Genomic DNA, 525,898 nt, shown 5'->3' on the forward strand with positions numbered 1-525,898 from the left:
TGATATGATTCTTCAAAATTTACTGAACTGATTAGATTTGGAGGAAGGGGTTTTTTTAGTGCCTCTGCTACCTAGTTAGGTATACATGACGTTATATAATGTAACAGGTCACATAGAAGCCTGGTGATCATGTGTTAAGTCAGGAAATCACTGCATTATAGACACACACAAACATACAATCACAGAATCACATAATCATAGAGTTGGAAGAAACCTTAAGGGCCATCCATTCCAACCCCCTGCGATGCAGGAATACACAATCAAAACACCCCTGACAGATGGCCATCCAGCCTGTTTAAAAACTTCCAAAGAAGAAGACTCCATCACTCCCTGAGGCAGAGTATTCCACTGTCAAATAGCTCCTACTGTTAGAAAGTTCTTAATGTTTAGGTGGGATCTCTTTTCTTATAGTTTGAATCCTTTGCCTCGTGTCTCAGTCTTACCTCTGTGTATATTATACATAAACGCACAATGCACATGAGTGCAGCTATAATTGGGATGTACTTTTGCACTGAATGGGCTAAAATTGCCTTGAGTGTAGGATCAGCAGAACTCAACCAGGTAGTTCCCAGTCTTTATATGTGTCTCTTTTGCCACCATCAAGTTTGCCTTCCCTGGGCATTCAGAACTAGTATTGTAGAAAAGTGGAAAGGGGGGAAATGAATGGCCTTCATGTGGAAGGGACTTGAAAATGGTAGTATAGGAAGACACAGAGAAAGTCTGTCCAACAGACCCTCAAGCTCAGAAGAAGTCAAAGGTCAGTTTGGAAAAAGATTTATCACAGCTCATTCACTCAGTTTCTGAGAAACAAGCAAAAAGTGTAGGGCACAGAGGAAGAGAGTATGAATCAGAGGAAGAAAAAGGGCACAGATCCCTTCTGTGTGCTGTTTAACTTTATAGGCACTCCCCTTCCCACCCCACCAAAACTTAATGATGGCAATAAAAATAGGGACCAGCCCTATGGCGCCCACTAAGACTACATTGTAGCACTCCAGCAATGCTAGTTTAAAGCATCTGATAAAACTCTAAATCAAGAGACTTTTAGTGATTTGTGTTTCCAGCAATAGTAACCACACAAAAAAAAAATGGAAATAAGACCCCTATACTTTAATCAGCATATATAGCCTTCACCACAAGACCTCATAGAACCATATTAAGTTGACTTGATCCATGTCAGTGGTTCCTGAACTTGATCCATGTCAATGGCTCTCCAGGTGTTTTCACTTCAGTTCCTAGAATTCCTGACTGTTGGTCAAGCTGGCTGGGGCTGCTGGGAGTTGAAATCCAAAATGCCTGGAGGACTAGAGTTTGGGAACCACTGATCTGGGTTCTAGGGCAATGTCATTTTTTCCAGAAAGCTCTCAGGTGAAGGACTATCCCTTCCTCACTACTTGCAATCTTCTGAACTGCTAAAAGCTGAACCCAGAACAGATGTTCTGTTACCAGGCTATGGCACAGCTATATGCAAATCACAAAGGTGTTAAAACTACATGTAAATCACAAAGTTAAACTGGATCAACCATGGGTTGTCACATCTCCTCTACCAATAGCCATTTGAAAATAAGTATCATACAATGTGTCTTTAAACAGCTTTGGCAGGTCTCCAGGATTATGGAATTCCTGCTGAAGGCTACTAGCCAAGGAAGTCTCTCTGTTCACTCTTGTGGTCCTGATTTGGCATGCGGTTGATATACTGAAGAGGACATTCACTTCTTAAATGTTGTAATGGAATACAGGAGTAGAGGCAATCTTTTAGGAATGCTAGACTCAAGCCATGAAGGTGTTTGAAGGTCATTACCAGCATATTGAACTGGACGCAGAAACTACTAGGGAATCTGAGGTCAGGGCTTTATTAGTCTCCTACTTTATTTTAGGTACACTATTTATCAGACTGCTGTAGTCTGCACACATTGGTAACTACAGAGCCCTCTGGTCTCACGTTGGCTGCTGCCTGTATAGGAGGTTCACGCAGGGCAGACAATTTGTATGACATGATTCACACCTGGCACCGTATAAAACAGAATGCTAGACTGATTCATCAAGCTCTCCTTGTATTCTTATGTTCTGCCCATTTTTCTTCTATTCAGTTTTGATACAAGAATGCACCAAAAGGCAGTGTGCAAAGCTGACTTTCAGTACCTCTTGCACATAGCTTGGCTAAATAAGCTCTCCCAAAGGCAGCTGAAAATAACCATGGAATGCCAGTAGTGTAAGAATGACTGTTACAAGTTTTGTGAAATGTTGTATGTTAGGAAGATACACTGAGCAACTGCATGGATAAAACCACCTGTCCACACTGGGTTTCTACATGCAATAATTACAACATCCCCTGTTCAATTTCTTGCCTTACCTCATTCTTCCCATTTCAGCTGTTGGGACCAAGATACAATGTATACTAAATCTAGAAATTTTAATCAAAAATTGAACAAAAAAAACTGAGTCAACTTATTCATGGGTCAATGCAAGTACTGTATGCTAATCTTATTTAAAAAGGAACCATCCTCTGATGAAAGGCAACAGCATAATTTGTCCTGGAACCACTAACTCCCCTCTACTCTCTTGTCCATCCCGCCTTTAGTGTGAGCATAAAGTTATGCCTGCTGGAGTTTTGTAAGTTTTTGGCATTGTTTTTCTTTGCTTCAACCTTTAGAGTCTTTGTTACATGCCTCTAAGTTAATACCCTCAACTTATCCACGGGTCATATCAAAATCCATGACTGGGACCCTAAAACCTGCCCTTGATTTATACATGAGGTCTACTTATAGTCAAGAATATAGAATCATAGAATCATAGAGTTGGAAGAGACCACAAGGGCATCCAGTCCAACCCCCTGCCATGCAGGAACTCTCAATCAAAGCATACCTGATAGATGGCCATCCAGCCCTTCCTGTGTGGAACTGCGGGAAAGCCACATCTTAACTGGCAGTCTGTACCTAGTTTCTTGTAAGGAGAGGCAATGGATGGGAGTAACAGTTAGGAGGACTTAGCCAAGATACAATCACTGGGTCTGAAACTCTTTTCACTGGTTAATTTTGGGCAAATTCATCTGAAAATACCTCAGTCGGTTGCCGACAACAAACACTGAATTTCTAGAAGAACAGATTAGGCAAAAAAGAAGAAGTAAATAATGCACCAAAAAGTGTATTTAGCGAAACAAAGAGGTATACAGTAGATGACAATTCTGTTTCTTTCTTTCCTTATGGCTGGATAATTCTTGTTGCTTCTGTGTCTGTGATCAAAACCTGCTTGCTATCAACATTCACCGTGCATTCCCTGCTCAGTATCATGGTACATATATATAGCTTAAGTCCACAGAACTCCACTTTACATAAACGTCTGATTATCCAAATATTTGGGATTTTCTCAAGGGCCATTTGGATAAATGAGGCTGTCTTTCTAATTGTACGATTAAGGTTAAGCCCCCCAAAACCAGAAACTCAGCTCTTGGGAGTTCTCTGGATTCTACAAGAGCCTTAAATTCTTGGTAACTTTGTAAAATGACTGCTTGGCAATTTTGTCTGATGGCGTATCTTCCCTTTCTTTCAACAAACAGGGCGGAAAAGGAAAGAGAGGATCAAGCCAATTACTGGAACGGTATGCAAACCAGAGGAGCCAAAAGAAGGAAGAAAAGGACATACTTTGCACATGTAGGATGCCATGTTTGAATCTCTAACACTCCCAACTAAAAGAACCGGTGGTAGCAGAGTTTGAGAAATGTAATGTTGGTCAGTAGACTCTGGGAGCTGTTGCCCCTGCCCCAAAATGTTTTTACTTCAAATTCTTTATTGTTGTTGTTGTTGTTGTTGTGTGCCTTGAAGTCATTTCTGACTTATGGCAACCCTAAGGTGACTCTATCACAAGGTTTTCTGGGGCTGAATGTGTGTGACTTGCCTAAGATCACCCAGGGGGGTTTCATGGCCAAGTGAGGTATTGAAACCTGATCTCCAGAGTCATAGTCCAATACTCAGACCACTAGACCACACTACACCAAGCTCTGGATAGTAGCAAAATCAGAGGAACGACCCCCTACTTGAAATTCACCCCTGCCAGGCAGTAAAAACTGGTTTAGGTGGGCTAATAACTGACTATCAGCTTCTGTTCTAGAGACATGGTGCAGATGGGTTGCAGGCTGTACACCTGTGGAGTACATATAAACAAGAAATTGTCTACTGGGAGAAACATGAGACAATGAATATAATTAGCTGTATCTGAATTTGCTTTAAAGTGTGTTAGAATAATAATAGTAGTAAATTTTCTTTCTTTCCTGCCTCTCCTCAAGGCTTGAGGCAGGGTACAGCGCGTTAAAATACGAAACACAATTAAAAATGCATAAACCCACAGTTAAAATATAATACTATAAAATCATTAAAATACACTCATGAGAGTTCATATACAGATTAAAAAGACATGATTTAAATCTGTCTGGATAGGCCTGCTAGAAGAGAGATGTCTTTAATGCTGTTTTAAATGCAGTCAGCATTTTCAGCTGTTGTATCTCTTCTGGCAGATCATTCCACAGTCTGGACAGCAGACAAAAAAGTCCTTCGGGAAACCATTGCCAGTCTAGTCCTAGCCAGTTGGACCAAACATTTCCCAGAGGACCGGAGTGTACAAGGTGGATTGTGTGGAGAAGATGATCCTGTAGATAATCTGGACCCAAACCATGTAGAGCTTTAAAGGTAAAGGTAATAACTGACACTTCATACTTTGCCAGGAAACTCACTGGCAACCAGTGGCGTGATTTTAAGATTGGTGTAATGTGATCACTCCTTCATGTATCAATCTGGAGGACATCTTCTAAACCAGTTGGAGTTTCCAGACTTGGTACAAAGGTAGCCCAGTGTATAGCAAGCACATTGTGGAAGTCAGTCTTGAAGTTACCAGTATGTGAACTATCATCTGTAGGTCCTCTGATTCTAGGCTCAATAGTCATAAGTGACATCGAAGGCTTTCATGGACGGCATCCATAGTTTTTTGTGGGTTTTTCGGGCTATGTGGCTATGTTCTAGAAGAGTTTCTTCCTGACGTTTCACCAGCATCTGTGGCTGGCATCTTCAGAGAAAGATGCCAGCTACAGATGCTGGCGAAACGTCAAGAAGAAACTCTTCTAGAACGTGGTCACATAGCCCAAAAAACCCACAAAAAACAATAGTCATAAGCTTTCTTGTGATTAATTTATGGGATGGGTGGTTACCTGCAAGATATTAAGGTCTGTCGTGGGGTTTATCGGACAATGAAAGGACATTGGCTAATCAAGTTAACTCAAAACATTTAATATGAGTAACTATTAGAAGAAGTAAATGTAAAAGAAAGAGTAAACAAATTAGCGGAAGGGAACGATTATATAAAGGTTAAGATATAACTGAGTCTTAAACAAATACTTTAAAGATAAAACAAGTAGTAGGAAGTGCATTATGTGTTAAATGTGTTTTATTCAAAAGGTGTCAAGAGGGACAATGTGGTATGTTTAAACAGGAAGAATTACAAGTTATGGATTATTTTTGTAAAAAGGCAGAACCATGTGAATTTGTGTGTCTATGTCTTGGGGGGGAATATTTTATGGGTTTATGTTTTTGTAAGCACTGTGAGATACCTTGTATAATGTGATGTTTTGAATGTATGAATAATATAAATATTAATTAAAAAAATTTATGGGATGGGGTGGCTCATAATTTTGGCATGTGTGTCCTAGTGGTGCTGTGTGTATGTGCATTAATGTACTACTGCTGACAGTGTAGATTGAAAAGGGACCCTAATTCAGTTCTAGAGTTGGCTCAGTTCCCATGGCTGCCAATTTAGATGACTGGCAATATGGTAGGGAAAACATTTGCCTGAGAGCCTAGAGATCTGCCAACCAGAACAGAAAATAGTAGACTGGAGGGACAAATATCTGGTGTGTTACAAGGTGATTTCATGTGTTCCACTACATTACAGAGTTTATATGGACCATATTTTAGTTCAGCATCATATTTACCACAGTGACCAGTCAAATACAAACAGGAAGTACACAAATCTTAAAATTCATCCCATCACTCATAACCAACTGTGGTGCAGGAAAATGATGTCCAGAGGTGAGTTTAGATTGAGGAATAGCAATAGTCACATAAAGAGTTTATAAGAGGCAATCAATATATTTTATTGACCAAGCTAGAGAACATACCAGACCAAAAGGTGGTTTAAGTGATTACATAACCCATGGCAGAAAACCAATGCCATATAGTGGTTAGAGTGTTGGACTAGGACTCCAGTCCACCATCATCTGATTCCCTGATCAGCCATGGAAACCAATTTAGTGATCTTGGGCATGTCACACTCTCTCAGCCTCAGAGTGAAAAATATTTATCATTAAATAACAAAGTCAGAATTTAATGATTCCCAGACTCTGAGTTTTGGACTTCAGTTCCCAGAAGCTTCAGTTATATTGACCAATGGACTGGGATTCCAGGAGCAGAAGTCCAGAATACCTGGAAGGCTAGAGTTTGTGAACCAGTGATCTGACCATAATGTTTCTGATTTCTATCTATGATTGTGAAAGTTGGACATGAAGAAAGCTAAAAGTAAGAAAATCAATTCTTTTGAAATGTGATGTTGGAAGAGAATAATACAGATATCATGGAAAAACAAAAAGACAAATGTTTGGAACCTAATGTAAATCAGATCCTAATGTAAACCTGGTATAAAGCAAGGATGGGCAAAATGCCTCAAGCAGGGTTCACACATGATTTTGGCAAATGCTATCACTGCTGAATAGAGTAGTACACAATTAGAAACTTTCCCCAGTTGTTTTAAGAGAAGGCTATTGCTTAATTTTAAACGAGAGTTGCACTCCTGGAAACATCCAAGGCAGACAACTCTCTTTTAAAATAAGTTGCACAGGAAGCATGTAGCTTGTGTAAAGGTGTGTCATTTTACTAATCTCACATGTGTGTGTCTGTTTATCTCCTGATATATTTTGAAGGGTGTGAATGTGGCCCTAAAACCTACCCTGGGGGTGGAGAGTCAATTTTAAAAGCAATCCATGCTTTGTATGAGTGTCTCAGGAAAAATATCCATTTTCCCCCCTATGGAACATGGTACTTACCAAAAGACATTATTAAGTAGTGAATGAAAATGAATGCAATTCTTCCAAAAAAGTTTTAACAGTATATTGTTATTCATAGGATACCCAGCCAATTCAATGTACTGGATAAAGTGTCACAGTTGTGCCAGATGCACACAAGTTGCTTAGATAAGAAGCTCATGCTAAGTTGTGAGGTTAAAATGCATGGGAACTTTGATCCTGACCTTCTTAGTTTCAGCCAGCTTGTACTTTGCTCTAGACCAGCAGCCCCAGAACTGTTTTGTCAACCCCTGGCCCTCTATTTTTGCCCCTTATCTCAATAAAAAGGGTGAAATATCTTTGGTTAGCTTTTAAAAGAGGGCATTTTTCAAAATGAGAAGTGGGTGTCTGCTTGTATCTCAATTTCTTCTTCATTTGGGAGGGCATTATTATTATTTATTATTTATTATTATTTATTCATTTATATCCCACATCCCCCTGCAAAATGGGACTCAAAGCAGATTGCACATTTTTGGCAGTCCATCTGATTCCCAGAATCCCATTGGTCACTGGACCCACCAAAGTTGCCCCCTCCTATGCTAGAGTCTAGAAACAGATTTCCCCCTCCTGCTGGTTTGGACTACGACTCTCACCCTTTTTTACAAATGAGGATATTGACTATTGGGGGCTGCAATCTCTTGCCCTGGAGGAGTGAGAGGTGATAAACAGTTGCCTTAAATAAAAATTTAAAATATCTGGAGAGCACCATGTGGTGGACATCCTTTTTTTTCATGTCCATGTTTAATACATACTCCAGATACATGGGCATTCAAAACTGAATTAATATATTTCCACTATGTGAACTCAACTGGATGAAAAGGGCCCCCCAAAAGCTTCAAATGCTAAACACATTTAGTAGGGATTAAGCCTCATTGAGTACAGTGAGACTTATTTAGGAATAAGCATCCACAGGTTGGTGCAATTTCTGGAAATTCTCCATATTTCCTTAATGCAAGGAGGGGGAGTGTATGGTTGTCAAGATCTGCTGAACTCCACTCCCAGAATTCCTTGCTACTAGCAAGGCTGGCTGGGGTTGCTGGGAATTGCAATCCAAGAATTTATATCCATATAGCTGCACCATATCCACTCTTGCATCGGTGAAAAATTTAAGAGCCGTATGGGAAATCTCAACAGAGTAAGATGAGAGTTTTCAAAGAGATGTGTCAAAACTGTTCTTGTGACAGTGATTCATGCAGCAGAATTAACTGGAATCCAAGAGATTCTTTGGGAGCTATGGTAGATACATGGGGCTTCCATTCAATAAAAGAAAGGAACATTTTCTAGCTTCTCCTTCCCTTTCCTGCTCTTCTCAATTTGGTCCTTTCTCCCAGCCATCAGTGTCAGATGTTTATTGCCAATTGTCTCACCCATCTTCATAATCCCTTTGTAAATCCTATAAATGACACAAACCTATGTAAAACCCAAACACTCCTTCCCATTACAGGGAAGACCGGGTGGAACCTTGGTTTTAGGATTAAAAGCCGGTTTAGGCTTTTAGCTGCCTTTGTAGCAAATCTCAAGTTATTCAGGATTTACCTGAAAGCCTCCAAAGGCAAACAAAAACAACAGGGGCTGTTTACACTTTCTGGCATTAAGTGGGAAGCCATCCGTCATGCAAAGAGGCACTGCTGCTCCACAGTCTCTTTGAAAGCGGCTACTTGTGCGTCTCCATTTACACACTGGCCCAGCTTTCAGCATTCACCCCATCTTTCACCTCTTTGCCTAGGAGCTCAGTCTTCTGTGCCAGGCACAGGAGCAGCCTTGAGGAAGTCAGCTTCAAAAGGCTCAGTTTGCAAAGTATGTTTCAATCCATTGGCACATAGCTGCAGGACCTCACAGGATCCAGTATAAACAATTATACTCAACGCTGGTTCCCATATGGATGGACTATGGCAGACTGGGAGCTGCTGCAAACATTAACAGCAGCAAACCCGAGTTTTGAAGAATGGTCATGGCTCTCCTTTGACTACACAGTCCTAGCTCTCTAGAGCATGAGAAAGTCTTCCTTTCTTTGGCTACTGCCACCCTGCAGAATTAACATAGTTTAACACTGCTTTAACTGCCATGGCTTCATTCTATGGAATAATGGGATTTGCAGTTTGCTGTGCCACCAGAGCTCTCTGACAGAGAAGGCTACATATTTCACAAAGCTACAAATCCCAGGATTCCATAGCATGGAGCCATGGCAGTTAAAGCAGTGTCAAGCTGTATTAATTCTGCTCTGTAGATGCAGCTTGTATGGAGTTTATCAAACAGGAGGAATTTCTCTTAAACTCAAATGAAAAGAAAGGGCAAAAACGCATTCACTTAAAGTTGTTAGTTTCGCACAATTACATGAATGCGCATTGCATTTGAACTAGCTCCCCATTGCCCGAAAATAGCATGCCATTGCCTGAATTTGCATGTGGCAGTCTATCACGCAATAATGTGAAACCACATGATTGCGTTCGGACTGACCTCCCATTGCTTGAATTTGTGTGTAGTGGTTTATCATGCAATAACGTTAAACCCCATGATTGCGTTCAGATTGCCATCAGATTATACTTCCAATTCCCCTTGTCTGATAAACTCCTATGTCTGTCTTTTCTTTCCTAAAAACATCAGCTCCTAGAGTTTCTTAACCAACTTTTTAAACCTGTATAACTCTCTGATGGGCACAAGTGGCATCATCAGGCACGCCAATACCTGTCTTGACTCTCCTGCACACCTGTTAACCTGCCTTGGACGTAACCTGTGATAGTAGCTGGAGAACTGCCTGACTGATTAACTTTCCCACAATGTTTGCAGAGTGCCCAAGGTAGCTTTACTCTGGGGACACTGTGGGAAATTAAGCTGACATGTGGTTTCCCAGACCTAACTGCTACCAGGAGGTAAACCTATGACTGAGCAAATTGCTCACCTACCCTCCCCCCCCCCCCCATTATGTGGGTCACCTTAGTGGAGGTACCACAGTACACAACTTGCAATGTTTGCTTGCTCTGTTCACCTAAAGAGTTTGTGGAATTCACTTGAAAATCTTAAAAGTGAAATAGATGAAGAATTTTGAAATGATTAACAACTATGTGGGTGAACTGAAACTACTGACAATCATTGGCATGCATCCTATTGTTAGTCCAAAGCAAAATCAATAGTATTTACATAGTGTTGACTCATCATGCAACAATTGATCCAACAGCACTCTTCTAGTTCTAACAACTAACAGCCCTAGATAGTGGATGCTGGGGTACAGAAGCTTTACTGTTCCTTCTGAATATTCGGCTTTCCCCTCTATTGTAAGACAGAGATATGTATGCCTCACAGTCTGTCCTGGGCTGGCTAAACTTGTATGCTGCATCAGGTATAGTGAAGGATGCTAGCTTGTCACCACTAGTAAAATAGGATTCAAGGATCAGTCCAGCTGGGTTCTACACATGAACTAGGGAAGGGGCATAATCTTGGTTTTTTCCCCCTCAGAAAGTAAAATGTCTTGCAACTGCTCTGATTTTGATCCAAATTACCAAATTACTATACAATTAAGATCCTAGATGACAAAAGTTACTAATGTGGACTGAAATTTCCAGAATTCTCCAGCCAGCGTGGTGTCTTCCACAGGGTTTGGTGGATTGAGTTTTGGGGAATATGATAGCTGGGCACAGAGGAGTTTCTGGACTTACAATCCAAATATTAACTTTTCCAAATGCTGAATAAGACATGATAGTGTGAAATGCTTTTAACTCTCTTGAAGTATCTCATATAAAGATCAAACATTACTGTTGAGATGGAGGGGAGGTAGTGGATCAGTTCGACTTGGACTTTCTAAATCCTTGTTCCACAATAGAGGAAGAATGGACAAAAGTATTAGAATACATGAAGATGAAATGGAAAGATATCCTAATAGTATATTAGATTAAGATAAGACAGTGTATAAACTTGTAGGTAGATTCTATGTAACATCTGGTGTGCCTTTCTTTCCTCTCTCCCTTAGCTCTGCTGTTAAAAATGAAAGATAACATTGAGATAATGATGGTCTTTCTCTATATACAATTATGCTCCTTTTTGATGTTTTGGGAATAATCTGCTATACATAGAATGATAAGATAGAAAGAGGATAAATCGTTTCTTGGTTTAAACGTTATAAGAATATACCTTTGGGAATGTATAAGATTATTCGTGTTCTACTCAGTAGAATGGAGATCTTTTTTTATATATATATATACTGAATAGTATGATTTAAGAGAGTACAAGGAAATATAAAGAGAAGGCGGTGGAAGACATGGTATGAAAGAGAAATTGTGTTGAGGTAAACACAAGGAGTGTTAGCTGGTCAGTTCCTTTTAATATGTGAGATGACTGTGTTAAATGTATTTAATGTTTGAAGTAAGATGTATTTTATTTTTTATTTTCTTATTTTTATTTTTTTTTCTTGCTTTGATTTGATTTACTGTTTAGATTCAGTTGTGTATGTGTTGTATGTGTATAAATTCCACAATAAAGTCTATTTAAATTTAAAATAAATAAATAAATCCTTGTTCCACCATAACATTCAATGAGGGGACTTGAATCAGCCATAGTCTTTAAAATTTATCAATTTATTTATTTATTTGTTTGTTTGTTTGTTTGTTTCTATAGCGCTATAAATGTACACAATTCTGTACATACAGATAATTGAGTCAATAAAAATATAAAACCTGCCAATGGCGTACAATCTACAAAATACATATAAACAGTAGGTAATAATATAAAATAGAATCTGTTAAAAAATAGGCAACAATTAAAACATCAACATCCACTGTCTAATCAAATATCAGATAAATATTCACAAAGTGCCTGGGAATGCTTCCCTGAACAGGGTGGTCTTCAACTCAGATTTAAAAGTGGTCAAAGAAGTGATGACGCATGTTCGTGGGGGAAGAAGGTTCCAGGATTGAGGGATAGCAAGTGAGAAGGGACGAATCCAGGATGGGGCAGTGGAGATACTAGGCTGGGACAGCAGACCTTGACTACTCGAACGGAAGGTACAAGTGGGAATGTAAGGAGAAAGAAATTCAGATAAATAAAGAGGGGCCAGCCCATGCAGGGCTTTAAAAGTTAACAACAGAAGCTTATACTAGATACGGAAGGGAAAGGGGATCCAGTGAAGGGATGATAATAAAGGAGAAACATGGTCAAAGTGGCGAGCGGATGTAATGATGCGTGCCGCTGAATGCTGGACAGAAATTAAAGGGCGAAGATTGAGAAAGAAGGAGCCCTGCTAGAAGGAGGTTACAGTGATCTAGTCGTGAGACGACCAAAGTGTGGACCAGAGTCTTAGCAGTAGAGGCCGAGAGAAATGGACAGATTTTGGCAATGTTGTAAAGAAAGAATCTACAGGCTTTGGCTGTGGCCTGGATGTGGGGGATAAAAGACAGAGAGGAATCAAAAGTGAAATCAAGTTTGTGGGCTTCCTGGACCAGTCAAATAGAGGTGTTGTCAACAGAAACAGAAAAGGAGTATTGAAGGGAGGACTTAGGTGGAAAGACAAGAAGCGCCGTCTTGGACATGCTGAGGTTCAAACGCCGATGATGCATCCACAGAAAGACAGCTGTGAGACATGATGAAACTTGCTATTCAAGCCCCGGAGAAAGGTCAGGGGTGGAAAGATACAGCTGAGTGTCATCGGCGTACAGATGATAGGAAAAACCAAAGGAACTGCTAAGTTTTCCTAGGGACAATGTGTAAAGGGGACCCAAAACAGAGCCCTGAGGAACTCCAACAGATAAGGGAACAGAGGACGAGGTCTGACCACCCGTGACCACTGCAAAAGATCTATCTGACAAATCAGATTTAAGCCAATCAAGAACCTGAAGTCAGAAAGTATATCAAGTAAAAGACAGTGATTCACGGTGTCGAAGGCTGCAGATAAATCAAGGAGAATGAGCACAGAGTAAAGGCCATTCGCCTTGGCCCGTAAAAGATTGTTCGCGATCTTTATGAGGGCCGTCTCAGTAGAATGCCGCTGGTGGAAACCAGACTGAAAGGGATCCAGAATGGATCTAAAGAGAGGGGGGAGAACTGTGAAGAAAATTATATCAATGCAGTTAAAAAGCCATAATCTGGTAAATGGTAAATGATTATCTTAAGAACTGGAGTTTTAATTTAAATAGCCCTCACTGTTCCTATGCACAGCTGCTGACAAAAACTTGCATCCATGTGATCTTAGTTAGTAAAGGGATGGGAAATGTTGCCTTTTCAGGTGTTTTGACTACAGTTCCATTATGTCCTACTATTGACCATGATGGCTGGCATTTTGGAAAACTCAAGTTTAAAAGACAGCTGAATGTCATTAACAAATGGTCAGAGACTGGTTGATAGATGGAGACAATAACAGAAATCATAGGAAGGATAACATATAATTAAATCCTTACATTAATTTTTCTTTTTAAATGTTGGGTTGCAACCTCCACATTTATTCTGCCACCCATTATCCTAAAATCTTTGGTATAGTGCAAACCACTGACAACCCTTAGGAAGTCCTGTTTGATAGAAATATATCCATACATTATTCAGTGTGCATAATTTTGATTCAACCAAGAATCTGTTTTCCTTGGAGTGGAAACTAAATGAAAAACTCCAAAACAGAGGTTGGTCACAGAAACAGCAAGGAGTGACCATATAACACCAATATTGAAGTCACTCCAGTGGCTGCCTATCAGTTTCTGGGCACAGTACAAGGTTTTGGTTATCACCTTTAAAGCCCTACATGGCTTGGGCCCAACCCATCTAAGGGATCGCTTCCTTCCATGTAATCCGCCCCGTACACTCAGGTCCTCTGGGAGGAATTTACTACACCCCTTAAAGACCAGATTGACAGCAACCTCCTAGAGGACATTTTCTGCAACCGCTTCCAATTTATGGAATGGCCTGCCGGACAAGATCCATCAAATTACCAATCTAGAGAGCTTCAAAAAAGCCATTAAGACGGATGTCTTCCAGCAGGCCTTCCTGGAATAAAATACTCAGCCATGAATAAGACATCCCTATTTATCGAACTCTGCCCATGGTTATTGTTTGGATTTTAAAATGTTAGTTTTAGTTAAATACTGTTTAATCTTGTTTTAAGGCGGGGGGGGGGGGGTTACTATGTATATATGGATTTTTTTTAGTCTGTTGTATGCCACTTTGATTGCTTGGCAAAAAGCAGGATAAATTTTTTTTAAATTATTTTATTATTTATAACTGTGGTCTTCCAGACATTTTTGGCTTAAACCCCCTAATAGCCCCCGCCAGCATAGCCCATAATAAGGGATTATGGGACTTCCAGTCCACAATTATCTGAAGGGCCACAGTTGCCCACGTCTGTTCCTGGATGTGCCAACATCTCTGCCATGCACTTGGGTGCTGAAGATGATGGTGCTCCTCTCCTTTACAATGGTTATGTCTTGGCCTGTGAAATTCATTTTTTAAAATTCCATTTTGTTTCAGCATTCTCTGGAAACGTTTCTCCTGACCCTTGCCCTTTAGAAGTACAGTATTTATGTAAGCACTGTCAGAAGTACTATGAGCAGCCAAAACTGACAAATACTGAAATTATATCTGGTTGGCTGGCTTCAGTGGGGATATTTCTTTGGAAAGTGCACGCTCATTTAAATACATACCCAAACAAAATCAGCCAGACACTCAACTGCACAGCTGCAGACTGTAACGCATTCTACCTTGACATTATTCTCAAATATATCAGTGTCGCGTCTAAACATGCCTAGAGAAATAAACAATGTCAGACTGAAAAGAAGAACTTAGTGTCTTGACCAAGAAACAGAAAAGAAAATGGAAAGGGAGGGGGGAAAAAGAAAGATGAAAAAGGCAAAAGGGTGGATCTTATTCCATTTTGACCACTGTTCTGATGCAGACAATACAAGTACAGTGGACCCTACACATTTGATGGGGTTTGGGGCACAAGACCCCCATGAAAGGGGGAAAACTGCAAATAAAAAAATACTATTATTTTTACTCATGAAAATACCTCTCTAGGAATCTCTAGGTCCACCAGGGCAATTCTGTGGTCAACATCTAACAGAAATTGGCCGTGAAATTGTGTTGGAGGACATACAAATGCCCAGAGAAGTCTTATCTCTAGGAGTTTCTAGGCCCTCCAGCACAGCTTTTGGTGGAAGTTCACCATAGAGTCACACTTGAGGACTTAGGGATTCCTAGAAAGAACACATTAATCAAATCTGTGAATAATCAGATCTGTAAAAGTCAAAGCCACAAATGTGGAGGGCCGACTGTTCAGAGATGACACCACCACCTCTGACCTCCATTTATTCTATCTCTGGATTATGAGACTGGTTTCCCTATTGCCCTACTCCAGTTTTCTTCAACCATGTCCTCTCTTCATTGGTTAGATTACAACTCCCACCATGGTTGTTGGTCATGTTGACTAGGGATGATGGTAGCTGTAAGCCAATGCAAACCATGGTCAGCATTTGTGAACGATGACATCTCTGAATAATGCTGAATAATTCAGCATTAATCTCACAATTAAGTAGCATAACAGGAGCTGCTTCTGCTACAAAAGACTGCGGTTGAGATGTCAAGGAATAAGACAGTTCTGCCTATGATGCATGATTTATGATGACTTTCATGCATGCAAGTCATCACTCAATGTCCTCCTATGCTGATTGTGCAAGTGTGAATCAATTCCTGGTTAGAGGATTTAAAAGACAATGCTGTCTTTTAGCAATGGTGGTGGTAAGGAGAGCTCTCCTTCTGTTCTTTTACAGACCACATATGCTTATTCCTCAAAATATAATTGCAGTTCTCCTGCATTAGACCTGAGACATATCTAATCCAGCAGCCTGTTCCCAGAGCGGCCATGAACATTTCTTCGTCATGGAAGTTATGACCTTCTCCTTGCTGTTGCATGTCTACCAACTGCAACATGGGAGTTCAAGGTAACAATCACAGTTATAGTTGCTGACAAAAGCCAGCCTCCATAGATTCTTCTAATCCCCTTTTAAAACCACTAGTGGTCATCACCACCTTTTATAAATTCCATTATATGCAGAAGTACAGTCTTCTGCCTGTTCTTTGTTGTTATGTACCTTTGAGTTGTTTCCAACCTATGTCTTACGAGGAGGGATCTTGTAGCACCTTTGAGACTAATTGAAAGAAAGAAATAGGCAGCATGAGCTTTCATAGACTTCAGTCTACTTCCTCAGATTCATTTTATGTCTTACAAATTAATGATGTTTAGGAGTAGTGTTACTTTTTGTTTCTTATTGTTTAATTTCATTTTCCTGAAGCGTTCACGGAGCACCTGGGAAGTGTACATGGAGTCCTAAGAGCTCCTTGGAGCCCAGGTTGGGAATTAAAGTGGTGTCAAACTGCATTAATTCTGCAATGTAGATGTGGCCTTTGATCATATTCAACAACGGGATTTGTATCTTGATGACACCACCCATTTCTACTAAGATCTCTTTGGCCACCCCATTCCCATGAGAAAAGTGTGAAATTGTTTCCCTGAGTGACGTTGCTCCAAGCATTTCTCTCAGAGTGAAGAAGTATGACAAAGCAAATGAGAAGATCATTTGATGGTTATGAATCAAAGGAAAGAGTCTTGAGCTTTGTCCAACTCTGGCTGAGGCTTGAATTCATTAGATACTCTTTTATAACTCACTCTCAGCCTGGTTCCTCTGGGGAGGCAGGGGCAGAGGAAATGAAAGAATGATGCAGGATAGAGGTAAAGACAAACACTAGAAAGATTAGAGAGCTCCTTTGCATGTTAAATAGCATTGAGTAAGTTCAGTTGCTCATCATGTTTGATTTTGAATTTTAATACGTTCTGATAACCAGCTGCATCCACACTGCAAGAATAATCCAGTTTGACACCACTTTAACTGCCATGGCTCAGTGCTATGGAATTCTTGGAACTGTAGTTTTGTGGGCCATTTAGCCCTCTCTGTCAGAAAGTTCTGGTGCCACAATAAACTACAGTTCCTAAAATTCCATAGCATTGAGCCACGACTGTAAAAGTGGTGTTAAAGTAATAATAATAATAAATAAATAAAATTTTTATTTATATGCCGCCCTTCCTCCGATCAGGGCGGCTTACAACATGTTAAAATACGACAGGTTAAAATACACACTAAAAATACATATAAACCAACAGTAAAAAAGCCCCATAGCCCAACCTCTTGGCCACGAAAGAGGAGGGAGGCCCACAGGATATTTATTCGGGGAATGCCTGTTGGAATAGGAAGGTTTTAAGGTCCTTCCTAAATTGGGCCAGGGTAGTAGACGAGCGGAGCTCTGTGGGCAGCGCATTCCAAAGGGCTGGGGCAGCTATGGAAAACGTCCTCCGAGACATGGAGGCTAACCTAGCCCCAGGCACCTTCAGTAGCTGCTGCCCAGTCGTTCTGAGGGTGCGAGGCGGAATGTACGGGGAGAGGCGGTCCTTTAGGTATCCTGGGCCCAAGCCATTTAGGGCTTTATAGGTAATTACCAACACCTTATATTTAGCTCGGAAGCGAATGGGCAGCCAATGGAGATCTTTCAAAACCGGTGTTATATGGCTGGTCCTGGGAGCACCAGTGACCAGCCGGGCTGCCATGTTCTGCACCATTTGAAGCTTCCGGGTTTGGTATAAGGGTTGCCCCATGTAGAGTACATTGCAGAAATCCAGTCTCGAGGTTACCAGGGCGTGTGCCACGGTTTCAAGGTCCCTCTGGGCCAGGTATGGGCGCAGCTGGCGAATAAGCCGAAGCTGATGACAGGTGCTCTTGACCGTTGCATTCACCTGAGCAGTCAGGCGAAGGGACGAGTCAAGAAGCACCCCCAAACTGCGCACGGAGTCCTTCACAGGGAGCGTGACCCCGTTCAGGACAGGTGGAACCACCGCCATTCCTGGGCCGGGGAACCTATCACGAGTACCTCCGTTTTCTCTGGATTCAGCTTGAGTCGGTTTTCCCTCATCCAGCCCATTACTGACTCTAGACAGGCCATGAGAGGAGAGATGCCATCCCCAGTCACTGCATCAGTCGGAGACATAGAGAAAATGATTCCACTGTAGATATTTCCACAGTGTGGATGCAGCCCAGGACTCTGATACTCACATTTGGGGCAATGTTCTCATGTTACTGATATCGTATGATTGCCGTGGTCATCACTCTTGCTTCCACGCAACTCTAGTCATGACTGGCTACCGACAGTGGCAAGGTAGGGCAAATTTTAGGTTCTGGAGTTTAACAATAGATGAGCTTGGCAACAGCTAGACAACAGCTCCAAAACAAAAGTAGCACCACAATTTTCTTTCTCTTAGGGATGTATAAAAGCCAAGCTATTCATTAATTACACTATGGACAACTGGGATTTTTTTTTTTAAAAAAGTGAATGGTTGCCTCACTTGCATGACTCAAACTGACATGTTTCCTCAATTTGTATGTCCTTACTACTCCACCCTTTACTGGTTTCAAGGACAATAACTGAAATCTTGAAGGCTGTGTAATATGATCTTGATGTTTGGAGAACACAAGGGAGAGGTTGACAATGTGGTTATTTCTCCGCATCCTGAGAGATGGGGCAATGCTAATGCGCCAAGTAACCACGCCATTCATTCCATTTCCCCAAGGAGACAGTGCAGAGCAACAACCATGTGATTCCCACATGGATCTTAATGAACAGTTAAATCAGTGCGAGTTGAGCTGAGCTGAGCTGAATTGACTTCCCTTCCCCTTTTCCCAATCAATGTGTTTCAGAACAGAATGTAAATCCTGTGCAACTGTGCAAAACAAAGTGGTAGGCTTTGGTAGACCACTGATTCCCAAACTGGTTCTCCAGGTGTTTTGGGCTTCAGCTCTCAGAACTATCTGCCATCTTAGCCAATGGTCCGGGATTCTAGGAGCTGAAGTCCAAAACATCTGGAAGGCCAGAGTTTGGGAATCACTGATATAATGGAGCTTATTGCTTGGCGTTTTAAATCGGCTCCAGTCTCCCAGTATGGCTGCACACTAAATTGCTGCTGAATCACCGGCTGACATCAGCTTGGGTCCAAGCTGTGCTGCGCCAGCACTTTTTAGAAATAGGAAAGCTTTCTGACTTCTGACTTCTAAAAAGTGCTGGCAGAGTGCGGCTTGGACCTGGCTGGGACCTGGGCTGATAGTGGCCAGCGATTTGGCAGGGATTTAGTATGCGATAATCCCAGTTGCAGCCCAGGAGGCTGAAGCCGACTTAAAATGCCAGTGATAAGATCCAATGATTCTCAGCCTACCAGACCTTAGTTCTTCTCAGCTGAAAATAACCACTAGAGAGGTTCTTCCCCCTGCAAACTTATCAACTAAAGGAATGGATTCCAATTAGGAATTATGTAGTCAGTCTCCATCCAAACTGTACCTACAAACAAAGAGAAGAGAGGAAAATAATAATTAAACCAATCCAGCCCAGAATCAAATGTGTTCAGAAAGGCCGATCCTGATAGCATGGGAGTTTTACTATTATAGCATGGTGCCTTATCACAAAGGAAGCACAGGGGCCACTTTACATCACACAGCTGAGATCTGAAAATACTAATACAAGGAGTTTGATGCAACCTCCTCTGAATGGCCTGCATTACTTATATCAGGGTTGGGGAGTTGTGGTCCTCAAGATGGCAGGCTACAACTTGTGTCCCATTGTTCTGACTGGGACTAATGGGAACCAGAATCCAGCAACATCAAGTTAGGTCAACCAATGCAAAGCTTCATGGAGTTGTCAGAGGATCGGTTAGAGAATTTGGTGATAGGTTTTTACAGCTGATCTCGGGGGCAAGTGAGGGACCAAAATCTATTTCCACAGGTGCTGATAATTTACACACCCTTGAATTTTTGCTGGAAATTCAGTTACCAGAACGTATCCCTCAACATCTCAAGTTTGGCTCAGTTGCTGACTCCCAACTGGCAGTGGACCATGCTTGTCAGGTGCCTCACTCCTGATACAGGTGATGCAGCCCAGTCCAAGGAGAGTTACACCAAATTCCTCGCACCACAGTAACTTCAGATGCTCGGTGTTTGATGGAAAGAGTCCCAGACACATTTTCCAGTCTACCATGTTATCATGTGAATTGTACTGTGTTTATTGTTTATGTACTAAGGCCCACAGTGTTGGAAGTGGTAGTTATCAAAGGAGACATTTTCTTTAGTAAGAACTAAAAAAAAAAAAAACCCATAAAAAGGGTTTTGCTTCTCCTGTGTTTTATATCCAGAGAAAAGAGCATCCCAGCAGCTCTGCTGGCTTCAATGTGCTTGTAAGTCTCAACCCAACAGTTTTGGATCCCCTCGGTCGCTGTGTAAACAGTCTGTCTTGATTATCTCCACAGCTACAATAAGGCAAATAAATCCAAAGCCAAAATACGCCATTAAACAGCAGTAAGAGTATCAGCATGCAGAGCATGTCTCTAATTCCCATAGCGGCAGGAGTTCAAGAGTGTTCAGCAGAGTTTTTAGTTTAACAATAATTATTACATTTCAATGGCAGACTAGGCAGCCAGTCCCCAAATAAGCAGTCTATAAACAGGCTGCAAGAGAAAAGGGGCTGGCGATTACATGCGTTCAGTGTTCAATGTAAGCTTGTCTGAACAATCTTTTCTTTGTTCTTTCCTGTACACTCAAGGGAAAATGTGAGTCAACAAACATCATTTGAGGGGGAAGATTCTTAGTCTCCCCCCTGGTTTAGTATGATGACAAGAATGGTTACTTTTGCAGTACAAGATGTCTGTTACTAGACCTGAAGAAGGGGTTTGCAGCCCTCCTTACACTAAGGGTGCATCTACACTGTAAAATTAATGCCATTTGACACCGCTTTAAGTGCTACAGCTCCATCCCATGGAATCCTGGGATTTGAAATTCTGCAAGGTCTTTAGCAATCTCTGCTAAAGAGTGGTGATGCCTCATGAAACTACAAATCCCAAGATTCTGTAGGCTGGAGCCATGGTAGTTAAAGTTGTTTCAATTTAGTGTGCAACCATACTGCGTCCTGGCTGCAGCCTGGGAGTCTGGAGCCGATTTAAAACGCCAAGCAATAAAGTGGTTTCCCCACCCCCAAAAAGGGCAGGTTGAAGGGGGGAAAATGGCAATAGTTTGCTTTAAATTACTGCCACTCTCCAAACAAAGCTTGACATAGGAGCAAAATGTTTAGGCTCCTACCATGGCTCATAGGGCCCATAATCAACAAACTATTAGTGAGTAGTGATTTGAGACATATCCTTCTCTGTGGTTGCATTGAAACTCTTTTTTCCAAGGGCCGTCTTCTTCTGAGGGTTTTCTTACATCAAGCAACTCAAAGACTCAGTTTTCAACTCAAAGACTTCCTTTTCATATGAGTCTTTGGGATGATCTGATTGCTTCTTGATGCCAACTACCTGCTGGTTTTTATTGCTTCTGCAACTAGGTTTTGTTGCTCATAGATTATATTTTAATTATGATTTTTTAAAACAACAATAAATAATAATAGAATAAAAACTTTATTTATACCCTGCTTTTCTGTTGCCAAACAATCAAAGCGGCTTACATCTAAAACAAGTAATTAAAAGATGGTTGCAGAATTTTTATTGAAAGACAGGGTGTATATGGTCATATCGAAAAGTACAGCTCTTCTGTTTCAACAAAAATTGAAAGTGGCCAGATGTCCATTTCTGGTTTTGAAAAACGGCCTTTTTTGGTGTAAAACAATGCACCCCCCGCAACTTATCTAAAAGACGAATTGTCACTCCTGAAGAATACCAGAAGACAACATTCAGCCCTCCTTTTTGGCCAGAAAGTGATTCTGGCCAGAATTCAGGTTGGGACATCCACACTTGTCCCTTATGTGTGTGGATATACTTTGGGGGGCACTGCAGGGGTATTGGTATTCTGTACTGTGTCCAAAGCCCCTCTCCTGAACTACTCTAAAACTCTAAAGCCCCCTCCTAGAGAGATTCTGTTCTTCAGTGTGAGAAGGCAGGATCAGAGAAGCACCTGAGAACCTTACCCTCCAAGTTAGATGCAGAATGATTACAAGAAGTCCTGAGGACTCAGTGCTATCACTGTTGTGTGTCTGGCTATAGAGGGGTAACCAGACCTTCTCTGATCTTGCCTGTGTACCTTCAAGCACGGACTGTCTAAGTGATGTGGCTTCAGGGCTTTAAAGTAAGTTGAATATACAAGTTAGTGTAGCATACGGTTCACACACAGATATTTACACTAAGAGGATGTTGGGCCTAAATACCCTGAAGGCACCAGATCCAGTCTGATCTGGAAAGTTAAACCAGGGCAGTCCTGGTTAGTACCTAGATGAGAGACCACAAATGACTACCACGTACTTAGGCTATGTTTCAGAGGAAAGAATTGTAAAAACAACCTGAGTATTCCTTGCCTAAGCAAACCCTATAAAATGAATAGGGTTGGCTGAAGTCAGCGTATGCATACGTGCACACACAATACACACACACGGGAATGTTGAATGGAGGGCATTTGTTAGACTACAACTCACAGCATTCCTCAGCATATGCTGGCTAGGGTTGCATGGGACTTGCAGGCCAACATTTAGATGGCAACATAATCCCACTCCTGGCCTAGATGGAAAGCTCCTTAGAGCAGCACACAAGCCAGTCTGAGTGTGCTAATGTAAAGATAATATCTTGTACATAATATCTTGTATTGAATTACTTACATTAACTTTAAACATCTTTGTTCTGTAACTTGGACTATGTCACATTGACACAACACCTCTTCCTTACAAACTTTATCTCAAACCATACATAGAATTTTGGCTATAGGCCTCTTCTCCCAGCATTAATTTAAGCTTAGGTCATATCAACATGAGTAGCTGCAACTGATAAACAAATATGCTAAAATTGGTTGGAGGAGTACCCTTCAGGGTTTCTTGAAATTTTCCATAATGCTAGCCCAAGCACCACAAAACTGAAGAAGGCCTTATATGTTAGTGAGAACTTGTTCAGGGTGAGAGATTTTGGTCAATATAACTAAAGATAAATGGTACACCAATTGACATCAGTGCTGCCCTTCTGAACTTAACTAGCTTTAGACAATCTTTTTACCTTGATGTTCAGCCACTTCAGGAGGCAATAATGTTGCTTGAAGATTTAAGTTGTCAATGCCTTCAAGAGTCAAATACAACCAAAACCTAGGTATCAATTAGAGACTTGGGTACCATGCTGGATGGTGTGGATTCTGCACTTTCTTCACGTTATTTTTATTCTAACAGGTTGATCTAGTCTGCATCACTAATCTTGCAGGTGTGAACATGAATCGCCACTTATCTTTTTGTGCACAGTTTATCGCATTGGACATTGATGAACACTACAGCTTTTTAAAAATGAATAAATCACAAATTCTACTTGCATGTGACTATTTGTGCTCTTGTACTCTGTATAGTGTGCATATATATTCACCCTTTAATATGATGTTCTGCTAGTCTGTGGTCAAAATCTTCAAAAACCTCTGGCATTCAAGATCAAGTTCTAGGGAATCTCATTGTTATTTTCATAAACTGACCGCCCCAAATGATAAGAACAAATCCTCAGACAACACTACCATATTACCATTAGAAGATGTATATATATCTGCATTCCTTTTTAAATCACAAGTTTTATAATACTTTCTATTTGGCATTGGAAGATTCACAATAAGTATTTGGATGGTATGCTGAAATACCAAAGGGTAGTTTCTTTCCTGCCTCTTTTCCTAAAAGACAGAAAGTAGCCAGGGAGCAATAAAGGCTTGTCTCAAACAAATTTGCTGTCGCTTTGTGGGAATGTACTTTAAGTCAGTGGGTTGTATTTCCAGGCTAATGAGTAACAGAGAGATAAGCAAGTGGTTATCCATCATGATGTCAACGAAGATAAAGCAGTGGTGCCTCAACCAGACTCCTCACCCTTTGAGTATGTAATAAAGACTCTTGTGTATTTAGTGAAAATGATCATACTATTTTCTGTCATCGCTGTGACTCCAAAATGGAGTCTATTGCCTTATAAATAGGTATGTCAGTGATTGGCTATTATAACAGGCACTTGCTTCTTACTCTTTCCCAAGCTAATTCAAGGTGTTGGCACTGAGCTACAAGAGGGGTGGATAGAAGGTAGTCAGGATTCACTGGCAAGGTTTTCTGTTTCACAACAACACACTAAAAAGGATCCTTTAATTCTAAGTTAGGCTGCTGAAATGGAGAATGCATATAGTAGAATGAAGAGTAGGTTTTTAGGTGGAAAAGCAATGGGCTTCTTTCTAGTACTGGGAGAGGTCATGTGGAGCTTAGGGTTGGGTGTTATCAGTATGCTGATAAAACCCATCTCTCTCCTTTACAACTGATGGCAAAGAAGCTATGGTACTGAATGCAGTAAAAGACTGGATGTGGGTGAACAGACTGAGGCTTAATCCAGTCAAGATGGAAGTGCTGCTGGCCTGTGGGAAAACCTATCTGGGATTGCGATCACAGTCTGTTCTGGATAGGGTTACTGTCCCTCTGAAAGATCAGGTTTGTAGCTTGGGGATGATCGTGGGCCAGTGTTGCTTCTGGAAAGCCAGGCTGCTGCAGTACCATGTAGTGTCTTTGTCCAGCTTTGGCTGGTGTGCCAGTTTACGGAAGGCACATCTGGCCATAATGGTTCCTGCCTTAGTTACTTCTTGATTAGACTACTGTAATGAGGTCTATGTGGGGCTGTCCCTTGAAAAGTGATTGGAAGCTGCAGCCAGTGCAAAATGTAACAGCCAGACTGGTGTCAGGTGTGCATTTTAGAGGCCATATAGCATTGGTCATACAAGAACTGCACTGGCTTCCCATTTGCTTCTGAGCTCAATTGAAGATGCTGGTGTTACCCTACAAAGCCTTTGATTTGGTGCCAGGATATCTGAAATACTGCCTCCTCCCATATGAGCCTGCCAGAAATTTGAGATCTTCCGAGGAGGCCCTCTTGCATGTTCAACACCTTGTGAAGTTAGGTTGCTGGGTACATGTAACAGGCTTTTCTCTGTAGCAGCACCACAACTGTGGAACTCCCTTTTAAGCCACCAGGCAGCCAAAACAGCACTGATCCAAATGGCATTCATAGTTTGAAATTGCTGTTTTTAACTGTTTCAGAACTGGATTCTAGGATTGTTTTTAGACTGCTCTTAGGTGTTTGTAAAGAGACTTTTAATATGTTTTAAGCATGTTTTTATTTTTGTATTGTTGGTTAATTTGTTCATCACCTTGGGAGCTCTTGTGGGCTGGGACACGATACGAAAATAAATAAAAATACTTTGGCCAGGTATTTGTTTTCCAATACTTGGAAAGTTTTCATGCTTTCCAGATATGATAGACTACAATTCTCTTCATTCTCTTAGCCAATATGGCCATGAGTTGTAGCCCAATACATCTGGAGAGCAATGTGTTGGAAAAGTCTGGCACAGAAACACTGATTATCTTGATCAATTTCAAACTGGCTTCAGGTCAGGATATGGAGTGGAGACTGCCATGGTCGCCTTGGTCGATGATCTCTCTCTGTGCATTGACAGGGGACGTGTGGCCCTATTAGTGCTCTTGGACCTCTCAGCGGCCTTCGATACCCTAGACCATGGTATCCTTCTGGAGCGCCTGTGGGAATTGGGAATCGGAAGCACTGCTCTGCAGTCGTTCTGGTCCTATCTCTCGGGCAGGTTCCAGATGGTGTCGCTTGGCGACAGTTGTTTGGCCAAGAGGGAGCTCAAATTGGGCGTCCCTCAAGGCACAAAACTGTCGCCAATGCTATTCAACATTTACATGATGCCGCTGGGTGATATCATCAGAGGGAGTGAAGATCTGCTGGACTTTCCCCCTTCCCCACTGCTATTCCCTTCTCCTTTTGTGTCTTGTCTCTTTAGATTGTAAGCCTGAGGGCAGAAAAATGTCTAATTAACAATTTGTAAGCCGCTCTGATAGGCTTTTGGCTGAAGAGTGGGGTATAAGTAATAATAATAATAATAATAATAATAATAATAATAATAATAATTAGTGACCAAGGAAGGCATCTCCCATCTGAATGATTGCCTGAAGTCAGTAATGGATTGGATGAGGGAAAATAGACTTAGGCCTGTTACAGACTGCCAAAATAAAGCTGCTTCGGGTCTCTTTGGAGGTATGCTGTTTAAATGATGCATGCATCCTAAAAATCTGAAAGCTGCACCAAAGCTGCACTCCAATACTTAGGAATGGAGTGTGGCTTTGGCACGACCTACGGACTCTTAGGACCCATGCATCATTTAAACAGCATACCTCCAAAGAGACCCAAAGCAGCTTTATTTTGGCAGTCTGTAACAGGCCTTAAATTGAATCCAAATAAAACAGAGGTACTTGCTATAGGCAATCCCAATCTGGGTATGGTGATAAGCTCTCCAGTTCTGGATGGGGTCACACTTCCCCTAAAGGACTGTGTCCCATAGCTTGAGGGTGCTCCTGGGCTCGTCGCTTCAGCTGTCATCCCAGGTTTGGCTGATTCGCCAGCTACGACCCATCCTGGAACAGGAGACTGTAGAAATGGTTGTACATTCACTGGTAACCTCTCGTCTCAATTTCTGCAATGCGCTCTATATGGGGCAACCCTCATGCCATGTTCAGAAGCTGCAATTGGTCCAAAATATGGCAGCCAGATTGGTGACATGGCGTTCCAAATTTGATTCTATTACATCTATCTTAAAATCCCTACACTGGTTGCCCATTACCTTCCGGACACAGTATAAGGTGTTGGCTATTACCTATAAAGACCTGCATGGCTTGGGCCCAGCTTATTGAGGGAACACCTCCTCCCATACAATCCTTCCCGCACTCTCCGGTCCTCTGGGAAGAACCTACTGCAGTTAGAGAGAAATAGACTGAAGATGACTTCCCAGAGGACATTCTCTGTTGCTGCTCCAAAAATCTGGAATTACCTGTCAGATGAGATCCGCCATCTAACATCTTTGGAGGCCTTTAAGAAGGCAATAAAAACGGATCTCTTCCGGCAGGCCTTCCCAAACTGATCTCCTCAGAATTTTCACTCTCCTTATGTCTTGTTATGCTTTTATCATGTTTGATTTTATTGTTTTTGTTTGTTGTTATCTACCTTGATCCAATACAGGGAGGCGGGATACAAATAATAATAATAATAATAATAATAATAATTATTATTATTATTATTATTATTATTATTATTATTATCAGGTATGGTTAGTGCATCTTGCAATTCTAGCCAATGAAAAACACAGATGCTGCCTTACAATAGTGTCTGTAAGCAAAAGCAAAAGTCCACCTATAAAGCTCAGTATGGCTTGGGCCATACTGAAGAAATGCCAGTAGTTAAAAGTATTCTTGCATCAACTTGTCCATAAATGATGCTCTCCTCTGAATTAAGGCGAATGAGGACTAGGAGAGCGAGCATTTTTGGCTGCAATATCCTGTTTTCAGAAAGCTTTCCAGTGTAGCTTGCCTGGCATTTTTGTTACTAATTTTTTTAGCGTTAGGCAAATAAATGTTAATTATCCTAGACTATAAAAAAGGCTTTTAAAGGACATTAGGATCATATTTTTAACACTGCTTTCAACTATTTTGGTTATATTTATGCCTCTTGTGATTTTATAAACTATTCTGAAAACTGATGCTGAAGAGATGGTACACAAACTTCTTAATAAAATAAATAAAATGGCTGAGTTGCTTTGGAATCACTATTACTGGAGCCAGCATAGTGCGGTAGAGAGACATGAATCAGAATGACTACACTTCAAAACCCCACACAGCCATGATGTTGAACTAGTATGGTGAGTATACACAAAACCAGCAGCATTCTTATGCCTAATGTTCCTTTTTACTCCAACCACCCAATTGTAGGTGCAGGCAGATTCAACTAAGGACATCTTCCACTCTTTGTTGTTCATAAATGGTAACCTGATAATGCATGAAAGGGATTGGGCCCCTTTGCCATTTAGTATACACAATATAATTGTTAACAACTCTTCAAACTGTGACTCAAATTCTCCCTTCTAGGGAAATGGTACTGGGAGTGGTTCATCTTTTGGTATTTATGAAGTTGCACTCCTACCACTTGTTCAATGACTTGAGTCACAGCAAGTCTACTAGGTTGTCTGCGGTGACCCAGAGGACCTTTTCATCTGCCGCTCCCAGGCTGTGGAATGACCCGCTGGACGAAATCTGTCATCTTACCACCTTGGAAGCCTTTAAAAAGGCAATCAAGACGGATCTCTTCCAGCAGGCCTTCCCAGATCAGCCTCCTTGACCTGCCTCCCCCTGCTACTACTATTACTATTGCTGTTATTTCTACTGCTCCTAACACTGATATTGACATTGGTACCGATATCACCATCCCTGCCCCCTCTCTCCTATAGGATAATCTCTCCTGCACAATTCACCCACAAATTTTCTTTTCTTTTTTATTATGCTTGTATTGGCATGTTTTATATTATCTGCTGTTTAATCCTATTTTATGGCTTGGACTTTTATGCTTTTATGATTGGGGGGAGGGCTGGGTTTTTGGGATCTGTAATTTTAATTGTATGCTGTGTCATTTTACTGTTGTGATTCGCTTTGATTCCCTGTGAAAAAGCGGAATATAAATAAATTATTATTATTACTATTTGGAAACTAGTCTACTATTGGCATACCATTAAAACTTCAATAGCCTGTGCTTTGAAAATGACACGTTTGGATGAACATTATATTTCACTTGTTTCAGTTAGCTGACAGAGGTATCTTGCATTCATAGCAGGACTCAGGTCCATCTAGATTATTTGACATGAACTCAGATTATCTTTTAAACTGATCGACCTTCCAATGCATCTACCTTCCAATGTTCTAATTCTGATGCCATTTTGAGTCTAAAGAGGATTGATTCATCTAGTTCTAAGGAGAGATGAGCTAAAGGAGATATGAACTAACCCTTGAATTTCCCTGACTGCTGGCAGATGATCAGTCATTAGTTTGGTAAATTTTAGTTTCTTCCCCTTCTTTCATACCGTTTAATGTAATGAAATTGTCTAGAACTTTCTAGGCAAACCAACTATAGTTCTGGGTAAAAAAGCTGTAATGCTCTTGAGTGTAAGAGAGGGAGAAGCAGACATAACCATTATTATACTAACCCCACTGCTAGGATCAAGAAATACAGAAATGTAATCTTATAAAGTAATCTTATATGGACAATCATGAAGCAGTAAACTTTAGGACCTTTCTGGACAATACTACCCAAAATAGGGTGCTTTTTGTTTTGTTTTGTGTTTAAAAAAGAACAGACAACACAATTTTTAAATAATTTTATAATTTCTTGAAGAACTTAGTTTGTGAATAAAAAAGAAAAAATCGAACAAAAGTGTTTATATTATCAAGGCAAAGTTGAATATATAACACAATTTCATTGCAATTCATTATCCTGTCAGTAACACGACTCCATCAATAAAACACATACAAGTTGAAGGCAGCGTGCGCACTTGCATTACAGACATCTATTACCTCCCGCTGCTGCTCCTTCCAGAAAGAACTCAAAGTATGTCAGACTATATATGCAAAGCTTGTCTCCTCCTCTATTAAAGTGCAACACATCACTTTTCAGTTAGCAAAAGATCCCCGTCTGTAGTGTGTGTGTGTGTGTGTGTGTGTGTGTAAGAAGACATTTTACAAATGTTCAGTTCCTATGACAACGTACTGCGCTGCCTTCATTAATTCCTTGAAGCAAAATTTCACATGTTACATTTCAAAATGAGGTGAATCTAAGAGAAGGAACAATACTGCTTAGGCAGGGATAAGTGAACTCATGTTATGTCAGTTTGAAAGAAGGCCTAGAGGATGTAATCACTTTATTTGCAGAGAATAAAAAGAAGATGTGAACATTTGGTTAGCACTAATAGTCTTAGGATACAGCGTATCAAATTCATCACTGATAGGTAGAGGACTAGTCGGCAGGAGCAAAGCTTGCAGACTCTTTATTTCTAGGAAGTGTCCAATGAAATCAATATTAAGCCAAAGCCTTGGTTTACCATATGAAATGACTGAGTACCCTTACTTCAGCTAAGCCACAAATCTATGAAGAAAAGGGCAATTTCAATGAAATTTGGCTAAAGACTTTGAGAAGCTGCATAAATAACAGTGTTCCAATACTGTCAGCTTTGAATTTAGCTGGGGCACCTGATATTAAATCAAACATATCTGTAGTTAATACAGTAATAATCTCAATTTAAAATAATTTTATAGATTCTCCAAATTAACCAGGATTTAATTTTGTAAATGCATTCATGTGTAATAATTCAACACATGACTCACAAATACACTTATGATATGCAGATTTATGTTAGCCAAAACCTTAAAAGTAGTCAAAAGGTGCAGAAAAGAATGATAATCCCTTTCTTGTAAGATTAAGTCTTTTTCAAAACTGGGGGCATACAGAATGACTATACAGGTAAACAGCTATTAGCAGAGCAGAAGGTATGATTAGGAATAACTAATTGTTTATGTGTACAAAACAGGAAGTAAAGTGTGTGTAAATATGCTTCAATGCTTCTCTTCTATCGAAATAAGTGGAATTGAAACACAAGAAAACAGCAGCTGTTACTGATGACTAGCTGATAATTTTGCTCCTTTCTAAAAGTAATCCATGTACCATAGTGTTGGGAGAGGGATAAGGTCAACATTTGTAAGAAGGCTACATTGGTTTGGTCTTCTTGGCCTGTCAAAGGCAACTGAAAGGTATCTTGAGCCTAAAAAGTCAATTTCCTTATAAACTGAGAGGAGGAGTCCAGAGCTTTGCCTTTTCATATTTTGAATTCCTCTGGACAATACATTTAGTTTAATATATTTTTAAGCACAACTTTTTATTTCATTTCTACTTCTATCTTTTTTTTAAAGTTTAAAATCAGACAACAGACACACATTGTCAGTAACTGCCCCAGTCTGAGGACCACACAGACAATAATTGACAAGCAGAGAACAAAACAGAAAAACAAAAATAAAACCCTGAAAAAGTCAAGGGGAAATACCAATGATGACAGGGTTACAGCACTCGCCACACACACTGGAAAAAGTCAGTATTTTCGTTTATACTTTGACACTAAAAAGTTTGGAAATGCTTTTATTCTTTTTTAAAAAAGGTCAACAAGAGATAGCCATTTTGTTCAGAAGGATAACGGCTCCCTCTATTAATGGAAAAAAGTTAAAAAATATTTGTTTTATAAAAACAGCACCTGCTGCACTGACAAGATTGAGTGATTGGCAAAGGAAGAGTCTATCTGCTTAATCCTGGCCATTCCAAGCCACTCACCACTTGACTTTGCCACTTGTCTAACTTCACTGGGGCAGTGTTATTAAATCCATTGTTTTTGCTTTCGATTTCTATTACTGCATGGTTCTCTGAAATGGGAGAGCTTCAAGAACTGAGACAGAAATATACACCATTTTATTTCATTTAGGTCTCTCCAAAAACCCTTATTAAGCTGACAAAATAGGACTATGAGACAGGAAGAAAATGGTGTTCCACTAACTCCTCTCCCCTTGATCCAATCAGAATATTCCTTGAATATTAGAATGGATAGAGAGAGAGAGAGAGAAATTGCCTAAAAATCCCATATAATATGGGATCTTACAAAATTCACTGAAAATTTCCATGCATGGAGACTTTTGTGAGTCTTTCCCTTTCATACAAAGCATCTGATGGCACACAGTAGTTTGTCAGTATAATTTTCACTTCTTTAGTTGTGGTAAATGTTTGGGATTTACAGAGCGTATGACTTGCATTTTCGACTGAAAACAATGACCAAAGGCAGCCATTATAACAGATCCAATACACAAGAAAGGTATTTCATCTGAAAATGGCTCTTACTAAAGTTTTTCTTCAACATTAGTAGCATGTGTCAATTCTGAGCTTGATATTTAATGTATTCTAGTCTTTTATAAAAACCAGATCATGACTGTAATGAGAATGTGGGTTCTCTGGAAACATTAAACCACCAAATTAGGAACTCCATCTAGAATGTCAAGAAATTATCTCTATTTTTCAGGCAGCTATTAAAAACTGTATCTAATTAATAAAAATTCTCCCACTGCTCCCTTTATACAAAGTCCATGAGGTTTATAAGCACCTTTTGAAGCATCACAATTTAGCTTTTTTGTAACCTGAAAGAGTGATGACACATTCTTAACTGTATAGCCAAGTCTTATTATAATTCAGTAAATAAGAGAATTTTGAATTCACTGATAACAGGCTATTTTTGAAAACTGGACTAAGGGACAAGGAAAGGAAAGATAAATTGTTCCAGCAATTTATCCTGCAGTGTAACTAGTCCAAAGCTATACGAGTTAGATTATGATCTAATGTTAAAAGAAACAAATAGGACACGCTCAGCAACAACTTATGGTCAATACCTTGTATTTAAATCACTGTAATTCCTTGAAATGAAGTAAGATAGGATCTGTATCCAAACAGAATAAATAAGTTTATCTGCAATGTTACAGATGATAAAACCAAGTCACCGTTCCAAAAATAAAACATTGTTTTTGCACAATTTCTGAGGACATGGAAATGGGTAGAAAAACTGAAACAGAGGCACATTCCAGATTTGGGCTTGGAAGGATTAAAACAGAAGGTGTGCTGCTGGATAGTAATGACCAAATGGCCAGTTAGGAAGAGGCCCTGCTTGAAAAAATCCCCATCTCCCCTGAAAAACAAGATGTGAGTAGAGCAGACCATAAAGAATGGGCTTTATCATAATAAATAAATTTCATGAGATGTGGGCCCTGTATACAATGTCATGAAAATGTCATCCCTCTGCTATCACTGATCCAGTTTCACAAGAGCATAGCCACATGGTGGCAGATGACTTAAAGGCTCCAGAAATACTTTCATGGAGAACTGTAAGTGATATGCAGTGTGATAAGCACATGACGTAGCAACCACAAAAGACTATCTCTGAATAGTTTCCCTCCTCTTTCAGTCAAACCCAGTCCCAAACAAAACAAAACCCTCTATCAAGGAACATCTCAGTAAGAGGTTTACAAGCAGCAGTCATTTCAACCACAGATAAGGAAAATTCCACAGCTTCTCCCACAGAGAGAGTGGATTGTTTTACAGCAGGGAACAAGGGCAGCTGAAGACCCAACCATATAACTTAATAGGATAGCCAGGGAGTGGTGGTGGTGGGAAGATGTAAGGCCTGAAGGCTGAGAGGGTTTTACAGGCAGCATTAAATTCCTACAGTGAGTAATTAGGGATGAAGGAGAAAAAGCTAGAAGGGAAATTTCAAAACAGCAGCTTCTATCAAAATGTGCTGACTCAAACAATAGGGCCAAAGGCGCGGCTCTGGTATGAGGCATGGCTCAGTGCTATGTACAGTCATTGTCTACATGCCTTCCGGTAAAGGCAATTTCAACCTTGAGAACAGTTAAGTCCCCCTCCTTAATGACAAAAAAGACTGTTATTGCCATCAGCTCTAAAACCACCATACTAAATTTCCAAAGTCAAGAAAGTGCAAACTAAGATGGCAATGTGAGTCTTTGAGGAAGAAGTCTGCAGAAAAAGTTCACCATTTAAAACTAAGACTATTTATGCTCTGTTTCATATCTCCAAGGCACTCCTCCACTCCTGCCATGCAGGTGCTAAAAGAAGGAACAACTTGGCACAGGATGCCCCACTGCTTTCTTTTATAATCAAGGGCATATGCTGTATATTTAAAATATATTAATGAACTTTTAAAATCTTGTCTTATTGGTACTCTCTCCTCACTTTTTACAAATCAGTGAAACAGGGTTACACATTCCTTATCCGACATTCCAAAATCCAAAATCCTCCAAATGGCCGGCTAAGACACCTTTGCTTTCTAATGGTTTGGTGTGCACACACTTTGTTTCATGCGAAAATTATTAAAAATATTATGTATAAAATTACCTTCAGAGTATGTGTATATGGTGTATATGAAACATAAATGAATTTGATGTTTTGAGTGAGGATGCCATCTTCAAGATATCTCATTATGGATATGCAAATGTTACAAAAATTCACCCCCAACGCATTTCAGAAATCCAAAACACTTCTGGTCCTAAGAATTTTGGATAAGGGATATTCAACATGTATTACAAGCTGTGGGTTTCGACATTTGAAGGAGGGGATATGGAAGGGGATAAAGTAGAAAACAATGCTTCAATATGGCCCAAGCCAATACTACTAAAATTGGGGTCCATGGACCAAAGCTGGTCTGCAAACCATCAGCTTCCAGTCAGTGGATGCTTCCAAGAAAGTAAGAAACAATAGTAGCTAATGAGCACAAATATGGTACCAGTCCCTTTCACACTGGGAGTCTAAGTGACATGTGATGGAGGATATACAGCCAGCCCTCAATATCCAAGGATTCTTTATCCATCCCTGGCTTGAAGATATTCCAAAAAGATATACACTGCCAAAAGAAAACCTTGATTCTGCTACTGTATATAAGGGAGACCATTTTACTATGCCATTCTATATAATGGGATTTGAGCATCTCAGGATTTGATATCCACAGGGGAACCTGAAACCAAACCTCAGCAAAAACCAAGGCTCCACTGTATTGTAGGATCTGAAAAAATGGAATAAAGAACCTTAAGAGGAAGCCTGCTTTATAACATTAAATTTAGGTTTAAGGAATGAGGATATTCAAGTGCAAAGCATTTAAGCTGGAAAAAACAACCAAACTGTTTAACTTAGAAAAATGAAACAGTGATTAGAATAGTCATTTCAGTGATAAATGAATCAGGAAAGCAAATTACAGACCATTGATCTTCCTCTTACTGCAGTTAATTTAGAATCCTAATTTCCTTTTCTGTTATTTGCTATAAAAGTTCCTCTTATCCCTGAAATCTGAAAAAAGAAAAATCAGAAATACAGAGATAATGTATCAGAGATACATTATCTGGTGAATGCCTGATGAAAATGTGTAAAACTAATAATCCCTAGAGCAAAATTATATTTTCACAATTTATGCAAAACAATTGATTATTCAGATTCTTATTTACTCTATCCATTTGGATATGTTAACAGGATGCTGTTTAGAGAAGCTATTTTGCCCTCACACATTATTGGCAGGTGATAAGTAATAGGTAAGACCAATACTCTGATACTGGGTGTAGTTTATGAAGTAATCTTCTAAGAACTAAAAAAAAACCCCTAAAATAAGAAGCTAAGCATGAACTGAGCACTGATCAAATAAGAATGCAGACATATATAAAGTATGAGGCTAAGCTTTGCTAAAATCCCACGAAGGTCTGCTAAAGAAAAAAGTCATCCCCATTTGGTAAACAAACATGAAGCTCACAAGTAGAATAAAAGAAAATGTAAAACTATTATCAATTGTCTCTTGGCTGAAATCTCTACTGCAATACAGGGATATCCCACTTCTCTCTTTGTAACAATCTCAACTTTAATGGTGAAAACTCCTGTGAAGATACAGACTGCTAATCCTGAGCTAGCAAAAGTGTTGTTGGCCAACTTTGGTCCACTTTTAGGACCACACTCAACCTTCTCCATAAATGAATATAGGGCACAGATTTATTAATTAGAAAATAAAATGAAAACAAGTGCTCCCCTCCTACCTCTTTAAGAATCAACAGAACAAGCTGCTCAAATATATTGCCATTTCTATGCTTCTTGGACTCAGCACATTTGTGAACAGACATATCCCAAAGCCAACAGGAAAGGTAACTGGGAGGCATTATTCCAAAACAGAAAGGCAGTGAGAATATGAATACAGGCATAATTCAGTACTGATAGACTGGAAAAGATGAAATACCAGTTTAGGTTCATTTGTTTCTTTTTATAAAAAGGTGAACCAAGAGTTTCTTCTCCTTCTTCTCTCCTCTGCCTTTCACACACTTCTCCAATTCTAGCTCCTTGGACTGATTGGGCTTGCCCCTGGGCATGCTGCTGTCAGGGAGCTAGCACAGATTTAGGTCATGATGACTCCTCAAGTGCATTGACAACTTGCTCCAGGATGTCAGGGCAGTGATCTGCTATCTGCTGTAGAATGGCATTGGCAAATTCCTGTAGCTCTGCGCTGTCCCGCTCACCTTTTTCCATCTCTTGATGAAGCTGTGAGAAAACAAAAGGTAGAATTCCATCAATACATGCTTGTGTATTTAAAAATGTATGTATTAAAACATAGCCCACAGCTTAAGTGCTGCTTTAGAAATAAAAAAGAAACTATTCAATAAAATATTTAGAACCTGAATTTGCCTCTGAATGTACCCTGAAGAGGGGGCAGTAGCCAACTGCATCCACCTGATAAGCACATACCATAAGAACTTACAAAAACTTTCATTCATACCTAAAATGAAAAACATTAAGTGGTTCAAACGCTTCAAAAGAGGTTTATATCTAATTGATCATAACTGCAAGGATCTAGCCTGGAATTTTATGTTTAAGCCTACAAGTTGCTCTACATTTGATAAAATAAATACTATTTTTCAAATAGCATGCTGCAGATCTAGAGATAATAGCTATTGACAGTGCATGGTAAAGCACCCTAAATTATGCTTCAAAAAAGTACTAATTCTAACCCAGGCATTTATCTTAGAGCTTATAAAGGGCAACTTCCTCTAGTCTCACTCAGACATTTATCTAACATTTTTCTTCCAAGAAACTTATTCAGGGGTAGCCTTGCTGGCCCTATAGCAAGATAAAACAAAATCCACAAAAGAGTGATGCCTTTATTGGTCACCAAAATGCACAAAACACTTTATGCAAGCTTTTAAAGTTCCACTGGCTTCTTCATCAGGCTAAGTATGTTAAAGAATCACACAGGAGAAGAAAAGTGATGGGTGCTGAAGTCAAAGGCCTGTATTTTGCTTCAGATGTTGTTTCTGTTGTGGTTCAGTTGATATGGAGGGATCTTTATGTACTGTTGTACTGTATCCAGGAGTCACTTTACTGCTGCTAATGGAGTTTAAAATTTACTGTTCTTTGTTTCAGTCCCCACATGGCCAAAAAAGGGGAGTGCCCTCTGCCTGCATTGACAGCCCTCCAGACCATCTTAACTAATAACAACAAAAACATCTTTAAAAAATTTAGGCCTGTGACTCTAATATATATTTTTTTCTTACTCTGTATCATTTTAAACAATTTTCCCTGATACATATGCCTGTGTTGCTTTGAAAGCTTGCATGATATATTTTGTGCATTTTTGGTTGGCCCAAAACACAGTGTGTTTTATCACTGGCTGAAAATTCACTCTTACTAAACAGGTTATCAAAAGCCATTAATTTTAGGGTTGGTTTATCCATCTACTGGTGATTTCTAATCAAGAATGCCCTTTTATTTGTACTTCTCTTGCACTGAAGGAATAGTATATGAATCAAAAGTATATGCACACTTGCTTTCACATGAATGCAATGGTAACAGTTCTTGTTAGTTACCATTTCTAGAAATCACAGCAAAAATATTATACCAAAAGTTCTGATCCACATACCACTTTCTCCATTTAAACATGGGCCAGCATGAGCCTCACCATGCCCGCCACATTTACACATCTACACTGCTTTAAAGAAACATTTCACAGTTGTGCATTTCTCTAATCAAAATATCAATCCTGTTCATATAGCTGTGAAATCCAGATAAGTAGCCATGTTAATTTACTGCATTAAAACAAAAAGGTGTCTTGTGACATTATGAAGGCTGCTGTATTTTGTAAATTCATGCCTTGAACAAGTATGAAGCATTTAAAATATTTATAACTGTATTTTTATACAGAACATTTTTGGAGTATTTTTTCTTTTTCATATTTGGTACTGGATAGAGTCTCAGGATACATCGTATTTCAGAGTAATGGTAAATAAAAACTAAATACTGTATTAATACTTGTGACATGTTTGTTTCTCAGTACACACAGCTGCTGTTGACCATTTCACAGTTCCTATTGACCATTTCTCCCATACAGAGCAAACCTACATTATTACTGAGAATTAAGAATTATGAAGACTATCTGGCAGGACACAGTCTTCTAATGACCAGACTGCTAGTGATGGAGAGAACACAGCCAGGAGAAAAAAGCTTTAAAATAGCAAATATATTCACAACCTATAAATTCTCCCAGTGCATACCAATAAGAGATTATATCATAGACTGGCTTCATATGGAGAGGGTTAATGAGCTCACAACAATAACCCCTCCCAAGCATACATTCTTGTGTTACCACAAGACACCAAGTGCCTCTACCCCACTAGCCAGAAATGGGACAACCAGGAATGACCTCTTTATTGCCAGTCTTGAGGCATTACTACAGCTAGGGACTGAATTCTCTTATGTCACTTACAAGTACTGTTCTGGAGCACAACATATAAAGGAGGGGGAAGAATGCTCTCTGCCCTAGCCACTCAGTTTGCCAAGAGGATAGTTTGATGTTGGAGGAAGAGTCTCCAGTGTGTGTTCTGAAGACATGTTCTTTTGTGAAAACTGCTCTCTCTGTGTGCAAAGTGTTCTTTCTTCTAATTTCTTATCACTGAAGTTGTCTGTTATGCCTTTTAAGCGTGCATGACAAGTGGCCAAAGAGATATAGCTCCATGCCATTTCCCCTTTCATTTGAGTAATGTTTTCAAAGTCTCTCTTTAACAATTCCTATCCCTGCCAACAAAATCCCTTCCCCATTAGAAAGAAATGTACAAATTATGTATGAAAGTTGGCTTATACACATAGGAAAAAGTGGTGCTAAAGGTGTCTAGCACTGGAAAAGGGAAATGACACCTCAGTTTTGCATCCTCTTCCATTCATTGCAAAGTGTTAAGCACCCATCTCCAACATGTTCAGCTTACATCAAAAACATCTCACACACTCTTTATCACCTTTTGATGGGTGCTTCCTCTTCCACACCCACATCAAATCATTGTCCCTCCCAGAATACTGAATCAAGTTCTGTAACTTTAGTATGTGTATTTTTATTGTTTTCCTAAAGATCTCTGCTTGTTCACTTTAGCTTACAAATGAGTTCCATGTGCCTCTGTACATAGAAACATATCATACTTTAAGTAAACTGTTGTGACTAACTTAAGAACTATATCAGAGTTCTTAATTAATTTACTTTTTGTGCACTGGATGTTGAGTTACAATTTTTCTATGATCTCTTATGGCAAAGTGGATAGGGCAGTTGTTGGTGCAGGGCAGCTAATTTTTCAGAAATTCCTTTCTCCCATTGAAACCAATGGAAAGAGAATTCTTTGTGGCATGTCTGGGACTAGTGTATCATTCATGGGTTGTAACAGAAGGGATAAATGAAAAAGTAAAGGGCAATGAAGTCAATTGTTTAAATCAATTTTATTGTAAGACCCTCAGAGGTCTTAGGATGTGTTTGTGTGTGTTATGGCCCCTTGGATGGCAAAGTACAACAGGATTGTGGCCTTGTTGGCCTATAAGGGGGAAAAAACCCTTTCTTAAGGACAAATCAAGACCTTAGAACACCAATAATATGAATCTTTTAACAAATCTGAAAATTAACTGCTAATCAATGTTCTCCTGAAATGCCTCAGGAACAGCTTCAATATTGCTTGTTCAGAGAAGCGTTCCCAGGCACTGCATGACTATTATTTGCTATTTGACGTTTTTAATTTGTTGCCTGTTTTATTGAACCCTTTCCTGTATTGTTATGTATTATTTATATGTATTATGCTACTACTTCTTAGATTGTATGCCATGGGCAGGTTTACTCGTATCTATTTTATTGTTTGTATGTACAATGCTGTGCAAATCTACAGCGCTATATAAATAAAGCATAATAATAATAATAATAATAATAATAATAATAATAGCTTCATTTTGCATTTATTTAGGTAAGCACAGGAAGTGATCATTCTTTCCAAAGCTCTACTAATAGTCCATCCAGACTCCAAGCTATATAAGGGGAACAACCAATGACAAGAGACAGCAAGAGGCTATTTGAGAGTACAGGTGCTGACATGTTCTTCACACATATCACAGGGGGTATAGCCTGCAAGGTTTGCTCATGGATTGATTTTCATTCCTCTCTAAAAACTGTGTTTAGAAGTAAATTACCAAGACAGTTGCAAGAATCTTTAAATATATACTTTTCTTTAATTAACTTAGTTTATTCTCATAAAACATTGACCAAAAGTACCTTCAAACAGCCTGCACTACTGTTCTTCGCATTTCTAACGGGTCATGCCATGGTGGACTGGGTGAGAAGAGATGCTACATAAGGATATATATATATATGGTATATCTTGTGTTTATTATGCCTTCTCCAAGAGAACTGTGGAAAATCATTTTCTAGCACTGGTAATTAAATGGCCCATTTTGAATGTGTTATTATATAAGTATCAATGTATCAGAAATCCATCCAGATCCACAAGCATCTGGGGTGGGTGATCTTAATGGATTCCCTACTGCTGCAGAAGTGATGATATGCTACTCATGTGCATAAATACACTACTTCTGTACATGTTATTGGTAAAAAGTCATTGTGGGCTATTTAAGGAACTGAGGTGCCCTCACTGTCTTAGAGAGTAGGGAGCAAGTATTAAATTGAGAATATATTAAATGGTTGAAGCTGATTACATTTTTCTGATTTGAGGAGGAATTTTAGTAGGGAAACAGGTGTTGGTGAAGTTGGGAAAACTCGACCTGGGTCTTCTACAAAGACAATATGGACTATTTCTAATGAATTTATAAAGACAGAAACCTAACTGAAAACTATCCCATGAAAGTGCTTTTGTTCCAGATGAAATTATTTTGAGAGATCTCTTGTTCTTTTAGATTGTTAAGAGTTGCTTCTATTAGCCTCCTAGAGTCTGGCCACTGAAATGGTTATTTTACTTAATGTTTTAAAGTTAAAAGTACAAAAAAGAAAGTTCAAATATCACAATAGATGAAACAAGGAGAGAAGGGAAAACACAAACACAAAATCACAGTTGTATTCTATTGTGTGGAATTAATCTGTAATAGTTCAGGACTAATTTGTTGGTATGTGAGTATTACACATAGTCCAATTTTGCATATAACAGTTAATCATGAAAGCAATATTCACAACCAAGTGATGAAAAGCATACTATCTTCATGCCTTAACAATGAAAAACCTGATGAAGTCAACCACCACTTAGCCAGCCTGAAGACAGGCTTATATGGGCTATAACAGAAATGGATTTTAGTAGAAAAGCTAGTGATAATAGAAGGCAAAAGTTTTACTGTATAATAATGATAAAGGAAGAATCATTGGAGCTAAATAAGGTATTTGGACTTGAGGGAAACAAAAAGTGATCAAGCATAATGATGAGAAATGTGACACATTTGTTCCAAAGCATGCAAGTACTTCTATTTACATATGCCTTGTCTAATGTATGTGATAAGGACACATACAGCACAGGTATTTCAGTACATTTGTGCTTCTGGCTATGAACTTAATTTACTCCAGCTAACTCAATAGGGCCAAATGAGGGGCTAAAATAATGAAAGCTTTCCGTAAATACTAACTGTGAAGAGGTACAAAGGCAGGTCAGAAGCTTTGGTGTAATGAGTTAAAGAAAAAAAGATGTGGGTGAAACTGACTTTTATGTGTGGAACTTGTTAAAGGAAATTATCTGACCTATGTTTCCCAGGGAGCTGAATCTTTAGTTGCCTACCAATTAGTAGGAGCCGGAAGAAAGTAAATACTATAAAATATTTTTTTAAAAAGAAAACCCAAAGTTACATATGAAATGTCACACTCCAAAGTACAATGTATGTGCACCTATGTTTAGGATTTCTGCCCATATTTCAACTCAAACAAATGGTCTCCTTTTAAAATTTATTTATCTATAAAACAACCAGGAAATTATGCCACTTTGGTTACAGTCCAATGAATACGAAATTACTTGTTTCTAAGACCACTAATTAAGTTTAAATATGCCAAACTTTACATTGGACTGTGGCTTTATATGTACATGGCAGCATAACAATACAGTTAAATGGCCCAACACATCTCCTCTGGTCCAGTAAGGTAGACAGGGTGGGGGCTGAATGGGGCCCAAGGAGAGAAGGAATAAACAAAGAGGGCTTGGGACAGCAGTTGTTGGCATCGGAAGTGATGGAATATTTGGGGGCCCAGTGGAACCAGCTTCCCAGAAGCCCCATTTCTCTGACCCCCCAAGAACTCTCAAATGTTGTTCTCGCTCACACTCAGTCACACCATTTCTCTCACTCTTTTTCTTTCACATACTCACTCTCATAAGGGCTTGGTCACACTAATTCTCCAACTCACTGACCCATTTCTCTGAGAGTAATTTCTTTCAGTCCCAAAAGGTGCCACACAAGAGTCCTTTATCTCTTTGTGACACACACAAGCTTCTTTCTCAGTCACATGCACACATACACCCATGCTCAGTTGCACGATTTTTCTTGCTAGTTTCTCCTTCACACCTTCTTACCTAGTTCATTCTTACACATACACTCTCAAGTCATGGTCTCTCTCGCTCCCTCACTGGCTGCTACTACACTGAAGAATTAATGCAGTTTGACACCGCGGTCATGTCTCTATCCTATGGAATCCTGGGATTTGAAGTTTGTTTTGCTACCTGCATGCTCTGACTGTGAAGGCTAAATATCTCAAAAAAACAAACAACAACAACAACAAAAACCAAAACAAAAAAACCAAAACCAAAACAAACCTATACACATTCTCTAACTCTCACAGGGTAATTCTCTCTTTCACATGCACACTGTGACACTCATCTCTCACATTCACACATGCATTAATTCTTTCATACACCCTTGGTATCTTCCTCAATGTGTGACTTTCTCTCATACATTAATTCTGTCTCACACTCGCTCAATAACTCTCCCTTAGATATGTTCATTCACAGTCAGGCAGCATGGTGTTGTGATCCCTGCTCAGCCACAGAAACCCACTGAGTGACCTTGAGTGAGTCATGCATTCTCAGCTCCTAAAACACCCATGATAGATTTGCCTTAGGGCTGGAGGACCTCCAGATGGCTAGAGAGATGAGGGTAAGTGAAACCACAGTTACCGATCCTGTGGATATGTGGGTCGGACTGTAGTTTATTGTTACATCTGAATGTTTTTTCATGTTCAGAGACGCAGAAGCTTGTGAGTGGAAAATTGTAATCAGCATCCTGGTTATCAGCTACATATCTAACTCTTTGTCCCTTTACTCCTAATTCTATTGTTTTACTTGCTAATGTTGTTTAAACAAAGAAAAAATATACCTAGTACTTTACATTCTTAATTACACGACTTAAAGATTTTGAATCCTGAGTCTATAGAGCATCAATTAAAATAGTATTTCCTTAAAAGATAATGACTAATTTATAACTGTTTTAATCAGTTTGCATAACCATTGATTAAAAGAACATACCACTCTTTCTCTTTCAGGTCAACATAACTGGAGTCAAAATGGCACACTGGGAAACAAGGATATGTATTTGGGTTTGCAGAAATATAGAAAAATCTCGGGGGGGGGGGGGGGCGGGGAAGAGCAACCTTCACCACCAGCCCCAGGAAGACTGAGAATGCTTGGTGGTTAACAGGAGCAACAGGATGTTGGCTGAAAGTTTGAACAGAAGGATTCTTGTTAAAGGTAGAGGTAATGTTACAACATTTTATTGGAGATCCCCCCCATACCAAATAATAAGCAGTTATTATTCTGAAGCAAAAATCTACCCTGTTAGTTTAGGGAGGAGGTTGATTCCTCAGATGCAATAACCCATTAAAAAAAACCCTCTAAGATATTTGCATAATATTCACTTTAAGCACAGCACTGACATGGCCAGAAGATTCTGACCTGCTCCTGAGTCATCTTCTGCAGCTCCTTCTCCCAAGCTGCATGATCATCATCCAGGTTATAGGAAGCAGGTGGCGTGAGTCCATGAAGAATCAGAGGGTCCCGATCATGGCACAGGGCTGTCAAATGTCCAATATATAACTTCAACTTGCTGCGATTCTGATCAAGATCTAAAAGGGGCTGAATTACCTGAAACCAAAGGATCAGACGTCAATCACAGCCTGAAACACAGATTTGATGTTTAGTTAATTTTAACACAGATAATTAGAAGAAAACTGGGAGAAATCACCAATGCCTTTCCCCCTAATAGAGGGATCAGGGAGAAGAGGACATAATGCAGTGGGGGGGGGGGGGGCGGACAACACGACGAGAATGGTATGTGTGAATCTGAGTTCAGAAAATTATGTCTGTCTGAATCAAAAGAGCACACTAAGCAAGTTAACACATTTCAGGGAAAAGATTTTCTGCTGTACAAAAGAATAGTATTTTAAAATATTCTGCAGATTTAAAAGAGATACCTGGAGAATAGAAAGTTCAGAAAGGAACAGTCTACTGATTGCTGTCAATTAAACATTGAGAAGTGTACAAGTAACTAATAATAAAAAAGTACAAGATTTTCATCTGAGTAGCTTTCAAAATTTCAGTTCTCAACATGTTCATCTCATACAAGCAAATTCATGGCTGCACTGCTGTGTGTCAGCAGGCATAAGGTATCTTTCCAACTGTACCCTCTATCCCTGCTAATGAATGTAGAAGTGTGATAATCTCTTAGTCAACAGAAACAGGTGCTGGTACAACTTTCAACAGTGTCAGTGAATACACAACTCCTCTGGCTCCTTTGCCATGTTTCTAACACTCTGAATGGATTAATGGTTGGGCAATAGGAGGAGGTGAAAGCTACAGATTAGCGGTGTCAAAATCCTCCCCCCCTCCGTTACAGTCAAAGTGCCCTGTTTATAGTTCAACATTAGGATTAACATTTTAGTACTGCATAAAGGAACAGTATGCAATACTACCGCTACAAGGAGGTTAGATTAAAAAGAGAAACGTTGCAATGCAAGGCTATTGGAAATGGCTGTTTTTTAGACAAACGTTTTAAAAAAAAACAACCCAAAAATCTAGCATTATTTTAGCTTACTTTAGACCTAGTTGTTTTTGACATATAGTGACGTAAGGTGTACCTAGGGGGATTTTCTTGGCAAAATTTGTTCAGAGGGCTTTTTTGCTATTGTTTTCCTCAAAGGCTGAGAGTGTGATTTACCTTGTGGGTTTCTATGGTTGAACAGGGATTTGAATCCTGGTCTCCAGGACTGAGTCAAACACTCAAATCACCACACCACGCTGGCTCCCATCCTAAAAGACTTCACACAAAGTCCACAAGCTAGTAAGCTTGGAGTATAACTGATAAATAAAGGTAAGTGACACCGAGATGCCATAAAAAATAAATAATGATAATGAATGCTACTGTTCTTTGGAGTTTGCAGCAAAAATGCAACTGTGTTGGTGCTCAACCATTGTTAAACTTCTACAAGTGACATCCCTCGCTCCCCTTCTAACATCTACCTTAACTTTCAGGGTTAAGATAGGAAATGTGAAATCAGTACAGGTATACACACAGAAAGACCTGGTACTGTTACTTTCATAGGTTATCTAACAAAATGATAATAATTTCTTCTTTTTTAAAAATTTATTTCCTCCAGTAAAGGAAGTACAATTGGCCCTCCGTTTTCGCAGGGGATCCGTTATGGACCCCCCCCCTTTGCAAAAACGGAGGCTCACACATATTCAAGCCGCATAGGCTTGAATGAGGGGGCATGCCTGTGCGCGTGTGGCGTGCCCCATTAAAAATAGCAGAGGTCACCTTGTTTGAGGCAACTCACAATAGCATTTAACATATTTAGACTCCATAACTGCAAGGACTTCTGACACAACATTCCACCAGTTTTACAATGGAAATCTATACATTTCTACTCACAATTAAGTCTCACTGCATTAAGTGAAGCTTACATCCAGTTAAGTCTGTATATAACTGCCACATATAAAATCTAAAAAAATATGTCAGACTAGAATCCAAATCAAGCAGTAGTTCAAGAGGCCCTTGTAAGCTTGGTATTAAATTTAAATACCTTCTCTTAAGATGGTCAAGATCAAGATCAAGAATATAGAAGCAGCAGGGTTGGAAAAACAAAGCTTCAAGATATACTATTTTTCCTTTATGTTAAAAGAGCTACAGTAAAGCTGTGCAACCCTGAAAAAAGAAATAAAAAACTTTTTTTCTTATTAAAAATCAAGTTTGATAAAATTGTACCAAAAGGGCAAAATGTGCCAACATGACACATATCAAGTTTCTTTTAACCTTTGCTAGATGAAAAGTGAGCATGAGACAATTCTCAAAAAGTAGTATTACTATAATTATCTTTCAAAGACATAGCTGTGTTATACGCCAGTTACAGGGAGCGTTTAACTCCTGTATTGAAACAGCTTCACTGGCTACTGGTTCGTTTCCGAGCACAATTTAAAGTGCTGGTCATGACCTATAAAGCCCTGCACGGCTTAGGTCCAGACTATTTGAGAGACCGTGTCTCACCATACGAACCACCTAGAGCCCTAAGATCCTCAGCAGAAAGCTTTCTCTTGGTCTCACCACCATCCCAGACACGCCTGGTGAGGACATGAGAAAGAGCCTTCTCAGTGGCTGCTCCCCCCCTGTGGAATACCCTTCATATGGGAGACTAGGCTGGCCCCTCTCTGCTGGCCTTTCACAGGCAGGCAAAGACATTTTTTGTTTAAACAGGCCTTTTGAGATCTGGCAGGCTTGGTGTTATTGGGAATTGAGAGGGTTGGATTGTTAATTTTAGCTTTGTATGTTTTACATTTTATATTTGTAATTTTTATATTTTATGATTGTAATTGTACAATTTTAATTGTTGTGTTTAAGTATGTTAGCCACCTTGGGTCCCACTTTGGGAGAAAGGCAGGATAAATAATAATAATAATTTTATGTATATTTCCTGCCTCTCCCAGATGGATCGAGGCAGGATTACAGTCTGTTAAAACCCATACATCAATAATAAAATACATATAAAATACATCAATAATAATAATAATAATAATAAAATCTGGAAAATCGGTATGCAAAGGGTCCTAGTAGTATCTTTGGGACTAACTGAAAGAGAGAAATTGGTAGCATAAGTTTTAATAAACTTGAGCCTATTCCCTCAGATGCAGGTGCAAGTCTACAAAAGTTCATACTGTACTACCAGCTTCTCTCTTTCAGTTAGTCTCAAAGTTCTGTTTGCTCATCATTATAATGCATTCAACTACAATACCTAGTTTATGGGAATACAATATATTCAGCTGGAAACAAAGACAATGTTTTCCATTGATAAGGCACTTGTTGAAAGCATTCTAATTTTGGAAAGGGTTGACCCTGTCTTCTTGGAAAGGAGCAGAGCTCCCACAGGAGTTCACATCTTTCCCTTGGGATGCATTAACCCTGGCAGTATGCAGTTCCCTTATCTCTAATTTTCTCCCACATCTAATTTGAGCTGGCCACTTGGCAAAGGTCACAGTGCTTCCCACAACAGCAAAGCTTATCTCAAGAGGATGCAAAAGCACCTGCTAACCAGAAATGCAGAAATAAGTGATGAACCAGACCACAAGTTTCTGTGCAACGTGAATGCTTACTAGGAGCACAAGAGACTATTGAAGCTTATCCAAGATATGACTATGGTTTTCAAAAATGTTTCTTTATAAACTACAAGAGAGATATGGTTCCTTCCTACCCTGGCTGTAGCTAGTAGTATTTCTTAATCATGTAATTTATTTTTTTTAGCATTTGTTGATATTAAAAGTGGCAAACTGAACCAGTATTTAAAAACCTTCAACAAAAGTGTTGTAAATACTGGACAGCATCTCACTTATTGCATTTCAGTGTTGAAAATGCATTCCTTTGGACTAGTTGGTATCGTTTAATAATAATAATAATAGTAATAATAATAATTTATTTATTTCTAGCCCAGGCAGATTACAGCAGTAAGAAAAATACATCACAATAACAACAGAATAAAAATAACATAACAAATGACAATAATGATAAATAGCAAGAAGAATGCATACCAAATAATAACAATACTAAAAACTGCATAACAATTAACAGATCAAATCAATACAACTCAAAATTAATCACCAGAATACATAGCAAATAACAATAACAAAATTAACAACAAATCATAATAACAATAAATAGCAAAAACTGACGATGTCTAACTCTCTCCTAGCAGCAGAAATACAATACAGTGCAAAATGCAAGATGACAATAACAACAAAAGACTGGTCCTTAATACTCCCTCAAGCATTAACAAATAATAACAACATTCAGGCTGGAGCAGTCTTCCGGAGGGCTGGGGAGCTGGTTTGGTGTCTCTCAGCCTCAGTAGCTGGCCTGGTGTTTCTATGGGTGGGGCAGCTTTATAGAGTGCTGCTCCATGCCACACCCTGGTTGCTGTGCCTCTGCTGCTGAGTCCTGGCAGATGTTAAAGGAGACAGGTACCTTCCCAGCCTGGTGTCTCTCAGCCTCAGTAGCTGGCCATTAATTATTTTTTTAAAGATCTATATCATGCTTGAAGGGCTTCTTTTTTGAATTTTTAAAAAATTAAATTCTCTCTTTTGATTTGCATTGCAGAAAATAGTCATTTCCACTGAACAACAGAATCTCAATGAAACAAATACAGAAAACCAGTCAACATCACCTGATCACATGTTAAAGTAACAGAGTCCTGCAGGTTCCCATTTTAAAAAAAGAATTTCTTCAAAATCTCTTAAGTGAGGGCAGAGGACCCTTTGGTAAAGCTTTCTTGAAACATATTTGTTCAAAATTGTCTTGCATCCTTTAAATTGTGGGCGACTCTCTCAATTGACCAAATTATCCAACTAAGAACACATGAACAGGTTATTTAGCATCTTCCAGTGTTGGGATAATTGCACATATGGTGCAAAGAGCAGAAAGGAAATTAACTCCCGCTGGTGCAAGTTTGCATTTTCATCTCCAGAAGATGGATAACAGGAATAAGGCATTACACCACTTAACATTTTGACTTGTTACACTGGTAATTAGTTGCAGGACCATGTTCAGTGCTATGTATGCCCTAATTTTAATGTGTAATCCTTGTGGCTGGAGGAGATGAAGCAATAGGTAAGTGGGGACCAAATTTTGAGCCACTGCTCACCCATGATTGTAATGCCAATATCTGCTTCCCTAGCCAATTCTGCGCCATTTTATTTGCCAAGTTTATGTCCATTACAATCTTGTGAAGTAGGGAAGCTATTGCCTTAGAGAAATCTCTACATTTTACAGAAATATTTTCAAATTGAGTGAGTGGCTTTGGAAGTCTGTGGTGTCTAACCCCTGTATTTGCAAATGAGCTTATCTGGAATAATCACAGCCATGAAAGCTTTAGATCTTTTAATTTGTCTTTAATATGATTAGGATGCATAGGTGCACCATTATTAAATAAATCACTAAACATCCAAAAATTGGATTTCTTAAGAACCGTAAGCTGTGCATATGTAAAATTATGAGGGAAAAGAGGATGAGTAGGAAATGGTTGTATTGAAAATGGTTGGACTATTAGAAACTTTGCCCACTGTTGCCAAACAATTAAAGTTGCTTCTTTAGGGGTTCCATACCATGCTCAAGGCTATTTTATTTAACTTTTGAAGAAAAAAAGTTGTGTTTAACCCATGCTCAAAACCTGGTTCAGTATGAGTCCATTTTGGGTAATCCTCAGATTTAATAAGAAGAGCTGCTTAACTGAAATACCTCGAAATAGAATGGGAATGGCTATTTATTAATGTTATTAAATTCAGTATGACAGAAATTTTATTGTGAGTGGTTTATAAGAAAAAGATACATAAACTACAATTAAAACAATATAACTAAAACTAATTAAATATTATACATTAAGAGCAGGAGATCATGTCTACTTTCTAAATGTCTACTATCCAAGTAATTTCATATCCTACAAAACAGAGAGCCTTTAGAAGAGAGCCAGTCCTATCAACCAGAAACTCTCCAAAGCCATAAAGGCTATGGGAGCAATGTGTCCCAACAGGCTGATCACTGTGTGCAGAGAAATAGTACAGTGGGCCCTTGGCATCCACTGGGGTTTAGTTCCAGGACTCTTATGGGTACGAAAATCCATGGATATTCAAGTCCTACTAACTACAATGGCCTAATAAAATGGTATTACTTGGATAAAATGGCAAATTCAAGGTTTGCTTTTTGAGATGTATGTTTAAAAATATTTCCAAGCCATGGATGGTTGAATCCATGGATTAAAAAATCTGTGGATACAGAGAGCTGAGTGTGCTTAGAATTTTTTGGGCAATGTACTAAAGCATGTGGTGGCTTTGCAACTCTGGGATTCCTGGTAGAGATGAAATATCAAGAACTATTTTTCTATCTGTTTTCAGACCTGTTTATGGGACAGAGACAACTTTGGTTGCCTTGGCAGATGTCCTAGACAGGGAACTGGACAGAGGGAGTATGTCCCTGTTGGTTCTGCTGGACCTTCCAGTGGCCTTTAATTCCATTCACCCCATCATCCTTCAGAGTTGCCTCTGTGGGATGGGGCTGGGAGATACTGTTCTACAGTGGCTCCCTTCTTTCTTGAAAGGGATGCTCTCACAGGGTGCTGCTGGGGAATCCTGCTTGACTCCTTGGCATTGGCTTGTAGGGTCCTTCAGGTTTCAGTTTTGTCCCCTATGTATTTTAACATGTACATGAAACCTCTGGGAGAGGATGGGCTTTTAAATGCTGTGTAATTCAGATTAAGGCTTGCATATGTTTGTAATACATTTTAATATTTTTATGTTAACATTTTAAACTTTATATTTGTACTTTTTAAATGCTTTTTCATTGTTTTTCATTTGTATTGTTTTAAATTTGTTGTTAGCTGCCTTGAGTCTCTATATTGGGAGACAGGCGGGATATAAATAAATAAAATGCCAACAAGAAATAACAACAATATTTGTGATTAATTTCTATTTTAGTGCTATTATGCTCTGAATATTGTCAAAGATTCCACCACAGAAGCTTAGCACCAACATTTCTCACCCTTAGGTGACTCATCTCCCTGTACTCTACAACTTAATAGAAACTTGTGCCAGGAATTTTGGTTGCATTTCTGGCACAGTCAATCAGTAAGTCATATTTATAAAACAAATTCTTTCTCAAATTGTTATACATTATGAACAAATCCCATGGATTAATGATTTCCAGAGCTCACAGTTCTCACCTTGGGATCTAGCCAAACTTTGGGGGAGGAAAAATAAATTTGAGGAAGAATACAAAAATATGAATGTTGCTTTCTTCACTGACACACTCAGGGAAAAAAAAGGTTTCTAAAGGGATCGTGAAAAGACTTGCAGTATGCCACCATGCTAAGGATGGTTGTTTTTTTTGAAAGAATGCAATGTAATAAACTATAGACATCTCTCATATCACAAAACTGCCACAATTGGCAACTTACTTCCCAAAATATTTCTGATCTTCCCAAAAGAGTTTAAGAAAGTGGAATAATGTTCTTTCAAAATGGGAATATTTGGCAAAGATAGAAACCAGAATGCTCAGTTCTTGGCAGAATCCATCACACACACACACACACACACACACACACACACACACACACACAGAATGACTAGTACTACTGAAAGTAAAAACATCAAGGCAAAGCTTTTATCCCTATGCACTCTGTCTTTTGCTTATTTCTGTCTCCAAGTAGCCTGATCTCAATTGCAGTTTGGCTTCTTCCAAAGTGAAGCAAAACAGAACGGTTCTACAGGGACTGTAGGACAAGATGAGATCACATCATGGCAACATCAAATGCTGTTTTCATGTGTCAGCTTTTCCTCCACTCAAAAAGTTTTCAAAATTGGCAATATACATACATTCAGTCTAGAAGATAATGAAATTGAAATAGTCAAAGATTACGCATACCTTGGATCAATCATAATTAAGAACAATGATTACAGACAAGAAATCAGAAGAAGACTAGGTGTGGGAAGGGCAGCTATGCAAGATCTAGATAAAATCATAAAAGCAAAGGTATAACATTGAACACTAAAGGAAAGATTATTCAAACCATTGTATTTCTCATCATTGTGTACGGATGCAAAAGATGGACTGGACTGAAAATACTGGAAAGTTGGATATTGGTCTGAAAAGCAAATGTGGTGAGCCTGATCAACTTTCCCTAAACTGAATTGAGATATGTGACACATTTAACCTTATCTGTCAGACAGCTCTGGTGCCACAATAAACAACAATTCCCAGGATTCCCTGGCACTGAGCCAATGCAGTTAAACTGGCCTCAAAGTGGATTTTTCTGCAGTGTGTTTTGGATCTGTGCTGATAGTGGTCACCCTGAACTTCTAATATAGGGAAACAACTTGAAAATACACAACAGCAACAACAATTCTGGCCAATATTAGATTTCTGTCTCAGAAGTCTAATATTGGCCAGAAGCTCTACTATTTCAATACTGTCATATAATGGGAATGCATCAATGGATAAATGGTGATCATTGGATCAGAGAATAACGTGACCACTTTTTTTAAATAGTGTGGAATCATCTCATTGATCTAAATGGAGAAGACTGCTGAGTAGAACTGTCCTACCATTAGATGTAATGGTTTACTATTAAGAAACAATGGTAGGTATCCAAGAATCCATAATGATGGATGCCCACACTAAGTATGAATGGTGGTTACCGAATGTTTGTCAGATGAGACTAGGTAAGATCATTCGGTGTAGTAGACTACAGAAAGATATAAAACTGGGATAAATTGTTGTATTTCTTTTCATAAGATCCAGAATGAAATCATTTTGCCACTGGTGCTTTACAGAGCGCCCAAAAAGGGCGCTCTGCCGGCACCCATTTGCCGTGCAAGGGAGCCGTAGTGGACAAACCATGCAGCTGCCCCGCGCAGCAAAAAGAACCTGCAAAAAGCGGGTTCTTCTTGCGGCGCAGTTGTGACGCCACAAGGCATCAATGGCACACTTGTAGCGTCACAACTACGATGCGACGTGCGTACGCTAAGCGTCCATCACATCAAAATAGCGGCACCCATTTGTATGGGGTGCCGCCATTTTGATGTCCCCAGTACGTACTAGGGGTGAGGCCTGATTGGACGCTGTGTCCTCAGCCAACCCCTAGTACGTACCAGTGGGCGGAGCAAAGGCCCATCTGTAACAGGCCACTGTCACTTAGATCATAAAAAAGGTAAAGTTTTTCTCTTTGACAAGATTGTCAAATCTTCTTTGACTGTAAAGGGCGGTGCTCATCTCCATTACTAGGCTGAAGAGCCAGCATTGTCAAAGACAATTCTGTGATCATGTTGTGGCTAGCATGACTGTACAGAATGTTTTTGAACTACTAGGTTGGCAAAAGCTGGGACTGGTTACAGGAGCTCACTCCATCACGTGTCATGCGAATATTAAAAGAGGATAGAGTGTGATATTGAGGAAAAGATCACTTCCAGGATTGTTGCTTAGCTGTGAAAGCAATGATCCCCAACCTCTCAGCCATAATGTACAATTTCTCACTGTGACCCACCTTCTTACCTATTTTAGAATTAAAAAGGCTTTCTTCATCTAATGGTGTATCATTTACAGTGGATAAAATATCTGATATGATGAAGCTGGGTAATAGCTGCTCCAAATGTCTCTGCAATCATTGTGATAACAAGCAGTTATGATTTGCTGTCCCATAAGTCTAGCTGTCTCAGTTTGGAGACCTTTTAGCACTGGGTAGGAATAATGCTGCCATGGGCCACATGCACACACTGATCTACATAAGGTCCTGGCACTCCCTCCCCACAGTCCCCAAAATAATGTTTTTCAGCTGACCTCCTCATTTTAAAAAATTAAAACTCTCTTTACAAGCCTATTCCATGTTGTCTAAGAGTTGTTGCAGGAGCTTGTTAAGAAGGGAGGGTTACTTGGACTGGTACGGCCCTATACAAACCTGGTAATTTGCCATCTTTAAAAAGAAAGCTGCAGTGGCATAGAAATTCCATCACATGGAGCCCAGTTTTTGGCCCTGTATGGGGTAAATGATGTTTCCCTTTGTTTTCTTCTCTGTGGTATCTCCACAAAAATGAAGTTGGGCATGATGTACTTAAACAAAAATGTGTAATCCTTCTCCACAAACTTGTATGGATTGCTGATATAACAGGAGATCAGAGTGATGGATGACAGAATCTGCCACGACTGACTGGTGGCATAAAGCAATGATTCAGCATGGTAACTGAAGCAGTAGACTGAGCCATCTTGAAAAATCAAGCTGTCTCTCAGTATGTTGCCATTGATGGTGGATGAACTGGTGGCATAAATGTTGTTGAGCTGAAACTGACACCAGAATTGGAGCAAAGGCATTTACGTTGTGGACACAGTTAACGCCATTGGTCTTATTATTGAAAAGGAAACCAGCTGCTGATTATGGGTAGTCTGATGTGCTCATGGAATCTGATATCTATATAAGAGGATTTGTTCTATTCCTGTTAGTACTGATGATAGAGCTATCTGGATCCCAGTGGGTTCCCTATCTATAAAATGATGCTCTGGAATGCAGAGGTGGAAATGTATAAAGATTCCATTCATAGGACAAGTCATGTGTTCTTCAAAACAACTCATTTAAGTAGGTAGATATCAGCAATAGGTCCTTTGATACTGACGTATATCTACTTGAAAGGCAGTTGTGGAGTTAGCATTGTCTTCTTGTTCAGATGTGAACTCGGACTCTGAGATGGTAAAAGGCTGTCAATGATGGCACTTTTCAGTGATGTGACCTTCCCACACACAGGAAAGAAAGTGAAAGTGGCTGTAGGCATTCTTGTAAGAACCCTTATGCACTTTTTGAAGAAAGGCCTTAATGCCCTGAGCTCAAGGGCTCATTGGCACACAAAACCCAGTATTGGAAAAAAATTCAGAAAATGAGTCTGAAGAGAAAATATAGTCTGAAGAGAAGATAATGAAAAAGGAAATGTTCAGCTATCTCACAAATTGAAAAAACCCAAAAGTGGAGATATTCCAAGCTGAGAAGACGAACAGAAACCTTGCCTAAACATGCATATCGGGGTGGGGTTCCCACCTAAAATGCTTTGCTCAGCTCTAGAAATAGAGGGCTTTTGCAGGTGTAGAACAACCCATATACATGAGTCACTGAGACAATGAAGAAGGGCTTATTTTCACAGCAACAGACTAATGTAGCACTCCATCTGGATATCTTCCTAGATTTGCTGTGTAAGTAATCTCATCAAAACTGTTTCACTTTGAGTATGTTCTGTATGTTGAATAAAGCTGTTTCTAATCCAGATTTTTTCATCTTGGGAATCTTTCTCTCAAGTTTTCTTTTCCTTATCTTTCTTCACATCCAAAGTAGCCCTCACCATATTGCTCAGACACACAGCCTGTATTGCCATTATTTCATTCCAATCTGTCAATAAAATGTCTTCTGTTCTTTTACACAATTCAACCATGCACCACGCTCTCCATGCATGCAACTCCCTCTGAACATGTATATTGTGCCATGACTTCTCCTTTCAAACCCCCTTTCAAATTTATCTCTTCCTTATTTTAATTATCTTGATCTTTATTTCCAAGAAGACTAAAAATTTACTCACATTCTCCCTTAATTCTAACCCTTCCCCACTGTCATTTTTTTGATAGCAAGCTTTGGGAGCAGGAACTTGCTTTTGTTGCTTATATGGTTTTTAGGTGTCATGTACACTGATAATGGTGGAAGTAAAACAATAAGATTAATTTGATTTTTGTGGTGATAATAGGTATTTGGTGCTACTTTTACCAGATCTTGGCAATGTGCCCCCACATGTCAGAAAATCAATTAATTGTAATGACCAGGGCCTCACATTTGTAACATTGTTAGTCGCAGTCTGACAAACACAAAACAGCTTGAGTGAGATTTAGGCAGAAGGGTGGGATACAGTTTGAACAGATAAAATATGCTCCGCAAACATGCATGTTTATGGATCCTGGAATCTAGTACTGACTGATAAAATCAGCTTCCAAAAAGTGGTATCTCAATGGAGAGTGTGTAGTAACAGCCCCTATTACATTTAAACATTTTTCAGGTATAGAAAAAGGAGAAACACAGGGTGATAAAACTATAAGCTTGTCATAGAACAAGGAAGAAGTGCAGTGTCTACTTAGAGCAGGTTACTAGTTCTGATTGGAAAAAGACAGATTAAGACATTTAAACAGTTCCATAAACATATGTGAAATGTTACAACAAGATTACCATGAGAAGCTAGAGCTGGGATAGAGAGATTCTATATTGGATGGAAACTGCAGGGAAGCAGAGTTTAGATAAAAATTTGGACAAATTTACTAACAATAAAAGCTTTTTGACAGTGAAACAAACTGCCTCAGGAGATGGTGAACCATCCTACACTTGAGAAATTTAAGCAGAGGATGGATAGCATTCTGTCAGAGATGCTGTAACTGTATCCTGCATTATAAGTTCTGCATCCTAGGGCCCCTCAAACTCAAGAAGCAGGAATCTTTTGAGGGTTACTAGTGGCTGAATTGGAGAACTGAAGGTTCTGAGTAGAAATATAATGAGAAGCAAGAGCAGAAAAGAGGGACAACATTAGAGAAGCATTTAAAGACTTAGACTCATGACTTATCTATTTCTTAGATTGTACGCCATGGTAAGATTTACTCTTATCTATTTTATTGTTTGTATGTACAGCGCTGTGCAAATCTACAGCACTATATAAATAAATAACAACAACAACCAGTCAGGCACATAAACAGCAATATCTAGCACAGCATTCCTAAGATTATGGAAGAGAGACTAAACGTAAAATTGTTGTTATAATTTTGCAGATCATCTCCAAACTTTAATGTACATTCTCTACATAGAAGGAAATAAAAAACCTTTTAAAGGCATCACTTTCTATCTACAATCATGAAACTACCATGTATACATATAGTCTGGGACCATGGTGTTATGATAAAACTTTTAATGCTTTATGTACAGATTGCACCAACAGGTTAAGGAGCTTCACCATGGGTGACCCAGGATGAAGTCCTTAGTGACAGGACCAACATATCAGAAATGGTAGAGCAAGCCCCTGGAGAAATGATCCAAGCCCAAAGGCCCCTTGATGGAACTCTCGTTATAAAAGCAAGGTTCAGATTAAAGGGCAGTATGCATTTTGTATCCCTATACTACCAAGCTAAACATTTCAACTTCTACACTGCAGTAAACTCAGCCTATGTTCTCTTTTAATCATTTCTGTTTCATATTAGGGCTGAAAGGTGGGGTATAAATACCATAAATAAATAAATAAATAAATAAATAAATAAATAAATAGTTCTGGTTCCTTCTGCCCTGTCCCAGCCCTATATTATTTTATACCACTTATTGTAATTTCTAATACAATGGACCCTTTGTATTGGTGGGTTGGCAATCCACTGATTTAACTGCCTGCAGATTACCATGGACCATGTTATTCAATGCCGGTGCATGAACGTAGATGTGCTGCTGTGTCTATGCACACATCATTGCTACTAAATAATATGGGGCATAATCATCCACATTTTCTTGCCATCTCTGGGCTTCTCCAGAACGGAACTCCTGCAAATAAGAAGGGTCCACTGTATTGATTTCAACCACCATCACTGTATTGTATTCAACCACCATCTTGGGGGGAGAGAGGCAGGCTAGCTCCAACTGCCTGCCTGAAAGAAGAAAAAGCCCTCCTTCCGACCACCATCTTGAGGGGGAGAGAGGCCTGGCCTGAAAGACTAAGAGCCCTCCTTCCGACCACCATCTTGAGGGGAAGAGAGGCCTGTTATGTTTTATTTTAACTTTGTATTGTACTTCCTGTTGTACACCGCTTTGATGTAATTTGGAAAAGCGGTATATAAATAAACATCATTATTATTATTATTGAATTTATACTGTAGCAGAGAAGTTATAAGCAATCCCTTGCTACAGCAACAGAAGAGAGCAACAATAATCTGGTCCAGCAACACCATGAACATCAACAATGCAGCAATAATCTGATACAGTCATACTTCGAGAAAGGCACGTGCATTTCTTCAATCTTATCTTGCTCTCTGTCCTTCATGAACATCTGCCACACTTTTTTCATTTTAGTGAAAAATGCACTGTAGTCTTCCCTTTTCTGAATTCCTCATTTTTTCCCCATTTACTTACCTGATCTCCCTATGCTCACTGGCATTCTTCAGCAAGATACTTACACTCTTCTTCATTGTGAACAGTTTAACAACAAACATAAGGACAAAGAAATGGTAGAGAAGCAACTCCAAAGAAATGTGAGATCACCACCAAGCATGAATTAATTAATCTTCCCACCACAAAAAAGGGATTCCAATTCAAGCTCTAGACTGTGAAACTATAGTTTTACCCTCTTACAATTGGATTAGTTTTTCCCGAATTATTAGTTTGGAATTAAGAATATGAACAATGTAACAATACTGCATCAGTGTAAGACAATAACAAGATAATTAACTGGATAGAACATGTGGACAGAAGTTGGACTTTTACTTCTTACATCAAGTTACTGACCCCCACCCATCCAAATTTGCTTTAACAAATGTTTCAGGTAATTGGGGCACCTGACAACTGTACAGAAATTTCAACAGCATGATTCACTTTGCTCAAATCCTGAAATGTCAATGGTGGTGATATAATCTTTTGAGTTATTTATTATTCATTTTAAAAAGAATATTTAGAGCACCCAGCTTTATAGAAAATGTTTTTGTTATTGCAAATATGTTTAAACTGTGCTGTCCAATAATGTTGAAGATGCTTCTTGTTTAATGTGAATCATGCTGCTGCTTTGCATATATATTCAATCACATGCTCTGGAAGGGTGTTCCCACAATAACATAAAACAGTAAAAAGTTAATGGATATTAAAAATAAAACATACTACACATAAATAGGAAAAACATTTACATGCAAAGGCCACATTAGAAGGGAAAGGAAAGACGCCCAAACCTCACACAGACGCAAGATGCAAGAGTGATCATAGGAAACTTTTCTACTGGTAAAGAAAGCCGATTCTCACCGTTCTGAACAAAATGGCTGAACTAAGAGCATCTGATTGGCTATGCCCAAATACCCTCCTCCTCATCCTATTGGTTGAGAGAAGACAAGGGGGAAAGCCCCAGAGCAGCATGGGAATGAAATAAAGATTTGGTTAGTATTAAAACTCTACAAAAGAATAATGTGGTAGTGGTAAGAAAAATATAACCACTACTTCCTTTCTATTCTGCCCTCTTTAAATATCCTGGATCACAATAATTTTCTTTAAGTAACTTAAATTTATTTATTTTACTTAAATATTCTGAAAGCACACTTGATAAACAATTGTGGCCAACACTCTCCATAGTTTGTCAAATTTGACAGTTCACCTTAATCATGTACTCATTGTTTCAGTCACATTTCCCATGAGAGAAGTGCCATAACTTCCTTTCAGTGTGCAAAATATTCTTTTATTGCCCAGAAAACTGAAATTGGGAACTGTTCTGCATTGCTTTAAACTGTAGCTCCGTCATAAGAAGCATTACGGCTGACACCTCCGAAGAATAATTTGAAAGGTTCAACTACTCATTGGCTTGTTCTTAATTTTAAAGCTCAGTATGGCAAGAAATGGTAGGAAGAGGAAATTTACAAGTGATGGTTACTTCAAGTTTTTAATTTACCACTCTGTCCGACCTGCCCCCACAAAGCAAAAATACATTTATGACAAGCCATGCCTGTCCTAATTCCCCTCCCATCCCACATCTCACCTAAGAAAATGGCTGGATCATATCTTATGAAATAGTGGGCAATTTTAAGGGCTTCTATTTTTCATTTCATCCAATAATCATTTCACTGCGCAGACTCACTTTTTTTAATATACACTGTGCTGGCCAAATGGCCGTAATAAAGTTTATTATTATTATTATTATTATTATTATTATTATTATTATTTACATGGAATAAGATATGGACTCTCTACATCCAAACTATGCTTGCTTTTAGAATTATAAGACTGTGGAGAAAGCTGTGAGCAATTTCCTTTGGGCCAGGAATTAATCAAAGAAAGTATACTACTAATTGATCTAAGGTGACATATTCTGTAATACTAGCAAAGGTTTTCCAATTATGCACAACTTACAGCATTTGTTACCTGCTAAAGCACCTCCCACTTCAGTCAGCAACACCCAGACCCTGCATTAGAAATGGTAAACTGATCCCTTTTTAGGTAAAGCTTGACTGAAATGGTTTGGAACAGCCTATGATCATTTAGCACAGGGGCTGGGATTTCCTCAGGGGAAATGTAGTGAATTGCTCACTTACAACAAAGCCAGGAGGCCAGACACTTGGTTTGATTAGAAAGGTCTTCATAGAAACAAGCAGTTTAAAATGCTCTTCACATGCATTGGTATGAGAATAGTAAGTTCAAACATTGCCTTGAACACTCCTTCTTGAAATAGCAGCATCAAATTATTTGATAAATGGGAATTCCAGTTTTATAGAAGGTGAAGTAAATATGTGTGATAATTACAGTAAGCTAGCAGGGGCATCACTAGGGGGGTGCAGAATGCACCAGGTGACACCCTAAGGGATGTGCGTGACACCATTGCTTCCCAAACATCTGCCCTTTGGCAGATACAGGATGTGGCATTTGCCTGCATCCCTTTAAAATGCTGAAAAGATGATGTGAGTGTGGTGAGGCTCAGTGGGAGGAGAAAGGAGAGGCACCAGTTTTTTTTAATTAAGTTTTTAATGTTTTTAAAAATATATTTTTTTATTCTTTTACAATTTTCTTTAAAAAATCACGTCTTATCAATTTTTTCACTTTAATTACATGAAACCATGTACATGTAAATATATTTAGGCTGTACAATATGATATTGTAATTTACAGGTATACTTTTAATTTTAATTCTTTATATCACAACTACCATTACATTCAGTGATATACAGGAATTACAATTTATCATTAAAAACATTGTTAAGGATTTTGTATGGTGTGGTATGGAAGGAGATCAATGTGGGTGGTGGTGGTGATGCTATGAGTTATCATACTGGGTGACGCCAACTCTAGTGATGCCACTGCAAGCTAGTTTTAAATTCTATTTTGGGACAATTGCTTCTGGTCCCATGTACTGTACATTATCAGAACACTTCTAAAAAATAAGGACACTTTAAAAAGAAAAGTAAAATAGTCTTACCTGATCTGGGGAGGGTTTATGGTTAGTTTGGTTGGAATGAGATGATGATTTGAGATGATCGTCGTCGTAGTTATCTGCCATCAGTTTCATGCGATTTTGAGTCTACAGTGGACAGAAAAACTGGTCTTCAGTATGAATTTATTAAATTTGCACTATATATTAAATACAGCATCAGGTATAAACAGAAATAACATAATATTATGATTATGATTTATAACCTCCCTTTCCTCCAATATAGGGATTGAAGGTGGCTCACAGCAAATTTGAAACCATAAAAATTAATAACAATACAAAAACATTTAAAAGTATATAGAAATTAAATATTAAACAATTTATAACATCAAAAACATTAACCATCAAAATAGTAAATGTTTACACCACCACATGTATAAATATTTAGTTGTGATTCAAACTACCTCAAGAAAAAGTTCACATCATATGCTATGGATGGCTCTTAAGGTCATTGGAGTGCCATCACAACTGACAGTCCTCAGGAGGCTACTGTTAGAACATAATTTGGAGAAACAGAATGGTTCCCAATTGGCAAGGGGTAAGGCAAGGCTGCATTCTATGACTCTATATGTTCAACTTGTATACAGAAAAAAATCACATGAAGAATAGTGTGATGTCCTGCCAGGACTGCTTGAATTTCCCCCTGCATTTTCTTTCGTGTTGGTTCAGGCCATAGATTATTTTAGTGTAGAAAAGTTCTTTGTATTAGTTTGTGGAAGGAGCTGTAGGATTCCCCTGCATTATTTCCAGGTTTGGTTTGCCCTTTCCCAGCATGCTCTGCTGTAGCTGGAGGTTTTTAGTGGGGGAGCAGTCTTTTGCTGAGAGCAGGCAGAGAGCTGTCTTTTGGTGGCAAGCAGGCCCAGACAGCCGGAAAGGGCATTTCTTACAACTCAGCCAAATTAGTTACCAACTCAGCCGAATTAGTTACCATCAGCAAGAAAATAAAGGAGTTCAGGAGCTGAAAGACCCTGCACCAGCTCCATTGAGTGAGGAGAGCAAACCATCAGACCCAGAAAGATGACAACCTGAAGATTGCTGCAACTGTAAAGTACCTTTTGTTTAGAGCTGGGGAGGAGAAAACTCTTTATTTTGTCCTTTAAATTAAATTTCCCCCCTTTTAAACTTTACATTCAGCTTCAGAGTCTTTTTTGGGTAGAAGAGTTTGATCTCACCAGGGTACCGGCGTTGCACACCCATACCTGCCACCACCTTTAGTTGGGTGTGTCTTCACAAATAGAGTTAGAAGGAGGAGGAGTAAATCTAAGCTATGCGGACGACACCATATTACTAACGGAAAATACCACAGACTTGGAACAATTACTAAGGAAGGTCAAAGATGAAAGCGCAAAGACAGGCCTGATGCTGAACTCAAATAAAACAATAATAACGACCACAGAAGAAATACAACATAGGCAATGAAGAAATTGAAATAGAGTTCCCATGTGTAGGATCAAATGTTGATCAGAATGGTGACTACAGTCAAGAAATAAGAAGAATAGGAACGGAAAGGGCAACTATGAAACCACTAGATAAGTGTTAAACAATAACTGTTATCTTAAGAGTATGATTTTATGACCTGAGATCATGAATTTATTGCAAAATATTCTTCTTAGTATTAAATGTTACACTAGTATTGCAATCTAATAATAAGATTTCAATGAAAATGGAGCTGTTAGGGAAAAGACTCAGCCAATAAAATAATCTAATATGGTAATAAAACTTACAGCCCTGCAAATATACTGTTTGTTCCCATGGATATATTGTGCAAATTTTATAAATTTTAAACTATCTCAGGTGTTTTTGTAGAAAAACAGTGGCTACGATCACACTTTAAAATGGTTCATCAGACTGGAGAGGACTTCTAATTATACATGATGCTTGTAAGAATCTTAATATTTAGGGACAAACAAATGATAATGAATGGAAGAAGTAATTTTTACTGCCATAACTACAGCAAAAGCCTGATTCTCTATACCTCAAAACTGGGAGATTTGCATATTTTTAAATTTTTATATAATTTTATATAAATAATTTTATATTTCCTTTTCAGATGATTTTGTGTGAGATCCTGTATCTTTGAACATATCTCCACAGATTTTGGAAAGATTGTTATGACAGGGGGCTTTATAGGCACCCTCACTTAATAGGATCCTATATGTTTTCCCCTTTGATTGACATACTGCGTTTTTTATTTGCTCAATTCTGTACTATTTATTATTTTGCCACTGCTTTCATAGTAGTCAGCTATGCTTCCTGCTTCAGCTGCTGGTATTTTAACGTAATGCATTCTGTATTTTAATTGTTGTAAAAATGAACTCTTGCAAGTTAGCAAAAATTAATAATGACCATCCTGCCAGTGCTAAGCCCCCCTCAACCTAAAAAGAAAAGGACATGCCAGTGAGTATAAAGCTTATGTTCTCACTTCTTTCTCTCTCCTTTTCCCTATGCAGCAGATAGGTTTTCAGAACCTTTTGCTTCTGGTTTTAATTAAAGACAATAAGATTTGTTGTTTGGATGTGTCTGTTAAAGAAAAGGAAGGCATGCAAGCATGAGGCTCACAGCAGATTATTCCTCCTTGTGTGCGTCATGGTTTAGTGTGACATGCATAAATGCAGCAAGTAAATAAATATAAACAGCATCTTCTCATTTAAAGGGAGATTTATAAAAGTTGTGTTCACTATAATGAGATACAAATCAAAATATTAAAGGTAAATTAAAAACCATTTTCTCAAAATAAAAAATTGGCAAAATAGATTCTCTTGCAACTGTTCAAAACTGTGTAAAAAGGTTTTCCTGGATGGAAACTGTGATGCCTGAAGCAGCCCTGGGATCTGATATGCTTTTGTTCTATATGACATGGAGGAGAAAGCTTTTTCTATGGACTTCACCTTTCCTCCCAGACTTTCCCAGAGCGCAGTGCTTCTGCAACTGTTTATTAAATATTAAAATGACCTATTTTTGATAACCAACAATACATTTCTAGTATTTGAGTTTCTTCTGGATTCTGAACAGTTGTAATGCGCCCTTGATGTCATGGGACAGAAAATTAGCTGTCAGACCCACCAAAGTTACTCAGCCCAGAATAGGGTTACAATGACCTGGATCAGAAGTAACAACATTTGTTCAATAAATAATGGCATACAGACCCAGTAATTAGCCACATGTCAGACTTCGGAGAATACAGTACATCTTTCTTAAACCAGTTTCCTATGAGGTCTGGACAAATAAATGGGTTAAGGTGCTTACAAAACCAGAGCCGCTTCTAATTTGATATCAGAGATCTGAGAAAGCTCTTAAATAGTTTCCTACACAGAAATCACATGAAATGGTGGCTTAAGAAATTAAGAGGGGGGAAAGCCCTAAAACTAAAATATGTTTAAAAAACTAAAGAAAATGATATGTGTAGCTAAAGGTGTGTGCAAATGGAGGAAGGAGTGGTTGGGTCAATAATGTCTTTAAAACTGAATTAGAATCATTATCTCTAAGGTGGCTAAAGGATAAAAGATAACATGTGATATGCATCCAGTTTTACCTAGCCAAGAACCCAGACTTTATAATGAAAACTAAATACTACATTATTGTTGCTGTTAGTTTATATTATGGCTATAGGCATACTGCAAATATTCCTTAAGTCTTACATAATAATCATCTCAAGTGACATGTTCTTTTGATCTTGAATTATAGCTTGTTGCATCACCAGACATTTGAACAGCATGAAATACAACATTGTGGTAAACATTCTCAGACTTTAGACCTTGTTTACAGATCGGGAAATAAAAGGAGAAACACCTGCCCTTCCTGTTGCCTCATCCTCTTAGATGTGGTAATGTGATGTCCAAGCTCATGCATCACTGAAATGACTAGTCATGAGCACTTCTTTTAAAAGAGATATGGCTGAAAAAAAGTCCAATTATATTACTTAAAATGTTGGAATGTGCTATTTCATGCTCTTGCAATATAAACCACAGAAATAACATGGATAATAAATCTGTCTATCACTGTTCACGTAGATAATGTTTTGATATGGTTTCAGAGCATTATAAGAAAATGTGAGAATATTTCTATTACTAGAAATACCAACTTGTCTTCTTTTGATTTCCACATTCACTGTACATAGATTTATATTCTGAAGCAACACTTTATAGCAATGTTTTTGAACAAAATACTAGCTATAAACACAATAGCAGAATTAAATTAACTCTTTTCCAGGCAGTTGACTTCTCAGGTGGATGCGACGGTCAGAGGCACCTGCTATCAGCTTCGGCCGATACACCAGCTGCGACCCTACCTTGACCGGGGGGACCTTGAAACTGTGGTACATGCTCTGGTAACCTCTCGATTGGATTTCTGCAATGCGCTCCACGTGGGGCAACCCTTGTACCAAACTCGGAAGCTTCAAATAGTTCAAAATATGGCAGCCAGGTTGGTCTCTGGATTTTCCAGGGCCGACCACATAACACCGATTTTGAAAGACCTTCATTGGCTGCCTGTTTGCTTCCAGGCACAATACAAGGTGTTGGTTATGACCTATAAAGCCCTAAATGGCTTGGGCCCAGGGTACTTGGAGGACCGCCTCTCCCCATATAATCCGCCCCGCACTCTCAGGTCATCTGGTAAGGATCTGTTGAGAATCCCTTCCTCCAGATATAAGTCAACCTCACAGAGAGGTTTTTCCATCTCGGCACCTGGGATCTGGAACACCCTTCCAGAGGATCTCCGTGCCACCTCCACTTTAGATCTCTTTAAAAAGAGATTGAAAACTTTTTTATTTCATCAAGCTTTCCCCGAAGTCCCATGTTAACATGATCCTTCCCTATAATTATGTGATAACTTCAAATATTCCAGCTGGCGTGGTTGTGTTTTAGCGATTTTAATATGGAATGTGTATTCTGTAATGTTTTATTAACCTTTGTATGAATTGTGTATTGATCATTGTATTTTTATCCTGTATTGTATATTGAATGTTTTGTACACCGCTGTGATCTAATTTTGGAATAGCGGTGTAGAAATAAAACTTATTATTATTATTATTATTATTATTATTATAAAAAAACTTCCACTGAATGCCTTAGTAGTCCCCCCTCCCAATCCCAATAAAAATTCTAACAAATTGTGAGATAAAAAAATATCCACGTGGAGAGGAGTGTTTCTGGGTGCATAATCAAAGATAATCTACAATAAGCAAATACCAAGAACCAGAAAACACAGGTTCACATGTTTGACTGAATGTCAGCTCTCCTTTTTTGCAATATAAATCCAAAATAAATGCAATTGATATTTTGTGATGACTTCATTAAATGCTTTTTGCTAGTCAAAAAAAGGGTTCCTGGCAGGTGGCTAAAAGTCACAGACATTGTTTGTAACTCTTCAAGTGAAAATGTCATAAAATGACTTGTCTTTTAGGTTTACTTCTTTGTGCATTATGCCAGAAAGCATGACTCTGAGGGACAAAGATCTTCCATTTGTATGATTGAGGCTTAATTTATGCCAGTAATAGTTAACCTTTTCAGGGCTGCGTGCCTGAATTAATTATTTTTTTGGCAGCGGGTAGCACCTAATGCCGGGACTTCTGCTCTCTCAGGGCAGGACTTCTGGGGTGGGCTTTCTCCCCCCACCTTTCCCCAGCAGTCTCTGAAAGACAGCTAAAAGCCAAAGGCCTGGAAGAGGGATGGGCGAGTGTCCGTTCCTCCTTCTCCTGAGTTTTCCCAACCCCCAGCTTTCCCAGCGGAGGCAGCTGGAAGCTAAGAAAGGACACTGGGGAGGAGAAGGAATAGGCACATGCCTGTTCCTCCTCCTTCCTCAGCTTTCCCAACCCCCAGCTGTCCCCCTGGAGGCAACTGGGGGCTAGGCAAGGTCCCTGGGGAGGAGGAGGAATAGGTACGCGCTGTTCCTCCTCCTCCTCCCAAACCTTTCCATGCCCCCAGCTGTCCCTCTGGAGGCAGCTGGGAGCTGGGAAAGGTTGCTGCGGAGGAGTAATGGGTGCACACCGGTCATTCCTCTTCCCCCCGTCCTTTTCCTGGCCCCCAGCTGTCTCTGAGACCTTATGGTATATATTTTAATTTTAAAATGTATAGCCTGTTGTAATTGGTAAAAGCCATCACTGGAGCTAATACAGTCCACCCTTGCCTTAGGGTGTAAGGTAAAAAGCGCATATGCTTGAGCCACATTAGATATAATGGGGCTCATCCATGCCACGTAGCCATGGGCGCGGGCACCATTCTCCCGATGTCCCGGTGGCTTCTGCGTAATCTGTAAGCTGCCTATAATGAGCCTGCTTATGGTGCGGGCTCACTGTACATTTTAAAGACATTACAATATGCAAATATGCAATATTTTTACATTATTAAGCAAGGATCCAGGATAAGCCAGGTTATAAACGGTGCTTAAGATTTTTGGTTTTTTGGGCTATGTGGCCATGTTCTAGAAGAGTTTATTCTTAACATTTTGCCAGCATCTGTGGCTGGCATCTTCAGAGAATGCTGGTATGGAAGAGAATGGGGTATATGTTGTATGTATGTGTGTATATATTGTGTGACCCTGTATAGGGAGGAATGATTTCCACGTTAATCAGTGTATTGTTCTGTTGTTGAATGCAAGGCTTCAAGGTGGGAGCATATGCAAAGAGGATAAATATCTGATCATTGTCTGCTGGGAAAACCCCTGATCCTGGCTGGTTTTTTTCCTTTTGGATTTTGCTGGGTCTTGATTTTACTGTTTTTCAGGACTGGTAGCCAAACTTTGCTAACTTTAAGGGTTTCTTCTTTCCTGTTGAAGTTGTCTTGGTGTTTGTGGATTTCAATGGCTTTCAGCCAAAAACTATCAGGTCAGAATGCACATTAATAAAAGTACATTAATTTAGAATTGGAACATCACACAGAATTGTTTGTGGTTATATGGGAATAAGAATGCAGCAGTATTGAATATCAAGCACCAGCAAAACAACTTTCCACATCCATATAAAGTATACAGAAAGGAGTCTAGAATATCTTTGAAATACAGCTCAAAAAGATTTCATGCAATGAATGTTTTCTTAAAACAGCTGATAAGTCAGTCTTTGTAGGAGGTGTCCTAGACAGATAAAATGCCTATAAACGTAAGGGATTTGTTGCACAGGCCACTCATTATCAATTCATAAAAGCAGCCATTGTCCTGACCCAGCTGCCTACATTACATATCTATGGAAGAACTTCTCCACTGTTCCTTCTGCACCAATAGGAGGAAGGAAGCAAAGAACATACTGTATGCCTTATTTGATTAGTATGCTTGTCTTCTTTGTCTTGCAAGCTTTAAAGTCATAAACAAACCTATGTCTGACAAACATAATTTCCAAAGCTTACTAGGAAATGGGGAACATGGAGAGATAGATGGGGCAAAAATAATTTAACGTGTGCATGTGTGTGTTTATGCATATATATACACAGGGAGGGGGGAGTGCAGATATAAGAAGTAAAGCCTTTACTCCAAGTGTAAGATGTCTTTGGTATTTAGAAAGCTTGGTATTTAGAGAGTTGCTTACTTCCATACTGAATCCAAAGGATCAGGTGTATGTATGGGGGGGGGGGGGGGGAGAAAGGCAAACACAGTAATAATTTGTAGACCCAGTGGCTTCAAATTCCCCAGCATTCTGAAGATATCTGAAGACATTTCTAATATAGTCAACGTGACCTGCTTTCAGCTTCGCCATTACAACAAACAGACTGAAAATGACTAAATTATACAGTAGTTCCCTTTGAAAGGGCTACTACACTTGACAGATGCTAAGCATACTGCTTTGTATATGCTTATTAATATATAGTAATTATATTTTAGATATTCCGTTAAAGCAAGGATCACAACCTATTCATATTTATTTATAAGTTACATTTATATGCCGCCTTTCTGTCAATGGGGTCAAGGTGGTATACATGGCTCTCCTCCCCACTTTATCCTCACAACTCAATGAAGCTCATTATGATGGGAAACAATGACTTGCCATGGGGTCACCCAGTGAGTTCCATGGCTGAGCAGGGACTTGACAAGACATGTCCAGAGACAGTGGTCCAAAACATACTGCAAAAATAATCCAGTTTGAGATTGCTTTAACTATCCTGGCTCAGTGCTATGGTATTCTGGGAACTGTAAGTTTGTGAGACATTTAGCCTTCTCTGCCAGAGAGCTCTGATGCCACAGTAAACTACAATTCCTAGGATTCCCCAGCACGGAGCCAGGGCACTTAATGCAGTCTCAAATGGGATTATTTCTGCAGTATGTTTTGGACCCTAGTCCAAATTCCTGATTATCGCACCATATTGGCTCTTGCAGCAGAAACACTTGCAACTGTGTTTTGGAGTATGAGGTTTGATAACAGTACCTGCTCTTATAGCACAATAAATCTTGTTGATGTGTCTTTTGTGTACTCACATTTTAAAACTTTAATTGCCAGAACAGGAATTTTAGGGGTCTTTTTAGAGAAGTGGGAGAAACTGCTGAAGTAAGGGATTTCAAAAGACACATGGCAAGATCTAAACAGCCCTGAAATTAATGATGTGTCAGTATGGTTGTCTATAATTTCAATTTCCTCATCTGGATTTTCTAGCACTAAGTAAATTAACCTAATGAAAATAGGCAATTTGGAGCCAATGCACATGTTACTTTGCCAGCTGAAAGAAAATTGAGAAGTACAGCTCAGCAATGCAGGTAGACGTTATAAGAAATAGTTCAGCTGTCATACATATTTTAGTGATAGGAAGCATATGCAAAAATATGAACTACTTGTATAGCTATACTGCAGTGCATCTAAAATGACATCTAGTATGAAGTAAAACAATAATATAAAAAGAGCAAACGATTACTGTAATTGTTTAATAACTATCTAAATAATATAATCTGTGCTAACCTACTGTAAGGAACCGAGACATTTATGACAGAAATACAGGATTCTCAGCTCCATTCCACCTTCACTCCATCGTTAAGGACAGGCAACAGTAACCTGGGACATACCCAATCACAAATCATTAGTTATGTATGGTGGCAATGCAGAATCCAAGTTTTGTGGGGGCCCTGGCAAGATGCCCTTAATAGCCTCTACTCTGAATTGGACTCCTCCTCACCAGAGTCATCACTGGGTACTCAATTGTGCCCAGACCACAATATTGCTGAGCAGGAGAGGTCAGGGTGAATGGGGGGAGAATGTTCTTTTCTCTACTCATACAGCTGGGAAAGACAGATGAGCAGGAAGTGATATCCAGAGGAAAAGTTGCAGTCAAGAAGGTTTGCAATGACCCCTGTAGGGCTGTGGGCCTTGGTAGATGCCCCAGATGCCAGCTCATCACAGACAACTGTGATTATCCCAGTTAATAGTGATTTTGCTCCTGGATCAAAAAGAAGCTCAACCAAACCCTTCATTGACTATAACTTGGAAGACTATATTTGACTTGGTGTATCGCAAGTTGTGGTTCTTTAAATTAAATCAAATCATACCTTCCATAAAAACAGATTTATACTAACCCAGTTGAAAAATTATGTAAGTTATGAAGGCATGAATTCCAGTTTTAGCTACCTGAATTTATTAATTAAATATTCTACCACTGTTATCTGGAACTTTAATAGCAGACTAGTTTCACTAATGACAGTTCACTAACAACTGGTGAAAATGACAGCTATTTAAAGGCAAAGGAAAAAAACCTTTTATCATAAAAGCATGGTGAAGCAGACTCAAGGTAATCACGACAAGTTTTATATCATCACTTCTACCACATCGAAATGATGCTGCCTGTTTCTGATTTGCAAGTGAATTATTCAGATTCAATTGAGATCCTTATTCATATCCAATAAGAGGATACTCTAGAACGTACTTTTCTGAACCTTCTTGTTACAAGAAGGTTCAGAAAGCATGTTGTTGTTGTTGCTATCCCACCCTTTCCCCAAAGATCTTACAAGATTAAAAACAGTTACACCTTTTAGGCTGTTAGGATTACTTTTTTAATTTCACATTTTGTTTTTATAAACCAGCAATTTTCCTAAAGCTTCAAGGTGTCATGCATTGACAGAAAAAACCAACTATCCGCATCCCAATTCCAGGAACTGTTCCTTGCAAGGAAGGGAGAAAGAAAAAGAAACCAATAGATACAAATTCCTGGATTCTAAAGTGATGGGGACTGCTCAATGTCAGCTTAACACAGGCTGTCTGCAAGAGACTAGGAACAACTCTGTATGCACACATGAATGTTCCTGTGTCTGCATTATATAAACAGTGCTGATAGCAACATTATTTAAAGAAACAAAACTATTTGTGCCTGCTATTACTTCTGGCAGAGAAATAATCCAAAATGGTTTAATTTAAAAGAAAATGACAGTCTTGACTCACTTCTACTTTTTAAAAAATATATAATATTGTTAGCTGTCTTTGTACTTTTTTTTTTTTAAAGCCTAGTAAGCCTGTTTTCTGGAGCGACAAGGAGAGGGTGACATCTATACAGATCAGGACGCAGAGAGGTGTGTCTTAGAAGACTACCAGTAATCACAGGTTTCCTCATATAGGGTGAACACAATTTTCTACTACTTTCAGAATTTTTTGAGACATATGCTAAATCATTATTTTTTTATACTCATATCCCATTTGGTTTAAGTGAGCAGTCTACTTTTTTAAAAAAAGCACTAGTAGTAAGTTTTTAAAATTTCATATTTAAACAGCTGTGAAATAACTATAGTGAGATAGGTTTTTCTGATATTAAAAATTGCTAGTGGATAAGCAAAGTGACTAACTAGCCTCTCCCTCAAAGATCCAGAATCAGTTTCACCCAAGCAAAATGTATCGAGAAAAATGTACAAATAAATAAATAAATAAATAAATGGTGAACATTATTTCCTGAACGGTGTTTCAAATCAAAGCACACATGTCTGGACAGGCTTTCACATTAGGTTTTCCCGGTAATTATTGCTAATTGGAGGGAAAACCTTCAAAACAGACTTCACCATACTCCAAGGAATGATCAAAGGTCTGGAAACCAAGCCATATGAGGAGCTGGAGTATGCTAAGGTTGGAGAAAATAAGAGAGGTGACATGACAGCCATCTTTGAATATCTGAAGAGATGTCATGTAGAAGGTGGAGTGAGTTTGTTTTCTGCTGCTCTAGAGATTAGAACACAAATAAAGGGATCCAAATTTCAACATTTGGAAGAAGTTCTATGCTTCCTTAAATATGGAAAAGCTTGGATGACTGATTCAAAAGCCAGAAATACTGTTCTGCATTTGTCATGCATTTAATTTTTAGTTTTATGTGCTCGGGAAAGAACCTGCCTGGAAGGGAGCTAGGTTTTGGTCTAGAGATCCTGATATGTTGATGCATATTCTGTCAGTCAGCCATGGAGTTTCCAGCCTGAGGCACTTGCAGCATGAATGGAAATTTATTATTAATTTTTCCGAACAGGATTTAGGCAAGGAACAGATGGGCAAGAAGGGGCGGCTTCAAGCTCTGAGGTGGTGTTCCAACATGGTTTGGTTTTCCCTGAAAATCTTCTTTCCCATGCTTTATGGGTCTTTGCCATAATGTTATCTCAAGGGGAAGCGAATACAATATGTAATTTAGCTGTTTGATTTTGATCAAGGAACTCATGCCCTATGAGGGGCAGCTGAGATGAGAAGGTTAAGAGGTAACATGATCACCATGTTTAAATTTTTGATAGGATGTCACATTGAAGAAGAAGCAAGCTTGTTTTCTGCTACTTCAGAAACTAAACAAAACAAACAAACAAACAAACAAGCTTCATTTATATACCGCTTCATACCGCCTAAGCAGTGTCTAAGCGGTTTACAACTGTACGCTAATTTGCACCCAACAATCTGGGTACTCATTTTAGCGACCTTGGAAGGATGCAAGCCTGAGTCAAGCTTGAGCCCTTTTGCTTGTCTTGAACTTGCAACCTTGTGGTTTTGAGTGAGTGGCTGCAGTACAGGCATTTAACCACTGCACCACCAGAAACTAGGACATGGACCAATGGATTCAAACTATTACTATTATTATTATTAACCTTTATTTATGAAGCGCTGTAAATTTACACAGCGCTGTACATACAATATTTTTAATTAGACGGTTCCCTGCCTTCGGGCTTACAATCTAAAAAGACATGACACAAAAGGAGAAGGGAGTGGTGGAGGGAAAGCGTAAGAGGTCCAGCAGTTCTTGGATGTCTTTGGCAGTTCATGGTATTACAGTTACATAGATTACAGTTGTAAACCGTTTAACCATTTAAGGGACGCCATTTACTACTCCATTGTATTTAATGGAACTTGAGCATTCATGGATTTTGGTATCCATGGGAGGAGGGGTCCTGGAACCAAAGCTTAGCAGATACCAGGGGCCCATTGTATTAGATTAATTTGACAACAACTACAGGAAAAGAGATTCCACCTAACCATTAGGAATAATCTGGGCTGCTGACGCACTGCAAAATTAATACAGTTTGACACTACTTTAATTCTCATGGCTCCATCCTATGTGGATCCTATCTTGGGATGTCTATCTTGTAGTCTTCTTCTGCCTTCCCATCCACTGCTGCACAATCATGAATAAAGTGCAGTATGCCAGCATAATAACAGATAGCTGTGCAGACATAGGATATAGTATTCGAGGCCAAGTCTTCAAAATCCATTAATTAGGACATATTTCAAAATTCATGTCAGTACCAACTTGAATTAAGTTAAATTCAGTAATGACTAAATATTTTGTAGTATTCTATAAGGATTCTCTCATTCAGTTCCCTATTCGCATTCTTCACACAGTATCATATTCCTACCTACTTGACGAGCAAATTGGTTACTCTTAAAGAGAAAGAAAGAGTTCTGCCAAAGACATTGTGCTTCTTTAATTTCTGGGCACATTTATATTTAAGCTTGGATGAGGAGAAATATTTCAGAAAGAAGATATGCCATTACTGTTGTTTTAATTTAATGTTTCTAAGCTTGTAGCTGCAGGACTGAGTTTTAATATAGAGATGAATTTATAACACCATTTACCAGGCCATTCTAGTAAACTGAGCTGCTTATTCCAGCTTGGTTGTCAATTTTCATTTCCTTGTATCATTCAATGGATGAAGTGCAAATGTTACCATATATTCTGGCTATAGTTTAAATGCCCTCCCCTCAGGTAGTATGTTGCTTAAACTGGTTTGTGGTAGAATAGTGGTTGAGAGGCCCCACTGATTTGGAGTTGGAAGAGTGAATAATACTGCTCCAGGAAAACAATGCTGAAAGCTATCTAACAAACTCCAGATGTGCTGATGAGTGCAAGCCAGTACATTTGGATTATAAGTCACAGTTGAGCCCTGCTGTATGTACAGAAAGACACTTATTCTGGAATTAATGTAACTCTAAAAAACTCAGCCTGCTTGTGTACATTTTATCTCCCAGATATGTGTCACAACATATTTCTCAAATCATTTGATGTTGATTATAGTTTATCACAATGTAAAGATGTGTTCTGCAGTTTAGAGTTGTCAGTAAAAGCCACAGACAAGAGAGATTTTCCTCTGATGTCCGTAGTGCTTTGGATTTCTGAGGTTTACCATCACAAGGCCTTTAGATAGGGTTGCCATAATTGTCCACTATTACCAGGGACAAAATGTGGAACAAATTCGAGACCAAACTGTAGGACAACTGCAGGACAAAACTCAGCCCAAAATGTAGGACATTTAAGAAAATGGAGGACCTTAATTTTTTCCTATATCTTCATTAATCAAAATGCAAACTATAGCCAAGGAATCAGAAGACTAGGCCTTGGGAAGAAAGCTATGAAGGCAATAAACAAGCTCCTCAAGTGTAAGGATGTATCAATGAATACAAAAGTCAAAATCATCCATCTCATTGTATTTCTGAGTTCTATGTATGGTTGGGAAAGCTGCACAGTGAAAAAAGATGAAAGGAAGAAAAACAACTCAATTGAAATCTGGTCCTGGAGCATAGTTCTACAGATAAACAAACAAACAAAAACCAAACAGCTTTATTTATATACTGCTTCATATTGAACTAGCAGTGTCTAAACAGTTTACAACTGTAAGCTATATAACTGTAATATCATGGACTGCCAAAGACATCCAAGAGCAAAGGTCTGAACTCTCACTACAAGCTAAGATGGCTGAATTGAGACTGTTGTACTTTGGACACACCTTGCAAAGGATATGAATCAAATATTTAACTTTAGTGAAAATCTTCCTCTAGTTTTAGTCATTTTAATTTCATATTTGTCAAATTAATCTAATACAATGGGCCCCTGGTATCTGCTAAGCTTTGGTTCCAGGACTCCCCCCTCCCATGGATACCAAAATCCATGAATGCTCAAGTTCCATTAAATACAATGGAGTAGTAAATGGCGTCCCTTAAACAAAATAGCAAAATCAATGTTTTCTTTTTAAAATTTATATTTTTAAAAATAATTTCAAGCCATGAATGGATGAATCTCTGCATAAAGAATCCGTGGAAAAGACTGTAATATTGTAAATTAATATAATGGATGGGGTAAAGAACTGGGCGAAGAACCTGCTGTTTTATTTACTTCCTCTGCTTCCTCTGTTATCCACTCACTAGATAACCTTACAGAGCTATTGTTCCTCAACCCCAAACCATCATCCACAGCAGCCTTCCCCTAACTTTCTTTCAAGATGTCTTATGTTGTATCCAACCTTCCCAACCACTGACCATACTAGTTGGAGATGATGGGGACTGCTGTCCAACAGTTCTGAAGAACTTGGGTTATACAACGAAGACACTTTGACCACTCTAAGACACAACAAATTCGTCATTGTGTTGCAGCTTAACTGTCTGCTCTTGTATGGTATAAGATGGCTTTGCCATCACAACACACAACATATCCATGTCCTCCATATAATCCCTCATCTTTACTTCCATTTCTGTAACTAGAATGCTGTATTTCTACCAAGTTCTCTAAGAAAACAAACAAGTATGCATTAATAAAAAAAACAAAAAACTTTTATTTCTATCCCCCTTTTTGTTAAAAACAATCAAAGTGGCTTACAAGAGTAAAAATACATCCATATATACAAAATATCCCCCCTTTAAAAGACAATTAAACAATATAGAATTTAAAATTACATAATAATTAAAACCAATAAAAGTGGCAGAGTCATAATACAAATGTGTCTGTGTGTGTGTGTGGGGGGGCAATCATCACATGACCAAGTAGTTTATTCTGGAAAGGCCTGCCAGAAGAGATCCGTCTTGATAACTTTCTTGAAGCTGTCTACTGTAAGTTGGTGATTTGACGGATCTCGTCCGGCAGGCCGTTCCACAGGCTGGGAGCGGTTGCAGAAAAGGCCCTCTGGAAAGTTGCAGTCAGTCTAGTTTTTATAGGTAGCAATAAATTCTTCCCAGAGAACCTGACAGTAAGGGGCTGATTATATGGAAATAGGCGATCCTTTAGATAGATTGGGCCCAAGCCATGTAGGGCTTTAAAGGTAATAACCAACACCTTGTACTGTGCTCGAAAACTAATAGGCAGCCAGTGAAGTGACTTTAATATTGGTGTTATATGGTCACTCCTAGATGTTCCAGTGTTCAACCTGGCCACCATATTCTGTACCAATTGAAGTTTTTGGACTAGGCACAAGGGTAGCCCCATGTAGAGCGCATTGCAAAAGTCAAGTCTTGAGGTTACCAGTGCATGTACTACAGTTTTGAAGTCATCCAATTCCAGGAAACTGCGCAGCTGGCGTATCAGCCAAAGTTGATAGCAGGCGCTCTTGACCGTCACATTCACCTGATTTCTCATCTGAAGCGACGGATCAAGAAGCACCCCCAGACTGCGAACACAGTCCTTTGAGGAGAGCATGAACCTCTCTAGGACTGGAGGTTGCAGCCCAATACCTGGTTTAGGAGCCCCTACCATAAGTATCTCTGTTTTGTCTGGATTCAGCTTGAGTTTGTTTTCCCTCATCCAATCCATTACTGCCTCAAGACACTGACTGAGGGGAGAAATGCCATCTGTCGTTGTCTCTGATGCCCTAGACATGGAGAAATATATTTGGGTGTCATCAGCGTACTGATAACACCCCACCCCATGTCTATGGATGATTTCTCCCAGCGGCTTCATATAAATGTTAAATAGCATCAGGGACAGGATGGCACCCTGAGGGATGCCACAGTTAAGCTCCGTTTTTGAGGAGCAACTGTCCCTGAGCATCAGGGAACCTGCCTGAGAGGAAGGAACTGGAAATTAGAAGAGGAAATTAGGTAAAACTGGAAAACTATGCCTTATGCAATACCTACTCCCAAGTTTTTGTTTTGTTTTGAACACATTGTTCTGTGTCTGAAAGGGAATGCAGCTTAAGTTTCAGTGAGTGGCATTTGACTGGGAGACCTGAGGAAAATTGGATTCAGGTCAGCTCCAGTTTGGCCATCTGTTTAATCTTTCTCAGCATTATTTCCCGATGGTCAAAGTAGTACACAATTCTGATAAAAACTTTTGTTCCTTCTTCTTCCTTTTCCCCTTTCCAATAATCAAACCTGATTTGCCTTTCCCTTGTAGGTCTTCTGCTTTTTATGATGCTGTGGGGATTCTATAAACTTTTGACTTTCCTGATCCCACTCAGAATCTCCAGTGCTAATAAATCAGCCAAGGCTTTCAGGTTTTTTTCCCCCCCTGTTAGTTCCTTCATCCTTCCCTCTTTCTCTGGTTTTGCCAGTGATTTGTGATACTACTTCAGCTGTCTAGCTGACCTTAAAATACTACCATCACCAAGGATCACAGAATAACTGAATAAACTGTTTATGATTCTCTAGTTTGGGGTAGGATGTTGCCTCACCATTCCCCAGAACGCTATGAGAAACTGTAGAAACATAGAATCTTAGACATAAAAGGGCCATAAGTTTTAAAGTATAAAAACAAAAATTTATTTCAAAAGTATCAGTACCAGAATGATTTAAATAAAAACAGATTTTTTAAAAAAAATGAGGATTATGCCTTCATGTTGCTTAAGAATCTTTCAAGAGAGATGAATATATAGATAAGGTATATCCCATGAGTCCCTTTTTTAAGATAAACAAATGAGACAATGCAGCTTTCTTTAGTTATAGTGACATATCTCCATTTTCTCATGGACATCTTGGCAGTTTTCTGTACAAATACCTCCAACTGATGTGCTTGTGATGGTCAGAAGGGAACTACCATATATACTTGTTTATAAGTCGGCCTAATATATAAATTGGCAGCAGGTTTTAGAGCCAAAATTATGCATTTTTATATGACCCATGAATAAGTTAAGGGTAAAACTTAGGCATATGTAACTTAGAATGTAAAGAACAAAGCGAAGAAAAACAATGCCAAAGAACTTCCAAAATTCTGGCAGGCATAACTGTATTCACTCTAAACTGGCTTGATGGATGAGAAAGGAACTACAATAAATAATAATAATAATAATAATAATAATAATAATAATAAACAACTTTGTGGCTATATGATGTGTGGGGAGGTAACCAGCCGTGGGCAGGGCTAAGAAAACACACATATGTCAAAATGGATATAAAGACAAGAGTTAAGGTACAGTATTTACTCTTATCAAAAAAGAAACTATCTTCTTCTCTAAGCAGAGCAGTGAAAAGCGAGTTTAGTCTGCCCTGGGAAAATGTAAAATCGCTACTGACCCTTCTTGGTGGGCCTTTGAGAGGAAGTGCCATTGCTTTCACTATTTTCCCATCCAAGCATTCAAAAAGCTAGAAGTGGTGTTGTGTCAGAATGAGTAAAGGGGGTCAAGTGCTTCTTTTAGGTTCTCCAGGGACAGACTAAGCTCTTGCTTTTTGCCACTCTACTCAAGGAAGGAGACGATTCCTTTTTTGATAAGAGTTAAGGTATAATACTAACACTGACCTGTGGATGTCAACCCATTTTTTTTTTAACAAACATTTCAAGATTTACATATGAGTAAATACAGTAAAATGCAAACTACTACTTAGAGCAGGGGTGTAAAGCTAGAAACTTCTGAGAGCAAAAATGCTTGCCTTTCTAAATGTAGATTATTTGGATCCCAAATGTGACCAGAGCCAATGAAGAACTGGTTATAACTTTGGCACACACAATTGGTTTTCTGTTTCTGAGGAACTGCAAAATGATTTGCTATTTACTATAATGCTATGCATTTAATGAAAACTGATAAGCATCATCTGAGGAGAGAACTTGTTCTTGCCAAATTTCAGCTAATGCCAATGCCAGTGCTAGACAATAGCTTGTCTAAGAATTCACATAGTTCATGTGATCGTATTTGCAAAAATAACCAAATTTAGGATCTGTCTTCCTATATAATTTTTCATTGTTAAAGACTATAAAATGAAATGCATCACTGATACTCTTCAGATACCTGATCAGCCCTTCAAATAATTTCTCCACAAAATGAAGTTTATCATGCAAACCTCTATGGAATGTATTATAGAAGGTATTTCAAAGAGTTATCTATTATATTTCTATTATATCTATTTATAATATTACACCTATTTATATTTTCATTTTAACTTTTCAAAAATTATTATTAATTTATTGTATTCTCCCAACATGGGACTCAAAGAGGCTTACATATGAGACTGAAACAAAATACAATTAAAAAATTTGGTAAAAAACAGTTTTGAAAATGTAGGGCAAGTGATCCTTTGCATATTTCCGGATCCTTTTACATTCTATGTCATTCCTACAATTGTATAAATATGCTTTATAACCTGAGGCTTTAATATCAGTGTGTACTGCATCTGAAGAAGTGGGTTTATATCCATGAATACTCATGTTAAAATAAAAACCAGTGAGTCTTAAAAGTGCTGCCACAATCATTTTTTTCCTCCCCCCTCTTCTTTTTTATTCAGTTAAACACTGAAAGTCTGTTTAAATAAAAAGTTATTTGATTATCAGCAATAAATAAATAAATAAATCACAGACGGGGCCAATTGAGTCTGCCATGGCAAGGAGTTTTACCGTGGGGAGAAGGACAGGTTGCTCACCTGTAATGGTATTTCTTCGAGTGGTCATCTGCGAATACATACAAATCCCGCCCGTCCTCCCCTCAGCGTCCTGCTCTACACTGGCTCATTCTCATGTCGCTTATGCGGCGTAAATTTCGGAACTGGGGAAAGAGCAGGAAGACAGGGGACTTATAATAGATGGGCGGAGCTACCGGTGTCACAAAGGTCATGGAGGCCATGTGTCCCAGGGCTATTTGGACATCGCTGGCCCTCATTCGCCTGTGGGCGAGACAAGTCCTGACTGCAGTGCAGAGAGCATGGAAACGGTCCTGAAGGAGATAAGCGACGCAGTCTTCGGAGTCAAGAACGGTGCCGATGAACTTGATCTGTTTGGATGGGGTGAGATGGGACTTCTTCAAGTTCACCACGAGTCCGAGGGAAGGGAAGAGCGACAAGGTGAAGTCGACGTCTTTCCACAATTTGCCCACGGAGGGAGCTGCGAGGAGCCAGTCGTCCCGATATGGGAAGACCCTGGAGCCTCGTTGGTGAATATAAGCCACAATTAGAGCCATGCACTTGGTGAAAACCCTCGGAGCTGTGGAGAGGCCGAAGGGAAGGACTTTATAATGGTACATGTTGGGACCGACAGTAAAGGACAGGAACCTCTGGTGACTCTCTCGAATCCCCACGTGGAAGTACACGTCCTTCGGGTCGACCGTCGCAAACCATAGGCCCTGGCGTAATAAGGGCAATATAGAGGCGAGAGTTACCATACGGAATCGATGGTAAACCAAATAGGAGTTGAGGAGTCAAGTCTAAGATTGGTCTAATGCCACCACTGGTCTTGGGGATGTATCTGGAGAAAAAGGATCTAGGGGCTTGTGAGGGATCAACAGGCGAGATCGCGCCCTTTGCCAAGAGAGAGCGTACATTGTCAAAAAGGGTGTCGGGGTGGGTGGGTGGGGTGGAAACAACAGCTCCAGTTGGAGGGAGCTCTTAGAACTTGAGGGCATAACCACTACAGACAATGTCAAGGATCCAAGAGTCAGAAGTCAAGTGGGCCAGGTGTCAAAGGGCCTCAAGATGTCACGGAAGGAGTAGCTGGTTGGTATATTGCTTGCGGTAGTTCTTTCGGTACTGAGCAGGGGGCTGGCGGCAGTCAGAAGAAGAGGACTGGGATGGGTAGTGCTGCCTCTGGTGCTCCTGTTGTTGGTATTGGTGGTCCTGTTGGAAAGGCCGCTGGCCCTGGCCATACCACTGTCACTTACCTCCAAACTGTCTGCAGGAAAAGGACTGTGAAGGGTGGACATACCATGTTTTTAGCAGCCACCTTCATCTGGTACTTGAAGTTCAGGCGCTCATCTGTCTCCCAACTGAACAGGCCAGCTTCGTCAAATGGCATGTCCTTGATGGCAGCTTTTGTGTTTGGGTTCTGATCCGAAGAGCGAAGCCACACATGTCTCCTCAAGGTGATGGCCGCTGCCATGGATTTGGCTGAACAATCAGTGGACTGACAGGCAGATGTGATCAGCCAGCTTCCAATGGAACGGGCCTCATCCCTGATCTCAGTCGGGACACCGAGTGTCATCTGGGACGTCCGGAATGAGAGGAGAAATCCTCTCCATCAAGCACTGTATGTATGCTCCTATGCAGACATTGTATTGGCTACCTTGGGTCCGAAAACGGAGGAGGCATAGGCCTTCTTTGCCAGGCCATCAATTTTCTTTGCTTCTCGGTCTGCCAGCAAGGTGGAAGTCTTTGGGGTGAAGGACTGCTGGGAGCCTTCAACAATAGCGGAATTTTGCCTGGGATGAGCAAAGAGCCAAGAAGATTGAGACTGAGAGATCCTGTATAAGGATTCAATCTTCCTGGTCATGGGCGCTACAGAAGCCGGTGCATCCCAAGAGTGTTTGGCAATCTTCTCTAAGGACGGCAGCAACGGGATGGACGCTGACGTAGGGATCTTGCCATGGACCCACCTTTCAATGTGGTCGGCGACATTGTCCTCCGTGTGGGTGATTTGGAAGTCCAACGCGCTCCCCATCTTGATTATGTGTTCTGCAAAAGTATGGATGTCATCAGTGGGAGACGAAGCACTGGGTTGAAACAGGTCTTGAGGAGATTGATGGCCAGCCTCATCCGAGGAGCCTGAGTCAACATGACATGCACGAGGGTAGTCATGTTGGGACCCGTCATGGTCAGGCTCTGAGACGTCACCCGAAAGCACTGAATGCGAAGCCGAGGGTAGGGTCTGGGTAGTGGTGACCACAGCAGAATGGGATGTCGGTACCAAGGCAGTAGACGGGACCAGAGCCGTTGGTTCTAAGGCAGATTTCACCAATGATGTGGATTTTGGCATTGATGAAATAGTGGATGTACGACCCAAGCGACGACGGACATAATACTTGTCCAACTCACTACCATAAAAAAGGTCTGAGTCCTCCTGCTCCAGGAGATGAGGAGGCTGGTGAATCTCTTCCTGGTGAACCTGGACTCGAGGAACCAGCGTGGGAGACTGACAATCCTGAGAAGAGCCTCTGCGGGGTGACATGACAGGCAGAATGGTGGGTTCTACTTCTTCATCCGAGACTCGGTGAAAGGCCAATGTCGCCGGCGGAGAGGAGACCGAAGCCAAAACTGGCGTACGATGGGCCTAAAGAGGTTCGGAGCCGACCGGTACTGACGAGTCCCGTCTGGGTACAGAAGAGGCGGCATGCTCCTTGGAGGCTGAGTGGGAGCCCTCCGGAGTCTTGGTGCGTGCCTTCTTAGAATGAGAAGAGCCATGAGGAGTACCTTCTCCCGAATCCAAAAGCTTTTTCTTAGCAGAGGATTTGGAGCTCGAATCCTTCAGGGACCGAATCCTTGTCATGGGCTGAAACGTTTTTGGAGCTCAAGTTCTTATGTTTAGTCTTGTCCTTCTTGGAGGACTTGGACTTCACCTGGTGTGCTCCTTCGGGTCCAACATTCCTTTCAGGGACAGTGGCATTTGGCTCAGTGGAGGAACTCTGGGCCACAGAAGCTGAAGGAGCAGGTAATGACTCCGATGCAGCAGGTGCAGAAGTGGAGCGGGAGGCTGACAGAGGCAAAAGAGCCTGTTGATACAGGGCAGCCTTAAGGCGAGAGTTCTTTCTCACCTGCGGAGTCACTGACTTGCAGAGAGCACAAGTCTTGGGGTTGTGAGCCTCCCTGAGGCAGAGAAGGCAAAAAGAATGTCCGGGATATTACCCCCGCAGACGTCACACTTCTCGAAGGTTGCTGGAGACATCGTAGCCAAAACACAGTCCAAATCGGAGTTGTTTAAAAACGCAGAGAATGGTCAACAAAACACGAGGTGGTCAGATCAAGAATGGTCAAAGAGTCTGTGGTCAAGAATTCCAGTGAAACAAGCGGATAGCAGAAGCGAAGTTCCTAAAGCAGCTAACACGGCGGAAAGAAGGAACTGGGGAAAGAGTGGGAAGACAGGGGACTTATAAAGGATGGGCGGAGCTACCGCCAAAAAGTTGCAAAGTTAACTTTGCCCAGTGATTCCGGAAGTTTTCTGAGCAGCACTGCGCAGGCGCAGTACAATCTATTTGTATGATTCGCAAAGATCACCAAGAAGCAGCAACCACTATGAGCCCTGGTGGTACAGTGGTTAAATGCCGATACTGCAGTCAAAATGTTGTAAGTTCGATCCTGCAGGGCTCCAGGTTTACTCAGCCTTTCATACTTTTATAGGTCAGTAAAATGAATACCCAGCTTATTGGACGCAATTGGCTAACACACTGTAAACTGATTAGGGCATGCTTAACACCATAAAGTGATATAGAAAAGTAAATGTTACTGCTTTTGCTAAGAAGGTTCTCTCCTGTATTCAGACCAACCATATGGTGATGGTGGTTGTGGGACACAGAGAAAGTCCTTCTTGAAGTTCTTAAGATTTGGGCAGGCATGTTTAGGGAGATGCAGTCTTTCGTATAGTCTGGATCGAAGCCATACTGGGGTTTATAAGTAATGGCTTTCAATTGTGCCTGGAAATGTATTGGGAATCAGTGCAGCAGTGCCAGCAAGGGAGTTATATGTTTCCTCTAACTAACCTGGGCAGCCATCTAGCCGGAGCATTTTGGATCCACTTAAATTTCTGAACAGCTTCTAGAGGCACTTACCCATAAAGTGTATTATAGTAATCCAAACAGGATGTAATCGAGGCATATGTTACTATGGACAGATCTCCTATCTCCAGGAATGGGCACAGCTGGCATGCTAGTTTTAACTGTGCTAATGCACCCTTGACCACTGCTGTTACCTGGACAACCAGGCTCAGGACTAAATCTAGACGTATACCCAAACCACATACCTAAAGCATCCAAAACAGGCCGAATCCTTATTATTTGCTTTTTGATGCACCAAGAGCATCTCTAGTTTGTTTGGATTATGTTTCCACTTGTTCACGTTCATCCAGTCCATTATTGACAGCAGACACTGGTTTAGTACAAAAACAATTTCCTTGCAATTAGATGGAAAAAGGGACAGAGTTGAGTATCATCAACATACTGGTGTCACCAAACCCCAACATTCCAGATAACTTCTTCTAAAAGTTTAATGTACATATTGAACAGTATAGGGAACAGAATTGAGACCTGACAACAACGGCCAGGTCATTGAATAGGCATCCGCCAGCACCACCTTCTGAGTCAATCTCTCCAACAAAGACCAGAACTATTCTTAAAAAGTTCTCCCAAGTCCCAATCCAGTGAGACTGGAAAGGTTACTATGGTCAATGGTATTGAGAGCCACTGAGATGTCAACCAGAGTCAATAGGGACACATTCCCTCTGCCCAGTTCCTGGTGTGGTCAGTGACCACCAAAGCTGTCTGTGTTCCAGAGTCAGGGCCAAAGCCAGATGACAACGAATCTAAATAATCTGTCTCATCCAGGAATCCCTGAAGTTGGGAAGGCACCTCTTATACTAGATTCTAAAACAAGGACAAGCTATGTAAAAGACTAACGAGCCACGTTAGTCCATAAGGAGATCTTGGAAACCTGCATTCCCACTGCATCCTCTCACAACTTCCCTCCCTCATTTTTGCCTTCAAATGCCCTCTTGAGGGTGTGGGGTACATCTCTGCCATATTTTTAGCCCCCCAGATCATTTTAGAGCCAGGAGAGGCCTTTTTTTTTTTTTAACAAAAGGAAGTGAGTGGAAGTCACTTCTTGTTTCAAAAAAAGGTTTGTCCTGGGATTAAATTGGCCTGGGAAGCAAAACATGTGGTGAAAATGCCTCCATAACCTCTCAGAGGGCATTTAGAGGCAATTAAACACTCACACGCACACATATTTGCAAAACAATTTTTGACTTCTGTGGCCAGTGGGTCACACTTTGCCAATCTCTGCTCTAGAACCTCGCACAAAAAATGAATACTGGAGACTTAGTGTTAACAGCATTGCGTGGTGGGGTAAAGGGATTCCACCACCACCACCTTCAATGAGTAATGGCCTCACAACAGATTCTTTCAGGTAGGATGGAAGTCTGCATTGCTGCAGTGAGGAATAAACTACTGCTCCTTCCCATTCAGCCAGTCCCCACCTGGCTGCTTTCAACAGTAAGGAAAGGCAGGAGTCCAGTAAATTTAATGGTGGCTCTCACCTCTCCAAAAATCCTCTTCACATTGTCAGACATCACAAACTGAAATCCAGTAAACAGGAGGCAAGGTTACACCCACTATATCTGTGTCTGCTGGACTTGGTCCCCCCTCCCCACTGCAATTTGCTTCTCCATTTGTGTCATGTCTTTTTAGATTGTAAGCCTAAAGGCAGGGAACTGTCAAATTAACAATTTGTAAGGCACTCTGAGAGACTTTGTGGCTGAAGAGTGGGTTATAAATACTATCAATAAATAAATAAATAAATAAATAAATAAATAAATAAATAGGGCAGCCAGTGATGGATATGGACTTTTGAAGCTAGTGGCTAAAATAATAAAAGGTGAACTCTGACGTGATGCTGAATGGGTTAATTAAATAGCAAAAGGGCAGTCCTGAGGAAATTGACAGGAATGTTGTTTTTTTTAAATAACATCTTTGGTGGGAGATGTGAATTTCACAATCCCAGAATTAAAACCTAAGGCTCTCTTAATAGGAAGCTACCTACTAGATTTTGATGTATGTTTCTGTCTTTAAACATTGAAAACAGATTCTCATAATGTAGAATTCTCTCTTCCTCATATTTTTGAGAATATATTTCAAATATCAAATGCCAAGGAGCACTTCATAAGCATACTGAAACCAGAATATGTATTCTACATTAAAATGTGTTTCAAGGGCTTTTGTTGGTATATGGCCATCTTGCTGCAGAGTGACAGTATTTATGAGTCTTCCAGTAAAGCTGAATATTACAAAAATTGCAAAGCTAACTTCTGACTTGCTTTAATGTCAGTTTTAACTATTGGAAAAAGAACTTAACTGAACAAACGTTAAACATTTTATTTCATTATTAAAAGTTAAGTGAAAAACCACTGCTACCAGAGCGTTAGTGCTTCTAAAGAAAAATTTTATAGAAAGGATTTTTGGCACCAATCTTCTGCCTTTGGCAACATAATAATTTAATCATAACAGCAGCAAAAGTGAATGAAATGGTGGTAGTAGTGATGGCTGAAGACTCAAAAGTGAATGGCAGCTATTGCTTACATGATTCTGTCAAACAAATAATTTAATTAAAAAAACTGACAATGGTATTGAAGCTCATTATCTAACTGACCTCTCCAATTCTTTAAATATGGATTTTGCTTATGTCCTTGAAATAATACATTGTATGTATTAACTGGAGAAAGGGGGAAAGGAGCAGCTGTCTCCTAACCTGACATTAAGGAGGGAATGAGGTAGCTTCTCTCGTCAAAATATTTGTCTTGCTTCACGAAACAAGATAAATTAAAATGTTTTCCATTTGAGTGGAAATTTTATATTTAATTTTTTTATTTTGATATTTAAATTTTATATTTATGAAAAAAACTTATGCTGAAGAGTACTATTCTTCTTAAGACAAACAACTTAAATTAAAAAGCACCCAAAAACATGGGATGAAGTAACTTTTTGAAAGTAAATCTAGTTTAGCTCAACCTTAAAATACAGGGCTGTGCATTACAGCAGTCTCATATTTACCCACAGGTGATTTTACACACGATAACACAAGTTTCTAGTGCTACTAATTTTATTTCTACAATTTTACTAGATGACACTAACCTAACACTGTAGGCATTAATACAGATTCTCTATGTTTGCTTACAGCTCTATGGAAACTGTCTTTCTTAGGTTCATTTTAAGCATCTTTACTTTAATGTATTCTCAAGAGACTTGAGACACTTTTTCACTTTCCACCAAGTTACATTTATTTGGTGTTCTCCCAGATAACCTGTGCTTCATATTTTCATATGACATTATTACCATGGGTTTATTAGTTATTTATCCCAACCTATTTACATATGTTTCAAAACAACCCAATGAAAACAGTAGCAGTCAGCATAAAATCAGACTGCACAAACAGTAGTAATCCAGTATAAAAAATTCAGAGCCAGTAGGAGAACTAAAATCAATCACAAAACAGGATAGGCAGATACCTGCTAAAGGTTCGCTCAGATATTATTAAAAGCCAAACAGTAGATGACTGAATTACTTGGCACTGGAGAGATTATGAGACAGATGCCAGATGGTACAGCTGCTTAGGCATGGAGTTCCATAATATGTACATTATCGCTCTCTGTCCAGTGACCATCCAGCTAACATTAGAGGGTATAGTGGTTTGAGCACTGGACTAGGGCTCTGGATACCAGGGTTCAAAAACCAGCTCAGCCATGAAACCCACTCTCTCAGCCTCAGAGGAAGGCAATGGCAAACCCCCTCTGATGAAATTTTCCATGAAAATTCCATGATAGATTTGCATTAGAGTCACCATAAGTTGGAAATGACTTGAAGGCACACAATGACAACAACAATTTTTTTTTTACCTGTTGTTTCAGCTGTTGTACTAAGCGGTCTTTCTCTCGTTTCAGCGCAGCTACTTCATCTTGGGTCTTTTTCTTGGAGGATGAGAGCTCCAAGAGGGCAATGTTGGCATCTTTTTCACTAATGGCAGCTAGAAGGGCTTCCTGTCTAAAAAAGAAGAAGTGAAAGGCTTTGTTACATTTACATTTGTCACCACATAACTACTGACATCTGCCCTGGGCCCACCTTTTGTCCCCCCCCCCCCCCACTTGATGTTCATATTTGTAGTTAGATCTGGGAAATCTTGCCATTTCAGTTTCAAATCAGTGCCCTAGAATGATGTTATGTTTTGAGAAATTAAAAACCCAGTGACTCCCAGACTCAGCTAAAGGTAAAGCTAGTCCCTTGACATGAATGTCTAGTCATAACCAACTGTAGGAGGCAGTGCTCATCTCCATTTCTAAGTTGAAGAGCCAGTGTTGTCCGAGGACTGCTCTAGTAGTCATGTGGCCAGCATGACTGCACTGAATGCTGTTACCTTCCCACTGAGAAGTGGTACCTGTTTATTTACTTTGCATTTGCATGCTTTCATACTGCTAAGTTGGCAGAAGCTGGGACTAGTGACAGGAGTTCACCCCATCATGCAGCACTCAGGCCTCGAACTGCCAACCTTCTGATTTTGTGATCATCAGAACTGGCATCTTAACCACTAAGCCACTGCTCCCAGGAGATATTCAGGCATGATTTGTGGCTTTATTCTTATTTAGTTTCTGGTGGGGTGGGGGAGATAATAGAGGAAGGAGGCTATGAGAAGGCATCTTGTGTCAAGAGCCTTCTCAAAACTGGAGCCAGGTGTTGTGACACTTTCTAGCAAGTTAAGTGCTTCCCGCTTCTACTACTGCACCATTTGAGCCAAGAAAAACTACTGTTCCCCTCAATTCATAATGATCCATCCCTGTATCCTTATTCTAAATAGATAATATAGATGGATAAAAGTGAAAATTGTCTTCAGCACCATCACTTTAAACCAGTTTTTCAGTCAGAAAATCCTATGTAATAAACCTGTCATCATTGACAGGTTGTATTCCTATCTGGAGATTCCAGCACTTACAGCATATAGAAAGTAGGAGGAACTTTGTCATGAGACTGAATCAGTTTGCTGAAGGCTAAAAGGAAAGCAGCTTTCATTCCTCCTCTTGATAAAGCAATGGCACTACAATGAAAATCAAAATAAGCATCCTGTCACACCCACAATGGCATTCTTGACTTTATGGAATGCTCTGCAATGTCTGAGATAGCATTAAACATTCAGTGAGTATCTGATAATCCAACTGACTACATGTCAGTTTTAACACTGTCTGCATTTGGGAGGTAGCATCATCATTATCAGTTACTACTAAAAACAGCATTATCCACGCAGAAGGAGAAGGCAACAGAAAACTCAGAGCAAAACTCTGTTTACAGAAGTACAAATAAAGTGGAATCTAGAGCATTAATAACAACATTTATTGTGTTACCTGAAGAACCAAATTAGTGTTAAATGTTACTTGTGAGACACAATACAATTTATCCACATACTTCCTTTCTGCAGCTGCAGATGATCCAATGCATTAATAAAACCAGAAGATAGATTCCAGTTAAACATTAGGGAAAACATCCTAAAAGTAAGAGCTATTTGGCACTGGAATAGACTGTCTTGGAAGGTGGTGGACTCTTGTTGGAGGATTTTGAACAGGTTAGATATCTGGCCACTGCTCAGAAATGCTTTAGCTGTATGTTACTGCACTGGCAGGGGTTGGACTATATGGCTCTTAGAGTCCCTTCCAACCCTATTATTCCAAACTCTATTTCTAGTTCATGCCAATAACTTACACTTATTGAGTATATTTTTCAAGTATCAATATTCACAGTTATGCTGCTTTTCATCTTTCTCAGTTTAATCAATAGCTCAGATCTATGTATTTCAAGTTCTTGATTACCAGACCTGAAGTTAAAGTATGTATATATTATGCCTAAAATGTTACTATCTGTTCTTATAATACCTGGGACATGTTGTTTGATATTTTATCATTTTATAATTTGCAACAAAGTGTAAACTGCAGTCACCGAAAAACATTGTGTGTGAAGTAGTGTTAAAGGATATGAAAGCTCTGTCTATGATGGACAGTTTAACAGATGCAAGAAGTTACTTACAGTTGCTGTCATCAAATGAATGCTGATGAACAAGCACTAGATTTGTACATTTGGAAAGATGATGAATATTTGGAACACCAAGAACAAGACACTTTAACATTTTACAGAAATGTATGCCTTTTATTTCATAATTTATGTTTTGTTGTTGCTAAGTGCCCTAGAGTCAACCTTGACTCATGGTGACCCTGTGGATGAGACATCTCTAAGCCATCATATCCTCCATTGCAATGCTTAGATCATGCAAATTCAGGCCCATGGCCTCACTAACTGACTCCATCCATCTGGTGTGCAATCTTCCTCTCCTCCTCCTGATTTCTACCTTTCCTAGCAATAATTTATTTATTTCCAATAATTCATGCCTCTCATGATTTGGCCAAATTACAACAACTTCAATTTAATAATCTTGGTTCTCAGTGAGAGTTCAGGACCGATTTGTTCATCTTTTTGGCTGTCCATGGTATCCTCAATGTTCTTCTCCAGCATCACATCTTAGATAAGCTGAGGCGGGTTACAAACCGCCACTTGGGACGTCCTCAGGACATCCCAGTTTAAAAAAGGGGCGTCTCTTTCAGACGCCCCTCTTCCTGTTACGGACTCTGTCTGTAACAAATGGCGGCGGCCGTTCCACACAGCCGCCGCCATCTTGACGTAACGGACGCTGTGCGTCCGCACGTTGCACAGCGCTAATGATGTCACGAGTGCGCCATTGGCGCCTCACGGCGTCATGAGCACGACGCCAGAAGAAGCTCCATTTTGGAGCGTCTTTTTTGCTCCGTAAGGGAGCCGCGTGGTTTGGCTGCGGCGGCTCCCTTACGGAGCAAACAGCAGCGCCGGGAGACCGCCGCAAAGCGGCGGTTTGTAACACCTCTGATTTTCTTTTTATCCGCTGTCTTCACTGTCCAGCCCTCACATTTATACAGGGTAATGGGGAATAGAATGGATAGAGGATTCAAAATTTTAGTGCTCAGCTGTGCTTTAGTGCTTTATTTTTTAGGATCTTTACTCTTCAGGATGTCTAGTTCTTTCATCACTTTCCTTCCCATTCTAGTCTTCTTATTATTTCTTGACTACACTCTCCTTTCTGATCAATATTTGTTCCAAGGTATGGGAAATCTTTAATCATAGAATCATAGTATCGTAGAGTTGGAAGAGACCACTAGGGCCATCCAGTCCAACCCCCTGCCATGCAGGAAATCCAAATCAAAGCATCCCTGACAGATGGCCATCCAGCCTCTGTTTAAAGACCTCCAAGGAAGGAGACTCTATCACCCTCTGAGGGGGTGCTTTCCACTATTGAACAGCCCTTACTGTCAGGAAGTTCCTCCTAATGTTGAGGTTGACTCTCTTTTCCTGGAGCTTGCATCCATTGTTCCGGGTTCTGTTCTCTGGAGCAGCAGAAAATAAGCTTGCTCCCTCCTCAACATGACATCCTTTCAAATATTTAAACAGGGCTATCATATCACCTCTTAACCTTCTTTTCTCCAGGCTAAACATCCCCAGCTCCCTAAGTCGTTCCTCATAGGGCATGGTTTCCAGACCCTTCACCATTTTAGTCGCCCTACTTTGCACACGCTCCAGTTTCTCAATGTCTTTTCTGAATTGTGGCGCCCAGAACTGGACACAATATTCCAGATGGGGCCTGACCAAAGCAGAATACAGTGGCACTATTACTTCTCTTGATCTAGACACTATACTTTTATTGATGCAGCCTAAAATTGCATTGGCCTTTTTAGTTGCCGCATCACACTGTTGACTCATGTTCAACTTGTGGTCTACTTGGACTCCTAGATCCCTTTCACACGTAGTTTCATTCAGCCAGGTGTCCCCAATCCTATATTTGTGCATTTTATTTTTCCGCCCTAAGTGCAATACTTTACATTTCTCCGTCTTGAATTTCATTTTGTTAGCTTTGGCCCAGCTTTCTAGTCTATTCAGATCATTTTGGATTTTGATCCTGTCCTCTGGGGTATTAGCAATTCCTCCTAATTTGGTGTCATCTGCAAATTTGATAAGTATGCTCCCAATTCTGTCATCCAGGTCATTGATAAAGATGTTGAATAGCACTGGGCCCAGGACAGAGCCCTGTGCGACCCCACTGGTCACTTCTCTCCAGGATGAAAAGGAGACATTGTTGAGCACCCTTTGCGTTCGGCCGGTCAACCAGTTACAAATCCATGTAACAGTTACCTCGTCTAGTCCACATTTTACAAGCTTGTTCGCAAGAATGTCATGGGAAACCTTGTCAAAGGCCTTAATGAAATCAAGATATACTATATCCACAGCATCCCCTTCATCTACCAAGCTGGTAATTTTATCAAAGAAAGAGATTAGATTTGTCTGGCATGACTTGTTTCTCTGAAAACCATGTTGAGTTTTTGTGATTATGGAATTGCCATCTAGATGTTCACAGACACTTTGTTTAATTATCTGCTCTAGAATCTTTCTTGGTATAGATGTCAGACTAACTGGACGATAACTGTTGGGTTCCTCTTTTTTTCCCTTTTTGAAGATGGGGACAACATTTGCCTTCCTCCAGTCTGCTGGGACTTCTCCTGTTTTCCAGGAGTTTTCAAAGATTATTGCTAATGGCTCCGATATTACATTTGCCAGTTCTTTTAATACCCTTGGATGGAGTTCATCTGGTCCTGGAGACTTAAATTCATTTAGATTAACAAGGTGTTCCTCTACTATCTCTTTACTTATTCTGTGCTGAAATTCCCTTATTCTGTCCTCTGCTCCATTATCCTCAGGTTGAACACCCTTTGCCTTTTCTGAGAAGACTGAAGCAAAGAAGGTACTGAGTAATTCTGCCTTTTCTCTGTCCCCTGTTAACATTTTGCCATCTTCTCCACGCAGTGGCCCTACCGTTTCCTTCTTCTTCCTTTTGCTGCGGACATATCCAAAAAAGCCCTTTTTGTTGTTCTTAACCTCTCTAGCAAGTCTGAGTTCATTCTGTGCCTTAGCTTTTCTGAATTTACCCCTACACATGCTTGCTATTTCTTTGAATTCCTTTTTCATGATTTCCCCCTTTCCCATTTCTTATACATACTCCGTTTAAAACTTAGCTCAGTTGAAAGTTCCTTAGTCATCCATCCTGGTTTCTTGAGACACCTTCCCTTTTTCTTTCTCACTGGAACTGTTTGAAATTGTGCCTTCAGTATCTCCCTTTTGAGAAATTCCCATCCGTCCTAAACTCCTTTATCTTTTAGTATTTCTGACCATGGAATCGCCCTCAATTCTTCTCTAAGTTTACTGAAATTCGCTCTCCTAAAGTTCAGAATGTGTGTCTGACTATGCCTGGCTTTTCCTTTCCACTGTATAACAAACTCCAGGAGAACATGGTCACTTCCACCTAATGATCCCACCACTTGCACCCCATTAACCAAGTCATCCTTGTTGGTTAGGATCAGATCTAAAATAGCTGACCCCCTTGTTGCTTCTTCCACCTTTTGGACAATGAAATTGTCTTCCAAGCAAGTGAGGAATTTGCTAGACCTTGAGGATTTTGCTGAGTTTGACTTCCAGCAAATATCAGGATAGTTGAAGTCGCCCATCACTACAACATCTCTCTTTTCTGAGTGTGTGGTCATCTTTTCTAGAAAGACATCATCCAATTCCACAGTCTGACTTGGAGGTCTGTAGTAGACTCCCACCATAACATCCTTATTGTTTCTCTCCCCTTTAATTTTTATCCAGATGCTCTCCACCTGGCTTCCAGGATTGATGTCCTGGATCTCTTCACTGGTGTAAATATCTCTGACATATAGTGCTATTCCTCCTCCTTTCCTGTTTGGCCTATTTCTTTTAAAAAGGTTATACCCTTCTATTTGCAGATTCCAATTATGAGACTCATCCCAGCAGGTTTCGGTGATGCCTATTATATCATATTTGCTTTGTTGTACTAGGAGTTCGAGTTCATCTTGCTTATTTCCCATGCTCTGTGCATTAGTGTAGAGACATCGCAGACCATGGGTCCCTTTTACTTGCTGCCTGTGCAAATTTTTTTGCCTCCCATTGTTGGGTCCTTGCACTTTTTTCTTGTTTCCTCTATGTCAGTTTGATTATTTTCGCCATCCCTTTTGCCTTCCTTAATATTGTCACCCTTCCCCTCGGAACTCAGTTTAAAGCCCTCCTGATCAAGTTCTTGAGACTGTTGGCAAAAACATTTCTTCCAACTGGCGTGAGATGCAACCTGTCTGTTGTAAGAAGTCCCTCCTCATGGAATCGCAGCCCATGATCGAAGAATCCAAATCATTCTCAGTGGCACCATCTGCGGAGCCAGTTGTTCACATCCGCTATTTTCCTCTCCCTTCCTGGACCGTGCCCTTCGACTGGCAGGAGAGACGAGATGACAACCTGTGCATCCATTCCTTTCAGCTTCCTACCAAGTGCCTCGTAATCCCTTTTGATGATCTGAAGGCTGTGTCTTGCAGTATCTTTGGTTCCCACGTGGACCAAAAGGAAGGGGTATTGGTCAGTAAGCATGACCAGTCTTGTCAGCCTCTCTGTCACATCACGGATCTTGGCCCCGGGGAGACAACACACCTCTCGAGACATCTTGTCAGGCCTACAAACCACTGCTTCTGTACCCCTCAGCAAGGAGTCCCCCACTACGACCACATGCCTCCTCCGAGGCTTAGCAGCGACTGTTCCTTCGGGTGAAACTCTCAGGTTCCCCTGCTCTGTCCCTGAAGTCTGTTCATGCTGCTCTTCTTCATCCTCCTTGATAAGGGAAAGAGCTTTGAATCGATTCTCTAGCTGCAAGCTCCCAGAACAATCCCTTCTTGGCTTACTTCTCTGTGTGACATTCCTCCAGCTGTCTGCCTCCTGTGTATGGGAAGTGACCTCCTCCGCCCCAGCAACTTCCTCTTTGTGGCACTCGTACAGGATTGTTAGTTCTGTTGTGTCCAGGAAATCCTCTTGTTCCCTAATATGCTGAAGTGTAGCTAATCTGGACTCCAGCTGCTGCATTTTTTCCTCCAAGAGTGCTACCAACTTGCACTTGGTGCATGTGAAGTTCTCCACTTCTGTAGGCAAGAAGACAATCATCCCACAAGAGTTGCAGATGACTGCAGCAGATCCCTCGGCGTCCATACTGCAAATCTTTAGTAATGACTAAAACAGGACAGTGGGCTTTCTCCTCAAAAAATTCTCTGGTAAACACCAATGTTAAGGCCCCTGATGACTTGGCCTTTTCACCAGACTGTGGAAGCGAGCTCAGTCTACTGGGAATACGACTTTATAGGAATGTCCTGGCTGCTATCTTATACTTAAAGGCAAGGTTCTGTTTAAATTTCTGCTTCTAACCCGATGCCACTTGTGTAGAGTTGTTGAGTTAAAAAAAAAAATTTGCGCGCCATTAGGTGTGCAGCTCTGGAAGGAGTTATATAGAGCTAGTCTGTTAGCTCCGCTCCCTTGTGACTCACAGATGTGACTCACAGAAGCTCCGCACCTTCAGCAACAAGCACACATTCTCAATATGGCTGCCCAGCTGCTCCTCTCCTTCTCCTATTTCTGGCCGGACTGACTATTTAACTATTTCCATTTCCTCATTGTGTAGGCTGAATTTGTTTAGATCCTCTGTAGCCATTATTTTTGTTTTCTTTATGTTCAGCATCAAGCCTTCCTTTGTACTTTCTACCTTAATAATTGTTCCAAGTCCACAATGTTTTCCACTAGTAGTATGATGTTATCCACATATCTTAGATTGCTGATGCTCTTTCCTCCCATCTTTCCTCCTTCTTTTTCTCAGTCTAAATCTGCTTTTTGTATGACATTTTCAGCCTATAAATTGAACAAGTAGGGTGATAATATACAGCCTTGCCTGATCCCCTTGACATTTGGGAACCATTCTGTTTCTCCACATTGTGTTCTAAGCATAACCACTTGTCATAAGTACAGATTTCTCATAAGGACTATCAGACCTATTAGTACTCCCATGTCTTTAAGAGTGTTCCACAGTTTTTCATGATCTATCCTGTCAAAGGATTTGCTAAAGTCTATAAAGCACATGCTGATTTTCTTTTGGAATTATTTGGTGTACTCCATTAGCCATTGTATGTTTGTATTGTGGTCTCTAGTGCCTCTGCCTTTTCTGAATCTTGCTCGTACATCTGGAATTTCCATGTGAAAATGGAGTCTACATTGCAGAATTTTAAGCATAACTTTTCTTGCGTGGGAAATTAATGCTATAGTCCTATAGTTGCTGCCCTCTTCTTTGTCTCCTTTTTGTGAATGGGGATGAATATTGAACATTTCCAGTGGATTTATCAAAAAATAATTTTAGTATTCGAAATCTTACTCTTGAATTTATAACTGCAACTGGATGAAACTGCAGTTCATGTTTTAAGTTACAGTTCTACTTTGTTATGTGTACGTTATATGCCTTCAAGTCATTACCAACTTAAGCTACCCTAAGGTGAACCTATCATTTCCTTGGCAAGATTTGTTCAGAGGAGGTTTGCCCTCATCTTCCCCTAAGGCTGAGAGCATGTGGCTTGCCCAAGGTTATCAGTGTACATTACTACCCCTTTTGATTATTACTTTTAGCAATGTTTCACTTTATAAAAGACAATAGCAGCATAGACATTATGCAAAGTAATTACTGCTTCAACTTTTCTCTAGAGCTATTTCAAATTCACATTTACTTTTTGAACAAGCCACCTAAATCTTGACAAAGCACAGATGCAAGAATGCTGGGGGATTCTCCTATCAAAACCTCTGAACACATACTGCAAGACATCTTGGCTTGGGGGATATATATTGGCCTCTTAGCTAAAGGCTCACCAGGGGCAAGACCATGTGCTGGTTACATTTCTACCATTCTTGCTGCAGAATGACATGCATTAATCATTGGGCTGAGGTCAGAGCAGCCTGCCCATAAAGTGATTCATGAACCCAGCAGCGCCATCCCTTAGGACTATGTACTTTATTACAGTAAACCTCAGAACAAGATACAATTTCCTGTCTGAATGAGCAGGTTTTAAATCAGGACACCTGGACAGCCCTGCAACTACTTAGTGAAACAATAGGGCCCAGCTCCACCAAGGGTTCTTGCTACTAACCTGCATCCAACCCAAAACTGCTGAATTTCAGAAAACTGGTTTAAAACCTGCTCTATCAATCCCACCCTTCCAAAAATGAAAACATATTTACTGATCAAATATTGTGATCAAATTATCCTAATTATGAAAATAGTTAAAATGAGGGCAAATTTGAACAACCCCACGATTTACTGTAAAAACCGTAAAATGTATTAACAGTTCTTATTTACAGCACAGGGATAAAACTGTACCACGTTTATGTATAAAGTCACTAACTACAGTACAACTAATAAGAGTTCTAGAACCCTGATACTTAATTCATGATCCCCCCTTGCTTTTCTGGTCAACATCTTCTTTAGGTATACAGCTCATAATATGATTTGGTTTACTTCCATATGTTAGCTGATGCATCTATATATAATTACTGCTTTTTAAAGAGTCTTCAACATTTAAATCCCATAATATGCCCAAATATTTTCCTCTCTCCCAAATACATTTATATCAAGGCTTGTCCCTAATGCTATTTTACTGAGTGTGTTTGTGTGTGAGTGAGTGAGAGAGGGTGGGGGAGGATGTAAGACGAAGTAGCATAGGATAGCAGGACAATTTCTTTGGTAAAGGTCCACAAAATAATAGGTGCTAAAAGTAAAATCAACTGGTTCATGCTTTCCATTTCCCATCTCAGAATTAGGTAGCATCCTAAAAATTGTCTTTTCTATAATGTAGCAGGCAAAGTTGACCACAAATGCTACCTAGAGGATTAATGCTAACAGCTTTCATGTGGTTCCAGAGCTGCCATGCTCCTCAGAGAGATTACTGTCTTTGCATCTGACTACAAAAACAAAAGTATTCTCAAAAATACATGAAAACTTCTCTCTATCTTCAAGAAAGAGAGGGAGAGGCTAATGTATGCTCAAAGTAGAGGTCATGCTGAGGGGAGAAAACTAATAACTGCTTGACAAGAACAGACATCCTTTCACAGGGAAGCCAGCCATTCACATTTTCTGTAAGGGGGGAAACATCAATGTGGGAAGACTATGAGGTTAGCTTAAAAACAAAGCAATTAATTCTTGAAAGCAAAAATAAAGTTCAGAGGGGCAATAAAAGTAGCCTATATGATCTTATCAGGAAAAAAAATGTGAACATTACCCTTTAAGTCAAACAGGGGAATACAGCTTAGTCAAGAAAGATTTAGGAATTCAAGCTTCCCAAAGCTAAGAATATTTTAAAAAATACTATATGTAACCTGTAATGGAAGTCCAGGAATGATTTTCATGATAGGAACAAAAATTTTCAGATAACCTGAGAAGAACGAACATGTAAGGGAGTGTAGCTTGTATATAGATTGGTTAAATTTAAAATAAAAAAACCCTCCCCTATAAATACACAATCAATAGTGCTAGATAAGAATATGGATCTAACTGCTTCAAGTAACAGATACGTCCAAAAGGCACAGAGCAACTTCCCCTCTTGTTGCTTGTGCCTCATTTTTGACATAAAGAGTTGTAACATATCTCTATATGAAGATGCTTCAGTTATAATGGCACACATGCTTGTTATCTATCAACTGTGCCAAGAAACAGAAGAAAAATGCTGGAACCTAAAGGGCACTTAAGCAAACAACTGGCTACACTGAAAAAGACAGTGAAGAGCTATTGCATATCTCATGCAAATATATTTTTTATTCAGGAAGGCCTTTGAAATGAAGGCAGATATGTTGCTGAGGATCCCCCCCCGGGGTTCTGTACATTTCTTTTAATGTTGTGCTTTCAACTGTTCCTTAATTGTTTGTTTTTTTTACAGTAAATTTTAATCAAGATTTTGTTTTTAAATGGTATGCTATTACTGTCAGTCTTCCTGAGTGCCATTTCTGGATGAATGGTGTGATATAAATACAATAAATAATAAATAAGATTAGGAAAATTGCAATTAATAGCACAAACCTAATTTTAAAGGAGAAATATTTTAAAGGAGAACTAGAAGGACATCTGATAGTCCTGAATAATAATAATAATAATAATAATAATAATAATAATAAATTTTATTTATGTTTCCCTGCCTCTCCCAGTGGATCAAAGTGGGGTTACAGACTAAACTTGTACTTACAAAAGGAAGCTACTGTGTACAACGGAATTTGGAGAAATAGATTGGTTCCCAATTGGCAAAGGGGTCAAGTAAGGATGCATTCCACCACCCTACTTGTTCAACTTGTATGCAGAAAACACACTAAGAATAGCAGGTTTATAATCAGAAGAAAGAGGAGTGAAGATAGGAGGAAGGAACATCAACACTCTTACATATGCTGATGACACCATATTCCTAGCGGAAAACACACAGACTTGGAGCAATTACTAAAGAAAGATAAAGATAAAAATGCAATGGCAGGCTTAATGCTGAACATAAAGAAAACAAACATAATGACCATGGATGAGATACAACATATACAATGAAGAAATTGAAATAGTTAAAAAAGTTCCTGTACCTAGGATCAAACACTGATCAGAACAGTGACTGCACTCAAGAAATGGGAAGGGCACCTATGAACTAGACAAGATCCTGAAGTGTAAAGACATAAAACTGAGCACTAAAGTCAAAACTGTCCCAGCACACTTCTCTAGCACCACAACCGCAGCACACTTCTCCAGTACCACATCTGAAATGAGTTGATTTTCCTTTTATTCGCTTTTTTCACTAGTCAGCTCTCACATTCATACATGGTGATCTATTCACCATCACCACGTATGGATGTGAGAGCTGAACAATGAAAAAAGCAGATAAAAAGAAAATCAATTCATTTCAGATGTGGTGCTGGAGAAGTGTGTTGCGGATACCATGGAGAGCCAGAAAGAGAAACTACAGTGAGTCCTTGTTATTTGGTTCCAGGATCCCATGTGGATAACAAAATCTATGGATGTTCAAGTCCCAGTAAATATCATGGCACAGTAAAGTGGTGTCCCTTATATAAACAGGAAAATCAAGGCTTGCTATTTGGAATTTATACTTTTTAAAAATATTTTCAAGCATGGATGCTTGAATGCCTGGATAAAAGATTCATGAATAAGGAGGGCTGACTGTAATGGATCCTTGAACAGATCAAACAGACCTTTCCCTGGAAGCCAAGATGATGAAACTGAGGCTGTCGTACTTTGGTCACATAATGAAAAGGTATGAGTTACTCAAAAAGACAGTACTTGGAAAGGTGGAAAGCAGTGGAAAGAGATGGCTAGACTCAATTAGGGAGGACATGGGCATGAATCTGCAAGACTGAAGCAGAGCAGTGGAGGATAGGGGGGCTTGGAGATGTCTCCTCCACAAGACTGCCATGAGCGAGGGCAGACTTGAGGGCAGTTAACAACAACAACAACAACAACAACAACAGAAGCCTTCAGGAAGCATGGAAGCTTCCTGCAAAACTTGTTTTAAACAAACAAAAAAAGTGGGTTGAAAGTACTTGCACTGCTGCATTCAGCAGCAGTCTGAGAGTCAATGGTAGGTTCTAACGTGTTAAACTGACCCGTGCGCCAATATAATGTGCTCATCTCTACTATATAATGATTATCTGGAGTGTCTGTTATTCTGAGAAAAGGAGTCTTCTGAGAAAGAGAGAGTGCAAGAGCACATACAATAGTTAACTGAAAAGGGTTCCAAGAACAATTTCTCCTCAAAAACTGTTTGCACAAATCGGCACCAACATTATGGTGACTATTCATAAGTGATTCCCAAAACAGCTGTAAAATTTGCCTTAAGCCCAGGTGCTGTAATTGCTGTCTGTCAAAATAGAACTGTTTTCTCAGTAAACATTTCAAAGCGCCCAGTGCTAGGTTGATTAGTTTGAGGGTGGGTGGGTGATGGGAGTGGTGAATGAGAGACAGAATAAGACTGATGGCCTGTAGACACTGAGCTTTTATTTAGTTAAAGCACCCCTGAGAGACTCTACAGTATAGACAGAATACTTGTCCTTTTTTGCAGAATGAAGCAAGCAATAGGAAGGAATTGTTACAAATAATGTCTGTGTTCCTGACATGGGAAACATAAAGTAGTTTGGGAACCAAGAGTAGATCAACAAAATACACCAAGTGGAATTACTGATACTGTTGCTCCCAAGCATGCAGCTCTCAAAATGATGTAATTCGGTTTAGCCCAGAGGATATACTTTTTCCCACCATGTAAAAGAACGAGGACATTTTCACTTAATCCACCCTTCAGTTTTATCAAGTATTGGCCCTCAAATTGTGTCCTAATTATGCACTTCTAATAAAAGCTTCCATTTCCTCTGGAGGTAGTAAATGTACACTGGTCACAGCTAGGACTATCTCTATGACTACCTTTAATAAGACAATCGCCACAGATGGTGGGATGCTAGGGTTGCAAACTTGCCACTCTTTATTCCACTCTGGCTGGGGCCCTTGCCATTCTGGAGAGATCTTGCTAAGCTATGCTATTCTCCAGGACCCAATTCTTGCCTCACCTGAACAGCTGAGCTCTCTGTATCCAATATGGTCGCCCATCAGCCAGCTGCCATTAAAACGACCCCCATGAGGTCATGGAAGAACAGGATGGTGAGGGCAAAAGAGATAAAACTGGGTCCCAGGGTACTTTAGTTTTCTGAAAAGCCTGGCTTTGGGTCTTGAGATCCACGTTTTGTGAGAAGGGCAAAGTTGTATAGGAAATTCATTTTCTTAGATGTGTCTTTTCGTCTCACAGAACCTGGCTTTCAAAATCCAGAGCTAAGGTTTCAGGAAAGTTCCTGGTGATGGTGTTGTTGTTGCCTCTTGCGTAACTCCCTATGCAAGCCTGCCAGAGTCTTAAGATCTACAGGGGAAGGCTTTCTCTTGGTCCTGCCACCATCACATCTACACATGGCGAAAATGCAAGAGAGAGCTTTCTTTTTGCTGGCAGCAAAGATTTTTTTGTTTAAGCGGGCTTTTAATGCGTAAGCAGGGGAGCTTCTGACTGGGACATGTGTTTTATTTTTTAAAACTTTTGTATGTTTTTACATGATTTTATATTTGTAATGTATGGATTTTTAATTGTTTTAACAATTATTAAGGTTTTTAAATTTTACTTTCTTTGGGAGCCACCTTGATTTCTACTGTATTAAAAGTGGCATACTACTACTACTACTACTACTACTACTACTACTAATATTAATAATAATTAGTAGCAGTAGCAGCAGTAGTATTTGGCCTACCCTTTGTCACAGCTTCTATTCAAACACCACACTGAAAATCCGTATGAAGACATATGCTAAATTCTACATTTAGGCCACGAAAACCAAATGCACTCTCATGGGCTGAAAGTTACATGGCCACCAATACTACATGTGAAGAAGACGTCGAGATTATTGCTGATTGTAGGCTGAATATGAGCCAACTGTGTGATGCTGCAGCAAAGAAAGTTAATGCTATTTTAGCATGCCTTAATGGAAGTGTAACTGTGAAGTGAAGCGGTAATAGTCCCCTTATATTCTGTGTTGTAGTGCACTGACTTTTGGACGCCGCATTTTAAGAAGGATATAGACAAGTTGAAGCAGGTTCAGAGAAGGACAACAAGGATAAGAATGATAGAAAACGAAACATATTAAGGCAGGTTGAAGGAGATGGCCATGTTCAGATCGGTGAAGAGGAGACTGAGGGGTGACATGACTGCACTCTTTAAATACCTCAAAGGCTGTCACAGAGAGGAGGGGCAGGCCTGTTGACTGCTGTCCCAGAAGGTAGGACCAGGTCTAATGTTCTGGAATTAAAGAAGGGTGGAAATCGATTGAACATTAAAAAAACCTTTTCATCAGTCAGAGCAGTTCAGCAATGGAACCAATTGCCTAGAGAGATGGTGAGGTCTCCTACTCTGGACATCTCTTTGGACAAGAGAGAATGGACAGGTAGCTGCTGGAGATGCTTTAGCTTGAGATTTGGCATTGGATTGATGGCCCATGTGGCCCCTGCTAACCTATGATTCTGTGATTTCTCAAAGCCAGACACTGTAGAGGCCTTTCTCATCTGAGCATGAAACAGGACACTGAAAAACAAAAAAGGCCGTGAAAAAAGGACAGGCATGGGAGATTTTCTGTTTGGTGGAGGGCCTTGAGTCCCTATATTGAGAGAAAAGCAGGATATAATATGATAAAATAATAATAATGATTTGGAACACCATTCAAATTGTTTTGACACTTCAGTGGCAAAGTGTCATTAACACATCCATTTAACTTCTGGTGGTAAAGGAGCCCACTCTAACTCCCCGAAGTCTGTAGTGTCTGGCCTCTGAACAAGACCTTGGCCTTGTCTGTATGCACCTTTCCCCTCTTCCTTTGACACAGGCAAAGGGGCTCCCCAAAGTGTGAATGGCACAAGAGGCTCTGTTGGAATGAAGCAAAACAAAGGAAAATGTCAATGAGCAGCTGAAGTGTCTTTTGAGAGAGGTCTATGAGAGATTTTGTTTTTCTGTAAACTATGTGAAGGAGGACTCATAACAGGTTTTTGTCTAGTGGGCAAAACAAATTGATTTTTTCCCATTTCAAATATAACCCCTGTTGGAAAAAAACTATGATACTCTTCAGAATACATGAATTGCATGTCAATTCTGATTAATTACACTTTCTCTTACACTCTCTGGGTCAATTCAACAATATACAATGAGCCTGCGCCATATGCGGGCTCATTATAGGCGGCTTTCAGCTTCCAAACAATACAAACAATGATGTGCGCCTACGACACACATACACAGCCGCACAAGGAGCTCAAGCCCCATTCTATCTAATGGGGATTGACCATATGTGCTTTTTGCTTTAAATGGGGGAGTCCGGAATGGATCTCCTGCATAAAGTGAGGGCCGACTGTAATTTCACACACAAAAAAAAATCAATAAATATTCACAGTTAGTTAAAATTTAAACTGATATAACAAATAAACCAACAGTTAAAAATTTCTGAATTTTCAGAAAATAATTTAACAAATTACTTGGAATTGAATTCAGTAGCTGAAATTCTAGTGATAAGGGAGAAAGTAAAGAAAAATTGTTCACTTAACCCAGAAGAATGGAATTTAAGACAAAAAATCACCAGGGAGATGGCCAAGACAACTGGACTCCGTTTCTCATTCCAAAACATGAGGACTCTTATCTTATTTCCCGTTGTACTGATGCATTCTGTTTCTGCAGTAAAAGTGTCTGAACAACTAAAAAGTTTGTTATTAGTCAAGTCAACTTCTACTTATGGCAACTATGAATGAGAGACTGCCAACTGTGGCTTCCTTGATTGAAGCGATCTCCCTATAATGTAGTCTTCCAGTTTTCCTACTGCCTCCCACTTGGCCAAAGATTACTGTTTTTTTTTTCCAGTGAGTTATCAAGGTTATACTACTGAAATGTAATGATCACAAATACATACCACAACAAATGTCATTATTTACAAATGCAATAAACATTCATACATACAGAATGTTAACAACAAAGATGCCATTTTGAAAGCATTTGTTTCTTTGCCCAAGTACAGGCCTGTAAGGTATTCATTCCAACCATATCTAAGCTCTGCCTATAAACCAGAATTATAATGTTTCTAATTTACGAATACAGTGGGCCATGTTTGCTGGGGTTAGAGGCATAGGACCCCAGTGAAAGTGGGAAAACCACAAATAAAAACCACTTTCTTTTTAACCCCAGAGAACATTATTCTAAGAATCTCTAGGTCCTTCAGTGCAACTCTATGGTTGAGATCTGTCAGAAGTTGACCACAGAATTCTCAAGATGAGTGTTTTCTCTAGAAATCTCTACGTCCTTCAAAATTCCATGATCAAGTTCAAGCAGAATTGCACTGGATGACCTAGACAGTGATTCCTAGAGAGAATATATTAATCAAATCTGCAAATAATCAAATCCGCTAAAATCAGTAACTGAAGATTAGAAGTATTTCATACAAAATGAAGTTTGTTCAATTGTAGTGTGCATAGAACCAGCAATAGCATTTACATTTCTATACTGCTTCAGCACTCTCTAAGCAGTTAACAATCAGTAAGCCAATTGCCCCCAATAAGCTGGGCACTCATTTTACTGACCTATGAATGGATGGAAGGCTGAGTAAACCTGGAGCCCTATAGGATCAAACTCACAACACTGTAGTTGCAGTAACAGCATTTAAACACTGCTCCATCAGGGCTCCCTGGTTTACATGATCTGACTTTCTTTAAAACAAAACAAAGTTCATAGTGGCATTAGAATGGTAGGATAGAATGCAGTCGGCCTTTCTTATACACGGGATTTTTTATACACGAATTCAAGCATACACAGTTTGAGAATGTTTTTAAAAAGTATAAATTTCAAATATCAAACCTTGATTTTCCATTTTTTTTATAAGGGACACCATTTTGCTATGTCATTATATTTAATGGGACTTGAGCATTCACAGATTTTGTTATACACGGGGGATCTTGAAACCAAACCCCAGCATTTAACAAGGGTCCACTGTATAAGAGCTTTTTTAATAGCAGATATTTGCTGCATATATCATTGCTTTTCTGGGAGGCAATCGGGAGAAGCAATTCATTTATTGGTACAAGTTGAGTCTCTCTTATCCAAAATGCTTAGTGTTTTGGATTTTGGGGGGGATTTTGGGATATTTGCATATATATATATAATGAGGTATCTTGGAGATGGGACCCAAGTCTAAACATGAAATTTATGTATGTTTTGTATGCAACTTATACACATACACATGAATATAATTTTATACATAATATTTTTAATATTTTTGTGCATGAAACAAAGTTTGTGAACACTAAAATATTCACAAACTGAAATATTGGACACTGTGGAGCGTGTCCAGAGGAGGGTGACCAAAATAGTGAAGGGGCTGGAAACCATGCCCTATGAATAGAGAATTAAGAGCTGGGTATGTTTAGCCTGAAGAAGAGAAGGTTAAGATAGCCCTATTTAAGTATTTGAAGAGGTGTCATTGAGGATGGAGCAAGCTTGTTTTCTGCTTCTCCAGAGAATAGGACCAGGAACAATGGACGCAAACTACAGGGGAAAAAACATTTGGAAAAACGTCCTGATGGTAAGAACTGTTTGACAGGGGAACACAATTCCTCAGAGAGTGGTGGAGCCTCCTTCTTTGAAGGTTTTTAAAGAGAGACTGGATGGTTTTTTGTGGGTTTTTCAGGCTATGTGGCCATGTTCTAGCAGAGTTTCTTTCTGATGTTTCCCCAGCATCTGTGGCTGGCATCTTCAGAGAATGCTTTGCCTGGAAAAATTGGGTGTATATATATATATTGTGTGAGCTTGGGAATGCAGGAGAGATTTGCATGTGTATTGTTCTGTGTTGATGGCTGCCCTCAGCCTGGGAGACTAATGCAAAAGAGGATTAATGTCTGCTAGTTGGTGAGCATTATCTGCTGGGAAAGCCCCTGACTCTGAATGGCTTCCCATTTGCATTTGCTGATATATATACACCCAATTTTTCCAGGCAAAGCATTCTCTGAAGATGCCAGCCACAGATGCTGGGGAAACATCAGAAAGAAACTCTGCTAGAACATGGTCACACAGCCTGAAAAACCCACAAAAAACTATGGATGCCAGCCATGAAAGCCTTCGACTAGACTGGATGGTGCTTTGGTTGTGTATTCCTGCATGGCAGTGGGTTGGACTGGATGGCCCCTGTGGTCTCTTCCAACACTATGATCCTATGAATCATCAGAAAATGACAGTGTCACTATCTCAGCCACCCATGTGGACAATTTTGGATTTTAGACTATTTCAGAGTTCTGGATAAGGGAGACTCAAACTGTGTATTAGCTTGCGTGTTCAGAATGCTTACAAAATGTAAATGTTACACAATAAATAAATTATTAGGTGAGGGGGGATTAAAAAAACCAAAAGTGACACAGGAGTTACTTAGGCAGGCAAGGAATAAAATTTATTTTGATTAATGTCTCTGTCTAGGGGAACAGAACTTAATCCATCTTAGTTCCCCAAGATCTTTAGGCTTTTGTTAGCTGTAGAAATAAAATAATGTGCTATGGAAAACAAATTTTCTACTACTGGGAAAAGTATTGAACAATGTAGAAAATACAATTTTTATTTCCCTTCCACTGTTGATAGTTAGATGATTTCTGTACTGTCACATCTCTTAACCAAAATAGTTGCTTTAAAATAAGGTGAAGAGGAAATGAGTTTGTACTTTTAGTAAAGGTTTTTGTATTATTCATTTGTTTATTTATTTGAAAATAAATTATATTCTATAACTTTGGGGCTCAGCAGACCACCCCGAAAGGGTGGGCTGGAGGCGCCTGAGTGCGCCATTGGCGCACTGTTGGACATCAGTGACATAAGCGTACTGCCATGACATGCGGATGCTGCGTTGCGCTTGTGTCATGATGGTGGTGGTCCTTGTATGGAAGGGAGGCCGCCATGATGGCAGCGCTGTTATTTACTAGGATTCGGAAGTGCACAGTCACTCTGCTCTCCCAAATCCTAGTGTTGGCCCCAGGCCTCTGGTACCAATTGTAAGTTTTTTTACTAACTGTTTTTTTAAAAAAACTGTGGAAAACATATTTAATTGATCACAATCATATTATGCTGTGTTTCATTGGCTACACTGAGATGTCACAAATGCAGTCCTTCATATATTGGAGGATCAACATGTAATTGGATGTTTCCTTCTCCCCACTTATCCTTTGCACCTCTATTAATTTCCATGTACTGTCATCCAGATTTGGACGGGGGAGAAGGATTGTTGTTGTTGCTGTGTTTTTAAAAAACATATAAAAGTCCCATGTCTCAAACACACAAAATTTACAGTATCACATGACATGAAATAGAAAGAGATACACAGCCTAAATGCCGAAGTATATGGCTACCGCATCAGGAAAAGGAATTCTCACAAGATAGGGTTTATTTTCATTTAAGATGATATTCTTGTTTCCACAACCCCAGCCCACCTATGCTACAATTTGTTTCAGAAAACCTTCACATCACATAAAGTATGATTTCACCTGCACAAATAATTTCATAATGACTGTAAATATCTAAATATACATCTTGTATATTACAAGTTTCAGTATGGTATCTCGTTAATTTTATTTTATTTTATGTATGTATTCAAAACATTTTCATCCTCAGCCAAAAAAGCTCCTGGAGATGCTTACATATAATAAAGAAAAATAAGCCTCAAAGCTTATTACCTGACAACAATGAATCTAAAGGAACATTTTAAACATAGCAGCTATAATTTGGAGATACTCATAGAACTCAATATCTGATTTTGCAGCTCCTGCTCCACTGAGACCTTATCAGATCAAGACTGTCTCACATACTTGTATCACTAATTGTTATGGACCACTCCTCTACAAAAAGAAGGCTGCCAAAAACTATTTTATGGGCCACAAATGAAAAGCTTTAGAGCCTAATTATTGCCACAAGAAGCACTATTCTGTGTGAATAAAATACTATTGATACTGCTCTGAATTAATTCTCTTATAAAATGGTAGCTACTCCTCTGCTCAGAGGAGGTAGAATTCAAATGAGGTTTCCTTCTGCTGAAATATGAGGTTTTTAAATGCCTTAGTATGAAAATGACAAGATACTTTTATCTTTATAGAAATATTTCAAAGGTTTTTGTTTGAAATCAGGATTACTTGAAAAGTGAAGAGGGGATTTATATAGCAATCCCAGTTACCATTAAAGCAGAGACAATGCTAAATCAAAATGGTGGGGTGGGACCCCCGGGTGTGGGAGCTGCTCAAAGGGGGTGCAAGATGTGAAGGCTCTAATCCCTCCATCCTCCCCACCTTCACAAACCTTTTTAAATGTACAATTTACACATGCGTTGAGTTAAATATTGAATTTTTACTTAAACAAAACTCTTCTAATTTGAACAATGTCATTTCCTTATAAAATGTCAATACAGTGGATCCTTGTTATACGCTGGGGTTTGGTTCCAAGATGTCCCGTGTATACCAAAATCTGTGTATGCTCAAGTCCCATTAAATATAATGACATAGCAAAATGGTGTCCCTTATAAAAAATGGAAAATCAAGGTTTGATATTTGAAATTTATACTTTTTTGAACATTTTCAAACCGTGTATGCTTGAATCCATGTATAAAAAATCTGTGTATAAGAAGGGCTGACTGTATACATAAATGTGAAACTCCACATGTAAGATGTAAAGGGAGTCCCAAGGGTAAAAAGTTTCACAGTATGACTGTTCTAAGTCATAGGAAGGAAGGAGCAGTTTGTAGTGATATAGGTCAATTCTGCAGATTCTCAGGATGGTCCTTGTGGTCTCTTCTATGATTCTATCTTGTCATTTCCTCACCACTAAGAGCAGCAGAGAAAGAGCAATTTGTATTAATATGACTGTGGAGGATGCAGAGAACCTCTCTCTCATAGCCAAGGAGGACATCAAGCTTACATGTTGGTGACATGTGATTTAAAAAGTATTTAAAGTACTTTAGTAGTCTGTTTTTTTTTTTTTTACAGTACTCATTCTCCTATGCGTAGGGGAATCTCAAAGGCACCTCGCCTGGACTCCAAGTTTAATATGTTACTAATGATTACGGTACTTCAATAAACACCAGCAACTAGAATCTTAGACAATGAGAAAATTGAAATAAAGAATCAACTTGTTTGAGATGTGATTGTATAGATCACGAAAAACTATGGAGGATTCTAAAGGTTATGGGAGTGCCACTACATTTGATAATCCTGATGAGAAATCTGTACTCAGAACAGTGGGGAAAACAGTTTGTTCCCAATAGGCAACAGGTCAGGTAAGACTGCATATTATCACCCTCTTTGTTTAATTTTTATGCAGAAAATATTATAAGAAACAGAGGATTAGATTTAAAAAGAGGAGTGAAAACAGGGGGAAGGATCATCAATGATCTTGATCTAGATATGCAGATTACACTATACTACTAGCAGAAAACATCTCAGATCTGGAACAATTACTAAGGAAGGTCAAAAAGGAAAATACACAGATAGGTTTAATGATGAACATAAAGAAAACTAATGCAATGTCCATGGAATACATAAATTCAACCTAGACAATGAAGAAATTGAAATAGTTAAAGAGTTCTTGTACCTATGATCCAACACCGATCAGAATAGCGACTGCTGCCAAGAAATAAGAAGGAGTGGGAAGGACAGCGGTTAAAGAACTAGAAAAGATCCTAAAGAGCAAAAACATACAACTGAACACCAAAGTCAGAATTGTCCAAGCCACAGCATTCCCCATCACCTTGTAAGGATGTGAGAACTAGACAGTGAAAAAAGCAAGTAAGAAAAAAAATCAACTCATTTGAGATATGGTTCTGCAGAATAGTGCTGCTAAATACCGTGGACAGCTAAAATGACTAACAAATGGGTCCTAGAACAATTCAAGCCCAAAAATTTCCCTGAAAGCCAAGATGACTAAAAGTTGAGGTTATCATACTTTGGGGGTGGCCTCGTGTACATTGCTCCCTTTCAGCCTAAAATCCTCATAGTTTGTTTAACATATGTAATGACTGCATTTTATATGCTTCTCCTCATTCCTTTTGAGATATGGCCATGTTTATTTATGATAAATATTATTTAGTGGATATCAGCTTTATGTAATATGTAGGCAGGTATATCAATGAAAATTTACATTGTTCATAGATGTATTACATAATATCTGCAAAATGACCAAAATGTTATTGCATAATTTTCCAGAATAGAGTTCATTTAATTTGCCTAAACATCCTCAGTAAAATACCAATACCAGTACATGTGTTGTTGACATGATTTTGGTAATGGAATAGAAGTAGTGTACTCTTCTTTCTTTCTGCCTTTTCTTGAAAACTCACAAACATCCCAACACTATTCTGGATGGTAACATATACAAGTACAATATTTAGTTTCTCACTTCCATTTTTATAGACTGCATTTTCAATATGTGAACACTGTTTCCTTCAAGACATGACACTTGCTTCACATAATCAGAAGCAGCTTATTTCAGCAGAGTCCGAATCATTATTGGAGGTCTTTGGCAGTACTCCAGGTGACATAACAGTATTTTTATTTCCCACTGCCTCATTTAGCTTGGTGGGAGAATAAAGAGTTTTTGTTACTGAGAGATCAGGGCTAGTTGAGAATTGCAAAGCTACAGAGATTCTCTGCTGCAAATGTGTAAAAACCAGATATGCAGAACACATGAGGGGCAATGAGAAACTGAATTCCCCCCTCCCACTCTAATGATAGGAGCTTTAGCTATGGGACTGGGATACATTCATACAGTATGCAATAAGAAAGCCATGTCAAAAAGGGAAAAGAAAAGTTAGAACAGCTGATCATAACTGCCAGAAGGGGAAACAGAAATTGGGAAGAGACTGCATTAGTCAGAGGCTTATTTCTTCATATATCCTCATGAAGAATCTAGACACTGCAATGCAGTGTCTAGATAGTCCCATATCAACTCCTAGGAATGACCATTTGGCAATTGCCTCCAAATGTTAAATAACAATGGGAAAGAAACATGTATTACTGCCTAGCTTTGGAATTTTTCCCCATAAAAATCCATCTGAGGTTTTGACCTAGACGTATTCTGAGAGAATCATAATTTCTTCCCAAGTTAAAAAAAAAATCTTCGAGGCTTAACACAAGATTGTAATTGCTTTTTCATCATATTTTACTTTGCAGTAGATCACCCGTCTTTTGACTTTTTAAACTTGATGAATCTTAACAAACTTTAGGGGCAGGTTACAAATCCAAATTAATCAATAAATGAAATTCTGTATACAAGTAATTGGAATTCCTGCAATACTTGTAATCTACTTTAAGACACCCTGGGAGTATAAAACTACATCTGCACAAGTACATGTGCACATGCATACATGCATACAGACAAAACAAAGCATGCTATCACACACTACTAAATAGAAACTTAGCCAGACTCAAATAGTTAATTATACCAGCAACTCTGTCCATACTTTCCTCTCACGCACAGTTATAAAAAAAGGAAAGAAAAGTGATTTCTGGGCAGATAATTACTTGGCATTCTCCAACCTATAATCATGTTTAAAAACAGCACACTTTGGTTTCCTTGAAATATTTCACGAGAAGCAAATATGAAGGGGCTTTCAAAGCCTGGCAAAAGTCTTCAAAATAAACTCTTGGAGTGCTGACAAATACTTTTAATTAAGAGTCATCTGTTTTCTCTTAATTCTTCTTAAATACATAGTTCTTTCTACTTTCCCAAGGCAGGCCTCACAAGCTTACTCTGTGCCTACCTTACACTGAGAAGCTGAGAAAAATCTGGGTTGGATAGAGACAATTATTTTTGGTTAAAGTCCATGTTGGGTTTAAGACTAAATCTAAAGATGAAAGATCTATATTTATAAGTACAGTAAGTAAGAAATCATATTTATTACTGCTTGTGAATTCTCTCTTTGACACTTGGAAAATAAATGCAATCAATGCCTATAAATCTCTCATGTGGTTGCACTGTCAATATTAGGGTGACATCAATAAAATCTCCCTTTCAGGGGACCAGCCAGGCAATTATGATATTGTATGATGAAATAGTATGGAGATCATGTACATGGAGGTGAACCCAGATTCTTATTGCATCATACTCTTAAAGACAATCACAAAATTTTACAGTAAGGCAAGAAAAAAGGCTGTGTATTAACACTGTAAATATGAAATGAGAAAAGGCAGGATAATTGAAGTGAACATATCCTGGAATCATAACTGTATGCATTAATTATTTAATTTGTGCTACAAAATACCACAAGCAAATAGATAAATACCTACTATACTGCATTATTTGAATAGATACAGCTATGATCCGTGACTATGAAAAGAACTGACAGAACTAAGGTAACAATTCACCTCAGAATCTGGTATTCACAGGCAGACTGGAAAATGTGTAATGACTAGTGCTTGGGCTTAGAAAAGCCAGATCCAAACCCCTGTTGAGCCGTTAAATTGCGGGGTGGACTCCAACAACCCACCATCTCTCACTCCAACCAATTTCCCCAAGCTGTTATGTATATAAAGTGGAATAACCTCTTGAAGGCCACCAGAACTACTTGAAGGATGTAGACAATACACATATAAGTGTACATACATGTTTTATTTTGGGAAATAAAAAAAAAAAGAAAAAAGAAAAAGATGAAAGCTTATAGAAGGTGCTGTAAATTTTAAGAACTGCTTTTGAATACTTTCAGAAAATTAAGATAATACTAAAGTAATCTGCTCTGCAAAACCTATCCCAGGTAACTTTCTCCATCTGCCTTTCATAAGCAGATACACACACTGACCTCACTTCCCTTGTTATCCCTGCTTGATTAGACTTTCTAGTAATTTCAGATGATGGATACTCACAGGCCACATCTCTCCTGCTTCTCTTTCTCATACACATGGATATGCATTTCCTCAAGTACCTGTGGGCAGTATGTTCCTGACATACATCCAGGAAAGTATACCTGTTAATTTTTGCTTTAATTTTGCTTCTGTTAATATGGGGGATTCTTGGCAACTCTTGGAGTGAGACTTAACCACCCAGCCAAAGAAGCAGAATTTTTAGTTCATTATCACCTCATCAGCATTTCTGTCACCTGCCAATGGTAGAGAAAACAACTAAACCACTCACAAATTCATGGCTTTTCTGTCTCCTGAAGCAACAGAAAATCAGGAACAGCTGGACACTTTTTAACCCTCTGTCTATACCCAACTGCCTCTTTGATCCATCCCATCAAGTCACTTAGTTCACAACAAAAGACGGCAGACATACAAGATTTATATAACCAACAAAAATAGGTGCATTAAAGAAGATGCATCAAAGAAGTAATAAGAGAATGTTCTCGGGGGGGGGGGGTGATACAAAAGGGGTGGGAAAACACTTCAGGGTCTTGCTAGCTGACCTCTTATGTGCACTGATTCAGAATCAGCAATCTTTCTATCAAGTACTTCCACAATGAACAGGCCCTTTCCTACTACACTATTATAACACTATGATTGTCAGATTGTCAAGGGTTAAAGTCAGCACACTGGGAAATGCTTAGATGTGTGTGTGTGGCTGACAATGAGCATCAAGCCTGGGAAGGACAAGGCTGATCAAGCACAGCTGATGCTCATAACCTCAAGGACACTTTGGTGCCTGTGTGCACTTGTACCTGGATGATGAAACATCTGACTGGACTGCACAGGAACTCAATGAGTTTGGGAGACCACATGGTCTGAAGGGTTTATAAACTCAGGGGCTTCCAGTAATTGCTTGTGGGTTGTAGTAGGAGTTGGTATTCGTTTGAGATCTGTATTATAGCACTGTAAATAAAGCACTTTGGGAGACTTGGCTTGTCTGGTCGTTTATCAGCTGAGGTTCCTGCATTTTCTTCAGTTCCTGGAAGACATCCAGTTGCTGTTATCTCTACTGGGAATTGGAACCACAGTTCTGAATTTGCCAGCTTACTCTGCCATAAGCCAACAGTGGCTACAAGGCTCAAATGAGTTGCTGACAATGATCCCATTTTTAACTGCAACGGCAATAGCCAAAGGAATACTGGGGTCTGTAGTTTGGTGAGGCATTAGAGCTCTCAGGATGAGATTTTTAAATACCTCTCCCTAAACTGCAAATACCAGGATTCCATAGGATATTGCTATGGCAATTAAAGTGGAATCGCAGTGCTATAACTGTGTACTGTGAAAGGCACAAAGTATGTGGAGATATATTATGGACATAATCTTCAGATGTAGCACCAACAGCTGGTGAATGGTGAAAGGTCCCAGGTGGCCAAGTGTGGTCCTCCAGGTGTTTTTCACCTACTACCTCTATTAGCTCTACCCTTGCATATCTGAAAGGCCACAGTTCTCCAGCTCTGGTTTAAAAACTGCTTTTCCCATTGCTTCTAGGACAAGCCAAGTTTTATTTTGGCCTGTTCTCTTTTCCTTCATGTTGTATATAACCAGATGTGTTTAAGCATATAATGCTTTTTACTTTCTTTTTTCCTGCTTGATTTTGTGTATAAATTGTACAGTGATAAGATAAATATTTATCATGGTCACAAACTAGCATAAGAACAACAACAAGAACAACAAATACAGTACACAAAATACAATAAAAAAACTCACAAAAGACGTAAAATACAATACATCTAAATATACCTAAAAATGCAGAAACATATAAGCATTTAGCTGTCAGAGGACAAAGCCCAGTTCATCTTGACAACTGTAGAGTGTATTGCATACTCTCCAACATTTCACAGATGAAAATTGGGAATCTTTTTTTCCTCCTGTCACAGAGTACTGAATACTATTCAGTATTTTTGGACAAGTGATATATACCTTGAATTCATGGTATTACTGCTTTGTATTACTGTCATCTTGGCCTCAGAGGGAGCGATCAGGCAGACCCAGCTACATCAGGGACTGACTGAAGGAAGAGGCCCCTCCCTCCTTAACTGTCATCTTGGCCTCAGAGGGAGCGATCAGGCAGACCCAGCAACATCAGGGACTGCCTGAAGGAAGAGGCCCCTCCCTCCTCAACTGTCATCTTGGCCTCAGAGGGAACGATCAGGCAGACCCAGCAACATCAGGGACTGCCTGAAGGAAGAGGCCCCTCCCTCTTTCAACTGTCATCTTGGCCTCAGAGGGAGCGATCAGGCAGACCCAGCAACATCAGGGACTGACTGAAGGAAGAGGCCCCTCCCTCCTTAACTGTCATCTTGGCCTCAGAGGGAGCGATCAGGCAGACCCTGCAACATCAGGGACTGCCTGAAGGAAGAGGCCCCTCCCTCCTCAACTGTCATCTTGGCCTCAGAGGGAGCGATCAGGCAGACCCAGCAACATCAGGGACTGCCTGAAGGAAGAGGCCCCTCCCTCTTTCAACTGTCATCTTGGCCTCAGAGGGAGCGATCAGGCAGACCCAGCAACATCAGGGACTGCCTGAAGGAAGAGGCTGCTCCCTCTTTCAACTGTCATCTTGGCCTCAGAGGGAGCGATCAGGCAGACCCAGCAACATCAGGGACTGCCTGAAGGACGGGACTTCTCCCTCCTTTAATTGTCACCTTGTATCTGTATTGTATTCAATTTTTACTGTACACCGCTATGATCATTGCGGAATAGCGGTCTATAAATAAAACGTATTATTATTATTATTGACAGACATATTAGCTTGATCTATTGTATGTTATCTGACTGTTTTTTAAAATCCTTTGTTTTTGAGGTGCTCCTTTGATTGAAAAGCAATATACAAATATACTTTAACTATATAAAAAAATCTTCCATCTTATTTCTTATACTCCCACTGTCATCAGCACTGCCTTTCCTCCAAGGAGTTCAGGAATATACAGATGACTTTCTCCATTACTGTGAAGAAGATGAGACAGCAACTTTGCCAAGATCATTTAAGGAAACGTGTGTCTGTGCCTCCAGGTCTGTATTGGCTGAATAAGGATCTCTTCAAAGTGACAAAGAAATTACTTTCCTTGTTGTGAGTGTGTGTGATTCCTGATCTTTTCCCATTTGTTAGTAATGTCAATGATTGTACTCTTAAAGGGGTAACAGACTGAATGCACATTACTCAGGATTTTGAAAATGTACTCTCTTTAATATTTAACCAACAGTTTAGATCAGAGTTTCCCTGCCAGAATTTTTGTTCGAAGATAACTTTTTCATCCTCAAACACAGTTTTTTCCAAAATCTCTCTGATAAACAGAACGAGCACAGAGGAGTGGTATGACGCTAGAAGAACCCTAGGCATTTATTAATGTAGCTGTCCACCTGAATGATATTAAACATATTAACACAGGAAATGTCAAAAATCCATTGAAAAATAAGGATTGCTGCCAAAATCCATCAGTAGTGGAATTCTGCTCAAATACAGCAGGTCAGTTTCACATATGTTCCACAAACTTCTGGCAGCTTTAATACAATCTGCAACACGTTTGTTGACCTTGCTACATGTTAATCCAGAAGACTTTCAATGTTTTACACCACAGTAAAGAACATTCTGTTCTTACAATATTGATATTCTTGTCAAATTCTATGATAGTTTTGCATGATATAAAGTGGAAAGTGAAACAAATCTCAAGATGCATGAACTATAACGACCGAGTGGTTGAACTGCTTTAAATTTACCAGTGCACCGAAGTGAAAAGGTTTTGCTTAACATCATCCAGAATGCTGAGGGGTGGGGGAAGAAAACACACAATTTCATGGGAACAGAGACAAAACTGAAGACATCCCATTTATTTTACAGAAATCCACTGACTAGAAACGGAAAATACAAATCTCATATCAGTTATCTACTATACATTTTCACCTATCCTAGGTTAAAACAGCACCTTTTGTCACAGTCTGTACATGCTATCAGCCTGAATGGAAGGCAATGGCAAATCTCCTCACAACAAATTTTGTCTACCGACATTCTCTCACACAGACTGCTATATTATTTATTTATGTATGTATTTATTTATTATATTTATTTGTATCCTGCTCTTTCCCCAAGACTGGGACTCAAGAGTGGTTTCACAGCATTAAAAATAGTACAATTAAAAACATAAAAATTTAAATAAATAAAATTGTAACTGTCATCTTGGCCTCAGAGGGAGCGATCAGGCAGACCCAGCAACATCAGGGACTGCCTGAAGGAAGAGGCTCCTCCCTCTTGTAACTGTCATCTTGGCCTCAGAGGGAGCAATCAGGCAGACCCAGCAACATCAGGGACTGACTGAAGGAAGAGGCTCCTCCCTCTTGTAACTGTCATCTTGGCCTCAGAGGGAGCGATCAGGCAGACCCAGCTACATCAGGGACTGCCTGAAGGAAGAGGCTCCTCCCTCTTGTAACTGTCATCTTGGCCTCAGAGGGAGCGATCAGGCAGACCCAGCTCCATCAGGGACTGCCTGAAGGAAGAGGCTCCTCCCTCTTGTAACTGTCATCTTGGCCTCAGAGGGAGCGATCAGGCAGACCCAGCTCCATCAGGGACTGCCTGAAGGAAGAGGCTCCTCCCTCTTGTAACTGTCATCTTGGCCTCAGAGGGAGCGATCAGGCACCCAGCAACATCAGGGACTCATCCCTCTTGTAACTGTCATCTTGGCCTCAGAGGGAGCGATCAGGCAGACCTAGCTCCATCAGGGACTGCCTGAAGGAAGAGGCTCATCCCTCTTGTAACTGTCATCTTGGCCTCAGAGGGAGCGATCAGGCAGACCCAGCAACATCAGGGACTGCCTGAAGGAAGAGGCTCATCCCTCTTGTAACTGTCATCTTGGCCTCAGAGGGAGCGATCAGGCAGACCCAGATACATCAGGGACTGCCTGAAGGAAGAGGCTCCTCCCTCTTGTAACTGTCATCTTGGCCTCAGAGGGAGCGATCAGGCAGACCCAGCTCCATCAGGGACTGCCTGAAGGAAGAAGCTCCTCCCTCTTATAACTGTCATCTTGGCCTCAGAGGGAGCGATCAGGCAGACCCAGCTCCATCAGGGACTGCCTGAAGGAAGAGGCCCCTCCCTCTTGTAACTGTCATCTTGGCCTCAGAGGGAGCGATCAGGCAGACCCAGCAACATCAGGGACTGCCTGAAGGAAGTGGCTCCTCCCTCTTGTAACTGTCATCTTGGCCTCAGAGGGAGCGATCAGGCAGACCTAGCTCCATCAGGGACTGCCTGAAGGAAGAGGCTCATCCCTCTTGTAACTGTCATCTTGGCCTCAGAGGGAGCAATCAGGCAGACCCAGCAACATCACGGACTGCCTGAAGGAAGAGGCTCATCCCTCTTGTAACTGTCATCTTGGCCTCAGAGGGAGCGATCAGGCAGACCCAGCTACATCAGGGACTGCCTGAAGGAAGAGGCTCCTCCCTCTTGTAACTGTCATCTTGGCCTCAGAGGGAGCGATCAGGCAGACCCAACAACATCAGGGACTGTCTGAAGGAAGAGGCTCATCCCTCTTGTAACTGTCATCTTGGCCTCAGAGGGAGCGATCAGGCAGACCCAGCAACATCAGGGACTGCCTGAAGGAAGAGGCTCCTCCCTCTTGTAACTGTCATCTTGGCCTCAGAGGGAGCGATCAGGCAGACCCAGCTACATCAGGGACTGCCTGAAGGAAGAGGCTCATCCCTCTTGTAACTGTCATCTTGGCCTCAGAGGGAGCGATCAGGCAGACCCAGCTACATCAGGGACTGCCTGAAGGAAGAGGCCCCTCCCTCCTTTAACTGTCACCGTGTATTTTGTATTGTATTCTATTGCAATTTTTACTGTACACCGCTATGATCATTGCGGAATAGCGGTCTATAAATAAAACGTATTATTATTATTATAATAAGTACATTAAAAAGGAATTAAATTATTACAATATTAAAACATAGTTATTAAAAGAATAAAGCATATTTTAAAAAGATAAAACTATAAATAAGGGGGGAAAACTAACAATGTTAAAAAATGGTCCAACATCCCAGCCTGTCCTTATAGCAATTCCTTAAATGCCTGTGTGAATAGGTAGGCCTTCACCTGTTGGCGAAAGGCCATCAAGGAGGGAGCTATTCTGATTTCCCTGGGCAGGGAGTTCCAGAGTCTAGGGGCAGCCACCGAGAAGGCTCTCTCTTGTGTCCCCACCAACCGTGTTTGTGATGGTTTTGCTCATGGGGGAAGAAGGTTCCGGGAGTGAGGGGCAGCGAGTGAAAAGGGGCAAATCCGAGATGGGGCAGAGGAAATTCTGGGCTGGGACAACAGACCTTGGCTACCAGAACGGAGGGCCCGAGTGGGAAGGTGAGGAGAAAGAAGGTCTGATAAGTAAGGAGGGGCCAGCCCATGGAGGGCTTTAAACGTCAACAGCAGGAGCTTATACTGAATACGGAAAGGGAGGAGGAGCCAGTGAAGGGATGCCAACACAGGAGAGATGTGGTCAGAGCAGTGGGTGGAAGTGATAATGCATGCAGCTGAATGCTGGACAGAGATTAAAGGACGGAGGTGAGAAAGAGGAAGCCCAGCCAGGAGGCTTTATATATATACAGTGGTACCCCGGGATACGAACGCACCGCGTTACGAAATTTCCGGGGTACGAAAATCTTAGATTTAAAAAAACTGTTCCGGGTTGCGAAGATTTTTTCGGCTTACGAACATTTTTTCGGCGCGTTTCGGCGCGAAATTCAAAAGCCGCCGCTAGCGGCTTTCCAGCGGCTTTTCGGGTTGCGAAATGTATCGGGTTACGAACGGCGCTGCGGAACGAATTAAATTCGTAACCCGAGGGAGCACTGTATATATGTGTGTGTGTGTGTGTGTGTGTGTGTGTGTGTGTATACACACACACACACACTACCATCAGTACGGTAGTGTATATAAATGCCGTCGTCTTCTTCGAGATCTGCAGTAGCCCTTTGGAGCATCATGCTGAAGAAGATTGTAAATAGAGTTGGAGCAAGAACACAAACTTGATACCCTTTAGGGCTGAAGGGCGGGTATAAATACCAGAAATAATAATAACAACAACCTTGTTTCACACCATTAGTTAATAGAAAGGGCTCCGAGAGAGTGTCGCCATATCTGACTTGACCTTGCTGGCCTTCATGTAGCAAGATACTCATTTTAAGGAATTTAGGGGGAACATCCTAGTCGTTCCAGGATGTGCCACAGACCTTTTCTTCTCACAATGTCGAAGGCTTTGGTGAGGTTGACAAATGTTACGTAGAGTCCTTTGTTCTGCTCTCTACATTTCTCTTGCAGTTGTCTAAGGGCAAATACTGTGTTCTGTAGTGCTCCTATTAGCTCTAAAGCCACATTGGCTTTCAGGAAGAAGTTCTTCTGCAATAGCAGGAAGTAATCTGTTCAAGAGTATCCTTGCAAGGATTTTTCCAGCGATGGAGAGCAGTGTTATACCTGAAGGAAGAGGCTCATCCCTCTTGAGTTTGAGCAATCTGATTTTGCTCCTTTTTTCTTATACAGGGTGATGATAACTGCATCTCGGAGATCTGATTGCAGTTCACCTTTTCCCCAGCAACTCACAAGGAGCTTGTGGAATTTAGCATGGAGTACATGACCTCCATGTTTCCAAGCTTCAGGTGGAATTCCATCAATCCCGGCTGCCTTGCTATTTTTCATCTGCTTTATGGCCTTAAGGGTCTCTTCCAAAGTGGGAGCTATGTCTAATTCATTTTTCATTGGTTGTTGTGTCATATGTTGAATAGCTGAGCCTTGGACTACTCGGTTGGCAGTAAAGAGACTTTGGAAACGTTCAGCCCATCGGTTCAGAATGGAAGCTTTATCGGTAATTAGTGTTTGACCAGGGAGCTTTGGACCTGCTTTAAGGGCTTTGTAAAATCCTCTGGAATCACCCAGATCTGCACAATGTTGTGTCTTTTCTGCTAAATCGATCCACCACTTGTTCTGAATGTCTCGGAGTTTTTATTGGATTTGACTACATGCGAGACAGAAGGCTGCTTTTCTTACATGGCAGGATGGCTGGGCGAGGTGTGCCTGGTGAGCAGTTCTCATCTTTGCCTACATCTCCTGGATCTCTTGGTTGTTTTCATCAAACCAGTCTTGATTTTTCTTCAGGGAGAATCCTAGGGATTCTTTCGCAGATTGCAGGATACTGTTTTTGATATGTTGCCAAAGCACTGTAGGAGAAGAGTCTACAGGATGGTCTTCAAGTTTTGTTTGCAAATTTGCCTAGAGGTTGTCTCTCATGGCAGCTTGTTGAAGATTGTTGACTTGGAGTCTCCAAACTAAATATAGCATTATATCAAATAATCTTTATCCTTCCAGCTGATAACCTTTAGGTTTGTACTAAGGACTACAGGCTGTGAGATTCGCTCGTATGGCTGTATTCTGTCCATTTTACACAATACTATCAATTTCTCCATGCAATGCGAACCATTGATAGTACTTAATTCAGACCTGCAACTCTGTATAATCTGCATCTTTTTCTGGACTGAGAATTAACGAGTAAACTGCACTTGAAAGTCTACCCTTCGCCAGTTTGTTCCATGCCACATTTGGCAAATGCTATGATGTTGTAGTTGAAACCAGCTTTTCAATGCCAACATCACCAAATGATTTGCCGGAGGGGGGGGGGTTCACCTTCATTCTAACCATCAAGGAGTGATATTCAAAAACCATCTGTATGAAGGCTGGGGCCATTTCGCGGTACACAATTACAGCATGACATTTCACTTTAATTGCCATTGAAACATCCTATGGAATCTTGGGGTTTGCAGTTTAGTAAGGCACTAGAGCTCTTTGACTGAGAACCCTAAATGTCCCTTCTAAATTGCAGATCCCACAATTCCATTGGATGGGACCATGGCATTTAAAATGAAATCATATTGTTATAACTGTGTAGTGGGAAAAGGCTCAAGGTTTCAAAAGAGAGCACTGATTTTTGGTGATGAGCCATCAAAGACATATTTAAGAACCCGGGGAACACAAATATAGACTTGGAAGTCCTAGTATCTTTAATGGATAAATAATATTATATTGAACACACTTGAATAGAACACACTTGGAGAAAAAAGCAGGTTAGGCTATTAACACTGCACACCACTACTTATCAACACTGCAACCATACATTTAAATTCACTTTAGAAAACTGTATTGATTTTTGATACTCAAGCTAATCTTTCCAGCTATGTTGGGCCACTAATCATCGATTGCATCATCCCACCAAAGCATACTCTGAAGAATCCAAGGAAAAACTCCTGAACTTAGATTTACAGTCTAGCATTAATACAAATTCATTAAAAAATTCAAACTAAACCTAACACAGCAGAGTATAAACTTCTATTCCAAAAGCCACATTTCTGTTTCAAAAATAACGATGGTTCACACACACAGGAACTTTAAGAAGAACCTTTGGGATCTCTCTATGCACATTTAAGTAAATTAACATCTCCTAAACAGAATTTACAACTGCTCAAAGTTAGTAATGTTCTTACTACATTAAATCTGCAATACAGAGGAATAAGACATTGTATGGTATTTCTATTGAACAACAGAGTGACTATACTTGCTAAAATATCCACACACTATTATAATTTATATGGACTACTGTTTACTATGAACATTCATGCAGGAAACCAATAGCACCCTAAGGAATGTGGATGTTTTTTATTGCAAAAGAAAGTAAAACATATGTGGTTTAGTAAAGCACAAGCAAGTGCCTTGAACACTCTAAGATATCAAATTAGAGGGGCCAGTTATTTATTGTTACTGTTTTGGGGCACCTGTACATGCAAATCTGAAAAACTGTTGTGTTGAGCTTAGCTTAAAAAAATTACACTCCTCTGTAGAACAAAGGAAACAAACATCTCGACCCCTCCTCTTTGTCTAGCTATCGTCCAATTTCTCTTCTTCCCTTTCTTTCTAAGGTTTTGGAACGGGTTGTTTATTCTCGCTGTCTTGAGTTTCTCAAAGCCAACTCCATTCTTGATCCCTTTCAGTCTGGTTTCCGCCCAAGGCATTCTACTGAAACAGCTCTCACTAAGATCTCAAATGACCTTTTACGGGCCAAAGCTAATGGCCTTTACTCTGTTCTCATCTTTCTTGATTTGTCTGCAGCCTTTGACACCGTTGATCACTGTCTCCTAGTTGACATACTCTCTGACCTTGGGTTCTCAGACTCTGTTCTCCACTGGTTTAGATCTTATTTGTCTGGCAGATCTTTTGCAGTGGTTGCAGGTGGACAGACTTCATCCTCTGTTCCCTTATCTGTGGGTGTTCCTCAGGGCTCTGTTCTGGGTCCCCTTCTGTTTTCTCTCTACACACGGTCCTTAGGTAAACTCATTAGTTTTTTTGGTTTTTCCTACCATCTGTACGCCGATGACACCCAGTTGTATCTTTCCACCCCTGACCTTTCTCCAAGGCTTGAACAGCAAGTTTCATCTTGTCTCGCAGCTGTCTCGCAGTGGATGCGCCATCGGCGTTTGAAGCTCAACATGTCCAAGACGGAGCTTCTTGTCTTTCCTCCTAAGCCCACCCTTCAACACTCCTTTTCTGACTCTATGGACAACATTTCTATTCAACCAGTCCAGCAAGCCCGCAGTCTTGGTTTTATCTTTGACTCTTCTCTGTCGTGTACCCCTCAGATCCATACCACAGCCAAGGCTTGTAGATTCTTTTTATACAACATTGCCAAAATCCAACTATATCTCTCTGCCTCTACTGCCAAGATCCTGGTCCATGCCCTAGTGGTCTCACGACTCGATTACTGTAACGTCCTCCTGGCTGGGCTTCCTCTTTCTCACCTCCGTCCTTTAATTTCTGTCCAGCATTCAGCTGCACACATTATCACATCCGCCCACCGCTCTGACCACATCTCTCCTGTGTTGGCATCCCTTCACTGGCTCCCCCTCCCTTTTCGTATTCAGTATAAGCTCCTGCTGTCGACATTTAAAGCCTTCCATGGACTGGCCCCTCCTTACCTATCAGACCTTCTTTCTCCTCACCTTCCCACTCGGGCCCTCCATTCTGGTAGTCAAGGTCTGCTGTCTCAGCCCAGGATTTCCTCTGCCCCATCCCAGATTCGCCCCTTTTCACTTGCTGCCCCTCACTCCTGGAACCTTCTTCCCCCGCGAACAAGAACCATCTCTTCTTTAACCAGCTGCAAAACAGAGCTGAAGACCATCCTGTTCAGAGAAGCGTTCCCAGGCATTGCATAATTGTCACTTGCTTTTTGTTCTTCTTTTGTTGTCTGTTTTATTGAATCATTTCCTGTATTGCTATGTATTTTATATGTATTATCCTACTAGAGAGGCCCCTTCCCCACCACCTTTCCCTTCTCCTTTTGTGTCGTGTCTTTTTAGATTGTAAGCCTGAGGGCAGGGAACCGTCCAATTAAAAAGATTGTATGTACAGCGCTGTGTAAATTTACAGCGCTTTATAAATAAAGGTTAATAATAATAATAATACTTGCTTCATATTATGCTTCAACAAGTACAGAGGAAAATCAAGCGTGGTTTTGAGCTTTTCTCCTTGCATAAATTGGACTGGAGAGACATGAGAAAAACAATTCAATTGTCCTAGGTTTCAGCTGCTACAGTGCACACAAAAACTTCTTTTGGTAGGTCTCATGTAGGAATAATGATCCAGAATGAAAATCAAAAAGTACATTCAGCTGCTGATGAGAGGAAAGTAGAACTACGGTAATAGAATGTGTGACTTTTTTAGTTTGTTTTTTTATTTAAGAGCAGGTCTCTAGCATGCAGGGGTATTTCACTGACTATGCATGCAAGAAGTACCCTACTGAATTGTTCAGTAAATAAAACTAGGGTCCACATCTGCTGGATTTTTTATTCTGCTTTATAATATTGAGTTAAGGGCAGGGCACAACATTGATGGACAGGCACACTGAAATGGATCAGAAGTGGATAGGTAAAAGGAAGATCACTGGGACTAGACTGGAAACATTGCCATTTGACACGATGTTATGCCACGTTTCTGAAACCAATTAGCTGAAGCCACCATCTCTCTAGGCAATTGTTCCATTTCAAACCGCTCTTACTATCAAGTCATTCCTTTTAATGTTCAATCAAAATCCACCCTCCTGTAACTCCAAACAATTAGGCCTGGTCCTACCCTCTGGAGTAGCACACAACAGGCCTACCCCTCCTCTCTGTGACAGCCTGTCCTCATGTTTTGTACGCCATCTCTTGTCATCTTTGTTGCTCTTCTCTGAACTTGCTTCAACTTGTCTATATCCCTCTTAAAATGAGGCACCCAGAAGTGAATGCTGTATGAAGCCTGACCAGTAGAGAATATGGTCTAACTATTGCTTCCCTTATTGGAAACTAAGGGCCTGAACAGACAGGCCAAAATAAAGCTGCTTCAGGCCACTTTGGAAATGTGCTGTTTAAACGACAAATGCATCTTAAGAGGCTGGAAGCTGTGCCAAAGTTGCACTCCAGTTCTTAGGACTAGATCGTGGCTTTGATGCAGCTTCAAGCCTCTTAGGACGCATGCGTCATTTAAATAGCACATTTCCAAAGTGGCCTGAAGCAGCTTTATTTTGGCCTGTCTGTTCAGGCCCTATGTTTCTATTAATGCAGGCTAAAACAGGACTTGCCTTCTATGCTACATCATTAACTGCTAGCTCACATTCACAGATTAATAATAATGCCAATATCCTTTTCACATGTAATACTGTTGAGCCATAAATCTCTCATACTATAGCTGTGCATTTGGTTTTTGTGTCCTAAATATAAAATTTTGCATTTGTCTCTATTGAAATTCATTTCATTATTTTCTGCCCAATTTTTTACTGTATATACTCATGTATAAGTCTAGAAATTTAGGTCAAAAAATTGACCCAAAAAGCCTGTCGACTTAGCCATGGGTCAATGTACGTACTGTATCTTAATTCTTATTGTAGAAGAAGGAACCATCCCCTGGTGAAAAGCAAGAGTATAATCTGTCCTGGAAGCACCAGTCCTCTCTAGCCTCTCGTCCATCTGCCTTTAAGATTAAGCACAAAGAGTTATGTCTGCTGGAATTTTGCAAGTTCTTTGACATTGTTTTGCTTTAGATCCTTTGCTTATATGCGCCTAGGTTTTGCCCTCAACTTATCCACAGGTCATAGCAAAATTTATAATTTTAGCCCCAAAACCTGTCCTCAACTTATACATGAGGTCAACTTATAGTTGAGTATATACGGGTAGTTACATGAGGTCAAGTTATAGTCGAGTATATACAGGTAGTTTATCTAGATCAATGGTTCTCAACCTTTCTAATGCCACGACCCTTTAATACAGTTCCTCATGTTGTGGTGATCCCCAACCGATGGTCTCGGTTCCTAAGACCATCGGAAATATTTTCAGATGGTCTTAGGCGACCCCTGTGAAAGGGTAATTCAACCCCCAAAGGGGGTCATGACCCACAGGTTGAGAACCGCTGATCTAGATCTTTTTGAATTCTGTTCCCATCTTCCAATATGTCAGCAGCCCCTCACAGTTGTGTGTCATCTGCAACTTAATTTTATTAAAGGCTATGCAACAAGAGAGGTTAGGGTGGACCTGTCCTGGTTGTCTTAAAAGTAAGCAAATGTATTTTATTCAGGCAGGCTTTGGTCAATCATCTGGTTGCTGAGCACGGGGATTTTAAATGGTGATAGGTTTGTCTTAGGGTCACCATAAATCAGAAATGGCACACAACAGCAATTAACATTTTAATTAATGTGCTTTTAAATTACTTTTAGCACAATTAATTTTAATATTATAATGTTTTTAGCTATGTTAAAATATAAGTTTTATTATAACCTTTTGCCTTTTTATCTGGACTTTTCAATTATTTTTTTGTGGGTGGCTTTGTGTCTCAGTTTTGGGACAAAGGAGGTGTTTAAATCAAATAAAAATGCTAGATATTATGGTGTTTAAAGGTTTCTTTGTGTGCAATGCAGAAATAAGCTTGTGCCTAAAGAATACTAGAAAGTCGAGAGAAGAACCTCTAAAAACTATGTCTTTTATCCATATCTCCATAGTTGTTTGGGACCACAAACAGACAATCTCTATTAAGTAATCTTTTACTGGAGGTTGCACTTCAGCCTCAAGCAAAGGGCTTTTCCTATTGAAACTGGATGGGTAGGGGCATGGATGTCTGCAGGCTTATCTGAGAACTTGTATGGCCTATTCCTCCTGGGTTTGCATCCTCCTAGGGCCTGTGTTTTACTGCTGTGTTTTTGAATTAAACAGACTACTGGGAGTCACTTTGCTGTTCCTTTTCCTCTGTTGGCAGGGTTGGTTTTTTTTGAGGGGGAGGTGGGCTTAATCTCAATAAATGTTGTGTACAGGGGACACCCACAAAGGCTGAATTGACCAGTTTCACCAAGTGTCATTCACTTCAATCAGTCTATTGTATTGTATTATATGTTTTTTGGATGTTGTAACCCACCTTGATTCCCTGCAAAAAAGCAGGCTATAAATAATTCATATTATTATTATTATTATTATTATTATTAGTCTAATGGGAAGATGATTAACAAGTCCCATGCATTTTAACTGACCTACTCTAGTTGAACTAATTGGTGAGCTGTGAGGGAAACAGCTGACGGGCAAATGGAGCTGTTGTCTCAACAGAACAGATGGAGTAGTTCTGTTTCCCATCTCTTCATATACAGCTAGGAAGAATTGCTACTGCCAGGTGACAGTTGAGGGAGAATGAAATTTTATACAGCTAATATTTCAGCAAGTCAAAATAGTTTATACTTTTGTAACCAAGTTCATTCTTAACTCATATCTATAAATTGTCCGGGTTTTGTTATATCTGTATTTTTAGAGATGGATCAATTATTTTAGTCTGGTACAGTTGAATATTCTATCACTGGAATATTTACAGGGCTACTAAAATGAGGTTGAATGAAAATAGTAAGCATTTTAGCAGTAAGTGGTTGAAGTGCAGCCCTCCAGATGTCTGTAAACTGCAACTCCCATCAGCACTAGCTAGCATAGCCAATAGTGAGGAATTTTTTGGAAGTCCAACAATTTTATTGGGATGATTGTTTCTTTTAATCTGTATTATATTATATTATATTTGTACTGTTTGTAAACCGCCGTGATCGCAGGAACGGCGGTATAGAAATAAATTTTCAATCAATCAATCAATCTGGAGGGCTATATTTTGCCCACCAATGGATTGAAGTCATAGGCTTGGTTCTATGAATGCAACTAACATGGTGCAGGGAGCTGTAGATAAATGGAGGACTATTAAGTATTTCCTTCTCCTTTATGGAAACAAAGAATCTACAGTATTCTGTCCTATTGTCCTCCAGCTCCCATCTCATCCTCCTTCTACAGGTTGTAAGGCAAAACAAAAGTATTTCACACAGAGATAAACAAAAAGAAGAGGAACACTCAATTCCTAGAGCAGTGATGGCAAACCTATGGCACGTGTGCCAGAGGTGATACTCAGAGCCCTCTCTGTGGGCACACATGCTGTCGCCCTAGCACAGAGTTTGCCAGACTTTCTTACTAGAAAGCCAGAGGGACGTGGCACTTTGCAATAAATAAGTGGAGTCTCGGTTGCTGTTTGGGTACTCGGTCTGTAAAAGGTTCACTATCACTGTCCTAGAGAAAGCACCTATTTAGAATTGAACTGAATTAGTTAAAGGGGAAATATAATTAGGTTTACTACAGAAGTTTAAATCAAATGTCAAAAACTTTTTATGTTTCCCAGAATAATAATCATTTCCCAAAAGTTCCTTTTCTTACTGTCGCTAGCATAAATAAGGGAATGTGTGCCCACCCAGAATGCATTCTTCACACCTCCAGCAACAGTACCAAATGTAGTCTTCCAGCACTCCAAATGCAAAAAACAAATGCTTTCAAGCAGATGGGATTTTACAATTTCATTTCTATAGGCATTTTATAATCTAATAATACAAGAGGAAAAATGACCCCAAAGTTGTGTAAACCTGACTGGAATGTAGACATCTGTTCTGGTTAAAATGTTTCCTGACTAGTATCCTCCATCCCACTTTAAATATTTATAGTTTTTAACTAGATTAAAACATCATAAGAGAAGTTTTATTCTTAACAACCTGTGACTGGAATGGATGTGCCAGCTTTTTCCAGTGTTGCCTTAAAACAAGAATCAAGTTTGCTATACTGTCCCACTATTCACACACAGTACAAAACAGATTCAGAAAGGAGGTAGGTAGAAGGGAAGAAAGTGAGACTCCTGAAATAGTAAGGAAACAAGAGTATAGTGCAGTTAAATCCTCAGGAAGTGAATGGCAGAAAAGAGCCTCCTTTCCAAACTCCCTACAACATTAACAGCCTGAGCAATTACTGAGTGGAACAAACTCCTTTAATACCACCTGGTGCAGTTTTCAGCAGTTGGTCTTGTGCCCATGCCTGTCATGGCTCATTTAGATAGTATAGTGCATTCTCTCTATAAGACTATTCTCAGGAACCATAGCATTCGAAACCTAATGAGATGCAGAGATTTTTATCATGACGTGTAATATAACTGTTAGCCACTGAACTCATAGTTTAGTCTTTGAGAGCTGCATGGAACAGAAAGCTTTTTTAAGATTAGTTGAGTATAAAAACAAGTGAACCACTTTTCTATATATACTTAACTAATACCTAAACAAAAATGAGTCCATGCTGATGAAAGGAGGTCTTATTTACATGAACTTTGTTTGGAAATCACATTTCTGTTGTATCCTTACTATGTACACTATGGTCAGAATTCCATAAGGCAGTTATGAATGCATAACTTAAGAGCTGTGCATTCATGATAGTTTGTATTCATGATCTCTGTATTGACTGCCTCAAGGAATATGTAGTGACTGTGAAAAGTCCCCCAATCTCAACCTACCAGGCAGCAGCCAATTGATAGGGAAAGAAGCTGACTGATGTTCCTACCCTCGATCATGTGAGCAAGCTCTGGTGCAAAAGGGCATTGCAACTAGGACCCTGATTTTAGTTGTTGCAATAGTGATCACTCACATTGTGTCAGCTGTTTCCTGATCAACAGAACAGACCCCATCGGTCACAACAGCTGATGCCTGGTAAGTGGGGATTGGGAGACTAGGGCCAGGAGACATAACATAGCTACATAACCATGGTGTATATGTAGCTGATAGTGAATTCCAGCCTGTATGTATTGCTGTTCACAGTACAATTGCCCCAGACCGGAATAAAATATGATCAATCTGTATAAAACAGCACACAGTAAAATACTTATTATTTTCATTCTACCTCAGTCTCAATAGCCCTGTAAATAATTCCAGTGATAAAATATTCAACTATACCAGACTAAAATAATTGATCAATCTGTAAAAGTAAAGATATAAATGTATTAACAACTGAACAAGTAAACGAACAAACAGCTTCATTTATATACTGCTTCATAATGAACTAACAGTGTCTAAGCGGTTTACAAGTATGAGTGGGGTGGTTTTATTTGGTAATAATGAGTGGCAATTTTGATAAGTATTTAATATAGAATTATTTTAATTAGCTAATTTTTAATCTGTTTTATATAGATGTAGGTAATTTTTATGTATTTTAACTAAAAGAATTTAAATTCCTGCTAAGTTCTAAAAAAGGGGGAGTCCTCAAGCACTTGGCCAACTGGCCATGCCTGCTTTAATATATTAAAATGAAAACAACAACAATGTCCAATTATTCCTCTCTCTAACTGTGCAAACACAAGTGTAAAGAAAATATATGTTTAATTTCTTTATAATTGAGACAAATTTATATCAGAAATGCAAGTGTTTTGAAATGGTAATTCAACTCTTAATAAAGCAACACCACAAAGGCTGATACTCTACATACAGATATCTTGCTAAGAGTTTTTCTACAATATAAAATTCTAAAATTATTTCCAGACTGTAAGAAAAGCTTGGAATATAAAAGCAACGCGGACAAAAACAGAAAATTTGACAAAAGTTAAAGTGATGCCTTACTTTTGTAGTTATCACCACATTAATTTTCTTTAAAAAAATTAATGCAAGCAGATGCATCTGTAGTTTTTCATGTACTATGGTTACTCAAATTTATCTCGAAAGGTATACAAATACCTATTGTCACAATGTCATTCAAAATCAGTTCAAATGACCATACAAAGAAAGACTGATAAAATTTGATGAAAATTTAACAGGTACTATCTTCTCAAGCAATAAAAAACACTGATATTACAGTGGGAGATATTTTTGTGACACAGGTGACACTTTCACATAGCTTCACCTTGGTGTGTGAAGTTTTCAGCGCAATGAAAAAGACTTCCATTATAGTGAGACATTGATGCAGGAAGTGATTAATTCCTCAACATGGGCTTGTTGTGTTGGATCCGAAGTGCAGAAACGATGAGTGGGCAGAGGCTGCCCAGAGACTTAGCCAGGTAGATAAAAACACCTGGTTGGCCAGAGAGTCCAACCACCACACTAACATCACTATGTTCATTTCTATCTATATTAGTCGTGATTGCTGAAAGCCAGCCTGAACAGAAAAAATATTAACTTTTTTGCAGGTGAAATTATATATGCAATTATTTAGGAATAAATATCATTAAATGCAGTGGGTCTTGCTTCTGAGAAGACATGTATAAAACAGCACTATGAAACATGCTGGGATCAATGTTGGGTCTCAATTTCAGCAATACAATTATTTCTCAAAAGTCACTAATCAGTAACAGCAAATTTTCACTAGAAAGAAGTGATTTTGTTAAACAGTTAAAGAACAAGTTAACTTCAAAAACATTATATAATATTCGTATAGGTACTATAAGGGTTCACAAAACCAAAATCACTGTTAGCCCTGCCAATAAAAATGTTTCGCCATCCCTGAAGAGAAGAAACAACTAAAAGTACGTCTAATGATCTGCTGGCAGCACTAGCCAATACAGTTCTAAATAGATAATTGTCTTTCTGAAGGCTGCAAAGCACTCATTTCCAAAGTAATGGGACCTGCTCCCAACTATGTAGGAATTAATGGGCAATTTAAAATGAAAAATCCACAAGCCTTAAATTTTCTTCTTCCTATCTCTTCTTCCCCATGCTTAAACAACCCATGATTCCTCTGAACTAGAGTTGTTGTCTTAAATGCTTGATAATTAAAATTCAACCCTCCTCCACTGGAAATCTTCAGGTAGTGGGGGAAGGGAGAACTAGTACAAATAGGACCATCCATCTATAAGAACATACTTAAATGTATGGGATTCATGCATCATGATCAGGTGGAAATCAGACTGCTATAAAATTATACACAATACATTTACCCACAAGTGCTTCTTAAAATGAGTGGAAAGAAATAATAAATCTTTGATGGGGTTATACTTTCAGCAATGACCCAAACAGAAATTAATGGAAGATTGGGTCAAAGGAATAATAAATAAAATTTTAAAATAATACAACGTTTAAGCCTAAGAGATATGTTAAGGGAAACAAAGACATACTTCATCTCTAGGACTTCTTCTAAATGTTTCCTCCTCTCTGCCCGTAAGTTGGTCAAATGTGTTTCCTTTTCAGCCAAAGACTGTTGAGTAGAGGACAGCTTTGCTTTCATAGATTCCAATTCCTGTTTTACTTTCTCCATAGCCATCATCAATTCTTCTACCTAAGGAATTCAAGAATGATAGAGGAAGGAGAGAAAGTATGCAATCATAAACATTTCTGCAATTCACTAGAACTATTTATTGTTAGAGCAAGAAAAATACTAAGTGCTCAATTTATTCTTGCATTTAGCATTTATCTACATTTGAATCTTACACCATTGCTCCTATATAAAATAACATGTGTTAACATTATGATGAAACAGAGACAAGATACAACTTTATTAAAAAGACAGTTGCTTGCTACTGTGTCATTCTTGTCCCTGAGGCCAACTGGCAATGTGTCTTATGCCCCATCTGTATTAGCATGTACCACTGTCTTAAAGTTATTTTATGAAAATTTAATTATAGAGCAATATTCTTAATTTCAGTGTCCAAGCAACATTATATTTAAGTATCACAGGACAGAATATCTTACACTGAAAACTGTACTGATCGCATCTCATTCATAACTCATATGAACAGCTAAAGGTGACCACTTCATAATCCTACACCCCACTGTTAGGTTTTGTATTCACCAAACAAAGCAAAACAAAAGCACAAGACACTACTTGTCCAAATCATCGCTACAGAGAAATTATTGCAAATATATTTAATGCATAAATACAGGCAACATAGATCACCTTGAAGATATTATTTAAATGCTTAATGAAGAAACTTGGAGCTTCAGTTTGCCTTTGCACTGGGTTTCTTTTTTGGTTTGTTAACCTTCCCTACTTGGTTATGAAATTTAAGGATTGGCAGAAAAATTAAGGCTGTGTGCTGCCAACTCCTGGGAGTTTACTATAATTATGCCTATGTCGTTTTGTATATAACTGTTGATGAAGACCATTTTGGCCAAATTGTATTTAGTGTATTTATGTTAATTCTGTACTTTACCAATGCTAACTTATGCAAATGTTGTTTTAATTTTAGGTTCTGCTCTCAGCCTAGAACTCTGTCACACCTTGCTTGTCAACATGTAGATGCCACTTTTTCATTTGACAACTTGTTCTGCCTTCTAGAGCATTTTGTAAGGCAGATACCTTCGCAACCCATCCTGGGAAAGTATTTTTGCGCTGATTATTTTTAGTAATCAGGAAAGGAAAGGAGAGGAAAATTACATAAAGTTGCAAAAAGGGTAGGTAAAACAAGGAATATAACAATGCTTTATTTAACAAAACCAGAAACACAAAATCAAAAGAAAACCCAGTCCCATAAAATGAAAACTACTAATATGTATGTTTTAGCAATATTCTTAAGAGTGTAGCACTGTGAATGTTAAAGACACAGGATCTCCTAACTCGAGACAATGGGTTCTATTTGATTCACATGAGCTCCATCTAGCCTCATGAGTGTTTACTCAATACTGCTGCCATTTAGATGATATGAGCAAAGAAGACTTAGTGACTTCTGAATACAATGATCTGCTTCTACTTTTGGTCAATTCTCAAACTTTAAGATATACTTCAATATTAATTAACAAAATTCCTCCCTTACCCCCCATTATTTAATCATTAGTACAGAGTGCCAGTGTTGTGTAGTGGCTTGAGCAATGAACTAAGACTCTGGAAATCAGGGTTTGATTCCCTGGCACAGCCATGGAAATCAACTGGGTGACCTTGGGCAATCACACACTCTTAGCCCCAGAAGACCCCATGATAGGTTTGCCTTAGGGTCACCATTAAGTTGGAAACAACTTGAAGGCACACAACAAAAACAGGAACAACATAGAAGATATTAGGGCCTAAATATCTTAAAGGCACCAGATCCTGTCTGATCTTCAAAGTTAAGCAGGGTCAGCCCTTGTTAGTACTTGGATGGGAGAACATCAACAAATACCAGGTGTTTTAGGCTACATTTCAGAGGAAGGAACCAGCAAAGCCACATCTGAGTATTCCTTGCCTAAGAATATCCTATGAAATTCATGGGTTCGCCATAAGTTGACAGATGACTTGTAAGTACATACACACAAACACACAGGATATTGATATATTCCCCTCAAAAGATGTAGCAATTCAAGTTCTATGTTTCAAGAAACAGACGAGACTTTAAAAATTGCTATACTAATTAACTTACCAATTTTGCTGGTTCATTTCTGAACATGTTGTGAATATGGTTCAGGTATTTATTTTTTTTAAAAAAAGCTAAATCTGGGGCTCAAATACACACCACAATTCTTCAACTGTACAGAATAGTGTAAGAAGTAATTTATGTCAAATGACAAGAACAGCCAGATGGTTTTCATAAAATTATAAACTAGTAAGTCTTTATACAAATGCACAGAAGTAAACCATAATTTTACAGTTTTGTAGAGAAAGTGTTGGGTGTTTTAGATGTCATCAAATGCCATTTCTCAACAACATTTATAAGATCAGTTGTACCCAATGGTCTCCTTTCATCAGTCAGTGAACATGATTCCCGTTTTCCACACAGACTTGTGCTCCCATCAAATCTACTGCAGGCTGCAGAGAGAGATAATCCAGAGGAAGCCTTCAGGAATTTATCTGGTGCTGGAGTGAAGAATGAAAATTCCTGCAGGCTGCTATTAAACAGTATACAATCTCCATACACTAGTAGTGAAGAACAAATGACATTATATAATATTTGTGCTGGACCAATGTGAAAAATGGTATTCCTCATCTCCAATTCTGCAAGGCAGTATAGGAAGCGAAATATTTTTTCTCTGTTCTCCAGGGGTAGGTCTATTTTTAATCATGTCATTGAGTACTAAATGAGAGTTCTTAGTAACTCTTGGTTTGGACAAATGGGCTTATGTCAGGGTGAGAGTCTTCTGGATGTTGTTTTGTAGGTCAGTAAAATGAATATCCAGTATGTTGGAGGCAACTTAGAGATTGTAAACTCTTTAGATGTGTTTAGTTCACTATGAAGCGGTATAGAAATGTAAATGCTATTGCTATTGCTTGTTATTGTTGAACTGAACTGAACTGAACTGTCCAGCTGCCCTAACTAACATATGAATGCTGGGATTTGCAGTCTAACAAAATCTGAAGGGCCATGTGATTTCCATCATGATTTAAATCCAACTGCTAATCCCAACTAAAGCAGACTCACAGGCCTGAAACAGACGGGCAAAATGATGCAGCTACAGGCTGCATTGGGGGTGTGCCATTTACATGACACACACCTCAAATGCAGCCTGAAGCTGCAACATGGCTGTGCCAACAAAAAAGAAATGGGCCAAGAAAGAGCAGATGGAATCTGCTTCTTCCAGCAGCCTGGTTCAGAACCATGGCAGTGGCCCAAACTGGGACTGGGAATGTGCTGTTGCTGTAGTCCCAGCATGAACTACGCAACCTTGTGCCACTCCTTTGAGCAAGTCTGTTTTGGGTCACTGAAATAATGAGGCTTATGTAAGTACTGCCTTACGATATCAAACTGATATACAGATAAGATCAACAATTTAACTCAAAAGTTACTCTGCTAAAAATAACCACAAGGAATCAATGAAATAAGATAGGTAGATTAAAGATTCAATTGGCAAGTACCTGAAAAGGAAGAAAAGTAATCAGAAGGGTTGTATACAAGAATTCCAAATCTTTAAGGAGGAGGTGATCGGCAAAAGAGGATGTATATTCATTGAGAAATCTGCATTCCACAGACACAGTTTAGAAACAGGTTGGAAAGAACCTGTTTGTTGATATAACAAACTGCTTTTTGCTTTTTTACTTCCATGTACAGAATAAAATTGAAATATTTAATAGAGCTTATGCTGCATGATCAGTTCCTTTATAATTAAATCATTCATGGAAAAATACATATTTACAGAATTTCTTATATGCAGAAAAAATATACAGCCATCTCTTTGTAGCCACATGGGTTACATTCTGTACCCCCAATGGATGCCAAAAACCGTGGGATCTCAAGTCCCATTGGTTTTAATGGCAGCATGTTGTGCATGTACCACCATTTGGGAGAATGGAGAGGGGATCTGCGGATGAGAAGCCCATAGCTGGGGCAGGCCGACTGTACTAGCAATGCAATCTTTCCTGTCAATGTCAAGAAAAGTTCTAGAACAGATAATTATGTCTATGAGCACCTAGAACTGAGTGTAAGGATTACTAAAAGCTAGTATGAGTTGCTCAAAAGCAAATGCTGCCAGACTAATCTTAACTTCTCACTTCTCTGTGTAATAATAGTTACAACCCTGATAGGTTACAGAAATGCTGTATATGTAGCACAAAGAAGCATACCTCACTTAAAACCTCTAACAGTGGACTCCTTTTTACAAGGTTTTCTTAAACCCCTGCTCAGTTCTCCTTTCTTTGCTCTCTAACAAGTTGGAAGTTTTAAGCAGCGTAGGCATAAGAAGGATTGGAGGAGGGGTGGAAAAACACAGATTTTCATTGTCAGGTTGCAGCAGCATGTCTGTAATAAGCAACGCATAAACAAAGCTTGAGCTGAGAAAGAGATTCTACACTAGCGAGTCCTACTGTTGCTGTGTATGCCTGTCTACAGCAGCCAAAATAAAAAGCAGCTTCTACCAGAATGCTTTACTTGTATGAAAAGCAAAACAGAGATAGGGGGAAAGCAGATAACCTGTCTCCCCATTTACCCCCAACTTGTTAAAAAAAGTAACTGTAGCCACCAAAACGGAATCATAACAAAAATGGAGCTGGTAAGAAGCAGGCAGGTGATCTCCAGAAGGTCTAAAGTGTTTGCCTTTACTTATACAAGGCTTATCTGACCCCATTATTTAATTTAACATGTTTATATTGTTAGTTTTAAATAAAAACTGCTCAAACATGTTGAATTACTCTTCTTTTGTTTGGTGTTATTTCTGCCTCTACTAGCAAATTTTCTGCTAAAGCAGTAATGCCCAGGAACCCATTTACTTTGCTACAGAGGTGTATCTGCAATGATTTTGCTAATGATTTTGATATAACAAGTTGGGAAAATGTGGCTGAAATTATGCTACTGTCAAATGGATTTCTAGTTAACAGACTGTATTCAAGGACTGCTCACTAATGATTTCTTTTCTCCTGGAGAGAAGTGGTAAATTTGGTCCAGGGTTTGGAATTTTCAGCAAATGGCTTGTATTAAAGAGTAGAGGGTGTGCTCATCAAATCTGCAGCCATCACCAAACAGGGAGGCATACCTAATATTTTATGTCACATCAGGATTCCAGATGACCTTAATGGATTGCAGAATTGGGCCAAAACTCACACCATGAATTTCAACATGGATAAAAATAAGATTCTGCATTTAGACTGAACAGTTTAGTGGTTTGAGTATTGGACTAGGACTCTGGAGAACATGGTTTGAAGTCCCGCTCAACCAGAGAAATCCTCTGGGTGACCGTGGGCAAATTACACTCTCTTAGCCTTTGAGGAAGGCATGGACAAACCTCCTCTGAAAAAATCTTGCCATAAAACTCCTCAATAACTCCATTTTAGGGTAGCTGTAAGTTAGAAATGACTTGAATGTGCACAATGATGACAACATTTAGTCAGGAAAATTTATCAGTGACACAATTACAGGATGGGTGACATATCAAGAGAATCTAGGGATCTAAAACAAAACATGACAACAAATAATACACCAAATCAACAATAAATACAAGCAATAACCCAGGTAAGGCCCTGAAAGTTATAGATAAAAGGTGTGTTCAGGGATCCCTTCGGGATCTCTAGGTTGCATAAGAGAATTGTAATGTCCAGATTAAGGGGAGTAACACAGCTGACCCTCTTTATCCACAGATTTTTTTTATCCACGGATTCCAGTGTCTATGGCTTGTAAATATTCTTAAAACAATAAATTCCAAATAGCAAAGCGTGCTTTTCCATTTTATATAAGGGACACTATTTTGCTATGACATTATATTTAATTGGACTTGTGCATCCATGGATTTTGTTATGCATTGGGGGGTCTTGGAACCAAACCCAAGTGGATAACAAGGACCCACTGTAGTACTATTTGTGCTTTGGTCATCTTGCATGTGGAGTACAGTAAGGGTACTGACAAACTGGAATGTGTCAAGAGGAAAATTAACAAGGTAGTAAAGGGTCTTGACGTCAGACAGAGGCTTCCAAAGCCACCCTTCCGGATCTATTACATTCCTCGTGTCTTGTGGTGTTTGGGCAATGTTATCAAGCACTGTTGGCTTTTATTTTTCTGTTCTTGTCATTGTTACATTCTCTCCTGTTAATTATTAGATATGGAATCCTTTCCTTCCCATGGCTCCACGCATTTCTCCTAAACTGATCCCTATTCAACTTCTTCCTATCTCCCAGCTTCCATTTTTTTGTTCACTCTGGAACTGTCACTCTGTTGCTCTGAAATCTACAGCAATCCATGATCTTTTTCTCTCTAGATCATTTAATCTTCTTGCTCTTTCTGAAACCTGGCTCCTGGCCCATGATACTGCTACCTCCACTGCCCTTTCTTTTGGCGGTCTTTCTTTCACCCACACAAGCCACCCTGAGGGTTGAGGAGAAGGGGTTGGTATCTTACTGTCTAATTCCTGCCAGTCTCAAGTTCTTTCTTTTCCCTCTAGCTATTGTTTTTCTTCATTTGAGTCTCATTCTATTAGACTCTTTTTTCCTTTACAGCTGTGGGTTGCAGTCATCTATCGCCCTCCTGGTTCGGCTACCCAGTTCCTCTCAGACTGAGTCATGGCTGACATTTTTTTCTATCGGATGCAGTCCTCACTTTGATCCTAGGTGACTTTAATATCTACCTTGACGATCTCAAGAATTCTTCAACATCTTGCTTTAGATCCCATTTAGCTTCTTTTGGTCTTCAATCTCATTCCAAGTCTTCAACCTGTTCTTTTGGTCAGTGCCTTGACCTAGTTCTTGCTGCTAAGTGTGTCATTTCTGACTACTTGGCATCTGATTTTCCATTGTCTGATCATCATTTAATCTCTTTTACTCTTACTTATATCCCACCTCCTCGTCATACTGTTCAACGCGATTTTCGTGATCTTCAGTCTGTTAATTGTGACTATCTCTGTCAGTCCTTGGATTCATCTCTCTCTTCTCTATCTCTTGGGAACTCTGCTGACTCAGCTATGTCTTTAACTCCACTCTTTCTTCAACTCTTGACAGCTTTGCCCCTGTATCTGTACGCGCGTCTTCCTCTATGACTAGGCCTCAGCCCTGGCTTACTCTCATTGTTAGGCTTCTCCAGTCCTGCTCTCGAGTGGCTGAATGTCTTTGGAAAAAGTGCAGGGAGTGGGCTGATTTTATACATTTTAAATTCGTCCTTTTATCCTTCTCATGCGCCCTGTCCATGGCAAAACAGAATTATTACAAATCATTGATCTGCGTCAACGAGAGGTACCCGTAGTGTTTGTCCTCATGCTTCAACACTTTGTTAAAACCTTCCTCTCTCCCTGTCTCTTCATTATTTTCCCCTACCGTTTTCACCAACTATTCCATCACTAAGATCACCACTATTCAATCTGAGATAGTTCTTCCTGATTTGTCTTCTACCACTAATCTTCTGGAGCCTTCAACCAAAAAACTCTCTGTATTTCCTGCTGTTTCTTTGGATGAACTCTCCATGCTGCTGAACTCTTCCAAACCTGCAACATGTTCTCTTGATCCAATTGCCTCTTGTCTTCTAATCTCTATAGCCCCTTCTTTTCTGCCCTCACTTCTCTATATCTTTAATCTCTCTCGCTCTACAGGCTCCTTCCCTTTGGACTTAAAACATGCTCTCATTTCCCCAATTCTGAAAAAAAACTTCTCTTGACCCCTCTTCTTTGACTACCTATTGTCCGATTTCTCTTCTTCGTTTTCTAAGGTTTTGGAATGGCTTGTTTATTCTCGCTGTCTTGAGCTTCTTGAAGCCAACTCCATTCTAGATCCCTTTCAGTCCGGTTTCCACCCACGGCACTCTACAGAGACAGCCCTCACAAAGATCTCGGACAATCTTTTGCGGGCCAAGGCGAATGGCTTTACTCTGTTCTCGTTCTTCTTGATTTGTCTGCGGCCTTCGACACTGTTGATCACGGCCTCCTAGGTGATATACTTTCTGATCTCGGGTTCTCACACTCTGTTCTTGATTGGTTTAAATCTTATTTATCAGATAGATCTTTTGCAGTGGTCACGGGTGGTCAGACCTCGTGCTCTGTTCCCTTATCTGTTGGAGTTCCCCAGGGCTCTGTTTTGGGTCCTCTGCTGTTCTCTCTTTACACATTGTCCTTAGGAAAACTTATCAGTTCTTTTGGTTTTTCCTATCATCTGTACGCCGATGACACTCAGCTGTACCTTTCCACCCCTGACCTTTCTCCGGGGCTTGAACAGCAAGTTTCATCTTGTCTCACAGTTGTCTTGTAATGGATGCGCCATCGGTGTTTGAACCTCAACATGTCTAAGACGGAGCTTCTTGTCTTTCCACCTAAGTCCACCCTTCAATACTCCTTTTCTGTTTCTGTTCACAACATCTGTATTCGACTGGTCCAGGAAGCCCGCAGTCTTGGCTTCATTTTTTATTCTTCTCTGTTTTGTATCCCCCAGATCCAGGCCACAGCCAAGGCCTGTAGATTCTTTCTCTACAATATTGCTAAAATCCGTCCATTTCTCCCGTTTTCTACTGCCACGACTCTGGTCCATGCTCTGGTCATCTTGTGACTAGATTACTGTAACCTCCTTCTGGCAGGGCTTCCTCTCTCTCACCTCCATCCTTTAATTTCAGTCCAGCATTCAGCTGCACTATTACATCTGCTCGCTGCTCTGACCATGTTTCTCCTCTATTATCATTCTTTCACTGGCTCCCCTTTCCCTTCCGTATCTAGTATAAGCTTCTGTTTTAAAGCTCTGCATGGGCTGGCCCCTCCTTATTTATCTGAACTTCTTTCTCCCCACATTCCCACTTGTACACTCAATTCTGGTAGTCAAGGTCTGCTGTCCAAGCCCAGGCTCTCCACTGCCCTGTCCCGGATTCATCCCTTTTCACTTGCTGCCCTTCACTCCTGGAACCTCCTTCCCCCACAAGCAAGGGTCATCACTTCTTTAACCAGTTTCAAAACTGAGTTGAAGACTATATTGTTCAGGGAAGCATTCCCAGACATTGTGTGACTGTTTATCCGATTGTTATCTGATATAATAATAATATCTCCCTGCAGATCGAGGCGGGATTACAACCGATAAAATCAAACGATACAACTACACAACCCATACTACATAAAATAATCAATTAAAACATGCCAAGGTGCAATACAATCATCAACAAAGCCAAATCGTCGTCTGTTTCTGTACTGTTGAATCAGGTGTAAAAAATTCTATAAGATCCACTATAAAAGATCAGGTGGATAGACCCGCCGGAAGAGATCTGTCTTAAGTGCCTTCTTAAAGGCTTCTAAGGTGGTGATGAAACGGATCTCTTCCAGTAAGTTGTTCCAGAGTGTGGGGGCCGCAGCTGTGAATGCTTTACGGGAAGTTGTAATTAGTCTGGTCTTTGTATAGTCCAATAAATTCTTCCCAGATGTTCTGAGAGTGCAGGGCGGGTTGTGTAGGGAGAGGCATTCCCTCAAGTAACTCGGGCCCAAGCCATGTAGGGCTTTAAAGGTATTGGGCCTGGAACCTGATCAGCAGCCAGTATAATGATTTTAATATTGGAGTAATATGGTCAGATCTAGATGTACCTGTGACCAATCTGGCTGCAGCATTTTGGATCAATTGAAGCTTCATTGCAGAAGTCTAGATGAGAGGTTACCAGTGCATGTACCACTGTTTCAAGGTCCCTCTTGGTCAGGTAGGGACACAGTTGGCATATCAACCGAAGTTGGTACCATGCACTCCTGGCCACCGCCTCCACCTGAAATGACAGCTGAAGAGACGAGTCCAGGAGCACTCCCAAACTGAGAACTTCGTCCTTTAGGGGAAGTATGACCCCGTCCAGGACTAGTTGACAAATCTCCATCCCTGGACTAGGGTTACCTATTGCAAGCACCTCTGTTTTCTCTGGATTCACTTTGAGTTTGCTTTCCCTCACCCAGCCCATTACCAACTCAAGACAGGCATTTAGAGGAGAGATGCCATCCTTAGTCACTGCAACAGTCGGAGACATAGAGAAATACATTTGGGTGTCACCAGCGTACTGATAACACCTCGCCCCATGTCTCTGGATGATCTCGCCCAGTGGCTTCATACAAATGTTAAACAGCATGGGAGACAGAATGGCGCCCTGGGGGACACCAGATGTCAACTCTCTTTTACGAGAGCAGCTGTCTCCCAGCATCACCATCTGGAATCTGCCCGAGAGGTAGGAATGGAGCCACTGAAGTGCAGTGCCCCCGATACCCAACTCCCTCAGGTGTTCCAGAAAGATACCGTGGTCAATGGTATGGAAGGCCGCTAAGATGTCCAAAAACACAAGCAGGGTTACACTTCCCCTGTCCATGCCCAGACGGACATCACTGACCAAGGCGACCATGGCAGTCTCAACTCTGTATCCCGCCCTGAAGCCGGTTTGAAATGGGTCTAGATAATCGGCTTCATCCAAGACAGCCTGGAGTTGGAGGGCAACCACCCTCTCAATCAACTTGTCCAAGAATGGTAGTAGGGAGACCAGTCTATAGTTGTTTCTTATCAAGAGGTCTAGGGAGGGTTTTTTCAAAAGTGGTTTGACCACCGCTTGCTTAAGCTCAGATGGGAATATCCCCTCCCTGAGGGATGTGTTGATTATAGATTAGAGCAGCGCTGTTACTGCTTCCCCTCCCTGGGCGGTCAACCAGGATGGGCAAGGATCAAGAGGGCACGTTGTCCTCCTTACACATCCAAGAAGCTTGTCCACTTCGTCAGTATTTACAAACTCAAAGTGATCCAGTCTAACATAGTCCACAGAGTTACTGGATGTCTCTCTTATAGTTTCTGTTGTAATACCGGCTTCAAGATCAGCCTTTATCTGAGAGATTTTATCAGCAAAAAAGTCATTGAATAGGTCGCAGAAGGCTTTAGTTGGTTCCAAAAGTGGGTTCAGGGTGGGAGGACACTGGATTAGCTCTTTAACCACCCTGAACAGCTCTGCTGGACGGGTCTCTGCTGATGCAATACGAGCAGCATAGAACGACTTCTTTGCTGCATCTATTGCCAGTCCATAGGATTTAAGAAGAATCCTATGGAGTGCCTTGTCAGATAAGTGGTGATGTTTCCACCAGTAGCGCTCTAGTCATTGCACGGCTCGCTTCATTTTCCGAAGATCTTGGGTGTCCCATGGTTTCCTATTAGAAGTGAGCCGGAGTGATAGTGTCTATAGCCCTGGTAAGGTCGTTATTCCAGGTATCAACCAAGGCTTAGACAGAATCACCATCTTTCCCAACCATATAACCCTCTAGGGCCTCTTGGAACCTTTTGGGTTCCATCAGCCTTTGAGGGCGGACCATTCTAATAGGTCCTCCACCCCCGAGGGGAATATGAGGAGTAACCCTCAGTCCCACCTTGACCAGGAAATGGTCCGTCCATGATAGGGAGGAGGTTTGAATTACTTCTGCCCACGGATGTTCCTTGTCCGTACTAAAAACCACATTGAGTGTATTACCAGCACAATGTGTTGGACCTGATACTAATTGGGACAGGCCCATGGTAGTCATGGAGTCCATGAACTTCCGAGCCGCACCTGTCAGATCTGATAAGCTGGCCTCGAAGGGGATGTTGAGGTCCCCCAGAACGAGAAGCCTGGGAGTCTCCAACATCAACTCCGAGACCAGCTGTGTCAGCTCGGCCAGCGAGTCTGTTAGGCCACGGGGTGGACGATAGACCAACAGAATCCCCAGACTGTCCCTAGCTTTCAAGGTCAGGTAAATGCACTCGGTGTGATTTGTTTTCCAGACCGGTCTCCTGGTCAAGATGATGCCGCTTTTTGGACTAAGGCTACACTTCCCCCTTGCCCACTTTCCCTAACTTGCTCCTGAACCCAGCTGGGAAGGTGTTGACCCATGTCACTATCCTCACCCAGCCAGGTTTCCGTAATACAAGCCAAGTCAGGGTTCTTCTCCTCCAGCAAGTCATAGATGATCTGTGACTTGTTCCTTACTGACCTGGCATTACAGAGAAGCAGGTTGAGGGTCTGTGGTATAGTTGGGATGACCCTCAGTTCTTTTGGGTTAACAGGGTGCATGGAAGATGGGATAGATTTCAAGCATCGTTCTTGTCTTCCCTTATATTTCCTCCTCAGTAAGAGATATTATTCTCAATCTCCTTATTTTATCTAATCTTGTATTACTATCTATTGTTTTATATGTATTTTGTAGAATGTATGCCATTGGCAGGTTTCATTTTTATCGATTTTATTGTCTGTGTAAATCTACAGTGCTATATAAATAAAGTATAATAATAATAATAATAATAATAGCCTTCTAAGCAACAGTTATGGAAACTGAACAGGTTTCGCCTGAAGAAGAAAAAATTCAAAAATGTGACATGATAACCATCTTCAAATATCTGGACTGTCACAAGGAAGATCAGGAAACTTGTTTTCTATTGCTCCTGGAGTATAAGATCTAAGCCAATGGGGTCAAATTATAATGGAGAGTCCCATCTTAATCTGGCTGGCCCTCCATATACATGGATTTTTAACCTGTTGATTCAACCATCCACAGCTTGAAAATATTAAACCAAACCTTGATTTTGACATTTTCTTTACAACACTCCATTTTACTATTGTACTGTATTTAATGGGACTGGAGCATCTACTAATTTTGGTATCTACAAGACGTCCTAAAATCAAACCTCAGCAGATACAAAGATCCCACTGTACTAAGAATGTCCAGAGAATAAAAACTGTTTGCAAGTGAAATACATTATCTTGGAAGGTGGTGGACTTTCTTTCAATAGACGATTTTAGGAAGAGTCTGGATGACTATCTGTTAGTCACTTTACCAACGCTTTGGGTAGTGGCAAAAGATTGGATTGGATGACACTTATAGTACCTTCCATCTGTAAGACTGGATGATTCTGTGACTCTTCACAGGAAGACAATATATATAACTAAATTCCCTCTCTCGATGAAAAGAGGAAACTATTCTTCAAGTTTGCCTAAGTTGCCAGACCTGAAGAGAAGAAATACCAGCTGTATCTTGTTAACGAGTGTTGGAAAAATGAAGGAAGCCTTGCAAATAACAAACAGAGCCTTGCTGGCATGGGAGAAGTGTTCCTGAGAAGGAAAAGGAGCTGTTCTGTGGTTTTCTAATCCATGAGATATTTGAACCAGGCCATGGGAAAGAGAGGAACTAAGCAACCAAATGTCTGGCTTTTGCAAGGAACTATATACTGGCACAAAGTACTGTAACCAATTAGAACTGTTTTCTATCTTTGCTTGTATTTGGATCGCTGCTTGGATGAAGCTGCCTTGTGTCTAGAGCTGCAGCTTATCTTACTCTTAACACTGAAATATTTACTTAAATGATAATCATTTCTCTTTGTGAAGGTGGCAGATTGACCTGAAGTTGATAGCCTGAACTTTGGGCAAGTTAGGTGATGAACTAAAAGCCTACTGGAAAACTTTAAAAGGTTTTCTATTATTAATTTGCAAGATCTCCTCAAAACAAATTTTCAAATCTTCAATGAATTGGGGAACAGATATATATGAATCTATAAAATATTAAAAATGAGAATCTCTGTTCCAGAAAGTCAGCTGAACCTACCACAGAACGATTTTCATAGATATTTAAGCTTGTTTTGCTAACAGAAGGACAACAACTCTTCTGGAGGACGGAAGGGGAGCTCTCTCCCTGTCTGGGATTCTTGAAAATGAGGAGTTTCCTTCTTCCTACCAATGGTTAGGATAATCAGCAGATACAGAAGAGCCTTCAGATACTGCCTTGTTCCACACCCTTAAGAAATGGGCTATAGTTCTATAGGAGAACACATTCTTTGCTTGCAGATGGACTAGGCTTCAGTTCTTGGTATATCTAGTCAAAGGTCAGACAGCAGGTGATATCAAGGACATCTATGTGATATCCTGGAAATGTCAAGATGACCAAACCACTTAAAACAGTATATAACTACATCTTCAGTTTCTGTGAGAAGGGACAAACTGTCACATGTCCCTCATATTCACCACCTTCAGTTGCTGTGATTACTTTTTAAAACATCTTTATCTGCATTGGCAGGCTTAATGAATACTGATTAGGCAAATCCCAGTTAAAATGGGAACATTTTAATTAATAAGGTTAAGAGTTAAGGGAATATTTACTTTTTACGTCTATTCTGATGCATACAGCTGTAAAACTGTACTTACTCCAATTTCTCCATTACATTCTCTAAACTGGAAAGGATTCCTTTCCATTCACTCTGTCTCTGTGGCAAGTAAATACTGAATGGGAATGTGGAGAGACACTTTGAGTGACAGAATGGTACTCTTGCCTAGACAGACTAATGCTCAAGTCAGTTAGAAGAAGTTTAAGATTTATATCAATAGTGTTTAAGTGAGTTCAGACAGCATTGTATGATGGCCAGGTTTTAATATTTAAACCCATTAAAAGCTGCTTTATCAGCATGCTACATTTCCTCCAACAGTCCAGAATACTACATTTCCTCCAACAAGAAAAGGGATGGCAACAAAATATGACTACAATGTTACTGTTGCAGAGTTACTTTACAAAAACATGAAACAAAAAAAAGATGTCAAAAACAAATGGGACTTCTTCATACCTTTTGCCATTTAGAGTCTAAATGATTGGAGTCACACATTCTTTCATTTAATGGCTTCAACAGCCGAGAAGCAGAATTGTGGAAAACAGTAAATCGAAGAAAGAAGAGAAAGCATGCAATTAAAAACAAAAACAAAAAATCTTTAAGCAGCATGAACATGCAAAGAACAATTTAAATCTAGGGCCAACAACAGGTTTAATAAACAGTTTAAACAGTTGTCTGTTGAAAAATAGAGAAAAACAGAGCTGCACATCACCACAATTTTCATTATTTGGCCTGCACTAAGCTTTATAAGTCTAAGTTCAGCCTAATTCCTTTTGTTCTCTGATCCATCTGCCCACTATATTATAGAGATGAAAACAGGACCAGTTTGAACCCTATTTACCACACACAGGATTCGAATACGTGCTACATTAACTCTGCAGCATGTAACTAGATTTTTATTTTATTTTTTGGTTATTTAAATTTTCTTTAAAACAAGCATCAGCAGTGGGAGCCTACTATGGACCAGGACAGTCACATGATAGGTCTTAAACCTTCCCACTCAGCTAGTATTTTTCAGTAAATTCATTCCCTGCATGGGGGTTAAAAGAAGAAAAGCCACTAGTGCTTAGTAATATTATTAGTATTAGAATCATAGAATCGTTGGAAGAGACCACAAGGGCCATCCAGTCCAACCCCCTGCCATGCAGTATTGCTTATTAACAGCAATAGCAATAGCAAGTATATTTCTATACTGCTTATCAGTGCACTTAAGCACTCCCTAAGAAGTTTACAATGTGTAAGCTAATTGCCCCCAACAAGCTGGGTACTCATTTTAGTGACCTTGGAAAGATGCTAGGCTGAGTTGACCCACAGCCTATGGCTGTATTGAACTCACAACCTTGTGGTTAGTGAGTGGCTACAGAATAGGCATATAGTTTAACACACTGCAGACAGCAAAAGGTGCAGTTTTTTCTACCATGTTCCGCCTCTTCCAACAATACATGTCGGTCATCATCCCCAGCTGCAGTTGTAAGGCTAGTTGAAGTATGTATGAATTGAGTATTTTGGGGGACTGCTTTTCTACAGGACAATTGTGCAATAGGATCTTAACTGTGTATCATATAGAGTTAGATTATTTAGTTGTCCAAGTCAGATAAAAAATACTGTATATACTCAATTATAAGTTGAGAAATTTATGCCACAAAATTGAGCCTGAAATCCTGGGTTGACATTATATGGGCCAATACACTAATATAGCTCAGAAAAGTCCTGAAGCGAGCACCCCCTGTGATGCCCTACTCTTTGTGCCTCGAGGCAGGTGTGTGTGTGAAAGAGTTTCCAATCTGATTTGAAAACCTTCAAAGGAACACCCCATTTAGCTCCACTTCCTTGCCCTTCGCAGTCCAATCTGAAAGCCTTCTTTTCCCATCAAATAAACACCCCTTTTAACTCCACTTCCTTTCCTCCCCAATGTTAAAACGACTCCTCCAGCCCCAGGAAAGTTGTGTTTGGTGGTCCAGAGAAGGAGAAGGAGGGACGGAAGTGATATTTCCCCCTTTCCATCCTTTCTTATATCTAAGTTTTACCTGTGACTTATCCACGGGCCATATCAAAATCCAGGATTTTGACCCTGAAACCTTTCCTTGACTTATACATGAGGTTGACTTGTACATGAGTATATACAGTATATCAAGAATTAATATATCTTTTTTTTTTTTGGAAAATTAGGAATTTTAGTAAAATTAATTACCATGGAAAGTATTATAAAATGCCTGATCTATAAACAATACAATAAAGTTTTTTTAAAAAAATCTGTAGAAAAGCAGAAAAAAATTCTAATAAAATTTAAAACCTTAATGATAAGTATTTGGGAGAAAATAATATTAGAAAAAGCCAAAGGAACAATAAAGAACATAACTGTACATAAATATGAAAAGACTAAGTTAAATCATGAATGGAAAAAAATTGCAGAAAGTCAGTGAAAACATAAAAATGCACTAAGAAAGCAGAGGAGTTCTAGTTAAAATCTAACTTTGTGCTATCACCAAAACAAACTGTAAGAAAACAGACACTCTAGAAAATCTATGAGGTGTAATGGAAAATAAAAACTAAAGTATCTTTAACAATTAGGGATATTACTGAAAATGCTGAGGACATTTAAATACCTTACTTGAAAATCCTGTTTGACTAGATGGTGCTGAAGCAGATGATTCAACATACAGAATCAATATAAATAATCAGATGGGAGCAGGGGGCATATATTAGTGGAGCTTGAAAACTTGGCCTCCAATTCAGCGCAGTGCTGGTGGGTCAGTGCCAATGTGACACAACTTACTTACTTCTTTCCTACAGCTGTTGGAGCTGTCTGAAAACTGGCTCCTGAGGGTTTATTAGGATATATTTTTTGAACAACAGAGGGAATGCATGGAATGAGAGGAGTATCTTCTCCTATCTCTAATGGATTCTGCTTTTCAGCCAGCAGAAGCCCACAGTAGTTTCCTACTTGGAAAGAGTCCAAAGAAATGCTAATATAAAGGTTGACAGAAATGAAGGGCTGGTATTCACTGTGTGTTATTCTTGAATGTGCACAGAATCAATCCACTAATAACATGGATTATTCCACTTATGCCATGGAAACCACTCAAGTGGTTTGTTCCAGCGACTGGGTATAATACTGAATCCTGATGTAGCAGATCCCCTGACATCAGAAGCATGGTAGAACTTTGCCTAATGTAGCAGAATAGGAAACCATGGTCTCTGTGGCCAATTCAATGCTATTAATAGCACCTGAACTTTCTCTTGAATTACTTTCCATAACTCTTTCAGTATTAGAGGAAATGTGTAGAAATGTCTCTGTGTTCATGGACTTGAGAGAGCATTATGATGTGCTACTTCCATGCTACTGTCTTTTTAGTATGTCAGAATTTTTTTGTTCACTGCAGACATGAATAGGTTGGCTGAGAAGGGACCAAGCAGAACGTCTAGGTGACTACACGCACCTTAATTCAGAGGCTACAATCCTGGCAGGATCCTGTGCCTGATCAAATTATTATTATTATTATTAACCTTTATTTATAAAGCGCTGTAAATTTACACAGCGCTGTACATACAATCTTTTTAATTAGTTTTAAAAAGATACAACTGGGTGTCATTGGCATACAGATGGTAGGAAAAACCAAAAGAGCTTATGAGTTTACCTAAGGACAGTGTGTAGAGAGAAAACAGAAGGGGACCCAGAACAGAGCCCTGGGGAACTCCAACAGATAAGGGAACAGGAGATGAAGTCTGACCACCTGCAACCACTGCAAAAGATCTGCCAGACAAATAAGATCTAAACCAGTGGAGAACAGAGTCTGAGAACCCAAGGTCAGAGAGTATGTCAACTAGGAGACAGTGATCAATGGTGTCAAAGGCTGCAGACAAATCGAGAAGAATGAGAACAGAGTAAAGGCCATTAGCCTTGGCCTGTAAAAGGTCATTGGAGATCTTAGTGAGAGCTGTTTCTGTAGAATGCCTTGAGTGGAAACCAGACTGAAAGGGATCGAGGATGGAGTTGGCTTCAAGAAACTCAAGACAGCGAGAACAAACAACCTGTTCCAAAACTTTAGAAAGAAAGGGAAGAAGAGAAATTGGACGATAGCTAGACAGAGAGGAGGGGTCAAGAGAAGGTTTTTTCAGAATTGGGGAAATGAGAGCATGTTTGAAGTCCGACGGGAAGGAGCCTGTAGAGAGAGAGAGATTGAAGATATGGAGAAGCGAGGGCAGAAGAGAGGGAGCTATAGAAATTAGAAGATGAGTAGGAATTGGATCAAGAGGACAGGTTGCAGGTTTGGAAGAGTTCAGAAGTGAAGAGAGTTCATCCAAAGAAGCAGGAGGAAACACAGAAATTTTTTTAGGCGAGGGCGAAAGAAGATTATGAGCAGAAGAAGAATCGGGAGGGACTATCTCTGAGCGAATAGTGGTGATCTTTGAGACGAAATAATTAGCAAAGTCATTAGGAGAGAATGATGAAGAGACAGGAGGAGAGGGAGGTTTAAGCAAAGACTTGAAGGTGGAGAATAATTGCTGCGGGCGACTCTCACTGGTGGAGATCAATGATTTGTAATAAGTTTGTTTAGCCATAGAGAGGGCGCGTGAGAAGGACGAAAGAACAAATTTCAAGTGTATAAAGTCAGCCCACTGTTTGGACTTTCTCCAAAGACGTTCAGCCGCTCTAGAGCAAGACAGGAGAAACTTGATAATGTCAAATAATAAACTTGATAAACCAAATAATCTGTTTGGGTCTTAAAGTTACTCTGAGGTATACATGTGATGGAATGGAGTAATTTTCCTGCCCAGTGTAGAATCTGCTCTACCACCTTGTTTAGCCATAATTATCTTGAATTTCTCTGCTTGCTGATGTAAGAGCAAACTATTCTGTTATCTGTTTGAATATGAACATAGTTTCCCCTAACAATCTGTGAGAAAGTGTAGCACCAAAATATCCATATTGTGGTAATGGTCTTCTGTAGTCTAGTATCTACAAATGGACTGACCTCTGCAATCAGCTCCCCAAACTATCAAACTTGCATCCCCTTTTGTAATAGGCCTTTGCAAATTAAGCATAATAACGATTTTTGCCAACCACTGAATCAGATTTAATAATGATGCTTTAACAGAATTACAAGTTGATAAAATTTCATAAATAATTGTAGCTGGTGTGTAGCAAAATATAATCTGTGGCACAAATTGGATTGCTGACACTAACAACCCCTAATGAGTTAGGAACATTATTTCAAAGCTATCAGTTTCTGTACTGTCTTGCATTTCTTTTGTTCCTGTGAGAGGAACAGACTCACCTTCTCTGTATCTGCTTCTGCCCACAACTGAATACAGAGATTTGTCACCCATAAATTATTCTTTGTCAAAAGGAACTCTGATCATAAAGACATCATATAGTCATAGTCACCTTTAGATTTCTTTCTGCCTTTCATCTCATTCTTGCCCTCAACAAGTCCAAATAAGGGGAAAGATGCATTCCCTGTTTTCTCAAATGAGCTATCAACAGAATTCGAGTCTTCATGAAAACCTGAGGAGCTGCTACAAGATCAGAAGGGTGTATTTTGAATTGATAGTGCATCCTTGCAAACTGAAAGTGCAAAAAGCCTTTGCAAACTGGACCTATGGGGATCCTTTAAACTGACACCCCCCCCCCCCCAGATAATCGTTCTACTGCAAGGTTTCCTGTATGGTTTCTTAAGTTTTCATCTTGAAATAGTTTGAGGCTCAAAATCACATTGCAAATTTATTAATTGCTGCAATTAATTAACACTCCATAAGTTAAAAGTGCTTGGATGAAGTATTGATGGTATTAACTGTAACTGTTTAATTCTTTAATACACTACTGACTTTGCATGTTCTGCATATACATTATTTCTGAATTTCCCCAACACCATATCCTATCTAGGTACCCTTTCACTATAATAACTGCCAGAAAAAATTAGAGGATTTACTTGAACAGAGTTGTGCCAAGTTTCCAACAGAACTTGGACAAACTGTGTATTACATTTCAGAGCCACACAGCTTGTGGTGGAGTTTGAGGCATTTCTCACCCTCAAAGTTGCTCCGCCCTGGAAAGTTCTCTGTGTCAATGCATACATGCTTGAGCAACTGTAGTCTTGTAGCTGAGATGCCATGGTCACAATGTCAATCGAACCCTCAACTTGGCTATCATCCCTCACGGTAGCTTTCTACAATGGAACCTCTCCTTTATGCAAAGGCACCATCTTTCCCCTTCCCTTTTTGCTTTACCATGAGACTTTTCTAATCTCTTGTTTCTAATTTTCTCCCATCCTCATCTTTCCCCTTCTCCAAACCTGTCTTGAGTGCTTCAATTCTCTTTCCTTTCTTTTTCTCCATAGTAAATTAAAAACCTTTTTGAGTTTAAGTACCTTCACACAGGGTCAGACTTTCATTAGTAGACAAGAGTATTTTATACAAAATTGCCTCCTTTGTCCAGTCAGAGATATGCTCTAAGGTAGCAAATGGATCCTTTACTGCTTTTTTAAAGGAGTGTTCAGAGACAAACACCAAAGTGGCAAAATTAAATCTCTGTGAGGAGGACTCTACTCTTGGTTCCTTTATTTGTTTTAGAGAGGGAATCTGTGGGTCTTCCTTCCTATCATCATGTTGTCCATCCTCTTTTTCTTCTTTTTAGTTTGGTCTGCCAATGCTATTGCCATAATGAACAGATGGAAGATGAGATTATGGGGAAATAAAGTAAAAAGAAATGGTTGTTTTTTAAAAAGAGATTTAAGAAATAGTTTGATGGAAAGAGAAACCTAAGTACCAAGAAGAGTATGCAGAAAATAATAATAAAGATGGGCTTTAAAATTTCAAGGGGGTAAATTTAAGAAAACATAAGAGAGATATTTTTACAGGCTAAATTTTATATTTCAGCAAAAGTGGAATATAAGTAAAACTGCAGAGCACACATTGGGCCTGAACAGACAGGCCAAAATAAAGTTGCTTCGAGTCACTTTGGAGGTTGCTGTTTAAATAACACACACATTTTAAGACGCCAGAAGCTATGCCAAAGCTGCGCTCCAGTCCTTAGAACTAGAATGTGGTTTTGGCGCAGCTTCCACCCTCTTTGGACGCATGCAACATTTCAAGAGCATACATCCAAAAAGTGGAGCAGCTTTATTTTGGCCAGTCTGTTCAAGCCCTACAGTTTCTCCTGTTAAATTAAATGAAGAAGTAGAAATGAAACCTTTAAATAATACACATTAAGGATACATACAAAGTATAAATGAAGTCCACAATAGGAAAGGTAATTAAATAAGTAATGAAGACAAAGATCAGAATTGGCATCATGGATAATAATTAAGAAGGGAGCAATTAACTTTTAAGACTTTAAATATTTTCTGATCCTTAACACCAAGTAGAAGAAAATCCTTACTAATGAATTACAGATTTTTAAACTATTTAATTTATATTATTAAAATATTTTTGTACTGAAGTCAACAAAACCATGTTGGTTCCAGTATCTTCTTCGCAGCTTCTGAAATCCAAGAACAGAGTGAATCCCTCGGTAGTCTGACCATTGGTTTGGTTTCCTCAGAGGTTTAAAAAAAAGAGAAGGAAGGAATAGGAAAAGGCCATATCCTACATAGCCTCATTCATTTGGAGAAAGAACAGTGAAGAGCTTTTCTTCAAACATCCAGATTTATTTCAAACAGGACTTAACAAAGACTAGTTCATTGAAACAAATTTTACAGGTATTCACTGTCGTTATATAACTATAAACACATATATTATTACATCCATCATTCAGTTTGGTACTGGGTATGTTTTTATAGCTTTTTTATACTGTTACAAAGTTTGGGGGTCTTTGTTCTTTTGTTGCATAGTGTCTCTTCAAATTAGATTTCACTCACTGCTGTACATGAAGACTTCCTTTGATGATTTAAAACACAATCTGTGGCCCTATACAAACAGCCAAAATAAAGCTGCTTCGAGTCACATTGGAGGTATGGTGTTTCAATGAAGCATGCATCCTAAGAGTCTGGAAGGTGCACCAAAGCTGCACGCCAGTCCTTAGGACTGGAGCATGGCTTTGGTGCGGCTTCTGGACTCTTAGGATGCATGTATCATTGAAACACCATACCTCCAATGTGACTCGAAGCAGCTTTATTTTGGCTGTCTGTATCAGGCCAAAGTCTAATGTATGAAAAGTAATCCAACATTAGAGAAGTTTTACAAGGAAAAACTTTGGGATGAAAACATGAGGGACCTGCTCCACCTATCTGGAAGGATTCCCCCTTCCCCCCATTGCTTTTTCAAGGAAAAAAGGGTGGGAACAAGGAGTAGCAATTATCAGTTATAAAGGACAGGCAAATATTTAACTTGGCTCAGATACAAGATGTAAAAACCTCTTTAGTGCAAAATTATATTGCATGCAAATTATTCTCAAGGAGGACGTTTCTTTTATAAGTGAAACTTGGGAGCATCTTTTACCTTTTTAAAAAAAAATAAAGTGTGTAAGTGTGTGTGTGTGTGTTCAGACCTAAAACAGACTTTATTCATTCATGTCCACCAATGGCTTCATATTCCTCTGAAAAGACGGTGCTAAAATAGTGCAAAATTATTAGCCCTAATAATACTTGCTAAACACCAATAGCAGAGTTTAAGTTTGCAGACCTGTTTTTCGGCATGTGTCCTGGCTGACTCTTCTTGAGCGAGTACCATTTCCCGCTCTGCAGTAATTTGCACACTCTCTCTCAGTGCTTCTTCTAGTTCTTCAATACGATCATCCTTCTTTCGCAGACTGTCCTGGAAAATTATAGGATACCAGATGAAATAGCTTGGATTTAAAGCACAGAGGAAATCAAGCTTGTGCTATGCCAACAAAGTCACTTTCAAGGGATGGAAATCCACGGAAATAGATCTTCATACAGTGGAAAGGAGAAGTAACGTGAAGGAAGAGCTGGAGCAAGTGAATAGCACAGATAATGCAAGAGTTAGCAAATGAAGAGATCAGCGGTGGTAGCAGTGCTATTTGTGTTAAGATCAGCTAAAACAGTTGATAGTCTGTCTCTGTGCAAAAAGGCACAAATTCACATGCGTCTCCATAGCAGGTTAGTAGGCAGATGGTGTAGCGTAAAAGCAAGCATTCAGATTTGAGGCACTCATAAGCTGACAGGCACAGTATAGGAAACTGGAAGGGATGCACGTTGCTGTTAGTAGCTTGATCAAAGACAAATGTTCCCCTTTCCTAAAGAGAGAGCATGATCTCTCAGTCATCAAGCCCTGTCACATGGAATTAATACAATAAAAACTGGTGTAAATATGAAGACTAGGAGAGAGGTAGTCATAGAAATTGTATCTGAAACAGTCTATTCTTTATGGATAGGAACAAATCTCTTCATGATGAATCTCTATATATTTAAGTCATGCTATCAGAAGCCAGAAATCCACAGTAGATGCTTCTTGACCATTTGAAAATGTTTATTAATATATACACACAGGTGTAAACATGCTTTTCTTCTAAAGTTGAAGAATGAAATTGTTTCTGTTATGTCCTTGTTATGACAGATGATCATCTACAGAGCGGACTAGACTCAGCTTGAACTGGACAATGACAGGACAATTCCATAAGCATTGTTAAACTTTCCAATTTGAACTACGGTACTTCACAATCACTGAGTAATTTCAGAAAAGCGTACTAGGCTTTAAGTTAACATTGCACACAGTAACTATTATAAACTAAGAAACAAAAAAGGAGAACTAATGAATCCTCTGCTAATTTCATTTCAACTCAGAGGAAATGTAGTACTGTAATTGAAGAGTCTAGAAAGCAGCTTGATTTGTATTCTTCATTCTGTAAATTGCTTTAAATGTTATGATCACAATAGTTGCAAGATACTGATACTTGTGAGGATGACATCTCAGCAACGGAAACTACTGATATGTTTGTCAAATGCACAAATTCCAATAGGCCTGAAAGAGAAGTACCTCACTCACAACAGAGGAGTGCAACTTTTGTGTAGTGATGAGAGAACCTCAAAGCTCAAGTCCTGATGTTAGAAAGAGAGAGAGAAAGAGAGAGAGAGAGGTCTAAAACAGGGGAAATCTTCTGAGTATGCTGAGGTGAGTGTTCCAAGATGATGATCACTGATCTCTACCAAGTTCCCATCTGGTATCAAGAATTATTCTACTTGCTTTCTGTATCATCTGAAGCACCATTGAGTAAACTCTCCAGATGCTGCTACAGGTACTTAAATTAGAATTCCTGTACTCGATCCACTCCAGACAGACCAAGAAAATTACAGTGAGCAGTTTATATTGCACCTCTCACAGAAAATACTTATCAATTTTCCATGTTATGTCTAATCCAGAGTGTCACATTCAGAATCTGCTGTGATATTTTCAGTTCTGTTTTACAGTAGAATTATTTGTTCCATTATAACCATCTGAACTGATTTGTAGAAACTAAACATGTGAGGAAAAAATAATGTCTAATTATATAATAGTTTCTACACATCTTTTTCATTTGTGATAGGCAGAAAATACTTGCAATTCAAATAAACACTGTAAACATCTTCATTCAGAAATATTCAGAATGCCGAACAAATGCTGCATGCTGAGAAACCCAGTTCTAACTTTGTTTTTGTTTTGCAGTTAGCCAACCTGGATTCACAAAGTAAGATGTCACAACTCAAGACCATTCCACATTAGCCACCTTTACTCAAAGGACAGTTGCACTAGGCTAACTTGCAATGCTGGAAAGAACATTACCGTATTCATTTTATCCGACTGAGACTGAAAGATAATTTAGCTTTCTGAATCATATTATTGTTATTAAAATTAATCCTATGACTACTGAAATTATAGAGGCCAGATCCATTATTACAGATTACTGTGTAAAGCTCCCACTATTTTTTCACACAATTCAGAATGTAACAAATAATTGTGAATTATGCTCTTTTGCTTCTTGCAAACAACAAATTATGTGGGAAAGTAGAAAGCTGTTTTATTTTAATTTTTAGAAAACACTGGAAAATCTCAGTCAACAGTTCTCAGTGATTGCTTGTACCTTGTACACATAAACTCAGAAGTAAGTTCTGTTGAATTCAGTGGGACTTACTCCTATGTAAGGGCATACAGAACTGAAGTTTCATATTGGTTATACTGCATTGGATCATCTCACTCATAATTGGGAACCAGAGCCTTAAAGGTCCCCTTCAGGAAGTTGTCTTCTATCTTGGCTTGAAAGAAAAATGGTGTCTTGGGTTTGGAATAAAAATAAATATGGCACATTCTGTGCAAATACAGGAATGTCTTTTCTAGAGGTGAAGTTTCTGGGATCTAGCATTTAAGCTGTATTTATGGAACACAATGAGATACTGTACTAAGATTTGTATCTCAAAGTAAAAAAGACAGATACACAGCAGTCTAAATGCCACTGATTCATTGCATAAGCCCTGAGATGAAACATGTGCCGGAAGAACTTCCTTTTTACAAAAGCAATCTTCAACTATACTTTCAAAAACTGATTTATGATGTGTTAAAGTGAACAATACTATCAACTCATTTAAATGACTTGGGTTATATTGCTTCATTTGTCCCACAATTTTCTTATTATGCTTCCCAAATGACACGCCCCCTCTGCCTCCTCGCCGGACTCCGCAGCCAGAGCCGCGCCTTTGCCGGGCGGCCTCCTCCCGGGATGTCGGAGGTGCGCATCTGCGCACCGCCCCGGGAGTGCCGCCCACGGACTGAAGGGCCACCGTTGCGGGACTCCGCAGTTGCGCAGCTGCGCAGTTTTTACTGGGCTTGGGAGGTTGTGGGTTAGCTTAGAGCAGAGGATGCCTGTGGTGGCTAACCTCTGCTCTTTAATCTGCTGGTGTAGGGTGGGGGGGAGGTCATGGACGCAGGGGATGCATGGGCTGGGGAGGAAGGGGATAACATCACTTTGAGCGGAGCTCCTATTGAGGTGGTGTGGGGCAGGGGGAGGTATGGCGGTGGGAGGAGGGACTTGCGTTCCAGGGGAAGCCGAGATCGATGCTTCATATCTATCTCCCCTTCCTGTCCCTCTCCCAACCTAAGGGACCTGAGGGTCACTCCAACCGTGCCACAAACCCTGTCGCTGCTCCTGTGCAACGCCAGATCGATCAACAACAAGACCCACATCCTCCACGATCTGTTGGAGGACCGAAGTTGCGATCTGGCTTGCATTACCGAGACCTGGCTTGGGCCTGAAGGGGATGCTGTGTGGGCTCAGGCCCTGCCTGCCGGGTTCTCGGTGAAGGACCAGCCCAGGTTAGGTGGGCGGGGGATGTGTGGCCTTGATACATAGGAACACCGTGTCCCTCACCAGGAACCACATCCGACAGACGTCCTATATCGAGTGTATTTACCTGACCCTAAAGGCGAGGGACAGTCTAGGGATTCTGTTGGTGTATCGGCCACCCCGTGCGCTAACGGACTCCCTTAACGAGCTGACACAGCTGGTCGCTGAACTGATGCTGGAGACGCCCAGGCTCCTTGTCCTGGGCGACTTCAACATCTCCCTCACGGCCAGCTATGTTCCACCCGGTGCAGCTCGCGAATTCATGGATACCATGGCGGCCATGGGCCTGTCCCAGCTGATTTTGGGTCCTACGCATTGTGCGGGTAATACTCTCGATTTGGTCTTTTGTTCTGATGCGGAAAATCCGTGGGCGGAAATAACTAATATTTCCCCCCTGCCATGGACGGATCATTTCCTGGTTGAGGCGAAAATCAAGGTCTCTACCCAGATCCCTCCCGGGGGTGGTGGACCTATTAGGATGGTCCACCCTCGAAGGCTAATGGAACCCAAAAGGTTCCAGGAAGCCTTAGAGGGACACATGGTTGGAAGTGACGGCGATTCTGTTGATGCCCTGACTGGTATCTGGAATACCGGTCTCTCGAGGGCTATACACAGTATCGCTCCCAAGCGCCCTCTCAGACCCGCTTCCAAACGTAAGCCCTGGTATACGGAAGATCTCCGGGCAAGGAAGCGGGAGCTGCGACGGCTAGAGTACCATTGGCGGAAACACCTTCGCTTAGACGACAAGACTCTCCTAGCCCAACTGTTAGAGGACTACGGAGAGGCGATACGAGCAGCAAAGAATTCGTTCTATGGTGCTCGTATCGCGTCCGCGGAGTCGCGTCCAGCAGAGTTGTTCAGGGTAGTTAGGGAGCTAACTCACCTCCCTCCTGCCCTGAACCAGATCCTTGAACCTTCTAAGGCCTGCTGTGACCAATTTAACAACTTCTTCGCGGATAAAACTTCTCGGATAAGCGAAGGTCTTAACGCCGACATTCAGGCAGAACCTAGAGTAGAGGTATCCAGGGCCTCCGTGGACTTTATTAAACTGGATCGGTTTGAGTTGGTAAGTACCGATGATGTGGACAAGATCCTCGGAAGTGTTCGGAAGACAACCTGCTCTCTCGATCCCTGTCCCTCGTGGTTAGCAGCCCAGGGGGGACCGGCTGTAACTCTATTGTTACGCCGGATTATTAATACATCTCTGAGGGAAGGGCAATTTCCATCCGATCTTAAATTGGCCATCGTAAAACCTTTATTAAAAAAGCCCTCCCTCGACCCCCTGGTATATAATAATTATCGGCCAGTTTCACTGCTGCCATTTTTGGGGAAGGTGATCGAGAGGGCGGTTGCAATCCAGCTTCAGGCGGTCTTGGATGAAACGGATTATCTGGACCCATTTCAAACTGGCTTTCGGGCGGGTTACGGGGTTGAGACGGCCATGGTCGCCTTGGTCGATGATCTCCGTCTGGGCATCGACAGGGGAAGCGTGTCCCTGTTGGTGCTCTTGGACATCTCAGTGGCTTTCGATACCATAGACCATGGTATCCTTCTGGGGCGCCTGGCAGAGGTGGGGATCGGGGGCACTGCGCTCCAGTGGTTCCGGTCCTACCTCTCCGGGAGGTCCCAGATGGTGCAGCTGGGAGACGTGTGCTCCGACGAGAGGGCCCTTAAAACTGGGGTCCCTCAAGGAGCCATTCTGTCTCCCATGCTATTTAACATTTACATGAAACCGCTGGGAGAGATCATCCAGAGACATGGGGCGCGGGGTTATCAGTACGCTGATGACACCCAAATAATTTTCTCTATGTCTCCGACTGATGCAGTGACTGAGGATGGCGTCTCTCCTCTCGTGGCCTGTCTGGAGTCAGTAATGGGCTGGATGAGGGAAAACCGACTCAAGCTGAATCCAGAGAAAACGGAGGTACTCGTGATAGGTTCCCCTGGTCCAGGAATGGCGGTGGTTCCACCTGTCCTGAACGGGGTCACGCTCCCTGTGAAGGACTCCTTGCGCAGTCTGGGGGTGCTTCTTGACTCGTCCCTTCGCCTGACTGCTCAGGTGAATGCGACGGTCAAGAGCACCTGTCATCAGCTTCGGCTTATTCGCCAGCTGCGCCCATACCTGGCCCAGAGGGACCTTGAAACCGTGGCACACGCCCTGGTAACCTCGAGACTGGATTTCTGCAATGTACTCTACATGGGGTAACCCTTATACCAGGGGTCGGCAACCTACGGCCCGCGGGCCGGATCCGGCCCGCGGAGGCCTTTCTGCCGGCCCCCGCGCAGTCCTGCCGCCGATTGCCGCCGTTTCCGCGCCGCTCCGGGCGCCATTTTATTTTTCAAAATGGCGGCCGAAGTCTCGTGCGACCTTTCCCAGGACGGGAAAGGTCGCGCGACACTTCGCCGCCATTTTGATAAACAAAATGGCGGAGGAGGAGGAAGAGGAGGGCCGCGCGGCCTGGGGTGGAGGAGGCAAAAGATGAAGACCGGCGCTGCCCTCCCCTACCTCCCCGCGGGGCCCTGCGCGGCCCTCCCCGCCTCCCAGCGGGGCTCCGTGGGGCCATCCCCACCTCCCTGCGGGGCTCCGCGGGGCCCTGCGCGGCCCTCCCCGCCTCCCAGAGGGGCTCCGTGGGGCCATCCCCGCCTCCCTGCGGGGCTCCGCAGGGCCCTGCACGGCCCTCCCCGCCTCCCCGCGGGGCTCCGTGGGGCCATCCCCGCCTCCCTGTGGGGCTCTGCGGGGCCCTGCGCGGCCCTCCCCGCCTCCCCGCGGGGCTCCGTGGGGCCATCCCCGCCTCCCTGCGGGGCTCTGCGGGGCCCTGCGCGGCCCTCCCCGCCTCCCCGCGGGGTTCCGTGCGGCCCTCACCGCCTCCCCACGGGGCTTCATGCAGCCCCGCCCTGCCCACCTCCTCCTCTGTCTCCTCCGTCCTGGCCCCAGGCGCATGGAGGAGGGGGGAGGAGAAGAAAGAAGAGCAGGAGGAAGAGCAGGAGGAGGCAGCAGCAGGAGGAAGAGGAGATGGGGGCAGCAGGAGGAGGAAGAAGAGAGAGGAAGAGCAGGAGGAGGAAGAGGAGACAGGAAGAGCAGGAGGAGGAAGAGGAGAGAGGAAGAGGAGATGGGGGCAGCAGGAGGAGGAAGAGGAGAAAGGAAGAGCAGGAGGAGGAAGAGGAGAGAGGAAGAGCAGGAGGAGGAAGAGGAGACAGGAAGAGCAGGAGGAGGAAGAGGAGAGAGGAAGAGGAGATGGGGGCAGCAGGAGGAGGAAGAGGAGAGAGGAAGAGCAGGAGGAGGAAGAGGAGACAGGAAGAGCAGGAGGAGGAAGAGGAGATGGGGGCAGCAGGAGGAGGAAGAGGAGAAAGGAAGAGCAGGAGGAGGAAGAGGAGAGAGGAAGAGCAGGAGGAGGAAGAGGAGACAGGAAGAGCAGGAGGAGGAAGAGGAGAGAGGAAGAGGAGATGGGGGCAGCAGGAGGAGGAAGAGGAGAAAGGAAGAGCAGGAGGAGGAAGAGGAGAGAGGAAGAGCAGGAGGAGGAAGAGGAGACAGGAAGAGCAGGAGGAGGAAGAGGAGAGAGGAAGAGGAGATGGGGGCAGCAGGAGGAGGAAGAGGAGAGAGGAAGAGCAGGAGGAGGAAGAGGAGACAGGAAGAGCAGGAGGAGGAAGAGGAGATGGGGGCAGCAGGAGGAGGAAGAGGAGAAAGGAAGAGCAGGAGGAGGAAGAGGAGAGAGGAAGAGCAGGAGGAGGAAGAGGAGACAGGAAGAGCAGGAGGAGGAAGAGGAGAGAGGAAGAGGAGATGGGGGCAGCAGGAGGAGGAAGAGGAGAAAGGAAGAGCAGGAGGAGGAAGAGGAGAGAGGAAGAGCAGGAGGAGGAAGAGGAGAGAGGAAGAGGAGATGGGGGCAGCAGGAGGAGGAAGAGGAGAAAGGAAGAGCAGGAGGAGGAAGAGGAGAGAGGAAGAGCAGGAGGAGGAAGAGGAGAAGGTGGTTAGTGGCCAGAGGCCACATGGGTTATTTTGTTTTATTTTGCATTCTTTTTAATTGCTAACAAGTCTCCCTTGCTTTGACAATGATAGTGTGGTGATGATGGTGATGAGTCAGCTTGAGAAGCATGCAACTACTGTTTCAGAAGCTGAGAGAGTGTGACCTTGCAAAGTGTGTTTTGTGTGCTTTTAATGCTAACAAGTCTCCCTTGCTTTGACAATGATAGTGTGGTGATGATGGTGATGAGTCAGCTTGAGAAGCATGCAACTACTGTTTCAGAAGCTGAGAGAGTGTGACCTTGCAAAGTGTGTTTTGTGTGCTTTTAATGCTAACAAGTCTCCCTTGCTTTGACAATGATAGTGTGGTGATGATGGTGATGATGATAATGATATGAGTCAGCTTGAGAGGCATGCACGCACTGTTTCTGAAGCCAAGAGAGTGTCACCTTCCAAAGTGTGTTTTGTGTGCTTTTAATGCTAACAAGTCTCCCTTGCTTTGACAATGATAGTGTGGTGATGATGGTGATGAGTCAGCTTGAGAAGCATGCAACTACTGTTTCAGAAGCTGAGAGAGTGTGACCTTGCAAAGTGTGTTTTGTGTGCTTTTAATGCTAACAAGTCTCCCTTGCTTTGACAATGATAGTGTGGTGATGATGGTGATGAGTCAGCTTGAGAAGCATGCAACTACTGTTTCAGAAGCTGAGAGAGTGTGACCTTGCAAAGTGTGTTTTGTGTGCTTTTAATGCTAACAAGTCTCCCTTGCTTTGACAATGATAGTGTGGTGATGATGGTGATGATGATAATGATATGAGTCAGCTTGAGAGGCATGCACGCACTGTTTCTGAAGCCAAGAGAGTGTCACCTTCCAAAGTGTGTTTTGTGTGCTTTTAATGCTAACAAGTCTCCCTTGCTTTGACAATGATAGTGTGGTGATGATGGTGATGAGTCAGCTTGAGAAGCATGCAACTACTGTTTCAGAAGCTGAGAGAGTGTGACCTTGCAAAGTGTGTTTTGTGTGCTTTTAATGCTAACAAGTCTCCCTTGCTTTGACAATGATAGTGTGGTGATGATGGTGATGATGATAATGATATGAGTCAGCTTGAGAGGCATGCACGCACTGTTTCTGAAGCCAAGAGAGTGTCACCTTCCAAAGTGTGTTTTGTGTGCTTTTAATGCTAACAAGTCTCCCTTGCTTTGACAATGATAGTGTGGTGATGATGGTGATGAGTCAGCTTGAGAAGCATGCAACTACTGTTTCAGAAGCTGAGAGAGTGTGACCTTGCAAAGTGTGTTTTGTGTGCTTTTAATGCTAACAAGTCTCCCTTGCTTTGACAATGATAGTGTGGTGATGATGGTGATGATGATAATGATATGAGTCAGCTTGAGAGGCATGCACGCACTGTTTCTGAAGCCAAGAGAGTGTCACCTTCCAAAGTGTGTTTTGTGTGCTTTTAATGCTAACAAGTCTCCCTTGCTTTGACAATGATAGTGTGGTGATGATGGTGATGAGTCAGCTTGAGAAGCATGCAACTACTGTTTCAGAAGCTGAGAGAGTGTGACCTTGCAAAGTGTGTTTTGTGTGCTTTTAATGCTAACAAGTCTCCCTTGCTTTGACAATGATAGTGTGGTGATGATGGTGATGAGTCAGCTTGAGAAGCATGCAACTACTGTTTCAGAAGCTGAGAGAGTGTGACCTTGCAAAGTGTGTTTTGTGTGCTTTTAATGCTAACAAGTCTCCCTTGCTTTGACAATGATAGTGTGGTGATGATGGTGATGATGATAATGATATGAGTCAGCTTGAGAGGCATGCACGCACTGTTTCTGAAGCCAAGAGAGTGTCACCTTCCAAAGTGTGTTTTGTGTGCTTTTAATGCTAACAAGTCTCCCTTGCTTTGACAATGATAGTGTGGTGATGATGGTGATGAGTCAGCTTGAGAAGCATGCAACTACTGTTTCAGAAGCTGAGAGAGTGTGACCTTGCAAAGTGTGTTTTGTGTGCTTTTAATGCTAACAAGTCTCCCTTGCTTTGACAATGATAGTGTGGTGATGATGGTGATGATGATAATGATATGAGTCAGCTTGAGAGGCATGCACGCACTGTTTCTGAAGCCAAGAGAGTGTCACCTTCCAAAGTGTGTTTTGTGTGCTTTTAATGCTAACAAGTCTCCCTTGCTTTGACAATGATAGTGTGGTGATGATGGTGATGAGTCAGCTTGAGAAGCATGCAACTACTGTTTCAGAAGCTGAGAGAGTGTGACCTTGCAAAGTGTGTTTTGTGTGCTTTTAATGCTAACAAGTCTCCCTTGCTTTGACAATGATAGTGTGGTGATGATGGTGATGATGATAATGATATGAGTCAGCTTGAGAGGCATGCACGCACTGTTTCTGAAGCCAAGAGAGTGTCACCTTCCAAAGTGTGTTTTGTGTGCTTTTAATGCTAACAAGTCTCCCTTGCTTTGACAATGATAGTGTGGTGATGATGGTGATGAGTCAGCTTGAGAAGCATGCAACTACTGTTTCAGAAGCTGAGAGAGTGTGACCTTGCAAAGTGTGTTTTGTGTGCTTTTAATGCTAACAAGTCTCCCTTGCTTTGACAATGATAGTGTGGTGATGATGTTGATGATGATAATGATATGAGTCAGCTTGAGAGGCATGCAGGCACTGTTTCTGAAGCCAAGAGAGTGTGACTTTCCAAAGTGCCTTTTCTGTGTGTTTTTGGTTCTTTAATGGTGATATTGATATCAGAAAGCCTCTGAGGCAAGGCCAATGTAAATTGCTGTGATTTTTACAAACCCATGCGCAGTGAAGAAAAACCAAAGTCCCTTGACCAAGTACACATTTCTGAGAAGTACACTTGGTCCAAGAACGGTGAAACCACCTTGACATGTTCAATATGCATAGCCATGTTAAACCATGCTAAGTGTTAAACCCAAGGGGTTTGGTTATGGAATAAGCCTCTGAAATATGCAAGAGGCCATGTTAAGTAAAGCCATGTGAAATGCACAACTGTGCTGTTGTGTGTGTTTTGGAATGCAGGTTGGGGGTGTTTGTCCAGAAAGGGACCGAGGAGGAGAGGGCGGGCATATGCCTCCTCCTCCTTGCAGGGCTTCGGTGGAGGCTCCGCCCCGGAGGGTGGCTCCGCCCAGAGGGTGGCTCCACCCTCTTGGGTGGAAGCTCCACCCCCAGCATGCAGCCCCGCCCCAGAGGGTGGAAGCTCCACCCCCCGGCTTCGGCCCCCCGACTTGTCTGAGGGACACCAACCCGGCCCCCAGCTCCAAAAGGTTGCCTACCCCTGCCTTATACCAAACCCGGAAGCTTCAAATGGTGCAGAACATGGCAGCCAGGCTGGTCACTGGGACGTCCAGGGCCAGCCATATAACACCGGTATTAAAAGATCTCCACTGGCTGCTCATTCGCTTCCGGGCGCAATATAAGGTGTTGGTAATGACCTATAAAGCCCTAAATGGCTTGGGCCCAGGATACCTGAAGGACCGCCTCTCCCCATACATTCCGCCCCGCACTCTCAGAACATCTGGGCAGCAATTACTTAGGGTTCCTGGGGCGAGATTTGTCTCCACTACCAGGAGGACATTCTCCATCGCCGACCCGGCCCTTTGGAACACGCTGCCGATAGAGCTCCGCTCAGCTACCTCCCTGGCCCAATTCAGACGGGACTTGAAGACCTACCTGTTCGGGATCGCATTCCCTGAATAACGTCCTATAGCCCCCCCCCCCCCCCCCGCCACACTGGCAACGGGATTGGCTAACCTGGGGCCTTTTATTTTTATTTTTATGTTTTATGTAATTGCTGCATGTTTTTAATGTTTATTGTCTGTATTTTAATTGCTGTGAACCGCCCTGATCTGATGGAAGGGCGGTATACAAATAAAAATTTTATTATTTATTTATTTAAGTTTCCAACATCAGAAGTTCCTTATATAAATGAACATTCTGTTATTGCATTCAGGAAAAGATAAACCACATGCCTATTACAAACGGTGGAGTAAGCACTTGGAAACTTGTTCATTTGGTTGAAATGAAGTTGGCTGGTTTAAGAAAACAGAGATCACATTTAATCATAGGGATCACTATGTAATAAACTATTACTGTATATACTCATGTGTAAGTCTAGAAATTTTAATCAAAAATTGACTCCAAAACGCTGGGTTCACTTATTCATGTGTCAGTGTAAGTACTGTAGTTTAACTCTTAAAAAAGGAACTTTCTCTGAGTGGAGAGCACCTAAAAGAGGCAACAACCCCATCTCCACCACAGGGCTGTATCTGATGGGAAAATGGCGATGGTGGCAGCTCTTAGGTGCTTCCCCTCAAAGGAACACGAGGAGAAAATCAGACTTTGAAATATTTGAATAAGACATTTGTGTATGTTTGTCATCTTTTCTGGGTTAAAATCAGGCAAAGTTACCACACTGAAGATGAAGGTTATAATCACTAATCTCAAATCTAGCAATGATACCCTACAAAATAACTATTTCGCCCTATGCCTGAGTTTTTGTTTAACTAATTAGTCCCCCGGAGAGTAAAGAAAAATCAGTTATGTTAAATAATTGCCATCATCCTGTCTAGAGAATAGTGGGGGCCTAGGTTTAAAGAAAGTGTTATCAAAACAAAATAATTACCCTTAGACTCTAACATGTTTGAATAAGATGCTCTCTCATACAAGAGAAATTCATTTGGAAAGTGTTACAGACAAGTAGAACTACTCTGCTGGAATTTTTAACTTCTATTTTAATAAAAGTGAACAAAAGGAATGAACTATGCAGAGTTCAACAATGTAGCTTGTAAAACTTCAGTGACACTTGACAAACAATTAAATGGATACTCTTGAAAGAAATACTCAGGTATAGGCATACCAACTAAGTCCTCATTATCTTGGTTTAGAGAGACGTGAGCTAGGCTAGCATTCTAGCTACCATGCTAACATACTTCTTCCCTCTGTTATTCTTCTGTACAGCCAAAAAGAACAGTTTGAAAGCTTTGGATTCTGCTTTTCAATTAAGCATAACGTTCTGTGAGGTGTGAAGTTACCTATGGTTAGTTTAAACCAATGCTTCTCAGGCTCTCTGATGAGGGGGGACAGTAATTATTTATTTCCAGTTTGCCAGGGACCAGCACTTTATTTGTGCCCATTGACTACAATTTTCTTGCTTTCCTGGAAACCTTCCAGAAACTAGTAGCTGATTACTCTAGGACTGGCACCAGTCCAGGGACCACCTCATTGGTACAATGGGTTTAAACGAAATCTAGCTTTGTAAACCACTATTTGGAACAGGAATAGTTAAGTTAATCATTGTCTGGAGATTTCTAGTACTGATCTACTTGCTGGATTATCACCTATAAACCAATTCAATTCATATATAATGCCTAAATTTAATGAGGTTGTGCTTTCCCACATGCACATGAGCTAAAACTATAAAATGGACAATTCCTTAATGTAAGAGCTTATTACAGAAAATATACACATGATGCTTAAATTACTTTATTTAGAGAAATGCAAAAGACTTCTGTTTTAGACTCATTTGATAGTAACTGGCCCAAAGTTATATTACTAGAATCTGAATCTTAGGTACTGCTCAACACATAGTCTACTGACAAAGAAAAATCCTCAAAGTAAACTCCTGTTATATGTTTTATCATAGGGGTGGGAACTGTGTGGCTCTTCATATTTTGTCAGACTATGACTCCCACAAACCCGATGTAGCATAGCTAATGATTAGGAATACTTGGAGTTGCAATTTACAGCATCTGGAGGGCCACACAATTCCCACTAATTTTAGTTTGAATTCTTTACAAAACATGTAACATAGTGATATGAAGAACACAAAATGTTTCTTTACAACTTCTCCTCTCTCTTCTTCATTCAGAAGTACCCAGGAACGTACATCTATGAGATATGAATTGCTTTTGGTTCATGGTAACTGGGAGAAAAGGCAGGTTATTATACAAACAAACAAACAAACAAACGATGTTGAAGGCTGTCACATCTGGCATCCATAGTTTTTTGTGGGTTTTTCGGGCTATGTGGCTGGGTTCTAGAAAAGTTTATTCCTGCCATTTTGCTAGCATCCGTGGCTGACCTCTTCAGAGAATAATAATAATAATAATAATAATAATAAACTGTTTATTTTTATACCGCTTTTCCTCGAGATCAAAGCGATTCACATCTGCAAAAACTATGACATACAATATAAAAACAGTTAAAACATTCAATTGCAATTACAGTTATTCAATAAAATTATCTAAAAACAGCTATGAACTATCAAAATATCTTAATCTAATTGGGGAATACTTTCTCTACAGAGAGTCGGGAGGGTATGCTTGCTGGAAGAGATAGGTTTTCAATGCCTTTTTAAAGGCTTCCAGTGTACCACTAAGGCGGATCTCTTCCGGGAGTGAATTCCAAAGAGTAGGTGCTATCGCTGTATAAGCTCTTTGATGGGTTGTTGCCAGTCTCACCTTAGGGTGTTCGAGTAGCAATTTCCCCGTTGTTCTAAGGGTGTGGGGCGGATTGTGTAGGGAGAGGCGTTCCCTCAAGTAACTCAGGCCCAAGCCATGTAGGGCTTTAAAGGTAATGACCAACACTTTGTACTGGGACCGGAAGCGAATTGGCAGCCAGCGGAGGGATTTTAATACGGGTGTTATGTGATCCGACCTAGATGTGCCCGTGACCCATCTGGCTGCAGCATTTTGAATCAACTGAAGCTTCCAAACCTGGTACAAAGGTAGCCCCATGTACAGCACATTACAGAAATGCAAACGAGAGGTTACCAGTGCATGTACTGCAGTTTCTAGGTCCTTTCGATCCAGACAGGGACACAGTTGGCGTATCAGCTGTAGCTGGTACCAAGCACTCCTGGCCATCGCATCTATCTGAGATGATAACTGTAGAGATGGATCCAGGAGAATGGTGGCATGCAGGTGTATGGGGTATGTTTACTGTGTGACCCTTGGTTGAGAGGAAATGATTTACATGTTAATCTGTGAGTTGATCTGTTGTTGAATGGCAAGCCCTCACGGTGTATATTTAATTAATGATCCATTGTCTGCTGGAAACCCCCTGGCCCTGGGTGATGTTCATTTGCATGTGCTGAGTCTTGATTTTGGTGTTTTTCAGGACTCATGGCCAAACATTCTATGAAGTGAGCTGAGTCCTTGATGTAATGGGGAGTATCGTTGTTGTAAATGTGTGGATTCTAACAAAATTACAAAAAACAAAATATCCAGCAAAAATAAGACCCAACCAACAAAGCCACCAGGAAAATGTACACCTTGATCAAGAACTCCTTAATTCAGCCAACCACATGCCAAAGTCTATGCAAATCAGAGGTTCTCCCACTAAGACTGTATGGACTTCCCAAGATCCACAAGGATTCCATTCCACTCTGATCCATAGTGAGGGCCACTGAATCCCCCATGTATGACTTGGCCAAGTTTCTGGCCACACAATTGCAAATCCATATAAGGCAACCCGTGCCCACTACATCGACTCAGCTCACTTCATACAAAAAAATCAACAACCTCAAACTCAAACCTGGAAACAGACTAATCAGCTTTGATGTAGTCTCCCTGTTCACCAAAGTTCCCATAATGGACACTATGGCACTCAACCACAGTCATATAGCCCAAAAAACCCACAAAAAACTAAACAAACAAATAAATGGCATAGTTTGACCACCTGACGGGAAAAAATACTGTGTCACTTCTCACTTTCTCTCTCCTTCTCAAAACATTCAATAATACAAAGCTGGAATACTTCATGCAACTCATCAAATTTAACTGTCTTTGTTAGATTTAAGCAAATTGTCATCACTGGCCCCATTTCTCTAATGCATAAATTTTACAAGGGTTCAACAGTAGATTGAACAAAACCTGTAACTGAACCTTACAGATTCTAGTATCCTCTTGTTATACCTATTCCATAGTCTCACATCATCATGGGAGAGTTCAGTTTGTGGAAGATGTACAGGTGCACAAACATACCACAAATCTCTGCCATTCAGTCTATTAATACACACACCTAATACCTCCTCATTTTTCCTTTCTTTCACATTCAAACTGCAGAGACAGCATTACAAATATAAGTTGTATGGAAATCTTAGGAAATATATCTTTATCTTCTTCCTGTATGTATGGTTCACTCTGAAATGAGAACCTGTCTTGTACTACAGGAATGACTGAATTAACACTGTAGTTGCATGTTTGTTATTAACATCCACGCAGGTATGACGAGAATGTGTTAATATATGGACAGGTGTGAAAGAAAAGATGTATTGTTTGTTGTTGTCATAAGGAAATCAAGGTAGCATTCTCAGACTGTGCTTTATCCCAATGTATTTGCATAAAGAAACAGGAAATAATGGGAGGAAAGGCAGCTTCTCCAAGATGAGAAACTGCATATTACTGAAACACAGTACCTTTTCATCCCTTCACATTTTGATTTCTTGTCTGCACCAGAAACAGAGCAGCTGTTAAGGACTTACATACAAAATTAGAAGCATGGAAAATTGGAGAGGGATGACAGCTGAATCACACAGGGACTTCTCAAATGTTGATACCCTTAATTAAGCTAATCAAGATACCCTAGTTGAGCTAGTCTCATTAAGATTCATATGAATAGGTCCAGATATACTCTTTTTTTTTTTTTTTTTTTTGGCCACTCTTTAACTCATTGATCAAAGAAAAGATTGGTGAAACCAATCTGTGTTCATATGAACACATCTTTTATTAACCATACAGTTGGTCTCGCACATCACTGTTATTCAGAACTGACACCTACTTAGAGCAGACCCACTGAAATGAAAGGAACCTGTCACAACTAGCCTAAGTTCAGTTGACTCCAGTGAATTTGTTCTAAGTAGGAGAAACATTGAATTTAATCCAATAGGCCTATTTTATGCTGTGGAATATTCTGTGAAGAGTCACTGATGGCAACGTGGCATGCTGTCAGTGGCTTTGTGATGGAAGGAAATATGCAATGAATAGGTGTGAAACTAAAGAGTGGAAAATGATCTGTGCCAATACAACTAGAAAGATATTTCTGTAACTCCAAGAATACTTACAGATGCATGTGTGCCTCTCAGTTTTTCTTCACTGTATAAAAGTTAAATCCAAACATCCCAAAAACAATTAAGATGGAAGATTTTTACATAGGCCAGATGGCCAAGACTGTACAAGAATCTTGAATTTGATGCCCAGATGATAATACTATTCCAGTAATTTACAGCTGAAATGAATTCATTTGTTCACTTACCATAAAATGGATCAAACTGCTCAAGTTGAATGGGTCATACCTTTCCAGAAATTAAGAACACTGTAGTGGTAAAGCTTCCCTATTAAGTTTGAAAGCAAGTGAGGCAGATGACTTTGTATCAAATTTGAGATCCCTTGTTACCTGCAATTGCTGGGAACTGTCATTAAGATTGTCCTCTCGCCGTCTTGCTTCTTCCAACATCTGTGCACTCTTTTTCTTCTCCACTTGTTCTTTGTGTTTCAGGTTTGCTACCTTTTTATTCTGATCCTTAATTTGCCTGTAAAGGAGAAAGTAAGTACTCAAGTGCATGCCAACTAAATTTGAAAATATCAGTTAACTGAAGCATTTTTACACTCAACAACAGATACCTTTGCATGTCATCTTTAACTAATATTCTCAGTTGATAATTGATTAGCTGGGGTATTTATCTAGCAGTACTTTCAAAAATATCTTCCATTTCTTCTAGTTCATTTCTAGTAGTAGCATCCATCAATACCTTTTACCACCTTTTTTGTTTGTTTGTTACAAACCCCCCAAACAAAACTAGATGCAATATTGCTTCTGTAACTGAGAAATGTTTTCTTTTGGTTTGCTTGTGCATTTTTCTGATTAAAATGTCAGATTTCAGTGCATGTTATAAGACCCTGTTCTTTCTAAAGATATATATTTATTTATTTATTTAGGTATTTATACCCCGCCCTTCAGTCCTAATGGCTCTCAGAGCGGCTTACAATCATTATTTTTAATCAGACAGTTCCCTGCCCTCAGGCTTACAATCTAAAAGACATGAAACAAAAGGAGAAGGGAATGGTGGCGGGAAAGGGGATGAGTTCCAGTGGTTCTTCTCTCCCTCTGAGGCCTGGACCAAAGCAGATGGATTGGAGGGAGGGCTCTTCCTTCTTCCAGGCTAGCCCTGATGGAGCTGGACCTGCCTGGTGAACTCCCTCTCAGGCTGGCGGATGGCAGTTATGGAGGGCAGAGTCTCTTCTTCCAGGCTAGCCCTGATGGAGCTGGACCTGCCTGGTGTACTCCCTCTCAGGCTGGCGGATGGCAGTTATGGAGGGCGGAGTCTCTTCTTCCAGGCTAGCCCTGATGGAGCTGGACCTGCCTGGTGAACTCCCTCTCAGGCCGGCAGATGGCAGTCATGGAGGGCGGAGTCCCCTTCCTTCAGGCTAGGCCTGATGGAGCTGGATATATATAATATAATATAATATAATATAATATAATATAATATAATATAATATAATATAATATATATAAAGATATATCCTCTGCAGTGGTACCCCGGGATACGAATGCGCCGCCTTACGAAATTTCCGGGTTACGAAAAAAATATATTTAAAAAAACTGTTCCGCGTTACGAAAGTTTTTTCGGGTTACGAAAAAACTTTTGGTGCTTTTCGGCGCTATTTCACACCAAATCGCGGCTTTTCCCCATTAGCGCCTATGGGTTTTTCGGCTTACGAAGCCTTTCGGGTTACGAAAGCGGCGGCGGAACGGATTATTTTCGTAACCCGGGGTACCACTGTATCTGTTTTGATCAGAGAACAGCAGTCTAATTTTTTGTTCCAATAAACACGAGATGACCAGTCTTGCTATTTTAGCCCATTTCCATGTACCAGAAAAAGAGTTAACCATATGTAGAACAAGAATTTTATCACTATTATTCCTGATTTCAGGGCCAGAAATGTGTTGAATGATATGCAAGAAGGGTAAAGGAAGGGGTAGCAGGACACTGCCAGACTGCAATGCAAACCAGCCATAGCCAGTACAACAATACTGAGGAATGATGGGAGTTGCAGTCCTATCATATCAGCAAAGCCACATGTTCACATGCTCCCCATGAATTCTCAAAGAGAGTAAACAGGCACCAAACAAATGCTCCTCCATAATAAAAATTATTTCACACACATAAAATACTAGATGTCAAGATGAATTAGTTATACTACTGGCTACCACTTAACATAGTTTTCTAGGGAATTGGTGCTCCTCCCAGGGTTGGCTGATGAATTCCCCCACATGCAATCTTAAGTGATATAATATGGACATATTTGCCATCTCATCTGCTATTATGAGAACTAGACCCATTTTACAAAACAGTATTTTACAACTTGCTTCATCCCTGATCCATCATTTATATAATCAATGACATGTTAAGTGATTTTACAAGATGGACATATCAATAATTCAGAATATTAACACCTAATTGGAATACTTTCAGAGGTTACATCAACTTGTTTTGCACAAACTGTTACTTGCCTAGGGGATCTTGCAGAACCTTTTGCAGAACCTTTTGAGATACCTTTATCACTTGGTTTATTAATTTGGCTTACCTCTCGCAGTTTAAATTTCAATTCAGGCGCATCCTGATCTTATCAGAAGGTTTTTGCTACCAAATTTGCTGCTTGAATACAGCCTGGGTGCATCCCTGCTTCCAAGAGCGCTCCACACAGCTCTTTTCAGATGCGGGCGTTTTCCGGCTTAAGAAAATGGCCGCCGGAGCACCCCTGGAAGCAGGGATCAACCCAGGCTCTATTTGGGCGGAAAATTTGGTGGCAAAAACCTTCTGATAAAATCAAGCTGCAGCCCAATTTGAAATTTAATCCATTAATAAGACAAGTGTGCAAAATTTGAAATTTAAACCATTAATAAACCAAGTGTGCAAAAGAAGTTGTATCATGAACTTTTGTAGACTTGGTCTGTTTCCTTAGATTAACATGGCTATGTCTCTGAATGTTAATTAGCTGATATGCAACTACATATCATATCTGCACTGGGTTGAAGAACTAGCTTCAATTTCAGAGCCATTTTTAAAAATAATTCACCCAAAGTGGTATGAGAGAATATCATGTAAATCTGAATCCCAGGTATTCTGCTGACAAAGACTAAAAAGATCCTCAAAGTTGATAAATTGTACATAACAAAACAGGCATAGTTTGCCCCTTTTAGCTTGTTTTGCAACCTGATAACTGGACATTAGGGATGTAAAAACTTTCTCGGAAATTTCTTCATCATTGCCAAGAAAGGGTGTCATTGACAAACAGTTTTGCGATGCTGGTTTGTGGGTTACTGGTTTGTTTTGTTTTTTGTTTGTTTGTTTTTTTGCATTTTGGAGATTTGCTCAAAACTCTTTTTTTTCCTATGCTTTCATGTAAAATGACATTCTGGGCAAAAAATTAATTTTTACAAAAATATCCTTATTTCAACTTTTTTTAAAAAAAATCACAAATACACTCATAATGTTGCTCAGCAGGGAGAAAACTCTAGAGTCTATTCCCACATGCAACAATGAATAAAGTGAAGATTTATATTGTTATATGTGCATGTGTCTTCAAGGCACATGTTGACTTATGGAAATCTGGTGAATGTCACAGGTTGGTTTTTTTTACAAGGAATACTAAGAGGTGGTTTATTCAGTTCTTTTCTCTGAAATATGGGCCTGTTACAGACTGCCAAGATAAAGCTGCTTTGAGTCTCTTTGGAAGTATGCTGTTTAAATGATGCATGCATCCTAAGAATCCGGAAGCTGCACCAAAGCTGCACTCCAGTGCTTAGGAATGGAGTGTGGCTTTGGCGCGACCTCTGGACTCTTAGGACCCATGCTTCATTTAAATAGCATACCTCCAAAGAGACTCGAAGTAGCTTTATTTTGGCAGTCTGTAACAGGCCATAGTCTACAGCACCTGGTACTCATTGGTGGTTTCCCATCCAAGTACTAACTAGGACTTAGCTTTCAAGATCTGATGGAATCTGGTGCCTTTAGGGTATTTAGGTCATTATTTACATCATTACTGGAAGCCAATTTTATTAGCACAGGATTGCAGTTAACAATTATGCAGTTACAAAAAAGATGTATATAGTTGGTCCTCCGCTTTCGCGGGGATCCGTTCTGAACCCCACCTACAAAAACACAAGGGTGAACAGACCACTACAAATAGTAGAGGTCGTCACTCCGCGTGTATTCAAGGACGCAGATCTGAGATCCGTGCATTAGGAGGGGCGACTGTAGTTACTACACAGATGAAAGGAGAATACTATGCTGTCCCCATATCTATTTAGATAATTTTACATCTACTAGATAATCACAAGCCACCTAGTGGAGAAATGCAGGCTCCCTAAATTTATACCACATTCTATTACACAAGAATTTGATAACTAAAACAATACTCTTAGAACAGTAAAACTATTTTTTATTTTATACTCAAGAGTTTTAAAGTATTTTATTCAGGTTCAAAGTTAAAACAGGATCTTCCTAATTAATCTACAACTTAATTTGTCCCTATGGAATTACAGTCGACCTTCCATTTTTGGGGGGAACCGTTCTGGACCCCCCTGAGAAAACGGAGACTTGCATGTATTCAAGCCCCATACACTTGAATGGGGCATGCCTCCACTAGCACGCAGGGGCGTGCCCCATTGGGATTCATGGAGGTCGCCCCTCTCTGTATAAGCAAGAATGCGGATCTCAAGTCCACGAGATAGAAGGAGTGACTGTAGTAGTAAAGCAGCAAATGCTATGAATGGATGCCATATACTGTAACTAACACCTCTGAACTCAAATTTCAGAAGCCAATGCAGCAGCCTCTTTTCTATTGATAAAGAATGCATAAAACACTGCAAAATTATTGTTCTGTATTTTAAACACAGCTGTAAATGCGGCAAGCCAGACAAAACCTTATGAAATTATTTGTTTTATTAAAAAAAATCCCTATTTATACTGAATTGTGATACAACTGATACAAGATATGTGTCCAAGCGGACAGCTGTACATTTTGCCTTTTTAAGAAGCATGAGATATGTTAATCCTGACTTAAATAGACCCATTCAATAAATGGGATTTACCTATGTGCTGACTGACTATACAACAGTTGATTGAACAGATATACTCTTGGGACTAACCAAGAGGCCAGCATAGATGACTTTTAAAAAGGCACATCATTTATACCTAAGGAACATGCTGTTATGAAAATAAGCACTGGAAACAGCTATGAGGAACACTCAATTTAAAATATTTCTTAAATTATAATCTGCAGTTGATGAGGGTGCATTTTAGGCCCTTTTCAGATGTTCTGCAAAATCATAATATAAAAATTGACAAAAAAAACCAAATCATTTTAACATTTTAATTTTAAATTGGCTCACATTGCAGTAGTATAAGCAGCAATGGGTGGGGGAGGTCAGAGTCCAGCTGTTTTGTAAGTAAAATAATAAAGGTAGGGCAATCAAAAAATTTCCTAGTTAGTGATTAAATGCAGGTGCAGTTTCTTCCAGTTATTCTACATTGAGAGCATATTTTTATAACACAACAGTAATGTGGGAGAGCATCCAACACATTTTGGTGGTGATAAAGTTGTTGTGCTGTCTCTTGTCCAGACTAGGTGTGTAACACTGCCATAGCCATGTGTGGTTCACTCACTACAGAGAGGCCTTCTGAATACCCCTCCCCCCGGCCAATAATATCCATAGAGAGTAAAGAACAAGCAAGCCAGAATAAGCACGTCTGTGATATAATGAAGTTTAAGAATTGATGATTTAAGGTAAGCGAGGCTTTGAAAGCTGTTAGCCAAAGAATGACTATTAAACTGTACATCATTAGACATTTGGATACCCTTTGGTTAGATAGTCTTTTGACCTTGTTTGCCTCAGCAGATGACCCAGAGAAGATTAGGGCCCTGTCTGCATCCCATCTGTTCTCTTTACAGTTAATTGAAGAAGCTTGACATTTAAGATGTGGAAGACCTTTCTCTTTGCGAGTATGCCATCTATGGAAGAAAACTGGAAGTGTAATATCTGATTTATATCATACTCTTCCAGATTTAGACGGGAGACTCCTATGACAATTTGTTTATTCCCATGTATCTGTTACTGTATATATGATTTAGATGCCAATACGGGATTTGCAGTAATCAACATTGAAAAATGTTTCTGTACAATATGACAAATTAATTTTAAGAAACAGTCTGGAAACATTTTAATATCTCACTATGTTCTCCTTTCTCTTGTCAACCATATGTGTTCTACCAACGAACTGCTTTATAAAAATATTAGCACTTTGTCTATGTTAACCTGAAGAATGTTTTGATTTGTAATATTTTTCCAGGTCAGATCGCTAAGGCATCCAACCACTGTACATCAACTGTTATTTACATGTTATAAATCAAATGTCCATAAAAGTTGGTCATTGTGTATTCAAAATGAAATCTAAGTGATATTATACATAATCAGAATATTGAATTATTCAAGATGACTGGTAAAATGTAATCGTTCCATTTTCCACCAAGGCAACAGCTGAGGCAAGGAACTTAGACATGGGGCAGGACCAAGGCTCTCTGAGGCTTCATCTGCCCTGCCTTCAACACCACCAGCCAGCTCCAAGTCAAATTGGGAGGCTGCCTGTGCCTTTTTCCACCAAGGCAACAGCTGAGGCTGTTTAATATTGTTTTTCAGGATCGGGATGGGTGTGTGTGTTGAGAATGGGAATTAATTTCCTATTGTATCTGTTACTGTTATGTTTATTGTTGTTGTGAGCTGTAATCTGATTTTGCTATTTATTGCTAGTGTGATTTGCCATGTTATTTGATTGCCATTGTTATTTGCTATGTATTTTCTTTACTGTTGTAAGCCACCCTGATTCTTTGTGATTGGGCAGGATATAAATAAATTGTTGTTGTTGTTGTTGTTGTTGTTGTTATGTCAATGATGGTAAAGAATGGATGAATGAGTGATATGAGACTCTAAAGACAACAGATAATAAATACAGTGAAATAATATAAATATATGACCCCTTTTACTGCATTGTGTAGATGCTAAAGATTTAGCATGCAGTTACTTCAGCCTGGAAACATATAATACACAATAGAGCAAAACATCTTTCCCACTAGATATACTAAGTAAAATCAAAGGGCCAATTACAGCTGTATTTTCACAGGATATATTTTCACAGGTGATAAAAACGTACCTCAAATCTTCTCCCATATAATGCAAGCTAGCTTTGCAGACACTGGGCATTATCTACATGGATCAAATGAAGTGATTCCCACCATCACTGTCCTCACAGCAATCTGTCTTCATGACATTGGGTCAGATCCCTTCTCAGCGTAAGGCCAGTTCCGCACCGAATCCACCTTTTCCCTCTCTTAAACTGCCTTAAAAAACTTAATTATTTGCATGAAAATCCAGAGCACTTTGTAACAATGCCAGGCAGCTGTTTACACACATGCATCTTGCTGTGCTGCACAAGTCACTCTCTCTGCGATCACAAGGTGCCCAGCCATGTGATTAATACTGGACACCTTTTTTCTGACCTCATAGAAAGTGACTTGCATCAACAGCAGTGGTATTGGGCAGCATAGCAAGAGCGTGCGTGTAGGAGCAGCCTGGAGTATTCTGGCTAACACAGACAAGCCCAGTGGCATCTTTGAAATGCATTCTGTAGTCTGCCTATGGAAGCTCCTATGGCCTTTTCTTAAACATTTTGGGAAGGAACAATTACATTTTCTAAGGTATATACCTGGTGCTTTTAATCACTGCAATTGTTTTGTCAAATAGAGATGTTTCAAAAGTAACATTCCCTATGCAATATTATTCAGAGAGCAAATTAATTTCTCCTCTTTCTTCAGTTAGGCCTAAATCCCAATCCAGAAGCTAAAAGGCCATTAGGCCTTTGACAAAAGTTAATCTGGCACTGTAAAAAAAAAAATCAAAAAAAAAATCAATGCTAGCAAGTTCAAATAGTCAATTAGGAATCCTGTTTGTGAGCTTTCGCCGCAAGTCCTCATCATTTTCTTACACAGCTATTCACTTTTCCATGGCATTTATAAGACAAGGTAACCAATGCCAATGAAAACAGTGCTTGTTGCTATAAAAGTCATGAAAATATAACTAGGCTGTTGTATGTGTGCCAACAAAAAGCCCCAAATGGGTTTCCAGAGAGGGGTGGGTGGATTTTATTTCCTGAAACCAGGAAACTCAGGCCTTAAAAACAAATTCCATGTAGAGATAAGTATAGAGAAAGGGAAAAGGAAGTAGAAGTGAAAACTGAGAAAGGTGGATAGCAAAAGTCACCTTTGTACCTACCCCTTAAAATAGGTCCCAAGAGAGTTCAAAGGTGAAGGTCAGATCTAAAAGTTTATTAATTCCTGCAGCTTTATCCAATGCTTGTCTTCTCATTACTTCAACAGTCCTTACTATTTAACAACAGTAAATTACAAACTTCATGAAACCATCTTCTAATTTCGTGGACCCTCCGAGTCCCCACACCAATACCCTGAAGCCTCCACTTGGGATATCTACTGAATAGCTATGTGACCCCTAAACAATTTCATTCTCTACCTAGCTCTCAGAGATCTTAAGCATCATCTCTCCTGTCCACAACTGCTTCTTTCCATGTATTTGATTCTACATGGTAGTCTGGAATCTGCAAATTCCCAGTTCTAGTGATTCTAAAAGGCTAGGTTATGAAACTCTTACCCATAATTATTTGTTGTTGTTGTTGTGTGCCTTCAAGCCGTTTCTGACTTATGGCAATCCTAAGATGAACCTTTACAGGATTTTCTTAGCACATTTCTTCTGAGAAAGATTTTCCAATGCATCCTCTGAGGCTGAGTGTGACTTGCCCAGGATCACCCAAAGGATCTTCATGGTCAAGTGAGGATTCGAACCCTAGTCTCCAGAGTCACAGTCTAACACTCACATCACTACACCACACTGGCTCTCCTTTAACTATTTACCAAAATAATTATTGTTTGTGTCCACCCACATCCATCCACACTTTGAATCCCATCTTGGGAGAAAGGCAGGATATAAACTCAATAAATGAAACAATGAAATAATAATTCCACAGAGAAGCTGGCCAGTTTAATAATAATAGGATTTATTTAAGAAACATAGGCTGGGTTTATGTGTGGCCTATTTGAAAAACCTGCTATTAAGTACTTTTCAATTCTTACATTAGAAAATCTGGTTCTAGTGTAAGAAACATATGCTAACTTAAATAGGGTATTTGCAACATTTATGACAAGATGACAAATGGTTACCCAGTACAGCATAGTCAGTCTTACAATGCTCTGTAGGGAGCTGGGGATGTTTAGCCTGGAGAAGAGAAGGTTAAGAGGTGATATGATAGCCCTGTTCAAATACTTGAAGGGATGTTGTATTGAGGAGGGAGCAAGCTTGTTTTCTGCTGCTCCAGACACTAGGACAATGGATGCAAGCTCCAGGAAAAGATATTCCACCTCAACATTAGGAGGAACTTCCTGACAGTAAGGGCTGTTCGACAGTGGAACAAACTCCCTCGGAGTGTAGTGGAATCTCCTTCCTTAGAGGTTTTTAAACAGAGGCTAGGTAGCCATCTGTCGGGGATGCTTTGATTTAGATTTCCTGCAAGCAGGGGGTTGGACTGGATGGCCCTTGTGGTCTCTTCCAACTCTATGAGACTCAACCTGTAATTGGGAACTTTTTTAAAAAAGAAGAAGGGACTAAACCTGGTATAAAGGTTCCCAGGCAGCACACTTACTCGATTTGAAGATACTGAGTTTTGCCACAAATGGTTAACATTTGATTGTTATTTGATGTTTATTTTAATCTGTTGTTTGTATAATTTTGTTGCATGATATGGTGTGTTAATTTTGTATTATATTCCATTTTCTAGAATGTAGGCTACTGGCAGGTCCGTTTTATTTTATTTTGTTCTATTTTATGTACAGCGCTGTGTAAACCTACAGCACTTTATAAATAAAGTTTAATAATAATAATAATAATCACTTTAACAAGGGCTGCATACACACTGCAGAAATAATCAAGGAGACCGCTGGCGCCACAACAAACTACACTTCCCAGAATTCTATTGCATTGAGTCATAGCAGTTAAAGTGGTGTCAAACTGGATTATTTTTGCAATGCAGATGCAGCCAAGGGGGGGCAAATGGACTAGGGTTTAATTCCTTGAGGCTCTTACCTCCAACAAGGGGGAAAGAGTTTCTTTTGGTCAACAATTGGCAACATTTATCAATACAGCACCCATATGATTTTCCAGATATAACAATATGAGGACTCCTTGAGAAAGTCAGTGTTCTCTGCCTAAGAAAGGGGCAGTTAGCTTCTCATAGCACAGGGGCAGCCTGTATTTCAAGAGAAGTTATTTTTCTATTGCTAATGGAGCTGCAATTTTATTACCTATCCTTTATTGCCCTTTGTCCTCTGGTTCTCACTTGGATAAGAAGGGGTTAGTCTCTGTCTACACTGAGATCCCAGACCATCTTAACTGACAACAGAAGTAATATCTGAGACAAAATGGAGCCTGTTACTCTTTTCTTCTTTATGATTTTTGTCTGATGAAAAAGTACTGCATAGATACTCATCTATATGTCTAAAAAATTATGCCCAAAAATTGACCCCCAAATCCCAAGGTTGACTTATTTACGGGCCACTATGGTAATTTGATAGCAGTTCTTTCAGATTTCCTCATGTAGTTGTCAGAGCAGTTTATTTCTCTCTTGCGCCAGGCAGAAAAAGTCCTGAGTGAATAAATGATATTGCCGTTGTTTAAGAGTCCTCTCCTGCCCATGAGTCTGGATGAAATGAAAGTTGAAACAATGAAGCAAAAAGCCTCAACGAGAGCCTGTCTCTCTTGCCATGTGCACACATACACACACTGAAGGAGCCTCCAAGTTTTACCCTCAACCTATCCAAAGGTCATGGCAAAATCCATAATTTTGCCCCCAAAACATAACCTTGACTTATACATGAGGTCGACTCATAGTTGAATATATATGGTAATGAAACTTCCAAAGCTTGCATCATATATTTTCTGCAATTTGGTTGGCCAATAAAGATACCATTCTTTTGTGGATTTTTCTAAAAAATCTTTTCCTGCATGGCCAGAACAGCTACTCCTGAATATAACAAATATAACAGTAATTGAAGTATTCCATTACTACTGCATCTTTCCTTTTGAATGTTTGGTCATTTCTTTTAGAAATGCATAATCCAAATCTTCAGTATGGCTTGAGGGCCTATAATAGATCCACAATGTCTCACCTACCACTTTTAACCAAAATGTTCTCAACCTGTTTTCATGTCTCAAGTAACAGATCTCCTCACAGATATACACAACTGACATATGATACTTCCTCTCTGTCCTTGTGCTACAGTCAGCAAGTGACCCAAAAGTCAAATAACTATAAGTCAATCCAGTCCAAGTAATTCACAGGCAATCCACCAGGATGAAAGGAGGAATAGGAGAAAGGTTGTCTGCCAGTCCAGAAGTCATTACACCAATTAAACAAAGCCAACAAGAAGTAAGACATAGAGTCAGCCAGTCCAAAGGTTAAAAGCATCCAAACATTCCCAGTCACTAAGGTAAGTAACACAGACTCCAGGAAGCTGTCGGGAGATTAATAAGTAATTGCTTCTTGCCACTGAGCTTTTGAATCAGTGTTTCCTATTTAACAGATGGTGGGACCTGTGAAACCTATCCTTAGATCTTCTACAAACTTCAAAAGAACACCATGCATTCTCAGAGGCTGTCACATACTGCCGAGGAGAAGATCCTTCAACTGTTTCAGCCCCCCAGCTCCTTGGATTTGGAAGGGCTGTCATTATATTGAGCCATAAACTCCTGGCAACGTGACTCCTCGGTGTCCAATTCTTCAAATTCCAGAAACTGAGTTAAGAAACCCTCCCTTTTCAATTTATTTCTTTGGAACAGGTTATACCTATCTATTACTATTATCATTAAGCTTTATTTATATAGCGCTGTAAAAAATCGCACAATTGCAATTAAGATTTGCACACACATAGCGAGTAAAGAGTAATTATCCTGGGAATAACCAGGATAATAACCCATCAGGCCTCCTCAATGCCACCTATCCTTAAGAAACAGAGCCCTCCCCCCAGTCCATCTGCCTTGGTCCAGGCCTCAGAGGGAGAGAAGAAATGCTGGACTTGATCCCCTTCCCCACCACCTTTCCCTACATTCCTATCATGAGATTCCTCCCACCAGGTTTCAAATATTAAACCATAGTTACCAAACTCAAGTTCATCATACAGTCGGCCCTTCTTATTCACGGATTTTTTATACACGGATTCAAGCATACACGGTTTGAAAATGTTCAAAAAAGTATAAATTTCAATTGTCAAAACTTGATTTTCCATTTTTTATAAGGGCCACCATTTTGCTATGTCATTATATCCAATGGGACTTGAGCATACACGGATTTTGTTATACACGGGAGATCTTGGAACCAAACCCCAGCGTATAACAAGGCTCCACTGTATTTATTTCCCATACTGTATAAATTAATGTAGAGACATCTAAGACATAGATGTCTGATTCCTTTATTTTACTGCACCCTATTGGGTTCTTGCATTATTGGTCCAATTCCCTGTGTAGCTTTTCAGGGCCACCATTATCAATTAGAAGGGATTGTAAGAATTGTAGATCAAAATATTTAGAGGGCCAAAGGGTTCCTATCCCTGATCTAAAGAAATACAGAAGATGAACCTAATACAGAGGATCATGCTTGGAGCCAACTGATTTACACAAACCTCCTTTTGAAGTAGTCTCAAAATGAATGTCCACAACAGATGGAACCTGCTTTTTTGCCATAACATTTGAAGAGATTACTTTCAAACAGCTAGTAAGAGATATCTGGCTAGTTGACCTGAGGTTTTAGTCATGGTATGGAAGTTTCTTGGAAAATGTGCAGACACTGCACTCTGCCACACCATTTTGAACAACTCTGATCAGGGATGTTAAGGCAGGGAGTTAGCAGATGACAAAAAATGAGTGAAGCTCCTGAATTTTAGGGGAAGGAGGAAAAAGTGTTGCCAATGGAGATAATGAGGTACTGAATAGTCTAGCAATTTGAACTTTTTTCTCTTTGTCAAAATGCAAGGTGGAAAAGAAGTGATGAAAAAGACAATGGCCAGGAATCAGTGCAGTACATTCTCCGATAGAATTATTTCCATCAACAGAATAACTAGTGGAAAACATCACTCTACAATGCATGTACTCCAAATCCTGTTCTGTAGAGTTTTGTTTCCATGCACTACTGTGGGTTGCAGCTGGAAGAGGAACCTGCCTTATACCGAAATAAATTCCTATTTCATCTAGCCTAATACTGTCAACTCTGACAGATAACTTCTTTCTAGCATGCTGGGTTAGGCCTTGCTAGGACTGAATCTGTGGCTTTTTGCATGCACTACATGTGCACTACTACTTTGCTACAGCCCTTCAGTATCTAAGGAAGTTCCTTCATACTGGCATTAGGCCAACAGGAAGAAGTGTAATCAGCACTCTTCAAAATGTTGTGAAACCACTAACTTGGTTGGGGTAAGATGCCATTATTCCATTTCAAACCTTTAAAAAACAAAATTTTCAAAGAAATCAAAATGGTCTTAAGATGTGTCTTGATTATTTGTATCTATAAAAATATTCCAGTACTGAAATATGTATTTTAGAAATAGAAACTATTTATACTAATAGAGAACCAGTTGGAGGCTTTCCTATAGAAAATAGATTTGACTTTTTCAATTAGAGCTTTTACACCATTTCCTTTTTTACAAAACTCCCTGACAATTATGCCATTTCAATGCAAGCTTATACCACATGCCTTTAGGGCAAACAGATGTTCAGTATTGCTCACGTCTAGCTGGTGAAATGTGATAAGATCTCTTTCCTGCTGCCTTCTTACTCAATCTGAAATTAAAGCACTGTTTGGCTTGGATATTTTTAAAAAAATATCCTTTATAGTCTTTTGCTCCAGAGTATTTCAGACCTGACTGGAAACATACCTGGCTAGCTGAACACAGGGAATTGCCAGCCCCGTCTTTCATATTTCACCATCCTCCCCCATATGGCATTAATAAAGCCACATGCTGAATTTTCTGGAGTTCTGTGACACACACAGGATATGAATTACAGTAACAATGTGTTTTTAATTTTTCTCTCACCAGAGGCAGTGAAATCAGGTTGTGTTACTGTTATTCTTGCTTCTCATGTTTATCTACTTCTATATGTATGTAAGTGGAGTTATTACCAGTGAGGATGCTGATCAATAGCTCAACATATGCTTTTGTTGTTAGCTTGCTATGCATTTTTTTTAGAACTGTAGCAAATTTCTTTTGAATAATCTTACAATCAACAAACGAAATTTATTCAACATTGACAATAATCTAAATTATAGATAATGACAATTTGGCAAACATCTGACATTAGCTATTTTTGATGAAGACTACTCTATTCTAAAAGAAAACTCTGAATGTATGTCAGACTCAGAAGCAGCCTCCCACTTCTATCACTGCAACATCAGCATTCAAAATAATACAGCACTCAACAATAATAAGCATTATTTATCCCAAGTAATCCTTTTGAAAAATGTGCATACTCAAGCAGCTAGCATTCCTCTTATACAGTGGATCTATAACCTATGAACTGTGAGAAATGAAAGGACAGAAATGTATTAAAGGCAGAGAGAATAAAAAAGGATTAAAAAGCACAACCAAACTAGTTCACTTTCCAGTTATCACGTTTTGTGTAAGATACTATTTATCTAGTCCTCAAATTGTAAAGAAAGGTTGGTCAAGATTCTCCTTTAAGAACTTTTACTAAAACTGATCTAATCAACAGAATTGGTAATCTTGGATAAAACTTTTGCATGGCAGGCAGATAAATTAGCAAAATGGAGATTAAAGAAAGCCATGAAGCATCTCACACTATGCAGATTATACAGATACAAACACAACCATAAAGCCACAGGCACTGTGGATACAATACAAAGTACAAGTGCTTCATGAACCCCTTTTTCTTACCATTAGGCAAAAAGTGGGAAATCTGAAGCTTGGATGAGGTAATGTACAGTCTACACAATGAAGAGATTGCAGGGTTGGCTGGAGGAGGAATACAGCCAGTATACTGCCTGTCCCAATCTCACTGGTTCATCATAATGATGAATAAACTATTGGCCTGATGCCAAGGGACATTTATTCCAATACATATGGAGGGAATCAGTTTTGGAAATATTATGTTAACATCTGAAAAAGCTACTAAGTTCATTGCCCCATTAGAGTGATTAAAGATTTCTCTGCTCTCTTACATGGGAAATCTAGGGTTCGGTGTTTTACCGCTGCAACTGCAGGTGCACCAGTCTAATAAAATCCTTAAATTAACATACTGACCTTGAAGTGAAGCTGAAGCAAGCAGCAATTCCAGGAGTAGGAAATGTGAAAGAGAAATTTAGAGATAATATTAGTGAAAATGTACTCAGAAGTTAACACAGCCAGATAAGTGACAGAGGAACAGCATGGAATCAGAAGTAATGCAAGAACAAAAGGCAAAGCACTTTCAGTCAAAACCACCATTTTGGTAAGCTCCCCATCAGCAAAAAATCTCCTAATCAGATTTCAACATTTTACACACAGTGTATTCCAGGAAAAGTTTTATCTTGTGCTTGCTTTTTTCTCTCTTGAAACACAGCAAAAGAAAACTTTGCAGAGATCACATTTGAGAATAACTACCTATTGTTTGAAGAAGTATTTTATATAACACAAAAGTCAATGAGGTATCAGTTCAGGGAATTCTTGACAACATTGTTCAAAATTCCCCATATGAACAATGTACCTTAACAAAAAGGTTAAAATGAAGTGAATATATTGCAAGCCTTATGTTGCTCATAAAGCTTTAAGAACATCTAGAAGTGTTGAGTGAACTCTTCATGTTTATGAAAATGAGGGTTCACTAGGTTGATGTCCTTAAGGCACCTATAATTAAGCTGTATAACACAAGATGCAATCCAAAAAGCAATAACAAACATGTTTCTTCTAGACAGTTATCTCCACCATTATGGAGCAGTAGGTGTGCTAAAGGCTATTGTTGGGAGATTGCTGCAAAGTCATGGGCTTCATGAGTTCATTATTGCCTTTTTAATATTCATTCTAATGCCTTGTTATTGAAAATATCCATGGTCAATTTCACTGATAAATATGAGATCAAGAGGAACACGTTTTAAGCAGATGGTACCAATTCATGTTATCATGCTCTTTTTTTATTTTTAGCAAGTGGAAAAACCAAGCCATGATTTTTAAATAAGGTCACTGTCATAATTCTGACAAATTTCTGTTCTTCCTGTTCAGTTAATACTCTTCATTACTACACTGCTTGCTGGAAATAAATAACTCAGTGACATTTATATGTTCAGAGAGTTCAAGCATCACATGAACTGGCTCTATTTTAAACATGCTTCACTTAAAAAGAGAAAACACAACTAAGAATCTTATGGAACCTTAAAGGCTAAGATGTTTTATTTGGCAAAGAGTTGCATTTGATGATGTAGACTGGAGTTATGCCAAGGTAAACTTGTTAGTGTTTAAGGTGCCACAAGTGTTTCTTCTTTGTACTGCAAGAAATGAACATGACTAGTACTCTTCAGAAATTCTTTAAAAGAACAGTCATTAATTAATTACGAGCAAATATTTGTACTGAAACATGTTAGTGATTTTTTCTCTTAACCAGTATTACTGAAGAGCTTCTTATGACATATACTTGCTTATCACCTTAAGCCTATCTGAAGATGTTGAATAATAAAAATAAAAAGTAAATGTGGGTATACCTTACATTAAGACTGTTGTACTCTAATTTTCTAAAATTATATCTCATTTCAAAACCATTTAATTAGATTACACAAACCAATATCTGTTTCTGAAAACTGTAGACTGTTTGAAAGATGGTGGATACGATATCACAAACAAATTAATAGTAATCCTATTGTGAAACTCAGCTAAAATCAGTATTCATTTTGTGAATGTTTAGAATCAACCAGAAATTGTCATTTTCAGATACATTTGAAGTGTGAAAGCAAACAGAATTTAAAGTAACACTTTCTACATAAGCCATCATGATCTTACAGATGATTTGGGTGTGGCATCAGTATAAAATTACTATGAAATCAAATTATAGGCAGAAGAAAATACAGATGAAGAAAAGAATATAAAGCAAGTTACACAGATGGACAAAAGGCACTTCCCTGTTGTATGGCAGCAGGAATATCCTCTTTGTCTGCCAAAGAAAACTAGGAATCAAAGATGTGAAGGTTGAGGAGGAAAACAAACAAACAAATGGAAAATTTGTTTGGGGGAGGAAGCGTTTCCAAAGATTTACATGTCAGAGATTTAAGAGAACAAAAGGACAGGTTGCTTACCTGAGTGGTCATCTGTGTGATTTCACAGATGTTATTCTGTGCCCGCACAGTGTACCTTTGGAACCTTCTAGAGCTATTATATAAACACTTTAGCTGTAGCCCTGTCCACTCTCTGAGCAACCTACTACCTAATAAACGTTCCTGCCTAAGCCCTCACTTCCATGGTTACCAAAGCAGAAACCCAGGATCTAAGGAGAAGCAAAACATGATGAGGAGGGGATGGGCAGGGCTGTGTGTATTTACAGATTTCCACTCAAAGAATTACAGTTACAGATAAGCAACGTGTCCTCCTTCTTCATAGGCTCTGAAAATCACACAAATGGAAGACTAGTAAGCTACTGACCACAGGAGGGAATGCAATTCCACACAGCAGAAAAGCAAAGCACAGCCCTCTCGCCTGCAACCTCCATCTGTGACCTTGAGTCCAGTGGATAGTAAAGTATGAAAATGAGCAGTCAGGACCATGTGGCTGATGTGCAGATATAGTAGAGAGGAACCACACTCAGGAATGTAACTGAGGCTGCAATCCCTCTAGTCTAGCTGAAAGACTTATCACTGGGCAGAAGGTGGCTCATCTACTAACTTGTATGCTACACGGACAGTTGCTACAATCCACTTATACAGATGCTGTGTAGACACAGGCTATCCCTATTTCACAGGTGAGTGAAGGAGGAAATACAGTGCGCCCGTGTCATATGTGAATGTGCTTTACACGGCTTTCAACATACACTGAAAGTCACGTGGGGAGGAAGGGGCGGTGCGCACCATAGGGAGTAATGGGGCATGTGCCCATGATGCACGCGCACTGCCGCGTACACCAGCCCCATTCATTTAAATGGGGCTCAAGCATGCATGGAATTTGCTTTATGCGGGGGAGTCTGGAACAGATCCCCTGCATAAAGCAAGGGTGCACTGTAACTCTGAAAGCTAGCACACTACAAACCTCCAGGCAGTTATAGTAGAATACCTGAATAGAGTTCAATGGAACAGCAGAGCTCATAGTCTGAAGTAGAAGGTGAACAGACTAATATCAGGGAGCAGAGTGGCGATCAGCAGAAGCACAGCTACAGCCCTGAAATAATGACACAGATAAGTGAAACAACTTAGAAGGCTCCTGTATTTCTCCACTGAAAATTATCCATGCATCAAAACATGGTCAGTAAGGAACTAGAAACAGGTACTAACGCCAGGCCCTCAGTATCAAGGATTGACTTCTCAATTGTATATTTTCCATATTGAGTAGAAAACCCTAAACACTATGATACCTAGGCACAGAAGGATCAACATCTTGGCCTGATTCTTATGGAAGGCATTGTAATATGGTACCTATGATAAACATTCAGTTCAGAAGGACTGAACTGCTATGTTTGTCTTCGTCTGTGTCCCCATATGGAGTGAAAAGACTGTGCTGACAATAGACCTTTAGTTTGGAGAGGCAGACCTATTGAATTTCCTCTGTATGGAGCAAGAAGATGGTAGCAATTATCAGTGTTCCCTATGGAAGGACTGTATAAGGTGAGAAATGTCATCTATGATCAATTCTTGGTATGGAGGGGCTGAAATCTTTTTCTGTTTCCTCTGCACAGAGTGAAGATGGTACTTATGATTGGCCCTTGGTATGGAGGTACCGATCTGTTGTGCTTCCTCCTTAGAGAGAGACAATAGTACTAATGACTGCCTGTGGCACAGAGGACAAATCTTTGTTTCCTCTGTATTGAGAGAAAGTAAGTACTGAATGACTGAACCTTGGTATGGAGAGTGCAACCTGTTACATCTCCTCTGTATGGAGTGAGACGATGATACTAATCGCAGGCCTTCAGCACGGAGAGACAAATCACTTCCTCTGTTTCCTCTGTATGGACAGAAAGAATGGTATCTATCATCAGTTCTCAGGACAGAGAGACCAATCTGATGGCATCTCCTCTATATGGCATGTGAGGATGATATCAAAATATTTCAATGGTATGGAGGGACCAATCACCTTCTCTGGTTCCTCTGTATGGAGAGGAATAAAGGTATTGAATGATCAGCCCTCAGTATGGAGTGGCCAACCTGTTACACTTCTTCTGTATGAAGTGAGAAGATAGTACCAATGATCTGGCCTTGGTGTAGACTCTTAGAGGGACCAACCTCTTCTGTTTCCTTCATATGGAGTAAGAAGATGCTACTAATGAAGAGATAGTACCAGCCCTTGGTATTTTTTTTTTTTTGGGGGGGGGGGAGCAACCACATCCTCTGTGTTGTCAGTACGGAGAGAAGAGATGATACCAATGACTGGCCCTTAGTATGGATGGACCCACTTCATCTGATTCCTCAGTAATGGAATGAAGAGATGGTACCGATTATGGGTCCTTAATATGTCTCCTTCAGCAGCAGGAGTGTCAGAATGGTCTATGGCCACTGCTGATGCCAGCCTGGTTTCTACCCAATGCTTCTTAGGCAGTGTAGGATCAATCAGTCAAACAGGTCCATGGGATCGGCACTGAAGAGGAACAAGAAGCCAATGATCCATCAGATTAGACTGCTTCCCTGAGAAGCCTCTGATAGACTTTGCTCAAACAGTAAAGCTGTTAGCCTTGCCTGTGTATTACAGTGGGCAAGGCTACCGCAAACATTTATATAATTGCTCTAAAAGGTTCTGAAGATGTGCCATGGACTCCAGAAAAGCCCATTCGTGTGATTTACTAAGACCACGAAGAACACTATTTTAATTCTAAAATACTATTTTATTGATGTTAATTCAATAATAATTAGTTCAAATTCTGCTGGTCACATCATGCTTTTATAACATGCTTAGAACAGCAGAACTATTATGGAGGCATTCTGCAATAGTATTTAAAATGTACAACTTCCCCTTTAAAGCCTATTTCAATGAAATTGACTTACATAGAAATTAATATGCTACTTTTACAAACAACAGAGGTCTAAGCAAGCAGTAGTTAGAATGAGATCTCTTGTGTTACAAAATAATGCAAATATTACTGCAAACAGCATTCCTCTTCAAGCACACATGCTATGTTTATTCCTTACAACATCCAGGAATATATCCTCTTCTGAACCTCAAAAATATCTTTGACAACGATATTTTACCACTGGAGTGAACATTGCACAGTGGGAATATCAATGTATTTCTAGATAATGTTAGAATTAAATTCAAAAATTTCAGGTCATCTTACTATTTCAACATGGAACAATATAGTAATGTTCAAACAGGTGGATATGCTCAGGCCAGCACATTTAAATTCTTTATCAGTTGTCCTAGTGTTGCATTTTGCCTTTACTTGGCCTGAACTAAAATACAGTCCGCCCTTGGCATCCATGAGGGATCCATTCTGCCCCACCAAAATCTGTGAATGCTCAAGTTCCGTTGTCCCCAATGGCAGTGTGTGCACATGGCACCGCCACCATTGGTAACAATGGAACTTAACAGCGGTGCGGCTGCATGCACATGTTGCCACACGATAATGGGGGCTGTCTCTAATGGTGGCATGGCCGTGTGCATGCGCTGCCATTGGGGACAACATGAGCTTACTGTCCAGTGATGCTTGAATCCGCTGATGGCAAGATACCAAGGGTCAACTGTAGTTATGCCCAACAATATGACTAATACATAGCCAAGCACAAACTTTTCTTGATATTTTTTCCAACTCTCCAGCGACAGTATTCCATTAACTTTATACTTCAAGAAACAATATTAAACTATATACTGTATCAATAGTGTGGTAAAACACACAGGTTACCATGTTTGGTTAAAAAAAATCATTTTTATTTGAGGCCAAAGGAATCAGTATTTACGGACTTTGCATATTTGAAATTATACACACACACACACACCCTTGGGGTACTGAAAGGTTCCTAGCCCAACCAAGAAAGGAATAATCTAGGGCCATGAAATTTACATGCTATTCAACATATCCACTTCAAAGCTCAATGCACTTGACACAAAATTTCTCATGTTTCTTTTTAACACTTTCAGAATTTTTTTTGTTATGATTGGTAACTGAAATACAATCACCCCTCCTTTCTCGCGGACTCGTGATCCGCATTCTTGATTACTCGTGGAGGGGCAATTTCCATTATCCTCAATGGGGTGCCCCTCCGTGGTGTGCACCCCTGCGCAACCATGGGGGTGAGTCTCCATTTGGGGGGGGTCTGGAACAGATCCCACGTGAAATCAGAGGGTCAACTGTACTGCTTTGCTGCTGCTATCACCTCTGGATAATTGAAAAAAATCCTTCATTTCAAACTCTTTTTAAAGTTTGGAAATAAGAAATATTTGGAGTGAATAGAGCGGATGGTCTATGCCCTTAAACCTCAAATTCTTCAAAACTTCAGTCTTGCCAGCCCTGTGGGTAGGTGTATTGTCCTGCAAAAAAGGAATGCCTTTCCACAGCTTCCCTTGCTGTTTTCCCATCAAAATACCTTCCTAATCCAAATAAATTGTGGCCATCACCTTTCCAGCTGATCTTTGAGTCTGAATTTCTTTGGCCATGGAGACACCTGAGTGTCATCACTGCAAGGACTGTTGTTTGGTCACCGGATTATAGTGATGCAACCATGTTTCATCAACAGTAATAAGTCATTCCAAAAAATTATCACTCGATTGCACAAAATGTTGCAAAATCAACTTGGAGGGATTCACTCAATTTCGTTTCTGGTTAGCACTGAAACATTTCAGCACTCACTTTGCTGATAGCTTCTGCACAGCCAAATGCTCGTGAATTATACACCCACTGCATTCTCGAGATATCTCTAGTATCTCAGCAATTGTTTTAGCTGAGATTTGCCAATCAACCAAATCAGGTCATGACATGCTCAACTATTTCAGGAGTTGATTCTGTTGATAGCCTTTCCAAACCTTTTTGCATCTTCAGTCTCAAAATCTCCATACTGAAAATTGGCATATCACTTCCTCAAGGTTGAGTATGATGGGCACTTGTCACTCAGTGTCTGTACCACACACTCATGAATTTCCTTTGGATTTTAATTCCACATGAACAGGAACTTCATGAACTTGAAATTTTTCAAGTTGAACTTGAAAATTCCACACTTTTCATTGACATGATTACATCAATGATCTGAAAAAAAATCATAAATCAGAGCTACAATCCTGAAAATTGGCAGTTTATAATTTGAAAAAACATTCTCAAACTACAGTGACAAATAATGTTCAGATTTTAGGAAGTGGTCTGGTCTGAGAACTTTTCAGCACCCCTTTGTGTGTATATGTGTATTCTATAAATTCCACTTCTTCATGCCCACCAAGGTTCTATCAATCACCTCTTCTAATCAGTTTTAATCTGTATGCCACTGAAGAAGACCCATCAAATTTTAAGAGTATCTTTTTGGTGCAGAGTGGCAATGGCACTTTTGTACTACAGTAATTGAAGAGTATTACTTACATTATTCTGTTGCTAAATTATCATAAATCCATTAAAAAATCAACATGCTTTATTTATTATTGGAATACAAATGAACAGCTGAATAAGCATCAGAATATGCTGGTGTTCTAGTAGGGAAACTCACAGAAATATAAATATGGAAAAGGAGATAGGATTGTTAAATATGCAAATTATTTTGAAATGCTGACCTTCTGACACTAGCAGATCTAAGGTTCATAGCGGTACACGAGGATTATATTGCATTGTTGAAATGCAATTAATGAGTGCATGCACAGACACAAACTGTTCATTAAAGCAAATCCTAGGAAAAGTTGCAGCCAGTTAGGAGAAAGCAGCATTCCAGCAGCAAGAAATATTACTTTATAAGAAACTCACTTTCCTAAAAAGTCCCATACAAACGCACCTACAGGTTGGGGTGCAGGGACATACACCTGGCATGGAGATAGTCTATGCGAGGTATGTCTTTTTGGGAAGAGGCATTGTGAATAAAACCAGAAGTGCAAAAGAATCCAAGAGAGCCAGAAAAGACACACAAAGAAGGGAAAGCACAAAAGAAACATTAGATGATTGTGAGATGACAATACAGAAGTTAGCAAGAGGAACTGGAAAAACAGACATTTGATAGGTGAACAACAGTATTTTTTTTTTAAAGGCCACTCACAGAATTGCATAAAAACAAAGTCAATCACAAATCAGGTGTGTGTTCCTTTAACTTACTGAAATTTTTACCTGGTAAACAGTTAGCTTTCTAGAGAGGAAGTTGCATTGAATACAATGAAATTTGATGTCTAAGAATTACATGGCAAGTGAGCTCCTTTTACCATTAAATTTCTTCTTCCGTGTTTATTGTCCATGTTGTGCTCCTAGCATTCTTTCTGAGAAAAGTTATTAAAGGTTCTCTTGATAACTTATTCAATTTGTTTTTGATTCCCTGAGTAAAGGAACAGTTAGGTTTCAAGTCAAATGACTTTCAGCCAATTAGCGGCATGGCTCTAAGCCGGGTGTTCTTGAAAATAGTTTACAGACTGTGACTGGCACAAGAATATGATAACTAGAACATCTGTGAGAGCTAGATATTCAGATTATTTCATATTTATTCCTAATCTGTTACATTGGCTTTTTCAATTTAAGATGCCAATTTTGACCTTTAAATCCCCACTTGGTTTTGGATCCTATTAAATGAAGAATTCCTTACATCAATATATGTCTGCCCATGCATTAAAGGGCTCCACTTTCCGGTCTGTTAGTAAAAACTATTAAGACTACCATTACGACTTTTTCATCAGAGGATCCAATCTCCAGGACTCCCTCCCTAGGAAAGTATGCATGGCCTCATCACTGCTGGCTTTCAAATATATCCGAGGACACCTTTATTCTGATCTGCATTTAGTTCTTGAAAAAATCTTTAGCTTCTGCCTACTGGTGCTGCTTTTTTATTCAGTTCTGTTTCTGATTATACTTTTATTTTCATGTTTTATCATCCTGTTGGTTGTCCTGTCAGGGCAGCAAGCTTGTAAGGGAGCTTAAAATGTTTTATTTTTTAAAATAGTGCAGTTTCTTGCATGACTCAAAGAGTAGGGAATATCATCACAATCAACTATGCTCTGAAAAAAGCACTGGTTGTTTTATGCTGTCATAAATTTACAGCGCTTCATAAATAAAGGTTAATAATAATAATAATAATAACAACAACAATCGACAGGTTGAAAGTGTGGGATAGGCAAGTTAAGATTTGAAAAATGCAGTCTACTTTTTTCCAGTTTGAAATGTTATGGATTATATTCAGCTTCAACTACAGTGTCACAGCCTTCACTGAACAGTCAGCCTGCAAGACACAATTTACACTATGAATACAGTTTTGGGTACCGCAATACAAGAGGGATATTGACAAGCTGGAGCTTATCCAGAGGAGGATGACTAAAATGGTGAAAGGCCTGAAAACCATGCCCCATGAAGAACGGCTTAGGGAGTTCGGTATGTTTAGCCTGGGGAAGAAAAAGTTAAAAGGTGACATGATAGTTATGTTTAAATAGTTGAATGAATGTTATATTGAAGAAGGAGCAAGCTTTCATTCCTGCTACCCCAAAGACTAGGACACAGGACAATGGATTCAAAGTACAGGGGGTGGGGGAAGATTTTACTTAAACATTAAAAGAGCTTTCTAACAGTAAGAGCTATTCAACAGTCAATATGCTGCCTAGGAGTGTGGTTGGGTTTCCTATGAAGGTTTTTTAAACAGAGACTGGATAGCCATTTGTCAAGAGTGCTTTAATTGTGTTTTCCTATACAGCAAGGGGTTGGACTAGATGGCCCTTGTGGTCTCTTTGAACTCTACGATTCTACTATTCCATTGATGTATCCTATTTTACTTGCTGAGGAATCTCATACATTGCTACACCTCACAGGTATTTCAATACATTTCAACATTAAATAGGATTACATGTAAGATTTTTATACAGTAAGAGAAACTCCTCAGTTTAGTATCAACTTCAGAGCACATTTATAGACATTTGCTTTACATCAGCATTTCTTTGAACATTGTTTCAAAAATTACTTCTCCTACTATTTAGAGCAGTGATTCCCAAAGTGGCTGATATGCCCTGCAAGGGGTGTGTGTGGAAAGTCCAAGGGGGTGTTGAGGGGAAAGGGGGACAGCAGGGGGGGCAGTGAGAGGGAAAAGGGGTGGCAAGGGGCCTCCAGTCAAAGTATTAGTGCACAAAAAAGACAAGGGGAACCAGGGGCCTTAATGTCCATGATGAGGGTAAGAGTTATATGAAACAGCCTTTCGGGGTCCCTTAAAATCACTGCACAGTCCTGCAGATCACTTGTGTGGTGATGTCATTTCCCACTCTTCACCTCCCCACACGAGCTCACTCTCTAAGCCATTTCTCTCGCTAGCAGCGGTGGTTTGGAAATTCTCATGAGGCTTGCATGCAGGGTGTTGCTTCTGTGGTTATGAGAAGCATTATTTTGGGACAGACTGACTACCTGCCTGCCTGCCTGCCTGGAGCGAGGAGTTAAGAGCACATGGTGGTGAGAACCAAATAGTGACAAAAAGGAGCTTCCAAATTTGGGACCCTGCTTCAGTTTGTGAGCTTTGCCAGGATGATGCCAGAGAGGATTACTTGATTGCCTCAATGAAGAAAATTCTCCTCCTGTACACACCAGCCTTAAAGGCCTGGTTGGGGGCAGAGTCAGGGTGTAGCATCTATAGGATGCATGCCTTGGCTCCGCCCCAGGACAATGTGATGCCACTTCACACAGTGTGCAACATCACAGCTCTCCCACGATGAAGTGCCAAAGAAATGCCGTAAAGCCATGCCGCCACATCTATTGCACCCTTTCCAGGGCGCAAAAAGGAGGCACTTTTTGCGGCTCCTTTTTGCATCTTGGAAAGGCCAGATCAGGGCTGTGGCATTTGGTTGCCGCGGCCCCAATCTGGCAAAAATGGAGGCATCTGCAGGCTGCCCCTTAGGGACGGCCTGCACAGCCCCTAGGAGTACTATTGAGATGCATGCTGCCTGTATCATGAGGATTTTGACTTTGCTTGCAGAGGTGATTATGTCTGAATACCATACTTCTTAGCTGTAATGTTAAGAGAAAGGTCTTCTGTAACAGACTGAGGCAGGTTACAAACCGCCGGGTTGCAGTGGTCTCCCGCCGCCGCCTCTTGCAGCGTCCGGGAGCTGCAGCTGCCACACCGCGGGGCTCCCGGACGCTCCAAGGAAGGAGCGCGGAAATCGTGCTCCTTCCTGGGACCCGGAAGTGGTGCCGCAAAGCGCAAGGCACGCTTTCGCGGCATCACTTCCGCCACGACACGTCTGGACGCTATGCATCCAAGACGTCAAAATGGCGGCGACTGTGTGGAACGGCCGCTGCCATTTTGTGCGTGCTCTGCACGTACTAGGGTTAGGGGGGTGCGGAAGCACTGCCCCTTCCTAACCCTAGTACGCGCTCTGCGCGTACTTTCTGGCGGTTTGTAACCCGCTTGAGTGTCCTGCATAAGGCCTGTGAGTCTTAACCAGGCATTTTGAGTCAGAGCAATGATTTCCACTGTAGCCTCAGCAGTATAGTCTGCTGCATGTCAAGCAGTATTGATCTGTTGCTCTGCCTTGGTATATGCGCGGGATCGGTTCCAGAACCCCCCACATATACCAAAATCTGTGAATGCTCAAGTCCCATTTGTCCCCAGTGGCGGCGCGCATGCAAGCACGCCACCATTGGGGACAAAAGTCCCTGGCCTCCCTAGCGTCCCTCCCTCTTACTTACCTTTGGGTCCCTCTGCCGCTGTGGGAAAAACCAGGTGGCGGAGGCCAAGCCTCGGCCTCCTCGCCGCCGCTGTGGGAGGGCCCGATGGTGGTGCTGGAGGCCTCTTGGCCCCCAAAACAGCACTGCCACTGGGCCTTTCCCATGGCGGCGGCAAGGAGGCAGAGCCGCCATGCCGGAGGCCTTCAAGGCCTCCAGTGCTGGGCACCCGGCCCTTCTGCGGCGGTGAGGACGCCGGGTGATGGTGCGGGAGGCCTTGAAGGCTTCTGGCGCTGCTGCGCTCCGCACCTCCTCATCGCTGCTTCAGGAAAGGCCCGGCGGCAGTGGCAGCAGCAAGGAGGCAGAGCCGCCGCGCCAGAGGCCTTGAAGGTCTCCCGCACTGTCACCTGCCGTCCTCGCCGCGACTGCCACAGAAAGGCTGGGGGCCTCTTGGCCTCCAACACTGGTATCTGTCCCTTCTGCGGCAGCGAAGCATCGAGGAAGCCGGGTGTCGGCGCTTGAGGCCTTGAAGGCCTCTGGCATGACGGCTCTGCCTCCTCGCCACTGCCATGGGAAAGGCCTAGTGGTGGTGCTGTTTGGGCCAAGAGGCCTCCAGCAGCACCACCGTCCCTTCCACAGCAGCAGTGGGGAGGCCAAGGCTTGGCCTCAGCCGCCAACACCACCATCCAGCTTTTCCCGCGGTGGTGGCGAGGAGACCAAGCAGCCGCGCTGGAGGCCTTTAAGGCCTCCAACACCGGCACTCAACCCAAAAGGTAAGTAAGAGGGAGAGAAGGGAGGGAGGCAGGAAGGGATGGGAGGAGAAAAGGGAGGAGAGGAGGGGAGGCCAAGGACTTTTGTTCCCAACGGCAGTGCACATGTGCCACCATTGGGAACAATTTCCGGGTTTGCCATCCGTGGATGGCAAATCCGCATATAAGAAGGGCCGACTGTATAAGAATCGGCCCTTCTTATACGCGGTGTACAGGTTTATCTTCTTATCTTCAATGTTATTTCTGATACCATATCACAGTGATTGGGGGCCGCACAAATTGTAGGACTTCAGTGTGTGTGTGTCTTTGGGGAGAGGGTGTTCATTTGCGATCTGCTTGTTGCATAGGAATTGTTCATTATGGTGACAACAGTACTGGTGGCATAGGCACTGAAACCAGATCTTGAAATCAATTCCGAAGGCTGCCAATAACATTCTGATCAGGGAAAGTGTGGGAAAAGACATGATAACGATGATATGGAGGATCCCAAGGAGTTTCATGATACCTGTAAGGATAATGGCGGTTCACAATGCTCTCTTGCCCATCAGTGAGGAGAGCAATGGTTCCAATACTTTGAGGGGGATCTATACATAACAGAAATGTAGAGGATCTCTTCGCTTGTCATGTGTCATGATAAATATGGTAATATACTGTCTGGAGTATACTGACAATAAAGTTCTCCTAATACTGACAAGTGCTTTTCTAGCAACTGAGACGAACAAGATGACTGAGAATGGTGTTGATGCATCACTAAGATTCTACAAATAGAAGAATCAGTGTCGAGTATGAGACTCACAAGATCAAGACCTAAAAAGCTGAAGTGCAAGCAATTTACAAGCTGAAGGTAATCAGTTAAAATAATGTAATCTATGAGATGTTGACAACTGATGTTTGATGATACAGAGATCTTTAACAAGGTGTAAAGGCTGCTAGACCAGAAAATATTAGTATTTTATGATTTCATTCTTATTCTTACACACTGAACTTAATCTGGAAAAGTACCAGATAAACCCTGATGCATGAGTTTCAGTAATCAATAATGCTGAATGGACCCCTTTGGATTCAAAAGCAGTACCATTTCTGTTGTACCTGTTCAGAAATACCAATGCGGCGGAGCTTGTCAATACTGGTTAAGGTACAACTGGGAACTGGATGGGCAGGATGATGGTTCTGACAGCTTATGGAAATGAACTGGATACCTGAACAGGATATGTGGCAATTTGATTATCTTTATGCACTCAGAGGAAGTCTGAACTTTCCTGTTGAGAATTATATTTGACTGAATTAGGACCTAAAAAAATATCCCATTGTCTATCTTTATCTTCCCTCTTTTTTCAGCTTCTTCAAAGTCTGACTGGAATCTTCAGAAGGTCTGGACTTCTTAAGCAAACAGAAATCCATAAACCTACCAGGAACCAGAACAGGCACAGACACAAATAGGTGGCTTAAATTATGTTTCAGTTCTGAAGGAAACTAAAGTTCAAGGGACATCAGTGATCTTGAGAAAATGCTGACAGACTCTATCAAGCAGCATCAGATTTTGGCTACAAGAATAGATGCTTTACTGGTCTGTTAGCAAAAAAAGTGAGAGCAGACTGCATACTTTTCATCAGGGTCGTCTGGAGTTGCTGCCAGTTTGCATAATTTCCCCATACTTTTTGAAGCTGCCAATCAGGGTCACAGACCCCAAAAGGCCAAGGAAAATTAAACTGGAGTAGTTGTATGAAGAAAAAACAAGTAACTCAGTGGAAGTTTCCTCAAATTCAGTGTCTTAAGAAACAAGTTCCCTCTGAGCTGCAGCGGAAGGAAAGGTGTAATGACTGGGGTCCTCCAGTCACTTGAGGACTTCTTCTGAACCTTAAAGGGTTAATCTGGGGGGAGGTACATGGTAATGAGGGCTGACATCACATGCTAATGAGCTGTGACATCATAGCTGATGTAAGGTCTAACTGACCAATCAGAGAGTAGGACCGGGAGATTCAAGAACATTCCTTGAGTAGCCTTTAAAAACCCTTTGCGACCATGCGGTCCTTTGTCTCTCTCTCCCTCCTCTTGGGGGAAACCAGATGTTTTCTTTGTTCTCTGTGAGTCTGTGAGGAACAGGCTCAGGAATGCAGGTGGAGTTGGCAAGAAGCCCTCCCTGCATCCAGAAACTCAGCAAGAACTGCAAATCCCATCACTGTGTGAGTAGCTAGGAAATGTGTTAGCTAGTGCATGTAGGTTTTGTTATGTTTACCTAATAGCTTGCCTGAAATGAACTCTGTGTAACTATGCTTTTCTGCACCTGCAAGGCAAGGAGGCTTTGCATGAGTGGTATCTCCTATCCTATTCTATTTCTTTAAAAATAAACATCTTTCTTTTAAAAGTATCTGCTGTCTCTCTCTGCTCCTGTACACGTGCCTTAGCTCGGTTGCTGATTGCTTAAATTAGCAAGGAAAGGAAACTAGAGATCCCTAGCAAGTCTCAGTGTGTGCTTAGGGAAACGTAGTCTATTTGGATAATTCACTGCGTGGTGGCAGAGAGATACAGGGTCTCAAGGGGTCTCATTCAGCTCAGTAGGGAGTGGGAATGGAGACCTAGGAGATCCTAGAAGGGAAAGTGTGAAGGGGACACCCTGGGAGTAAGAGCCACGCACAGGGCTGGTTGCTTCAGGGGTCACCCCCCAGATCACTACATGGTGGCAGCAGTGGTTTTTCCCCCAGTCACTACAAAAGGAAAGAAAGGAATTGAGGGACTGGACCACTAAAGACATGCACATGCAAAGCTAGATGTGGCTACCACCCAAAATGTTGCATATCTCTAGACACTTCCATATGGGCAGGTGATCCATATGCATCAGTCACAGAGACCATAGAGAATAACAACAGTTTAACATCAATGGAACCCAAAGAACTGTAATATTGTAATGGTCCTCTCAGTATTTAGTTCTTCTGACACACAGAATCATAGAGTTGGAAGAGACCACAAGGGCCATCCAGTCCAACCCCCTGCAATACAGGAAATCTAAATCAAAACACTTAGGATTTCAACTCAAAAACTCCAGCAAGTATTGCCAATGGTCAGAGATGCTGTGACCTAAGAATTAAACATCTAGAGGCTCCCCCATGGATACCAAAATCTGTGGGTGGTCAAGTCCCATTATATACAATGGCATAGTAAAATGATGTCCCTTATATAAAATGGCAAAATACACGTTTGCTTTTTGGATTTCTTTTTTTAAAATATTTTAAAGTCGTGGATGGTTGGCTCTGTAGGTGCAGAATCTGTGGATACAGAGGGCCAACTGTTACTACTTTCCTTTGTGGTGATCCAAATATCATTCAAAGAAATGTTCACAATTTTATTGTAAAATATAATGGAAAAGAGAAGAATGATAATTAATTTCCCAAACTCTCTATTATTTAAAAGCTAGTCAGGGAGCAAAACCTGAGCCCTTTCGAAACAACCTAAAGAGGTAAAGGATAGTGATGTTTAATACTGTTATGCGTTGTAAGAAAAAATGAGCTGAGAAATGTACTATCATCTGTAAGTATGATAATGTAAATAATGAAGAATTATTGTTACATTTTAGTATGTTGTGAAATTAATGTAATCTGTTATATTAATGTAATCATACTACCTTTGAACTATTCTATCTACGCTATTTTCTTGCTAAATGTTATTCAATAAAGCTAAGGTTTATTTGTTATAGCAGAAGCCATTGCTTGAGTGAATTCTAAACCATACAGGCACAGACAAACATGCTACTAATACAGTAGGCTCTCCGTATCTGTGGACTTGCCATCTGTGAATTTCAGCATCTGAAATTTAGCAGAGGAGGAGGTGGTGGTGGCAGGGAAGAGAAGGAAGAGGAGGAGGTAGGAAGAGGAAGAGGAAGAGGAAAGAAGTGGCAGCCGAGGCCGGGGGCGGTGATAGGAGAGGAGAAAGAGGAGGAGGAGAAGGTAGGAAGAGGCAGCGGCTGCAGTGTGGGGGTGGCAGGGTGGGGAGGATGAGGAAGAGCAGCAGGAGGAGGAGAAGGTAGGAGGAGGAAGAAGGGAGACATGGTGGCTGTGGGGGCAGTGGCAGGAGAGGAGGAAGAGGAGGAGGAAGAAAAGGGGAAAAGCAGTAGCCATGGGGTGGGGCAGTGGCAGGAGAGGAGAGGAAGTGGAAGAAGAGGGAGGAGGAAGAGGAAGGAAGAGGCAGTGGCCACAGGCTGGGCGTGGCAGGGGGGAAAGAAGATGAGGAAGAGGCAGCCACGAGGCAGACTTCAGGGGGGGGGGTGCGGAGAAGCAAAGTCCCATTATCCCAAGACAATGGAACTTCAGCATTTGCGGATTTTGGTATCCACAGAGGCATCTGGAACAGATCCCTCGCACATACCAAGGGCCCACTGTACACTGAATTAATAAGAGGAAGACACTTGGCCTGATACATTTAGGAAAAGTGTATAAAGGATGGAACCTGGGCAGGTGTCACTGATGAGGGGGCCTTCTATAAAGGAGTGGTAAAAGGTAACCTCAAGGCATAGAAAGACTCAGAGATTTCACTACACTCACATACTGTGACTATGTATTCTGAATAATTCAGAAAATTGTTTTGGCACATTGGATTGATTCTGCATGGTTGACAAGCTGACACTGTGATGGAGTATTACCAGATGTGCAGGTTTCTCCCAATCCCAATACATCCTTTTACAGGTTATGCTGTTTATAATTTTTTATAGATTTCTTTATCAAGTGTTTACACAAATGTCACACATAACTTGCAGATTCAACATCTAGTTCAATATTAAAAAGCTGAAAAAATTGTATTCACTGTTAATCTCAATTTATATGATTTTCTGTCATCTAACAAACACAGCTGATGTTAAGAAATCTCCTTTCTGTTAAGTTAAGGAATACCTTTGTGGCAAAAGTTCTTCTTTCACCATTATACCTTTCAAGGCAAGAGCAGATCAGCTTTATAATACACACTGTTGTTGTTTTTTTAAAAAACAGTCAAAAGCTTAACGTGTTTCTGGGTAGATTTTGAAGAAAAGAAAAACAGAAACAAATGATTGATCTCCCTAGCTGTTTCATGCAAACTGCAGTTTCCATAATTTCCCCTGTAACCTACTGTTAACTGTTCAAATCTAGTAACACAGCTAAATAATAAACAAATCCTCTAACTAGAGGGAGGAAAACAGACTTAAGGAAACTACATTACTGTAACAGTAATATAAAGTGGAAATCCTTATTTCAAAGCAAAGACTGTTATTCTCCTATTTGATTTTGTCTGAACACATGTAATTAGTCCTTACATCAAGTTGCATATTGTTGACTGCGGAGACTAGATGGACATTTTTTCAGGTACGCTGTGGATAACTGTATTGGTAAGGGGCTGGACTAAATGATTCATGGTATTCATTTCAGTCCTCTGATTTTATAAGACTATTACCTCTAGCAATCATGTTACAGTACCTACTACAAATCTGTGAGGACCAGGTATTGTAATGGATATGCATGCAGCTAAAACCAGTACTTCACTAAGATTCAACTGCGCAGGACTTTGGCAGACTTTTGCTCCTACTATTTACAGAAGCTTCAGAAACAGTAGCATGTCTTTCAAAAAACTGCAAGCTCTTTTACAAATTAACCAAGTAAACTCAAATAGTCTAGTTTTAGAAGAAGTTGAACAACAGAAACCTAGCTTTTTTTCCTCCCAAAATCTCATACCCTTCTTACCTTTCCAGTTCTGCTATCTTCTTATCTTTATCATTCTTCTCATTCTCCATCTCTTTCAAGATTTCCAGTAGACGATCCACTTCAGCCTGAGCTTTACTGGACTCTTCCCGGTGCTGTGCCACCTCTCTTTCCAACTGCTGAAATCTGTCATTTATCTCTGGACTGGCCCGTGCCTCCAATGTTGCTTCATGAGCCTGCATAAAAAGACATTCCAATAGTTACTATTTACATTCATAACAGAATGCCATTTGTTCCAAATACTAATCATAAGAAAAACTCTGCCATATTAACTCAAAGGTCCAATTAGTACAGCAACCTCTTTACAATTGTTGCCAGTTAGAAATCATCATACTCTGCTCTGGGTTTCCTAGAACCAACAGAGTTTAATGGAGTTATCACCTGAGTAATCATCTCTAAAGAGAGCCAGTGTGATGTAGCAGTTTGGGTTCTGGACTAGACTGGAGAACAGGGTTCGAAACCCTGCTTCCCTATGGAAACTCATTGGGTGACCTTGGGCAAATCACATTCTCTCAGCCTGAGAGAACCCTTTCTGAACAAATCTTGCCAAGAAAACCTCATGAAAGATTGCAATTTCCTACATGGCATGGAGTTGGACTGGATGGTCCTTGTGGTCTCTTCCAACTCTATGATTCTATGAAAGGGTCATTATAAGTTGAAAATGACTAGAAGGCATATGACAACTGCAACAACAAAACAACCATCTCTAAATGATGAACTCAAATTTACATAGGAAAGAAAATTCAAGTAATTACTCCACCATAGCCTAAATGGCAACAAGTAAAACAGCAATTTCCCCAAGAACTGTTTGCTTCTATACCTGTGTTTCTCTCAATTCCCCCCCCCCCCATCACATAAGCAGTACAGGAGGTAAGAATGAAGAAAATTGTCCTTTGGCATCTCTCACAACTATCTTGCACAAATCGTAGTGAATGAACCAAGATCCAATAGGTTCAACTTACACACACACATAGGAACAATTCATCTCCTATTTGCAGAAGCAGCCCTTTGTGCCTTCCAAAACTGCCACAATTATGGGACTCTTCAGAGTAATATCCCATGACCATCTGGACAAAATGTTGGTAAGGATCCTTTTGGCTTCACTAGTGCAGGTAAACCATCTTTGGATACAGTGAAGCCAAGGTGTGGGGGGGAGGGGGGAGTGTAGTGGATGCACTGACAATGAGGAAATAAGAGAAATGTCAGTGACAGCACCAACAAGAGAAGACACCTTGCTCTGGGTGGCCATTGTCTCCAACGAATGGTTGGGGTGGTGGTGTCTCACAACCAAGCTGTTCTGAGAGGAGAGGCTTAGAAAGAGTGAATCTTGGGGGAAAGGTGAAGTATAAATAATGCTATTAAGAAGGAGGACAAGAAATGAGGACCAGACAATTGGCTCTCCCATGGTGAATATCCAAGCTGCCCCTTCCAGAGTAACATGGCTCCAAGGAATTCCCCCAGAGCCATAGATTAAAATAATTGACAGTAGCCATCTTTTTCCACTGCAGCCCTTGGTGCCTCCTCTTCATTCCTGTGTTAGCCTGGAGAAAGTTTAACCCCTTGCAGTAACTGGATTCTATCCACTATTTTCTTCCATTTACAGAAAGGAAAGAACTTCCCACTGGTATCTGAGGGATTGATGGAAAAATTTGAGTGGCTGAACTCATTGTATTGACAGGATCTTGTTCTGTACTGAAGCAACAGTGGAGATTTAGCTCCACATTTGTCAAATTCAAGTAGAAGCCAGAAAAAAATGAGGCATTCTGAGCTAGAATAACAGAAGAAAAGTATGCAACCAAATTTTTTAAAATGGACACTTATATTTTAAAAGATGGGTTAAAGTGGAATCTAAATATAACAGGGATAGTTACAAATATAGTGTTGCTTTTCATTATTTTTAGACACTACGAGAATTAAAATATGACAGGTATTTGCTAGATAATATACTGTGTGTTACTTGCCAAAATAATTTGGTAATGTTGAATTATCAGTTTGACAGATGCAATAACAGAAGAGCATGATAATTACAAATAAACTGTATAATAAAAATCTAAAATCAAAGACCTACAATAAGTTCAAATAATGTATTACCATTCTTTTTGCTCTATGGCAAATTCAAAGTTTCTGTCATTCAAAAAGCAAACTGCACAAAATGCTGTGCTAAACTAAATTCTGCATAATATTACACTGTGAGAAATGATGGATGCAAACAATTAAAAGAATCAGAATCAATTTGTCCGATTCATATGCAAATACACCAAAAGAGATATTCACACATTATATTTCTTTGGCAGATGCTCAAGATGTTCTGTATACATTTATAAGATGTAAAAGTATCAATGTTTTGGAGGGGTGGGGGAAAGGATACTGTGACTAGCTACAGGTCACTATTGGACATAAACATTTACAAAGTGAGATTGTGTCCATGCAGTATGTGAAATGACTTTTTAAAAATACAAATGTGACAGCGGTGTAGTGATTCTTAAGTGGTATAGTGGGGGTGGGGGGAAGAAACCCATATGGAGACAACTGCCCCCATTCATTATTGGATTTACCTGAAGGAGAGGCATTTTCAACATACTAGTTGTAACTGAGCCTCAAACTGGAATGTTAGGAATCACTGTCAATATCCATTCATGTATGGATGGGTTGTTATTTATGCTTAGGAAAGGATAGGCTTACAAGTTTTTTGTGGAATGGCCTGCTGAAGGAGATCCGTCACATTACCACCTGAAACAGCTTTAAAAAGGCGGTTAAGACGGATCTCTTTCAACAGGCCTGCCCTGAATAGATACCAGGCCACCATAAAAGCCTAACTTGCTCACCCCGATTTCAGCTTTAGTCACTGTTTTTGTCTTGTCTATTAAGTTATGTTTTAAATTGTAAGTTGTTTAACTGTATTTTAGAGGGGAGGGGGTGGGATTGTGAGATGGGAATGTATGTTTTAATCTTGTAAGCCGCCCCGGTTGTGTTGCACAGAGAGGGGGGATAAAAATAAATTTTATTGCTGTTCTTGTTGTTATTCCCACAGCCTGATAAAAAAGGGGAGGGCATCAGAACTGAGTGACTTGTCTTTTTAGATTGTAAGCCTAAGGGCTGGGAATCGACTGAATAACCATCTGTAAGCTGCTCTGAGAGCCTTCAGGGCTGAAGAAGGGTGTATAAATACTGTAAATAAATAAATAATACAGGGAAAGTGGGAGGGAAATTCAGATATGACACCAAAACAGGTCAACTGTAGATGCTACTGCTAAAGGTGGAATTGGAAACCATTTTCTCAGCATAGACGAATTTACATGCACTGGTAAATTCTCAATATATTATTCTCTATACCAAGCAAGGGAGACATCTATGCATAGGTTTTATGCAAACTTGAAACCAACTAGAGAGTAATGGTGATAGAACTTACATAGCCTTCTTCCAAATTTTCCTTTCATAGAGACATATTTATCCCATTTATAGTGCCTGGTTAATGTAGAAGAGTTTACCTAGGCATCTGTGGTAAAAGCATCCGTGGCAGCAGCAGAACATACCATGGCAATGTGCCACAAAACTAGAAACCTTAAGCGAAAAAGGGATTGATCAGTTGGGTAGATACAGGCCTTTAGCCAACTAGCTAGGGTGCTGACATTAACTTTCTTACCCAAACCAAAACAGTCTATGGAAGACTCTTGAGTTTATGAACAGTCTTACGAATACAAATCTAGATACCCCTATTAATGTCAAGCTTCTACCACTGTTTCTCAGACAGATGAGATGGATTAGAATAGTAGTGAATCAAAGATGCAGAGTGGGACCAGTGAAATACAGAGCTAATCACAAGAATGAAATGCGGAGTCAGCCATAAGATTATTTGAGTCCTTTTCAAACTTTCACCTTGAATTGCAGAGAGTATCTCCAGCTCCAATATCCTAATACCTGATGTAATGACAACTATGAATAATACTTTGAGGTATAACAGCCTGAGACATGTAGACTCCAAAGACACAGATAGTGGCATTTTTCTCTCTGGCTTTGCTTCGCGAACGAAGATTCGTTTTAAAGACCTTGTAATATATTAGCAGATTCCAAATTTGGAACAGTGAAATACAGGTGGATTGAGTTGAGATGTCCCTGTTAGGCACCATTTAACATAGGGGTAAATCAAGTGGGATTATTTTTATGATGGTTAAAGAACTGAAGAAAGAACTGAGGTCAGCCTCTGGAGAATGATTAGCTTGAAACGACTGTCCATACCTGTCTGAAGAAATTCTGTAACTTTCATTTCTGCTTTCTCAGGATTTATTCAGTGACATAAAACAAATTATGTCACTGGTGTTGTAAACAGTAATAGTGAAAGAAAGATGGGAGGGAAAGAATTTATAATCTTCAACAAGTAACTAAGACTCAAGTGAGCATTTCAGTCAATCTCCAAGTGGCTAGTTGCAGACAGCTCTGGTCTGGGTATAGTATGTGTCTGAGAGAGGAGATCTAGCAAAGGTGAAAAAAAGCTTTAGATGGACCAACACTGAGAGCCATGGCTTCCCAGCTAAGTAAAAGTTTCTTGAAAATCTTGTACTTTACCTCATCTCAGTTTCTTCACAACTCTGGAAATGAGCAGCTCTGGAGGGAAGACACAGTGAATGGAGGCCAGAGAGCCATCAAGATTTAATTTACATTATGCTGAGTCTAGATACCCTGGACAGCATGCCTCTGACAATGGGCTCACCAAGTTAACAGACTGACATCAGTAGTGACTATGACTCTAGATGAATCCTTTAAGGCAGAGGTAGACCAGGTGTGCATGCAGCTCCCCTGACCTCTCCAGACTCCTCAGGTTGCCCTTTTTCTGGCTAGGAAAAGGTGTGAATTGTAATTCCTCTGGAAGTGAAAAACACATTTTAAATATGCTGCATTGTTCCTCAGTATTATTTGTGGTAAAATAATTCTTCAAAACCTGAAGTGGAATTTTCAGCCACTTTTGGATTTTATGTTTTAAAGGTTTTTTGTTTGTTTTTTGGCATTTTACATTTTCATGCAGACCTGGAAGGTACAGGGTCAAAAAATTCCCACCCACCCATCCATCCCACTTGCTTTAAGGTAATTGTCCCCACAAAGATTTTGAGTGTTTGTTCAAGACATCCCAATTTCTTGTGTTGTACATAGGCTTCTAGGGCCAGTTTGAAGCTGGAAAGGCAGAAGATCCTCTGAAGAAATTGTGAAAGAAATGGGTCCAAGGTACAAAAAGACATATTAGCCCCAGCAAATGGGCCAAAGACATTGAGTCTCTTTCCAGTATTTCAATACTTTTTTCCCCGTGTCAATTTCATAACTCTTTCTGATCATAGAATCATAGAATCGTAGAGTTGGAAGAGACCACTAGGGCCATCCAGTCCAACCCCCTGCCATGCAGGAAATCCAAATCAAAGCATCCCTGACAGATGGCCATCCAGCCTCTGTTTAATGACCTCCAAGGAAGGAGACTCTATCACCCTCCGAGGGAGTGCATTCCACTGTCGAACAGCCCTTACTGTCAGGAAGTTCCTCCTAATGTTCAGGTGGAATCTCTTTTCCTGTAGCTTACATCCATTGTTCCGGGTCCTGTTCTCTGGAGCAGCAGAAAACAAGCTTGCTCCCTCTTCAACATGACATCCTTTCAAATATTTAAACAGGGCTATCATATCACCTCTTAACCTTCTTTTCTCCAGGCTAAACATCCCCAGCTCCCTAAGTCGTTCCTCATAGGGCATGGTTTCCAGACCCTTCACCATGTTTGTCGCCCTCCTTTGGACACGCTCCAGTTTCTCAATGTCCTTTCTGAATTGTGGCGCCCAGAACTGGACACAATATTCTAGGTGGGGCCTGACCAAAGCAGAATACAGTGGCACTATTACTTCTCTTGATCTAGACACTATACTTTTATTGATGCAGCCTAAAATTGCATTGGCCTTTTTAGCTGCCGCATCACACTGTTCACTCATGTTCAACTTGTGGTCTACTTGGACTCCTAGATCCCTTTCACACGTAGTTTCATTAAGCCAGGTGTCACCCATCCTATATCTGTGCATTTTATTTTTCCTCCCTAAGTGCAATACCTTACATTTCTCCGTGTTGAATTTCATTTTGTTAGCTTTGGCCCAGCTTTCTAGTCTATTCAGGTCATTTTGAATCTTGATCCTGTCCTCTGGGGTATTATCTATTCCTCCTAATTTTGTGTCATCTGCAAATTTGATAAGTATGCTCCCAATTCTGTCATCCAGGTCATTGATAAAGATGTTGAATAGCACTGGGCCCAGGACAGAGCCCTGTGGGACCCCACTGGTCACTTCTCTCCAGGATGAAAAGGAGCCATTGTTGAGCACCCTTTGGGTTCGGCCGTTCAACCAGTTACAAATCCATGTAACAGTTACCTTGTCTAATCCACATTTTACAAGCTTGTTTGTAAGAATGATGCACACAGAGATCAAATCCCTTTTGTGTCTATTACAGCACTGAGATGGACATTTTATCTGGGTTAAGCTAGCAAACTGTCAGAGCCAAAAGATAAAACAAAGAGCTGCTCTGGTCCTGGCCACATACAGTGACCTGGCCAGGTCATCCAAATGTGACTAGATGTGACCACTCTATAAAAGGAGGAAAGCTATCAGAGAGACAACTAACTTGTAAAAAGTCTAGGAACTAAGGAACTAGCTCTGAACAGAAGTGAAAACTGAGCTAACAAAACATAAGTGTATGATAGGCTGCAATTATTGTAACTTGTAGTCAGGTCTCCATTAGTTTGATGGAAATCAAATACTTTCCCTCAATATAAAGCCCTGTGTATCCATGGATTCAACTAACTACAGTTCAAAACATTTTTTAAAAATTCAAAACGCAAACCTTTATTTTTCTATTTTATATAAGAGAAACCATTTCACTACAGCATTGTAGATATTGGGACTTAGGCATCCATGGATTTTGGTATCCAAGGGGGAGCCTGGAATCAAATCCCAGCAGATACCAAAGGTCCACTGTAATTAACATCTAGAATAGGATGACACCCTTCCCACTTCAGCAGCACAAAACATGCATAGCCGCAAAGAAAGCCTCTTAGAATGCAGGATATGTTGCTGCTGTCTAGAGATACTGGAGAGCCTGACAAACTATGTGCCTTTTTATGTATTATTGTGAAATTTGTAATGGAATGCAATCAAAATTTAGAGAATACTTTTCTTTGGGTTTTAAAACCCACTGGACTGTTGTGAATCCCCCATGTTGGGAAAATGGGTCAATCTCCCTTCCATTCAAAAGTGAAATGAAGAGATGTTTCTTCCAGTTTTAAGTGTTGGAAAATCTTGCTCAACAAAGCAATCTAGCATTTTCTCTCCACCCCTTCTGCCATTTGCTACTAGAGCAATCAGGTTTTAGACAGTAAGAATTCCCTGCATCTCGTTACCCTCTACATACTGTCTCTAGCACTTTCCCCATTTGCTCAACCAACCGTTGTAATGCATGGTCTTCAATGTGTTCATCTATCTAAGTATCCCCATTATGTGGACGGAGAACCTTCCAAGTACATCTGCAGACAAATGAAAGACTCCTCCCTCTCTTTTTCTCTTTCTTCTTCTTCCCTCAGAGTTAGTGCAAGCTGAGCTGTCCCTTTACTTGAAAGTCTTCTCTAGATAGCCAAGGCCTAGGCAGTGCATGCACATTTGTTCTTAATGTACACTTAAATGTAAACAGTAATAGGCTAGGAAGGTAAGGTGAAGTTTGTAAGCCTGTTTTTGTTTTGTTAGCTGTTTGTAAATCATGTTTGCCTTTCCTTTTTAGCATCCTTTAATAGAACTTCTTGACAGCTAAAGCATTAGATAATACAGCTATGATGGATGCATCTACAAAAAAGGACTTTGAAGTCCTCCATAGCCTTGTACAAAAAAGCAACAAGTTTTTGAGTCAGGCTGACAACTCCCTCACCCTGTAAGAGAAAGGCCCAGTCATCCTTTACAAGTTCAAACGCAAAAAAGAAAGTATCACTGAGTTGAGAGCTCCACTTTTGAAAACTTTCTAGGTGTTTAGTGTTTCAGGTGATGAAGAATTAAAGGCAGATTACTAATCTTTGTTTTAAACTGGATCCCCAGGACTGCAACTACATTAGAAAAGGGGAATGAAATCATCACTGTTCAATGGTTTGTCTCAAGTGGAGATTATATATTTACTTATATACAGTGCGCTCTCCCCTTACGCAGGGATCCGTTCAAGATCCCTCCATGTAAGGGGAATTCCACACCTGCTGGAGCCCCATTGGAAGTAATGGGGCTCACGCCCATATTGTATAACAGCGCAGCGGTGTCCATACGCCATGGGTGCGCGCCCCATTAGTTCTTCCAGGGTGCGCAACAGGCTCTTCTGGGGTACATGACGGGCTCTTCCAATGCAGCTTTCAGGGTATGCTGAAAGCCATGTCTGTGTAAAACACAGGCACGCTGTATAACTATATAAAGACCATTCAACATGGTCCAAAGTATCTAAGATGTTCATTGACACAGTGCTGGGGAAGTGGGCTTTCATACTTCCAAAGTGTTCCTAGAGAAAACTGCATCAGCAGGTTTTTTTCCTCAGAGACTAAACAGGGACAAAGGAGTATATCTGAACAAAGTGGAATGAAAAGGTAAAATTGGAAGCAAGTAAGAAATTGTTTTTTAAAAAAAATACGGCAACACAATGTCGGTAGAATCCCTGTCTTGTTTGATGATGTCAGGAGTCAGGACCATGCAGTGATGTCTCTTTTGAAATAAGACAAGGTGGAAACCCGACGTATGCTTATTTTAAAGCTAATGCCATAAAAATTAACAGTACTTACAGTACTTTAAAGCATGGTTGGCAGTTGTGCTCCTGGAACTCTCAAATGGCTATACGATTACTCAGAACATCAAACACACACACACAAAATAGGAAGCAGTTGGAAATAATAAAATGAGCATTTTCTTTTTCTTGTTAAACAGTGTGTGTGTGTGGGTGGGTGGGTGTTGCAATCTATCTAAAAGGTAGATTTCCACTCCTAGGGGCTTCTTTAATTTTTTGATCAGAAAATAAGTAGTCTGGGGAATCTGTAGAGATTTAGGGACAGAAAAACAGCCTTGAAGCCTGTACTTTGCCCACCCCTGTTTTAAAGAAAGTGAGTTGGTTTAGAGGTAATATTCTCTGCAAAAACAATTTTAATAAGTCAGGAGCAAGTACTGTATCTCAATACACCATGCTTTTCTACCTCCTGTAACAAGCAGACTTTAGCGTTGTGATTCTATTACATTTAAAACTGCATTTTCTCCTTATGACCATAGTGCAGAGCTGTAACTCAATGTCAGTTGTCAAACCAGGATTGATCTCTGTTAACAAAATGGACAAAGCCAGATTTTTCACTGATGATGTAATGGGAAATTATGGCTTAAATGAACATGGTTTACAGTGCTAAATCTTCTCTGTGAAAGTAAGAAATGCATGGGAAGAGGAAGGAGTGTGAAGACCTAATGCTTGTTTCTGGTTCACTACATTAGCTGGAAATTTTCTGTCTGAATTAAGTTTAAGAATCTTAAAATCAAACTCTGGTGTGGGACAATGCTTGTCAACCATTGTCAATCTGTTTCTCCATATTTTTTCTGGTGCAGCCATTAATAATTTTTCACAAATTATAACATGTATCTGTATATTAATATTAATTATTGATTAAAAATAGATGAGGGTGAAGGGAGAACTAGTATTCTTGAAATATTTTACATCATTGCAAAGTGTTCCATTCAGAAAAATTAATAAAAATAAGCCATAATGACATGGTCCTGGTTGTACTTGACAAAGTACTATTTTCTTCACAAGAAAGCTTTGGGATAACATTCATGAATTTGTCCTGAAATTCAAAGTATGATTCTTTGTGAAACTGATGTGTTTGTTATTCTACTTACTTACTTAATAGGAAATCATTACTAAATAATAATTTCTAAACGAAATTCTGATAGGATTGACCTGTTCATCTCTAGTGTCCCCATAGTTCCAAATATTTCTGTCTTGCATGTCTATATATGGTAAAATACAGTCCGTCCTTGCCTTATAAGGCGAATTCCGCCTATGCTCGAGCCCCATTGGAAACAATGGGGCTCATGCGCGGTGGCGCAGCGGTGCAAGGGGCGCAACGGGCGCGCCCCGCGGCTTGAGCACGTATTTGCAAGATTGACCTGTATCGCTTTCCACCAGCTTAATGGCATCTAACTATTAGAGGACATTTACAGAAAGGAAAGGAACTGGTTTTGCCATCCCAACTATCATGTTGGAAGGCTTATGAATAATAAGTTAGTATGGTAGTTGGCCACTGATTATTACTGGTGATGAGCTGAGCTTGCTGATTACTTCCCAGAAGGAAGTTCCTTCTTAAATCCTAAAGTAAGATGCAAAGCAGATGGCCATTGAGATGCTATAACATATTAATTAAATCAGGGCTTCTCTTGATTATGGTTGAGAGAGCAGGATCCAAACAAAGGACAGTACACTCCTTGATGAAAGTGACCCCTCTCCACGTAACTGCAGTTACAAAATACTGTAACACCAGATGTTCACCACAGTTCAGATTAACTAGGGTTCTCTCACAGTAAGAATTTGAAATCAGGTGTGAACTACTGTTTGCCTTTACAACAGTGAACATCACTGATGATGGAATGCTGAATTGCATTTAGGTAAACAAAGTCAGAACAGAGGAAAGTTCAGCAGAGCAGGAAGGGGATATTCAAACCAATAGATTGGTCAAGGTCTCTTAATTGTCTAAAATCTCAGAATGTGGTATCTGCTCCATCCCTAATAATAGATTGCTCACAGTAGCTGTTTATTAGAAAAATTGGTATATGATTATGTATCCACACAAAAGAGACACTACTAATTTGAACTCTATTTCTAGTCATGACATTTTATGTCAAGAACTATTATATTTTGCACTTCTGCTGAAAATACTGCACTTGCTTGTAGTATTTTAGGAATTATAAACAATGATATTCTATAAATACCCAGGTAAGAGAAAACAGCATATAGAACATAAAGGTAGTTATTCAATAATCCCAGTTTAATAACTAAATAGGATGTCAGCAGATTCAGCAGAATACCACAAGAGATCCACATGCAAATGTAGGATAACAGTTTCTTGGACAATGTGCAGTCCTCAAAAAATCAGACTAGAACTCTGGAGATCTATATTCAAATCCTCCCTCACGTGTAAAGTTCACTGATGATCTTAAGTCAATCACTATTGCTCTGCCTAATTTATCTAATCAGACTGCTTTTATTTTAGAACTTGGTGGGGGAGGGTATATTCCAACCTGATTTCCTTAGAACAGGAATGGGCAACTGCAGTGAGTTATCGGGACAATTTTCTACCCTTGGTAACCTCCAGGGGCAGAAAGTACTACCTAAAATACAACAGAAGTGGCTCAATGCCCACTTCTAGTTTTTTTGGGGGGATTGTTTTTTTTAATGTTAAGTGATGTAGCTGATCCATACAACCTACTGAAATGGTGACTTACTGCTAGAAATTTCCAGAACAAGTAATCCACCCATTTCTGGTCAGAGAAAAGGTTTTCTGGGAAATTTGGAAGAGGTGAGAAACACAATAACAGAATATACTGCACTTAGCACTGCCTTAGATGGGAGAGAGAAAAATAAAAGAAATTTTTTTCTATCCTCTCCCATCTTCAAATTGCCATCAGTTTGAAAAGTACACTGAAGAGCAATCTTACACTAAAAACACTGTTGACTTATATTTCATGGATAACTGACAAAATTTGAAAAATACAGAGCAGAAAAGCAACTAAGCAGAGAAACAGAAGGTTAGTAAACTACATTAAGCTAAGTAAGTAGATGAAAACAACAGGAGAATAAGACACACATTTTCCTGCAGTATTTAAAGTTTGACTGTTGTGAAATTTTTTATTTTTGCTTACCCACCCAGCTATATCCCATCCCAACAAAACAGCTCACCAATATATATTGTGCTGGCTGAAGATTACAAAGACAAAGTGAATATTCATGCAGAACAAACAATCAAATGGGGCTGGTAATGGCCTTCCAGTTTTCATGGCACTTACTGGCTTGGATGGGTGACTCAATAAGACTTCAGGATGCTAAGGAGAAAGATAGGAAAAGAGGGGAAGAATTGGGAAAAGGAACAGTTCAAGAGAGAAAAAAGATGTAACAAGCAAACAGACTAAAGAATGATTGTAGACTTACATTACAAAAAAAGTTAAAAGGTAATTATAGAAAAATGTAGATTTCAGTATAAAGTGAAAAAAGAGACTATAATATTGTGAAAATTAAACCATTACAGTTTTTATCCTGCCCTTCCTAAGTTTTTCTGCTTCCATTTTGCATACTTTACATAACGTTGGATAACCTTTGGGTAACAGATTACTTACCAATGTCAATTAGTATTTGAAAAACTGTTTGGAAAAAGAAAGCCTTAAGTAAACCAAGGCAATACTGAAATATTTTTACTGACCAAAACAGAACACTTAAGATTAAAAATTTCAACTTGTATTTCCTAGCCCTATAGAATATGTACAAAAGCCTGAAAACATAAGTGAACTATACCCTAAAATGAAAAAAGGTGGTGTAACTCAAGATCTGATTATTACAATGTTGTCACTGTTATATGTAGTAAATATACCTGTACAGGTTCAAAGCACAGAAAATGGAATCACAGAATAGCTACATCTACCACATATACTCGACTATACGTTGACCTCATGTATAAGTCGAGGGCAAGTTTGGGGGCAAAAAATATGGATTTTGATATGACCCTGGGGATAAGTCAATTGTAAAATTTAGGGGTGTATAAGAAAGGATAAAAAGGATGAAGCAAACCAAAACAATGGGCCTGTTACAGACAACCAAAATAAAGCTGCTTCGAGTCACAGTGGAGGTATGGTGTTTCAATGATGCATGCGTCCTAAAAGTCCAGAAGTCACACGAAAGCCACGCTCTAGATTGGGCAATGAACCTTCAGCTGCACATCTTTTCTAGTTCAACCAGGTGATACTAAGGATTAAACCAAGTTCATCCTGCATATGAAGTACTGTAAATACTCATGTATAAGTCTAGAAATTTAGATCAAAAACTGATCCAAAAAACCTGAGTCGACTTTTCCATGGGTCAATGTAGGTATTGTATTTTAACTCTCATTTAAAAAAAGCAACCATCCCCTTGTGAAAGGCAAGAGTGTCATCTGTTCTACAATCACTGAACCTCCTCTATTTTCCCATCCATCCAGCCTTTAGTGTGAGCACAAACAGTTATGCCTGCTGGAATTTTGTACATTCTTTGGCATTGTTTTCCTTTGCTTTATCCTTTACATCCTTTGTTAGATACCCCTAAGTTTTAAGCTCGACTTATCCATGGGCCATATCAAAATCCATAATTTTGTTCCCAAAACCTGCCCTCGACTTATACATGAGTTCGACATATAGTCGAGTATATACAATATGTACTCCACCACTGAGCTACAGCCTCTCTTTGAGTACACCTATTCTCCATGTAAAATAAATATGAAGTATAGTAGCCATGAGCAAACCCATATCTATATTTAAATATACATCTCTCTGTAAGTTATTACTTCAGCAAAGTATCTATCTCTACTGAAATTTTAAAGATGACACATGTGCTCAGTAACCTTGCACACTGCCTTTAACAAGCTAACAAGTGAATGGGAGACTAGACTAGATTCACCCCCACTCTGAAATCCCAGTTTTATGCATCCTTTTCCCTTGTGAGAGAATAAATGTTTGATGTGCAATTTGAAATGATACAGTGCAACATTATGAAGATCAGGGAAAGAATCGTGTGGCCTTCCAGAAATTGCTAGACAGTAACTCCAAGCTTTTCTAACCATTTGCTATGCTAGGAGCAGCAGTTTCAACAACTTTTGGAGAGCCACATGATTCTCACCCTTAAAACTGATTATTGAGGGATGCTGATCTTTCGTTCTTAGCACTGTAATTATTAAAACAATACTGCTTATTGGTATCTTATTTTCGAAAGACTGCATCCAAAAAGTGTTTCCATTTCAAGAATACATGTATAAGTATCCATTACAAGTATCCATTTATCTATCTTGAAGCTTTTAAATCTGTTTCAAAACATTTATAATGTAAATAATGTGCACACACAAAAAAGCAATGTTGATATAAACTGACAAACTGCAAGTCTTCTATTTTTCCTGCTTGCGCATGCTGTATCATTGTAAAGTGTATCACTCCCTCCCTTTCCATAACTTATTCCAATTTTATTTACTTTTGTTTGAATGTATCCAGAGATTCGGATTCCACTCTTGACAATTTCATCTGAATGCCTGGTGGCTTAAAACTGAGAATCACAACAGGCCAAGAGAAACTTCATAGCTCCTACTAATGGTTCCATGACAGTTTCAGCAAATGAATTAAATACATCTTACTTCAATCATTCCCAAATGGCTAGTGTTTTAAATCTGCATTTACTGGCTGAGCAGAGCCAGGAAGCTTCTGACACGCTGGTAAAGTCAGGCGAGTCTATTTCCTTTCTCCTGCCATTGAAGATGGCATTATATTGGCTGATGAGGTGTGGGACTGATTCAGTTGTTGGCGTCCCTGTCAGGCAGACAGAATCAGGCTGATATTCCTTCCTCCCTGAAGATGATAAATTATCTCATGCAGCCAAAAGGAAAAAGGGCTGCATTTCAAGACTAGAACTGTTACACTAAAAGCTCTAGCAGCCTATTTGCATCACTTTCTACTAAAAGAATGTGAAAAGGCCCAGGCATGGGAAATTTTTCCAAAATCAAAATAAAACAAAAAGTATTCAAATACAGGATCTGTAACCAGACTAAGTAGTGAAGGTAAATTTCAGAAAAATGTATTCTTTGGTATGCACATTGAAACTGAAAAATTACATTTCTAGAAGAGTACCGTATATACTCGTCTATAAGTCTAAAAATTTATGCCCAAAAATTGACACCAAAATCCCAGGGTGACTTATTTACAGGTCACTATGGTAACATGATAGCAGCTCTTTTAGATTTCCCCATTCAGTTTCTTTCTTTCTTGAGCGAAACAGAAAGAGTCCTGGGTGACTGACTGATATTGATGTTTGTTTAAGAGTCCCTCTCCCACCCGTGGGCCTCGCTGTCTGAAAGCTAAAACGAAAGCTGAACACTGCAGTAAAAAGCCTCAGAGAGTGTTCTTTTTGCTGCACGCACACAAACACACACTGAAGGAGCCTCCAAGTTTTATCCTTGACCTATCCACAGGTCATGGCAAAATCCATAATTCTGGCCCAAAACCTGCCCTCGATTTATACATTAATTCAACTTAAGAGTGCATATGGTGAGTGCATGAATTAATGTTTTCTCTTATGTGTTTCAAATTACTCTTCCTCTATGTCTACCCTCCCAATTTATTGTTCTTTTATCTTCATGCTTCCTAACTCAATCACATTATGATCACTTTCCCTTGACATCACAACATACTGCTTGCACTACTCTCGTCTCTCTAGTTTAATAAGCTTAACCTTTTTATACTTAAGACACTACCTTTCAGCAATGGAATTAACTTTAACTTCCGCCATCCCACACTATTTAACACCTTTAAAGATTAACTTGGCCATATATATCTTAGTATTCAATTAAAAAATGCAGTTTTTTCCTTGGTCACTCCTAAAAGGATTGAGCTTTCAGTCTCCTTATTCTCTCGATGTTATTCATGTTACAAAGAGGAAACAATAGAGGATACAAAACAAAGTAAGATATGCATTCACTTTGCATGCTTCTGAACCTTATGCTAAGACTGAATTCAAGTATCTCTGAATGAGAAATGTGTGAACTGTATTGCTGTCAGAGTGACATGGATCATCACAAATTGAAAATGTTCAAATTTCTCTTCACATTGTATCTAAAAGCAGGGAAAGAAGCCATGAGAATCAATCATGCATTCTTCTACTGCCACTTTTTTTCCCACTGTTTCCAAAGTGGTTCAGTATGTATTATTCCTATCATACATTTTCCACAACAAAACTCCACTGGTCTTAAAGTGACAATACATGACTTAACATGTTGTATACAACACTGTATACAAGGAGGAATGTATCAACTAAAAAGATGACAAGTCCATATAACAGGGAACAGGTTTTATATTTACCTTTTTCAGCTGAGATTCGAGTTTCAGACATTCTTCCTTTTTCTGTTCCAAGGCAATTTCTAGTGTTTTTAACCTAGAGTCTTTCTTCAGCCCTGATGATGCTAAGGATGAGGCATGCTCCTTCAAATCCAGCAATGTAGTCTAGAACAAAAAGAATACAGGGAGAACTGTAAAGAACAGTATTCAGTTATTTCAACAAGATTTTGTTCTTACCTCTGTATCCATCACGTTTTCATTTGTGCCGTGGCAGAATATATTTCTTTAGAAGCTTATAGGAACACTTTGCCTAAATTAAATCCTCCACTCCCCACTTCCAAGTTATTAGCTATAAACTTTTTATAGTAAATGTAAGTAGCAATTATAAATACTAATATGAGCCAGGCCTGAACCAGATGGGTCAAAAGAAACCGCTTCTGGCTGCTTTAGGAGTGTTGTGTTCAGATGATGCACATCCCCAAAGCGGCCAGAAGCTGCTCCAAGGCCATCAAAGGTGGTCCAGAGCTGCCAGAAAAAGGAGCAGATTTAATCCGCTCCTGGTGCTGGACCATTTTGGACCACAAAAGTGGCCCGCTTTTAGAGTGGGTCATGTGGTTGCTGTGGTCCCGGACCAATCATGGCCCGAGAATGCTCCTTGCTGCCTATTTGCTTCAGGCCCCAGTTACTAATCTCAGTTTCCAGAAAGACAGCTGTACTACTGTGTTGCAATGAATCTTTGTGAATCTTTGCAACAAATGATTTTGCATTCATTTTGCTTTCATGTAATGTTGACAGTGTTTTCTATTTACTGCATGTTTTGGGTCACACAAAAAAGTCTTTTGATTTTAATTCACTGGGTTTTCCCCCCATTTGTATTAATATATATCTACCAAAAGAGGATGAATGCACTTGCTGAAGCAGGCTCTAGTTCACAGAAGATTTGCCATTATAAGTATATTTTTGGTTAAAAATGCCACAAGGCTGTTGTTTCTTTGAACCTCACTTTAGAGACTTTGGGAGCAGGGAGAGTTTCAGCTGTATTGATTGATATGTACACACACCTCTTTATATAATACAACATTTTACTTAATTTAAAATAGCAGTTTATAATCAAGAAGAATGAAACGTTTTTTGACAAAGAAAGGAAAATTTCAATGAATTCTCTATGTGTATAGATTGGCATCCATTTATGCACCACAAATATAAATGAGCTTTCATCTCATAGAGATACTAATTTGAAGCATAGTAGTGATTCTAAAGCTAAAATCTAACAAACCCTTTCCCCTCTTACCACCCCCATTCTTCATATTTGCTCAATGAACTGTACTGCATGACTCTACATTAAAGGTAAACTATTTGCTGAAACAGACTGCAGAAATAATCCATCTTGAAAATGCTTTAACTGCCCTGGCTCAGTACTAGGAAATTTTGAGAACTATAGTTTGTTGTGGTACCAGAGCTCTCTAGCAGGGTTGGCTAAATGTCTTACAAAACTACATCAGTTCCCTAGCATTGAGCCAGGGCAGTTAAAGTGGCTTCAAACTGGATTATTTCTGCAGTCTGTTTCGGCCCTCTAACATACCAATATAATTTAGGCAACAGTAACACTGAACTTCATCAAATTTGAACATGTATTTATGTTTTTATTGCAAACTTAATTCATTTATTAAATGGTTTAATATTTATTGCCTTTCATAGCTTGTATGGCAATAAATAAGTTAGTGTATACATTTCATAGAACAATTCTTTAAATTCTAAACCTCTTAGCATTATAAGCATGAATTTTTATTTGTTATCCAGAAAGTCAACCTCTTTCTCTGAAAGATCTCCTTGTAAGATGCTGACTTTCTCTTTCAGGTCTTTAAGATCCTTTTTATAGTTGTCAATCTCTTCCTGTTTTTCTCGCTCATCTCTGTCCCGCTGCTCCTTTAATCGTTCAATAGTACGCTCCTGACCAAAAAAAAAGAAGTTAGTCAAAGCCATCTGAGTAGCTTAAAAAACATGAGGGCATGTAAGTCTCAGTAATCCCACGGTTGATATTCATCTTAAATACATATGATAAGTATTTGTTGAAAGTTCTCCCCATTAGAATGAGATCAAAATCATGAAAACAGATTCAAAGAAAATGAAAAGAAAGAAATAACTATTACTACTGAAACAGCCCTTGCAAAATTTGCAGTAGAACAATTGTCATTATTATTTTACTTCTGAATGAAATTATTACCACATATATTAATAGGAAAATCAGCAAGAACAAAAAGAGGCAACACACTATTAAATAACTTGTACATCTGATACATCAGACAATATTTATCTATATGGGATGGGAGCCAAAAATAAAATTGGGTGAAGTCAAAAAGTCATTTTGCTAATACAGAACCAAAACAGTTTGGTGACAAGATATTTTAAAGAAGAACCAGATAAGAAATTCTTCTGTGGGACAAGCTTACAAACTCACTTTAAACAAAGTGCACCTAGACATGAAGATTCTTCAATCTCTGGCATCCCTTTGTATTGCATCTCGGCGTGTTTTAATTGATTATTTTATCTATTATGGTATTGTGTAATTGTATTGTTTGATTTTATCGGTTGTAATCCCGCCTCGATCCGCAGGGAGAGGTGGAAAATATAAATATTGTTGTTGTTATTATTATTATTATTTTAACATGTTAAGTAATTAACCAGAAACATGAATACCAAGTGCTGTATGCTATATTTCAGAGGAAGGAACTGGCAAAACCACCTTTGAGTATTCCTTGCCTAAGAAAACCCTATGATTTCAAGGGGTTATCTTAAGTCAACAAGCAAATTATAGTGATATACACACAGCTATCCAAAGGCAACGCAAAATTCACTTCAACACTTTGTCATTTATTAATGTTACACTATATCAAAGTTTGATATAATTCAAGATTTGGTCCTGAACTGCAACCAGAAAGATGGCTTTTGAAATATCATGAACAAGGCAAAGGAATACCTCTCCTATGATTGTTCCTAGCATGCACTCCATGAATGCACAAGAACGCAATGTTTGACACAGCAATGCACCCAATAGTTCATTCATTTATTTAATAACTTTCCAAGAATTTCAATAGCTTTCAGAAGATCTGAAACTAGTTTAGGCTTATCTACAGTACATATCAACATAGTATTCTAACAAGAAGTATTTCCTACTGCAACATCAGATTAAAAGCATCCAAGGAAAGCCACACCTTCTTGTCTGTAACAGGGCAAAGAATAAATGAAATCTCTGCACAAATAGAGAATTCTATTTTGACATGGGGAGAATGATCTCTATATTCTTTCATACCTTCTCTGCAAGCGCTTCCTCCAATGTGGTCAAGGCAGTATCGGTGTTGGAAGTATCAGCCTGTAGAGATTTTACTCTCTCTTTCAAACTGCTCATCTGTTTCTCCTTGTCTCTTAGTTGTTCCTGTAGATTCTCAATCTTAGATAAAAGCATATCAACAAATCAATCAAGAGAAAATAATAACACAGTTTATTTCATAAAGAGCAGCTAGGACACTGTTCTCTATAGGAGGCACCAACTGGGTTATACAGAAGGCAATGTCTCCTCAGTAATTGACCAGGGCTTTTTTCATCAGTGCCCCTAAAGCATCCTGCTTCTGCTCCCAGTTCTCAAATTAAGCTTTCTATGTTCTCCTACATGCATGTATACAGAACCATACAGAAATAGTCCAATTGAATTGCTTTTCCTTTTCTAATCTATGGTATCTCTTCATTCCACTCGATCAACCATATATACTATGGTCACAAGACATATACAAAAATATGAGGACAACAAATTTTACAGCTGTAGAGCCTCCAAAAAGCATGTAATCAGCTGATGGCCTTCACTTCAGAAATCATCAAGGGAGAATAAAAAATTAATATGAAATGTCCTTGGAGCCAGAAAGAAAGGATTGACATTGGCATCTACAGCAGCAAACCAGTCAAGCAGGAAGCTGTACTACTTTAACACAGGTTCTCAAAAAGCCTTTAATTCAAACATTCAATTAAATTTTCCAAGTCAGTGATTTATTACAAAGTTCAGAAATGTACTGTAACATAAAACCCCAGGAGAAAGTCTTAAGAGGATGGTATTTATGCTAATTACATGCAAGGAATGTCCAGCCAGCTCCTATTGTCTCATTTAATTTATCCTATTCAGGAAACTAAACTGAAAAGCACAGAAGTATTTGTGGAGGGAGCTGGATACATCAAATCCTTAATAAGCACTGACCCTTTAGAAGTATTTTTAGCACTATCTACTGATTTACAGATATTTAATGGAAAAAAGTTATTAGCAAAGGAAAAAACAGACCAGCCAAAATATCTCCATTTGGGAGTGCTCTCAGATAATGTTAAAATAAATCTATTATAATCTAGATGCAGATGGGAAGATTATGGATGCTGTACCTATAGGTCCTTTAAATACCAGATTGAGCAGGACATATTAAAATTACAACAAAATCTGAAGAACAATTAGAACATCTGCATGACATTACACTTTACAATTCTATTTTTATTCTAAACTGGCATGCACTTTTAGTCGATCACTTCATATCTATCCCATCCTTTTCTTCACAAATAGGTCTCAAGGCATTTCATTTCATCCAAGCATTTCATTCCTATTGGCATAATTAATAAAACAGCACCTGGAGGTTCTTTTCCAGACTTAAGTGAAATATTCCTCTATTTGTCTGTGTGTCTGTCATTAAAAATACAGTAAGACTTACAGAAATTAAAAAGAAAAAGAAAACAAAAGAAGGAAGGAAGGAAGGAAAGAAGGAAGGAAGGAAGGAAGGAAGGAAGGAAGGGTGACTTCCAATCTTCCTTATGACAGTTATAAATGCATACGGTTATTCATAGCTTTTTTTATCTACAATTCACTTCTTCCTACTGTCACTAATTTGTCAAAACCACAAATCCCCAGGTCATATTTTTTTCTGTTTTTTTCACAAGCATTCAATAAGGGGTTTCAGATCTTTAAAACTATCCTTAACAACCTTTCTCTAATCCAAATCTCAATCCCTTTAACTACATATATTTTCATTAGTCTATTCATATATTAAAGCCAGGACGTTCTATACAAACTATACATCAATTTATTTAAAAATCTCTTTATAAACATTCTCCTTAGAATCATAACACAATCCAAATCTCAGCTCCAAAAGACATTGCAGAAATAAACCAGTTTGAGACCACTTTAACTATCCTGCTTCAATGCTAGGGAATACCGAGAACTGTAGCTTTCTGAGACATTTAGCTTTCTCTGTCAGAGAGCTCTAGTGCCCCAATAAACTGCAATTCCTAGGATTCCCTAGTACTGAGCCAGGGTAGTTAAAATGATCTTGAACTGGATTATTTTTGCAGTATCTTTTCGACCTCAGTCTCTTTAAACACATAAAGGTAAAAGGTAAAGGCATTCCCCTTTGACAAGGTTGTTCAGTAGTGTCCAACTACAGGGGCAGTGTTCATCTCCATTACTAAGCCAAAGAGCCAGCATAGTCAAAGACGATCCCATGATCATGTGGCCAGCCTGACTGCATGGAATGCTGTTACCTTCCCACCAGAGTGGTACATGTTTATCTATTTGCACTTTTACATGCTTTTGAACTGCTAGGTTGGCAGAAGCTGGGATTTGTGACAGGAGCTCATTCCGTCAAATGGCACTTGGGCCCCAAACTGTCAACCTTGCAATTGTCAAAGTCAGCATCTTAACCACTTTACCTGATTAAGTCATCAGTACATTATAGCCAGAGTTTTAAAACCATTTTAACACTTACTCTTTAGTTTCATCTTCACTTTATATTTAACTATTTCCCCCCCCATGTCTTACAAATTTGCTTAAGTGACCCATCAATTATTTTCCATCTCAAAATTCTCCCCATCAATAACAGATTCAATATCTCTCATCCAACCAAATCTTTCTCAATTCCAGTCCAAATGTTAACATTATTTTGAAATAATATTGCATCTATGTTCATTTTAATATCATTCCCATATTCAATTTTCTTCTCAAGCCTAAGAGCTGGTCCACCCATTGACTGAAATTGATAGTCATATCCATATCTTTATTCACCAAAACCAGATTGGCCAGATCTTCTTCCTTCTCCTTGCTTACATCCAGGCTTTTCATTTTATCTTTATTTTGCTTTAAATGCTCAATCAGTTGGTTCATTGCTTGCTTAAATTTCTTAACCTCATTTTTCCAATCTTCCTTCAGTTCTTCTTTCAAATACATAAATTCATTTCTCAAAAGACTCATCTCTTCAAAAAAAATCTGTAAAATGTCTGTTGAAAGCTTCATCTTTTGTTGATCTAACAATTACAGAGTTAGAAGCAGAAGGAAAGTCTCTGGAATTTTACAACTAGATGCTAGCTGTTCTCTGTCTTATCTGCTTTAAAGTAAATTATCCAGTTTCACGTGGAAATATGAGGTTATTGCTCAGTTATATTCAGTATTCCCAACACAAATTTAAGGCTGAAGTAGGAAATCTTTTGTCTTTTAAACCTATTGTCCCCTCTAACTTTCAGCCACATCTTCTTAAGTTTTTACTTTTGCTTTTTTAGCTTGACTCTTATAAATAGGTTCTCCCCTGCAGATCTTGTTACAGAAAGAAGGAAACTCAAAAAAATTTTATTTCAATATCAGAAGGAAGAACACTTTTCATTTGTAAATTAAGTTGTTAAAGGTGATTAAGAAAGTGGAGAATTCATGGGCTCAATGTTGTTTTAAGACTCACTTAGCAGCCTTAGCTTGATATTTCATCCTGGACTCCCTAATGCTCTTATTCACTTCCAACCACTGGAGATTCAGCAACTTCCTCACAAGAAGAAGTGATCCTGAGCAGGAGTGGGAAATCTCATGTTCTCATCCTTATCTGAAGAGAGTTCTTCCAGCTAATTATCTGTCCATTAGCCAGCTATTGCGCTGCTTCTTCTCCTCTGCCTCAGAGTGTCAAGCAGAAGAATCAATCTGCTGTCGTCTCCACCTGGAAGTCCCTTCTTTAGTGAAATATTTTTTATGAGTATTGTTGTTCTTTTTCTTGTTGCTGTGTGCCTTCAAGTTGTTCTTATGACAATCCTAAGACAAACCTATCACAGGGTTTTCTTGGCAAGTTTCTTCAGAGGGGGATTGCCATTGCTGGGAGGGTGTCACTTGCCCATGGTCACCCAGTGGGTTTACATGGCCAAGCTAGAATTTGAATCTTAGCATCCAGAGTCATAGTCCAATACTCAAACCACTACACCATGCTGGCTCACTTATATTCTGTTAGCCTTTTTCAGAGTTAAACTACATGAATGATTACAGAAAAGTGCTTGCTGAACATTTTATAATATTTCTTCTGCTGCCACACTCAAAATCTACTACTTGTGCATTTGACCTTTATTTTTCTAAATCAGGATAAGAAAAAGACTGCATGTAGCCTCCATGACCATAAGGAGCATGTGAGAAATTCTGCTATATTTTATGTCCCCAAGGCATTTTAGCTGCAGGAGAGATTTTCCCCCCAACACCAAGTGACCTAGAAGTTACCTTCTTGGCAGGTGGGGGTTGCCAATTATAAAGCTACCTCTCATAAGTACAGAAAGTTCAACAAGTATTAGGAAACAACTTTATAACTATGGTTATTAGTACTTTCTGGTATGATGTAACTAACTAGAACACAGAACTTTCCATGGAAGGTAAGCCTACCTTCTTTTGAAGAACATTAACCTTGCGTTCTTTCACATCCAACATATCCTTAAGATCATGAATCTCTCCAGCTTGAGTTCCTTTTTCCTCAGCCATTTCCTGAATTTGCTTTGTCTTTTTATTCAACATAGTCTCCTTCTCCTCCAGACGTAACCGAAGAGCATCCACCTGAATTTGGCCATGAGGGAAGGTGGAAAACTTTAATTATTTTCAGCAAGATAACGTTTTACTCAAGGCAAACATTACTAGCAAGTAACTGCTCTATATGATTACACTAAAAGGACTGGTACCATTTCTATCTACTTCCTAATAAAAGTGATCAGTCTCTAAATGTTTGCTTCAAAAACTTTTGAACGCAAATCTCTTGTGGATAAAAAAGTATAGAAGTAAGATAATTGATCCTGTTTTTAAGTGGAGATCACTATACATAACAATTCAAATAGCAAATTCACAATTTCCAGGCAAGCAAACTGTTAAATTTTAGTTAGCTGATTAAATAACATACTGATTTAGCTACATTTAGCTACAATTTGGCATTTTGTATTTGGGTATGTATTAGCAAATGCAACAGCAGCAGTAACAACAAAAACAATAACAACATTTATTTAATGCCTTTTCTTCCAAAGATATTTTATTTCACCATATTTCAGACAGTAATCTGGGATGGGAAAGCATGTCCTGTATACTCCCTTATACTTTGTTGAGAAAAGTAGCAATTTAAATCTGATTATACCATTGATCCAAGAACGCATTCTCGGGTAGTTATAAGAAATCATAAGCCGCCCCAAGACAAACATTGGATCTTTTGAATCATCTGGATCTTTGTAGTTTCTGCTTCGATTCTTGTAATATTTCTCCATTTTCCTTGAAGGGAGTTAAAAACAAAACTGTTGCCTCCCTTTTGTCTCTCAAAATATTACCCAAAGTGGTTGCAGTGGAGGATGTAGAGAGGTGCACAAATACAGTATGACCCCATATCCACAGAACTGCAGTTTCAATTACCCACGTCTAAGGGGAATAAGGTCTGTTTAAGCAAAATTCTGAAATGGAAACTGGTTAAAAACTAAAAAGCAAAGAGTATGAATAAATTGTCATGGTAGAGGGATGGGAACAAATGATTAACCTAGATAGAACATGGACAGATTCAAAGGGAACTCTTTTGCACTATGTATCAAAATTCAGTGTAATTCAATGTAAGCAAATTTAAGTAATACACACTGGGCAAATAATTTCAGTTTCACGCAAACACTGATTGGATCTGGTCTGACACCACCAGACCAAGAAAGAGGTTTGGGAGCTGCAGTGGACTGATTGATGAAAATGCCAACTTACTGAGAGTTTCCTATTTAAAAAGGCAAATTCTACATTGGACATAATTAGAGAAGGAACTAAAAGTCAAACTCATTATATTAGATCATTATACAAGCTATAATGTAACCACACCTGAATACAGTATATGGTTCTGGTCATTACATTTGATAAGGAGTACTGCAAAGCTACATAAGGTGCAGAAAAGGCCAGACAAAATGAACAAGGGGTTGGAATAACTGCTGAAAAAAATGAATATGGGTGTGACTTGTCTGACGTATATAAAATTATGCATGGTGTAAAAGTAGACCTGAACTATCTTTACCTTTGTATTCTTCCCATTGTAAGGCAAACACCTTCTATTGGTTGATATATTTACCGTGTAAACTCATCTATAAGTCTAAAACAGGGGTAGGCAACCTTTTTGAGCCGGGGGCCGGGTTGCTGTCCCTCGGACAACTGGGGGGCCGAAGCAGTGGGGTGGAGCTTCCACCCTCTGGGGGCGGGGCCACGTGCTGGGGGTGGAGCTTCCACCCTCCAGGGGCAGGGCCGCATGCTCCGCCCCCGGAGTGATGATAATAATAATAATAATAATAATAATAATAATACTAACGGTTACTAGCATGGAAACTACTAAAATGCAATTCAGAATAGAAGGGGAAAAGCATGCACCACGGTCTCAACCCAGAGAAGCACAAGGAGCTGAAAGGAGTTTTTGCAAAGAGACCACCAAGGGCAAATAAATAATAATAATACTAACAAGTTACTACTAAAATGCAATTCAGAATAGAAGGGAAAAAGCATGCACCACTGTCTCAACCCAGAGAAGCACAAGGAGCTTGGAGTAGTTTTTGCAAAGAGACCACCAAGGGCAAATAAATAATAATAATACTAACAAGTTACTACTAAAATGCAATTCAGAATAGAAGGGAAAAAGCATGCACCACTGTCTCAACCGAGAGAAGCACAAGGAGCTTGGAGTAGTTTTTGCAAAGAGACCACCAAGGGCAAATAAATAATAATAATACTAACAAGTTACTACTAAAATGCAATTCAGAATAGAAGGGGAAAAGCATGCACCACTGTCTCAACCCAGAGAAGCACAAGGAGCTGAGAGTAGTTTTTGCAAAGAGACCACCAAGGGCAAGTAAATAATAATAATAATAACAAGTTACTAGCATGGAAACTACTAAAATGCAATTCAGAATAGAAGGCTAACCCCCCCTCCCCTAAAGAAGCAACCAACCTCTCTCTGGCTTGCTCTTGCTCTTGCTGGCCAGCTGGCTCCTCCTTCTTCCTCCTCCTCCTTTCCCTGCTCTTCCCTTGCAGAGGGCAAGGTGGAGCCCGATGCAGGCCTGCTGCAGCCCCTGGAGCCCTGTTGGAGTGCTCCAGGAGCTGCACCAGGCCTCCTAATGGGCGCCGCCATTTTGTTTTTCAAAATGGAGGCCGAAGTCTCGCGTGACCTTTGCCATCCTGAGGTCACGCGAGACTTCGGCCGCCATTTTGAAAAACAAAATGGCGGCCGCAGCGGCGTGAAAATGGAGGAAATCGGCGGCAATCGGCGGCAGGACTGCGCAGGGGCCGGCAGGAAGGCCTTGGCGGGCCGATCCGGCCCGCGGGCCGCAGGTTGCCGACCCCTGGTCTAAAACTAAAAGTCTAGCTCCATCATCATCATCATCATCATCATCATCATCATCATCAGTATCCCGCTCTTTTCCCAGAACTGGGACTCAGAATTGCTCAACAATATTAAAAGAACAATACATAGCATTTTACACGTATAGCAAAATATTGGTCTTTGACCCAAGGAGCTTGCAAGTTAAATATTGAGAGTGAGTAGAAAAGAATGGTAGAGATAAGAATAAATGGAATGAATGTGATTCCTGGACTACAAGTGTGAAAACACAGAAAATACCCAGAAACCTACAATGCATTCTTATCTGAAAGACTCAATAGCTGATGAAGAATTCAGAGAAACAAGAATGGCAGCACCCAAAAGAGTACACCATTCTTAATACATTCTGTACTGTTTATTTTGATACTTCAGAAGACAAAGATTAAAGTAAACTTCATAAACAGAGTTAAAATACCAAGAAAGGTTCACCAAGACCCTTGAAGGCTCTGTCAGTTTCCAGAATATCCAACTGCACCAATGTCAGAAAGCAGAAGGTGGAAAATGACAGAAGAAATGGCAACAGTTTAATTCAGTCTAGAGAAGATCGCCACCACAAAGAAAAGAACAATCTAAAAGACCATTGTAGAATACAAATGACAACATCAGACCATTCAAGGTACTATAAGAAACCCACTGACCCTTATCAACTTGGCTTTCAGAAAAAGTTCAAGCTGGCTAAATTGGCTGTTAATCCTATTTGACAGTATCAGATTTGTTTCCTATTTGCTGAATTAATTACAAGGCCATCAGTCACGGCAAACTGGCCTCATTCTGAACATTTGGCTCCCTTTGCACAAGCTTCGGAATCTCAGTCAGCAAAAAGAAATTTGATCAATTCTAAACGGAGAAATAAGTCTGGTCAAACAATGAGTAAGCAGCAGCTGTCACTCTAGGTGTTTCATTTACTGACACTTCTCTCAGATTTTCAAGATCCTAGATGGCTATAATCATCATAAATTGAAATAAAGAAACAAGTCAAGAAATTAAAATTTGCTGTGAAAGAAATGTTAGGAAGAATTAGGTATAATTATAAGTAATGAACTATCTCAAATTATGAGAAAGGCCACTTTCAGCTATGAAGGCTATATATGCTCCCAGCCACACACTTCAATAGACTCCCACACAATCCAAAGGATGACTCATAAGACAAACTGAAGAGGTATCAAATAAACTTTTTGAAGACCCCCAACGTCAGTTACTATTTCTAGTAGTTAAGAGTGTTAATCAAATTTCTCATTAAGGCCATACCTATCAAGGCAGAGCATCCATCTAGAACAGGGATGGGTAACCTGGGGCTATCCATGTTTTTGGACTGCAACACCTATTCTCTCTCACAGATGACTATGTGGGTTATATCTGCTGGGAGCATCAGTTCATCTGGAGGGAAACACATCATCAATCCCTTATCTGGGCAAATGTGACATTAACACCAGCCTCAGTCTTTCCTACAATTACCTCCTAATTTAAACATTCTTTTAAATTAAGAGCTAAGATGGCTACCCTGTACACTCTGGCCAGCTTTAAGATAGGAGCTCAACCTACAAATTGCTCAGATTAAGGAGCTAGGGTGGCATAGGCTCAGGTTACTTCTGAGAAATGGCAGAAACCTGGACAACCGAGCAGCTTGCACCAATATCCAATGTCACTTGAAATTGCAAGACCTAAAGTTACAGTACATTCTCTTATCGCCAAGTGCAGTGAGTGACACTGCAGAGCAGCAGATTTTCCATTCTCTTTGTTGGGAATAACTGGGACCTATTTTAAGAGTGTAACAGAAATCATACAGGGAGAAGGATCCAAAATCTAATACCAAGCACCACTTTTGGGTTTTTTTAAATCTTTTTTTTTTATTAAAATTCCACTTATACTCAATATTTGCTATAGCAAACTAACACATTAAACTACATTCAATCAACATACATAAAATAAATACTACTTCACCACTGTAGCTACTGGGATATCAAGAAAATACTTATTAATTAAATGCAATGCTGATGCTGCACAGGCAGAATTTTCTTCTCCTGCAGCCCCTCCCACCAATAACTGGAGGGTTCCCTGGCATAATGGCAGTAGTTTTGGAGAAATCGATAGAGTGGCAATAGGAAGGGGAATAACCATGTCCTGATTCTGCTAAATTCTTCATTGTAGATGCTCACCACTGGGTCTCTCCTGCAAGTTTCACAGAAATTCCTTTACTCACCTGCTGGCATTCAGACTTGTTGCTCTGGTCTTTTCCCAGATCTTTCAAGCCTATCTACCATGGAAAAATATCATTTGATGCCAAACTACCAGTTCATTGCTTCTGGTGGCTCAAATCCTCTGCCCTCCAATTCCTCCCTGAATCTTCTCTTCCTTTTCACTCACCCTGCCTTTTACAACACTAAAATCTGGGGTAGGGAGGAATCTTTTTTGTGCGCTTAACTTTTACATCCAGCAGCTCATTTTTAATTTTATATTTTCTCTTCCATGTGCATGTGGTTTCCTTGGCATAAATACTTGGCCATTAGTCCCAATCACTTACTGGCATTCTCACAAAATCATAATGTAAGGAAACAGAATGCTGATATTAGGTGCCAGTTTTATAGACATCAGAAGCAATGCTTTGAGATCATTTTTTTTAAAAAAAATAGGGTAAGTCATTATAGAAAATATATGTTGTTTTAACATTATATTCTGGATTATGTTCACATTAGATACAAAAGAAATCTAGTATGCTTTACCACAACCATTGAATTTATACTTCCATACGCCCTTTATAGCCATGAAACACTCTTTCATATAAAGCGAACAATTGCTCATGTTGTTGCATTTCAAAAGGGTTCCAGATCACAGTTTGATTTGAATTGGTTTGTGTATTGGTATTTCATTATTTCACTATCGTCATCACCTTAACACCACTGGGACAATACATTTACAGAAATTTCATCACTGTATTATCACATTTGGCAGAGGTTTACTACTATCTTACTACTCTTAATGAATACTTGTGCAAGTTTAACTTACATTTTTTATTCTGGTTTCATTTGATAAGTATTTAGTAAAGCATTATACAAAGGCCACCTTGTTTTCTCCTCAAACCATTGCTGAAAAGGTTATTATGTTACATCTAAGTAAAAGAGCCAAGAGAGCCTAGAAATGGTTGTAGATTGTTGTTAACTATGATATTAAAGGGCATGTGCCACCAGTACTGTTAGCCAAATTAATGCCATACAAAGCAATTAGCGTTATGGTATTCTGAGTGAGGATATTATGAATCACAGAGACGCCAAAGAACCACTAAATATAACAAGCCAACAATTATACATTGACAATCAATGTATAACTAAGAAAATATGTACTAATAAAAATTTGCTTAATGAATAGCAATGAATGTTTATAATAATTATGATATGATATTTTAATTTTGCCAATTAAAACATGTATCACTTGCTAATCACCACTAAATTTTGGATGTTACTGTTGTTGTGTGCCTTCATTTCTGATGTATGGCAACCCTAAGGCGAACCTATCATGGGGTTTTCTTGACAAGATTTGTTCAGAGGAGGTTTGCCACTGCCTGCCTCTGAGGCTGAGAGCATGGGACTTGCCCAAGGTCACCCAGTGGGTTTCATAGCCAAAAGGAGAATTGAACCCTGGTCTCTAGAGTCATAGTATAACACTAAAGCCACAATGACACATACTTTGGATACATACCTAGAAAATGAAGAATTACAGTATTTGATGTATTGGCGCCCTCCTATGGCTGACATATAGTAAGCCAACTAGAAGCAGTAAAATGCTGTTTTCCCATAGGATATTTATGTCTGTACTTGAAAACTTTCCAGAAAAAACGTAAGTTAACTGAAGTTAACTAAAAAGAGGTAGGGAGTTCTGCCCTCCAAGAAGTTCAAACTGAAAACGCATGACCATGCCTAAGAAGGCCAGGTTACACACCTGTAATGGTATTTCTTCAAGTGGTCATCTGCGAATTCATACAAATGGGTTTTACTGCGCCTGCGCAGTGCTGCTCGGAAACCTCTAGAATCACTGGGCAAAGTACACTTTGCAACATATAGAAACTTTTTGGCGGTAACCCCGCCCCCCTCCTATAAAGCCCCGGTTCCCGCTCTTTTCCCCAGTTCCAAATTTTTCCGCCAAGCAGGCGATCTCAACAGAGCCAATCGAGCAGGACACCGAGGGGAGGATGGGCGGGATTTGTATGAATTCGCAGATGACCACTCGAAGAAATACCATTACAGGTGAGTAACCTGTCCTTCTTCTTCGTGGTCTCTGCGAATCATACAAATGGGTTTAGACTGGCAAGCTTAGGTCATGGCAGAGGGAGTGTCCTGAAACCAAGCTAGGTTAAGCAATGTGTTTTATTGAACAATAAACCTCAAACCAGTCCAAACATGTGTCAGTTATCTTAGTTACCTGAGAGATACTCTACATTATCTACAAGGCAACACAACATCCAAGGCATGAAAAAACGAACCCTGGATGACAAGGTAAAATGTGTACAACTGTATAAGAACAGTATCATAACATAAATTAGACAGCAGCCTGGTCAATGTAAACCTGAAACCAACACTGCCCTCCCAAAGGCTGCATCCCTCTTAGACCTGGTGTCCAGCCTGTAGCGTTTAATAAAAGTCAAAGGTTGGGACCAAGTCGCAGCCTTACACACATCCTCTAAAGAAACTCCTGCAAGAAAGGCAGAGGATGCCGCAACCGCCCTGGTCGCATGCGAGCGTACCCTGGCCGGAGCTGGCTTGCCCGAGAGTTCATAACAGAGGTGTATAGTGTTTGCCACCCACTTTGACAATCTCTGAGATGATACCGGTAGTCCCTTCCTCGGCTCCGAATAACATTGGAATAGTCTCTCGGAGCGGCTCGAACCCACAGTCCTGTCCAAGTAGAAAGCCAAGGCTCGCCGAACGTCCAGCATATGTAAGCTGCGTTCTTTGACCGTGGACGGGTTCGAGGCTAAGGAGGGCAAAACAATGTCCTGGCATGTGTGGAAAAATGAAACCACCTTAGGGAGGAAGGTGATATCCGTCCGGAGCACCACCTTGTCCCTATGGAACCGAAGGTAGGGCTCATCCCTCCGTAAAGCACATAGTTCACCCGCCCGGCGGGCAGAAGTTATGGCCACCAGGAATACAGTCTTCCAAGTCAATAGTCTCAAGTCTGTTGTGGCCAAGGGTTCAAAGGGCTTGGATTGGAGAGCAGACAGTACCAAATCCAAGCTCCAAGCCGGGGCAGGAGCTGAGACCTGGGGATGGAGGTTGTTGCAGCCTTTTAAGAAATTCTTAACAAGGGGGTCCTTGAAAAAGGAGGGCAGACCATCATATTGGAAGTGAGCACAAATAGATGAGAGATAGACCTTAATGGACGAGAGGCAGAGCCCCGCATCCACTAAAGACATTAGGAATTCCAGTACCACCGGTACCGTGACACCATCCCGCGGCAGGGCTCTCTCTTCAAGAAAGTGCAGAAATCTCCTCCACTTGGAGGCATAAGACTTCTGGGTCGCCGGCTTGTGTGCGGCGCGAATTACCCTCTGTACCAAGGGTGGGAGTGACATCAGCTGCGGAGCCTTCATGCCACAATCGGTAGCGAGTCGATGTCTGGATGCCGAACTCTCCCTTCCTGGAGAGTGAGGAGGTCTGGCCGTGACTCCAACCGGAGGAACTCGTCGTTGGAGAGGTGGATCAGCGACGGAAACCACGGCTGTCTCTGCCACCACGGCGTGATGAGGATCGCCTCGACATGGTCCCTCAACATCTTGGAGATTACCCTGGTGAGGAGGGGAAACGGGGGAAAGGCGTACAGCGTCTCTCCGGACCAATCGAAGGTGAAGGCGTCTCCGAGAGATCTCTCGTGGTGCCTTCGAGAGCAGAACTGGGGGCAATGACTGTTGGAGGCCGTCGCAAACAGGTCGATCCGAGGAGCTCCCCACCGGCGGAATAAGTCGCTGACTGTCTCCGGGTGCAACCTCCACTCGTGGCAGGTTGAGGAGGCCCTGCTGAGCTGGTCCGCTAGCGTGTTGTCGTCCCCCGGGAGATGAATCGCCTGTAGTAGGATGTGCCTCTGGATGCACCAGTCCCAGATTCTCAGTGTGATCTCCAGGAGCGTCCTCGACTTGGTGCCTCCTTGTTTGTTTAGATAGTACATCACGGTGGTGTTGTCCGTTCTGAGGAGGACCACCTTGTCCGTGACGCTGGATTCGAAGGCTCTCAGCGCCTTCTCCACCGCCAACATCTCCAGTGCGTTGATGTGGAGAAGACACTCTTGTCGGGACCACCTCTCCCTTACAGACAGGTCCAGAAGATGGGCGCCCCAGCCCTCCATCGACGCATCCGTCGTTAGGGTCAGCTGTGGTTGGGGCTCGGCGAAAGGCATGCCGACGCAGACGTTGTGGGAGTCTAGCCACCACAGAAGAGAGGCGGCGACGGGTCTCGGTACGGTGAGCCATTTGTTTGGAGAGTCCGACATGGGGTTGAAGACTGACAGGAACCAGGCCTGAAGTGGCCTCAGTCGTAGTCTCACCCAAGGAGTCACGAAAGTTGTGAATGCCATGCGCCCTAAGGCCACTTGGACGTCTCTCGCCCTCACTCTCCTGTGGAGCCGTACGGCGTTCACCGCAACCAACAAGGTCAAGAATCGGTCTTGAGGCAGAAACGCGGTGCATTCTTCCAAGTCTAGAATGGCGCCGATGAAGCGGACCTGCTTGGATGGTGTCAGGGAAGATTTCTGTAGGTTGACCACCAGTCCCAGATCTGAGAGGAGGAGCAGAGTGAAGTGGACGGCATCCTGAAGCTCTTCTCGGGAGGGGGCTGCCAGCAGCCAATCGTCCAGGTACGGGAAGACTCTGATGCCCTTGCGGTGAAGGAATGCCACAACCGGTGCCATGCACTTTGTGAACACCCTTGGAGCGGTGGCCAAACCAAACGGCAGGACGTTGTAGTAATAGGCGTCGGAGCCGATGGCGAAGGCGAGGAATCTCCTGTGGGAGTCTCGAATCCCTATGTGGAAATAAGCGTCCTTGAGGTCGACTGTGGCAAACCAGAGGTCCTGGTGAAGCAACGGTAAGACAGAAGCCAAAGTTACCATTCAAAAACGTCGGTACTTAAGAAAAATATTAAGATGTCTTAAGTCCAAGATAGGTCTAATCCCACCATCCGACTTCGGTACCGTGAAGTACCTTGAGAAGAAGGATCTAGACAACAGTTCGGGTGGGACCGGTGAAATTGCCCCTTTTTGGAGCAGAGAGCGCACTTCGTCGAGAAGGGTGTCCGAGGGGACTGTGGAAATAAAAGCTCCGGTGGGCGGGAGCTCTTCGAACTCGAGGGTATAGCCCCTACGGACGATGTTTAAGACCCAGGAGTCGGAAGTAATGGAGGCCCAGATGGTGACATAAGGCCTCAGAATGTCTAAAAAGAACGGAGTGGGATGGACAAAGTGCGCTAGGGATCTTCATGCCCTCTTCTTGGCCTGATCGAAGTCCTGCCAGCAGCTCTTACGGTACCGGGCAGGCTGGTTGCGGCGGCCAGATGAGGAAGAAGACTGGGAAGGATCCCTCTGACGCTGGCCCTGTTGGTTGAACTGACGGTCCTGGTAGAAGGACTTCTGGGACTGACCTTGGTGGTGTTGCCACAGGCGCGAGCGTCTGCGGAACGGAGAAGGCGCCGGGGCCGACATGCCATGCTTTCTCACGGCCGCTTTCATTCTGAACTTTCTGTTCAGTTTGTCATCCGTCTCCGCATGGAACAGCCCAGAGTCATCAATCGGCATATCCTCAATGGTGGCCCGAACGTTGGGGTTCAAATCAGAGGCACTGAGCCATGCGTGACGCCTCAATGCGATTGAAGCTGCCATTGCTCTACCGGAGCACTCCACGATGTTCCTTGAGGCAGTAATCAACCAGCTGCCAATGGAGTGGGTCTCGTCCCTAATCTCAGTCAGAGTGCGCTGTACTTCATCTGGGACATCCAGGATAACCGGGGAAATGCCCTCCATAAGGGTCTGAATATATGCGCCCATACAGGCAGCATAGTTAGTGGCCTTGACCACTAAAGCGGCAGCCGAGTAGGATTTCTTGGCCAAGGCGTCAATCTTCTTGGCCTCCTTATCAAGGGGTGAAGAGGCCTGACGCTGGATGGCAGTCTGCTGGGCTCCCTCAACAATTGCAGAGTTCTGGCGAGGTTGAGAGGCCAACCATGGGGCGACCGGAGAAGCCAGCCTGTAAAGGGACTCTATTTTTCGGGGCAGACCCAGAAGGGAAGAGGGGGCATCCCAGGAGCGCTTCACTAGGGTCTCAAACGAAGGCAGGAGTGGTACGGCGGGAGGCGTCGGAACGCGACCATGAACACGTCTTTCCACCGGGTCCTTGGCGGTCTCGTCAGGGTAGGCCAACTCTATATCTAAGGCATGGGACATCTTTATGACGTGCTCACTAAATGACCTCACGTCGTCGGTCGGCGAGGTCGGTTCTGGATGATGAAGCCCCTGTGGGGAATCCTGAGGAAGGTCCCCTTCGTCGGAGGAACAATCAGACTCGGGGAGGGGGTCCGGCTCGGAGTCGGAAGCCAGCAGGTCAACCGTGACTCTGGGCGTTCAGCCGGGCGGTGGGTAGACGTAGCCTGAGTTGACTTAGAGGAGATGGCTACGTCTTGACGTCTATCCTCTCGGTGCCGGTCCCGTGTGGAGGGGAACTTGAGCATGGCTACATCTCTTGGTACCGCCATATAGTACCGGTCGGTCTCGGAATCGTAGAAGTAGGAATCGTCGTCGAGGTCACGGACCGGTGAACATGGCAGGGGGGTGGGCAATCTCCTCCGCTGCATACGAGCGTCTACCTCCCTCGGGTGCGAGGCCTGAGTCGTTGACTCCGAAAGACAAGGGGCAGAAGGCACGCCCTCTGCGGCCGAAATGCTGGGGCGGTCGTCCCGAGATGAATGGCGACACCTATCCACGCCTTGAGAAGAGTGACGGCGCCTGCCCCCGTCAGATGTGGCCCTTGGTGATGGGGACCGGGACCTGGACTGGTCACGCTGAGGGACAGCCTTGGCAGGTGGAGTCGACCTGGCCTTCTTGGATGTCACGACGTCCGGGGTCGAAGCGGAGGAGGGTCTCTTCTTGGTAGACCTCGGCTCCCGCGGGGCGTCGGGTGGGAAGAAGGGAATAGGGAGCTCCGAGACCCTAGATCCCGACTTCGACTTGTCCCTCTTGGTGGTGTCAGCTCCCGATTTAGCAGCCTCAGAGCCCTCCGGCTTAGAAGACTTGGAATGAGCCTTAGAATGCCTGGATGCGTCCTTGGACTTCTTCGGGCTCGAAGATGAAGTCGAAGCCGCTGTGGACGCCTTATGATCTGAAGGCCCTCGCTTCGAAGTAGGCGCTCCAGAGGCATGGTCCCCACGGGCTGGTGAGGCAGGGACAGGCACCGCAGACCCCGATCCCCGGGGGTTTTTGGCGGGCTTGGAGGAGGCACTGGGTTGGACAGAACCATGGGCCACATCAGAGATCAAACCGGGCTCCCTAGAGCCCTGGCCTGGAGTGGCCAATGTAGGCGGAGCGCTGGCCGGGCTGTCGCGCGAGGAGACGGGAGGCAACGCAACCGAGGCAGAAGGTGCTGAAGAAGGACGAGGGTCCACCTCCCGGATCTTCCCTTGGGCAATCGCGGATGTCAGTCGCGACTCCCTATTTTTCCTGGCCTGGGAGGACATGGATTTACATAATGGGCAAGCCTTCGCATCATGGTCTCTTCCCAGACACAGGAGACAGGATGAGTGTGGGTCTTGGACCGGGACTTTACCCCCACAGACCTCACACTTCTTGAACGGCGGAGACATACTTGCCAAAATGCCGAAAACGAGAGAGATCCAAATCGAAGTTGAACAGTCCAGGGGTCAAATAGCCGGGGAAGTAGAGAAGCCAATTCCAAAAACAGTCCGAAGTCCGAAAAAACCAGTGATCCAAAACGAGCAAAAACAGCGAGGTTCCAAACAGCAGCCAAACACGGCGGAAAAAAGGAACTGGGGAAAAGAGCGGGAACCGGGGCTTTATAGGAGGGGGCGGGGTTACCGCCAAAAAGTTTCTATATGTTGCAAAGTGTACTTTGCCCAGTGATTCTAGAGGTTTCCGAGCAGCACTGCGCAGGCGCAGTAAAACCCATTTGTATGATTCGCAGAGACCACGAAGAAGAAGTCTATTTATGCTATTTTCTGAACAATCAGTGTGTTGTTATTATTATTATTATTATTTACTTTTAGGCTGTAATAATGCTAGTCAACAACATTGCAATCAAAGTAATCACCAATGGAAGCTTTCCTGTGTGCTTTTAACCACATATAAGGATATATACTGAACACCAAACTATTCCTGTTCTGTTATTCATTGACAAAATTAAAGGGCTCTCAATATCATACTGTTACATGTGGCACAGGTACATATTTCTCCTCAAAGATATCCTGTTTTTGGAAGCTGAGCTGCACTCAGATGACATGATGTGTACAATATTTCCATATTCATCATTGAGGAACCAATTAGAAACAAGAATCATGGAAAATAATCCTGAACAACCTATAGACTTGAATCAAACACCAGCTTCAAAACATGTCTTCAGCACTCCGTTTGCCTCAGCTGTAGACAAGTTCTTTAATCATAATTAAGAAACTGGCGATTAGACACATCAAATGTCTGTCTCCAGTGTGAATCCCTTTTGCTCCATTCTCTTCACTTTTATCTCACATTGAGTGTTACATGAGCAATGAAATTAGCTATGATTAAATTAGCCAGGATTTTCTTTCCACTAAGATTTCAAACAAAGATTTGAAGCTGTTTATATTAATAGAAAATCTTATTCATTTTGATAATACTTCATATCAGTACAGCTATAAGTAAGCTTAGCAGTTTTGGAGAAAGCAGAATATAGAAATAAACTAACAATTGTTGTTGTTGTTGTTGTGTTCCTTCAAGTAGGTGCTTTCTTGACAAGATTTGTTGTGAGAAGGTTTGCCATTGCCTTCCCCTAAAGCTGAGAGTATGTGATTTGCACAAAGTCACCCAGTAGGTTTCATGGGCAAATGGGGAATCGAACCCTGCTCTCCAGAGTCACAGTTCAGCACACAAACCTCTACAGCATGCTGGCTCTCTGACACTTTTTCTACTGGAGAAAACATAACTAGTGCTTGACTTTCCTTCCAGAATCAAACAGGATCAAGTCACAAGCAGTTAATTTTGTGAATGATCACTATAAGACGGACAAGCTAGAACAAATGAATGATTACATAGACCCTAGCCTTTCAATCAGCCACAATCAACAGCTCTCATAGCATTACAATATTTGAAAGCTATCCTGCCTTCAGTTCACTCTGTTCCCCAAAATGGATTCGAGAGCTTTCCAACCATGCCACAAAACCTTGCCTTGCTCTTATGTAATGCCAGGTCGGTCAAAAACAAGACTTATATCATCTACAACCTTCTCCTAGAAGAGGCGTCTGACCTGGCTTGTTTTACCGAGACCTGGTTGGGAGAGGACAGTGCAATAACTTGGGGAGGGGAGGTGGGCGAGGGGGTGGAGAGGCCTCACCTTGACCAGGATACCTGTCCAGAAAATGGTCCACTTCGAGCGTATGTACCTAAACCTGAAGACCAAGTATAGTTTGGGGATTCTGCTAGTATACCGTCCACCCCGTTGTCTAACAGACTCCCTAACCAAGCTGGCATAGCTGGTCTCAGAGTTGCTGTTGGAGTCGCCCAGACTTCTAATTCTGGGCGACTTCAACATCTGAGACCAGTCTATTAAATCTTACAGGTGTGGCTCGGGAGTTCATGGAATCCATGGCAAACATGGGCCTATCCCAATTGGTCAGCGGGCCTACTCATTGTGCAGGTCATACACTCGATGCGGTCTTTAGTATGGAACAGGAATATCTGTGGGTGGAGGTAATAAAAACCTCCCCACGGTCATGGATGGATCATTTCCTGATCAAGGCTGAACTCAGAGCCACTGTCCATCCCATTGGGGGTGGAGGACCCATTAGAATGGGGTCCACCCTCGAAGGCTAATGGAACCAATTGGATTCCAGAAAGCCTTGGAGGGTTCATTGGTTGGTAATGCCAGTGATTCTGTCGAAACTTTGGTTAATACCTGGAACGATCTTACCAAGGCTATCGACAAAATCGTTCCCGAGCATCCTTGCCAGCCCGCTTCAAACTGTCATCCATGGCATACAGAAGAACTCAGAAAGATGAAGCGGGTTGGACAACGACTAGAGCGCGTCTGGTGAAAAACTCAACTCTCATCTGACAGGACTCGTCATAGGAACTTCCTTTGTTCCTATAGAGAGGCAATACCTGCAGTGCAGAGAGCCTTCTCCTCTGCATGTATTGCATCTGCAGAGTCCCATCCAGCAGATCTGTTTAGGGTGGTGAGGGAACTGACATAGGTTCCACCTGTGCAGAACCCTTTATTTAACCCGACAACAGCCTGCTGTGATGCATTTAACAACTACTTTTTGTAGATAAAATCTCTCAGATAAGAGCCGACTTGGACGCCGGAGTTATAACAGAATCAACTGATGAGGTGTCTAACAACTCCGTTCATGTGGTTTTACTGGATCAACTTCAATCTGTAAGTACTGATGACATGGACAAGCTCCTTGGTAGAATGAGGAAAACAACTTGCCCTCTCGACCCTTGCCCTTCGTGGCTGGCCGTCCAGGGGGGAGACGCCTTGAGGACATCATCAATGCGTCTCTCAGGGAGGATCATGTTCCATCTTGTGTGAAGGAAGCGGCAGTTAGGCCGCTCCTGGAAAAACCCTCCCTCGACCCCCTGGATATGAAGAACTACAGGCCAGTCTCTTTACTGCCATTCCTGAGCAAGGTGATCGAGAGAGCAGTTGCTCTTCAACTTCAAGCTGTCTTGGATGAAACCAATTATCTTGATCCATTTTAAACTGGCTTTAGGATGGGATTTGGGGTAGAGACTGCCATGGTTGCTCTGGCTGATGACCTTCGTCTGGGCATCGACAGGGGTAGTGTGACCCTGCTGGTGCTACTGGACCTCTCAGTGGCGTCTGACACTATAGATCATGACACCTTCTTGAATCGCCTGAAAAGGTTAGGAATAGGAGGCACTGCGCTTCAGTGGTTCCGTTCCTTCCTCTTGGGCAGATTCTAGAGGGTGGTACTCAGGGACAGCTGCTCAGCAAGGAAATAGCTTAATTGTGGCATCCCACAAGGCGCCATCCTGTCCCCGATGCTTTTCAACATCTACATGAAGCCGCTGGGAGAGATCATCCAGATGTATGGGGCGGGGTGTTATCAGTATGCTGATGACACCCAGATATATTTCTCCATACCTCGGTCCTCAGCTTTGACTTCAGATGGTGTCTCGCCTCTCAATGATTGTCTTAAAGCGGTAATGGATTGGATGAGGGAAAACAAACTGAAGCTGAATCCAGACAAAACGGAGGTACTTACTGTATCGGCTCCGAACCCAGGCATTGGGATACAACCTCCCGTCCTAGAAGGGGTCACACTCTCCTCAAAGGACTGTGTTTGCAGTCTGGGGGTGCTCTTAGATTCGTCGCTTCACATGACAAATCAGGTGAATGCGACGGTCAGGAGTGCCTGTTATCAGCTTCGACTGATACGCCAGCTGCGCCCTTTCCTGGAAGTCAGGGACCTTGAGACTGTAGTACACGCACTGGTAACCTCACACCTTGATTTCTGCAATGCACTCTACATGGGGCTACCCTTGCGCTTGGTCCGGAAACTTCAATTAGTTCAGAACATGGCAGCCAGATTGGTCTCTGGTACATCCAGAAGAGACCATATAGTAACACCGATCTTAAGATCACTCCACTGGCTGCCCATCAGTTTCTGGGCCCAGTACAAGGTGTTGGTGATCACCTTTAAAGCCCTCAATGGCTTGGGTCCAACCTATCTTCGGGACCGCCTCCTTCCATATAATCCTCCCCGCACACTTAGATCATCTGGGAAAAAATTGTTACAGCCTTGTAAAACAAGGCTGTCTATGACCTCCCAGAGGACCTTTTCAGCTGTTGCTTCCAGACTTTGGAATGGCCTGCCGGACGAGATCCGTCACATTACCACTCTAAATAGCTTTTAAAAAGGTATAAAGATGGATCTCTTCCAGCAGGCCTTTCCTGAATAGTTCTCTGGCTAACAGAAGGAAAATCTAATTGCTGACCTCTGACTTCACCACAGCTATTGTATTGTTTTTAAATATGTTTTATGTTTAAATTCTACATTGTTTAATTGTATTTTAAGGAGTGGGTGGGTTGACGGTTTGGTCAGTATATTTTAATCTTGTAAGCCGCCTCGACTGTATTTTGTAGCGAGGCGGGATATATATAAATGTTGTTGTTGTTATTATTATTATTATTATTATTATTACTGTTCGCTTAATTCCAAAGGACACAAAATAATTAACAAACAACATAATTATGTGTTCTTCACCTCTGTTTGCAGGATGGCAGCTCTCTGTTCCTTAGCTGTGAGTGACTCCTTGAGCACATCAATGTGTTGCTTGCTATCAGAAAATTGGTTTGTGAGAGTTTCCAATTTGGTCTGTAAGGCCAAAAGCTCTGTGTCTTTGCGTGACAGTTCCTGTTTCACCTGACCAATCTAAAAGAAGAATCAAACACAAGAATACAGACTGTCAACATGTATGCATCACAAAAAATATCCAGAGCCATAATGGACAGAACTGAATATTAGATTAGACAATAATTTATTTCCATCTATTTGAAAGGCAGAGCTTCAAGCTCACTCAGGAAATCAGAAAAAAAAGGAAAGACAGCAGATTTCCCTGAATACATGCTTAAAGAAGTAAGTACAGTCTATTTTGATAGAAAAGAAAATGAACCAAGATACAGTCGGCCCTTCTTATACACAGATTTCTTATGCAAGGATTCAAGCATCCACGGTTTGAAAATGTTCAAAAAAAGTATACATTTCAAATATCAAACCTTGATTTTCCATTTTTTATAAGGGACACCGTTTTGCTATGTCATTACATTTAATGGGACTTGAGCATCCATGGATTTTGTTATCCACAGAGTATCTTGGAACCAAACCCCAGCATATAACAAGGGTCCACTGTAATAGCATATGCCAATATACACACCATGCTACTATTACAAGCCACTAAAGGGAGAATGCCTGACATTTGTAGTAAAGTGAGCATGGCATTTGATCTTTTGTGCTCCTATTTGGGCTGGCAGTGGAGGGTGCCTTCAGGACTGCAGCATGTGTTTGCCGCGGTCCCAAGCCATCTTCGGTGGGGGTGGATTCAAGTCACCCCTTTGTAGCCATTTGTTTCAGCCCCTAGTTAGCCTAAGCAGATCCCACCCCCTGATGGCAGACCCTGAGAAATGTTACACAGGAAGTTTGGGAGCTCTGTTGAATAAAGTGTCTTGATATGCAAAGAGAAGGGGAGATGCCTGAAAGTCAAGAGAAGTACCTTTTATGCGTAGACATACCTTGAAGCAAAGACACAATTTTTAAGATTGCAAAACCTATATTATTCCATAACTTGCAAAATATTATAATCAGATCACATTTGTACACCAGGAGACAACATTAAAAATGGAGTACATCTCTAAAATCTTCAAATGAGAGTTCTTCCAATATAAACATCCAGTTAGAAAGCAGTACAGAAATTTGCGTAAGATCACACATCAGTTTTCATATATAGTAGAAAAATTTTTTGAGTCTCAATAATAGATATATTTGAATATTAACTTTTTATCCTTGAAATGGAAGCTAAATACACTGACTATAATGAATCAGTGTCTAATAACTCATAAAGGAATTACATGCATTTTTAGATTAAACACAGCAGAATACTTTAAGGCACCTCAGTAAATGAAGGCAGCTAAGGTCTACACATCTGCTTATAGCCTCATATTGTACACGAAAATACAGATACAGGCTGACAAAAAGCTAGCCTATCAAGCCAAGGCCATACCAACCAAATTTTAGTATTCATTTTTAAAATGCTCAGCACATTTATCTCAACTCCTGTTTTTAGCACCCTTGAATGAAAGTAAGAATAAACTGCCATAGAGCATAAGAACTCCTTAAGAATCTAAAATCAATTGTGAACTTACATTTGTGAATAACCAGATGCAAACAAAGGACAGATACAGAGCAGTTAGTTTTATTGCTCCTTATAGCTGCAGAGTGTAAGTTAAGCAAAGTGAACTACCCAAGAAAGCTAGCAGAGCCCAAGTGAGTGGCACTGCACACAGAGAAGTCAGTCTTACGGCAGAGACCTCAGTCTGAAGACCAGTCACTTTCTTTTTCAGCTCTTCCCCTTGAGCCTCTTTGGCATATAGCTCTTCCTTCAGTTGTTCTACCTGCCACGACATTGTTATTTTTATATTTATATTATAATGTTGTCCTGTCAGGCTCCCTCAGACAGCAGGGAAAAGATGAACAGAGAGAAGACTGTATCTTTGTCAACATATTCATAAATACAAAAGATCTTGAAAATAACCCTGCCCTCTTTAATTTACATCCAAAAAATATTTTGCATATAATGCAATACAGAGAGGCCATGCCATTATTTAAAACAACCTTCCAAACCACTTTCCAAATTTGCTGGACTCCAAGTCCCATCACCCACAGTATAGTGATTGTGGATGTTGGAAAATGCAATCCAACACATGTGGAGGGCATTGGTTTGGGTTGAGAAAGGCTTATCTAGAATATACCACCAATCCTTTAGCAATTGGATACAGTGTGGTAATTAGAAAAAATTGGAAGGTGGGACAATCAGTGAACTACAGAATCCAGAGGCAAACAATGGTGACAACTGGCAGCCTGAAATGCCTTTTCAAAAGCTTCACATAACATGCCAGCCATGATTGCACCTGGTTCACCCACAGTTATTAATATTAAGGAAACCAACCAATTAGATTATTAAATATACTTTGTGGACCTCTGCATTCAAAAAATTGTCCAGAAACACATGTGGTTACTAACTGGACTGGGGCATTTGGTTGTAATAAGCCTACTGTTACTGACAATATTCAGTACTCTGTGTTTTATTGTCGCTTTAAAACACTTCTTGGACAGAATATAAAAATGATTAAGTAAATAGCTGCCAAACAACATGTGATAATGAATTAATAATAATGGGGACTCAATGATTATTGGGGGAAATTCCAATTCATATTTTTAAAGAAAATCTGAACTGTTTTCCAAATATCTAACATGATGTTGCCTCTGAGCAACTATAATATTCAAAAGATTTTGGGCAAGATATTATCTTCTGCGAACTTTATAGACCTCTTGCCCTTGCCCTTTTCATGTCTTGACTTTCATTTCACTGCTTTCGTCTTAAGATCTTCCATTCACACAATGGCCAGTGATTTTGAACCCAACCGGTCAGATCCCTCACATGTACGTCAAAGCATGAGATATTCATGACAAAACATATATGGCTTTATTTGATTATGCTGAGGTAACTCAATATGGTATGAGCATGCATGTGAGGGCAGATCTGGAATACCAGTCTTGATTAATGTAAGACAAAAGTGCAATTTCTATTATACATTTCTCCCCATTAATCTGTAAGTCCTAAATCTTTTCTATGATTCTGTGACAGAATTAGTTTCTTAGAGGATTCTATTTCATTGTCCAGTAGTCACTTTTTATTCATTACCTTATTCTTCATGAATTTGGAATGGCTACGATACACTTCCATTTGCTTCATTTCTTCCTCACGTTCCTCTGTACTGAGTGCTCCATTTGATTTCAACATCTGGATCTCTTCTTCCAAATCTCGAAGTCCACGCTCCATGGAAGAGATCTTCGAGTCCTTCATACATAAAAAACAATATGTAGTTCAGGCTCTTTTTCATAAACTGGAAACACAACAGAACAGGGAGGATTTGCAACATCCACAATCAGGGTTCTACAATGGCCAAGTCTCAATCTTAGTTGCCTCATAATGTAATATGACTATTTGAAGAATAGCCTCCTCTAACAACTCTAAAGCCCTGACACACTGAAAAAGAAAGAAGAGTGTTTCTTTAGAAAGCTGAGCTGCATGATGTTGGCTTTAAAGTCAAGCACCAGTCCTTCCCTTTTGTTAGGATTCAATTACAGTTTATTAACTCTTATGTGGTCTGTTTCAGTATCTGGTCCATCTCACCTGACAGATAACATGAAGACCTAGAGCTGAGTGAAATCACTATACTGCCGATGCCACATCCCAAATAAAGCTACAATCCAACTTTTTTTAAAAAAATGAAGGACACATAATATACTGCAACTTGCCGCAATAATCTAGACTGCTGTGCTTCAAAATAAAACTTAGCTCCCATTTGTTTCTATATTTATATGAAAGCTTTTGTTCTTAGTAGGGTTTTTGCTGTTTTAAAAGACATCTGTTTTGATTGTTCTGAAGAGCATGAAAACCTAACAGACATCCCTGCTAAGAACTCACATAAGCCTGACCACTGGATATGTATCCCAACAACAACTGAATAATATTAAAAGGTTTGTGACTTTGTTCCTTTCCACAAGAAGGGAAACAAGTATACAATAGGAATGCCATTCGCAAATACAGTTTCAGTCCACACGTAAGTTAACAGACGTTCCTGTCAGTTTGGATCATGAGAAACAATAGTTCAGAAGTAGAGCCTATGGTATGAATGCTGAATTGCCAAGGTTCTCTGGTGTCCCCAAATTAGAGAGAATCTGTAGCAGATGATGTGAGAGACCTCTGCCTAAGACTTTGGAAAGCTACTGCTAGGTGGAGAAATGCTTTATTGGGAAGCTTTCTGTGTTTTTTTCTAGTATGATCAATGGGATTGTGCTACAGCCCAAGTTAATGAAAGAAACAAAACAGATGCAATGAAACCTTTTGCTCTAATTTTACTCCAATGGAAAACATATGTCACCTCGCTAAACCTACCATGACAGACATTTGTGGATGCAACAAGGCTAACTCATAATAACAGTCTCCTTTTGTGCACAGATTTCATATGGCAGGATTATTTTATCAAACCATTCCAGTTGAACCCTGTCATTCTTTTAAGAAAAATGAAAAGAGAGAATCTCTTATACATCACAACTTCAACTAGCTACCCATTGAAAATATGTTAACAGGAATAGAAAGAAATGCAGAGAAATTGGCATGTGCTGTGATCATTCTAAGAAGTCTTTATAATTCTACTCTATACTGGTTGGCAAGGCAAGAATTAAAAAAAACTGAGGTGAGTTGGCAGTTTAGGGCAGCAGTTATAACAGTTAAGTATTTTTATTTTTTTTGTCCTGTCTTGAGTAGCTGGCAAAACAAGTATAGTGCGTTGCTTCTTCAGCCTACCTGAGAAAGAAGAAATGTTCAACACATGCCTCTTGCAACATGGAAGTTCCCTGTAGAAACAGCTATCTTTTCTGTACTTTGGAATGTCTACTACTTACTATAGGTATACTACAATAAACGAAATAGATGTGTGCTTGGGCATTACTTCTTTAAGAGCAAATTTGATATCAGAGGTAGAAATTGTTGGAAGATTTTTGCATTCTTTTCCCCCTCCTTAGACAGCTAAGGATTTCCTGCATGCAAACTCTTCTCTCTCTCTCTCTCTCTCTTATTCAAGCTAACCATGTGATTAAGGTCACACACACACCCCTTGTGACTAACAGACATTCTCTCTCAAAGATTTTCAACTGATTTGTTGCTTTTCCATCTTCATCCTCTCTCAACTTTCTTTGGAAAGATGGCGAGATAAATATTTCTTTTTTCCTTATTCTCTAGCTACATTAGGATATTGCCTTTATGTAAATTATGTAAATAGATTAAAGCCATTAGTAAACTTTTGTTTGAACTTCAAGCTACTTGTGTTGTTTTTAAGTCAGTCTTGGTTCTTAGGGAAGCATAGTTAGACACTCATGCCCTCTGTTCTAGCAGTCAAGGTCTGCTGTCTCAGCCTAGGTTTTTCATTGTCCCGTCCCGGATTTGTCCCTTCTCACTTGCTGCCCCTCACTCCTGGAATCTCCTTCACCCACGAACACAGCTCATCACTTCTTTAACCAGTTTTAAAACTGAGTTGAAGACCATCCTGTTCAGAGAAGCGTTCCCAGGCATTCTGTGACTATTATTTGTTATTTGACGTTTTAATTTTGTTGCCTGCTTTACTTTATCGAACCCTTTCCTGTATTGTTATGTATTATTTATATGTTTTATGCTATTATTTCTTAGATTGTAGGCCATGGGCAGGTTTACTTTATCCATTTTATTGTCTGTATGTACAGCGCTATGTAAATCTACAGAGCTATATAAATAAAGCATAATAACAAGAGCACATTTCTGCTACTCACCTAATTTAAAGCTAGACCCTAACATGTTTGGCGTTGACATTTTTGATATTTAAATATTTTTGTTTCCTTTACAAAGACTGAAGCCTTTGGAAACTTAAATTACTCTACGGAAATAACATAGAAATAATAGAGAGAATCCTCTGCCAAAAAGGGGTAAAAACAGCAGTTCAACATGTTTGAGCAAAGATTTTATTCCAAACTACCAAAACGCAAGTGAAACAATCGGGTGAAATAAGCCTTACAAAAATAATATTTTAAAACTTTCTATAGACCACTCCAAGGTTTCTTCCAAATTCCATCAAGGGATGACTTTGTGTTTAACAATTCTTATTATTTCCATTTTGGTGGCCTAACTTAAAGTTCTAGGCTTTTAAAAAACATGCTGAAGGTAGCTGTTCAGGCTAATCTGATCTCCCTTTTTCTTTTTCTTTTTGCTCTTCACACATGTTCTCTAAGGGATTGTGGAGGTGCTGCTTATCTTGCACTTTGGACAAAAGCACACTATGGGCCTGTACAGACAGGCCAAAATAAAGCTGCTTCGGGTCTCTTTGGAGGTATGTTGTTTAAATGATGCATGCGTCCTAAAAGGCCAGAAGCTGTGCCAAAGCTGTGCTCCAGTCCTTAGGATTCACATTCTCTCAGCCTAAGAAGAAGGCAGGGAAAACCTCTTCTGAATAAATCTTGCCAAAAAAAAAACCCCTGTATGACACAGTCAGCATACGATTAGGTTGACTTCAAGCTCATGACAGCAGTAGCAATAACAGAATTCTTACCTTCATCTCTATAACAGTCTGCAAAGCTTTAGTCTTCGCAGAATCAGGAGCATTTTCAAAGCGACGGTGCATCTCCTGCACAGAAAGAAATTTAAAAATTCTGAATAGAAAAGCATATGATTTCATGCCAAGGATTCTTGCCAAGATTTTTGTCAAGAAAAGTAGGGAGAACTGAGTCTGTTTTTATGAGAAAGTAACACTGATCTTTCACCTTGAACAACCACAGACTGATTGCAATGAACATCAGCACCTTGTTTTATACAGAAGTGAAATATCTTATATATATTTTTCTTTCAAAGCAGCATACACTCAACTGCAAGCAGGTAAGCAATTTAAAAATCTTATTATTTTCTATGATTCCTTATATGGCTTTTTCAAACTTTTATCTTCCTGTGGAATGATAAAAATACTTGTAAAAAAGAGGATTAATATATAACTGCAACAATCTGGTATGTACTTAACAAGCTGATAAAGCATCTGTGACAGTAATACTCCTACATACTCAGAGAGGCAACCACCTAGCAACTAATGACAGTTCCTTCTGCAAAAATGACAAGGGATTATATATTGTTCATCAAAATAGCCAACATGCAATAGGCATAACAGGAACTGCTTATTTTTTTTCCCATTTCTAAAGGACATCTATCCTAATACCTTAAAATTAGAAGGTTGTTTTGTGCCAGAGAACAAAATCTTTATATACTTTATATCTATTTGTATTTTTTTACAATCCTGCAATGTAATATCCATAGACAAGAAGAAACTATTAAAATAATTAGTGCAAAGAAATAGAAGATGACAAAAAGGAAGAACAAGAGAACTCTTTTAAAAGATCTGAGAAAATAAAGCAAAATTCAAACCCAGAGCATGTATGCACACATGTATTTAGTATATGTATACCCTAGCTTTCAACCAAAAAGGCTCCCAAAACAGCAAATAAATCGGCAATTTTCCAGTTCCCTGTTCTCAAGTTCGTTTATGTGTTTGTTGACTTATGGTGACTTATCCCCTGTTGACTTATGGTGATCCTATGAAGAGTTAAAAAAAACAACACATTTAAACAAGTATGACTCACGATCCAAATGTCTAATCCAGGAGTAGGCAACCTTTTTGAGCCAGGGGCCGGGTTGCTGTCCCTCAGACAACTGGGGGGCCGAAGCTGGGGGGGGGGGGAGCTTCCACCCTCCGTGGGTGGGGCCGCGTGCCGGGGGTGGAGCTTCCACCCTCCGGGGGTGGAGCTTCCACCCTCCGGGGGCAGGGCTTTCTCTGCTCCCTTTCCCGACCTCCAGCTGTCTGAGACACAGCTAGAAGTGGGGGGGATTGGGAGACGGGGTGACAGGCGTGCGCCTGCTCCTGCTGCCCTTCCTTGGCCCCCAGCTGCCTCTCAGAGACAGCTGGGGACAAGTAAGGGCCCGTGAGGGGCAGGAGCAACAGGTGCGCGGCCCCTGCTCCTTTCCTCGGGGCTTTGCCAGGCCTAAGGTGTCCTCTGAAGGATACCTCAGGTCTGCCGAAGCCCCGTGGGGAGGAGGAGGACAAGGCCGGCGGCCCCTGCTCCTTTTCTCGGGGCTTCGTCAGACTTGAGGTGTCCTCCGAAGGACACCTCAGGTCTGCCGAAGCCACGCGAGGAGGAAGAGGCATGTGCCCGCCCTCTCCTCCTCGGTCCCTTTCTTCGGCTGAAGGGAAGGGCTTGGGCGCCCGTCCCAGGCCCTTCCCTTCGGGCGAAAGGGCTCCAAGGGGCCTTTTCGGCTGAAGGGAAGGGCTTGGGCAGGCCGCCTCCTGGGCTCCTCCATGGCACTTGCAGCCCCAGGCCCCTCTCTCCGGAGGGAGGCCTGGAGCTCCATGGGCCAAGAAGTAGCCCGTGGAAGCGGCCTACCGCCTCTGCGGGCTCCCCCACGGCCCTTGCAGCCCCAGGCCTCTCTCTCTGGAGGGAGGCCTGGGGCTGCATGGGCCGAGAAGGAGCCCGCGGAAGTCCTCCTCCTCCTTCCTCTTCCTCCCTCCCTCCTCCTCCAGCTCCTTCCTTCCTCCAGCTCCTTCCTTCCTCCCTCCTCCTCCTGCTCCTTCCTCCCTCCCCCCTCCTCCTCTTCCTTCCTTCCTTCCTTCTTTCCTTCCTTCCTTCCTTCCTCCTCCTGCTCCTCCTTCCTTCCTCCTCTTCCTATGCCTTCCTTCCTCCCTCCTCCTCCTACTCCTTCCTTCCTCCTCCTCTTCCCCCGCCCCCTTCCTTCCCTGCCCGCGGCTGCCTGGCAGCCGTCGGAAGAGAAGGATGGGAAGGAGGAGGAGGAAACCCACCCCCTTCCTTCCCTGCCCGCGGCTGTCTGGCAGCCGCGGTAAGGGAAGGAAGGAAGGAGGAGGAGGACCCCTGCCCCCTTCCTTCCCTCTCCACGGCTGCCTGGCAGCTGAGGGAAGGAGGACCCCCGCCCCTTCCTTCCCTGCTAGAGGAGAAGCTCCTCCTCTTGAGGCTGGGTGGCCAATGGGGGCAGGCTGGAGCTGCAACAGCCCGCCCCCTGCCAGCAGCCATTGGCCAGCCAGCCCCAGGAGGAGAAACTCCTCCTATTTAGCCCTGCGCACGGCCCTGCAGGCGCGCGCAGGGCTACAGGAAGCTGCGGGTGGGGGGCGGCGGCGCACTGTCTGCGGCCTGCCCTCCTCTGCGCCACCGCCGCCGCTGCAGTTCCGCCTGCAGCAATCGGCGGCAGGACCAGGCTGAGGCCAGCCCTGCCGCCTCAGCGGGCCAGATGCGGCCCGCGGGCCAGGGGTTGCCTACCCCTGGTCTAATCCATCAAAAGTGCTGAATTTCTAGGATATTATTTCTAAAATATTTTCTATCCTTCTACAGATACATATTTTTCATTATCGTTTTTATTGAGAAAAATGTAGGCTCTCATAAAGTAGGAAGTTAAACTTTGCACAACTGTACTGTACTTGAAACAGGAACAGATGACACTAAAGTATATTTTTAATATGTGGATATTAGAAACTTCCACTGATCTCAAGGGAGTCTCTGTGCATATGAGAACAAAGTATGTAGGTAAAAATCCTGGCACTTGATAACAGCCTTCAAATTGAAGGAACTGAATGATAAATGAAGCTCTAATTAGAAAAACAGATTAAGAGGACTAAAGGAAAAGAGCTACAAAAGAATCACAAGTCACAAAGAAAAATTAGCAAAACAAAATGATCCCTATTACAAAAGTCATCAGTAAAGATATTTAAAGGACACTGCCAAGGTAAGTTCTTAAACTAAGTTCTGTCCTAAACCTGTATTGTTTTATGGGAGAACAAAACAACGCAGTACAGCGTGCCTGCGCCATACGCGGGCGCGCCACACGTGGCCTTGAGCATACGCACTCAAGCCGCGGGGCGCGCGCGGGGCGGCGCGTCCCATTCAATTGTTTCCAATGGGGCTCGAGCATAGGCGGAATTCGCCTTACGCGGAGGGATCCAGAACGGATCCCCCGCGTAAGGCGAGGACGGACTGTATTACCAACATGGTAACTACATTTAAAAGGTGAGATGCTAGCAGTCAAATACCACCATCTCCTGGACACTGAACAGCTACGCAGGAAATACAAATCCAATCCTCTGATGCACCCAGGATGCATCCCCCCACATTCAAAAATGTATCCAGTACCCAAATATGAGGCACTGTGTAGAGTGAGACACTGGAAATCATCCACAACAAGAACTCTTGTATTTGACGTGTTCTCACTTCCATTTTCTTTGGATACCTAAACTATATTTTTAAATGCTCACGACAATGCTAGAAATTTAAGGCTGAATGAAAAGTGTACTGAGAGGGCAGAATTCCTATGGGGGGGGGGCAATGACCTCACATCACTCTCCTCATAATTACATTCTGGGATACAACCAATCTGAGGTCCAAAGAGCACCCTCCTTAAACAAGATGAAGGGGCTGATGAAAAATAAAACTATAAGATGTCATAATTCTGATAGTTCAGTTATATAATGTTTATATTAATCAGACACATTGTCATTAACTATGAGAAATATGGTAGAATTCAAAGATATAGGCATGTTAGTCTGAAGAAACAGTATGTAGAGAGATCTTGTAGCACGTCTGAGACTAACTGAAAGGGGGGAAAAGCATCTGAGGATGTAGACTGAAGCCTAAGAAAGCTCATGCTGCCTACTTCTTTCTTTCAGTTAGTCTCAAAGTTGCTACAGATTTCTCTACATATGAAAAACATGAGAAATGAAGAACTCATTTGTATATGAATCCATCGGGCCTGAAGAGGAAGAGCCCTCCCCTCCCTCCTTCCAACTGTCATCTTCTGGTCTTAGAGGGAGTGAAAGGACAGGCCCAACGCCATCGGGCCCAGCCTCGATCAAGAAAAAGAGCCCTCCCTCCAGTCCATCTGCCTTGGTCCAGGCCTCAGAGGGAGAGAAGAACGCTGGACCTGATCCCCTCCCCCCCTCACCATTCCCTTCTCCTTTTGTGTCGTGTCTTTTTAGACTGTAAGCCTGAGGGCAGGGAACCGTCTATTATCCCTTCTGTTGTAAGCTGCCTGGATTCCCAGTGATTGGGCGGCATATAAATAAATCCTATTATTATTATTATTATTATTATTATTATTATTATTATCATTATTATTTATTACCTTATCTGGGTACCTCAGGAGTTAAACTGGAGAGAGTCTCTAAGAATTCTACTCCTCCTCCCCCAAATTTTAACACGATAGAAAAAGACAAGACTAGGATTGTAATATCAATAGTGGGACAGTCTCCCCACTGCCACTGAGAAATAGCTATAATGGCCTCGAGCAGCCTCAGAGATGATGTGCATCCTCATGACTCATCATTGTAAGTCTCATCATATCATGAGGCTGCACATCTGATTTCAGTCAGGCAGCTCCACTTATTCCTAGTATAAAAGAATCTTTTATCTTGGGCATGCAACCTTAGAGGATATACATGTTTTGACTACCCCTTTTTTGCTGCTTTGATAACTAAATTTCTGGGCCACTTTAGGCACTCTTTGAGGAAAATTATTCTCTCTGGAAACATTTCAATAAGATTTCAAGTACTTGTTTGTTACAGAATTTATTTCAATTGATGAAAGGAAGGCACGCCACCTTATTTCTTCCTTACTTCTTAGAAGCTTCCAGTACCACTGGCTATGATTTTATTTTTCCCAAACAGGCTCTACAGATTAGAAACTGGAAGTATGCTGTTCCACCGGTTAAGTTCCCACCTTAAATCAGACCCTGCTCTGCTATGAATCTGGGTGAGGTGGTTTCCTCAGGCAACTGAGTGCCAAAAGGAGTAAATTCAGTGTCCTCTACCCTACTCCTGGAGGGTTCCTGCTGCTCTAGAGAGCTGTTGCTCTGGGCAGCTCACCAGAAACAGTACAGACAATTTTCCTGGCTGCTTCCCCCATAATTCCTTGGCTACAAAGACCCTAGGCATTCAAGAATCAGGCAAATCTATGTACAACTCGCCTCTGCTCAGTGGCCACCATGGCCACACCATCACCTCCTCTGATAATAATGATGATGACAACGATGTGCAGCACCGCACGTGTGCCACTCCCCTGACATCACTTAGGACATCACTACAGAAATAATCCAGTTTGAGAACACCGACTGCCCTAGTTCAGTGCTAGGGAATCCTGGGAACCGAAGCGTATTGTGGCATCAGAGCTCTTTGAAAGAGAAGGCTAAATGTCTCACAAAACTACAGTTCCCGGAATTCCCAGCACTGAGCCAGGACAGTTAAAGCAGTCTCAAACTTAATTATTTCTACAGTGTATTTTGGACCTTAGTTATCCCCACTGGTGTTCTTTTAAATCTACCTGTAAATGCTTGGTGAAGAGTAGTATAAAATAACTAAAATAAATAAATTCAGCATTTATTTAGAGCTTCTCAGATAGACTATTGGAATGTGGCATCATTAATACGCCAGTGATATCCAGTTTTTTAAAAATATTTATTTATTTATTTATTTTGTATGCTATTTTTCTCACAGAGTGGGACCCAAGATAGCTCCCAGAGAGAATCAGTTCAAAACCTTCACAATGTATTTTTTAAAAAAGCAATTAAAATAGCCAAATAAAACAGTGTGAAATCATGTGTGCAGAGGGACCTCAAGATCACTGGTCTGTCCGCAGCCTCAAACTTTGTAGAACAAATAAATAACTTGCACTCTGCAGTTTTATTCCCACTTCATAGTCACATTACAGGGAAGGGGACAGAATCTCCTTCTACAGGAGACTGCCTGGAACTTGAAATCTTTAATAATGGTCCTGTGATGTGTTCCATCAACCAAAAAACATGGTCTGAAACACACTGCAGAAAAAAATCCCATTTGAGACAGCTTTAACTGCCCTGTCTTAGTGCTAGGGAATCCTGTGAATAGTAGGTTATTGTGGCACCAGAGCTCTCTGACAGAGAAGGCTTAAATGTCTCACAAAAGTACAGTTCCCAGAATTCCCAAGCATTGAGCTAGGGCAATTAAAGTGGTCTCAAACTGGATTACTTCTGCAGTGTTTTGTACCAATGTGCAGGAGATATGACATTTGCTTCAGTATGGCAACTGCATAGCTACCATCTTTTACTGATGCCAAGATTTCTCTCTGTTCTTCTAAATACAGGTAGATGTTCATTTTCAATTTTCCAGTAACATTACCGTATATACTCGACTATAAGTCGACCTCATGTATAAGTCGAGGGCAAATTTTAAGGACAAAATTATGGATTTTGATATGACCCTTGGATAAGTCAAGGGCAAAACTTAGGGACACGTAAAAAAAGAATTTAAATGATGAAGCAAAGGAAAACAATGACAAAGAATCTACAAAATTATGGCAAGCATAACTGTTTTGACTTACATTAAAGGCTGGATGGAAGAGAGAGTAGAGGGAGGTCAGTGCTTCCAGGACAGATTGCCCTCTTGCCTTTCTTAATAAGATCGTTCCATTCTTATTAAGAGTTAAAGTATAGTATTTACATTGACCCATGGATAAGTTGACCTAGGTTTTTGGGGGTCAATTTTTTGACCAAAATTTCTAGACTTATACATGAGTATATACAGTGATAAATATAAAGCAGTATCATTAATTATTCAGGCAAGTAATATATTTATGTACAGAAAAAGAGTAAATACAGCTTGTCAGTCTGCAAAAATAAGTTCCTACTCGTCAATGTCAATTTTCCTTCCTGTAGTCTGAGGACAGCTAAAGCACTACAAGGGGAAGTCCCATGCATGTGTGGCTTATCTTATTTTCAGATTTGTGCTCCTGGCTGCTACTTGAAATCCACACACTCTGAATCAAAAGCAAGCCTCCACAGCCTAATATTTTGAATTTCACCTTTCTATCTGTGGTAGAACATGTTTAACTATTTTGATATTACTGACAGATACATCTGGGCCTCCTGCCTACATACATTCACACTCACAGAATGTGTTGAATGTTATAATGAATGATTATCATCCAAATGAATTATATATAGTAAGTGAGTCTGCAATCAGACAAAATCCTTATATCTGTGCCTCAGATGCAACTTCTCTACGCTTCAACAGATATAAGGAAAGAGAAAGGTGCTTGTTCTTAACACTATCTCAAATAAAATTAGGAGGGAAGTAAATTAAGGTCCAAAACACACTGCAGAAATAATCCAGTTTGAGACCACGTTAACTGCCCTGGCTCAGTGCTAGTGAATTGTGGGAACTGTAGTTTATTGTGGCACCAGAGCAGTCTGAAAAAGAAGGCTAAATGTCTCCCAAAAGTACAGTTCCCAAAATTCCCTAGCATTGAGCCAGGGCAGTTAAAGTGGTTTCGAACAGGATTATTTATCAAGTGTGTTTTGGATTTAAGACAAGGTTAAGATGGAGCAAATTTACTCTGTTTATAACTTTATTCAATCCTTCACACAATTCATTTAAAACTAAGGAGACTTAATATACATGCAATACATCTTTAGTTAAAAATTAGACATCACATCATAAGGGTGAAAAATAAACAATATATAGGAACATATTATTTCAGGAAAAAATAGATTAACTGTACAGAGGCTTGAAGTGTATCTAAAAAGAATGGCCAATGAGGAATCTGCTAAAAACAGGATTAAAAACAGACCCTCCATATATGAACATCTACTCACCTCCCTTAGTAAGTTGTTTTCCTTTTCTTTTTGCTCCAACAAAGTTTCCAGGTGGTGCACATGCATTTCTGCTTCAGCCAACCGTCTTGTCCTCTCATGATCTTCCTCTGTGGCTTTTGCCGACAGCCCCTTGCTCTGCAGCATTTCCAATAACTTTTTGATGGATTCATCACGAGCATTTAAGGTCTGCTTCTGAGTTTCAATGCGCAACTCCATTTCTTCTAAAGTTTTGCGTAACAAAAAGAGTTCCTTGGCCTGGCGTTCATGCTCTGTATGAAGCCGCTGGAAATTCTCCTCTGTAAGCTCTGTCATAAATGGTTCACTGGATCTACTGGTGCTGTCTTGTTGGAAAAGCTGGTTCAGATCCCTCTGGATCCTAAGCTCATCCTGAAGAGCTTGGATTGTCATCTGCATATGCTGAAAACAGATATACAAATCAGTGAATTGACCACATCAAAAGAGAAACAGATTTAAGAAAACCAGCTCAAAGAAATATACCACAGAAAGAAACCAACTTTTTGTATAGCAAATATTACTTTCCAAACATTGAGATAACATTTTTTACAATAAAAAAAAATCCAGAGTGGGGAACTGTTCCAGCTCTGAGGGTGGATTGTCTTCTCAACCACATAACTGCAAGGGAACAGATGTTGTCAAATGGTTATGTTCAATTGTCCCTCAGTGCTAGTCATGGCAGTCATGCTTTAGGAAAGGCTTGTGGGCCTCTCAAGCAGCAGCATGTTTACCAACATGGTCTCTTTGCCAAAGACATAAGGAGAAAGCTAGTAGTTACCAGGCTGAGCAACTGGAGGATGTGGATGTGATGCAGGGACAGGTGAGTGCCACAACGTATATTCTAGATCTTTATGTCTCTCAGTTCATAAAACAGGCCAGAGGGCGACTAGGTGAATAGGTAAAGGGCATGGTGAACAGATGAAACAGATTGTCTAGATCCATTTCTATATGGCTATGGGACAGAGCTGGCTTTCGTTGCCTTATGGATGACCTATGCCAGGAAATTGAATGGGGAAATGTGTCCGTTAGGCATCTGCTGGACCTCTCAGTGGCTTTCAGTACCAATGATCATGGTATCTTTCAGGGCCTCCTCACTAGGATGGGACTTGGAAGCATTGTATTACATTCACTCTATTCTTTACTAGAGGGGATTCCTGTTCAGTTCCTTGGTAATCAGCCTGTGGAGTCCCTTAGGGTTACTCAATGCCATTTAATACATAAATGAATCTGTTGAAAGGGGTGTGTGTGTGTCAGGAATTGTGGGTTCAGATGCATCCAGTACATTGATGTCACCCAGGTCTATTTCTCATTTCCACCTAATTTGATGGAAGCTGTTTCTGTGCTAAACCAATATCATTCAGTCAGTAATGGATGGGATGAGGACGAATAAATTGAAGCTTAATCCAGGCAAGACAGTTATCTGTTCAGATGAAAGGCAGATCAGAGAACAAGGATTCTGCCTAAGCTGGATAAAGTTACACTCTCTCTGAAGATGGAGATTTGCAATTTGGGTATATCTCTGAATTCAAACTTGAGTCTGGAGGCCCAGGTTTCTATGGTGCCAGGAGTACATTTGTACAGTTAAAGCAAGCTCACCAGCTGAGCCTGTTCCTGGAAATATCTGATCTGATGACACATGTCTTGGTTTACTCTACATGCAACTGCCTTTGAAAAATGCTGAGAAAGTTGAGTTGGCCCGAAGTGCTGCAGTCAAATTGTTAACTGAGGCTGGCTATAATTCTACAGTGGCAACAAATACACTGGCTGCTAGTTTCTTTCTAAATACAATTAAAGTGCTTGTTATACATATAGCTCAGATTCAGGTTATCTGAACAAACCCACCTTCCTAATGAGCCTGCCCAGGCTTTATGATCTTGACCTTCCCTTATCTCCATCTCCTATGAAGGATCCCAGAATACTGATAGAACACATAAGACAACCATCTTGGTTGCTGCACCCAAACTCTGGAACTCTCTCACTGGGGAGGCTGCTTGTTTCCTTACTACCCTCCCTTCAGTGAGTGAAAACATTTCTGTTCTAATGGGCTTTTAGGAATAGGATTTTTAATGGTTTGAGATTATGCTGGCTTTCTTTTTTTAACAGGCTAGTTTTAAAGGGTTTTAATTCTATGAATTATTTAATTACGTTTTACCAATAACCTAACAAAACCAAAAAAAAAAAACCCAAACCCCAATTTATGAAATAGTACATTTTTAATTATGCATTTCTAAGTGCTTTTAACTGCATTTGTTTTAACTTTGTAAGCTGCCTTGAGTCCCAGTATTGGGTGAAAAGCAAAATATCCATGAATTATCAAGAAGAAGAAGAAGAAGAAGAAGATTTAAGCTTGTCTCACTGTTATGGTAAAGGTGTGGATATATAGGTAATTTTTGACAAAGGAGTAGAACTACTTTAGGAATTATCCAGGTATGACAGAAGATGCACATTAGCCCAAATAAGCCATAGCATAGATACTTGTAGACTTTTCATTAGTGTAAAACATAGAGTACAGTACTTGAAATACTCAATACAATTGACTTTTACTTGAAGGATTAGTGCTATTAACCTTCTGAACTGTTACTAGTTACAATACAGCTCTCAGCAGATATGTGTGTTGAGTGTGTGTGTGTGTGTGTGAGAGAGAGAGAGAGAGAGAGAGCGAGCGAGAGAGAGCGCATGCACAATGGCAACGATCACAATAAACTCTAGATGTATTACAATGAACTAGGACCACTAAGAAAACACATTCATTGCCTCTTTGCTCATGCAAACCTGCATATATAAAGCTAGGCAGATATATAAATGCAACTAATGTGTTCTAAAAAGATTGCTAATGATTCCAAGAAATAGAATGCTCTGAATACACACTGGAGGCAAGAGACTGCCTAAGATTCCATGCTGACATTGTTTCATCTCACACATAAAATCTCACACAAGGAGAAACATATACTGGTGTCCCACAAGGCTAAATTATGTAGAACCTGCTGACTCCTAAACACATTGCACATTAACTTTATAATTGTTCTAGGATACTGTGACTTCTATTCGTACAGAAATGTGAGGATTATTTTTTATAGTGTTTCAAGTTTCATTTAGAAGCAAAGCTATATTAATAGGATTTCATTTAACCAGCAGTCCCACAAACCAATTGCATTTAAGGGGGTTCTTATACTGAGTTATCTCAAAGGCAGCAGAAAAGCAAGGGATTAAAAATTCTACAGATAATTAGCTTGCCAGTAGTACATTTGTCAACTCTATTAAGCTCAAGAAAATGATTCAGTTTACCTTAAGTGTGGGTGTGTCAGTGAATAAACAAAAAATACAGTGGGCTCTTTGTATCTGCTGGGGTTAGGTTCCAATCAATCAATCAATCAATCAATCATCATTTATTGTGGTCAATGACCATATTGAGGGATTAGGTTCCAGGATCCCATGTGAGTAACAAAATCAGTGGATGCTCAAGTCCCATTAAATACAACAGCATAGTGGTATGGTGTTCCTTATATAAAATGGCAAAATCAAGGTTTGGTTTTTGAGTTATCTATTTAAAAAATATTTTCAAACTGTGGTTAGTTGAATCTGCGGATAAAGAATTCATGGATATGGAGGGATGACTGTACAGCCACTAAATAGCCTCCTGACATTTCACAAATCCTTGTCTCTCTCCCCAACATCACACCTGTCTCCAGCCTTGTAGAAAGGTATGTACAGGTATGGGCTCTCAGGACAGAGCTGCATGTGAGTGGCTGCAGCAATAAAGATGCATCTGTGCTTCAAATGAAGAGTTGGCTGGTCAAATTTAAACATGTTATTGACAAGTATTCTTGTATTCCAAAATCCAAAAAGAAATCCCAACTGCAAAACTCTTCTGGCCCCAAGCATTTCAAATAAAAGGTAATCATCCTGCACATCCATGGCACAGTATGCAAACAAAATCTCTTAATATAACCTGATTTCCTACTGACTATGTACCCCTGTGGGTTCTTTGTTTTTGCAGCTCTTGATGCTCCTATCTACCACCAACAGAATGGCACCAAGATCTCTAGCCCTCTCACACACACTACTTTCTGCCTTCTCTTCCTTTTCAAAAAGATATGAGATACTCTGCAATGTAGAAGCTCTACAGTGAAAAAGGGTGAACTCTGACATGGTCATGAACCATAAAGCTGCCACCTTATTTGCTATGAAATTGCATCATTGTCAAAGTTAAAAAGATATTATCAATTTAAGGCAGTGGTTATATGTCTGTTTTATAGCTACACAGTAGTATTCAGAAAACAAAGCTTTACACAAACTAATCCAGATGAAGATAAAAACAATATATCTGAAGTAGAAAAGTGCCTCTTCAGGACAGAAGCCAAGAACACTTTTACTACTTTTGGAAAAACTCCAAAAGAAAATTCTAAAATCCATGTTGGTTTATCTTTATTAAGCCAACTTAAAAACCCCAAAATATAGCACAACATTTTGAGTTCTTCAAAATGCTTAATCAGGCTCAGTGGCTAACAAAGAATGCACTAGGTGTGAAGCGGGTGAAAGGAGTGATGTCTAAGTCTGTAAATCCACATTTATTCATTGTCTTGGAACTGGAAGAGAAGAGGAATGCAAACAAGTCACGCTCTAAAGTCCTACGATAGTTTCAGTTTATGCTGAGACATAAACTGAAGACAAAATTAACAACAGTAAATACTCCATTTGTGAAAATATAAAACCAATGCTTTTTCTTAATGTGTTCGGCCCTAGGCAAAAGCACAGAATCCAGAATTGATACATTTGGAATATACTCAAATGTCACAGAAGAACAATCCAACAGTTCCGGGATTCCTATCACTCACCTTGCTTTTTTACTCTTAAAAATCCCTCCCTGGATTAAATACTCAGGCCACAAGGTGACCTCTATATCAGACAAGCGAATGAGTTTCTTGTAGGGATCAGTCTGCTAAGGCATGATAAATTCTTCTCATTTAATTCTTAAATGAAAATATATCCAGGCAGATACACTTGAATTAAATGGTTAAGGAAAACAAAGTACTGTATTGTTTTCCCCCGAGCTCTTTTCACACTCTCAATTCCTATCAAACTAAGGTTCCTCATCAACCCAATCTCAACTGTTCCTCAAAATTTAATCCAATCTTCTTAAAATTCAATCCATTCCTATTTGCCCCCTGTCCTTACCTCTATTTCTAACCAGCCCTATCTGACAGCTTGACAGACAAGCCTCTAGCTTTATGCTCCTTCCCCCATAGGTCCCCTTTTCACAGCACTTCCGAAGGTTGCGATTGCTTGAGTAATGCTAGCCAAGGTTAATAATTTAACCTTTCTTCACACTCCTAATTTAAGACAAGACAGTTTCTAAGTCTATAGTGCCCAACCAATTAAATGAAAACACAGGTCATCAGGATCTAGAATAATCTACTATATAACAGACTCCGAAAATAATGAAACACCACTTACTGTCTACTACAGGGTGCAGGTAAAACTACCTGAAGCATTCAATGGTCTACAGTCTATTCTGGATAATGGGGCTTCCCTCTTACAAATGGGTGACAGGTGTACACTTCTTCCAATCTTGTAACAGCTACTTGTCAGTAACTGGTCACACAGCAATGATGCAGATGCTGAAAGCAGGCCTTTGCCAGACCCACATGCTAAGTCTGTCTCCATGTCTTTTCTGACAATGTCACCCACAATGTGAGAGGTTCTTATCTTCCAGACTGGTACATGCTATCAATTGCAAACAATACCCAAATAAATGCATTCTATGTAAGAGAAAGTTTCTATGCAAAAGAATAAATGTTCACATTTGATACCAGAAACAGAAATATCCAAAACTCAGTGGAGGTCTGTAATACTGGTGTCCAAGATGTGATTGCAGAATCAATTGTCACCAGTAATAAGCAATCAAAGAGACTGTAAGCAACAAGAAATGAAACAGGAATCAAGGCCATTCCACTAGTCCTGCTGACTGCTTGCTATTTTCTTTTTTCTTCCCTTTCCATTTTTTCTTTTTGTGTCATATCCTTCAAGACTGTAGCTTTAAGAAGTGGTAACGTACTATGTTTTCCCCTCATTTTCTCACATTTTCTAGTTTCCTTTCTTTCAGATGTCCTGTCCAGCAGAGCTGTTTAGGGTGGTAAGGGAACTGACACAGGTTCCACCTGTGCAGAACCCTTTACTTAACCCGACAACAGCCTGCTGTGATGTTTTTAACAACTACTTCACAGATAAAATCTCTCAGATAAGAGCCGACCTGGATGTCGGGATTGTCGCAGAATCGACTGATGAGGTGTCCAGTAAACCCATTATTGAGGTTAAACTGGATCAGTTTGAGTTTGTGAATACCGATGACGTGAACAAGATCCTTGGAAATGTGAAGACGACGACATGTCCCCTCAATCCCTGCCCATCATAGTTGGCCGTCCAGGGGGGTGATGCCTTGATGGCATTTCTTAGAGATATCATCAATGCATCCCTTAGGAAAGGTTGTGTTCCAACTTGCTTAAAAGAGGTGGTTGTTAGACCGCTCCTGAAAAAACCTTCCCTGGACCCCCTGGATCTGAAGAACTACAGCCCTGTATCCCATCTTCCATTTTTGAGCAAGGTGAACGAGAGGGCTTTTGCCCTTCAACTCCAAGTCATCTTGGATGAAACCGATTATCTAGACGCATTTCAAACCGGCTTCAGGACAGGATATGGGGTGGAGACTGCCATGGTTGCTCTGGCTGACGATCTTCGTCTAGGCATTGACAGAGGAAGCGTGACCCTGTTGGTGCTTCTAGACCTCTCAGCGGCCTTTGACACAATAGATCACAACATCCTCTTGGAATGCCTGGGAGAGTTAGGAATCGGTGGCACTGCACTCCAGTCCTTCCTCCTGGGTAGATTCCAGAGGGTGAGGCTCGGGGACAGTCGCTCCTCGAAAACGGAGCTTAAATGTGGTGTCCCTCAAGGCACCATCCTGTCCCTGATGTTATTCAACATTTATATGAAGCCGCTGGGAGAAATCATTTGCAGACATGGGGCAGGGTGTTATCAGTATGCTGGTGACACCCAAATAGATTTCTCCATGTCCCGATCAGCAGCTATGACAACAGATGGCATTTCTCCCCTCAATCAGTGTCTTGAAGCGGTAATGGGCTGGATGAGGGGGAAAAAAACTCAGGCTGAATCCAGACAAAATGGAGGTACTTACAGTAGGGGCCCCCAAAGCAGGTATAGGGTTGCAACCTCCAGTCCTAGATGGGGTCACGCTCTCCACAAAGAACTGTGTTCACAGTCTGGGGGTGCTCCTAGATCTGTCGCTTCACATGACGAACCAAGTGAACGTGACAATTAGGAGCGCCTGTTATCAGCTCCGGCTGATATGCCAGCTGCACCCTTTCCTGGAAGTAAAGGACCTAGAACCTGTTGTACATTCACTGGTAACTTCACGACTTGATTTCTGTAATGCGCTCTACATGGAGCTACCCTTGTGCATAGTCCGGAAACTTCAACTAGTGCAAAATATGGCAGCCAGGCTGGTCACCGGAAAAACTAGGAGTGACCGAATAACACCCGTCCTAAAATCTCTTCACTGGCTGCCTATTAGTTTCTGGGCACAGTACAAGGTGTTGGTTATAACCTTTAAAGCCCTACATGGCTTGGGTCCAACCTATGTGAGGGATCACCTGCTTCCATATAATCTGCCCCACACACTCAGGTCCTCTGGGAGGAATCTATTGCAGCCTTTAAAAACCAGACTAACTGCTACCTCCCAGAGGGCCTTCTCTGCAATTGCTCCCGAACTATGGAACGGCCTGCTGGACGAGAGCCGTAAAACTGCCAGCTTAGACAGCTTTTAAAAAGCTGTCAAGACGGATCTCTTCTGGCAGGCCTTTCCTGAATAAAAGTGCCCGGCCACAGAATGACTGCCCCTCACATCATGTATTAGCCCACCGCTCTGTCCTAGTTATATTTTTAATTGTGTTTTTAATAGATATTTTAATTGTAACATGTTTAATCCTGTTTTAAGCGGGGAAATTTGGGACATAATGTTGTAAATGTGGATATTTTAATATGTTGTGAGCCGCTTTGATTGTCTTGTCACAGAAAAGTGGGATAAAAATAAAAGTTTTATTATTATTTATTAAAGACTTAATTTTACTGATTACATGTAACTGTACCAGGAAAATGCTATAGATCAGAAATGTGCAGGTTCTGGGGGTCCAGTTTTCCAGCCCAGAAATCCAAAAATTAAACAAATCAAAACAACGTAGTCATCCACTCCCTGTTTTCTTTGGGATTGGTTGGGTAGTTATTGCAAAACTACTACTACTAGTAAAATAATATGCAAATTCCAATTTACATATGATTCTTCACATCCCAAGAGTTGCATTTAGTTCAAATATGCTGGAAAGTTAAGTTATTGGCTTCTTAGGTCCAAAACACAGTGCAGAAATAATCCAGTTTGACAATGCTTTAACTGCAGTGCTAGGGAATCCTGGGAACTGTAGTTTGTTGTGGCACCAGAACTCTCTGGCAGAGAAGGCTAAATATTTCACAAACCTACAATTCCCAGAATTCCCTAGCACTGAGGCAAGGCAGTTAAATCAATCTCCAAATTGGATTATTTCTGCAGTGTATTTTAGACCTTAGTAGACTAACAAAATTACAAATTTGTGTTTTTGAAATTTCACTTTGAAATTTTTACTGGACTGCAACAGCACATCATCATCATCATCATCATCATCACCATCACCATCATGAATATCCGGCCTCCTCCTGGTATAGGGACTCAAGGAGGTTAACAAAAGTTTAAGATAGTCCAAATTAAAACAATACAAAATGTTAAAAATATGAAGTTTAAAAAACAATTGAATAATTTTTAAAAGTTAAAAACACTACATATTTTAAAATTTAAAAACTCCTATACAGCCTTATACTGCATCCATGTCAGTGTGAGAAAGTCTGGAGCCATAAAAATGTTTTTATCTGTTGCCGAAAGAAAAGCAGGGATGGAGCCAGGGAGGGAGTTTCAGAGCCTGGGAGCAGACACCAAGAAGGCCCTCTCACTAGTTCCTGCCAAACGCACCTGAGGGGTGGTGGGACAGAGAAGAGGGCCTCTCCCGATAATCTCAGTGTTCTAGCAGGTTCGTAAAAGTAGATGCAGTCATTCAAATAGCCTGGACCCAAGCCTTATATTTTCCTCACACATAAACTCAATTTTATGGCAAATTATTAACATTCAGTGTCTTATTGGCCAAGGAACCTAGAAATCACAATCATCTGTAATTTTCAGCTGTAAAATGGCACAACTGGTTCTCATGCCATGATTCTATACGCACCACTGCTGCTCATCCCCATTCCATAAACCACTGTTGCTCCATTAGAAGAAATAGGGAACATAATACTTTTTTTATGGACAAAGAATAAGGTAAGGTTTTCAATAGGAAAACAGTATAGGAGGAAATGATCACATATATGCCCTGGGCGTGCCAAGATTCAATTTATCTCCGTTTATGGCTGGTATTCATTAGTTTTAAGAAACCGGAGATACATTGTATTTTGGGCATTAAGATGCTTCTGTCTGACATCAATAGGCTTGTCACTGAATAGAATGACATCTACTATTTTAATAATTTTATGGTTCCCCTAAGAACATAGAGGGGAAATGACATAAGAGAAATACAGATAAACTGACAGAAAATGACAGAAACTGAACTAGGGTATTCTTTCTTCATATGCATACACCTTCCTTCTTCATATGCATACAATACAAAACTGGAAGAACACAGTTACAGTTACAGCTAGCTTTGCCCAATGACAATATGCTACAGATCCTTGCAATATATGCCCCCTTTAAAAAAAAAGTCAGTGCCCAGAAGTGTGATGCAAGAGCTGTTCCCAGAACAGTGAACTAATGTAGCACTGATGTATTAGGAGCAGCGCTATAACAAGGAAACAGCTGCAGGGCAGGCAAGACAGCAGTACTTGGGGCTCTTTTGAGTTCTGCCACCACCACGTGAATTACTCTAGGTTCACCAGCCCTTTAATTTTCCCTTCTTTCTGCAGAAAGCCACTGGGGTGGGGGTTAGAGCAGTGGTGGCATGTGCACACTGGCCAAAAATGTTGGAATAGCTGTCAACAGAGAAGGCACCAACTATGCTACTTCAAAACCATTGTTCTTCGTCATGTTTTTTTTTTTTAATGAGAGAGAGAGATGGACCAGCTTTAAATATGGTAGGTAAAGTTTCTCTTGCTTGTTGCCAACCACTACTCCGAATGGCTCTAAGTCTGCCATACCTGACTTCTTACCCACTGTCCAGTAAGCCTGCTTGGGATTCCTGAACCTTTTGCCCTAAACCAATTTTCATTATGTTGCTAATTACGCTTCACACCCCACTTGAAAATTCCATGTTTACTGAGGCATTACCTAGCATGTCACTAACAAGAAAGAAAGTAAATCTAGGTAGCAAATCAATGAATAAAGGAATCATATTATCTCTTCCTTTAAAAAAAATCTTTGTACTCTTTTGTGACATTTTGGGTGGTCCAAATAAAAGTATTGTCCAACTGTATAATTTCAATCAATATGCAGACTATAATCAAAAGTACTCTAAGAATGTGCCTATCAGCCTAACAAACATAGATTTGAAAGAATGAGGCAAAGCAAAGCTGTTCCATAGCCATGATTACTGGTCACATTTATTATAACCTGAGTTTTAACTGTGGTTAATTAAACTGCCCCAGCCACATTTATTTAGATGTGACCAGTCATAAATTGGACCTCTGCCGATCTTGTCTGGCAAAGGTCCATTGAAAGCAGCTTATTCTATTAGTGGGTGAGATATCAATGTTTCTTATGTTTCCAAATTCCAACATATATGCAAAAGAAATCAAATCACACTCTCAATTATGCCAGGAACTTACAGTTCTGTCTTGTGCATTCCATTTTACAGAAAGGGTTAGGAAAATCATTTCTTAGCATGCAGCCTAATAAGTCACTGCATAAGTGCTCCTCTTTTTTTTTTATCTCTGGTCAGCCACAAATGCTCTTTTGACTATCCCATTTGCAGGCCAAGAAAGCAATACTGTAGTATGGTGTTGAAAAGCTCTTAGAAACTGTTTCCTCCCAGAAACATATATATATACATACATACATACATACATACATATATATATATATATATATAACACGGAAGCTAGTGTGTGTGTTGTGTGTCTTCAGGTCGCTGGGTACAACTTGAATTATTGATAGACAAAGCCTGAAAAGGGAAATTTATTTTCTTAACCAGTATGTGGGATCGACTTGTAGACATTGACCACATATGGGGATCATATATCAAGGAACATACACTAACTGAAGAAAAAAACCTAAACCATTAAACCAAACAGCCAAGTAGTTTTACTTGGTGATTTAATTTTACCAGAAGGCATTTCTTAAGCAACTCTGATTGTGAGAGTGTCAATTAAACTGGTTTTAAGAGATTAACTGTTTAGCTGTCCAGCAGTTCTTACTCTTCCATCATCATACAATAATGAAAACATAAGCATATCATCTTCTTTCTACAGTTAGTAGCTTGATTCCATTCCTATTAAACTTCTGAATAATTTTCAATGCCATGCTCTTTGATACTGGGTTGATTTATATCACAACAGGAGCCAATTTAAGTGCTAAAATGTGCATATTCCCTGCATAAATGTATATATAAATTAGTCATTGTAATAATTAAGACAATATGTTGCCATACTGGGACTATGTGCTCTGTGAGGCAAGAGGCTATGTCCTGCTAGTAGGGGCTCACATGTCAGACAGGCTTTTGCTGAGCAGCCGGAAAAAATGTGCCAAACAGCTACTGGGCAGGAGAAGTAGTGAGGGGTGACACTGACGGAGGAATTCTCAGAGATAACAGCCATGGCACGATAGCTAACATCTATTTAGTATTGCATAGAGGCATAGCAAACCCCCTTTGAGTATCTTTTACTATGAAAACCCTATGTTGACACAATCCAGAATGAAACAAGGAATAGTGCCGGAAGATATCACTTCCAGGTCAGAAGGCACTCAATAAGCTATTGGAACACTGCAGAAGACAACTATGAGTAGCATGTTTTCTACTGCTCCATAGAACTATGAATAGCAAACTTGTTTTCTGCTGCTCCAGAGACTAGGATATGGAGCAACAGATTCAAACTACAAGAAGAGAGACTCCATCTAAACATTAGGAAGAACTTCTTGACAGTAAGAGCTGTTTTGACCATTGAATATGCTGCTTCAGAGTATGGTGGAGTCTCCTTCTTTGGAGGTTTTTCAACAGAGGCTGGATGGCCATTTCTTGGAATTGCTTTGATTGTTTGTTCCTGAATGGCAGGGGGTTGGAGTGAATGGCTCTTGTGGCCTCTCCCAACTTTTATGATTCTATGATTTCACCATTCTACTAGTAGAAAATAGCAAAGACTTGGAACAATTACTGAAGAAAGTTAATGAAGAAAGTGCAAAGGCAAATTTACAGCTGAATATTAAGAAATCAAAAATAACAATCACACATTATTTACATAATTGAAACAGTTAATGATTTTCCACATCTTGGCTCAGTTAATAATCAGAATAGGGACTGTAGTCAAGAATGAGAAGCAGACTAGGACAGCTATGAAAGAACTAAACAAGTTCCTGAAGCGTAAAGATATCATTGAATACTAAAGTTAGGATTGCCCATGCCATCCTACTTCCAATTTCTATGGCCCCAAGGCTATCTAAGGCAGCTCAAAACCAGCCCCAGAAGTAGCAGATCTCTTCTGCTCCTATTTGGGGCTGCACGAGGAGATGCCTTTGGGGCCACAGCATGTGTTTGCTGCTGCCCCAGGACGATCGGGCTTGGAGTGGCTTCTAGCTGCTCCTTCCTGCTCATCTGCTTCACCCTGAAGTCTAGTTGTTAAAGCTGGATAGTGAAGAAAGCAGATGGGAAGAAAATGTGATGCTGGAGAAGAGTTCTACGGATACTGTGGACTGCTAAAAAAACACCAAATGACTCCTAGAGCAACACAAGCCTGAACTCTCTCTACAAGCCAAGATGACTAAACTGAGACTGTCATACTTTGGGCATATAATGAGAAGATGTGACTCACTAGACAGTGCTTGGTAAGGTAGAAGGCAGTAGGAAAAAAGGAAGATTGCATTCCAGATGGATAGACTCCCCCCCCCACCAAAAAAAAAGCTATGACCCTAAGTCCTCAAGACCTGACCAGAACTGTTGATGGTAGAGTGACTTGGAGGTCTCTCATTCATAGGGTCGCTGTAAGTTGAAGTTGACTTGCCAGCAGTTAACAACAAATAGAGACAATGGGGCTGAACAGACCGTGCCTAAGAGGTGGCTCCGCATGCTGGGTTGGGGATGCAGCAACAGCATGCCATGACCTCCCTAGCAGTTCTGCAGTGTAAAAAGAAGCCACAAAAAGTGGCTCCTTTTTGCGCCGTGGAAAGGGCGCACTAGCCACCGCTTCTGTGGCTCTTCTGCAGCTCTTTGGCGCAGTGCATGTAAACGCTGCATCAGATGCAGCATGACACCTCCCACTGTGCGGTGGGGCGCAATGCCTCATGACGGCTTGGGGGCAGAGTCAGGGTGCGCAGTCGCCACACCCACACTCTGTCCCCTCGCTGGTATTCATCATTGGTCTGTTTAGGCCCATAGTCATAGAGTCATAAAGTTATGAAAACATACTTGTCTAAAACTAAGCAGAGCTTTTATACCACAGAATATAATTGGAAACTTAGACTAAGAAGTGTATATCCATGATATTCTTAAGGATTTCTGTTTGGTTCTCTTTGGTCAGGAACTCTTTGTTCCTGGTTGTTGTTTTGCAGGGGAAAGCAGGCTTTTTAATTCTGTTTGATAAGAGTCATTCCTTCTGTTATAACTGATGAGGAAACTATTTGTATTATCTTCATTTTCCATTTTAGATCATGTTATTAAAAACAAAGCAAATAATAAAAATCCAATGTAAAATCAAGTACATCTATTTTCTAACTTCTGTTTTTAACTGTTATGAATTCTTCTAAAAGAAATTGTGACATCAACAATTCAATGACAAAACAAAATGTTCAAAAAACACTAGTAAGCAAAATCTAAAGGGGAAAATCTACGACTGAGAGGACACCTGAGAAGATTACCAATATCTTAACATATGGACACGTAGCATTATGTTGCCAAGATTATCTACTGACACAGGTGCCAGATGCAGACACAGCAGGGAACCTGTCAAGCCTCTACTTCAGTGATATGCCAGAAAACAATGCCTACCCATTAAATTAAATTACACTAAGACGAAACTAGCTAGCCTCGTTGCATGTAAGAAAAATTCCAAAATCCATATGGGATAATACCATGGCTAAGCCAATCCAAAAGTCACAAAATAGCATGTTAATTTTCCAATTCTTTAGCTTTTCATTTTTTTTATTTATGTATCTGATTTGTACCCAGTTGTCTCCTGAATGGGATTTAAAGCAGCAAAGACAGATGGTGAACATAGACTTCAACAACTAGATAAAGCTACCCTATGTGGCTTCTACTAATTCTTCTTATCAGTACGCTGATGACACCAAATCTATTTCTCTATGTCTCTGACTACTGCAGTGACTAGGGATCGCATCTCTCCTCCAGATGCCTGCCTTGGGTTGATAATGGGCTGGATGAGGGAAAACAAACTCAGACTGAATCCAGAGAAAACAGAGGTACTTGCAATAGGTACCCTAAGTCCAGACACGGAGATTTGTCAGCCAGTCCTGGACGGGGTCATACTTCCCCTAAAGGACAAAGTTCACAGTTTGGGAGTACTCCTTGATCCGTCCCTGCAGCTGTCATCTCATATAGATGCGTCAGCCAGGAGTGCTTGGAATCAGCTTTGGCTGATACGCCAACTGTGTCCCTACCTAGACCAAAAGGACCTTGAAGCAGTGGTACCTGCACTGGTAATCTCTCATTTAGATTTCTGTAATGCGCTCTACTTGGGGCTACCCTTGTACCAAGTTCGGAAGCTTCAATTGGTTCAAAATGTGGCAGCCAGATTGGTTACTATTATTATTATAAAATCTAAAATTATCTCCAGCTTCTTGAGACCTTTACTTTGGCCTAATAAGATGTTATTCTAACCTAAGATTTTAAATTAAGTATGCACTAATTTTTGTGACTAAGTGAGACAAAGTAGGACATGGTGGCTTAGTGGTTAAGATGCCAGTTCTGATGATCATAAGGTTGGAAGGTTGGCAATTCAAGGCCCAGGTGCTGCACAATGGGGTGAGCTCCTGTCACTAGTCCCAGCTTCTGCCAACCTACATGCAAATGCAAGTAGATAAATAGGTACCACTTCAGTGGGAAGGTAACAATGTTCTGTGCAGCCATGTTGGTCACATGACCATGCAGTTGTCTTTGACAACACTGGCTCTTCAGCTTAGTAACGGAGATGAGCACCGCCCCATACAGTTAGTTACGACTAAACATTCATGTCAAGGGGAAACCTTTACCTTTTTAAAGTCACAAAAAGTTGAAAGACTTGACATATTCAAATGTCTTCCAATATTCTTGAATTTGTATTTTAAAATGTGTAGTCAAGCTAGCCACGAGGCTGAGGAGGAATAAAAGAACAAAAGGCCACGTGTGAATTCATGCCTAAAATCTCTATGGCAGTGGTGGCAATGAGAGCACAACAATAACAATGCAATAAATAAATAAACAAAGTGATAGAAGAATTTTCCAGACAGGTAACTATATTAGCCAAATCAGTGCTACAGTGACCTCTGCTCTGGTAAACATCCTTTTCTGACTCAAGTGGAGGAGCAGATGAACTATGCAACTACTATACAGTACTGTACTACTATAAAGTTATTTCAGTTATTAAAAGAAGTTCCATATCTGTTGATGGGAAGAAAGCTAGGCATACTGGTTTAACAGTGGGGCCTGGGGGCCTTATCTTTACTACCATGGGTAGAGTGAAAACTTCCCCTACTTCAGTCTATATAGTATCTTATATTGGGTTTCTCTTAAATTGCCTGAATACTAAATATTTTCCTATTGCCTCTCTGAACCTTTGATTCCAGTACATTGTGCTGCTTACAGTATGGAATAAAGTGGGGAGAACTATCCCACCTGTTGAGATAGCAGCCAGCATGGTTGATTGTTTTACCCAAACAAGTTCATTCTCCCAAATCTGAGTTTGCCCATATTTTCACTTTCTTAAAGTCTATTAAAAGTAAAAGGCATAAGAACAAAAGTATAAAATTTACAAAGAATTGGCATTTTAGCAAAAGTATTCATAGCAGACCAAGAATTTTAAGTAAGATTACATTTTTGAAACAATTTTAATATTATTCATGGGACAAAATGATTTAATTTGGTCATATTCTGTGATTGGGATATAGTTTGTTTCCTAGAGGAAAATGCAAGAAAGCAACTATGCTTTCTTTTGATTTCCAACCTTTCTCAGATGAGCTGAGTGGAACAAAAATGTTTTAATAAGTTCTTGATTAGGATTGGTCCATTCTTATTAATAACACTTTCATTTTGATTTTTATATTTTCAGTGAATTTGCTATAACCCCAGTAAATAAATACTGTATTACTTTCTTCATCAGCACTATGTCATCTCTAAGTCAGTCATCACAGGTATTCTGGGTAGTTAAGTCTGCTAACATATTAGCATAAAAGTGGGCAAGCGGACTGCTGAACAGTACATGATGACTAATTTGTTAGCCATTTTCTTGTACCTATTTAAATATAAAAGCTGAAATAAGCACTGTGACATTAGATGTGGAGAAGTGACATGCTGCAGTGGTTTGAGTGTTGGACTAGGAATCTGGAGATCAGGGTTCAATTCAGGCATCAAAACTCAATAGGTGAGTTTGGGCGAGTCACATACTAAGGTCAGAAAACCCCATGATAGGGTCACCAAAAGTCGGGAATGACTTGAAGGCACACAACAACACTAGATGTGTCTTTGGCTCTGCCTATTGAGTTAAACGGATCCCATTTTGGAAGAAAAGTGGGATGCAAGTGCAATAAATATAATTAATTAATTAAAATGGACATGATTCAGATTACACTTCCCGAAGACAGGGATTGGATTCTTGGAGTATTATGACCAATTCCATAAATACTATGCTCTTGCCCACACTGGCTAATAAGAGCAATGAATGGGTGGTGAAAACATTAAGTACCTCTTTATGGGAAGCTGTCTCATAACATTTGGAAGACATTGTAGTATGACATCTACTGAAAAAGTGTTCCCTTAATACCACTTTTTATCCTTCAGTTATTTCATGTATTTAAAATGATATATTATCCAGTATCTTTACAGGCTGATTCTTTATACTGTCACATTAATGAAATGACAGGTCCAAGTGCACCCTGAACTTAGTCCAAGAAAATCCTTAGCCCAAAGCTTATGCAGAGAAATCTGTTTAGTGTAAATCTCATTAACCTGATCTTCATTATAAAGGATAGACACAGACAACCAATGATACAAATGCTATAAAATAATTTAATTACATATGAACCACATAATTAGGCTCCCTAATTTCTACATCCAATTACACACTTCAGTTTGCTTTTAAACAGTACCCCTTTTTTGGACTACAGTTCTACAATTCTTCTGTTATCACTGTAATTATAGCAAGCTTAGAGAATAAATCTCGAGCAGTTTATTTAAACAAATAATTAGAATGGGTGACAGGAATGAAAGAAGGAGGAGGCAGAAACGCCAGTATATCTGCTGCTCAAATTACAGAAGAATTTTGGGTTGACCCATATAGCAGTCTTCTGTTTTACAAGCTGCTTAGGTTTATATTTGTTTTTAAGGTTTTATAAAATATACATAGGACATTTTTATACTTTATAAAACATTTAAAAACAAATAAATGTTTTGACAGCAAAATTAAAAACTTTCCACCATACATCCTGGGTAAAATAGAACTACCATTTCAGCCAAGCCCCCAGTCCCAGGTACAGACAGGATCCTACACAATAAAATGGCTAGAGTGATGCACAGAAGCGATCAGGCATGCACTCTTCTTTATTTCCTGGCAAAGACTGAAATCCTTCTTGAACAGTCATCAACCATTTTTTCAGTAACATTGCCCAGATATAGGGTACTTCAAACTGTGTGGTAGTTATCACAAACCTCTGATCTAGTTTATCTATTTTTAAAGAAACGGATAAACTATAAACTATTTCATAGCTATGACAACACCTCACATCTCTAAGGCTGCATCTGCACTTCAGAAATAATCCAGTTTGACATCACTTTTACTGCCATGGCTCAATGCTATGGAATTGTGGGATTTGTAGTCTGTTGTGGCACCAGAACCCTGTCACAGAAAAGGCTAAATGTATCAAAAAAATCTACAAATCCCAGAATTCCATTGCATTGAATCATGGCCGTTAAAGTGATGTCAAACTGGATTATTGCCTAGGAGTCATTAATCATTCCCTGCTATGCTCCACAGATGATCCCACACACCAAATAGATATCCAAAGCCATGACACACAAGTATGCATGTGGTCAGCTGTACCTTTCCACAGTGCCATAACAAATAACTCCACACAATCTCATTGTGTTCTGGATATCACAGTAACAGCAGCAAATTCTGCATGAATGCAAATTATTCTGCATACTTTTCAAACCAAGTTTCTGAAGGTCCTCTCGTTTCAACCATGGGATGCAATATTAATAGTTCTTTCACCACTTAAAACAGCTCTGCTCCAGAGAGAATGCAGTATGCTTTCTTAACTGTCATCACTATCACATGGTAGGAAACATAATGTAGTCTCACCAATATTCAATCACAATCACTTGCACTCAGATAATACGCCTGTTTACTTCATTATCTGCAACTTCAACCAGACTTCATAAAACAGGCAAAGGAGACATCACATTAATAGCTTTCCCTATTCATGCCACAGAGAGATCAAGGTGTCAAAAGCACCAGCTCTGTCAGCCATAATCCCTAGAAATTCACGAATCCGATTCTTTTAGTCCCCATTTTAATCTGTATCCTGCCCCTGCAGCTGGTGCAGTCACAGTATTTTCCTATGTGAAAAAAGTAGGGCCATACTGTCTCAAAGCTAAAAGGCTTCCTGTCAAGAGTGATGGAATCCCTAAAGACCAGTACAGTCGAACCTCCCCATACGCAGATTTGAGCATCCGCGGATGGCAAATGGGGAAATTGTCCCCAATGGCGGTGCGCATGCACGCGCGTTGCCATTGGGGACAATTTCCTTCTCCTTCCTCCCCTCCTCCCTTCCCTTCCCTTACTTACCTTAAGTCGCTCGGAGCGGCTTGGCCTCCGCCGCCGCCACTGCAGGGAAGCCAGGTGGCGGCAGTGGCGGCCAAGCCTCGGCTTCCTCGCCGCCGCCGTGCAAGGATGCGATGGTGGTGCTGGAGGCCTCTTGGCCTCCAACAGCACCGCCACCGGGCCTTTGCCACAGCGGCGGCGAGGGAGGAGGGCTGCCGCGCCGGAGGCCTTTAAGGCCTCCCGCACCGGCATCCGGCCTCATCCAGGCCTCCGCGGAATGGGCGGGTGTCGGTGCTGGGGCCTCCAGCACCGACACCCGCCCCTTCCGCGGCGCTGAGGAGGCCGGGTGTCGGTGCCTGAGGCCTTCAAGGACTCTGGCGCTGCTGCCCTCCGCGCCTCCTCTTCCCCATCTCCGCGCCCAAAAAAAGGTGCGGAGGTGGAGAAGAGGAGGCGCGGAGGGCAGCAGCGCCGGAGGCCTTGAAGGCCTCCAGCGCAAGCATCCGGCTTCCGCCGCCGCGGAAGGGCCGGATACCGGTGCTGGAGGCCAAGAGGCCCCAGCACCGACACCCGCCCCTTCCGCGGAGGCCTGGAGGAGGCCGGGTGTGGGTGCTGGAGGCCTCGCAGGCCTCAGGCGCTGCTGCCCTCCGCGCCTCCTTTTCCCCACCTCCATGCCTTTTTTTGGGCGCGGAGGTGAGGAAGAGGAGGCGTGGAGGGCAGCAGCAGCAGAGGCCTGCGAGGCCTCCAGCACCGACACCCGCCCGTTCCGCAGCGGCGGCAGCCTGGAGGAGGCCGGATGCTGGCGCGGGAGGCTTTAAAGGCCTCCGGCGCGGCAGCCCTACTCCCTCGCCGCCGCTGTGGCAAAGGCCCGATGGCGGTGCTGTTGGGGGCCAAGAGGCCTCCAGCACCGCCATCGCACCCTTGCACGGCAGCGGCGAGGAAGCCGAGGCTTGGCCTCTGCCGCCGCCACCGCCACCACTGCCACCCGGCTTCCCTGCAGCGGCGGCGGCGGCCAAGCCACTCCGCCAAGGGAGTTCAGGTAAGTAAGGGGAAGGGAAGGGAGGGAGGGAGGAGGGAAGCAAGGGAGGGGTGGGTGAAGGGACTTTTGTCCCAATGGCGGCGTGCGTGCACACGTGCTGCCATTGGGACAAATATGCTTTGAGCATACACGGATTTTGTTATACGCCTGGGGGTCCGGAACGGATCCCCCGCATATCATAAGGATCCACTGTAATTCACAAATTCTGGTACTCAGATCCCAAAAGCTGCAGCCATCTTGGCCAACAGTCTGGGATTCTGGAAGCTGAAGTCCAAAACACTTGGAAAACCAGAGTTTGGAAATCATTACTGCTATAGACCATTGACACCCTAGGTACCTGTATCTCTCCCCTTTTCTTTTCCAATGTCTGGCCTAACCACAACATCATGCCTTCAGCATCCATGATTTGTTTATATTGGGGGCACTCCATCATTCCTTAGGCATGTAATTCAGATTTCTGGAGCAAGACCAAAACCATCCATGAAGTCCAATGGCCAATTAATAGACTGATCAACTAATTTTTCTTTTTTTTAAAAAAAGCTCTATCTATGTGCTGCTTGACCCATAATGCCCCGTGGGATCTAGTTCTGCAAGCTAGTTATGGGCTCTGTAAAGAAACACATGTGTCCTAGACCTGCAAATAAATGTAGTAAGTGTTAGACAAGGGGCTGTCCAGACAGCCCTAAGGGGCAGCCTCCAGCCGTGCCTTTTACAGCCAGATCAGAGCCACGGCAACTGCATGCACAGCCCCAATCTGGCCTTTGCAGGCTACAAAAAGGAGCCGCAAAAATCAGCTCCTTTCTGTGGCCTGCAAATGGTGTGATAGCAGCAGCGCTGCAGCTTTACAGCGCTCCTTCAGTGCTGCATCATGTAGATGCAGCGCCAGAGGAGCACTGTGACGCCGTGCGGAATGGCACAGAGCATCATGCCGCCCTGGTGGTGGAATGGGGGTGTGCATCATGTGGTTGCTATGCCCCAACTCTGCCCCCAAACCAGCCTTTAAGGCCGCTCTGCACAGGGCCCAAGTCACTCTGCTCTGTTTTCTCTTTGTTTTCTGTATATTATTAATATCTTTTTTTGTCTATCATATGTCAAACAAATCTGATAAATAACTTCTAAGAAGGTTTGCTGAGTTAAGTATGTAATTATTGCCAAGCAACCATAAGCAATTACAAAGTTACAGATATACATCTTCTGGTGACTTCCATGCATGTAAAATATAACAAAGTACAAAATCCACAAAACAGTGACAACTTTATTGGCCAACCAAAATGCACAAAATACATCATGCAAGGTTTCAAAGCTTTGCTGGCTTCTTTATCAGGTGAAGATGTTAAATATACAGGAGAAGAAAAGTGATGATGCTAGCTATAGTCACAGGTCTATATTTTGTCTCAGATGTTACTTCTGTTGTCAGTTAAGGTGGATTGGAGAGGTCTCAATGCAGGCACAGGCCACTCTCCTTGGATGACTAGGGACAAAGAGCAATAAAATATGGGTAATGAAATTTTAACACCATTAGAAACAGAAAAGTAACTTCCGATAGGAAGAATTGAGAGGCTAATAAAGGTATCACTGTTTGGGGATTTTGTTGTATTTTGCTGCATAGCCAACAGGACTACCCCTGAATATGTTTCCTTCTATCTCAGAAGGTCTCGGAATATTTTAGACTAGGCTGAAGTGGGATTTAAACTGATGCAAGAGGGACTACAATTGACACAGGAAAATTATCTTTCCAAATGATACAGCGCAATTGAAGCCACTGAGACTGGATAAACTAAGATAAATCAATAGAATAATTTGCTTAAATCGCCAATGATTACCTACAAAAACCCATATACCCAGCAAAGGCATCCACACATACACATTCTGCTGAAGTTTTTAGAATACTCACCTGGTTTTCTTCCTGCACAACTCGATACTGTTCTTTCCAAATAGTTATTTTAGATGCTTCATCTTTTCTCAGGGCTCTTTCCTTCTTCAGTTCTGGACTCCAGAATGTCTTGATACTGTTCATAGAGGAGCTAAGCTTGCTTTCTTTTACTTCTACATCCTTTCGCAGTATATCATTTTCCCGCAACACTTCCTTCAACTGTGTCTGCAGGTCCATTATAGTATTGTCCCTAGCCTGGCGCAGTGAATGAGGCACTGTGGATGCCATGCTCACAGGAGGAAGGTGATGCTCTCCAAATGCTATAGTATCACTGGCAACCCCACTGCTAGCAATGTTGGGACTACTGCCCATAGCAGTCATCCTAACACCATAAGGCAGACGCCCCCCAGATCGGCCAAGAGTCATCGTGCTTTTAGGCGTTTCTGATCCCACGTTCTCATGGTCACTTAGGTACATAGGGCCTGAAGTGGCATAGGCTGCATTTAAAGATTGGATATTTTCCATTGAAAGTGTTTTGCCACTGCCACCACCAGTACTACTTCCAGAGCTCCCTCCTGTGCTGTTGGTTCGACGATGGCCCAACCGTGGTGATCTTGGCAACCGCGGAGAACGTCCAGGACTCTGGCTGCTTGGCTCAATTTTACCAACTGATCGAGCACTTCCATACATGATTGAATTTGTAATAGAAAAGTAACCAAGTACAGAAGAATTCTTGTAATGTTTCTTGACTACAGGTATCAGACAGCTTACGGCCAATCACTGTTTATAGTAGGTCCAAAGCATTCATTTCTGAAGTCATAGTTCCTTGGTGTTCATCTTCATCTGTAACAGAAACAAAGATCAAATAGTTATTTCCTCAGTAACTTACATTTTTGGATTACTTCCCTGTTTCTGATTTTAGTTACAAAGATATTTATCATAGACTAGAATGCTATACCAAGCACAAGGATCCTATAAATTACCCACAAAGCCTACATAAATGACCGTGCAGTCCTATTCTATGCGTTCCAACTACTCCAGCTCTTCAACATGTTCTGGTCTCAAATTATGAAGACTGCACCAATAGAGGACAGTATGGATATTTGTTTCAATCTTACAGAGTTTATCTTGTAATAAATCCTCACGTCTGGAAAATTTTTGACATTCGGAACACAGTTCTATACACATTCACTGAACAATAAATCCTACTTTGTTCAATCAAATATCCAAATATGGGTGCATCAGACTACTGCCTCAGAATTTAAGTGGGTGGTTTTGCTTAGTATAGCTGCATGTGCATAATCAGCCAACTGTCTCTTAGCTCCAATATATATAATTCTAAGTCATAATACACATGTAGACTGCATTCAGTGGAAAACAAATGTTTAAATTATTATACTATCATGTTAGTATGCATTCATACACAGAAAGCACATTTGCATTTCAACCTACGGTGGGCTCTTGTTATCCACTGGGGTTTGGTTCCAGGACCCCCTGTGGATAAGAAAATCCAAGGATGCTCAAGTCCCATTAAATACAATGGTATAGCCATTTATACAAAATGGCAAAAATCAAGGTTTGCCATTTGGAATTTATCCTTTTTGGAATATTTTCAAGCCATGGATGCTTGAATCCGTGGATAAGGAGGGTCAACTGTAGTAGTTTTCAAAGCAGTAGCCATGTTAGTTTCTTGCAGCATAAAAATGAGAGGGGAGGAGAAAAAGGAATGTGGTAGCATCTTTAAGACTGACTGGTTTTTATTTTAGCATGACATTTCATGGATATAAACCCACTACTTTATTGCATCTGAAGAAGTGGGTTTATATCCACAGAAGGTCAAGCTAAAATAAAAAGCAGTTAGTCTTAAAGGTGATGCTACTTCCCTTTTTTCCCCTTCCGCTGCCTTCCTCCATTTTATACCTCAAAGTAGGACACTTGATTTAAACCAATCCATCCTTCACTTTCTCTCTCTTTTTCTGTGTATCTCTCTCTCATTCTAGGGACTATAAATATGCTTGGTTAAAAGAATTAATTTCCAGCTCTGACTACTCAGAATATAGTCCAGGAAAATCATCTGCCCATCATTTATTTAAAAAGCAGAATAATACATTCCAGTATATAAATCAGTAACTGCGTAAGAATATAAATGGCTGGCACCAACATTCCTTTTTCATTCAAAATTGTCAAGCAGAGAAATCCAGAGGACAGCATACATCACAGAATAATCTCTGACTGTAAACAGCACTATGCACTGTTCACCTTTTCACCATGAGTCACATAAACATATGCACATATATTCCCTCCCTCTCATACCAACACAAACACACAGCGACCTCAAAGCAAGAATTCAGATTAAGCACCCCACTGTACTGGTTGCTCCATCACCTTGAAGACAATGACGTAAGGATCTTAGTAGGAAAAGGGGGATGATGTTCAAATGGTTATAATCCACAGCTTCTCACTTCAGTTTACAGTTAAGATGAAAAGAACTATTGAAAGTACAAAACTATCTGTCAGAAGGTCACAGAATGATGTATAATGGAAAGTATACACTGTATCCTATACACACTGAAGCTGGATAGATTTATGCACTCTTAATGACCAATCAGTTAGGCCTTGCAACAAAATAATGCACTGTTTCTCTTGTGTGTGTGTAGTATGTAACAGAGGCTGCATCTGCACTGCACTAATAATCCAGTTTGATACCACTTTGACTGTCATGGCTCAGTGCTATGGAATTCTGGGAACTGTAGTTTGTTGTGGCACCAGAGCTCTGACAGAGTAGGCTAAATGCCTCAAAAAACTAGAATTCCCATAATTTCATAGCAGTGAGTCACAAATTGCACTATTCCTACAGTGTGGATGCAGCCTAAGATTGTTGGAATAATAGGAGTTACTCAGGGCCAGGGATCCCTATTCTAGCATGACTCTTAAATTTAAATGTTTAAATATTTATTTATTTATTTAAAATTTTAATATTTAAAAATTAAATCAGATTGGATGCAAGAGTGCAAGACTTCTGCATGCAATTTTTACAAACAGTGTTATTTATTAAATCAATGAAAAAGATGAAAAAGTGTCACATCCTGATAAAAATGACTGGAAAAATGGCTGGAGCCTTACTATCTATATTAATCAAATAATGTGAAAATTAACTCCCAGATAATGCAGTCCAACATATCTTCTCAGATGTTAAATATAGAGCATCAGCCCAAGGTAGGTGAACCTGGCCTCCATGAAGTCAACAGAGAACACAGTTATGACAATCCCCACTAATTTCAACAAGAATTAAGGTTCTCTTTTAATAATTATATTCTTGAAAGACATACTAAATTACTACAGAATAAACTATAAAAGTATTAATTAAAAGCCAGAATTAAGGTAACTCCTTGTGATCAATCAGTCAGAGTATGAGTTGAAAGTGCTATAAATATATCAATTTTAAGAAGCAGACACAAAGTTTTAGAGCCACTGTGGTATAGTGGTTTGACCACTGGAAGACTAGGGTTCAAATTCTTGCTTGGCCATGGGAAACTACTGGGTGGCCTTAGGCAAGCCACATTTTCTCAGCCACAGAGGAAGGCAAAGGTAATCCTCTCTAAACAAATCTTGCCAAAAATCCTCATAACAGCGTGAAACAACGTGAAGACATACAACAGCAACAGACAGTTTTTCCATTGGCTTTGCTAATTCTATTCCCTTAAATAAAAGAATTGCTGCTGTCTTAACATACATAGAAAAGGAAAAGGACTCAAAAGCTAGATAACACTTTCCCTCAAAACTGAAACATTTCCAGAAGTTCTGAAGCTGGGGGAAGGGCAGCGCACCTCCCAGTTTCCTTCAAAATTTGAAATATACATAACTAAATTTATTTGACTACTTTAATGCCCAATGCTTCATTAATAACTTCAAGTCCCCTGTCAAAACCATGAATTTCATAAAGTTTTCTTAGGCAATCAATACTCACAGGTGGTTTGGCATTTCCTACTCTGAAATACAGCCTACAACACCAGGGAGCCTCCAAATGTGTTGGAAATCCTACCCCCAAATAGCCCAAAATGCATTCTGGAGACATTTTTTCTTTAAAAGAACATGTTGCCATTTTTAATGCTATAGAACAGCTCTGGGGCTACATGCAGCCAGCCCCCCCAGAGGCCACACTTTGCCCATCCCTAATCTCAAATATGCATAAGTCCTATTATCTATCTCTGTAGACTGTGTTCTATGCAAATCTAACTCTTGTCATTTTAAGTCTTTAAAAACATTTCAGCTATTCCCACTGGGCAACCAAGAAAAAATATTTAATCTTGGGATTTAATATATTCCTTCAAGTTCCTATCACTTTCAATGAGATGTATTTTTTAACCATGTGCGTATACACACACAAAAACCCACACTGTATGTGCAAAAGCAGGCCTTAACACAGGGGTTGGCAACCCCTGGCCCGTGGGCGGCCCACAGAGGCGGCAGGACCGGCCCCAGCCCGGTCCTGCCGCCGCAGCCACCGCCTCTTCCTCCTCCTCCATGCGACTGCACTGCCCTCCTCCTCCACCGCGCAGAGGTGGAAGAGGAGGGCCGTGCGGCCTGGGGCAGAGGAGGCAAAGGGGGAAGCCCCATGCCGCCCTCCCCACCTTCCAGTGCCGCCCACCTCCTTCTCCTCTGCCTCCTCCGCCCCGCCCCCAAGCTGCGCGGCACATGGAAGAGGGGGGAGGAGGAAGAGGAGGAGGGGGAGGAGGAGAAGAAAGAAGAGGAGGGGGGAGCAGGAGGAGGAGGAGGGAGAGGAGGAGGAGGAAGGAAGAGGTGGTGAGTGGCCAGAGGCCTCAAAGTTTTTTAAATTTTTATTTTGGGTGCTTTTAATGCAAAAATAATTTTTCCCAAGGAAACTTGTCAGCTTTGGCAGAGACGCTAAAGACCCAGCAGAGTGGCCAAATGAAAGAGTGACATTTTATCATCAATGAGCTGCCTGCTCCTTCACATGTATTTGAATGGTTTATGCTATACAACTGGGTCCAATTTTCTGTAGGCATGACCAAGCACATCAACATTATGTGAATGCAAAATTATGCAATAGGTAAAGAATGAAATGAGAGTATCTCCAGTTAAAGTGATCCAAGCTAGAATCTCACTAGTTAGCCCCAGACCCAGCACATCCCCAGTAAATGTGGAACTTCATCAGGCTCTTGTAGGAACTGCTAAAATAATGTCTGAGAAATGCTGCAAAACATTTCAGTATTTTGAAATCTTCATCTTTTAAAGGTGGCATGCCTCACACAATATAGCCAAGCTTGCTGTCAACACTCATTCAAATATTCTGGGAGGCCTTCTGGCTATAGTTAGGTCCATATTTACCTCTGCTTTGGAGAAATTGTCTCCCTTCGAGGCTGTACCATCATAGGCTAACAATATCATGAACCTGGATATTTTCCTAACTCCATTGAATAGGAACTGGTTTGTTCTCAGGATAAGAAAGAAAATTCTAGTTTAATTATACCCCTGTCAACTTGCTCTTAAACACAATCAACCAAGGTGTATTCAAACTAGTGCTGTCACCTGAATCTTCCCAGAGGCGTTCTTGCTTGTTACTCACTAGTTAAAAAATGTATTGTTGTGGGTGTAGAAGTCAAATATATGTTGTGTAACGGATGAATATGTCTAAAAGTGTATCCATGCAAAAGAAGCAAACAAAAATAATCACAGCAAAAATAAGACCAGCCATCAATGTATGAAAGGTAAGAGTTCAGCAGCGAAATTACATGAAAAAACATAATCCCAGGGTTTATTATACAAACATTTATGCAAAGGTGGACGTTTTTACAGTCCTCTAAAATTGTTGAGCTGCAAATCCCATGATTCTTTCTCAATGGCCATATTGGCTAAGGCTGCTGAGAGTTCCAGTTCTACACCTTGAGGATCAAACAATGGCCACCTGAAATCAGGATGAGGTGCACCAAGATACGGGAATCCTTCTGATAAGAATTTACAAAGTAAGAAATTATGCCATTATCACTGAGCAAATATGCCAGACATGATGAGGCTACACATCTGAACCATTAAATTTTGTTGTTAGGTTTAATTTCTGTGTTTAGTATTACAGTCACCCCTCCGTTTTTGCAGGGGATCTGCTTGGGACCCCCCAAGAAAATGGAAATCCACCGATATTCAAGCCCTATTGGGCACCTGCAGGAGCACACCCTATTCTAAATCCATTTGTTTGCCCCTCGCAAGTAAGTGAGGGATGCAGATTCAAAGTCCGCAGAAACAGAGGGATGACTGCACATAGCTGCCCTTAGTGTGATTTTTTTCATATAAAAGTGGATTACATGTGATAAATGAATTTTTAAACAAAATGTTTAATGAATAACAATAATTATGAACGAACTGGAAAATCTGAATTTCCACTATCAAAATGCTTGTAGCTTACTAGCACTGAAATTCACACTTCCAAAATAATCCAGTTTGACCCCACTTTAATTGCTATGGTTGAATGCTATGGTACTCTGGAAACTGTAGTTTCTTGAGGGCACCAGAGCTCTCTGAAAAGCTAAATTTATCACAAAGCTATAATTCCCAGAATTCCATAGCACTGAGACATGGCAGTTAAAGTGTGGTCAAACTGCATTATTTCTGCACTGCAGATGTAGCCCACAAAGACATATAAAACATATAAAGTTATTTTCTTAGTGGGCAACTGGAGTGGAGATGGAATAACTTTCTGCTCCTAGGATCTTCAGGGAGGCCACATGGACTGCCTGCTCCTTCCTCCAAGAAATCCATTTGAGGTTGTTTTTTTTAAATGCCAAATATCGCAGAGCACCCCTGCAGCCCATAAAAGATGAACTACTGCTCTTGGGTTCTTGAAGGAGTAACAGTTCACCTTTGGGGTGGGCAGAAAAAGGGCATTTCAGGAAATGTGTAAGGAGTAGGGCTTCAGAAATGCTGGAGGATATGTGGTTCCAAGGCTGACTTCAGTCACCTCTGTTCTAAAAACATAAAAGCTGTAATCCTATATTACAAAACTAGGTAAGTACAGAACTTGCTCATAATTTACACACTTGAGACCTCCTTCTAATCTGAAGTACAGCCACCAATAACAACTTTACAGCTATGCTGGCTGTATGCCGTAATAAATTCATTCATTCACAACTTTACAGCACAGCTTTCCAACCAATTATGGATCCATCTCATGGTATTTCCATCTATTCCATATTTAGTCGGCTAGTTGATGATGGTGTTGCGTACCTTCAAATTGTTTCCGACTTATGAAAATCCAAAGGCAAACCTATCATGGGGTTTTCTCGGCAAGATTTATTCACAGGAGGTTTGCCATTGCTTTCCGCCGAGGTTGAGAGTATATGACTTGCCCAAGATCACCCAGTAGGTTTCACGGCCAGGTGAGACTCAAACCCTGGTCTCCAGAGCCATATACCAACACTCAAACCACTACCCCGCACTGTCTCTCAGTTTACTTACTAATCAAAATATTGTGGGGGACATTATCAAATGCTTTGCTGAAATCCAGATAAATGGTATCCACAGCATTCCTACTGTCTAGTAAACTAGTGACCTGACTAAAAAAGATAATGAAGGCAAAAGCAAACTCTCTCTGAACAAATCTTAAGAAAATCCCATGATAGGTTTATCTTAGGGTTATCACAATTGGGAAATGATGGTGGCACACAACATAAACATCTTCCCACCACAAACAGTGGCAAAACTGACGGGTAACTATAGAGGTTAGACAGCGCTTCTTGGAAGCAGAGAGATATAATTGTATGGCAAAGCCATGATTGTGTAGCTTACCTTCTGCACAAACAATGACATGATACTATAATACTTTCCGTATTACTAACCATATAGGCTCTTTACTTTTTGATGTTCACATTCCACTCCACAAATCTAGCCATTTCCTCATTTAATTTATTCCAATTGCATCAGTTTCATAGCTCCAGAGCGTGTCCTAACATCACAGTTCCAGGTTTTACTACTCCATAAATCAAGTCCCACCTAACCTGGCGCCCAGATGTGCGTGGACTACAAGCACCACTATTCTCACCCAAAATGTCCATGCATAGCAGCTACTGATACCAAAAGAAGCACAGCATTCTTGAAACTGTAAGGCTCAGCACTTTCCCTAACTGCTCTAACATTTTTTTCCAAATGTTCTTATTCTTTTGTATGTGTCACTTTGTGTATTTTTAAATTTAACATGCACTTTTAGTTTACCAGAAGCAAATATTTTCAGTATACTATCAGTCCGTTAGTACAGTACTAGCAAAACTGTTCAAAAGTGGTGGCACAGATGTATATAAGAATAAAGGTTTTCTAAAAGTATGTTGGCATTAGAGAATGTGCTATGCAGCCAAAATCTTTGGACAGCAGTTGAAGAGTTCAAATCTCTTTGGATTATAAACATTTACACCAGTTCTTTGATACTGGAGCCTTGTCAGCACTGCAGATAATAAAGCAGTTTGACACCACTTTAACTGATGTGGCTCAATATTATGGAATTCTGGGGTATGTAGTTTTTTTGAGACATTTAGCCTTCTGTATCCCAAAGCCCTGGTGCTACAACAAACTACAGTTCCCAGGATTTCATACCATTAAGCCATGGCAGTTAGCATGCTGTCAAATGGTGTTATTTCTGCAATGTGGATGCAGTCTGAGTCACTTGGAATTCTTCTTTATTTGAAGACACAGTCTAAAGCCTTTTCATCCTTAAGAGTACTGTTTCATAAGCTGAGGCACTGGACAATTAAAGAGTACCATGTAATCAGAGTTGAGCGAGGCATAATCTAGGAATGACTTTCAGAAATAGACACAGCAAAACGAATCAGAGATGAGGGACTAAAGGAATGATAGCTGAGAAGCATTCCTAAATGGGTTGTGAGAAATTGCTAAAGCAAAGTTTATCAATTATGATACCATGTCTTTATAACATATGTGAAATGATTTACCTGCTGCACCAAAAAATGATATAGAATTAGTGCTTTAAATACATATTTGTACTTTCAGAAACATAACTGTTATTCTGGGATGTGAGTATGCAAATGGTTCTTTGAGTCTAACTGTGCAAAAGAAGTTGCACATGTTGGCCAAGTCTACAAAAGCTCATGCTACAACTTCTTCTGCACAGTTATTCTCAAAGGTGCTGCAAGATCCTTTTGCATTTGTACTTTTGGTTAGTGTCTTCTAAATCTTTTTAAGTTACTGATCTATCCAGACCATGCAAAACTGAGCTTGATACCAGACCCAGTTCTGATAAGACTGTGGGAATGGAGATGGTGACTAGATACTTTTGCAACCAGGAATGAGTATTTTTGAAAACATGACAACAATCCATCTAACTGAGCACTGTGTATTCTGTCTGGCAACAGTTCAAGGCCTCAAACACAACATTTTCCCCAGGCTTGTATCCTCAGATTTTAAAACAAAAAGAAAAAATAGCAAACATAAATTTCAACACCCAGGACTGCAAAAACATACTTCAGTGAGCTTCACAGCATGACAGCCATTCCATTCCATTCGAAAGAATTACCAGAAGAAGGCATGGTTTCATAATCCGATCAGAGTTAAGGACAAAATGGAATTAGGAAACATAAATCACTGCATAGCATTCTTCCTCACAGTAACCATAATTTCAAAGAATATCTCATCACTTTGTGCTCATGTTACCTCACCAGTAAATGCTCAGTACCATACCATCAGACAGCATAGCAAACACTGCATATGAATGCTTATGTGTGTTACTTGCATGCTTTCAAGTTGTTTCCAATTTATCATGCCCCTAAGGCACCCCTATCACAGGATTTCCTTGGCAAGTTTCTTCAGAGGGGATTTGCCATTGCCATCCTCTGAAATGAAATTTCTATTCTGTTAATCTAAAACTGGAGTGTGTCCAAAGGAGGGTGACTAAAATGGTGAAGGGTCTGGAAACCATGCCCTATGAAGAACGACTGTGGGAGCTGGGGATGTTTAGCCTGGAGAAGAGAAGGTTAAGAGGTGATATGATAGCCCTGTTCAAATACTTGAAGGGATGTCATATTGAAGAGGGAGCAAGCTTGTTTTCTGCTGCTCCAGAGAACAGGACCAGGAGCAATGGATGCAAGCTCCAGGAAAAGAGATTCCACCTCAACATTAGGAGGAACTTCCTGACAGAATGAGCTGTTTCACCATGGGCAGTGGAACAAACTCCCTCAGAGCGTAATGGAGTCTCCTTCCTTAGAGGTCTTTAAGCAGAGGCTGGATGGCCATCTGTCAATGGGGATGCTTTGATTGAGAGTTCCTGCATAGTGGAATGGGATCAGACTGTATGGCCCTTGAGGTCTCTTCCAACTCTGTGATTCTAATCTGATGGCTCTAAGAATGTTACAAGTGTAACATTCAAACATGTATTTGCTTGCTTGCCATCCAGTTGATCATTTGGAAGACTGATCCGCCCAAGAGTACGAAAAGCAAGGCGATTTCTTACGCCAAGGATGATCACATCTACTCCTAAGGTCATCTGTTATCATTAGACCAAAGAGAGAGAGAGAAAGGGAGAATGAAGAAGGGGGGAAACTGATCAGGGAGATCATGGGACCCAGTGAGTATCTGCCAGGCATCCATCAAAGAGGATGTCTCTCTCCTCCGCAGGCTTATCCAGTCCGTTTCAAACAATAACTTTTAAACCTGAACATAGTAATGGAATATTTTTCTTTCCTTCTTTCTTGCCTCTCCTTGTGGCTCGAGGTACAAAGATGCTGAAATACAAACGCAATTAAAAACATACATAAAGACAACAGTTTAAATATAATACCATAAAACCATTAACATACCCTCACAGTACATTCCTTCATATATACCAATTGGAAAGTGATGATTTAAAGACATGAACACTTATGAGCGTGGTTTAGCCATTTCATAATATTGCGTTTTAACGGTGGGTTTAGGCAGCCGCTTGGCTGCCCTGGCTCAGAGCTAGGGAATGCTGGGAGTTGTAGTTCTGTGAGACACTGAGCCTTCTGCAAGAGAGCGCTCTGGTGCCACAATAACCTCCAGTTCCCAGGATTCCCCAGCACTGCTCCAGGGCAGTCAGAACAAAGACATGACATTTAAAACAGGCAGGAGGAGCTCTGTTTTCATCCCCGGCAGAAGAAGAAAGTCCAGTTATTTATTATTAGTTATTATTGTTGTTGCTGCTCTTGCTCCGGTCAGACGGCAAGACCCTCGAGAGAGCGAGAGAGAGAGAAGGCGCCTGGCGCCACGAAACGCCCAGGAAGCCGTCCGGAGAACACCCTTCTTTGCAGCAAAAAGGTTCATTTTAGGTTCTTTGTGTATTTTAAAAGGAGCAAAGGGCGCAGGAGGCTTCTTCCCTGGAGGCGGGTGGGGCGCAGGAGGAGAAGGGGAGAACCGAGAGGCAGCTCTGTTGGAAGGAGCCCGGAGGGAGGGTAGCCAGCCTGGCCCCTTCCTTCCTTCCCTCCCTCCGCCTGGAAAAGGGGCGTCGGCAGGAGACCCCCTCCCTCCACACACGAACACCTCCCGGCCCCGAATCAGGGCCTGCCTCCTCTTGAGCGCTGCCTCCCCGCCTCCGCAGCGCAAGGCCCGGGGTCAGGAGGCGGCCAGGAGAAGAGGGAAGGAAGGAAGGCAGGCCGCACCGGACCCTACCTGAAGGCTCCTTACCTCCTATGGACACGGCTGAGAGGCCCACTCCTCGCCCGCCGCCGCCGACTCCCTTCACGCTCCGACTGAGAGGAAGCGCCGCCTTTCACCTCAGATAACAAGCCCCGCCCCTTCCCTCCCCAGAGAGCCACGCCCCCTCTTCGGCGCGAGCCTCGGCCTGCCATTGCCTGTCACCCGGCGCGCGCCGCACGCTTGGAAGCTCCTCCTCCTCCGCCGCCGCCTCACTCCACACTTACGCTATTGTCCCCCCAGTTCGGCTTACGTAGCCTTTCCCCTTTTTAGGCTCTATCCACCAGGCCTGCCTGCCAGCCAGCCAGCCAATCACTTTAAGAGCCTCCTCATTTGCCCCGCCCTCTCACTCACCTGAAAAACCAATAGGCGTTCGCTCTTAGAGACTTCGTCCCGCCTCTTTCTTCCGGCTCAAGCCCCGCCCCTTCCCACCCCGGCGCGCGAGCCGAGCCAAACCCCGCCTTCTTCTCGGCGCGTGCCTTGCCTTTGCCTGCCTGCCTGCCAGCCGCGCCTCACGTTTTAACGTTCCGCCCCTTCCCCTTCTGCCCCTCCCATCGGTTACATCATTCCAGACTTACGCCTCGCCTCGGCCCGCCCTTCTCCCTTCCCGCTCCGTCATCCATCTAGGCTCCACCCACCAGGCCTGCCAATCATTTTAGGAGCCTAACCATTGCCCCGCCCTTTTTGCTCACTTCAGACCAATCGGCGTCCGCTCTTGGAAACATCGTCCCGCCTCTTTTGTTGGGCGACTGGGCGACACGTCCCGCCGGATTCCGATTTTAGTCTCATACGCGCCGAGGCCCCGCCCACTGGCTCCTGGTCGAGGCTGCGGGGGGAGGGAATGAAACGAGTGTGCGCATGCGCGCTTGTTACCGGCAGGAAGTTTGTCCCGTTTGGCTCGCCGTAGGCATCGTTTTCAAAAGGAAGGCGAGGGAGTTCTGCTTGCTCTTCGCTCCTTCTGAGGTAACCGAGGACGGAACTCGCAAAGGCCGCATCCACACTGGAAAAATAACCCGGTTTGGCCCCGCTTTTAACTCTTTTCTGGCTCAAGGCTATGGAACTACTGTAGTTTTGTGAGAGATTTAGCCTTCTCTGTCAGAGATCTCTGGTGGCCCAATAAACTGCAGTTCCCAGGATTCCCTGGCACTGAGCCAGGGCAGTTAAAGCGCTCTCAAACTGGATCATTTCTGCAGTGTGTTCTGCCCCTTTAACTGCCATGGCTCAGTGCTATGGAATTCTGGGAGTTGTAGCTCTGGTGCTACAACAGACTGCAGTTCCCAGAATTCCATAGCGCTTTGGTCTCAGCCTCTGGTCTGAATTCTTGACTAGAGTAGACCTATTTAAAGATGACATTTACCTCTGTGTTGATTGAACAGATGGGGCTAAATAGCAGTGTCTTCAGGGCCTTATCTGTCAATGGAGAGGAAGCACAGACAGCAGGCAGTCTCCATGGCTGCCTGTTTGCCTTATTCTCCTCCTTTACTTGCACACTTTCTTTATGTTCTGATGGTTTGTTCTGTATATTCGTTTAGGAAATGGATGCGTTTGAAAAATGAACTTTCAGTATATGCTCAACAATAACTCAAGAAATTTATTCCCCAAAGTTGCCCCTAACATTTTGGGGTAGACTTATATAAGGGTCAGTCCATCAGGAGGGCTTGGAAGGGCGCTAAGGCAAGCAGGTCTGATGCCCCAGTCTCCACTGAAGTCCGTTTTGCAAGCCTTTGCTTCCGAAGGGAAAACCTCTCCATGGAGATCCACTTGCTTCTCTCTTGCTCCGCTTTGCAAGCACTGGCTTCCTATGGAAACAATTCTCCATTTAAATCTACTTGTTCCTTTCTCAATCCGATGTCTTGACCTTTCTCCAGCGCCTGGGAATCAGTTGGGAAAGGTCCAGAGAAGGAGAAGGAGGGACAGAAGTGGTATTTCCCCCTTTCCATCCTTTCTTATAGACTGTCCTAAACTATGGGGAAAGTGCAAGAGAAGAGCATCAACGAAACTATAACTTCACTTAAGGTTTTTTAACAAGGCCTTCGTTTAAAATAATGCCGTGGTCCTCTTATTAGTAATGTAACTAACGACAACTGCTTAATCAGTACCGTATTTCCCGTTAGCCTAGTAGTTTCTGAAAGAATGTGTCAGAAAGGAAAGCAAGCGTAAGGATGCGGTAGTCCCTTCGTCATAAATATTCCACAAACAGCTTTTATTACTTCTGGGAAACAGCCCAATAATTGTTCAAGAAGCTTCAGAATTTGTGTGCGTATAAAATCATCAGCTGAAGCTGTATTTGCCAAATCTTTCCACTTTCTTATTTTGGCACTTGTTTCAGAGATTGGTTTATAACTCTTAATTTACAAACACACTCTATAAGGAGTATCACTGAGAGAGTTGGGTATCGGAGGCACTGTTCTACAGTGGTCCCAGTCCTATCTCTAGGGCAGATTCCAGATGGTGACGCTGGGAGACGATTGCTCTTCTAAAAGAGAGCTAAAATTTGGTGTCCTCCAGGGTGCAATATTGTTTCCTATGCTGTTTAACATTTACATGAAGCCGCTGGAAGAAATCATCCGGAGACATGGGGCAGGATGTTATCAGTACGCTGATGACATCCAAATATATTTCTCTATGTCTTGGACTGATGCAGTGGCTAAGGATGGCATCTCCCCTCTGAATGCCTGTTTTGGGGCAGTAATGGACTGGATGAAGGAAAACCGACTCAAGCTGAATGCAGGTAAGATGGAGGTACTCGTTATAGGAAACCCAAGCCCAGATATGGAGTTATGTCAGCCAGTTCTGGATGGGGTCACACTTCCCCTGAAAGCCTCTATCTGCAGCTTGGGCGTTCTCCTCGACTCATCTCTTCACCTGACAGCTCAGGTGGATGCGACAGTCAGGAGCACTTGTTATCAGCTTCAGCTGATATGCCAGCTGCGCCCCTTCCTGGAACCGGGAGACCTGGAAACAGGAGTCCATGCGCTGGTCACTTCTCAGTTGGACTTCTGTAATGCGCTCTACATGGGGCTACTCTCATGCCAAGTTCGGAAACTTCAGTTTGTACAAAATATGGCAGCCAGGTTAATTACAGGTACTTCTCGTAACGATCACATAACAACGGTTTTGAAATCCCTGCACTGGCTGCCAATAAGTTTCCAGGCAATGTGCAAGGTGTTGGTGATTACCTTTAAAGCCCTGCATGGCTTGGGTCCAAAATACTTAAGGGAACGCCTTCTTCCATACTGTCTGTCCCACACTCTAAGGCCCTCGGGGAAGAATCTACTTCAGCCAAAAACATCTAGACTACCGGTAACCTGAGTTACCCAGAGGGCCTTCTCCACTACTGCTCCAAAGCTATGGAACAACCTGCCAAAGGATATCCGTCACATTTGTACTCTTACAGCCTTTAAGAAGGCTCTTAAGACGGATCTTTTCCGGCAGGCCTTCCCTACCTAGTTCCTCTCCCCGCCACCAATTCTTCTCTTAAATTTAATAGAAGAATTAAATTAATTAAAATAATATTCTTGCCTTAAGAAGAAGAACCCTCCCTCCGTACCTACTGTCATCATCAGACCTGGGAGTGAAAAAGATAGGCCCAGTTCCATCAGGTCTAGCTGTGAATTCTGTGACTTACGTCGCTCTCTTTTATCTTATTTTATTGTATTTTATTATATTTTCTGTATTTTTATTGCTATAACCCGCCCGGATTCCTTGTGATTGGGTGGGCTATAAATAAATTATTATTATTATTATTATTATTATTATTAAGAAAAAAGAATTAATGTAACAAAAAAATTCAGGTTTAATAAACTCTATGGAAATGTTCCAAAGCCCACCAATTAAATTTTCAACTCTAGGCCATCATGCTCACCTGCCTAAGACCATGCAAAGCACGCTACTTTTGCAACCCATTAAGGAATTATATTAATAAATATTAATACAGTTAGCTCAATAAAAAACATGGATCCCGTGTGCAACTGCTGTGTAATATACAAATTCCTTTCTAGAATTATTAGGAAGGGAATTCAGAATTACAGTAAACTGCCAATATTTTTCTTTGTTATTTAAACAAAATGGCAGTATTCCAGTTTGTGCTCTGTTTTCCTTTGTGCTTAATCTAAAATATAATAAAAATGTAGATAAAATTTATAAATCAACTGCTATTTGAACCTTTGTCTTCTATTTTTTCCCTGTAGGTTCTGTTGACAAGTATTCCCTTCCCTTTTAAATAGTATAGTCCTTTCCATTAATGCTTTTGCTAGCACATGAAGGCAGCTTCCAGTAACTACTTTCCCTTTTTTTCAGGGAAGCAATAATCTTGGTCAGCTACATGAAAATGAGCAGCTGTTGTGTGACAATGTTCTAAAAATACATTGATTACATCAGTAAATGAATGTTTCTTTACTTTCTCTGAGATTTTAGCAAGTATCTGAATACCACTTCATTTGGGTTACACTCCTCAAGCAATTTTTTAAAAAGCCAGTTATTGAATGATACATATTCTATGTGGAGGGGAAAAGAGAGAAGGTTAGTTGGGTAGTAATTATTTTTGAGAAACCTTTGCTGTCTCTTACTAATCACAATATTCCTTTCTGAATGTGCATAGACTGACTGTTCTAGAACTTTTCCTGGTATTGATGTCAAGCTGACCAGTTGGTAGTTGTTTGGGTCCTCTTTTTTGCCCTTTTTGAAGATGGAGATAACATTTGCCCTCCTATCTGCTGGGATTTCTCCTGTCCTCCAAGAATTATCAAAGTTTATAGGAGCAGCCCTGAGATAACATCTGCAAGTTACTTTTGTACTCTCGGATGCAGTTTATCTGGTCCTGGATACTTAAATTTGTTTAGAGGAGCTAGATATTTGACTACTTCTTTACTTATTCTGGGCTGTAGTTCTAGGCTGGGTTTATTCTATTTTTACCAGTTAGAGAACTGTTTTTCTTTTGGAAGCAAACTAAGGCAAAGAAGGTATTAAATAATTCAGTGCTCTCTCTGTCCTCTGTTAGCGTTTAACCATCTTCTCTATGCAGTCACCCTACCATTTCCATATTCCTCCTCTTGCTCCAAACATAGCTTTAAAAACCTCCCTTTAAAAAAATATTTTTAAGCTACTAGCTCATTTTGAGCATTAGCTTTTCTGACTTTTTCCTTGCAGGCATTTGCCCCTTTTTTATCCTTTTATTCCTCCTCTTTTTCTAGGAATGTCCAGACGTGAAATGACAAGAGACAGAATCAGCAACAACAGTACTACCTCCAATATGTGCTTTGGACAGGTCTGTATCGTCTCCTTCGGAATAGTGTGAGATTTGTGTGTGTGGGAGTGATGTCTTTTGTTCCTTTTGTCCTGTGAAATTTATTCGGACTAATAGCCCAGTTTAAATGTAATGGGAGTCATAATCTTCCATAATTTGAAATTAGCCTCACACATTACCATTTCCCCTTGTTTTATACAGTTGTAAAGAGATTGTATGACTCCACTTTTAAACAAACCACAGTTCACTTATTGAATGTTTTACACAGTTGTAAAAGTGTATAACTCCACTTTTAAACAAACCAAAGTTCACTTTTTGAATGTTTACTTAATCTAAGTTTGGTGGGAGCAAGCCTGGATTGGATCCAGTTAGATGCAAAACAGTCCTTATGGAAGGCTCCCACTGTGTTTTGAGTGTATCGAATTCTCTTAACCTAAACTCAGAAACTAGCAGGATTTATAAAGTCTCCTTTACAAAGAGTGATTTCGGACTTTTGTTACTCATCTATTGGTTCTTCCCTCCACTATAATAGAAGATTTCTAAAATGTATAGTCAGACCTCTGTATCCGCAAGGGATCCGTTCCGGATCCTTGCCCCACCCAGCGGTTAAAAAACACCTGCAGGACCTCAGGCCCTGTTCTCCCTAATGGCGGCATGACATATGCGCATCTGCTAGTGCAACCGCGTACACAGGTGGCCATTGAAGACAACATGTCTTGCCATTGGCAGATGCTCAAATCCACAGATGGCAAGTCTGCAGATATGGAGATCCAACTGTGCTTGATTTGTTCATTTAGCAGCTATTTGGGAACTGGTGGTAGGATAATATAGTTGACTTTTTCTTTTGATTTGCTGTAATTATACTTGAGAGAATGCAGATGTTCGACAGTGGAACAGTGGCTGTTTGACAGTGGAACAAACTCCCTTGGAGTGTAGTGGAGTCTCCTTGGAGGTCTTTAAACAGAGGCTGGATGACCATCTGTTGGGAATGCTTTGATTTGGATTTCCTGCATGGCAGGGGGTTGGACTGGATGGCCCTTGCGGTCTCTTCCAACTCTGTGATTCTATGATTCTATGAAATTCATGCCACACACCATTTTTTTGGCAGGAAAGCAATGAATATAATTTTAATAATTATCACATTAAGGGAGCTACCTTGTGAAACACAATACAGTAATTCCTTATTGATTTGTTGTTATGTGCCTTGAAGTCACCTCTTGACATAGAAATTCTGTTGTAGGGTTTTCTTTAGTCAGAGGATGTTTGGGAAGATAATAGAGGAGTGAATTGGAGGAGTAAAACAAAATTTACACTTTTACTGGCTAACCAAAGTACAACGTACATCATGCAAGCTTTCGAAGCTTAAAAGGATATTAAAATGATACAGGGGGAAAGTGACAGTGTTAGTCACAGGACTCTTGGAGACCAGTGGCCTCTGCCTACACTAAGATCCCTCCAAACTAACCAAACTACAGTAGGAACAGCATCTGATACAAATTGTAGGCCTGTGACTCCAACACTATCACTTTTCTTATGTATTATTTTTAACATCTTTTGCCTGATTAAGAAATCGGTGGAGCTTTGAAAGCTTGCATGATGTACCTTTGTCTGTTTTATATAAAGGTATTGCTCTTTCATGGATTTGGGGATTTGTTATATTTTGCTGCAAACCAGCTACCCCTGTATATGTTTCCTATTCAGAGGTTTGACATTGTTTTCCTTTGAGGATAATAGAGAGTGAATTGCCCAAAGTGGGTCTCTGTGGCTGAGCTGGAATTCAAACCCTGACCTACCAAGGTCTATTTAAGTGCTGAAACTAAAACACCACACCTCTTCTCTCCTTATTGATTATATCCTTAGAAATACAACTAATGGTGCAGTATGATAAAAGTGAGTGAATTAAATAATAAGTAGAAACCAGGAAAATTTAAAAAAATGAAGTTATTTGTCTCAACTCTTTCAATGTCTTTTTTGGCTTAAGTGTCAGTATACAGCAGATGAGTACCAGGCCATTCAGGCTGCCCTGCGACAGAGACTAGGCCCAGAATACATCAGCAGCCGGCAAGCTGGAGGGGGACAGAAGGTACAAAAGTGTATATACAGAATCTTCAGTTTCTTTATGTTGACATCAGAGAACCAATTTGCCAGACATGGGTAATTCATCATATTTAGCCAAACCTTTGGAAAACATGTTGCTGTCACCTTCCTCAGACAACACATTCTCTATAGTGAGATCATAGGGACTGGTCCTCCCAGTGTGGATCCAGCCTGCCAAATACTATTTTTTGACCTCTTGAACCTTATCAAAGGCAAGATGGTGTCCATCTGCAAAAATACCAGGAGCTCTGCTAGGTTTGCTGGTTTTCCTCTTTGGAGTGGAGGGTGTACTTGGTTCATCATAATTCTGTCATCTCAAAGTGGCTTTCTCATTGCTGCCTAGGGATGTAAAGATATTTCATATATACTTGTCTATAAGTCTAAAAATTTATGCCCAAAAATTGACCCCAAAATGCTAGGTTGACTTATTTACAGGTCAGTATGGCAATGTGATAGCAGTTCTTTCAGATTTCTCCATGCAGTTTCTGTTCTGAGCCAAGCAGATAGAGTCCTTGATGATGAATAGATTGCTGTTTGTTTAACAGTCACACTTCTCTGTCTCGGGAGTGAAAGCTGAAACACTGAAGCCTCGTATTGATTGCTGCTTCCCTCTTGCCCCTCGCATTCACACACTGAAAGAGCCTCCAAGTTTTATACTTAGCCTAACCACAGGTCATGTCAAAATACATAATTTTTACCCCAAAACTTGCCCTTGACTTATACATGAGGTCAACTTATAGACAAGTATATATGGTAGATTAGTATGATATATGGCATAACTAGATCGGTGATGCACAGTTCTGATCATTTGTGATATACTTGCAAAGCCTTTTTGAAGATCTAATGTACTAGTTTTTATATATAATACTTAGTATCTCTCTCCTGCCCTGCAGATATTCCATATTCTTGCTTGAATCAGTTAATATCTGATACACAGCTTGCATTAAACTAATTTTGGTAGCTGTGGAGAGCACAATATAATTATTAGACACCAATATATTTTGTGTACTCCATTTTTTCTGCTGCTATGATTCTGACATGCTAAATATAATGTAACAAGAGTAATTTTAGATTCTGTCTCAGTGTAATGAGATGGTGATTTGACCAAGTAGATTAAAAATGAAAGAGAGAGATATTAGTAGAAAAATCAATCAAATGTAAAATACATCTAACCATAGTAACTTCTTGTTGTGTCTCTTCAAGTCATTTCCAACTTATGGTGTGAACCATAAAACAAACCTATCATGGCATTTTGGTGGCAAGATTTGTTCAGAGGGAATTTGCCTTTGCCTCCTTCTGAGGCTGAGATGATGTGACTTGCTCAAGGTCACCCAGTGGGTTTCTGTAGTACAGTGGGTATTCAAACCCTAGTCTCCAAAGTTGTAGTTCAATGCGCAGCCCATTTACCCACACTGGCTCTCAGGTAATATTATAAAGATGCAAATATATGCATCCTTTACAACAATGCATGGATTAATTTTTAAGTGGATATTATATGTTATATGTTATATATGGATTCTATTCATACATTACCTTGTAATATTGGAGTAGAATCAAAATATACTTCAGCAGAATAATATTTCCTGTCTTTCTGCTTTTCAGGTTTGTTACATTGAAGGACACAGGGTTATCAGTCTGGCCAATGAAATGTTTGGTTACAATGGCTGGGCTCATTCTGTCACTCAGCAGAATGTTGGTGAGCACTAATAACTTACTCCAGATGGTTGGGGTTAACAGGGTTATATATAATGGAATGTTGCTCATAGCTTCCATAAAGAAGATTGGTTAGCAATCTTGGCTGATAGCTTCCTCAATGGCATGTGGGAGCCAAAGGTAGAATTTGTGAGAATTGCCCTTTGCCACCACCCTGCTTCATGGAAGCTGATTCTTCAGGAAGGTTCTGAAATAGCAGCTTGAAGCAGAAGACCACTTCTCTAGCTAAGAAACGGTGTGAGTTGGCTGTGTCAGCAATGGCTAGTAGGGGAGATATGACCTTGGTGCACCACTTAATATTTGCATATCTCAAATCAAGTTAGCTCATTTATACGATCGTTCTGTCGCCCCCACAAGTGCAATGATTAAGTATCGCATCCATCTGCTAGCCTCTAATAATGACATCATGTTCTGTACTTCTTCCAAACACCTACCTTCATTGCTGGTCTCATTTTCTCTGCAGCTAAATTTTCCTGTAAAACATCCCTCTAACAATATCCACTCTGCACACTCATGTTCTGAGTCCTGTGGCAGTTCCTGCCAAGTGATCTCTTGTCCCTTTTACTGTTCTTTCTGCTATTACTCTTCAACAGCTACCTATTATCCAAATTAAGAACTTAATATTTAGACCAGGAATGGCCAACTGCCTGTGGTTTGAAGGCTGCATTGGCCTTCCTTGAGATCTTGAGGAACCATGCCTTCCCCAAATTTTTTATTAAAAAAAAAAATGTTGGCCCAAAAAGTGCCCCCCGATACCCAAAACCTCAGAGGCACTGCTACAGTTTTGCCAAAAAAGTATAATTTTAGAAAGTTGGACAACCTTGGACTGGAAAGCAGCCCTCAGAATCACTTCACTTTTGTGGGAGATCAGTGCAATAATCCAGTGGTTCCTATGATTCCTGATACCATCTTTCTCAGGGATGTACATTGACTATTTTCAGTCTATGGACCATTATTTTGTTTTCCTTTCTATAACATAAGTCCATTAACTCTGCTCCTGTAATTTGTTTGTTTACTGTATTTATACCCTGCTCTTCAGCCACAAAGGCTCTCAGAGCGGCTAATGGCAAGTTCTATGTGGGTGTCTGTGCCTTTGTGAAAGTCCAGTTTAAGGTAAATTATGTGTGTGGGGGGGCATTATCTTAGTGATACTGATATTAAATGAAATAGGTTGCCATCTTGCCTCTCCTGAGTTTTCTCTTCTGCAAGCTAAACATAGCTGTCGCTTCAGCCTTTCCCTCTTAAACCCTGCTTTCTGTCCTGGTAGCCATCTTCATTGCCTTCTTCTGAACTGATTTCAACATGTCTACATCATTCTTAAAATGCCTGAAACAGCAGAGTGCTCCAAACAAAGTCTTGGTGCAGAATAGTCTCTCAAGATCCTTTTTACATACAGCCAAGCTGGGGAATCTGAGAGTAAGCTAATCTGACTTTTTTTCTTTTCTTTCTATAACATTTTAGTTGGGATCATGTTCATTACATACATATACATAAATGTTGATGGAACCCAAGATGCTTTTCTGTAGCCATTTGTGTGATGTACACACACACACACCTACTTTGAGCTGTCAAGTATGTGAAGGGGAGATAGCAGGAAAGCAATTCAACTGCTGCAAGTTCTGAAAGGAAGAGATAGGAAGGTACATTCTGTCTGTGGGAGCACTCTCATTGTTTTCACCTGCCAAGCTGTTTCCAGTTTATCAGTATCTGAATAGCCTTGTAGTCACTAGTATAACTGATTATTTTTTTTCTGCTCTTGCACAGATTTTGTTGATCTAAACAATGGCAGGTTCTATGTGGGTGTCTGTGCCTTTGTGAAAGTCCAGCTTAAGGTAAATTGGGGGTGGTGGTGTTATCTTAGTGATACTGATACTAAATGAAATATTATTATTATTATTATTATTATTATTATTATTACACTTTATTTATATAATGCTGTAAATTTACAATGGTAATAGCACATAAATATTATACATAAATACTGAACGTATGCAGGACATATAAATATTGAAGGCATTGAGACTTGTCAGATAAAAAGATGCCCCATCATTGTTATCAGTCCTATGAGTGGTGGACAAGGATCATATTTTCTGTTTTATTTTTCACACGAAGTAAGATATTGTTCTAATAAAGGAGAAGAAAACCCTTGCTTAAAATATTTTATCTGGGGATCTGATTTTCTAGCAGTTGGAAGTATTACAAATTGTAATGTGTTTACCTTACCATTTCCATCTGAAGTTGCCTTCCATTTTCTGGAGTGAGGCTCTGACTCCAAAATTTAAAACAATATTGCACATTAGATTCATAAGAATCCCTGCAGATTCTAGAAAAACTGAAGATGCTGCAGTGCCCTACTAGGCTTACTTTTCTAGAAAATAAGAATGGAGAGTAAGACTCATTGGAAAGACTTGCAGCCAAAGGAGTACATAGTTGCTCTTACATAGTTTACTCACATTGCAGGATGGGGCATATCATGAAGATGTTGGCTATGGAGTAAGTGAAGGTTTGAAGTCTAAGGCCTTATCACTTGAAAAAGCAAGGAAAGAGGCTGTTACAGATGGACTGAAGAGGGCACTGAAGTAAGTGGTGACCTGTGCACAGCTAGTCCAAAAGAGCTATAAAAACATGGAACTTTATAAACAACATCAAACTCTCTCTTCCATCAGGTGCTTTGGAAATGCTCTTGGGAATTGCATCCTGGACAAAGATTACTTGCGGTCAGTGAATAAACTTCCCCGTCAGGTGTGTTACTTCAAGCTTCCAACAACTATATAAAATGGTTCAGCTTTCAGCCAAGAAACCTAAAATCCTGCACTAAAACTGCCAAATTCTGCAGTGAGCATAGAGTATACAAATTAGGTAACTTACATTTTTGTATCACACACCTATACATTCTCCTTTGACCGCTGATGTCAGAGCCTTGGTTGTCCACACCTGATGTAATTGTGTTTCTGATGTGTGTGTGCCCTGATTTATACTTTTCTGTTTCATAGCTCTCACCAATGCCAGTTGGAACTGAACCTCCAAATGTCAGAATTTGGCCTTCTATTTAACCGTTTTGTATGCCACCCGTTTAAAGCTTACTCAGAACCAAAAAGGAAACTATAGTGCATTTCAAATATAAAATATATTGATTTTTCTCTTGCTGTATAAGATTCAGCAGCTTATAGTTGTTCTTTAGTTCCTGCAACAAAAACCTCTTTATTTAAAGATGGGGGGAATCACTAATCTTTGGGTCAATTTTTTTCCATCAGTCACCAGCAATGAAGCCCTTCACTGAAGTCTTGCCCCCTAAAAAGGTAGAGGGCCCTTAATTGAGTTGGTCCTTAAACTGACAACTCAGTTGTTTTCCTTCTCCTTCAGTAATCATGTTGTGGCAAAGGCAAGTGAGGAACAAAGCAATTACTTGGGTATTCAGCTGGTATTTTGTGGTCCCCATGTGGAGAAGGCAAAGTATGAGCAAAGCTATTCTTGACACAATTGTTGGGAGTAAGCGTCCTTGAAATCAGTAGGACATCTGAGCAGGCATGGACAGGATTGCACTGTAAGCCTGTTAAATTCAAGGGGAATGTTTAAGATGAGTAGTAAAAATTCAGAGGAACTATAGATCCAGGATCATCTTTATTTTCTACCTAACTTTCTGTTTTCAAAACAGCTCATGTAGCCTTTTGAAACATGCAATTAAAATGACGGAAGCTTTTATTGAAATCATGTAATTCATACCATCTTCATATTTCCTCTTTTAAAAACTGGCTCATTCTCCAGTCACTCTTACAAACTGGATTCTTTTGCATCCGCCCCACCCGAGTGAATCATCATTTAAGCTTCTGCATTCTCATCATTCCAGCCTGCATCATTCCAGCCTGCATCATTCTGTTCTTCATTGACCACAGCCCATGCAGTTCGTCACTTTAATTTGTATGCCACCCAAGATGGCAAATTCTGCTCTTGCATGCTGGATAAAATACTGCACTTTCAATGAAAGGTTCACTTGAATTGATTTCTAAAGCACTCTCAACAATGTTATTATCTGCAAAGTTCTACTTTCCATACAAAAAGCTACCAACTAGGATTTTTTACATTTTTTCAGTCTTTTGTTGTCAGAAACCAAAGGATCCATAAAGTACACATGTGAAACTCCCTTAAGTTAACACAAATAATTTCATTTTCTTAATGCATAGAGCAATTTGCGATTAGACAAATTCTGCCAGGAAAGCAGTTTGTCTTTTAATGAAACTTTGTAGATGAGAAGTCTGTGAAATGCTTTATTACTTCTTGAATGTCTCTAGTTATGGAACAATTTTTTGTTTCATTCTTTTTACTAGATGCCTCCAGATTTTGACTTGAGTAAAGCTAAACGACAGGACTTTGAGCCTGCAATAGAAAAAGCAAGATACAGTAGCTGTTTGCAAAAGGCAGGTGAAGGTGAACATCAGTTGTCCACAACCACCCCTGGCAAATCTGACCAGTGGGACTCTTCACTGAACACTGCTGAACACGATCAACAGAACAGGTTAGAGATCTGGTCAGATTTCAGTTCACATTTTGCAATGGGCATGTGTTTGGAGACTTTGAAAATTAACAATATATGTTCTGCAGTTACACTTCAACTTTAATCCACCTATTATGTCTGATCTGCTTTGAACTGGGATTTAATATGTGATTTTCAAACAAGATTTTGGCAGTACTGATCTCTGTGAATTAGAATTGTGACCATCTAGAGAATAATTGCAGGAATATTTTTCCCTAATGTACATGCACTACAAGACACTTAGAATCTATGAAAGAGATTCTAGAAACAGAGAGATTAACCTAAATTCCACTTTTCCCTTATCAAGATTATTTAATTGTTCCCATTTGCTTCTGGACGTCAGTAAAATACTAAATGTGAATGAAAGATATTATAGAAATTGATAATAGCAAAGCTCTTTTATATAGATTGCTCCGACTACTAGATTATGCATTTCCTAACAATATGTACTTCTGTTACCAAGACTGTGTGTTCTGTTGCAAAAAATGGAACTTTCACTCCATGAATTCTTCTCTCACTTGTTTGCTAGAAAATGCCACACAACACTGGAGTCCTTTGCTCTTCATCTAGTAGGAGGCAGGTGACTTCTCAGAACAAAAAATTCATTTGGACACCAGCAACTACTACTGCCCTTGAGCCTGAGAGTAAACAAGGCATATATGGGCATCCAACTTGTACTTTGAGTGAAAATCACCATTAGAATCCCATTGGACCACTGTGGTAAACTTCACAGGGTTTATCAAGGATGCTGAACCTATTTTTTGAATAGCTCTTTGAATAGCTCTATAGAAGTTGGGCATAACATCCAGAACAGATTCACTGTATTCCTGATATGGATGTCACTGGAGCATGTGACAATACTGGTAACATCTCTTGGCTTGTGTTTTTTTCATAGCGGGGCCTCACTGGCCTTGGAGTGTGATGCAACGTACCACCGGAAACTACGACAGAAGCAACTTCAACAGCAGTTCAGGCAACAAATGCTGAAAAAACAGCAAATCCAATCAGATACCTCAGCTTGCAAAGCTACAAATCAAGGTAAAATGTTAATAAGAATTTGTATCTGGTGTAATATACTAAGCTCTGAATGGGCAGACTACTCCTTCCTCCTGTGTAAACTGGCCTCATCTGCACTGCAGAAATAATGCAGTTTGACACTGCTTTAACTGTCATGGCTGAATGTGATGGAATTCTGGGATTTGTAGTTTTGTGAGATGTTTCATCTTTAATAATAAATAATAAAAGTTTTATTTTTATACCGCCCTTCTTGTAATCAGGGCGGTGTACAGCATAATAAACAAATACACAATACATGTCAGGGATGATGGGAGTTGTAGCTCTTCACCTCTGGCTCGAACTCACCACCTTGTTGCGCACCGACGCTGACCAGTTTTGGCCAGTGGATAAAGCTTTGCTCAAAAGCAGCAGAGTTACAGAGAATAGGCTGAAGACCCTGACAAACTCTCCAAGCCTTCTCACTCTTGCTTCCACAGAAGTCTTCCCACTTCTTCAGGATCCAGCTGGTTCTTGTATCTTCACTCAAGACACCAGACAACTCAGTAGTCTTATATAAAAGATCTACTTTATTCTACTATATACAGCTCCAAACTATCCAACACAACAATACTCCTCACTACTCCAATACTACCCAACTACTACCCACAAAACACACTGGGATTCATAGTCATTATTATAGTCCTTGGATCATACCACCCACTCTTGTCAGTATCCACCCAGTGGGCGTGTACATCCATTCTCATTGGTTCCCTTGTTTCTATCCAGAATTGATGATTTCATCATCTCAGCCCTGACCACTTAACAATTCTCAGGTGTGTTCAATTATCCACTTTACATTTTCTGTCCTTGGCATTCAGGACTTGTTAATTGTATTATCTTTTACACCTGTGTGGTTGCTACTTGCTTCTGCTGAGTCACCCTGACTCTCACATACATGCTTTATTTCAATCACTGTATGTCCCATGTTGCTTTTTCCTTAACAATACAATACAATATGCAATAAGAAAAAATACATTAAAATTTACATTAAAAATACATTCTGGCCAGCTCGCCATTGCCGTCAGAGGGGGGAGACTAACTGGAGCTTATATCGGGGAATGCTAACTTGAACAGGAAGGTTTTTAGTTCCTTCCTGAACTGTGCCAGGGAGGTGGCCGAGCGGAGCTCTATGGGCAGCGTATTCCAGAGGGTCGGGGCCGAGATGGTAAACGTCCTCCTCGCTGTAGAGGCTAATCTTGCCCCTGGGACCCTCAGTAGCTGCTGCCCAGATGTTCTGAGTGTGCGGGGCGGATTGTATGGGGAGAGGCGGTCCTCAAGGTATCCTGGGCCCAAGCCATGTAGGGCTTTATAGGTTATAACCAACACCTTGTATTGCACCTGGAAGCGAATAGGCAGCCAATGCAGATCTTTAAGTACAGGTGTTATATGACTGGCCCTGGGTATGCCAGTGACCAGTCTGGCTGCCATATTCTGTACCAGTTGTAGCTTCCGGGTATGGTACAAGGGTTGCCCCATGTAGAGCACGTTGCAGAAATCCAGTCGAGAGGTTACCAGAGCATGTACCACCGTTTCAAGGTCCCTCTGGCCCAGGTAGAGACGCAGCTGGCGAATCAGCCGAAGCTGGTAGCAGGTGCTCCTGACCGTCGCATCCACCTGAGATGTAAGGTGAAGCGACAAGTCAAGGAGCACCCCCAGGCTGCGTACCGAGTCCTTTACGGGAAGCGTGATCCCGTTCAGGACAGGTGGAACCACCGCCATCCCCGGGCCAGGAGAACCTATCACGAGCACCTCCGTTTTCTCTGGATTCAGACTGAGTCGGTTTTCCCTCATCCAGCCCATTACTGACTCCAGGCACGCCACGAGAGGAGAGATGCCATCCCCAGTCACTGAATCAGTAGGAGACATAGAGAAGACTATTTGGGTGTCATCAGCGTACTGATAACCCCGCGCCCCATGTCTCCGGATGATCTCTCCCAGCGGTTTCATGTAAATGTTGAAAAGCATGGGAGACAGAATGGCTCCTTGAGGGACCCCAGATGTGAGGGCCCTCTTATCGGAGCACACGTCTCCCAGCTGCACCATCTGGAACCTCCCAGAGAGGTAGGACCGGAACCACTGGAGCGCAGTGCCCCCGATTCCCACCTCTGCCAGGCGCTCCAGAAGGATACCATGGTCTATGGTATCGAAAGCCGCTGAGATGTCCAAGAGCACCAACAGGGACACGCTTCCCCTGTCGATGCCCAGACGGAGATCATCGACCAAGGCGACCATGGCCGTCTCAACCCCGTAGCCTGCCCGAAAGCCAGTTTGAAATGGGTCCAGATAATCCTTTCATCCAAGATCGATTGAAGCTGGATTGCAACCGCCTTCTCGATCACCTTCCCCAAAAATGGCAATAGCGAGACTGGCCGATAATTGTTATGCATCAGGGGGTCAAGGGAGGGCTTTTTTAGCAGCGGTTTTACAGTGGCCAATTTCAAGCTGGATGGAAATTGCCCATCCCTCAGAGATGTATTTATGATCCGGTGTAACATTGAAGTTACCACCAGTCCCCCCTGAGCCGCTAGCCATGAGGGACAGGGATCGAGGGAGCAGGTTGTCTTCCGAACGCTTCCAAGGATCTTGTCCACATCATCGGTACTAACTGACTCAAACTGATCCAGTTTAATGGAGTCCACGGAGGCTCTGGATACCTCTACCCTAGGTTCTGTCCTAATGCCGGCGTTAAGACCTTCGCTTATCCGAGAGATTTTATCCGCGAAGAAGTTGTTAAATTGGTCACAGCAGGCCTTAGAAGGTTCAAGGATCTGGTTCAGGGCAGGGGGGAGCTGAGTTAGCTCCCTAACCCCTGAACAACTCTGCTGGACGCGACTCAGTGGACGCGACACGAGCACCATAGAACGAGTTCTTAGCTGCTCGTATCGCCTCTCCATAGTCCTCCAAAAGGCGGTCTAGGAGAGCCTTGTCGGCTAAGCGTAGGTGTTTCCGCCAGTGGTGCTCTAGCCGTTGCAGAACTCGCTTCCTCGCCCGGAGATCTTCCGTATACCAGGGCTTACGTTTGGAAGCAGGCCTGAGAGGGCGCTTGGGAGCGATGCTGTGTATAGCCCTAGAGAGACCGGTATTCCAAATACCAGTCAGGGCATCAACAGAATCACCGTCATTTCCAACCATGTGCCCCTCTAAGGCTTCCTGGAACCTCTCGGGTTCCATCAGCCTTCGAGGGTGGACCATCCTAATAGGTCCACCACCCCCGGGGGGGATCTGGGTAGAGCCTTGATTTTTGCTTCCACGAGGAAATGATTCGTCCATGACAGGGGGGGAATATTAGTTATTTCCGTCCATGGATTTTCCGCATCCGTACAAAAAACCAAATCCAGTGTATTACCCGCAAAATGCGTTGGACCCGTAATCAGCTGGGACAGGCCCATGCCCGCCATGGTATCCATGAATTCCCAAGCCGCACCGGGTGGAACATAGTTGGCCACGAACGGGATGTTGAAGTCGCCCAGGACTAACAGCCTGGGCATCTCCAACATCAGCTCCGCAACCAGCTGTGTCAGCTCGTTAAGGGAGTCCGTTAGCGCACGGGGTGGCCGGTACACCAACAGAATCCCCAGACTGTCCCTAGCCTTCAGGGTCAGGTAAATACACTCGATAAGGGAAGTTTGACGGATGTGGTTCCTGGTGAGAGACAAGGTGTTCTTATGTACCAAGGCAACACCCCCCCCCCCCCCCCCCCGCCCACCTAACCTGGACTTTGTCAGCACGCTGATGTTACAACAAACTACAAATCCCAGGATTTATCATTCAGCCATGGTAGTTAAAGCGGTATCAAACTGTGTTATTTCTGCAGTGCAGATACAACCCATATCACTGTAAGGGGAACAGCTGAAAGCAGGACATTAAATTAGTGCTCTCTTTAGATGTAGATGTTTTTAGTCAAAAGGAAGGCTTAACACAAACTTTAATCTATTCTTAACTGTTCGCCTCAAAAATGTAGCACATTATATATGTCTTTTCCATCTGTGGAGGGGATGGGGGGAACTATGCTGGGGGATTATGTAATACTGTGTGGGATTGTCTGTTATGGTTTGTATGGTCACTATAACACCGTATTTGATGTTTTTAAATTAATAAAAATATATTTTAAAAATGTAGCACACTACAAATGAAAAATTCAAAATGGAAGCAAGAGAGGTGGGTGAATAAATAACTATGGGATAGTTTAGGACTGTATATTTCAGTTTAATTAATCAGTAAGTAATCAGGCTAAGGAATAGCATTTTAGTCAAGAGAGGTCAATTTTAATTAGGGAAAGCAAATTTAAATAAAGTGGGTTAGATTATTATGGTCTGGAGTTTTTCATTAAGTGATCTTTGTTCTCATATGTTACTGTAAGAGACATAGTTAATGGCATGGCTTCTCAGAAAACTTTTAATTGAACATAATATGATGCCTTAAATATGTGGCTTAGGCCCGAAACAGACGGTCCGTTTGTGATGCATTTGTCACGTGTTAGGGTTGCCTCGGGGCGGTGCAGCCACACACCCCTCAACCCTAGCACGTGAAGAGGGCGTCATCATGGCGGCCTCTCGTCCTCACAGGGGCTGCCATGATGATGTCACGCACTTGCCGTTTTCAAATGGAGCTCCGTGTGTGTGATGTCTTTGCACTGTCCCAGACTGCTTATGGCGGCCTGGGCACGGCATGAGAAGGAGCTCCAAAACGGAGCTCCTTCTGGGTGCGCACCTCTGGTGACCAAACAGCTGCGGGAACGATGCCAGGGAGAAAGGGGCCAAGTGGCCCCTTTTTCCCATGGCTCTGGCTCCCAGGGTGTCCAAGGGCATGAAGCCCCAAGGACACCCCTTTTCCAGGCCACAGGGAAGCAGCATTTTGCCGCTTCTCTGTGGCCTGGAAAAGCACTGGATTGGGGCCTCTGGGCTGCTGATATGACTGCCCTGGCCCCAATCCTCCAGAGAAAGGGGCAGGTGCAGGCCACCCCAAAGGGGTGGTCTGTACCTCGCTCTAGGTTCACCAAACAAAACTATTGTTATGCTTTAAATATATCAAAACCTTTCTCAGTAATCAAGTCTTTTATCAAAAATGTTTTCTAGAAGACATCAGGGTAGTACCCTTAGTGTTCCTTAAATGTTTCAGAATATTCTAAAACAGAGCTTTACTTGGAAATGATTTTTATTGAATTGTAAGTATTTAAAGTTAGAAGTGGTATCCCATGCTTCCTTCTCCTTGAATGCTTGGAAGATCCAAAGTTTCATTAGCATTGCTAATCCCTCCCCTGATGCAAATTGCAGCTATTTCACTACAGCTTAGGTTGATAGCTGCTGTAATCAAATTGTCCTCTGGTGGCCAATGCTCTGGTGAGAAGCCTTTCCATTTTAGCAAGGCTGATCCTTGGATAGCAGGCACACAGTCTTCCACTGGGGCCATACTGAATTTTTACCAGCTTTAGAACTTACCAGAACCATGATAACTGTCATCCTTCAGCCTGTGAGGGAGTGAACAAGCAGAGCCAGTTCCATCAGGGCTAGCCTGAAGAAGAAGAGCCCTCCCTCCAGTCCATCAGCCTTGGTCCAGGCCTCAGAGGGAGAGAATAACCACTGGACCTCATCCCTTTTCCCACCACCATTCCCTTCTCCTTTTGTGTCGTGTCTTTTAGATTGTAAGCCTGAGGGCAGGGAACTGTCTAATTAAAAATAATAATTGTAAGCCGCTCTGATAGCCATTAGGGCTGAAGGGTGGGGTATAAATACCATAGATAGATAGATAGATAGATAGATAGATAGATAGATAGATAGATAGATAATCTTCAAGGACCCAAGATCACCTCGACACTAAGGTAACATTGAAGGATACTTCTTACCTTGTCTCAGTTGCCTTTGTGATCAAGACAAGGTCACTGAGAATCCGGCACACATCAGCACAGAAATACACATAAAAGCTTCACAAAACATAAAACAAGGCCAAAAACAAAAACAAAAACCAGTGATGACTGAGCATGCTAAGATGACATGGAGGGAGAGACAGTTTAAATAGAAAAACCAAACACAGACCTATGCAGACTGCTTTACAAATATTGGATGACTGACAGTGATGCTTAATAGGAGTACCTCTTCTTGAAGAAAAGCTATACTGCCAATAATTGCATGTGCATTTCTGTTTTCCACATATATATGCATGCTTCTTAAGAAAAGGTGTCTGTTGAAAACATCAGATTTGAAGCTGCCCAGCTAGATTGGCAGTGTATCCATTCATTACATTGCAGATTATTTTGATGAAGCACTAACATGGATTTCTTCTGTGAAAAAAGTGCCAAGTAATCTATTGCATATCAATTTATTGACTGAGCGAGCAAATTAGTTAATTAATAAAGAAAAATATTAATCACTAGCCATGAGACCCAATAAACAATAACATCCAGAGGTACTTATTTGTATGTATGGAGATAAAGAGAATGACAGGTGAAGAAATCTGGATCCAGAGCATTATTTACCTTTTCCAGACTAAGTTAGAAAGGTCAACTATTGGTTACTTTTTGTTGTTGTTGTAACCGTGTTTCTCATCTTGAGCCAATTTCACATTGGTTGGTATGGCATTAGAAGGTAAGCAGATGAGTTGATTATATAGCGTCTTCTTTTCCTGTGAGGTGAATAGGTTCTAATGATGTCACTTGTCCAGTTTCAAAAAAAGCCAAAATTACCACCATTCTGTCTTGTTTCTCCTACAAATTTGCCTGTGTCAGTAGTATAAACTCAGGTAAAGTTCCAGTCTGTCTCAGCAGTGGTAACTTTTTATTTGTGTGCAGAAGAATGCAATCTCCCTGCCATGAAACACACTTCAGCACAACTGGAGCCTAGTGTGACAGAAGAGTTCCTTGCAGGTGAGTGAAAAAATTGTGTGCAGGCTGTGTTACCTTTCTGTGTGAAGCAACAGCTAGTGGGCACATGTAGGCCAACATGCAGTATGCATCTTTTCCCAGGTTACCTTGCTACACATCTGTTTTTCTGCTGAATGAGAATTCCAAAAAGTATCCCAGCTGAGGGGGGAAGTTCAAGGAGAGGGAGAGTATAGAGAAAGAAACAGTGGTTCCATGAGTATTACACCTCCTAAGCTCCACTTATTGTGAAAAATCTCAGGTTTCAGCACTCGTGTTTCCTATAACAATGTCTAACCTCACCCTGGTTGTACCTGGTTCTGTAATAGTCTAGTCCCAATAGCAGTCAGGTGTGGATCTGAGTGCTCAATAGGTGGGCCATCGCTATTAATGTTTAACTTATTCCAGATGACCCTGAGCTCTGGGATTTGCCTTTGGAGGCTACTGATCTCAGCATTACCAGTCATAATACAGGAAATGTACCAACCCATTACTCGGGCACACCGCTTGGACAGTATCATATGATGACTCGCAGTAGGACTCCACAAAGAACAAACCATCAGAAACCTTGTGCAAAACTTGCACCGTCGCATGGTCCCACGAGCCCCAGGCTTCACTTACCAGGTATGTTGCATAAGATGTAGAGAAGCAAGTGGATCTTGGCTGCAGGAACTGGGTACTTTTTGTGTGTTTGTCGGAGAGCAACACATATATTTTCCATTTTTTTACTATAAAACAGAAATAATGTAGAGCACGTTGTGCTTTAAAGCTTTTATGTTACTGCTCTTATACAGACAGTCCTCTAAGCCACTGGTTCTCAGACTTTAGTGTTTCAGTGGTTTTGGACATCAACTCCCAGAAGTCCTAGCCAGCTTGGCCAGTGCTAGGGATTATGGGATAAGAAACCCAAAGCCTCTGGAGGACCAGTTTGAGAATCAGTGCTCTAAGCTGTACACTAAGTTGAGTGTAGACGTGGACAGCCTCAAATCTTTCTGCTTCTTTTGACTTGCATTTGATCATTTCCAAAATTCAACATACATCCAATGAAGTGCTTTTCAGTGCTGTCAAAGCTGAACTCCCAAGATAAATGATTTGCTGATCTTGCTTCACTTTGTTGAAGGCTGAAGATGAAAGTAGGCAAACACTCTTAATTTATGAGAGCTTTATAAATAAAATTTATTTCCTAAACAATTTATCTTTCTAGCTGAGTGCAGTCCATACAGGAAAAGCCAAGGAATGAAGAAGAGAAGACTGGAGTGCACATAGCACAAAAATCTTGGTGTGGAGAATGGCCTCCACACTTCACTATGTCCAGAATGTTACATACAACTTTTGCAATAGTTGACTGAAAGGTTAAAGTATCACTTCAGCTCTGGCTTCGGAAGCGTCAAAGATCACATGCCTAATAATTCATTTCATGAAGAGATGCGACTCTGTATCCAGATCCAAATATGTACAGACTTCCTTTATTTTAAATTTTTAACTTATATATAATTAAATATGCAAAGTGCTCAGTTGGAGATATGTGAATAACAACATTTAAACAGTAACCTTTTAACAATACTTGTGAAATAAAACATTTAAAGTTCTGCTACCCAGCTATATCAGTGGTCTATTTACTGCAGACTGCCCTGCATTAACAGGATTTTGTTCATGAATCTCTGTATGTGTATAATAAATCTTAAAAGGAGGGCCCTAGAACTGAAAAGACCTCATGCATAAAAACAGAAGACATAGTGTTTGAATAGTATGTGCTTACTCTGTTCTCTTTTGAATGAACACAAATTGTGGAGGCTTGTAATCTAGATATTGAAGTTTCCTAAAACAAATGCTTTAAACCAATACAGTGGGACCTTGGTATTTGTGGGGGATGCATTCTGGACCAGCCCCCCCCCTTACCAGAACTCACGGATGCTCAAGTTCCGCTGCACCTAATGGTGCCACAGCCATGTGCACATGCTGTCATTGGGGACAACACAGACTTGCCATCCACTGTATTGAGTATTTTCTAATATCTTAATGAGAAGTCTTGGCAGTAACTGTATTTGGCTACTTAAATTTTTAAAGGTGCTATCAGATGTGAGTCAGTGCTGCTGCTTATATAAGGAGCAGTAAAGATCAAACAAATCTTTTCTTTGTACCACCTTTCTAGGAGACTCTGACAGACTGGTGTTTTGAACATAAGCAGTCATATTTTCTAACCCAATTGCCCAATAGCACTGCTCACAAAACTAACCCATTTTATAGTCATTTAATCAAGTAATCTTTCCCTAAAGAATGTTAGGAATTACAGTTTGGTAAAGGCACCTCCCTACTAAATCTTTTGGGTAGATTTCCTAAAATATCTTCCTGAAAGTATTGCTGTTCCCAGGTTTTCCTATAAAAAGGGTAAATGCTTGTTGTGGCAGTTTATCTCTGAATCAGGGACAGAAGCAGTGTGAAAGATAAGTCTCAATCACTTAAGAAACTGCTTCCCATTCTCATCTCATCTCAGAGGACTGCAGCTTGATCATTCTAGAAAAGTAATGTCATCACTAATTCTATTTGTCAAATCCCATCAAATAGACTTCTATAGACTGTGCATTAAGAGGTAGCCTTCTATTAACTATTTAATAGCTACCAAGATACTTCACAGCGATATTGAAAAGAAGAATTAAAACAGACATAAAAGGTATGAGTTTGGAAAATGTAATACCCAACTGATAACAGGTCTCTTCTTAACAGCTTGTTGGGACCAAAAGCTTGTCAGGAGAAAATAATATGTAACGTACCTGGTGTCCTTCCAGTGAGGGTCTATCAGCCTGCCCTCCCTTTCTAGAGAATTTCCAGAGCCCTGGAAGTGAATCCTTTAGTAGGGATCGCCCACAATCCCCATGAAACATACTGAAAGAAGGACTTCCCCTGAAAATCTGAAAGTCCAACCATAATCAGAATGTGGGTCTTCAAGTCTGAATGAAATCATATAGGGCTGAACTCTTTCTCTTTGAAGTTCTACAGAAGCCATCAAACAATATAGGTGTATGCTTCATTCATCCACTCAGAAGAGGCAAGCTCACATATTAGTGGAGGAAAAGCTTTGTCACTGCCTCTTTCCCCAGTTCTTTCCTTGCCCTGTCCAGAAGAACAACTTTCCTTGGCACTGAGCAGAAGACAGGAAAGGCTGCAAAAACACAGACATTAGTGGATTAAATAGTATAAAAATATAAGATGCATGATTGGTTGAATACATCCACAGCCTTGCTTGTGCTCTCTTACACATTCATGGATCTTGTGACAACATCCTGGAAAGTAGTGGTGGTGAACAAATCCCACCGTTCTCCAGGCAATGCAATGGGCTGACTCCTACAGCACTTTATGAAGATTAAGTCCATCAACCAAATTATGCTACTTTAAAGTCTGAGCTTCATACTCCCTTCAAGCACAACAGTACTGCTGGTCCCATCTAAAAGAATGTTGTATGTACAATATGTCTATGTATGATTTGATAGATGAAAGACTGCTTGTTTTTGGTTTGCAGTATCTGATGGCCTAACTATATCCTGGAAATTAATTGATACAAAAGCTTTCTCCCTTATTACCAATGTAAGTTTTTAACATTGTTCTACTGGATATTTTTTGTTACCTTTGCATTTAATTAAATAAAAAAATGGTCCACACATTTTAAGTCAGTTTGTCTCACTGTTTCTCATCTGTTCTGATAACTATATAATGTACAGGCTAAGTCCACTCCAGGAACATAAAGACTTCCACAGATTTAGAAAAGTTTTATTTAGAAAGCAGAGTCGATCACAGAATGTAGTTGTCAGCACTGAAGAATTTTTCCAATTACACAGTCCAATCAATTAATCCACTATAAAAGCTTTCATCCCCGAACATCACCAATAGGCTAGCATACCCCATCATCCCATGTTTACACACACATATTCAAATACAAGACCATGATCCTGACATTCTCCCCCACATATACATCCACCCCACCCTTTTCAACACCAATACAGTGTTTATTATTAAGCATAGTGCATATTTATCAGGATAGCATGTGTGAAATTTCCACACCAATGTAGAGGCCCAGACATCTTTGAAGTCCACCCATGGCCGCTGCCCTGGTGAGAAGTGTTCCCATTGTACAAAATACTGCAATTTGCCTTTGGGAACCCTTGACTCTAGAATCTTGACACCTCAAAATGTTTGTCTTCATCATTCAAGATAGTGGCAAGTCTATCTGGTGCCATGGGCCCAATTCCACTGTCTTGTTTCAGCAGACTAAAATGAAAGCGAATGAATGAGTCTACTTTTGAGGTAACATCAGTTTAGCAGTCACCACATTGACAAGTCTTTCTAACATGGTCTCAAATTTTGGTTTTTGAAAGGCTGCTGGCTCCTCAAAAATTTGATCGACAAATAGCACTGTTTGTCCTACTTTAAAATCTCAGTTGGAATCCAGTGCTTTAATGCATGGAATTGTTGTATGCAGACCTCTGCTAATGAGAGTAAACTGAGCCAATCCTCCTGTTGAAAATTTATGTTAACAACAAAGGTATTGCATGAATAATTTGTGCCCTCTGGCCATCCGAGAATAATATGCTATAGTCAACCCCTAGTGGCTTTTAAAAGGCAATCCAAAAGTAAAATGTGAATTGGGTTCCTTTCAAAAAACTACCTTAAGGTAGTTGCCAACTACAGGGCAGTGGGCAACAATTAACAACATGGGCTTGTTTAAAAAACAAATCAGTCACTATCCATATGACATGCAGGGGTAGCTGTGTTGGCCATTTAGTAAATTCTAACAAAAACCCACCAAACAGTGATACCTTTATTGGCCAACTGAAATGCACAGTATACTTGTTGCAAGCTTTCAAAGCTCTACTGGCTTCTTCATCAGGCAAGATGTTACAAACCAAACCGGAGAAAAATTGGAGATGTTAGTAAGATACCTGCATTTTTTTGTTTCTGTTAGTTAAGATGGTATGGGGAGGGTATCTTTAGCCCTCTCCATATCATATTAAAGCTTGCAATAAATATATTGTGCATTTTGCTTGGCCAATAAAGGTATCACTGGTGGATTTTTGTTTGAATTTACCAATATGACAGGTTTTCTCTTATTTGCAGATAACTCCACTATGAAATACATATTGATGAGGGTATAGGAAGTGGATGTAACAGTCCATAGGTTCCCCGTCCTCTTTTCACCATAGTACATGTTGTGCACCCTTGCACATAGGTTTCCACATCCTGACATATTCTGGTCACCAATATTGCCTTCTCACCAGGTGCAACATTTTTACAAACCTGAAGTGCCCTGCTGCTTTCACATCATGAAATTGTTGCGGAATTTTCAGTCACAATCCCTCTGACATACATCCCCGTTTGAACCATACACCATCCGTCAAAAACTAAAATAAATTTAAATGGTTTTTCATGGTTTAGGACAAAGGTTCCACCAACCTACATGTCCCATTCCATAAATTGTCAAGTTCTTTGCCACTCTTTCTGGAAAAGGAGTTTTTGATTCAACACTTCTGTCCCCCTTGCAGATTTGCTCAAAGGTTGAAACAGAATAGAGATCGCCTGCATGAAAGGAGGAGGAAGAGAAGGAATTTTCAAAAATTCCTTCTTTCTGTTCATCTATGCAAGCTTTCTATGGCTGGACTGACAAGCTATGTCTACAAATCTTTATAAATGTTCTGGTTTATGTATTTGGGCAGTTTCCAATATCAGATACAGGAGAACTGTGTGTATACAAGCGTAGCAAAAATGAACACAAGATGTAGTATTTAGGTACAGAGTTCAGTTTTCTGATGTTACAGTTGCCATGTTAAAATGCCATTTTCCAGCCCTTATCAATACAGCAGTTATTTTTGAAGTTCAGAGCCAATGCCTGCTGAAGTCTCAGAAGGCAAAGATGTGCCTTAATCTTCCAGTAAATGTTGTGACTATTGGTTGGAGGCACCTGCATTCTCCAATGAGCTCAAATGACTTTCTTCTGCAGCCATTGTTAATGGCAGCATCTTCCTGACAGTAAAGCTTCAGGGCACAGAAGGAAGAAAAGCCAACTGAAAATGAGAAACCACATCTCAACAAAAGCAGGTTTGGTTTATTTGAATGATTTCATTAAATATCTACAAAGAAGGTAACAAACTGCAGCACAAAGCGCAATCGTACAGGAAGCGCAATGCCTGGATTTAGTGCAAAACATACCATTAACTACGGCCAGGGAAGCCCACGGTTTGAATTCATTTTATTTATTTATTTTTACAGTGTACATTGTTAAATAATGTAAAGAAAACATCTGTAATTCAGAAACAGATCTTGTGGAAAAAGGTACTCAAAAGTGTAATATTAACACAAAATAATTTAACAGTTCAGTAGCATTAGTTCATTCTTCTAGGCTTCAGTTATTTCATCCACAGGAGGGAAATCAACGGTAAATAAAACCAGTACTTTTCAGTGAAATCCTGACCTCAAACATATTAAACCAAAACACCACCCTTGTGCAACACTCAGTTGACTAGTTCCACTATCACAAAGTGGCATCTCTCATCATTGCTCCTTCTCACTTCCTGCACATCAGCCTCAACTCCTGTTGCTTCTTCTAGTATCCTCAGCCACAGACCAGAAAGCACAGTTAATTTTCAGTTAATTTCTTCTGCAGAAAGCGTTATGCTTCCATTTGCCCATCCTAACTGTGCACTTTTCCCCTTTTCATTAAGTCTGGTAACTTGTTGAAACCCAGCCACCTCAGTTTTTCAGCCACCATGCCCAATCTATCTTCCTAACAAAGCCACTGTAAGCTTCAACTTGAGGTGAATGGATGGAAAGAAAGACCTGTGCATATGTTTGAGGGAAGAGTGAAACCAAGTACAGAAAAGAACAAACTCCCTGCTAACTTTAGGGAAACTTCGGGGGGAGGGGACCTCTCCTTAGTATACAAACCTCTAGTCCAGCAGTAGAGCTGTTCCCAAATACAAAGCAGAAGTACTTTGACCTTTCACAGCCTGCTGCAGCAATACAGAGTAATACTAGTTGGTTGCAGTATTTCATTTGAACAAGGAATTGCTATTTTAAGGTATAAAGAGGAAGGCGAGTGGAAAGTAGGAGCTATAGTACACCTACCAGAAGGCAACACAGTTAGTTACAGTCTTGGTACCAAAGTTCTTTATACATAAAATGAAAACAAGTTGGTTTTTTGATGCTGGCTGTTTCAAGTGTATCCATCCTTGGCAATTGATGCTGCACCAGGAAGATCTACTCCTGACCTTTCTGGATTAACTAAGGGGGAAACAAATCCCAGCAGACACTCTCCCTCACCAGAGTTTGATAGCTCTAACCCCGTAACTGCCCTTACAAAAAAAAACCTTTACCACTTAAAATGTCAATCCACTCATAGGAGCTTCCCATCCCCTTTCTCCCTATTTCAGCTGTTCCTACTCAGTCCAGCTCTTACTCTTCTCACTGCATTTACTCATTTCGGCACCCTCACATTAATCCATCATTACTGCTGTGTCAAGAGCACTGGTTCCCCCATCACCACCACTCTACAGATCTGATTTTTCCCCCCAACATACAACTGCAGTAGTTCCCCCTCCAACACCTACACTAGACACTATTACAGTATAAACATCCAATGTGTTACGCCTTTGGTAGTCCAGTGACTATGTTCAAATAACCTCCCTTTCCCATGCCTTTCCTTCTGCCTGTTTAAAGTCTGCTGGGAAGGTGATGCTAACTGCAGAAGCAATAAAAGTCCAAGGCACTAAAATATCCAGCAAGCATACTGGGAGAACAGACAAGTATTCAAGTACATTAATTTATACAATTATACATTCACATTTATCTAATACAATGAAAATAAAAAGGAAAAAAGTTAAAGTGTCTCCAATATGTATCAGGATATAGCTAGCTTTTTCCCCATTTTTTCCTTTTTAACTGTTTAACCCTCTATATTCCACTCATTTTTTAAACTACTGTTGTCCAACAACATTTATATATCACAGTGTTTCCACATCAAAACTGATGGTAAGTACATGTCCGCAGGGAACTTTTTAAAATTTATCTTCTAAACAATTTAAATTGCTCTAATGCTGCAGTCAAAGCTGTTAATATCTTTTACTTAAAGCAGTAATGACCTATCTCAAAGCATGGGCTGTTCTGCAAATCCACCTATGTGCCCTATCAGCTCAGGATCTTCAACGTGATGGTTTGAAGAAAAGGAGACAAGATGGAAACATGGACAACATTTCCCCAGGTTTAATTTCTCAAAGTTAGACAAACATCAAAACTAAAGATTCATGCTGGAATGAATAACAATTCTCCCATCTCAACCCATAGGTATTCAGCCCCTTGAGCCAAATGTATTTTACAGTAAGAGGCCATTAAATTGCGTGGTGAGTTCCATCTTTACACATTCTGCCACACACAAAAGAATGAAAGGAAGCATGTCCCACCATGGAAGATCCTAATCACCCTTCTCTCCAGCTTCAGAATAGGGGGCTTTTCCTCATTGAGAGCACAGAGCAACCGTTAGAGGGGGGAATTCATCCCATCTGGGCACTAAGAGTCAGTTCACTGCAGCCCAGTAGTTGATTCAAGGCCCTGTTTCCCCCCAAGGTCTACCCAGCAGCATGTCTGGGTCTCATTAAGTGGTCCGCAGATTAGAGCCAGGGGGGTTGCTGATAGATTTCTGCAAGTTGCTGATGTTGAAGCTTTGCAATGAGGCAGCTGCTACAGGCTGGAATTGGCCTAAAGGTGGCTGTGCTGGACCACCTGTCCCACTCCAGGGAGGTACAAAGGGCACTGTTGGGTAACCATACGGCTGAGGGGGGCACATAGCCTTTGTGAAGGGACCTAAAGAGGTAGCAGATGCTGCAGAGATGGGTGTAGCACCAAGAGAGGATGTCATCGAGATGCAGAGCTGGCTTGGTGCAGAAAACTTCCTTGCCATGCCTGGGCCCTAAAACAAAAACCCAACCCACAGTAAGTTATTTGAGAGTTGTCAAACAAAATAATCCTTCATATCTCTTATTAAACACTGTTATCTAATTAAGCTTCTCCCTCTTAATTGTGGCAGATTACTCAAACTAGGTCCAAGCATAAACCCAGACCAAAAACTTACCTCATAGTTACCATGTCCCTTGCCTTTCTTGCCAGAGAGGTTCATAGCATCACGGGCCCAGTTGTCTACCAACTTGTGCAGGTCATCAGTAAAGGTCCCTTTCCGGCTAGTGACAGGAGGCTGAGACTGAGGTGCCTGGCTGTTCACTGTACCACCAACAGTATTTGTGCTGCTGGTCCCTAGAAAACCAAAGGAATGACTGCCATTTAACTTGATTGGTTATAATTTCCTCAAGGCGATCAAAACTACAGCCACAATGGAAAACAGGAAAGAGCAAGAGTTTTAAAAGCCATGCACATGAATTCTACAATCCAGCACTAGGACATAATGAAGAGGAAGGGTTTTAAGGCTCAGCTAGCATTTCTCTGCTATTAGGTTAATTACATAACTGTGTGTTCTTTTCCAGATCAGTGGGGGTCCATTTTCTACTTAGAGGGTGAATTAGATTTTGGTATTAATGACTGGGACATGACAAGTAGTTTCCTCTACACTGTCAACAAGTGCCTATTATACTGAGTTAATACCACTTCCAACTCTGCCCACTCAACAAAATAACTGAGTAGCACATTGATTATGGGCAGCTGCTCTGTTCTGCAGAGGGAATATATAAAGCAGAAGGACCTGTTACTGAAAATGGGCATTTGTATTACTAGCAGCAACACACTAGTGAGGATGCGCCCAAGAACCTACTGGCCTATTGTCCAAGCACAGAAAAGCCAAAGGTGAGTGGCAACCAATCCTCAATGCATCAGACTCAGGTGGTGGCTTCCAGGGAAACCTGCACATCTGGTTCCTAAGGTCTGATGCAAGACAAAACTTTCAGCCTATCTGAAAAGAGAAATGCTTCCATTCCCAATACAATATAACAAGATGCTTCTACTCCCAGTATAGCATTAGGTAGAATCAAACAGAAGGAATAAAATAAAGCCCAACATAACCAAGATTCTGCTCTGATAACTCTTCAGTGGCAAATCAGTAGAGGAACAGAGTGAATATGAGGATTTGCTTTACCATTATTGATCACTCATGAAGCAGCAACCTAAATATAAGGGTTTGAGAGTGCTGAGAATTCACAGGTACCACAAAGCAAACACCTTAAGCACCATGACAAGACACTGTCCCACATTTAGAGAAAAGGAACTGAAGTCAATCAGGCTATACAGAAAGCCCAGTCTGGGAAAAGTCTGAAGTGCAATTCAAATATTGTTTTGGTAAAGAATAAACCTCCATCCACTGAAAAAGCTAGCCCTTTCAGCACCAGGGGAAAGAGGATATGTGTACACACAAGAGCAAGTTAGGACACTAATTGAACAGCACATTAACTCCATCTAACTAATTCCCAAAGACTGGCACAGAAAGCATAATGGGATCAAATCTTAAAGAAGAGTTCCACAGGAAGGCACTAAGAATTAATCTGTGCACAAGACTAAATCTGTAAATTCTGACAATTAATCCCTACCGTTTAGAAACTCATAAAGTCACTGGTACTTGCAACTGAACTTTGGACCCTGCCTCTGAGGGCAAAAACAGCCTCCCTGAATCCAAGCCAAATTAGGCATGAATCCAAAGCATCCATATTAGTTATAGCTATTGATTAAGGTAACATTGCATTGTGAAAAGACTAAAGCAAGCAGACAATCCTAGCTAAGGTGTTGAAACAGGCAGCTTTCTCCCTAAACTGAACTGAACAGGGGGAAGTGGAACATGGCCACATGCAGAGGAGGTGAAGAGAGAAGAGTCCTCCTGTCCAGGTGAAGGAAAGGAATGCAGAGTGAAGGAGCAGCAAGACCATAATGACATAATGTACAAAGGGAACACTTTTTAATGCAAAAAGATTCCCCCACGTGGCACAAGAGGGTCTAGAACACAGGCACGTGCCTACTGACAAAGGATCAGCCAGATGAATAACTGGTATGGATTACAAGCAATAGTGAAAGGAGAAAAATAGCTCGACACTAGGTACCAACAGATGTTACAAGTGCATTTTGCTATCAACAATCTCATGCAGAGACTCAGCACATGCTCTTCAGCCCTTTCCTGATGGCCAGAACCTCCATGGCTCCAACTAAATATGGTCCCCAGACACTAGTATTTTTAAACACCCAAATACTACACAACTTGTATTTCTAAACTAATTGGAAATGTAGAAGGGAATAATCCTAAAATATGAGAGAAGATCTCACATGTTTAATATTTGACTTTGTTCTGTTACGTATTCATAATATATCGTACTTTCTCATAATCTTTTTAAGCTGATGAGCAAAGGAAAACTGTTAATATTAAATATGAGCTTACAGAAAAGCTTCTACCTCTGGTCTGTTACAAAGTCAATTCTGATATTCAAGCTATTGAACCAGCCATCAAGAAGAGTCTGACAAGCCCTTATTATCAGTGACAATGGAAAATAACCTCCCTCCAATCTTGCTCAGTCACAGCAAATATTACAGAAACTTATTTTGGCTCTTCATAGCAGACACTTCTTCCTCAGCTTGCAGACCATATCACTGAATTGAATTTCCTGAGCACAGTACCCCTTCACTCTGCAAATGCATTTCATTTCATTTCATTTATTGTTGCCTCCAAAGGGATGGCTTTTTTCCCTTCACACACTGCAGGGGACTGAGGTGTTTGCTGCTCTGCTGTATGATATAGAGGCATTCTGAAACTGGACCAATGCTTCAATTACGCCTCTTTCAACATGGTCAGTGCAAGCAAAGTCCCTGCATGAGGAGATATTTTGCCTTCCAATCAAAGATGCTGCTATTACTGGTGCTAACGTATACACCCTTCAGCATCATTGTTCATAAGCAAAGAGTGCACAGTGTGGCTGATGGTCAAAAATAAGCCTTTCCAGTAAGGAACAGTAGTCATGAGGTGGCCGGGCTTCTTGCCAGGTTGGTGCAGAAAAACAAATTAGAAAGGGTGGGGACACACACATAAGACAGATGCTGTGCTCAAAACAGATTCAGGGAGGTTAAATTTCAGGGATCAGAGGAAAACTCTAAACATAGCAACTTGGCAGAATTCAGAAATAACCAAAATGCAATAATTACTACAGAGTTGGTTGCAAGGGCAGACTTTTTTCACCATCTTCCCTGAAGCACAAAGAGAAAGTAGTCTGTTAAGTAGTGAGAAACATTTAGTGTCAAGCAAACAGCACAAAAAGCCTGGTTAAAAAAAGAGGAGAATATAGAACAGCATACTGTCCCTTGTGACACTTCATTTGACTGTTTGTGGAGAGAGGTTCCACAATGCAAAACACACAATGGTGGCCTTTAACTAGTGGAAGTGCTTTAATAACATCTAGTTGCACAATTACTATAATGTCTATACAACATCTTCTAAATTTTCCAGACAAGGACTGTGATTTTGTTTTTTAAATGGGCAGATGAACCAATTTGGTTTAGGGTCTCTCAAATACTTCCAATTTTCTATCAACCTGAAGCAACAAAATTTTCAATCCAACTGGGACTGAAAGTCAAAGTATGCCTAAACAGTGGATGAAATACTGATTTTTTTTCTCCTACTGATCTGACGTCTATCTTTAACTACAAAAGGAAAGGCACCAAAAGAAACCAAAACAAAAACCGACACAGGCTATTGGTGTTGTGAGATACATTTACAGTTTGTATTACAATGGTTGAAGGATGGCATTCTTCCAAGCTCCATCCTATTTCTTGGAATGTCAGTGCCACCAGATACAGGTTCATAGCTGGTGGGCTTCTTCCACTTTTTCTCCAACTATACAGAGAAATCATCTTCTAGTCCTCTGCCCAGCCTCCTAACTTCTAAAAAGGACCTCTTCCCTTCTCCATTTCAGAATTTTATGACAGGGGGTCAGGACAAAGATTGAGGCAAACTTAAATGGATGGCACTAGCCTAAATCCAACAGTGGAGAAGACCCATGAAACAGATGGGACTTGTGTTGGCTGGAATTAGCTAGATTTGTTCCTTTCAAGAGCTCTAATTTTACACAGAAAGGCTGCTGGATTTATCCCACTGCATTTGTCTGTATGACTAGGCTGCCAAATACCATTTTTATGTCTTTCTCTTCACGGCTCTAAGTTCAAAACTGTTATCATGAAAAGCCAAATTTGAAAACTAAAGCAAATGCACACTGTGAATTATTCACATCCTTGTCACCCACTGAAAGAATTCAGACAAAGACTTAGTTGCTCTCTCTTGATTTATCTTTTATAGTAATTTGATTTTTTCTAGCCACTAATTTAGTAATTTCGTAGCCCTGACTTGTATCACTATTATCTTCAGAATCTTCTTCCCTGAATGTTGAATTACCTAGTAACAGACATTGCTATTAAGAAGCCTGAGTTGTGGAGGAGTTGTAGTCTTCTGATTATGAGCTGAACAGAATTTAGACTGTTTTTTGTTTGTTTTGTAGATCCACATGGATATTCATAATATGTTTAATATATTAAAGCAATAAAACTGTAAACACATATTATGGAACCATACTATAGCTGCTTCAAGCAACTGAAAAATATATCCAGTGAAGTGAAAGTGGTGCAAAGTTCAGCTCCTTTTTCTTTTTGAAAACTCTCTAAAATCAAATGTGATCATCTCTTGATTCTCACTACATCTGCCATGCAGAAGTCTCTCTCAGAAATTGCTGCTTTGTTTGCAGGCTATAAATACAGAAATATCCCTGGCCTGGCTGAGCTGCTGTTCAGTATACATGGAAGCATGCCTTCATCAACAGGGCATGTGGGGACCTTGTTTTTAAGGCTGGGAGGAGGAATAAAATCTGGAATCAAAGCTAGGAAAAAGGACTGTACGTAGTGCAGGGGAGTCTGTGAAATTTGACACATAAACATAAAATAAACCCACCCATTCATTCCCTCACTTTCCATCTTTCTGCCTAATTCAATAAGGAGTGTAGAACAACAGCTACTTTTAGAACCCAATTTGCCTTTTTAAAACCCAATTACTTTAATCCGTTTATTGAGTCTGAATGTTTTGTAAAATGTATAATATTTCTTCAGACCCTTCATCATCAAAGATGTGGCTCCAACCGGATGAACCTGCTGAATGGTATGCCAAGCATTACTGAGATACTGCATGAGAAATATTTAGGCTGTAAAGATCTTAGTCCCAATTATTAAGGGTACACATCTCCCTTCCAAATCACAGAAGTGGAAAAGAGCCACTGTCAGCACTATCTTCTGATTCATGAATATGTTCCTCTAAATCACTCCTGTGTACAACATGGAACATCCACTTCTGAACAAGGCACGAATATGCTGAGCTGCTCATATTTATGCAACTCATGAGTGAACATAAATAACTCTTTCCCAGGTTTCTATTTTAGTCATGGAGGGAGGACTAGTACATGACATGTGGGAGGAACACAAAAGCAAAGCTGCCTATTTCCCACAAAGGGCTTTAAGATTAACAAATATGGTATAATGTACAAGGTTCTTAAAGTCATTAGCCGTCCTGATTTAAAGTACATCTATGGAAAAAGAAATGTTTTTAATTTTGGCATGAGCACTACTGTCATAGCACACATTCCTTAACCTTGATCAATTGCTTTGTTTCCATGTGAAGCAGTGGGAATATCCCATCACACAGAGAGTAAAACTCAATTAACAATGATTAGCCCAGAAAGATATTTGGTCCCATTATCTGCAGCACAGTCTCTAAGTGAACCATTAGGAAAGGACCAGGTATGGCCTTTACAGCCTCTGAATGCCCATTTCCTGGCACTTCCATTCTACTCCCTACAGTAAAGCCTATACAACTAAGGCTAGGAGTCAAAGAAATGTCTCCTTGATACCTGAAGTTCTATTTAAAATATGAAGCGCACAGCCACCACAGCCTTTTGGCTGAACAACCAAATAACAATTTCAGTAGCATGTTTTCTGTAAGACAGTACACTTAAGAGAAACTCAGCCAAGCCCTGGAGTTGGAGAGATACAAGAAGGCAGATGTGAATGGACAGCATGTGACAACAGATCCAAGTAGCAGAAAACAAAAAGACGAGGAAGGAGTAAAGGTGTTACACACAAAGAGCCAAGCAGGGCGTACTCAGAAATCGGGTCCTCCTGCCACCAGGCTTGAATGTCACCCGCTCAGATGCACAGTTAAACTTCACACAGCCTGTGATAAAACAAAAACAAAAAAGGGGGGAAACAAGAAGAGAAGAGACAGAACACAACTACAAGATGTTAGAAAACTCTAGACTAGAGCGGTGAAATGCACTAGCAAGACACAAGAGAAAGAGCCTCATCCAGCAGAGGAGCATTTGCAAGACATTAAGGTGCTCTGCCCCCAACTCTAGAAATATCATTTCTCATATTGCTATTCTCTAATAGTTAATCCAGCAGAAAGAGGGCTGCATGCCACAAACAATATAAATCATGGGAAAGGTACACATTGGCATAGTGCACTGTATATCTTGAAAGACATGAATGGTTCAGGTTAGTAGGGCTCATATGTCCAAAAGAGGAATGACCAGAGATTCCTAGTTCCCTAACAGGGTTGCTGAGAGCGAGCAGTGGTATGTGTTTTCATATTCTATCTTTATTTAGTCATCTTTTTTACTTCCATTCACACAATGCAACTCTTACCCATTTCTGAGTTCAAAGATAAATACTAGCTACGTTTTCAGTAGAGAAAACTGATAGAAAACAAATCAGTTCCAAGGGCCCAATGTGTAAATACAAGAAGGTTTCTAATATAATCAGGAGACCATAAGCTTTTAACATGGAGAAACCCACAATCTCTCTAGATAACTGCTGTCTTGCAACAGCTGCCTTAAAGTTTTCCCTTCCATCATCTCCTTATGGAAGAATATAAAGAACACTAGAACATTAACTGTCATATCCCTAATTTTATTTGCTGGAATGTTCCAGGCCTGCCAAGATTCAACATATAAAGATGTTTAAAATGTAGCAAGGCAGTGAATCCCACATCTCAACCCTTAGTGAAGACTGTCTCCACAGTGCTAATCCACAATATTTACCTTGGCCTGGCGCAGAAAGGCTTGGTATGGAAATGGCACCATCACTAGTAAAGGCAGAGTAGAGGTTCTCACTAGAAGGCGATGGTTTCAGAGGCTGTAACAGATGATTCTGCCCTGTTTCTGGGACACTGCCAGGAGGATGGAGGGTCTGCTGTTGGGGCAAAACTGAAGGTGCACTCTGAGCAGACAAGTTTCCTGTAATGGGGAGGGGGGGTTGGGAGAGCAAATGCAATATGATGGATGAACCTTTTAGCTATAAAATCAAACTAGCAAAAGTAAAAATCAGTGGGATCAACATTTCCTTTTCATCCTGGAGAGAAGTGACCAGTGGGGTGCCACAGGGTTCTATCCTGGGCCCAGTGCTAGTCAACATTTAGAAATGACTTGGATGAAAGGGGGCATACTTATCAAATTTGCAGATGACACCAAATTAGGAGGAGTAGCTAATACCCCAGAGGACAGGATCAAAATTCAAAATTACCTTAAAAGATGAGAAAGCTGGGCCAAAGCTCACAAAATGAATTTGAACACAGAAAAATGTAAGGTACTGCACTTAGGGCAGAAAAATGAAATGCACAGATATAGGACAGGGGACACCTGGTTTAATAAGACTATGTGTGAAAGAGATCTAGAAGTCCTAGTAGATCACAAGTTAAACATGAGTCAACAGTGTGATGCGGCAACTAAGAAGGCCAATGCGATTTTAAGCTGCATCAATAGAAGTGTAGTGTCTAGATCAAGGGAAATAGTAGTGCCACTGTATTCTGCTTTGGTCAGGTTCCAACTGGAATACTGTGTCCAGTTCTGCACACCACAATTCAAAATGGATGTTGAGGAGCTGGAGCATGTCCAAAGGAGGGCAACTAAAAATGGTGAAGGGTCTTGAAACCATGTCCTATGAGGAACGACTTAGGGAACTGGGTATGTTTAGCCTGGAGATGACACAGTTAAGAGGTGATATGATAGCCCTGTTTAAATATTTGAAGGGATGCCATACTGAGGAGGGAAGAGGCTTGTTTTCTGCTGCTCCAGAGAACAGGACCCAGAACAATGGATGCAAGCAACAGGAAAATATTCCACCAAAACATTAGGAGGAACTTCCTGACAGTAAGGGCTGTTCCACAGTGGAACACACTCCCTTGGAGTGTGCTGGAGTCTCCATCCTTGGAGATCTTTAAACAGAGGCTGGATGGCCATCTGTTGGGTATGCTTTGACTGAGAGTTCCTGCATGGCAGGGGGTTGGACTGAATGGCCCTTGTGGTCTCTTCCAACTCTTGATTCCATGACTCTATGAAAAGCAGCTGAGAAATACACACATGACAAAAAGGAAAAGCCTTCACAGAATGTCTATACCTTATTATTAACGAAAAGAGAAACACTCACAGGAATAGCTATAAAAGACTATGAGCACACAGTGGCATTTTATGTGTGTACCTGCTTCCACTCTCTAGGGTAATGGAGAATTGTTTTATTTATTTATATACATATATCCCCTCTTTTAAAAACATTTCCTCCACAAGATATCAAACAATGAACAAAATAAAGTCTATCCTTAGTATCCACTGTGTTTTGGTTCCAGGACCCCATGTGGATACTAAAATCCATGGACGCTCACATCTCACTAAATACAACAGCATAGTAAAATAATGTGCCTTATATAAAATGGTAAAATCAAGGTTTGCTTGTTGATACACACAAACACACACACACACACACACACACACACACATATATATATATATATATATATATAGAGAGAGAGAGAGAGAGAGAGAGAATATTTTCAAGACGTCAATGGTTCAATACGCGGATCAAGAATCCATGTACACAGAGGGCAAACTGTAAATGCGTATCTTAACTGTACATACCCTACAGGAAAACAGTGCAGTATGTAATCCAATTTTTTTGCTGTTTACAACTCTTCATTGTTGGGTTTATTTTAGCTGCAATCTAAAAATGTTGAGCACACTGTGGCACCACTATGGAATTTAACTTCAGTATTATGTGAAGCTTGTAAAGACTATCAGATCTGGACTTAGTGACCTGGTTTCACCTTCTCATTCAATCTTCCAGCTTTGTGGCCACACAAATAAAATGCATCACATCATAAACACCAGGGAAACACTGCTTGGACTGCAACTCACATTATCCCTAATTACTGACTATGCTAGTCAAAGCTGATTGGACTACAGTCCAACAATATCTAGGACTGCATCTTTCTGATGTATACTTTAGAGCTACTTGGAGGAAGTAGATTAAAGATAAATTTCAGTGGTATGGTAGCACATGAGAGAGAATAAGCACTTTCATACACAGGTTGAGTGTCCCTAATTCAAAATGCTTGGAACCAGAAATGTTTTAGATTTTTATTTTTATTATTTTGAAATACAGTCACCCCTCCTAACTTGCGGATCTGAGATCCGTGATGTGCAGAGGGGTGACCTCCATTATTTCTAAAGTTTTTGCAGGGGTAGTGGTAGTCCAAAATGGATCCCCCGCGCAAATGGAGGGCCAACTGTATTTTCATATACATAATGAGATATCTTAGAGATGAGACCCAAATCTAAACATGAAATTCATTCATGTTTCGTTTTCCTGAAAATAATTTTATACATAATATTTTTACTAACTTCATACATGAAACAGTTTTTGTACCCTGAACCATCACAAAACAAAGGTGTCACTATATCAGCTACTCATATGGACAATTTTGAATTCTGGGGTGTTTTGGATTTCAGGTATGGGATACTTAACCTGTAATTTAAAAAAAAAAAAAAGAATTTCACCATAGCAAGTCAGCATTAAGCAGCCTATCTGCTAAAACAAAACTCCTTACACACTACTATGTCAGCTGACCTACTATGGACATTTTGATCACATCTACAGGTTGCCTTACCCAAAATCTGTGGACTCTTATTACCCTGGGAGCTGCTGCGGCTAGATCTGCTGCTTCTTCCTTTTGTAGGTCTTCTTCGCCTGCCTGAGAGAGGAGCAGCCGGAGGGATGATGACTGCTGGAGGTATTTTGCCCAGTTTTGTATAGAGCAGTTCTATCTCCAGCTTTTGGCGACTCTGAAGCTCTTGGATCTCTTTAAGGTGCCTAGAGAACAGAAAGATGGCATGTATTACTTCCTCTCATAATGCCAGGTGTTACTCCAAACTTGAATGGGGGAAGTGAATTCTAATCAGGGACTGTTTCTTAACAGTACCGTTGGTATACAAATGGGATCTGCAACACTATGGAGATTATCACACAGAGGCTTACTATCGCTAAAACGTGGCTAAATCATCCAAAACCTGCAATGGTGTGATCGTCAGTCATGCTTGTTTCCAGTGATTAAATCATCAAGGAGGCATCCCACTCCTCTCCCGTCATCAAAACGTTCGCACAGCAGCATTTCTCCAATAACGAAAGTTCCCATTATTGAAGAAATGGCTGCTGTGCAAATGCTTTAATGACAGGAAAGGAGCAGGACACTTCTATGATGATTTAATCATGGGAAACAAGCGCAACAGGCAATCACAACATCACGGTTTTCAGACGATTTAGCCACGTGATAATCTCCAGTGTTAAAATGTAATCTCATTTAAGAACAGACTATTCATTCCTGTTTGGGTCTCCAAACTCAAGTAGAAGATTTTGTAACAATATAAGCTGACTGGGAGGTGGGAGGGAGAGAAGGGCAGGTTGCATACCTGTAACACAGACGCAGTACAACCCATTTGTATGATTCGCAGAGACCACTCGAAGAAGACAGTTTTACAAAGTGAGGCAGCATACTTTCCCTATTTTTGTTCTGAAACATACATGGACGACAGCTGCATCCACCAACCATATTAACCTCTCAGACCCCTCCCCAACCTGCCCCCAATCATATCTTTTCCCTCCAGGACACTCTGAGCTATCAGGTAATTTTACATGCCTCCATTTCCTCACCTGACCCACACTGACAGTCTACTTAACTTTCATGTGTTTTTATAGCATAGCATCACAAGCTACAAACATGTGTCTTTGCAAAGAAATTGCCAGGTTAGCCTTCATGAAGGTGCCTCAGGATTCCAGTTATAACAAGGGCATAGTAAATAGTATGCACTTCTTTGTTGATCTTTTTCTATGTGAGTTTTATAACTTGTTGTAAATTTTTATATAGAAAGTTATAAAACCTGGAAGAAAAAGGTCACAAAAAGGTGCTTTATATTTTTGTGAGCCAGCATTGTAGATTGGTCTAAGTGCTGGACTAGAACTCCTTGAGACCATGGTTCAAATCCCTGGTCAACCATGGAAATCCACTGCGTGACCTTGGGCAAGTTACACTTTCTCACTCTTGGTGGAAAGCAGTAGCACACCTGATTAAATCTTGTCAAGAAAAGCTTGTGAAAAGTTATCATAAATTGAGAGTTGATCTGCGAGCACACAGCAACAAATATGTTTTTGTCTCCCCAGCTGTTTTCCAAAGTTGCCTTTAATCACCATGGATATTTTAGGGGCTTTATTACTAGTTCCTTAATGCTGTAGAATTTCTGGTAAGCTGTGTGTTTTCTGCTATGTTTAGTTTTGACATGTTGGATTTGATTTTCACCATTTCCATTATTTTTAATTACTTTCATGCACCATATACTTTATGCAATTGTTACCAATGATTGTAAATAATATTTTTAGTTATATAGATGGGAGACACAGTCAGCCAAGAATTCTCAAAAACAAGACATTAAAAACAACAAAGCATCTTACTTCTCCCGCAATTGTCGTAGCTCACACTTCAAATCTTCATCTTCTATGTCTGACTCATTATCACTACTCATGTAGGATGAGTTGAATGAGTTACTAAGGCTCTGGACTGGAAGACTGATTTTTGACCCAGGCGGATGGATAGAGCCTGGACTGCCTGTGCCATCGTCCAGCTCCTTAGCTGCACTACTCAAGAAGGCAGCTTCCAGCTCAGAAGAAGGCCCATTCAGATGCAGAGAAGACCTTCTTTCCACCATTTCTGATTTAGGAGTTGTGAATGGAGAAGAAGCTTGCTCCGAGTCCACAGACAGAGGAACTATTGTAGGGACATCGCTTTCCACACAGGTGACCTCATCTTGAGTTCTAGACACAGAAAAACGACCCACTTGGTCCGTTGTTGTTGTCACTTGGAAACGCCCAACTTTGGTTGACTGTAACTGTATGGTGGAAGTGTGTGAAAAGACTCCATCTACCACATCTACTGAGTTACTAGCAAGGACCTCAGCTGTTCCACTGGAGGCTGGCTTTATCAAAGTACTCTCTGGGCTGCTGCTAGACAAAGATGAGGATTCTGAGGTGGTTGTGTCAAAGTGCTTGGGCTGACTTTCACTCTCTTTCTGATCATCTACTGCCATTGACACCTAGATGCAATGCAGACAATATTATTATTATTTTGCATACCCACATGCATGCCCCCCCACACACACTATTGCTGTGAGTGACACTTTACAGATACAAGAGGTCACTGCTGGATGGATTAGAACAGAGATGAGGACATAAACAGAATAAATATGGAAGCAATATATGGTTATTTCTGGTCCATTTGCTGAGGATGAATTACAGTGGGATGTTTAGTGGCCAAGTATGTTTTGATGAACCTGAGTCAAATGTAATAATCAACTTCTTTACAAAGTGCATAGTTAATTATGGAATTCAATACTAAAAGATGTAATTATAACTGCAAATTTTGACAGCTTTGAAGTTGAATGGACAAATTCATGGAGGTTGAAGCTATCAATGCCTATGGGTTAATACGGCTATATGTTACTTTCAGTATCACAAAATGAAAATCAATGATCAGAATGTGGTTTTGGTTTCTACTATTTTATAGGCCAGACATCAGTTAATTCTTTTAAATTTTTAAATACTTTTTTTTTTAAATGTCTGTGTAATGTTTAGATCAGGGGTAGGCAACCTTTTTGAGCCGGGGGCCAGGTTGCTGTCCCTCAGACAACTGGGGGGCCGAAGCCAAAAAATAAATAATTAAATAATTAAATAATATAGGACATTTTCAAATGTAGGACACATTTTTAAAAATGGAGGACATATTTTTGATGCTTTTTAAAAAATGTTAATATAAATGCATGTTTGTTAGGCATGATCAAAATGGAGGACATTTGGGCCTCAGAAGCTGGCTAATATCATCATCATCAGCAGCAGCAGCACCACCACCACCATCACCACCACTACTACTACTATTATTACCATTGTTACAGCAGACCTTTTAGCATTAAATGCACCGAAAATACACAGAAATGCACTTTGGAAAATCACATTCACCAAATGGAATGGAAATCCTCCTCCTCCTCCTTCTTTCCTCCCTCCTTCCTTCCTTCCTTCCTCCCTCCTCCTCCTCCCTCCTCCTCCTCTTCCTCCCTCCTCCCCCTGCTCTTTCCTTCCTCTCTCCTCCTCCTCTTCCTCTTCCCCCACCCCCTTCCCTTCCTCACCGCGGCTGTCAGGCCACATATGGCCCGCGGGCCGGGGGTTGCCAACCCCTGGTTTAGATGGTAATATGTTGGGATTTTGATGCCCATCAGGCACAGGAGCTAGATATATTTTTACAAACTCAGTTTCCCCATGTATAAAATAGGAGCAATCAAAACCACAATGCAGCTATGACAAACAGTGCAAAAGCACTCTCCAAAATACCTGAAAACGACCCATCTTAAGAACTGCAACTCCTGCAGTTGTAGTTGTGGCACAGCTCTCTGCATCCTGAGAACCTGAAACAGAAAGTGGCACAAGGAGATAAGAAATGATGAAAAATATAGTTCACTCATTCCAAAACAACCTTAACAAAGATGTACAAGTCTTTTTACTGGCTATTACAAGCCATGACAAGAGTTGATTCTCAGAACTGTGCAGATTTTAAATCTTAGTATGTTCAAAAGGAGCAGAAAATATTGTTAGCTTATTGTGTAATCACAGAACTATTTGGAGATATGAGCCATCTACCATTACAAAAAAGAAAGCATTTTTAAATTAAGTTACACTTACAACAGATTTGCTATCCACGCTGAACCATAGCACAATCAAAATACTGTAAAGGATAACTAGGGGATTCATTTCCCATAAAAGGTACTGAACCTAACTAAGAGGATGTACAGACCAGCAGTGAGCGCTGGCATCGGGGTGGCATGGGGGCATGGCGTTTCAACGATACATGCCCTGATACCACCCCGATGACAGTGTCATGCCACCCGCCAGACCACACAGCGGGCAGCATTGCAGCACTCCTTTGGTGCAGCGATCACATGCCGCATGTCAAAAGGAGCACCGGAAAGTGGCACCGCAGTAGCAAGGAAGATCTTTTTCCAGGCCAAAAAGAAGTGGCATTTTGCCGGAAAAATGGCGGATTAGGGCCATGGCATGCCATTGCCACAGCCCCAATCTGGCGCACAAACAAGTGGCACAGAGTCTGCTTCCCCCCAGGTATATTACTCTGAAAAACAATGCATTGTAGGCCATTTTAGTTGTAGATACCTAAGCCCATCATTTGCCCTTACACCTTGGCTGTTGAGAGCCCATGTTCACCCTCAAGCACATTGTAAGTAATGGGACTATTTTTTGTTCAGGTAGAGTTTCAGTGTGCTGTAGTGGTTTCATCCTCTGGAAATCAGGGTATGATTATCCACTTGGCCATGGAAAGCCACTGGGGGATTTTGGGAAAGTGGCATACTTTCAAGCCCAAGAAAGCCCTGTGATAGGGTTGCCATAAGTCAGAAACGATGTGAAGGCACACAATAACAAAGGATTCCAAAACCAAAATGCTTCTGAGACTATAATCCTACTATGCTGGATTCATAAAGTTTTAGAGTGACAGACAATAATTTTTCCTTTCAGTATTAGCCATTCAAAAAAGAATTTTACCAGTATTTGTAGGCTGTTCTGGTGCAGGCACCATTCCAGTAACTGATGAAGAAGCCACAGATGGCACAGGCTATGGAAATAAAATATAAATTATTTTGACATCAGAGCAGCCTATTCTCTTTTTAATTTTTCTTTTCCTATAATAGGAATGAGCTTATTGAAAGGGTCTTAATGGTTAAGCCTCAGATATCAAAGAAGAATATAGAAGAGCATCCACAGTAGCAAGTCAAATCCACTCACTATGAAGCCCACCTAATTCCAGTACTGGCATGGAAAAATATCCCATTCTAAATGATTCTGCGTCAGTTTCTTCTCAAAGATCCAAAACACACTGCAGAATTAATCCACTTTGGGACCACTTTAACTGCCCTGGCCCAATTCTAGGGGATTCTGGGAACTGTAGTTTTGTCAGACATTTAGCCTTCTCTGTCAGAGAGCTCTGGTGTCAAAATAAACTATAATTCCCACGATTCCTAGCAGTGAGCCAGGGCAGTTAAAGCGATCACAAACCGGATTATTTCTACAATGTGTTTTGGACCAAGGTTGCAAAAAAGGTAGCTGATGTAATTCTAGCAAGTTCTACATTGCTTTTAACTCAAAATAACTTCCATGTGACTAAAGTGACACCACTGCCTGTTACACAGATAACCACCAAGGTATCTTAGTTTACCATTTTTACTTGTAAGGAAGATTAAAAATTTGCTTGTAAGATTTGGATTCGATCTTACTGGTGAAGTAACTTTCTGCATGAGCATCATCATACTGGACTATAAGTACAGGCTCATGTGACTGTATATTCCATTATGTACAAAAATCTTGAAAACAGAAAACCACTGTCAGGGAGAACACCAAATCAATCGGATACACCACTGTTTATTACTCGCTTTTCTCACTCTCTCTCCTCTCACGTTTTGTATGTAATGACATGAGCAAAAGTATTCTTGAGATCTTATTAGAAGGTTACTGCCTTGAAAATAGAGTAGCACCTGAGAAAGACTCATTTAGTAACCACCCAGGCTAGAAAAAGGGTCATGTTATATGAAGTAAAGAAAATATGCTGAAGCTCTTAATTCAACCTCAGTTCTTTTTTTAAAGTAATATTTATTTATAATTCCACCTCAGTTCTGAATGATGAATCATAAGAGGTGAACAAAGGACATAAAATCTGTGCAAGAGTATTGGCTGGTCCTTGAGGTTTTGAAAATATTTTGTATTCTTTTCGGGGAGTCTTTTTATGGTTGATCAGGAACTTGTGATTCATGAAGGCAGTGAAGAGTGTATGAAAAATCTTGTTTGGTCCTGAGAAAAGATGAAGAGTGAATGTGAAGATTATTTAGATACAGATAAACATGACCCCTGGAGCCTTAGAAAGGGCATCACTGAAACCATAAGCCCTTGGGACCAAGGCTAGCCAAACTGAGAGTGTGTTGAATTGAAAATGGTCATTGCTGTAGAGAAAAGGAGAAATATCCTGTGACTGGACCAGATACATACATGATAAGGTTCAGACAAATTGACTGAGAAGAGAATTCTCCCGGTTACTTTCTGGATGGTCTGAAAGGATTCTATTCTAGAATCTTAGATTCACAGAATCATAGAGTTGGAAGGGGCCCTATCCCTTGGACCCTGATGGTCCAATCCCATGCTCAATGCAGGGTCTCCAGTTGTAACATCCCCAGCAGGTAGCTCCAGCCTCTTTTTTGAAGACCTATCTAGGCAACTGATTTCACTGTCAAGGCTCTCACACTGGCAGGAAATTCATAGAATCATAGAGTTGGAAGATACCACAAGGGCCATCAAGTCCAATACACAATCAAAGCACGCCCAACAGATGGCTATCTCTTCTTTGTTTAAGAACCTCCAAAGGAGACTCCATCAGTCCTCAAGGCAGCGAAAAACATCTTTCCAATGTTCAACTGAAGCTCACTCCAAATCATTAGACCTAGTTCTACCCTCTGAGGCAGCACCCTCCTCTGTGACAACCCCTGAGGTATTTAAAGAGGGTGAGCATGTCATTGCTCTGTCTCCTCTTCGCCATACTAAACATGCCCAGCTTCATAAATCTGTCCTCTATATTTTATTCTCAATACCTCTTATCCTTGTTGCCATTCTCTGAATTCACTCCAACTTGTCTATATCTTTCTTTAAATGAGGCACTCAGGACTGAACACAGTGCTCCAGATGAGACCTCACAAGCACATAGGGGGACTATTACTTCCCTCGAATTGGAAATTATGGATATTTTAATGCAGGCTCATTTGCCTTCTTTGCTGCAGCATCACACTGCAATTTATGGCCAACAATAATCCCAAGGTCATGTTCATATTTAGTACAGCTAAGCCAGCTATCCCCTATCACATATCTATATATTTGGTTTTTGTGGCCTAAATATAGAATTTTGAATTTCTCTCTGCTGAATTTCATATCATTAATTTCAGCCCAGTTCTCTAGTTTTCTCCATGCTGTTTTCATCTATTCTATATTTATTCAGTTTGCTAATTAAAATGTCATGGGGGACCTTATCAAATGCTTTGTTGAAATGCAGATAAACGGTACCCATAGTATTCTCACCATCTACTAAATGCTCCAATCAAAAAAGATATAAGGTTAGTTGGACAGGATTTGTTCTTGACAAACTCATCCTGGTTCCTATTAATCACAGCACTATCATCAAGATACTTCCAGAAAGACTTCTGTATAATCTATTCTAATTATTTTCCTGATATTGAGGTCAGGCTGACCGCCCTGTAGTTTCCTGGATCATCTTTTTTTTTTTTTTTTGTCTGTTTACTCGCCTCCAGTTTTCTGACACCTCACTCGTTCTCCATGATTTCCCAAAAATGATAACAAGTGGTTCTGTGACTATGTCAGCAAGTTCCTTGAAAATTCTTTGATGCACCTGTTCACATATTTGAGAGTATATGATGCATCTGCCCACATATTTGAGATCCAGAATAAAGCAGAAATCCCCTCCCCTTTTGGTCACCAGGAAGAACAGAAAGAAGGCTCCCTGAAAGCATTCTGCATCATCTCTTATATGAAGATATTTGATGGTACTGAAGATGGCTTGGAGAGATTTGGAAATTGAGGAAGAAGAAGCCTGTGACAGATAAAGTGTTTGTGTGAACTCCAAAGCATAGCCGTGGCACAGTGACAAGAATCCAATGATTCATGGTGGGACATTACAAAGTGGGGAGGAAGAGGGTTAGTTTCTCTCTACTGGCAAAGAGTGATGTTCAGAGGTGTGCCATGCTGGGCCTGAACAGGGGTCCCCCTTTATCCAGTGGGACAGAACTGGACTTCCTGGACTCTAGGATAAAAGTGAGTTTTGGTCCATGCAGGTCTGAAGTTCTGAGAGTCTCTGGGCCTAGAGAAAGGATGAAAGGGGTAAGGGGGGGAGAGATATGTTTAGTTTGTCACATGCCTTTTTTCTTTTTGCACTGAAGGCTATCATCTTCTTTTTGTCCTTTATCTCAAGTAAAGGGATTGTAACTAGAGCCAACATTCCAGTGCTTCAACTAGACAGATCTGTGTGACTACTGCATCTTAGAAATAGGGGGTCTGGGAAGACTTCCACACAGCTTTCTCTATTTCAAGCCAGAGTGGAAGAGAGCAGGGGAGAGAGAAGAAAGGTGCTGAAGAAAAGAGACGAAGGGGGAATGGACAAAAGGAGAAAATAAGGTACAGTAGAAACTGAGAGAGAAGAAGAGACCTAACCTGAGTAAGGAAAAGAAAAGGAAGAGTCACAGTGTGAAGCTATGGGTTTAGACATATATTCTTCACTTCTTAATACACTTCCCTTGCCTAGCCTGGGCCGCAACAGGAGATAACCCAATATTTGATGTCTTTTTTTGCAATTTACAGGGGATGAATATACTGATGCTCAATTACCTACAGGCAATGGAAATATTAAGAAATATCCCAAGACTTTATTCCCTGATTGTCTTGTCAGATACAGCTTCTGTCTTATCTAAAATTTGTGGTAAGGTGACGGATTAAAGGATACCATACTGAATCCTATTCTGTGAAATATAATATCCAATACAATGATACTTCTAATAGCTATAAGCTTAAGTGAACAAAGCAATTTTGTTTTCTTAGTCTTCTGTAACATTTCATATCAAAAGTACTACTAAACACTCACCATGGCTATTACAAGTGAAACTTCTCCTTGTCTCTAAGCAGAGAATCTACTATCTCTGATTCACTCTCTCACAAATACTACTCATGTTCTACAGTGGAACCAAGAGGTCTATCTGTTTTCCCCATATTCCCAGTCCCAAGGGAGGGGGTGGGGAGATATGCAAGTTCTGAACACTTAATCTACCCTGGTCTCCTGTTGTATGAGAACTCATAGCAGCCTACATGAACCTGGAGCTCAGGAACAGCAAACACTTACACAAGTAGGAGCTGATGTTGTTGGGACTGTTTCTGGACTCAGGGCTCTTCTTAACTGAGCATCCAGGTCTTCCAGAGGCTGCTGGGACTGGAACAAAGAGGGAAAATTATACCAGTTGCCCTGTAAAAAATGGTCTAATTGTGGCCCGCCAGATGTTGCAGAATGCAGGTTCCATCATCCCTTACTACTGACTATGCTAGCCAGGTCTGAAGTAAGTTGCTGTTCAACATCAGGTGGGCCATCAATACACACACAAATAATTTATTCAGAATTTGGTATTTCAGTTTTGTTTAGCTATAATTACACACAATTACAGTATAGTGACACTGAATTATAATGACCCAACATGAATATTTTCAAGAACCGTCTTAACCCATCACTAAAATATTTTAATATTGCATGAAACAAATGAAGATTTCCAAAAGTAGCGTAAAGTAAGTAGTAGTACAATATACAGTGCAATATACATTTTAGTTCTACACATTTTTAAAAATCATTTATAAAGAGCTTATCATGTAAAAATGTCTATGACTGTTTTCAACTCAAAGCAAAAACACAAAGCCTGATATTTTCTTGAAAAAAATAGGTAGTACATGCACTGTTAACCTCTCAACTTGACTTCTGCAATGCGCTCTACATGGGGCTACTCTGGTGCCAAGTTTGGAAATTTCAAATGGTACAAAATATGGCAGCCAGGCTGGTCATGGGCACATCCAGAACTGCCCATATTACACCAGTTCTAAAATCTCTCCACTGGCTGCCTATCAGTTTCCAGGCAAGGTACAAGGTGTTGGTTCTAACCTTTAAAGCCCTACATAGCTTGGGTCCTGACTACTTGGGGGAGCGCCCACTTCCAGATAATCCTCCCCATACACTTCGGTCCTCTGGGAAGAATCTGCTACAACCTAAGAAGACCAGACTCTCAGTGGTGACCCAGAGGACCTTCTCATCAGCCGCTCCCAGGCTCTGGAACGACCTGCTGGATGAGATCCACCATATTACCACTTTGGAAGCCTTTAAAAAGGATATTAAGACATATCTCTTCCAACAGGCTTTTCCAGACTAGGCTAAATCCATTAGATCCATTAGACTTTAGACTTGCCTTCCCCCCTCTGTTGATACCTCTATTGATACCGATATCAAAATTGATTGATACCATTACCCCCAACACCCCCTCCTCTAAAGGAAGACTCATTTCTTGTGCTAATCTACCTGAAATTTTAGTGTATTCCTATTGGACAGTTTTAAATTTTTTGATGTTTAATCTCTTTTTATGGGTTGATCACTGTTTTCATGATTGGGGAGAGAGTTGGGGTTTTGGAGTTTTTAAATTGTAATTTTTAATTGTTTGATGTTTTATTTATACTGTTGGAATCCGCTTTGATTCCTCTGTGAAAAAGCAGAATATAAATAATAATTAATTGGAACATATATATTATTTACTAGCCTACTAATTATTATACCTATTCTCAAGGCTGTGTGAAAATTACGTTTGTTAAAAGACTGAAGAATTTGCACCATTATCTAAGAGTTTAACACCTTTATTAGATAGGATATGATGGCATGACATAGTCTTACCAGCAAATCCTGTAATCAGCTGTCATACTATCAATAAAGCTATTACATGCAAAGTCTAAAGATGACTGCTACAGATGGGGAGGAGCGAGTGTTTAAGAATAACCCTGCCTTATGTTCTGCAATTACTGAGCAAGCCTGTATGTTGCTTTTATTTGCATATATTTGATATTTCCAAGAATATTTTTATTATACAACTCAGTAGGTTCTGTTATGCTTTCCCATCTCATTTCCCTGTGTCCTTTAAGTGGCAGCTATCTGTACTGGCTAAAATGTGTCAAAACTACTTGGCTTTGATTCCTTCACCTAAGTGGTAGAACATACACTACCACTAGGTATGGTAGCTGGAGTCATAGGTTGATCATCACTCCTTCAACTGATGCATGTGTCTTTTCAAATAATTAGCAATCTCAGTATTGCAAGGAACCCATGAACTGGAAATCTATTAACAATATTTGTTTATCATCTCTCATCCCCTCAGATTCCTCAAAAACTGATTAATACTATTTGCTTAAAAACATTCATAAACACACACACACACACACACACACACACACACTTAAAACATTAGAGGACCAATGGCCATACAAAACAATGCAGCCAGGGCTGTCCAATGGAAGCTCAATAGGGAGCCAGACTGACTCCTCTTGGGAGGAAGTTCCACAACCAGTGTGTCACTTCTGACAAAGTCGTGTCTTGCATACTCATGAGTCTAGCTTCTCAAAAGCCTGGGAGATACAACAAGATTTCCATTGAGTATCTCAAATTCCATGCAGGTTCATATGGGCACAAGTAGTCTTTCAGAGGTCTCAGCTTCAAGGCATTTAGGCCCGTCTATGTCAAAACCAGCACTATGAACTGACCTTGGAAGCAAAACTAGTCATCTGTGATTTGAGATTTCCTGTATGGAAGGGGGTTGGACTGGATGGCCCTTGTGGTCTCTTCCAACTCTACAATTCTATGATTTTTAAAGGGCACACACAACAACAGCCAGGTAGCTGGGGACTAGCTGTAGCTTGCAAATACTTAGCATAGCAGGCCTAAACCAATACACAAAAACAGTTAGGCAGCTATCTTATGGAGGACTGTCACACTAGAGCACTGTATTTGCCAAAGATAAACATCTAAATTAGAAATGATTCCATGGTTACTAAGATATACAGGAATAAGATAATGTAGGGAAAGTAAAGGAAGAAATATCATGCAACAGAGTTTAATTACAACATGCTCTTTGAAAAGGGGGAAAAGGAGAAGCAGATAGTCATAAAGCACCTGAGTTAGTGTAGGTCCTGGAAAGGGTGGCAACTGCTCACTCGATGGAGTGCCAGCTGGAAGTTCAGAACCTACTGGTAGTCCCTATGAACAGATATGAAATTTAAGTTAAGTCCCAGAAGAGATAGATCATACATTGTACAGAGCAGACTTTTTTTAGCCTATAAAGGGTTCAGTACTTAAGAAGTATCATTAACACGAGTTATGTTTTAAATGTTAAAAAGAGCTACTTCCTAAAAAGTAAAAAAAAGAGCAAAACTTCAAAGTGATACTCAAAATGGAAACACTTCTGATCAGCATGCTTTGACTCAACCACAATAGTAAACAGAATTTACATTTCTTTTTTTAGAATTCAAATATATAGTCATGTTAGTCTGGAAAATCAGTACGCAAAGGGTTCTTGCAGCATCTTTGAGACTAACTGAAAGAATAAGATGATGGGGATATAGCAAGTTATAGTTATCTGTTTGTTTTCTGGTCTTCATTTATCTCATGTCAAAATACTACTATAACTTGTTATATCCCCACCATCTTAATTCTTAGTGGTTTCCTAGCAGTTCTGTGGTGATTCAAGGTGAAGCTATAAATAGGAAAGAAAGGAGTTGAACTTAATCTATATCTTAGAAACTCATTACAACCTTACAACAAAGCATCTGTTGTAAACATTTCCACATAAATGATTTCCACTGAATAATTGTTGTTTAAACATTATGTTACATATCTTATACAGCAGATGAACCAGCATGGTGAGACCAGGGTTCAAAACACCACTCGGCCATGGAAACCCACTGGGTGACCTTGGGCAAGTCACACTCTCTCGGCTCAGAGGAAGGCAAAGGTAATCCCCCTCTGAATAAAACTTGCCAAGAAAACCCATGATGGGTTTACCTTAGAGTTGCCATAAGTCAGAAATTACTTTAAGGCATACAACCACTATCAGACACTATCTAGAAAATGTAACTTCTCATTTTACTAAAACGAGTTTACCATGTGATACTGCTTAAAGTTATCTTATGGTGTAGAAGTCTACTAAACAGGCAGCTGGGCAATTTGTAGACTATGCCACTTATTTCCATGGTAGATCTTACTACCCACCAAAAACATTTTTAGAAGGTTAAAAAGTACACTGAATGCAGAGTTGTCTGTGTACATTTATTTAAACTGATTTCATACAAACTAACAGTGTGTTGGTTGTCTGACAAAACATGCTGAGACATGCAAACTTAAGAGGGAAAGATCAGCCAAACATTGTTAGATCAGGGAGTAGAATGAGGCACATCGGACAGCACATTCCAACTACAGTATTTCCATCTTAACAAAAACAAAAGATTTTTAAAACTGAAAGCACAGGCTAGCTGAACATCTCCACCCTTCAACACCATGCCACTCAATGATACTGTACAATACAGAATTCAGTCTGGGATCCTAACTAAAAAGAAAATAAATTTTGGTAAATAAAACAACTAAATCTCATTACTGTCTTTTTACTTCTGAAAGCGGGTTGTATATACTTTGAATTCACTGCAGAAAAGAGGAATATAAATGTAACTAATGATCATATCAGTATAGGGAATATGGGGTCTTCCAGATGTTCTTGGACATTAAAGATCAATTCCATCTTGGCTGTGGGCAGCTGAAAGCTGGAGTCCCATGTCACCCCTGCTCTTTGAAGTTAATGCAAAATACTATCAAGACTCCAAATACCGAAGCAATTTCTTTATCAACTATAATTATTTTCCTATAATCTCTATTCGTGATTTTCCAGTTGCAAGAAAAATGGTAAAAATGTGCCTTCATACCATAAAATCTACTGCAGATTTTAGCCACATATATCACCATTTTTTTGCTTAACTACTGAACTCATATATCTCAAATTGGTTTTACAAGCCCATAAGGAATCAATTTCATTTATCCCCATGTTCTTTCCTGAATTAAACAACTTGTTACAGACCAGATCAGATCAATTCCTTTATGAAACACTGTAAATGCCATGTGGAATATCATGAGCACCCTATGCTCCAAGCATAATTAATACCAGGATCTCTACCAAAGAACAGAGTATTATGGCCTTCTGTTGACCACCAGAGATTTAACACAAGGTTGCAAGATATTGGCCTTCTTAAAATCCACTAGGAAATCCAAGCAAGCCCCTGGGCTTCTATAAATATATTGTGTGTCTAGTGTTGCTAATGAACAAATGAACAACCTTCCAAGGTATGCAAATGTGTGTGCTAAACAGCTTCCAACTACAGTTTTTAAAAGTTTCTCAAAAATGATTTTTAAACGGATCATCACATAACTACCTTTGGATCTTTATTGCAGTTGATCTGAACAGCATTTCTATAGGACACACATAAAAACATAAGAAAACCCAAACTGGATCAGATAAAAGGCATATCTAATATAATATGCTGTTGCCATATGGCCTAAGCAGACACCTATGGGAAACCCACAAGCAATTGTAGCATCTTCTTTTCACTTGTGTTCCCTAACAACTGGTATTTATAAACTTACTATACCGATAATAGAGCCATCATAACTAGAAGCTACTCACAGCTTTACCTTGCATGAATTTGTCTAATTCCCTTTTACAGCAAGTTGTCAGTTACCATTATATCAAGTACATCTGGCAAATGCCATGCTTTATGCACTATGCAAAGCACGTCCTTTTGTCTACTGTGAATCTTGCTCATTTCAGCTTCACCAGATGGCCAGAGGCTCCAGTATTATGAGAACAACTTCTCCTTATCTAACTTTTGCTGCACCGTACCTAAATTATACATCTCTACCATTTGGCCCTTGGTATTTGCTGGGGTTTGGTACAAAGACACACACACACACGTGCACGCGCAATACCAAAATCCATGGATGCTCTCAAGTTCAATTAAATACAATAGTAAAATGGTGTTCCTTATATAAAATGGCAAAATCAAGGTTTGCTTTTTGGAATTTATATATATTTAATACTTTCAAGTCGTGGATGTTTCAGTCGATTGATAAATAAGCCATGGATATGGAAGGCTGACTGTACAGATCCAACTTTCGTTATATTAGTCCTGTCATATTAGCCCTTGATCATTCTTGTTGGTTCACAGAATATAGGTGAATGCAAATGACAACAGTTTGTGTACTACCTATGCACCACTTTTTTCTCCTTTTATACAGTAATGGCTTACAAAAGATGTGATGTGGCATGCTTCAACACTTTTAAAAGTTATTGCTAAAACAGCAAGGAGGAAGAGTTGTAACGCAAGAAAGATATGAACACTGGCTAACCAAGGAAGTAATGGATATACCATTTTCCATCTCAAGTCTTTTTAGAGGATTCCTCATCTAACATGAGTTAAAACAAATTCATAAGAATATCTAATTCCTTACCGGTACTCTGCTAAGAGGTGGCTTTGAAGGAGTCGTCCCTGGTTTAACTGTTGCTGATGCAATACATGTTGCTGGAACACAGTTGCTGGGGGTGCCAGCTTGTCCAGGCGTAGCAACTGATGTCATGACAGGTAAACCTGCTGGACCAAGTGTCAAACTCGTTGGTGGTATACTGGTACTTGCAATGGGTGCCAAAGGTTTCGTGGGTGCAACAGCAGTGGTGGGTAATGCAGGCATTACTGTGGTCTCCACTACAAGAGATGTCTCCAAAGACACAGATGGGTGTACTGCCCCAGCACCACTGTGCTCACTGAAGAGCGATCTCAGTTTTTCTTCCAGGGTTTTTATGTCATCTATGCCTGGTGCTTTGGGCTGAGTGTCAACATCCATTTCTATAGAATGGGTATGTGGTTGATTGGGCAATGGAGCTGGCTGAGGATGACTATGTATTAAAGTTTGCTGGACTGCAGGCACATTAGCTAGTGGTTGTGTCAGTGGCAAGATCCCAGGTAAAGGTACCTGAGGCAAAACCGGAGTAGAAACTATGCCTGCTACTGGGGCTAAGCTAGATGAGGTAACTATGGGTGGGATGGGTAGTGGCTGTACCCCAGCAGGCTGCAAGGTAGAGCTAGGCATACTTGATGGTACTGTAATGGATATAGGTACAGAAACAGGCAAGGGGATTCCACCTGTGATGCCTATCTGTGGCTTTTCTAGTGGGTTTTCACTTTCTGATCTTGGCTGCAGCACACTAACTACTACCATTTCTGCTAAGCTGGGGATAGAACTGCTAGTGTCCAACTGAGAAGACTGTGAAACCATGCTCTGTGCCAAAGAAACAGGGACAGTTGTTTGACATTGCGATGGGGCAGCACTGGCACTGCCAACCTGCTGAGATGTCATAGGTGGTGCCATACTTCCTGATATCGTAACACTAGGCCCAGTCACTCCAGCTTGAGGCAGCGTTAGAGAAGCTGGGGTGCTACTACTAGGAACAATTTCTCCAGCAGCAGAAGCTACCTGAGATGCATTTGTTGACAAAGAAGAAGGTGCACTAATGCTGGAAGCCACACCACTAGTTAGATCTGATCCTGACTGCAACACTGGTGGAGGAGAACTGGAGCCTGACAATTCTTCATTCAGTGAAAGCCCTGTGGTCACTTTTTCTACTGCCTGTGTTGTTAGTAAAGAAGCACCTGTGGAGGGAGGGAGGGACACTGAAGGGGCAGTCACTGAGGTTGATGGCAAACTGCCATTCTCACTTGTAGCTACTATAGATGGAAAAGCTGGCAAATCCTGATTAAAAATTGGAGGAGCTGTACTAGGTCCTTCTGTCATTTGGGCATGCTTGAGCTCTGAAAAAGCTTGCTGGAGGCTGAGGGATGATGCAGAGTGAGACAGATTCATTCCAGGACCATGAGATGAGGAAGCAGCAACTGAAAAGAAGAAAGGCAAAGTTACTGAAAAACTTACTGAAGGATACTAAAGACACATACCTGCTAAGACAACAGGGTTTCATATAATTTATTTGCTTTATGTTATAGTCCACCTTTCTCTTATATTGGGAATGAAATCAGATAGTAGGCAACAGGTTATTTTCTTTCTAAAGAAACAGTGTGCAACACTGCTATAAGAATTCACCACATCTGTTCTCATGTGGCTCCAATGGTTTTAGTGAAGCCTCTTCCACAGCTACTCACCACAACTTGGTCAGTTGGGGAAGTTATCTCCAAAGACAATCTCAACATCCACATAAAGCATATGTAAAGAGAGGTTATACTTCAGGTACATGACTGTTCATACAACAAATAATACACCCCTTACAGAAAAAGAGCCCTGTTAAAACTATGTCTCCCAAAGCCATTCACTAGCATTCTGTTAGACGTAATATTGGCTTATGCTGGGAAGGCTGATCAACTCACCTACATCAAGAAGCTCATTTTCTGATGGAATAGAAGTGAAAAATTTCTGTTCTCGCAACCTGCTTTCTGGTACAGGGCTGACAATAAATCTTCTTCCAGCAGAATGGACAACCTGAGTCAGTGAATTAGGAGGGACGCCTACAACAAATTGGAGAAAGACACAGATAATTATTGACACATGTAACTCATGCTACAAGAATCAAGCGTTCTGCTGCTAAACTGAACAGAAATGGTCCTTTATCATCTGAAATCCAGGCAAATAATGCAAAATTATAAGAAATTCAACATTTCTTACCTATTCTTTGTGGAATGGAAGATACAGGATCTGGCTGTTTGAAATCTTCATCCAACTTCTGCAAACAATGAAAATAGTTATTTAACCATTTCTGGCAGGCATAACTGTACTGGCAATGAAAGTGTTAAGGAGTATTAAGACAGAGTATTAAAATTAAAAAATAGAGATTTTGCAAGACCTCCTTTATTAAGGCTAGATTGTCTCCTCCCAAAAAAATATTTATTCATACTGCATACATTCACAGTGTTTGATTTTCCCCCCACAATTGAAGACTGTTTTCAAATAGTGAATTTAGTTCTTTTTCCAATGCTGGTTAACAAGAGTGAGTTTGTTCACATCATACACACATATCCCAGGGGCATGGGAAAATGTATGACAAGCTGCAAAGCTAAAAGACACAAATAATGAAGAAAGACCAAAAAGAAGAGAACTGCTTAAAGTTAAATTGGAAATAAGAAATTTCCCCAATGGACTTCAAGCTACCAAAAGACGGAAGACCCAGGTTCAGAATGACTCAAAGGACAAAAATCGAACACTGACAGAGGTCATAGGCACAGTGGGGGATATTTAATATATGAAAGCTTACAGCAAAATTACTGACTTGTGTGAAGTGACAGAAAGACAATACTCTCAACAGAAAGGAGAGAAAAGGTTTTTAAAAAAACAACTTGTCTCCTTGAAGTTCAGGTGATGGGGTATCTTTTGCCAAAACTATCTGGCACAAGAAAAAGTATCCAAAAGAAGAATGGAGTTGTTGAAAAAGAATTAAGGAATGCCTTGCACTAGAGACTCTGAAATATAGGTGTAGTCTCTCTTATCTGAAATAATCGGAATCAGAAGTGTTTTGGATTTCGAATTTTTTCGGATTTTGGAATATTTGTATATATAATGAGGTATCTTGGGGATGAGACCCAAGTATAAACATGAAATTCATTTATGTTTTGTACATCTTTTATACACATAGCCTGAAGTTAATTTTATATATAATATGTTTAATAACTTTGTGCATGAAATAAAATGTATACATTGAACCATCAGAAAGCAAAGATGCCACAGCTACCTATGTGGACAATTTTGGAGTATTTCAGAATTCTGGATAAGAATTCAGCCTGTGTGATTACAGATAATAAAACCAGCTTTTACCTGGTTCTGTATACTGCCCATACTTTGATCACCTTCTGGTTCCCCACTGGCATCCTCACTGAGCATTTCATCTGCCTTTTCAATAATGTCTCGCACTTGTTCAACAAATGAATCTCTTTCTGTTGCTAAGATGAATTCATTTTGCACCTGCATATAAAATTAGTATTAATCAGTACAGGCTTGGTTAATAGTAGAGAACACCAATAAACTACTGCAACATTATGTTGGTTATATACATAATACACCAGGTTGTTGCTTAAAAAGAATAACTGAACTTCAAATCTAGCTGAACCCAAAATATGGCAAATCCAACAAGATCTATGTATGGCCTCAGGGCAACATGCTCCACCTCCCACTATCTTATTATTATTAACTTTTATTTATAAAGCGCTGTAAATTTACACAGCGCTGTACATAAAAAATTTTTAATTAGGCGGTCACTATGGTGACTAAGTATCTAGCAGGTGTAATATGAAAGTGAGAAACAATATGAGCAGGTGGCAGGCATCTGTATTCTTTCCTGGCTAGAGTCAACCATGGGTCAAGCATGCAGTAGTTACTGGGAGGGGCATACTGTATATACTCATGTATAAGTCTAGAAATTTTAGTCAAAAAATTGACCCAAAAAACCAGGGTCGACTTATCCACAGGTCAATGTAAGTACTGTATTTTAACTCCCATAAAATATATATATATATATATATATATATATATATATATATATATATAGCCATCCCCTTTCTCTGAAAAGAGGGGTAAAAGGAAAGAACCTAGTCCATCCTGAGAGCACCAAAAAGATGCATGGATCCCTTCTACTCTCTCATCTATCCAGCCTTTAAGATGAGCACAAACAGTTATGCCTGCCAGAACTTTCTAAGTTCTTTGGCGTTATTTTCCTTTGCATCAGCCATTATATGCCTTGTTATATGCCCCTATATTTCCCCTGACTTATCCTTGGATCATTACAAATTCCATAATGTTGGCCCCAAACCTGCCCTCGACTTATACATGAGGTCGGCTTATAGTTGAGTATATATGGTACTTATCACCAAATTTAAAGAGGTTAAGTGCCCTCAATTCATTAATTGACTAGCCAGTTGACTTTTCTAGATTATAATCCTTGAGTGTGCAGAAGACAGTTTACTTGAAGAAATGATAATTCTGAGGTCTAAACTGATCCCTAGCTTCCAAGCAACTTTTTAAACATACAGTTTAAATAAGTACCAGCCTATTCTAAATTATTTTGGGTGTTGTAAACTGTAATAAGCTCAGGGGCACAGAAAGAAATGTATCAAGAGCTTGCTCCTGCAAAGAAAAACTGAATGGGACAGGGTACTAAAGTAAATACTGTTTACACATAGATTAAATTTCTATTTAAACTGCTTACCATGATAGTAGCTATTTCCTCTGGATTGTCACCATCCAAGTCAAACTTAAAAGTAACCATTTTTCTATTGTGTGTCTCTAACTGACATTCCACAACACGATCTCCTTTGTTTGATACCTAGAACACAGAATTTTGATCTTCAAGATGAAAAGTATAATAAGAAGGAAAGAGGGTAGTGACAATAGAGGGGCTAAAAGCAAAATGGGAAAAAAAGGAAACACACAGGAGATTTCCAGGTCTTTCAAACATCACCACAGAACTTTCAATGGTCTTCCTCACAACCATAAGGGAATTATGAGCAAGAGAGAAAGAAATTCATGCTTCTTCCCTCCAAGTGAATTTTTACAGAATCTCTGGGTTTTATCTTTTGCTGGCCAGAATACTCTAGGATGCCCTCAAATTCCACCCCCACCCCCTGGTTACCTGTGCTCTCTGCAGCAATGACGGATAGCTGCCTTCCCACGTTACATCAGTTCACTGCCCGGCACAACACTGAATTAGCTTACTTGCTAATTAGCTTACTTGCTGTTCACCGCTATGATCTTTGGAATAGCAGTATATAAATAAAACAAATTAAAATTAATTAAATTAAGTCACAAGAAAGCACTCTGACCTTATAGAGACTTGCGCTCACAGCGGTGGTGCTGTGTGGCTTACCGAGATTGCATGGGAATGCAGCCACCCTTTAGTGCTGCGGGGAGAGCCAAAAACCCAAGGAAAAAGGTAAAGCTTTTAAATTTGGGTTAAGGCCAATTTAGGTGTGGATATTGTGAAAACAATCCATGCCCAAAGCAGGGTTTGGCCTTGTGTCATGTAAACAGGATGCTGTGAGCAGGGGGGGGGGTTCCCAGAGTAAATAACCCATGTAAACAAGCCTCTTTCATGCATAGTCACGTTAATCTTAAAAATAGAAGATGGTTTGTTACAAATCTCTAAAAGAGTAAATTCAATCCACCCTACTGCTATCTAATATTAGAGCTTAGGACAGATAGCAGTCTAGGCTCTCCCTCCATCTGAGGCAAGAGAAGGTCTGCCATCTTCCTCACATGCACCCCATCATATTAACAGCATAGGATCACCCATCACCCAGGGTGTCATGCCCACAACAACTGGCTCTGAGGAAGGTAGATTTAAACCTCTTCCATCCCTGCAAATACAATGGGTGTAGATGGGAAGGTAACAGCACTCTGTGTAGTCATGCTGGCCACATGATCATGGAATTGTCTCTGAAAAGGTTGGCTCTCTCGGCTTTGTAATGGAGACGAGCATTGCCCTCTACAGTCGGACATGACAAGACAATCTTGTCAAGAACTTTTACCTTTACCTTTATATGGGCATGCCTAAATTTGTGCACTCCTTGACCTATTAATCAACAATGGACACAGCCTCAATACCAAGATGATCATGAACTCTGCTCTAAAAAGTTTTATCTTGAGTAGAAGCCAAAACTCTACAAACATGTCTCTATAATCATACTTGTGAAAGAGAGTAGCAAACCTGGGGCTCACTGCATTACATCCGAATGAGACAACTAACTATTAGGAGCTATTTTAATTACAGCTACATCAAACTAGGGGACTCACATTAAGAATCCTCAGTTTTGGACGAGCAGTTTTTTCATGGCGAGAGCGGCTCCGCACTGATCTCCGATAATGCCGTTTAGTAGTCCTCCCTTCATGTCTCCCACTAGATGCTGGAACACTCTCGTTACAGTCACTTAAGCCTGAAGCAACATCTGAGTGTGCACTAAAAAAACACCAATGGCTAAACTTAATATTTTCTACATTAGCGATAACTCAGATTGCACTCCTAATATCACTAAACAAATGAAGTATTTTGAGTAATCAGCACATGAATTTTTTTAACACAAATGCAGTTTTAAAATATTGTATGCTTTCAGACAGGCCATCTCTTGAACAACAAACAGAAAAGGCATAGCCTACTGTTATATGCACTATGTATTTTATATGCATTATCCTATTATCTCTTAGACTGTATGCCATAGGCAGGCTTTCTCTTATATACTTATTGTTTTATGTACAGCGCTGTGCAAATCTACAGCGCTATATAAATAATAATAATAATAACAACAACAACAGGTAATATATAATTAGGTCAGAACCTTAATGAAAAATACAGTTGTAACAGTCTTATATATGCTCTGTATCAGCTTACGCAAGAAAAGTATTTCCTATCATTTTACATAAAAGACAAAAAATGCTGGGATAGGTGGAGGGAAGTAAGAAAAGAGGAAGGCCACATGCTAGATGGTGGGACTCTATTAAGGAGGTCACAGGTACGGAGTTGCAGGAATTAAGCAGAGCAGTGGAGGACAGAGGGTCTTGGAGATGCTTGCCCATAGGGTTGTCATGAGTTGAGATCGACTCAAGGGCAGTGAACAACAACAAATCATTTTACATATAGAGATAACTAAAGAATAATTTCATGTGAAGGAGGACAAACTAGTCTGTCTGCTAATACAAACATTTACATTCAGTTACAATTATCTACTATTTACCTGTCTATTGAGGAAACCAAGGGGGTTGATTGTGAAGGCTGCTGCTGTACAGGTGGTTGAGGTTCTAGAGGTGCTGTCTGAGTCACTCCAGAAGTAGTCTGCAAAGACAAAGCTTTCCCTTCAAGTATTTCATTAAGTTCTTTTTGAAAGTAACTGAATAGTCCATCCACTTAAGCCGAAAAGCATTTTCTCTCTAGATCTAATCAGTTCAAATTTTTGAATCCCGAAAACGGTTCTCGTGCAAATTTTAAAAGTCAACCATGTTATCTTCTAGATGAATGTGGCATTACAGCTTGCCATGCAACCAGATGTCTTACTAGCAGAATGTGCAACAGAGAAGCCAATGCAGAGTGCAAAGACCATTCAACTCTCTCCCACAAACAGCAGGGCTGCAGGGAACAGGTATGAGGAGAGATTTTTCCAGTAACTATTGAGAGTAGCATGTCTCCAATAAAAGAATTGGCATCACTAGCCATAAGAAAAGTGCTAGCAAGTATTTTGCATCTGGGAGGCCCACTCACTTCCCAACAGCACAGCCAGGGGCAACAAGGTCTCCACATTGGCATCACATTCTGCTGTAAGAGAAATTCATTTTGAGGATTAGCATATGATCATAAGAATAATTCAAAAATGGGAGCGATTCAAAATTCATGCCCTAAATTTCAGTTTTTGAAACACACACACACACACACACACCCAAACATGCAATAATCCATTTACCTCTAATGCTTTCTGCTGTGAGGATGCAGATGAGACCTGCTGTGCTAAACAGGAAGAAGACTGTGGCACTTGAACCTGTCCTCCTAGACTGCCCAAAGAAGCTAAAACATTCTGCTCCACATAAGGCTGCACCACTGCAGCATGATAGCCTGGGTGAGCCATTGCATCAGTAGTTAAGGGAGGGGATAGCACTGCAGAAGGAAGGCAAGCAGAGGCCACAGAAGAGGAAGCAATATTTGAGTCCCCAGTATATTGCGTTGGTAGCCGAGGTGGGAAGCCCTGTGACAAATGAGGAAGCCAAATTAGCACATTTTAGGGTAATCTGGGGGAAACAGCATGATTGGAAAGGGAAAACTGGAAGCTAAGCCATAAAGAATTGCCCACCCTATCCCAGTGTGGCCTGTTTCAACTTATTTCATTATTTTTAGCTCAGAGTACCTTGAGGCCAACTGTAACTTGCAGCTCATCATGTAACAAGTGTATCACAAAAGTAATGAGAAAGTGGATTAAAGCAACTACTGTAGCAAACAGATTCTCATCTTCCTGTTAACTATTAGGGGACCCTTCAGCGTCCATACTGAGAAATCTGCAAGATTATTTTACATTCAAATCATGAATACCCCTTCCAACTTCTCTTTCTTGTATGAAATACAAAAACATGACAAGCAAACATGTTTTACATTATAGAATCATAGAGTTGGAAGAGACCACAAGGGCCATTAAGTCCAACTCCCTGCCATGCAGGAAATCTAAATCAAAGCATCCCTGACAGAAGGCCATCCAGCCCTCTGTTTAAAGATGCTCCAATTCACTGAGAAGAAAGTCATGTTTGCCATGTGAACTGCAGAATATTGCCATACATAATGAAGGACCTTCTATTTCTCATACACAGTTTGGATTGTGCTCTAGCTAAAACTTTACCTTTTGATAGACAGAAATTGAAAATTACAGGCCACTGTCCAAAACCTTGTTATTGGAAGCTGAAAATCTCATACCTTCATACCAGCAACATCAGGGACTGCCTGAAGGAAGAGGCTCCTCCCTCTTTTAACTGTCATCTTGGCCTCAGAGGGAGCGATCAGGCAGACCCAGCAACATCAGGGACTGCCTGAAGGATGAGACTTCTCCCTCCTTTAACTGTCACATTGTATTTTGTATTGTATTGCAATTTTTTACTGTACACCACTATGATCATTGGGGAATAGCGGTCTATAAATAAAATGTATTATTATTATTATTATTATTATTATTATTATTATTATTATTCCCTTTATCATTTGAATTGCTAGATGCTTTACTCCTTACATTCAAGAATGAGCTAGTATTTGGAGATCTTGCAGATGTTTTTACTGCTCAATCATTTATACAATGACAGCATCCAACATGCTAGATGTTAGTCTTTGAATAAAAGGACAACCAACCATTTCAAAAGCTAGTCAAACTCTAATCATATTTCTGAAAACCCATCTGACTGATCTGCTCTCCTTCCAGAGTCTGAAAGTACCTTTGTTTGGGACTCTTATCAGGGTCTAATACATTATGAACAGCTTAGAGTGCACAGAGGGTCTGTTCCTTGACTACTATAATACCTGATACACAGCATCTGTAGCTGGAAGTTGTACTTCAGCAGTTTGTCTCAGAGAGGCTGGCAATCCCATGGACTGAACAGCTGGCTGCAGAAGCTGTGGAAGTACCTGGCTGGACAGCTGAGTCATAGGCTGATGGAGGGTATGATGGTGGCTAGGGACAACAGCTGAGCCTACAGGAATTGCAGTTGGAGCAGCAGATGTGGCTAGGGTAAGTAATGGCTGATTAATGCCAGCTGCCATAGAGACAGGTAGAGATGGGAAGCAAGGCTGAGCCATTGACACATGAGGTGCTGCTATGGGCATCTGAGAGACTGAGAACTGTGGCAGAAGGGGAGCCTGTAAGGGCTGTCCCACAGGAAGAAAATGAGAGCCAATGGGCATGACTGGGGCAACTGAAGGCTGAGGAAGGGGAGGTGCTGCCATAGGTAACTGTGGTTCACCTTGGATGATTGGCACCGGTTGGGAAACAGGAAGCTGGGAAGGTAAAGAAAAATAGAGATAGACTTTTTAAGAAGCAAGGTTGCAGAAAGCATACTTTTAATGCATTAGTCCAGCAGTAGGCAACCTAGTGTCCTCCAGGCACTAGGCTATGGGACTACAACTCAAGTATAGTCCAAACCACTAGGCTGCCTATCCTGCATGAGTCCAAGAAAGAAAGAAAAATGTTTTATATTACACATAAAGAAAGTGGGTAAAGAATACATTTGGCAGAGTGGCTGGAAAGATTAGAATTTTTCAAACATTATTTTTTTTAAAATTTGAAAGAATTGTCTTTGCTATTAAAAGAGAATGTTGTGACAGAACAGCCAGGTCAAAATACAGTGTCACTTTAGGTAAGAAAGGAAACTGAATAATTGTTTCTTTCTCATACAGTCATTTTTTAATCTGGAGACAAGAGCCTGATGTAAGATTATAAAAAGCCACTCAACCATCAGAGAGGATAGGTTTTGATGAGTGCTACAAAGCAGAGCAAGAAATGCAACAGGAAGAAGATTTAGAAGCAACATTCCCATTTTAATACAATATTCCTAAATTCACAAACTCAAAGCACCACACACATAGAGCCAATTTGGAGTCAGTAAGAAGTAAAGAAGTAAATGAGGACAGAAGCTCTGAAAAAAGAGAAAGATCATCTTGAGGAGCACTGAGCCACTGATTCTACACCAAGGGGTAGCTACAACTCCTGGCTTTGTAGGCTGCATTTGCTCCATCCCCAACCTGAAAGGGCTATACCTCCCCAACATTCCCCAGCCCTTAATTTTTAAACATCTTTTCAAGCCTGTTTTTGCAGGGGAAAATATTGTACACCTGTGCCCTTCAGGGGCACTCAGAGGGCAGTCTCACTGTCGGAAGTATCTCTCTTTGTCCAACTTTGGCCAAGGGCAGACCTTCATTTTAACTAGGAAGTGGAAATGGCTTCCTGTTTAGGGAAAGCCTTCCTCCCTTGGTCTAAAATAAGCCAAAGGGAACACCAAAACATATTAAAATTGGTCTCCCAAGTCACTAGGGATGGTTTCCCCAACTCCATTTTGGGAGTCGCGTTGGGGCCCCTGGGTGACTGCACTCTGACCACGTATCCTCTACATCATAATGCATACATTCTGAAAAGAGTACACACCAAACACATTTGAACTCTTACCCCTCCCCTTGGAAACATGCAGACAAGTACTCATGTACTGATTTTCCTTACATTAATGTTTTCACATTCTTCCAGATTACACATTTTAAACTAGATCTATACTCTTATTTATGCCATCTAAATGGAGGAGGTTTTAAGCTGTCAAAGCTTTGCAATGTCCAAACTGCTGAAGTCCTATAGAAGTTATAAAGTTGTAGTTTACCTGTGTCCCAGCTGGTACCTGAGGCACAGGCAGTACTTGAGCTTGTTGTATAACTGGCTGCAATGGGGCAGCTCCACTTGAAACTGATGGCTGAGAAGCCTGGTACTGCCCACTCTGCTGAGAAGAAGCTGGCTGCTGGGCACTCTATTAAGAGAAAATATAAAGCAGATTATTTCCTGTGGACTTTGTATCCAGAAATGTTCCCTCACAGTTCATCCTGTCTGGAGTATTCCTTAATGCTTGTTGCATAGTGCAGTCAGCCCTCTGCTCCATGGATTCTGTATCCATGGATTCCACCACCCAAGGCCTGAACATATTAAATATATACACACACAAACACATAAATTCCACAAAGGAAACTTTGACTTTGCCATTTTATATGAGACACCATTTTACTATGCTGTTGTATATGATGGGACATGAGCATCCACAAATTTTGGTATCTATGGATGGTCCTGGAAGCAAACTTCAACGGCTCCCAGGGGCTCACTGCATGTATTCTAACTTCAGGTTTTTGGGGTTTTTTTGTTTTGTTTTTGTCTAAATGTATCACCAACTGTAAAGCTTCCTGGAATATAAATTATGTCAGGCATATTGCAAGTACCAATTTCCTTGGAATAGGGGAAGATATAGCACTGGACTAAGCTGGGCAAGCTATGACCCACTAGCTGTTATTGGACTATATTCCCATGAGCCCCAATCAGCATGGCCAGCAGTCAGGAATGATGTGAGCTCTTTTGTAGCAACTGGAGAGCCACAGGCTCTTTTATCCTGCACATGGGACAAAATCACCAAGTAGTAGTCTAGTAAGGCCTGGCTCAGCTATCAACATTTCCATAAATTATTGGAGCATCAGTAAGCGATGCACTTAAGAATGTCCTTCCATCTCTTCACCTGCTAACCAGATATCCTGGTTTGTTAAATCATTTCAAAACCATAGTGTGCAATCCAAGTTCCTAGGGAGCAATTGAACTATTGTTTTTTGATACAGACATCATAGGAGACTGTGGACTTAAACCAGGAAGTCTACTCTGAAGCCAAGTACCGTATTTACCGGCATACAAGACGACCGGGCATATAAGACGACCCCCAACTTTTAAAACAAAAATATAGGGTTTGGCCTATACTCACCGTATAGAATGACCCCCTCATCATTTAAAAACTGGCTACGTGCACCAGTTCCCCAGGCCTCTTCTGAGGCCTGCAAAGCCTGCCTTGCATGCAGGCAGCGCCCTGGCCTACTATAGGCCGAGTTAAGGGGGCCTGGCGTGCGCGCGCGCCGGCTTCCAAGGTCCTGGAAGGTAAGAGGAGGTTGGCGGCAAACGTGCTGGGCTGCAAGGCTCTCTAGTGGCCTCTGTGGCCAGGCTTAAGCCGGCGTATAAGACAACACCCGACTTTTAACGCAATTTTTAAGTTTTAAAAAGTCATCTTGTATGCCGGAAAATACGGTATGTAAGGAGAAGAACTCAAAATCATTATTTGCTCTTGCGAACCAAAGAGCAAAGCTAGCATGCAGACAGAACAAAGCTCCTGGAGAACAGGAACATAAAAATATAAAATACTGTACACCATCTTCTCATACCAGACAACATGAGGTTGAATGCTACAGTTAAATATTCTGAACACGTCACAGGGAGGCAAAAAAGCTATAGGTGTTATGCTTACCTGTATCTAGTGCACAGAAAAGTAGTTAACCAGAAAACAAACTACACTCAAAAAGAGTGCAAAGATAAGTAACAGCAGGCTGTATAATTACTATTACTGTTGTCATTGTGTGCCTTCAAGCCATTTCTGACTTATGACGACCCTAAGGCAAATCTATAATGGGGTTTTGTTCGCAAGTTTCTTCAGAGGGAGTTTGCCACTGCCTCCTCTGAGACTGACAGAGAGTGACTTGTCCAAGGCCATCCAGTGGATTTACATGGCCAAGCCAGAATTCGAACCCTGGTCTCCAGAGTCACAGTCCAACACTCAAAATGACTACACCAGGCTGGCTCTCGTGTAATTACTATATAATTGTCAAATTCACTTTGGTATGCATTACTCTATTCATAATCCATTTCTCTCACTTAAAATTCTTGTATTTAAAAGGTAACCATCCAAGATACTGCAAAGCAAACTGTGTAGTCTTTCCGCAAAAGCATATGGATAGCAGTGGTTCACCTGTTGACTTTGCTGAATAAGCTGGGATGATGTACCCGTTGATGAACCACTTGAAGCTGGCTGTCCTGGCATCTGTGTATAAAGGAAGTAGATACAAATGGAATTAGATCATTTACCAACTTCTATACTGAACGTAAGCACCTCAACAAGAATGACCTGAAAATCTGAATAATATACTGAAAAAATTGAATACTAAGTATGAATAGCCACAATAAGTACCAACTCTGTTCAATGTAATATGTTGTTTGAGGAAATTTTCCCAAAAAATCCCTAAGTACTTATTATAGGTGTACATGATATGGATGTATCATATTTGTACATGAAGTATTTCTCTCTAGCATGTCTTATCCTTCCTGCAGTTTCTAAACAAAGTTACTCTATAAATTTATGGTAGCTTGCCATCGCAAGACGATACAAAATGCTAAACTGTCATTAGATTTACTGAAACTATTCATTAAAAGGAAGAATGAATAACTAAATTAAATATCTGTACTATGTAGTAAAAACTAAGGAATTGCTATTCTGGTTTGTAAATGACAAACTCAATGAGACTCTCAAAACATGAAACAGTAGGAATAACTCAAGTTTGCCAGTATGTTTAGAAAAAACATCCAAAGCCAAAATCATTTGCAGCTAATAATGTCCAATTTTGAATCATCAAGCAAAGCCAAAAATAAATAAAAATCTATGAATAAATGTAAAAAATAAATATTAGAATGGCAATGACCCATTTTGTAGAGTCATTCCCATTCCCAGTAAAATGGATTTTATCTCAGCATATAACAGAAAATGAAATATATGGCAAAAAACAGAGTTAAGCCTTATAATTCTACAGTGACAAGGTTGAATAAAGTGTGTTATCTTCTGAACATCTCTACAAATAACTATAAGGATTAAAACAAACAACAACAAGGTAACAGTGGATTCCTTCTAGTAGAAAATGTAGGAAATAAGGTAAATGCCTGATACCAAAATATTATTTTTTACACATCATAGTGAAGAGGAATTAGGAGCCGTGGGGTCATCCTAACAAACTATTATTTCCTGAAATGGAGTGCGAGTACACCTTTAGGAGCCATTGTCAAATGCTTCAAGTAAAATATGTTTCACTCTGTTTATGTTTGAGCTCCCCCCCCCCCTTGGCTCTCCACTTTTATTATTCTCTTCAATTTTTAAATGTCACAAAAGAACATTTGATAAATGCAGCATTCTTTGCATTTATCAATTTACGGAAACTTCATAGACCCACCAAACTTGACAAGGAAGAAATCACCAATACAAAATAAGCAATGGAACAGAACTTACCCTGAGCCCTAATTTTGCTTAATACTAAAATCCTGCTTTTAGTGAAAAACTATTTGTTTTTCAGAGAAGTATTTACTTCCAGGACTTGATACATAAATACATGGCACAGCCCTTTAAACAATTCTTATACAACATTTCACTAATTGTTATGACAGTCCTATGGAGTAAGCCACAATTATCATTTTATATTGCAGACAAAGAGATTTGAGTGAAACTGTGCATGTTCTAAGTATACCCTTTCCATCTGAAAAATTAAGACAGTAAGGGAGATATCTCCCAAGTTTTGCATCTCTAACTGAACAGCATACATCATCAGCCAGGGGTTTGATCTGATCTACAAATACCTAATTGCTGTCCTTTACTACAATTAAGACAGAAGTAACAGTGGAGAGCTGTTATATCAGCTTCATTTCTAATTCTCCATACGCAACATAAAGTTCCTACCCTACAAAAAGGAGATGCACAAACTTACATGGCATATATTTAAACGATATCACTGTATATACTTATATATAAGTCTAGAAATTTTAGTCTAGAAATGTATTACTTTATTAGTCAAAAATTTACCCCCAAAACCTGGGTCAACTTATTCATGGTCGATGTTAAGTACTGTACTTCAATTCTTATATACTGTACATACTCAACTATAAGTCAACCTCATATATAAGTTGAGGGCAGGTTTGAGGGCCAAAATTTTGGATTTTGATATGACCTGTGGATAAGACAAGGGTAAAACCTAGGAACATTTAATGAAGGAAGTAAAGGACAAAGCAAAGGAAAAAAAATGCCAAAGAACTTACAAAATTCCAGCAGCCATAACTATTTGTGCTCATACTAAAGGATAGATGGATGAGAGAATAGAAAAGGGTCAGTGCTTCCAGGGCAGATTAGATACATATAGGGTGAAAGGTGTGTGTGTGTGTGTGTCTAGTGAAAGGCAAGAGTTTAATGAGTTATATATATTATGAGAGCTATATATGAGTTTTGTATGCGTGTGTACAGTGGGCCCTTACGTGGGGGATCCGTTCCGTCCCCCCGCGTAAGGGGAATTCTACATAGGCTCGAGCCCCATTAAAAATAATGGGGCTCGGGCACGCGCACCATTACCCCTTCCGGATGCACTGAGGCTTCTTCCAGCGTGGGCTTCCAGCATATGCTTGTGTATAATGCGGGCGATATTATATATATATATATATATATATATATATATATATATAATATGTAACACATTTTATATATATACAGTGGTGCCCCGGGTTACGAAATTAATTCGTTCCGCTGTCAATTTCGTAACCCGAAAGGCTTTCGCAAGCCGAATTCCCATAGGCGCTAATGGGGAAAAGCCGCGATTCCGTGTGAAATCGCGCCGAAAAGCACCAAAAGTTTTTTCGTAACCCGAAAAAACTTTCGTAACCCGGAACAATGTTTTCCAATGGGATTTTTTCGTATCCCGAAAATTTCGTAACCTGGGTATTTCGTATCCCGAGGTACCACTGTATATATATATATATATATATATATATACACACACACACACACACACACACACACACACACACACATATATATATATATACACATATATAATATACAGTGAGCCCATGCCATACACAGGTGCACCATGTGTGGCTTCCAGCGTACATGGAAGCAGCATGGGGGGGGGGGGAGACAATGGTGCTCACACACTGTACCTCACCACAGGCTCGCACTCCATTATTTTAAACGGGGTGAGAGCATAAACGCTTTTTCCCTTATGTGTGTGTGGGGGTGGGTGGGTCCGGAATGGATCTCTGCATAAGAGAGGGGCCCCCTGTGTGTGTGTGTGTGTGTGTGTGTGTGTGTGTGTGTGTGTGTGTATAAAATAACTCGTGTGTGTGTGTTAGTTTTTTGGGGTCAATTTTTAACCTAAATTTCTAGATTTATACATGAGTATATACAGTATATAAAAAAGGAGCCACCTCCTTTCTCTGAATAGAGTAGTAAAAGGCGAGAATATATTCCCTCCTGGGAGCACCAAAAATAAGCATGGATCCCCTCTACTTACCTATCCATCCAACCTTTGGGATGAACACAAATATTTATGCCTCCCAGAATGTTCTGATTTCTTTGGCATTATTTTCATTTGCATTTCCTTTAGATCCTTGGTTACACGACCCTAAGTTTTATTCACTTATATCAAAATCCATAATTTTAGCCCCAAAACCTACCCTCAACTATTACTGAAATATTGTTTTGAACAGTGTGTAATGACTGGTAATACTTCATCCAGTCTATGCATTTTTAAGCTGTTAAAGCTGTCTCTGAATTTCACTTACCTGAGCATCCAAAGCGAGCATCAGATAAGTAAACAGAAAGTTTTTTAACACTTTTAAAGGAGTAGCATCTGATACCATATTAAACAACCCCACATGCCAAGGTTTTGCCAAACATAAAAACACACTACATACAGAAAAAGCACACAAAGTGGTGCTCCTAATAAGCTAGGATCATAGTGGATACAAGTAACACATTTCAGGGAATGCAAAATTCCAATCTCCAGCATTGGAATAAGTTGAGGGAGAAATTAAGGAAGGGTCTGAACTAAGTAAGGAAGATAAGGAGCCTTTGCACAATGGTGTCAGGGGAAAACTAAAAATCCAAGCATTTGTTCCTATAACCTGAGCAAAGTGTGCAGATGGTCCCGATGAAACCAGTGTCGCGAATGCCTGTTGAGATGAAGTTCCTTGTGGTAAGTGGAAGAAGACCTGCGAATCTGGAAATATCTTCTGAGACAGCTGGGAAGCAGGCAGAGACAAGCCTGAACCATATGACAAAGATGCTCCACTGGGAGGGGGAGACAGAAAATCACTAGCATCCGAGGAAGTCAGTTGTGATGAGTCACTGGAATACCCTGGACTACCTTCTGGCCAGTTCTGTAGAACAGAACTTCTTCTAGGTAACATGAACTCATGACCCAAGTAATTGCACTGCTCTTCTGTTACAGGCTGAAGGCGAACAGGTTGTAAAGTTGTTTGAAGGGACTCATCTTGATTAAAATCAGCAGAACCTCGACGATTTCTATAAATACGCTGGGATAGCATAGTACCTTCTCCTACAGTCACAGTGGGTGTCTGAACATGGAACTCAAACACACAACTTGTTCGGCCATCCCCACTATGGGTGAGTACAGCAGGTGCAGAATGAGGAACAAATAATGGGTGAACATTCATCTGTGTGGCATCTGCACTCACTGGAGCTGACATGCTAGACAACGGTAAAAGTGGATTCATTCCAGAATCCAACCTCAAGTTCTGAACTTGTCTTGCCAAAAAAGTCTGCCCGGTTTGATACTCCAAAGCAGAACTCTGAAGAGAGCCACCTTGCAAATTTCTCTGTTCAGGAGCTTGGTGCAACAGTTGTTCAGTCCCATGGGAATCATGGGGTACCATATCATAATGTTCTGGGAACTGGGACTGGTAGGGCATGCCCACTAAATACACTCCTTCTTGAGTCAACATGTTTGTTGCATCCTTTGAAGTTGGTTGTCCAGGTCTATAATCACCCAGCACTGGGGATGACACAAATGTAGGGTCAGCCTGTATATCCTCTGCTGTAGATTTATGAGCTGTAGCGCTCATTGCTACCAGTGCCTCTGGTGTCCATGCTGTTGGACTACCACCTTGCAGAAGCAAACTCTGACCAGTCTTCAGCAAAGGCTGGAAATGGCAAGTTTGGGCTTCAAGGATGGAAGTGCTCTTGCGCCTCTGAGAAATGGCCACCCTTGAAGGGCAGATGGGAGGTGGTGAAAAAGACACTGGCCGTTCATGAACAGATGGAAAAAAAATCTGGGACTCTGGGAATGTTGGGGTTCCCCCACACGGATGCACCATGGACTGAGGCTGTATTGACATGAACAAGACAAGTAATTCACATATTATTGAAGCATATCAGCATGTTACGCTCAATAGGCAAATCTTTTTAATAACCTTATAGAATGGCTACGCCTAGTTCATGGTCAACACACAAAACGCTTTAAAGTGTTATACATATCCATTAAATACATCCATGGCAGAAATCAGTGCCTACAGGAGTATTTGCTGTTGTTAGAAGCTGCTTTTCCATTCACCCATTAATGTAAGCAATTTTGTTGAGTGCATTTCTTTAATAAAACCAAGGTTATACATCAATCCATACTTTATGGACTAGTCCCTGAAAATTATTTAGATACTGAAGAAGAGATTCTAATTTGAATGTTAGAATGAATGCCCTCAGACCTTCTTCAGACTTTTCACTATGGGTTTTCAAAAGAATCTCCTACAAATGGATAATATATATGAAGTACTGCATATTGATGCACCAGAGTGGATTTCTATTTATCTATATTATACACAAAGCCCTCTATCAAGTATATCTTTGATAGTACTCCTGTACATAAAATGCTCACTTTCTTCTGGGATGTACCTATTTTTTTTTAATTCACTGCCTAAAAGATTTCTAGAAAAGCAGCGGCAAATTCTCATATGACACAGTGACATTGCAGCATGGAGAATGTGAACAGATGCTTTCCTGTAATGTAGAAAAATGATTCTTTCTCACCTGCTTCACCAATGTTTCAAAATAGACAGAAATAAAGAGGAAATCCATTATAACCCTTATATGGGAGTAAGACCATCATATACATCTTAATGTTATCAAGTAACCTCCACTTCTCTCCAGAAGAAACTAGCTGCTACTAATCTTATATTTTAAGTTATTATAAGTAAACAAAGAATTATTATGCCAAATGGAAAGCAATTAAGATCAGCTCCAACTCTACAAGCTAGATAGTATGGCAGAATTATGAATATTTGGACTCACAGAGGAGGAGGGGGGACAGGAGAAATCTGGAGTATGGGGATCAAACACTAGAAGAACAGAAGTCTGCCCTTCCAGCAATGTCAGCCTTTTGTCTATAATGCCTGCTTGTGAGGAACTTTTCTTCATAATGCTCAGGCCTAGAAAGAAGTCTTTTGCTAGCAGTCCCACACAGATGTACCATCAAGGTCATTAGTAACACTGTCATAGGCGGGTTACAGACCGCCCATTCGGACGTCCTCATGACGTCCCAGTTTGAAAAAGGGGCATCTCTTCTAGACACCCCTTACCCTGTTACGGACAGAGTCTGTAACAAATGGCAGTGGCCATTCCACACGGCCGCCACCATTTTGACGTAACGGACGCTCTGCATCCGCACGTCACGTAGCGAAAGTGACGCCGCGAGTGTGCGCTTTGGCACTTGCGGCATCTCTTCCGGGTTGCCGGAAGGAGCGTGATTTTCACATTCCTTTGCAGCGCGGAGGAGTCACGCAGTTTGGCTGCTGCGACTCCTCCACGCTGCAACCGGCAGTGGCCCAAGACCGCCCCTTTTGGGCGGTCTGTAACGGGCCATAGTTTTAAGTTTCAAGAGGCTTTTCTCTTGTCCCACCAGGCTTTTAAGTACAAGAGAGAGTCATCTCACTACTTGCTCCAAGGCTCTGGAACTCTGTTCCCAGAGAGAACAGTCTGGCATCCTCCTTGATATCCTTTTGTAGGCAGGTGTTTCAGGGCTCTAAGGGCTGATTGCTCAGGAAAATGAGCTTTGTATAATATGCTGTATTATTTAATGTTGTTAACTGCCCTTGAGTCAACCTCAACTCACAGCAACCACACGGATGAGACCCCCTACAAGACCCCCTTGTCCTCCACTGCTCTGTTCAGGTCCTATAGGCTCAGGACCATGGCTTCTCTGGTTGAGCCTATCCATCTGGCATGTGGTCTTCCTCTCTTTCTACTGCCTTCCACCTTCCCTAGCATTATTGTCTTTTCTAATTATTCATGCCTTCTCATAATGTGGCCAAAGTACAACAGCCTCAATTTGGTCATCCTGGCTTCCAGGAGGATGTTGGACTTCATCTGTTCTATTCTTTTTAATGTTTTAATTGTTTCTAATTTTATTTATAATTTAATTGCATTTTAACTTTATATGGTATAAATATTCTTGCTGTATCTGCTTTAACATTTGTAACCCACACTGACTCCCAGACTGAAAAAGGCTGGGATATAAATAAATAAATAAAAATCAGAGGTGTCATTGTCATCATGAGCTCTCCTTCCTGGGTAGGGAGGGAGAGGGGAGGGAGAGAGAGAGAATACTAGTTGCTGCCCAAAGTGAAAATGAGTAACATAAAATCCAAATATATGAAACTCCAAATAAATTGGTGGGTTGCTCTTTAAACCCTGTATTATAATTTAATGTTTTTCCAGAGGCTACAAATGCCTCAGTTCCCAGCTTTTTGTAGGAAAAGAATCAGCTTTCCACCATCACAGGGTCAACACAGTTCCCCTTCTCTTTCTTAGCTAATTTCAATAATGAAGCCAGGATGTATTTAATGGTGACTTATCTTCAATATACCAGGAGGCATACAGTGACATACAGGGTTGACAAGGAGGGCAGGCAGGCTGGAGCGCCGGTGCTTGCGTGGAGAGGCGGTGTGCATAGGTAGGACACTCTCCAGGGCTTTGGAAAGCTTTTCACCAAAGGTTTCGTCAGGGGCAGTCCGAAGGTAAGAAGGAGAAAGAGGTGCAGACAATACTGGTGGTGGAGTAGAAGGAGCACTGAGAGGGATTTGGTACAGAGGTGGGAAAGAAAGAGGGGAAGCACAAACTGACATGCTACAGCCATGTGGAAGCTAAGGAAGAAAACAAAAAGACGTGAACACATATCACATGACTAATGAGCTGGAACTGAGGGAGACACACTCATGACAACGGGCCAATAGTGAATGTTACATACAGTATAAGAGAAACTTGATAGTGATGCCACAAGGAAGAGGATTATGTACACCTCAGAGGACTGCAGGTTTTCCTTTTAAAAATCAGCTTCCATTAGTCCTTAATTCTCCTCCTACAAACCATTTACACACATGCAGGAAGAGACATCTGCTCTCAGAACCCACCTCCATTAGAATGTACCAAAGGTGTTTTCAGCACCAAGAAATTTAACATCTGAAAGACCTACAAAGTGTTAAGGAGGCCATCAGAAGTTCACAATGATCTGGAATGGGCACAGTCATGTGTGCAGAAAAACGTTCCTTCCATGGATACTTTGGTATAACTTAAACATGATTTGCCTGAGGTACCACATATTTTGTTCTAAAACAAATTGTCTTCCTAAAGTAAAGGATGTGACTGGAAACATTTAATTCTTTATTCAGACAAAGATTACAAGACATCAAGAATCAACTACATCATAAACTGTGGAATAGGTTAAGACTTTAATTTAAAAGAGAATTGCCACAATTAGACGGTCTTCTAGGAAAGGTGTTTGTTAAAGAAGATAGCTGCTGCACTTTAGCTACAACAGGTTAATCGCTTATTTTTCTGATTGAAAAAATCATCTCCTAGATTATTATTTTTAACACAAACATTCCTCCAGCAGACAGGTGCTTTCTCCCCAAACATTTCCCTACAGAATCTTTAAGAATTGAGCTATCTGTTCAAGACTTCTCTCCCAATGAGACTGTGCTCAGAATTGAACTTCCTGAAAAGTCGAGTTGGAAGTTTCTCTGGAAGCTTTTGATTTGTCATCTAAACCTGGTCTGCTCAGAAGAACTGTTAGCATATTCCCTTAAGTGTTAGCCAAGATTATTCAACCTTGAAGCAAAGCATGTGAAGATTGCTTAATGGGTTATTGGTTTAAGCTATGGCACTGAAATTAAATATAGAAAATAAAACAGTATGAGCCACACTTTTTTAAAACGACATCTAAAATGTCTCATTTTATGGTTTTAAAAGGGCACAAAACTTCATAAGTGCATTTGATAAGAAAATATGTTCTGTTCGTAAAGAATTAAAAGAGTCTTCCTTCAAGTGAAAATTACCTACTCCAATAACTCTTCCCAACATGATTCACAGCAGTAACACAAACAACCAAATAAGAAATTCTGCATCCACTGGAAACGGATGATTTATTTGAGTACTTTTTTTTTGCCTCTCCAGACTCCACATGTAGCAAATTTTGTAAAGAATTTAAGAGTAGAGATGAGGAGCAGGTTTTCTAGAAGATCCCCAAAGTCAGCTCTGAAAACATACCAGGAAAGGGTACCAAATAAGGGTAACACAAATGAACACATGAAGTGGGAAAGGTAGTTGTGCCCATGAGCAATTTAAATGCAAGCTGTAAATAAATGGCAACATAGAAGTGGGTTCAATTCAAATTGCAGTGTTTGCATGCAGCATTCTATAACCATTAGATATTCTTACCTTCTCTAGCTGCAATTGAAAACTTAAGACAACTTTGACAAAATATATACATTCTTTTGCTATACTCATGTGGTGTTCCAACAGGACTTTAAGAACACTCTACCAGCAGAAGCACTAGCAGAACAATGCATTTTACATCCTAACACATACAGTCTCCTTCCTGCACGTGTAAGCACAGAATCTACTCTAGCATTCAAACTGGAGCTTCATAAACATCTATACAAATCCAGGTATATGGAACAAGGTTGCATGAGAACTATTTGCTCTGCTATTTCAGCCTTATGCTTACCACTGCAGATGGCTGATATCCTCCAGGCTGCTGGGGCTGTGGCTGGCCAACTGCATATCCTGAGGCTGGAACAGGTGGAATAGGCTGCTCATGCTGAGACCCATATGAAACAGTCTGTTGGCTACTCACACATGATTCAGTAAAGAGAGACGATCCTTGGCCACTGTCAACTGTGCCATCAGCTGTGAACACCACAAAAATATTTATTTTAGACTGCAGCCCAGGCTACTGATCCCATGCCAAGTCCAAGTTCCAAAATTGTTTACAAGTTACCTTATCTCCATTTTATTAAGAGAAAGCAAGGAAGCTCCATTTAATACTAGCAGTGGTCTATGTTTCCATTCCTCAAAGCACAGTACAGATCTTCAGAATCTGTACCCAGTAATGTTTATGCCAGCAAGGCAGCAGACAGAAACTAAAAACACAAGATATAAATCCTGCCTATAAATCCTTTCATTTTCAATATCCCAGGACAATATCCATGCAATTCATATGTTTTTCCCTAGACAAAATGGCAAAGTGGAGAGATTATCAATGCAGTATCAATGTCCTGGTCCCCTGCTACATAACACATCTCCTCTGTTCCATTTCAGATATCTACTTCAAAAGCTTTTCTTGTAACTGCAGGGGTGCCACAGGGATCTGTTCTGGGTCCTGTTCTTTTTTCATTATACACTACCTTGAATTAATTTTCCCATTTTGGATCAGCTGATACTTCTGTGTGGAAGACTGTGATGGGCTGCTTGTCAAGCTTTATGGATGGTCACCCGGCATCTTAAGCTGAATATGGGGGGAAAAAACCTAGATCTCCTAGTTTCAGCTTTACCATCCACTGTGCCTGCAGGGTTGCACAGTATTCACATTTTGGTAAGCAGGAATCTTTGAGTCCTGCTGGTTGACTATCTGTCCCTGTGCCCCATTATTGGGGTGATTGTAAAGGCATGTAATTTCCATCTTTTGAACATATGTAGGATCTATAGGTTGACCATTGAGAGCACTCATCTGCACATCCAGGTTTTAGTTCTGTTGTGCCTCAATTGTTGTAATAGTCTACTGGCATGTTTGCCTTTTTGCTTTTTCATCCCTCTGGCCCTAATTCAAAACAGTGCTGTCCCAGTTGTTTTAAATTTCCCTTAAATACTTCCATGCTTTTCTCTCCCCCTCCCTCCCAAATACATCCTTTCACCGGTTACCAGTCTGGGCTAGGGCTAGTTTCAAACATTTGGTTCTTGTATTTGAGGCTCTGTGTTCTATCTCCCCCAGTATCTGGCATCTCAGCTAGCATAGTATGCATAATATAGGAATTTAAGAGCCACAGGCAAAGAACTGTTGTCCGTTCCACCAACATGAGCAGCTCTGTCAATAGATCTGGCTCCACAACTGGGGAATGATCTTCCTTCTAACCTCCAAGTGGAGGAGGATCTCACCTATTTTCCAATCTTTGGAAGGATGAAATACCTTCCTCTCTGATTCACTGGACTAAGTTGCTGAGTTGTGCCTGAGTTTGCTGTGGTGGCTGATGGCATCTTAGAGTTTTTATACATATTTTAGTGTTGTGTTTTATTGTCTTTGTCTCAGACTGTATGTTTGATGTTGCGCCCTTTTGTGGAAAGGGAGTTATAAATTAATAAACATTATTACAGTATACAAACTTGGCTATGAGTTCTCAACATCCTTCCAGAGTAAAGAAAACAGCTGCTCTATCTAGATAGAATAGAAACAGTAAAACAATTGATAGCGTCCTCCAAGAAATTCACAGCAGGACTCCTGGGTAAGTTTGCTTTTTAGTAATACAGAATTCATACCATACCAAGATCATGTTTTGGTGCCCACCACACACTCACTCAGAGTTTCAAACAAAGCCATTTCTTCATGTTTTGGTTGCCAGATACACTACATTGTAGTGCAACATGTTTATTCTAGACCTTCAGCAGTGGTATTTAGATGTAACACTAAGCCATATTTTCCACCAAGGTTTGTTGAATAAGCCAGCATCCAACTTCCAGAAGAACAAAGAAACTATCTTATGTTTCACTTTATGTCCCCCTCTACTACTCAGTAAATGACCATCTGCTACCCCAAATATGTTTGCAGCACCTGGGTGGTGATTATCTCTGGCCTGTTACAGACAGCCAAAATAAAGCTGCTTCGAGTCACAGTGGAGGTATGGTATTTCAATGATGCATGCATCCTAAGAGTCCAGAAGTCACACCAAAGCCACGCTCCAGACTGGAGCATGGCTTTGGTGTGGCTTCTGGACTTTTAGGATGCATACATCATTGAAATACCATACCTCCACTGTGACTCGAAGCAGCTTTATTTTGGCTGTCTGTAACAGGCCTTAGTATTCTTGGCTACAGAAGGGGGGAGGGGTAATGAGTACTCTCTTCCTTGGAACTCTCCAGCTATACCCACTCTATATCAAATAAAATCCAAAAACTCCTCTCTTTCCCTATTCACCCTACGGTGGACTGTGCCATTGTTTTTTAAAGCCTGGGATTCGAACCCTGATCTCCAGAGTCACATTCCAACACTCAAACCACTACACCATGCTGCCACTACTTATAAATACAAAGCATTCATTTCTTATATCCGGTCTTTCCTCACCAAGTACTCAAGGCAGCTACCACTTGTTACATAAGCACAACAAAAATTTCCATTTTAAATTCCAAAAAAATAATAAAGCCACCAGAAAAATGAGACAGATGCCCATCACCTCAAAGCTTGCACAAAATTATTTTCAAATAGTGTCTGTACTACAAAGTGTTGGCTTTTTTTTTTTTTTTTTGGGGGGGGGGCAACCAAATAAACACCAGGAAAGAGCTTTATAGGCAGAGCATCACTGAGAAGAGTCTGCCACAATTGAAATTAACATGTAAAGATCAACCCTCAAGTCCAGTCCTTCTGAAACTGTACTAACAGAGTCAATAAAGACTGACATTTTGCTTCAATAAGAATTGTTGCTCATTAACAATAGAACAGCAACAGTTTTTATGTCTCATACCAATCTACCATCCAGGAGAAACAATTAGATGGCCTCTCAAATGTGGAACTGAAGTTATACATGCTGCATTCACTATTTGGTCATAGTGCCTACATGACATCCTGTCCTAATGCATCTGAGGGAGTAGACTTAAACGTCTACAAAAGCTCATGCTGCCAACTTCCTTCTTTAGTTAAGTCTTAAAGGTGTTACAAGATCCCTCTACATATTGATTCTACAGACTAATAAAGCTGTATCTTTGAATTCTATATGACATCCTGTACATCAAATGATACGTAATCATGTAAGTGGGTCCACTCTCTGATCTTCCATGCCTATGAATTTTTGCAATTCCTTACTCTCAAGCTGAGAAAGAGCTTTACAGATCTGCCTAGTAGCTTTAACAAAATTGTTTGCTAACTATATCTTGGTTCTTGTTTTTCCCCCCATATCTGCCATCCCTTTATGCATCGTTCAGTGTGTCTTTTCCTCTAGGTATGATCAGATTCTAACAGTTCAACCAATCTGATAATGCCCAAGGGAATAAATGTGGCATCTAAGTTTTCCAGTATTTAACCCTCTTGCTCAGCTGGTGGAGGAGAAAAGTGATAGAAAATTAGGGGGGGGCACTTCTAAAAGATAAATATATTAGAGCACTGCATAACAGAAAAGAGCTGTATTTGCTTGGTGAAGTCATGGATTATAATTTACCAATGAAATTATAGTTGAGATGAACACTCTTGCTCCAGCTATTCCTGGTCAGGGGTGTCATTGCAACTCATGAAAATCAGAGAATTAATATTCAAAACACTGTAAATGAAACTGTGCAGATGGTGTGTAGTAAATGCCAGCAATGTCCCCAGACAAGTCACTGTCCTTCTCATCCCCACTATCACTGCCCCTCTCTTCTTCACTTTTTTTTAAAAGAACTCTTAATAGTACATAGGTTGATACAAATAGCATCCATTTATGAAGGGACACATCAGCCACAATCTATCTTGTAAATAAAATGTCAGCAGCAGTGATCTGGGTGCCGCTACAACTGAATTGTGATTGCAATGCCTTAATGACAAATGCTAGGCCTCAATCTTTGAGTGTTATCTGTAAGACCAGAAAGTCTGAGCTACATGTTCAAGTGCATTTTTAATTTTCCCCATAAATGACAATAGTCAAGCCACATAGCCACTTTGCTGGAAATAAAACATGATAAATATAGTGTGTGTGTGTGTTATGTGCCTTCAAGTCACCTGTCGATGTATGATGACCCCATGCTTTTCATAGGGTTTTTCATAGGCAAGGAATATTCAGAGGTGGCTTTCTCAGTTCCTTTCTCTGAAATGCATTATAGCCAGGCTTAATCTGAGTTCAGCTCCCACAGCATAGGGGACAAGCAAGGGGCAGGGTGAGGGGACATGTAGAACCAATACTTACATAAAACAGAAATGCTGGGCTGCTGGTACTGCAGCTGTTGATGCTGATCAGCTTCTGGTTCCTCAGGTTCCACTTGTGTAGAAACTGAAGTTGAAGTTGTAGGGATGGTAGCAACACCAGTGGCAGGCGTAGCATGTTTTGTTCCTTGCTGGGTAGCACCTGTTTGTAATTGCTGTTCTGTCTGTTGATTCTGACTGACTTCTTCTTGTTTTCTTTTCTCCTGCTCTTCCCTCACCAATTGACGCTGTTCTCTCTTTCGCTTAATTAAGGACACTCTATCCTTTATTGCTTTGGCCATTGTTTTGTGATCCCCTTCACAAACATACCCAGACTCAACCTGAACAGAAAATGTAAATTTACTCAAATAAAATACATTAAAATATATCATTTCAATTACATATTAAAGACAAGAAAATTAAATTATTTCATAACACTTAAATGACTGTTTGAACATGTATGCAGATAACTAAAAGCAGTATCCTGTCAAAAAAATATTACAAGAATCTAGGCTATCATTCTTGAACATGAGCATTTAGCCCTCCATTGAACAAGCCTTAAGTATATACACTGTTAACAGCTATCATCTGCATGGCAGGGTGTTGGACTGGATGGCCCTTGTGGTCTCTTTCCAACTCTACGATTCTATCTGTTCTAGAAAGGAAGGAAGGTCAGGATACAGTGCCTCAGACAGCTGGCAGAAGCAAAGGAGGGCTGCATCAGCTCCTTATTCAGAACAAGAAATGAGTATAGTGCGCCCGGACCATACGCAGGCGCGCTATACGCAGATTTGAGCATGCTCTCAAACCCGTGTAGAGCTGCGCAGGAGCGCGCAAGGCGGCCCGTCCCATTTGAATGATTGGGGTGCGCGCCTATGGCATGCGCATGCTGCTGCACCACCACCGCGTGCACTAGCCCCATTCAAGTGAATGGGGCTCAAGCATACACGTTTTTTGGCTTACATGGGGGGTCTGGAACGGATCCCCTGTGTAAGCCAAGGGCGCACTGTACTCAATTTAACACAGATCTCCACATTCCCATAATTTGATGAGGAACTTATTTAACAAGTGGCACTACTGGCAGGACTATGTACATGTCATACAGCTTAGAGAATCTACACAAATCTGCCCAGACACTAAAGATCAGCTATGGATTCTCTCCTTAAAGACACGCTTCAAGTGATTTCCAATTTATGGCAATCCTAAAATGAAGTGTTTTACTGGTGTTTTATTGGCAGGATTTATCCAGGGGGAGTTATCTTTGCCTTCCTCTGAGGGTGACAGAATGTGACTTATCAAAAGTCACTCAGGGTGTTTTCTATGGCTAACCAACGATTTGAATTCTAGTCTCCAGAGTAACAGTCCAACACCCAAACCACTACACCACAATGGCTCTCTCAAGGATACATTAATAAAGTCCATTTCTACACTGGTCCCATCTCATATCTTTCTTTCTGCAACAGGTACATTTAGCCCATTCTCTATTTTTATGTATTCATTACAGATCTTGATGTTAGGAATGAGACAGACCACTACTTGTCCCCTTATATTAATGTAACAGAAGCCTCTTCCAAAATCCTTTATAAATAGTACTTTATACGTTAGAAGTGAAATACAGAAATCTAATATTAAATTATACTACAACATGAGCAGAGATGTGTTTTTCCATATGTAGTACCAGTCTCCCAAATTACAGAACTTTTTAGAAAGGCAGTGCTAAAGTAATATCACATTGAGAGCTGGGTAGCTGAATCCACTCATACAATTCTTCTTGGCTATCTTACAGGCATGTTTCAATGCACCTAAATAATAGGCCAATTAATGCTTCTGGAAGGTTTGAAGTGTAGTAGTTATTCTTTAGCCAAGAAAACTGAGATCTAGGAATTACTGGGGGGAAATGGATTGTGTTCACTTTATAAAAAGTAGGTGATTTATCTACCAATTGATTCTGAAATTGAAGATTTTCCTATATTCACATCATATGCAAAGAAACTTTTAGTAGGCATGAGTACAAGTCCAAAGTTTGTACAGTGACCCAATTACAAAAGGAGGCCCAACTCTCTCAGCTTGTGACTGTCTCCAACAGAGTATTGGGTCAGATTTGATTTAGCTAAAGTGGGGGGGGGGGGATTAAAGAATAAGGCTTCCAAAGCTTCCTTGCCTCTTTCCATACAATTCTCTTCATCACAGTGTTTTAAGTGTTCATTTTAAGTAAGCAATTAAATAGCAATTGAGACAAATTACACCTAAACATCAGGGTTGTTCAAGGCTCTAAACTAAACAGACTTCTAATCTCTAGGTTTCTTACCATTTCCTGTGCTACATCCTCTGGGACATCTCTCTCCAAATCAAAAGAAAATTCAATCGCTTCATTATCCTTGTATTTGCCCTTCAGCTTTTTAATGTCTTCAATTCGTAACCAGAGCTTAATGGCAATTTTCTCACCATCATCTTCTTCTGCTAGCTCTACCCGCACACCAGTCTCTTCCTGGAAAAATGCATGATTCAGAAGGTCCTTGATGGCATACCTGAATGTATGGGAAACAAAGGAACAAAAACAACAAACAAACAGCTTCATTAGATACTGAACTAACAGTATCTGAGCAGTTTACAACTATAAGGTAATTGACCCCAACAAGCTGGGTACCCACTTTAGCGACCTCGGAAGGATGCAAGCCAGAGTCAAGCTTGAGCCCCCTTAACTGGGATTGAACTCGCAACCTTATGGTTTTGAGTGAGTGGCTGCAGTATAGGCATTTAAGCACTGCGCCACCAGGGCTCCTGAGATTGAGAATGGGGGGAGAGCTATGTTATGTATTAGTAAGAAGGAAAATGCATGAAACTATTTCACAATTTTCCAACATAAGAATTAAATGTTGTTCCAAGACACTACATCCAGGCCACATCATCCAAGCAAGGGGAATACTAATAATATTAGATTGATGCTGAATAACTGGGAATACATATTTATTTTCAAGATTGGCTTGTATAATGCACCCACTGCCACAGATTCTGCACTAGAGTGTATAAACTGTTTAAATTTAGATAGGCATAAAATAAGTTTTTCTAAATAGCTCTTGCCCAAAAACCTGGTATGTAAAATTTATTTTCAGAAAATAAAGAGAAGGAGTAAAATGGGGTGTAAAATATTATAGTGAATTAATAAGACATAAAAGTTCTCTACCTGGTCATCTGGATCCCCTATATAAAGGCACTTTTTAAATAACCTGGAGTGACTAAATATGATGATTACATCCTTTCTACCAAGGGATTAGCAACCACTTATACAGTGGTCCCTTCTTTTACGTGGGGGATCCGTTCCAGACCCCCCTCCCCCGCATAAAAGAAATTCCACGTATGCTTGAGCCCCGTTAGAAGTAATAGGCGCGTGCGCCATTGTTCCTTCCGGTGTGTGGTACCACTTTCTTCCATTGCTGCTTTCAGAGTATGCTGAAAGTAGCGTATAATGCGCCTGCGTCATACGCGGGCACACTATACCTAGAATTCCAATATAACACACTCTTAACTTGAACTAAAAGGCTTAACATGTACTTTGCTTACTGAGATAACACCTGGAAAACAAATCCAGCATTGTGTATCCATCCATTTAGAGATTATATGATGTAGTACTTATATTAACTACAGAATAGTCGATGGATTTTAAACTGCATCATAGCTCCATTCCTACTGCCTAGTCCAAGTGGAACTAGCACTTACCTTTCATCTTTGTTTTGACGGATGCATCCCTCAATTATTTCCTTTACTTCAGGAATTGCTACTTTATCAAAGCTGGCTGGCTTGACTCCCTGAAACAGAGAAGCAGCAATGGGGAAATATGGTAACACAACAAAAGCTGTCTGCACCTCTGATAAAATTCACCATCAGACATGGCGATTTTCACTTTTATAGCAGCATAATGTCTCATCATGTGAACACTTTTGATCTTCACATACAGAAAATGCAAGTGTGGTTTTGTATTCTCTGAAGCAACTGCTTTCTTTTCAGTAGCCTAGAGATGGGCCATTTGTTTTACAATCTCCTGTAGACCACAATAGTTACACTGAAGAGAGAAAAAACTGGGGTAAAGTTTGAAGTGATAAATTGAATGTGTGATCCTAACTCTGAGAGGAGAAAAACTTTTCTGCTTAAATTACACTAGTGTAACCATGATGACTAGAATCATATTTTATCCTCCTATACATTTATGTGTCATTTATTTTGCCAGTATCAGTATGTTATTGGGGTCCTAAAGACTGATTTAAAGCCCTAACTCCAAATATATTTGCAGCCTGACTTCAAAATTACTCCAGGTTAACACTTAAAATACATTTTGCTGTTATAACATTCCAAAAAATAAAAATATAATCTAACAAAAAGTGACTTACAATGTTAGCAGGTATAACACAGAAAATAATAATTGTTTTGTTAAAGCAAACACAAACTGGTATCGTGTGTCTGGGAACAAATTACAATCCACCAACTGAGTCTTCATTGGGAGTTAGTTCTCAAAAACCAGTACAATTATTCCTTTTTTAGTGAAATAACAATTCATATGAATAATACTTTAGAGCAGCTGTTCAAAAACAGCCAGTGGTATTTTTAATTTCAGAGGAAACAGAAATACAGTAGATCCCTCAGGGCAAACTATGTTCTTTTTATTAGAAACACCTCTAATTAAAATCTACCTCCTTCCAGGATTTGTCACAATCTTCCTTCATACATCTATGGTACACTAGGCTTCTTTCTATGTCAGCTTATACTATTTTAAACTATTTTTATTCTAATCTGTCCTCTTCCAGATATATTACTTTGGTAAAGCTGCTTCTATACTATCCTTTTTAAAAAACTTTCTACAACCAGACTTCATTTTTACTTCCCTGTGTCCCTTCTCTCCATTTTATCTCCAATTTATACTATATGTCTTTTTCAGAAATGTAGTGCATTTCATTCTCTAAATAGCAATGCATACAAATGTTAGTAGTGGCAGATCTCCCTTTCACCTAATCTAAATGTCTACTTATCTTTCATACATGGAGTGACATGCCCCCACCTTTTTAAGGGGAAGAAGCAGGTCCACGTGCAACATAATTTGATAGCACATTTAGAGCTATAGTGTGCATATATTATATGACCATGTGTCTTTTAACCACCTTACAGGATGATTATCATTTTACTTAACTTTGGATCTGCATGTGCTTTAATTTATATAGCCTGCTCCCTTTGACTTAAGCTTCATTCACTTTGCTTCGTGTATTAAATCCCAGAATACAGTCATCCCTCCCAATTCACGGTCTTGCTATTTGCGTCCCTAGGTCTTTCGCGGACGGCAAGCTGGGAGGGACATAATGGCTTGTGTGCAGCACCGCACGGATCCCCCACGAATCGGAAGGGATGACTGTACTTCCTGTATAAACATGTACCAGCAACCAACTTTGATTTTGAGGGACAATGCAAGAGGTTAAAAGTTGTTATTCTCAAGTAGTACAGTGGGCCCTTGGTATCCACTGGGGTTTGGTTCCAGGACTCTCACCCCTACTCCCACTCCCATACCATGAATACCAAATGCTCATCTCATTAAATACAATGGCATAGTAGAATGGCATCCCTTATATAAAAAGGCAAAATCAAGGTTTTCTATTTGGAATTTATATTTTTTAAAAATATTTTTAAGCTGGTTGAAAATACTGAATGACAGTTGAATCCGTGGATAAAGAATCTGTGAATACGGAGAGCTGACTGTACAACACAACACAAAGCATGGTTATGATTCACATGCCAAGTAGCTTTTAGTCACTATCGTTCCCTATTAAATTTACTTTACGTTTACTTTTCCCGATTAAATTTACTTTACTTTCAGAATCTTATCTGCAGAGCCCAGAGATCCTTGACAAATTGTTTCTATTCCTTCAGCATTACAGTAAATTTTAGTGAAAAGGCTGCATTTTAATTCCATTACAAAAAGGAAATCTCTTTTCCCAATTGCTAGAAGGATCAGATATTCAAGGAAAGGAACAAAAGAAGAAGACTTCATTAAAGCTCTCACACACCTAAATGCAATGGCAAACAGGATTTGACCACAGTTTAGAAGTTATCTCTAAATGAAAACAGAAGTGAACTCAGAATCTAGATGACAAGATCCTTGTTTTGTGCTTATATTGTGTTAAGCACCATAAACATTGTTGGCACATCACATATAAACAAAATGCCCAAATAAAACTTTAACTAAGTTAAATTCATCAAATGTGTTTTAATTAATTCAGTTTGCATAAACTGGAATGAATAAAAAAATTCTGAAGAAAAAAAACAAATGTCCCTTGTTTTTGGTGAAGCACATACATGTATATGTTGCAGCAAAAGAGAGTCATTTCCTCCACTGTCTGATAATGAAGAGGAATTCCCTTTTTAAAATGGTGCCTCATATCTTAAGTTTTTAAAAATACTTAAAATAATGAACAATCTTTCCAATGTTTAAATGTTACCAGATTTATCAGAAACTATTCTAATTGACTAAAGAAGCCTCCAAGATTAGAGATTACATCTCTACTTATAACAGACTTTTTGGTACAAAGTCTTCTTTATCTGAAATGCCTGGGACCAAAAGTGTTTTGGATTTTGTGGTTTTTCAAATTTTGTAATAGCTACATATACATAATGAGATATTTTGGGAGATTGGACCCAAGTCTAAAGATTAAATTCAATATATACTTTATATATAACTTAATACACCTGAAGGTAATTTAAAAGAATTTAATATTTTTTTAGAATTCTGTGCATGAAACAACATTTGTGTACATTTAACCATCAGAAAGCAAAGGTGTCACTATCTTAGTCACTCATGTGGACAATTCTGGATTTTGAAGTAAGGGAGACTCAGCCTGTATATGGGTTCAGGTTTTAATTTCATACTTTCTACACATACATCTCTGTGTGTGCTCAATATTCATGCTTTTTTTTTACCTCAGTTGTCATTTAAGGCCTTTCTCCCTTGTTTCAACTAAAAGACCTTCCTCTAGCAATTTCTTCCCACTGAAAGGAATGATGCTTTTGAGTCAAGATGGTACCACAGAAACACAAATATAATTTAGATGGCAGAATATAGCTTTCTTGTCCCCTAATCATCAGAAGATGCAGGGGGAGACTTGATCCTGCCACTGGGGAAACTAGTGGCAAATGACATTCTGCCAGCTACTTTTTAACACATTACTCTGGATGCAACCCATTGTTACACAAACTAATTCAAAAGCTTCAGTCTATTTTCAATGTCATTTAACCAGTCACATACAGAAAACCAGGTGGCTAATCAGCAAGACTGACTAGGAAATCTTTGATTCAAATTTTCCTCCTATACTGAACTCACTATGTGACCTTGGGCAAGTCAGTGTCTTACCACATTACCACACTACACTCTTATAATGCAGCTATTCCACTTTTACAGTTGTAAAACTGCTTAGGCGGTATGAAGCGGTATATAAATGAAGCTTGTTTGTTGGTACTGCTCTGGTTGCCTCCTGTTGCATTCTGGGGTTGTAGTTCAGTAAAGCCTAAGAGCTCTCTGGCTGAGAATTCTAAATGCCCCCCTTAAACTGCAAATCCCAGAATGCAACAGGAGGCAGCCAGAGCAGTTAAAGTGGAATAGCAGTGCTATAAGAGTGTAGTGCGGTAATCTAGACAGCTTCAATATTCCCCTTGCCACGGTACTGCCAAAATAGGAGTAAGTATATAGAGGACCCTTATTATTTGCTGGGGTTTGGCTCCAAGACTTGCATGGAGGCTCGACTGTACCTTCAAAGTTGGCATAAGTATTCGAACATGAAGCTTGCTGAAAACATAAAAACCTTTTAGAAATTATAAGTACTCTATTTTAAAATTCTAACATCTGAAAAATGGGATGAAATCCAAAACTTCCACAACCAAAGTATATGGAACATGACAGAGGAAACTCTAAGCAAATCAGATCTTTCTTATATGAAAGGAGAGTCCAGCAAATTCTCTAACTTACTAATTGCAAACCTCTCTAAGGACAATCCTCTGAACTAAGTATCTACAGTATACAGGCTTCACTGTCATTTATTTGCATTTTGCTAGGTCAAATGTTTTGTTTTTACAGTACTTTATAACAAAAAATATTATTGTTCTCTGGGCTAATTCTCTTCAACTTCCACAATCCACAAGTAGCACAGTGAGACAACATTTCTGCAGTTCAGTAGCAAATAAACAATATGCTGAAAGGCAAAATATTATTTTCTGCAGAACCAAGATGAATTCTTATCTGCTCAACCAATTACTAAAATAAAGAATCAGTAGTAAAATAGGAAGTGTTAATATAGCATTATGTGAGAAAAGGTTAGTACTACTCAGTTTCTTCGTGAAGATAATTTACTATCAAGTGTCACCCTGCCTGTATGGAGCATTCTCAACTTATAATTATACGAAATAAACATTTTAAACATTTTTTTATTTGACAGACCTACCCTTACCAGACAAACACAAAAAAATGATCCTCAGCTGCTCCCCTCGCCCCCCCCCCCCCAGTTATTTTACATCTAAATTGTTACATCCTGAACTAAAGTTAAGACATTCAAAATACAAAGCCAGGACTGCAAAGAGAGTTATAGAAGAGATGTATACAGGATAGTTCTTTTTAAAATCATTGTAGACTCATATTTGGCTGAAGAGCAGGGTATAAGTAAATTATTATTATTATTATTATCATTATTATTATTATTATTATTATTATTACTTTGTGAGAAGTAAATCAATATAATAAAAATTCTTACCTCTTTAGTATAGTCCTTGTGGGAACAGCAGCAACAGTGTGAATTTATAATGACTAACACTGGGCAGAAATCTCTCTTTGAAAGATCCATCAGGGGGCACGCGCGCACATACACATGCACACACACACACACACACACACACTTTGTGCACAAAAATAGGAGATGGGGCTGCTACATTCCACTTTTAACGCACAGCAGAAGGAAAACAGACACTCAGCTGGGAAGGAAGCATAGTCTCCTCATCTATAGTTCTGCTTTCCTTCATCCTGTATGATAGCATGTAGAAATCAGAACTGTGTTCAGAACTGCCTAAGCTCCAAGAGAGAGAGAGAAAACAAATGTGCGCAGTAATAAATGCCATGCAACAGGTAGGTTCAGCTCAAGACTCCTCCCATTCAGCCTCCCCTCAAATTTCACGCAAATTACCATCTTCTCCTACAACACTCAGATACTGTTCAAACTACACAACAGCATTGTGCACCATATTAAATAGAACGTAAGTGAAATTAAGGGATCTCAATGACGTTTTATAATTTCTTGGAAAGTAATTAATCAGCCTCTGAGTGCTTTATTCAATGGCCTAATCCAATTATTGGTCTCAATCAGAGTAGGTCCACTGAATCAAATGAAACTACAGTCGGCCCTTCTTATACACAGATTTTTTATACACGGATTCAAGCATACACGGTTTGAAAATGTTCAAAAAAAGTATAAATTTACCTTGATTTTCCATTTTTTATAAGGGACACCATTGTGCTATGTCATTATATTTAATGGGACTTGAGCATACACGGATTTTGTTATACACGGGGGATCTTGGAACCAAACCCCAGCGTATAACAAGGGTCCACTGTAGTAACAACACTTATGTCTTCAGATGATTCAATGGGTCTTCTCTAGTTGGGACTAACAATTGGATTTGAAACATAATATATAAGTAGCTGATAGTGCCACTGGAATGTTATTCAGTCAAATTAGTATATCCAGTTATAGAATTCCCCTTTCCAACTGGTGCACTGAATTCATTACAAGTTATTTTGTAACTTTTAAGCTAAGATTTCCCCCCTAAAACATAGAATATAGATTTACTAAATAAAGAGATGAAACAATGTGCAAATCACATCCAGCATAATTTTCATAGTATGTGCACATGACAGGAAGCTACAGCATTTGGTGTCTAGTGAGGCAACACTCATAATTTGCTTACTGTTTGCCTGCAATTTTAATACATAGAAATACTGGGGAAATTATTACGGCTAATATAATTCTTAGGGTTTCTCCCAAACAGGATGCTTAAGGTAAAGAGCCTGAAAGGAATTTTACCCAAGTACTTTAATTTATTTTTAGCCTGTCATTAACGTTAGCCAATGAACTTTAGCATTCAGCTGCACAAAGAGAGTACTTTGAAAATTCTATTAGTTTTTGCTAGGTGATTTTGATACTGGTTTGAACTAGATGCAAGCTGTTACCATTAGAGGAATTTTTAAGAACCAGCCATGATTTCAATGGAAAACAAAGTTAACCCTACCGCAAACCCTGAGGCAATACTATGCAAGGCAATTAATTTACTCCATGCATCTTGCAAAATTCAAGTCCTTGTTATTAGTTACCAATTCAATATGCTTACTTGCTTCACACCCTCCTTCCTGGTCTACAGTTTACCTTTTAAATTTAATTTTATAGGCAAGGGTAAAAAAACAACAACAGACAACTCATCAATTAGAATTGGTGCATTCCTGCTGTGTCAATACAGTAATAAAATATTACTGTAACATTCATATAGATGTTATAAAAGATAACACTCAACTACGCTTATTTATTTATTAGAACCAAAATCCAATTGCTAGTTCCAGCAAGTCCATGGTCCCCAAGAAAAATGCAGGTACTGTATACAGTATACTTAGGCTTGCCATATCCCGCCTGGGGGTGGGACTTTCCCGGTTTGGGGCGGGTCCGCACGGTCCCGCCCCGGTTTGGCCCCACCCCCCAGCCAGGCCCTGGAGGCGGCTCCACAATCGCGGAGCCTGCCAAGGCCTCTCTGGGGCCTGGGAGACAGCGAGGCCGGGGAGGAGGAGGAGGCCGCTTGCCATCACGGCGATCGTGCGATGACAGGTGGCCCCCACACTCCTTCCCGGCCTGGGAGCAGGCTGAGGCTTCCTCCTAAGCCGGGGAGGAGGAGGAGGAGGACAAGGTTTAAAAATGTAGGACTTTTTTTAAAATTTCCTGGCTAGGAAATTAAAAAAAAAAAGGTCCTACATTTTTAAACCTTGTCCTAGTTTGGAGGTCCTCAGCTATGGCAACCCTAAGTATACTCAACTATAACTCTGGCAGGTTTTGGAGCATAGTTTCTCTTACCACTATAGTTCTACACTTCACAACAGGCAACCTCAGGCATGTGTTACTGGATACATGAAATACCTCCTGCCTAAACTCAGGGAAGTAGTTAAGTCTAATGCAGAAAGCAACAACAAAAATCTTGTGGAATGTTAAAGACTAATGAGTTTTACTTGGTGCCATCTTGCATGGATTGCAGCCCAAACTATCATTCATGAAAAGTTCATATGCATAACTATCTTGTCGCATTACCAATCCACCCTGAAGATTATTATTTTATTACAAATTCATAACCTATCACTTAAATAACAATTAAACATGCTAATTGTTTCCCTTCAAAGTACTGTAACACAAGGTGAAGTGATTACCACCTACATGATATGAAAGAAAATAAGGTATCACTTTTATCTTTCTTAACTGCATTTTATTTTTAATGTGTGGTGTGTTTTAATTCTACAATAGTTTAATTCTATATTAATGCACACTTTTTATATGTTTTTAACTGTATTCTTTTAAATTGTGAACCATTTTGAGTCTCAATTTTGGGGAAAGCAGGATATAAATCCATATAATAACAATAACAATACAACTCTGTTCCCTGCGATTCTTATTTTGTTTATATCAGCCCATCAACAACAACAACAACAAAAAACACTAAAAGCAACCAGTTTCGACCCAACTTTGATGAAAAGAAGGCCAATAAGAAGTATCCAGATTGAAACAGCATTTAAGGTCTCTATATAAAGTACAGACTCTATGCAGTTCTTTAGGGGCCAAACACACTAGACAAAAACACTTACTGTATACAGTATACTCATGTATAAGTCTAGTGTCCTGGAATCACTGACTCCGCTTCTACTCTCTCATCCATCCAGCCTTTAAAGTGGGCACAAACAGACATGACTGCTGGAATTTTGTTAAGTTCTTTGGCATTATTTTCCATTGCTTCAACCTTTATTACATGCCCCTAGGTTTTACCCTTGACTTATGCACAGGTCATCTCCAAATTCTTAATTTTGGCCCCAAAACCTACCCCTGACTTATACATGAGGTCGACTTATATTTGAGCATATACAGTAAACATCTTTTTAAAAATGCAAAACCTTGAATTTCCGTTTCAGAAACTGATCAAATGGACCTTGTCATTCTTGGGCTTTGAAAAAGATAACTTAGGGGCTGTACAGACAGCCCTGAAGGGGTGGCATGCAGCCACCCCGAGTTCAGCCATATCGGGGCCATGGCAATCGCACAGCGTGGCTCCAATCTGGCCTTTGCAGGGTGCCCTGCAATGATAGCTGCATTGTCACAGCTTGGCAGAACTCCTTCAGCACTGCGTCGTCTGTACACAGTGCCATAGGAGCAATGTGGTGCCACGTCACGCCCACGTGGTGCGTCAGACAACATTACGCTGCCCTAGGGCGGAGCCAGGGCATGTGTCATAGAGATGTTACGCCCCGACTCTGCCCCAAGTCAGCCCAAACTACCGGTCTGAACAGCCCGAGTGATATGAGCATAGTTAACAGCTTGTCCAAATTTGTTCCTGTGTGGGACTACAGTTCCAGGCTGTTACAACTTACACCTCTATGTGCACAAAAATGGCTAGGTTACTTTAGTTTCATAACTAAAAATTAAACAAACAAACAGCTTCATTTATATACCACTTCAACTGAACTAACAGTGTCTAAGCAGTTTACAACTGTAAGCTAATTGGCACCAACAATTTGGGTACTCATTTTAGCTACCTTGGAAGGATGCTCACAACCTTATGGTTTTGAGTGAGTGGCTGCAGTACAGGCATTTAACCATTGTGCCACCAGGGCTAACCAATCTAGGAAAGACAAACGAGACCCAAAATAAATCTGAAGCATCACACATTGCTGATATACAAAATACTTGATGGTGAGTTATCAATTTTTCTTCCATTCAGATATCCACTCCATTGTTGGAAATCAGGACTAGATCTGAAAACCCTAATTTATCAGATATGCAGTCAATTACTTTAACCATTATTCTTCTTAAAGTTTTATTTTTTCACAAAAATGAAGCTCAAACATAAAGCAGCCAAAAATAATTATGAGCCTATGCTTTAATCCATTCATTCACTGGGTGGTGGAAATGGGACTATCAAACTGTAATGATGCATTACACTGATAAAAAGCATTTCCTTGTGCAAAATTTCATTTAGCAGTCTTATTCAGTAGTTTATTCAGCCTTCATCTGGAGAATGTTCATGAACACCCTGTTCAGAAATATTTTCCATATTGCTATTCTTGTCCTCTGAAGTCCTCTTACAGAACACTATGGCATTTAGGTCATTTTCTCCGGGGGGGGGGGGGGGTGTGTGATGATTTGTGATCCAAAACACTATTACAAGGGAATAAGTTCCAATGAATTCAAGAAGACTTATTCCAGAGTGAACAACAGGATGAAAACCTCTCACCTAGCAATGTACAAACCTGATAATTAACGTTGTACTTATCTAAATTCAATTATCTAAACCCACTTTGTTTAACCAAATGAAGCTAGTGTGGTCCTATTATGTGTGCAAACAACATTCCTATCTTACCTGGAAATAGAGACAGACAATTAAGAATGAACTGTATTGAAAGGCTCTAAAACAGTGGTCTCTAAATTTTGGGGTGCTACCACCCCCTTTCTTTTTGGCCAACAACCCTAGCCCCCCCCCCCCCCCCACAAACACACACACAAACACGTAATTCTTGATATTAGGTCTCCTGTTCTATTGTGAATTAAAAACAACAAAACCCGGTCACTTCTCCCTTTGCACTAGTCACCTAGGGAGCTGAAACTAATCAGCTGGCTGAGCAACGACCAAGAAGCCTCTAGCCTGTGCCGGCCTTGTGGCAAAGGCCAGTGCAGGCAAGAGGCCTCTACTGCTTTGCCAGTTGCTTGGTTGCTTCTTCCAAGGTAACCTGGTGCAAAGGGAGAAGCTTCTTTGTTGGGATGGAGAGGCGTGTAGCCAAGTGCATGGGTAGGGGATTTATAGAGGCCGCATACTCGGGACTGGAGACTGGTATGCATGAGGAAAGGGAGAGATTTTAACTACATGAACAGCTCCAAGGCAAAGGACTCTTTACAAGAATCAACCCTGGACATTCCTCCGTCATTCCCCACAGTCATGTCTTCCCTACACAGCTTGAAGTGTCCCCTCGCATACATTGTCTTCTCCTGACCTGTCCAATGAAAGAAAGCAGGAGCAGCAGCACAGCTCCAACCTGCTATCCAAGTCCCAGGAAAGCCCACAAAGCTTAAGCAGGGTCCTAAATTTGAAAGCAGCATCCTTTTTGCTGCCACTTCTCCCCTGCCACCGAGTGCTCTAACTCCTTGCTTCTGTCAATCAGTCTGTCCCAAAATTACACCGCTCTGAGCCACGTAAGTGATGCCCTGCACCCAAGCCTCAGGAGTTTCCTTCTCTATTGCCACTGTCACTACTAGCAAAAAGACATTGTTTTAAGGGACCGTAAAAGAAAGTGTTATCCCCATCTTGGTCCTAAAGACCACTGTTTCCCCTATTCTTTCTTACAGAAGAAAGATCCCCTTGGATTTTCCCATTGCCCCCCCCCCCCCGGGGGGGTGTACACTGACCGCTTTGGGAATCACTGCCCTAAAACAATGAAAAGCCACTTGGTTAAATACTCAGTGTAACCTCAGGAGGTTAGCAATAAACTCTAGTGCGTTGCATACAGTAAAATCTCAAATCAGAAATCAGGTGTCCGGTTCTGGGGATCTCAGTTCATGAAAGATGTTGAGAAGCTGGAGCATGACCAGAGAAGGGCAAACAAAATAGTGAAAGGTCTGGAAACCATACCCTCTGAGGAGCAGCTTAGGGAGCTAGGAATGTTTAGCCTGATGAAAAGAAGGTTAAGAGGGGACATGATAGCCATATTCAAATATTTGAAGGGTTGTCATATTAAAGAGGGAAGAGGCTAATTTTGCATGGCTCCAGAGACTAAGGCCCAGTACAGACCGTCCAAAAAGGACGGTCTGCCCGTGCCTTGTTTTGCTGCGTGAGGAAGCTGCTGCAGCAGACAAACTGCACGGCTTCCTCGCACAGCAAAAAGAACCTGCAAAAAGCGGGTTCTTTTTGCAGCACCATGATGCCGCAGTGTGCCAATGGCACACTTGCAACATCACTATGGCGCCGTGACATGCGGAAACTAAGCGTCCGGCACGGCAAAATAGCAATGCCTATCTATACAGGACGCCACCATTTTGACGCCCTCATCACGTGCGAGGGGCAAGGGGCATCTGGAAGCGTCGCCCCTCGCACATGACGAGGGCACCCTATCGCGCCTGTCTGTTCCGCGCCTTAAGACAAGGAGCAATTGAGTCAAACTACAGGAAATGAAATTCCACCTAAATCTCAGGAGGAACATCCTGACAGTAAGAGCTGTTCATCACTGGAATATGCTGCCTCAAGAGTGTGGTGGAGTCTCCTTCTTTGGAGATTTTTAAAAAGAGGCTGGATGGCCATCTGTCAGGGCTGCTTTGATTAGTGGTCCTGTATGGCAGGGGGTTGGACTGGATGGCCCTTGTGGTCTCTTCAATTCTATGATTAAGAAGAAGAGCCATGGTACAAAAAAGATAATCCCCTGTAACAGATTTTGCATCATGGTTTAAAGCCTAGAAAACATAATGCAGGAGATTCAAGGACAGACTGTCCTTTAACAAGTAGCAAATTGCAAAGCACTATGCTTTGATTCATGGTTAAATACTCAGTGTACCCTCGGGAGGTTAGCAATAAATTCTAGTGCTTTGCATACATTTGTATGGAAATACAGGACATCAACATACCTGAAGTTTTAGCTCCAGGAGTTCTGCATGCTTATGGAATAGTTTAGTTGTATTATCCATTCTATTCACTAAAGATTTTTAAAAATACTTTTACTTATGGAGCACAGGTCTGGTTTTTCAGATCTTTACATTTTATTTTGCCTCCACATGAGGTATAGAGACCTCCACCAACTAATTCCACTGGTCCAACTAAACTGCTAATACTTTTTCTCTTGGTTATCATTCTTAAAATATTTAGTACTTGCTCATAGCAATGCTGGTTTATCTTCAAGACTTCCTGGTGAAATGTTATAGCTGTTTGCCCTCCTCCTCCTTGAATGCTCTAAAAAGCTTTTCCATTTTCAGTATCAAAGTATTACAGAATTCTTAATGTTTAAATATAAGAATTATATTGAGTGCAATCAAATGAATTACAATCTTTTCTGTTCTTGGTTAACCTGGCCCTTCCATCCTATGGAATGCATGGGTATACAGAGTCCACCTTAATTCAAAACAAATTTGGCTCACATCCAAGGTGTAACCTTCCATTTGCTTTGGCATATCACTTACAAAGCAAAGTGTTTTCTTATTATTCAGTTGTACCACAATCACTCCAATCTAAATTAAGTTGAAATGTAAGGGCCCAGTGTTTTTGTTCATCATCAGCCCTACCTTGGTAATCATTTCATAGCCCCTCCTACAGAAGATGACAAAAAGAGTTACAGTGGGCTCTTTTTTCCACTGGGGTTTGGTTCCAGAACTCACATGGATAACAAAATCTGTAAATGCACAAGTCCCATTAAACACAATGGAAGTAAAATGGTGCCCCTTATATAAAATGCCAAAATCAAGGTTTGCTTTTTGGAATTTATATAAATCTTTGAATACTTTCAAGCCATGGATGGCTAAAGCCATGGATAAAGAATCCACAGATTTGGAGGGCTGACTGTATGACCTTCTTTTCTGGTGTGGAGAGGGGGAAATCCAACCACTTAGGCTATTAGTTACCTGTATGAGTCCCTGTTACCTATTCCAAACCTTTGGTGCTGAACAGCTAGCTATTGTTCCTGACCTCTCAGCAGAAGAAAAGCACAGGACAGTATGCTGTAAAGCTGAGTATACTCACTTGGGACTAAGTCACTGAATACAAGGGAGTTACAACACAATTCTAACTGGAGAAGGTAGCCAAGGACAAGTTGAGCTGACTCTGAAGCAAATGAAGAACCACTAAAACCAAACCCTTCTCAGCCTAGGGAGGTCAGAAATTAGCAGTATCCTCATCTTCGCCTAACTTAATACCACCAGCCTTAAAGCTGTGATTGCAAAGCTGAAGCAGGTTTCAAAACTGACCTAACTAGCTCTACTCCTTTATTCCTTTTTTGGCTCATCTTCTGGTAGATTGTAGCCAGCAGAGCAATTCTGTCAGCAGATTTCTGTCAGTCCATTCACTGGAAGAAAAGGCTTATTTGTAATCTTAACCTTCTACAGTCAACTAAGGGGCTCGACAGACCATCCCCAAAGGGCGGTCTGGAGCCACCCGTTTTTGTTCCCCTGGGAGCCCCCGCAGCAGCCAAACCGTGTGGGCTCCCTCTGCACCAAAAAGAACCCGCTAAAAATGGGTTCTTTTGGCACATACGGGGCACCGCCATCAGTGCACCATCAGCATGCTGTGGCACATCAATGACGCAAGCACGGCACCCCAACGTACAGACGCGGCACCGTGCTTGCATCATCATGGCGGCCCCCATAGGGACAGGAGGCCACCATGATGGCGGCATCTGTATGGATTAGGGTTTGGGAGCGTGCGGTTGGTGTGCGCTCCCGAACCCTAGAATTGTAGCCGGCATGCCGCTTCCCACCCATCTGTCTTGGGCCTATCTCTTTAAGTTAGTCCCAAATAAATTTTCACTTTTTTTCAAGTTACTCCCATGAAAAGTTCACTACTAAAGGGCACCAGTTAAAAGAATAGTGTTAATGTGCATAGTGCTTTAAACAATAATGAAGCAGAGGCCTGCTTCTAAAATTTGTAAATGCATATGATGCTTTACACAGTAATAAAGCAGACTCATTTCTTATGGCTAAAGGAAAAAGCAATGGCAACAGAGTAAATGCAGATTAAAGGAAAAGGAAGAATCAAAATGAAAATGCTGTGTGAAAGGATGGATAATGACCTTGTCAATAGATACAAAAGCATCACATGATAAGAAAAGCTTGGGAAGAAAAATGGGGGAATAAGGTTTTTCTATGCAAACACAAAAAATTATATAGGTAGAAAGAGAAGCAATTAAGAACAAAAACATAAGCAAGAAAGAGTCAGATAATTTAGTGAGAGTGATTTAAGAATAGAGCAGATGGGAAAGGGAAAAGGGCAGGAACTGGCACATTACAGGAATAATGCAAAGAAAAATGAAACTGGAAAGGGTTTAAGAGAGGAAGGATGTAACAAGACACACTATCTTGATAATGTAGCTACAGTAGTCGTGTGAATAGGGTGACTGGCAGCAAAATGGAAGGAGTCAAAGAAAGAAGGTAAGAGTGATTTGGCATTAGAGGGTGGGCATAATTGTGAAGGAATATGGCGCCATACCTTGGAAGACAACAGGATCAAAGGTACAGAGGATTTAAACAAAGATAACAGGATTATAAACTCATCACATGAGATGGGCAAAGAGAGGAAGAAGACTACTGCACTACACTCTTACAGTGTTGCTATTCCATTTTAACTGCTCTGGCTGCCTCCTGTTGCATTCTGAGATTTGCAATTTAGGAAGGGTTATTTAGAATTCTCAACGATAGAGATCTTAAGCCTCATTGAACTATAAACCCCAGAATTCAACAGGAGACAACCAGAGCAGGAAAAGTGGAATTGCAGTACTATAAGAATATAGTACGGTAATCTATAAAGGTTCATAGTAGCACAGGGTTAGGGAGAGCAGGTTAAGTATGTTGAGACGTTGAGATCAGAACAGCTGTATCATTTTTAAGTAAGCAAAGTAATGAGCAGCAAACAATGGAGGAAGTAAGGCAGGTCTCACTAAGGTGAAGAGAACAGAGAAGGAGTATTGGAAACATGCAGATCCCAGACAAGTAACAAATCAGACTAAGAGGTTCAAAGACATACACACAAGATGTTACAGTTTTGTTTGGAATGCTTGTCTACACTACTGAAAAATGCAATGATAGTAATGAAAAAGGAGAACTAATATGATCAAACACAGAGAGAATGGGCATTTTAACTGCAAAAGAAGTTAGCACCTATGCTAATCAAATGAACACAAATTTATTCTTGCAAGGTGTTTAGAGTCACCAAACATTTGACTGAGACATTTTTCCCTCTGTGACAATGGGAGGCAAACTTCACTCTTGAATCTGGTAAGACATACTGTACATAAATAAGAGAGTACATGGTGACTATTCATTCTCAGTAAAACAATGATCACCTGTGTTTCTCAATGACTCACTGTTCTGAGCATCCAAGACTGAGGGAAAGTAAGTCCAAAGCAGTAAGCCTGTGGTTCCCAAATGCTGGTCCTCCAAATGTTTTTTATTTCAGCCCCAGAATTCCTGGCTATTGGCCAATGTGGCTGTGGCTTCTGGGAAATGATGTCCCAAACTCCTGGAGGACCAACGTTTGGGAATCACTGTAGTAAGCCATGCAGATAACACAAGTAGTTTTCTCTCTGACAAGAAGAGTTGCAATACCTCTTTACAGGGAGTAAGAAATTATTAAATCACAGCTAAAATCAACTGCAGCATCACCTATCCCCAGAAGATGCAATCTTGAAGGACACAAACCCAGAGAGCAGTGATCTATACAAAGGCAGCACAAAAAAACTGTATACTTTAGGGTCATGAATACTTCTTGTGACACAATATGCTCTTTCGCCATACACTTCTATGCTCTATTGACACATAATTTGGAGAATGTCTATGGCTCAGGGATACGTGTCTTGAATGCAGAAGGTCCTGGATTTGATCCCTGGCATCTTTAGGCAGATGTAGAAAAGAATTTTGCCTGAAAAGCTGGATTTGCTTTTGCTAGCTGAGACTGTCAAGATTGATCTAGAGGGAATAATGCTCCAGACTGATATTAGGCAAGTTCCAGTGCTCCTAGTTTGAAAATGATTGCTCCCGTCAAACTTAATTGTTTTAACCAGGTAACAGAATGAGCAAACGGTGTCAACCAGTTTGTTACTCCACCAAACGCCATTGGGCCTGAAGAGGAAGAGCCCTCCCCTCCCGCCTTCCAACTGTCATCTGTTGGCCTAGAGGGAGTGAAAGGACAGCCCAAACGCCATTGGGCCTGAAGAGGAAGAGCCCTCCCCTCCCTCCTTCTAACTGTCATCTTCTGGCCTGGGAGGGAGTGAAACGCCATCGGGTCCGGCCTCGATCAAGAAAAAGAGCCCTTCCTCCAGTCCATCTGCCTTGGTCCAGGCCTCAGAGGGAGAGAAGAATGCTGGACCTGATCCCTCCCCCCCCCCCCCCATTCCCTTCTCCTTTTGTGTTGTGTCTTTTTAGATTGTAAGCCTGAGGGCAGGGAACCGTCTATTATCCCCACTGTTGTAAGCCGCCCAGATTCCCAGTGATTGGGTGGCATATAAATCCTATTATTATAAATATCAATTGGTGATAATCTACTTAATAATTATGTAAAATACTCTCACTGGGAAATATACTAGTTTAAAAGACTCTTTAACACATGGTAGAAAAAGAGGTGCATTAAGTGGTGCTTACAACAACTGGTTCAACCAAGCATGTAAAAGTCTGGTTAAACAATGCCTTTCAAGAATTCTTTTACAATCCAAAATATTTTTTTCAAATTAAGTAGTAATATTTGAAGCCAATTTTTAAAAGTAGTATACATGTGTGCACACTGATATGCCCCCAAATTTCCACCATTATCATGTTTTAGTCTGTTACAGTTCCTTTTTCTTGCAGCATTACCTGAATGTATGCCAGTAAACATTGGGATTCAAATTTCTGATTTCCACACGAGTTAAATTTGGCTCGTGTCTTCTTCTTTAAGCATCCTTCAACCTTTAGCCCCTGATGTAGTCCTAGAAAAGAAAGTCTCCGGGTGCTTCCCACAAACAGTGCCTTCCTTTTATTCCCTCTTGGACTGCCAACCATTTTTATCAATGAAAGAGGCAATTTATTCTTATTGCTGGCAAGAGCTCTACAAATCAGCACAGGGGTACATAGGAAACTTACACTGGTCACTCGACGGTAGATCTGCGCAGCATTTTGACATTCAGAATAAGGATATTCAGACGTAGCCATCTCAAGCATACACATCCCAAAAGCATATACATCGACGGATTCATCGTATTTCTCCTCATACATCTCAGGTGCCATGAACTCTGGGGTACCTTAAATTAAAAGAACGATTCAGACTCTAAATGTCTCAAAGCGAGCAGAGGTTGCTGGCGTTACTCACCGCAGAAGGGTGCAGATGGGCAGACCTGTGAGAAAAGAAGTGGAGGCAAAAAGAAGAGGGAGGACACCCTCAGTCATTCTTTTTCATTAACATATCCCATGGATCTTCTATTGCAAGGCCTTTGCAAGAAGTGAGGAACTGATTTTAAAGTTTTACATGTTCATTGTTCATAAATATTATCGGACATTATAATGTAACAGTATCAGGTACAAAATCAGAGGATTCAGTTGTAATGAACAAACTAAAGATAAACCCAAAGTTGCTTATAAATGGAGCAAAATAAAGTGAGACACTAGCTAGGCTGCAAACCAGATACATGTTAACCACACTTACCTTTCCCCCCTGAGAATAAGAAGGCCCAATGTTCCTTTCAGCATACCTGCCTGCCCTCTGCTGTAAAAAATTAGTACTGGCAAGAGTCCACAGCTAGTGTCTGACTTGTAACACTCCATTTGCTTCTCAATTGCGTCACTTTAAACAAAGCCTTGCAATGAAAAACCCTGCATCTATGAATAAAGGCTCCTTAAAAATTAATTTTAAAAAAATTGTTCTGCAAAGGCCACTCACCAGAGCCCTTTTCACATACTTACCATTTCACCTGCAGTACATTTTATAGGTCTACTGCAGATACAGGAAATAGTGAGGGACATCCTACAGGCAAAAATACTCAGAAATATAGAGAGATTCAGTTATAGGCACGGAGCGTGAGATTCAACAAACCCTTAATAAGAAACTATTATCAGGAGATGCACTATCCCTGAAGTATCAAACCAAGGCACCCTTCCATGTGATGGGGCGCTGTACAGTATAATCAGAGATACTTAGTGCCAGATACTGTATATTTATATTGAGAAGACTATATCCCGCAGCAGAATATTGTTGGTAAGTAAGTTTTCCAATCTCTGTCAACTCTCCTGTGGTTTAATAATGTCCAAACCATAACTGAAAATAAACATACTAAGGCAATTGTTTAAAAAAATCAGAATATGGCAGTTTTCCAATTGAAAACTGAACACAACACATGGAAAGGAGATTGCTAGATTCAGGAAGTTAATCATTTCCCACTGAGTATTCTTCCTTTTTCACCAGCAGTTAATGTTTCTAGACTGGCTGGAAAGCAGGAAATGTTTAATTATGACAAAGATCAAGATATTTGTAAATGTGGATCTGTACCCCTAAAAGCAAGTGATAAAGGATGTGAAAACAGGACTTCAAAAATGACTACTGATTGATCTGTAACACACACACACACACGTAGATGCAGACTAATAAGGAGCAACTTCTCCATTATTAGCCCACATCCTTCACAAACACAGTAGCAGAACAGAGCTGATAAAACTAATTATCTGGTAACAGTCTGAGACCAGTTCACAGATCTATATATGTAGTAGCCCCGAAATTGTATGTATAATGCAACATTTTCTTTGGTATACCTGAAAGAATTTCCATTTGAACATCTATGCTTTTCCTTAATACCATTTTGCAATAATTACTTTTGTTAAGATCTAAGTACCTTTGTTTGATCAACAGTATTCTGCTACCTATAAGAGTCTGTGCTCCTACAGTTTTTTCTAGAGATAATATCCAGATATCAGGAACCCATATTTAAGAACATCTATGGCTCCATGAGTTTTCATGACAGAAGAATGAAACCTCTGAAGCAAACTTCTAAATTCTACTAGGATACCAAAACTTCTGAACAGCTTCCAGAACAGAACCAGAACTTACCTATCACACTCTTGGCAAAAGATGCTCGCTTCAAGGTTGCCAGACCCAAGTCTCCTATTTTGACTGATCCCGTGGGGCCCGTGATAAAAATGTTGTCACATTTCAAGTCACGATGGATAATGGGAGGAGTACGAGTATGCAAGAACTGCAAACCCTTCAGTATCTGCCGGCACCAACTTCGAAGTACTTTAATTTTCATCACTTTAAACCTTTTTAAATATCTAGGCAAGAAAAGCAAAATAAAAACATAAGCTTCTAGTTTTACCTTGACATTTATGCTATTGGATTACTTAGTTGTACTATGAACAAAAGGATCATTCAGCATTACATTCAATAAGTCAAACTCAACACCAGAAACTAAAGAACCATGGATAAAGATGAGAAGTGTAGTACAGGTTGAGTCTCCATTATCCAGAATTCCATAATCCAAAATATTCCAGAAAACAAAACTATTTTATGGGTGGCAGAGACAGTGACACCTTTGTTTTCTGATGGTTCAATGTACATAAAGTCTGTATCATGCACATAATTATTTTAAAGTTCTGTATAAAACTACCTTTGGGTTATATGGATAAGGTGTATATGAAACATAAATGAATTTTGTGTTTAGACTTGGAAGGGCAACTATGAAGGAACTAAACAAGATCCTGAAGTGTAAAGATGTATCATTGAATATTAACAGTAGGATTGTCCATGCCCTCCAATTCACAATCTCTATCTATGCTTGTGAAAGATAATAATTTTGTTTAAACTTATCTATTATGTTCATTATGCATATATTTGAGGAATCAGCAGCCATGAGACAACAGTGTTGCCTAAAACAGTTAATCAAAAAGAACTGGCTGTGGACAAGCAACTTTTAAGAATCAAAAATATAAGTTAAAAAGTCAAAGTTGAGCTAAACTATCTTTATAATATGCATATTATGGAATGGTAATGGAAAACTATGCAGTGATATCATCAGCAAATGTTCAAATGGTATCTGAAGTGGCTGAAAAAGCAAATAATGCCACCTCAACTCCCTCCCCCATTTTTCACATTCATGATGGCTTTCTACAGCCCTCTCTGAGTTTTTATTCCAAGCTGAGCTTCAATTTCTCTCAAACTATCTCACAAATGCTTTTTACAAGGCTGTTTTCACAGCAGGATTAATGTCTGTAATGTGATTTCAAAATCCCTCCTTTGAACTACAGAAATTGGAGTAATGGGGATTAGCATCAATCATCCTAAACTGGCAGCTGTCCAAATGATTCTATCAAGACATGCTTTTACAATGAAGTGCATAAGCAACATGCATGCAACTGCTGTGGAATAATCATAATAACCATCTATTGTAAGATCATATTTGCTAGTTAGAGTATCCTAAGCACCTGCCACAGATTGTGACAGGGGTAGCATCTTTTGAACTTTATACAAAAAAAATCTGTAAAACCAACACAGCCTGCCACTGTACAGGTGTGAGGGGGCAGTTTTGCTATAGGATGCACTTTCAGGTCAAAGCAGCTTCATTGAGAAATTAAATTATTCCCCCTGGAACTGGGAACTACTGTGGATATGTCTAGGGTAACAGGGACAATGAGGTTATTCAGACCCACAGAAATTGTTTTATTGTTCTTCCAGATTTCCAACCAGGAGCCAAAAGTTCGGAAGCCTCTGGAAGTACTGACTGACACTCCATTCACAGACTTGAGATAATGAGACAGAACTGCAGTACAAAATGCACCACACTAAAAAGAAGGCTCAGCCCTTCTTATCATTAGTATGCAGACAATGGCATCAGCAAACACCCCAGAAGAACATTAAGATCTTCAGGAACTCTTAATCCCTGTGTCTGTCTAAGAAAAGGGAAGTTCAAGTCTTGAACAAGGCCTGACTGAGCTCCTCTGATTAAGCTGCAGTAGCTAAGTGGTTGCTACAGTGACCATAGCTTCCCTCCTCCAAACAAACAAAAACGTCTTTTCATTCAGACTTGACATTCTGCATTTTCTCCCCTTCTTCAACTCTGGAACTCCCTCTCTTGAGTGATAAGCTTGGCTCCTTCCCTCTTATCTTTTCAGTTTTATTTTATTAAAATATTTCTATAACACTCTGTATTTGGAGCTCTCAGGGCTCAGTGCAACCAAATAAAAATAAACTTTAAAACAATTCAACACATTTTAACTAATGCAAGCAAACAGAAAATAGAAAACAAAATCCACAATCCAACAAGTCCAGAACCAAGCCATGTGTTCTGTGTCCCCAAAGCTTCAGTTTTAACTTAGAGCCAGAATTAGGCCAAGAGCAGTAACAATTAGGTCTCTAAAGGTGTTCCATAACGAGTGGACCACAACTGAGAACCCCTTTTTATATGTGCCTTCAAGTTGCCTGTCAACCTATGGCGACCCATGAATTTCATAAGGTTTTCTTAGGCAAGGAAAGTGGTAGCTTTGCCAGTTCTTTCCTCTGAAATAGACCCTATAGCACCTAGTATTCATTAGCAGTCTCCCATCCAAGTACTAGCCAGAGCTGGCCCTGCTTAGCTTCCAAGAACAGATGGGGTCTAGTGCCTTTAGGAGGTCTGCATCCTAAATACTTCCTTTTATTTCAGGATAGATAATTATAGTGTTTTGATTTATTATTTCTCACAATTAACTATTCGTTTATAATGTTATGCTGGTTATTTGGTTTGTCTCATTTCTTTTAATTTAGGGGGTTTAAAGAGTTTAAACAATTGTTAGTTTTAGTATTATTAACAATGTCTGGTTGTTTTATTGTTAAAAATCTTGTGTGTGTGTGTGTGTGTGTGTGTGAGAGAGAGAGAGAGAGAGAGAGAGAGAGACAGACAGACAGACAGACAGACAGACAGACAGACAGACAGACAGAGAGATCCTTTTTGGGAGGGCTGTTAGTCAAAAGTGGACTATCTTAAATAAATCCATAAAATTACTTTAGAAATTCCTGTGATGATATTGTTAACAAACCACTTTTCCATTCTCCCTAAAGTTTTGTGCAAAACTACCTCACTCAAGTAGTATAAACAATACGTCATGTCTTAGAATTAAACAAAGCAAGGGTAGCCAGTAGGACTGTGTAAAATCAAACTTTAAAAATATATTTTTGAATTAGGCTTGTTAACATAAATATTTATGTAACAAAGCTTTTGCTATTTAATTTATTTATAGTTACTGGTGAAACTGAGAAACAAAGGGTATATAAAATATCTTAAGATTAATGTAAAATGTAAAATTAATGTAGGAATCACACTATAGTATTACACAAGTCAAGACAGATTCATAGTTATCAAACAGATGTTGTGCTGCAGACAGATAAACACTTTGCTGCAAAACATCTGAAGTTCTCATTGGCCTGTTACAGACTGCCAAAATAATGCTGCTTCGGGTCTCTTTGGAGGTATGCTATTTAAATGATGGATGGGTCCTAAGAGTCAGGAGATCGCACCAAAGCCACACTCCATTCCTAAGCACTGGAGTGCAGCTTTGGTGCAGCTTCCAGATTCTTAGGATGCATGCATCATTTAAACAGCATACCTCCAAAGAGACCCGAAGCAGCTTTATTTTGGCAGTCTGTAACAGGCCATAGAAAAATAACGTTATTGTTTTTTGTGTCCATTCTGGGATACCAATAGACCTTGCAAAGAACTGAAACTGAGATATTTTCACTAACTTTTCTGAAGACCTTTTGCATCACTTAACAATTTACTGTAACTTGAAACCTGACAGCTTCTGCTTCAGTTAAGGAACTCTAATTGCAAATACAGTTTCCTTATTTGGAACTAGAATTCCATAATCATAGTGCATGCCCTTACTGAACCTGATACAAAATGTAACGAAAAGATGTCAATGTTTTCATGACCACTAGAGGACTCACTTGTTACTCATTTGGTCTGGAATTCCAAGCATTTGCTATACTAGAGACATGATATAGCTTGACAGGCTTCAAGCGCTCTTATTTCTTCCTCACATTGACAACAGTCCAGGCAGTTTGACAAATAAGAAGCCAGAAAATAACGCAAAAGCTACCATGCTAAACCTCTTTTGCAGAAACAGTAAACTGAAAAGTACATTAAAAGTTTTTTTTCCCCCTGAGCTGGATTAATACAGAATACTTTAGTTTTCAGTAATTTTCACCTCCATGTTCATCATTAATGTAGGACTCATTAATGCGGGGCGAGCCATACTCACGTTTTCAGTGTACCAGATGTCATGAGCTCTGTAACCAGAACAATACACTTCTTTCCCTTTACTGTAGATTCCCAGGAATCATAGAACCGAACAATGTTAGGATGCTGAAGTCCTTTCAGCATTTCAGCCTCCTCTTTAAACCGTTGTCGTTCTGATTTGGATAGCTTTCGATCCTAAAAACAAACAGCAAAAAAGCATATTATCAAGAACCCTTCAATAAAAGGGTAAAATTGGAAATAATTATGCTTTAGAGTGGCCCTTTAGAGGGGAAGCCACTGCAGAAGCAGGGAGGTAGCCAGGATTTTGGGAAGGGAGGGGGGTCAAGACTAAGTGCCACCATTTTGAGAGGCTAAGAGCCCCTCCCCCCAAGACACAAAAAGAGGGTCGAGTATTTACCCTCGACACCTCAATGGCACCACTTTAACTTCCGTTATGGCTTCATGCTATGGAATCTTGGGATCTGTAGTTTTGAGGACCTGTTGAGTCATCTGTCAGGTGCAACAACAAACTACAAATCCCAGCATTTCACAACATGGAGCCAAGGGCAGTTGAAGTGGCATCAAACTGGATTATTTTTTTCAGTGCAGATGCAAACTGAGTCCTTCTGAAGGTGTTTACATCAGATAAATTCAGCTCGATAAAGCAAAGTGCAGCTGCTCACGCAATGAGCGGCAGCCACTCTGTTCATGCTCAGAGACACTCTGCTCATGCTTTGAGACACTGCATTCCAACTTCTGAGCTGAGCTAAGAACCCAGGCTGCATCCACACAACATTTCATTCCCACTTCCAAGAGAGATTTTTAATTCCAAGACTCATCTATCTATCTATCGATCGATCGATCTATCATAATTTTAAATTCCAAGACATTATACCTTCCTTTCTTTTTATGAAAAACAAACCCCTTTAAGAGAATCCTATTTTGGGAGAAAGGCAGGGTATAAAATCAATCAATAAAAAATTATAGTGCAATAGTCCATCAGTGCATGGCTTGCATTGTAAGACTTTATACCTTTATACATTTAAAAACAATTAAAATCACAGTAGGCTCAGAGTGCTATAGAATCATGGAATCATAGAGTTGGAAGAGACCCCAAGGGCCATCCAGTCCAACCCCATTCTGCCATGCAGAAACTCCCAGTCAAAGCATCCTCAACAAATTATGTAATGGAGGTGTCCATCTACATCGTAGAAAGATATACTATAGATTAATGCTATGGAAAATCACCACCTTGAGTCCGTATATTGGGAGAAAGGCGGGATATAAGAAAATAACAACAACAACAATAATATCTGGGTATTGTAGTTTTGTGAGACATTTAGCATTCTTTGTCAGAGAGCTCTGGTGGCACAACATACTACAAATCCCAGGATTTTCCATAGCATTAAAGTGGTGTCGAACTGGATTATTTCTGCAGTGTGCAGCCTTATTAGACTGCAGTTCCCAGCAGTCTGTGGTGCTGCTGGATGATGGGGCCTGCAGTCTAGCATTGCCTGGAGCAGGGCCATAGGACTCCACAGCCCCGATTCATCATCTTAGATTGATTCCATATATTAATTAATTAATCATAAAATCATAGAGTTGGAAGAGACCCCAAGAAGGGCCATCCAGTCCAACCTCATTCTGCCATGCAGGAACTCTCCATCAAAGCATCCCCATTGACATGCTGAAAAAGGCCAGCTAACTGTATTTTATTCTATTTGTCTTTTAAAAAAGAGAAAAAACAAGGCTGGAAGGAAGCCTCTTGCTTTTTGCATCACAGACCCTCCTCTTTTTTGTTGTTGCAAAAATCCAGAATGACTGTTTTTGAAAACCTGTGTTCATTATCAGAAGAAATGTCCAGAGTAGAGTCTGAGTCTCCTTTCTCTGAACTTCTGAAACCTGAATTATTCCAAAACCCAAAGCTAACCCTGAGAGCATCTGGTCTGACCCCAACTCAAGGATACCTGGGAATCCTGAAGGTTTAGATCAATTACTGAATTATTGAATTATACAAGGAATAGTGGTCTCAGGGTTTTGCTGACAGCTCAGTGTACACAAGCACAACATTATTTTTAAAATATTGTGTATTAAATTACCTTCTGTATGTCTGTAAGATGCATATGAGATGCATGGATCCCATCTCCCATTATATCCCATATTAGACATACTGTATATAACCACTGGTGGCGCAGTGATTAAATGCCTGTACTGCAGCCATTCACTCGAAACCACAAGGTTGCTAGTTCAAGACCAGCAAAAGGGACCAAGCTCAACTCAGGCTTGCATCCTTCTGAGGTCACTAAAATGAGTACCCAGACTGTTGGGGGCAAATTAGCATACTTGCTAATTAGTTTACTTGCTGTTCACCGCTATGATCTTTGGAATAGCGGTATATAAATAAAACAAATTATTATTATTATTATTATTATTATTATTATTATTACCAAACTCTGAAATACTCCAAAATACATCTAGTCCTCAGCATTTTGGGTAAGGGATATTATTATTATTATTATTATTATTATTACTGTATTATTATTTTACTATATTGTATATGGATATAACTGCTGAAAGGAAAGTTAAAAGTCACCTTTTCTTTCTTTTATATTTCCCTTTAGAACCTTCCTTCCTTCCTTTTTCTTTCTTCCTTTCTCCCCTTCCTCTTCCTCCCTTTCTTTTCCTTTTTTTCTTCAGTTCTCCCTCCCTCCCTCCCTATCATTCTTCCTTCCTTCCCTTCTTCTTCCTACTCTCCTTCTGCAGGAAAGAAGAGACTTTGATTCTGGCAAAAGCACAAGGGAGGAGGGGGGAGGAGGAGGAGGAGGAGGAGCGGAAGCCGGACTCCGATGGAAACGAAAGAGAAAGAAATCACAAGGACCCGCTCCCTCCCCCTCCTCTCTCTCTCTCTCTCTGAGCTTGCAACTTTTGTTTTGTCTTTCCCCTTTTCCCTCTCCGAGTTCTCCGTGGTTTTGATGGAGGGGAGGAGGGGGGAGGAAGGAGCTTGAAGGCCCCCAGGGCCTGAAGGGGGGGTCCGGACCCCCCCAAAAAACCCTTCCCTACATCCCTGGCAGAAGTATATTTGAGCCAGTATCACTGTCACAACTATTACCTTCCTATCTCTAAAGCTGCTTAGGGTTTGTTTGCTACTCACCAAGCCATCAGCCTTCCCTTACATGAGCCTCAAGACCAGCCACTAAATTCAACCCATGCCTCACACCGTTTCCTTTTCCTGCCAGCAGACAGTGCTGTCACACAGCCACAGGAAGCTATTTCCATCACTAAATGACGATGGGGGATGGAGCTCTCTGTCTCTCTCCCTGCCCAAGTCACTGTCACACTGGATGATTTACATTTGCTCCTATTCTTGCCCAACTAAAGTGTGCTGTAAGTAATGAGTGGCTGAAAGCATTCAACAGAAGGAACACACAAACCTATCACTACCCAACCTGGTTTTGGCTTCTTCTGTAGAGACATCTGTCTTGATGATAGGAATGACTGGCTCCTGCTACATCTATCCAGACATTAACAGCAGTGATTCCCAAACTTTGGTCCTCCAAATGTTTTGGACTTCAGCTCCCAGAATTCTTGATATCTGGCCAAGCCGACTGGGGCTCCTGGGAGTTAAAGTCCAAAACACCCAGAGGACCAAAGTCTGAGAATCACTGCTAATAGCTACATCTAAAAGGCTGCAGTCCTCATAAGCACAATTCTTTAATTTTTTTGTGCAAAATGTTCAAACAAAACCATTACTAACAATATATATACATTTGTGTCATTGCTTGATGACAGTTTACAACAGCTGAAGGATCTTGCTCTGACTAAAGAATAAAGTTCATAACAAGAAGAATGCATCAAAAGGAGACCTTCAAACTTAATCTCATCAGACCTCTCTAAGAATCCCTAAGAGTTGCCAGTGGAGCAATTCAACAATCCTTTTAATGTACCATAAAACTGACAAGAGGGATCTGGCCCATTCTCCTCAAAGGCAGCACATGCACGCAGCTGTGCCAACACGGTCATGCGCATGCTGCACCGCCATGGAAAGAACAGGACTTGAGGTCCCATGAAATCTGCCATCTTCAGAGCCGGGGATCCAGAATGGAAACAAGGAGCCAACTGTACTTTTTAAAAATATATATTTTTATTGATTTTTTTAAAAATAATAAAAAATGAGTAATACACTGGGTATTAATAAACAACCCCAGACAAAACATTGTCATTGTTTACTTATCTATTATTAAAAATTGTCCTGATATATATTCTGCTTGCGTTTCTTTACTTTTTCTTCACAACTATAAATAACTTTATAAACTCTACTTTCTATTCAAGTCCATATTATTGTTCTCTAAGTGTTTAAATCTTAGTAAACCTTCTGCTAGTATTAAATAAAATGAGCAAATATAACACAAATGTTATCAGTATGATTCTTATAATTCTCCTAAATCCTAAACATTCAATTAATTATTATTCCAGTATAGTTTCCTGTACTTTTGAAAGTTATTACACCCCACTCTTTCTCATAGGGTTAAGGGAGCTTACAATACTCCTCCTGCCCCCAAAATGTTGATTCAGGTGTTGAGGTGAGACTGAGCTGCCAGTCTAGTCAGCTGTTGTATACCAAATAAAAAACCTCAATTCACGCAAGAAAATGTCTTTGGTTAGCACGGCAAGGAAGGCTACAAACCTGAAATACTTGGGATAAGATTAGATGTTACAGGAGATCTGCTGCTCTCCCATCTAACGTCATGTCAACATGCAATACATCACCACTCTTTGAATTAAATGCCACTACTGATAACAGTCAATGACCTTCAAAAACCTATATATTGGATCTAGCTTACCTATCAGATCACCTCCTCCCATATCAGCCCCATACATTCATATTTGTCCCATACCTGCCCCATACGAATTCTCCCCTCTGGGGGGACATTTATTCCAGTCAGCGAGGACTAGGTTGGCAACTGAACCCGGAACAGGGAACTTTCTGTCTTAATTTCCAGAATAAATCTCTAGTTTCTACTACACTACGATGCTATCTTGGTTATTGGGAACTGGGTCCTCCAATCCTGACACCAGAGGACTTTTTCGTCAACTGCACTTAGACTCTGGAATGACCTGTCAGAAGCTGAATTTGTTGTTGTTTGCTGCCTTCGAGTCAACCTCAACTCATGGCTGCCCTGTGAATGTAATTATCTCCAAACCAACCTATCCCCTATTTCTCTGCTCATGTCCTGTAGGCTCAGACCTGTGGTCTCTCTGACTGAGTCTATCGAACGGAATACGCAGTCTGAATTTAGAACAGCATTAAAAGCCAGTCTCTTCCAGCAGACCTATCCAGATGATTTTTAAATTATGACTTTAAAATTATGGATTTTAAACTGATGCTATATGTCTTCATTGGTTTATGTATTTAACTGATGTTATGTGTTGTAATCTGTTGCTCTTCCCCATGTTGGTCTCTGTTGTTGCATTCCCACTATACTTCAACACAACCATCCACCTTTTATTGTTAACACTTTCTATTATTACTGGGACATGCTTATTTCTAAACTCTGTGTTCACTTGAACATATTAAACTTTTAAGAAATCCAGGTCCTTGCCTCAAAAACTTAGAAAATGGACTTCTTTAATGTGGAATACAAAATAACCCTACAGCTATATTTCAAAAGAGTATGGGAAACCCTGAGCATCTGGGAGCTGGAAAAGTATCATAAATGTGGCATTATGTGTAATGTTGTTCCAGAAATTTAGAAAAGCTGATTAATCTGAGAAGTTAATATGCAAGACCTTCCACAAGTATGAACTTGACCGTTACAGCTCTATCACGGAGTATTCTAGCAGAATATTTGTCCTAGAGCCATTCTTCTCTAAACTTCAATGAAAGAAATCCATGTTATGTTGGAGGAATTAATACTACCTGCTTTAAAAGTAGATGTGTTTACACTCTCAGAAGCATGCAGTGAATAACAATTCTGGAAATATACTACCGGTAAATAATTTTCAGCTGATTAGACATACATTCTGTAACAGCTCTGAAGGAGACGGCAACTTTTAAATGTGGAGGTCCTGAACCAATTACCACTGCTTCACAGAATTCTTCTTCGTCATCATCAAGGAAAATGGGAAATTTTAGTTCCAGAGTTATGTTCCACTGCAAAATTCTCAAAGACTTAGACCTACAACGTAAGAGCATTGAGACCTGAACTGTGCTAAACCATGTTATCAGGTTTCAGCCACCAGCCACACACATTTGTTTTTGCTTTTGGGGGTGGGGGTGGGGGGGTTAACAGACAAAAACCAGATGGAACCAAAATTGTCTCTACAAATCTACTGTATCTGTGTTAGTTACAGTTTTTGCAAACAAGGAGAGCTGACAGCTTCTTATAACAAACGTTCTACCTCTTGTGGACATGTAGTTCCTGGCTCCCAAGAATTCATTCTACACATTTATTTGGCATATGGGCCATTTTTTTTAACATGCAAAACATTGTGTTTTTCAATGAACAACCAAAACATGTACATACTTCAAAATTCTTCACTGCTAACAAGACAGCAAAACCAGCCCAGTTAACATGTGTTTCTTACTGGAAACTTAAAAAAAAAAAAACTTCTGGATTCCACCTTGGAAATTTTTTTTTACTTGAGATGCTTTCCCCATTCTTAGCAGGGTGTGTCTGATGCTAACTGTTCCAAAGCCTTTCAATAACAAAAATGGAACAATGCCCTACAACTGACATTTTTTTTAACCATATAGTTTTCTACTAAGAAATGCCAAATCCACTATGGTATACAGGCCAGTTGTTTAAAGGAGATAAAACAGTGTATGAAATTTTTCAACCATGCCCCAATGCTTATCAATTTCAATTTGTTTTAGTATGTAGTGATTAACAGTGGACCAATGTTTATATGAAGAGTTTATTTTAAGGGATGTTGTAAACAGATATTTCAATAGTTTTTTCTGAAAACTAACTAGTTTGGGAACTGAAATCCCAAAGGATCATCTAAAATACGGATCTATGCTGTGTTTCCTCAATAGCAAACTCAACTGCAAATTCCAACCATATCCTGCTTAAACAGTGTTGTCTTCTGAGTGAACTGAAGCAGATGAATGAAGCCTACTATGTTAGTTTCCTTCATTCCTTTCCACCCACATTAAATTGGTTTGACATTGTTTCAACAGAAATGCAACGCTACCCAGCATGAGACTTGAAGGAGGGCACTAAATGTGCACAGAAAAGAAAAGAATCCTTCCAAATCAGGACTAGCCTTTCTTGGCAATTTTTATTTGACAGGTTTGCAACAATGAAGACAGCATTCATTATTAGAAAAGCTCCATGAAGTGTAACAATATGCACTTTAGAACAAGTACACCAACATCACAGCCCTAATTATTTCTGAAGACTAACCAAATTTGTCTGTTGCAAGGGGGGAGGACACTCCTGTGGTAACTTAAAGGCCAGCAAATATATTAAAGCATGGTTTTATCATGCTATAATCCAAAGAAGTTCAAGCTATAATAAATTTGTTCCTAATGTATCATTACTTCTAATTATCTTAAAAGTGACAGACTTGTATAAAAAAAATACATTCAACATTGGGACATCATCTTGCTTTTGGCATTATCGCTCTTTCTGTATTGGGCAGGCATATTAAACAATATCCACAGACTTAACCAGCCTTTATGGCAATAAGTATTTTCTTCAAAAACTTCTCCTATTTGGTTACTAAGGATGGAGCCCCATCTGTAATATCAACTTCATCCAACTGCAAACCAAAGTAAGTACAGCCCATTTCCAAATCTTTCACTATAGTGACAGTTTTTAAATTCACAAGTGGAGACTCACAAAACATGTTACATTTGTGTTACTTACTGTGCACCTTCAAGTAATTTCTAACTTACGGTAATCCTACGGTGAACTGGTTATAGGGTTTTTTCGGCATGGTTTGTTCAGAGGGGATTTGACATTGCCTTTTTCTGTGACTTGCCCAATGTCACTCAGTGAGTTTTCATGGCTGAGCAGAGATTTGAACCCTAGTTTCCAGAGTCATAGTCCAATATTCATACACCACACTCTCTCTCTCTTAAGTTTGGGTACTTTGCTAAAATCTTTCTTCTACTATGAAAAGAAATGGATGAGAAGTAAAGACCTCTAACAGAGAGGCCCTCTTCTAACCCACTTCTCTGCTGCCAACTGTCCATGCATTCACACGCATTTTCCCAGAAGAAATATTAAAATATACTAAAAGACTAGCAAAATCCAGTGTGCATGACTATGACTATGGCCCAAACCGCATGGGCTATATAAAGCGGCTTCTGTCCACTTTGGGAGTGTGGCATTTAGATGATGCACTCCCAAAGCAGCCAGAAGCCCCATGTGAGGCTGCGCTAAGGGGCTAAAGCCAGCACAAAAAGGAGCGGCAATAATCTGTTCCTGACGGTGCCGACATGGGACTGTGGTGGCAGCCTGCTTTGGGAGCAAGCTATGCAGTCACTGCAGTCCTGGCATGATCGCAAACAGGGTGGCCAGAGGCCACTCTTACAGAGCCATCTGCTTTGCCCCTATCTTTCAAATTCCATTTTGGCACTTCACATGCTATTTCTAAAAGAGGGTTATATGGATCGGGCATCAGACATCAATGTCCATCTGGCACCTATCAAGCACTGAGGTTGGGAATTGTATCTCCAGCTCCAAAGTTTGTAGTTCTTTTCTTCACCTGCTTCTTCTTCTGATTTTAATACTTCCTTTTGAGAGAGAGAAGTCCAAAACACACTGCTAAAATAATCCAGTTTGATAACAGTTTAACTGTCCTGGCTCAATGCTAGGGAATCCTGGGAATTGTTGTTTATTATGGCACCAGGTCTCTGATAGACAAGGCTTAATGTCTCACAAAACTACAGTTTGCAGAATTCCCTACCAATGAGCCAGGGCAGTTAAAGCCGTCTCAAACAGGATTATTTCTGCAGTGTGTTTTGGACCAGGGAGAGAGAGAGCATACACAGTGCAATGAGAGCAAGGAAGAAAGACTAGCAGAAGTCACTCCTGTTCTCTCACCCCCCCCCCCCAAACAAAATCTGGATTAAAGAAATTTGCAAGTATAAAGAAGGGTAAATGGGACATGGCAAGGAGATTCAGGTAGGCTCATGGGGGGGGGGGGGGGCGTCAACCAGCCCTCCTCCAACACTTTTTATTTTTTTCAAATTTAATGTTATAGGCTTCCTTTCTACCATAGGCTTTTCTAAACAGCTTATTATAAAAATGTATAACCACTCAAACAAACTTCCTTTATAAATGAAAATTATACTTATTCCATAATTAAGATTGCCATTTGTTCTGGAAACAGATTCCTGAAATTCAGGAAATCTAATCAAGAAGTATGTATCACTAATCACTGTGAAGTTTTCAGAAGAGTTCCAAAATGCAAAGACTATTCCACCAAAACCTCAATTTCTAACATGTGATTAACAAGACAAAACAAACTCAGATCTTAATTCTCTCTGAGATCTTATAATTTTAAATGTACAGAATTTTTTTTTACACTGAACACACAAGCACTATACAGTATAGTCTCAGATTACAGTTCTGCAAGATGAGTGTGCTAATATTTTATAAAGGACAAATATTTCAAAGAATCTCAGGAATTCAAGAAAGCATAACAACTGAACCTATTGGAACTTGGTTTTTGTTTACATCAGTGTAATAAATTTATAAAAAGAACGGCAAGCATTTTAACAAGTGTTGCACATCCACAAAGTCTGGTATTGTTCGCACCAGATATCTACACAAAAGATGCAAATTGTTCTGCTGGGTTTCTTCTAATACTGGTGTTGAAAAGGCAGACATTTTATGTTTGTAATACCTGTGCACAGTGTTCATATACACAAGAAATTGATGGGAACAGACAGCTGTCTAGGAGAAAATTCTAGCATCTATGGACCTGTAAATGGGAATATATACATATTCATGCATGCATGCGCACATACACACACATATTGAACTGAACAGAGCCAGAAGGGGGCCAGTTCCATATACTATCTTTTTTTCTTTCCAAAAACAGGAAGTATTAAATATTTCTATATACAAGAGAAAATAAGCATTTTGCATAAATTTTGTTATGAAATATGCTTAGGGAAAGGACATTATTATCCTCCCCTATATATTTAAAATTAGAATGTGAGTAAAACATACTGTGCAACATAAATGCTGTTATCAGATGTTTCATAAAGTTACTGTTTCATTTTTTTGTTCATATATATATATATATATATATATGTATTCTATTTCCCCTTTACAAGGCTAACTGAAGGAAGCTGTCCCAGGAAAATACCATCTTCAGAAAGACTTGGGTAATATTTGTAACTGTCAGAGGTTTGCCTGTTCAGTTTTTCAAAACAGCAATCCCCAAACTTTGTTCCTCCAGGATTTCAACTTCCAAAAGTCCTAGCCAGCTTGGCCAACATTCAGGAATTCTGGAAGCTGAAGTCCGAAACATCTGGAGGACCAAAGTTTGGGAACCACTCCCATGACTAACAAGAATATATTCCTAAAAATACACTACTAGCGCTCTAAATCAACCTTCTATATTTAAACATATAAATTCTACTTGTTAATTTAACAGTGACTCAGTAAACCTTGTATGTACTACTGGATCTAGCAGCACCTTTGAGACTAACTGTGCAAAAGAAGTGATAGCATGAGCTTTCGTAGATTTGGTCTACTTCATCAGCTGCAACAAAGTCTGTGAAAGCTTTTCGTATGCTACAACTTCTTTTGCTGTTAGTCTCAAAGGTGCTGCAAGATACCTTTGCATACTGATACTCCAAACTAACATGCTGCTACTACTTGTAAGCCTTGATTACATTCTAAAAAGTTAAAGGTCAAATGTATATTATAACTTAGTGAAGCACCAAACCACTATTGTTAATATTCATTTAATCCTAGTCACAATTCAACACCTACATAGCAGAACTGAAATCAGAACTAATTTACTGCATAAGATGCAAAGGTGACAGGCAGAACCCCAACTAATAAAGAAATGCCATAGGCACTTAAGCTTGCAGGTTGATATCAATAATCGCTTTTCTTCAAAGTAGAGTTGAAGGAGGTGGGAGTCTAACTTTTATTAACATATAAACATGTCAGACTGTACAGTGTTGTAAAGTGACAATCCATAAGGCTATCTTGCCAGTTGAAAGGCAGTGGTAAACTCCTCAATGTTATTTAACTTCACAATCTTACCCTTTCCCTCCACCGCTCCCTTCTCCTTCTGTGTCATGTCTTTTTAGATTGTAAGCCCGAGGGCAGGGAACCGTCTAATTAAAAAGATTGTATGTACAGCGCTGTGTAAATTTACAGCGCTTCATAAATAAAGGTTAATAATAATAATAATAATAATAATCTCATTAAAGTGCTGTTGGAGTACAGTAATTTCATAATGCTATTTCAGCTTTCCTGCCCATTTTTTCTCTAACCATGACTAAAGTCTTATGCCAACTACTCTTTTGGATATCAAAACTTATAAGGGGGGAACAACACGCTACCATTCCATAAACAAGGCAAACTGCTCTAACTGTTGCTAGACATGTTCCCCCATCCCCGGTAGCTATACACAGCAATTTTAGATCAGCACTAAGTTCCTTCCAACCTTCAGCGCACTTGTCCTCCTTTGCAGAAAAGAAGACTGTTTTGAAGCTTCTTCTTGGGTAATTTACAAGTGCACAGAGTATGGCCTTCACAAGTGCACTGACACTGCTGGAACCTCCTTACTAACGACATCAGTAAAGCAGCTGATTTTGTCAGGACAGCTTTCAATTATAGTATGTTTTACATGTCGGAAGGATATGACCATTATGTGTTGGATTCTGATAGTGAAAAACAGAGTATATATTTTCTTGTGTCTTCCTAAAATTCTAAAAAAATATTGATCTTCCCTACAAGATTGCTACAAAGATTAACAAATTATTGCATTTTAATAGCTTTATCTTTCAACTCATGAATAAAAAAAGCAGCATTTAGAGTTAACAAATAAGCCTAGTAATGATATAAAGTCTGCTGTCTTTTGAAGCTATGGAGTAGATTTTGAATTTGTGGAGCATGAAAAGCTGTAGCACTATATATAACAGAGGTGAACAACTGCAATAGAGACCAATTTTGGCTTTGGTGGCAGGTAATTACAGAGCATTTTCAGCTGAGAATCCTCCCAAAATCTAACATGGATATGACCAAAAATCTAGCTCCAGTTTCAATTTCTATCATTTGAGGCTAAATGTTGTATGTTTAAATAGTTTTGGGGATGATACAAAATACAATGCACTTTGGGACACTTTAGGTGGTTTCAGTCCTACAAATATATTTAAAACTGGAAGTGCAGGTGTTAGGGGGAACATGATGAGTTGCAGAAAAAAGGAGTTAGGCCACATGCAGTCCAAAGTCTGCACTTTCTCAATAGTGATGTATAGACTTGTTACGGATTCTGAACCAGATGAAAGGATGCAAAAGAATTTGAAAGGAAATAATTTTTAAAAAAAACCATGACAGAGGTAAGTTACTTTAGAAGCATACTGCCTCGGGTTGAAAAAAGAATGATCAGGAAAAGTAGTAGAGGAAGGATGGGCAAGGTAAGTTAAATGCATCAAAGAACAAGATACCTATGACCGTTATTCGTACTGTAGCTGACTGACAGAAAAGCCTGTTTCTCATTAGTTTGTAATATCAAGGCACACAGTGTCCTTGGTTTTATGCCATTTTATTTTTCAGTGTCCTGAATGGGAACAGTTTGGAGGCTATTTCTCAGGATTCAAGACTACAGTTCTGTAGGTTGTCATGGTTCACGAGCCCTCTGTAACCCAGTCACTATGCCTTATCACTCTCTAGTTTAGAATAATATATCCTGTGCCACACAAACAATTGTAATTAATAGTACAATTTAGATTATGCTAACAGAAGCAATTACAAATCTGAAGTTTACAAAACAGTTTGAGATGAAATATGTAAAGAGGCATGCATTGTACATCAACATATATATAAATCCCAATATTTTAATGAGTCTATGATATATGAGGCAAGCAACTGGATTTAGACCAAAGTATTTGATGTCTGCAAGCAGTCATGTTCCAAATTCTGCAGCAAAGACTCCTACCATATATGGAACAAGAAATCCAAGAGGTGCATGCTGCTTACAGGAAAGGAAGAGGCACTACGGATCACATTGCAAAAATACAATGGATGATGGAGTGCACCAAGGATTCCAAAAGAAAATCTACATGTGCTTTGATTGCATAGCTCACAAAAAACTAAAGTATGCTCTCAAAGAAATAGGAGAACCACTACATTTGATTGTCCTGATGCGCAAACTGTACTCGGGACAAGAAGCTGTGTTCAGAACTGAGTACAGAGAAACAGAATGGTTCCCAATCAGAAAAGGGGTCAAGCAAGGCTGCATACTATCACCTTGTTTATTCAACCTGTAGGCAGAAAACATTGTATACAAAGCAGGCTTGGACTCGTAACAATCTAAGATATGAAGATGACACAATACTATTAGTAGAAACCAACAAAGAACAATTATTGAAGAGGGTCAAGGAGGAAAGTGCCAATGTAGATTTGATGCTGAACATTAAGAAAACAAAAATAACGAACATGGAAGATTTACAAGAATTCATCTCAGATAACTAGAAAATTGAAATAATGAAAGAGTTCACATACCATGGATCAAACACTGATCAGAACAGAGACTGCAGTCAAAAAATTAGGACAAGTCTAGGAGTGGGAAGAGCTGTTATGAAAGAAATGGACAAGATCCTAAGTCCCAAAATTATAACTCTGAACATTAAAGTGAGACTCAACCAAGCCATTATATTTCCCATCTTCATGTTCGGATATGAGAGTTGGACAGTGAAGAAAGTCAATAAAAAGAAATTCAACTCATTTGAGATGTGGTGTTGGAGAACAGTGCTGAGGATAATGTGGGCTACCAAGAAGACAAACAAATGGGTTCCCTGGAAGCCAGAATTACTAAACTGAGGCACTCATATTTTAGCCACATCATGAGAAGGCATGAATCAAATGTCCATGAATCATTAGAAAAGACAATAATGCTAGGAAAGGAAGGCAGTAAGAGAGGGGACCACATACCAAATGGATCCATCAGAGGTGCCACAGGCCTGAGCAAAGCAGTGAAGGACAGAAGGCTTTGGAGACATCTCATGCACAGGGTCACCATGAGTCGAAGTCAACTTGATGGCAATTAACAATAACATTCAGACATACAGAGTAGCATAAACAGTGGGCCCTTGTTATCTGCTGGTGTTTAAGTCAAGGACCCACTGTGGATACCAAAATCCGTGGATGCTCAAGACCCATTAAATACAATGGTAAAGTCCCTTATATAAAATAGCAAAGTCAAGGTTTGCTTGTTGGAATTAATATTTTTTGGAATATTTTCAATACATGGATGCTTGAATCCGTGGATAAAAAATCTGTGCATATGGAGGGCCGACTGTACAGAAACTACAATCATGTGGCACATATACGCCCATGCCAATCCCAACAGCACTGCCTAAACATCCAAATCCTCCAATTTCCTGCAAAAAACATTTAAGCATGACATAACAATGGTATGCAAGAAGTAGAATGTAGATTGCAAAAAATGTGCTATGTATCTTTACACAAATTAGTCATCATCATTTTATAACCAGAAATAAAATTTTATTTATGAAACTGGATGTACAGATTTCTTGTTATCACTCCTTAAGACACTTGCTTGCATGCATCTTAGATCATAATATAAAAACATAAACTAATAAATAATCAATTAATGGTTAAAAAGCTGCTCCATTCCTTATATTTGCAAATCATATAACGTTCTGTACAACCATCTAGATTAAAAGTGCAGAAAATGGGGAGGCTGTTTAGTCATCGCAAGATGGTTACCATAACTTCTTTGACTAAACCAAGACAGGAATAGCATTTAGACTGCTACTTCAAGTGCAAAGCTACTGAAAAAAAATGCAACAACTTAATCTGGAACACTCTCCCCCTCCCCATTAACAGCAGTAAGAGCTACTGCCATAAAATTTAGTATTTACACATTTAGCTGACATTTCTATCACAAACGTGACCATACATCTAGAGTGGGGAAGCTGCAGCCCACAGGCAAATCTGTGGACTGATAAGAGTGTGAATATTTTTTGTTGTCATGTGCCTTGAACTTGTTTCTGACTTATGGCAACCCTATCATGTGGTTTTCTTGACAAGATTTGTTCAGAGCAGGTTTGCAAAATTACCTTCCTCTGTAAGAATGTGAATTGCCCAAGGTCTCCCAGAGTTCTAGACCAACACTCAAACCACTACATTACAGTAGTTCTACGCTCCAACCATCATTTGCTGTGGCTCTGTCCACCACAGGCTGCAGAGCCCACCTGACTTCCCATATATCAATGGCCCTTCAAAGAAAAGCAATTGCTCATTCTTGTCTTACATGATTTACATGTCCCTTGTCAACAACAACCTGTCATCCTTTATAAAGAAACATATGGCTATATACGCCATTATAGATGGGTGATGGATAGCACGCAGTCCTTCAAATGTTTTGTTTTCAGACTGCAAGTCTTAGCAACCCTAGCTGCCATAGCCAATGGCAAACAATTTGCAACCCAACATCTGGAGGGCTGCACAATTCCTAATTAGTGATTAGGATATAACCATATTTGAATAGCAGATAAACTAAAAAATTGTTGACATATCCTAGGTGTGCTTATTTGAACTAGGCCTCAGTAGCTGTAATGACAGTAATAGATTCAACAGCATTAGCAGGTACAACCACTAATTGTATACCATAAGTACTAAATGCTAAATAAATATAAATTTTAATGTTAAATAACCACTAAGGCTTGATTTGTTCTCGGACCAAATTGTTTGTCATTTTGGCCATCCACAGTATCCTCAGCACTCTTCTCTAGCACATCTCTAATGAGTTAAGTTTCTTTTATCCACATTATACCTTACTGTATTAAGTGGAATTACCATTTGCACATCTCTCACTTCTGTTTTGTGATACAAAATCAAGACATTAAAGATATTCCATTACATTAAGTTCAAAGTTATTGTGTCATAAACATGGACATTTGAAAGCAACCTCACACAATATTAACTTGTAAACAAAAAGGAATATTTTTGTAGTAAGGTGTGTTTTGCAAAACATTCTTTGCCTATTCCATCTTCAAAAAGAACTTCACAAGCTTCAGTACATTTCCAGAACTCTCTTTGAAATACATTCTGAAACAGGATTACATACATAAAGTGGATTTTCCCTCAGTCCAAAGAAACATGCTACAGTCTAATACAAGAACATTAATAATAGATCTCTGAGTGACCTGTAGTTCACCAAAAGTTTCTGATTCCATATTCTTTAAGGACAACAACAAGTAGTCCTATGTACAGTAAGTGAGATGTAAAACTTAATACTATTTTACTTCAGTTTACTTCTCCTTCAAATTAGTAAATTAGAAGAACCTTGCCATAGCTGAAATTGTATTGAAGTGACTATGCAGTTACTTCTTATTTTTCAAAAACATGTTTTCTGGCCATAAACATGTTTAGGAGGAATGAGATAACATATAAAAGGCATATCATACCACCCTAACTCTTCTGGGTATGGAATTTGCCTTTGGGGAAGCAAAACATTTCTTCAGAGTCTCTCTCTGGCTTTGCTTCGCAAATGAAGATTCAGGAAGGACTCATCCCCGCGCTTTGTACAAGCGTGTTGGTGACTAAAAAGGCCAATTCGGGATAAGCAGGTCCAGTTGCAGAAAGCAAAGCAGAAAGTCTCCTTGGGTGATATTTCCAGGTTGCGGTTCCTTCTGCATTGTCGTTTCTCTTCGAGGCTCATTCAGCGTGAGCTTTCGAAGAAGGCTGCAGCGTCATGGATAGTGCGTCTCCATGCCTCCCGATGCGAGGCCAGGGAGGACCATTGTTGGTGATCTATCTGGCCAAGCCTGAGATGTTGTTTCAGGGAGTCCTTGTATCTCTTCTTTGGGGCGCCCCTCTTACGCTGACCCGTGGCGAGTTCACCGTAGAATACTTTCTTGGAGAAGGTACAGCTTCCCAAGATCCACTGGGCGGAAAGAATAGCCCTGGGCCATAAACATTTATACACACACATTAAACATTTAGCCCTCATCTTCTGTATTCCCCCTTATCTGTTGACTCTGAAATTTAAATTTGTTTCCAGTATTAAATTTCTATGCGTTAGGCCCAGTTTTAGACATTTGCAGTTGGGTTGGTAGAAGCTTACTTCCATGCTGCTATCACCCTCCTCCAGTAGTCCTCAAGCTCTTTGAAAATGTTACATACATACAGGAAAGCCCCTGCTGTATGGGTTAGGCAATGGCACAGGTGATGCCACACAACCATGAAGTCTGCCCACCTTCATCCTAATAAGGACAAAACTACAGTTCTACTTTTGCAGTCTTTGAAGTTTGCTAATGGAAAGCTTTGTATCTTCAGAACAAAGAGCTTCAAGTTCATAACTGTATCCTGTTTTATTTAACTTAAAACAATTATTCTCAAAGGATATTCTGCCAAGTTGAGAGCTGTGAAAAAAATGGGAGATCCAGCTGAGAACTTCTAAGATCTAACTATAATCCAGCCTTATATTTAAGCACTCATTAGGCAACCACACGAGACAAGCATCGTGTGCAGGCAAGCGAGCAAACTAGTGTAGGAGAGACAACGTACTGCATCCTCTTCTGCATCCAGCATAGAAACCAACCAGAAAAACTGAGGAGAGAAGCCCTGTCCTCCATTTGTACAGTGTGGCATATTTATGAACTGTATAAATATGAAAGACTAGTTGAATATCTGGACATAGATTTTAACTCAACTCTTTAAATATGCAGTTCTTACATTTTAAGTAAAACTTTGTTTTTTAAAAAATTAATTCACTTTAAAAGACATACTTAAAAAAAAATTCTATATTCCCCAAAGTTTTCAGGTTTTCCCCCACACCTTTTTCTTTTCCCTTGTGGGGGAAACGGGGGGGGGGGGTGGACTCTCCTCCAAACATTTTCTGTTCTCTCCACCCCCGCCACTTCACATCTCTATCAAGCCTAAGCACTTGATGAAATGTTAAACCATAGAATAGCATCTGTGTTTAAGATCAAGTAGCCTCACATAGAAGGAGATAGCCCATGTAATTCCATCCAAATAAGCCATTTATTAATTTAGGAAACAGAAGTACATAATACATTCATAGTAATAAACACAAGATGTGGATGCTGCAAAAGTACTTTAGGAATGATAGATAGTAAACCACTCTTAGAAGCACAATATCACTTGGGCTTGAATCTAATTGTTGCTCCAAGTAGAGCAGAATCAGAGGAACTTGCATAAGTGTTGACTTACGAAACCCTTATTGATTCAATAGGTATACTACACCTGGGATGACATTGGATTTAGGCTCCAGATAGTTAACCAACTCAAAAATGTTATATAAATGTTTCACATTTGCTATTGAAGCACTGCTAGCTGATGGCTGACCTTAAAATATTACATAATATTTGGACAACATTCACTCACTCTTCCATGGTCATTCAGGTGCTTTGCATAGGTATTACACCTGAGGCAAATCCCTAGTAGAACAGAGGATAGCGGATGGAGAAGGTACTAATATAGATGCTAATATAGAGAGAGAAAGAGAAAGAGATGCAAATGGTGGTGAATCCTAAACTAGGCAGTAGAAATCACTTTCCATTCTAGTATTTTTAAGGAAAAAAATCTGAACAGTAAATAATGAATGTGATTCTTACAACCTTTAGATCTAATCTTTCATACTTCCACTGCCCTTTTTTTGTTCACAAACTAGAAGAGAAATATGAACTTTTCTGCTAGTTTAATTGTAGGTAACTAAATGTGTGTGACTATGACAAAACCATTAATTCATTTTTATGAGACTGTAAATGCATCTATTGCTAGTAAATAGTTTAACTGTTTAAACTGTTTTAATAGTTTAACTGTTATTTTTAAATGTAAGTCAAGAAAAAAGTATTTTATTTAAATTTTAAAATATTATTTAATAATATATTTTAATTCCACCTTGGCTTTCATTATATACAGAATTTCACATTCAGTAGGACAACCTGTATAAATACTGTACTGACCAGTTCCCCTTAATCCAACAAGCCAACTGTTATATGTATCCTGAAAACAGATACAGCTCTACAGATACGGTCTTTTCTATGGCCAGTGGTTGCTTGTCCAGCGTTTAACAAGGGTGCCATGCACTGGCACCAATGAACTAGATCTCTACTCTCTGCTGTATAATTAAACTTCTTACTTGCACCCCACTTTCTTAAAGGAAGAAAGTGTTCCTCTGGAAACATTTCCTGTAAGCCAAAATGAGGAAAGCTAGTTTAAAGCTTAAAGAAATCCCTTACATGATACATCATAATACATTGATTCTTCAGAGCACATTTAGATGCTACAAGCTACACATGTTCTGAAGCAGCCACAACAGAATCCAGTGCCTGATAAAAATTACCCTGCTTTGTCCCATTCAAGGGTGTCACTAGGGGGGTTCAGGCCACACCAGGGGACACCCTAAGAGGCACTGACACCACTGCTCCCCAAACACCTGCCTTTTGGCAGAAACAGTCTGTGGCATTTGTCTGTGCCCCTGAAAACAATGAAGAGAGAGTGTGGGTGGGGCATGGCTCAGTGGGAAGAAAAGAAGAGGCCCCAGGTTTTTTTTTTAAATTAAATTTTAAATTAAAAAACTAAATTATTTTTTTATAAAAAAAATTAAAATTTATTCTTTTTAAATTTTATTTAAAACATTGTATCTTATCAAATTTTTTTCTGTATCCACATGAAACAATGTACAAGTAAATGCATTTAGGCTGTGCGTATGATATTGTATTTTAAAGGTATAATTTTAATTTTGTAAGTTGTTTATATCACAGCAATTGCTATTACATTCAGTGATATACAGGAATTTATGAGTAACATTAGTACAAAAAACATTACTAGTTGGTAGTCCCAACTAGAACTGACCCATGGAATAAAAACAAACTTGGTAATTAAACACATGTAAATTTCACTGGTTCAAATTATCTACTCCGACTGGAATTAACTACTGGATTTAAGTCCAATTTATATTACTCACAGTTTAGTCAAGGATCTCCCTCTTCCATAATCACGATCAAGCCTTCCCCCTAAACCACTTTTCTTAAACCTCCCAGCTTCACTACATACTTTACAGGCTCTAGGTCACTCATCCTTAACACAAAACAAAGGAAGGGGTGCTTCCAGCCCCCAGATCTTAACTAGCCCACAGAACTTTCCCACAGAGAGAACTCATACTAACTGAATATATAACTGTGTGAAATTTCCAGAAGTTTTGAAGAAGGAAGAAAACCTGCATTCCAGATAAACTCAACTGTGTTCTATCAAGCATACCTGTTGAAAAGGTTGTATTTAATGGGACTTGAGCATCCATGGACTCTGGTAACCTCAGGGGTTACAGGAACCAAATCCCAACATATACCAAGGGTCTATTGTATTATACCAGCCTTTGTGTAAATTATTTTTAAACATTTCAGCATCCAGTAGCAAAAATCCTCCTGTACTACAAAAGTTCAATTGCCTCTGGGAACAGTTCAACCAGATTTATGACCATGCTTCTTCTCCCATTACAAGCCGTTTCAGTAGTTACCTGGCACTTAACGTTTTATGGTACTTTTAATTTCACATCATGTTCAACAGTGCATGCACAAAATGAATTAGCATAACCAACAATAACTTTTAGCCACCCAACCTTTGCAACAGGCATATTTGACAGAAGGCAGGCTCATGAATGAAGTAGCTAGCAGACCACTTTCTTAACAAGAAAAAGGTTGTCCTCTTTTCCCAGGATTTGTAAACTATGGCCTGTTACAGACAGTCCTGAAAATACGGACTGGGTCCGTATTAGGGTTAGAAAGGGGCGTTCCAAATGAGGCGGCGCAGACGTGATGTCTTTGCGCCACACAAGGGCACCTAGAGTGCCCTTTCCGTGGTGCAAGAAAGAGCTCCGAAACGGAGCTCCGTCTGGGGTTTGCGTTACAGAGGAGAAAGGGGCCAAGCGGCCCCTTTCTCCTCCTCCCCGCTGTCGCCAGGTGTCCTTGGGGCTTGAAGCCCCAAGGACACCCCTTTCCAGGCCGCAGGGAAGTGGCCTTTTGCCGCTTCCCCGCAGCCTGCAAAGCGACGGATCAGGGCCTCGGAGGCTGCCGGTCTGGCAGCTGAGGCCCCGATACAGCAGGGAAAGGGGCGGGTGCAGGCCGCCCCAAACGGGCGGTCTGTAACCCGCCATAGGTAATTAAAATTAATGTGCATTTCCAGTGGATGTAGGCCATGGTCAGCATCATAAAATGACAGATGAAGGGATTCAGGCCTAACTGCAACTTGTGTACTTGATCCTGGGAGCAATTTCTCCCAAATGTGTAAGGTTTACTTTTCATCATTCAGTGAAAAACAACGAGCTAAGCATATGGACAAAGACACTCCAAGTATTTTACCTCTATCAACAGTAGGTACAGACACTGAACCTTTCCAAGGGCCAAGTATAGATGTGCCCAAATTTATGTTTTAGCCATCAGGTTGCCACTACTCCTTCTCAGCTGTACAGTATTGTTACTTTAGAAGACATTGACTTGAAACTAATACAGCTTCCCTTAAAAAAACAACTCCTTCCCAGTTCTACTATTCCACAGTTAAAAATTCTATTACATAAGCATTAACTGCTCATAGAAGATTCTGGAAAAATTCCTAGATCTCTTAACAGTAAGTCTGCTAGCTGATTTGGAAGATGCATTATAAGAATCCCATGATTATGATTAAAGAGGGGGAGGATCAAAGTAGGGTTTTCTCCCCCAAAAATTCTTCCAACAGGGAGATTTTCAGCATTAAGCCTCTCTTCTCAAAATGCTTGCCAGTAAGAAGCAACTGCATCAAAACAGTTGTGGCTAACAGATGTCTCTAATTTGTATCAAAGTAACAGCCTTGGGCCTAAGAAGCGAAACTGCTAATCTCCAATCTTTGTTGTTGTTGTTGTTGTTTTGTTTTTTCTAAGAACAAAAAGAAACAGAATCTATCAGACATAGGTAATGAAGTCATTTGACCTGTTAGGAAAGGCAAATCAAAAATCAAACAGGGTCAAGAGAGAAAGAGAACTGAACAAGTTTTTCAGAGAGGGTTTGCCTTTGCCTTTGTCTGGGGCTGAGAGTGTGACTTGCCCAAAGCCATCCAGTGGGTTTCCATGGCTAAACAGGGATTTGAACCCTGGTCTACAGAGTCTTAATCCAACAATAAAACCCCTATAATATACTGGCTCTCATTTGATAAATTAATGGCAACGAAGTACATATAAAATTCAATTACTGGGCCATATAATTCTTTTCTGGAATTTGAAGGACAGACAAAGGGAACTGACTGCCAGAGCTAGACTGGTAGCTAAATGTATAATTTTGGAGGGAAAAAAAAACAAAATCTGGTAACATCTTAAGTATCTGGATTCAAGATCTTCTAACATCAGCCATTCAAGAAAGAAGGATTTACAAAAGGTTTTTAAGAACTGAAATTTCAAACTGCCTGGAAAAGCTTTCTCAGACTGTATGTGAAATATACAGATGTTTTATTTTATTGTCATGCCATAATATACAGTTCCAGACCCCACCGTGTAAGCCAAATATCACATATGCTCAAGCCCATTCAAGTGAATGGGTCTTGTGCACGCGGCACGCAACCCCATTCATTCAAATGGGACGCACCACCCCTTGTGCCCCCACGCAGCTCTACACGGCTTTGCGCATAAGGGTGGGCGCACTGTACCTACCAACTATTTATTGTCCTTTTTTATTCTTTCTTTGAGTTGTGAATGTGACTGTATCAATTTATATTTTTATATCTACAAACATGAAATTGTAATGTAGTGTGCTATGAGCAATGGGATCATCAATAATTTATTTCTGAAAACCCAATAAGATGTTGATTAAATTCAAAGCAGGTTTAATGAAAGATTCCCTAGGCACACAGTGACCTGTGAATGAACTCAAGCAGTCAGCAAAAGTGTGGCACTCAACTCGACATGGACAAGAGGTTTGTGTCTGGTCAGCAATTTTGAAAAACCTCTGAGCAATTAAAAATTCACAAAAATGACAAGTTAAACTCATAATATGCAATAAAAGTTATAGAACAGTGTGTTTCACTTCATACCATTCCTGTGTTATTTTCTGATGCTTTTGATATTATACTTTTCTATTTTCTCTCTAAATTTCTTAAACTTTTTTTTATTCTAAGCTACCCAAACAATGGCCCCATACAGACAGGCCAAAATAAAGCTGCTTCGGGTAATTTTGGAGGTATGCTGTTTAAATGATGCATGCGTCCTAAGAGGCCAGAAGCTGCACTAAAGCTGCGCTCCAGTCTTTAGGGTGGGAGCATGGTTTTGGCATGGCCTCTGGACTCTGAGGACGCATGCATCATTTAAACAGCATACCTCCAAAGTGACCCGAAGCAGCTTTATTTTGGCCTGTCTGTATGGGGCCAATGTTATGTTCCAGAGTATCACAGAAGAATTGAAAATAATTTCCCCTCACAAGGAGCCATGCAACAAGAGAATCCCATCTCTAAACTACTTTGGAGTTATGTTATATAGTGTGCCCTTCCCATCCACAAGGGTTTGCACCCCTGCAAAAAGAGGGGAAAATGCAATTTAGTCAATGGGCAACGATGATATGTGAGGCCACTGGCTAGCATGGGGCAGGGCAATATGCAGACGCCTACCGACATAGCAGGCTGGCTGGGTTGTTGTTTTGCAAATGCTTTGAGTCGGTGGCTCTACTGCTGTCAAACCAGCACAATATGTCATTTATTTACTTCACTGGGTTGTGAAATGAGGAGGAGCTCCCATTTTTACCATCCTATCACAAAATTATCACAATAGTAACATCACTTGTTCTCTGTACCATGTAAAGAAGAGTTCCCTCAATTTTCTGATACGTCCACCTTCACTGAACTCTTGACCATATATAGATATAGTGGTTTGAGACTTGGACTATGATTCTGTAGACCAAGGTTCAAATCCCAGCTCAGCCATGTAAACCCAGTGGGCAACCCTAAGCAAGTCACACTTTCTTAGTCTCAGGGGAAAGCAATGGCAAAACCTCATCTGAACAAAACTTGCCAAGAAAACCCCATTATAGGGTCAGCATAAGTCAGAAACAACTTCAAGGCACACAACATATATCTTGACTATGTACAGATACAGATATAATTAACTGCCAAGACAGTCTATGTAGTGCACAATCTAATTAAAATATATTATTTCTCTCCAGGAGCAATTCCCCAGGTAAATCTGAAAATAAGTTAGTACTGTAAGTATCTGAAATACGCAGATTGCCCAAGCTTCAGAATAAGGTATTCACATTTACCCCCAGGGTTAGTTACTCTAAACTTTTCAGCTCACCAACTAGTACTGTATGATTTACACACTAGAGATCACATGTCAAGCGAAAACATAATTACTCAGAACCTCATTTCCCATTTTTATAAAGTGAAACTGCTAGATATTCTCTCCTAGATACCTGAACCAACTTACAGTGGTTCAGACAACTACTAGCATAAGTGACTTGAGTGCAGGTGATAACTTAGTTGGCTTCATCTAGTTAGTCCCTATCTTTACTTCATTGCTACCAGTGTTATGACTCCTATTTGATTAGATGGCTCACAGCTTTATTTCTTGCAGATACATATGCTTGGACTTGCCTCTCAAAAGCAAATACATGAACATCTGGAAAAAGAAATGTGCCTGTCAACCAGTTTTTTTCCAGGGCTTCACATTTCTGATCTGTGTGATTCTACCCATCTTGCTTCTTTCAAACCCACAGAACTGTCCTTTCCTGAGAAGTGTTTGGCACTTTTCTCTAGATGTAGCAAACCATGGAAACTAGGCCTGATAATTATCAACTGTAACCCAAGCAAGTGATATAACTGTGAACTCTTCATCAGTTTGCCCTACTTTCATTTCCTTCCCTTCATTTATTTTCCTTCCTTCTTCACTAAGTATTAGGTTATAAGCCCATACTAATAAAATAAACAAGATTTATTGTCTTAAAACTTAGCATTCTAGAGATGATAGTGGCCACAGACACCTCCTGTCTACTAACTAGTCTCCCTGCCTCTCCTGATTAATACTTCTTAACTGCAAGGTTGGTGTGCTTCATAATGAAGTGCTGGCCTTCAACATCCTCCTTCTTTTCAATAATGCCTTTAGGCCTCATATAGGCCTAAGAGGCACTCTTTAGAAAATAAAAATGGTGGATAACTGAATCTGGGGTTTTGTTTAGAAGTACACAGCTGTGGGGGGGGGGGATCATGCAAAGAATTAAGAGGGGTGTTTTGCCTGTGCTACGTGTGCATGTGTTGAGTGATGTGTAATGTGTGAGTTCTCTCTGAGTTTCATCAGTTTGCCATCTCTACAAGTACAAGTACAAACTTTATTACAGCCATTTGGCTAGCACAGCCCATCTCTACATTTTTGCATGCTTTGTTGATTTAAGAATCAGACACTACCTTTGCCTTGTATTCAGTTTCTTGGTGAAGTCCATCCCAAGTCCCAGCAATTTGTGTTCTGTGAAACTGATGTTGGAGTTGAAAATGATGTTTAAAAATTATTTTATATTCTGGCCTTCAGACCACTACTTAGGGCCTTGAGCAGTTACAGCATTTCTTTTAGCTCACTCTTTTGCCCTCTTGTAAATAGATGTTTTGTGATCAGCCACATCCATTATAACAACGATTTTGCAAGAATGCCCATGACACTTGCACAAAATTCCATGTGTCCATTAAAACAAAACATCTGGATATCTCTGCTCAACAGAACATAGTTTTAAATTCTCCTAGTGACAAAGAAATGTCACTCTTTCAAAGTGTTGGATATTTTTCCTGGCCTAATACCACATCACAGCATCAAAGCACATCACATTATTCATGTGCATATAATAATCATGCAAGGTGAGATGTGGCAATTCAGTGAAACAGTTCCAAAGAGCCAGCTATGTAAAGAACTACTTATACCATGTGAAAAGTCACACCTGAGACAAGCAAAAGTCCAGATGATATTTTCTAGCTGTAGCAGCTTACCAAGGCAACTAGTTTCCACATATTTCCAAAAATCTAGAGAGTGTTTGTCAAAGAAAGGTTTTGACAACCGTGATGTGTAACAGAACCTGGGCCTTATACACAACATTCTAAGAAGGGATCCTGACTTAATAACTAATGGTATGAGCAACTCCCTCTTCACTGCTCCTCTAAGCAGAAAGGAAATGCCTCCAGACACATTTTGCCCACACAGGCTGAACTTGAAGTTCTTCTTATTGGCTACCTCTGAAGCAGCACAATTCAGAAAGCTACTTACCAGCACTTTTGAAAAGCACTACTGTCAAAAGCAGCCATACCAGTAAGCTTGAATAGGGAAAAAAGCCTGCATACAAGTCAAGATATGGTGCTTCTCAGAATGTCCGTGAGTTCAAACAACATGCAAATAAGGAATACCAAATTTAGAAATTATGCTTAATGCATTCTCAGCACCTTCCACAGAATAAAGTCTCTGAAGCTTGTTATTGCTTATATGAACTGTACACCAGCACACCTTTCAACATACACGAGCATGATACAGTTCTTCCCCCTCAAAAAGACACCAACCACAGGCCTTTGCTCACCAACAACCACAAAAAGCAGTGTTAAGAAATAAATATGGCACAGGAAGTTTCAAGATACATACAAAACCTGCTTTTCCTGTCAAATGGCACAGAATGTAAGCACCAAAATATTTTGAATCTCTACATTTTTATAACAGTTTTTCATGGCTATTTACCAGTAGGGATGAAGAGTCAAGACAAACATAACAAAGCCCGTCATTTCAATATAATTTTAAACCAGGACTCAGAGAGGCCAAGTGCCTGAACCTGCAGGACATGAGCAGAGCAGTGGAGAGGGAGTCTTGGAGTGGTCTCATCCACCAGGTCGCCACAAGTCAAAGTCGACTTGAGGGCAGTTAACAACAACAAAAGTTTATTTTTATGTACATCTGCAGTTCTACATGCACTTATAGAACTAATATAACATAATATGATACATGCTAGAACAGCACTTCGAGGCATTTGGAAATAGAAATGTAGAAAAGCTGAAAAATATGCAGTCTTTGAGTAACACGTTTGAACTAACATAAAGAAAAGCACAAGACAATTAATATTTTCAAGATCTAATGATGTGCTATGATGTGTTCAGAAAAAAACTGAAGTTTAATCTAATCACTCCAAACCACATACACATGAGCTGATATTAACAGATGTACATTATGTAAGTACATGTGAATGTTTAAATCCTTGGGATAATCAGACTGTGATAATAGGAATATTTTTGGGTTATAATTTGTGTGCCATCAGCCTTGGAAGAATAAAGAGCTAATATTTTATTATTGCCAAAAGGGCATTTGTGGCAGTCCATAAATGGCTTGGTGGAAAAATGCAATGAAGCAAAATGGTAACACTGGAAATATGCTGTTACTCCAAATAGAATGTAAAGTGAAACATATGACAATTAGCCAGACAAAACAAAATCACCCAAAGAAGCACACAATATAAAAAAAATTAACATTAACTAGCACTACAGTTTAAATATATTATAAGGCGGCCAAGAATTGAGTCTGTCCTGTTAAACCTGCCACTTTTAACAGTGACTGAAATTAACAATGTCTCACATAATATTCTTTCTACTAAAGTGAACATGCCCCAGCATGAATTTAAATTACAAGTCCTGGATACTTTCTTGTGTTAGTGGTATCTAGAGTTGTAGACAACAGGCTTAACTTGCAGCTAACTAATCCATAAGTAGATACAAAAAAAATGCCACTTTGATTATGTGCAATTTTTTACAGATCAACATCACCATGTCTTCTCCCATTAACCCCATTCTCATTAAATGGACTGCAGATCACCAGTTGATTTCCATTTACTACAAAGGATGAAGGGAGATGGTTCTAGATCTGTAAACAGTAGGAAATGAATAGAAAATTTGCCTTCCTGGCACATTTGAAGCACCATTCAAATATTGAAAATAAAGTGCTTTTTTTTAAAAAAAAAAACTTAGTAAATTACAACAGTCAAAAGAAAAAAGTTTTTTCTTTAAAGAAAGACTAACATGAGGCCAAAACAATGGAGCTACAATCTAATCCCACACAGAATCCAAAAACCAAGCCCCTGGATGCAAGAAACAGGCAAAAGTAATCCCTAGCCTAATTATTAGAACAACCATTTCAGAAGTAAGATAATGTAATGAAATGAGTTACTATGTCCTGTTACTCATTAACTTTATTACCATTCAGTTACGTTAAGTCTATGGCGGGTTACAGACCACTCGTTTCAGGCGGGCTGCACCCGCCCCTTTCCCCGAGGTATCGGGGCCTCAGTGTCTAGAGTGGCAGCCGCTGAGGCCCCGATCCGCTGCTTTTCAGGCTGCGGGGAAGCGGCAAAAGGCCCCTTTCCCGCAGCCTGGAAAGGGGTGTCCTTGGGGCTTCAAGCCCCAAGGACACCCCGCGGCGGCGGGGAGGAGGAGAAAGGGGCCGCTTGGCCCCTTTCTCCTTTGGTCTGCTGGGCGCAGCCGTGTGAAGGCTGCACCCAGCAGACCAAACCAGGAAGGAGCTCCGAAACGGAGCTCCTTCCTGCTCCGCGCTAAGGGCGCACTAAGCGCCCTGGCGCGGAGCGAGAACATCACGTCCGCACCGCCCCGTATAGAGGCGGCGTGATCGTGACGTCGTCATGGCGGCGGCCGTGTGGAACGGCCATCGCCATTTTGTGAGCGCAAAGCACGCACTAGGGTTAGGGGGTGCGGAAGCACCGCCCCTTTCTAACCCTAGTACGCGCTCTGCGCGTACTTTCTGGCCTGTTTGTAACGGGCCTAAGAATTATCAAATAACTGCCTATTTTGTTCCATGATAAGCACTTTCCATCACTATGAAGTCAGCCCAGAGCAGCTTCAATGTGAGAGAAAAAAGGTCAGGACAAAAGCCTTATCAAGAACATTTTGTATTTATTCTGCATTCTGCCACAAAGTCACATTACAAAGTTTACTTCCATTAAAATTGTTTGGGGTTTTTTTTTGTTTTGTTTTGTTTTTTGCACTTTACACATGCTATTTCTCTCACGCAGCAACTGAAGGGATACAGAGTTTACCTTGATAGTCCTCCCGGACTAAAAGAGCTTGACTCCAAACTCCCCCCCTCCCCTAAATGTGTTGTACCAAGGCTGTATTTAAAAAAAAGGAAATAAAAGAAAAAAACCTACCCTCAAGTGAAAAGCTTGCCGATTGCTGGATTTTTAACAGATGAACCAAACCCTATCCAAAATAATAAAACTAGACTTATAAGCTGAACCCTTAAGTATGCTTTCAAAAAAGGGTTTTACAAAAATGTTCATAACAAGTGGCTCAGTACTGAGAAACTAAAAGATGGGACATTGTTTTAATCTATGATGCTTTCGTAAATACACAACTATTCCTTACAATATATCAATCAGCCACCTTTTCTAAAGGTTGAGATGAATCTCTTCGTACAAGATTTGATTGTATAGCATGTGCGCCTTTTGGTCTGCCAAAACTCAGCAGGTCTACATTACTGAAAAATACCGCACTCAAATAGAATCAGAGTTGAAAGAAACCGCAAGGGCCATCCAGTCCAACCCCCTGCCATGCAGGAAATCTAAATCAAAGCATACCCGACATATGGCCATCCAGCCTCTGCTTAAAGACCTCCAAGGAAGGAGACTCCACTACACTCCGAGGGAGTTTGTTCCACTGTCGGACAGCCCTTACTGTAGCTTGCATTCATTGCTCCGGGTCCCAGTCTCTGGAGCTGCAGAAAACAAGCTTGCTCCCTCCTCAATATGACATCCCTTCAAGTATTTAAACAGGGCTATCATAACACCTCTTAACCTTCTCTTCTCCAGGCTAAACATCCCCAGCTCCCTAAGTCGTTCCTCATAGGACATGGTTTCCAGGCCCTTCGCCATTTTAGTCGCCCTCCTTTGGACACGCTCCAGTTTCTCCACATCCTTTTTAAATTGTGGTGTCCAGAATTGGACACAATATTCCAAGTGGGGCCTGACCAGAGCAGAATACAGTGGCACTATTACTTCCTTTGATCTAGACACTATACTTCTATTGATGCAGCCTAAAATTGCATTGGCCTTGTTAGCTGCCACATCAAACTGTTGACTCATGTTCAATTTGTGGTCTACTTGGACTCCCAGGTCCCTTTCACACGCAGTCTCATTCAGCCAGGTGTCCCCCATCCTATAGCTGAGCATTTCATTTTTCTGCCCTAAGTGCAGTACCTTACATTTCTCTGTGTTGAATTTCATTTTGTTAGCTTTGGTCCAAGGTCATTCTGAAGTTTGATCCTGTCCTCAGGGGTATTAGCTACTCCTCCTAATTTGGTGTCATCTGCAAATTTGATAAGCACACCCCCAATTCTGTCATCCAAGTCATTGATAAAGATGTTGAATAGCACTGGGCCCAGGACAGAGCCCTGTGGGACCCCACTGGTCACTTCTCTCCCAGATGAAAAGGAGCCATTATTGAGCACCCTTTGGGTTCAGCCGGCCAACCAGTTACAAATCCATGTAACAGTTACATTGTCTAGCTCACATTTTACAAGCTTGTTTGCAAGAATGTCACGGGGAACTTTGTCAAAGGCCTTAGTGAAATCAAGATATACTATATCCACAGCATTCCCTTCATCTAACAAGCTGATAATTTTATGGAAGAAAAAAAAGAGAGAGAGAGAGAGATTAGATTTCTCTGGCATGACTTCTTTCTCTGAAACCCGTGTAAGACTTTTTGTGATTATGGCATTGCTTTCTAGATGTTCACAGACTCTCTGTTTAATGATCTGCTCTAGAATCTTTCCTGGTATCGATGTCGGACTAACTGGACAATAATTATTGGGATCCTCTTTTTTTCCCTTTTAGAAGATAAAGACAACATTTGCCCTCCTCCAGTCTGCTGGCACTTTTCCTGTTCTCAAAGATTATTGCCAATGGCTCCAATATTACATTTGCCAGTTCTTTTAATACCCTTGGATGTAGTTTGACTGGTCCTGGAGATTTATTTTCATTTAGATTAACCAGATATTCCTGCACTATATCTTTACTTATTCTGTGCTGAAATTCCCCTATTCTGTCCTCTGCTCCATTTTCCTCAGGTAGAGCATTCTTTGCCTTTTCTGAGAAGACTGAGACAAAGAAGGTGTTGAGTAATTCTGCCTTTTCTCTGTCCCCTGTTAGCATTTTGCCATCTCCTCCACGCAGTGGCCCTACCATTTTCTTCTTCCTTTTGCTGCAGACATATCCATAAACACCCTTTTTGTTGTTCTTAACCTCTCTAGCAAGCCTGAGTTCATTCTGTGCTTTAGCTTTTCTAACTTTACCCCTACACGTGCTCGCTATTTGTTTAAATTCCTCTTTGGTGATTTCCCCGTTTTTCCATTTCTTATACATGTTCTGTTTAAAACTTAGCTCAGTTGAAAGTTCCTTAGTCATCCATCCTGGTTTCTTGAGACATCTCCCATTTTTCTTCCACATTGGAACTGTTTGAAATTGTGCCTTCAGTATCTCCCCCTTGAGAAACTCCCATCCATCTTGAACTCCCTTCTCTTTTAGTATTCCTGACCATGGGATCACCCCCAGTATTTTTCTAAGTTTACTAAAATCAGCTTTCCTAAAGTCTACATGCGTGTCACACACTCTCAAGCCTCAGAGGATAGCAATGGCAAACCCTCTCTGAAAAACTTCCGAAGAAAGCCCTGTGGTAGGTTCACCTTAGGGTCACTGTAAGTCAGAAATGACTTGAAGGCACACAACAGCAATGACAAAATAAAAGCATTTATGACTACTACTACTAAATGAAGAGTATGGACAATGATGTTCTAATACAGCTTGCCATACCATCCAAAGTAACTGCAGTTAAGAAGGAAAAATCTTTCTTCTTAAACTTTTCTTCTTAAATTTTAAGTTGTAGTTCAATTAATTTCAGTTTCTCCAACTTCAGACCAAACAAACTGTAGTCTATCAAATGAAAGCAAAAGCTTCTGAGCCTCCCTTTACAGCTAGACTATAGGATGAACTGCACGAGGCAGAGAGGCTAGGCTCAAAACATTATCTACAGCCATGTGTGAAGCTGAAGGTTATACATGGACGACCACTTACTTCCTGAAAAGGACAGCAGTAGAGAAGAAGACATAGATGTGTTCTTCAAAACATTCTGAAGACTGCATAAATAGGATAATCTACTTTGTAAAAGCTTCATCTGTGAGTATTGTGGCTAGAAAAAAGGAATGTCCACAGCCTGTAAAGCACAAAGACACCACCACAGTAACTCTGACCATAGTAAAGAGCAGTTGGCATTAGCACTACAAAAATAGCAGCTGGCTGTCCCACCCCCATTTTCTGGAAGTGAGAAGTAGTCACTGGCACCAGATGAAGACAGCTTGGAACAAGGAATTCAGGAAGGGTCTCTCAGGCAAACAGAACAAGACATTCCAAAATGTTATTTTAAAATTTTGTCAGAAAATAATAAATATTTCTAAAACCAGGCATTTTTCAACATTAAAATATTATATACATTTTTTCACAGAATGGAGTTTTATTTTTGTTTTATTTTTTTAATGCAAGCAGCTGTGACTCAAGAGCAAAACTGGATATTTTTCCTCAATGCTAAATGGCCACTGCATTGCTTGCAACAAAATATACTTTTGCAAGCACTTTTAAACATACTTCTGCACTATTCTTTACTGATATCTGTCTTACATCATAAGTAAAGTGAGTGTTGGCATCTCACTAAAAAACAAGACTGTGACATGTTGCCCCACAAGCCAAGATGGCATAGTGGCTGATCCGTAAAATAGGAAATCTCTTGGTGAAATCTAGTTAGCATTGCCAAGCCTTTCTCACCCACAGCTGACTAGGGATAATAGTTAATGTAAAGATTATGATAATGTGCTAATTATAATTATCACAATTGTACTGTGCAAAGTGATGCTGCCACTTAGTAAATTCTGGACTAAGAAATAAATCATTGGTAGCTTCAGGAACCATGTAGAATCCTCACATTACAGGAAAGGAAAAGAAAGGAAAGGAGGCCAAGAAGACACATCCTTCAATAGTTCCCATGGAAGCCACAGTAATCTACTGTGATGAAATTAAATATGATCATTTCTGTACTGGATTACTTAAATGTTAAACATCTGTTAAATCTGTACCTTAATAGCCTACTGTCTTAGATTATCATCCAAAAACTACGAGCTCTGCTAATTTCACAGTGAATCTTGGGCCACAACTCCTTAGGCTGCCATTGGCTTTCCTGCTGTGCTGTCAGAAAACACACACACACACACACAGAGAGAGAGAGAGAGAGAGAGAGAGAGAGAGAGAGAGAGCGAGCACTTTTGGGATAAGTAGCTGAGAGATGGGGTAACTAGCAAGAAGTTTTTGAAGGATTTTAAACAGAAGTGCTAAACAAGTTGAAGAATTACTTATTTTTCACCAACTTCCAAACATCCCCTAAGTCTGCTGAGGTTTTGTAGAACATTTCAATGGAAAACCACAACTCACACATATGGCACTTCCTATTTATGATGTAAATAGGTGACAGAAAAGTACAGAGCTTCCAATGTTACTGGGCTGCAACTGCCATCAATCCTAGCCAGTATAGCCAATGGTGAAAAATGCTGAGAGCTGTATTTCTATAATAAAGGGACAAATACTCTGTATCCATCCCAAGTATAGGAAATACTGGATTAGGCTATATAACTGGCTGGCTACCCAATGAGTAATAGAAGAAATTCATAGCAATCCAGTTCCAGAATATGTCTCAGTGCAATAAGAAAATTATTTCACAGGTGTACATTCAGGAGATATGAATTAAGGCTATTCTGTATTCCCACCCAACTTTGACTCAGTGGAAAGCAGGAGGGACTTAACATGGAGATCCTTGGCAACACCCAATGCTTTAAGTTACATGAATGAATGATCAATTGCATACTTAACTTCCTCTGACCTACAAGGCTAAATTTAGTATTGAAAGACAAAAAGGACTTCTGCCTATTAACTATACCAATGAGCTATGAAGGCCCTTAAGAACTAAAGAACTCATTCTGAAAACCCATTCTGTTTAAACAGCCAGCCATCTGTATCCACGGATTCTGCATTGATGGTTTGAAAATAGTTTTTAAAAAATCAAAAAGCAAACCTTGATTCTGTCATTTTATATAAGGGACACTGTTTTACTTTGCCACTGTATATAATGAGATTTGAGCATCCATTCATTTTGGTATCCAAAAGGGAGACATGGAATCAAACACCAGATACAGATTCACCAAATACTTTATAAAAGTTCACTTCCTGTATCAGAAACCAATAAAGTAATCATGCCAGTCTGATTCAAATAATCATGATTTTATGATTTACCATATGCAAGAGCTTAAGATTCCTTTACCAGTTTTTGGCATCCACCAAAACCCAGAGAAGAAACTGCTAACTCCAAAAAGAGGAAGATTCACCATACGCTGGAAACAAAGCATTTTGAAGTACTGTAAAACAACATACTGAAATAATTACTATTACTGAAATATATGTATATACATACTTCCAAACTATTTTCTACCACAAAGTACCAAAATCATCTGCTTTTCAAAATATTTACACTTTCCCACAAGTAGACAATACTGAACTGGATTATTTCATACAGGCGTCCTATATAGTCATTAGCAATGCTGTGCCTAAAATATATCCACTTGCCTATACAGTGGCCCCTCCACATTCGCTGGGGTTAGGGGTGAAGTACCCCTGTGAATGTGGAAAAACTGCAAATAAAAAACCACTCTTCTTTTTACCTGAGAAAACTCCCCTCTAGGAATCTCCAGATCCTCCAGAGCAACTCCCTGGTCAACACCTGCCAGAAGGCGATCACAGAATCATGTTGGGAGGACCTGCAAATACCTAGAGAGGTGTTTTCTCTAAGGACTTCAAGGTTCCCCAGCCCAACTCTGGTCAACGTCCAGCAAAACTGCACTGGAGGACGAAGAGATTCCTAGAGAGAACATATCAATCAAAACCACAAATAATCAAAGCCGCAAAAGTCAAAGCCACAAATGTAGAAGGTCCACTATACAGCAAATGCACCTGCATTTGCATTTATTAGAAAAGCACTATTCACACCACACTCTGTTAGAAACAGTATTTCATTATGCAAATTCAAGGAGACATAGCATCCAAATCAAGATACAGCAAAAAGTAGTCCAACAGTCTTCTGTAAGTAGGGTCTCTTGGAAACTTCAGTTATTGGGTTAGTACTAGTGAATTAAGCATAAACTTGAACACCTTAGTGTTACCATAAGTCAAAAACAATTTGAAGGCACACAACAGCAGCAACATCCCATTAAACAAACTATGGGTCCATGGTGTTTTTAGCTGCTTCTACTTGCAAGAGACACAATCAAGTAGCATGCACAAAGCCACTACTCCTAAACAAGCAACCAGAGTTCACATGTCATGCTAAACAAGCTGCAGATAGAATAGCTAGCATTTGTTTAGCCACACTCTCTCAAGAGAAGCCAAGAAAGGGCCTTCAAGCATCATACTCTGGCCCATTCACAGCATTGTGACAACCAAACTAGAAAATTTCATTATGAACTTTTATATGTGCTGTACTTTTATCAGGGCTCTCAGCAAAAAGCCTGTTGCATTTCACTGCAACAGGCAAAGGCCTATATAAATCAACATAAACTAGATCAAGGAGCACATCGTTTTTAAATGACTTCATGTTGCTAGAGTAATAACAAAGAAACAATAGCTTGTCTCTTTACTCCCTTTTTCCAGGGATAAGACAATACTGTAGTTCTGATTGCAGACGTATGCCTATCAGATTATTAAAATTAAGTGTCTGAGATGAATTGAAAGCAGCCCCAGGATGAAACATTTTAGGACAATAAAACTTATATTTCTTGAAAATTCATTTCATCTAGAGCTCAAAGTTTTTGACATCACTATCAAATTCTCACTGTCTAAAAGTGGACAGTATATACAAAAACATATGCCAGAATAAAACCAGTTAGCTTTTATACTGCTATATAACTCTTTTTCATCTGAACTAGATCTAGTTGCTGAGTCCTCACAAGCAAGCATATCCTGGCACAAATCAGAGCACTGGATGCACATCCAACCCTCACAATCTGTTCTGTACCCCACACAGTTATACTGTGATCAATGGACATAACTGCTATTCCAATGCAGCTGTTGGTCTGCACACTTGATTCCTGCTTCAAAGGGCTTTTTGGCAATCTAAAAAAAGCTCCAACACTGATTAAGGCCAAAGCAGAAACATAGCAAGCTCTAGGCAAGTTAGATGAATCCTAATATCAGATGACATACAGCCAATTTGTTCTTAGAACACACAATTTCAAACTTGCAATATCAAAGCCCTGGTTCCAAATGGATTATTCCATTTTGAGCAAGCGTTTAACCAACACACGGGACCTATCTAAACTACATGTTTTTCACAGGTCACTGCTCAATTGGTATATTAACCCAAGGTGGCTTATAACATTTATACAGGTTGAGTCTTCCTTATCCAAAATGCTTGGAACCAGAATTGGTTTGGATTTTGGATTGTTTTGGATTTTTGAATGTATGCCTACACATACATAATAACGTATCTTGGAGATGGGACCCAGGTCTAAACACAAAATTGATATACACATAGAATGAAGTAATTTTATACAATATTTTTAATAATTTTGTGCATGAAACTAGTTTCTGTACACTGAACCATAAGAAAAAAAAGGTGTTCCTATCTCAGCTACTCATTTAAAAAGGTTTGGTTTTTGGAGTATTCTGAATTTTAGAATTCAGATTCAACCTATATTAAGATCAAGAAATCAGCACAACTATAGTCCTAGCTTCAGAACAAAAAGTATAGAAAGGGAAACCTCTGGGAGCACATTACTTGGTCACTCTGGTTGCTGTAGGAAGGTAAAACTGATCAGCACATGGACAGCTTTTTCTTCTCTGAGTTTGTCTGAAACACTGACTTTGAAAGAAACAAGTCCAAATTGAAAAATCTCTACCTACTTCATCATGTTTTACAAGACGTTCTCTGAAAATACACTTTTATTGTTTAGATTTTTGCAGCTTAATATATCTAAAATGTTCAGTATATGGTTCTACCTGACTAATGAACAGTGCAGACAACCCAACTGCTCATATCACAGTCTTTGGGAAATCTTGACAGCATTGTTTCTCTAATTAGAAAGAGTTCTTTTACTTCGTGTTATTTAATACCCAGCCCAACCATATATACTATTTAGGATGAATTACTGGCTATAGCATACTAGCCACCTAGCAAGGGAAACTGCCACTTATCTAATTAGAAAAATTATATAAGTATTTCACTTGAGTACCATCATGTTATTTTTTCTAAACTAGCACAGATATGCATGCATGCACATGCATTTGCACACACACATCCCAAAGGAGAGGCAACCTGCAAACAAATGGACATAATGTAACCCTGATCTAATTCACATAATCCCTTTGAATGTATGCATCTAAAAAAGTCAATTCACAGTTTAAACAGAAGAACTTACTGCAGAAACATCACAGAAGCAAAGGCAAACAACGCACCAAGGGCTAATTCTAACATTAATCCTTTGCTGTTGTCATATGCCTTCAAGTTGTTTCAGACTTACAGTGACCCTATCATGCTGTTTTCTTGGCAAGTTTCTTCAGAGCGAGTTTGCCACTGCCATCCTCTGAAGCTGAGAGTGTGTGACTTGCCCAAGCTGGGTTTACATAGCTGAGCCAGGACTCAAACCATGGTCTCCAGAGTCATAGTCCAACACTCAAACCACTGCACCACATTGGCTGTCAAGATTAATCCTACCTACAATATGATTAAGTAAAATCGAAATATAAATTAATAGAGCTGTTAGTAACTTAAATCGCACTGACTTTGTTAGGTCTGCTCTAAGTAAGATTAACATCAGATTTAGCCTCCTATATCTGCCATGGTAAATACTATGTGATGGGCTTCCTTCTCTAAAAGTGGCGCAGAGCTATATTCCTCCAGTTCATGCCCAAGCATTTCAGAAATACACATCTGTCCTATATGAAGGAAAAACGGGGGGGGGGGGGGGGGGGACCTATACACAGTTATTCCAAGACAACTATCACACTATGAATGTTTCATTTATTTCAAGTTGCACAGACTAAGATAATAGAAAAAAACGCCTGTAATATGTTGACCAGGCACATAGTAGTGGCAACTAAGATGAAACGTCTGCACCAGTTAAATAGAAACACTGCTAAACTCTTGAGCTTCCCAGCTTTGGGGGATGTCTTCAAAGAGGTTATTCTCCATTTCTTAACAGGCATGGTATTGTTATCTTATATAACTGGCTCTAATTAACCTCTTTATTGTATTACTTTATTTTTATAAAGAGCACAACTGATATGAAGCAAAACAATCCTAAAGCCCCATATAAACATAACAGACACAGGCCTGAATTGTACTTACATCTGTATTAGAGCAGAGTCACTCTAATAATGGGATTTACCTGTGCGTTGACTCACTATTCAAAAGAAGATTCAATAGGTCTACTCTATGCTAATAAGAGGACAACCCATAGAGTTCCCATACTGTTGGCACCAGAATTAAGAGTGGACAATTTTCTACAACTCCCCTCTGGCTGCAACCTTCTATGGCATCCCCCAATCTGCTCAAACAGTTCAGCAAAACCCCAACACAGAAAGTTTGGGGTTGGACGGCTGCAGGGAGAGGAGGAAACAACTAAAAATTCCCCTTCTTCATGCTCTATGATGAAAGCATGAAGAATGATGGAAGCATTCTGTCAGTGGAGGAAAAACTCACCATTGGTGGATTCCACTCTAAGAACTAAAGTAAATGAGCATTCTTAACATCTAACACACATAGAAAATGGCTGCTATTTAAAAGATACCCAGAACAGTCATCCTTTTACAATCATGGCACAGTGCGCCCTTGGTGTCTGCTGGGGCTTGGCTCCAGGACCAACGGTTGGTACCAAAATCCATGGATGCTCAAGTCCCATTAAATACGATGGTGTAGTAAAATTGTGTCCCTTATACAAAAGGGTTAAAATCAAGGTTTGTTTGTTGGAACTTATATCTTTTGGAATATTTTCAAGCTGGGGATGGTTGAATCTGTGGACAAAAAAATTTGTGGATGTGGAGGGCTAACTGTACTTAGAAAATGCAACATTTTCCTTCAAGACTGTCACTTGGGGCACCAATGAAGTGGCTGCCCTAACCTCAGAAGACAAGTAAACAGAGAGATAGAATCACAGAGTTGGAAGAGACCTCAAGGGCCACCATCCAGTCCAATCCCCTGCCATGAAGGAACACACAATCAAAGCACCTCCGACAGATGGCCATCCAGCCTCCATTTAAATACCTCCAAAGATGGAGATTCCACTATACTCTGAGGGATTGTGTTCCACTGTCAAACAGCTCTTGCTATCAGGAAGTTCTTCCTAACATTGAGGTGGAATCTCTTTTCATGTAGTTTGCATCCATTGCTCTATGTCCTATTCTCTGAAGCAGCAGAAAACAAGCTTGGCTACATCCTCAATATGACAGCCCTTCAAATAATTAAACAGGGCTGTTATATCAACCTTTTCTTCTCCCGGCTAAACATACAGAAAGAACCTCTGCCCATCTTGTAGCACCTTTGAGACCAACTGAAAGGAAGAAGCTGGCAGCATGAGCTTCATAGACTTAAGTCTACTTCCTCAGATGCATTTGGGGTAATGCATTTGAGGTGCACTTGGTGCAATAGCATCTCAAGAAGTAGACTTAAGTCTACGAAAGCTCATGCTGCCAACTTTTTTATTTTGGTTGGTTTCAAAGGTGCTACAAGATCTCTCTACATCAGTGGTTCCCAAACTCAAGTCCCCCAGATGTTTTGGACTTCAGTTCCCAGAATTCCATGCTGTTGACCAAGCTAGCTGGGGCTTCTGGTAGTTGAAGTCCAAAACACCTGGAGGACCAAAGTTTGGGAACCATTGCACCACATACTGATTCTACAGACAAACACAGCTATATCTCTGAATTCAAACCCCTGATAGCACAGTGGTTAAATTCTAGTACTGCAGCCAGTATTGCAGGTACAAGACTGTGAGTTCAATTCCAGAGCTCCAAGGTTGACTCATTCTTCCATCCTTTCATAGGTTGGTAAAATGAGGACCCAGCGTGTTGGAGGCAATTGGCTAACACATTGTAAACTGTTTCAAGATTACACCCGTCTGTCCACAATTGCTGGAGTTAGGGGCACAGGACACCCATGAATGTGGAAAAACCGCCAATAACAAACACATCATGTTTTTACTTGAGAGAACACCTCTCTAGGAATCTCTAGGTCTTTCAGTACAACTCTGTGGGCAACGTAAACCAGAGGTCGCACTGAAGGACTTAGAGATTTCTAGAGAGGTGTTCTCTCAAGTAAAAACATAGGGGTTTTTTATTTGTGGTGTTTCCACATCTGCCAGACACAGACCTGGGAATTGTGCTGAAGGAGCTACAAAGGGCTAGTGGAGTCTTCTCTCTAGGAATCTCTAGGTCCTTCGGTGAAACCTTTGGTTAAAGTTGACCACTGAGTTGTCCTGGAGCACCTAGATATTCCTAGAGCATGTATTAATAAAAATCTGTAAATAATCAAATTCATTAAAGTAGCGGGATGAGCGTACTTAGTTCAACAATGAAGCAGTATAGAAATGTCAATGCTATTGCTATGGCTAATGCCACCAAAGGATAAGCAGCCCTTTCCTATTACTGACAGTAAGAACTGTTTGACAGTGGAATATGCTCCCTTGGAAAGTGGTAGTCTCCTTCTTTGAAGGTCTTTAAACAGAGGCTGAAAGGCTATCTGTCAATGGGGATGCTTTGATTGTGAGTTCCTGCATGGCACAATGGGGCTGGACTGGATGGCCCTTGCCGTCTCTTCCAACTGTATGGAGTTTATAACACAAATACTCCAAAAAAATAGTGTAATCATGCAAAACGGTTTCGCACGACGCGGCACAAAACCCGCCATTAAAGCGGTTGCAAAGTAGCACCTTTTATTTTAATTCCAGGATTTCAGCGCTGACACATTTCCGATAATGGTTTTATTTGTGCGTGATAACCATTCGCACGATGGCTTTTACTTTAGACGTGCTTCGAATCTCTGTCTGAGGCCGAAAACCAGCCCAGGCTTGAGAAACCTCTGTGCTCCTGCGAGATCATCCTTACCTGCAGCTCGCACCAAGCCACTTCCACGGTGGTCTCGGTGTCCAGGCCCTTGTAGACGGTCTTGAAGGAGCCCCTGCCGATCTCGATGTCGAACTTGAGGAAGCGTCCGTCGGGGGAGACGGCCACCGCTTTGGTCTCCAGCTCCTCGGTGTCCTCCTGCTGCTTGTTCCTCTCGTCCTGGAGGTCCTTGGCGGAGGAGGAAGAGGAGGCGGCGGCAGCGGCCGAGGCGCTGGTCGAGGGCGGCAGCGCCGTCGGGGCGGCCTCCGAGCCTTCCTCCTTGGCCAGCGGAGGGGCGGCCTCCTTGGCTACCTCCTCCTGTGTTTCTGCAGCTGGAGGCGGCTGCTGCTGCTGCTGCAAGAGGAGCGACTGAGGAGGCGGCGGCGGCGGCGGCGGCGGGGACAAGGCCTGGCTGGCAGGAGCCACGCACGGAGCCGCCTGGCTGGCCGACTCCGGCGGAGAGCCCAGGACTGTGGGGATGCTGCCTCTGGAGGAGGCGGAGGAAGGCGGCGGCGGCTGCGGCGGCGCTGCGGGCTGCAGCCGAGGGAGCTCCAAGGCGGTGGCGTTGGAGTCGCAGATGACGCTGCGGCGGAAGAAGCGGTGCTCGGTGCCCGCCGCGGCGCCTCGGCTGTCTTTGTCCATCGTGTGCCGGCGCCGGCGGTACTCCTCATGGCGGACTCCAGAGGCCCCGCCGCCTCCTTCGGGGCCCTCGGCATCCCCGGTGGCGGCGGACGAAGAGGAAGAAGAGCCGCCCGTCGTTGTCCCGGCCGCCACTCCCAGCTTCTCCCCGACAGAGGTGTCCGAGCTGGAGCCGTTCTTAGGCGGCGGCGGCGGAGGAGCCAGGAACCGGGGGGGCTCCCCGGACATGGCGGGGGGAGAGGGGCGCGCTGGGAACAAGCCTCCGCCGCCGCCGCCGCCGCCGCCGCCGAAGAGTCCGGGTCAATGGCCGGCGCGGAGGACCGGAGCCGCTTCCGCTTGCAAAGGCGGCGGTTCCCGAAGGCTCCGGAGGCTCCTCAGGGAAGGAGCGGAGGGCTGCGGCTGCTGCTGCTGCCGGCGGCGGAGGAGGAGGAGGAAGGCCGGCAGCGCGAGGAGAGGAGGGGCGTCTGTCCGCCGCTCAGCGTCCGCATCCATCCTTCTGCAGCGGAGGGCCGAGCAGCGGGGCCGACATGGAGGAGGAGGCGGCGGCGGCGGCGGGAAGGAAGGGCCCCCGAGGATGGAAGGCCGAGGCCGCGGACTCGCTTTGCCTTCCCGCCCCGCCCTCAGTCAGCTCCGCTTCGCTCGGAGGAGGAGGAGGAAGAGGCCAGGCTTCGCCTCAGGGCAGATAAACCGCCGCCGCTGTGCGTCCCCTCGGCGCCTTCTGAGGGACAAGGCCTCCTCGCGCGGAACACCACGAAGACGACGAAGACGACGCCGGCGAAGCGGCCGCGCCAAATGGCGACGCTGCTGCCCCGAAACCAACACCTCTCTCTCGCGCGCGCACTCGCTCTTCTGCCTCTCCGTCCTCCTCCTCCTCCTCCTCCTCTCCACAGACAGCGCGAGACAGACTCAGAGGCCACGCCCACCCGCCTCCCCCCTCACTCTCGTCCACTGCGCCTGCGTACCAACCCCGCAAGCTTCATGGGAAATGTAGTCATAGCTTGGTTCGAATGCAAGCACCAGAGTCAAAGGCAGCCTGCGCGAGTTCCCGTGGTGCACCGCGAGAGTACCACGACGCGGGTTCTAATGAAGCGGGGGCCGATGGGAAGTGTAGTCTTCCTCTCAGAAATGACTAGGAAGGTTCTGTTGGGGGAGGGGTAGTGTGGCGGGTTTGGGGTTTTTTGCCCCATGAGAAATATGGAACATAGCGCATATATATATATATATATATATATATATATATATATGTATGTATGTATGTATGTGTATGTGTATGTGTATGTGTATCTGTTTTCATTCCTCTGTGGAGGAGGAAAATAATAAGGTTTATTTAGGTTCTGTACTTTTCACTCCCAAACAGAAGATGTAAAGTTTAATCAAATACACACCTTAATTTATTATTATTATTATTAATTTGTTAGTAGTAGTAGTACTATGAAGGAACATGGGAGACTGAGTATAGACAGAGATATGTAGTAATTTATTTCCCGCTTTTTTCCTGAAATTGCGATACAAAGTGGCTTACAAATTTAAAAAAACCTCAATACTGTTAAAAACATACAAGTTTAATTTTGTGTGTGTTTTGTTTGGGGGCTTCGTTCTCGTTCTAGAAGAATTTATTCCGTTTTTATTTATTTTTTTACTCAACTTTTATTACTAATTATTTCAAACAATCAGTCCATCGATAATCTATCACAAAATCAATCAAACAAATACAAACATATTACCATTCTCCAACCTTCTTTTACCTCTATTCTTTTTTCCCCAAACATTTTTATTAATTTTCTTATACGTAAAAATTTACAAATGTAAATGTTAAATTGTTCAATAGAATTACAAAGCGATCACAAGTTAGTCAATATCTACGTCGATTTATTTAATCTCTGTCCTTTAACCTTCCTTCCTTCCTTCTTTACTTCCTCATTCCTCTTCCTTCTTTCTCTCCTACTCCGCCTCGATCCCTTCCTTCCCCTTTCCTCCTCCTCACCTCCTATTCTTAATCCTCTCTTCCCTTCTTCATCTCTTAACTAACCTTCCCATCTGTCCCTTCATCTACTACACCATCTCTTAACCCCTTCTCCAACCTCCGACGCTTACTCCTACCCTCTTCTACTTATCTACACCTCACCTACATACCTAACATTCTTCTACATATCTCTATCTATACTCAATCTCCCTTGTTCTTTGACTTCCTTCCTCCCTTTCATCTTTCGACTTTCTCTTGTATCCCTTTCACTTAAAATTATTTAAACCTTTTTCGTAATCATTCTGATTATACCATCTTAATCTATATTCTGTTATATCATTTCTTTGATCATTTGTCCTCACTACAACTGCTTAACTTAGGCCTCATTCCCAATTACAGATAAATTTGGTGTGTGATCCAACTCAATGGATCGATTTGACATGGGAGCGTGGTTCCCACTACATTTGCCCCAATCACATTTTCTGTCATTTTCTGGCAATAATCCACTTGTGGTTCACATTTACCAATGAATCGATTCAAAATTATTCAGTTCTAGCCGTCCGAAGGGCAAATTTGAATCGCTTCCAATCCACTTGTGGTTCACATTTGCGCAGAATCGATTTATCAGAAAAGAAGCAGGGGAAAAACAGCGTAAAAAAACATGGGTTACATGGGTTTGGAGCATGGTCCCCCTCTCGGAATCACTTCAGCGATTCGGATTAAGTGGGAAGCAGGGTCATTTGAACCCGTTCAAACCGATTTGCTATCCAATTTGAAAGATAATGGGAATGAGGCCTTAGAAGATTTTATTCCCTATGTTTTGCTGGCATCTGTGACTAGCATCTTCAGAGATTGCTGACATGGAAGAGTGTGGGATGTATATATACACTCATCCCTCCATATTTGCAGCTTTGATATTTGTGGATTTGATTACTCACAGATTTTATTAATATGTTCTCTCTAGGAATATCTAGGTGCAACTCTATGGTCAACTTTAACTAACTGTTGCACTGAAAGACCTAGAGATCCCTAGAGAGAATACTCTACTAGGCATTTGTAGCTCCTCCAGTGCAGTTCAGTGGTCAGTGTCTGTTGCATGTTGACCACAGAGTTTCACTGGAGGGCCTAGAGCAGTGATGGTGAACCTTTTAGAGGCCGAGTGCCCAAAGTGCAACTCAAAACCCACTTATTTATTGCAAAGTGCCATGTCGCTCTGGCTTTCTACCAACAAACTCTGGCAAACTCTGTGCTGGGTTGATGGCACATGTGCCCACAGAGAGGGCTCTGGGTGCCACCTCTGGCACTCGTGCCATAGGTTCGCCATCACTGACCTAGAGATTCCAAGAGGTGTCCTATCAAGTAAAAACATGTGTTTTTGTTATTTGTAATTTTTCCATATTCACGGGGTCTTGTGCCCCTAACCCTGGCAAATATGAAATCAACAAAGACTTGGACAACTTCAACAGGAAAGAAGACACCCTTAAAGCAAACAAAGTTTGGCTACCAGTCCTGAAAAACACCAAACCACCCAGGATCAGGGTTCTTCCCAGCAGACAATGATCACTAATGAAGCAGAGACAAATCCTCCTTGCATATCCTCCCACCCTGCGGCCTTGCCATTCAATAACAGAACAACACAAAGATTAACATGGAAACCACTCCTCCCAACCTAGTCACACAGTGTGTGTGTGTTTATACACACACACACACACACCACTCACTCCCATGCCACACTCTCTGAAACTGCCAGCTACTGATGCCAGCAAAGCGTCAGGAATAAACTCTTCTAAAACATGGCCACATAGCCCAAAAACCCACAAAAAACTATGGATGCCAGCCGTGTAAGCCTTCACCTTCACATAGAAGTTTAATATTTTACTAGAGTACAATAATTAGATTAGGTTATGTTAGATTATATTAATAATAATCTACATTAGATTAATAATTTTACCCATTTCTCCCCAAGCATTCAGGTGGGGTACAACATAAATTAAAACATAAAACCATTTATGTTTAAAGTTTTATATAGTCCTTTGAATATATATTGTTCCAATTTTGTTATGCTGAGTAGTTAAAATAGTATGTGTTTTTGTGGTTATTTCTGCTTTCTTTAAAAGACTGTTTAGGACCTGGAAAAATGTTTGGAGAAGGGAGAAATAGCCTTTAAGATTTACATTTCAGCATGGTCAGTTGAAGCTGGGGCCTGGGTGCAGTGGAGGCCCTGGCAAGAGGACATATGAAACACATCAGGTGCACTTTACACATCTCTGGTGCTGCTAAAATAAAATGGTCATTGTGGTGGGTTGGCTTCAAGGTCTGTAGACTTTATCACACATGAGGAATTTCTCTTAATTTCGAATGAAAAGAAAGTGGAGCCAAAACACATTCACATGAATTCGCTAGTTCAGCAAATTTACGTGAATTCGAATTGCGTTCGAACTGGCTTCCCATTGCCCGAAAATAGTTTGCCATTGCCAGAATTTGTGTGTGGTAGTCTATCACGCAATAATGTGAAACCCCATGATTGTGTTCGGATTGCCATTGGATTATACTTCCAATTTCTTTTGTCTGATAAACTCCAGTATATTGGAGTTATGTTTGAATTTTTCTGAGAACTGTTGCTGTTTTGTATTCAAATAAATTCAATATTTTATTCCAACTATTCAGCCTGTGAATTAGTCACAAATGCTTCTGAGATAATTCACAGATAATACATACAAAATGCTGCTGTACAAGCCAAGTCGAATGAGATGCCAGCATTAACATCTATGTGGAACACTGGAGTTTATCAGAAAAGGGGAATTGGAAGTATAATCCGATGGCAATCTGAACGCAATCATGGGGTTTAACGTTATTGTGTGTTAACCCACTACACACAAATTCGGGCAATGGGAAGTCAGTCCGAACGCAATCATGTGGTTTCACATTATTGCGTGATAGACTGCCACATGCAAATTTGGGCCATGGCATGCTATTTTCAGGCAATGGGGAGCCAGTTCATATGCAATGCATATTCACGTAAGTGCGTGAAACTAGCAACTTTAAGTGAATGCGTTTGGCCCCACTTTCTTTGCATTTGAGTTTAAGAGAAATTCCTTCCGTTTCATAAACTCCACTGTCAATGAGAAAAGGGAGAGACGAAGGATTGTCTAACAGTGTGCAATGTTTATCTAAGCCATTTTATTATCACTCTGAACCAAAGAAGCAGGTTTATAGCTACGAAAGCACATGCAAAAATAAAAAACTGTCTTAAAGATACTGCCACATTTATTTCCCCGCCCCCCTTCCTCACTCCCTTTTATACTGCAAGAAACTAACATGGCTATTTCTTTTATAACTGTATAAACCACGTCCCCTTTTTTCGAGTCAGTAATATTTTCTTTTCCTCACAAGATCAGTCTGAATTCAAGGGAACCACGGGACGTTTATGAATAAGCCTTTTGCTTTGTGCATTGTTTAAGATGCCTAGATTAAATTAGCTCTTCTTTTAAATATGTATAACATTTTACTTTATATTAAACAGCAATGCAGAGTTTGTTAAATATTTTAACACAATAACATGCTTAAGATGAGAAAACTGCATCCAATGAACTCTGAAGTCAGCCTATGTGTTTCCACAGAATACAAATTATTCGGAGGGTATTGAAGAGAGGGGGGAAACCAGTAACACCCTAGACTATGTACACAAGGGAGCCCAATTGATTCTTCTTTATATATCTATCGATTGGAGCTTGCTCTCCATTAATGGTCCTCTGGCTATAAGGGCACAGCAGGCATTTAATAAGAAAACAAGTACTTAAAATCCACCTGTACTCAGCACCTGTTTACAACAGAGCAGGCTCCTTAAGACAGTTATATTTCAACAATTTCCTTTTTCAACAGAACAGTCATAAGGATAAACTATCACAATAGTTTCCTTTAATTCCCCCCCCCCCCCCGTTCTGTTATTCATCAGAATAATTCCTTATAGATCAAAAATCTAAGAGGTCCAGAGACAGAGAAGAGGGGAGGGAAGTGCAATGGTCCAGGCACAGACCTATGTAAGTCTGCTTGTGAGAATGTACAAATACAAGATGTGAAGAAGAGTAAGACCAAGGGCATTATCCTACTACAGCTGTGTTATGGATAGCTTTGGTTGTTGTTATGCGAGCTCTTCTTAAAAGTAACTTATCAAGCTATGTTACTGCTGCAACTAGTTTATGAAGCACCCAGCTGACTTCTTCTTCAGCTAAACTCAACCCTGCCAGCAACTGAAAATACAATAGATCATTTCTGTTTCTATGTGCTTACCCACCTCCCAACCACACAGAAATTCCTCCCCATATTATTCTTTTAGTGATGCAAGTGACTTGCATCAGCATGCTTCTGCCTTGAAAATGTGCATGCTGATACTAGGCATTTTTAATCAGTCAAAAGGATTCCAACTGAGTTCAGTGCAATTTATTTCAAAGTACTGTAGTATCTGAAAGTTTTCCGCTCAAGGGTTGGTAGACAGCACAGATCTGAGGCCATACTCCCAGGATGCCACTTGCAAAGGAATTTATGAATGAAACCCCCCACTCCCACCCCCAAAAAGAAAGAAGTGAGGAAATTTTACAATACCTTTGCTACTCTGTTTCACTGCAGCCATCAGGACTGTGGTTGGCTAGAAGGATAATTTGGAACAGCTTTATTGGCCCTAGCCTACAGACACAATTTAGATCTTGTGATACCTGACAAGTCTAAAAACAAATCCATAAATCTTTCCTTTACTTCCAGAAAAACTGGGTGACATAAATATTAGCAGCCATACCTCTTTCCAGGAAGTAGCTGAGACTTTCCAGGAAGTAACTGAGAAGCTAGGCATAAAACAGTGTTTGATGGGGACGAAGTACATAGAAGGAGGTTTGTAGTCTGTGAATTTGGCTGACTATTTTTACAGATATTAGCAAAGAGCCTCCAGTTGCTAAGATTAACATAGATACTGGAAGGTGGGATTCTAGCTTAGAATAGTGTTGCTAGATAAGAGTGGGAAATGCGTGACAATGTTGATGTGATTGTTTTATGGAGCTGGAAAGTTTGAGAATCCATTCTGTTATTTAATACAAGGATAATCTTAGTTCAGTCAGGACAGTTTCTAAAGTAAGGTTGTATCAACCAGCATTATGCACACACACACTAGCTTAATAGTCACTCTGTCTGGAGAGAAACATATGAACAATAGTTCTGCAAGCAGGCTAGAGATGTGTAAGAAAAAAGATAACCCTAACCAACATCACCAACTCCAATTCCCAGAATTCTCTGGGTGAAACAACCATTAAACATGTGTTTGTTTAAAATTAAGTACATACATACAGTGTAGAACTCTCTACAGAATTTCATCTTAAGTTCTCTCTCATGATATACAGACAACTGTCTCTCCTCCTTTTCTCTTCCCTGCCACCTCCCAGGCTCTTCCACCTGAGGCATCAACCTCACTCTGCTAGTCCTGCTGTACAGAAGTAGCAAATCAAAATACTGTACAGAGCATGTGCAATAGCTAGAAATGGCCACCCACCCTAAAACAATTATATGCCTTCAGAGTCATTTCTGACTTATGGCAACTCTAAGGTGAACCTATCACAGTGTTTTCTATTCAGTATTTTCTAGTTCAGTGGGGATTTGCCTTTGCCTTCCTCTGAGGCTGAGAGTGTGTGACTGACCAAGGAAACCAGTGGATTTACCAAGGCTGTGAGGGATTAAAACTCTAGTCTCCCAGTATCCCAGTCCAACACAAACCACTACACCATGCTGGCTCTCAAAACAATACTTACCCAAAATAAATTGTTTATGTGCACATATTATGCACTTATTATACACATCTTATTGTACATTAATGTCAAAGCCAGCAAGTCTGCTGGCTTTCTCCTTCGTTTCCTTTGTATGTCAGCTAATATTTGTAACTTGGATCGTGTACAGAATCCTCATGCCCATTCATGCTTCTGGTGTGTTTGTCTGCTGACAGAATATTGTGGCATCATGGGTGTGGGCTGTAATCAGCATTTTGCTCTAGATTTTTACATGCCACAAGTATCTGAATGGAATGAATGTCCTATAAAATTTATTCTGTTTATTGGGATTTCCCCTCACTTTTAAGGTGAACGTTGTGCTTTCCTGTCCAGCATAATGTCAAGAATCTTTATCACTAAATACAGGGAACCAGAAACTCTATGAAGGAGTCAATAAATGAAGAAATGGGAAATATGGATGTTTTATGCTGACTCTTTAACTCACTGGTGTTGTTGCTCATGTTAGAAAAGATCCTGCCTAGCTTTAAGGCTAAGTTTCTTGTTAGTCAGTAAGCCTGAGGGCAGAGAAATGTCTAATTAACAAACTGTAAGCTGCTCTGAAAGCCTTTTGGCTGAAGAGCGGGAGTATAAATTATTATTATTATTATTATTATTATTATTATTAAGTGGTCCCTCAAAAGAGCATGCTAGGGATTCAATTTTTGATGTAGCCATTTTTCTTTATCTTTTTTTTTTATAATAATATTTATTTCAGTTTTTCCATACCATATGAGAAAAGATTTTCCATTCTGCTATGTTGGGTATTGTTTTTTCTTTCCAATGTCTTGCAAAGACTATACGCGCAGCCGTCACCAAATAAAGTAATGTACTGGTCTGATTTCTGTTTAATTTTATATTCAACATTTCTGTTATGTTTAATAAGAAAAATTCTGGGCTTAGGGGTATTGTTATCTTGTTTACCTCCTGTATTTCCTTATGTATTTGCTTCCAGAAGTTTTTGGTTTTCTCACACTGCCACCATACTTGGTACATTGTTCCAACTTTCTCTCTGCATTTCCAGCACAGTCTGTCCACACTTTTTCTCATTTTTGCTAATCTAGAAGGGGTTAAATACCATCTATAGAATATTTTAAAATAATTTTCTTTCAAAATATTTCCTTTTGTGAATTTTTGAGTCATCTTCCATGATTTCTGCCATATATCTAACGGTATCGGTTTCCCTATGTTCTTCATCCAGGTTATCATTACTTCTTTTACCGTTTCTTCCATTTGGTCAAAATCTAGAAGCATGTTATAGATCTTTCTGATTGTTCCTTTTTCTTTTCCCATTATAATTTTATCAAATTCTGTTTTTTCTATTTCTATTCCTTTATTTTTTATATCTTTAATTGTTATTATCTTTAGTTGTATGTATTGTAACCAGTTAATTTTCTTTCCCTCTGATTCTAAGACTTCTTTGTTTTTTAATTCCATCTTTCCTCTCATGTTGGTTATGCAATCTTCATATTTTATCCATTTGTGGTTTCCTGGGTGCTCTACTTTGTGAAAAGCTTCTTGTGGTGACGTCCATAGTGGAAGTTTATTATAGAAAAGTTCCTTATATTTTTTCCAGATTTTTAATATTGCCTTTCTGGTAATATGCATGTTAAACTTTCTGTCTGTTTGATCATATACAAGAGATGCATGCCAACCTATTTTCATATCTGTTGCTTCTAATTCCAGTTGTTTTTTATTTTCAAGAGTTTTCTTTATCTTTCTTTTTTTTTCTTTATCTTGATTAACTATGCTATAATAATTTCTTTATATAATATTAACTATGCTATAATAATTTCAAAACCTACAGAGGCTATTGCTACACTTTACAAAATACGGTATACTTTTGTACATTGCACTGCATGAAATTTTATACCTGATTTCTTTGTTTCTCCATTCAGAACAAGTTAATCTGTTTCTCTTTTAGGATTATTTCTTGTTCCGACAGAAGCAGGTGAAACAACAATACTTTTTGAAAAATAGGAAAAATGACTGCAAAAGTTGGCAGAGGAATTGCTGCAGGTGTACTAACCTAAAACAAAGCACTTAAAAAAACATTAAATGGGATTCTCATGTTGAAGTTTCACTACAGACAAATAATAAGATCACTGATAAAGCCCTAATCTGCTGTCAAAACACCCATAATGTTAAGGGACAGAGTTAAGAGAGGATTAATATATTATATTTCAGATGTTAACACAATTGAGCTTGGCACCAGAAAGAGCTGATTAGGTCCTTACTAAACTAGAGTGAGGAGCATGAATGCATAGAGATGGCATCTTTATGAGGTTCTTCATAGCAAAAACATCCCCTTCCTGCATGGCAGAGGTTATGTGTTACACTTACTAAAAAGAAGAGAAGCCCACGAACATTGGTTTGTTTTGAGTTTCAGGGGGAAATACCTTAGGATCATAATTAAGATGGAAATCACTTGAAGGCACACAACAACACAATGAAACAAACACATACACAAACAAACAATATGATAACAACTCTGGATGGTGACATTCACGGCAAAAAGTGGATTGATTAAATTCCACACCAAACCAGGGGTGGGTTTACCGATGCTGCCCTTCAGATGTTGCTGGACCACAATTTCCAGGATCCTTCACTTTTCTCTATACTGCTTAGGACTTAGTGGACCTCCAGTCTAGCCACATCAGGAGGGCCAAACTTTCCCCAAGCATATCTCCCCTAAACTGTGGGATTCCAACAGAGAGAAATTAATAATAATAATTTGTCACTCAAAGAAAGGTTCAGGTTAGGCCACTGATGGGATCAAAGATGTAAACTATGCAAAGGCTAACATATCCAAAATACCTTGCATATTTCTTAGCAAGGTTACTTAAAATCAGGTAGTACTTTTGCCAACCTGTTTTTCTGTCAAGCTCATCTGTTTGTCTCCCTGCACACTTTCAGTCTCAGTGACAATGTGCAGGATGCAAGATTGAACTGCCATTGAGCAACAGTGGAATCTGTTGGAAGTAGAAGAGGGAGTGATCTCTCCTTGCCCACTCAAATACAACCCATACATTTTTAAAAAACTTGTGAAAGCCTTGGAAACTCTTCAGAGCTGTCACAGCCTTTCCTAACTTATGTGTTCTTTCAGATTAATAACATTTGCTATCTTGACCACACTCTAATGTTGCTTGGCCACATGTGTCCCAGATTTTTTCTTTCATGGTTCATGAATGTATGGATTAAGGAATTATGGTGTGAGAATGGGTTTGTACCAGGCCCTGTAAAAAGCATGTTTGGACCCTGAGCCAGGATAGGAAATGTGTGGCCTTCCATGTTATTGAACTGCAACTCTAATCATCCATCACTATTGGCTATGCTAGCTAAGGCTGATGGGAACTACCACCTAGCAATATTGAAGGACCACATGTTCTCCACTCCATTAAAGTCCTTGTTAGAGCCCTGATGAACCTGGTATAGAAAGCTGACAGAGGTTTTTTTGCACACATAAATGTACAAATACATAGAAATAAAGTATTGGTCTTTTTTCTAAATGTATAAATTATTCCCTTGATTGAAGGCAAGTCCTACCCATTTACTTACTGCACAGATGTTTGTACTAAATTCTAATAAAATTCCATAGACCCAGGCCGACTTACAGGGTTTCAGGGATGGTCATCTAGTCCACAGAGATTTAGCTACCAATATCTTACCACAGCTCTATGGACACATAGATGTGCACAAGTACACATGAAAGGCCAGACTTTGGCACCTGAGACAGCTATCTGATTCTGCTTAATGGTAAGCCCAAACCTGAAGTAGTGGCATTCATACCACTAGTTCACCATGGCTTAAAGGAGGACGTTAGCACATAATATGCATTTCTTGCTGATATCACAAACTGAAGCAGCTTTGACCATTGAGACTCTTCCCCGCTCCTCAAAATTAATCATAGGGAAAGTTCATACCTTGGTTAATTGCTTGCAAATATTTTTATCGCCAAAGCCACAGTCCTCCCCAACCACAGTTGTTCTTGTCAAACAACCTTGAGTCAAACCAATGTGAAATATCTAGGCCAAGGCCTTTTTCCCTTCACAGGAGGTGACAAAAACTGAGCAAGTATTTTAAATAATTAACTACACCTATTTTTGAGACCTTTGTCTTAGAAACAGATTTATGGTTAAGCTCAATGTTTCTGTAGAAATATTCCTGTCATTAAACTACTTTTGGGATATCAGCAGGATAGCATTCTGCCTGCCAGAGTTGAATTTTCCTTCTTGAGATTAATCAGAATCAATCTTATCCAGTTGTTGCAACATGAAACCAATGTGACTGAGAGGAGAGTCAGGTTCCTAATCAAGTTCCTAATGGTGCTAACAACCTCACAATATTGTCCAGAGTTTGTAAAAATTATTTGGACTACAATTCAGAGGCCCCATTCACACTACGAAAATAATCTGGGATGAATCCAGTTTTAATCCTTGTTGTTCACACATGTCCTGAATGCACTCAGTACACTTTAGGGAGGGGGGGCTGGCAAAAAAAAACCACTTAACCCCAGATATTCGATACCATTTCCTCCCCCCCCCCCCCGAGTTTTCCTGAAAGGTCTGCATTGATCCACATCTTCAGCAGTGTGAATAAACTTCCAAATCGATTCGGATTGCTCTGTCTCTTTCAAGAGAATGAAGATGGCTCCATTTTATCCTGAAACAATGGCATGTGTGAAGAACAAAGGAGTTACAATGACTCGAAGAGATTCATGAACCCAAAACAAAATGGGAACAATAAACCAAATATGCATCAGTGTGGTGATCTGCATCTCCTCATGACAAACAGATTCCACTGTTGCTCAATGGCAGTTCAATCTTGCATCCTGCACATTGTACAAAACATAGCAAATAATGAGGCCACATACATCTGGGAACTATAACAGTAAATAAACTATCAGTATGCAAAGGGTCTTGTAGCATCTTTGAGACTAACAGTGTGAAAGGAGCTGTAGCATAAGCTTTCGTAGATTTCTTCAGATGTGTGGAGGGAACTGGTGCACTGGTGCACTGGTGCATTGTGTTAATAGCCATAGAAATGCAAAACTTCTGGCTATGATAATGAAGGTAGGAGGAAAGATGTTGCCACTGTCTGTTCATAAATAGACTAGTAAATAAAGTAGTTATTCCTACACCAGTAAACCACTGAGTGACTTTGGGCAAGTCATATATTCTCAGTCTCAGCGGAAGGGAATGACAAACCTCCTCTCAACAAATCTTGCCAAGAAAACCCCATGATAGGTTTGCCATAAGCTGGAAACGACTTTAAGGCACACACAACAACAACAAAGAAGTGAGGTTCCCCTTTAGTCCTCTACATGTATATTGTAACATATGCCTGGTACAGACTGGCAGGAAACAGCGTGTGCATGCCTAGGGTTCCAGAGCGTGCACTAACCACACGCTCTGGAACCCTAGTCCATACGGACTCTGTCATCATGACGGCCTCCTGTCCACACAGCAGCTGCCATGATGACATTGCCACCGCACAACATCCGGATGTCACTTCCAGGAAGTGACATCATGGCAGCGCCCTTTCCCCTTTATGGCACTGCAAAAAAGAAGCCTCTTAGAGTGGCTTCTTTTTGGCAGCATGTCGGTGCCGTGCTGTGTGGCTGCTGTGGCACCAACAAGGGGGAAAGACGAGCGGCATGGAGCTGCCCATCTGTACCATGCCATAGTTATGCCTTGGTTACTGAATAAGGAATTAATTGCTTGTAATTAGCATCTTACAAGCTCTGGTGGTTAATTGTCTTCCAGGACTCAGAGACAAAATTGTAAATAAACTTGAGCGGTGTTTACGGCTACACTCTCAGATACATTTACTCAGGAGTGAGTCCCAGTGTAAAATGTGGGACTTGTATCTGAATAAATATGCATAATATCCAGCTACAAAATGTACTTAACTTTTTGTGTCAATTTATTTTCCATAGGAAGCCATTTGGGAGGAAGTCACTCAAATTAAGTAATCATTTGGATTTTGTTTCCATACAGCTATTCTATGAAAGTATCTGTTTGTATAGCAATATTTGAGGTGGCCACATGATTAGAGCATTATCAAATAGTGTCTGAGTAATACCAAAGGTAAACATTAAGTGCTCTTTTTCACGATATGAATTTCCCTTTATGGCAATTCCTGTGTTTACAATATGAATTTGGAGGCAATTTGCTTAGGAAAGTTATGTAACTGAATATATTCTGCATGTCCTCTACTGAGAATTATTTCCCCTTTTTTGAGAGCATCAGACATTGCTTCTCTTTATAGTGAAGGTGTTGGTTTTAAAGTTCAACCTCTCTCTCTCTTTGAAAGTGACCTTGTCAAAGTGTTTCTCCAAGCCATCCTAGCAACAGTTCACTTCACCTCATTCTCTTTTCCTCACAGGCTATCCATATCACTACTGGCAGCCAAGTAAAAACTATGACAGGTGACCACAGTAAAGGTTACACCTGAGAGACAACAAGCTTGATGAAATGCTACATGCCTGATACATCATATTAAGGAACAAATTTAATTTAAACTGATATTAAAGTCAGCCCTCCATATTTGCGATTTTGACATTTGCGGATTTGATTCTTCACAGATTTGATTACATGTTTTCTCTAGGAATCTTTAGGTCCACTAGCATGACTTTATTGTCAGATCCTGCCAAAAGGCATGCTGGAGGACCCAGAGATGCCTAGGGAGAACACTTCTCTGGGCATTTGTAGGTCCTCCAGCACAATTTCATTGGCCAACTTCTGGCAGATTGTGGAGGACCTCGAGATTCCTGGAGAGGTGTTCTCTGAGATTTAAAAAAAAAGTGGGTTTTTTTATTTGCATTTTCACACTTTCACAGGCATCCTGTGCTCCTAACCCCAGCAAATGTGGAGGGTCCACTGTAGATTAAGCCATGGTTTGGAATCATGGAACCACTCAACTGTTGTTGGACTACAGTTCCTGGCATTCCTCACCATTGGCTATGCTAGCTAGAGCTGTTGAAATTTGCAGTCCAGAAACATGGAGAGCCACATGGATTCAGGCTCTGTATTAAAAAGTATGACAAAGAAGCCTAGACCCACTTTCCTTCTATTGGCAGCATATGGTATTCAAAGAGCTACCTAACCACTTACATTTCACCAATGGAAAACAGGACAAGTGAGGTCAAACAATATCTGTGGTTAAAATGGCAAAAGTTATTAGTGAGGGAAAATGTATAATCTAGAGCAATTTGCAGTGTTTTACTTTTTGCATGACGTTCCCTGATGAATTTATTGAGTGCAAACTATTTTTGCATTTTCAATTCAGTTTGCTTGCCCACCCACCTTTTCCTCCTCATATTTTATCTGAGGCTGAGAGAATGTCACATGCCCAAGGTCATCCAGTGGGTTTTCATGGCTGAATTGAGAGATTCAAACCTTGGCCTCCCAGAGTTGTAGTCCAAAGCTCAAACTATTACACCATGCTGGTTAGCATGGTATCATGGGCTAACATGTTATTTCTCCTCCTGCAATTATTTTCACTGGATTCTGACTGCCTCAACAGGGGTTCAGCAATTATGCATTTCAGTGTTCAATGCTCAGCAACTGCACTTGCCAAGTAACAGTATTAATTGTTAAAGGACTTGACAGCAAATATGATGGTTTTGAAAAGATCATGTCAAATACTATAAGAATGTTTCCTTCATCCCTGCAGGGTAAAGACTCTGCCAAATACCATACACACAGCCAGATACGATATCTCTATCCTGTCTTTTCCTGCAAGGAGATGAGAACAGAATTATGGGGTTCCCAGACAATTTCACATCCAGATATAGGCTATGCTCAGACCTGTTTAGCTGAAGTAAATCAGGTGCCTTCAAATGCTCTTTCAGGATCAGAACATCTTTCCAACAGCAAAGAAAAAAGCATAATGAACCTTTGCTTTGAATTCTGCTCTACTCTATTCTCCATTCTTGCTTTGATCCTTTTTCACTTTATGTTTTGCCACAGCATAATCTGCAAAGAGATCTTCTCTGTTAATATCTCATCTCTTTTTATCTCCCCAGTCATTTCCTAAAGCTATTCTCATTTACTTTATATAGAGAGAAATTTGGGAAGGGAAGGGTCAATAGGTAGAAAGCCAGGTTAGACTATGGCTTAATGTATGATTTTGACTTGACAGTGTAGGAGATGAAGGTTTGAAGAGAGAGAAAGATAAGAAACTGCTTGATAAGAATGTAAGTGTTTAAAGTTTGATTTTAGCTATTTGCCAGCCCTGTTCCACCCTCCCCCACTGTGTACTAGATATGGATTTTGTTAGGTAAATTATCTTTTTATACCTTGGGCAAGTCACACTCCCTCAGCCTCAGAGGAAGGCAATGGCAAACCCCCTCTGATCAAATTCTGGCAAGAAAACCCCATGATAGATTCACCTTAGGGTCCCCATAAGTCAGAAATGACTTGAAGCCATACAACAACAAACCACTGCATCATTTGGGATACCATTTCTTGAATCACACTAGGGGAAAAAAACTTCTATTTGCGTCACTTTGGCATAAAATGTTTGTGATTTTTATTTCAATGTTATTTTTGACACATTTGACTCTATGGCTGGGGATAAGGTTTGTCACAGCAGATCACAGTGCAACACAACAACCTGTGTTGCCTCGCAATAGAATCAGCCTGTTTAGAGTGATGGGATTAGGATCCCTGGGAAGGGGATGTCAATTATAGTTACCAACTTGGGTAGTTGAATTGTGGTCTGATTAGTGCCAAGGTTCTTCAAAGGTTTGGTCCCCATGGAGGCCAAGACTGTTTTTCTTTTTGGCCTAGGATAGTTTCGCAGAGGCAATTATAAAAATGTATAGTTAATCAGTTATCCTTTTTTGTAGTATTTATTTTTTATTGTAAGTGAATAAACATGTATTTAGAATAACCAAACAATAAAACAAAATAAAATGAGTAATCTCACAATTGTGGATTACAGTTAAAAGATTAGGGTCTTCTTCTTGGGTTCTGTTTCATTTGAAATGAGTAGTTGTTCCAACATTCAGTGTTGCCCTTGTGTAGATCTATTTCAAAATGTCTGACCAGAGTTTCAGATGGGATGGAGGATGTCTCCTCAAGAGCAGACTTCATCAGAGCACGTGCAGATTGTCCAGTCATTATTTCTGGGAGCCTTCTTCCTCTTGTTTTTTCCTGTGATCTTCCTCTATTTAGCTCTACCCTATCACCTCTTTCTTTCAACTAAAATTAAACAAGTAACTATTAAAATAGATTGAGTTAATCAGGGCATGCTCTGTATATGTTCTGATGACATTCTATGTTTTTTAAAATGTGAAGTTTTACACATGATTACCATGTGAAGTTGGTTTGCTGCCAGTTAGGTATCTGTAATGTGAACTAGTTGCTTCCGTTGCGCAATTGGATCAGTTGCATAGGTTCTATGTGTCTACTCCAATGAACAAAAAAATCTGGGATTTAAGCCTATCACCCTGCTAATGTTATGGTATTAACTGTAACAGAAGATGCCATAGCAGATTTCCCAAATAAAACATCTGTTAAAGGTATGGCCCTTAACAGTTCCAATTTCCTGGCATTTTAGAGCATGAGTGAACACAGAATCAGGGTTGCAAGTTCAGGAGCACTCCCAGGACTTGAGGTTTCCAGGCCAAAATTTGAGACCTAGAGATGGACCCTGATTATGTCATTATGCATTACATATACTATAAGTACTAACCAACAGTTCCTTGCAGCTTGTCATTCAAACATATATGCATATACACACATACAGAGGAGGGGGAAAGATATTTTCCTGTTTGCAAATTAACACAGAAACCTTACCTAAAGTAGCTGTTTGCAGATCAAGATGAAATGAGAGGTTTATGCCTTAGAAAGACAGGATAAGGAATCATCATCATAATCATCATCATCTAGCCAGAAGATGGACACAGAATGGAGGGTGACTCCTGGTCCCACAACAACAGGAAGACAAGGAGAAAGCTAAGGAGATTATTGCATTGAATTTAAAGTGACTTATCCCACATGGGATAAAGTTGCGTTTAATTTTAAAAGCAGATGTTACTGCACGCAGCCAATGGCCAGGCAAGTACCAATATTGGGGAATTTGCACCTTTGTCTCCCAGCTGGAGATGGCCCACAAAATCTGGAGATTTAGGGCCAGGCTGTGAGATCTGGCAACTCTACATGAAAAGCCCTTCCCACAGCATGTTAAACCAAAAGGGCTTCAGTAGACTGGGGGGGGGGGGGGGTATATCTGTACAGCAGGATTTTGATGCAAATTCTTGTATTTGAGAGAATCCTGGACTGCCTGTAAGGTAGCACACTTAAAATAATAAAGAAAACTCCATTAGAGGTTCGCCTTAGGGTTGCCATAAGTCAGAAACAACTTGAAGGCACCCAACAATAACAAAAGGTAATACTGGAGCTGTGGAACTATCCAAAATCAGAGTTTTATAGCATAGCCAGAGCCAGATTAAGGCATTACAACACCCATCAGCCCAACAGGAAAAAAGCAATAGGAAAATAAAACATAGACACTGGCCAATCTCTAACTGTGGGAAATTCCTTTTTGGCTACACATAGGATGGTTAGCCCATCCACTGCATGATTTTTTTCAAAAAATACCACAGTTATCACCGCTGGGCAGATTCAGTTATGTAGTTATTACCTGCCTTGTCGGTTTTGTTTTCTTCTGCCTTGTTAAATTTATTTTCACTGAAAAGGTATGCACACCAGTGAGAGTTCATTTCCACTCGATTTGTGGTTTCCATATTTAAATTCTTTTCCATTGTGCAATTGCCGAACTCTGTCAGTTTGTTAGATAAGCTCATGAAGATTACACAATTCCCAAAAGGAGTCTTTTTCAAAAAGAGAAAGAAAGAAACTTAGCACATTAGCTGGAATATTCAGGCAAGGATTCATAAATTCTATGGCACAGGGACTGCCTCACCCTCCTTTAGCAAATCTTTCTTCTTTCTCCTATCTGCCTTGAATGAATGAAGTGATAAAAGTAATGACAACAGAGCTTAAGGAGGCTTTTAGGCTAACTGCTATTGACTGGATGAGATCAGCTGAAATCCAAAAGGTGTGGAGATATAAACAGCTGAGAAAGTCACCCTGGAGGAGTGTTTGAAGGGTTGGACAAAGGCAATACTAATCACTCATCAGGGATTCCAGAGTAAAGAGGGGAAGGGAAAAGACATGGCTGATCTCACCTCAACTTGATTTGGCTCTTGTTCTTTTTCTCTCCTGCATATTCACACCTATCCACTTCAGAACTGCAGTAAAGAACATTAGCAAAATGGAGCAGGAATGTGCTTGCCTGAACTGTGAGAGACTGAAAACTGACAAGTGAATGAAAAAAGACTGTGCTCGATCTCTCTTTTTCTTGTGGTTAGTAGTTCAGTTTAAAATTTAAAACAACCTGATCCATTTTTAAATGGTAGCCATTCTCTGTAAAATTCCTGGTATCTCATGGTAGGGTTAGGAAAGCGTCTTGTCCAAAGTCTTGAAAAGCTGCTGCCAGTCAGTGTGGACAATACTGAGTTCAATAGACCAATGGCTGCATACTCTTCACCCTTTCACAGAGGAAAACTGAGACACATATGGCCAAGCAACATCAGAGTGCTGTCAAAATGGCAAAAGTTATTAAGGAGAGAGAACACATAAGCTAGGATTGACTGAAGCTGTTTGCTTTTGCCTGACCCTACTGGGAAATGTGAGATTTCATTCCTTCTTCTCCTCTCCCCTTTCTGGGTTGAGTACAAACTACTTTTGTACTTTGAACTCTGTTGGCAGCAGCTGAGGTAGGCTGATAACAAAGGGGGAAAGCGGGAGGAGGAGAGAGAAACATGGCATTTTAAAAGCAGCTGAAAAAGTGGGATAAAGAGGATTAATTGAGACTATCCCTGCCAGATCAATACAGTTGGAGGACAATGTGGCTGAATGTGATATATTGGTCCTTCCGTTCTTTATGCCCTCTGTCATACTCACAAGAAGATAAAAAGCTTTCACTTCCAGTTTTAAACAAACCACAGTTTTGCGTGTGTCTGAATTTTAAAGAAATTGTGTTTTGTTTAAACTATGGTCAGCCCAAACCAGAATCAAACTGTGGTTTTATATTCAGACATGTTCTTCTGTCAAGCAAAACTGCGCCTAGCATCCTGTTCTGAAATTATGAGATGTAAATCTGCCTTATTCCATCACTGTTCATTGTAATGGTTGTTTTGCTCTCAAAGACCAAAGTCTCTCCAAATCCTATCTTTTCATCAGTACAGCACCACCACCTCTTCCCTGGTAACATTACCATTTCTCTGCTGGAAAGCAGGAGTATAAGTGGAGACTCAGCCAGCTCTCTTCCTGTAGCTGGACATGCTGTGACAGCCAAGAAGAGAGCTTTATATATTTCATTCATCATCCTGCAGTCCAGCAACACAGAAATGGCCATATTGTACTGCAGTTTTGGGAAACATAGGTATAAATATAGCTATGTTTTCCAATGTAGGATCTTAGCCTTCTCCAAGTTCTTACTGTATGCTGGAAACAGAGATCTCTTTCTCTGGTGCATGAAAAACAATAAAGAAAGAGAATAGTAAAAGAGAATACAGTCAGCCCTCTGTATCCACGGATTCTTTATCCATGGAGTCAAGCATCCATGGTTTGAAAATAAATATATAAATTCCAATAAGCAAACCCTGATTGTGCCATTTTATATACAGGACACCATTTCACTATGCCATTATATTTAATGGGACTTGAGCATTCACAGATTTAGGTATCAGGAGTCTGCTGGAACTAAACCCCAGCAGATACCAAGGGCCCACTGTAGTACCACTCTATTCTGCTGTGGTCAGACCTCACCTGGAATATTCTGTCCGGTTCTGGACACTACAGTTCAAAAGGGATATTAACAAAGTGGAGCATGTCCAGAGGAAGGTTACCAAAATGGTGAAAGGTCTGAAAACCATCACCTATGAGAAGCAGCATAGGGAGTTGGATATATTTAGCTGGGGCAGAGAAGGTTAGGAGGTGACATGATAGCCATGTTTAAATATTCGAAGGGATATCATACTGAAGATGGAACAAGCTTGTATTCTGCAGCTTCAGAGGCTAAGACACAGAGGAATGGATGCAAGCTACAGCAGAAGAGATTCCATGTAAATATTAGGAAGACCTTCCTGACAGTAAGAGCTGTTCAGCAGTGGAATGCCCAGTCTGAGTCTTCTTCTTCTTCTTTTTTTTGAAGGCTTTTAAGCAGAGGCTGGGTGGTCATCTGCTAGGAGCCCTTTGATTGTGTGTTTCTACATGGCAGGGAGTTGGACTGGATGAGCCTTGTGCTCTCATCCAACTCTGTGATTCTATGAGTGTGAGAATATACAAAGCAAAGGTTATTAATATATAAGGTGTCCTGCTTTACAGGGGACAGTCTGTATTTGATGGGCTTCAGAGGGCAATCTTCTATTTGAAGTCAATCTCTGTTATAGCTGTTGCAAGCTGTCTAGGACTGGGGACTGACTTCATGCCTTGTGATCCTCCAAGGGGGTTGTGTGTTACACTGTGCCAGTTCTTTTGTGAATACCTGCCCAAATAGTCAGGCAAAGGTACTAGGATCCATATCACACTACACTGTTTTGGCACTATATTCCACTTTTACAGCCAAGACAACATCCTGTGGAATTCTGGGGCTTGCAGTTTAGTGAGTCCCAAGAAAACTCTGCTTGAGAATTCGAAATCCCCCACCGTAAACTGCAAATCCCAGGGTTCCATAGGATGTTGCTATGGCAGGTAAAGTGGAATACTGCATAGTGTGATGAGGGTATATATTTCTTATGGTCTTTCTTTTAAAAAAATTCTTATGGGAATTGTGTAATCTTCATGATCTTGTCTAACAAACTGACAGAGTTTGGCAATTGTTCAATGGAAAAGAATTTAAAAGTGGAAACCACAAATCAACTGGAAATGATCTCACCCTCCAAGGGCCAAAGATGCCTCAGAAACAGTTAAACAAGGAAGAGGGAGCCTGTTTTAAAATTAATTGCTGCTGTTGTAACTTTAAAGGAGAGTTGGTTAACTCTTGGTGATGATGCTTTTTAGCCCCAAACCCATCAGGAGTCTGGGTAAGGCCAGGGCTACAAAGACAGCCTTGTTGTGACCCCAGGGCTGCCTTCTGCCCTCCTCTATTCATAGGGTAATCCAGTCCAAGTAAAGTTTAACAAGATGAATAATAAGAATAGAAAATGGATCCTTGAAGTCATCCATCAGCACTTAGCACCCTAATGACATTTGGTCATAATCTTACCCACTTATGGCAATACATATTGTGTTTCTGTTTCAAGTAATTATTTCTACATTTGCCTGTGTATATACTGTATAAACAACCATAAGCAAATCCCATCCAGATCTGCATTGACTTTAGAGCATGCATTTCCTCTCTTTTGGCACTGTATATGTGGTTACCACCTAGTGAGAATCTGCTTTATGCCTGAGGCCTTAACACCTTGACATTGCATCCAAAGAAGTGGGTTTATATCCATGGGAGCTCATTAAAAAATAAAAACCAAGTACTCTTAAAGGTGCTGCCACATTTTCTTTCCCCCTCCCCCTTCCTTCCTCTTTTTCATAGTATCGGAATTAACAGTGAAAGGAATTAAAAAAAAAAGTTTTTGGTGATTATATAATTCATGGATAAATACTTGTAATCTATAAATAATCAGTTCAACTCTTGGTGAACTTCCTTGGGGAAGAGATTCTCAATACAAGCAACAAAAAGGTGCTTTCCCTATTTCTGGGGGCACACAGGAGAGCTGCAAATGATTATTTTAATACAGGTATACCTTAGTGAACAAAGGAGATATGTTCTTAAGCTTTTACTTCTTTAACGGAACGTACATGGAAAGAATAGGGGTAGATGGTGATTGTTGTCATGAGCCTGCAGGCTTTCTAGTTTAAGGCAAACTATTGCTGAGAGTGGGTGAATTTGGGGCTGAGAGTATGTGACTCACCTAAGGTCACCCAGTGGTTTTCCATGCCTGAGCAAGGAATCAAACCCTGCTTTCCAGAGGTGTATTTCCAATGTTCAAACTGCTACACCATGCTGGCTCAGGGATGGGTTGCAATACCACAAAAAAGAAGAGCACTTCAGCATGTTTCAGCAAATGTCAAAACTAACCAATAGGTACATGGGGGCTTAACCAGGCCAGTTAAGCCTTGCAAAACAGACAAAAACAGTTTGAAACTTAGAAAATACCTAAAGACTTCCTCCGAAATGTATCTATGGATTATTATTATTTTCTTTCATTGGCCTCTACTTTCATGATTTCCATATTGGTTGCCAAACATATAGATCTGTGTTCCTTAAACAAGTTGCGGGGTGTTGGTGAGGCAGGCTTATTTGCTTTCCCTGGGTCATGTATGCTTGGTAAATGTTTCAAAAGGCAGCACTTGTTTACCTTTCTTATTGTAGGCATGCCTACATTAGGGTCAGCTAGAGCAAAATCCCATTCTTTTCCATTATTTAGTACATTGTTTATTGCATTATTTAGTAAAGATATGGTTCTCCAACCCAGCACCAAAACTCTGTGTTTCTCCAGCCTGGCTTCATCATTCTTCCAACGTTGATACCACTAAAAAATGTCTAGCTAGGCAGTGGATGAGGAGGAAGAGTTTGATGTTCAATGTGTAAATGAATAGCAAAATATGAAAGCATTTAACAAAGGGAGACTAGTTTATAAAGGATTAAACAACCATAAAAAGGATTATAGGTGACATGAATAATACTGTATATATTAAAATTAATTAGTTATTTGACAGAAATTTTAGATTTATGATTATTTTTCATGATGTAGTAGAGATCTTGTAACACCTTTGAGATTAACTGAAAGAAAGAAGCTGGCAGCACGAGCTTTCATAGACTAAAGTCTACTTCCTCAATGCATCTGAGGAAGTAGACTGAAGGCTAGGAAAGCTTATGCTGTCGTTATGCTTCTTTCTTTCAATTAGTCTCAAAGGTGCTACAAGATCTCTCTAGAAACTGATTCTACAGACTAACATGGCTACATATTTTTATTATTTTTCAGTTTAACTTGATTTAGGGCCCTTTGTTCTTGAAAATATACTGTTCCCATCTCACTTTTGTTATAAATATATTGAATACAGCAATTTAAAAAGGGGACATACTGGTCAAAATCCATTCCTTCCTCACACTTTGCATTTTGCATTAAAATATAAATCTTCTATATAAGTTTTGCTTTCTTATTAAAACTATGTATGTGGAAACAGGAAACAATATCTTTCAAAAATCCTAAGGCAAAAATGCAGGGCCCTTTCAAACTACAGAATTATACTACTATGATTCCATTTTATCTGCCATCCTATGGAATCCTGGGATTTGTAGTTTGGTGAGACTCTAGAGTTAGCTCTCTGGGTGAAAATTCTAAATGCCCTTTTCTATACTGGAAATCCCAGGGTTCCCTGAAATGGATCCATAACTATTAAAGTGGCATTATAGTGCTATAACTGCGTAGGGTGAAGGGGCCCTCACTGTTTAATCCAAAGCACAGTTAAAATAGCGTGGGGAGTATTGTGGTCATTAACACAGACATAACTTCATCTGTACTGAAATTGATACCAAAGGCATAGAATATTGTTTCAGCTGCATCCTGGGACTGAATTTCACAGCTGTCTAGAAATGCTTGTCTACTAAGTCATCTGTCGCTTCAGGATTTCTGATCCCAGTATGGTCTTACTTTGGCTGCCAGTGACACACCCTAAGGTCTCAAGGTGAGGTATTTTCCATCCCTGCTAGATCCTGTTAAACTGGAGATGTCAGTGATTGAACCTAGGGACATCTGTCTGCAAAATTTATGCTCTACCTTGAAGCCACAGGCCTTTTGGAAAGTTTATCTACCCCAACAAAATGCAGACGATGTTTTGTCTGTGAAAGCCGCACCTGAAGAAAGAGTTGAACCCTGCTTTTCCATCTGTTTTGGAACGGAAATACCTTATGCATCATGTTCAGATGTAATATGTAATATATCTTCAATATAAATTTATCTTCTACATACACTTCAACATATCAGCATATTACAGTGGTAAAGACCAGTTACGTTTCAAAGCTAAACATCATGATTTCATAGTAAACATGCATTGGATTGCTCTTTCAGAAATAATTCAGAAAGATTCTTCTTCCCCAAAAGATAAACTAAAGTGATAGAGGTAACAAAAAATTAACTACTGCTGTTGTTGTTTTTATGTGACTTCAAGTCGTATCCAACTAATAGAAACCCTAGGTAAACCTATCACAAGGTTTTCTTGGTATGATTTGTTCCCATGGGAGTTGCCTTTGCCTTCCTCTGAGGCTGAGAGAGTGTGAGTTGTTGCACAGGGTCACCTAGTCTGTTTCCATGGCTGAGCAAGAATTTGAATCGTGGTCTCCCAGAGTCCTAGTCCAATCCTCAAACCACTACCTCATGCTAGCTCTTAACAAGAGTTTGTACATTTATGAAAAACACCTTTTTTTCCATAGAATTCAAAGATATACCCGTATTAGTCTGTGAAATCAGTATGTTGTAATGTAGAGAGATCTTGTAGCATCTTTGAGACTAACTGGAAGAAAGAAATTGGCAGTATGGGCTTTCATAGACCTCGGTCTATTTTCTCAGATGCATTTGGATGAAGTAGACTGAAGTCTATGAAAGCTCATGGGGCCAATTTCTTTCTTTCAGTTAGTCTCAAAGGTGCTACAAGATCTCTACATTTTTTCATACTTTTGCTGTTAGAAAAATGGGAGAATGTGTTGTAACAGTTTATATTTATGAATAACACATTTTCTCACTTTTTTAACAGGAGAGGCCAAGATCACAAAACTAAACTGATTGGAAGCAGGCATAGGTGAGACCATATAAGCCATTTCCCCCCACAATGCATAAGTAAAACCATAAATTATCTAGCACACACTAATGAAAATAAATTATATTAAAAGGTATTAACCATGACAATAAACATCATGCACAGATGTAGCATGCCCAGAGCTTGGAAATAATGAGAACTATATATTTACTCCTAAGATGCTACTGTGTCTCCCCCCCCCCCCCCCCCCCAATAACATGGAGATAATGATTTAATTTCAAAAGCAACCTAAGTGGAACTAATTGTATTTTGAAGATTTGTGTAATGAATAACATTTTCTAGCTACCATTTTAGAGGCATTCAGATGGCATTTTCCAGGTTTTATATCCTTTTTAGATAAATCTATGTGTGGGTGGGAGGGTGGGCAGGTGGGTGGATGCGTATGTTTAAAATAGCGAAACAGTAATGAGTAACAAGCACACAGTCTTAACAGTAACAAATTACATATTGTTTAAGTAGGATTTGCATAAATAATTATCTTTGAAAAAGTAAATTTCCAAGCTCTATGTATCTCAGAGCATCAAATGCTGGGTACAAAGAGCAGAAAAAGGACACCCGTCATAACTGTGAGTTTGTTGAAGCTGGAAAGAAAAAGTTAGACTAAGCAGATCTTGGTCTCATACAGAAAGAGAACTCTTAGGTTCTTAAAGCAGACATGGACAGCATGTTGTCTGTAGCCTACAAGTTTGCAGACTATTTCGAAAGGCATTCTTGAAACCCTTGCAGTGTCTTCCTGATGCCACTGCTGAAATCATGCTCCAAGCCAACAAAACTATATTGCCAGCCTGTTCCTCCAGAAGAACCTCAGGCCTGATTCATGCCTTCCTCTCGTTCCCTCCCGCCTACCTTCTAAGAGGTATTCATGTCCGTTTTCCTCTCTGTAGCTTCCTTTTTGACTATATATCACAGACCACAAAGTGCCACTGCAGCTCCTGCCAAATTTCATCAGTAAAAACCGTGACCAACAGCATACCTTGTAGGAAAAGCTGAGGGAATTGAAAGAAAAAATATTGCTACATAAGATCAGCACAATATGAAAATACACAAGCCCATATTGAAGACACCTAAATCAGGTGAAAACAAATGAGAGATTGTGGCTCTTTACAGACCGCCGAAATACGGCGGTCTGCTGGCGCTGCTCTTTGCTGCGCGAGGGAGCCACTGCTTGCAAACCACGTGACTCCCTCGCACAGCAAAAAAGGAGCTCCAAAATGGAGCTCCTTCTCGCGGCGCGGCTATGACGCCGCGAAGCGCCGCTGGCACACTCACGGTGTCATAGCCACCGTGACACATGCGGAAGCACAGCATCCGCTACGTAAAAATGGCAGTGGGCATCTGGAATGGCCGCCATCATTTTTTACGCGCAGAGCACGTATTAGGGTTAGGGAGGTGCGGAAGCACCGCACCTCCCTAACCCTAGTACGCGCTCTGCGCGTACTTTAATGGTGGTGTGTAACCTGCCGAAGCTTGCTATTTATGACAACAATATGGCTTATCTGCCATTCTATACAGCTTTGGTCAGACCTCACCTGGAACATTATGTACAGTTCTAGGCACCACAATTCCAGAAAGATGTTGAAAAACTGGGATGTGTCCAGAGGAAGGCAAACAAAATGGTAAAAGGTCTGGAAACCATGCCCTATGAGGGGCTTCATAAGGAGTGGGTATGTTTAGCCTGGGGAAGAGAAGGTTAAGAGGTGATATGATAGTCCTGTTTAAATATTTGAAGGGATGATATTTTGAGAATGAAGCAAGCTTGTTTTCTGCTGTTCCAGAGAATAGGACATGGAGAAATGGACTGAAGCTACAGGAAAAGAGATTCCACTTAAACATTAGGAAGAACTTCCTGGCAGTAAGAGCTGTTCAACAGTGGAACACATTCCTTGGGAGAGTGGTGAAGTTTCATTCTTTGGAGGTTTTTAAACAGGGGCTCAATGGCCATCTGTTGGGACTGCTTCAATGGTATATTCCTGCATGGCAGGGGGTTGGACCTGATGTGCCTTGGGGTTTCTTCCAGCTCTATGAGTGTACACTGCAGAACTGAAGCAGTTTGACACCACCTTAACTGCCATGATGCTATCCTACAGAATACTGTGACTTGTAGTTTGGTGAGGCACCAGAGCTCTTGATGGACCAGGCTGACTACCTCATCAGACTAGAAGCCCCAGACTCTGCAAAATAAAGTCATGACAGTTAAAGTGATGTCAAACTGCCTTAATTCTGTAGTGTGGCTACACCCTCTGATTCTATGATTCTATAATATCTAGCAATCAGGGAAGTCTGCTGTATAAACATAGTCACTTCACAGACAAATTATATCCCACTTCCACCACATGTCCTGTAAGTCAGAGCTGAATTTTAAAAATATTATTAGAACAAATATGTTTTTATTTCTCTTACACTTTTTCCTATGTGTACAACATGCCAATTGAAGTGTCAGGAGATGAATTAACAATATACGTAACTGCAGACACAGGAAACACATGACATGGAATATAAGATCCTTATCAAGTGGATGGTGACAGAGATTTGGCTTGGGAAAACTACCTAAGCCAAGTACTGATAGCTTTTATAGGACAATGAAAAAGAAACATCAATGGCTTATATCAGACAAAGAAAGCACTGCATTCCACAATTGTTTGTCAACCACTTTCTAAATTACCTCGGTTATTTCTTCTTTAGGTGTGTCATACTCTCAAGATAAATTTCTTCCTAGCCTTAGTCTCTGATGTTGTCTCCTTGGACTAAATCCAACATTAGTCTAACCTACAATAAGTGCGTATACCATATGTGCCTTCAAGTGGCCTGTTTACTTATGGTGACCCCATTGACATCATAGGGTTTTCTTAGGCAAAAAACCCACTCATAAGTGGTTTTCCCAGTTCCTTTCTCTGAAATATATCCTATAGTGCCTGGTATTTATTGGCAGTCTCCCATCCAAGTACTAACTAGAACTGACCCTGCTTAACTTCCAGGATGAAACAGGATTGAGTCCCTTTAGGGTATTTAGGCCTACCACTACCTAGAATAGACAAACTGAATAACTGATCTAATAACTGGTGATTAATAACTAGCATTCACTACAGTGGGTCTGCTCTAGGTCTATAATTCAATTTAGCCCCTTAACAATGCAAACATAAACCTTTCTTTAATTAGGAAAGGACTCAGGTAAAAACTTACACTGTTTGATGACAGGGTGATTTGGAGGTCTTTCATTCATAGGGTTGCCATAAATCAAAGTTGATTTGATGGCATTTAATAACAACAACTAAACTAAGTTATGAATGAGAATGCAGGTGTTGGGGTCTAGCTGAGAAAACATGCAAGTAAGAGGTGACATAAAAAGAGATGTATAAAACCATGCATGTTGTGGAAAAAACTACATAGAGAAAAGAAGCATTGCAAGACATGGAAAAGGTCATTATGTCTAAAGTCTGCATACGCCAATGTAAATCAAAATTACACATGTAGGAATAGATCCAAAGCCCTGTGAAATAGGGCCAGATGCCTTCACTCATAATACTTGAATCTGGTGTCATTTGATTAAGAGGAATGTTGCAAGATTTAGGGCAGGGAAGAATGCACTCCTTTACAAAGGGCATACTTAAATTAAGGGACTTGCTGCCAAGAGATGTCATGAAACCCAAATTAGATAGTTTTGTAAGTGGAGTGGCCTATTGTATATCATTTTGGCTACTGTTGATAAAGCATGACCAGACAGGCTCTTTGCTCTGATTTAATGGGATTCTTTTTATCTTATTTAAATGTCTTCTGTGATATTCATAGAGGTGTTAGCTCTCAGGGTGCCAGCTGAAGTCTTTGGACGTTGCTGTGTTTCCCCAGTCTCCAGGTGGAGAGGCAAGTCTCAGGGCAAGTATTATTAGACCTGCATAATTAGTTATTTTTTAAAGTAAGTTTCCAAACTTGCTTGGCCACAATATATCATATGGTTAGGGGCAGGGTGCCATATCCTGCTTTGTCTGAGCCTGCAAAATGTTTTGGGCTGGTTCTGCTGCCTGCTATTTTCTGCACCAGCTGAAATTTCTGAAGCATCTGTTCAAGCAGGCCCATGTGACTAGGACTGCTATTTCTCAGGGAACTAGCTGAAGTCACAAGGATTGCTATGATTCCATAGGTTTCCAAGCAGACTGACAAATCTCAGGTTGAACATACTCGAGGAGTAGGAAGTTATAAATTAAGACACCTATAAATTAAAAGTGTGATGAGCTGGCATTTGTTAACATAGCCTACACCACTCTTGCTGAATATGGGGTTTCATATTTTTGTTTCTAGCATCAGGCATGTTTTCAGAGGTTACATTAGGTTTTGGAACAATAGGAAGTTTCACATGGGAAAGGCATGGCCTGAAAACATGTGGGAGACCTAGATAGTACTAAATAAAGGTTAGATAGATTTGATGATTACGCCATCCTCCCCCAGGCTTTTTGCAAATCTTTTTGCAATAGGAACTGAGTGAGTCCTATCAAAAACCATTAAAGGCCATACCTCTTCCTCATTTGCCTTTCACCTTTCCTATCCAACTATCCAGGTTGTCTCAAATCCTATCAATGTTTTGTTACTCCAAGATTAAAGCCATCAGTTGTTCCAGAATCAAGTCTTTATTACACCGTATACTTACATGACAGGGGAGATACCATGATCACAAGTGTATAGTAATGTTAAGTATCCTTCGACGGTGCAAAACAGGATATAAATATTTGCCCCACATATAGCCAGTTATCAGCTACAGACCAAGGTTCTGTTCCTCAGACAAATTTTTATAGCAGCTGGAGATAAAAAGAAAAATGGAGTGGCTAAATAAAAGCGAAAGAAGTTCTGTGTGACGATGAAGGTAGATATATTGTGATTGAAATCTTATGGGGGGGAAGCAAGTGTTAATTGTAGGGATATATGGTCCAATTGGTAATAAATCTAAATTTTATAAAACCCTGGCACATAAGATAAAAAATTTAAAATGTGAGCAACATATACTCATGGGTGATTGGAATGGGGTGGTTGACCCCTCCCTGGACAGACTTTCCCATAAAAAAATTGATGCTAAACAAGGGAGACTTCCCCAGACCATATTTAACCTAGTAGAAAACCTTGCCTTAATGGATCCTTGGAGGACGTTCCACGGAAACAGTAAAGAATTTACATTTTATTCTAATCCACACAACTCGGCCTCCAGAACTGATATCTTTTTTATTTCTAGAGATTTATGGCCAATTGTTAAAAAAGTGGAAATTCAATTAAATAAGATATCGGAACATAACCCAATCGACTTAGAATTTAAAGCACCTAGACGGGAATTTTGCTGGAGGCTGAATGAATATTTAATAAAGGATGAAAGGATTAGAAATCAAACGAAAGAACAACTAAAAATTTTCTTTAATGAAAATATGACGGAAGATGTAAGTATAAATACAATCTGGGATACATCAAAAGCAGTGATCAGGGGATTTCTGTTGAAAAAGAGTAGTGGGAAAAGAAAGAAACAAAACAAACAAATACAACAGATATCAGAGAAAATCCATGAGAAAGAATTAGCTAGAATTAAAAAAAACCCATAATGAGAAAATCCAGAAAGAAATTTTTGCCCTACAAAAGCAACTAGATTGTATCTCTTCGTAAGAAATAGTAAAGAAATTAAAATACACAAAACAGAGATATTTTGAATTTGGTAACAAAGCAGGGAAATTTCTAGCATATAAGGTAAAGAAGAAGAAAGAGGGGAAACTGATTATGAAGCTACAAGACAAATCTGGCAGACACACAGATCAGAACAAATTAAAGCAAATCATTCAGAAATTTTATAAAAATGTATACCAGGAGAAGGAGGAAATAGGGAAGTGTAAGGAAAAAATTGAAAAATATTGGGAGAAAGTAAATTTGACTAAAATAAAAGCTGCAGACAAAGAGATACTAAATAGAGAAATTACTAAACAAGAAATTAGACACAATCAAAAGAGGTAAAAATGGAAAAGCTCCAGGTCCTGACGGATATATTATGATTTACTATAAATTGTTTGTGGAGGAAATTATCGACACCTTATATAAATTGTTTAACGAAATCAAGGATTCAGGGATTCCAAACTCGTGGAAAGAAGCTGATATAATATTAATTCCAAAAGAGCACAAGGATTTAACTGATCCCCAAAATTATCGACCTATCTCGCTTTTAAATTCGGACTACAAATTGTTTACTATTATTCTAGCCGAAAGATTAATTTTTTTTTTTTACAGAATTGGGTAAATGAAGACCAAAGTGGTTTCTTACCGAGGAGACATGCCAAACGTAACATTAGAACAATAATTGATATAATTGAATTTTATGATAAGAATCCTGGCTCAAGCTTGGCTTTGTTGTTCCTGGATGCAGAAAAGGCATTTGATAATATTAATTGGCATTATATGATTGGCCTGATGTATAAATTGGAATTGGGTAAAAACTGGATTAATTGGATAGAGAAAATATACTCAGAACAAAATGCAAAAATCATTGTAAACGGAAACAAAACTGAAAAATTGAAAATTGAAAAAAGAACTAGGCAGGTGTGTCCTCTCTCGCCATTACTCTTTATAATGTGTGTGGAAGTATTATGTAATTTAATTTGAGATGAAGAGGAGATAAAAGGAACTCGGATAAAAGGGAAAGAATTTAAAATTATGGCGTACGCCGATGATTTAGTGATCGTGATGGAGGACCCCTTGCAAAGTTCCGAGAAAATTTTTCAAATTATAGAACAATTCGGAGAATGTGCTGGTTTCAGGGTCAACAAAGCCAAGTCTGCCTTAATCACCTGTAATATGACGAAGGAAAATCAAACTCAATTACAGGAAAAAATGGGTGTACAAATTCAAAAAACAGTGAAATATCTTGGAATAAACATCTCCAAAAAGAACAGTGATCTATTTGATAATAATTATTAAAAAAATTGGCAAACAATAAAAAAGATCTAGAAAAATGGTCACACTTACAAATATCGTTATTAGGAAAAATTGCAATTATAAAAATGTGCGTACTCCCAAAAATACGATTCCTATTTCAAAATTTACCCATTGTTACTAATGAAAAAATCTTTAATCATTGGAAAAAAGACTTGACTAAATTTATCTGGGCGGGTAAAAAACCAAGAATTAATTGGAAATCCTTAATTGATGACAAAGCTCGAGGGGGGTTTGCCCTCCCGGATTTTAAATTGTATTACCATGCCTGCAATCTTGATTGGCTAATGGATTGGATATGTTTAGAAAACGAAAAATTACTAAATTTAGAGGGATTTAATAAGATTTATGGTTGGCATGCCTACTTATGGTATGGAAAATTGGAATGCAATAAAAAATTTGAAGATCATATAGTGAGAAGGTCATTGTTAAGAGTATGGAAAATTTATAAGAGGAAAATATATAGAACTATGCCTGAATGGGTATCACCACATGAGGCCTTCTGGAAAAATACGAGATTGGAAAACAGGAGCTGGATAAGATACAGTCGGTCCTCCTTATACACGGATTTGCCATGCGCGGATTTGAGCATACATGCATGGCAAATCCGGAAGTTGTCCCCAATGGCAGCGCGCGTGTACGCACGCCGCCATTGGAGACAACTTCCCTCCCTCCCCTCTCCTCCCCCCAACTCTTTCCTTCCCTCCCTCCCTCCCTCCCTCCCTCCTTACTTACCTTTTTGTTGCCGATGCCGTGTCGCTGCTGCTGCCACCGCCGCCTCAGCCGGAGATGGGGGGAAGGCCGGGTGGGGGTTTTGGAGGCCAAGAAGCCTCCAGCCTGCCACCCGGCCCTTCTGCGGTGGCGGCGGCGGCAGCCGAGCACCAGCGCCAGAGGCCTATTCGGCCCCCACTCCGCCGCCGCTGCCAGCACCTCTGTGCAAGGGCCGGGTGGTGGGCTGGAGGCCTCTTGGCCTCCAGTCCGCCACTCGGCCCCTGCACCGAGGTGCAGGCGCCGGCGGCGGAGAGGGGGCCGAAGAGGCCTCTGGCGCTCGGCCTCCTCCTCCTCCTCTCCACGGCACCGCCACCGCTGCCAGGAGAAAGGCCGGGTGCTGTTCCTGGAGGACTCCATGAGCAGCACCAGGCCTTTCCCCTGGCTGTAGCCGCGGAGGGGAGGCCTCTGGCGCTGGAGGACCAGTGTCAGAGGCCCCCTCTCCGCCGCCATCGCTGCCGGGGGAGAGGCCGGGTGCTGCTCCTGGAGGCCTCCAGGAACAGCACCCGGCCTTTCTCCTAGCAGCGGTGGCGGCGCCGTGGAGAGGAGGAGGAGGAGGCCGAGCGCCAGAGGGGGGAAAGAGTTGGGGGGAGGAGAGGGGAGGGAGGGAAGTTGTCCCCAATGGTGGCGTGCGTGCACGCGCGCCACCATTGGGGACAATGGGACTTGAGCATATGGGACTTGAGCATATCCGGAACGGATCCCCCGCGTATACCAAGGATGCACTGTATAAAGAAATCTTGAAACATTTAGATGGAGAGAGAGTAATGAAATCTAAAGAAGAATTAGGAGAAGACGGAATCAATTTACAATGGTTTACATACTGTCAACTTGTAGCAAGATTCAGAACGGATAAAAGAGAATTCGGTATTGGATCAGATGAGACAGAATTTGGGGAAATAATTAAAAAAAAAGATAAGAAAGGGAGAATTTCCAGAATTTATAAAATGTGCTTAAAATTGGAATTGGAGTCAGAACAAATCAAACATTGTATGGTAAAATGGTCAAGAGATATAGGGCATGAGATTAATTTGGAAAAGTGGGAAAGAATATGGGGTAAAGATGCTAAATTTTCAATCTGTTCATATATAAAAGAAAATTTAATGAAAATGATTCATAGGTGGTACCTAACCCGAGCTAGATTATGTAAAATTTATAAAAATAATAGGACAAAATGCTGGAAATGCAAAGAGGGGGTCGGTAATTTCTTCCATATGTGGTGGTTATGTCCTAAGGTTAAGAAATTTTGGAATTCAGTAAGAAGAACCATTCAAAGCATATACAATATTGAAATAACATTGGAACCTGAACTCTTTCTTCTAAATATGGCAGATAATCAAGAAACCAGGAAATATCTCAAGCAAGTACTTTACCTGCTAACAACCGCCAGAATGACAATCACGCAAAATTGGCGCTCGGAAGAAATTCCAACAACTGATATGTGGCTACAAAAGTTCTTTACAATTATAGAAATGGATAAAATTACTATGGATTTAAAGGATGACGCTAACGAAGAGGAACAAACATGGGAGTCGTTTTTGGATCACTGTAAAAAAAGATGGCACCTTTTTCAGGATTGAATAACTTCCTCTACACTAAACGTTTAGGAAGGTTAGAAAGTTTATTCTCTCTCCAATTCTTGCGTATTGTAAAGTGATGTAGTATAGACAAATCATGGTCTTTATCTATGAACATAACGCATTTAGTCGCGCGGTGTTTGTTACAGTATAAATAAGATTAACAATAGGGGTTCATAAATATGTAATGCTATTAACAATATACCAGTCAAAATCGATATTGATAGAATATGGGTGGGGGGTGGGGTAAAACTGTTCTAATGAAGGACACAGCATGATGTAAGAGGTCAAAATGGGGATTTTTATTTAATTCTACAATTTAAATAAAGAGTATTTTTAAAAAAAGGAATGGCAGTAGCCAATGCAGCTGTTGTATGCATTTTGCTATTGGCTCAACTGTGTCGCCACCCCAGAAATTGCTGTCATCATTTTCCAAATTACCCAGTTACCCAGTTACTGGACTAGGTTTCTTGGATCTCAGGGCCTAGACCTGAGTCTCCAGTTTTAATGGGTCAGGCAGAGATGTGTGTTAATGCTCCACTTTTAAGTGGCTACGCTCCGGATGAGAGGAAAGGACTGCATGCAAATCGCCAGCTCAGCTAATAGAGCAGAAGCTTGTTATAATTTGCCAGGCTTAATTGATGCGTTGCAACAACTTGCTAAGACTCTCCAGCACGTGGGATCTAAGGCCGGTTACAGACCGGCACTTTAGTGTGTGACGAGCACGCATTAGGGTTACAAAAGGGCGGTGCTTCTGCACCGCCCTAACCCTAGTGCGTGCTCGTCACGCACTAAACGGCGGCAGCCCTTCCATACGGCCGTCACCGTGAGGACGTCACGGCCGCGCCGCTTCTAGACGGGGCGGTGCGGACGTGACGTCCTTGCTCCGCGCCAGGGCGCTTAGTGCGCCCTGAACACGGAGCAGGAAGGAGCTTCGTTTCGGAGCTCCTTCCTGGTTTAGTCCGCTGGGTGCAGCCTTCAGACGGCTGCGCTCAGCGGACTAAAAGAGAAAGGGGCCAAGCGGCCCCTTTCTCTTCTCCCCGCCGCTGCGGGGTGTCCTTGGGGCTTGAAGCCCCAGGGACACCCCTTTTCAGGCTGCGGGGAAGCGGCATTTTGCTGCTTCCCCGCAGCCTGAAAAGCGGCGGATCGGGGCCTCAGCGGCTGCCGTTCTGGCCGCTGAGGCCCCGATACTCCGGGGAAAGGGGCAGGTCCAGACCGCCCCAAATGGGCGGTGTATAACCCGCCCATGTATTTATTAAGTTAGTTTTCTCTATTGCTTTGAGTAGTTGTGATGCCAGGGCTCACCCTACTGCAACCATTAGGCCACATGTGACCCCCACTCAACACCATTTTTGCACTTCCAGGCCTCTCCCACACCTCTCTTTTTGCAAAGGCATTATAACTTATACTACTGAAAGTATCCCTTCAAAAAGAGTTTTTCTTATAAAACCTTTCAGTTTCATGGGGAGGTGATTTTGATGCAGCTGGGGGGTTTGCAGGCTGAAAATTGACTGCTGGATCACCAAAACTCCCTCTTCTCACCCTGGTCCAATACTCTAACCAGTACACCATGTCTCATGTGGATTGAAGCCATATACCACAATCTAGAGAGAAATCTTGCGGCTGTGCTCAAGACTTGTGCATCCAGTAAAATATTGGTTTTTTTCCAAAGCTTGGAAAGTTATTCTGAACAAGAATAAATGGTAGAACCACTGGAATCAAGAGCATCATCTTACCACTGGTCAATTATGGATGACTTCAGAGTGCCATTATATTAGTTCTTCAGAGTAAGAACTTAACAGGGTATGTTTCCTTTCTTTAGATTAGAACATCTGTACCTTCTCTCTCCTAATGAGTCTTGCTGCAATAACAGTGCAGTAAACTGCATTTCTAAAATTTTCCATTTAGAAGTGACCTGGCTGTCCACTGTCAAGGAATTTGCAGAAATGGGGAGAGGAAGCATGAGCTCTGCTAAGCACCTACAGCTTTCTATTCATTTCTTCAACCGTGCCCATTGTTAGAAAGTGCCTCTTAAATTTACCTTTCTCCAGCCTAAAGCCCACTAATTGGAATTGTTGTCGTAAAATTTGTCATGTAATCTAACCAACAAAAGCAAGCAACATCTTATCTTTAAGTCTTTTCCACAAGTTGCAACAACAGAGCGACATGGAAAAAACAGATAATTATGCTGACAAAAAGTCTTCCCAGGCCTTCACCCCCTCCTACATCTGAGCATGATGAAATAAATCAAGCACATTGTTGTTTGCGACTGGGAAAGAGATCATGGACTACATTATCTCATTTGCCATTCACATGCTACCCACAGTAACTGTTGGACTGACTCACACCCATTTGGCACACAAGGGTTCAATTTGCAAATTCCGGAGTTTTAAGGTGAATTAACTCCCAGGAATGCTCTTGGGACTCAGGACTATAATAAGTTTTGGCTCAGGAAGGGATCTTTAGTATAAGAATAGAGATGTTGCAAGTGTGTCCTCATTTCAATCTGAAATGTTAGATAATATGGTGTATGCATATTTATGTGTTGTAGTATTTATAAATACTTTATTTGTGAAATATACATTCAAGTATTTTTTTTTATTATTTATAAGATTCCATTTCTATTCTGCTCTTCAACCAGTAAAGTTGCCAGAGGCTTACAAATCAATGGAAACAAGGCAAACCATCCTTGCTCTCAGAGGTATAATCCAGAAAAAAGGGAAAGGATGAGGAAGGAAAAGGATCTTTAAAAAGCAAACAAACATGGAGCTACTAACTCTTAACATTACATGATTTTTGTAAAGACCAGTTGCTATAGAAATGGGCTGATTGCCACTTCCAAGAAAGGTATACCTTCCAACTAGTGGCGTCACAAGGGTTGGCATTACCCCGTGCGGGAACTCATGGTGTCACCCCCCTCATTGGCCTCTTCCTATAACACATTGAACAGAGTTCTTAGTATTGTTTTTTGCACTAATATTACTCATAAATTATAATTTCCATTTACCAGTGAATGTAATGGTAATATTTATGATGTAAACAACTAGCAAAATCAAAATTATGCCTTTAAATTACAATATCATATGCACAAGCTAAATGTATTTACATATGCCTAGCTTCATGTGGTTAAAGTGAAAATTTGTTAAATGTGATGTTTTAAAAGAAAATTTAAAAAGGATAAATTATTTTTAAAAAATTGAAAATTGAAATTTTATTTTTTTTAAAAAACCTGGAACCTCACCTTTCTCCTCCCACTGAGCTTTACCCCATTCATATCATTTGGAAAACATTTTAAAGGGAAGCAGCCTTGAGTCCCTGTACTGAGAGGAAGATGGGATATGAATAAATAAATAATAGTAATAGTAATAAAAATATCATATCCTGTTTCTGCCAAAACAGATGTTTGAGGAATAGTGGTGTCATCCTTCTCTTAGGGTGTCACCAGATACAGTTTGAGCATCCTGACCCCCCCCCCCCCTTACAGATGCCACTGCTTTCAACTGTCCTGATTTTGCAGGAAGAGTCCTACAGTAATTAAATCCGCTGTTGAACTACTTTTTCAGATGACTTTAAAATGTCCCCTTTTCTCTCTCTTCTTCCTTTGGCCTCAGCTTAATTCAATTGCTGCAAAAGTCCAAAATTTGTTTGCACGTTAATTAATTCAGCGAGGTGGATAGGAGAAGAGAGGAAGGGGTGGAATTGCCTTTCCCTGTAGGCTTAGGCAAAAACAAACTGAGTGCTGAGAATTCCATGGGTATCCAAAAGGGCAAACAAATGGGTCCTAGAGCATATCAAGCCAGAAATATCCCTAGAAACCAAGATGACAAGACTGGGGAGTTTATCAGACAAGGGAAATTGGGAGTATAATCCAATGGCAATCCGAACGCAATCATGGGGTTTAATGTTATTGTGTGATAGACTACCACACGCAATTTTGGGCAATGGGAAGTCAGTCCAAACATAATCATGGGGTTTCACATTATTGCGTGAGAGGTGATCACATGCAATTTCAGGCAATGGGAAGCTATTTTCAGGCAATGGGAAGTCAGTTCAAACGGAATTTGAATTCATGTAAATTTGCTGAACTAGCGAATTCACGTGAATGCATTCTGGCCCCACTTTCTTTTCATTCGAAATTAAGAGAAATTCCTCCCGTGTGATAAACTCCTTAGACTATCATATTTTGGACACATCATAAGAAGGCATGAATTGTTGGAAAAGACAAAAATGTTAGAAAAGGTGGGGAGAAGTAGAAAGAGAGGAAGGCCACATGCTAGATGGATGGACTTTATTGAAGAAACCACGAATATGAGTTTACAGGAGCTGGGCAGAGCAATAGAGGGGGGGGGGGCTGGAGATGTCTCATCCATGGGGTCACCATGGGTCAAGATCAATGCGAAGGCAGTTAACAACTACAACAAAAATTAACTTGGATAAGTACAGGGCTGCCTCTTTTGCTGCCATATGGAATCCTTAATCAGACACCATTCTTTTTGTCCATTCAGCATTTTCCACACTGTTCAAGAGGGGTCAATTTTTAGTTCTTCTTAAAAAATTGGGGGCAACAGGTGATGCTATGTACGGGAAACAGGAGACGAGAGAACCTTAACAGGTGCCAGAAAACAGTTTGCTTGCCATGCAGTGCTGAGCCAAAGGCCATCTTCTTCAGAGCAAATGTTTGGTTTCATAAATTCCATCGCAAGGTAGTATTATTTTCCCTCTCTCCTAGAGCGTCTTGTCTTTTTATCATGTTTTCTTAAATTAAGAAGAGCCTGGATTAAATGTTATTTTGCTGAGACAGTTCATCTCAGCACCCTGGCATGCTTTTGGTGCCACTGTGGAGTTTTGGCAGGTGCAGATGGGTGAGTGAGTTCTTCAGAGTTTCTTCTGACATAGTTGTCTCTGCTATACACAAATTGAGCGTGAGCTTCTTGGATCTCAGATTATGTTTACCTCCCCATCTACAACAGTAGTAGTAAAGTTTTGGCTGGGGGCCCTAAGCTGTCATATTCAGCCGCTTGACACTCACAGCCATGCTGTTCCAACCCAGCATCCTAGGAGCTTTCTAATATTTGAAATCTAGTACCCCTTCTACTCCCATTTCCACAAACACCAAGCCAAAGGAAACAAAACAAACATAAGGGAGTCAGCATAGGTCATTTCAACCAGGCTATAAACAGCATCACCAGCCTCAGCAGTTCTGCCTTCCAGAGGCCCTTTCGACCTCAATGTGACACTTACTTGAGGAATGGATTATGAAACACTGCTTATTTAATTCAGATAAGCAAACAGAGCCAAACGATAGACAAGGTTCCAAAGGACTGTCTTTTGAATGGACACCTTTATGTTTTTTGTTTAGGACTTTGCAAGTGCATACCCTCCAACATTTCAAAGATAAAGGCTGGAAGACATGTGGCCAAACAACACTGGAGTGTGGTCAAGATGGCAAAAGTTATTTATGAGGAAGAACACATTTTGCTTTTGCCTCAGTTTACAGGGAAGGACAGGGTTTCACCCTTGCTCTCCTCTCCCCCACTAACAGAAGTTAACAGGAAGTCGATTTAAAAAAAAAATAGCTGTAAAAGTTGGATGGCAGAGGATTAATTGAGACTGACTGCAAATCTGGACAGTTGGAGGACATGTTAAAGTGGACATGCTAAAATGTGTGTTCTTTCTGGAGTAAGACACAGCTGTTGAAAGCCCATATGTTATCCACAGATATTTAGCAAATGGGGGTTTGTTCTCCTTTAATTCCCACAAAACATTTTAGTATGCTGTAGTTCTTTTTACATAATTGGCAGAGAATTAGAAAAGAAGGGCATTCGAAATAAACAACTAGTAGATGAGCTTGGGTCAGTTGACAGCTCCAATTTAAAATAATCTTGTGATATCTGGAAGGCATCCGTTTTAGCAATCATACCCGCTGGCTGAACAGATCTAGAGTGGAATTCTGTTTGGCAAACTTTCAAGGAATGACCTCAGCAGAACAGTTAGCTTTCACCACTTAATAGCTCCATGTCAACCCTCCTCCCCCCCTGCTTTAAACAGATTGCGTTAAATTCCTGGTCCTATGGAGCCCACTCTGGTTTCTCAACTAAATTTGGCGTATTGAATACTGAAGTTTCTGCCACATGGGGAATGGATAGACAGAGATTTTTGCAGGGACATAGAAGACTCATGAACTTTTCTTTTTGACTACATGTTTGTGTTGCTTGTTGAGGGTTTCTGGGAGTTTTAATAAATCCTGCATTACAGATCCTGAAAAGTGTGCATGCTACCAGTAAATCACAAGAGAGGCAAAAGGTACATAAATCATAAAATGTCCATGTCACGCTGTGCTTTTAAAGCAAACGAAGGTCTGCAGAGCAGGACAAGTGGGTACAGTATAATCTACACCCTAGAACAGGGGTAGGCAACCTGCGGCCCGCGGGCCGGATGTGGCCAGGCGAGGCCTTGGGACTGGCCCCAGCCCAGTCCTGCTGCCGATTGCTGCCGGGGCCTTTGGCCTCTCGCGCGCAGGGGCAATTGTCTATAGAAGTCTCAGAAACATGCATTTAGATTAACCTTTTTAAAAAAAATCAGCAAATTTTTTCACGTGTCCTCCACATTTTTTAAAAAAAGTCTCCACCATTTGAAAATTTTGTCATACATTTGTCCTGGTTTATTTATTTATTTAATTTTTTTGAAAAATTATTTAATTATTTATTTTTTGGCTTCGCCCCCCCCCCCCCCCCAGTTGTCTGAGGGACAGCAACCCGGCACCCGGCTCAAAAAGGTTGCCTACCCCTGCCCTAGAATCTAGGGTAAGATCGGGGTGTGATAAGTAACTTTTTAATCTACAGCTCCAAAAATTGTCCAGCTAGCAGGGGGCTCTAGGAGCTGTAGTATGAAAGAGTAACTTTGCCATGCTCTGGAAAGAATGTGAAAGAGCTGAATCACTTCACTGATAGCACATGCTAGTAGCAGACATATTTCAGGATTTCTTAATGTACATGTCCACCAGCTGTCCCAATATGTCCAGGCATAGTCCCAATTAATCCTCTGTCATCCCACTTTTTAAGATGCTCTTAAAATGTCTCAGTTTCTCTCTCCTCTCATTTTCCCCTTTTGTCCTCAATTTATTTCAGTTGCTGGAAACTTAGTTCAAAGTCCAGAAGTACTATATATATTCATTTATAAGTCTAGAAATTTTAATCAAAAATTGACCCAAAAAAACTGAGTTGACTTATCCACGGGTCATTATAAGTATTGTACTTTAACTGTTATAAAAAGTGAACCATCCTTTGGTGAAAGACAAAAGTGTAATCCATCCTGACCTCCCTCTGCTCTCTCATCCATCCAGCCTTTAGTAGGATCACAAACAGTTATGCCTGCTGGAATTTTGTTAAATTCTTTGGCATCGTTTTCTTTTGCTTCATCCTACAGATCCTTTGTCACATGCCCATACATTTTACCCTTGATTTATATATGGGTGATAGCAAAATCCATAATTTTAGCCCCCAAACCTGCCCTCATCTTACACACGAGGCCAACTTATAGTTGAATATATACGGTAGTGTGCACTCAGTTAACTCAGTTGGGAAGAAAAACCAAGACTGATTATCCTGGGTTAAGTGAGTTTTTTTGTCAGCTCCTGCACCAACTTCAATTCGAAATGCATGTGAACAATGTTTTAACCCACATTTTACCGGGATTATTTTCACCATTGAATAATCCCACGGTTGCATTCTGTGAAGTGTGTGATGCGGGACTCAGAATTTTCTGCCGGAGAGTTTTAGTGGCTTGCTGAGCTACAGATACAAGAGTTCCATAGGAAGAAGCAAAAGCAATTAAAGTGGGATCAAACTGCTATAATTGTGCACTTTGGATACAATCTTAGTATGGAATATGAGGAATTGTATAATACTGATCTACCTTGTAATGACTGACCAACCACATTTGATGAGTTTATGAACTCTCAGGAATGGTAGATAAATGTTAGGCATTGTTCTTAAAGTACCATATATACTCAATATATATAAGTCGACCTCATGTATAAATCAAGGTCAGGTTTGGGGGGCCAAAATTATGGATTTTGCCATGACCCGTGGATAGGTCAAGGGTAACACTTGGAGGTTCCTTCATTTTGTGTGTGTGTGTGAGTGTGACAAGAGAGACTCTCACTGAGGCTTTTTGCTTCATTGTTTCAGCTTTTGTTTCAGCCAGTCGTGCGGGTGGAAGACAGACGCTTAAACAAACAGCAATATCAATCAATCACCCAGGACTCTTTCTGCTTGTCTTCAGAGAGAAATAAACTCCTCTCCACACCACATGAGGAAATCAGAAAGAGTTGCTATCACATTTCCATAGTGATCCGTAAATAAGAGGACCTGAGATTTTGGGGCCAATTTTTGGGCATACATTTTTAGACATATATGGTATATTAGGAGTCATGGCTAGTGGGTTTATCAGACACCTTGTATGGGAAGAAGGAAAGTCATTTAGGATGCACTCAGGGACATAGTCAAGGGGGGGGGGTTCTTGGGGTCCGGACCTCCCCTTCCATTAGAAAAATGAATGGTGTGTGCTGCTGCGCCGCCTCACCCAAGCCCCATTATAATGGTGGCACTTAGTCTGGACCCCCCCCTTCCTAAAATCCTAGCTACGTCCCTGATGCTCTCATGAATTACAGCAAGAAGAATTACAAAATTCACAATTGTTCTTCTTTTAAACTTTTCAACTAGGGGGTGGGGAAAATGTGACAACACCCCCCCCCGGACATTGTTGGATTGAAACTCCCATCATCCTTTACTATTGGTCATGTTGGCTATGGATAATGGGAGTTTCAGTCCAGCAACATCTGGAGGGCCACATGGTTCTTCCTCTGAAATAAATGAATAAATAAGTATCAAATTTGTTGCACCCATTAACCACATGCTTTGAAGTACCATATATATCTACATTTATGTCAGCCAAGAGCTGATGCAGAAATCATTTTCAACAAATGCTCTGAAGTTCATCCAGAATTTTTCAGCAAGTAAGAAAAGATTATTTTAAAGTGTGTGTTTACTACATAGAGCATGATGTGTACTTTAATCTCTGTGTTATTTATTTAACCTTTATCCTGCTCATCTTTTTTAAAACGTTCAGAGCAGCTCACAACAATAATAGCTTAAATCAATCATAAATACCTTAGAGAGAAATAACTTTCAAATATAGTAACATTAAAAATAAATATTTTATAACCCATACCACCCAACCAACTATGAGAATAATTGTTTTTTTGTGGGTTTTTCGGGCTATGTGGCCATGTTCTAGGAGATTTTCCTCCTGACGTTTCGCCAGCATCTGCGGCTGGCATCTTCAGAGATTTATGGGAATAATTGCTTAAAAGCTCAGAGCAGTTTTGTAACAATAAGAACCATTGAAACAATAGACAATTAAAGACAATTCAAAATACACTTTAAAATAATATAGTAAACATGTTTAAAAAACCACAGCAAGCATTTTATAACCAGTACCAGCATTTTTTACTATAAAAATATTTCAGCCTAGCTTTCATAACAGTCATATTTTACAATACTTGCGAAATGTCTGTAAAGCTAGGGTTTAGCAAGCCTTTCTAAGAGCTAATTCTGCTGTTTTGAGGCCATAACAGAAGCAAGCGTTCCATTCAGTTCATATTAAGAAAATGCCTGCTCATATGGAAAAGATGCTTCCTCTCATGGCCAAACTAGATGTAATATTGAAGATCCACATCTGGCATAATTTTCTTTGCTTGAAAGATGTTGCTGGGGGGGGAGGGATTTGTTTGTATGAAACTTGCTTTGTTTTACCAATTTAAATTCTCCTCAAGTTGCTAATAGCCATGGAAAAGGAAAAACAAATAACCATGATATCCTTCACTTGGCCCACTGTGGTTAATGGTAGCTTAAAGTGGCAATTTATTGTAATGTAGGAGGATTACTGTATATACTCATGTATAAGTCTTTGAAGTTTAGTCAAAAAATTGACCCCAAAAACCTGAGTCAGCTTATCCACAGGTCAATGTAATTTGTGTACTTTAACTCTTATTAAGATGAAGACAAACAGTTAAGCCTGCTGGAATTTGGTACGTTCTTTGGCATTGTTTTTCTTTACTTCATCCTTTAGGTCCTTTGTTACATGTCCCTAAGTTTTACTCTCCACTTATCCATGGGTCATACCAAAATCCATACTTTTGCCCCCCAAACCTGCCCTCCACTTATACATGAATTCGACTTATAGTTGGATATCTATGATATCTCTGTTTTCCCGGACCCGTATGGTACTCCAGCCCACTTGCAGATCACCCCACTTCAAATCTGCCTAGACATGTATTTTCCTCAGTGCAATTCTAAGCATGTGGCACTTGGCGTTTCTATTTTTCCATATTTACAGAATGCTTATACCATCTGGCCCTACCATTAGACAGGGTGAGGCAGTCAACTCAGTGGTGCTGGATGCTGTGAAATGCCACATTATTGGCAGTTATTTGAATTCTATTTTTACTGCCTGGGGAGACAAAAGATGTTTGTGGGATTTTCTTTCTGAAGTGCCAAACAAACCCACCCTGAGCACCAAGAATTGAAAGTAGAGTTACCTGTTACGTCTTACAAGTTTTAAAAAATGTGAATGCAATTAAGTTAAGGTTTCTGTTGTTGTTGTTGTTGTTGTTGTTGTGTGTCTTCAAGTCATTTCCAATATATGGTGATGCTAAGGTTACCCTATCATGGGGGTTTCGTGGCAAGTTTCATTCAGAGGGGGTTTGTCATTGCCATCCTCTGAGGCTGAGAGAATGTGACTTACCCAGGGTCATCCAATGGGTTTCCATGGCCAAGACGGAATTCAAATCTTCACTTTCAGAATCATAGTCCAGTACACAAACCACTAGACAACACTGACTCTTTAGGTTTGCTGGTTTGCTTTAGGACCCATGTATTTGTCTTTAGAATATAAGTAATGTTACCAATTAAATAATGTTATTTCTAAAAATGTAATGAAAATTGAAATGAATGCCTGTTTTTGGGCCTTGAAACAAGTTATAACAGTGATTTAATTTGAAAAATAACTTTCTAAACTCTCTTGGACACCAGACACCATGAGGTTGTGGTGGAAAGGTGGGTAGGTAATGGTAGTGAGGTGACATTTCCTATCTGAGGCTGATGTGAAGGAATCCTGCAATGTTTTGCACTAGCTGAAATTTCTGAGGGATTCCTTCAGGCAGCTTCACACAGTGGCAGCCTTTGGCTTCCATGTCAGGGGTGCAGCAAATACACTCTAGGTTTTATTCCAGACTATCCAGGCTCCTGATTCCCAAAATAATCTCAGCACATCAGATAGCCCTTTTGACATCTGGAATAAAACTCAGAGCAAATCCGCCACACCCGAGACAGGAAAGCTGCTGGCTGCCACTGAATGGGGCCATGCTTCAACAGGTTTCCAGCTGGGGAAACAAATCTCAGGCCAAGCAGTGCTAGAGGAGGGGAGGATTTGATTTTTCCATGGGATAAAGGCAACTGGGTAACAAACAACATCTGCCGAAATACCCCCTTCTACACAACCATTAGAAGGTACAGGAGCCATCTCCAGTTTTCATTCTGGCAACCCTAACCAGGGCCTCATTCCCACTTACAGATAAATCAGTGTGCAATCCAAATCAATGGATCAATTCGACATTGGATCATAGTTTACACTACACTTGCCCCAATTGCATTTTCTGTCATTTGCCAGGGTCATTTGAACTGGTTCAAACCGATTTGCGATCCGGTTTAAAAGTTTCTAGGAATGAGGCCCAGGTCTCACTTGTCCAGTGCAAAGGTATTTGTGTGTGCCTTATGTTTGTGCAAAGTCAGTGCACCAAAAATCCAGGAGCAAAGGGAGGAGACTAGAAAGAGAACCAGTGAGAGCCTGCACTTGGGCCCATTATGTCATTGGGCAGGGAGTGAAACACCAGCATTGTATCTTGCTCACCTTCTTGTTGAATAAGCCCTGGAAGCAACATTGCAAGGCCTGGGGAAAAACAGCAACAAACCCTCAACAAATCTTAAAAATTATTATAAGTAAACAACCATATACAAAACATATCACAACAATAAACCAAATAAAATAATTCATCTCACAACTTTGAATTGTGTTGTGAGTCTCCTTCTTGGGTTCTGTTCAATGTAAGCGGTCATTTTAAAGTCTAGTGCTGTCTGTATAAATCTAGTCCAGAATGTCTGACCAAAGGTTCAGATGAGATGAAGGTTGTCTTCTCTTGTTTCTGTCTTTGTTTATAAAGTCAATGAATGGAAACCATTTGTCTATGAAAGATCCTGACTTTGGTTGTCCTGCGTAACTTGCCATTCTGTCAGACAGTTTTTCAAGTAGCCACAGGTCCCATACCTCCCCCCCCTCCCCCGCTTATCTAAAGATACCTCCCCTGTTTTCCAGCATCTGGTGATTTCTACAAGGGCTGCTGTAATGAGGAAATCTATGAGGTTTTTATGAGTCATATCTGAGTTTGTGTTTACATATAGCAAAAACATTTTTGGACATAATTTTATTTCTTGGTTGAGATCCATTACTTTTAAAAGTAACTATCCAAGACCTGTTGTATCATCTGCCAGTGTGGGTCTTTTTGAAGTTTGTTGGAATAAAACCTCCAGTGTTTTCTTCTTGTTGTTGCTGCTGCTGCTGCTGTTGTCACAGTTACTGAATGCAGCTATTGGCCACATAGAGCTAAATTCATAAGTACTCTTTTAACACACTTTCTACTTGCGTGCAGCCAGTCCTAATGTTCTTCTGGTTCACCAAGTCACTGGACACTTTGGCAACCCCTTTGCAGGCAACTTGAGTTTCAGGTAACAGGACAATAACAACAGTTATCAATTTATACATTGTGGTTTGAATGTTATAACCCTGCAATTACAATGCAATTATAACAAATGCAGAGGTGTAACAGTTGATTCCTCATTTCCTTGCAACTCAGCCATGCAATTTATATTATACAAGGTGAGAAGTGCCCATAATTATATGACTTCCCAGCATTTAGACCCGCATCAGAACAAACTCTTTTTCCTCCTAGCTCTCTGTCCTATATGACTAAACCAGCCACTTAATGGGGCTTGCACATGCTAACCACATGCTGGCAGGCTAGTAGAGAGCCAGTGTATTGTAATGGTCTGAGCATTGGATGACTCTGGAGAGCAGGTTTCGAATCTCTGCTCAGCCATTGAAACTCACTGAGTGACCTTAGGCCTGTCACACTGTCTCAGCCTCAGAGGATGACAACAACAAAACCTCTCTGAAGAAACTTGCCAAAAAACATTGCAATAGGTTCATTTTAGGATCACCTTAAGTCAAAAACAACTTGAAGGCATACAACAACAGCAACAACAATTCTCTTTTTAAAAGCCTTTTGTAGAAATGCACTTGACATTTATTGGTAAATCTCAGACTCAAGAAATTGCTCTAGGATGTATTCTGGAGAGGGAGGAATAAAATACAGTCTCATTCTCATTATTCTCACACATGTAGTATCCTTACTACCACAGAGACTTTGGTCAGTTTAAATGGCCTTTTGATTCAGAACAACCTTTGGCTATTTCAATAGCCTTTTGGCCCACGACTGGCTATTTTTGGATTCTCAGTACTGTAAAACTCCATCTTCAGTACACACCCTGTCTACCAAGGACACAATAAGTTTGTTTGAAGTGGATCCTAGGAAATACCAATCTAGGGCACCAAAGAGAATAACAGTCCCTTCAATAGAACCTGAATTTGATGTATGCTTGAGTCCACACTTTAAAACAGCTATTCCAGCTGGGTGTGTGTGTGAGTGTGTATGTGCCTTCATGTCACCTATCAGTTTATGATGACTCTATGAATTTCATAGGTTTTCTTAAGCAAGAAAGGTTTTGTCAGTTCCTTCTTCTGAAATATAGCCTACAGCATCTGGTATTCGTTGGCAGTCTCCCATCCAAGTACTAACCAGGGCTGGCCCTGCTTAGCTTCCAGGATCAGATGGGATCTCATCCCTTTAGGGTATTTATGCCAGCTGTCCAAGGTGCTGAACCTATTTGGAGGATAGGTCAGTATACTGGATAGCACCTTTAAAGTTTGGAATAAAACCTGGAGAGGATGACGATTGCATTAAACTTCTTTTCATGGTCCCTTAAGACCACCATGAAGCCTCACTGATTGCTTTGTGTGTTAATCTCCTGTTCTTCACCTGCTAATAGTCGCAGTGGCAGTTGGGAATCTCTTGCGAGGCTTTGGTGCAGGGCATCACCTCTGTGGTCCAGAGCAGCTCCATTTTGGGATAGACTGACTGGAGGAAGGAGTTAGAGCACATGGTGGCAGAGGAGAAGCAGTGGCAAAAAAGGATTTTTCAAATTTGGGGCCCTGCTGAAGTGTTGTGATGTTTACAAGGACTTGGCTGGCAGGTTGGAGCTGCACTGCTGCTCCTGCTTTCTTGCATTAGACAGGCTAAGAGAAAATGTAGCAGAAAAAACAATGTTTGTCGGGGGACAAACTGTCTGGGGAAGACATATCTCTGGGGAAGAAGGAGGAAGAGTATCCAAGGTTGATTTTTGGAAAGTATCCCTTGACTTAGAGCAGCTGCTGTAGTCAAATACAGTGGGGCCTTGCTATCCATGGACTTGCCATCCACAGATTTCGGTATCTGCAGATGGCAAGCTCTCATTGTCCCTGTTGTCCCTGCCACCATTAGGGACAACAGGATTTCAGGGACCCATTGTCCCTAATGGCGTCTCAGCTGTGTGCATGCATCGCCATCAGGAATAACAGGGGCTATCCCTAATGGCAGTGTGGCCATGTGCACGTGCCACCATTGGAGACAATGGGACTTGTGCATCCATAGATTTTGGTATCTGCAAGGAGATCCGGAACGGACCCCCAGCAGATACCAAGGTCCCACTGTATGTCCCTTTCCCAATCCACACCAGTCTCTAGTCCAGAGAGTGTGGCCTCTGTAAACCCACTACACACACACACATGCTGTGCCCCTATCCACCCCAATGAAGAAGGATTCAGAGTCCTTCCGCACTGGTGAGAAGCTTTTCCCTTTGCACCTGGTCACCTTGGGAGCAACAACCCAGCAGTTGGTTGAGCAGGCCTCTTGTTTGCACTGGCCTTTGCCACAAAGCTGGCACGGGTGTGAAGCTTCTCAGTCACTTCTCCCAAAGTGACTGGGTGCAAAGGGAGCAGCAACTGAAATTGTTTTGTGTTTGCAGTAGAATAGTAGACCTAATATCAAGAAATATGTGCAGAGGGTGGGGGTGTGCTAGGGTTGTTGCCCAAGAGGAAAGGGGGAGGCAGCCCCCAAAAGTTTGGGGACCACTGGGCTAATGGATGCCAGCTGAAATTAAAAAGCAAATCTGAATTGCAGGAGAATGTTAAACTGACAGCTTTTCCCATCCCTAAAATAGGGAGAGGCTCTAACTGCTTTCTGTTTACCTACATAGTCATGAAATGTTTAACAATTAACCCTTAGGCCATTTCAAAATAACACAAAATAACACTAAAACAAGTAAAACACACTATAAAATCCTATAGAAATTCTATAGCAATTGGAAAAGAGCTAAAATGTAAAAACACAGAATCTGAAATGTATATAGAGTACCGTATGGATGTTATATAAATGTAAAACAATATAAGTACATTAGAAGTACAGTACCTAAAAATGAAACATAGTTATAAAACTGATCATAAAAATCTATACTGCAGGTTCAAGATACAAAAATGGGTAAAAGGAATAAAAACAAATGTGTTACAGCATTAAGATGATAATACATAAAGTAATAAAATTGAACATGAACAATCACACATCAGAATTCTTCATCACTTCTGCAATTTACCCCAATTGACCCCATATATCTAACTCTCAACTGTATAGCTTTACGTAAAAACCGAGGTGTGATAACAGATACTTTTGAGTCTTGGTCACTCATGTTTACCTACATAGTAGAAGACATCCTCCTCCGAAACATCATTTCCTTGTTTGAAACATCATGGGAGGCCATTGCTCTTGAAGAAGTTCCAGCGATGGCAAAATTAACCAAAACATTACTTCTCCCTGCAGACTAATTTAAAAAATATGGTGTTTTGACAATGGCTTAAGCTAGCCAGAAACTTAAATCCTAAGCGGGTGCTTTTGAAGCTGCTGCTTGTTTCCTAATTTTCTTCAGATGTGTGTCTGATATGTTGGGGCTTCATCCCAGAAAATATAGACGAAAATGGATGAGAACTAGCCATTTCAAGGTTATTTTCACTACTAGTGGTGCAGCTGAAGAAATAAAATATAAACCAGTTATTGTTACATATTTTGTGAAGTATATTTACACTACACAGTTAGGTTGCCTGTTGTTGTTGTTGTTGTTATCCACCCTTCAGTCAATCTCAACCTATGGCAATCCTGTAGATGAGACATCTCCAAGATTCCCTGTCCTTCACTGCTCTTCCCAGTTCCTGCAAATTCATACCTGTGACTTCCTTAATAGAGTCCATACATCTAACATGTAGCCTTCCTCTCGTTTTGCTTCCCTCCATTTTCCCTAGCATTATTGGTTTCTCCAGTGAGTCATGTCTTCTCAAGATGTGACCAAAATACGACAGCCTTTGTGTAGTCATATTGGCTTTCGGAGAGATTTCTGGTTTGATCTATTCTAGCACCCATTTGTTTGACATCTTGGCTGTCCATGGTATCTTCAACAATCCTCTCCAGCACCACATCTCAAATGAATTGATTTTCTTCCTATCCACTTTCTTAACTGTCCAGCTTTCACATCCATACATGGTAATAGGGAATACATTGGCTTGTACGAGTTTAACTTTCATGCTCATTTGTATATTTTTACAGTTTAGGATCTTTTCTCACTCTTTCATAGCTTCCCTCCCCATTCTTAGTCTTCTTATGACTTCGTCACTGCAGTCCTCGCTCCGATCGATGTTTGATCCTAGGTATGAGAACTCTTTTACTATTTTGATTTTCTCATTGTCTAGGTTGAATTTTCATACTCTCCATTGTCATTAGCTTTGTTTTCTTTGGAGATTATTAGATGGGAGCAAAGCATCCTTATCCCATCCTTAACTTATGGTATTTGTGCGACTGGGGGAAGATTGTCACACCCACACGCACTTAACCTGTTCTTCTCCCATCCATAAAGAGTAATGGACAGTCATTTGGTATTAATGGAAACTCTTGTTAATACCAAATGATGGGTCCATCACACTTTGTGGATGGGAGAAGAATGGGATAATAATAATAATAATAATAATAATAATAATAATAATAGGTTTTATTTATATACCGCCCAATCACTGGGAATCCGAGCGGTTTACAATAGAGGGGATAACAGACAGTTCCCTGCCCACAGGCTTACAATCTAAAAGACACGACACAAAAGGAGAAGGGAATGGTGAGGGGGGAGGGAATCAGGTCCAGCATTCTTCTCTCCCTCCGAGGCCTGGACCAAGGCAGATGGACCGGAGGGAGGGCTCTTCTTCTTCAGGCTAGCCCCTGATGGTACTGGGCCAACCTACTCTCCTTCAGAGGCCGAAAGATGACAGTTAGGGAGGGAGGAGCCTCCTTCTTCAGGCTAGCCCCTGATGGAACTGGGCCAGCCTTCTCTCTCCCCCAGAGGCTGAAAGATGACAGTTAAGGAGGGAGGAGCGCATGTGGGTTTGATAATCTTCCCCCCGATCGCACAAATATCATGGGTTAAGGATGAGATAAGGACACTTTGCTCCTCTGTCTGATAATATCCTTTATGTTCAACAATAAGCCTGCCTTGCCACTTACTTCCTTGATCTTACTTGGTAGTTGCTCTATGTTGCCTTAGGATTACGCTAAGTCAGAAATTACTTGAAGGCACACAATACACACACACAAACATACTCACAAACACAAAAACTATCAGCCAGCAGAGTAATCTAGAGGTCTCTAGCAGAGAATTATAAGTACCCCAATAACTACTGTATATTCGAGATGGGAATTGGTAAGAATTTATTTTTGTCTGCTTTGTAATATGAATGTTCTAAACCTGGCAAATTCCTTGCCAAATAAGATAGAAAACGCTTGATTAAAAAAACTGAATGTGAGAAAAAGTAACATTCACCAGTGCAGGCAGAAGGCTTATGCCTTAAAAGTCTGATGTTGAATCCCTCTGAATCCAGTAGTCTTAATAGTGCTAATTACACATTGTTGTTGTTATGTGCTTTCAAGTTGACTCCAACTTTGGCGAGCCTATCCTTGGGTTTTCTAGGCAAGATTTATTCAGAAGGGGTTTGCCATTGTCTTTCTCTAAGATTAAGGCAGTGTAACTTGCCCAGTGTCACCCAGTGAGTTTTCTTGGCTGAGTGGAAATGGAAAAGCTGGTATCCCAGAGCCCTAGTCCAACAATCTAACACACTGCAGTGGTTCTCATATCAGGATTGGAGTTAACATCTCTCATCCCTCCATTCCCATGACAACTTCCTGATCAGCAATGTAACAGAAAATTACAAGATCCTATCCAACCTACTTTTCTTATTTAATTTACCTAGTACAGATGGTTGAAATTTGGTTCTTTTTTCTTTTTTCTTTTCTTGCTTTTTTCTTTTAACAATACAGACTTGCCAAAACTTCTATTTCTTCATAAGAAGGGAAAGAAAGAACCTAGGGTTTACAAATTCCAATGTATGAGGAAAGCAAAATCAACATTCTTCCATACCTAAGTGTAAAGCCTTCTATTTGAAAAGTAATGGGCGCTGTGTCTTTTGCCCTAAGCTTTTCATGGTTAACACATGACTGAGGATAAGGAATTGCTCTGGCACAAACCATACATACCCTGAAATGTTTCACAGATGAAAGCTGGAACATGTGTGGCCAGGCAACAGCAGAGTGTGATCAAGATGGCAAACATTATTAAGGAGGAAGAACACACAAATTAGGATACACTCCAGCAGTTTGAGTCCTAGTGGTGCAGTGGTTAAATGCCAGTACTGCAGTCACTCACTCACAAATGACAAGGTTGTGAATTGTGAGTTCAATCCCAACTAGGGGCTCAGGGCCGACTCAGCCTTGCATCCTTCTGAGATCACTAAAATGAGGACCCAGGTTGATGGGGGCAATTAGCTTACTGTTGTAAACCGCTTAGAGACTTCTCAGTGCCATATGACATGGTATATAAATGAAGTTGCTATTGCTATTTGTTTTTGTCTGAGCCTAAAGGGAAGGGCATGATTTCTCCACTCCTCTCCCCACTGTTGAGGTCTAATCTGCACTGCAGAAATAAAGCAGTTTGACACTGCTTTAACTGCCATGGTTTAATGCAGTGGAAGGCTGGGATTTGTAGTTTGCTGCAGCACCAGAGCTCTCAGGCAGAGACGAGCCCTGGTAGCACAGTGGTTAAATGCCAGTCCTGCCACCACAAAGATGTGAGTTCGATCCAGGGCTCCAAGGTTGACTCAGCCTTCTATCCTTTTGTAAATCGGTAAAACGAGTGCCCAACTTGTTGGGGGCAATTGGATTACAGATTGTAAACTGCTTAGAGTATGCTATTGCTAAGGTTAAATATCTCAAATCTACAAATCCCAGAATTCCATAGCATGCAACCATGGCAGTTAAAGCATTGTGTCATTCTGCATTATTTCTGCAGTGCAGATGAGACCTGAGTTAACCGAGAGCAAACTATTCTTGCACTTTCAATTCAGTCTGCAGCACTTGAAGTAAGTTGAAGACATGGGGGAAGTGGAAGGAGGCGAGAGAAACTGGGATATTTTAAAAGCAAGCAACTGGAAAAGTGGGACAGTAGAGAATTAATCAGAACTGTCCCTGCCAAATTGGGACTGTTGGAGGCTATCTTAAATAGATTTTGGAGATGTTACTTTTGTGAATGACACTTCCAAAATCCCACAGCCTAGCATGACCACTGTGGGATTTTGAGAGCTGTATTACAGAAATAGTAATATTTCCAAGCTCTGCTTCATATCTAGATAAAAATGCCTATTTCTCTTTTCTCTGCATAAAAACATCAAGTATAGAAAGTAATAGTTACATGTGTTTGTACTCCTGAAATGAGTAAAAATTCAAAAGGAAAGATTCAATCCCACTTTGGGTTGAAAGCTACTTTTCCTTTTTTTGTAACAACACAAAGGGCTAGATGTTTTAGACAAGAAAATAGTGACCACTTTGGAATCTGGTGTCTTAAGCTACTGCTTCCTGTCTGAGGCATGGTATGTGAAGCTGGCCTCAAGTGAAGTACCAAAGGCTCACAGAAGGTTTATTTTTACTTTGTAATTCCCTTGTTCATTTATTTTCTATTATTGTATTAAAAGAGGCTCCATTGTATGCCATGCTCCTGGCTTTACCAGTTGCTCTCACTTCAAGACTAGCAGAATGGAAGTTCAAAAAAAAAGAAGGATCAGTGCAGAGGCCATACTGAATTGAGAGGGAAGTTTGGCTTCATAATTTTCTCTGGGTGTATCTACATTGTAAAGATAATGTAGCTCGACACCACTTTAATTGCCATGGCTCCATCCTACATGATCCTGGAGTTTGTAGTTTTGTGAGGCACCAGCACTCTTTGACAGAGAAGGCTAAAGACTTTGTACACCTACACATCCCAGAATTTCATAGAATTGAGCTACAGCACTTAAAGTGGCATCAAACTGCATTATTTTTACAGTGCAGATGCATGCATCCTTTGTCTTTTGGCTAAAATAATAGGACAGTGATAGCGAACCTATGGCACGTGTGCCAGAGGTGGCACTCAGAGCCATCTCTGTGGGCACATGTGCCATCACCCCAGCACAGAGTTTGTTACTAGAAAGCCAGAGGGACATGGCATTTTGCAGTAAATAAGTGGGGTTTGTTAGGAAGGATTGAATTAGGGGAATTTTAATTAGCTCAAATATGAGAGGTGTGTCCTAACAACGCATGCAGCAGGATGGTGTCCCTATGTGTATACCAGAGGTCGCCTAGTCCACCCCCAAAGAGAAAGAGACTCTGATGCCAATGAGGTGCAGTTAAAATATGAACATTTATTAAAGCCACACAACAAAAGGGATCACACACACACACACACATTCAATGCTATAGCTGGAGGGGTGAGTTCGGGGAGTAAAGGAAGGAAGAGAAAGAGGCACCATTGGGAATATTTACCTTAGACATCTTCTCCAAGGAACCGGATGACATGTAGGATGGATAGTGAGACATGGCTGCGGAAAAAGGGAAGGATCACAGTGGCCGCGGTGGCTTAGGAGCTGAGTTCCAGCAGGCAAAGCTAACTAGAGGCCCGGTGACAGTGAGCTTGGCTTCGCTCAAGTGATTTCAGCAGAGCAAGATGCTCTAGGAACTCAGGCTCGGAACTGGAAGCTCGACAAGCCCACCGAAGGGCGAAAAGTGGGGTCCTTATATACTGCTAAACGTATCCTCAGGCGATGGCAGCCTGGCGGACAAAGGCTCTGATTGCTTATCTTTGTCTAAGCTGAAATCTATACAATGGTTGTACAATGCAAGAGGTCTGACACCTTTCAGGAGAGCAGATACCTTGATGGTTGAGCCGTTAAGTTAATCACCGACTCATTAAGGAGGGATCCATAGCTATTGTCCTCTGTGAATGGGTCTCTGCAAATCTGGTCTAGCAACTCCCAAAACTTCCTCTGGAAAATTTCAAATCTTGAGACCATGCCTTTGCAAGGCTGCTGTCTACGTGGTCTGCTTGCCTTTAGGTTAATGGCGGCTTGCTGTGGGGTCAGTCAGGGGTCATGGCTTCCGATCGCATGGCACCCAAAATTTAATATAAATCCATACTCGGTAACAGTTTTGGGTTGCAGCTTGGGTACTTGGTCTCTAAAATATTTGCCATCACTGTAATAGGAGATGGCCTAAATCCTGTCACTCTCATTCTAACTTCAAAACAGTTATGCTCTTTACCACATTCTGTGGGGAAAAAATGAACTCTGCAGTTGCTTCTATGCACTACTTCACATGTAGGAGCTGCAACAAAATGTTGCAGCATATCTATACCTCCAGGAAGCATCCTATTGCTCTGGTTTCTTACTACCATTTCCTCTAAGCATGGATTCCACTCTTGTCCTTACTTTATTTCCTTTCCTGCTGACACTTAGCATCTTGAGCATATTTGGCCTACATTAGGTAATAGGCTTTTCCCCCCAGACCTGTTCTGGGATCCATATCTATATTAGAAGGATGTATAATGAGAAAATTATATCAGTGCATAGGGAATAAATTAGCCATCACTACAGTCAGCCCTTGCTGTCCATGGTTTCCTAATCCATGGATTCAACCATCCAGGACTTGAAATTATTTTTATAATATATAAATTTCAAAAAGCAAACTTTGATTTTGCCAATTTATATAAGGGAAACTATTGTATTATGCCATTGTATTTAATGGGGCTTGAGCATCCATGGATTTTGGTATCCATGGGGGTCCTGGAACGAAACCCCAGCAGATACCAAGGGCCCACTGTATAAATAACTTCAGCCCCATTATTTTTACATGGAATGTAGTCACAATGTAATTTTATGTGATGGTTAGGGAAGTGGGTTAGTAATTGTGTTTCAAACTATAAATTATTTCTGTTTGCACTTATGTTCTTCATCATATATATTTTGTCAATTTGCCAGGGCTTGTAGAGTTTTGAAGTTACTTTTTTGACTACAGCTTTCAGAATTGTTAGCCAACATTATGGCCAACATTTGAGTTTCATGCTCTGCAGTTTGTCCTTAAATGTTCCATTAAATGTGACGTAGTGGTTTTGGTGTTGGACTATGACTCTGGACACCAGGGTTGAAAGACATGGAAACTCATTCAGTGACCTTGGGCAAGTCACAAGTGACTTGAAGGCACACAACAACAACAGCTCATTTTTAAAAATCTGGTTCCTGTATAGTATATTCATGCTGTGTCATCTTGGATTTTTAACTGAGACAAAAATATTGCTGATGTTGCACAACTGCATTTCATACATGAGAGTGATGTCTTTGAGAAGAGTCCATAAAATAGCCAGGATTGTGCTTTCTTCCATGTCCTTAGGAACGGTCGTTCTATAAGACAAAATGGTTGTGAGAAGTGAGACCAAAGATAATTTATTTTTATTTTCTATTTTATTTTTAATTACTAATTTTAAGATAGAATCCAAAGAAATAGCTGTCTTAGTCAGGATCAGTAAGCAAAGGGATCTTCTAGCACCTTTGAGATGAACAGAGAGAAAGAAGTTGGTAGCATAAACTTTTGTAGAGCTACTTCCTCAAAGTACCAGTATCAGATGCATCTGATGAAATTGACTAAGGCTGCAGCTGCACTGCAGAAATAATCCAGTCTGCTACCACTTTACTGCCATGGCTCTATCCTATGGAATTCTGGAGTCTGTAGTTTATTGTGGTATCAGACCTCTCTGATGAAAAAGATGAAAAATCTCACAGCATTGTAAATCCCAGAATTCTATAGCATTGAGCCATACAGTGGCACTCTCATTTCTTTAAGAGCCTTCCATAGCTTTTCATGATCTATGCAGTTGAAGGCTTTGCTATAGTCCAGTGATGGCACGTGTGCCAGAGGTGGCACTCAGAGCCCTCTCTGTGGGCACACATGCCGTCATCCCAGCACAGAGTTTTCCAGAGTTCGTTACTAGAAAGCCAGAGGGACATGGCACTTTGCAATAAATAAGTGGGGTCTGGGTTGCAGTTTGGGCACTCGGCCTCGTAAAGGTTCACCATCACTGCTATAGTCTATAAAGCACATGATCTTCTGGGATTCCTTGGTATCGTCCATTAAATATTCTATTTTTGCAATGTGATTCCTAGGCTGCTATCACACAGCAGAATTAACACAGTCATGGCTGTTAAATGTCATGGCTCCATTTTATAGAATCCTGGGATTTGTAATTTGTTGTGGCACCAGAGCTTGCTAGCAGAGAAGGCTAAATAGCTCACAAAACTGCAAATTCCAGAATTCTATAGCATTGAGCCATGGCAGATAAAAGGTGTCAAACTGCATTAATTCTGCAGTGTAGATACAGCCCCAATTCCAATACGAAGATACCTCCAAAGAAGGAGAATATACTGTCCTCAGAGGCAGAACATTTACTTGTCAGTTCTTACAGGAAAGAAATTCTTCCTAATATTTAGCTGGAATCTCTTTTATTGTGATTTAAATCTACTAGTTTGCTGTTTTATATAGTTTGCTTCACTGCTTGTTGCTCACTTTGTTGTTTTTTTAAAACTGTTAATCTCATTGGATTTTTTTTTTTTAAGAAGAAAAAGCAGGGTGTAAATACAGCTGCCCATCCCTCGGTATCCGCTGGGGTTTGGTTCCAGGACCCCCTGTGGATACCAAATTCCACGGATGCTCAAATCCCACTAAATATAATAGTGACATTGTGTCCCTTATATAAAATGGCAAAATTAAGATTTCCTACTTGGAATTTATAATTTTTTGAATATTTTCAAGCTGTGGATGGTTAAATCCATGGATAAAGAAACTGTGGATATGGAGGGTAACTGTAGTTAAAGCTAATTAGAAATACTAAATGTTAATGAAACAGGTAGATGGCAGGATGAAGGCAAAAAGGGAGACACTGCAGAATCTCTGTCCAGCACTGGGAATCTTTGTACCTCTTTAGTGATGCATAAAATCTCACATTCATGCACAGACATATGTGGACACCGAAGCACATGGGGAACACATCCAAAATGAAGTGCTAATCAGTGACTGAGCCACATCTTTGTGTTATTATAAGTAACAGCTTGTGTAGAGAAAACCACCAATTAAGACCAAAGCCCAACACAAAACTGGTGTTATGGATTGTAAATTCAGTAATGGAAAATCTAGAAAGCAGGATAATAAAGAATCAAAACTGCATTTTTAGCTCACTTTGAATTTATTTCTGGTTAAAGAGGAAGGCAATGAAATGAAATGACAGCACCATGATAAAAGCCCCATGTGATCTTAGAATAAGACTAAGAACAATAGGCAGAGTTAAAACAACAACAACACACAATTAAATAATCAGGACCCAAATCCACACATCTACCACTACAAAGGTTCAGACTTCTAAAATAAAATGTCAGCTACGAGTAATACAAATTGTGAGGAAGTGGAACACATTTGTGCAAGCTTGCCTTTTTACAGCTAGATGCTAGAAACAAGGCATTCAAAACAGTTTAAGAGTAACTTCTGATCTGGAAATAGCTACAGGTGAAATTACACAATTCCACTCGACTACTCCAAAGCCTGCTTATGAAGTTAATGACAAGAAGCTTTTTGCTAATACAGAGGAAGTAGCTCTCATCAGAGAACTGGAAAGGCAGACATCAAAACAATTTCCCTAGCACTAAAGGGTGGAGACAGTTTTGAAATAGGAATTTTGCAGTTCATGCCCTAGTTCTCTCCTGCCTTCATCAGGGGTGCTGAACAGCGAAGGCAAGTCCAGGCAGTTAAATCAGGACAATGTTATTACCAGAGCCCAGAATTCATCTGGCCCAGGGAAGGCGGTGGCTCCAGAAAGCCAGTCCTATGCCACAATAAGGTGATTTGTTGCTGAGAAAGCAGCCAGCTTGCAATACTTGCAAGCCTTTCAGCTTTGACAAAATAACAAAGCTCCTGGAAAGATTTCCTTATTCTTTCATGTATGGACCAAAGAGTGTGGTCAAGATGATGAAAGTTATTAACGAGGAGGAACACTCAAGTTAGGAGAGGCTGCAGCATTTGCTTTTGCCAGAGTCTACTGGGAAGAGCAAGACTCCCCATTCCACTCCTCCCTCCCTCCCTCCCTCCCTCTCAGTTAGTTGAGAGCATGGCAAATCCCCTCTGAAGAAACTTGCTAAGAAATCCCTGCAATAGGTTCGCCTTAGGGCTGCCATGAATTGGAAACGACTTTAAGGCACACAACAACAACAACAACAACAACAACAACAACAACAACAACAAACTACTTTTGTACTTTGAATTCACTTTGCACCAATGGAATTTAATGGAGGATTAATTGGGACTGTCCCTGGCCACCTGGGACAGTTGGAGGATATGTAGCCAGTGTGATGTACTGGTTTGGGCATTGGACTATGACTCTGGAAACCAGGGATCAAATCCATCTTGGCCATGAAACCTACTGGGTGACCTTGGCCAAATCACATACTCTCAGCCTCAGAGGAAGGGTATTGCAAATCCACTCTGACCAAATATTGCTAAGAAAATCCTGTGATAGGTTTGCTGGAAGGCACATAACAACAAACTCTCTCTCCCTGCCTGATACTTTTCAGTCTTTTCAATTCTGAACTTTTATATTAAGTGGGGTTATTTGGGAGGTTAATACAGATGTTTTGACTGATAGTGTCAGATTTTCTCCTTTTACCAGCCTTATCTGAAGAATCTGGTACAACGAATGAGGAGGTTTAAAGTTTCATCTTTGTTTTATTTATGGTATTAACTGAGAAGAAAGAGAGAATTAGAGGGTATTAGTTTGTTGAATCCAAAAGGAAAGCCCTGAAAGTATTGTTTCAGATCTTTTATTATTTTTGCTTCTTTATGTACAACCCAGGATGTCAACCAGGCAAAACCAGTTTCAAGACCAGACTGATTTCTGTAGCAGAGTTACATGTCTGTTTAAATCTGCAGACCTATACACATTTACCTGTGAGAAAGCACCACTGAAGTCTACAAAACTTATTTTTGAGTAGACATATGCTGCAAATTTATCTCATCAAAATAAAAAATGGGATATAACAATTGAAAGCAACTGAAATACATTTGGTTGGATTGTACCTCTTTATGTTGTTGATTTGCCATGGAGCGTATTATACAATAATGTGTAATTATTACTCACTTGTTCATTAGATTTAACTTCTTCCTTGTTGTGATATATTGCAATTTCTCAAGCACTGAAAGTACACACCATATATGCCCATCTATAAGTTTAAAAATTTATGCCAAAAATCACCTGGAGGTTGAGAAGGTTAAAGTTGAGAAGGTTAAGAGGTGATATGATAGCCCTGTTTAAATATTTGAAGGGATGTCATATTGAGGAAGAAAGAAACTTGTTTTCTGCTGCTCCAGAGAATAGATAGGACTTATAACAGTGGATGCAAGCTACAGGAGAAGAGATTCCACCTCAACATTAGGAGGAATATCCTGACAGTAAGGGCTGTTCGACAGTGGAAGACACTCCCTCAGAGAGTGGTGGAGTCTCCCTCCACCAGTCTTTAAACAGAGGCTGGATGGCCCTCTGTCAGGGATGCTTTGATTGAGAGTTCCTGCGTGGCAGAGGTTGGTCTGGATAGCCCTTGTGGTCTCTTCCAACTCTATGATTCTCTGATTCTATGACTCTAAAATCCTAGGTTGACTTATCTACGGGTCAGTATGATAATGTGATAGCAGCTCTTCCAGATTTCCTCATGCATTTTCTTTCCGTCCTGAGCCAAGCAGACAGAGTCCTTGGTGGTTGACTGATTGCTGTTTGTTTAACAGTCCCTCTCCCACCCGTGGACTTCTCTGTCTTGGGAGTGATGGCTGAACCACTGAAGCCCCATATTGATTGATGCTTCCTCTTGCCACTCACATACACACACTGAAGGAGCCTCCAAGTTTTACACTCTGCCTATCCACGGATCATGTCAAAATCTATAATTTTGGCCCCAGCATGTACCATTGACTTATACTTTAAAAGCTGAGCAATTTCCCAGTGTACCATCTAAGAATTAGATGTAGCCCAAAGCTATAGCAGCAGTGTTAATTCCTTTCCTTAGCAATGTACCCTTGTTGTTTTGAAGAATATTAGATTCCACTTAGATTCTTCAATTTCTAAGACTTTGAACTTTTCATCTCCAGGGATGGAGCCCACATGCTTTTTTCTTCTTTCAGGTGGCAGAGTTCTGAGCAGGCTCTCCTCCTGTCAGTGGTTGCTAATACTTTCTATCTCGATGGGATGGTGAATCCAGTCTGGGTTTTAGACTGAACTTCAAAAGAACCATCCAAGGTGCCAAGCCCTTTCCCCAAAATAGTTTCAATACTTGGATAGCTCATTTGAAGTTCTGATTAAAACTCAGAGCTAATTCATTGTCCCGCTGATATGGAATCCACTAGTCACTACCACCTTCTGTTAGCATTTATTGACTTTATTATGGTTGTCTTTGATTCAGGCAATGACAAAATTCTAAATAACCCCCAGCACAGTCTTGGAAGTAACAATAAAAAAGTAAAAACTGTCCTTCTCAGCCTCTTATTACAGGCAGGATGAAGGAAGAATATACTAAATGTTCAAAGTTGGCTTCCTGTGAAAATCTAGAGTGTTGACAAAACTGGAAATAATACTTATCATTATGAAGTATCATCTTAGTGAGTTACAAATTTCTATTGCTGTTTCCTTTCTACCTATACTTTCTGATCTCTTGTCAATTTATCATAGAGAAAATGTGGCTTTTACTGTAAAGTATCTTTGTAGCAACAATAGGTAAATGGCCTGAGAGCTAAAATCTGATGTCTGGAAATGGACAGAATGCTTTCTTATGCAAGTCACAAGCAAAGCCTGAGGAAGTTGTTTTGGGACTATAAATAAACCCCAGAATCCTGTTAGCTGAGGATTCTGGGATTCTGGGCCCAAAATAGCTTTTCCTAGTTCTTATTTCTAATTATCTGTGTTCCATTCAAAAATTCAAAAAAACTAGGATTAAAACTCAATTTGTCTGTATGGAAACGCATTTGTGGACTGAATTAGGAAAGTGTAATATGTAGTTATTTGAGTGTTGAACTCTGGAGACTGGGGTTCAATTCCCCGCTCAGCCATGAAACCCACTGGGTGACCATGGGTAAGTCATACACTCTCAGCCTCAGGAGAAGGCAATGGCAAACCTTCTCTGAACAAATCATGCCAAGAAAACCTCATGATAGGATCACCATAAGTCAGAAACAACTTGAAAGGCACAAAACAATAAAAACAAATATGTGAAAACCTCGGCATCCTATAAGAGCCACTTCTCAGAAATTCTGCATTCTGTCATGATCTTAGCTGTCACATACCACATGTTAAAGGGCTGGCTGACCTGACATTGTCCCATCATTGAAGTTGCATTGCCTTGGCATTCTGCATTAACGGGAGTTTGCATTAATGCAATACCACTTCAATGACAGGATGACAGGATCAGAGTGTACCATATGAAAGGCTTTTGCATGATTCCCCCTTCCCCCCAATGGACGGCATAAGGACGGGAGAGCAATCTTGACCTTAGAATCACTCAAAAAAGCTCTCATCATCTTGATGTCGTCAGTTAAACAAAAAAGCCAACTACTGATAGACAAATAGTCACTATCTGGTGTCAAAATCTGGTTTTCTATTTCTGTCTTTGTTACATCATCATCATTATCTGGGGGCTGCTTTAGTAATTTCCCCTCAAGTTTTCCCAGATTATTTTTATTGGGAGGTTGAATTAAAGGTGTTGGTGTCAAACTCTCAGCACAAGACAGTTCAGTGGCCAAATTAGTAGTTTTAGACTCCTCCTTATAGTTATTAAGGTTTCCTTTAAGGTCCAAGGACCTTAAAACTAGATTGGTCCTTATTTCTCATTCCCTATTCATTAGTTTCTTCTGGAAAAAACTGGGTAATTTTCGTTTGTACTCGCTTCTGCCTTACAGGGGACTTTGGCGTCAGTGGCAAAAAAACTATAGTTTTATAATCCCTTCTGGTCAGTACCACCATCTTAACATCCGATGCACAGGTGACTCTTATATTGAAGTCTTCTCTCCTCACCAAGCTCCTCGTGTCTGAGGTGAATTCAGCCTGGCCTCTGCTGGTCTCAGCGTGGATCCTGACCTTGCCTTGTCTGATAATCTCCCCACAATCCCTCTACTAGCAGGATTCTGGGGTTTTATTTTTAGTACAAAAATAGGTACTTCTTGTGATTTGCACAAGAAATCACCTTGTTTGTTTTCAGATGTTGGCTTTGCACAGGGAGCACTGTGCATGGTTTGTGTTTGTTTTCTTTGCATGGTAGAAATCAGAGTATCATAAGAGCTTATAGAACTTCCTTTACACTGTGTTTTTAGGTGTACATAACAATGGTGGCACCCATCTGTACAGAGCACTGCCATTTTGACACCCTCATCATGTGTCAGGGTTCTGGGGCGTCTGGAAGCGCCGCTCCGAAGCACCCCTCACATGTGATGAGGGCGTCCTTTCTGGCCAATCTGGACCGGGCCATAGATGATGTACTGACATGTTAATTTTAATAGTGTAGCAAGACATACAAATTTATCTCATTCCCAGCATTCTATGGCGGAAAGTCATGGGACATGCCCACCAGCTGGACATAACTGCAACTGTATGCTCTGCTTTGTATGCCTCAATATCTAACAAACAAGGGCATATTGCTTCTGATTCTGAAGGTGATGCATAGCTAACCTGACTAGTAGCCACTGAAGGCCCTAATCTTTATGAATTTATCTGATCTCCCTTTAAAACTATCCAGTCAGGAAGCCATCACTATGTCTTGAAGCAGTGAATTTCAGAGTTCAACTATGATCTGTGTGAAGACATATTTCTTTTTATCTGTTCTGATGCTGCATCATTTAGCTTCAGTGGATGACACTAGAAATTATGAGAAAGCATTTCTCAACACCATTCATACTTTTTGGATACATATATCATTTCTTCTCTACCTTGCCTTTTTTTGACAATCTAAACACTCCCAAACCTTTCTCTATAGTTATATAACTCCATCCTATTGATTATTATTAATTATTTTGATTGCCCTTTTCTGCTGCATAAAAACATATTTTTCCATTTTTCCTGGGTTTTATTGGCTTTTCTTCTTCCCTGGAAGGTGTCAGATTTACAGCAAGCAACACCACAGTCAACGTGTCTGTTCTGTTCCAAAACACTTTGGCAGCGAGATTGGATAAGCTCCAGTAGAGAATGTTCAGCTGTAATTTTCTGCACATGTGCACTCTCTGGGGCCTACAGGTTCTATTTTGCCAAGCAGAAGGCCATACAAATTGAGATCGTTGCATGTTGGGACATGATGTTTGTCATTTTAATCTCTCACATCATGTAGGTGTAATTTAAGGAGAAGAAAAGCATGAAGGCTGGTTCCATTTTCTTACCAGTGTCTGTGCCTTTTTCTGCACTTGGCAGAAAAGAAATCTGTACTCTCTTTTATAATTCCTCCATGAAGCCAGTGCAGTTGGAGTGGGCAATTGTTCACTTGACAGATATTTTTAGATTACAGGTCCTATCATCCACCACAGTTGGCTATCCTGGGTGAGACATATGGGAACTGTAGTTCAGCAACATCTGAAAGTTCACAAGTTGCCCACCCTGCAGTACTCAGCTGCTGTACCTTTTTCCTGTGGCACAGCAAATGTTATGCCCTAAAGAACTATACAAGATAAAGGAATACAACAAATTGTTCATGGCATCTTTTGATGTTTCCCCTTCCCCTCTGTGGTGTGCAGCTGTAAATAGCATATAACCTCTGTAAGAAAAATGAAAAATGATACTGATGTTGAAACCAGTTTTCTTGTATTAAGAAGATAAAAATAATTCTGCACAGTTGCATTAATGCTTGTATCCCAGCCACTGGAGTTCAATGGCATGTTGATTCTGAAAATGGATATTCCATAGAGTCATCATGCCTAGTAGCCAGCCACATCTGGTAGCCAGTGATAGATCAATCAATAAAGACTTTGTTTAGCTTGTCCAATTCCCTTTTGGAAACCTTTTAATAGTTCAATCCTACGTATGTCTCTTCAGGAGTAAACCCTTATGTTTTTATTGAAATTTACCTTTAGATATGTGTGTAGGCTGCTAGCTTTATTGGCTTTAAAGTCACATCCTGTAGCAGCAAATTCTTTAAATGTTGCATTTTTGAAAGAAGAACCTCCCTTTATTCATCTGGAACCTATGGCATTTTACTGAATCACCCCAAGCTCTAGTATTCATCTGTGCTTCCTAGATTTTGACCAGAATTGAATATACTTTGCATTGGAACAATTGCAAGAAAATACACATGAAATGATCTATATACAAAATGTAGAGCTGTTTGCTGTTTTGCTTAATATATTCATTTTTACATGGCTTGGTGTAAAGCAGAAGCAGACTACTTGTGATACTGAGGCCACATTTGGCTTTCAGCCTGATCTCATGTATTCCTGGCCTAATTTCAAAAGCACTCCATAAATGATCAATTCAGATCATGGACAAGAGCACACTGTCCTTTCCTTAGCAGCCTGATGGGGTGGGTTGGTGGGGAGGAGGAAAAGGATGAATGATGGCAGGAGAGAGAGGAGGGTGGCAGAAAGTGAACCAAATGGGTTTGTCAGCTCTGGCTTCAGACCTGCTCACTGTAGGTGTGTGAGCTCCCAGCTGGTTATTGCATTCCTCTGGTGCAGTACAAAGAACTAGGCAGAAGGTGTGTCTGTAACCACAGAATGTCCTGCCCAGCTCTCACCCTGATGTGTAAAAAAAATCATCATGATTAGACACTGCTCCCATAACCTTTATTGTGAATCACATCTTAATCCATAAGGATTAGAAATATACCTCTTTTAAACTATGAAAGCTGGGATTTTCTACCTGGTGAATCTTGAATTTCAAATTCTGTGTTCAACAGTTGTTGTCCTTGTTGTGTGTCTTCAGTTCATTTCTGACTTATGGTGATCCTAAGGTGAACCTGTCATGGGGATTTTTGATTGAATTTGTTCTGGGGGTTGCCATAGCCTTCCTCTGGGGCTAAGAGAGTGTGATTTGCTTAAGGTCACCCAGTGGGTTTCGCTGGCCAATCTGGGATTTAAACCCTGTTCTCCAGTGTCCTAGATCCACATGTGATAAAGTCCCTAGTACAATAATCAAACAACTATATGACACTGGCTCTTGACCTCAGCAATCCTGACCTTAAACCCATATCTACTTTTCTCCTGACAGTGGCTGCTGTGCAGTTGAGTCACTACTTAGTAGTTAAGGGGTAGTCATGGGAAACTGTGCCTTACTCACGGATGATTTTGTTCTCTGGTGCAGCATTACTCAGTTAACAGCAAAGAATGAGAAGCAGCACGTCTCATGTCCCATGACCCAGTCAGTCTTAATTGATGCTTTTTTAGCTGTTGTTTAAAAGATGTAAACAGTAGTTAACAGAACCCAGCATCCCCCCCAAGTGTCCCAGTTTGGCAAGGACAGTCCAGATTAACCTCCTGTTGTCCCAGATTTTTAGCTGCTTTTAAATGTCCCAGTTTCTTTCTCCTCCTCCCACTTTCCCTCTTTGCTCTTAGCTTACTTCAGTTGCTACAAATTGACTTCAAAGTGCAAAACTAGTTTGCAGTCCATTAACTCAGCAGAGGGAAAGGAGAAGAGGGTACAAAATCCTGTCCTTCCTTTGTTGACTCAGGTGAAAACAAACTGCTGCAACTTTCTCCCAGCTTTGTATGCCTCCTAAATTATGTTTGCCATCTTGACCACACTCTGATGTTGCTTGGCCACATGTATCCCAGTTTTCACCTCTGAAATGTTGGGGAGTATGACCCAGTATCAAATGTATGACGTTTTTCACGTCTGGATGTGCCATGCTTCAGGGTGGAATACTCCCTCCTTCTTCTTTGTTATTGTAGCTTGGCATGTTCTTTCCCAAGATAAACCATTCCACCCCCCTCCTATTTTTTGTGTTTTCCCACTTCCAACAGTCAGCCAACAATCCACGGTAATTGTGGTGCTGTTGTTTTGTTTACTTCCTCTCTTTTCCTCTTATTTTTTTGAGCAGTTCTGCAAACCTTTAGGCTTCTCCAGACCTGCTGATAACCTCCCTCTTGTGAATGGGTGATACCATGCTCTTTACGTTATGAACCTCCAACAGAAAATGCACATGATTGTAGGGGACAGACTCTTGAACCCAGTTTCTACCTCAAGCTTCTATTAGAATTTCTCTGACCTTAAAATTTTGTCTCCCTATGGACTCTAGCTGATTGGCTCAAAATATCTGGTTTCCCATTCTTATGTTTTGTTTACACCGGTCTTCATGGGTTTTCATCTTTCTTGAAATATATTGAGTTTCCCTTGCTTCCTCCCTTGTGTCCTTCTCACTCCTTCCAATCACACCTCATTTCCAATTTCATGCAACATTTCAGAAATTAATGCTCACCAATTTTCTCTAAGCCTTTTATAAAAAAAGGAGTAAAAGTACTAAAGGGCTTTAGCAATAATATAATATTTAAGCATTAGGATTATTTTATTTTAGTGCTAATGTTCCTCTCTCCCTCGCTTCATCTCTGGTGAATCTGTGTCCCAGAAACAATAGCCGTGTTTACTTGGAAGCTGGCACCATATTTTCTGAGTCTGAGACAGTAGAAACACACAAGGAAATAAAAAGTCTTTGGTAATTTTGGAAGCTCCCAGGAATCACTTTGGAATGAAGAATACATCATATGGATCTTGAAAATAAAATTGTTTTGTAAAGGAACAAAACATGACATTTCCTAAGACTCTTTTTTCCTGTCTGGAAGCTTCCTATTTCTTGCAGATCAAATGTCAAATGAGTGAAGACTAAACAACCAAATTCAGAAGCTGATAGCACTATTAACTAAATCCCAGCTCAGTTACAATAGAACCATTTGTTCAATGGGATTTACCCAACATTTAACAACTAATTCAATGGATCTACTCTAACAATAGGATTTAGGCCAGGGCTGAAACTTTTCTGAGGCCTTCCTGATGTTATTAGATTACAAGCCCCAGAAATCTTAGGACCTTATCACACATGGGGGGGGGGGGGTTGCAGCTCAGATCCGCAGTCACTCCTGTTCTAACAATGCAAAGTGTGATGTTTTTTCACACCAGATCCAGAGTCACTCCTGTCTAGCAATGCGAATTAAGGTTAAAATGTGATGTTTTACCACATCTGGTTGCCTTTCTGTTGCCCTTCTGAATCAAGGGGGAAGCGAAGTCAGTTCTATTCCAAGCAAGTCACATGATGCGGATTCAAGCAAAGCAGAGTGAGTGCACATTGTATTACCACACCGGAGGGTTCAACGATTCAAACTGGCACCCTTGCACATGCTCAGTGGGGCTCTGGACGCTGTCCTCCTTCCCTGCCCCCTCCTTAGCTGTCATCCTTCATGGGGTGAAGAAGCAGTGAGGGGATGATGGATAGCTTGCTGGGAGTTGCTGGGGCCAGTATCGGGATGCAGGAGAAGACAGGGGATGATGGGATAGGTCACTGGGGGTCCCTGGGGCCAGGATTGGGATGCAGGAGAAGGCAGGGGATGATGGGATAGCTCGCTGGGGGTCTCTGGGGCCAGGATTGGGATGCAGGAGAAGGCAGAGGCTGATGGGATAGCTCGCTGGGGGTCTCTGGGGCCAGGATTGGGATGCAGGAGAAGGCAGGGGATGATGGGATAGCTCGCTGGGGGTCCCTGGGGCCAGGATTGGGATGCAGGAGAAGGCAGAGGCTGATGGGATAGCTCGCTGGGGGTCTCTGGGGCCAGGATTGGGATGCAGGAGAAGGCAGAGGATGATGGGATAGCTCGCTGGGGGTCTCTGGGGCCAGGATTGGGATGCAGGAGAGGGCAGAGGATGATGGGATAGCTCGCTGTGGGTCCCTGGGGCCAGGATTGGGATGCAGGAGAAGGCAGGGGATGATGGGATAGCTTGCTGGGGGTTGCTGGGGCCAGGATCGGGTTGTAGGAGAAGGCAGGGGATGATGGGAATGATGGGATGGGTTGCAGGGTGGCAGAGGGGGCGAGATGACATGAAGAAGGAGGAGGGGAATGACGGAGCAGGACACGGGGCCAGGGGGGTGACATCAAAAAAAAAAAAAAAAGAGTGGTTTTCCACACCAGACCAATTTGCAGTGCAAGTGAAGTGAGCCTGGAAGTGAATTCTATGAAGTCATTTTTCCCCCGGTTTTACCAAAATGAGGGGTCACTTTGGAATCTCTGCGGAAGCACCTCGCAAGGAGCTCCCATAGAAAGGAATGGCATCTGATAACACATTCACTTTACTACGTGAATGCGCATCGTTGGAAGTGCAGTCACGTCGGAACTGAGCCGGAAAATCTCCAAAAAGCTCTGTGTGATGTACTCCTTAGTTGGCCCGGTGAGTTGTGAAGAATACTGGAAGTTTCAGTATGGTAATATCTAGGGGGCCACTTCAATCCCATCCTGATTTAGACCTATGTGTATTAGTGGCCATATTTTCTCTTGAATTCCCCATTGGTTTTCATCATGAACACAAAATCCAAACAAAGCCACAAGTTTATCTAAGAATTGTGGGAACTATGGAACCATGTGAATTTTTGCTGATAATTGAAAGCTGGCTTCTACCTCTACTCCCCTCTCTGTCCTGACCAGTTCCTCACTTCCTTCTTATTCCCTTGCGGAATTTATGGTTTAACCACAAAACTTTAAATGACCCAGTGTTTCGGATAGTATGGCTTTTTTGAGAGCTCTTATCCAAGAAAGATAACAGTAATTTTCTTTGAAGACTGACAATTCACTCCTCCAGACTTCTTCTTAATTATGGTGTGTGATATGAGTTCCCACTCTTAAATACATTGCATCTTCACAGTATTGCACCTTGTGCAATCACTTGGACATGTTAAAAAAAAGAAGGAAGGTAGGAAGGAAGGAAGGAAGGAAGGAAGGAAGGAAGGAAGGAAGGAAGAAGGCAAGTGTATGTAGCTATAAACAGAAAAGTTACCATCAGCAAATTAACCATGTAGGCTGGTGGCACCATTTTTCTACAGTCAGAAGGGGGAAAGATCAACATCCAGGTAGCCAATGTGTGCCCCACAGACTGGGGCACCAGAAACCTCGTGGAAGCATTTGGGCAGGTTCTTTACACTTTGAAGGAGAAACCTTTAAAAATAGGAAGTGAATCAGAAGTGAATGAGGTGTGGGTGGATGCAGCCTTCAAATTCTCCTGGGAAACCTTTGCAGCTGCCTAACCACTCCTGGTCTATATACAGTTTCTTCAGCTGACAAATACTGACCACCTTTCCAATTGGAAACCACTCTGTTTCTTTGTACAATGTGCACTCACTCCGCTTTGCTTGAATCCGCATCATGTGACTTGCTTGGAATAGAACTGACTTCGCTTCCCCCTTGATTCAGAAGGGCAACAGAAAGGCAACCAGATGTGGTATAATACAAATATAGTTGGCCCTCCCCATTTGTGACTTTGACTTTTGCAGATTTGATTATTTGCAGTTTTGATAAATGTGTTCTCTCTGTGATCAGCACAGAATACAGTGGGACTCTTGCTTTCCTTGACGTGGAAACTATATGTCTATTAATGCAGACTAAAAGAGCATTTACTTTCTTTGCTGCAGCATCACACTGCTATCTTATACTGCTGCATCATTGTACAAGTTGACCAATGGACCAGTCCACTCAGTTGACCAAGAATCACTTTGAATTGCTACAAGGGCAAGTGCTATCAAATTGTTGGTTATTTAATCTATTATTTTTGTGTTTTTACTTTCTGTCAGAAAAAGGAGGAGAGGGCTTTATGAGATTTTATGTCTCAGGTGATAAAATACTTAGGGTACTACACACCTTGATGTTAGGCCAGGGAGGGTGGTGCCATTTGATGCTCTGTTTCAAGTGGAGAAGTTTGTTGGACGATAAATCCATGAGTATAGATGAGAACGGGGACATCAAGAAACCTATGGATATGAGATAAACCCAATGCCAGTTTTTATTTATCACCTTAGAATAAACAGGATGGAAAATGATGTGGAAAATGTAAATAATAAACTTAGGTCCAAAACACACTGCAGAAATAATCCAGTTTGAGATTGCTTTAACTGCCCAGTGCTATGGAATCCTGGAATTGTAGTTTATTGTGGGACCAGGGTTCTCTGACAGAGAAGGCTTAATGTCTCACAAAACTATAGTTCCCAGAATTCCCTAGCATTGAGGCAGGGCAGTTAAAGCAGTCTCAAAGTGGATTATTTCTGCAGTGTGTTTTACACCTTAGAATGTATATAGCAAACATACACTGGATAATGGAACATCCTAAGGGGTTTCAAAAGAAGATCAGCCTGTCCTTTATAGACTATAGCAAAGCATTTGATTCTATAGATTATGAGAAACTATGGATGTGCCACACTATCTGATAGTTCTGGTGTATAACTTGTACTCAGGACAAGAGGCTCCTGTTAGGACAGAATACAAAGAAACAGAGTGGTTTCCAATTGGAAAGGTGGTCAGGAAAGACTGCATTATACTGTATCACCTATTCAATCTGTGTGCTGAGGACATCATACGAAAAGCAGGATTGGACTCAGAGGAGGGAGGCATGGAAACTGGAGGACGGAACATCAATGATATTTTAGATATGCAAACCATAATACTAGTAGAAAATATCAGAGATTTGGAAATATTGTTGAAGATAGTCAAGGTAGAAAGCATAAAAGCAGGTTTACAGGTGAACATCAAAGAGACAAAAATTATGACCACAGATGCTTTATATAATCTTGAATCAGATGATGAAGAGATCAAAATAGTTCAAGATTTCGCATGCTTGGGCTCAATCATCAATCAGAGTGGTCAAGAAATCAGCAGTCAAGAAATCAGAAGAGGACTAGGACTTAGAAGGCGCAGCTATGAAAGAACTAGACAAGATCCTAAAGTGTACAGATATATCATTAAATTCCAAAGTCCATGCCATAGCATTTCCCATTTCTATGTATGGTTCTGAAAGCTGGACAGGAAAGAAAGCTGATACGAAGAAAATCAACTCATTTGAGATGTGTTGCTGGAGAAGGGTTACTGTTGACAATTAAATACTGTGGACCACTAAAAAGACCAGTGGATGGGTCCTAGAGCAGATCAGGTCTGAACTCTCCCTAGAAGCAAAGATGACTAAACTGAGGTTGTCATAATTTGGCTATATCATGAGAGGAAAGGACTCGCTAGAAAAGACTATAATGCTTGAGGGCAGTGGGAAAAGAGGAAGAGCGCATACCACAAGGATAGACTCAGTCTAAGAAGCCACAGCCATGAATCTGCAGGAGGTGAGCAGGGACATTTGAGGATAGAGTGATATGGAGGTCTCTCATACATAGGACCGCCATGGGTCGAAGTTGACTTGAAGGCAGTTAACAACAAATGTGATGTTAGATTCCTATGGATTTTTTAGGTGAAATCTTTTAGTTTTTTCCCCTTGCTATTTACACCTGTACAATAAAGAATTAAATTAACCATAGTCTGCTGTATCCATAAAAATAATGTGGAAAATATGTTAATCTCAGGTAATGAAGGCAAATTACAATCACCTACCAATTTATTAAATGTTTCTGATGAGGTCTTATGGCAAACCTGCTGTGAACAAATCTTGCCAAGAAAACCCCATGATAGGTTTGCCTTAGGATCGTCATAAGTCAGAATCGACTTGAAGGCACACAATACACACATACTTAGAGTAATACAATTGTGACTTATTGCTATGTGCCTTCAAGTAGACTCTGACTTGTGGTGATTCTCTTATACGGTCTTCTTGGTAAGCTTTATTCAGAGGTTTGCCATTGCCTTCCTTTGAGGCCAATACAGCATGACCTGCCTGAGATACTTTTATTTACCATGCTATTAAAACTATTTTTTAAAAATTTTCCTGTTAAATAACTGCTATCATAACATATTTTTCTACTGGGTGTGTTTTATCTTAATTTGGTTTTCTGTAGGCCTTCAATGAAACAGACACTTCCATTGTTCTTTCTGGGTTTTGAGAATCTTAACTGTGTTATTCATACTGCATTCCTTCACCCCACAAAACATTTCTGCAAGCTAAGAGTGATCTAACTCCAGACTCTTAGGTTGGTCAGTTTTTTCTTTTCTTTTTAGTAATATGCTACTATATAACAATCCTCCCATGTGCTGATAGAGAAGAACTTGAGAGGGGGATTGCTTTGATGTAGGCATTTAGAAGGCTATGGGGGGTTTATTCTCTGTCTAGCTTAATTTGTATCAATGTCCTGGAAGCAATATAAGATTATTATACCCTAGAATATCCCTAGAGAAAACAGCAAGTACAGAGAGGGTGAGTTAAATGAAGAGCATTTAGAATAATCACTAGCACCCATCTGGTTCCATAAACTCAGTTTTTGTTATTTGCAGTCATTGAGTTTTAATGTCTTTCTGTTGTGAGTGTTGTTTTTGTTTGAAAAATACCCAGACTTTTGATTGCTTTTCTCATATTTTGCATTTATCATAGTGAAAGTGAGACATCTAGGGACAGTGACATTTTGTCAAGTCCTTTTTAGAGACAATTGTGCGTATTTTTACATTGGCTACTTGGATACGTATGTATAACTAAGGCCTGTATCCACTTTGTGAGGCATTTAGCCTTCTCTGTTAGAGAGCTCTGGTGGCACAACAAACTACAATTCCCAGAATTCCAAAGCATTGAGCTATGGCAGTTAAAGTGGTGTCAAACTGGATTATTTCTGCAGTGCAAATGCAGCCTAAGTACTGTAATGTTTCCTAGCACAACCTACCACAGCCCACCTGAAGAGCCAGAAGCCAGATTGGGTGAAGGAGGTCTGTTCAGCTTCTGATTGGGGTGCATACCAATCCTGCCAGCAAGGGAGGCTGCAACACGGACTTGCAATTGACAATTTCTGATTCTCAAAGTCTTGCTGGCAGGCAAGTAGAAAAATCATGGACCTCAATTCAGCTGCTGGCTCTGGCTACATGGTACACTTGGTCCCCAGTACCCACAGATCCCTTATCCATAGATTTAACTATCCACAGCTTGAAAATGTTCAAAGAATATATAAATTCCAAAAAGCAAATCTTGATTTTACTATTTTATATAAGGGACACTATTTTACTACACCACTGCATCTAATAGGTCTTGAGGACCTACAGATTTTGGTATCCATGTGGGTCTTAGAACCAAACCCCAGTGGATACCAAGGGCCCATTGTATTTGTATAATTTTACAGTAGTGTTTGGAGTGTTGAATACAACTCTGGAGACCAGGGTTTGAACACCTGCTTAGCCATGGAAACCCACCGTTTCACACTCTCTTCACTTCAGAAGAAGACAAAGGCAGCCCTCTCTGAACAAATCTTGCCAAGAGAAACCCATGATAGGGTCCTCAGGATCACCATAAGTCAGAAACAGCTTGAAGGCACACAAGAAGAACAAAAAATAAGCCTATATAGTCTTACTGAATACAGAGTAGTTATGGATTGGTAACTCTAGGTTATGAATCCATAACTGCAATACCAGCCTATGTTTTGAAAGTACTGGCACAGCGTAAACTCTCTTCAGATTTTGGTGGCAACTGTAGAAATACTAATGTGTACAATGGGTGGGAGAGTTGTACAGCCTCTTTCTCTAATTATTTCTCACACTGTTTAGACTGCTTATTATAACATAGATGTGGTCTAAATTCTGGAAAAGTCACTTTTTTAGACTCCCAGAATTAGAGTTGCTAGGTGAAATAAGGGATGAGGCTTCTGTACCTTTAAGGGCTGGGCAAAAGAAGGAGTTTCAGTTCCTGTTGCTTCCATGACAAGGATCACTTGCTGGAATTCTCTCTTCTGCACAACCAGTAAAGGGAGAACCATCTTGTTGCTTATTTCATTTAGCAACCCTACTCAGGATCCTCCCGCAAGCTCTGGCGTATGTGATCACTGAATAATAAGACTTTAAAAA

The 525,898-nt window shown here is 40.5% G+C and overlaps 3 protein-coding genes across 24 annotated transcripts; 1 reads left to right on the top strand and 2 right to left on the bottom strand.

Annotated features, from left to right (window-relative positions):
- Positions 1-29,322: 29,322 nt before the first annotated feature.
- On the bottom strand, positions 29,323-296,169 carry LOC149311727 (ELKS/Rab6-interacting/CAST family member 1). Of its 9 annotated transcripts, XM_089527767.1 has the most exons (21): positions 296,087-296,169; positions 284,450-285,271; positions 262,245-262,661; positions 254,131-254,205; positions 250,692-250,847; positions 249,298-249,381; positions 247,478-247,645; positions 230,024-230,191; positions 225,632-225,769; positions 224,131-224,271; positions 222,346-222,486; positions 218,269-218,304; positions 206,177-206,370; positions 173,005-173,140; positions 155,981-156,112; positions 147,815-147,868; positions 133,059-133,219; positions 88,014-88,158; positions 61,093-61,194; positions 43,814-44,002; positions 29,323-36,125 (listed from the first exon to the last, which is right to left on the bottom strand). In XM_089527767.1, the coding sequence occupies exons 2-21, from the start codon at positions 285,116-285,118 to the stop codon at positions 35,988-35,990; spliced, it is 3,444 nt and encodes a 1,147-aa protein (XP_089383893.1). In that variant the 5' UTR covers positions 285,119-285,271; positions 296,087-296,169; the 3' UTR covers positions 29,323-35,987. The 9 variants fall into 9 exon arrangements, with proteins under 9 accessions (XP_089383893.1, XP_089383894.1, XP_089383895.1 ...); XM_089527768.1 differs by lacking the exon at positions 218,269-218,304; XM_089527769.1 differs by lacking the exon at positions 147,815-147,868.
- A 772-nt stretch (positions 296,170-296,941) lies between these two features.
- On the top strand, positions 296,942-321,237 carry LOC149311728 (DNA repair protein RAD52 homolog). 6 transcript variants are annotated; one of them, XM_089527777.1, is made up of 12 exons: positions 296,942-297,058; positions 301,288-301,361; positions 303,322-303,423; positions 305,040-305,133; positions 306,915-306,982; positions 307,611-307,729; positions 307,817-307,892; positions 309,476-309,663; positions 310,577-310,719; positions 317,522-317,596; positions 317,999-318,214; positions 318,795-321,237. In XM_089527777.1, exons 2-12 carry the CDS (start codon positions 301,290-301,292, stop codon positions 318,854-318,856), a joined length of 1,215 nt encoding a protein of 404 aa, XP_089383903.1. In that variant the 5' UTR covers positions 296,942-297,058; positions 301,288-301,289; the 3' UTR covers positions 318,857-321,237. The 6 variants fall into 6 exon arrangements, with proteins under 6 accessions (XP_089383903.1, XP_089383907.1, XP_089383908.1 ...); XM_089527778.1 differs by having other exon boundaries at positions 297,058-297,111; XM_089527779.1 differs by lacking the exon at positions 296,942-297,058 and adding an exon at positions 298,811-298,826.
- A 2,427-nt stretch (positions 321,238-323,664) lies between these two features.
- Positions 323,665-450,164, bottom strand: WNK1 (WNK lysine deficient protein kinase 1). Of its 9 annotated transcripts, none has more exons than XM_089527784.1 (31): positions 448,665-450,164; positions 407,280-407,452; positions 403,099-403,319; positions 401,145-401,302; positions 383,746-383,834; positions 382,337-382,556; positions 380,033-380,369; positions 375,619-375,800; positions 369,728-370,948; positions 365,766-365,837; positions 363,603-363,746; positions 361,762-362,235; positions 360,173-360,451; positions 359,453-359,550; positions 358,518-358,680; positions 356,935-357,051; positions 355,548-355,694; positions 354,405-354,462; positions 354,110-354,247; positions 352,188-353,623; positions 348,810-348,893; positions 345,963-346,049; positions 341,564-341,633; positions 340,343-340,416; positions 338,417-339,054; positions 336,582-336,784; positions 333,685-333,879; positions 332,748-332,819; positions 329,756-329,797; positions 326,703-326,881; positions 323,665-326,540 (listed from the first exon to the last, which is right to left on the bottom strand). In XM_089527784.1, exons 1-31 carry the CDS (start codon positions 449,526-449,528, stop codon positions 326,226-326,228), a joined length of 8,550 nt encoding a protein of 2,849 aa, XP_089383910.1. In that variant the 5' UTR covers positions 449,529-450,164; the 3' UTR covers positions 323,665-326,225. The 9 variants fall into 9 exon arrangements, with proteins under 9 accessions (XP_089383910.1, XP_089383909.1, XP_089383917.1 ...); XM_089527783.1 differs by having other exon boundaries at positions 332,727-332,819; XM_089527791.1 differs by lacking the exon at positions 369,728-370,948 and having other exon boundaries at positions 332,727-332,819.
- Between the last annotated feature and the right edge of the window lie 75,734 nt (positions 450,165-525,898).

This window comes from Sceloporus occidentalis, unplaced genomic scaffold (genome assembly GCF_023333645.1).
Source record: "Sceloporus occidentalis isolate IW3139 unplaced genomic scaffold, rSceOcc1.0.p SCAF_5, whole genome shotgun sequence".
NCBI classification, from domain to species: Eukaryota; Metazoa; Chordata; class Lepidosauria; order Squamata; family Phrynosomatidae; genus Sceloporus; species Sceloporus occidentalis.

What these genes read in the sequence shown, in the direction of transcription:
- LOC149311727 (XM_089527767.1), bottom strand. Translation starts at nt 285,118, where the DNA reads ATGTATGGAAGTGCTCGATCAGTTGGTAAAATTGAGCCAAGCAGCCAG. An exon ending in CCAAATTCATGAAGAATAAG is followed by an intron (nt 249,382 to 250,691) that starts GTAATGAATAAA and finishes ATGTCGTGGCAG; the next exon opens with GTAGAACAACTGAAGGAAGA. An exon ending in TGACTGGTCTTCAGACTGAG is followed by an intron (nt 247,646 to 249,297) that starts GTCTCTGCCGTA and finishes TTCTTCTTTTAG; the next exon opens with ATTGGTCAGGTGAAACAGGA.
- LOC149311728 (XM_089527777.1), top strand. Translation starts at nt 301,290, where the DNA reads ATGTCCAGACGTGAAATGACAAGAGACAGAATCAGCAACAACAGTACT. An exon ending in TGTCACTCAGCAGAATGTTG is followed by an intron (nt 305,134 to 306,914) that starts GTGAGCACTAAT and finishes GCTCTTGCACAG; the next exon opens with ATTTTGTTGATCTAAACAAT. An exon ending in TTGTGAAAGTCCAGCTTAAG is followed by an intron (nt 306,983 to 307,610) that starts GTAAATTGGGGG and finishes CTCACATTGCAG; the next exon opens with GATGGGGCATATCATGAAGA.
- WNK1 (XM_089527783.1), bottom strand. Translation starts at nt 449,528, where the DNA reads ATGTCCGGGGAGCCCCCCCGGTTCCTGGCTCCTCCGCCGCCGCCGCCT. An exon ending in AGGATGTAGCACAGGAAATG is followed by an intron (nt 380,370 to 382,336) that starts GTAAGAAACCTA and finishes TTTTCTGTTCAG; the next exon opens with GTTGAGTCTGGGTATGTTTG. An exon ending in AGGTACCAGCTGGGACACAG is followed by an intron (nt 362,236 to 363,602) that starts GTAAACTACAAC and finishes TTACCTTCCCAG; the next exon opens with CTTCCTGTTTCCCAACCGGT.